This window comes from Ictalurus punctatus, chromosome 21 (assembly GCF_001660625.3).
Source record: "Ictalurus punctatus breed USDA103 chromosome 21, Coco_2.0, whole genome shotgun sequence".
NCBI lineage: Eukaryota > Metazoa > Chordata > Actinopteri > Siluriformes > Ictaluridae > Ictalurus > Ictalurus punctatus.
Window position 1 is genome coordinate 7847811 of NC_030436.2, and position 576716 is coordinate 8424526.

Sequence of the window (576716 nt, forward strand, 5' to 3'; positions counted from 1 at the left end):
TTTAGATCGACCTTTTTAAGCATTAAAACTGCATTAAAAAAGTAGAGGTTGTTCTGGCATCGGCTAGTAACATTGATTTAGTCCAAAATGTTGGTGTTTTATTTGAGATGTTACTAAATCAAGGAAATAGTTGCCTATCTGTAATCTGTAAAGTGCATTATGGGTGTTCTGCATCCCTAGTTGCTTCTTTTAGACACTAACCAGTACAATATAGGATGTCATTAATTCACTGGATTATACTACGTTAGGCTTTCAGACATTTATTAATTAGAAATGCACTAATGGTGTGGTTTTAGACATTTAAATGCTTTTACTAATAGCTAAATGTTTTTTGTGGGTGGCACAGTGGAGCAGAGAAGTGTTGCCACCTCATAGCTCCAGGGTTTCATCCTGAGCTCAGGTTACAGAATTTCTGTACATGTTCTACCCATGTCTGTGTGAAAATTGCCACTAGGTGTCAGTGAGTATGTAAAAGTGTGTATGATGCCCTGCAATGGGCTGGTGTACCATCCAGGGTGTATTCCCTCCTTGAGCCCAGTGTTTCTGGGATAGGCCCCAGTTCCACCATGACCCTGACCAGGACTGAAAAAGAATGAATCAATACATGTTCGTCACTGTTCTAAGTGTCATAACACTAAAGCAAAGTATTGCTTTAGTCACCTTTACGTTAATCGCTTGTAGGCATCTGTCACCTATTGATCCAGGCTCATGATTGGTATACTCTGACAGAGCCTCAAATATCAGATTTGTTATGGAATCAGAAGTTCTGGGTTTTGTGTTTTGTTTTGTTTTTTGTTTTTTTTAAATAAAATGCCCAAACCTGTCCCAGAATCACAATGCCCCTGTGCACAAAGCGAGCTCCATGAAGACATGGTTTGCCAAGGTTGGTGTGGAAGAACTCCTGCACAGAACCTTGATTTCAACCCCACTGAACAGCTTTGGGATGAACCGGATCACCGACTGCACCCCAGGCCTCCTCACCTGACATCAGTGCCTGACCTCACTAATGCTCTTGTGGCTGAATGAACACAAATCCCCACAGCCACTTCCCAAAATCTAGTGGAAAGCCTTCCCTGAAGAGTGGAGGTTAACAGCAAAGGGGGAATAAATCCAGAATGGGATGTCAGTGTTATGTTAAGCAGTCCACAAACTGTTGCCCATATAATGTATTAGACAAAGATATAAAATACCCCCTGAAAATAAAGTGTGTTCTAATGATGAATTGCTAAACTTGTTTTCAAACCCCAGACCCAACCCAATAGAACTGCTTTAAAGGTGGCATAAATATGACTATTTTAATTAATTAATTTATTTATTATGTGACTCACTTGGTCCTGTACTCGTCACGCTCGCGCTTGACTTTGGCCAGAAAGTTGTACAGTGCCCTGAGCTCGGGTGTGATTGTGTCTATTTGCACGCCCACGCCGTCCGGGTGCGACCACGACACCCCGGGCCCGTGCAGCGTCTCCACGCGCTCCCCGCGTCGCCGCACGTGCGTGTAGCTCCAGATGGTGCCCGGTAGCCTCGGCTCGGTCGAGTCGGTCTGCACGGCCACGTCGCGCGTGAACAGAGGGTGATAGGTCACTCTCTCGGCGGCAAGCTTCAGCTGGCTCTCCAACGCCTTGTTCCTGCGCTCGAGCTCGTGCACTCGGGCCAAGAAGCGGCGGAAACGCAGGTTCAGCGTCTTCAGCACGTGAATGTTGGAGCCCAGATCGTCGCGCAGCGCGCTCGCGCCCGAACCGCTTCCGGGCAGCGCGGCAAGCATCCCTGCGGACAACATGTCTCCGAAAAGCAGCGAGTTCATAATTTCATCTGAATCCGACTGTATCCGAATCCAAGGTCGCTAACACAGGCTTAGAGTCGAGAGCTCCGAGATCAGATTGTCCGGATCCGCAACACCTTGTGCACGTGATGTCACCATCACTAGTGATAGTTGGATTTTGTCGCAATCATAAAAATCCTCATTTTGGTAAGAAATTCGTTAGCTGATACAGAGGAGTCGACTCCGTCTCAGCTCATTTCCCTCACCCAGCGCTGGGATGCGGCGGAAAGCTCGCGACTCCAACTCAGGAGATGCTTTTACGCTTGCCGCAGTATCAGTATCCGGCCGGAGGTGACAGTAATTCAGGGCCTCCTGATACTTAACAGTGCTGCTGAACGTTTAAACCGCGCACGTTACTTGTCTCGCGTTTATATCCAACTCTTACAGCACCTCTGGATCTTATTACAGCTCTTTAAACAGACTCACTGATACCGCATCAACCGCTCCGCCTCCCCCCCGCCGCACCGGACACTCACGCGCAAAAAAAAAACCCCACCACAAGCGGTGTTGCCAGATTGCTCTGTTTCTCTCTGAGCCACCCACCAAAAACAACCTTAAATCCACCCAGGGACTTTCAGAACCAGTGCACACGAATATGTCAGTTTTCACTGTAAAGGTACCAAATGTACCTACTTTTCCTCCTCATCTTTTGTAGGACCTGTGAAGGTGCATATGGTGTACCTTTTTTGAGTAAAGCTTTAAAGTTAGGCTACATCACTGATCCTTGAGGTCTAGTAAGTACAGTACTGTCCAAAAGTTTTAGGCACCCTATTTTTTATTTTTTATTTTAGTACAAACTTTATTTTATGACTTCTACATTATCGAGTCAGTACAAAAACATTTTAGATTCCCAAACATTAGTTTTCTAGCACAAAATTAAATGTTACAGAAAAATGTTTGTATGTCAGCAAAGAAAGAAGCACATTATGCAAGAGACCACTTTTCGGACAAAATACCACAATGAAGCCTGCTGGGTTTTGCTGCAAAAATAAGAGGTGACAGTCAAAGTCTCCAGAAGAACCGTGTCTGGTTCTGCAAGATGCTCAGTAAAACTTCCAGCTCATTTCCTTATATAAAAAAAGAAAGTGTACCTGAGATGACTTTTTTTTTTTTTAAACCAAGCGTTGTCAAACTAAATAGTGACTTTGTTTAATTCATTACTGTTTATTACTGCACTTTATAGTATTTTATTTAATGTAGAAACATTTAATTTCTGTATTTTTGAAGGCATGTTTTGCTCTACAGCATTTCTTTGCATGTGCCAAAGACACAGTACTGTATGTACTATAGAATTATTTTTAAAAGGGAATGATAAATACTAAAGGTGCAAATGCTGTACCTTTGATGGTACCATGCATCGACAAGAGCAAGAACCTTACCAAACTGTACCAATAACTTCATTTAAACAATTTGCTAAGTGAAAAAATAAAACAAAAACGTGAGCCTACATAGCAGACATGGTGACTTAGTGGTTAGCACAGTTGCCTCGCACCTCCCCAGCTGGAGGTTCGAATCCTGCCTCTGCCCTGCGTGTGCATGTTCTCCTTGTGCTTCAGGGGTTTCCTCCGGGTACTCCAGTTTCCTTCCCCAGTCTAAAAAAAATACGTTGTAGGCTGATAGTGTGTGTGTGTGCGATTGTGCCCTGCGATGTGTTGGCACTCCGTCTAGGGTCAGGGTGTCCCCAGAGTTCTCTGGGATAGGCTGCAGACTGTGTTCCCTGTGTAGGATAAGTGGTATGGAAAATGGATGGATGGATAAGACCACATGTACTCATTTGGTTAATAATACATGTAAGATTTTCTTTAGTGAATTTGCATATTCAACAAAACTAATCCTTTAAACCATGTAATGAAACATGTTTTTTTTTTTTTTTTTTGGTCATAGATTTCAGTCTGGCTGTCATTTCTCTTGAATCAAATAATTGAAAATAACCAAACATATCTTAATGACCAAACTGTCCTGAACAAAATGAATAGGACATTGTAAGATTATTTCATGAGCATGACAAGATATTAATGTTTAAATACAGAATACAGGTTGCGCATTTGTAACGATACAATCATTGTAGTTTACGTCAACTTTACCAGACTTACCAGGAATGAGTACTGCAATTAAGCAAAACTTAAAAACAACACGGAGAACACTACCTTCGATGTCAAGCTGTAGTTAAGACATAAGCAAAGAATGAAAAAAAAAAAAAAAAAGCAGAGAATATAGAGGACATTTATCAAAAGATCTAGCTGGAATAAAACTTGACACAATTATTGACTGACAAAATTTTTAAGTATGAATCAAATTGATGTTGATTTTGTACAAACTGTAATCAAATTTTGAAACATTCATACTACTTATAATGGTGAACATGCATAATGTGTGCTTGATTACATAAAACGGGAAACACACATTCTAATATGAATTGACAATCGTGACAGCAAAGTTCTGACTGACAAAGTGAACGACTGTCTAGTGCCAAGTTATTTCCTGGCTTTGTGTATTGCATAAATTTGAACATTAAAAAAAATATTTATCATGTTATAGCCTGACTTGACAGCATAGGTATAGACTTGACAGCCCATCAGAACATTTTAATAGAGGCATATCTGAACCTGCTGGTGACCTGAGAAACAATCCTCATATGAGCGTGAACTTAGATACCTGTCAGTTTTATGAGATGCCTTTTTTTTTTTTTTTTTTTTTGAAGTGCCCAGATTCACAAGTTCTCACCTTTTAACTCAAAGGAAATCTGTTTAGCTTACAAACCGCAATGTTATAAATTGCTGCGCTTCTAGTAATCCCATACGGCATCATCTCCTATCACATAATGAATTGTTTAATGGCATTGTCAAGATGCTATCTCAGACAGATTTGTTAATGTAGTAGCTGACACTGTGGATCATTGTTATCTATAAAAACAGGCAAAAGCATAAAACTTTCTGGACAAAATTAGACTATGTAATCGTGACAAACAGACAATATAATTCTGGCAGTCAATAAACAGTCTGCTGCAACTTCTGACAAGGAGACCAAAAAGGAAACCTCTGGATCTTTTACAGTTCACTTTTTGTTTTATCTTGGTAAAACCTGTAGATTCTATGATTCCTTGTTATGAGGTTATAATAATAATAATAATAATAATAATAATAATAATAATAATAATATATAAGTGACAGTAACACTGTACTCTCAAATGATGCTTTATTTAATACCTCAGGTGAGTTTTATAAGTTACAACCACGTCTCATCGAACACTTTGGCTCCATCTACTGGTTAATAATTGAAATGACATTTATTGTTGACAGTAAAGTAGTAGCAGTAATACAGACAGCAGGCGCTAGGGGACAGCAGCATCAATTCAATAATTTTTTTATTTATATAACGCTATTAACGATGGACTTTGCAACAAAGCAGCTTTCCAGAAATTTAAATATATATTTTTAAAATGTATCCCCAATGAGCAAGTCAGAGGCGACGGTGGCAAGGAAAAACTTCCTGAGACGACAAGAGGATGAATCTTTAAGATTAACCAGATTAATAAAGGAACCCATCCCTTTCAGGGTGACACTGGATAGTATGGTTATAAATCATTTCTCTTCTGAAATCTGTAAATGTATACTTCAAATATTGCTAATTGTTTTAACAGAAACTTGGGTTTTAGAGTTTTACCTTTAAATATATCATATCAAACTGGTTATCAACTGGTCAGTGATGGAGACTTAAGTGTCAATTGTTCTTATGCTATCCAAGGAAGAACATCCAGAGCCATGTTTAGGGTATATGTTGGGTACCATCCACAGTAATGTCATGGTGATCTTTAGGCTATCCATATGGGGCATTCTCAGTAGCAACAAGGGATTTTCAGGTGATAAAAGCTCCAAGCAGAAGTGGGGCATCAGGATGTATGAGGCATGTCCTGGGGGCAGAAGGAGCCATGACCCACTGGTACGTAGAGAGAGAGAGAGAGAGAGAGAGAGAGAGAGAGAGAGAGAGAGAGAGAGAGAGAGAGATAGATTATTAGGTGTGCTCTTTTACTGTAATGGTTTAAGTGAACACACTGAGTGAACACATGAGAATGGCATCCAAATATCCCAGTCAACTAAAACACTCCATGACCATGGACACTCCAGATCTGCACCTTTACTGCTTGACTAAACAAATATGTTTTCAGCCTAGACTTAAAGAATGAGATGGTGTCTGAGTCCTGAATACTAATTGGAAGGCTGATCCATAACTATGGAGCTTTGTAAGAGAAAGCCCCTCCCCTTGCTGAAGACAGCCTTCATTATTCGAGCTACCAACAAAGAGCCTTCACCTTTTGAGGACCATAAAAAAACAGACGTCCACTCAGGTACTGCAGTGTGAGGCCATTCTGCCATTTATAGTTTAATAATAGTATTTTATAGTCAATGTGAAATTTTACTGGGAGCCAATGCAGTGTGGATATGATAGAGGTGATGTAGTCATATCTTCTGGTTCTCATAAGGAGCAGAGAATGTTCTTTTACTCGAAGGTCTTGAAGAACACCAAAGATTGCTTGTAGGTTTTATTTTTGGTATACAACTGATGTCATGGGTACACCCCTCGCAAAACAGGAACACGTTCCCTAATGGTAGCCTTAAGGTTGTGGAAGTGGTAGCTCAGTGGTTAGGACGTTGGACTTCTGATTGGAAGTTCAAATCAACCAAGAAACCACTGCTGGGCTCTTGATCAAGGCTCTTAACCCTCAATTGGTCAGTTGTGTACAGTGCATCTGGAAAGTATTCACAGCGCTTCACTTTTTCCACATTTTGTTATGTTACAGCCTTATTCCAATATGGATTAAATTCATTATTTTCCTCAAAATTCTACAAACATTACCCTATAATGACAACATGAAAGCAGTTTGTTTGAAATCTTTGCAAATTTATTAAAAATAAAAAACAAAAAAAGCACATGTACATAAGTATTCACAGCCTTTGCCATGACACTCAAAACTGAGCTCAGGTGCATCCTGTTTCCACTGATCATCCTTGAGATGATTCTACAACCTGAGTGGAGTCCACCTGTGGTAAATTCAGTTGATTGGACATGATTTGGAAAGGCACACACCTGTCTATATAAGGTCCCCCAGTTAACAATGCATGTCAGAGCACAAACCAAGCCATGAAGTCCAAGGAATTGTCTGAAGACCTCAGAGACAGGATTGTATTGAGGCACAGATTTGGGGAAGGGTACAGAAACATTTCTGCAGCATTGACGGTCCCAATGAGCACAGTGGCCTCCATCATCCCTAAATGGAAGAAGTTTGGAACCACCAGGACTCTTCCTAGAGCTGGCCACACGGCCAAACTGAGCAATCGGGGAGAAGGGCCTTAATCAGGGAGGTGACCAAAAACCCTATGGTCACTCTGACAGAGCTCCAGCGTGTCTCTGTGGACAGAGGAGAACCTTCCAGAAGAATAACCATCTCTGCAGCACTCCACCAATCAGACCTGTATGGTAGAGTGGCCAGACGGAAGTCACTCCCCAGTAAAAGGCACATGACAGCCCTCCTGGAATTTTCCAAAAGGCACCTGAAGGACTCTCAGACCAAAGTTTGAACAAAGATTGAACTCTTTGGCCTGAATGGCAAGCGTCATGTCTGGAGGAAACCAGGCACCACTCATCACCTGACCAATACCATCCCTACAGTGAAGCATGGTGGTGTCAGCATCATGCTGTGGGGATGTTTTTCAGCGGCAGGAACTGGGAGAATAGTCAGGATCGATGGAAAGATGAATGCAGCAATGTACAGAGACATCCACGATGAAAACCTGCTCCAGTGCACTCTGGACCTCAGATTGGGGTGAAGGTTCATCTTTCGACAGGACAACGACCCTAAGCACACAGCTAAGATAACGAAGGAGTGGCTACAGGACAACTCTGTGAATGTCCTTGAGTGGCCCAGCCAGAGCCCAGACTTGAACCCGATTGAACATCTCTGGAGAGATCTGAAAATGGCTGTGCTCCGACGCTCCCCATCCAACCTGATAGAGCTTGAGAGGTCCTGCAAAGAAGAATGGGAGAAACTGCCCAAAAATAGGTGTGCCAAGCTTGTACCATCATACTCAAAAAGACTTGAGGCTGTAATTGGTGCCAAAGGTGCTTCAACAAAGTATTGAGCAAAGGCTGAATACTTTTGTACATGTGCTTTTTTTTTTAAAAAATTTAAAAATAAATTTGCAAAGATTTCAAACAAACTTCTTTCATTTGTCATTATGGGGTATTGTTTGTAGAATTTTGAGGAAAATAATGAATTTAATCCATATTGGAATAAGGCTGTAACATAGCAAAATGTGGAAAAAGTGAAGCGCTGTGAATACTTTCCGGATGCACTGTATATTTTAAATAAGAGATTAAGTTGCTCTGGATAAGGGCGTCTGCCAAATGCCATAAATGTTGGAACTATTCATTATGATTAAAGCCCAGTTCCAGCTGAAGAAAAACAGCCCAAAAGCATGACATTTTATGTGCCAAACATCTTCTGGTATTATGGGCAAAATGTTCAAGTTTAGTCTTATCAGACCATAACACATTATTCCACATGGGTTTGGGAGATTGGATGTATTTTTTTGTGTGCAAAGTTTAGCTGATCCTGGATGGGCTTTTGTTGTTTTTAAAATAAACATATAAATAAAATAAAATGCCAAAAAAGAGGCTTGCTTCTTGCCACCCTAGCAGTAGCCCAGATATATGAAGAACTCAAAAGACTGGTTGATTCTGAACACTGCCACATTCACAATTATAAAAGGGTATGCACACATATGCAAGCTGTGTATTGGATGTTTCCTCTTCTTTTTCTTCTTTTGTTCCCTAAAACATCTCTGGTTGATTGTCACTTTTTAAATATGATTTGTATACGTTACAATTTCCTAATGAAGGTGAAAAGGTTTCTGTTTAGTTTAAAATGAACAGTTGAATTTTTTTGTATCACAAGCACTTGCCATTTTAACAGGGGTGTGTAGACTTTTTATATCCACTGTAAAAGTGTATCTGTGTACATGAATATAACTGCAGCTGTAACCGGAAAAGTACAACAATAATAAAAGCTACACACACACACCCCATATATATATATATATATATATATATATATATATATATATATATATATATATATATATATATATATATATATATATATATATATATATATATATATATATATATATATATATAAAATATTATATATATATATATATATATATTATATATATATATATATATATATATATATATATATATATATATATATATATATATATAAAATATTATATATATATATATATATATATTATATATATATATATATATAATGTGTGTGTGTGTGTATATATGTGTATGTATATATATGTATGTATGTATATATATATGTGTGTGTGTGTTTATATATATATATATATATATATATATATATATATATATATATATATATATATATATATATATATATATACACATGTATATGTGTGTGTTATATATATATATATATATATAATATTTAACAATTATATTTGAATCTGAAACAGTGCAGGACATTACAAAATATAATATCGTATACTGGCTACAATAGAACCGCACATGGAATTGGCAGTTCGTGCTGATAGTTTGATAAACAATAACCGTAAATGTAATAAAATAATATGTATGTAAATAAAATAACTACACAGGTCCTCTCGGGGTTGCTGTTTTGAAATAAACAACACATTTCAATAACAAAATGTTTAATATATATTTCTATACACACACTACAGAAACCAGCAGCCTTGAGCATTATATAATATAAATGGATACGCATAATAGTAGGTATGTGCTGATGTGACATTTTATAATGTGACATCACAACATTTCAGAAAAATTTATTTCAGCTTATGATACCACAATATTGCATTTACAGTTAATCTTTTAACTCTAACTGTTTTAGGATCAGGCTTGTATGTTGTAATTTTTAGCACCCCATGCATGTGACATTTTGCTTGCAAGCTTAGATGCACGCTTTTAAACAGAGAGTTAGCTCTTACAGCTAATCCAACCTGAAAATGTTGTCTACTTAGGCAGCCTAATCCAGAATTTTACAACATTATGACATCAACAGTGTATTAAAAAAAAAATCTATAATGGCATAAATATGTCAACAAATTGCACCAAAATGTAATAAAGGATATAAAACCAGCCCACCCCTAAAATAAACATCCTAACAAAACAACATCTATGAAATAAAAAAAAAATCATATTTTGTCAGCAAGTGCCTCAACCACTCTGGACAGAACTGAAGAGTCCAAATATGCCACCAAACCCCCCTGGTTTGCCCACTGCTCAGCCCCCTGACACCCAGCGTGGGGGTTATTGTAGGTCAGTTCTGCCCTGAGGTCCTTATTGCCGTTCCTGACAGCAGAAAGGCACTGGCTAAGGTCACAGATGCCCCCTCCGAGGGCGCGCAATATGGCATGGGGGGCGCATGAGTCCCACTTGTAGGTGCTGCCCTCAGAGAGCACGTACATATCCACCAAGCCCTGAATCACACATAGGACCTTATATCCCGCCCCTGAGGCATAGGTCAGCTGGCCGTCACAGAGCGGCAATAAAGCATCTTTCACTTCCTGTTTCTCACTGGAGCTCAGGACCACCGAGAGAGAGTCAGGGGTTTTCCCATCAGGCCGCTGACAGGGTGTGAAGGAGCACAAGTTGATCTCTTGATAGGAAACTCCCCAGAAGTACCGACCCTGCCATCTGAAATAAATGAAAAGCAGGGGTGACACACGATGTCAGCGAAGTGAGAGATTTACTAAAACACCTTGTTAAAGCACCATGCTAAACAGAAAGCTTTACGTTACTTGTTAGCTGCATTATCATTGTAGCTGCAGTGCAATACATGTCTTAAAGACAGTTCACTAGTTCTGGAAAAGCAATATCATCTAACAATTTGATGACCTGCACTTCACTGTAATAAGTGAAATATCTTTAATCCCAAGAGATCTCACCTCTACACGATATATTATCAAGTGCTTCACTTTTTCTGTGCTTGTATTCGTCCAAGAGCTACACAAGAGCTGTGCCATTATGCTCCCCACTTACACTTATCATCAAGTGGTGATAGTTTAAGAGTGCTAGAAAAGTGCCACAGTCTGTTTATATCAGGACTGTGTAATAAATAAATAAAAAGAAAATAAACAAGACAAAATACTGTGTAATATTCTCCTTGATTATGATCTATGAGACTATAATCTGCTGTGTTTCTTTGGGCAATCAATTTATTTTAGTGAATCAAATAACAGCAGTGACACTGCATGATGTTTCTACATGATTCTACATGAATTTAGTGCAGAAGGGAAAAAAAAATCCAGATATACGCTGGATAAGTGTAATTAATCGGAACTGAATTTCCTAAAAGCCACACAGCACAACGAACGTCATCACATGGTTTTGAGATGAATCACACTCAACATTCCACTCTACCAGTATGTACCATGATTTAAGGAAACTGGGTCCTGATCTTCTCCCAAGTCAAGATTATTCCATTTGAATTATTTGATGATTTGACTGATATCTAAAAGCCAATCATGTAAACACCTACTATATCTTCTGGATTATAATATCTTTTAGCTTGTAGAGCATGTATATTTGTTAGGGTCATTACAGTAAGTATCCTATCACAGTATTTTTTTTTCCATTTGTTTTTAATTTTAATGCTTTTAGTTTCACGCTAAAATAACCCTGAGAACTCATACAGGCAGTTTGTTTCCCCTCTTACTGTATACCACAGAAACACATTCCTTTATTAAAGTATGTCATATATCTATCGATTCATAGTTACACTTCATGCTGTGCAATGTTTGGTTCTTGTGCTCTGTTACAAACAGTTCACAAGACAAAAACATGCAGCTTGTCCTGTTACAGAGAAGAAGTGCAACCACAAAGTTCAATGGCCTGCATCCTGAAGACTTTCCTTGGAGACTCCTTACAAAAAAGGATAAATAAACGTCTCTTTAAAGAAAACCATTATACTTAATAAACAGCTAGACGTTTTTTTTAAAAAAACCATTTGTTATTAGTCTTCGATTACGTGGTGTATCCGCCTTGCACTAGCTGTTACTATAGAAAGAATTAGAAGAACGCATTAATATAACCTAGGGTTTATGAAAATTAAATGAAAAGCAATCATAAATCGATGATTATTGACCATTCTTGAAAAATGACAGACAATTGTTGGTGAAACATCTGGGTGGGTTAAACTGCTGTGCAAACAGACAGTTGAGGTGATTTGCCTGTAACTGTGATACATAAATAATTGATCAGAGGGTGCTGAATTGAATTGTATTATATCGTTTTGTAGCAGATTCAGTGGTATTGTCAAAAATCGTTACTTTAAGAATGATAAAAATCGTATTGTGTCATGTGGAAACCTGAGATTTACACCTCTAATAGAAAATTTGCCCTGTAGCCAAAACTACTGTCTGAGCTGCTGGTATTAAAAAAAAAACTTCTGACCAATCAGATTCAAGAATTCAGCAGCGCTATGGTATAATGTGATTTATCCAACAAAGCAGTGTGTACAGGATTTTTTTTTTTTGATTGTTGTGGCCAAATGTGCTTGATTTTGTTGCAGTGTGATTTCAAAATGTGCGATGCGATTTGAGTATTTTGTGCTTTTTTGAGGAAAACTACTTGAATTGGTGAAATCGCACTTGCACGTAACTGTTTTGCACGGATTTTCAGTGTTGCTTGTTTTGTTTAAATGAGACCTTTTAGCTGTACTCAAGTTCCATGCACGTGAATTACATTACATTACATTATATTTATTCACTTAGCAGACGCTTTTATCCAAAGCGACTTACAAATGAGAAAGATACAAGCAAAATTGAAGAGGGCTTTGACTGAATGTGCGTTGTGATGACGTCGCGTGACGCGTCTCAGCCCAAATATGCGGGAAATCTGTGGTAATTTTAAAAAATTTAAAGCTCCTCTGAATATTGCAGAGTTTGCTTGATTCTGCGATCACAAAATCCTGGAGGGACTAACAAAGATATACATATAATGATTTGATCTCTAAGCAGGCACAATTTAGGGATTGTGACCTAAACTAAGGAGTGACTTATAGTCCAATTATTTCAGACACACTGCTCACTTCCTCTACAGAGTCAACCAAAATCAGTCAAATATTGGGTAAATAAAAACAAAGCCTTCATTAATTAATAGATTTGTGTGCACCAGTCATAATGACACCTCTATGACCCTTAACTGTTATAACATAGTCAGTGGTAATGCATGATACTTGCCTCTTGCCCGTTGAGTCTTTGCGTGTAAATGGCTGATTGATGACCCCCATCACGGGTTCTCCTGTATCACGCATGTAAACGCCAATAAGAACAAGTGCACATGGAAGACCTGAGGGGCAAAACTCATTGTCTGATACCTCCCGATCCTTCCCTTGAATATACTGGCTTGTGCCATCTGCACACAAGGAGCATGTATAGCATAAGGATTAAGACAATATTGTATTCATACAGGGCACATCATGCTAAATCTATCATCGTTGCTTGCTTAAACCTGGATTTGGTCGGAAGGCTGCGTTTCCTCAGTCTACTCTACCCTCCTACCAGTAATGTTAAAGCAAACATCAGACGTTTCATTACCTATGGGGTCAATCCAGATGGCCAAGTCCTCTGGTTTCAGAGGGAGCTTCAGCTTCTCGGCAAGTTCGTCTTTTAGTTGCAACTTCTGATGGATGGCTTCGGCCAGGAGGGACGCGGCCGTTCCGTCTCCGTCCAGCACTTTAGCCAACAAAGCCGTCGTGTCCTCTTGTTTAGCGCATACAGTCACGGTCACACTCTCGCCTTAAGGATGACAGAAAAAAGAAAGAAAATAAACAAGACAAAATACTGTGTAATATTCTCCTTGATTATGATCTATGAGACTATAATCTGCTGTGTTTCTTTGGGCAATCAATTTATTTTAGTGAATCAAATAACAGCAGTGACACTGCATGATGTTTCTATATGATTCTACATGAATTTAGTGCAGAAGGGGAAAAAAAATCCAGATATACACTGGATAAGTGTAATTAATCGGAACTGAATTTCCTAAAAGCCACACAGCACAACGAACGTCATCACGTGGTTTTGAGATGAATCACACTCAACATTCCACTCTACCAGTATGTACCATGATTTTAGGAAACTGGGTCCTGATCTTCTCCCAAGTCAAGATTATTCCATTTGAATTATTTGTTGTTTTGACTGATATCTAAAAGCCAATCATGTAAACACCTACTATATATTCTGGATTATAATATCCTTTATCTTGTAGAGCATGTATATTTGTTAGGGTAATTTGAGAATTAAGTACATTGTGTTGTCTTGAATATCACATAATAATGAGTCTAGGAAACTGTATATGTGTTAGAAGTTTAATTCTAACTGATGAGTGGGTAGATGATTTAGGAAACCTGTTAAAAACCTAATTTTAAACTTTTTAATACTAGTAGGTTTGAATAAAACTACAGGGGGAAAATTGAGTCAGTATGAAAACAATTCAGCCAATTTCCTTACTAAACTGCACAAAGTGTACTTCAGACTGCTAATATTTTCACAGCAAAATATTGACTTTGTTTAGTTTATAACTGTTTACTGCTCTTCATTTCATTTCATTATTTTTGGAGGGATCGTTGCTTTACATCATTTCTTTGCACGTACCAAAGACTATTGCACAGTACAGTATATTTCATTGATTTATCACCAAAAAAGGATGACCATGAGTTTTATAACTATTATAATATTAATAAGTAAAATATATACAATTAATATGTAAAATAATCACTTGGTTAATATGTTTTTAAAGCCCAAGAAATAGCTGTAAATGATTGCACGTCTCTACATCTTTACACTCATTACAAATGGGGGTGATATATGAATATACAAGACTATGCAATTTTGGCAAATTGCTCTTCTTTTACTGCCATCCCTAATAGCCTAATATCACTGTTAGTTAACTTAATTAGCCAGTTATTGGACTGCTAGTAAAGTAGATCACATATTACTTTCTTTTTGCATTCTGATAAAACGACTCTATTTACATTTACTTTCTTTTAGTAATCTGATTACACTATTCTGATTACAAGTACTTCCTTTTCAGAATCTCATTGCACTATTCTGATTAGTACTTGTGGTTTTGTTTATTTATTTATTTTTTTGCAATGTGATTACGTAACTCCGATTACAAGTACTTTCTTTTTGTAATCTTAATATATGATCCAGTCATGTCCCGTGGACATCTTGAGACATTTAACAAGTGACTATAGAGGATCAGTCACTCACCGTGTCCATTCTCAAACTTGTTGGATTCTTCTCCGTAAATGAAGCCATTCAACTCGGGAAACTGTTGCAGAAAGTTTTCATTAGACAACAGCAAGTGAGAATCCAGGTGTCAGATAACAAACAGGTCAAAAGTGTGCTAAATAACACGTTAAACGTTTTCTGGAGTACCTGTGCACAGACGTCGTGTCGGATCATTTCCTGTATCACAACGTCAGCGAGCGTCTTGAAGTCCTGGACAAACTTTTTGTTCTTGTCGGCGCCGGTTTTCTCCTGCACCAGCAACTCGAACAACGGCGCCTCCTGCCTGCACACCCGTGCCACGTTGGCGGCTTTTTCAGCCACGCTCAGGAGCAGACGCAACAAATTCGCCATAGCTGAAAACAAACATGAAAAAAAAAGTTCAGAATATTAAGATTTTGGGTTTTATTATTTTCTCTCACAGGTCAATTGGTCATTAATTTGTACACTTGCTATTAAAAATGTCAGTGACCTTTGAACTATTTTTGTAAAAGGATGACTCGTGTTACCTGAGTGTTCTGTTATTTTGCAGTAAGTTTGTCAGTGGCTTGATGTAGGATCAGCAGTAGTAGTAGCAGTAAAACAGATATTTTAAACAATTTACAGTTTTATTCTGATTTCATTTCAAATCAAAGCAATCTACAGGATGATTTGCTCACTCATCATGACTATTTTTTACCATATTTATATGGTTACTGGTATTACTGGTTATTAATATATTGTCATTATCATTGTTACACTTTTATTGCTCATTGTATCCTTTCTGTGCTTTAACTCCAGGAGGTTTATAATGGGATAATCAGGTCAGGCTCTTAAAATACAGTGCACAAAAATATCACACTAACTGGGACAGAGAGAAAAAGATTATTAGAGTTTAATAGAGGAACTCTTCTGAGAGAATGCTTGTGGCATGTGCTGAGATCCCCCCCGGATGGTTTACATGTCTGTCGGTCGGTCGGTAGGTAGGTAGGTAGATAGATAGCGAGCTTACTTTTGAATATTTATCTGATAAAGATCCTGTCCCCTGTCCCATCTTTAGCAGAAACATATTCAAAAGTAAGATATTTATGTCCATAATTACAGAAATACAGTATTTATCAGCAGGTTATAAAAAATTTTTTTCAAAGCGACAAAATTGGAACTGTTTAAAATCTGTACTTCTAATAAGACTTACAGCTGAGTACAAAAGTTTGTACACCCTTACTCGAGTCCAACAAAACATCCATCCATTTTCTGTAATGCTTATCCTACACAGGATTGCAGGCGAGCCTGGAGTCTATCCCAGGGGACTTGGGCATGAGGCAGGGGGACACCCTGCATGAGGGACCAGCCCATCGCAGGGTACAATCGCACACACAACGGACAATTTGGAAATGTCAATCAGCATACAACATGTCTTTGGACTGGGGGAGGAAGCTGGAGTACCCAGAGGAAATCCCCAATGCATGGGGAGAACATACAGACTCCACGCACACAGGGCAGAAGCAGGATTTGAACCCCTAACCCTGGAGGTGACAGGCAAACATGCTAACCACTAAGACACTGTGCCGGCTGCCCACAACAAAACATTTGTTTCCTAATTATCATAACAAATATAAACATGTGGCTTTTTATTCCACTCGCCTCTAAGGAATTTTCAGATCCCTTGCCATTTGTTCTGGATTATTTTGTTATTTGTCTTCTACTTTTTTTGTGGCTTGAGTAAACACCAATAAAAAGATGGGGTTTTTTTGGGGTAGATAAACACAGGAGAAACCATGGGGACACATACATTTGCATTGTAACTATTTTTTAAATAGAGATGCTAGAATTGTAATGTGGTCTTTATTTTGAATGACAATTTTGCACTTTAATACTTTTACTTTTTTTTTCCTCTCTTAATGACACCTTCATCTTTTACTTTCTCTTATTCTTCACCCCCCCCCCCCCCCCCCCCCCGCACCCCTAATTCCAAGGAGAATCCTGTGTAATAAATGTGACACTTGTACTGTAAAATTGTACTTTAGAGGAGATCATATGACTGCGTTATTTTTTATGGAACAAATTAAGAAAAAACTGAGAAGGGACCATTAAATGGAAACTTAGTTTGACCTTTTAAAACTACTTTTGCTGTTCTCACTATTCTATTTTTTTTTCCTTCAGAGTTTAATTTTCTCTACAGCACCTTATAATACCTATTGTCACAAACCAACTTTATAGAATTGGGGATTCCACACTTATTTCAAGACCAAAACTGGCAAGAAGAAACTTCCTTAGAACATTAGGAAGAAAGCGTGAGAGGATCCAAGGCTCAAAATGGGGAAACTGTTGTCCTGTGTCTGACAGTGAACTGTGAGATTACAGTAGAAGGCATTGCGGTAGAGTGCACATAAGTAATAGGCTAACACATAATGTGGCGTGTTGTTAGAGGAAAATAATCAACATAGGTGTGCTGTATACGTCCCGATGTGAAGCAATTTATTACTTTCCGATAAGCGTTTTACTCCTTTTATACCACAACAATTTTCCATTGCGATCATTTAAAAAAAAAATTATTAAAGAACAACACTTTTTTAAAAATCTATTAATAGTTGTGTTTTACATTGTGACACATCCACAAAACAAGTTAGTTTCTGTTATCACATACGATATGACCACTATAAGTGGTAATTCTCTAGCTTGTGACTGAGCTGAGTCATCTGACCTGAAGACTTTCCCATGGTGGAAAAACATTAAATAATCTCTTCATAGCAAGTCACCACATCAATGCTTACACACATTTTTACAAGTACTTACACGTACTGTAAAGCGAACAGCGTAAAAGTTCCTGTGTACGTTGTTACTAAAGAAATGTCAATGTATTGAATGATCGCATTAATACAAACCTATGATTTGCAGCTGCATGACTGTCAGAACTGCTGTTATGGAAAATTAAGCAACACATAATTAATCTTCTGACCAATCAATTAAGAATTCGAAGGCACCATGGTATGAAATTGATTTTCGACACACACCTAGAGAGTCCAGGAGCACATACTATAATGTATAACCTGTAAATCAGTTGTTCTCAGAGCAAAAATATAGACCATGAGGACTTGTTTGGGAACCAATGCTTTAACGGAAGAGGAAATGAGTCCATAAATGAGGATTTCCTTATGAAAAAAAAGTAACTCAGATTGTGGCAGGAAAAGTGCTGCTTCTGTATCCTGTCAATATCAGTCATTTGTTTCCTCTTAAACACAAGACTTTTAATGCTTTAATGTGATTACTTGCACATGTATTACCCTTCAAAGTAATGAACTGAAATGAGTCCTTTTTGGTCGACATTTTCCTCCCACAATTTGAACTCTTCTTTGAGCTGCATCCAAATATAATGCAAATATAATATACAGATTTTTGCATGAATATTGCTTAGTGATGCTGGACAGTCTGAGCCATATCAAGGCATATTTACTACATAAAGATAAAACTAAAATGATCATGCATTGTTTCTACAGAGCACTAGCGCGCACGTACACACAGCTGTATGTCAGGAGCCACATCTGTCTCAAAAAACCAAACACAGAGTAATGAAGCTGCTAAAAATACAAATAAAACGAACCCAGGAAGCTGATACTCACCTTAAAATAAAACTTGTTTGTGTGCTCTAGATTAAATTCGCGTACTCGAGGTTGTCAGGGCACTCATTCGAGGTTTGTTATCGACACAAGACAGGAGAAACGATGCGAAAAAGAACACTTCCTCTATCAAAACCTCCATCTGACTGAACAGACGCTTGTCACTGTTGTAAACTGCGTCCTCTGCCCACAATGCACGGCGCATGCGCGGGATTCTGACGCATGCGCACTGCGTAGAGCGTCTGCGGCCCTGGTTCAGTGGCGTTTCTCATTTTCTCGCTTTGGTTCAAAAGCAAATCTACGGTACTAAGCATGCCACACCCTAAAAACATTATAAAAATGAACAATTTCATTCAAACAAACAGCTTTTAGACATAAAACATGTCTCGTGTTTATTTATTTACTGTACAGTAGGTACATATACATTTTCCCAGAGGAAAAATTCTTTGCTTGAAGGATCTCATTGATATTTAACTCATGCTTCTGTTTCATTTAAGTATCAGCTTTGTCACAAATGTTTCTCCTGAAAGTCCTTGGAATTCCTAAAAGTAGACTGAAACAAAAAATAGTCTTAGGTCCCCCCCAAGATTCACAACCACTTCACCACTTGAGAAGTTCTTAACTTCATAACCCTTACATAATTTGTAAGTATAGAACATCTTGAAGTCCTGAAGTAAAATAAAGTACAATTCAATTCTGTTTTATTCAATTCAATTCAGTTTTATTTGTATAGTGCTTTTAACAACGGACATTATCACAAAGTAGCTTTACAGAAATATATAAATGTATGATAGAACTTTTACATAGACATCCAAAACATCTCAGTTCACCACAACAATTGATATGCCCACAAACTTTCTAGATCTGCTCCTGTGATCAGATTAATCTCTGCTGCTGAGACTGTGTCTGAGTCCTGAACACTAATTGGAAGGCTGTTCCATAACTATGGCGCTTTGAAAGAGAAAGCTCTGACCCCTGCTGTAGCCTTCATTATTTCAGGTACCAACAAAGCCTGCACCTTTTGATAGAAGTCGGCATGGCGGATTATAAAAGCCCAAAAGTTTGCTCAGCTACTGCAGTGGGAGACTATTGAGTGCTTTGCAGGTCAGTAGTAGTATTTTTTCTGGATTGTGTATTGACATTCTGTTTCTTATCTTTTTATATTGCTGAGATGAAAGAAAGCTATCCTAGTAATATTATCTACATGAGCGTCAAACAAAAGACTGTCAATAATTTCACCAAGATCTTTTACTGCTGCACATGATGAAACAGAAAAGCCATACAGAGTTACTGTGTAATCAGAAAGCTTACTTCTGGCTGCATGTGGGCCTCGTACATGTTCAATTCAATTAAATTTTATTTGTATAGTGCTTTTTCCAATAGACATTGTCTCAAAGCAGCTTTACAGAAACATATAAACACGGTATACAGATTTTAAAAGTGCGAATTTTTCCCAATTGAGCAAGCCGGTGGAGACGGTGAAAAGGAAAAACTCCCTAAGATGTTAAGAGGAAGAAACCTTGAGAGTGAGAGGAACCAGACTCAGAAGGGAACCTATTCTCATCTGGGTAACAACGGATAGTGTGAAAAAGTTTAATATGGTTTTATATGAAGTCTGTTTGGCCTTAGAAGCAGCCGTAGTCCCAGCAATCTGGAATTGGAATAGATGAGAGCTCCATCCAGAGGTAGGACATCCGAAACAGATCAGGCAGGTCCAGAGAGCAGAAAGGATCAGGATCTCTAGTATCTCCATAAAATTGTGTGTGGCTCAACAGAAGGAGAGAGGGAGAGAAAAGAATGTTAAGAGTGTGCTTGTTAATCGTAACAGAAAGTCTAGTCAGGGTAGGCTTGAGTAAACAAATACTTTTTAAGCCTAGACTTAAACACTGAGACTGTGTCTGAGTCCCAAACACTAATTGGAAGACTGTTCCATAACTGTAGGGCTCTATAAGAGAAAGCTCTTCTCCCTGCTGTAGCCTTCACTATTAGAGGTACCGTCAAATAGCCTGCATCTTTTGATCTAAGTAGGCATGGTGGATCATAGAAAACCAAACAGTCGCTTAGATACTGTGGCGCGAGACCGTTTAGTGCTTTATAGGTTAATAATAGTATTTTATAACCAATGCGAGATTTCACTGGGAGCCAATACAGTGTTGAAAAGATCGGGGTGATGTGGTCGCATCTTCTGGTTCTAGTTAAAACTCTAGCAGCTGCATTCTGAACTAACTGGAGTTTGTTTATGCACTTACTGGAACATCCAGACAATAAGGCATTACAGTAATCTAGTCTAGAGGTGACTAAAGCATGAACTAATATTTCTTCATCATGTAGTGACAATATATTTCTTATCCTAGAAATATTTCTGAGATGAAAGAAGGCTATCCTAGTAATATTATCTACATGAGCATCAAATGATAGACTGGAGTCAATAATTACTCCAAGGTCTTTTACTGCTGCACATGATGAAACAGAAAGTCCATCCAGAGTTACTATGAGATCAGAATGCTTACTTCTAGCTATACGTGGTCCTAGTACAAGTACTTCCGTCTTATCAGAATTAAGTAAAAGGAAGTTAATTAGCATCCAACGTCTAATTTCCAACGTCTGTCCTCTGGCTTCGCTGAAACATACAACTGTGTTTCATGTATCACAGCATAACAGTGGAAGCTAATTCCATGTTTACGAATAATTTGACCTAGAGGTAGCATATATAAAGTACAAAGCAGTGGGCCTAAAACAGAACCTTGTGGAACACCAAATTTAACCTAGGTATGTGTGGAGAAGTCTCCATTTACATCTACAAACTGATACTGATCAGATAATACTTCTGTCTTTTCAGAATTAAGTAGAAGGAACTTTATTTAGATGGTGTCTCTCATCTGGCTTGTGCCATCAGCATAACAGTGGAAGCTAATACCATGTTTAAAAATCATTTTCCCCAGAGGTCACATATATAAAGAAAAAAGGAATGGGCCTAAAACAGAACCTTCTTGAACATCAAGCTTTACCTTTGTACTGTATGTGTAGAGAAGTCACCATTTACATCAACAAACTGATAATGATTAGTCAAATAAGACCTGAGCCAGGAGAGGGCTATTCCCATGAAAGCATATCCCTTGCTCGCAATAACTGCATGAAACCTTTTACTCATTGACATCACCAGATTGTTGGTTTCTTCTTTTGTGATGGTTTTTCAGGCTTTTACTACAGCCTCTTTCTTTCTGGTCTGGTGATTGACTTGGACAGTCTAAAACCTCCCACTTTTTTCCCCTGATAAAGTCCTTTGTTGGGTTTGCAGTGTGTTTTGAATTATTGCCTTACTGCATGTAGTTCTTCCTGATTAATTTGGATGTATTTCTCTGTGAAGAGGCAGACAAAGGTTTCCTGTAAACGTCTGAACTAATTCCGCTGCTACCATCATGAGTTACATCATAAATAAAGATTAGTGATCCCGTTCCAGAAGCAGCCATGCAAGCCCAAGCCATGTATGTTTTTTATCATGAGCAGATCCTTTCTTTCTCCACACTTTGGCCTTTTCATCACTTTGGTAGAGGTTCATCTTGATTCAAGATCTTTTGTGGCTCGTCTCTGTATTTCTTTGCAAATTCAAATTTGGCTTTCCGATTCTTACTGCTGATGAGTTGTTTGCATCTTGTGGTATGGCTTCAATAATTCTTCACCCTTATTTGTAATAATTTTCCCACATTATTATTAATTCTTATATAAAGAGAAGCAGCTTAGGTCCACATATCTCACTGAATCACTACAGAGTCATGGGGACTACTGGAACATTTTAAGTCATCAGCCATACACAAAATGCCAGACAAATTGTAACCTATACAGTGATTTATTTATTTATTAAACATACCTCACAGAAATATATGGTTCTATTTAAGTCTTCTATCTCATAGTTAGAAGATTCTATACTTTAGGATTAGGTTTTCATTAATAACTATTGTAAGAATCATGCTAGCCCACTAATAATGACTTAAGTGTTACTACATCTTTCTAAAGGAATTACTAGTCATTTGGAACAGTATTCTAATGTGAAGATCATGGTATCCCACTAGCAATGACTCAAGTCTTCCATGATCTTTCTGGGAACCAGGTTATTGATAGACTTGTTATAAACATGCTGTTTTTATTTTGTCCCAGAATGTTGCATGAGTTTATGCTTATGTTTTCATACCTGACACAAAGCTATTAAAGCTATTTAAATTGAAATCAGCTGAAAAACATCAGTAACCAACTGAATCCCAAAAACATCTATGTGAATCTTTCAGCACGAATCATTATGTCAGCTAAGGAAATGTGTAATATGGGCTATGGAACACTATGTTTCAGGAAGTAAAACTTTAGGAATCAATATCGAGAGATTTCAACATGATGGTTGAACTTCTACCTGAAAAATGGAAATGCATGCAATCCATGCTCAGTGCACTTAAAAGAAAAACAAGATAATTACTGATAATGGATAAAAAAAAAAAGTTTATTTTGAGGAAAATAAGGAGTTGTGCATCGAGGAATTTGTATTGACTATAGTCATGCGTGATCATTTATGCCTTTTTCATCTTCAGTGTCAAACTGTGACTAGTTTCGAGAATTCTGTTGTTTAGCCTGATGAGTAAAATGTGAAACAAATCAGGCAGGCAGTACAACTTCTGCATTAATGACTTTTAATGGTATCTATTTCTCCAAACAGCTTTCCATTCTCTACCCACTAGACTCTATTCTGCTATTATCACTCACATGTTGGCCTTTCAAGGATGAAAAATCAATATGGACTCATACACTCAACTCCATCTCTGTCAAGTCGTCATTTTCACAAGGAGTGGTGTATGCATCAGGGACGGACGTTTTATACTCTGAGCGAAAACACGGACAGACATTCTCCTTAAGGTAATATTAATAATTATATTAATAATACAACAAAATTCTAGTGTAAGAGTATTGCTAAGAAGGGATTGCATGATGTATAGTAGCTCAGATCATTTGAACCATTTTTAATCTTAAAGATGAATGACTATGTGGTATTATATCATTCTATAACTGATTATGACAGTATATGAAAGCACTGCATGAATGAAGTACTGCATATAATTATAATAAGACCTTTTCTTTTTGGTCTGTTTCAGAACAATGTCATCAGAGCTTGAGAAGGCAATGTTAACCATCGTGCAGATCTTCCACAAGTACTCCGGACACAAGTGTAAGCTGAAAAAGGCAGACCTGAAGGATCTTATTAACAATGAGATGAGCCAGTTTGTGTTGGTGAGTGTTTGAGATCAGTCTTACGATGATGTTATGAATCTGTGGACTGGGTGTGAAAGGAGTGACTCTATTGTAATTCAAATCAGTGGAATTTTCCTTTTGCGGTTTATGGACACAGATTTTATTATCAAATTATGCAAGCAAAGTATGAGGCAATCGGTCTCGGACTGAGCTTTCTCAGGAAAGTTAAGTATGTTCAAGTACACACCCTAAATATATATTTTAAAAAAGATGACAAAACCAAAAATATGACACTATTTTCAGAACAAAATTTTATTTAATCCACAGTGAAGGAATACAAAATATATGCATTGTTTCTAGCAACAGTATACCATCTAGTTTAAATTAAGTAATTAACTAATTAAATAATTTGTCACTTTTTACATCAAGTTATTAAAATGATAAAATGCCTGGCCATAACGACAATACATCATGATGATGATAATGGCCGTGCTTATTACCTGCTCCACAGAAAATTCGGGACAAGGATACCCTTGACTTGCTATTTTCTGATCTGGATCAGAACGGAGATAGAGAGATCGACTTCCAGGAGTTCATTCCTCTCATCGCCATGGTGACGTCAGCGTGTCACGGTCTGTTCATGACTGAGCAGAATCATTAAAATAAACAACTCTATAAAAATAAACACCATTATAAACTCTGTACTTTCTGTGAAATTCAGATTTGTATTGCATGAATTGTTCACTTGGTTCTGTTGTGTTTATTTCATGTTGTATTAAGAGCGAGCCACATGGGGCACCCGACTGGTGCAACAGAAGTGTTCGCCCCATTGTCAGGAGATCGGGACGTCAAACCTGACAATACTGCAGCCAAGGGAGCAAAATCGGCGTAGTGTCTCTCCCCTGTCAATCACAGTGACAGTAGTAATACGTGCATCTACGAGCTCATGTCCATGAGCTCATATATGTCAGAACAGGTGGATAGCCCATGTTAGCCTTAACCTTCTCTGGATTCTCTGTTGCATGATATTGGAAAACTGGCTGGTAGGAGGGAAACATACAAACAAACAAAAACAAACACTTATGTCTACTGGGGTTGCCAGATCATGTCTCTGAAAGGATTTGGATTGGAAACAATCACACCAGTCTGGCAACACTCATTTCTTACACCAGTCATTGATATGAAGAAAGTTTGATTTGTTGGTGGTATAAATGGTAACACTTAAACATGGACTGAATTAAAAGAGCTAATAGTATTGGTGGATACATGGAGTACATGAATCCAAGGGTGGGGAAAGAGAGGGTGACTTGACTTAAAAACAGGATCATGATTGCCTTGATCATGAGAATCTTGACTACATACAAAAAAAAAAATTTAGTCCAGATGTCCATGCCTTGATGTCGACTCTACCCTTATCTTATGATCATCTTATGTATTTCATTCCAGCTGATAAAGGACCAGCTCTTGAGTTGAGCAATAGGACACAATTAAGGAACAAGCAAAAATGGTGTGTTCAGAACTAATCTGTGTCCTCCCCTCTTAGATTACTTTCCAGAAACCTCAGGATGCGCTGCCATGAGTCCTCCTGAGCGGCTGCGTGTTGCTTCAGGTTTCCTCCCCACTGAATCATAGCTGAATAACACAAACAATAAAATGAGCTAAATGTACAAAATGGCATGGATGTAGGGTTAGGGTTAGTATGTAACCATCCATAGTATGGATGTAATTAAAGAATTAAAAGCACACTGACATTGATTGGGTTGACTGGCCCAGACGGAGGTGTGGCTAGTCGGTGTGTATGGTGGCTCGATCAGGTGACCAGCTCCAGGGTACGACACCCCAGTAAACAGGTGAGATTTACCTGCTGTGTGCAGGCGTCTTTCGATCTGTCATCACAAATCCGATAAATGTTTTTGAAACAATGTGAGAGTCATGACTAAGATTTATTTCCTGCTATGCTGGTCTTTCCTGCTCATTCTGCATCAGAGTTACTGCACAGAATTGAATGGGATACATTACTGAGATTTTCTCTGTACTCTTAAAGAGTTCTTCAAGTTCTACTTATTATAGGCTTACATTTGACATAGCTATGTTGTAAATGTGCAAGTAAAATAAATATTCTTTATGAAGGAAAAATGGGGGTTTATAAAGTAAAAACCTCAATTAAAAACACATTTAGTCATCTACATTAGTATTACTAACTAATAATAATGAATAATTTATTAATAATTTTCCTTATCCATATTAGTTAGATCAGCTTTCTGAACCTAATGACACACTATTATGCAACCTGGTTACAAAGCTTCACCTGTAGTCTCACTGACTTTCAACTTTCCTATCTTCAAAACGTTATTCCTCTACAATTTAAACTGTCACTGAAACCAATTCTGAGGGTGTCTGATGTTTTCCTCACCTCATCTGCGTTCTCAGTAGATGGACAGCATAAATCTTCCTCTCCAACGATGAACAGCAGAGGGCAGCGCACCTTCTCAATCTGTTGATGACAAATACAGTGTTTCAGCATCACCACAGCAACAATCATGTCACATTCGAACATGTAGATATTTGTTTGGGAGCAGCATTCAAATCTGACTTTAAATTCTGCCAAACATATAAAGCTATGTGTGGAGAGTCAATGAATTGCAAAATCTTGTATTAATAATCAATAGCACCTTAAGGGATAGTTTAGTTAAAAATAAAATGTCTAATGTCCCCTTTACTGCACATGATGAAGACATGTTTGGATTAATGGTGGATCATAATAATATAGATCACATTTGATTTTACATATAACAAATGTAAAATGAAAATTCTTAGTGAACTAATAATATAGTAAGAGAGAAATAATGACAAAACCTTTAATACAGTTTACTTGTGCTCATTTACCTGAATAACGTTTTCAGGTGGAACATTACGAGGTAAAGAGATGTCCTTGAAACTCACGTAGCCTTGATCATTAATGCTCCAGTGTTTTTGCTCTCTGGAAAGATGATAAAATATGAATAACTGTTTCCGCACATTTTTCTCATTAAACGCTAAATAAGGAACTAATTCTGTCTGCTTAGAGAGAGAGAAAACAACAATAAAACAACAAAAATTATTCTGTATATGTATATGAAAAAGCATTCTGTATATGTTGCTTCATTAGTCATGCTAACGTAGCCAGAGCTGTAGCTAGGGAGCTCTGGGCACTCTAAAAAAAATATTGATGTGGGCCCCACCGCCCTCCGCCCATATCATATACAGTCTAAGATATGGATATGGAGGCCCACATCTACATATTATTTTAAAAGTTTAATATATCACATCACTTTGACACAGGCTATTGTAACAGAACATGGTAATATTGTTGTAATAACTTCTTAAACACGGAACCATTGTTACTTGAAACAAATTACTCATTGTCTTCATTTTTGATGAAGATAATATCCTAAATCGGGCAATGAAATGATCAGGCCACAGCATCCCATCACATTGACATATATACAGTGGACTAACTGGTCTTGTTCAAGAAGGTCTTGATAGACTGAGATCCAGCAGTTCCCCTGGCCCCCCTCTCCTTTTTTTCATGACTTTGACTGTTCTCAGAGTAGCCTCAACTCTGGTGATGTTCAATAGCTGGGGTGGGACTCATTAATTATTTCAGCTCAGTCAGTGACCAACAGCAGAGGGAACCAATAGATTTGTAATCATCAGACTAAACCATATTTAGGGAGGGGAGAGGAGATATTTGAAAAACTTCTTTCACAAAATTGCATGCTTTTGTGGTTTTCTGCATGTTTTTGTGGTTTTCATTAAACTCTCAGGTATACAAGCTGAAATACAGACAAATATAATTATTCAGAGTATATTGGTATGCTTATATAGCGTAACAACTGGATTTAGTCACCACCTTTCACCCCTCTTGCAATGGCCCTGAATGTAGCACATTTTTGATGCCTAAATAGTAAAATAAAATGTCCCCCGCGACCAGAAAAAGCTGTATAGAAAATGGATGGATAGGGATGGATTCCCCCTGATGGTGTAGTGTAGTTTACTTCTCAATCTGTCTGTCTGACATAGTTTGACATTTAATACCTTCACTTATAAGGCACTTTATGATCATCCCGTCTAATTTCTAATATCTCAGCTATGCGGTTTTTAGTGTTATGTCAATTTTTGTCCTAAAAGCTTGAGTCAATATGTGTCCTTGCCAAATTTAATGCAATTTCAAAATTTGCAGAAAATTCCACAATTTCATTTATTACAATAAAAATGACAGAAAATCAATCAATGAATCAATCAATCAAAGGCTGGTGCGATGCGGCCTGATGCGACGTGAAGTTGATTATTTTCCTATAACAGCATGTCCTGATGTGTCTTACTCTTTTATACCACAGCAGTTTAACAACAATAACAATTTTTATTTAATTAAGAACACCACATCATACTCAAGTTGTCAGAGTACAGTTACATTTTATTTGGCGTATAACTTTCACAAAACAAGTTAGTTCCGGTTAACCTTTTACATTATAGGAGCTAAAAACAGCCTCTTTTTATTTCTCTTAATTTTAATAAGACAAAAAAAAAGTTACTCAAACTGCAAAACACAAAGTCCTCTGTTCTGAAGTTTTTCCTCATGCTCAAATACATACTGCACACCAAATGTGGTTTAGTGCCAATGGGAACTTTCCAAAACCCTTCCCATACTGTCAAATCCTGGAGTAGCACCCGTACTAGAACATATCACCTTGTAACAGTTGCAACTCTTACTCACCCATCAATATTCTCTCCATCATCAGTAAATAATTTGTTGATGCTGCAGAACGGTCCATTGATGCAAACCACACACTTTGGCTGGACAAGGTTATGGAAGGAAAACAAATTTGTTTGTTACAGATTTTAAAATCATCCCTATATGATATTACATGGTCACAATATGCAGTCACGTTTTCTCATTATATTATCAGACCTGCAAACCTTTACAAATTGTGTAGCAACTACGCAATTGAACCTTGGAGTACGCTAGTAAATGTGAACACTCAAAAATACCCCCCCCAACACTTTACAGTTAATGTTATAGATAATTTCTTATTAATAAACAAAGCATATGTTCAAATAACACTGAAATTGTCATTATTGTAAATCATATAAACAAATGTATGTTATGTTTATTTAAAAAAATAAAACAAAACATACTTTAACTGCACATTACTGCATTTTTTCAAGTACTGCTTCCAGCAAGTTCTGAACTGCAAAGCTGATATTGTTATGGCCTCCCCTACTCTCCTTAAACCTGAAATGGTAGAAATGCTCATTTCCTGTATTTGTTTTAGGCAGTTCAGGACGAATAAATTGTTTATCGTAACTTTAAAATGGAAAATTGCAAGCAGGGGAAAATCAATATCAAAGCGTCCTCATTATAAAATGTCCTGCAAAAACATCTATATATCAGAATCTGCCTAGTGAATTTAGTGATTACATAGATTCCTAGAATACAGACTTGTGCGTAAACGCTAGGTAAAGCTGTCTCCAAGTGCTAACGTTGTATATTTTTGTACAATAGTATTATTACTATTGTCATGTAACATGTCAAAACTGTTATTACAGAAGTGCAGGGATGTAATTAGTTGTTTAGTGTCTAAAGTCTTACATTAACGGGAAGGGACGTGGCGATCCGTAGAGCTATGAAAACCCCAAATGAAATCCCACTGATGGCAATGCGGTCCTCACACACCTGTGGATGATCACACAGAACCTGCCACGCTGCCTAGGGCACACACAGCACATTTGGTTTGAATTCCTGTGGAAGAGGCAGAAATGGGTATGCCCTGCACATACCACTATTATAATTGCACTAATGTACAGTATAAGTGGGAAAAAAATAGATTTGGCTGCTTTAATACAGCCAGTTTTATGGCCACAGCATGCAATTTTTTGTTGGATGATTAGGAATTTGGAAGGTAAGAATAATCTTACCTTGAAGTAGGAGTCCCCCACATTGATGCGTTTTGGGGGTCCAGGAAGATTTTCATGACCGAAGTAGGCTAAAGTCATTGAGGCCAGACCGTGTGAGGCAAACAGAGCAGCCCGATACTCCACTAGGCCTCGAGCCAAACCCCACAGATCTAAAACTGCTGGAAACGGACCTGGACCTGGAAGAAAAGTAGTGGAACATCTTTTAAGGCATCACAAACATTCTATTCATTATGGTATATCGCCAATAGTGTTATTTTATGTTTCTATAGTGAGATAAAATCTAGGAGTCTGTTCCACACCCTATTCACTATACAGAGAACTAGCTAGGGAGTTTTGCCATTCTATAATCGTGTTTGGAAGTGTAGAGTAGAATATCTAGGTCACTCCTAAACCCCACAATGCACTGCAGTAGGATAGAATACATACAATATGGCCTAGGGTATACCAAGCACCCAGACTGCACTTTGGCGTTTGTAGGGTATAGGGAGCTGTTTGAAATTTCAGACACAGTTCCACTCCCAATGAAGAAAGCTGTGGCCTTTGTGGATGTAGGTCCAACAGAAGACGTGACCTTTGTGGCCGTCAGTTGCAGTGAAGGAGGTGCGGCCTCTCTTGGTGTCACTCTCAATTAAAAAAGTGTCATATCTTTGGCAGTTGGTTCCAATGAATGAGTGAATGTTTTTTTATCCAGAGTTGTACTTAAGTCTTGGAGAAGGGGTGTGATTTTTGTGCCTGTCAGTCTGAATTCAGGAGGCATGGCCTGTGTGTCTACAATTGTCAAACTAACCTGGAGGGAGGAATAGAGTCCCCACAACTCCATTTTGCCGTATTTCAATCCTCCTCACGCCAGGCACCATGTACCAGCGCTGAAGTGAGACAGTAGCCAGCTCATGCTCTCCGTTACTCTGCTTATCTTTACAGGAATTCAGAGGAGAAATGTGGCCTTCCAGCATGGACACGTCCACTGTGTATGGAGTCTCAACATGTTTCTTTCTCAACCTTAAAGCAAGAAACAGAAATGGATAAATCATACATTTCTGAATTTATTTATTGAAATCTCAGGAAATTTACATTTAAATTTATGGAATTTGGCAGACACCCTTATTCAGCACCACTTAAATTTATCTCATTTATACATCTGAGCAGTTGAGCGTTAAAGGCCTTGCTTGGCAGTGATTGAGTTTGAACTCAATCTTCTGATCTGTATTCCTCCTTAGTCAAATTGCATACATCAGGCCCGATACCAACAATCAGGCAGGGGTCCAGCCGCTTTAGTAAGCTGCTGGGGCTAAACACCTGGCTGGCCATGGCCAGGGGTGCATTTCATGGACAACTTTAACCTGTTTTAGGAAAGAAGACTTCTTCCTAAGATACTCTTTTTATACCCAGTCATGTTACTGCCTTGTCACCAATTAAACTCCATCTATTTCTCTTTACTAACACTTACTTTTCCAGCCTTTTGTTGCCCTGTCCCAAATTTTTTGAGACATTTTGCAGCCATCAGATTCAAAATTACCTTATTTTATTTACTCAGTTTAAACATTTGATATGTTTTCTATGTTCTATTGTGAATAACATATAGGTTTATGAGATTTGCAAATCATCGCATTCTGTTTTTATTTACATTGTACACAGCATCCAAACTTTTTTGGAATTGGGGTTGTATAAAGCTTTTGGTTCTCAAAACTCTTAAGGATGCAAAAAAAAACCCCCAAAAACTTATTAGCCTTCAAATGTTCCTGATATTAGCTTATTTATCAGACAATTAAAAAAAACTGGCTCAGCTTTCTTCACGGTTCATTCTTTATAAACTGAAGTAACCCCAGATGACAAATTTTCATCCTACCTCAGACCTTGTTTTCCACCAGGTGCAGGCTGAAGACTCCAAAAGAGGCCCATCGGTTCACAACCAACATATGAACCACCGACAGAGGAGTCTTTTGTCACTGTTATAGATGAAAATGTAAGTTTAAGAAAAAAAATTGACACTTTAAAAAATGTTTTTAAAAAAAAAAAATCACTCACAGTCTACAACTCCATCCTTATCAGCGTGGTAGAGAGAGAGGGACTGCCACAAATGTCCATCCTCACATGTCATCCGCGCTCTCATGGTCACAGGGAAGTTTCGTGGCAGATGATATGCCTTCAGAGCGATCACCTCATCAACTGAAGCACGACAAGGTGTGGCTCTTAATAATGGAGCGGGTGTACATGTCGCCATCCAGCTCACCAGACCTGCACAGAACAGAAAACTACACATTCTAAAAGCTGTTTGAAATAAAACATGAGCTGTCAGGAAAGGAAGGGTTAAATACAGGTTTAGTAATTAGTAGGGATGCACCGAAATGAAAATTCTTGGCCGAAGCCGAATACAATGAAAAACTTGGCCGAAGGCCGAATACCGAACACGTTTTTTCCATTTATTTTGCCATTTTTTTCACCATTGCATAAATTAAATAGTCAAAATGTGCTTTTTACTATTTTTTCTTCCTTTTCAAAGAAAAAAAATCAATTACAAAATTTACAATTTCAAAATTCATCTTTGAGCCCCCCTTGAATAGCCTATGTTGAGCCTATAACTGACTGCTGAAAGAATGTAACACTCTGTAGCCTACAACAAAACAGTGCATTGACAAGAGTGCAAAAAATGGTTCTATACGGCTGATTATATTGGGGATATATACCGCTCGCGTCCCTGTACACCCCGCGGAGTATTATAGTAGATATAGTATAGTTAGATATGTTGTTAATGTTATGTTCCTTGATAGATTTATTTAGTTTAAACTATAGATTAGTTCATTTAGTCCCCGCTGGTTTTTCTGCTCCCAGTCCATAGTACTAGTTCATGTTTCTTGTTTTGTGTTTTGACCCTGTTTTCTGTGACCACGACTTTGATTCCTGCTTTGCCCCGTTTATGCCTGTTCGCCGATCGCCCGACACTTTGCCTGTCTTGACTACGTTTTTTGGATTACGATTTGGATTTGTCTGCCTGCCCTTAAATAAATATGTCTTTACCTGCTTCTGTACTCTACTCCCTTACGTCTCACGACGTGACAGAATACTCCGAAACAGAAACAAAACAAAGCACATGTCCACAGGAAACAATGTCACGGTTGTCAACAACCGAAGAGCATGCGCTCGCTGACCACTCGTGCACGTAGCTCGTGCATGCGCGCCCCCCTCATCTCTCCGAGCTCACTGCCGGAAGTGGAGGTCGTGACATTCGCATGTCTCACTCTGGTTGCTAGGCTATTTGGTCGTGTCATCAAGCACGTCATTGTTCGGTCAAATTTATTTGGCCTTTTCACTTATTATTTAATTTTGGTTGACGAACATTTGGTGCATCCCTAGTAATTAGTACAGTAGTTGGTGTATAGATTAAACCTGGCTGTAATGATTAAAGTGTTTAAAATGTTAAGGTAGTGCAAACAGTAGAAAAGCTAGTAGAAAATGTGTACGTTGGGAAAAAAATAGACCAAAAGTCTGCAACTCCTGGAAAATGGCAGTTAGGCCTCAGTCATGATGTTCTCTCCGAAATGCTGCAAACCACTGAACAGAAATCCTTGAACATGGGGAGACAAGAAGCTTTATATATTTAAAAAAAAAAAATCAAAAAAAAAAAATCAACCAAACATTAAAATGTCAAACCCTTAGTTTGAGCACTAAAAGCTTCAAAGTCAATATTTCGGTGTGAGTGATACACACTCAAAATTCAGAATCTCAGTTTAGATAAGATCAGATCTTGCTGTACCGCAAGTCTACCACCAGCGCTTTGATTTCCCGATATCGAGCTGAAGATGGTTATTGTACCATCATCCTATGAAGCTTTCGATAAGGTCTATGTACTCCTTCTCTTTTATCATCTGTGATACAGGTGACAACGGAGGAGTCGTCCAAGAACTGCTGCAGAACCAGCCTCTCAAGGGTCTTCATTACATGTGACGTGAAGGCCACAGGCCTGAAGTCGTTGATAGCGCTAGGAAGTCTTTTCTTGGGTATGGACACTATGCAGGGTGTCTTCCAGAACTTAGGCACCTGTTTCAGCCTCAAGGAGAGGTCAAAAAGATGCAGAAATGCTCCTGCCAGCTTCTCCGCACACACTTTAAGTACCCTCAGGTTGATGTCAGGTCCTTTGGCCTTGTCAATCCGGGTCTTAGTGAGCTGTCTTCTCACCTGGCTGGTCATGATTTTGATGACTGAAGTGATATGGGGATATGGTGGGGGTGGGGACAGCCATCTTGGAGGAGTGAATGGAGACATTTGAGGAGGTGGAGGGAGGTTTGGCCTGCATTGGTGAGTCAAACAAGTTGAAAAACCGGTTTAACTCACTGGCGGATCCTTTGTTACCACAGCTGCTCCTTCTGAGCAGTTCAGTTCAAGTCCTAAACACTTACAGGTTAACATTTCAGTCAATATTTTAGGTTCAAACCCTGAATAATGATCTATGTTTGAGCCAGCTCAAATTAAGAAATGTAAAACATAATTTAGAATTAATCCTGAAAAGTACAATAAACATGGGTGGTGTGGTGGCACATGAAACAATGTTTCCTCAGGTAGTATCTCCAAATTCATCACCACCTTATTCTTATAGGCTATTAGGACTGGGCGATATGACAAAAATATCATATGATACTTGAGGACATTTCTGCGATACAGGATGCGCATCATGATATATAATTTAGCTAACAAACTGTCCACAAAACAGTAGTAAAATAAAATAAAAACATTAAACTGACTTTAAAGATACTTTTTTTAATGCCTACAAAGACGATTAAGTATTTATTACATCAAATCAACATTATCAATTCAGTACTATTTAATTTGCAATGATTAAAAACATTTTTAAACAATACATCATACCAACGATATCCCAGAAAAGTGTGCCACATAAACATTTATATTGATATTATATCAACATATCGCCAAGCCCTATAGGCTATGGTATGAAAAGAGCAGACTAAGTAAAACTGGTTAAATATCTAAATGTTGGTCTTAGTAACAGTCTATAACTATATATATATATATATATATATATATATATATATATATATATATATATATTTTACACAGCGGTAACAATTACAGGGTTTGTAAAATCTTCAATAAATTTTCCAAATTCATAAATGACATAAATTGACATAAATCTCTGAATTTATATGAACATGCTACATCATCGCAATTTATTGAACAGTTATTTGGGACATCCTGAAAATGACCAAGTTATAAACATCGGATTAATAGGAACTTTAAGCTTATTTTATTACAGTAGTCTATTTTTCTTTAAGTTCTTTGGGGTCAGCTCCTGGTTTAATTATGACCACACTCCCTTATATGATCTCACATGAATTACTGTTATTTCTATCAGGTCGTTCCAGCCTTGAATTGCTAGGTGTGAACATTTTTCTTCAGGTGCTAGGCCATTATTTTGACTTACTATCTTACAAGCTCATTGTTTCAATATATTATCTCGTTATTACGACTAAAGTAGCATAACGAGTTACTAAGTAACAATAACAAGATACTAAGTCGAGATAATAACAGTAACGACATTCAAGGTTCAAGACTTCCATACCACTCCAAGGGTTACAGTAACGGTTTCTGACTTTTTTCTTTTCAGGCCAGAAAGTAAAAGCTGCTACGTTTTAACTCTCAGCTTACCTGATGTCCCAATATACCTGAATTCATCTTATGTGAATGTTACATTACTGTTTAACTGCTTAATGCCACATGCATTCATGTATTGCTTAATTCAGAATCACATAAAAGGTGCTAAGAGTTTGTCCAGATTAGAGTTTCATTTTATACAGATTTAATAGATGTGCACATGGAAAGACTATAAAAAGAAGCCAAGAGGCATTCATATCTTGTTTAAATAAAATCAGTAGAATGTCCTTATGCAGGTTTATAAGATTAAACTCAATTAAAAAGCATTCCAAGACAAAAAACAAAAAACAAAATAACAACTATGAAACCTCAACATTTCAGGTGTAGTACATAAAATGTAATAATAAATAAATAAATACTGAAAAGTCAAAGCCCTTACCGTTTTGGCTACAAGTCTTTTTTAGTGCGCGAAAACAAATGATTTGTTTCTGGAACAACCCTGATAAATAACGACCACAAACTAACCCCAACATTATCATCTGGTTTTCAGACACTACTAACCACTGTTTTGTCTCCAACAGGGGTAACACCTCGTCTCTGTACAACGACACCCAGCGTTTCAGAGCTTTGAAATTTGTGTGAAATTACATCACCACGTGACTGATGACGTCTAACGCATTAAACGTCACTGAAACCCCGGAAGAGGTGTTTGGAAAGATTTGGCGCTGTCCTGCAATCTATAAAAGGTGTGTGAATAAAACTGGTGTGATTAATTAGTGATGGGAGAAAAGAATCTTTTCAAAACTTCGAATCAGTTGAACCAAATGATTCACTGTTTCGAAGCGTCCGAAACACCACTCTCTGGCGACACCTGCTAGTCAAAACAGTGTAAAAGCAACAAGACCTAGGCCCTAAAATAATAACACCTTTTACAAAACAATTACAAATATCTTCACAACAGTGTAATGTTTTCAATGTAATTTACAAATCATGAAATACCACTGAGTATGAGTGCTTGTATTCTGTGTTTTATTTAGGGTCTTTGCTAATCAGACCATTTACACGCAATTAATATTACTGAACCTTTTTAATTATACACACCTGTGCTTGTTATTAAAAGCTGCCTATAAACACTAGCAAGATGAAAGGGTAAATGTTATGACTCAGGAGAAGGAGCATGATGACACTGACATACATAATAAAACCGACCCGAAATCAGTTAAAACAATAGTAGACACTGGTTTCCAACGTTTCGAAACAGTAATGACGTAACGAAGGGTTTGCTGAAACCACGTGACTTGCCCAATTTGATATACGCTCCGAACAGAAAAAAAAAAAGCGTTTCAAAAGCGGCCATCACTATGGTTAATAAAGGCAGACACTGAGAGACTGATTATGGAGAGACTTTTTAGCTTGGAAAACATGGAGGGAACATTTGGAAATGTCCCAAAAGAGTGTGGAAACACCAAATAAAGAAAATTATGATTCTGGCATGTAAATGTGTTATTATTTACTTATTAGTTTTTCCTAAAATGGTCCTTATGTTCAGTGGTGTTATTATTATTATTATTATTATTATTATTATTATTATTATAAGATTCTGTGTCAGTTGTGTCCTCAAAAAAATTGGTGTACAACAATAACATCTCATGCCAAAGATCAAAGTGCTGCTGCACCACACCCTAATGATGATCATCAAGGTCTACTCCTGGTATTTATTTTATTTCATTATCTTAATAATTATTCGATACTTTATCCAACAACATGTTTTGTCCTGTTCCTTCTGATCTGCTGACACTATACCCAACATGCCTTTTAAAATAATCTTGAACAATTCTTTTTTTAAATTTGCCATACCTCTTTGACCATTTCACCTTATGTTGAAATTTTACTTTCAACTACTTAATATTTGACCAAATTAACCTCCCTTTCAGATGTTTTATTTACATTTTTCTGTGTCCCTTGTTAATTCTTATTATTATTCATACCATTGATGGATTAAATTTTCACCTGATTGTTTTACAGTGTCCAAAACACAACAGCGGGATGAGTGCTTGCTGATCTTAATGGATGCCCAGCTGCTGTCAGTGATTGAAAAATGAAAGCTTCTAGAAACTAGACACCATATAGATCATTCCTTGTAGGAAGGCCTTGAGGACAATGATGGAACGGAAATTAGACCGCCAACGTGGAGGCTGTTGCTGAGATAAGCTGACGGCTGAAACCTTCCCTAACAGCTGACATGTGGACTAACTTGAACATGGATGCTTACTAGGCTAAGGTGCCACTTAATCACAGATGGTGAAAAAAAATGGTTTCCCCAAACTCACAAAGCAACTCACTCAGCTGAGGCCAAGGACACTTGACTGGCAGAGTGGGAAATTAAAGGCAAAGTGAGAAGCTTGGTCACAGACTGTAGACAGACCCAAAACGCTTAATGATAAAATACTCTTCACTCACGTTTTCCTTTCACTTGGAACAGTTGTCAGTAATTATACTATTATTCTGCTTGTAATTTATTCAACTTTATATTTATAACAGTGAATACAGAACGTTTCCATGCACATAATGGATTAAAACAATGAAATCAACAAGTTGGTTCGCAGACTCGAATGTATGACTGCTGTAATGACTGTATACCACCAGATGTCGCTGTGCTCCGTTTTCAATGCACGACAACTTCGTCACTTCTTTTAAACCCATATACTTAATTTGACTGTACAGCAGTAGAGTCGTTATAGCTTCTGTTAATGAAAACAAAGATAAATGAATAATAAAAAAAAGTGAGTACACCGCTCACATTTTTGTAAATATTTGATTATATCTTTTCATGTGACAACACAAGAAATTACACTTTGCTACAATAGTAGTAAGTGTACAGCTTGTATAACAGTGTAAATTTGCTGTCCCCTCAAAATAACTCAACACACAGCCATTAATGTCTAAATCACTGGCAACAAAAGTGAGTACACCCCTAAGTGAAAATGTCCAAATTGGGCCCAAAGTGTCAATATTTTGTGTGGCCTCCATTATTTTCAAGCACTGAATTAACCCTCTTGGGCATGGAGTTCACTGGAGTACTCTTCCACTCCTCCATGACGATATCACGGAGCTGGTGGATGTTAGAGACCTTGTGCTCCTCCACCTCCCGTTTGAGGATGCCCCACAGATGCTCAATAGGGTTTAGGTCTGGAGACATGCTTGGCCAGTCCATCACCTTCACCCTCAGCTTCTTTAGCAAGGCAGTGGTCATCTTGGAGGTGTGTTTGGGGATCGTTATCATGCTGGAATACTGCCCTGCGGCCCCAGTCTCCGAAGGGAGGGGATCATGCTCTGCTTCAGTATGTCACAGTACATGTTGGCATTCATGGTTCCCTCAATGAACTGTAGCTCCCCAATGCTGGCAGCACTCATGCAGCCCCAGACCAGGACACTCCCACCACCATGCTTGACTGTAGGCAAGTCACACTTGTCTTTGTACTCCTCACCTGGTTGCCACCACACACGCTTGACACCATCTGAACCAAATAAGTTTATCTTGGTCTCATCAGACCACAGGACATGGTTCAAGTAATCCATGTCCTTAGTCAAACTGTTTGCGGGCTTTCTTGGGCATCATCTTTAGAAGAGACTTCCTTCTGGAACGATAGCCATGCAGACCAATTTGATGCAGTGTGCGGTGTATGGTCTGAGCACTGACAGGCTGACCCCCCACTACTTCAACCTCTGCAGCAATACTGGCAGCACTCATACGTCTATTTCCCAAAGACAACCTCTGGATATAACGCTGAGCACATGCACTCAACTTCTTTGGTCGACCATGGCGAGGCCTGTTCTGAGTGGAACCTGTCCTGTTAAACCGCTGTATGGTCTTGGCCACCGTGCTGCAGCTCAGTGTCAGGGTCTTGGGAATCTTCTTATAGCCTAGGCCAGTGGTTTTCAAAGTGGGGGGCACCAGGGGGCACCTGTGGGTCCTCAACAATTTGATGTGAAAAATAAATAAATGTATGCTTTCTCTTTCTCTCTCACACACACACACACACACACACACACACACACACACACACACACACACACACACACAATCAATCAATTCCTAATGTAATGTAATGTAATGTAAAGATGTAAGATGTCATTATTAATAAAAAAAATGGGGGATATATTCAGAAGTCTGAATTTTTAAAGAAAGGGGGGCCTCAGTCAAATTTTAATGCCATTTGGGGGGCCTTGCCCTGGAAAAGTTTGGGAACCCCTGGCCTAGGCAATCTTTATGTAGAGCAACAATTCTTTTTTTCAGATCCTCAGAGAGCTCTTTGCCATGAGGTGCCATGTTGAACTTCCAGTGACCAGTATGAGGGAGTGTGAGAGTGTTGACACCAAATTTAACACAACTGCTCCCCATTCACACCTGAGACCTTGTAACACCAACAAGCCACATGACACCTTGCAGGGAAAATGGCTAATTGGGCCCAATTTGGACATTTTCACTTAGGGGTGTACTCACTTTTGTTGCCAGTGGTTGAGACATTAATGGCTGTGTGTTGAATTATTTTGAGCCGACAGCAAATTTACACTGTTACACAAGCTGTACACTTACTACTTTACATTGTAGCAAAGTGTCATTTCTTCAGAGTTGTCACATGAAAAGATATAATCAAATCTTTACAAAAATGTGAGCGGTGTACTGAATTTTGTGAGATACTGTATAATACTTTTATTTGATTCATTTATCTTTGTTTTCATTAATAGAAGCTATAACGACTCTAAAATCTACTGCTGTACAGTCAAATTAAGTATATGGAGTTCTCCAGTGTCTTTCACACACACACATACACACACACACACACACACACACACACACACACACACACACACACACAATGTTGACACTTTGGAAGTAACTGTCACTTCCCTGTCATGCTACATACTAGCCAGAATTCAGGATTTGAGTGCATTTCTCCCAGTTGACCACCAGATGGTAGTCCGTCAACGCTATTTGAATCTCTCTCTCTCTCTCTCTCTCTCTCTCTCTCTCTCTCTCTCTCTCTCTCTCTCTCTCTCTCTCTCTGAAATGATAGAAAGATAGATTTACACCAAAGAACCTTATATGCAAACTTTTTTGCTTTGCAATAAAAGCAGTGGTTACTCGTTCATGGAGGTACAGCCTCACCATTTATACAATTGTTAATCTCCATAAAGTCCTCTTTGCACTACGTCATACATCTAAAATTCCAGTACAATAATTACCTATTTTGAGCGACCAATGATTTACCAATGTTCCACGGAATTCGACTGTCATCTACTCATTACAGGGTTACTCTAAAATTTCACTAGCTAGTAGACTATAGCATAAGTCAAGTCCTATAAGTTCTTGGGCTTAATTTACTTTGAGCATATGTGGTTATTAATGCTGTCCTGCCTCCAAAAAAATCTATGATTGCAAGCTGCTGCTGAGTAAAAAGTCTTGAGAAGAGAAAAGAGACATTTTCAAATACTTTCTCAAGTATTTGAAATTACGTGTTCATTTCCATGATCGTAGTGTGCAGAAATACAAGGTATAAGATTGGTGCAGTGTATATTTTTGATATCTTTGTGACCATCAGGAAAGTATCGCCAAACAAATACGATCTTATTATGACCTTGAAAAGCCAGATTTACAGTTTTGTAATCAGAATTTATGATCAGAGACTTCCTACAAAACTTTTATGCATGCATTAACAAAATTAATACTTAGATTTCTGAGGATTAGGGTAGAAGAAATTCTTCTGATAAGCCTGTTATCTGTGATGTGAATCTGGCAGACAGATGGGGATCTTTAGCACTGTTAGCACTGTTGCCTTGCACCTCTGGGATTGGGGGTTCGAATCCCAATTCCACCCTATGTGAACAGAGTTTGCATGTTCTCCCTGTGCTTTGGGGGTTTCCTCCAGGTATTCTGGTTTCTTCCTCCATTCCAAAGACATGCACTGTCTATAGTGTGTGAATGGGTTTGAATCCCATCCCCACCTTGTGCCCAGAGTTCCCTGGGATAGGCTCCCAAGTGGTACAGAAAATGGATGTATGGATGAAGTTTGGTCAAAACTTGATTTTTTTTTTTTTTTTTTTTTTTTTTTTTTGCCATTTGGCAGAATTTATCCAATATCTTATTGTTTTTCCTAGATCACCACTCATATTCATAACTCATTTTCATCCATCCATCCATCCATCTTCTATACCGCTTATTTTTCCTTCAGGGTCACGGGGGACCTGGAGCCTATCCCAGGGAGCATCGGGCACAAGGCGGGGTATACCCTGAACAGGGTTCATTTTCATTTGGTTTAATTTTTTTTTTCCAAAAGTCTGAAAAATGAAATGGGCTTTTCTCAGTTCATGATATGAAATGTGCACATTTAATTAGGGATATAAAATTAGTATATCCCTTTTTTGTATATCCTGTTTGTGTGTGTGTGTGGCAGAGTGAGAGAGAGAGAGCGAGAGAGGGATTATCCCCCTGTACTGGAGTTCTCCATCACCTGTTGGGAGAGCTCAGCTCTTGGTCTGGGAGAAGGGGGCTGACATCCCACACTACTCAAATGTCATCACATTATCCCTCAAGTGTGTCACTCCTCACTATCACCCCTCCGCCAGAATATACCTACACTGACTAGTTGCGAACAGGAAGGACATCTTTAGTGTCGTCTTCTAGCTTCTCTGTGATACGATGTAGCCCAGCCTGTGTGTCCTTTCTACACGCCAGTGATTAACGATCTTTATCACAAGTCCATTCCTGAGAGGAGGAAGAAATGCAGAGATAATGGTCATGTCATTGTGTTACATCGTACTTCTGAGCCTATACAAACGTTGCTACAGAATTATTGGCACCCTTCAGTAGAAAGGTCATACAGTGGCATGCATTGGCTCACAAGTCTCCAAATAAACTATTAGAAGCTCTTCCTGGGAGAAACCCACCGAATGCAGCACTTGATTTTACTGAGCTTAATCGCATTTGCAACTACAGTGTGTGTCTGTGGTCAGATGAGATCAAACATTTTGGCCTTCAGTATGTTTGGTGAAAGACGGGATTGAATGCAAGTACAAAAGTATAAAACCACTGTAAATGGTGGTATATTTATGACATTGATGACATCATGAATTTTGTCAAGTACCAGCATATTATAGATTTGAACCCAAACTGTGTTGGTTGTCTCTGCCAGGAGGTTAAGACTTAGATAGTGTTGGTAAACAACAACATAATGAGGCCATACATGCAGATTTGCTGTAATACATAAGCAGTTTTACTATGAACATCTCAGCCTAAGGATTTGAACCCTTTTAAAAACCTCTGGTCTGAATTGAACATCCACAAGCACAAACCTTAGATTATGAAGAGGTAGAATGATGTGAATAAATAACATGGAGTGGAGAAAGTTCCTCTATAAGTGCCTAAAAGTATCTTGTACGACATTACAGGAAGACCAAATGTAGGGGTGCCATCCATTTTCCATACTGCTTATCATGCACAGGGTCGCAGGGGAGACTGGAGCCTATTCCCCCATGGGACTCGTGCAATAAGGCAGGGGACAACCTGGACAGGTGAGAACCCATTGCAGGGAACAACACACACACACACACACACACACAATCAAGCACCCATTCACACACTATGGACAATTTGGAAATGCCAATTAGCCTACAACGCATGTCTTTGGACTGGTAGGAAACCGGAGTACCAGGAAGCACAGGGAGAACATGCAAACGGCACGCAAGGTTGAGGAGGGATCAGAACCCCCAACCACAGAGGTGATAAAATATTGTGTTTTAACTACACAGCTACAGAGGATGAGATAAAAGAATAAATAAATAGACATCAATAAATAATACATGCACATGCTATACAGTATGTACATAATCATTGTGTTAAGCCTATTTTATGCATTATTTTTAATTTCCTCACTATATTTCTGTATGTCACGTTCTTATGTAATGGAGTTGAGGATGGATGCAAGTGCAGTTAAAGAGTTTTATTAAAGGAGATAAAGGCAGACAAATCCAAATCAGTAATCCAAAGCATGGTCCAAAAACATGCAAAAGGTCTGGCGATCGGCAAACAGGCATACATAGGGCGAGGCAATAATCAGAGTCAAGAAATGAGGTCAGAAACCACGAGATGAGCAAAGAACAACCTCTTGGTATGAGAAACTCAATACTACGCAATGTGCGCAAAGATACGAGAGGTTTAAATGACAAACGTAATCATAGGTTAAACACTTGCAGCTGAAAACAATAATGGCACACCTTCGGAAAACAACCGATGACAAAACAGGTGTGGAGTCAGAACATAACCATAACACAAGCACGTGTTCAACGTAAACAAAGTCACTGTCATTAAAGACCAAAAAGCATGTGTTTGCTAAACGCTCGCGCACCTGGCTCGTGTACACGCATGCGCTTCGGTTTTCCGAGCACACTATTATATTGCAGGGCTGGCTTGAGGGGAAATCGTGACACTGTATTTATTAATTATTTCTTTATATATATTTTGTTAGATTGAATGGATTTGGATTGTTAAATCAATTATATATTCAATATAAAAATAAATGAATAAAAAATTATACATTCCAAAACACTTGAGTTAAAACATTTTTAAGGCTGTATAATACTGCAAAACTAAATCTATGACAAAACAGTCAAAAATACCTGAAGACTCCAGAGGTTTAAGCTCAAAATATATCAACATGCATAATTTTATATACAAATTAACATTTAACATTGTTATCGATTAACAAAGGGTGTCAATAATTCTGAAGTGGAATTAAGCCTAAGCCAAGGACATTCAGGAATATACAATATGTAATCATCCTGAGATTTTTTTTTTAACTGCATTTATTAGACATGTCTTGTAATAGGTCTTGAGAAAGAAGCTTTAGGTTGAGATAGAGTGGGAGACAAATTAGAGATGAGGATGTTGTAAAGCGAAGGGATTTTTCTTTTTCTTCATCATTGCTTTTCTAAACTCTGCTTTTCCTCTCTGCTTAGCCTTGGGTGGCTCTATGCTAATGATGTCCATGTATTCGAGTTTGTGTTGTTGTTTTCGATGGAAATGACCCAGTAGTGAGTGAGAGAGAGAGAGAGAGGTTCATTTATATTCTTAATGCATGACTGAATTGAAATTGGTGTAGAGAGAATGCTGTTAGGACTGAAACGTTTGCCATTAAGGTGAAAGATGAAATATGAGGAAGTCCTACTAAATTATATTGAATATGTACATGACAAAAAAAGGCTAGAAAGAAAAGTAGAAATATTACTACAAGCCTCAGAATGGAGTCTGAGTTCAGTCTGGCTCACATCAATCCAAATTACTGAGAAATATTTATAGAGGGTTTTATAGATGGTGTTAGGTTGTGTTCTGCAGTGCTTGGCTTGATAGATTGTTGTGTTATGAGTTTCACCATGAAATTCGAACAACCAGCCTTTATTAGTTGATGCTATATTTTCATTATTGCTGTATCTATGGTTCCAATCCAGCCTGGAAAGCCTATTAATTCACAGACTTGTTGATAATTATAATAAATGTGAATCAGTGTTTGATCAAATATTATTAAAGTCCTAGAAAAGTGTGTCATTTTAGCTGTATTTTGATTCATTTCAGCGAAAGATGGCTTATTCTCAGCCAGTGGTAGAATACATTACATTAAAACGTCTGCCTATGTTTTAGCTGGTGAAGGCAGGTTTAAGCATTTGCTCCTACTTATTATAGAAAATCTGTAGTGTCACATCAGACAGATGAACGCAATAATAGAGAGCCTGGTACAGCACAGCCCTATAAACCCACCCCAATTTATATCGATTGGTTTAAAAGCTTTGGATGTGAGATTTGTTTTTGTTAGTCACCAAGAGTGTCAGTCCCAGTGAAACGGCATAAAAATATAAGATTGGAAGGGAAAGTGAAGGTCAGAATCCAGATCCTATCACTTACTCAGCAGAGGCAGTCTGTGTAAATTTATTTCCTCTTTTATTTTACCAGGGGAATCCCACTGAGACAGAATTTGTTTTCAGAACAACAATGGAGATCTGACCAAGTGGCATAGTTGCAATTAGGAGTAGATGTGGAATTTTTTTTTTATGGACTGTATGTCAAATTATTCTTATGTTGTTTTGAATTTTGATCATATTCCACATCAGTGGTGGGGGATTTAAAACATGAGAGTGTATGAATGTCTTCATATGAATTTTTTTCAATAAGAGCTGGAGATCTACAGTGGCAGGAGGAGGGGCAAACATTGTGGACAAAACACATAGGTGGGGTGAACAACAAGAAAAAGTTGAGCGAACTTTAACATAATTTTTTTTTTTTTTTATCTTTTCAGTGACTCGAGTCATTTCAATCCATTCAATTAAACAATTCATTTAGATTTGTTCAGCAGTTTGTTCAGTTCCATGGTTTGCATAATTCAGCTAACCAAATGAGCCTGAACATCACTCATTGAACTCACTGACTCAACTGATTCACTGAACGAGAAAGGACCAAATCTCTGTTATGACCAAACGATTCACTGACTCAATTGCTAACCCATGGTGCAACAGTGAGCAAATCTTGCTCATGAATAAAATTATTCACTAACTCAAGGGGCTTGGATGAATTTCAATCAGACACACAGATATAACAATGTAAAAAAAAAAAAAACTGACAGAAAAAGTTGTTGATTAAACAATGATCCTCAGTTGTAACTGAAATGATTAATTGACTCAAGGGTTCACAGATCAGATTTGGCACACACGGTTGCAAATATGACTCACATAATTTACAGATGTTTAGAAACACAGACAAACATACAATAAACCTACATATATCTATTTGATCATGAATATTAATTAGGGGCTTAAAGTATCTGATCAACCCAAATAGTACATTGTTGGTATTTGTCCTTCAATTTGGATCCAAACATTTTAGGCTGTTAAATACATGGCAGTGTTTGTAAAAATGCATATTGTGTTTTAGACTCTATGTTACACTACTAGACAGTAATGCAGATTATACAAAAATGATTTAGCCAGAATTTTTCATGTTTATTGAACAACATTTTTGGTGGAAAGTCATAATTTGTGGCCACATCAAACTCAATTGGTGCTACCAATACAACCATGGAAACTGGCAGGAAACTAAAGATAAGACATGCCACTAGTAGCCAAGGTATTGCACTAGCCATAAAATTTCTATTGTCCTTACCTTTCCATACAAGAAATGCATACAGTGCTGTGAAAAAGGTATTTGATTTCTTCTGTTTTTGTATCACTCGTACTAAATTGTTTCAGACATTAAAACAAAATCTAAGATAAAACAAAGGCAACCTGAACAAATACAAAATACAGTTTTTAAATGATGATGTTATTTATTGAAGCAAAAAAAAGTTATCCAATACCAACTGGGCGCATAGTTACTAATTCCCCAAATCTATGAAACTTCATGCTCTTGAAAAAGTTCTATTTAAGTGTTGATTTGATTGAACAGGGTTTTCAGTAATCAGGCCTGGTTGTGTCTAGCCAAGCGGATTCATTAAAGGTCACTCATTCATAATGGGGTTCAGCTTCCATGGAAGCCATTTTTTTTCATACCATACATAATTAAGCGGAGTGTGGGAAAAATGGGACTGAAAACAAACATTCTTGTGACTTAGGGGTTAGCACGTTTGCCTCACACCTCTGGAATTGGGGGTACAAATCCAGCCTCCGCCCTGTGTGTGTGGAGTTTGCATGATCTCCCTGTGCTTTTTTGATTTTCACCAGTTTCCTCCCCCAGTACAAAGACATGTGTTGTCTTTTGCTCTGTAGTGTGTGAATGTGTGCGATTGTGCCCTGCATTGGGTTGGCACCCTGTCCAGTGTCCTGAACTGTTCCTGTTCCCTCTCCATATATCCAGAACTCATTGAGGTTCCCTGGTGAACTAATGAATAGCATGTGACGTTCTCATTGCTGTGGTCCGGGTTGGATTCCTGGTTAGGAAACCAACCCCAGAAAGCACCTGAGCCAGTGCACTCTCAGTGCCAGTCAAAAGCCAGGAAATGCGGAGCGTTGCATCAGGCGTAAAAACTTGTGCCAGAATGAAAATATGCAGATGGATGAGCTGCTGTGGCGACCCTGAATGGGAGCAGCTGAAAGAGGGGGAAAAAAAAAATCCAGAACACACTGTATTTCACAAACACTTCAGCTCTGTCCTTTGGCGCAGTTTATTTATCACGGGTCACCTCCTAAATTGATTCCTTCTTACTAATCATGTAAAAACTGCAATACACTATCTCAGTAATTATTTCAGAACATAATTAGTTAAGATAAATGCTTCCTATCTGATGGGGTTATGCTGCATCATCTTCCTCAGATGAGGGCTCATGATCTAAAAAAAAATCGTAATTAACAGACAAAAACAAACAAAAACAATTCCGCCAATTTGACAGACAGCCTGCATTTGCTAAGATATTCCCACTGAAACCAGGAACGTTCCAGACTCTCAGAAGTTTATTACAGGCCTTTGCCAAAAAGACAGCATATATATATATAGAGGAGAGTCTTTAGTAAATGCTTTTTCATCCTGCCTTCAACAACCTCACAGAGATTCTGGAACTCGTTCAAATCTTTCCCCCAAATTAAATCTTGAGGTTATCCTGCAACCTTTTAGGATAAACAGCTTATTTATTATAGTCTTACAGTTCAGGAATTGAATACAAAATATGACCCCTTTGTCCCTATTCATGTTAGTATGCAGGTCTTTTTTCATTATATTTACCAAGAATATTTCTCAACTCATGTGTGACTTTATGGAACTACAGAATGTTAAAACAACTTGCTTTTCATAAATGTGGTGCGGCATATCTCCATGATAGTTCTTAAATGTGCTATTTAAGATAGAGATGTAATGCAGTTATACAGTAATTCATTGCTATATTTCTTGTTGGGGAGGTTCCACACATCTCAGCAAGCAAAAATATATTGGGTATAGGCAAATTCAACTAAATATTTCCCTCTAAATATAAGATTAGTAAGCCTATATATTGAAAGTTTTTAAAACTCATTTCAAGCTTGACATTCTTCTATTGGTAATTTTTTTCCTCCTTATTTTAAGCACTTCCAGAAAGACGCAACATTATCTGCCATTAGAATAAAAACTCCACAGTCACACTCCAAAATCTAATGGATTCCTGGACTCTTCATTCCCAGAAGACTGAATATTATTATAAACAGCAACAAAAATCTGGAAGGGGATGTTCAAAAAGCAAAAAATGTTTGTGTGTTCACAAACATTTAACCATATAGTGTATGTAATTCTTCATTAGAAAGCTAAAATCACTGACATACAATCCCAAATAAATCCATTTAATATACAATCTCAATTAAGTCCACACAGAGCACTAGGAAGAGTGTTTTTTATTTTTATGTTTTGACATGGTTGATCATTGACACATTGATATACAGAGACATTATATTCTATATATAATTCATATAATCCTACTTGTCTAATATTATGCATCAGCTAGAATGGACATTTCTTGTCGTTTTGCACAAGGATCCATCTTAAGATCGCTACTTTTCTTCACAAAATCAAGCAATTATTATTTTTTTAATTATGCATACAACACCCACCTGTAGAGTATGTACAGTACTCACTTAAACCGAATATCAGCAGCCCATAAGAAAATAGATCTTTAATGGAGGACAAAGTAACTCTTTACAGCTGATTACTGACAAAACTGGAATTTTCATTAGTTGGGATATCTGCACGATAATTATTCCATCCATTTCTTTCAAGTCTGTGGAAAACCTTCGAAATTCATTTAGGACATTATATACTAATTTTTTGCTTACTGCCATAGCTGAATCCAATTATTTTCCATCTGAAGACCATGCATAAACATTGTGCATGCATTTGTTACTTTTCAATTTTAGATCAGTAAGTGCTGCCTGGAAATACAAGAGAGGCAGCTTTCCATTATTATGCACCAAGACATTATTAAAGCAGCCAACATCTTTACATACAATTCAAAACCAACTAAAAACCATATCTCTTGTCATATTTATCGATTTTTAGTCAGTATTTATTTGTACTGATGGATTTTATCTGAAATTATTTAAGATTCCTGAAAAATTGCTTCAGTGTAGTATAAGCCGATGTGTTGATGTATAAATAGAAATATTACTGCTGTTATAACATGGCCTTAAATTCCCCAAGGCTGATGCATATAAAAATCTCCAAGAGCTAGTATGTGCAGATGCTGAGAAAATGTCATCTTCACATTGACTGTCCACTCATCGCCTGGCTGTCACACTCCCATAAACAGCTCCTCTAATAGCACAAGTGTGAACCAGACTGAGATGTGTCTCAGAGAATAAAGGAAACATCACGCCGACCAAATGAGCAGACCATCTCACAATCTCACTGGCTCCTCAGCCTGGGAAAAAGGATGAGGGCGGTCACATGATGAAGAAGATCTGAGAGATGAAGAGATGGTGGTGATATTTTGCTTTAGTTTGGTATTAATGCAGGCTGTGCCACTCACCTCCCCCTGTTCTCGAGGTACCGACTGGGAACAGCATGATGTGCACCTGTTATTCCCCTGGTGAGATGTGACACATTTACTTTATAGTCTCAAGCAAGACTAGAGTCGGTATCATTATGTATCCCCAAGATAGTATTAGAACCGGTGTGTTGCACCATTAGATTTAAAACAAAACAAAACAAAACAAAAAAACCAAACAAACAAACAAAAAACCTTTAGGTTGCACTCATTAAAGTGCTTTACATGCAGTTTCACCAGTACAAATTCTGCCAACATAATCAAGCACGGAGGCACTCAAAACTGCACAGCTGATGCAAGTTCAGGGACAGCAAAGAAAAATGGAGTGAGATGTCTCATATTTTATAATTATCAATACTTTATATGATGGCTCACTCTTCTCATACATACTAAATCATTGCCTTGTGTTTATGAAAGGAGCAGTGGCAGAAATTGTTCTCTCTCGGGACTGTGGTGACAGAAGGACTGTAAAAACAGGCAGCTTATAGTGAACTCAATTTCGGCTCATAAATTCTGAATATTAGAAGAGCATATCAGGCTTGTGTTCAGGAGTTAAACAGATATACAGTAGGAGCTACAAAACATTATATCATTGCAGTCTTAACAAGTTTTTACCATGTATTTTTGCATGAGAGAGAATATCCAAAGAGCAAATACCATTTCATTCATGGTGGAAAGGTTTCCTTTTCTGTATACAATGAGTACAAGAGCTGGACTATGAACCATTTTCAGGTACCACACCACTCATACAGTGGATATAAAAAGTCTACAGAATTCGATCTGCCTGTTGCATATACATGCAAGATCACCTGCTATTCTCTAATCCTTCCTCTGTCTGTGTGCCAAAATATCCAATAAAAATCTGATTGCAGCTTAAGATGACAACTGCCTGAACATCTTGAATACCCAACACATTCCAAAAGGTACATAACATTTCCCAGAATTTGTATGACTCCATCCCTTACTATGCTCACTCAAGTTCATGTATATTGTATTCAGAACCATTTATCTACATGAAAACCTGATTTCAGACCAGGCCGTTAATGAGCAAACTTTTCTACCACTTGTTCCTTTGGACATCAGGAACTGTGGGCCACCAGCACCCTGCCATCCAAACAACACACTGCTGCTGACATTCATTACTTATTGATGTCCTGAGGATTTTAATTGCATCTGGGGAGCTTTTCACTTCCGTGCTCTCAGCAGCTAGCCGTCCAACCTCCACCCGTACCCATTCACTCATCAGCTCCTGCTGGGTATTGTTGGATGGTTGTGCCCTTTTCGCGATACAAACCACTGTAGATGTTTATTTCACGTGGTATTTACAACCTCAGAGTGGATGGCACCAGCAGAGTGGATTCACAAGGAAAATAGCATATCTACTAAAACGAAATTTCCCTTTGCAAGCCTGTTTTAAATAATTTCACACTTGCATACATTTAACCCTGTCACTGCAGTGATATTCATGAAATTCCACCATCTTTATAAAATCTCACAAGGGTGCGGTTTTGGGATTTCATTCAATGTACTAAATATGATAAGGTACAAATGCTAACATCACCATTTAACCCGATATTAACATCTGTAACTTTTTATATGAATTAAGTCATGGTGGATCTGGAGTTAGTACTGCTTCTGTAATGAGTGGCCTATAAGGTCCTACAAAACTGACCTGATATTAAGGTAAACGAACCAAAAACATTTGTAGTTCAGTTGTATGATGTCTAGTAATTATATAAACTCTGATGGACATCTTTATTCATTGTAATCCTTCCAGCATGCTAAGTTGGTTCTTTGACTGCATCTGAGAATTTGATTAGAGTTGCTAAACTGCCTTTTCTGAGGAACAATCCATATAAATGAACAGGACTTTTGGAAAGTCAGGAATCAATGAGAGAAAAATGACATTTAGTTAATTTTGTATTTATTACTTACAAAATATGTTCTACATTTTGACCCTTAGGCTCTATGTATTTTCTCAGACACCGCATGATGTTTTTGCAGCTTTTGCTAAACATATTCCTATTGCTTCCTGACTTTTCAGACACCATGTAATTTACTAATTAGCTACCTGACCAGCCTACTAATCTACTAGCCTTATTAATGCAGCATTTATTTTTTCCAAGGAAGATTTTCTCTTCTAAAAATCACTTTTAAGTGGATTAGGAGGGCAATGTAATGATTTCAAATAGAAAATAATAAAAAACTACCCCCTTCTTTGGAGGACAATAAGTACTTGTACGCAATATACTCTATAAAGTTAAATTCTTTTTACTATTAAAGCCACTCAATAGAGGGAGAGCAAATAGGGAAGGACGCATGAAAAAACCCAAGAACAACAGAAGAAAAAAAGGAAGTGCACAGTCAAAACTCAATAAAAACCCCCACATTTACACAAAAAGAAACAGAAAAATCACCGAAAGGGAACAATGCAATGGGGAGGAAATGCTTTGAGAGTAAAATGTAATTAAAGCGTTGAAGTAATTAATGAAAGGCAATGCTGCTGGGGTACATAGATAAGTATAGTGACTATTGATATTCTAAATAACATGGTACAAACACACTATCCTTGAAAAAAATCATGCAGTTTGACCACTGGTTATTTTGTAACTGTCTGTCATCTTTACAGTTATTGGGTGTTATTTAATTCATTCGGTATTACGTGTGTAGACATGAGCTGGATCAATGCGGCGATACAGCAGACAAGGTCACCAGTCTGACCTGCTTTTATAACTCTTCTGTTCCTCACCCAGCCGCTGTACACCTGAGCAGACTGACAATCGGTCCGCATGTATAGCAATCAATATTTTACAAACAGCAAATTGGTTGCAGAGAGTTTAATTAACTGTCGGCCTTGTTTAGAAGATGGTGCCTGGGATATGATGATAGTTATAGCAAAACTATATGTCATTACATGTTATATTGCAAGAAAATACAGCCTGCCTTTAAATCTTGAGCCATTTGATGTCATGGAAAGTGTTTGGTTGATCATTTCTTGGTTGAAAAAAGACACTTGTTCAGTGACATGACATGAGATGTAAGGAATAAAACATGCTGTGGCATGATGTTACTATTACTAATACCTACTTGGTATTGATTGTTTTACTATAACACCATGTAACACCTGAAGCGCTTCATTCCACTTAAACCAACTCACTAACAATGACACAGTTTTATTTATAAATGAACTTAAGTATTAAGTCCTCTGTTCTGAAGACGCAGTAAAACTCGCAATAAAGGAAGCACTATTTTTTCTGTCTCCTTCGAACCACTGACACTAGACACTCCTTCCAAAAATGTTAAATAAATATCTCCTTAACAGAAACTTTTTACCACATCAAGTCTCAGCAATTATGTATTTATCTTTGTTACACTAAAAAACACTGGGTTAAAAACAATCCAAATTGTGTTATTTTTAGCCCAATAGCTGGGTAAATATAGGACAGAACACATTTTCGCCTAAACTAACCCATCAAGTTGAGTAGTTAATTTTAACCCATTTAATTTTAAAGGATGGTTTCATTTTTACAAAAATGCTGGGTTAATTTTATTTCATAAAAAGAGTTATTTTTACCCTTTGAAAATGTCAAATATTCCACATTATAAACAAATATGTCCACATGGTATTTCCTTTATTTATACACAAGAAAGTGTTCAGAAATGTTTTGCTAGAGCTGCCAAAGTCGTGTTTATATACAGACTTTGAAATAAATGACTTAAATAAGTCATATATTTAAGATGAAAACGTCAGATTTTAGACAAAGGAGACGTTTAAAACATCCAAAAAAAACTGTGTAACCAACTTATGACCCAGTGGGCATTACAAACAAGTAAGCCAAAGCTAACGAAGATAGTGAGGCATTTAATGTCATGTAAACTGGACTGTTATTGCACATTTTTGCTTTTTCTAGTGTATAGTAATGGGTTCTATGGATAAATATACTGACACGAATCGTGTTTCTTCAAATAAATCTAACAGTCTGTCTGTGTGAAAACCGCTACCTCCACCTGAGGTAAAGTCAAACAGTCCGAGCTGAGTTGATTTGACCCAAGGAGCTGGGCTGAGGCATCAGGGTGGGGGAGGGGTGCAATGATTTCTCTGTGACAGCCACTAATTCAACGGTTGGGTTACACAAAACTCCCCCAAAACTGAGAAAATAACCCAATTAAAAGACCCAAAAGGCTCAACAAGCATTTGGGTAGAAATAATAACCCAGCCTTTTTTAGAGTGTAAATAATTCTTAAACGTCTCTTTGGATAAATTAAGTAAATCTAGTTTTAGTTATAAAAGTGACTTGCTTGTTAGCATAGAAATGATAATGTATTAGAATGCACACACTACTATAAACGTGATTTGCCTTGAAGATGCATTATTGTCATCATTATTATCAGCTGCTGTTATGAAAACACTTTACGACCAATCAAAATTAAGCATTCAATACTGGTATAAGAGTATAATAGTCATTTTCTTTTATGATACATTAGTAAAATAAAGTTCAACTCCTAAACTAGTAGCATTATTTCTCCTTGTTTGTTTTGGTGCAAAGCTAATTACAGTTAAAAAGTCGTATGTTAATAAGACCCCATTCTGAGGCTAATTTAAGGGATTCTTCAAAGGTTTCCATTCCTGGACCAGGACGCAGTCTGTTGGGATGAAAGTGCAGGAGACTTAATTTTATACACGCACAGTTACTGTAACTATGGAGCAACAACAGAGAACTGGACCTAGGGGAGGCTAGACGATTATGGAAGGCAGATGCACTGCTCCAGATATACTTTCATGACATTCTTTTTACCCTGGGCTCTCCATCATCGTAAAGTAGCCACAGTTACAAAATTAGAACACCGTAGTCTTACAGTCTTCTTTTTTGTTATTTGGCAGTGCAGCTTCATTCTCAAATCTGATTGGTCAGAAAATATTGATTCTTTTTCTATATTGGCAACTATACTACTCGTTCAGTTACAAATGGCAGATTTGTATTAATGCATTCACTCTAAAACATTATTGTTTAGTACACAGGAGCTCAGTACAGCAGGTTCTCCACATAATCTAAGACTATTAATAAACAAACAAATAAAATGCTGTTCTTTAACAAAGAAAAATGTATTATCATTGATATGATGTTTTCTGGAAGGAGATGTTTATTTAACATTCATCAAAGGAGTCTCCAATGTCAGTGCTTTGTACCAGTCAGTAAGATTTCTGCCATTGGAAAGATGGAGAATTTTGTGCTTTCTGAGTTCTCAGTAACATGACAAGTTGCACTGTCTGATAAATATGAGAGGAGGAGAGACGGGAGGCTGGTGAGGCAAAAAATAAATAAATAAATAAATTCTGCCATGGTGATTAATTTGCACTTTTATTTCAATCTTTCAAACTCTTTTTACCAGAGGCCAAAAATTATATTTCGGACTTTTTTGGGGGTGCCTGCATTCAGCATTGAATGTATTAGTGATGTCATACTCACAGTAGTGGTTGATGGCTCATATGAAAGTAGAGTAGGCTTTAATAATTTGCAAGGCTTTAATAGTTTTTTCACAAGTATTTCTTAATTTTACGTAGCCTACTAAGTTTAAATGCTATAATTTTATTGTGGCAGTTTACTGTGTTTTACTATAAAAAAGTTTTAGTTGTGCTGTCAGTTTTATCCCTGTACCAGTGTTATTGGCAATACTGCCAATAAAATATCCTCATATTCCCTAAATACCAAAATGCCTAAAATTGAGTCCATCCTCAAATATATTTAAATAAATAAAATAAATATATATTTTTTATTATTAAAATCCATTTAAATTGTGATCTGTTATTGTGCAAGATCTATATCAACTCGTTAAATATAGAAATTAATTTTACTACAAAAATGCTATTGATATACTTTTATATGCAATAAAAAAGTGTACAAATCTCAGAAAGACATAGTATTTTTGATTTCCTTTTTAAATGTGCAACTTTAATGGTATGTACGATTGAGTGCAAAGGTTTTTGCACCCTTACTTTGAAATTATACAACCAATAAGACCTAATGCAAGTTAAGTTTTGTTAGGTTTAATATATAAGATATTGATAAGGATTTTTTTTTTCAGAGATCCAGCTTTACTTGTTGCAAATCTCTACCAGAGTTTGAGTCTGTTTGAATAATTTGTGCCTTAAATCGGTTCAAAATACATTAATTAGAGCATGTAAAATTTTTTAATTGTTTTGATATTTAAGCTATATGTTCTAACTGTAGAATTATTTTTTCATCCCCAGTAGGGATGCGAACTTTTGTGTTTGACTGCATAAATCATGTACTGTAGAATCATTTCCCGCTTCTCATTTCCCAACATGTCAGAACTGATTTATGGCTAATGAAGCACACAAGGGACCAGATATCAGCTCCCTGTAAACAAATCTGACTCCGCTATGATTTACTGCACCCGGTCCCTATGTTTTTTTGTACATGAAGGGTATTTTTTTGCAGGTCTGTTATCTAACTGAATCATTCCAGGCCAGTCAAGGTCATAACCTATTAGCCGTTCTGCTCATGCCAGCTTTCCCCCATTATAGCCATAGACATTTCCTTCCCAATTCAATCTTCTACACTTGTCCTCCTCTGACTCATGCCACAACATCGGTCTATTCCTCTAATTCCATTTGTCTGTCTGAGGTACTGTGCAGAAAATTCATCATTGAGACTTAGTATATCTGTAGCATTTACATTCAGGCTCTGACTAAAGAGGATTAAGTGACTGAAGAAGCTGATAAAACCTGAAGAAGCTGAATGAAATTAAAATACTTAATTTATTGCAAGAGACCAAAAATGGACAATCTCCAACAGCCCAGATTTGGTGAGTCCATGCCTGTGCTCACTGTAAGCTCAGTTCCTGAAATGGAACCTGATGCAGTCTGCTGTTGTAGCCCATCTAACCCAAGGTTCAACATGTTGTGAGTTCTGAGATGCTATTTTGCTCACCATGGATGTAAAGAGTGATTATTTGAGTTACACTAGACTTCCTCTCAGCTTGTAACAGTGTGGGAATTCTCCTTTGACCTCAACCGTAGCAGAGCTGCTGTTCACTGAATGTTTTTTGTTCTTAACACCATTCTGTCTACACTCTAGAGACTGCTGTGTGTGAAAATTCCAGGAGATCAGCAGTTTCTGAAATACTCAAACCAGCCCATCTGACATCAACAACCAATCCACAGTCAAAATCATAGATCACAGTTTTTTTCCCCCCCCATTTTGATGTTTGATGTGAACATTAACTGACTTTCTTGACCTTTATCTGCACCATTTTCTGTTCTTATTAAATTGGCTGGTGAATGTACCGTATTAATATCCATGACCATTCAAGTCCCTCATGTTTTTCCTTGCGCAGCATGCTTTTGGTTTGTTGCTGTGATGTGCTCTTGTCTGACTGATTCACAACTGTGTACGTACATTTTCAATCCTTTTTCAATCAAATTTACTTAAGGTTACCTACATTACTGCTGCTGGGTTTTCTCTGAAGCTAGTTAGCTTGTCACCATATTGTAGAAGCTAAATCAAATATAACTTCTGTTATAGACAGGTCTGTTATGACAATGCACAATTTGTGCAGTTATGTTACGAGTTTTTGCTAAATGCATTCGCTTGGTGGTTTAGCTAACTAGACAACACTAGCCTACATTCCATCCATGTGATTCAAACATTCATCTTCGGAAAACTCTTCCTGGTAAGTGTTGAGGACCTGGATTCAGAGCCAATCCCGGTAACACTGGGCACAAGACGAGAGAATTCAGCTTGGATGGGACGCCAGTTCTTCGCAGGGCAACAAGCACACATACATATAAACAATCATTCACAGCTAGGGGCAATTTGCTGTAACCAATCCACCTACTTGAATTTGTTTGGACAATGGAAGGAAACTGAAGAACCCAGAGTAATCCCATGTAAACAAGGGAAGAACATGTTAAACAATTTGCCAAGTGATTTGAACTTTTTTTTGGAATTGTTGGAATTGTTATTATTGGTAATATTTAAAAAAAAAAAAAAAAAAAAAAAAAAAAAAGTTTTCCTGTATGATGTTAGCAGGTAAATTGTTGAGACATGAAATGTTGCAAAATAATATTTAGAAGACAATATACATTTTTTAAAAATATTTATTATCTACAGCCTGAACCATTCCATAAAAAATGTAACGGGCATCATGCAGAGATTCCACTTTCAAAAGATTTACAGTGTGATATAAGATATATGCTCATATAACCTCTATAATGTTAACAATTTATTTGTAATGATTTCAATTAAGGGATTTCTATTAGAAACAGGAGTTATTTCATGGGAGAAAGAAGATTTACTCATAGCTGGATTAAGAGGTTTTTTGTTGTTGTTGTTGTTGTTGTTGTTGTTTAAACCTGATGAATAACTGGCCTATATTAATAAGAACACTGCAAAATCCTATTTGTCCCTGAAATCTTACTGTATATTATTTATTCTTTTTTTTAAAGATACATTTTTAGTTTACATTTATGTGATGAATATAAAAATAGAACAGTAATACAATACCATGTACATGCATTAAGGAATCTATGGAAAGTAAATTACTGACATTGTCCTTTCATAAGGAAGTGACATCACATGTTGACTGCATGCTTCACTCATCCAGTTATCATAACCGTTGAGAGGAGAGCAGCAAAACAAAAGCATAGCAGCTGAGGAGCACACCGATTTCTGCAAGTGTAATATGTATGCGGAGGATTTCTTTGTGGATGCGCCATAGCAACGGAGCTGCAAATCCATGTTGCAAATTATTGGCTGAAACTCAATTCACACCATGCAGAGGACCGAGGGAAAGGTGGACTACAGTGTGCGACTAGGGGAATTCTCCTGTTAGGATTGTGACCGCTTCGTGACGCTTGGCTCTGAGGTGCATAAGCTCACATTGATAGACGCTCAGTCAGTCCTGGGGGATGATGCTGGTTGACAAATGGAAGTACTGAGCGATTGCATGCTGGAGACAACATGAGCTTGATCCTTTTGTGTCTGTTTGCCATGTATGATCGACGGTGGCTAAATGAGGGAGAGGACGACGAAAAGAACCCTTTCATTTACCTCTTGGCTTGCCTTAAAATTCCCCTCATACTACACTCCGTTCACCACCCCTCCCCTTTCTCTTTCTCGCTTTCGCTCTCTCATTCCCTCCCACAGTTTCTCTCCTCCCTTCACTGATCAAAGCCAGTAGCCTAGTATTCTCTCTACAGCTGCTTCCTCTATGGTCTCTTGGAAATACAGCCTGCAGATCTTCTCAAGGCAAGACCTTTTTTTAACATTTCATCACCAGGACAACAGGATGCTTCCATGCAGGCTTTGATTCTTTTCTCTCCTTGTGCTTTCCCCTTCCCCTTCCCTCTCCTAATTTCCTGCCCTTTGACCCTAACCCTTCCCTTTCCCCTCAATTTCCCCTTACCCTCTATTCCCTTTTCTATCTTCACACCCACTTGACCATGTTGCCATGTGTCTGCCGGGTCCATCCTCTCCTTGCCTTTATCTCATTTGCCTTGCTGACACGAGGGGAAAATTGTCCAGCCACCTGCAAGTGCCCGGACCCTCACACGGTGGATTGTAGCGGTCGAGGACTCACTCGCCTCCCAGATGAGATCCCGCTGGATGTTCGCAGGTTGTTGCTGTCCAACAACTGGATCCCGCGCATTCCCTCTGACTTTCTCGTGCTCTACAGTGACTTAGTGTATCTGGATCTCCGGAACAATTCACTCTCACACATTGAGCCAGGAACCTTAAGCACCTCCTTCAGGCTAGTTTTCTTGGACTTGGGCAGTAACAACTTGACTGAGATCCCAAAAGGAACATTTGGTGAGTCCCGGAGCCTCATCAAGTTGCGCTTGGGCAACAACCCTCACCTGAGCATGGTCAGTGAGGATGCCTTCAGGGGCTTGACCTCACTACGAGAACTTGAACTAGAGCGCAATGCCCTTTCCAGTCTCCAGGTTGGTGCGCTGAGCCAGCTGCCTTCTCTGCGGGTCGTCAGGTTAGAGGGCAACCCTTGGGTGTGCAATTGCAAATTTGCCAACCTTTTTGCTTGGCTAGTTGAGAACAGCCACAAGCTACCAAATGGTAAGTGAGACTGAGATTCTGTGAAATGATGAATGTTCTCATCTATGTTTTAAAAAAACATTAACTGAAGAATTCCATCTTTATCTTTTCAGTCAAGGCTTTGGTATTTATAGTAACTCATTTAAAACAGGGAACCCTTCCTAAGGTCTAAATTTATTTCAGCACCTATTCTGGAAGGAAGTTCCAGAATAATGACACATAACCTAGGGCATTTTTCCAGCCTGGTAAAGCATCTTGTTAGGCTCCTATGGGTACAGCATGCTTCCCTTTATTCTCAGCCCATCTCATATTTAGCATTCCACTCCACATAGGGATGTGCTCTGTCTACGTCATACTTTTGACAATCATACCAAGCAACTGCTTTCCCCCTCCAGGTCTGTATGTGTATTAGCCAGTTACAGGCATGCTGCGTATATATTTTTCAGAAAACTCTTTTGCTGAAAAGCTGTCAAGCCTAAATATTATGTTTTCTGCTTGAGTGAGCTGCATAATAGATTATAGTAATGGAAGAACTTATTTGGAGTGACCAATGGAGTGACAGTTTTTAAAAAAACAAAACAAAAAATAACCACTTTAATGACCTATTGTAACCTCTTCCCTTTTGCATCATCGGCCATTGAACACCACGACGTAAGCATGTCAACCACACACACAAAGATGCTCTCTGACTGTACTTCTATCAATACAGTACGTACAGTGAGCCAAGTAGTAAGTTTTTACATTTACACATAGGGATTAGACCGTATTTGTCACACACTGCATTCAGGAAAACAAAGTCAAATGAACTATAGAAAAACAATGAAAACAATCTAAAAGCAAATGTTGAAGCAGTGTGAATACTACTGAGACTCAACAGTAGCATGGTCATGTTTTTTTTTTTTTTTTTTAAATATTGGAAACAGTGTCCTCAACTATGGCATAAAAGGTGATTGTATAACTGTAAAAATTGGAGAGACCTCTGAGAACTTCAGTGCTTTTGCTTTACTCTAGATAGTAAGCCCCCCATTAAGGATTCGTGGGTAGGTGTTGTTGACTGGTAGGTGCTGGGTGTGGAGACTTCATCAATAGTGGAGAAAGCAAGAGATGGGAATTCATATAGGGGGTTAACTATGAAAATTTGGAGCTTCAGGCATGAACTTTCTCCCAAACTTAATTATAATTAAGCAACACGGGATGACACCTGAAATGGAACAACTTTTTTTTAAAAAAAACATTATTTCATAAATCAGTTTTAAGACAAAAACATTGATTAGATTGTAATTTTCCCTCTGTTGTGGTAGAAATCCATGTTCTTGGTGGCATCACAGCACAAGATGTTTTACAAAATGTTTTAGACTCTCTCAACTTTTTACAGAGAAAACACCAGTAAAAGAATATTACTTTTATCTAAATCCATACGTGATCAAAATGTTTTCTAAAAACATGTTACTATAAAATTTCTAGATAATAGATGTCGACCTGCTATGGCATTACTGCCTGTCGCACCTTCTCTGGTGCCCATGAAAATCTTTTTTATGTACAAGCACTGGACTAATGCTTTTCCGCAGATGCAAGCATTGGCAATTCTAAGGGATGAAGATGAAGTGAGTTACAGAACCACAAAATCTGATTATGTGGAGATGTGACCCAGTGAGCAGAATACAAGCCCAGTAATGACTATCTACCAACAATTAATCACTGATACCAGATAATGAAAGATCATGTAGCTCATGACAAAAAGACTGCTCGATAAATGCACTTACTTGCAATACAGACCATCAATATGTTCTTCTGAGAAGAAGGCACCCAAATTAGACCATTAGAAGATGAAATGACAAAAGCACAAGTTGGAAAATAAAGAAATTAAATGGCCCCAGCTGTCCCATTCTCTCAGCCAAGGTCATTTATCATCAAGGGGCAGATGTTTACTGTGCTCACTCAGAGGTTGTCTTTCTGATGATCAAGTCTCAATGATTGACCAGGATGCCATTTCCTTTTAGAGTGAATGGAAGTACAGTAGTTTACTTTAGATAAATATAGTATCAGATGAGCAAACAGTGTAGAGCTGGTACTGGCAGTGCACTCTTTTGTAGCCTGCCTCGCAGCATGTTTACACATGAGCGTGACCTTGGGCTGTCCTTGGTACTTCCTAGAGAGTTTTGAGCCAAGGGTTGGGCAAGGCGATATTCATTGTAGTGACAAGGAAAGCTCCAGTAAACATCTGGTAAATTGGCAGAATACTACCAGTTAGGGGTTGCAAATGCATTCACCATGGATGTTTAGTTATTGCACTCCAATAAATGGGTATTACATGGAGCAATAGAGAAAATGAGGCTTACATATAAGCAGCAGAAGCAGCAGCAGCAGCAGCAGGCCAGGAGCTGTGAACAGATCCATGCCTTTGGCATACATGCCAACTGGCCCACCATGCCTGTTCTCCCACTCAGGAGCTGCATCTCACCTCACTGCTTATTTCTGCATCACTGGATTCCAGGGATCCTGGATTTTAGGGGAGGCTGAACTCTGGCTGGTTATGAAAAAAATAAACCAAAGTGACCTTTCCAAACATGTGCAAATGGGATGGGAGGTGTGAGATGGACATGAGTGATCATCTGAAAGAGTTTCCTAATGGTTAATAGGCCACAAAAGCAAGGGTGATTTGTCAGGGGCTATAATTTATATTTGTGAAGATACATTTAAAGACTGATTTTTAGGGGGATCCCTGACTCTGGCTTTGTATTTAAAAACATGTATACATGTTTTCCCCATCTACACTGTGTCAGCATTATCAACCACCAAAAAGCAGAAACTAGACATTTTCAAAAAGACACACTTTCGCATTGTAATAGACCTCATCATTGTTGGATGATCCAGCTCAGGCACATAGAAAACAGGTTAGTATCTACAACTGTTGAATTATTTTGCACTTTTGTTATAGTAACTGCTAATGACCAACTAAAATCTAAATGAACCACTTTTCACGTCTGTAGATGAAAACACTATGGTCTATAGTGTCCAAGTCCAACAGTACCCAATCCAAGACAGCAGTAGGTCATTTTCCACGTTAGGCAGAGATTTTGTACACTAAAATGGATCATATTATTGATATTTAAAAATAAACTGGTCTGTTGGGAGACAGCATTCTACACAGTTCACTGCTTTGGCTTAGTGTTTGACTCTCTGGTTTAAGTAGTAGGAGCATTTGTTTCAATCATCTCAGCATTTCAACGTGGATGGAAAGCATAAAATGTAAAAATATACACATGGATGGAAAACTTTTGTTTTCAGATGTATCTGTGCGGTGCAAAAATTAGCACCCCCATGGCTTCTGAGAGATACAAAATGGACCATGCCTCTCTATTTTACAGATTTATTTTACAGAAGAGAAAGATCCAAGTGAAAAATTACACGTGGGTGTTTCCTGCAAGAATCGAAAAACATAAATAGTTTTTAAAGACGTTTTGCCCTGTCTACCTCAAGGCTGTTTTGCTCTGAATGTATAAATATTGCTAAATAATTGCTTTCTTTCAAAATGTGGAATAGAGTTCATTATATTGGCCCAGTTATATCATATCTCATGTTTTAAAAAATGTGTGTGTGTGTACTACATTGAGGATGATGGAGTTTTAAATCAAAATGCAGTTTTAAATCAAAATGACATTGACCCTCATGTGTCTGGATAGCTTTATTACCCTCTTGAACCCAACAGTTGAGATATAGTCTGAGCTTAGAGATAGCTCATCTCAGAAAATTGCTCATTTTCCATTAAACATGAGCTGACTCGCTGTACATGATGGACTATCCCTTTAAACATAAGGATGGATCTTCTGACTGGTGCAAATCGATGATTCTTCTATAATATTCTTGAGAATAAAGAGAAATGCCAGGAAAAAGGTTATACATAGAGTTACGAATCTATTACATTAGGATCTATTACATGTATTCCAGCTAGTTTCTGTAATGGTGTGTAGGACTATAAAGCTTATTCCAGGAATAAGCAGGAAATTTTCCTTAATCATAATTACGGGATATTATCTTACAGTAAACCAACTCTTATGTAGTTATGTACTACAGGAATCGTCAAGAACCTCAATTGTTCTTCACGCTAACTTGATTCTCTTGATGAAATTACTGACAATTTATTATTGTAAAAGAACAGGTCAATTAATGTACCTGGTTTAAACACGCTTCTCCTTCAAACCACTCAGTTAAGCATCAGGATTTGAAATTTCTCCCATGCCCATGAATGACATCTCGTATTTACAGAAATTAATGCCATAAGGCACGGGGCTCATCGATGAATGCTGAATTTTTATATTAGTATTAAGATGTGGCATGGTACTGCGAGTAGTTTTTCCACTTCACAGCTGTAGGTTCCTCAGTTCGATCCCAAGCTCAGGTCCCAAGCTTTCTGTGTGACGTTTCATATGTGCTTCCTCTGTCTGTGTTTCCTTTGGTTTCTCTGGTTTCCTCCCACTTCCCAAAAACATGGCTGTAGGTGGACAACACTAAATTGCCCTTGTGATGCCCTGTGATGGACTGCCATCCCATCCAGGGTGTATTCTCCCACCTCGTGTCCAGTGTTCCCAGGATAGGCTCCAGATCTGCCCTGACCCTGACCAGGATAACATTGCTAACTACCATCTTTCATCTGTCATAATCTGCATTGTACATTGTTCATCTTTCCATTCAGATTGAGTTTGTGCTAACAATCATGCATTTGTATTATAACAAACAAGCTTATGCTAGTAATAAACTGTTGGATTTGTGGAGAAATCAGGCTCTTTGTTCAGCTGGAAAATTTCACCGATGTTCAAATTTATGCAATTGAGCAGCAATGCTGCATTTAGCCAATCAGGAAATTACTTCATGAAGAGGAAGGCTTTTAATTCACCGTTACTAAATCCACATACATGCCCACCAATTCTATTAACTGACAGTTTCAGGAGGGCCGGCACCCATGGTGTCCAACCTAAGTTCTTTTTGGTAATGTCATGGCCCCCAGGGGCAATTTCACCTTGGACCACTAGAGGGAACCCCTGTTCCCTGTGTAGAACTTCTTCCTCTGTTGTCTCCCTTCATTTACTGTGTAACCTTACTCATGTATTTCATATTTCCCTGATTGGTTAGCGCTCTATTTAAGATCCCTGTGTCTCTTCCTTAGTTGCTGGAGCATTAACTCATGTCAGGTTATGTTTGAGTTCTGGTTTTCTTATGTCGTTATGCCTGTGTTATTTACACTATTTTTTAAATTATTTTTTTATTTAGCATCTTTCTTAGCGTTTACTTTCAAGTTTATTACATTCTGATAATCCTACTTCCTAGTGTGTCTACTCCTCGTGTTTGTCCCTTACGTCTGTCTCCTCAAGCCTGTTCCCTGTAGTGTCTTTAATAAAGACGTTCTGCAAGTATATTCACCTCCGTGGACTCTTCCCGTGACAGGTCAGTTACCATCCCAGGCCTCCTCGTAGATACACCCCTGCACAGAAGGTGAAATCTGTTTTGCCTTTTGCATCAATGATACACATGTATGAAGATGCAATTGATTCCTTCAATAATAAAAACAAACAGTAGGTATGTGTGTATTTCTATAGTTAAATAATGCACAAGTCAATGGCGATCCATCACAACAAATAAAGATCCCTGCATAATCTTCTGCAAGTATTCTATGACTGAAGAGCAATAGTGGTCGTGATCCACACTGTACTTTATCTGGGTCTGCTTTGTGGTGCTTAACTGGGTCTGTATGGAGTTGTGCTCATTCTCTCTCTCTCTCTCTCTCTCTCTCTCTCTCTTTCTCTCTCTCTCACACACACACACGCACACACACACAGACACACGCAATGCTTCTGTTCTCTTTGCAGTATGTACATGCACAATCCAGGATTAATGGATTAAAAATATCTTCTTTAACTATGTGTACTATCTGTAGTAGGATCAAATGTTCAAAAATATCTTCCATGTCCAACAAAATTCAGCTATAAAGATGAAACATTAAGTAGAATTTTCCATTTAAACATGAAATACTAAGGTGAATTAAGGTGGACTACAGAGCCTCAAAAAACAGCACTAGGGATATATACAAACATTTATCTTAAAATTATTTAAAGTATAAAAGTACAAAAAAGCATCTTAAACTTGAAAGAAGCCTGCACCTAAAATCGCACTGATCATTGAAACAGCAAATGTTGAAAAACTTTAACTTAACCTAGCTTACAACTACAGTATAAACCCAAATATCTCAAATGTTAGCCTACTTGCTAATTGATTCTTATCCTGATTCCTATAACAGTATGTGCTGAAGCATTTTATTCCTCTTATGCCACAGCCAATTGCCAACAGTTAGAATTTTTAGTTATTAATGAATAACCAGTCATATTTGATCCATATATAGTTGTTTAAAGCCCACAAAGGTGTTAGTTCCTGTTATCACTTGCATTATTACAGCTATAAACATTCGTTCCCTGAACAGCCTCTCTTTTTTTCTCTCGTAAAGTTAAGACAAAACAAAAAACAAAACAAAAATCCCACACATAGCTTGTCACCAAGCTTCTTATCAAGAAACTGGAAAATGCTAACTCTATCCTGAAGACTTTCCAACTGACGCTGGGGACTCCTTCCATTTGTTACATAAACATCTATTTAGAAAAAAGTTTTTCTTTGTTTAATAACACATTTAAAAAAAAAAATCTCTTTATTATTTGTCTTGGACTATTGTAGTCTGTGCTTTTGAGATAGAGTTGTTACTATAGAAACAGTAACATTAGAATGAGTGCATTAATATAAACCTGTTAGTTGAACTACAGGCAAAACAGAGCTGCTGTTAAAGAAAATGAATCAAAACCTTCTGAATGATCCGAACCAAGCATTCAGCAGAGCTGTGGTATAAATAAGTCAGTCACTTGTATTTGTTTGAAACGTGTGATAAAAGGAGGTAAGTGGTAAAATTAGCACGGTATTGGACCAAAATGGGTTGGAAATAGAAAAATGGAAATTTGCTTTTTGTCCAACTGAATAAGCCACATGTTTGTATTCCATGATATTACCCTGGCACTTGCATGGAAGTAGAGCCAATTGTAAAATGTAGAAAAATACAATAAAATACATATAATCTTTCATTTATCCCATGTTTATGTTGTCACATCCTGGGAGAGTTCAGGTCTATACAGAATCTGATGCACTAACTAAGGCCTGTGCAGCTTCTCCACTGAGCTACTCTGGTGATAAACAGCCCCCAGTGGCCTCCAGTTTAGCACAAGCCACTGCCATGAATCTTTTAATGGGAAAAGTGTGTAAACATGATCCGCTGCTGTCTGCTCTGTGTTCGGGTTAAACGCAGACAAACCACATGTATAATTCGGAGCAGTCCTTGTCTCTCGCCCAACAGCAGCCCTGTGTTGATCAGACACTAGACTAGCACAAGTGTAGCACCAGCAACATGTGCATCAGATCAGGATGGAAATAATAAGCCATCAGTTTGATGATTTATCATTAAACTGTAGCTTCAGACTCATGACGGAGATTGAACAGGCTGAACTTCTGTGTCACAGATCCTCTGTGGTGCTGTGAGCCAGACTGCATACAGGCCCAGGCATGCATGAAAAAGTGGTTCATGTGACAGGGTCACTGTGTTTATTTCTCTATAGAGGCTTATCCAATTACCATCCACTGATTATTTCATTTACAGCAGTCAGAATGTGCCAGTAATGTGCCGCAGCAGGACTGCATTATGGAAAACTTTTATTCATTTTTTATTTTTTTATTTTATTTTTAATGTCATATTTGAAATACAGACGTAATGGCATCCTTCAACACACAACACAATTAAAATATTCCGTTCTCAGCTGGACAAAATATATGTTTCCTCTAATAAAATTTTATTGAAATGTGAAAAAACCATTGCAACCATATATTAATTGTAAGGGTGCCAATGATTTTGAAATCACCATACTACTAAAAAAATGGTAAAAAACAAAACAAAACAACAATATATTAAAACTGCTTCCCCATATTTTTAAACTTATGCATACTAGTTGTTTTACAGTCAGCTCCATAATTACTGGAACCCTTCATGAAAATGCACAATTTACTGAAAATTTACACTTTCTACTCAATAAATTACTGTAAATGGATAGACTACATTCGTCAACAAAAAAAAGTCATTCGTTAGAGCTAAAAATTTAATTTCTGTCAACCATTATAATTCTAGATATTACAGGACATTTGTAGGGGCACCGATAATTTTTAAATCAAGGTTTTGCAGAAAAATATATTGTATTGCTTAAAATAATGCTATATGCCATCTCAATTTTTTTTACCTCCATTAAGGGTGCCAATAATTATGGAGTTGGCTGGTAATATTACAATGAAAAGCTGGTGATGCTGTAATACTCTGCTTATAAATTCTGTTGCTTGTAGATGTATTTAAAATAATAATTATTATTTGTCATTTTATTAATTGAATTTTTACTGGAAAATTCAATCATGATCCATGCTTTACAACTGCTTGTGGTTTCTGTGTGTGTTTATTTACACACGACTCCACATTGTAAGTGTAGCATGGTGTGTGTGTGTGCGTGCATGCATGTTTAACTGCTGTTTGAGAAAATGCCATGTGATGGTGATGTCATCAAGTCCCCTGCATGAGGGAAACCCCTCCTGATGCATGAGTCACACTCTGCCATCACACTCTCACATTGTGAGTATGACACGTGAGCGTCTCCTCTCCCACTCTTCCATGGGCTTATACTCCGACTTAATATTCTGTCTACAGGAGCACTATATCCCCCCAGCCCTTCCCCTGTCTGTTTAACGGTTAAATTCACACAGGGTTGGGGCTGTGACACATAAATAATTTTAATTTTTGCATTTCAATAAACATTTTTGTTTAAGTGAATGTTATAAAGCCATGATAAGTAAATGCATATTGCATAATGATCCTACACAAGAGGTGTAGGAAGAAAGAGTCCTGCTAAACTGATTGGTACCATTTATGAAAAATTAACATCTGCAGTGGCGATAATTTCAGATTTTTCATATGGGGATGATGTAAGGTTTTGCTTTAAACACAATTTTTTAAAACAATGTTTTCTTTGTGTAGTAATAGTAGTAGTAGTAGTAGTAGTAGTGGTAGAAAATTCTGTTTTCAAAAGTATTAGCACCAAATGCCATTAATATTTTGAGAGAATAATAGCAGTAAGCTTCTTCCTGTAATGTCTCATACATTTACATTTATTCATTTAGCAGACGCTTTTATCCAAAGCGACTTACAAATGAGAGCGAACGTGGTAACTACTACACTACAGAAACCATAATAATTGTGGAGACACTCAGAAGATTTTTGTATTTTCCTCTATGCAAGAACATGGAGGTTAAACTCATTGAAATTCTGGGATTTGCACATGTGGATGTCCTCTTCAAACCACAAGATTTCAGCAGTGTTAAAATCCAGAGAGATTCTTCTAGCAAAAGTGATTTGGTAACAAAGCCATTTTTTTCCCGTACTGTCAACCTGAAAAATCACACCGCATCCACTTCCAGATTTGAATATTTCTCTGGGATTTTAATGAAGCTTGGAATTGTTGAGGAGCTGCCTTTTCTAGCTTGTTTTCAGTAAAGCTATTTTCCTTCCTAACAGCTTCTTGTTATGGTCATGGTGTTTGATTCTGAAATTGTCAGACACAATGGTTTATTTTTATGGACGGTACCTAAACTTATATTGGCTGTACATTCATTGGGTGGAATGGATATATTCTGAAGTTGTGTTACTACATAAGCTTTTTCTAATATTAAAAAAAAAAAGTATCTACCCTATCCATCTGTCTTTACTTCCCTGCTTATACTGACTGTAATCCATCAAGTAGTGACATGTGGGGGAACCTGACTTCTCCTGGCCTGCTGTGATGGCTGTCTCTTCAACGAACATGCCTGATCGCTTCATCTCATTAACTCGAGCCCGACATAACCTTCACACAGGTACAAATAATTAAGTAGCTTTGTCTTTTTCAAGACAATGTGTCCTCTTCGGTGATCAACTCTACTGCTGCGAATACAAAAGATATTCCTAACAGTAGGTTTGACATTAAAAACAGGGTTTTTCAGCATGACATAGATGTCCATGAGGGAGTAATGTTTCTGTTCCTGCCCTTTATCTCTGTCCTTTCTCTGAGTTTTGGAAAAGGGCAGAACGACAGCATGCTGGATGACTCATTATGGACCCACTGCTGGGTGAAGTCAGTCACTGTTTCTTTAAAATCTCAGCTGTAGCTAAACAAACGCAATACAGACCGTTATAAAGAAAGTCTAAAAAAAACTTTGCAGCTGTTGAGTGTTATTGAGGGTGCAAACACAATGGGCTTTATACCTATATTTGTGATCGAGACTCGCTCGTTTTGTCTGTCTGAATTTTACCAGTGAAAATGAACAAAGTGTACATCACTGTAATGATTCTGCCAGAAAATAAATATGTTTTCAGAAAACGCATAAATATTTTTCAGAAAACGCTTCTGAAATAGTTGACCCCAGAGTGTGTCCAATGGCCAGTGACTCAGATGTAGTTTGAACACTACAGGAGAAATAATGCTGGAGTTCTCTTCAAGGACTGAAATAGAGTCAAATTTAAAAGACTCAAACTATTTCCAGAGTGCTTTAGAATTATTTAACTGTTCATTCAGCATTTGTTAGATCTCAATTAGGCTGCCAAATTAGAAACTTTGCTTTGTGCTGAATAACATTAGCTGCTCTACTTTCTTTTGTGAAAGAGATTGATTACATCTGTCTTATCTTATGTCTTAGAGCTGTATGTATGTATGTATGTATGTATATATATATATATATATATATATATATATATATATATATATATATATATATATATATACACACACACAGTATCTCACAAAAGTGAGTACACCCCTCACATTTTTGTAAATATTTGATTATATCTTTTCATGTGACAACACTGAAGAAATGACACTTTGCTACAATGTAAAGTAGTGAGTGTACAGCTTGTGTAACAGTGTAAATTTGCTGTTCCCTCAAAATAACTCAACACACAGCCATTAATGTCTAAACCGCTGGAAACAACTGGAAACAAAAGTGAGTACACCCCTAAGTGAAAATGTCCAAATTGGGCCCAAAGTGTCAATACTTTGTGTGGCCACCATTATTTTCCAGCACTGCCTTAACCCTCTTGGGTATGGAGTTCACCAGAGCTTCACAGGTTGCCACTGGAGTCCTCTTCCACTCCTCCATGATGACATCACGGAGCTGGTGGATGTTAGAGACCTTGTGCTCCTCCACCTTCCGTTTGAGGATGCCCCACAGATGCTCAATAGGGTTTAGGTCTGGAGACATGCTTGGCTAGTCCATCACCTTCACCCTCAGCTTCTTTAGCAAGGCAGTGGTCGTCTTGGAGTTGTGTTTGGGGTCGTTATCATGCTGGAATACTGCATATTGATTCATTATGTCACAGTACATGTTGGCATTCATGGTTCCCTCAATGAACTGCAGCTCCCCAGTGCCGGCAGCACTCATGCAGCCCCAGACCATGACACTCCCACCACCATGCTTGACTGTAGGCAAGACACACTTGTCTTTGTACTCCTCACCTGGTTGCCGCCACACACGCTTGACACAATCTGAACCAAATAAGTTTATCTTGGTCTCATCAGACCACAGGACATGGTTCCAGTAATCCATGTCCTTAGTCTGCTTGTCTTCAGCAAACTTTTTGCAGGCTTTCTTGGACATCATCTTTAGAAGAGGCTTCTTTCTGGACGACAGCCATGCAGACCAATTTGATGCTGTGTGCGGCGTATGGTCTGAGCACTGACAGGCTGACCCCCCACCCCTTCAACCTCTGCAGCAATGTTGGCAGCACTCATACGTCTATTTCCCAAAGACAACCCCTGGATATGACGCTGAGCACGTGCACTCAACTTCTTTGGTCGACCATGGTGAGGCCTGTTCTGAGTGGAACCTGTCCTGTTAAACCACTGTATGGTCTTGGCCACCGTGCTGCAGCTCAGTGTCAGGGTCTTGGTAATCTTCTTATAGCCTAGGCCATCTTTATGTAGAGCAACAATTTTTTTTTTCAGATCCTCAGAGAGTTCTTTGCCATGAGGTGCCATGTTGAACTTCCAGTGACCAGTATGAGGGAGTGTGAGAGCGATGACACCAAATTTAACACACCTGCTCCCCATTCACACCTGGGACCTTGTAACACTAACAAGTTACATGACACCACAGAGGGAAAATTGCTAATTGGGCCCAATTTGGACATTTTCACTTAGGGGTGTACTCACTTTTGTTGCCAGCGGTTTAGACATTAATGGCTGTGTGTTGAGTTATTTTGAGGGGACAGCAAATTTACACTGTTACACAAGCTGTACACTCACTACTTTACATTGTAGCAAAGTGTCATTTCTTCAGTGTTGTCACATGAAAAGATATAATCAAATATTTACAAAAATGTGAGCGGTGTACTCACTTTTGTGAGATACTGTGTATATATATATATATGTGTGTGTGTATGTATATATCTATATATATATATGTATGTGTATATATGTTGTGTGTGTATATGTGTGTGTATAGTATACTAAACCACACAACATCTTAAATTCTTAAATTATATATCAAGAAAAATATTTATTATATAAAAATTCCCAGATTTACAATTGCATTTTGATTCTAAACCCTTATATTTTGACCTCAACCAATCTCAGACCTGCCCTTGAGAGCTGATATACGACTTGTGCTTCGTCAAGTCATGACTTTATTGCTCATTTTACAATATCGCAGGTTACTTACAGCTTTCCAGACTTCAGTGTCTTAAAAAAAAAAAAAAATTCACAGAGCTACCGTTTTCAGATCACAATCCACAGAGGAAAAAAATATTCTCTCACCCAGCAATGTATAGACGCATGATACCATTAGAACAATGACGTCCATTAGTGTCTCCTGAAAGCAGGATGTTGATGACCCAAATAAGCCCGCAGCCGTACATTAAAAAGTTTAAAAAGTTAACATTAGAAGAATGTTCTATCACAAATGCATTATTCAGCTTTCAGAGACAGCCTGAAGGCACATAGACAGGACAACCCCCCACTCCCACCAAAAAAACCCCCCAAAAAACAACCCCAAAAACGCCAAAAGATCACAGCTTTATCATAGTAAAGGGAGATGAGTCTGGGCCTGAGAGAACTCTGAGAATATAAATAGAAACCATTTATCTCTTTTGCCTCCTGTGAGTTTGGTTGATGCTTAAGTATAGCCCATCACATGAGGCGTGCTATCATATGAACTGCTCTTAAATGTGCAGACGACATCATTAAAGCCAGACTTTAGTGATCGAGAAGTTACAACTGTTTAAAATACAGGAGAAATGAAATGCTTTACGCTCCCCACGGATCTCATTAGAGCTATTGCTGATAAAAGCTCTGCTGACATTTAGCAAAGAGTAATTACGATCTGCTTGGCACTTTATTCTTTTCATGTAGGTGATCTAAATGTCTCTACAGAATTTTGGTGATGTCTCAAAAAATCCATAGCAGTGATATTCGTAGCCCTGCATTCGCACTATCAAGGGCCAAAGCCACAGCAATTGTTCATTTTCTACTTACATGCATGACACTGAGCCACTATTTAAGAGATGGCAGCATTTACATTGCGGTTTTCTCAGGTCAGTGCAAACGTGCCAAATCCAAACTGGCTTGAGTAATTCCTCGGACCAATCCTGTGGCGTGTGTGGTGCAACGTGTCTTTAGCTCCCCACTCAGAACATTCATTTCCTTTCTGCAGATAGTTCCCATTTACTGTTTGACTGACAAAACTGGAAGAAAAAATGTTGAGAAATTACGAAGGAAAATAAATCTTGGAAGGAATTAGCAGAGATCGTTGATGCCTCTGAGTGTATGTCCATATGTAGCTAGTAAAGTTTGCTTGTGCTGCTATTCTGCCAAAAAAGCTAGTGTGAATCATAGCATGTAAACCTAACCTAATCAACTGACACACTGATTAGTGCATTATTTAAGTTGGGTTTAATGAATTAGCTGTAGGTTATATATTTTTGCTACTATCATTTCTCATCAGAACTGGAAAAACACTGGACAAGTGACAAAACTGCAAGTGACACGTGACTTGTATGCTGTTACACTAGTGTGAACCTAGGGTAAAGTTTGGGCTTTCACAAGATGATTAACATGCAATTTTGGTAATAAAATTTTGACCTGGTGTGCGGGAGTATTATCTAGTAGCAGTACAACTTATTCTTAGGTTCTGTTGTGACAGTGACAGCAGATAAAGCAGAGAGGGTGGGCTGCTTTTGAACCAGCTGGTGAAGTGTTTCATTTATCCAAACAGAACGTGTTTTTTTTTCCATTTTATTTGTGCACATAAAAGACCTGGGCTGTGTCTGAAATCGTGTACAGTGACGGTACCGACTGCATTCGATTCAGTACCTACTGCTTGGCTGTTGGTACAATACGTACTGATCAGTATAAGTGGAAAGCGTGAATACAATCTGGACGTACGTTTGGTGGGAAAAACTAATATTTCTTTGTAAGCTGATTCTTCAGTGAAATGCACTGTGATTTCACTTCATTTGTCCAAAAAATATTCACTCGGTTGGTGTTTTGATGGTGGTGGTGGAGAGCATTCTCTAGCCCATCATTCCAAAATCTCCCCTAGGTGTTCAATAGGGTGGAAAGCTGGTGAGTGTGAAGGTCATAGTATATGATTTACATCATTTTCATCAGACCATTCAATGAGTCCTTGTGCTTTGTGGATGGGGGCAGGGTTATCCTAGACAAGACCACTTCCATCTGGATAGAAATGTTTCATCACAGGATAAAGGTGATGAATCAGAAGAACTTTGTACTGATTTGCAGTGATGCGTCTCTCTATGGGAACAAGTGGAAACAATCCATGGTAGCAAAAATAATCGCCCCCATAGAGCATAACAGAGTTAATGTTTTTTTTTTTTTTTTTTTTTTTTTTTTTTTTGAAGCTTATGGCTATATCGCATTAGCCAGGTGTTACCACTGAAAGTGGAAACTGCAATAAATTAAGATATAGATCAATGTGTGAACAAAAACACTGCTGGTTGAACACAGGGGAATTAAAAGCCTTTTATATAAATAAGTCTCTTAATAGATATATATCTACTGTATATCTACTATTTGCATGATCATGGCCAAGTGCAAAAATAAATCACTGTATATTATTGGTATTATTGGGGACAGAGTTACAATCAATACATTATCAAAAAGTGTGGCTAGGAGTGTTGTGATATCCAATCAAATCAGCTCATTTCCATTAAGCACCATTCATGCACCAGCAGTTCCCTTCAGTTATATTTTTGCTATATTTTTTTCACTATTTAACTATTGAACTACAGGGGTAAAAACACTAACATTGTCCCAAATATACCCTCGAGGACTCTAGGCCTCACCAAAGAGCCGCATTTTATTAACGTCACCAAAGTGTAGACTTTGAAGAGGACATTGAGGCACCATCACATGGGAGGCCACTATGGCAGGAAGTAGAATACGCCTGAAAAACCATTGACATCTTTTACAATAGACTTTTGGATCGACAGAGCAGGGACATTAAGGAGAACAGTGACATTTGTTTTATAGTTAATTAGAATTCAAGAGTGCTTTCTCCCTGTCAGATTTATAGTCTCCCTCTGTATCACTGGTCAAGGTTTTCCCCCCACCAACACTGCCATAAATACTGAGCTATTTCTGGGTTCTGTCACCTTCCCACCGTAAATGAAATAACATTAATGAAGACCTGAGTGTTCTTATTTGTGACAGAAGGAATCTGATCAGCATGCTGAGAGTGCAGTTTGATCAAAGGCAGCGAAGTCATTTTGTACTTTCAATTTACGGTACTGTCAGTTATTGGTAGGACAAAACATAAGAGTATTTTTTAAATGATATGAAACTGTCGATGCATCATTGGCCTAAGACAGACATGCCACACTACAAATCTAAAATGAAATCTTTTACTATACATTTGTACCTATTTCAAGCTTCAAGTGATCTTGTTCTACATATTTGCAGCTTTTGCTATTATTTAGTTAACTAAAATAACTTCCAATGTACAGAATAGAAAGAAAAAATTTTATGAATTATATACAGTGTTATTAGGCTTTTTACTTTTTTATACTACAGTGATGATGAATTATTGAATCAGATTGGTCAGAAGGTGTTGGTTAATTTTCTATAACAGCAGCTCTGACCGTAGTGCTTGCTGTAATTTAAATCACAGATCTAAATTAATGGACTCGTTCTAATACGTAATTGTTCCTATAGTAACAACTTAAATAAGTACTTGTATGTAGGACGCGCCACATAATCAGAGACTAATAATGAACACGTTTTTTAAAAAGTGCAAGGAAAATATTTATTTAAAAGGATATATTCTGCTCTCTATTTCAGACTTCATTGCCTTACAGTTGAATCCAACATGATGGCAATGACATATCACAGTACCTAGCAACATTATTTATTTATCCAAAACCAAAAGTGTAATTAACCTCTGTTCTGTTCTCTTGCAGGTATTGACGGTATTGAGTGCTCTTTGCCCACCGATGGCCGCCGTGTGCCTCTCAGTCAGCTCTCCCAGGACAGTTTCCGGGAATGTCAGATCACCCTGACCCTCACCGACTTCCTCATCATCATATTCTCGGGCATCTCCGTGTCCGTGGCAGCCATCATGGCCAGCTTCTTCCTGGCTTCCACCGTGCACTGCTTCCAGCGCTGGAGCAAAGGTACCAAAGGCGAAGATGAGGAGAGCGAAGAATGAGCAGGATGAATGAGGAAGAATGAGCGTGAACAATCAGACACCAGCTACATAAACGAGTCTTTGGATGAGAATGTGGCACACCTACACTACAAAAATGGCTAATTATTCCCATCAGCGAATTAATGGATGGGTAACATGGAACTAGCCATAGTATTTAAATTTTGTGGTTAAATTGTTGGTGTCCTCAGTAATGGATTACAATCAGTGTCATAATATAATAAGATAATATTAATAGTCTTAAATAAAAAAAACCTTGCTGCTATTTTTTTGTGCCAAATTAGTGTGGATAAGATGGAAAACCCAGTTAAGAATGTTTTAATAGAAAGTGTAGCCTGCATACAAGAAAAATTGCAGGTTGGATATAGAAATTATGAAAAATTCTGTGGTCTAAGGAAGGAAGGAAGCCATTCGGTAGTTTCCTATTTTGTTCACAGGTCTAAAATAATCAACAAAAAACAGAAAAAGTAGTGAGATATCTAGTTATGGAATGAATAGCTCAAATGTTGCACTTTAAAAATACATTTCCTCCTACATTGTACTGGCCCTCAGTCTTACCTAACGGACATGCCCAGATCTGCCAAAGATGATACTTAGAAATGATGGACAATAAGAGTTTTAAATGGTTTAAGAAGTTTGAAGTGTGGAAAAAAAATATATAGAGTATATATAGATTTATTTTTGCTTTCAGACATGTGTGAATATGTATAATCAAATGACATATCTAAATGTATTTGCGATATTGCATATTTAACTTTAAATGTGATGCTTCCAGATATTCACTTAGTTATGGAGGCAAGGGAAGAAGAAATGTGCTTCTTTCATGCTGTAATATGTCATTGCTTACATCTTACTAAAAGAAAAAGAAAGAAAAGAAAGAAATATTGGTATATCTGTTGATTGTTGTCCTGTGTAAACTGAAATACCATTCAGAGGTTTCCACCTACTCATTAGCATGGCATGTATATTAAAACCATAAGTCACCTAATAAACAAAACCCCTCAGTTTAGCAATGCAGCTGCATAAATTAGATCGGCAAAGGAAGCCATATTTCAGAAGATCTTGTTGAATTGGTTTGAAAGAAACAAGGAGCCATATTATAGAAACATTGGAAAGTAAGATTTAAACAAAACCAACATTGTGTTTTGAAAATGAAAATGGCAGAAAATGAAACCATTTGGGTTTATCCTAACACTGGGACACAAATTTCAGTGATTTCGGGCGCTTTTTATGCGGACTTGAGATAAAAAAAAAAGATGAACTTGGGAATTAGGATTTGTCCTAAATGAGATGTACTGTAAAGTGATTTAAAGGTTCCCTCAAAGAGATAAACAGAATTACCCTAAAGGATGCTACACTCTACAAAAAAGAATTGGTTCTTTGGATAGTTAAGGATTTTTTGCTTCCTAAATTTGTTGGAGCTCTTGCTGAAACGAAGCCCTGTGCATGCAGGGTTCTACATAGTACCTTTAATGATTACCACAAACATAGACGGGTTATATATTAGTCTATTTACTTTAAGAATGTATGTAGAATTTTGCTTGGTTTTCCTAAAATGTAATAATTCTTGAACAATCTAGGTATATATAAAAGATATACAATACAATATAAAAGAGAATATAAACATTTACCAGTAAAAGGGCTCCTATTTATCACACTTATGTAAATTTTGATGTAGAACCCTTCAACAAAGTGTTTCCTTTCAGAAAAGGTTCCATGAAGAACCTCTTTGAAAAGCTAGAACCCTTACCTATCCAAAGAATCCATGAGGCACCATTTTCTCTAACAGTGACCCATTTTCAGAGGCTTTTTTTTTTTCAAAGGAACAACAAAAATTAATTGTTAAATTTGTCTTCTTGTATTCTATGTTATACAGTCATTTGTTGGCACCCATTATTGGCACCCTTAAGGAGAATGAGCAAAATTCAAAAGTTCCACACAAACTCTCAGATAACCCCCCCCCCTCCCCCTCTACCAAATATTAATCTGATAAGGACTGATTTGAAAAATATTTGAAAATTTTGGGAAAAATTTAAGGATTATTGTAATCCTTCAAAATATCAATAAAAAAAAGAAAAGGTTGGTTACATGTAAAATCACTTTACCATCCATCAGCTTGAGGAAAATCAAATGGCTTTAAAAGACAAATTGCATATTGACGGAATTGTATGTACAGTAGTGCACAAACATGGAAAGGGTAAGGTGATAAGGCTTTAAAAAATTAAATGAAAATATCAAATATAATAAATGTATTTTAAAGGGCAGTAAAAAATTAATTCAGTCAATATTTATCTGATGACTTTCTGCCTTTTCAAACTACATACGACTTCACAGGTTCACCATGGTGCCGGTTTATAAAGAACTCAGCTGGTTGATTATTTCTGCATCTTGGAGAACTTAGACAGTTTTTATGCACATACACTTCTGTATCTGCAGGTAAAAATCCCAGAACAGCCTCCACAATATTGAGATCAGGGCTCTGTGGGGGCCAAAAACCATCTGCGCCGTGTTCGTCTGTTCGTTGAAGCAGCTTTATAATAATAGAATAAATTTAAAATCTGCTCTTTTCTACTAACACACTAATGCAGAAGGCATAAAATAAACACAGATAAAACTTATATAAAAACACAGGACAGAATGTTCTGTGTGCTATATTCTTATATAATTCTGCTTAACTGCATCCCTGAAAGTAAAACTTTTTCTTTAACAACTCTCCTTTTGGAGCGATTCAAAATGATTGTCCTGTTTCTAAGCGCTTACAGAGCCGAGCCATTGGATTTGAACAAGCAGCAGTGATTGCACCATATCAGCTGAATAAAAGTCCCTAAACTGTCTGGGACCGTAATCAAAATTTCCATCATTTCCATTTCCAGAGTTTGATTTATGATTTACATGATAAATAAAATATGCCCTGTATGCCCTAATATTGCTGATTGGTTATACTCAATGTATCTAACGATCCTCAGTGCATATGTATTAGCAAATAAATTGTGGCCTGATCATCTTAAATATCCACTAATCTTTCACACTGTTTAAAGAATGTGTGCTCAACATTGTCAGATAATTTATGTGAGAACATTCAGAGATGGGTTATAGACATCATGCTAAATGAAATATTGTGACAAATCAAAGTTTTCCGAACCAAATATTCTTCTGTAGCAGAAACGATGTGTTCAGTGTGTTATTATTTTCACTATTATTTTTCTATGCAGCAATTTATGATTGTGAAAATACTGGATTTGCATATATAATTAAATCTCACTTTATTTTACTGTATAGATTGCATTTTTAGGAAAATACAGTGCATAAGTATTCACCCCCTTGAACTTTTCCACAGCTTGTTTTATTTGACCAGTTTGTTTTAATCCCATCTTCTTACTTGAAAAAAATGTGGGGAAAGTCAAAGGGGGTGAATACTTATTCAAAGCACCAAATTGTAAGGTTTGTATAGTGATATTTGGTGTTAAAGTGAACAATTGGTCTTATGTGGTCTCATATCACAGCACTGTTGAATTCTCAAATCAGTAGGTGTTGATTAATTTTCTATAACTCCAGCTTTGGCAGTTGAGCCAGCTGTAATTCAAATAATAGATTTATATTAATGCATTCGTACTAATGTTATTGCTTTCTGTAATGAAATTATTGAAGGATTCTCCAGTGTCTGTGTTTCAGGACAGATGAGTTTGCACTTTCCAATTTTTGTGTTTTTTTTTTTTTGTCTTAATTTTGGGAGAGAAGAAAAGAGAGGCTGTAAAAAAAAAATGTTTTATAGCGGTTATAACAAGATATCAAGTATAAAGCATTAACCAGAACATTATACAACATAAAATGGAACTATAAATGGATAAAAAGTACAGCATGCCATTATTTAATTAATCAAATTCAGAAACAGTAATCATTTTTCAATCAAATTGCTGTTGTATAAGAGGAAGAATCTCACACCACCAAATCATTGATTATTTTCCTGTAACAACATGCCCCAATATGTACTAATATGTGAAATCAAGTGCGACTGTACACACCTGGATGTTTTCACATAAGTTATCTTTTATTTTCAAGTCCAATATTCAACTAACATATAGCTAATTAGAATGTACATCAAATGACTTGTAATTACCACATAATTACCTTTTAAATGGTTAAAATGTTACTGCAACTGTGCTTCTGTACTGTAAAATAAAGTGCGACCGAAACGTGCAATGTCTGGTTTTAAGTTCTGTAGCTTTGGGTATTTCTAGAAAAATATGGTAATAGACATATCTTATAACCCATCTCTGAATTTTAAAGAGAACAAGCTGCTGTGTTTAATCTCATTTGTGTCTTGTACCATACTACTGCTGTTACACTGTTAAGAGTGTAAAGTAATGTGTGTAACACTATGATAACATGGAGTTAGAAATGTTTGTCCTGAGTCTTGAACACCATGTATACCAGTAGATATCCAACTACTATGTAGTTACATTAAAATGTGAAAAAAGAGACCTTGTTATTTTGGGTTGTTATTTGTCTCCTGCAGGAATTTTACTTTATCATTAATGAGAGAGTATAGAACAAAGAATCCTTAAGTGAAAGATTGGGGTTTGTGTTAAAATCTTACTCAGTTAAAAGTCGATATGATACTTTAGCACAAGTTCAGGTGTCCATGTTTAAATGTGCTCAAATACTTTTAAAAAGTGTTCATTTTTAAAAATCAATTTTTAAAAGTAAAATAAACAAACATGACATACACCTGGTATCCAGGAAAAAGAACAAACTATTTAATTGAGATAAATTAAATTGAGATTTGATAGGCTTAACAAGTAGTTTTAGGATCTAAATTGAAATATAAATAGTTTCCCCCCCAATAGAAATATAACATTATTTGTAAGATTCTAAGATAAAGGATTTTAACACAATTGTTCGATAAAATTAAACTAGATTTTGTATTTTAAACTAGATTTTGTAAATAGGAATAGGAATCTGATATGCCTATCAATATAAAACACATTGTACAGAGCCGTTCTCAATCCTAATTGGTCAAAAGGTGTTTTATAATTTTCTATACTGCTCTGACAGTGTCAGCACTTTGTAAGCATCGGAAGTAAAGTTGTAATTTGGGAACGTGTTCAGGATGGAGGAATTTGCAGTTTATAGCAAACCCTAATGAGGGAATGACTGCTTATAGCTAAGTAACTAAGGAACTAACTTGTTTACCGGATATTCCACAATATTACACATAATTATAAATGCATAAATAAATGTATGATGTTTAATTTTTAATTCAATAAAAAATTGTAATCCTTGGAAAATTGCTGTGGTCTATGAAGAATAAAACACTGGCACATACTGTTACTGGAAAATAATCATTTTCATTTTTGGGCTGCACATCACACCATCCTGATTATTTTCCTATAAAAGCATGCCTCAGTTGTTTTATTCCTTACTTACTGTCTGCATATAAATGATACAGAAACATGGGAAGACTGAGTAACTGCCAGATTTGGTGTCTCAAGAGACTGGCAAAATGTGTTAAGTCAGTAGACATTGTAATTGTTCGCTTGTGTTTCTCTAGTGTTACAATGCCTACCCTTAAATGGGAGACTCATTAGGTTATAATAGCTTGGTGAAACATTAAATAACACACATCAACTTGAGTGGAGGCGGAGTTCATCTCAGGGACACGGCTGTGCTGATCAGTCAACTCTCAAAGCAAAATAAATAGTGCTAATACTCCAGTGCACTCACTTACTGTTTTAAACAAGGCAATGTGAGAGCTTCCAGGCATAGGAAAAGCAGAAAACGAGGATCCTCCTGCATCCATTTACCTCATTAGGTTGCCATGGGAACAAGCCCGGAGGCTGGCACTGTTAGATGCTGAAGCGTGAGCGGAGAGTTGGAGAGAGAGAGAGAGAGAGAGAAAGAGAGAGAGAGAGAGAGAGAGAGGAGGAAGAAGAGAGATTGGGAATGACCCGTAGCACCGCTGCCCTGCCTGGCCCACCTACACTAAACAAATGTGGCATCTAATCTTGCCTGGTGAGGAGGAGTCAGAGCGAGGGAAAAGCTGGGAGGGAAGAGCACATCCAGTGCACAGTTTGGCTCTGGGACTATTTTAGTTTATGTCCAAGTTAAGTCCCCTTTAATAAAGCAGTCAAATTGTATTTTCAAGTTCTGTCACTGAATACAGAATAAAATAGGACAAAGAGAGTGTAATCTTTAAATTCTCCCTTTGTGTCTCATCTCATCTTGTCTTGTCTCATACTGCAGCTCAGTGCAGGAAGCGAGTGAATTGTAAGTAAGCCGTGACCCAGAAAGCCCATAGAGGAACGGAGAAGGAGTAAGCTGACACCTCTGGAGAGATTTATGAGTCTTGGCTCATCATCCCAGGGTGGATTTGAGGTGATATAGGACACTCGGGTTACAGTAGTAAGTCCTCTGGGGCTTAAAGAGAAACACTGCTTAGTTAAATGATCACAAAATGATCTGAACAATGATCATTTTGATTGTATCTGAGTCTAGACACACTCAAACAGTAAGTGAGGGAAAAAGCTAGTCTCAACCTTTAAACTTATAACCTTTCATTTATAAACATAGCAACTTCCAAATAAATAATTACAAGTAAAATAAAGTCAGTATGACATGTCAAATTAACAACCAGTAACCCTGAGTCAATTGTACTTCCTATCAACTGACAAAATAAAACAATGTATGCTGGTCTATATTTTGTATGACATAAACGATCCTAAACAAATGAAGTCCTAGACATGATAATTGTCTGTTACTAAGCAACGAACAATGTGTAGAACTTTTAGATGCAAAAGAAGTATCTAATTGCAACGATGAAAGAAATGAAAGTTTTATGCTAGACAGCTGGTCAGCTGTCGTCACAAAAATGGACAGAGGATGGGTGAGAAACACTGAGAAGGTATTTTTTGGCCTCTCCACAGTCAGATGTAGCTGGTCAGCTAATTAAAGCCATTAATTAATAATCAACAACAATGATAATAATAATAATAATAATAATAATAATAATAATAATAATAATGATAACGATCCATCCATTTTCTGTACTGCTTATCCTACACAGGGTTGTGGGAAGCCTAGAGCCCATCCAAGGGGACTTGGGGTACCACACACCCTGGATGTGGTGCCACACCATCACAGGGCACAATCGCATATGCACTCACACACCCATTCACTCATTACAGACAATATGGAAATACCATTCAGCCTACAATGCATGTCTTTGGCCTTAGGGGGGATGGAGGGGCCGGAGTACCTGGAGGAAACCCCCTGAAACATGGGAAAAACATGCAAACTCCCAACCTGGAGGTGTAAGGCAAACCACTAAGTCAGCATGCCTAAAGAAGAAGAAGCAGCAGCATCAGTAGTTTTGTCCTGGGTTTCACCATATGCTTTAAACTTTTAAACCCAGCATTGTTGAATTCTCAAATCTGATTGGTCAGAAGCTGTTGATTTATTTCCTATAACTAGCTCTGCAGTAGTTCAAGGCAAATCGCAGGTTTATACTAATATGTAATCGACTCTATAGCAAATGCTAATTCACAAGAGCTTGAGTGGTGAATACTCTTCATAATCTCAGACTAATAATTAAATAAAGTGTTATTCAACAAAGAAAAAACATTTAATCATTGATATGGTGAAGTTTCTGTGGATGTTCAACATTTATATATATAAAAAAATATATATATATCTAGTGTCAGCATTTTGTACAATGTAACAGTCAGTAGGTTTTCCACCTCGGGAAAGTCTTCACAAATCAGGACTTATGGGTTTCTTAGTAACATAACGAACTGCTTTTTGAACATGGGAGAAAAGAGAGGCTGGTGCGGGAAGGACTGTTGATAGCTGCTTTAACGTACTGCAAGTTATAGCAGAAAGTGAAGTTTTGCAGATATTCTACAACATAAACGATCATTAGTTTACATTTTTTAAATCATTGCCAGCTTACTGTGCTATAATAGGAACAAAACACTTTGGGCTGTGGTCAATGTCACATCACATCATCACCAATAATCATCACGTTTTATTCCTAACATGAAGGATCTACAGTATATTCACTTTTTTTTTTTTTTTTTTTTTTTTTGCAATACAAATAAATGTAACCAGATTTCGCTGGTGTAAATGTTGTACATTTTATGTGCGTTAGAATGGCTAACTTTAGAAACATTAAGATACCACCAGTGTTGTAAAGCATTTTGAGGGAAAGGTAGAGATTTCAAATCAAATTTCAAATCATTATTCACTGACTCACATGGACGCTGTTACAAGCTGGAGCTGAAATGCACTTAATTAGGATTTTTACCATTTGATTTAAACAATATAATAATAAATAATGCAGAATATATGGACACGTTAATTATTGAAAAAAACACCCCACAAAAATCTGTTTGGTTGCATAAGTATTCACCCCCCTGGATTAATGCTTGGTAGCAGTTATCTGATTATCTTGTACAGGAAAACACATTTACTATCGCAACTGCCTATCCATTTGGCTCTTCAACCACCAAGTCAGTTTTCTCCCAGTTTTCTCGTCTTTCCATCTTTCCCGCTCATGATTACCTACATCATGTGACACAAAAGAATTTTATCTGATGAAAAGAAGCACAACTGGAAAACTGGTCATTGGTGTTTGGTCATTGGTCAAAGCTTCAAATTTGGAGGTAATGCAGTCAGTCTGGGCATCAGATATTTTGATACTAAAAGCTCCAATATGATTGGGCTGAAGGTGATGCATTCGGCCGAGCTTGTGCCTTGAATTATTCAATTACTGCTCTTTTGTCTTAAAAAGCAAAGACACGTAAGACAGGATGGACAGAAAAGCTGGGGAAAAGATTTGTTGGAGTGTTGGAATGATGCATCACTGACTGGGTGAATGTGACAGGGAGAGGTGAATGTGTGTCTGTGTGTGTGCATGTGTGTGTGTGTGTGTGTGTGTGTGTGTAACAGGATTAAAGGTGATAGACGGGCGAGGCTCATGTCATGCCATGTGTGTGTCCTGAGCTCCAGGATATGGGGACTATCGTCTCCTCCTCCATCTGTTTAGGCGTGTCCTCCTAAGCAACATGACCTCAAGACTGCATATTCATAAAGATATGCACGAAGGTTTAAAGGGATATTCCAGCATTTTTCAGCCTAGTCTCTATCCCCTCCATGTGCTGTATGTGTGATTAACACAAAAATTTAATTCAAGTGAATTATCAGTTTACTTCATTGTTACTTATAGTTGAAGTCTAAGGATACTGTCATTAAAGTTAAATGAATTTCAATTCTTCAATCAAATGTATTAAATTAAATTTTATCTGTAGAATTGATCCTTTCAATGATGGAGCTAAATTTTCAGAGGGGGAAATTTCTGTGTGGCTATAATGACACATGGATATAAAACCAAACGTTCATGAAATTGAAAAACATAACAAGGTCATCAAAATCTGTTTACCCAATGATTGAACCAATCACTGTGCCTCGGTTTATCTCACTTCTGAGTTGCTTGAAAAATTCATACTAAACGTTTCCACTGGATTTTCATTATAATGAAAGTCTAGTGGGAAATTATTACTCAGTCAATAAATATTTCATGAATTTTGCATAAATGAGACTCTAAATCTATAGAATTGGAAACTATTTTTTAAGAGGAAAGACTTTGTCGTTAAATTATCAGGGTGGTTGTGACACTGAGTGTTGGAACGCTGGATAAAACTTCAGAACAGCTTTTGTTTATTGTTTTTTTTTTCTTTTTCTCTTATTTATGTCCCATCCTCACCATAGTTTTAAATTTGCATTGCAGAGTCACATAATGGGTTTCTCATTGAAGGGAAACATGTCTAAATTCTCATACATAGTAATTACACATATAGTACATCTCCTGAATTATTGCCAACCTTAAGAAGAATATTCAAAACATTATGTGTGCAATGTTTGATTTGTACAATAATTTGATATTTTCACTCTTTCAGTATTTTTTAAGTAATAGTATTTTCTATGAAATACATCGCAATAGTGGGAAAACTATTCACACCCAACCTTCAGTCTTGAGGAACTCAAATATTTGATTGCACACAATGTAATCTGTTATAAATCACCATGGGAAAAAACAAAGACTTTTTAACTCAAACGATCAGGACAGTTGTTGCCTTCAAAAATTCACAAATTAGCTAATGCATATAGAAAAATAATGATAATAATAATGAGTCTTTATTGATCACATATACATTACAGCACAGTGAAATTCTTTTCTTCACATACCCCAGCATGTCAGGAAGTTGGGGTCAGAGTGCAGGATCAGCCATGATACAGTGCCCCTGGAGCAGAAAGGGTTAAGGGCCTTTCTCAAGGGCCCAACAGTAGAAGCTTGGCAGTTCTGGGGCTTGAACTCCCGACCTTCTGATCACAAGCCTTGTTGATTAGTTTAGAATTAGCCAAGAATTGGACCCATTTTCATAATCACCTCTGCATAGTGAGAAGAATAGTGAAGACCACAATCTTGTCTTGTGGTTGTCAAATTTCCAAATAAACTATTAGATGACCCATAACAACCTGTTTGGTAGGACTTGACAAAAAAGAAGCCCTTCTTGAGAGAAACCCACAAAATGCTGCTTCAGAACTTCATCAAGTCTACTGGAGATATAGTTGTAATTTTTGTGGTGAGATCTAAGTCAAAGGTTATGGGGGCTAGTTGTCCAGGAGATGCTGTGAAGGTTATTTTAGCCCACAAATAGTTTTCCTCTGCCAGTTGGTTAAGACTTGGCCATAGATGGAGCGTAATAGAGTTATAGCATGATAATGACCCCCAAACAATCATCTAAATCAACACATAATTTGCCGTGGGGCACCAGATTCATTTTGTGATAACCATTTCAGTCCCAAATTTGAACCCTGTTAGGCATCCATAAGAGTAAGGGAAGCTTGAAATGTTGTGTATAGAGAATATGGAGTGGTTTGAGATCCTCCAACCTTGTTAGACATTACAGGAAGGCACAGGAAGTATTTTTGCAACAAACAAAAAATAACAACAACAAAACCCCCAAAAAACTGCAGCTCTGATAAAGAAAGGACTTGTGAATACGGAAAAAACAATACAGCATCCCAATAGGTTTAAGCTCCAAATATTATTTGTGGATTAATATTAAACTGTGGATTAGTGAATGCTGGGTGATAGGAAATGTCCTCACGCTCCTAGTGTGCAGGCATATGGGAAAATATAATGTCACGGTATAAGGGACGTCTACTAGCATAAACTGGACACACACACACACACACACACACACACACACACACACACACACACACACACACACACACACACACACACACACACACAGCGCTTATAATAACACACTGAAAGTATTTCCTTACAACAGATTGTCAGAATGTAATTGCCCTTGTCTTTTTCTCCTCAGTAATCAGTCATTGATTACACTGTGTGAAATTCAATGCAGCCTTTATTGTGACGTTCCACACTAGATAAATCTCTAATGTGATTGGTGCCTGCATCGTTCTTCTGATTAATCCAATGTAATGTGGCAAAACTGATTGTTTTTTGTTTTTTTTATAGAAGAATTAAAGGAGAGAGGGAAGAAAGAAAGAGCGAGAGAATGTAAGCATGATATTTGCTGTGTAAACCAGGGTCTAAGCTGTTAATTAATTATGAATGTCTTATAATGTTGTGTTATGGCATTTGGACCATTTTTTTTTTTTAAATCAGATGTTTAAATTTCAGATCCAATGTGACAATTTATAGAAATTTCTTACTTCAGAAGTCAGTGAATAAATACCATTGAAATGTGCATAACTCTTTGAATACAGCTATAATCATACATCATTATAATAGTGCAAATCTGATGATGTTTCTTTGCCTATATTGATATATGCAGATTCTACAAACTTTCAAGCAACACTGTATAAAATGAATGTTTATAATCAGTGATAGATTTCATGCTTAAGCAACTGGGGACAATGAACAGTTTTGTTTTAACCCAATGTTTTCAAACATATAAAAAACAAGGAATCTTTGATATTAGGTAATACTCTTATTTCAAAATTATTGCCACCCCTATTATTCATATACATGAAACCTCAAAGGAATTTCAACTGTATTTGTTCAGAGGCTATTGTAGAAGAGAGATCAGCAACTCCCTAAATATGTGACTGGTGCCAGAATTAATGTTTTGAGTGAATTCGAATGAAGGACAAAATCTTCTATGAATGCAGAGTCAGGGACGGATCGTGCATGAGCGACTTTGCAGCACAATGAGAATGTGGTGTAAGCAGAGTGAAGACGCAGGTGATAGATAAGCTCCAAATTTAATTAGCTTTCCAAAATGTAAGAGCTGCTCAGACACTTGGGGGGAACATGGGGTGGAATTTAACAAAAGGAAAGGAGTTATATCTCATTTATTTTCCAATCAAATGTCTTTTTTTTTTTTTTATGCAATATTGACCCTGGTGTCCAGTGCCAGTGTTGTTTTAGAGTAAAACAACAATAACTCTGGGGCAGTATTAAATATATAAATATGATATGAAACCAGTGATTTTCCGCAGTGGATACTATGTAAGAAATCAAACATGAAAGGACATGCTGTTATTAGAAAATAATCAACATCCACCCATCTTCTGCAAGTGTACATGTACTGTAAGTAAAAGCAAGTATACTCCAGGCTTTATATATATATATATATATATATATATATATATATATATATATATATATATATATATATGCACGTGTAATTGTTTTGAGACTTAAATTACAAGTGTTTATATGTGACATTAACAAGGCCTTAAAATATCTCAACAAACTCTTTAAATGCACTCAGCGTAAGGTCAGCCTAAGTATCATATCCATTGCATCGTAAATGTCAAGGTCTCGGGTTTTAAAGTGATGATAATAAGTCTGGGAGGACAGTTGATTCTGCACTTCAGTAGCACAAGTCTCATCAGATCCTCTTTATAGTCAAACACATAAGAGAGAAAGAGAAAGGCAGGATGCAGAGTCTTTGCTGTCACCTGGAAAAGGTCAGATATGGTTTTTGTATCCTGAGTGAGTGCCTTTGGAAGAGATGTTTTAATAAAAATGTATTTAACGCCATTGTCTAGGTGCGCATTAAGGTTTGGTGCAATGATGTAGGATGCAAGTGAGGGTTAGATGACAGACAAACGAGGTTAAACAAGAGAAATCCATAATTATAACCGGGACAAACAGGCAACACCAGGAAACACAATGACACTAGGAACAAGAAACACAGGAAAATATCACAGGAAATTGACACAAATGTATGACAAGACTTTGAAAAGACACAAGGTAACATAGAGGAGTATAAATACACAAAATAATAAAGGGGACACAAGGAACAGGTGATCACAATTAGGGAAACAATGCAGTAAGAAGATGAAGGGAAGAGACTGCATGAATTCTGAAACAAAAACATGGACATATGGTGCTTGTCACCAAGGGAACTGTGACATAAGTACTAGCCAGTATGATGAAATAATAATATTATGGTAAATTTTGCCACAACACACTTTTATGTGGTAAATTATACCACAACACACATTTTAACGTACGAATTACAAACTCTGATCGGAAGCAGCTAATGTAAATTTTTTAAAACTTAAAAAAAAAATTTAACAAAATTTTCTTCCTTTTCAGTGTTCCTTTCATGTCTACAAAAATAAATGATCATTAAATTCAGTTTTTCACAATTTCTGGCAGTTTGTTTGGAAAACTGTATACCCCGATGCATATTGTGTATTGTAGAAATGTCCTCAAGGATCGTGCTTTGATATTTTTGTCACACTGTCCACCCCTAAGTGACAGTAAGGGGAAACCGTGTTAGACCAGTTCACACCTAATGTGTTCTTGAAGCAAGAACAAGACTTGACAAAGACACAAGGGAACATGAAGGGGTATAAATAAACAAACTAATCAAGGGGAAACAAGGAACAGGTGAACACAATCGGGGAAACAAAGCAGTGATGAAATGAAGAGTAGATGTAGCATGAAAACAGAAACCAAAACAATAAACATGTGCTCATGGTGTTTGTCGCTATGGGTACTATGACGCAAAGGGAAATCATGACAGGCCAGTTCATACCTAATGTGTTTTTGAAGCACAACACAGTGGAAACACAATGATGCTAGGAACAAGGAAAACAAGGCTCAGAATTGATGCAAATGTATGACAAGACTTTGCAAAGACACACAAGACAACATAGAGTGGTATAAATACGTGCATTTTCTGTTTGCTTGGTCAGTCAGCTTTTTATTTTCTACCACTAAATTATTTGCATTAAGTCTAATTACCTCATTACAAGAATCTCATCTAGGTTGTTGTTTTTTTTTTACTTGAGCTGATTTGCAGTAGCAATAATAACCAAACCTCCTGACAATGTATTCATTCTGACTCCGAGGACATACAGTATAATGCTGTGCATAGGAAATTAAGAGTGTCATTATTAAAGTGAGTCTCAGCAGTGAGCTGTGAACAAAAACACACTAAATCTGCTGAAGTGACAGTCGACCTGAATCACTCCTTCTGTGATGGATGTATTCTCCCACACCGTCTGGAACATTTGGAGCAAAGATGAGAAACACATACACCATGACAATAATGGAAACAATATCAGAGCTGTGTGTTTATTAATGATAGGAATGCACGTATTTACTTTTTAACACTATAGAGAGAATTGCATATTCATTTGATGCTTTGTACCTTGATAGTCTGACTGCACAATATGTGTTAATTGTCAGAAAAAGCTTTGGGCATGCTGAAGAAAATAGATATGCAAAATAATAAGATATAAATACACACCACATATACATACAGATACACCTATAAAATCATCCACATGATTGAAGAATCTGATGTGCAGAAATATGACTCCATTACTGCCAGAAAATTTTGAAATATAATGCAGTGCCGCCCTCATGTGGCCAATCTGGGTTTGTGTATTTAAGTAAGTAATTAAAAGTAAGTGTAAGTAAAAGTAAAAAAGTAAAAGTAAATAAGAAAGTAAGTAAAGGAAAGTAAAAATAAGTAAGTAAGTAAAAGTAAGTGTAAGTAAAGGTAAGTAAAAGTAAGTGTAAATAAGTAAGTAAAGGTAAGTAAGTAAGTAAATAAGTAAATAAGTAAAAGTAAGTGTAAGTAAGGAAGTAAAGGTAAATAAGTAAGTAAGTAAAGGTAAGTGTAAGTAAGTAAGTAAAGTTAAGTAAAAGTAAGTGTAAGTAAGTAAGTAAAGGTAATTAATTAAGTAAAGGCAAGTAAAAGTAAGTGTAAGTAAATAAATAAATGTAAGCAAGTAAGTAAAGGTAAGTAAAAGTAAGTGTAAGTAAGTAAGTAAAGGTAAGTAAGTAAGTAAGTAAGTAAAAGTAAGTGTAAGTAAGTAAGTAAACGTAAGTGTAAGTAAGTAAGTAAGTAAGTAAGTAAGTAAATGTAAGTGTAAGTAAGTAAGTAAAGGTACAGTGAGGGAAAAAAGTATTTGATCCCCTGCTGATTTTGTACGTTTGCCCACTGACAAAGAAATGATCATTCTATAATTTTAATGGTAGATTTATTTGAAGAGTGAGAGACAGAATAATAACAAGAAAATCCAGAAAGACGCATGTAAAATTTTTTAAATTGATTTGCATTTTAATGAGGGAAATAAGTATTTGACCCCTCTGCAAAACATGACTTAGTACTTGGTGGCAAAACCCTTGTTGGCAATCACAGAGGTCAGACGTTTCTTGTAGTTGTCCACCAGGTTTGCACACATCTAAGGAGGGATTTTGTCCCACTCCTCTTTGCAGATCTTCTCCAAGTCATTAAGGTTTCGAGGCTGACGTTTGGCAACTCGAACCTTCAGCTCCCTCCACAGATTTTCTATGGGATTAAGGTCTGGAGACTGGCGAGGCCACTCCAGGACCTTAATGTGCTTCTTCTTGAGCCACTCCTTTGTTGCCTTGGCAGTGTGTTTTGGGTCATTGTCATGCTGGAATACCCATCCACAACCCATTTTCAATGCCCTGGCTGAGGGAAGGAGGTTCTCACCCAAGATTTGACGGTACATGGCCCCGTCCATCGTCCCTTTGATGCGGTGAAGTTGTCCTGTCCCCTTAGCAGAAAAACACCCCCAAAGCATAGTGTTTCCACCTCCATGTTTGACGGTGGAGATGGTGTTCTTGGGGTCATAGGCAGCATTCCTCCTCCTCCAAACACGGCGAGTTGAGTTGATGCCAAAGAGCTCCATTTTGGTCTCATCTGACCACAACACTTTCACCCAGTTGTCCTCTGAATCATTCAGATGTTCATTGGCAATCTTCAGACGGGCATGTATATGTGCTTTTTTGAGCAGAGGGACCGCTGCAGGATTTCCGTCCTTCACGGCGTAGTGTGTTACCAATTGTTTTCTTGGTGACTATGGTCCCAGCTGCCTTGAGATCATTGACAAGATCCTCCCATGTAGTTCTGGGCTGATTCCTCACTGTTCTCATGATCATTGCAACTCCACGAGGTGAGATCTTGCATGGAGCCCCAGGCCGAGGGAGATTGACAGTTCTTTTGTGTTTCTTCCATTTGCGAATAATTGCACCAACTGTTGTCACCTTCTCACCAAGCTGCTTGGCAATGGTCTTGTAGTCCATTCCAGACTTGTGTAGGTCTACAATCTTGTCCCTGACATCCTTGGAGAGCTCTTTGGTCTTGGCCATGGTGGAGAGTTTGGAATCTGATTGATTGATTGCTTCTGTGGACAGGTGTCTTTTATACAGGTAACGAGCTGAGATTAGGAGCACTCCCTTTAAGAGTGTGCTCCTAATCTCAGCTCGTTACCCGTATAAAAGACACCTGGGAGCCAGAAATCTTTCTGATTGAGAGGGGGTCAAATACTTATTTCCCTCATTAAAATACAAATCAATTTATAACATTTTTGACATGCGTTTTTCTGGATTTTCTTCAGATTATGGTCAACATCACCAATTTGAAATAGTTCTCTTTTCCTGTGCTGTTGACACTTAAGCACTTTCTACTTACACATTACACTATCTAATTTATGTTTTTCTTTCTTCCTTAATGTACATTATTTGGCTTTTAGTTATGTAAAGCACTGTGAATTGCCTATATGTATGTAATGTTTGCTATATTAATTGCACTTAACGTGATAGTCATGCAGTACCTAATGCAATAGTGAAAATAATAGCACTTTCTACAAAGGTCATATTTACTGTATAATGAACCAGGAACACATTTATATCATGTTATAATGCATTCAAATAGCATCATACACATTGCTAAAATAATTTATGCACTCATTACACTTTATAGCCATCTTTTTTAATTGCTACTTAACATGCTGCATTATAAGAGGTGTTCATAACATCCAACCATATATATACATATATGGTTGGACTTTATATCAATTATGAGTTATTATACACATAACAATAACAAAGTATACAGTTTCAGTTACTTGTATAAAAAATAGCTATGCCTCAGTGTCTATCACTTAAAATAATGCACTGAGAAAACAGGGCTGAATATCATTTGTATTGGTGCTACAGTGAGGGAAAAAAGTATTTGATCCCCTGCTGATTTTGTACGTTTGCCCACTGACAAAGAAATTATCATTCTATAATTTTAATGGTAGATTTATTTGAACAGTGAGAGACAGAATAATAACAAGAAAATCTTTTTTCTTGTTGTTATTCTGTCTCTCACTGTTCAAATAAATCTACCATTAAAATTATAGAATGATCATTTCTTTGTCAGTGGGCAAACGTACAAAATCAGCAGGGGAGCAAATACTTCTTTCCCTCACTGTAAGTAAGTAAACGTAAGTGTAAGTAAGTAAGTAAAGGTAAGTAAGTAAAGGTAAGTAAAAGTAAATAAAAGTAAGTATAAGCAAGTAAGTATAAAAAAGTATTTTAACTTTCTGAAATCATTATTCACTCATTCAAGTACAATAAAAAAAGAAGTATTTATTTATTGACAAGACCACTTTCTTTAGGTTCACTTACACAGAAGCCAGTGTCACTCTAACACATTTTATTGATTTCTTCCTGATTAAAAACATATGTTATAGTTAAACAGAATGTATGTGTACTGTCTGTCTCTCTGTCTGTATGTATCTATGTATGTAGGTATGTATACTTTACTACGGTAGTAAGCAGAAAAGCACATCAGATCGCATAACACTTTGAACTTTGATGTGGTTGGGCAACAACAGCAGAAGACCTCAAGTTCCACTTCTCTCAGCCAGTAACAGGAATTTGAGGCTAAAGTGGGCACAGGATCACTGATAATCTTCAGCTGTCCAGTTTTGGTGAACCTGTGCTCAATGTCGGCAGGTTCTGAAATACTCAAACTAACCTGTTATCAACAATACTCTATTTCATACACAATCATTTTCCTTACCTTCTTCAGCCCATTTGTCAAGGTGATCTGATTGCTGATTTTTTTTTTATTCCCTAGGTAGCAGGTTGTTTCAAACATATCTCACGGTGTCAGTTTTATAATTGACATATTATGCAAAACATAATTGTGTAATCACAGCATATGCTTCCAGCCCCAGATGGGGTTTCTCTTAGCCAAGCGGTGGACTTGCCAATCCCCAGACTATGAGCTGCACCTGGAAACTACGGGTTTCCAAGGCCTACAGGTTGGACCTGACATGACTGTTAAAAATGCAGGTACTGTTCTAACATGATAATTGATATTAAGCAGAAAACACAGAAAACAGGCCTGAACAAGCTATGGCAGGGATTTACAAACACTATATTGATTAGGGAAGGAGCAGCACAATAAATTTCTCCCAAAACGGAGATATAATTTGACTCCTTTTCATAACTCGTCCTTTTACAGTTCTCTAAGTTGTGGATATTAACTGGGTAGTGAAAACACTAGGGATGTAACTGAATATGAATACATCATTCACATTGAACAGATAATGTGTCCTAAATGAATACTGATAACATGTGGAGTATTCGTTTTCTCAGTTTTGTTTGTTTGGTGTTTTTTTGTTTTTTGCTTGTTTTTGGAGAAAGCTTGCTAGAAAGAAAGCTTCAGACTACATGTGTACATCGGGATCCCGCAGGACATTTAAGCAGATGTAAGTATTAATTTAAGTAAGTAGTAATTTGCTACTTGATTAGTCATCTCATTTGCTTTTTTTACTCTTACTCAAGTAATTATTAACATTATTATAAGTAGTTTTACTTGTAATTGAGTAAGAATTTTGGCTACTCTACCCACCTCTGGTTGCAGGCTGTTTATCATTTCCAAAGTCCATTGTGTGTGAATGTGTGTGATTGTGCCTGGAAATGGGTTGGTATCCCATCCAGGGTGTCCCCTGCCTTGTGCCCTGTGTCCCCTGGGATAGGCTCCATACTCCCTGCATCCTGTTTAGGATAAGCAGTATAGAAAATGGATGGATGTCAGTTCTTGAGCCTATTCCTTCATAAGAACATACAGCAATAATGCATGATAATGCATATTGCTCAGAAATGTAACTGGCTTAGATGGATTGCCTCTATCAAGAAATTAGAGACAGAAGATTTGCATTAGCCTGATTGTGCTTTGAGCATTGTAAGTCAATAACAGATTAGTTTTCCTAATGCCAACTGTCTAGTTACATGGCACGTGATTATGTCCATGCTGAGAAGAAAGACTGTGATTCACCAAGAAAACAGAAGAGGGCAGAAAAGAAATAGGAATGATGCAGCTGTTTATTGATTTAAAAGCTTGTCCACACATGCCACAAGTCACTTGAGAACCAGAGTACATTTAGTGATTATTTTTGAGAAAAGGTAGGGAGAACCCCTAAAACTAAAATTTAATGTCAGTTGTAATATTGTCATTGATTTTGGTGTCGATGCATATGGAAATGTGCATCGACAATGTGCTTCCCTAGAGATTGCAAACTGATAGTATCAGAGTCGCAAGAACAACAACAACAAAAAAAATCTGCATGTTTGTTATTAGCTGAAGATCCGTACTACTTGTTTTATGCATTTTGTGCATACTGAAATATATATGTGTGGAAAATATATCTTCTGTTACTGCTTATAAATATTCATGAACTCTAAATGGTTCAGTCTTTCTTGAATTAATCTGTGGCATGCTGATCCAATTTGATCAATAGCCTTATTTGAAGAAAACCAGGTTTAAGTAATACCTACTTCCCACAGTAAATACAGACTGATTTGTCCCAAGTATGTCTTTGAAAGATTCAATCTAACAGTGCACCACAAGACAGCACTTAATATGACTTACCTTATTATAAAGAACACACATTCTAAATCTGTTGTATGTGTAGGAACTCACACATGGTCTGAATTAACCACAGCCACAAGTTTAATTTTGTGAAAATGAACTAATTTGCAAACATTACTAGCGCCAAGCTTCTAAAGGCTGAAGGGTGAAAAAAAAGAGAGGAATTGTCTGCCAAGATGTTGGTCCTTCTTGTTAAAATTCCTCGTCGTGGTACTTAATGGAAATCCAATTTTAACGGAAAGTGCACTTGATGAATTAACACACACTTCATTCCTCAGGAGTGTGATTTAAGAGAATGTGAAGTGCAGGTATTTAGCACCTTCACCACTCTCTTTCTCTTTCTCTCAGCCCTTAGCACTGGAGTGTGTTCTTAAGCTCTGTTCTTGCTTTAAGCTTTGTTTACTACTTTCTGGACTGAAAATTTCACTTCTTTATGTGATGTTTGACCTATTCTGGTCCAGCACTCTGCCTTAATGCTTCGCTTCAGGCTTTAAAATCCTAGTTCAAGGAGAGAGAAAAAGCAGAAATTAAGAACAAAAATCCTCGGCCTTTTTCTCTGAAGTGGATTCACATTTAGGCATTTGGCAGCACAGTGAGCACGCTAGTAATAGAACTGAATTACAAGCCCATGTGCTTTTATTAAGCAGACTGGGTGCCTGCTGATGATGATAATGTTGCTTTGCTACGTTACTTTTAAAACTGGAGATCCTCAGGGATCAGGTCTTGGTCCTCTCGAGCAAACAATAAATATTAAAATATTACATAAACAATTAATGAATCACCTGTATATTATCAGCAATTCCTGGGTACTAGCAAATCGGTTGCACTGCTAATATGGCTCACAGTATTTAAAAAAAAATATATAGCAACAGGGTAACACTAAAGGAGGCTGACATGATGAATCCTGTTCTTCTCTGATGGAAGAAGAACCCCACGTGGTCTTTTGCTGTTGTAGTGTATCTGCCTCAGGGTTTGATGTGTTGGGCATTATGAGATACTTTTCTGTTCAGCACAGATGTAAAGAGTGGTTATTTGAATTACTGTGGCCTTCCTGTAAGCTCAAATCATTCTGGCCATTCTCTGACCTCTCATCAAAAAGGCATTAATGACTGCAGAACTGCCCCTCACTGGATTTTTGTTATTGTTGTTACTGGCACCATTTTGTGTTAACTCTAGAGACTGTTATGCAGTGAAAAATCCCCAGGAGACCAGCTGTTTCTGAAAGTTTTAAATTAGCCTGCCTGGCATCAACGAGCATGCCATGTACTATGAGAATCACTGAGTTCACATCATCCAATGCCCACCAACCCCCGCCCCCGCCCAGCCCCACCCAGCCCCCCAGTTTGATGTGAGCATTAACTGAGGCTTTTGACCTGCCACATGATTGACTGATTGGCTAATTGCATCAATGAGCAGGGGTACAAGTGTTCCTATTAAAGTGGTATAGTAAGTGTATGTGATAGTTTGGGAAGGCATGTCAGGTATCACTGAGTTTGAAGTAAAGTAGTCAAAAAGGAGAAAAATCTGATTAATATTTCACCAAAATGGCATTGGTGTATTTTTACTTACTTTAAATAAGATAAGGTAGATAAGGAGCTAAAATAGTTTATCAAAGATGGTAAAAACAGTCAGTCTGTCTCAAAGCTCGCTAGCTAAATGTGATTTCATCACACATTGAAATTGTGTGATAGCAAAACAGTATAAGCCTAATCAAATCAGTTTTTAATCAGATAATATGGCATATATGCATATGTTTTAGGACAATTTGATCTGAAGTTAAATGACAGTTAGCAAGAAAATCACTGACTAAACATCTTAGCTTGGTTCTCTACTTTGTGTTAGATAGCTAACATTAGCCTGCTCACTTGCTACTCTTGGCAATGTGTTTTACTAAGCCACATGAAGCAGCATGCTAAGAGTAGCAAAATAGCAAGCTAATGTTTGCTTGCTACTTAAAACACAGCATGGAGAACCAAATAACAAGTCTGGTCATATTTTCAGTGATGTTCTTAGTGTTATAAAACATTTAACATCATATAAAACTGTCATAAAAGATATAAAAGTGAAATGTTTTATGCTAGTAAGATATATGTATATAAAATATGACCAGACTTAGTTAGTTTGGTTCCTCACTTGGTGCTTTAGGTAGGTAGCTAATATTAGCCTGCTACTTTGCTAGTCTAGGATTTATGTGTTACTGAGCCACATGAAGCAGTGTGCTAAGCAGCAGGTCCACTTTTGAGAACAGTGACTTTCCATTTTTACACTTTTTTATGATTATTATTTTCCTAATCCTCATGAGACTTCACTTCACTTCAGCTCAGCTCAGGAACCCAGTAATTCAAACCTTATGTTGAGTTAAAAGTGGAATAATTTCCTTTCACCACTTCACAGCTTCTGCATTTCGCACTCTCTTTAATGAGCCCTAAGCCTCTTATCCTCAAACAGTTACACACTCTCTCTCTCTTCCTCTCTCTCTCTCTCTCTCTCTCTCTCTCTCTCTCTCTCTCTCTCTCTCTCTCTCTCTCTCTCTCCTTCTTTTAATACATTCATCACATCTCTTTTTCTACCTCCACTTTATCCTTCTATCCTCATGCAGACCAGGAAACACATGCTGCTGCTATATGTCATTCATAGCCAGGAGCCCTGGGGGCTTGAAAGTGTGTGTTTGTGGGCCATAAACTTAAAAGAACTCTCATCTTCCTGTCAGACGTCGGAAGTGCTAATAGGTTGATGAAGCTCAGATGAGAGGAAAGTCGACCCTGTAAGGGACGTGGACCTGTTAAGGAAAATGGAAACCTGACATAGTTATACCATTCTGTAACAGTATTTCCCAGATGCTACTTGCTGCACAATGTGCGTAATTGATTAATTTTATTTTTTTTTTGGTAAAACATGACTTACCAAAAACATTAAGTTAAGTTGGACTTCTTTGAGATTTTTTTTACATTGAGATTTTCCACCCCACCCACGTTATCCACGTAAACAAATCCACAAAAGTAAAAGGACAGGAAATAGGAGGACAGTTTCAAGGGCTTTCAGAGAGTTTTAGGAGATTGGAATGGTGATGGTGGGGGTGTGGTGACCTCTGCATGAACTCATCAGGGACTTGGCTCATTGGGGTCATCCCAAGTTCAGGTCTTTCCCTTGCTGAATGGGTGAATGTAGTGGAGTGGAGCGTGGAGGGGGGGGGGCTTTACTTTGTGGAGGCCTTTGGCCCCTAAACGAAGCCCCTGGAGCCCTGTAACACAAACCTATTTGCCCAAAGAACAGGGTTTAGGGGATGGAGAAGGACCATGTCATGGTGAGCAGATCTTTCCATGCTTTGGGTTGATTTAGAGCATTCTTACATGAATAAAGTGACTTAAAACTTCAGATTATGGTCAACATCACCAATTTGAAATAGTTCTCTTTTCCTGTGCTGTTGACACTTAAGCACTTTCTACTTACACATTACACTATCTAATTTATGTTTTTCTTTCTTCCTTAATGTACATTATTTGGCTTTTAGTTATGTAAAGCACTGTGAATTGCCTATATGTATGTAATGTTTGCTATATTAATTGCACTTAACGTGATAGTCATGCAGTACCTAATGCAATAGTGAAAATAATAGCACTTTCTACAAAGGTCATATTTACTGTATAATGAACCAGGAACACATTTATATCATGTTATAATGCATTCAAATAGCATCATACACATTGCTAAAATAATTTATGTACTCATTACACTTTATAGCCATCTTTTTTAATTGCTACTTAACATGCTGCATTATAAGAGGTGTTCATAACATCCAACCATATATATACATATATGGTTGGACTTTATATCAATTATGAGTTATTATACACATAACAATAACAAAGTATACAGTTTCAGTTACTTGTATAAAAAATAGCTATGCCTCAGTGTCTATCACTTAAAATAATGCACTGAGAAAACAGGGCTGAATATCATTTGTATTGGTGCTACAGTGAGGGAAAAAAGTATTTGATCCCCTGCTGATTTTGTACGTTTGCCCACTGACAAAGAAATTATCATTCTATAATTTTAATGGTAGATTTATTTGAACAGTGAGAGACAGAATAATAACAAGAAAATCCAGAAAGACGCATGTCAAAAATGTTATAAATTGATTTGTATTTTAATGAGGGAAATAAGTATTTGACCCCTCTGCAAAACATGACTTAGTACTTGGTGGCAAAACCCTTGTTGGCAATCACAGAGGTCAGACGTTTCTTGTAGTTGGCCACCAGGTTTGCACACATCTCAGGAGGGATTTTGTCCCACTCCTCTTTGCAGATCTTCTCCAAGTCATTAAGGTTTCGAGGCTGACGTTTGGCAACTCGAACCTTCAGCTCCCTCCACAGATTTTCTATGGGATTAAGGTCTGGAGACTGGCGAGGCCACTCCAGGACCTTAATGTGCTTCTTCTTGAGCCACTCCTTTGTTGCCTTGGCCGTGTGTTTTGGGTCATTGTCATGCTGGAATACCCATCCACAACCCATTTTCAATGCCCTGGCTGAGGGAAGGAGGTTCTCACCCAAGATTTGACGGTACATGGCCCCGTCCATCGTCCCTTTGATGCGGTGAAGTTGTCCTGTCCCCTTAGCAGAAAAACACCCCCAAAGCATAATGTTTCCACCTCCATGTTTGACGGTGGAGATGGTGTTCTTGGGGTCATAGGCAGCATTCCTCCTCCTCCAAACACGGCGAGTTGAGTTGATGCCAAAGAGCTCCATTTTGGTCTCATCTGACCACAACACTTTCACCCAGTTGTCCTCTGAATCATTCAGATGTTCATTGGTAATCTTCAGACGGGCATGTATATGTGCTTTCTTGAGCAGGGGGACCTTGCGGGTGCTGCAGGATTTCCGTCCTTCACGGCGTAGTGTGTTACCAATTGTTTTCTTGGTGACTATGGTCCCAGCTGCCTTGAGATCATTGACAAGATCCTCCCATGTAGTTCTGGGCTGATTCCTCACTGTTCTCATGATCATTGCAACTCCACGAGGTGAGATCTTGCATGGAGCCCCAGGCCGAGGGAGATTGACAGTTCTTTTGTGTTTCTTCCATTTGCGAATAATTGCACCAACTGTTGTCACCTTCTCACCAAGCTGCTTGGCAATGGTCTTGTAGTCCATTCCAGACTTGTGTAGGTCTACAATCTTGTCCCTGACATCCTTGGAGAGCTCTTTGGTCTTGGCCATGGTGGAGAGTTTGGAATCTGATTGATTGATTGCTTCTGTGGACAGGTGTCTTTTATACAGGTAACAAGCTGAGATTAGGAGCACTCCCTTTAAGAGTGTGCTCCTAATCTCAGCTCGTTACCCGTATAAAAGACACCTGGGAGCCAGAAATCTTTCTGATTGAGAGGGGGTCAAATACTTATTTCCCTCATTAAAATGCAAATCAATTTATAACATTTTTGACATGCGTTTTTCTGGATTTTCTTATTGTTATTCTGTCTCTCACTGTTCAAATAAATCTACCATTAAAATTATAGACTGATCATTTCTTTGTCAGTGGGCAAACGTACAAAATCAGCAGGGGAGCAAATACTTCTTTCCCTCACTTTATAATGTGTTTGAAACACTTCTTATACTGCATTCTATATAAAAATGCTTCATAAACCTGGCTATAAACTATATAACCTTTTCATAAATAATCATGATAATATATAATGATGATAATTATGATCATTATCATAGTGTGTAATGAGTGTACATATAATGCCTTATGAATGCATCATAACATGTTATGTATGTATTATGAGGTCATTATACATATGAGCGACACAGAAAGTGTTCCCATAATTTCTCTTAATGAAAGTTTTTTCAATATCTATAATAATTGTGGAATGGATATATTGAAATGGTAGCAAAATGATGTGCAGGGTCATTCTCATTTGAGAGTAACAAGATAAAATAATTATTTACACATTATTTGTCTATTATGTCTGCTATTGGGAAGTTTCCAAAGTCTGTGCCTAGGCTATGTCTGTTTCCAAGAATATTGTTTCTGTTGCTTAAGATTTTATGAGAAATTTATATGAATTGAAATGAAAATAAATGAATTAAGAAAATGTAAGAAAAGGTACAAACCTTAACCCCGCCCCTAATGCTGCCCCTATCTTTTGAGCCTTCCCTACAAGTCATGTGAATATTGTGATGAATTTGCAAATGAATGGTGAGCCCTGTGTTGATTGAGAGCAAATTAAAAATCAGTACATTTATAACTGAATGAGCTTCAGAGACGAGTCAAGAAAGCTGCTGGAGGACAAAACAACCATTGGCTCTGATTGAGTCAAATGGGAGACGGTCGGTCAGTGGACACACTGGGAGTCAGGAGAGGCCCTCACTAATCTGGCAGTTTGCACAGGCAGCCCCAGCAGGAGTCCTTTGATTGGATAAGTGGTCTCTCCCATTATGTCAGAAGCAGGACAGTAATTGTGGGTGGTGGCGACGGAGTTAATGAGACGAGTGCTGGGCTAATTAGGGATGCGAGATCACTGTTATGACATGACACGTCTGAAATGGGGAAATACGGTTAGAAATATGGCTACACAATAAAGGGAAATTAGAAAATTTCATTAGTCTTTATGTCTGTAGTTCCTTTTACCATTTGGGAAGTCCTGCTGCCTTGTTTTACACTTACAAGAATTTTTTTTTAAATTCTGTGTAACCATTAACACCATTGTACACAAGCTGAATATTTAAAAGCTAAAAAATTGTCCATATTATTATCACATGACTAGTTAAATATGGTTGCTGATTGGCTTATTGGTTTTGAAGTGCCAAAATCATAACTTATAGCAAATGATAAGATCTTCAATAGAATAAAACGTGTCTAGAATTTCTCATGACAATATAAGATTATTAAGCCTATTCTCAGACATTTTTACTGATGTCAACGTCCAAATGGTTTTGTTCTATTGGAAAATAACCAACGACAGGGCGGTGTGATACAAGCCGACGCAAAGCAGAGTTAAGTTACCACCCTAAAGTTGATTATTTTCCAGACACAGCACATCACATTTATTCCTTTTTCGCCACAGCAATTTGACAGTCGTATGTCTTTGAATTTATTAATGAACGGCAAGTCACACTTTTAACCGTTTATAGCCGCTACATTTAATGTTGTGGAACATCTGCAAAACAAGTGGTTCCAGTTCTCGCTTACATTATAGCAGCTAAAATCAGTTGTTCTCTCAGCAGCCTCACATTTCCCTCTTTGTTGAAGTTAGACATAAAACTAAACACAGCTTGTCGTGGTGCCATGAAACCAGCAACCACAAATTCCTCCATTCTGAAAACTTTCCTGTGATGGAAAACTTACTGTTTGTTGCTAAGAGCTGACACTGCATATTTCGTTCATAAATATTAAACATCTTCCAGAAAGTTTCGACATCTTTATTTTTACTTTGTGAAATAACAACAATCTGCTTATTATTCAGATTCGATCGCAGTATGTGCAGCATTTCCATACAAGTCCCTGTATAGAAACTGCTTGCTGTGTGTAACAAAGTATCCAGAATCATCCATGGCATCCTACACTTTTGAGACATTTTCGTTGTCAAAATTATATGCAGCTTTGGAAACTAGTCGGCATTCCTGCAGCTCTCAACGCCAACTAAATCAGGACAGAAATGCAAATGTTGCACTCCAGATGACATGTACTTGCTGTTGAACTTGCTGAGATGTTTCTCATCGCCTCAGCTTGAGTTTGTGTTAACGCAGTGGGTCTGGTATGCGAAACGATTTGTTATGCATTCGTGCGCCTGAACTTAAACGGAATCGACAAAGATGGATCTGGATTTCCCTGACTACAGTCCAACAGGCCGAGGACGGGAGAAGGAGAATGTTTGAAGGAGGGAGAGGCATCGGAGAGGAAGGGAAGGGGATCTGTAAGGGCTGTATGTGTGTGTGTGTGTGTGTGTGGTTGAGTGAGGGACCTCCTGGTGAACTGCTCAGTCGCGAGCCGGGTCATCGGGAGGGAGGCTCTCAGAGCGTGCCTGAAACAAGATTCAGCAAGTTCAGCCAGAGTTCATGCAGAAAACTCGCACGATCCGGGACGTTTCTCGCTTTCGGATGGAAAAGTTCACACCGTTAAGTAGGAATTCCCATGTTAAGTATGGATGACATAAAATAAAAAAATCCTGACTTTTTCAAAGTAATTTCACTAAAGTTTGTCAGATAAAAAAGGTACTTTTATTGCTTTTAAATAAAAGAAAAAGAAAGAAAGAAAGAAAGAAAGAAAGAAAGAGCAACAAATACAACACCATGCAATATATTTCTGAAAATCCTTTGATTATAAAATAATGAGGACGATATAATGTTTCAACTGTACTTCTTATACCTTTAAGCATTTTTTTTAAAAATTTTAAATCGTTTTAAAACTATTCAGTGGTATGGAAGTAATGTTTTTAAGACAGTAAAAAGTGTGTCTCTAAGAAATGACCATTTATTACACTGGGAGGTTTTAATGAGTCTCTAGTCCTTTTATACACGGAATAGGAACATTTAAACAATTTTACTTAAAGTTGTTATAAGAAAGCGTCGGTTTTTAAAATAATAATTATATAATATTAAGAAATCTGTTATTACCTTTAACGTATTCAGAGAAATACAGATGTTTAGTGAAGAATTAGAAAGTCATTTAATGCAAATTCAAACACAAATCTGCTGGATGGATTCAGCACACATATTTCTATTCATATGCTTGAAATGAGGAAAGGCCACTAAACTAAACTCGTGTGTGTGTGTGTGTGTGTGTGTGTGTGTGTGTGGGAAAGCTGTCTGTCCCAATCCCAATGAAGGTTGGTTGGCCTATTGTCAAACCAAGCGCTTGACCTGAAGTTGAACCCAATAGTCAGGCTCAAAAGTGCTGCCCAAGCCTCAGCTGAGGGAGGATTCAGGGCTGAGGAAAGTGTAATCAGCTCTAGGGCATGTGTGTGTGTGTGTGTGTGTGTGTGTGTGTGTGTGCGTGTATGTGTGTGTGTGTGTGTGTGTGTGTGTGTGTGTGCAGGTACTGGGGGTTGTACTTGTGTTTATATTACTAATATTATCTTAAAAGTATGGGTATGATGCCAAAACCTTTCACTGAACATTAACTTGATTCACAGTTAGAATGTGTCCGCATTTAAATGTATGTACAGGTAAATTATTTAAAAATTCGATTTTGTAAATTATAATGAGTGAAATTTGAAGTCAGGATATGGTCTCACATGAAAAGTTGTAACAATTCGCATAACTCAGTTGGTGTGAAAAGTTACAAAGGTCAAGGTTAGGGTTGGAGTTCACGTATTTATTTGGATTTGTACATAGTAGTTTCTATGTACGTATGTGTGAGACAGCTATAGTCTAATTGTCTTTGAGCATAAAATCTGGGTCGAGTTTTCCAAAAGAAGGCACAAAAATCATCATTAAATGGTAGAGCGAGCATCACACTGACAACTCTCTCTCTCTCCCAGTTCAGATGATCTTAACGCTGCGATGCTTTTGGAAACTCGGCACAGATTGGATGTGGTTTCCAGATTAATTGGTATTCTTTGGATTATGATTGCTTGGGTTGATTACTTTTCAAAACCAAAAGCTCACACCACCCATCATTGACTATTTTCCTATAACAGCATGCCTCAAAGTGTTTTATTCCTTAGTAAATGTTGACTATATTAAAATTCAATTGTAGCCCTGGGAAAATGAAAAAAAAAATTATATATATATATATATTTAAATATCTACTGTAAATGTATACATAAGAAGTAAAAAAAAGTGTGCATTTACTTTATGGAAACAACTGAGAGAGTGCAAGTATTCAGGTAAAATAGGAAATCCCCTAAAATGACACCTAGGCATAGTGACAAAGCATAATTACTGAATGACTTTCCACAGTTCTAAGAAATGAACTTCGTAAAGCACCTTAAGAATAATAAGAAATACTTGCAAGTGTATATTCTGTGTACATGAATCAATGATTTAAAAATATTGACTAATTTTAAGCCTCAACTAATTTAACTAATTGTTTTCAAGGCATTTTATGAACACATTTACATTTACATTTATTCACTTAGCAGACGCTTTTATCCAAAGCGACTTACAAATGAGAAAGATACAAGCAAACACCATGAAACTTTACAGACTCCACATTGTTTTTGCACAGGTCTGGAATGTCTGGACAAGCATGGCATTTAAAAGCACACACTTTCACACCTGAGAAAGTGTGGGAATTCAGTAGAAAAAAAAAGTATGGAAATGCTGGTGTCAAAGTAATATACACCCAATAAACTAGCCTTCTCAATTGACTGGTAAACATGGCACAAACACTTATATTCAATTCAATTTTATTTGTGTAGCACTTTTAATAATGGACATTGTCTCAGAGCAGCTTTACAGAAACATATAAACACAGGATACAGATTTTAAGTGTGAAACATACTTATATATTCTTATACTTATATACTGTAGTCTCACTTACAAATTTAGAACTATTTACACAACTCAAGTTAATTTCAAACTTTTAATAATAGCGATACATTTTATTTTAAAAATGCACCTCTCACGACACTCAAGGCTCAAGGTAACGTCACAAATACAACATGCAAATACAATTCACAAAACACCAAAACACAATATTATATATATATATATATATATATATATATATATATATATATATATATATATATACAGACTCACACACACATAAATTATACAATATTAAATATAAAACACTAAAACACATATTAATATTAAGTATTATGTAACCATGTCACAGAGAATATGCAGGCCTGAAGAGGTGAGTTTTTAAAGAACTTTTGAATCTTGAAATGGATTCACAGTTGCGGATGTGATATGTGATATGGGATTCCAGAGCTTAGGGGCAATGTGACTAAAGGCTTTTCCACCCATGGTGCAAAAGTTCATGTCCGGTATTGCTAGTAGACCTGCTGAGGAGGATCGCAGTAAGTGGGGAGGGGTGTAGTTCCCCAAGAGGTTAGTGAGGTAAGTGGGAGCATGATTATGTAGGGCCTTAAATCTTAAAATACTTTTCTTAACCTTATTACTAGAAAAGTGAACAAAACCAAACAATTCTTCACTTGCAGATCTGGAAAAGACCCTAAAGATCAAAACATCTCGTTTATAAACATTCCCTTATTTCTACATGAGCGCATCTTTTGTAATGCATATTGCATTTCATGTTTTCTCGCTGAATGATCTAAAAAAAAGTGAACATGGCTGGAAAAATTCTTCACTTTATTTGTTTGAATTTGTGTAAATTCCTCATGAGATCAAATTGAGAAAACTGTACACAGAAACTCTGGAAAGTTTAAAAACCTGGAACGGCTTAAAAAAGCTCTTTAAGAAACCTGCTCCAAAACATTTGTGATGATTACAGAGCTTCCATTACATATCCGAATTAAAAGTAAGTGGATTAAAAGTTTCGGTCTCGAGGACAAGATAATATCACATAAGTAACACTGTATGAAAAGGCTGAAGTTTTAGAACGTCTGTCTCCTGTGGCCGAGGCTGTGAAAAGCAGCGCCAGCTGTGGCCACTGGCGCCAGTGCGGCCCGGAGACGAACAAGCCGACAACTTCTAAACAATCCAGCCTTTGTGAAACTACTGGAAACCATCAGCCAAAAATCGAATGACCGTAAGGCGCAGATATAAGCCAGATGTGGGGATTCCAGGGCTTCTCTCCAGAGCGGCCCAGCCCAACTAAGCTCATCTCGGTTCAGCCTCACGCTGGCGGCCAGGGTTAGGGTCATACAGCGGGTACTGCAACCTCTTGAGCAAACGAGACACACTTCATGAAGTTGAACTCATGTGAAATGACCTCAGAAGACAACTCGAATAAGATGGAAAGACCAGCTGCCAAGAAAGCAAACTTCGTAAGCGCATGCACATCGCTCAACCGCATTCTGTTTCTCGTCTGCGCTTAGACCTTGACAAATCTCTCAGCACTAGCCCTTCCTGAAGTAATTTCCTGTCATTAAAAGGTGCTGTAAATTCAGGGATATTGCACTGGACTAATGCAGTAGGAATTCCCTACACCACTGGTTCCCAGCCCTGCTCCTGGACTACGCCTGCCTGCACTTTTTATCCCAAAACACTTTTTCCGAATTAAAGAAGGGGCTTTTAATGATGGATCGTAAGTAGGGAATATAAAAAAATACACAAGACAAGGTTTAGTAAGCTACAAATCTCCAGTTTTCATTTTCGCCCCCACAATGGAGAAATGACGCTTCAGAGACAAAACACAGTAGTGGGATTAGACCTGTCACAGTAATTATTGTAGTAATATAGATTTCAAAATAAAAGCATTTCATATAAATATTTTTAAAGCAGTTTGTAATGTGTTTTTAATACATTAGTATAAAGTAGTACATTATTTACTTACATAGTACATTGATAATTGTCCATTGTACCACAGTGCTGTTGAATCTGATTAGTCAGAAGGTGTTGATTTAATTTTCTATTACAGCAGAACTGACTGCAAGGCTGCAAAGTTTATAACATGTTCATTCCAATACAGTATTGCTTCTATAGGAACAATGCTGTGTAATCGTTGATGTTAAGCATTGCAGACTCACAGCTACAAGGTCCTTGGAGCTCAGGTTACTGCCTGTGTGGAGTTTCTGTGCATGGTCTGTCTGTACATGGACCATGATCTCCGAGGAAGACCATATCAACAGTAGAACGAAGCTTCCATCGTAGACCACTACTGAACTACTTTTTCAGATATTTTCTGTCTTTTTTCTGTTGCAGTATCTATTGGAGATGTTAGCCAGGTAGCTAGCAACCAATACAGCTGTTGTTCAGAAAACTTTTACTAGCAACACTACAACCCATACCCCCACCACCCCACCCCACCCCACCCCTGCACCCCACCAGCCCACTGACATAACCGGTTCTGGAGTTCCAGCCCAGCAAGTTATAGGGCTGGGGTGGAACCAATTTTTCCGGCCTGGAACCACCTTTTCTGTGGTGGAAATGAACAGAACGGTTCAAGAACTGTGAAGGTGGAACACCGGTGTACCTGCGGATTTCATTCTGGCTCCCAATTTTCCTCCCGCTTTCCAAAAACATACAAGTAGGTATATCGGGTACACTAAACTGTCCCTAAGTGTGATAGGCCTCAAATCCACTGTGAACAGGATAAAGTGATTACTGAAAGTGAGTGAGTCAGTTGATATGGTGAATTTTCTTTGAGAAAGGAGAATTAGCAATTTTTTGGAAGGATTCTCCAATGTCAGCACTTTGTAACAGTCTGAGGTAAAGCTGTAACATGACAAGCTAGTAAAGGAATATAGCTACTAGAATGTAAGTTATATAACAGAAACTAACTTGTTTCATGGATGAAATGTGTAATTCTTTAATAAACAAGAAATTGCAATATTTGCTAAATTGCAGTGCTGTAAGAGGAATACAACACTTCACGCTGCAAGACAACACTTCTAGGTGTGGAAAAACGATCTGAAGTTCATAATGATTCTCATTCAAATTAATAAAAACACTGACATGCTTTTGTTAATTTGAATGATAATCATTATGAACTTCAGATCGTTTTTCCACACCTAGAAGTGTATTTCAAACTCTATATAAACAGTATATATACAGTATGTAACACATTTCCTTCCTCTTGGGTGTCATGGCTAACAGAAACTAATACTTGTTTAGCTACCATGTACATAATTACTTTATGCTAAAAAAAAGTTTTCAATTTTAAAAAAATGTGGTGTTTAAATGAACTCCTCTTGAATGCTGATTCTGATTATGTTGTGTGTTTTATAGTTTGGGTCAAATTAATTAGCACAGAGCTCAAGTTACATTTTCCATTTAAAACAAGCTTGTTTCAATAAACAAATTTGTATTTCTTGGAACAACACATGTTAGATATGTAATTTATTAGATACAGATTGTGTCCTAAACTAGCTAGCTAATTTAGGTAGTGTTAACAATGAAGAACCATATGGTGTCATAGCAGTAAGAATCCAAAAGACACATTGGAATTCAAAAAGAAATACAGAGATGAGCCATAAAAGTTCTGGAACCAAGATTAACCTCTACCAAAGTGATGAAAAGACCAAAGTGTGGAGAAAGAAAGGATCTGTTCAAGATCCAAGACATTCAAGCTTATCTGTGAAACGTGGTGGAGGTAGTGTCATGGCTTGGGCTTGATTTCAGAATTCAGAAGTTTACAGTCACATTTTGTCTGCCAGTCTACAGAGAAATGCATCCAAATTAATTAGGAAGAACTTTATCATGCAGCAAGACAATGATCCAAAACACACTGCCAACTCAACAAAGGACTTTATCGGGGGAAAAAGTGGAAGGTTTTCCAAGTCAATCACCAGACCTTAACCCAATTAGGCATGCATTTCACTTCCTGAAGAGAAGATTGAAGAGAGAAACCCCCTGAAAGAGGCTGCGGTAAAAGCCTAGGAACGCATCACTAAAAGAAGAAACCAACAATTTGGTGATGAGTTTCAGACTTGATGTAGTTATTGCAAGCAAGAGATATGCAAGCAAATACTAAGTGTTATTTCAATCAATATACTACAAGACTTATCTGTTCCTATACTTTTGCTCACCTAAAAATTGGGCGGTCTCATACAAAAGATTCTGTTTTATGTTGTTTAACACATCTAGATGTAAGTACCAGGAATTAAAAGATAAAATACTAAACTCTTGTCTCATATTCATCTTTTGATCTCAAACCCAAATGAACTGGCCTTGCTGCTCCAATAGTTTCAGAGGGGACTATAGTTTACTAGCGGTTAGCTAGCTGCTAGGCTAAGTTAGCTAATGTTAGGGATATAATGCTGTTAAAGATGGCAGATGGGGAAGAGATATTCCTGGCCTATTTATTGGCTGTTAATATCGAGCAGTTTGATTATTTTAATGATTCAAGTGAGGGATTTTACACACACCATGTGTCTGTGATCGAGTTTAAGACAAAACTAGGCACATTTCTCTACTGTTGAAAAAGTGTCTCTAGAACATATTTTAGTAAACTGATGAGTTTTAATGGGTTCTCAGTAGCTTGATGCACTTATGAATGTCACATCATGAAAACATATCCACTTCAAAAGCACACACAATCAACACAGAACCTCCACTACATTCCAGAATTTGAAGGTAAAGTGATTATAACCAAGTCTCGGTCTCAGTGACAAGATGATACCATGTGAGCTGCAGTGTGGCTTAAGGTTTGATGTCCCGGGTGCAGCAGTAAGACAGGCTCATTCGTCACCTCTCTGGCTAATTACTCCACTGAGTGTGAACTCCTGCTGTTATGCCTGACCTCTCACTCCCAGGTGCTGAACCACCAATTACTCTTTTCAGCTTCTGTGCAGCTCTTCAGCACTTAAGATACAGCTCTCTCTCTCTCTGTGTGTGTGTATGTGGGTGTGTGTGTGTGTGTGTGTGTGTGTGTGTGTGTGTGTGTGTGTGTGTGTGTGTGTGTGTGTGTGTGTGTGTGTGTGTTGAGCCACAAAGGATTCATTCCCTTGATGTAAATCTTTTCTGGAAGATCAAAATGCTTCAGCTTCACCAGAAGTAAGATGCTTGAAGAATCAGGAAAGACACACAAACAATGTCTAGCTACTTTAGGGAACATAAACTTATTAGCACAGCACTCAAGTCACATTTTTCCATTTAAAGCAGGCTTTCTCTGGCTTTGAACAAATCATGCTATTTATTAGAAATGTATTAGTGTGACCGTGTGGAACCTAGATTCTTTTGGTTGCAGAGATGGTGTACTAAGCTAGCAAGCTAATTTAGGTACTGTTAGTAATGAAAATAAAATATGGTGTGGTAAATAAATCAGTGAGATATCAATAAATAAATTGTTGAGGCTGTCCATCAAAAGGGTTGGGGCTGTTAACAGGATGTTCTGTAGTGAAAATAGGTGAAAATGCACATTTTGTCATCTGTGTGAAGACAAAAAAACATTTATAATTATATATAGCTATTGTTTCAGTTCATCGTTTCAAACTCTGCGTTGGTTTAGTTTTTTGTTTTGTTTCGAACACTACTTAGTTTTTGTTTATTGTTTTACAACCTCAATACTGAAAAGTTGGGACAGTATGGAAAATGCAAAAAAAAAAAAAAAAAAAAAAACAACCCTGCAAAAAAAAAACCCACCAAAAAGAGTCATTTGAAAATTCAGTTCATCCTGTACTATATTGAAAACACATTATTAACACATTATTTGACGTTTTACTTTGTGAATTTAATTTATTTTTCAAAAATATACACTCATTTCAAATCTGATGACTGCAACACACTCCAAAAAAGTTGGGACAGTCGACTGTTTACTACTGTGTAACATCACCTTTTCTTTTAATAATACTTATTAAGCATTTGGGCTTAATGTTACATTGTTTGTCAAGGGATACATTGTTTAAAACTATCATTAATATAGTGTAGACTGAGTTAACGAAACGAAACAATGTAGCATTTCTACTCATCCTCTGCTACTTAGCTAATAAAATCGCTACATGTTTTACAAGCAACTTGATTTACAAACTAACCATGTCATCACCTCGGTTTGAGAAATGTAACTAAACTAAAGTTTGATGAGATAAATGTGTAACAAGTTGTTTAAGATTTAAACAGAGTAGAGTTGAAATTATTGCCAGTCTCTGCCCTCTTTATGTATCGTGACTGGTGAATTGGTACATTAGTAGGCCGCTTGGACGTTTCAGTGAGTGACCCCCTTTCTGAAGTACCTTCCTTCTGACCTTCTGAAGGAAGCCAAAACCTACCGAGATTCTGACCACATCCGTACGTGAAGTGTGTGTATGTGTGTGTGTATGTGAAGTGTGGGCGTTATTTGACTGTGCATGTGTCGAATGTGTCATATTGGTTCTGAAGCTTCATTTGTGCCCAGCCGCTTTTATTAGTTTTGGGCCACACTCAATTCCATGTCTATTCAAGACACTCCCGGGTGCTAGTGGGTTTATTTTGAGCCTGGTTCAAGTGTAGGCAAGTGATGAGTAATATTTAGCCACAAAGTGAGACAGTAACACAGCACTATTCTGACTACATGTACGTGGTCCTCGACATGTTATGAGACTCATGAAAATGGTCCGTCATTTGTTTTACATTATGCTCTTTAATCCTCATTCTTCACTGTTGACAGCGTCTGTATTAGATTGTACTGTAATGATGTGCTCTGTTTTGGAGTTTTCATGGTAAACTGAGTTCAGCCAAAGGCCTCAAAGCTTCTATAAAGAGCCATATTCCTGTGGTTCGTCTCAGCATGAGCTGTGTGTTTAACACGAGCTGACGCATTGCCGGAGGCGTTTATATATATCCGCCGTTTCCTGCACAGATTGAAATGATGAAGTGACGTCGCCTCGGTTTTAACGATGAGAGAACAACACTGGTGAGGTGTTTACAGAGTGAATCATGTAAACATCCATGCTTTTTAAGGCCTGTATTTATTTCATTTGAGCAATGCACTTAATAGCTTTGTGTTGTCAGATATACAGAATTTGTACAAATGCTTGAAAGTGTCCCCAGCAATGATATGTCCTATGTGCTTGTCCATATCATGCTAATAATTATGATAAACTGTCTGTTGTCTTATTCTGTAGATCTTGGCATCAGTATAAAGAAAAAAGTATTCTAAAAGTATTTTTTTTTTAAAAAAGTAATAAATAGCAAAAGAAAATACAGAAATAAAGAAAATTGTGAAGTAAACTCTAGCATACATACTAAAAGATATTCAAGGACAACACACCTATGAACGCAAATCCAAAATACTTTAAAAAAAATTACAAAATCCCCCCAAAAAACCTCACAGGTAACTGATTTCATTTTCTCCCATAGTCAGATCCAGCCAAACAGGTTTTTTTTGTATCTGATCACATGGTACCATCAGTTGTATGCTTCTTGTTTTCTTGGCTGCATAAAAAGGAAGTTTTCTGGTCAAAGTTCCCACAGATAAAGTCAACATGAGGTGAAAGTAACTGTTACCAGAAGCAAATGCATCTTTCCCCTTCAGTGAATTCTCTTTTCTTCCAGTTGAAGTAGAAAAGTTATGGCTAAAATATTATGGCTAAACCGTAGATGCTAGCACCACTGTTTAAAATGTGCTTAAATATGAGTGTACTCACATTCAGTAGAAACAATAACACTTAAAGAAAAACTGAAGCATGACAAAAATCACAACACATGAGTATTCGAGTAAAATAAGCTATGGTACAAATTGATAGCTAGCATAATGTTAGCTAACTAGCTGGCAGCATTCAGAACCCTGTTAATGCTAACAATATTCATCTCCTTTTAGTTAGACGTTAGGACTCGGTTTATGTCATAGATATATGATGTAAATGATATCAAGCTTAAATGAGAATAAGTCTGATTACCCAGTGACAAAATTAAGATGATAAGAATGTTACAATTCTAGGAAGGTTTGTTCTAACGGTGGGCAACATGAAGCAAATCATTATTACAGCAAATGTTTTTTGACCATTTTGGGAATGCTATTGTAAAGTTACAGCCTCAATATCTTAGAACCTGTCGAATACTATATGTTAATACTTAACATTCTGATAATGTTCTTGGTTGGAAAGTGCGAAAAAAAATCATTTGTGCCCTGAAAAAAAAATTTTAAATGACAACAACATTTTTCTGCTGTGAAGTGATGGATGTTCTGTGCAGAAATTTATTCACGCTTTCTGGCTCGCTGATCGTCTCTGAAAGATCAACGATGACTTATCTGACGGATTTATTGATAAACTGACGCCGGTTGTCAGACAGAACCCTGTGATGTTCCTGATTTAAATCCCCGTGGGTCCTCACATCAAACAACCTCATAAATCCGACGAGAGCAAACAAAGCGGCAACGGGTCAGCCAAAGGTGACTCACTTTGTTTCCTACGAAGGAACTCTGTCTCTACTAATTAATGACTGAACGTTTCGAAACGCATCTGGTTGCTTGCTCAGTCATGACTGGACCTGTAGGTTTAGAGTGAGTGTGAACACTTTAAGCTGTCTTCTCCACTCATTCAGTCTGGCTGTTAGGCATACACAAAGCTCAAATCCTTTTCATGACCAACTAAATTATTTAACCTTGATTAGCACTGGGGCTGCAGTAACTAGAGACACTTCCTCTGGAACAAAGTTGCAGACTTGGTTGTGAGGACGTGATCAGATTATTCATAATTTGGTTGTTGAAAATAACTTTGTTAATATCTTGGTTGTGCAACCAGTCAGAATGTGGCCAAAGAATGTGTATGGATCCCTGGTGTCTGCATGGATTCCTAGGTTCTGGAAGGATTCTCTATGTCTGCACAAGTTCCCAGTGCCTGTATAGATTTCTGGTGTCCAAATGGATCCCCAGTGTCTATACACATTCATTGTGTATGTAGGGCTTCCCATTGTCTGTATGGATCCCCAGTGTCTATACAGATTCCCAGTGACTGTACGGATTCTCAGACAACTGGGATCCATACAGTGTCTGTAAGGATACCCAGTGTCTGTGTGAATTCCCAGTGCTCGTTATGGATTCATAGCGTTTGTACAGATCCCCAGTATCTATACAGATTCCCAGTGTCTGTTTAGGTTACCACTGTCTGTATGGATCCCTAGTTTCCATACGGATTCCCGGTGTCTGTATGAATTCTCATCATCTGTATGGATTCCCAGTCCCTTTATAGATTCCCAGTGACTGTACGGATTCTCAGATAATAGGGACTGTACAGACAATGGGGATCCGTACAAACAATGGGGACCGTTACAGACACTGTACGGAACCCCATTGTCTATATGGATGCCCATTGTCTATATAGATTGTCAGTGTCCATTCCTGGTGTCTGAATGGATCCCTATCCTCTGGTGTCATTGTCTAGTGGTTAAAGATCAGACCTGAAGCCCATGCTTATGGTAAATTTGAGTAAATTGTTGGTGATGAACCACGGAACAGTTTTATATTGTAGAGATTTTATTTCAAGGCTCCTTTTTTTGCTTCTTATTATTAGCTTCATGCCTGTGACCTGCCTTCCAAGACCCCCCCGCCCCCCTTATGTGATAACATACGGTACTGTGTTGTCGAGTTTGTACAGATTCAGAGAATGAATCATTTGTAATGGATAAATGTTTCCTCAATTACCCCAAAACATCGTAATACAATCAAACCCAATGTTCAGTGTTCTTTGTGCTCTGGAGCATGAGCAGAGCTAAAGCTTCCTTGGCAGAAAAAGTCCATGGTGTAAAGCAGGGCAATGTGGAGGAAGGTGATTTGACCTGACCTGGTTCCACCCCGTTATGTAATTCTTCGCTGAATGTGTCTGGAACTGGCTGTGATCTCCGCCGCTCTGTTGTAGTGCGTGGCTTTGATCTGTTGCTGCGATAACGCCGTTCCAGAAACCAGCACTAATGAAAAACAAGATAGAGTGGGACAGGAAGTTCACTCCAGCACTCTAAAAATGGCTCTCAGCAGAGATGGCCATGCAGATAAGTTTCTCTCTGTACAGTCTGTGCACAGAGGAAGTGTTTGTGTTAAAGCATACACCTCAAATCAGCTGAGCTCAAGCAGAGTCCTGTTAGATATTTTTCTGCCTTAATCTGGACCTTAAATGGTACCATATTTTGAGATCTCTAGCTCTGGGTCAGTTTCACTGAAATGGCACTATCATTTTTGGAATATCAATACAGCCTCAGAGGAGCTGTAAATCATGTTAAATGTTAAGTTAAGGAACAAAGCATGACATGGAAAGTGATCCATCCTGAAGACTGTCAAGTGTTGGAAAAAACTTCAAGTTAAAGCTTTACCAAGCATTACAAAGCACTGACATTGGAGACTCCTTTCAAAAATGTTAAATAAACATCTCCTTACAGAAAACTTCACCCAATTGACAATTAAACATTTTTTAACCAGTTTATGCTGAGTGTCCACAATGTAAGTTGTTACTATAGAAACAATAATGTATATGGATGAGCGCTTTTACTATAAACATGTGATTTGCCTTACAGTGGGAACTTTTGCAACAGTTCCTATTATAGAAATTTTTATCAAAACCTTCTGACCAATTAAAATTTAGAATTCTACAGCACTTTGGCATAAATACATGTGTACAACAGTGCGGTTGAATGCTCAAAGCTGATTGGTCAGAAGGTGTGCTGTAATTTTGTATACCCACATGGCTCAGACAGTAGTTTCCAGCTGTAGCATAAACAATAGGATTATATTAATGCGCACTGTTGTTGTTTAACAACAATAACAACAAAAAAAATGTATAATGGTTGATGTGGTGATGTTTTTTGTTAGGAGACATTTATTCAACAATATGGAAGGAGTCTTGGGTGTCAGTGCTTTGTACTTTCTTAGTGGTTAGCACATTTGCCTCCCACCTGCAGAATTGGGGGTCCAAAACCTGCCTCCCCCTTGTGCGCATGGAGCCTACACATTCTCTCTGTGGTGCGGGGTCTCTTCCAGGTACTCTAGTTTCCTCCCCTAGTCCAAAGACATGTGTTATAGGCTGATTGGTATCTGTAAATTGTCTGTAGTGTGTGAATGTGTGTGCGATTGTGTCCTGCGATGGGCTTGCATCCCGTCCACGGTGTCCCCTGCCTTGCACCCTAGGATTGGCTCTAGGTTACTCCATGACTCTGTGTAGGATAAGCAGTAGGGAAAATGGATGCATGGATTGATAGATAGATGGGTAATACCCACTGCAGAAAATAATCCATGCTTTTGTGAGTTATTCCATATGTAAATCACATAGATGCATGGGACATCTAAGGCCTTTGACAATGTTATTTAAAAACACATTTTGGGTCCAATGTTATTACTGTAGTTCAAGGAGAAAATAAATTCTACCCCTAAGAGTTTTCCTAAGTAGCACTTACAATTTGTTTATTAAACTGTCGAGAGAAACTTACAATATCGATCAAATGTAATCTATTACAATACTGGCACTGGGCCATTCATGTCATGTTATGAGAACCGGTACTGCCTGCTATAGCAGACTTTTGTAACAAGGACTTATCCAGTGTGTAATCTAGGAAGGTGAATGCTAACCAGTGCTACCTCTGAGAGACATGAAACAGACACATTTTTTAACCTACTGTTCAGAAAATCTTGAAGGTTGTCCAGAGTAGCACTAAAAGTTTCTGTTGGGATAATCTTTTAGTAATGAATAGGGAGAATTCTAACATTATGAGGAAAAGCAAAAATGATCTGCAAGGTACGCATGATAGCTGGTATAAATAAAATTGTAATTAATGGAATGCAGAGGAAAAATAAAAACAAAAATGATTTCATACATGAAAGCAAACATTCTACTGCTTACTAAATGCCAAATCGTATATTTGCAAAAATTTGGTAGTAGTGATTTTAGTGCTATGCTGTGAACTATGCTCAGACTCTTATAGACAAATATATATATATATATATATATATATATATATATATGTATGTATGTATGTATGTATGTATGTATATTGTATGAATCAGCCAATTAGCTGCTACTTTTTTCTAGAAGCTTTAATATTTTCGTGAATGTGGCCACACAGCATGGGTATTTTCTATTCCACAAGGTTTTCTGATATCCAGGCTTGCTGTGAGCACACTTGACCCTTGACCATGAGCCTCAGCTGGCCATAATTCTTACCTGACATGACAACTGAGGCATGGAGATCACTCCTCAAAGAAGGTCAACGCTGTCCCGTTTTGTCATAGGTTTTTACATGATGAATGAAAGCTGTGCCGAACTGGGACTAGAAATTTTTTGACACTATAGGATACTATAAATTCACAAGTTTGAAGACAACCCTAACTTTTCCATGTCATTAGCTTAACTGATTTATGATTGTTGGATTGAATGAAACAACCTGTAAGGAATGTCCATGAATATCCACTATTATCATTTTGGATGTGACTAGCCAAAAAGAAAGTATCTTGAAGGGATAATGAGCTTGTCTACTTTTAAACATTGCAGCAAAAAAACAAAACAAATATAAAATAACAACAACAAAACATTTTGTCAGGTTAGTTTGTTCCCCTAGAGACTTTCCAGCCATGATGCTTTTTTAAGTTTCAAAAGGAAATAAATTCTTCAGTTGCATCAAAGCCTGCAATTCTTCATACTGTGGATCTATGGACAATATCGCTGCATAACCACAAGGATTTCTGCATTAATACTCTACAAAGACTCTCTTCTGGGAAACCAGAGAGAGGAAATAAAACGCGCACAGATCTAAGACTTTCATCATTATTCCAAATGTGGTTGAGGTATTGGGGACTTTTTTAGTGTCCCAGGAATCTCTACCTTTAAAATCTAAATGGGTTTCCACTCTAATGGATCATTTCGAGCATAACAGATTATCCAATGTTATTCAAGCTGAATTTTACGAGCAAACCAGTATGCGTTTTATGACTCAGTCTTTCCTCAGCACCTGTGGTTGGCCTGTACACCCCAGCATACAGACCCTAAGTGAGTCGCCTCACTCGCTTTCTCCTCCTGTAAATGTCGTGATTTATCTTATATTTGGCTAACCCTGGACTGAACCTTCCTTTTGGGACTCCGACCCTTCTCCTTGAACATATGCGCAGTGCTCGGTAACTCTGTGACCCACATGCTTCTTCCCAGCTTCGGAAAGGGCTGATCTGGGGCAATGAAAACCAGTCCCTGCTAGAGGCTCCTATTTCCCTGAGCAGAGCACATTCCCCTTACGGCTTTTTTTCCCCATGTCTGCTGAGCAGGTCAAATACAGATCACAGTACATGCATGGTGTTGTAATTGTTTGAGGAAGGTGTTTGCAGCACTTGGTGATTCAAACGATCGTTTATGTAGCTTGTTTGGCAGCCAGAGACTGGGCATTTCCCCATTTTTCTCTTTTGCTTTTGCATCGTTCAGACTTGCACTTCAGCAGTGACTGAGGTGAGCTCATAGTCTGTTGAGTGATCCTTAATCCGTGCACAAGAAAAATCCTGTTGATTTAGTGTCAAGAGTTTATTAGCTACTACTTTCTGAGAAAAAATGTAAAGTCTTAAGGGTTCTTCAGTTGTCCCTCTGGGGGAAACCATAAAGGATCTGTGGAGAAGCCTACAACTATGTGTTGAAAACGTTTAAGCAGCAAAGAACCCTTAACTAACCCAAGAACAACTTAAGAAACCATTGAAGAACCCTTTTTCTAAGACTGTATACCTAATATACTAGCAAATTGGTGAACAGTCTCAAGCTACTGCTATTTGGCAATTTTAAAAGCATTAACTTTGGCAAGAACCTCTTGTAGAACCACTGAAGAACCCCTTTTCTTAGAGTGTATACCTAACACACTGGCAAATTGGTGTACAACCCCATGCTGCTGCTATATGGCATCTTTAAAAGCACTTGCTTTGCCAAGAACTCCTTTCTGAAAGTATATGCTCAACAAACTGGCAATTCAATGTAAAACCACAGACTACTACTATATGGCATCTTTAAAAGCACAATCTGCCCTAAGATCTCCTTAAAGAACCATTGAAAATCTCTTTTTTTCTAATAGTGTATTCCTAACAAACTGACAAATTGGAGTACAACCTCAGACTACCGCTATATTGCAGGTTTTTAAGTTAGTGTCATATTTATGTAAAAAAAAAAAAAAATGTTTGTGAGATATAGCTGTAGTGGCTAAAAGAAGAAGCACAGCACACCAACATTATGGCAATTAGATATATGCTATCTATTTAGCAAACATTTTCATATTTGGCTGGTGTTAGCATGAATTTCCTTCTTGGTCTTTGCATTGTAACAATAACTTAACGTGGTTAATACACCCTATTTTAAAAGCATCAGTTGAAAGAACTTATATTAATGAGATTATAATCGGCTAACTATTGGCTAGCTACATAGTAGGACTGTACAATGAATCATACTTTTATCATTATTGTGACGAGATGTTATAAAAGAAATGATGAGCAGCACTGCTTAAAGACATCACTGTAGCATGGGGTCGTGACTGGAAAGACTGAGTTATACTCATACTGTTTCGACTCTACATTAACATGACACTAACTCCTCTCCCATAATACACATACCACAAACCCATCCCTACAGACTCCCAAAAACACCAAAATATGCCCAAATAACTAAGTGTATACAGCTGTGCAGTGCCCACAACTGTGCAGGCTTCATGGGACGGCTACCCTGCTCCTGCTGATGCTACATTATTATAAGCTACTGAAAAAAGATCAGTGCTTCAGGGTCGAATTCTGGAAAATCAACATGCAGCAAGAATACAAGCGAGGGGAAATTGGTATGGAAAAGCGGAGGAACAAAAGTTGCAGAAATAGATTGTGTGAGCTGGAAAATGACGTTCATGCGTTCTAGTTTTCTTTGTTTTTCACTTAATAGTCATTATAATATGAATAGTTTGAGTTTAGTTAGATTTGAATTTTGGCATTAAGCCAGTCAGTGTAGAATTTAAATCATTACATTTCTACACTGATTATTTAGTTTTTATCATGTTCAATTCAATAAAACTTAAAACCTATTTTGCTGAAGGCAAGGTGTGAACCCTGTGAACTATAGTATGTATATATACCTAATGTGTAGGAGCAGACGGATACTCATAACAGTTCAATGGATTCATGGTTAAATATTTGCAGGTTGTCATAAAACAGATTCTAAGCATGGTCAGATGTTACACTGTGCAACTTGGCTCATAGGTTGTTAAGCCTGTCTTGTTCTCAAGACAGTCTTGTTTGTGCTTCTTCCACTGGCTCAGTGTTGCTGCCCACATCAGATTTAAAACACTTATACTTACCTACAAAGCCAAAAAAACAGACTACTGTCTACCTGAAGGCACTTATTGAACCCTGCTATGCACCACATTCCCTTTGAGCCTCTATCCTCAACCCACCATGCTTCAAGGTAGAAGGAAGTCATGCATCAATACTCTTTTCTGTTCTGGTACCCAGATGGTGGAATGAACTTCCCCTGGCTGTCCAAACAGCTGAATCATCAAATGAAGAATAAAGACATACCTCTTTACCAAACACTTAAATGAACACTAATGCAAAAAAAACAAAAAAAGAAAAGAAAAAAAACAAAAACAAAACCCAACAACTTGGCCTATAATGTGTTTGATGCTGTACTAACTCCTCTCTAGCAGGGTTTTAGCTTGAGAGTATTCTTATCACCCATTTGTTCTATTTTTGAGGACTGAAAAGCACTTCAGGATAAAGGCATCTACATCACTGTAGATTAGTGACAAAACCATAATAATATAATGAATTACTCCACCAATACTAGCAATTGTGTGCCAAATGAATGCGTCTGGTGGGCATGTATTAAATTTGCAAAAGTCCGTTTGGTTTTAATAATGAGAACATGTAGCAAAATTATGCCTCAGCATCTCAAAATGATCAAAAGGTGCCATTGTTGGCTTTATATGAGATATTCACCATACATTCAAACCTCCAATACCAAAAGTATGAAAAGACCGTGAAAAGGTAAAAAGGTTTTCATTTATAAATGTGAACAGAACATAGATATTGTATTTAGTAGTTTTTTTTATGCATCTCACAGCCTTTAATCTGTGTTATGTAAAGAGTGGATGTGCAATTATGACTCACATAATGACTATCAAGAACAAATAGCACATGCCAAAACCTAATTTAGATTCGTGTCTAGATGTGCTTCGCATTTAATGTAATGTAATTCATATAACGAATCACCTAGCATGTGGTATCTTAATAAATCAGCACCACATGCTGCAGATCAATATCAAACCATCAGGTTTGTATGCGAAGGTACGTTTCCCTTTGCTCACTTTCTGTGGAGATATTTAACATTCACATTGACAGGACTACACACATAGTCTCTCTCTCTCAATCTCTCTCTCTCTCTCACACACACACACACACACACACACACACACACACACACACACACACACACACACACACACACACACACACACACTCTCTGAGCTCATTTCCTGAGCTGGGAAAAAAAGCTGCCATGGTGTCACATTCGTTAAGGAGATGTCCACCCAAAACTGGCAACGATGTGAAGCTCAAATCCCTTCAGGAATATCTGACATTTTTCCTAGAACACCCCAAAAATGTGTTTTTATCTCCAAACTGTATTTTATTCAAATGTTGTATTTTGAGTGACAGTTTGTTAAAAATAGACTGTTTTTTTTATTTTATTATAAGAGTAGGTTAAGTACAAATCCAAAATCTCATGAGTCTGTATGCTGTACTTTGTTTGCTGGATGAACAGTTCAGTCTTTCAACCAGCAAAATCTGACGTGCAGTCTGAACAACACCGACCGCAATGTGCCATCTCTTTATTTCTCCTCCATTAAAAGTCTCTAGAAAACTCTGCAGAAACAGCTGACTCCTCGAATCATGACTTTTTCCCGCTGTTTCCGAGTTTCTGATCAGCTGTGTCTGGCACACGGAAGTGTTACACACTCCATTTTTAATTAAGGTCACAGACAAACTTAGCGGTGTAGTGGTTCTTATGTCCGGCCTTTGAAAGTGTTCATGCACGTGTAAGTTCCAGAGAACCTTTGGATTTCCTCCAGAGCGCTTTGGGGTAAGATGCTGTTTCAGGAGATGAAACACAGAAAGGATGCGTGTTAGAAAAAAACTAACAAACAAACAAGACTGTAGTTTCTGCATGTATTTACTGCATAGAAAGAGAAAGGTCAAGAATCCATGACCTTCATGATTTTTCTCATCATGCTGATTTTTCATATTGTGCAAGTTTTCAGGCCTTCCTGCAGTTTACATTACATTACATTCATGGCATTTGGCAGATGCTCTTATCCAGAATGACTTACATTTATCTCATTTATACAACTGAGCAATTGAGGGTTAAGGGCCTTGCCCAAGGGCCCAACAGTGGTAGCTTGGAAGTGCTGGGTCTTGAACTCCTGACCTTCTGATCAGTAACCCAGAGCCTTTAACCACTGAGCCACCACTGCATTCTGTCAAATGCATGGCATAATGCTGATACTGATGATCTAATAATCTTTAGAAAATTATTATTTTTTGAATGTTTAAAAATGATAACTTACAACAGAAAACACCTTTGCTATAGGAGTCTACATAGAAACGTTCAAGTTTTCACCAGAAGGACAAACCTAAGACTCTTCTTTCACACCTATGCTGATGATACACAATGTTATCAATGTTGAGAACTCCAGATCACAACAAATACATCAAAACTGTACTGTTCCATCACCCAGGTTATCCTCTCATACAGGTCATACCTTTTGAGGATAACCAGTGCATTCATGGACCATGGAAGATAAACGAAGGCTGTGTTGGTTCTGACGGCATCCACTGTTCTCTGTGCAACTAACTCTGGTTTCAACGGTGGGAAGAGTTTAGGGAACCTGTTGAAACCAAACAAAATATGGGTTAAAACATGTCATGTCTATTTCAAAATACCATATATATAACAATCATAAATAGTGTTTAGAAAAATACACACACATCCCTGGGGATCCTGAGGGTTAGGACCAAAATATCACGCTAATTGATATGCGGCACACTATTTAGTGAAACAACACATAGTGTCACATTTTTACAAACTTGTGGAAGATTTCAATTGCAATTTTATTTTACGTTGGTAAAAAGGATTGATTTAATACACAAACTATTTTAGCATTGCATCATCCTAATTAAGATCTTAGGACAGAAATAGAAAAGCTAAAAACAACAGTTTGTACCTCGATACGTGAGAAACGTGTATTGAGGGAATATTTATTATGATAGCAGTAAAATTTCAGAATTTTTACACAGTGATTTTTACAAAATATGAGATAAATTGAACATGACAGAGATTAATACACTTTAGAGTTCTCATATATGTAAAAACAAAAATTAAATAAACTTTTATTTTAATTTAAAATGTAAAAACAAACTTTTATTTTATCGTTAGGCCACAATTAGCTCAAGTGATCTTTGTATTATTATTATTATTATTATTATTATTATTATTATTATGTCCGTAATTTTTTTAACTTCCTATTTATAATGTTTTATAATCAAATATAACCTTAAAAGTTTCTTTGTATTTGTTTTTTTTTTAAATTTTTTTTTTTAAATAACTGTTAATGTTCATTACAGAAAATCAAGCAAAAATTGGTTAATTTTTCCATATTTTTTCATATTGTTTGATATTAAGAACAAATTAAAAATGGTCACCTTGATCTAAGCACAACATGCAGATTTAAGTTGTGTACATTGTGATTTTGCAATTTCAGATGTATACTGTTTCTGACTAAAATGACCAATTCATATGTATGATTTTAACTCAAACATAAACAGGATTAAATGAATATTACAAAACATGTCCTGCAGAGCCAGATCTGATGTCTCACCTCAATCTCATGCCCTGGAACATCTCGGTGTTGGTGTGGAAGGGGAGCACGGTGGTGCATCCCACCCCGGGGCAGTCCAAAAGGCCGAGGGTCAGGCTCTCCATGAATGCCAGAGACGAGGCCTTGGATGTGCAGTAGTCTATGGTGCCGGGTATGGGTGAGAGGGACAGGATGGAGTTGACACAGACGACGTGTCCCGTCTGAAGCTCCAGCATACGAGGCAGGAACGCTTTTGTAGTCTGAGAGATAAAAAGAACAACAGACAACTATGAGAAAGGTGATTATATCGGATCTCCTGCAGGTGTTTGGAACTCAGACGGGGGAAAGAATGATGCAAAGAATGTCTTAACCGCAAGTGAGGTTTTCCATTTCTTAAGCAGACACGTTCAACTCGTTCATCCTGAGATAGACCCGTTTGATCTCGTGTCAAGCCAGGAAAAGTCCAGATGGAGAGGTCTAGACGCTCACTGCGATGTGCCAAGTGTTTTGATGGGAAGTCTGTAATTTGGAATTTCCCTCGTTCTTACACCAAATGATGCCACTGGGAGAATGAGCAACCACTAGTGCTTCTATTAATGTTCTCCCATCTTCCTATCTTTCTCTGCACGTAAGCCAGATTTGTGTTTCCTTCTAAACAGGGCTCTGAAGCCTTCAGAGGGGAAACTGAAACCGTACATCATCTCCGAATATAATAGTGACGGAAACTGACAAGAACGTCGAACCTCCATCTGGGACGAATATTACCAATCTATCAGTTCCTTTCTTACAGTGAGATAAAAGTGCTCTTCCCTTTTAACTGAAGTAGCTCGTAATGATTTTACAGACCAAGTAGTAAAGACAAATTCAACACTGCTTCATTGTTCAGGGTTTTCAACAAAGTCTACAATGTTGTGAGTGAAAATGAAACAATGTAGTGTTCATCAACACAACAGGGCATGCTGTTATAGGAAAACAATCAATGATGGGTTGGTGTGATGCAGCCGTCATACTTAAAAAAAATTAATTAAATTAAAGTTACGTTTAATATGGAATGTCTATGTAACAAGTTAGTTATTACTTATAACCGCTAAAAGCAGTTGTTCACGTGACCTTAATTAGACAGAAACAAAACATGACAAAACAAGAAACCAACTCCTTACAGAAAGCTTCACTAGATTAACAATGATGCGTTTGTCTTTGTTAGTGTATGTGATAAAGTATTAGAATGAGTGCATTAATATAAACCTGTGATACACCTGATGTGAATTACCGCAGACACTATTCTCAGAACTGCTATAACAGAAAATGAATCAACACCTTCTGACTGATTAGAATTGAGAATTTCACAGCATTCTGGTATAAAACATTCAACATATTATGCTTATTATTGGTTGTTTGAAATGGCGTTTCTCTTTATAAATCAACATAACAGAGTTGGTTCTTATGGAGTCATTGTTTTTTTATTTGGAGAGGAAATGTCAGCTTAATAGCTATGGAACAAATTGGAGATGAGTCATGCATGTGTTACACTTTAAATAAGCTTTAAAAGCATTCTCATTAGATGGTGTGACTGGTTCGTCTTTTCTTATATGAGATCAAAACGAAAAACTCTAATACCATCACAGATGAAGCTGTCGTTTGATTTGGACATGAACAATTGTGCACCTATTACTACTTCCAGTTTGGTGAACAGACTACAAATAGCTATGAAGATTCCAGACATCCAGACGTTCACTTTAGGGACTTACCCAGAACTGCCCCATCGTGTTGATATGCTGCGACTTTAGCAGGGCGTCATCATCGCTATCCATCAGACTCTTCCCATGCACCACTGCGGCATTGTTCACCAGGATAGTGATGTCTCCTACCTGTCATGATGAAGAAAACATGACACAGACCACCTGTAAGATCCCACATAAGAGTGATCCACTTACTCATCTGGCTGTGTTCCCACAGTGATGGGAGCTGAAAGCCAGCCGTACAGCACCTTCTTATCGTCTTTAGACATTTAAAGTGAAGAGTCATCTATATCTCTATAAAGCCGGGGGGGGGGTTCGGATGAGAGTTGAGCTAGCAGATGAGTCGAGTCATTGGAGGTCGAATTGAAATAAACCTTCCTCTTAACCTCATGATCTGTGCTCTACTTAATCATGGATGCCCCACTGACCTAGACAGTACTGAACAATATAATTTCATTAATCTTATTTATTAGTGGTTTATATTTTATATAGAAATACACGCTTAACACCATTGACAGCAGGTGTGAAGGGGGATTGTGAAAAACTGATGACTAAAATTGGTTTTAATCACGCTTTTCATTTTCCCCCTTTTTATTATGAAGTCCAAATAGACTCTATCACTGTAATCTAAATGCTTTTAACACGATTTTGCATAATTTGCATATTATTTCCATTTAGGGAATTCAACCAGCAAGCCTGTATTCATTTTTTGGTATTTTTAGTAAACATAAAGGTTAAGCACTTCGTTGTATAAATGGCATGTCATTTTAAACAACAGTTATGCATAATTACCTTTTCTCGTACCACTTTGGCTTGCTTATACACTTCCTCCCTGTTGGCCACATCGCATATAAAGTAATGGCACTCCGTCCCCATGAGCGTTATCTCCTCACACGTGTCCTTCAGGCACTTCTCTGTGCGGCCCCACAGAATCAGCTGGTAGGAGACAGAGATTGTAGGTCAAGGGTCAAAAAAATGTGGAATACTGCATATACGATACAAGGTCGTTTTAAGAAGCTAACAGTAGGTTTGTAGCATTTCTACTCTAACCACACCCTCCTGCTCCCACAGAATCTCCAACAACACCCCCCCCACTCCCACAGAAACATTGTACATGCCCAAACACAGAAATTGTAACCATACGCTCAGCTTCAGCACACTCTCTAACGCCATCCACACTCCTGCACGATCTCGAACCACACTCTTCCACTCCTGCAGAATCTGTAAGCCCGCCCACATTCCTGCACAATCTCTAACAACACCCTTCCACTCATTTAGAATCTGTAATCCCACCCACACTCCTGCACAGTCTCTAACAACACCCTTCCACTCGTTTAGAATCTGTAACCCCGCCCACACTCCTGCGCAATCTCTAACTACACTCTTCCACTCATTTAGAATCTGTAACTCCGCCCACACACCGGAACGATCTCTAACCACACCCTTCCACTCACTTAGAATCTGTAACCCCGCCCACACACCGGAACGATCTCTAACCACACCCTTCCACTCACTTAGAATCTGTAACCCCGCCCACACTCCGGCACGATCTCTAACCACACCCTTCCACTCATTTACAATCTGAAACCCCGCCCACACTCCTGCACAATCTCTAACCACACCCTTCCGCTCATTTAGAATCTGTAACCCTGCCCACACTCCTGCACAATCTCTAACCACACCCTTCCACTCGTTTAGAATCTGTAACCCCGCCCACACACCGGAACGATCTCTAACCACACCCTTCCACTCATTTAGAATCTGTAACCCCGCCCACACTCCTGCACAACCTCTAACCACACCCTTCCACTCGTTTAGAATCTGTAACCCCGCCCACACTCCTGCGCAATCTCTAACTACACTCTTCCACTCATTTAGAATATGTAACCCCGCCCACACACCGGAACGATCTCTAATCACACCCTTCCACTCATTTAGAATCTGTAACCCCGCCCACATTCCTGCGATCTCTAATTGTGCTTATGGCGTGACCACAATATTTCATAATGAATGGTGTAAGTGCCTGACATGAGATTCACTTGAAATCTGGTTTGGAGAAAATGATGAGAAATGATCTTGTGTCCAAAGTCAAAATTTCACTTTCTGAATAAGGCTGCAGAGAATGTACAAGTTCCCTCCTTGCTAGTAAAATAGTTTTAGTTTTCTTCTACACAGAAAACGTAAGATATAGATTCCTTTTCTCTGTGACCTGTTAGGGTGAAGAAAAGAAAAGTGGCTATTACTGAGAGAACAGCGAGGCCACACAGACATCGGGGGGATTAAGAGAGATGACCGTGCGAGGGAATTGGCCAGGACAGGGACACGGGGGGCCGTGATTGGGCAATTAGATCTGTCAGTCCGTGGGGTCAGGGAAAGGTAATGAAATAAGGGATGATGCTGGCTATTCTTCATCTCTTGCTCTCTCACACACATTCTTGGTGTCATTACATGGCCTAGTAGGCAGATGGGTTTAGTCATTTTCTGCTCCAAGACGCTGGAAACACTGCTGAAAAGTGTGTGTGAGAGAGAAAAAGAGGTGAGCGAACGATGAGGTGGCTAAAATTGTAGATTGTAATTGACAACGTAAAGCAATGATGTGTGGAAAAAAACTCTTTACAGCTTTGGTCTGCCACTGTATTTGACTACATGATATGATATAATATTGAAGTGCAGGCAAAAATTTTTTTTTAATCTTTTAAAGTGCATACAAATGTATGCACTTCCTGCCTGATTGAACTAATTTCTTCAGCTGTGATAAGGCGCCGTTGTCAGTAATTGCTCCACATTTATTCACGTTCTTGTGGAAAAATTCTTCTCCGATGTGTAAGAGTGCAATTAAACTCATTCGTACTTTTTAAATTGCCAAACCCAGGCCTTTTTATACCCTGTAATTACACAGTATCCTGACAAAGGAAGGCTTTGCTGAGGCTTTTAAAATTCCACTTCAATTATCTGCATATAAAATGCTATTTCGGTTAACAAAATGTTCTTTTGCAATAACATTCTTAAACACGGCTTCCCATCCAGTACACCTCAGGGTTCTCCACTCTAGTGTTTGCTATTCCATTCTACTAAATCCAGTCAGTGGAGATGTTTTATCGGCGCACAGCAGGACTAACAGGAGCATGCCTGGCAGCGTTTGTTTTACGGATGAGAGGCGGTTTAGAGAAACGCTTTTGCGTCAACTCCTGTGCCTCGCGTGATTGGATTCTGCAGGATAACCCTGACCAGGTATCTTTGCGTGACTCTGCTCTGTTTGCACGGCTGATGAGGCAATTAGTGGAAAGATCTAGATTGATCTTATAATGGGATTTGACAACAAACTTGATATTTTCTTTGGAGGACACACATCACAATACAATCCTGGTGTAGCAGTTATCTCAGAGTCTTATCATGAAAAGTCTTTAAAGTAAGCAACGGCTTACTCGACATTAGCATACAGTAGGGTAATACAACAAGCCACAGGCTATCGCTAATCCTTTTATAGAGACGGACGGACACCTATACCGAACTGCCAAGCATATGGAGAAACTAAAGTTTTTCATTTTGTTTTTGGCAATACGACACCAGCGATGACAAAGCTATATGTTTACAAGCGCAGTGTTAAATGTTTATAGCATGTTCACCCCGTTCTCGATTCTGATTGGTCAGAAGCTTGGATGACAATCCAACTACAAACTGAATCACAGGTTAATATTAATATGATGTATCTATTATTTGGATTCGTTATCGTTTCTATAGTAATAACTCGTTCACAGGGACTTGTATGAGGAGCGCTTGGCTTCATTTAATCTCAACAATCCAATAAACATTAAAAATGTTACATAACAAACTCTGTGTAGGATTTTGTGGATGTTTTTTTGATTGTTGCGGCCAGAAATCTCGATTTTAGTGCGGCTTTTTTCCAAAAAGAGTTTATTCTGCTTTTTTTTTAGAAAACTACTCGGAGAAATTGCAATTGCGCAAAATTGTTTTGCACGGTATTTCGTTTTTTTGTTGGTAAATGAGACCTTTTAGCTGTACTCATGTTGAGCGCTTTGACCGAATGAGCATTGTGATGAGGTCACATGATGCTTCTTGGCCCAAATCTGCGGTGATTCGGAACAATTGTAAGATCCTATGAATATTGTGGCGTTTCCTTGATTTTGCATTGATTTCTGCGATCGCAAAAACGTGAAATATCGGAGGGACTGTTTAATTGTTGATGGTGAAATTTTCTGTGAGGAAACCATTATTTATGGAATATTTATGCAAGGAGTCTCCGGTGTCAGCACTTTTTGTAACAGCCCATGGTAAAGCTGTTTCTTTAAGTTTTCCAATTATAAAGTCTTCACGATGGAGGATCGTTGTTTATGATCCAATAACTGCACCCATAATTTTTCACAAAGGATAAATAACACTAAAACTTCGTCATTAGATTTTCGATTACCAGATTGCAGGAAATGGCTTCTATAGTAATAAATGGCATAAAAAACAACTTTAAAAAACTTTTCAATCTTCAAGGCTAATTATTTAAAACTAATTATTCAGTAACTGGAGATTGGTTGAAGGGGCTAAAATTGACCAGTGTGTTTAAAATTTATGCCAGATCTACTCTCTTTACTGGCAGGATACAATGTTTATTGGCAGCACAAATTCCACAGGTGCTGTGTTTAGAACGGTTTCCTTTTATTAGATTACTTAAATGCATGTAAACACGTTGATCAGATTATTGCCCAAATCTAATTTTTGTAAACACATTGTGTGTTAATAGTAGTGACTTTGTGAGTGTGTGTGTGAACGCAGGGGGGCGGAGAAGAAGGCCACCAGGAGTTCAGGAGGCAGTCGCCGGCCGCTGTCTAATTAGTGTGGAGACAGTGGGGTCAGCCACAGGGCACTGCCCAGCTGGGAGCTGTATGCAGCCCTGCTGCCTTCCCCCACCACACACACACACACACACACCCACATAAAGCAAGAGTACAATTTACATGAGGCTCACTTCCTTAACACCTCACTACCAGTTCCAGCTTCGGCACCTTTACTAGCTGTCGTTGTGCCTGAGGCGATGACCAGAGAACCGATGAGAACTTTGTGATCTGTTAGGATGATCTGACATGCACAAATACTCAGTCCTGGGACCTCAAAGACCTCATATAGAGGCACTTAGGTGTAAAAATACAACCTCGTCCACGTTTAGAGATCCAGTTACCTAAAAGCATCATAAAGTTAAGATCATCTTGACTGCTAAAGAGAGAGAGAGAAAGACAGAGAGAGTGAGAGAGAGAGTGTGTTAGTTCAATGTGATGCTCACTCGACCATGTTTTAAACTTAGGAACAAACTCCTGAGTAAACTAAAATGATAACGACGACTGTATTCTGAGTTATTTAACTATGATAATCAAAATTAACATATAAAAATCAAGGAAACATGGGATGTTTTTCCAGCAGTAGGATATGGATTCTAATTTTGTTCATCTATATTATTATTTATATGTATAGCAAGTTATGAAGCTGAAATGAACTTTCAGTAAATCCGAATTCACTTTGAAATTAAATCAGAAGAACAGATTTTGATGCGTTCTGCATTTTAAAAAAATCCTAGTGGCACAAAATATTCTGTAATTTTTTTTTTGTCGCAAGTGACTCCTCTTACGATAATTATTTGGCCCAGTGGGCTGTTAATAAAAACCACTTTATATTCCTTGGAGTGTCAGTGTACGTTATTTTAATGTGGTTTATTTTAGCTACTTGTTTTAAGCAATATCACCTAAAGTTACTGGCAAATGTTTTCAAAAAGCTACAGCTTGGCATCTTGATCAATAAATAAATTGATAAATGAACCAATTCTATAGGATTACAAAAACAACAACAACAACACCCAGACGTGAACTGTACTTATGTGGAAAACTGTTACAGCTACTAAAATGTAGCTACATTTTATATTACATGTGAAAAAGCTATAAATCTAAACGTTGAAGTGGCCTCTCGGCTTGCAGCTACCGAGCGTGTCGGGCTGCACCTGGAGCTGCGGGTGGTGTGTCGGGGTCTTTTCTGCTTTCTGAAGGTGCATTTATGGTACAGGCTTCTCAGAGTTTCTTTAAGAATGGGCTGATTGTAGAGCTGGCAAGTGCAGGTGCCGTTCTTAAAGCCTTCACACCTTGCCAATGAGCGACGTGCTGAGAGCTTCCTTTGTCGTGCGGCTGTAAAGAACAAAGTCTTTACGGCAGTGGAAAGAGTACAAGGAGTAGTTCTCAGGGAGGTTTCATCTGCTGTTGCAGGAGATTGTTTACTGAATGCCTCCTGGAAAAACCACAATGCTGCCCGGTATTTTTAGTAGCGTTGGTTAGTCAGTGGTTAGATTGAGTAAAAAAAAAAAAAACCTTCGTCATTGTGGTCACTGAGGCATCACAGGCCTGCAGTCGTAAAGTAAGGAAAACTAAGAAGCTGTTCAGTTTCCTTGCTGTCTGAGTGTAACAAAAGTACTGATGCTAAGATGAGATTTATTTATCTACTTAAAGTACCAGCAAGATGGCATCTGTAATTAGAATATGCATTCTTACAAAATAATAATTCCAAAAAAAAAAGAGAAGGTTCTTTAGAGAATGCCAGAACCTGTGGATTGATTAATCATTTATTTCAGAGAACTGAAAATATTTCCTCACCATAAACGCCACCATTATGTGGCAGGAAAATCTGAAGGAGGGGGAGGGGGGGGGTTTATTCCGTGTATGGTCCTTGTTTACACTTTCATGAGTTCTTGAGTTTTAGGATTATAGTCAGATTATCCACCTAAATATCTAAATGTAAATTCAGCCAAAACAGATTTCAGATGCATTTTAGACCTGTTATACAAGAGCAACTACATCTGTCTCTAAAAGTCACATGTATCAACCAAAACTCCTCCTGATAATCGGGCCATACTGGATTTTGCAGAGTTTTTTTGGTGATTGTTAAGGCAAAAAATGTTTATTTCACAGTGATGTTTGTTGGTAAATACGAGCTTTTAGCTGTACTCATGTTCAAAGCATGTGAATCGAAGAGGGTTTTGGCTCAATGTGCGTTGTGATGACGTCACATGATACGTCTTGGCCCAAATCTGCGATAATTCTGAACAACTCTGCAAGCTCCTACGAATATTGCGTAGTTTCCTTGAGTTTGCGTTCATTTCGATCGCAAAATCATGAAATTCTGTAGGGACTGAATGGTTAAAGCATGTGCTCCATGAATGCCCATGTTTCATTAGCAAGATTTAAAATGGCGTGTAATATCATAAAATTCCACGACCATCTTGTTAATACATCAACTCAAAACAACGAATGATGCTGGAATTTGGTCTTTGACTATAGCACGATAATTTGCATATTAACATGTAAAACAGCCGTCAGATTTCAGTCTGGCTTCGGATACAAACTACATGAAATATCATGATACTAGTGTAAATGGGGTCCTTTTACTTTCCAGTTTCTGAAAACATCTGAAAAAGTCGCAACTTTATGTCTGACTGACACTGGAGACTCCTTCCAAAATTAACATCTCCTGGCAGAAAACTTCACCCTTTATGAAACTTTTCTTCTGGGTGAGAGATGGATGAAATCTGTCGCAGCTTTCTAAATATTTACAGCGTTGCATCAGTATCTTTAGATCGCACATCATTTCATTCAAATGTCACAGTCCCACCCCCTTTTCTCAGTCCAAGTAAAAGTGCTTAGGGGACGTGAGGGAGTGAGGGAGGACTTGGTGTTTTGGAATTTTTTTTATTTCCAGTTTCTATTTGAAGTACGAGAGCCTCATTGGATGTGTGTATGTTTAGGATGGAGTGAATCAGCTGCCACATTTCGTACGTGCTCTTAGTTTTCCATGAGATGTCATCAAATCCTGGTTTGCTTCCAAGCCTGACAGGCCAAGCGTTACGACATGCAGCGGCTTGAGTGCAATTACGACCAAAGTCCAAAGTACATAAAGCTCTAAAACCTGTAATAACATTAATATTTATACATACAGTACATTTATGGTTATTACATTGCTGAAAATGTTTATCTGGATTATGGCATTTGTGCTGCTATGGTAATTCTAAGTAGCGAATTGTTGTTCATTTTTTATGCATTATGCATTATTTCTTCAACCTGAAGAAATCATATGACTTTTTAAAATTATTATTATTATTTTATTTTATTATTATTTTTTAATTATTATTATTATTATTATTATTTTTTTTTTTTTACAAATTTGTGCTTTTTCCATTTGATTTCAAGGTCCAAACATTGAATTTAACCTTACCCTAAAGTTCTATTGATCTTTTCATCCAACTTAAGTTTTTGTTATACATTTGCACAAACAAGACCACAGTGTATTCCTTATATTTATAACCGTATCCCTAATGTAAGGACAGACAGAAAGTGGCATGCAGTTATGGGAAAACAATCAAGGATGTTTTGATGGTGTGATGTGGCCTGATGCAGTGAGAAGTTACTGTTACCAACCTGAAGTTAATTATTTTCCAATAACTGCACATACGGAAGTCTTTTTATTCCTCTTATACCACAGCAATTTGTCAATGATTACAATTTTTATTGTATTTGTTATCTGTTTACAGTTACGTTTAACGTTATGGAACATCCACCAAACAAGTTCCTGTTTGAACTTACGTTAACGCAGCTATAAACGGTCATTCCATCACCAGCCCATGTTTTTTTCTTTCTCTTGAAGCTAATAAGACAGTGTCAGAAAACGTAAAGAAAAAGCTTCAGGTCTGACTGTTAGAAAACTCTGACGCTGGAGACTCCTTCCAAAACTGTTCAACATATGTCTCATCTGTACAAGTCATACAACGGTACTGTTTTAGAACAAGTGCGTTAATATCAACCTGTGATATGAACTACAGACAGCACTACTGTCGAGAGAAAGATTCTGGAAAATTCTGCCAATATTAGGGCATTAAAGTAGCTAGTCTGTTTTCTTCCTTGGGTTTCTCAAATTTCCTGCCCCTTTCATTGTTTCAAACAACAGTTTCCCAATAACACACACATCTTGTGCAACAGCAGGTTATGTAAAATTTAACAAGGTGTCTACGAGCTCTGGAATCATAACAATGATATTTTATGAAGGGGCAGAACGAAAAAGCACAGTAACACCCACAAAATCTATGGATTAGCTTAGTAATAATGTAAAATAGCATGTGTATAGATAGAATGTAATGAAATTTCAATTACATGCACATCTCTGCTCTGAAGATCTCGGCTCATGTCTGTTTTGAGGACGATTTATTAGTCATGGTCACCTTGAATTCATGTCAGTGAGCTCCGTTCATTTACTCAGCCGTTCATTGATGGTGTGATCGCTGATATGTAGGGTAAAACATTACATTTTGTATCATGTCAGGATGCGTGAATCTTGCTATAATCGTTTTCAAGATACACAGTATGGATCATGATGTTTGGTTGTGTTTAGACAGTGGTGTTTAAAGCGTTGAGACCTGAAGATAGCTATAGAAGTGAATCATTATTGGAATGTATCGCAATATTGATATCAACTCATCATATTGCCCAGCCATAGAAGAAACAAAACTTCTTACTGATTTTTTTTCTTTAAAAAATCTACATTTTTCCACTGGTTTTTGTTTTTGTGTGGTGTGTAAAAAAATCAAAAAGTGTTACAATTTTGAGCCAATTAGAGCTGAGCGATATGATAATGTGACGTCAAAATCTCAAAATATTACCATCACGATACATTTGTAAGTGTATCGTCAGCTTGCTGTGCTTTTTACACCACTGTTGTTCACGGTAGCTAACAGAGCATTAAAAAAAATATTTAAATTAAAGTGAACATTTTGGTACTGAATGTTACAATTGTCCCTGATGTGAGAACCAAATGTGCCCATATTGTTGCTTGTAAAAATTTTTCATTATTATTATTATTACTTTATTTTACATTTTTACAGATAAAAATGAAGGATTATCTATACAACATTTCAACCTCGATTTTGTTGCAAGACAGTTACAAGAAACAAAACGACAGCGACATGGCAAAACAAAATCCTGTAGCGCTTCTATACTTGAAGCCATTTTAAAAATACACTATCATAATCATAAGATCGCATCAGGAAATTTAGTTTTGCCAAAAAAACAACATCAACAAAATGCTTGAGCCACAAAAGTTAAAATACTTGAAATAAATTGAAATTTTTGGTACTCAGTGTTTCATGTCCCCTCCTATACTTTAGTAGTAGAGATTTTTTCCCATCATTTCATGATTACAAGCTTCTTAAATGAGGCCAAGCAGTTTAAAATTCGAAATATACCTATGCATATCGTGTATCGTGAAAATATCTTGAAGAATCATGATTATGATCTGACATATCATCCAGGACTAACAATTAGTGCACGCGCGTCTTGCAGTGTAATTGTGAGAGCAATTGCGTAAAGCTGTGCGTAATCTTCTGCGTATTTCCCCCCTTATTATTATTATTATTGTTGTTGTTGTTGTTGTTGTTATTATTATTATTATTCCATTGCTAGATTTGGTGTATACCTTCTTTGCCCCGCACTTGGCGAACTCTCGGGCCAGGTGACGACCGATGCCGCGTCCTCCTCCTGTAATGAGCACCACATCCCCGGACAGATCTCTGCGTTTGCCCGAGATGAAGAAGCGCACGACAGCTTTTACGGTGCAGCACAAGATCTGAAGAGGCAAGAGCAGCACGGAGCAGAGCGTCCTCGGGTCCATGTCGGTCCCGCCCGGTCCGGTTCAGTGTTGCCGCGTGCGGTGCGGTACGTGCGTGCGTGCCTTCACAGTCACCCCTTCCTTCCTGAAGAACCTATTGGTTCTTTTTTGACCCACCACAAAAAATAGGTTTCCCCCCCTTTTATTCCAGTTTGACCTCGTGCGCCTTTAGTACTGACGCTTTGCACGCGCGTCCTCGCTTCTTTATTTATTTAGTCCTGTGCGTTCACGCGCCTCATTCCACGAGAAATGGCAAACTTACGTATAAATAACTGGAGAGTTTCTTCGGCGCGCGGACAGATCACCCGTAGTGACGGCGTCGCCTCGCGCTGGGGTTAGCGAGACTCTCAGCTCCAACCGCCGCCACGAGGGACTTTTTAAAAGTGACCGTTAATCCTGATTGACAGCTCGCGGGCTGACGGAGCTGAAGTTCGTCGCCGTCGCGCTCATTCTTGAAAAACTCGTATCGATCGAGTCGATATTGCCTAGCCTACCTGCTGCGCGAGCGCACACCACCAGAGGACTGCAGGTGCTCATTCAACACCGGGAATGTTGTCGCGAGCTTGTTTTCGCGTGCCCCTCCCCTTCGCAAGCCGCAACGTTCCGTCACCTCGCTGCAGCCTTGTCGCCTTTCCAGCCGGCGGGTCACGTGCCCGTTTCTCTGACCAGTTTTGTGGACTTTTGAATGGAAGAATTTTTGTTGTGTTTGATTAAGAATCATGTGTAGCGTCTGTAAAGCTGTGGGTGTTATGTAACAAAATGGCCGAACACGTTTGTTGTTGTGTCAAGTGTGATTGAAGAGCAGCAGACACTCAGACAGTGTAAGATTTCTAACAACCGGTTGGACAAGACGTTTTCGGTAAGTGTATGAAGTTACATGACCTTGCCTACAAGTCATAAAATGGCAGAATGCAATATTTACAGCACGTGAGAAATATTTTAAAGTGATCATTATGTAAATTAGATGAACACTAATTAACACTAATAGTGTTTATGTTTTAAAAAACCTGAAATGGCTGAACATCCTTGTGTTCATGCAGAGGCGTGCCCAAAAGTTCCAATGGAGTGGCCAGGGTAGACCTAATGATTATATTGGGGTGGCAATATAGTTTGAGGCAATTTTCAATTTGCAGTGCAACAGTGTGTTTTTTTGCGCTTTTTTTTTTTTTTTTTGAAGAAAACTACTTTACTTGGCGAAATTACAATTTCACAAAATTCTTTTGCTGTGATGTTTGTTGGAAAATGAGACCTTTTTAAGCTGTACTCATGTTCAACGCATATGAATTGACATTTGGTTGAATGCCGGGCGCACGGTGGCTTAGTGCTTAGCATGTTCGCCTTATACCTCCAGTGTCCGAGGTTCGATTCCCACCGTGGCCCTGTGTGTGTGGCGTTTGCATGTTCTCCCTGTGCGGGGGTTTCCTCTGGGTACTCCGGTTTCCTCCCCCAGTCCAAAGACATGCATGGTAGGCTGATTGGTGTGTCTAAAGTGTCCGTAGTGTGTGAATGTGTATGTGATTGTGCCCTGTGATGGACTGGCACCCTGTCCAGGGTGTAGCCTGGGATTGGCTCCAGGTTCCCCCGTGACCCTGAAGAAGGAGTAAGCAGTAGAAGATGGATGGATGGTTGAATGTGTGTTGTGACGGTGTCCAAAATCTGTTGTAATTTAGAAAGGTTTGCGTGAACTAAGCTACATAAATGTCAGAGCTATCATAACATTGTATGAAGTAGCCTATGCTAGCTAGCATCGAGAATTCATTCATTCATCGTTAGCTAACAGAACCTAATAATGAACTGATGAAAGCAAATTCAAATTTAGCTGATCATACAATTTGATGATGAATGATTTAACGTTATGTTAAGCCAAGCTGACGTAAAGGTTTACTGATGTTTGTTCGTTGAGGCCATGGAATAGTAACTTCTGTGTTAGCTATCTAAACTTTTTTTTTTTCCTTTTGCGTGGTTTTGACTTCTCATCAGGGCAATGATGAAATTAACTTTCAAAATTCTTAAAGATGAGGTGATCTTATCCTTATTAACATTAGCTAACATGACTAGTTGACTAGCTAACTGCTAGTAAACCTCACATATTTATTAAAGGTCAATTCAAACATGGCCGTGCCCATTGTATTTATAACAGAATTCCACATGAATGTACAGCTATTGTATTTCGCACTCTGGAAGTCAGTATTGTCTCAAAATGGCTCAAATTAACAATTTGTGACACCTTCAGTGATGTTAACGTTCCTCAATGTTACTGAACATATAAAAGACTGGTTAGCAGGAGGTGCTAACCACAAATTGAGTTCTATGAAGTCTTTTCTTGGTTAAAATGAGCAAAATTAGTTATCTAGCTAACATTAGCCGAAGCATAAACTTGTAATTTGACTAGTGAGAGCAACTTGTCATTCCCAGTCTCCAACCAGGAAATACCAAAGTAAACGCCCCCTCAACGTGAAATTCCTGCTCGTTAACTGGGGTGGTCTTCTCAACTATGGGTTCATTCTCAGTTTATGGACTGGAGTTAAATCAAAATGGCTGCGCACATCATCATCAGTAAATAAAGTAGCACTTCATACCTATACAGATCACTGTTTTAACAGGAAAATATACATCACTCATCAGTTAGCTGGCTAGCTTGTTGGCAAACATGGAGGTTTCCATTTCTGTGTACCAATTTGCCTACTTATAGTAAAAGTATGTACTCTTTTTGTGAAGAAAAAGTACATACTTTTGAGTGTGTAGCTTTGACATACTAACACATCATGTAATGGAAAAGAACGTTGTTACTCACACTTTAATCAGAAACACACTCCTTGTTGCATTTCAGCTTTTCTTCATTCATTATTCCTTATAGAATTTATACTATAATTAGTTATTGCTTACACTTGAATGCTGAAGACGCATCACAGACCCCTGCTGAAAAAAAAACAATAGAAACCCTCATAGAATTTGTAATGGTTATAATGGGAATTGTATTGGTTTTAATGGAAACCATAATGGTCCCTGTGAGTCTCTACTGGTAATTTGTTGCCTTCTATTGGTGGCATGCTATGTCTACTGGATACTATTAAGCACCAATAATGGTAATGGTTTTAATGGTTAGCTGATGGTTTGTAATGGTATTTGTAGTGGAAACCATTAGACTGTCTGTAATGGTTTCTATTGTTTTTCTTTTCAGCAGGAACATTACACTCATCCGCCATGACGCAAGAAGTTGTGGGCAGTATTATCTGAAATAGTGTCCACAGGCGCACATTTTGAAAATCTACCGAACATTCCGGGTACCTTTGGGATGCTTGTTTCAACATACTACGATTTGGGACAGACTCATTCTAATCTCGGAAACTATTTAGGATGGATAGTAGGCGCACTGGGACACAGCGCATGTTTTTTTCCCCACTGTATGCTGAATGCATCATTCCAACCTGTGAATTACTTTCAATTACAAGGTAAGTTAGCTAGCATGCCAGTCTTGGTGAGATTGCTAAGATTAACATTGGGTGAAAAATGGTTAGTGAAAACAAACCATTGTTGTTACTCCATAATGATTCTAAAGTTTGCTTATGTAAAGTGTGTTTTGGTTAGGTAGTGTTAGCTTAATTACATAATACTGTACTTATATTTTAAAGGAGCAATTTAAGGATTTAAACGGACTTCCTCTGTCCAGAGTGGGGCTTTACAGTACATCTTTGGTCTGCAACAGTGGCAGGCTGATATACTGCCTAATCTTTCAGTACACTCTACACCACTAGGAGTCAGTATAGAGATTTAAGAACATTGTTATATCAGTGAAGAAGACAATCTTTTCCACAGTAAGCTATTAAAATGGGTAATAAAGTAAGAAATTCCCATGATGATTTGAAAGTGAATTTAAAAATGTGAATTAACAGAGAGTGAATGAGTTTTAGAAATTACTTATTCACGTACCACATTGTCAATTTCAAACATTCAGTCTCACACCCTCTAGTGAGAAACTCAGATTTTAGCGCGGTCTTTTGCAAACCATGAAAATCAATTCCAGGTCAAAATAAAATTTCAAATGGTATAATACACATTTAAAGTAATAACATACAAATTCAGAGTTTTGTATTTAATGGCATGATTCCAACTCCATAAACCTGAAGCCTGCTTCTGTGTATTCATTCATCATCACACAGTCATCTGTTTTCACTAAAGCCAGGCCAAAATAATCCTGTAAAAAGGTGTTGAAGGATGTAATAACATGGCCCTGAGCTATGGGATATCAGTGACTGGCTGGGTGTCACTGACAGGCATGTTATTGAATGTTGTCGAGTGTTCCCGGGTATGTTGCGAATGTCACTATTAGATACTTTTCTCCAAAATCCTCAGCCAGCATTAAGATAAACCCCGCCAAAGCCTCCAGGCCTGGGCGAAAAGCACGATTTCCTCTGGCGGCTGAAGCCCCAGAACACGGGGACCTTTGTAAATACCTCTTAAACCTCCCAGACTGTAAATCCAGGAGCCAGCGCAGAGATTCCAGTCTGTGATTTTTGGCCCTGGCTCTCGGCTTTTACTGGGGAAAGCTGAATGGAGGACTGCTCGAACTGGAACAGCCGCACAATGGGCGCTTTGTACCGGCATGAGCTTCTTAGTAATGGCCCAGAGCCTCTCTGGAAAGGCTAAATGGTTGTCTAGTTGTGGAAAATGTGTCACGGTGAAATGTGCCTCACTGCAGATCTGCTTCTGGACAGACTTTTACAGAAACGAAGAAGTAAAGAAGCTCGTGAATTTGTTATCAAACAACAAGTATTAAAGCAAAAATAAAGGCAGATAAGGTTTGTGTAAGTTCTAACATTTAACATGTTCTATAGGAATCTGTACCATCATTTCAACCTGGCTACTGTAATTATTTCTGTAATTCAAAAATGATTAAAAAAAATAAAGATTTTCAAAAAACATTGTGTGTAATCCTGTTATCTATCTATCTATCTATCTATCTATATAATATAATATAATATAATATAATATAATATAATATAATATAAGCTGGAAGTGCATTTGCCTGTGCATGTATAGTGAAGGACAACCCATTTTCCTATTCAATAAATTAGAGTAATATTTAAAATTCACAAAATACAAAGCATTTGAAAAGAAACAGCATTCATAAACATAAATAATATTATAGATACTTTATAGTATTAATAACAGTTAACCCAGTGCATGTTTGCCAAAAAAAAAAAGACAAAAAAAATCAACATCAATTAGAAAGTGATCCAATCCTGCAGAAAAACAATGGACCTGGCAACTCGCCCTTGTGCGTATTTGCTACAGCGGTTGTCTTTCATCAGTTTCATCAGCGTGTCACTGCCATCTACAGATCAACAGTGAAAAGTTCAACATGGTAAACCAGGCACAGTTTGTCCTTTCTTCTTTTATTCTAAACAGAACACATTGCAAACACAGCACAGATATAAAACCTTTGACATAAATGTTCATTAAAAAAAAACTATTAGTTATGGGGATATTATATAATAGGCATGATTTCATATATGTACATATAAAGCATCTCAGATGGCACAACACATCGAAGCTACATAGGTAGAAGACCACAACAGTTTCCATTCCTGTCAGTCAAGAACAGGAATCTGAGGCTACAGTGGGCACAGACTGTTGAATTTTTTTTTCAGTCAGATGTATAGTTTTGGTGGTCCTGTGCCCAATGCAACCTTTAGCAGCAATAACTGCAACCAAATGCTTCCGATAACTAGATCAGTCTTTCACTTACTCTTAGGACTAGGACTTACTCCTATGATCATTAACTACGTTCGTCTTCGTTATGGTACCATACACCATATGTCCTGATGCAAAATGATGTGCACACTACGTTAATAGCGTAATTAATGGTGTGTCTGTGACGCACTTCAATAATGTGATTAAACAGGAATACTCCACATGTCTTAATTCGATTTGTGTTTACATCGAGAATGATTTTAGTCATATTAAGGTAATCTAAGGTAAGGTAAATTAAGTAAAGGTATAATAAAGGTAATATATAATATAATAAAGGTAAATTAAGTCAGTAATCGCTGATTACATGCTAGTTTCTTATGCAGTGTGTCGTCTTAAACGGGTTTATATCGGATTACTGTTGTCCCTGTAAACGTACTGAATGACTCCCAAAAGAAGGAACCGATTCTGAACAGCTGAAACGAGTCGTTAGTAATTCCAGACTTACTTCCTGTGCTAACCTACAGGTTTGTAAACCAGGCCCTCTGGTCTTCACCGGCTGCTAGCTAACAGACGGAGCTGAAACTTTGTACGGCAGTGGGCGTTTCCTTTTCAACAGACGCTTACAGCGGTAGACCAATCACAACAGACTGGGACATGTGACCAATCAGAGCAGAGTATGCGCTCTGAAAGGAGGAGTTTAGAACGAATACTTTAGAACTGATCATTGTACGAGTCGTTTTTGACACTGGGGGAAAAAGGTGGCGTGCAGTCTAAAAATGTTTTTTGACCTTGGATGCAAGTAAATTTATTGTTTGAGACGTTTAAAACAAAACTAGGCGTGTTTCAAAACCATAATAGGTGTGCTTTAAACAAGTCCCGTTTTAACTTCCTGAAGAAGTGCGCCATCCGGGTATTTCTCGCCTAGTGAGAATTCGGACATACCGAATGTGTGTAGGGCAGTTCGCGAGCTCTCACTTGAGCCTCTACTCATTCACCATAAACGCAGAAGAGAGGACACGAAGTTGTAACTTTGTTATTTAATTATCTCACTTTACAGCACAAAATATGAAGCTTCATTTCCTGCTGATAGAAAGGCTCTCTAAATGTAGTTAAATGTGTTTATTTTCCTGGGAGGGGGCGTGGCTAAATGCTAATCACAAGACCTTCCGTGTTTAGCAAAAGCGCCGGTTAAAACAAACAAACAAAATAATAGTGCGCGAATGTCTGGTATGATCTCTTGCAAAGTAATAATGTTACTATAGCGACATACAAGTTTATCAGTGTTTAAATATGATTTGTTAAAGGGTAAAAATATTGTACTATAGCACCATAGAAGCTTCTGAATGTCGAATACAGTTAGTTAAAAAGTAATATTACTGTATCAGTGTAATGATTTACAAGTTATTGTAACAATCTGCACACTATTGTTAATTTGGTCAGTTATTTGTTTATTTAGTTTTAGTCCTGTGTCAAATAGTTTTTTTGTTTTTTTTTTAAATCAGTATGCGAAATATACGTTGACTTTTGCCCAGATAAACTAGTTTGTGTAATGCAGATGTGTCCTTTAAACAGCACATGTACACAACACTTTAAATGCTATAATTCCCACAATGCTGTTCAGCTTTATGTGATGGATAATGCCATGAATGCCTTAACCCTGCTATTATGTTGGGGGGAAAAAGTTACATTCATTATATTCAGGGTGAAAATGACTTCTACAGTTTAAACACACACAGCAAAGAACAGCTTAAAACAGTGAACCTGTAAACAGTAATTATTTTCCATATACTAAATGCTAAGCAGAATTTTTTTTCTTTGATTATTACAGTCTTTGATGTGTCAATGAATAACAACAACATGTTGTAATTTGGATGCATTCATATTTTTTAACGCAGTGTCAGATTTAAAAACAAAAGCAAACTACTACTCAGGTCCATAAAGGATAAAAATGTCCATGTCAAAAAACGGTCATAGAAATATTATATATTCATATTTTTTTTCCACTTTCACTGACTTTGATTTTTTTACTGGCATCAGTTCTGATCATAATTACCAAACATTCATTCATTTTCAGAATTTTAACCTTTTAAACATCGGTTTCTTTACATAATGCAAAAATCTTCAAAGTTCAGGAACCTTCTTTGACTCGTATCATTTGTGATTTCCAGTACAAAATCATTTCTTTCATTCAGACTGTTCACACACATCAAATGTTCAGTACACATACAAACCACAACTCTGATATCCACACACACACACACACACACACAATTGTGCATCATTTATTCAGTGGTCTGCAGCGCTCTATAATACAGCAGAATCAGAAAACATGCCTGACATAGAACAGTAAATGTTCAGAGTTGCCAGATCTGCATGACAAAACCATTAATGGTTGATAAAAAATTAACCAAAACCCAAAAAGTGTTAAAAATCATGTTATACTTTTGTTTTTATTTATTACATGTGCATGTATATCTGTATACAATACATACATCACAAAATAAAATACCAGTCATCTAAAAAACAAATAAAATGATTAAATTGTTGGTTTTTTTTGTTGACCTTGTCAAGAAAATAAAAGCTGATTAACACAGAATGCATGATTTTATGCTTAAATGTGACCGGGATTAAATATTGCAGTTTGAATGGGTTTCAATGGGGACATTTTTGTCCTTAAGGTCCTAGGTGTATCTATTTTGTGTACCTAGTTTAAATAGATTTATGAAAGCAAATAAGGGTGAAATATGAAAATTACAACAAAAATACACACCTTTTGCAACATTTATGCTGTTTGAATAAACACAGACAAAATTATAAAAAAAACAAAACAAAACAAAAAGATCAACAAAGACAAAAATGTCCATAAGGACGCACAGGGGTTAATCAGTAAATTGGCTCTTTGTCCCACTGTAAAGCAGAAGTGGCAAAATCACTGTTGAAGGTGCAGTAAATTTATGCATTTAGCATTTCTGATTTCTGTCAGTATTAAGTAAACTTAGCTAAACATTCCATGTAACAAGCTGTTTAATAGTCCTGAACTTCTTTTTGCTCGATGTACTCTGTGCAGGTCATTTGGAGGAGGTCCATTGTGATTGTGCAAGACGTTAGATAACATCGACACAGTGCTATAAGATGGAAAGTCATGTTTGAACGGTTGAGTGTCTCGCCCCGATGCAGTCATGGACATAGGAACTGCGATTCTGATTATTGGTTTTGCTGCTCTGGCTGCAGCTTTTTGCTTGTTGGTGATCGGACTGGTGTTTTCCGAGGCGATGAACTCCGAAATTCCTCCTGGAGTTGGTAATCGTGGAAAACTTCACTTTGTGCACTGCTGGACGATGGGGATAGCAGTTGTGGTGAGTGTGTGTATGCAACTTGCTGAAGGTTTTTTAATTCCATAAATTCTCCAAAACTGGAATATACTGTATATAATGATTTCTTTATACAGTATATAAGCATGACATTTTGCATGCCTTTTCCAAATTGAATGTTATAGTTTAATCCAGTTATACATTAATCTGCATCTGAACCTTAGAAGTGTAGCATGATGTTTATCTTCAATTATCTCGGTTTGTATTTGTCCTACAGGGCAAGTTATTGAATAACTCAGTGAGTCAGACTGATTCGTGTTTAAAAACATGGGAACATTTCAAGGTCAAAACCATGTCCAGTCATTATCCTTTGATAAATTTTAGATTTATCTGCTAAAATCCATGGGATTGTGTAAAATAATAAATGCACCCGAAATGACACAGAATGGATTAATAACATCTCTACATCTTTCCCGTCAATAAATATGCCATTATCTATGAATATACATGAATATGCCAATAAAAAACTAATAAAAAAAAAAACACCCCTAAATGTCCTCTGAGCCTTATACCAAAGAACAGAAAGGGAAGTGATTCAGTGATAATCAACATTTTTACTAACGTAAAATTTTGTAACAGAGCTAGCTTATGACAAATAAAATACAGGTCTTTCATAATATATGGTGAATCGTCATATAATTCTTTTCATTATATACAGTTAGCAGAAATCTTATGTAAGCTAGTTAGCTAGAGAATGTAGCCCTTGATATTTTAGGGTGTGTCTCAGTCAGCTCCCTAGGTGGTGAATGAGTATATCGAGTACATGAGTTTGGGCATACCAAATATAGAACGTCCACTAAACTTAAAAATCGCTAACGTAAGTAATCATTTGAGAGCTACAACAACGATAACAAGGGAGTGAACGCTCCAGTGCACTGGAAGGATTTTGGGGTTGAGACAGACCTTAAAATGGCCGCCTCACTGATCGATGCCCTGACTACTGAACCAGGGAGCTGATTGAGATCCTTAGTTGTTGATGTTAATTAGCTAGCTAAGCTAACATTTCCTCGCTAACTAAAATTAACTGCTGACCAACATGGCTATTATTGACTACATAGCTCACTAACAGTAAGAAAAATACTAATCTGTTGTTGGCTAATGCTAGCTAAGCAAGCTAGCTAGCATTAGCCAACAACAGGTTGGTATATCATGCTAGCTAGCATGCTGGTTTTTTGGGGTCACAAATTTTCAATCAAGATTGCTAACTAAAAGGTCCATATGAAAGAAAGTTGAGAAATATGAAAGAAACCTAAGAAAGTTTAAGCTTAAATGGAATTTTGTGTTTTTTGATAAATCTTGTCTCAGGGTCGTATCCTGGAGCGCCTGGGTTTGTGTCATCAGGTACGTTTTAGTCGATGGTGTACGGATTGCATGATTGGCAATAAACGTCCCCCTCCTATTGGGCTTCGCATTAAAGATTCGACCTTTGCCGGAGTGCCAGTGAGGATCTACGAGCCCATGGTTTCAGAGCAGAAAAGACGAGGTCTCATGTATTTTCATGGAGGAGGATGGGTCCTCGGCAGCATCGGTGAGACAGACAGCTTGCTTGTTTGTTTGTTTTTTTGTTTTGTGTAAATGATTAGTAATGTCATCTTTTCTACACGTTTTTTAGACTTGTATGATGAAGTTTGCCGGCACATTGCAAAAGAGAGCGATACCGTAGTCGTGTCTGTTGGGTAAGAAACACAAGACGTCTCTTTTACAAAAAAATTTTTTTTTTCAAAAAATATATATGTAAGAATTTTGAAGAATGTTTAGAATGTACTTCTTTAAATCAATTCATTAATGTGTAGTAAAGAATTTTATTATACTGTAAATTTTAATTAAATTTAAATTAAAACAAGAATTTCTGAGTTTGAAAATTCTTTTGTTAAAATTGTGTCATGTAAAAAAAAATAAATATCCATTCATTTAATTTTTATGCCAAAAAGACATTCATTTTAGATTATAAATGATGTTTAATTTAGGATTCAAATTGTTTTATGCTTTTAAACATTTAAAAAATATATTTGTACGAATGTTTTATATAGTATAATTGTAACAGATATATAATTACATAATTGTATATTATACAATTTTTATATTATACTATTTTTCCCCCTAATAAAATAATAATATAATAACAAAAGAAAATGATATACAACTCATGTATGTTATTTTAAAGTGAATAGCTTTATGATTATTATTCAGTAATCATATATTGTGATATTTGTACTCTGAAATGAGTTTTGAAATGATTTATTAATTTGTTTATTATGAAAGCATAATAAAACATTGTGTTATCCTGGTAGCTACAGACTCGCTCCTGAGCACCGGTTTCCTGCCGCATTAGATGATTGCGAGCTTGCTACGCATCATTTCCTGTCTGTGGCAGCTGAGTTCAATGTGGACCCGCTCCGTGTGGCACTGGGAGGAGACAGTGCAGGCGGTAATCTGGCAGCCGCTCTCAGCCAGAGGCTGGCTACAAGCCCGGATGGGCATCTGCCGTCACCCTGTGGCCTTGTCCTCATCTACCCGGCTCTGCAGATGGCCGACTTTAACCTGCCCTCTTATCAGCAGAACCACGCTGTGCCTTTATTGTTCCGTGCACGTATGGTCTTCTACTTCCTCCAGTACCTAAATGGTGACATGTCTGTGTGCCAGGATGTGCTCGAGGGCAGACATGTTCCCGCCGAGCTAAAACTGCACTACAGCAAGTGGCTCGACCCCTCGAACCTCCCACCTGAATTCCAAGATGGCGCCCGAAAGCAGGTGGTGACAACCCACGATGGTGAAGTGTATCACATAGTTAAAGGTGGTCTCGAGACAGGGATTTCACCTTTGCTGGCTGAGGATGAAGTGCTCCGCCTCACGCCGCCCACTTTTATCCTGACTTGCCAGTACGACGTGTTGAGAGATGATGGGATTCTGTTCAGGAAGAGGCTGCAGGATCTAGGAGTCAAGGTCACATGGTATAACGTCCCTGATGGCTTCCATGGCATTATGAACTGCTTCAGCAAGGGTTGGCTGAGCTTCCCTGCTGCAGTCAAGGCCATGGAGCACATTGTCAGCTACATAAAGACGCTCTGAGGCCTGGAAGTTCTACTCTGTATTGTGTGTTATTAGCATAGGCAGGACTTTTGATGTGTTTTTCCATCATGGAGGAAACAACTGAAACCCTGTTTAATCCAAATTCACATATAAAGGGCTTTCAAGTTGTTGTCAATAATTGTTTATACAAAAACATGTAGCCTGTTCGGCTATACTGGTGTAGAAGCCAGAGTCTACAGTCTGATTAATGTGCAAAAATAGCTTTTGTATAAAGAGCATAGCAACGATTTCAACAAAGCTTGCATGTCATCATTCAAAGTAATAAATTGAGTATCCTTTTATAAAATATGAGCTTTCTTTGTCTCTTTGTTATGAAGCACTCTATAATTGAACTTGTTTACAGCCTGGAGGAACTCAATAGACCCAAACAACGCAGGGAAATCCTGTACAGACAGGTAAGTAAGTATTGGGTATTTTTTAATACAGGGTACTCTACTTACAATGGAGGTCTAAGGGCAGTACAGGGTACTTACTTACAACAGGCGTCTAATGGTAGCTATTGAACTCCATTAACTAAGATACTTACATAAATTATTTCATGGACGTGTGTTAATTAATGGAGTTCAATATCTGCCCTTAGACTTCCATTGTAAGTGAGTATTGAGTATTTTGTAGTACAAGGTAATGTACAATACTTACAATGGAGCTCTAAGGGCAGTACAGAGTACTTAATCATAATGGACGTCTAAGGGCAGCTTCTGAACTCCATTAACTAACATACTTGAATAAATTCTTTCTTGAAAGTGTGATAATTCTCCTTAAATTATCACACTTTCAGGACAGAATTTATGTAAGTATGTTAGTTAATGGAGTTCAGTAGCTGCCCTTAGACTTCCATTGTAAGTGAGTATTGAGTATTTTGTAGTACAGGGGAATGTGTCAATTCTTGTCTGTGGTAATCACACGTAGGGGGGAAAAAAATGCTTGCACTGGTTAATAATACATTCATTGAAATATTACATACATGTGATAAGCCATGAACATTGTGGTGACATAAAAGCATAAATAAAAATAGACACAGCACATAAATGCTCTTACATTTGTCTCGTGTTAAATTGTCAGAAAAATATGAACTGGAGACTGTGAGCCATTCTCATTTGGCAGCGATCCAAATGCAAAAAGAAATGTGCAAGCTTCTACAGTGCATGCAAAAGTTTGTGCACCCTTTAGGACAAAATGGCTGACAAAAATTACTTCTTCTAACAATTAATGTGTTTTAGATTGCCTATTGTGTAAATTGTGTATGTTAAGATAATATTAGTCAAAAAAAAAACTGATATCACTTAAAAGTTAGCACCTCCCATTTTCTGTTCGTCCTCTGTATATTTGTATGTCTATTTTTTAAAAAAAAAAAGATTCTGTATTAAACATTATTTTGGCTCCTTAACATTAACATTACTATTTTATGCCTATCATGAAGAAGTTTTGTTTTGTTTTTCTGACTGTGTATATACTCATCTACTTCCCCGGCCTTGCAGACGAATCCTCTTTAATAAATTCAAAGTGAAATTCATTGTGAGGAATCTGAGCTTAATTCTTAGTAAGTGTTTGACGTTTCTATAGTAACAGACCCCTCCTTCCTCCCCCCTGCTGTGACTGCGATACAATGGAGCTGCTATCATTTCTCTCCTCAATCCGAATGTAAACGTAGCGGCGTTTCTGTTGCATGAGAAGACAGTGAAGGTGCATCATGCAGAAAAAGGACGTGGTGGATGGTAAATGGAAGCAGCTGGGCTGGAGGATTGAGCAGAAATACTCTGACAAAGTGCTCGTAGGCAACTGGGCCGAGGAGAGACTGCAGGTATCACTTTACTCCTGCTGTTACATTAATTCAGTGACACAAAAACTTCAAAGATGAAATGTAATGTAATAACGTGTTAATGGCATTATTGTGAATTCATTTTTCCAGCTGTTTTGGGAGCATAATATAGACTTTGAAAACTAAACTAAGATACAGAACAGTTATGTTTAAATGACATACTACCTTTACAAATGTACACATTTAATTTAATAGATATAGAAATAACATTCATTTAACTTTACAAGTCTGTTACCTTGCATTGTTCCTGGTAACATAGAATAGTATGTTTATAAGGAAATGTAATATAATGATCAAACTTAATTTTACTCCTAGAAAGAAAATGTTTAAAAATAAAATAATTTGCCACTAGAATAGCACAAATTCAACTTTGACATGATCAAAAATGTGTATAAAATTAGAATAGAATTGCTATAAAAATTGTTGCTGTTTGATGAATTACTTTCAGCTAACTTAATACTTGCAATTCTCAAAGTTTTTTATTATTCAAAGAACATGCTGTAACAATTATGTTTATTATTGTGTTTAGCTTAAAAATTGTGTTTCTCTTTTGCTCCTTTCAGCAGGCAAAGAACCTTTAACTATCCATATAACCATTGGCGTATGACATATTTACAACCCCAATTCAGAAAAGGTTGGGACAGTATGGAAAATGCTAATAAAAAGAGGAGTGATTTGTAAATGTACTTTGACTTGTATTTAAACAAAAATGTATATAGACAAGGTATTTGATGTTTTACCTAATCAACTGCATAGGTTCTTGAAGGTAAACATTTATTTTGAAAATGATGCACGCAATACGTTCCAAACAATTTGGGACAGGGGCAATTAGGACTAATAGCAATGTGACATGTTGAAATAAGGAGCTGATGTGAAACAGGTGAGGGAGTCGTCTAATCATAGTATATAAGGAGCCTCCAAAAAAGGTCTAGTCCTTTAAGAGCGAGAATGGGTCGAGGCTCGGTAATCTGCCAACAGATGCATCAGAGAATAATCCAACACTTTGAGAAGAACACTTCTCAAAGACAAATCGGTAGGATTTTGGGCATTCCACCTTCTACACTGCACAATATAATTAAAATATTCAAGTCTGGTCAAACCTCAGTACATAAAGGGCGAGGCCGAAAACCACTTCTGAACACGCATGATCTCCGATCCCTCAGACGTCACTGTCTTAAAAACCGTCAGGATTCTGTAATGGATATCCTGACATGGGCTCAGTACTTTAGTAAGCCTTTGTCAGTCAACACCATACGCCGCTGCATCCACAGATGCAAGTTAAGGCTTTACTATGCAAAGCAAAAGCCAAACATCCCCACTGTCCAGTAGCTCCGCCCACTTCTGTGAACTCTCATCTGAGACGGACAGTAGCACAGTGGAATCATGTTTTGTGGTCCGACGAGTCGACATTTCAAATAGTTTTTGGACAAAACAGCTGTTGTGTTCTCCGGGCCAAAGAGGAAAAGGACCATCCAAGTTGTTATCATGTGGTTATCATCATCATATGGTATGGGGGTGTGTCAGTGCCTATGTCATGTATATCTTGCACATCTGTGAGGGCAGTATTAATGCTGAAAGATATGTACACATTATAAATATATGCATAGGGTAACGGAGTCCCCGTATAATTGCACAGTTGAAGAAATGCATAATGGATGAATGGGGGAAAATTCTGCTTGTTAAACTTAACCAGTTGGTGTCTTCACTCAGTGCCCAAATGCTTATTAAGTATTATTAAAAGAAAGGGTGATGTTACACAGTGGTAAACAGTTGACTGTCCCAACTTTTCTGGTGTGTATTGCAGTTATCAGATTTGAAATGAGTGTATATTTAAAAAAATAAATTAAATCCACAAAGTAAAACATCAAATAATGTGTTTTCAATATAGTACAGGGTGAACTGAATTTTCAAATGACTTTTTTTGTTGTTTTTTTTGTTACATTTTCCATACTGTCCCAATTTTTTCGGAAATGGGGTTGTACCAGTACAACATCACAATATACATCAGAAAATCTTCATGTAATACCTTTTTGGGTTTGTCCCACTAGAGGAATCGTTAAAGGAGCCTATTCAGAAAACTTGATCGATCAACCATCCAAAAGAACTTCAAAGAATCTTCTTTTCTGTGTTTTTAGAATTAAACACAGTTTAGTGACGTGCAAATATCCCATTCATCCTTTCTGCATGCTTTCTTTTCTGCTGCATTCTTCCTTGTCTTAGTCTGTTTTGTAGCCTGCTCTTGGCAATGTTGTAAAGCCAAACATTTTGTTTACATATCAGTTTTACCTAGCTGTCACTTCCACCAGATGTATCTATAACTCTGCTTATGTTGTATTTCATCAAGTTAGCACTTCATGTTCATTTCTTGTTTATTTCTAGCTTAACCCGTGCAAATCTTCAGGCAGGAATGCCTCTTTGCATAGGAGCTTCCTGATTGGTTATTACAGCAGTATTATTTAAATTTCTCCCACCAGAATGTACACTATGGAAAAGATTGCGTGTCAGAGCAAAAAAAAACAAAAAAAAAAAAACAATTACACCATGTGAAACAATGTGAAACTGTATTGCTTTTCATTAGTGACATTCAGCAAATGTTACACACTGAAACATTTAATAAGTGACAATTGCTTGCATCGCAAGTTTATGATTATTGTGATTACAGCTCCCTAAAGCTTTTATGACTCCACAATGTTTATCGAATTGCACCTCTCAAGATCGCTAAACCATGCAGAAATGAGAAAATTAAATCTATAAATTTTACATACAACTCATAGAAACACAAGTAGTATATATAAAGTGAATAAATAAGCAAAATAGAGACACCATTCCAGCTTTTAGTTTGTTATACTGTTTATTTACAAAGTAGGAACACATTTGGCAAGAGGCGTCATTATTTTAATGGCAAATAAAGTGTTGCTTTTACAAGAACTTAACAAATTTAATAAGCAAAATGCTGACATGTCTCTAATCTGACTGTTATTCTGTCTAAGCATCTTGCTCCTGCAAAATACATTATTCATCTATTTCTAATTTCCTCATTTCCAATTAAAAATAACATAAAAATGGTTATTAAAAAAGCATTATGTATTTCAAAAATGTCAATAAGGTTGTTCTGAATTTCCTTGGAGGTCCAAATAGTTGTCTTGGGTCTTTGTCTTTATTTGGAAGAAATCATTTCCTGTTTGTTTCACGTGCACATTTATTTACGTTCAGTCACAATCACCAGCCCAGTCACAGTTGTCTGCTGTTCTTGCAAACAGTTGATCTCCAAACTCACACGGTGTGATTCAAACCCTGATAGGGCAAGATTTCCTTCAGCAAGACTCGAGATCTTTGCAAAAGTGATTAGAGGTGTGCAATTAAGCTGACTCAGCACAGCTGGGGTGTTTAAATAGTAGACAAATAGCACTTCCCTGGCCGACTGTTCATACCGCTCAGAGAGAAAGATGTGCTGGAAAAACAGCAGCGATCGATAAGGCTGCTGATCGTGCACTTCGATTGCTGAGTGCTGCCATTGGGCCATTTCTTTTTTTTTAACCACTTTTACACTTGGCTATCAGTGTATCTATCTATCCTTCTATCCTTCTATCCTTCTATCTATCTATCTATCTATCTATCTATCTATCTAAACTTCAGGGATATCAGTCTGTCCAATGAGGAAGCATAAGTGATTGTGAATCAGTTTCACCTGCTTTGGTGCAAATGAAAGTGACAACAAGTGCACTGGAGAGGCAATAGCAAGACAACCCCCAAAAAGGGAATGGTTTTGCAGGTGGTGGCAACAGACAATTGCTCTCTCCTTATCCTTCCTGACTGACCTGGCTCTAGTTTTGTGTTTCGTTCGGGTCCTTGTCACTACTTGTAGCATGGGGCAGTTCCTGCAACCCAATTAGGTTGCACAGGTAGTCCAGCTCCTCCAGGATGACACATCCATATGTGCCATTGCAAGAAGGTTAGGTGTATCTCCCAGTACAGTTTCAAGAGCATGGAGGAGATACAGGGAGATGGGTCATTACACACGTAGAGTTCAAAAGGGGCGTAGAATGGCAACAACCCAGCAGCAGGACCTGTATCTGTTCCTTTGTACAAGGAGCAACAGGAGGAGCACTGCCAGAGCTCAACAAAACGACCCCTAGTAGGCTACTGGTGAGCGGGTTTCTGACCAAACTGTCAGAAACAGACTCCATGAGGGTGGCATGAGGGCCCGACATCCTCTAGTGGGACCTGTGTTCATAACCCAGCACGATGGAGCTCGACTGGTATTTACCAACATCATCCAGCATGACTGGTTTGGCAGTGGGTCACTGATGGTCTGGGGAGGAATATCCTCATAGGGTTGCACTGATGTCCACGTGCTAGCCAACGGTAGCCTTACTGCCCTTAGGATGAAATCCTCAGAGCGATTGTCAGACTTTACGCTGGTGCAGTGGGCCCTGGGTTCCTCCCGGCCTCATGTGGGCAGAGTGTGTAGGCAGTTTCTGGATGATGAAGGCATTGATGCCTTCCCTCATGTTCCCCAGACCTGAATCCAATTGAGATTATCTGGGACATTATGTATTAGAGCATCTGAAGCCACCAAGTAGCACCACAGACTGTCCAGGAGCTCCATGATGCCCTGATCCAGGTCTGGGAGGAGATCCCTCAGGACACCATCCGCCATCTCATCATGAGCATGCCCAGATGTAAGGAGTGCATACAGGCATGTGGGAGCCATACACACTACTGACATACATTGAGTTGCTGTGATGAAATTCATACATGTTGGATCAGCCTGTAATTTAAAATTTTTACTTTGATTTTCGGTGTGATTTTGAATCCAGCCCTCAATTTGTTGATAATTTTGGCTTCCATTGACCAATGTCACATCATTTTGTTCTCAACTAATTACATGATGTATGTAAATACTTTCAACTTGAATATTTCATTCATCAAGATCCAATGTGTGAGATAAGTGTTCCCTTAATTTTTTTGAGCAGTATATATAAACCCAGCAATATCTCTCCTTTTTCAGGAGACTGTTTTTAAAAGATAATTTTGTAAAATACAAATAAGTTTTACAGATCTTTATTGGAAAGGGTTTAAACACTGTAAACACTGAACCATAAAGAATTATTGCACATGCACTTGTGGAACACTCCTAAAGACACGAACAGTTTACAGGCGGTAGACAATTAAGGTCACAGTTACAATAAGTTAGGACAGTAACGAGACCTTTTTACTGAAGAAAGTTGCCTAGATTGGCTGCTCACCTGCGTGAACATGCCATAGTCCTGCTGCAGGGAGGCTTGAGGACTGCAGATGTGGCCTGAGCAATAAACTGCAAGGTCTGTAATGCAGGATGCCGGAGACAGGAAGGACAGCTAATCGTCCTTGCAGTGGCAAACCACGTGTCCCCCAAGACGTGATCGAGAACTTGCAAATGCCTTGGTGGAAGAGTGGGGGAACATCTCACAGCAAGAACTGACAAATCTGGTGCAGTATGAGATGCATTGTAGTACTTAAAGCGGTCGGTGGCCACCAGATACTGACCTCTACATTTGATATTGAATCCCCCCCCTTTGTTCAGGGACTCATTAATCCATTTCTGTTCATCAAATGTCTGTGAAAATTGTTCAGTTAATGTCTCAGTTGTTGAATCTTTTTTTATGTTAATACAAATATTTACACATGTTAAGAAATTTGTTGGGAATGCTGAGTGTATATATATATATATATATATATATATATATATAAAATACTCCACAAGAGCTCTGAAGGTGTGCTGTGGTATCTGGCACCAAGACGTCAGCAGCAGATCCTTCAATTCCTGTAAGTTGCGAGGTAGGGCCTCCATGGATCGGACTTGTTTGCCCAGCACATCCCACAGATACTCGATTGAATTGAGATCTGGGAAATTTGGAGGCCAAGTCCATGACATGAACTCTTTGTCATGTTCCTCTAACCATTCCTGAGCAATTTTTACAGTGTGGCAGAGCACATTATCCTGCTGAAAGAGGCCACTGCCATTAGGGAATACTGTTACCATGAAGGGATGTACTGCAACAATGTTTAGGTAGGTGGTACGTGTCAAAGTAACATCCACATGAATGCCAGGACCCAAGGTTTCCCAGTAAAACATTGCCCATAGCATCACACTGCCTCCACTGGCTTGTCTTCTTCCCATAGTGCATCCTGGTGCCATCTTCTGGAGGATGTCCTTCATGCGACCACTTTTGGTAGGTACTAACAACTGCATAGCAGGAACACCCCACAAGACCTGACGGTTTGTAGCTGCTCTTTATTTGGAGATGATCTATAATTGTGCGTGTGTGTGTGTGTGTGTGTGTGGCAGTTCTCTCAGGAATGTAAGACAGTAAACAGCAGCTATAGGCTGGACTTCAGGCCTCAGACGGATCACAGGCCGGATGTGATCGTGAGACAGACGGCGCTGCGTAGATCTGAGGTTTGAGTCATGTGATAAAAATGTACATGATCATGTGATTAAAAATACACACAAGCATGATGAAAAGGAATTTTTGCTCATAATGCTGCATTCATGTCATGTGAGAGGACGGGAAAACTTCCCATTCTAACTCGAAAGCATTCGCACAGTTCATTTCATTTACTAGATAAAGCTGGTGGATGTTGTTTTTAATCAAAAATGATCTTGCATTAGAATAAAGCTGTGTATGTTACACATCTCTTTCTAAGTAGGTTGTGAAATTTCAGTTGAAACCAGAATTTATTTCCTTGGATTTGGAGAACTCGGGGCTGAAACGTCCAAACAGAGACGTCATCATGAATTTTCCCCAGCACGAAAGTGATATTTACGGTTATTTCTATATGACATAAATTCAGCATACTGCACATTAGCATTACTAGTGAATGTCATCATAGCTGTTATAATGTTTGACTATTTATGTCGCTTGCTAATGCACACTCATTAGCACATTTTATAACAGGTCATCCAGTGTCCTTTTCGAAAACAACAAAAAAGTCACATCCATCAAATTATCTCTATATCAGAAAAGCAGATATCAAATACTATAATCTCATCCATCTATCCATCCATTTTCTGTACAGCTTATCCTACACAGGTTTGCGGAAAGCCTAGGGGACTCAGGGCACAATCGCACACACTCTCGCACACTATAGACAATTTAGAAATGCCAATCAGCCTACAATGCATGTCTTTGGACTTGATGAGGAAACCAGAGTACTGGAGCACGGGGAGAACATGCAAGCTCCGTGCACACAGGGCGAAGGTGGGATTCGAACCCTCAACCCTGTGCTTCTGGGGTTTCCTCTGGGTACTCTGGTTTCTGTTCTTCTGCCTTGTACCCCAAGTTCTCTGGTATAGGCTACAGGCTCCCCTGCAACCCTGTGTAGGACAAGCGGTACGGAAAATGGATGGATGGAAGTGATAGCAGATATCACTAAGTCGAGTCTTATGACAGATTACATAGAGTGTTATAAAACTTAAAAAGATGTAATAAAACTAGAACACACACAGAGAGAAGACTGACAAAAGCTGTCAACACAGTTACACCTCGTTACAGTTTAACATCTTCTATAACATGTTTATGATATTTCAGTCTTATGCAGGGTTCAATTAAAGTGATCCCTTATTTTCTTAAATGTCATGGAATGAGCTGGACATCAATGTGGCTTAAAATAAAACAATTATTCCTAATTTATTTGTGTCGTCCATGTGTTCAGGGTCTTCCAACCAGACTCCTCTTCTCCCATCATAACACGCCTGCCTCACATTACCTGGTCACTCTCTATGACGAGTCTTATGGTCCATGTAGCTCCTCTGGCCTTCCCAAGCTCCGCACCTGGCACACTGACAAGATGGGTTGGGTCCCTGAGAAATCAGACCATCCGCTTCATGGTATTAACCCTTATATCGTGTTCACTACTTACCACCATGGATATGAGTTTATATCTGAGTTTATAGCCAGTTCTATCCAGTTTATAACCAATAATTTTCATTTCAATCGTTAACACTACAAACATTAGAGTAACAGGTATAAGGCTATTATAAGGCTACATGAAGCCCACATAAGCCATACTTGACAGCTGACATACACTTACATTAATAGCGATAAGTACATTTTAATGTCAAGTTAACATAACACGAGTCTACTGACATAAGATCATGTGACATGTTAAGACACTTTCTAGAACGATGCATGTTAGAACGTCATGACAGCTGAGGACCTCTACTATATCATAGACATATGATGGTAATAATGTGACATAGTATCAAACATCTAAACCATACATTCAGGGTTGGATTCTGTCATTAGAGTGCCATGACATACATCATAAGCTTTAATAACAATAGTGCTAGTTTCCTCATTCATGGTGAGGAAACTATACATAGTTCGTTATCATTATGCATAGTATAATGGCTTTGGCATAAGTATTTATAACAAATTGTATAAGATATATCAAACACACTTTAGAGAAAATATACATACTGTAGCTCTGACATTAGAATATCATTTGCACACTTATAACCTTCACTATGTTATAAAGGAGGTATTCATATGGAAGATGTTTTACCTTTGAGCTTTAAAGTTGTCATGTTAACCTTATGTCACTTGAACCAATGTCACTTCACATTAAAATTGACAAAAGCAGCTGATATGGCAGTCGATGTTTGTTTGTAATGCTTCTTTATAAAATGCTAATGTAGGTTTATATCAGTGGTCATGATGGGCTAATATAGGAGTCGTGTCACTCTATGAACACCTTTCTTAAGTAAGCTATTACACAATATATATCATAATAGATAAAGCCGTCTCACGTGAATGGGAATAAGAAATTGTGCCATTTGACACACCCTTTTCTTTTTCAGTGATCTGATATGTTGTTGTATTGGTATTTAATGCCCCACTTCAAATTTTAAAGTGGGGCCATTTGTACTTGGCATAAAGGTTAAATAATCTCACGAGTGTGTCTTTGTGCATGCACCGGAAGAGTAACTTTTCCTAATATGTCGTAGATGACATGTTATTCAAGGACTCTATAGTGGACTATCTGTAAAGTTGTGAAATTTGTTGTGTTGTCGCTTGCTTTCTGTTGCAAGTAGCAGTAGTTAAAAATTACGAGAGAATACGCTCCAAATCTGTCGGCGAGCTAATTAATGATTGCAGTACAGAACAGCTGAGTCCTGAGTCCTGCTCTCCTCCTCCTTCCTTCTCCCTCTTTCTCATTCTCCTTCACACACACACACACACACACACACACACACACACACACACACACACACATATTCCCAGGCCCGCCGACCAACTACGGTCTGACAGAGCTTTGGCGAGCGCAGCTGGAGAAGCAGCGGGCGGGGTCGCACATGCTCAGTATGTACAGAGCGGCGTATCCAGCGCACCCCACAGATGCATTCTGTCAGCCTCGGCATGCCAGAGTGCCACGCCTGACCTCCATCAGAAAGAACGACCTGGAAATAAACCACAGGCCAGGAAATGTTGCTAGACCAATGTCACCCCTGCCATGTGTGTAACCCTGCCTTTGTCATATTTATTGTTTGGAAAAAATGCACATATATGTCATATTAGTAATTCTAAATAGCATCTATATACATCTTAATAAAGAAAAAGATATCGTACATATTGTCCATGCTGTTATTTAACAGACTTACTTTTCCAGGGATATGGAATTTTGAGAACTTCTAGGCTAGATTTTGAGTTAATTCATTCATTAAGGTTGGAGTCACCGCTACCACCAGCAGGTGGGACTTGATTATTTCACATCCTAAAGGGTTTTATTTCTCTTAAATCACAGCAATTTACCAATGAATAGCAACAGTTATTGCTATGTTTAATGTTGTAGAATGTCCGGGAGACAAGTAAGTTCATTATTTACAGTATATTATAGCATCTATAAACAATATTTTCACTTAACAGCCTCTCAAAAAACCCCAACTTGTCTTGTTACCAAGCAACCACCACAAAAGTCCTTTGTCCTGAAGACTTTCCCATGGTGGAAAAAACACTGACACTGGAGACTCATAAATGTTAACTATATATGTTAAATAAATGTCTACTTTCAGAAATCTTCCCAATATCAATGATTATATGAACAGTTCCACTAATTTGACTGGTCAAGCGGTGTTCCAAGAGTGTTTATATTTCCTATAACCACACTGGGACGTTTCAGTGTGTGTATCACTCCGCTCATCTGTGTTCGCAATGTAAAATTCCACTTCCTGGTTCGGAATGGTTACTACAGTAGTGTTAGCATCATCATAAGCAGACATGGCAAATTTTGGTTTAAAATATTTAAGCTTGTCAGTTGAAGATGAAAAGGAAGAAGGGAAGCTAATTGCACCAGAAGCACCTTTAACAGGAATGTACAAATTAATATGAGCTAGTTAGCCAACATTATATAAAGAGCGTAGTTTCTTCTGCACCTATTTCCGCTAATGAAGCAAAAAATAACCAACATTTGGTCATATTCTGTCTGAAATGCCACTTGCTCTTTATTAATTTCTTTATACAAAGCAATATCACACTATGTTATCTAAGCCCAAAAAATGTGTATGATGTATAATTATGCAATATGTCCCAAGCAAGAGTGCAGTTATACTGAATATATGCACAGCTGTGATGTCCTACGGCACTCACACTGCGGGATCATGCCTACGGCTGAATCACAGCCGTGATGGTATTGGCTATCACTGCACTCTTGTTTGTGCCATATTGCTTAATTACACATTTTTATTTGTTAGATAACACTTGAAAAAAAATCTATTTATAATTAGGTTTAGATTATGTGGTGTGTTCACCATACAAGATGCCATGAATGAGTTGTTTCTATAGAAATGATAATGCATTAGAACATGAGCATTAATATAAACCTGCGATTTGCCTTACACCCAGAACTTCTGTCAGAGTCATTGTTATTGAAAATTAATCAATCAAAATCGAGAATTCAACAGCGCTGTATTACTGTATAAAATGGATTATTATGCACAAAAAAGTGCATTTTAACATGTTTTTTTATAATATATTGTTCTCCTTGGGTATCCCCAACCACATTTTATGTTATCTTACTATTCTGATAGTTTGTGCAACATTTGTGCTGATTTGTGGCAAAAAAATGAACAAATGCAGATTTTTAATGTTTAATTTCTTTTACATTCTGTATTTATGGATGTCACTCTAGACCCCATCAACAGCAGAAAGCCTTATTTGTTTGTTTCTACATTTGTGAAACATTGATTTGATTAACTATCACCTGGGAAAAATGCTTTAGGAAGGCAGGAGGATCACTTCCAATGAACATGTGAATTGAACATGTGAAGTCCATTTGAATTAAGAAACATCACTGATTTATTTTCTTCGTATTTTACAGTTGGGCCTGTTCACTATCCCTTTGCTGTGTTTTTCATTTTGGAATGTAATTTCGAATCTTCGGAGCATTTTATCACTAATTTTCTATGTGGGAAGGCAAATGTCTCTTTTTATTTTTGTGAGTGTGTGTATGTACGTGCACGAGAGAGAGAAATAAAACCGATTTTATTTGCTGAGCCATGTTTATCAATTTATCCAATAACAGCCTGCAAATTCTATTTCTTGCCCAGATTTGGATGCAGGGTGGATATAATTTGCTTCGTTATTGTCCCAGAATAGCCTTGCTGAGCCATGCAGCGTTCAAATCGTCCATGTGTGCTGGGGAAATGGCTGACTCGTTCAGGAGGAGATTCTGAAGGGACCTGTCCAAACTCCCATCCCATTAGGTGTTTAATTACAACAAATCAAAGTGTTTAATTATGCAATCAAGGACGGTTACATCTGATGGTCAACCAGCTGTGTCACACCTTTTGCTGCTGTCTGAAAACGCAGATCAATTCTGCAGCCCTTGCTAGTAGGTCCTACATTTTAACTGTGCTTGTTTTTTTTTTTGTTTTTTTTTTCCTCTCTCCAGTTTATGCACAAGCAGTTTAGAATCTGTTGACTCATGGTAAACATCCACATGATGGTGCCATCGTTACAGATCATGAACAAGTGAGCAGGCAGGCATGGTACGGTATATCATTCAGTATTTTTTTTTTCTTCTCAGCTTTGTTTGAAAGTCCTTGTCGTGTTTTAAACCATCAAAGAATTGATCACATGTATTTATAAGGTACATTATAGTCCTGGCTTTATTATTTCATTAGCATAATTTGAACAATTTGCATTAAACAGCATAGCTAAACAGCATAACTAAGCTTATTTTATAGTACAGAAACCTTCCAAGCACATCATATAAGTTGAACACAGAATATATATACACACACACTCAATATAGTAAGTACATTGTTTATAATATATAATATTTGATATATTACATGTATAATATTTACATGTGACATACAGAAAGTGAAATTTGACACTGAGTATTCTGAAAATTGAGATGGTCTCCTTGTATGCATATGCACAACTCAAGTTACATGAAAAGATATGAAGGTTAATATTAGGGTTACAAGGACGTTTTGAGAGATGGGAGGTAACCAAAAAACAGGGAGGCCCTGTGAAATCCCACACGAACAGTAATCCGAGCTCAGGACTGAACCCTGGAGCTATGTGGCAGTAATGCTACCTACTCTACACAGGCTATCCCTCATGAGATTATGTTGCTGAAAATATATTATACTTTTGAAAACTTAAAATAGACACAGTCAGTGGCAAAACTAGTATTTGACAGCATTAGCCTTACTTCTTTCAGCAGCTTTCATTTGACTTACCTAAAAAGTGATAAACATAAAAGTCAAGACATTGATGTCAATGAAGGACAGTGGAAAAAAGGCAGCGTTTGTTAATTTATCCTTTTGAATTATTCACGAGTTCAAGTTCTCAAATGGGCGTGAGAGCAAAGTATTCCATCCTTCATAAATCTTGGAAATGACGAGCATTTGTGTTATTCATTACAGCAAATTGCAGCATGGCTCCACTCTACATATTGATTAGCTGACATTTTGCTTATAGCATTTTGGAGCAGTATATTCGAGTGAAACACTTTAAGCAGTAGCACTAGACATTAGCAAGATTTAAGAGTTTACTTAGACCCAAGAGTGGACTGAAAAACTCTGATAACAAACAGCTCTCATTGGAACGGCAGATTTATCTCACTGGGAGTGCACACTAAATCTGATCTAGCTTTACAATTACTGGCTTTAATAGCCTTGATATTTCACTTCGACTGCCACTGATTAAGACAACTGTGCATTCCAGTAACTTAATATGGTCTCCAACTATGAACTCTGAGTGCGTCAGTCTTTTTCTCGGCTGAGCTGACTGAACTCAAACGCTGGTTTGAAGACTACTTTTATCAGGCAGGGCAAGAACAAAAGGAAATAAAATACCCTTAGCTGCTGTGAGGATTTGTAAATCATCTGCCACAAAGCCTGGAGATTTTTCATCAGCTAAGAACCTCATAGTGAACTGCCGACTTACACAGTAGATGACGTCATCCATAGCGATGCACTGAAAGGTGGGGCAGTGGGGTATTTGCTTGGAACAGCACTCATACCATAGCCTGGCCACCACGTGGTAGCGATACACACTGATCCCTATGTAAGGGTTAACATCAAACCGATAGAGGAAGCTCCGAACTGCTACCATTTCTGTGGTCCTTTCTTTGCTGCCTACAATCAAGCTCTGTCTCCAGACATCAGTTTTGGGGTTGTAACGCAAGAGTGTATACTTCAGAGTGCCACCAGAAACAAAGAGCTCACCGTTACAAGCTGTAGCCCGATGAGCAACAGCAAAAGTTTCATTGGGCAGTGGTGCAACAAAGGTCCATCTGTTAGTCCTGGGGTCATAACGCTCCACTGTCGATAGACACTCCCCTCCAATGGCGTAGACATGGTCCTGTAGGGCTACGAGCTTGCAATGAGGCCTGGCCTCATTCATTGGACAGATTTCACTCCAAATGGAGGTCACAGGGTTGTAGCAAAACACTTTCCTTGATGGCACTGTCCGTTGGAAGCCTACAGCTACAAACAGGTAGTTGTCCATGGTGCACATTGCACAGCCCTTGGATAAGACTTCTTGAGGGATTTGGCACTGAAGGTGCCAGGTGTCTTTGTAATCGTCATAGTAGTAAAGTCCACTAGATCCTCTAACAGTGTAGGAGTCTGTAGACTGTGATGGACTTCTGGCCCAATCTGGGGAGTCCATGTCTGCCACCATGAGGCATCTTCTGCCTCTCTTGCGTTGTCTCTGGATCTGGTCTCGCTCACCTGCCCTCAGTCGACCGTACAGGTTTGGATCTCGTAGGACCTGGAAGTAATTGTCTGACATAACTCTCAGAGCAGCCTGCTGAAGAACATCATGTCCATGTTTCTTGGCGAGCATCAGTGCTTCCAGACAATTGCCCAAATGAAGTTTTCCAGTTAAACTCTCCAGTTCTGATTTTCCTATGTTCTCTACAGGAAAATGAAGAAACTGGGCCCTAGCCACTGTTTCCACTTGTGGATCCTCAGAGGATTTCCAACCAAATTCTTGTATTTCTTTAGGTGACTCTGGGGAGTTTGTTGAATGCTCATTTAGAAGTGCTGGTGAGCGGCTACGAGTCACTGGAGGGGGGAAAGGGATCTGGAGTTCTGACTCTGTAGCAGCAGCAAGATAACTGTCCTTGCGAATTAATCCATGTCTCAGAAGTCTTCCAGTTTCTGATCTGATTGGCGCTTGAGACACCCTATCTGAGTCATTTGAGAATTCCAGATCTCTTATGATTAAAGATGAAGGCAAGGGACTTGGTGTTCGGGGTTTTTCCATTACATTGGACAAAGTATTAGCTTCATATGGTCCATAAGTTGGACTCATAGAGTGGGTGGGGCTTAAATCTGAAAATGACTGTGAGGTTGTCTCGACAAAATAATCATAAATCTTACCACGAACTGCAGTGCTTCGATCACCGGGCCCCTCTATTACCAGGTCAGCATTCTCCACTTTGATCTCTGCCTTTGACTGGAAACTGGAAAAAGTACCAGGATGACCCATATTCTGCATGAGCTCTCTGCCAACTTCAACTCCTCCATCCAGTTTTTTTAGCTGGCATGGTGAGCGACGTCCACTTGGACTTGTTGCTGGGTTGACATGTAAACCAGGTGTCAGTAGAGTCTGTCCTGTTTTGCAATCCTTGACCTCTCTCTCTGCCTTATCCCAGAAGTCCTCCATGTTATGTTCCACGCCAGGGGAAGGTGAGGAATTTCCCTCTGTATTCGTCCTAAAGTCCTCAAACTTTGTATCCGCTTCTGTGTTGCGTTCCATGCCAGAGTTTAGCAAGGAACTTCCCTCTGTGCTGGTCACAAGGTCCTCAAACTCTTTATTCTCTTCCTTTTTAACCATGGCATCTGTGTTTTGTAGTTGAAGAATGCCTTGCCCAAAATCCACAGAGGACTGCCTAGACCGGTTTTCTCCATCATATTCCCCTTTCTGGCTTTCTTTCAGAGGTTCTAACACCGTTTTGCAAGGGATGCAGGTTTCAGGACTTGGTTGAGTGCTCCTGGGAGGAGGGAGTCTCTTCTTGGCCCGTGTTTGACCTCGAGCCCTGGAGCTGTAAAATCGGAAAACCCAGGTGACAAAAAGAATAGCAGCAGCAGACACAGTCAGCTTGGCCAGGAGCTGCATGTCAAAGCGCACTCCCAGCAAGTCCGCTATTGGCATTTCTGGTCGAGCAGGTTTGGCAGTCAGCTGGATATTTAGTCCTTGTTTGGGATGCTGAACTTAGTGCATCCCAGCCTGTGTGACTTGACGATGAATGCAACTACAAACTGTCAGCTCTCTTTCTATTGTCAATGTGGGATAAGGAACCTGATACCTGCCCTTGTTGAATTTGCATGCTGCACATGCAGTGAGGGCGGGACCGTGGGTGTTATTCCACCTGGTGCAGGCAATTGCTCTAAAGCCACAGCTCTAGAGCTGATAAAGGCCTGTCTATTCACTTCTGTTGACTTTGAGTTATTTGCAGATGACACTATACACGTTCTCTATTTTTTTCAGTACTTCAAACCATAAAATTTCATAAGTTATTTTTGCAGTTTAATTGATCATAATATTTTCAATGTGCAGAAAATAAGGATAGTTTGTCATTGAGAAGTGTTGTATTCTATCTGCAGATTATTAAAGTAATGAACATACCTGAGGTACTACAAGCATATGGGTGTTGGGTATTTGCATTTGTATTAAGGGTGGAGATGGCTGATATAAAACATTAAACACATACAGAAGTGCATAGTCCAGGATGTAACTGTTTGCACAGTTGTCTTTGCCAATAAATCATCAAGAATTATAACATGCCTGAAATTCTCCCACTGTTTTTAAGTTTTTACTATCTTACATATGCAAAGGCAAATTAGTCAATATTCTTAAGCTAACCTTAAAAAATAGTATACTTTTGACACTATAGTCATCTAAGACTGCTGTGGTGAACCTGCCACACTTAATTTTTTGAACATTGTGGTGCTTTTTTGCAACCTGATAGTACTGTTATGTAGATGCTCTAAAGTAACTCGAACCAACAAGCACACTTGAATAAGTCTGAATAATTGATAGTTACACAGGCCTGCTCCTTCAACCCCTTAGCTCTCATATGTCAACTGGAGAATTTTGGTGGATTGAGAAAGGATTTGGCAACATGTTTGCTGTTTGATAATTACAATAGGCCAAGCAAATTTGATACCATACCTGTTTGCATGAATCATTGACATTTCTTTATGAAACATATCTTAAATTGCACTTTCATGGTATAGTTTTGTTTTTGTTACATTGCCCTTTTGTGATAGAGATAAAATACTATAACAGACTCTGTGTTACAATGCATTATAAAGGTCTACAAAGAGATATTATATTGCATTATGTACCTAACATCATGAAGTCTTGAACTTGTGCTTTAAAATGTGCTCTGCATGTAACTAAACTACTTATATTTATACAGGCTTATGGCAGTCATTATTAGGTATCGTGTAGGCTACGTGACATCATAAACCTACAGTATAATGCTTTATGAACTATGAACTTATAGGAAGTACTGCTTGTATGTCATAATGCATTGCCCTATTTGTGATAGTGATAAAATTCTATACTTAAGTTTGTTATAGTGCATTATAACTTGAGTCTCTTTAATATTCTTATGAACAAATGCTATTGCATGTTATGTAAACTGATGCTTGTAGAAATGCTATGTATGTACCCATAACTAATTACATTAATACAGAATTAGGCCAGGCAGTATAATGTATCATGTAGGCTATATGACACATATGTAGCATAAGCATAATCTGACATTAATAATGATTATATTTGTGCATTATAAAGTGCTGTGACACAGGTCTATGCCAGACAATTATAATGTGTCATGTAGACTAAATGAGACTTTACAAATGCATATAAAGTAATAATGTGTTATGAGTACTGGATTCATTAAGCTGTATAATATTATAATGCATTACCCAGTGCATCTACAACATTCGTATTTACAGTGCCCTCAACTAATATTGGCACCCTTGGTAAATATGAGCAAAGAAGGTTGTGAAAAATTGTCTTTATTGTTTAACCTTTTGATCTTTTGTTAAAAAGATTCACAAAAATTCTGAAAAATATATTTGAAGTATATTCCCATTGATATTTATTTTTTTTTAGTACACCTGGAAATGTTTTGAATGAACCTGGAATTGGACATGTGTCTATATCGTCTCAACACACTGTGAAGAGGATGGTTCAAGTGGCTAAAAAATCTCCAAGGATCACAGCTGGAGAATTGCAGAAGTTAGTTGCATCTTGGGGTAAGAAAGTCTCCAAAACTACAATCTGAAGTCACCTACACCACCACAAGTTGTTTGGAAGGGTTTCAAGAAAAAAGTCTGTACTCTCATCCAAAAACAAACTCAAGCATCTTCAGCTTGCCAGACACTACTGGAACTTCAAATGGGATTGGGTTCTATGGTCAGATGAAACCAAAATAGAGCTTTTTGGTAATAAAGCCCAGAGGTGGTTTTGGCACACACAGAGAGGTAGCCATATGGAAAAGTACCTCATGCCCACGGTTAAATATGCTGGGGGCTCTTTAATGTTTTGGGGCTGTTTTTCTGCCAGAGGATCTGGACATTTTGTTAGGATACATGGCATCATGGACTCTATCAAATATCAACAGATATTAAATGAAAACTTGACTGCCTCTGACAGAAAGCTTCAAATGGGCTGTGGTTGGAACTTCCAGCAGCACAATGATCCAAAACATACATCAAAATCAACACAAAAATGGTTTACTGACCACAAAATCAAGGTCCTGCCATAGCCATCCCAGTCCCCTGACTTGAAACTGAACTTGAACTGAAGAGGAGAGTCCACCAGCATGGACCTCGATTCTGTATGGAGAAATCGTCTCAGATCCGCTGCCATGTATTCTTCAACCTCATCAGGCATTATAGGAGAAGACTCAGAGCTGTTATCTTGGCAAAGGCAGGTAGCACAAAGTATTGACTAAAAGGGTGCCAATAATTGTTGCACATGTATATTTAACTTTTTTTGTGGAAAAACCTGTGTTTTGTTTGCAATTGTTTGATGTCTATAAGTCTTTTGAACAAAAGATGAAAAGTTGAAACAATAAAGACAATTTTTTCCCCAGCCTTCTTTGCTCATATTTACCAAGGGTGCCAATATTAGTGGAGGGCACTGTATATTCTCATGACAAATGTTAGTACAATACATTATGAATGATTCATATAAATTATTAACAGATGTTGTATGCTATAAAGTATTACCCTGTTTGCGATATAAATACAGCACTATATGAAAATTATGCTTTATGAATGTCTACAATGTTCTCAGGGAGAGATAATATAACACATTACTAATGCTAGCATTATGTAGTCATATAATAATTTCATTTATAATGTGCTATGCATACAACTAAAACTAATTACATCTATGCAGGTTTATGCCAGGCATTATAAGGTGTCATGTTGACTATATGACACATAAATGCATATATATATATATATATATATATATATATATATATATATATATATATATATATATATAGTACATTGTAAGTACTGTATTCATAGTCAAGTTGTCATGTATTATGTTGTAATATATTACCCTGAGTGTCTACAGTGTTCTTATATACTGAGATATTAAAAATATTATATAGTTATCTAACATGACGCCTACTGTGCAGTGTTCTTATGACCAGATATTTTAATGTGCTATGTGAACTAAAATATAATTATTAAATTAGGTATTTTGATCATTTAAATTGTGCTATACATGTAACTCTAAGTGCATTTATACAGGTATTATGTAGGCTATATGACACTTTATAAATATATATTTACAGTATAAAATACATTATGAATAACAGATTCATAGGAGATATTAAGAAAAGTTCTTTTCCATAACGTTTTACCCAGTTTGTGAAATAAGTACAGCGCTATATGAAAGTTGTAGTGCATTACGAATGTTTACAATGTTCTTTTGGAGAAATATAATGCATTACATAACCTGACATGAAATAAATGAAATAATTATATGATTTTGTAAAGTGCTATGCATGTAACTAAAACTAATTACATTTATGCATGCTTATCCCAGGCATTATAAGGTTTCATGTAGACTATATGACATGTTATAAATGCATGTAACGTTTTATATTTCCCGGATTCATAGTCAAGTTGTATGTTATAATGCAAGGTTATAATGTATCATGTATTATCAAGAGCTCCTTAACCCCTTCAGAAGACTTACTTTCCTTTCATTTTTTCCTCGAGGACATCATTTGCATCGGCACTCAAATAACCAACACAGCACGGTAACTTGTGTTACTCCTTTCCCAACATTTCCAACAGATGCACAAATGACATCATTTTAAAGACAAAGCCATTTTAAATTGAATGCTTCCTAAACAAACTCCAACTGGAAATTACATGCAATAAGTTCCCTTTTAAGTCTGTTTGAGTACATGTTTTGTTCTCGATAAAAGAACAGTACATAGTGTGCATTCCACATTCAATCTTGCTGCATATTCTCGTCATAATGGGCGTTTCAATCTCCCCGAAGCTGTGGAGGAAAACAGGATATCACTTGTATGCCTTTCTCACACGAATGTGATCATTCTGTAAACAAACTATCTGTGCTGGATTTATTCAGACCGAATCATTCAACCATTAAACTACGATTTGAGCACTATTCTAACGCTTTTATTGGAGACGACGACTCTGAGCCTTTCTGTGAATATCAACCAAGATATGAAGAGACCCAGAATGTACTGCAGGGCCTGTTTGAAATGGAGAAGGCATTGAAATGGAACAAATGCTTCAGAGTATGACAGGAGGAGGAAAAAGAAGAAAAAAAAAAAACCAGAAGCTAGGCTAGCCAAATCTGTCAGAATGATCACTGAACAAAAGCATTCTTCTGTTCATAATGCTCTTAAGGCAACCAGGTTCACATCAGAGAAATGTAGGGAACTTAAAAAAAAAAAAAAAAACTAACCCAAACCAAAAATGGAAGAGAGGCTATTTTACTAAGCTCATATTTAACTAATCTCTCCTCCTACCTAGGCTTCAGTCCTAATCTTTTAATACATGTTGTGTTTAGAGCAGCTTAAATTGCAATTCAGGATTACTTTTCATCACGAAGGCAGCATGGAAGATGAGTAGCAGAAGATAAACTTTTGCAAAGCGTTCACATGAAACTTTATGAAACATTTTACTTATGCCCAGGGTGGTTTTCATGAAGGCAGAAAAGATGTTTTTTGTTGTTGTTATTTTGATTTTACTTTTGAAGCACTTTAAGACGAGAAAGTTGACTTTTCTTGAAGGGGACCAGCAACTAATTTTGGATTTTGTTTTACAGAGCTTTCAATAATGCAATGTTGAGTCCATTTGAATCGAACCCTGTTGTGGTCATACCTTCAGTGTGGGACTTTAGGCAGGTAAGAACACAGCAATGACATTCAGTTGTGCACCAAGCAATCTGAACGAGGTGGTCTCAGTCCACTCTCCACTCCCAAGTGAACTCTGATGCGATTTGATGGCAGCAAGGAAGCCGAATTTGACTTGATTTGAATCAACCCTACCTACAGGAAGTGAACCAAATATGCCGTGTGACTTAGGCTGCAGCATTTGTTTTGTAGATGTGGGCTGCTGAACTGACCCAAAGGAAAGTGCTGTAAGCACTACAGACATGTGCTGGGTTCTGGATATTTGTACTGATGAAAAAAAGAGAACAAATAAATACTGAATGTGATACACAAAACAAGTAAAAAAAATTAGCCCCAGACATTAGCACCAGAATTGCTAATCACCTTACAAATAATATAAACATATTAAATCTGAAGTGTTTCCGTGTTTTAATAACATTACTCTAGTGACGACCTTTATTACTCTGTAATTTTGAGATTATGAGAGCATTAGCTTCTAGCTAGCTAGAATTATATTAGCCTACATTACACAAGACATTACAGAAAGCAGAAGTTTTTTTCCTTTCTTTCTTTTTCTGGAGGGTTAATCATTTTCACATTTACACATTTATGATGTTGAGAAAGGTTGATAATGTTACAAACAAGTTAGGACTAATGACAGCATGTTTGTCCAAACTTGACACTTTAATCGGGCCCAGATTTGTGCCGAGACACGGCAGGTGACATCATCACAATGCGCATTCAGCCAAAGTCCTTTTTGATTCATGTGTGTCGAACAGGAGTACAGCTAAAGGTCTTGTTTACCAACAAACGTCACCGTGAAAGACAATTTTGTGCAATTACAATTTCGCCAATTCAAGTAGATTTCCTCAAAAAAAAAATCACAAAGAAAAACCACTCTGAAATCACGTACGGACTCTTTAATGTTAGCATAATATTAGAGCATGTGTCTGCTATGAAAAGCTAACTAGCAGAGAAAACTAGTAGCTAGCTTTTAGCTTTTTTTTGTCCAATAACATCCTCCCATAATCCCCAAATTATTTATATTAAATTATATTTCCACTTTCTTTTCATTTTAATTTCTTGAGGAAAATGTTAGGGTGAGTTTGAATCGTTGGCATTGGTGAAAAAAAATTATCCGTGATGAATAATAAGTGGCCTATGTGGGGTTAAGGTTATTTTTTTCTCGCTCCAACACAAACATTTTACACAGAAACAATTCCATAAATGTCGCACACAGGCACAAGGATTCATGAATATGTTTTAAGGGCAAATTTCTGACATATGCATTGCACAAAGCTGTCAGTTAAAAATAAATAAATAAATAAATAAAAAAGTACAGTTCCTATATGACAATAAATAAAGGCGTTGGTGGAAGATGCAAATGGCAGTGCGAGCCCAGATCTCGCCGGTCAGAACAAACAAAAAGTGCGTTGTTGTATGAGCACACACAGCCATGTCAAGTTGATCATCTCCATGTTTTAATACAGGTGATATGAAACAAATACAACAACCCTGTTTACACTCCTTTGAGGAACAGAGGAATGGGAGGAGGGGGATAAATGGTGAATAACATGATCCTAGCAGTACCTGTTAGGAGAGAGTTACATACTGTACACGATGCAGGTCACTGAATATATTATGCAACAAGAAAAGGGGGGAGGGGGAAAGAACATGTGGGTGAGAGCAGAGCGAGGCGACAATGCCGCCACTGTAACAGATGCAGAAGAGGAGAAATCGCCAAACGTCACATGCACCACAACCTGGAGAAGAAAGGCAGACGTACACTATGTTAAGGATGTGTTTTCCTCTTATTTCAAGCCTGCCGTCATGATGCACAGGTTTGAGGGAGCATTAAATCAGAATAAGGGAAGTCTATTTAGTCTTTTTTTTTTTTTTTTTTTAACTGTCCTTGAATAAAATTCCTTGGTTATGATTCCTCAATGATGGTATTACTGAACTGGGGATGACCAAACATGTATAAGCAATAAAGGTTTGCTAATCTCCCACCCATCACCCCTCAACCCCCTTATATCTCTGAATTTCATATTTTTTTTAATATACCTCTCAGTATTTACACGGATGTACACAAAATACATTTAAAAAGAGGGTCTTCTGTTTTACTTCTCAAATAAAATCTCACCAGTTCACAGGATTTGTTTTATAAGAGTCTTTTTTTTTTTTTTTTTTTTTTTTTTTACATTCCAGCCATGAGCCATTCAAGAAAAAAAAAAAAAAAAAAGAATGGGGGGGAAAATACTGTGCTAAAACACAAAAAATGGCGTCCAAAAAGAGGATGTTTGTGCTCGAGTGCAGTATAGTTGTATGGGTGGATCAGCGATTATAGTTTCTGTGTTTCTGTTTTTAGTCTTTCCTGATCATATCGCAGTCCACTACAACCACCATGACATCATGAGTTCGGCTCAAAGAAGAAAGAAGCCCAGGTTTTTTTTTTTTGTTTGTTTGTTTGTTTTTTACTTTTTCTTCTTTTTTTTTTATTGACAGGTTGAGACGAGACACAAAAACGAGGTATGGACAATACAGAAGGTGGAGCTTCTTCTTACATTAGGAATATCTTTTGCTTTTTGTCGTTATAATCACAGATGTCGTCATCAGGTTCTTACAAAAACAAAAATGAGGAGAGAACGTGGCACCTCCTGGCGATGTTGCAGATGTCCTCTGAAGACAGTCCCAAAGTGTGCCAGGGTGGGAAAGTGTGTGTGCTTGGTCAGCGTGGACGGACACGTGGGTGTGGGCAGTTGTTGTTTTGTTTTTTTTGAATGCTCATTTCAGTCTGATAGTCAGTATGAGGACGAGGGGCAGCCATATCAGTCCGTGTGCGTGCAATCTGGGACCCCCACCTGCGGACAGAAATATGTGGTGTTAGCATTAGCATATCCAAAACTCAATAACAGAGTTAATTTCCTGGTTTAAAAAAAACATTTGGTAGTAATTTAGTTGTATAACAATAAAAGACTGCTAATTTTTAGGCGATAAAGCAACACCAAAAGTCTTGATGCATTTCTAACAACCTGGTTTTTTGGTTGTTCAAATCTTGTTACACTTCTACCAAATAAATAGGTGACATTGTTTAATTAATCATTAATTTCCAATCTATAATTTCAATGTTGTTACTGAGAGAGGTCAGAGGAGCATGGCCAGATTGGGTTGAGCTGATGATACAGCTAGGGTAACTCTAATAACCGTGGTGAGCAGAAAAGCATCTCAAAACATACAACACGCCAAATATTAAGGTATATGGGATACAACAGCAAACCAGTTGTCAACCGGTTTTGTATGTTGTGCATTCGGAGATGCTTTTCTGTTCACCACGGTTGTAAAGAGTGATTATTTGAGTGAACGTAGCCTTCCTGTCAGCCTGAACTAATCTGGCTATTCTTCTCTAACCTCTTTCATCAATAAGGCATTTCTGCCTTCAGAACTGCTGGTCACTAGATGTTTTTTTTTTTTTTTTTTTTGTCGTTCTGTGTAAACTTTAAAGACTGTTGTGTGTGGAAATCTCAGATCATTGGTTTCTTAAATACTCAAACCAGACCGCCTATCACCAACAACCATGCCACATATGGTCAAAGTCTCAGAGATCACGTTTTTTCTGATGTTTGATGTGAACATTAACTGAAGCTTATGATCTTTGTGTATCTGTATCTGTGTGTTTTAACGCATTACTTTGCATTGTCACCAGATAACTGGCCTGACTGCATAATAGCACGAATGTGCAGAGGTACAGGTGGCTGGCGAGCATATAATATTCATAAGTTTTACAAAACACGTCCTGAATTTAAATAAATGGTCAAAAAAAAAAAGGACTGCTACACTTTCTTGACGCTTTTTCTACACAAAAACTCATAATAAAAGTAACTAAAGCATGGCTTTGGGTGCTTTGGTCCGCTGTAATTTAATTCCAGAAAGAGACCTCTGAGGAATAAAAGATCACGTGGAAAATGTCTCTCTTTCTGCATCGGTGCTTTTTTGAAGTTATAACATAGAGGACAAGCAGCAAAGTCCAGGCGGCTTTCTAAATCCTCCGATATTTCACTGTAATTGCCTAATGCACTGAAAGGGGCTTTTGAGTGAGCAGTGCACTAATGCTAAGTGACCATAAGCACAACCCCAACACATATTACAACATTTTCATGATGCATGCAGAGCCCACGAGTGACAGCAGCGTTCTGTCACCTGTGTGAAAAGTGCTTTTGACTTCAATTACTATTATTATGGAACAGACACGTTGCTACAACTGCATGTTCAGGGTCTGTACTCTTTATCTGAAGTAAGATTCAAGCCTTTTACAACAATTTCAATGTTGATAACAAAACTATTTATTAAAAATATTATAAATATCAACAATTAACCTTGGCTATAGCTAATATTTAATTACTACTGTCATTATTCATTTATTTGGTTAAAAATTCTGCCAAATGCATAAAAGCTGTATCTAGGATTTTAAAATGTTTCTAAACTCATTAAAGTGCTCATTAAAGTCTGGAAGATCCAACCATGACCCATTTGAAGCTTTCTGGCAGAGGCAGTCAGTTTTTCATTTAATATCTATTGATATTTGATAGAGTCCATGATGCCATGTATCCAAACAAAGAAACAAAAAAAAACAGCCCCAAAACATTAAAGAGCCACCACCATATTTAACCGTGGGCATGTTCTTTTCTTTTCCATATAGCTACCTCTCTGTGTGTGCCAAAACCACTTCTGATGTTTGTTGCCAAAAAGCTCTATTTTGGTTTCATCTGACCATAGAACCCGATCCCATTTGAAGTTCCAGTAGTGTCTGGCAAGCTGAAGATGATTGAGTTTGTTTTTGGATGAGAGTAGAGGCTTTTTTTCTTGAAACCCTTCCAAACAACTTGTGGTGCTGTAGGTGACTTCAGATTGTAGTTTTGGAGACTTTCTTACCCCAAGATGCAACTAACTTCTGCAATTCTCCAGCTGTGATCCTTGGAGATTTTTTTGGCCACTTGAACCATCCTCTTCACAGAGCGTTGAGACGATATAGACACATGTCCAATTCCAGGTTGATTCATAACATTTCCAGTTTACTGGAACTTCTTAATTATTGCCCTGATGGTGGAAATGGGCATTTTCAATGCTTGTGCTATTTTCTTATAGCCACTTCCCATTTTGTAAAGTTCAACAACCTTTTGCCACACATCACAGCTATATTCTCTGGTCTTACCCATTGTTACGATTGATTAAGGGAATTTGACCTATGCGTTAGTGAGTGTACAGCTTGTGTAACAGTGTAAATTTGAATGCCAATGAATGCCAACATGAATGCCAACATGTACTGTGACATACTGAAGCAAAGCATGATCAGTTTGCAGTATTTCAGCATGATAACGACCCCAAACACAACTCCAAGACGACCGCTGCCTTGCTAAAGAAGCTGAGGGTGAAGGTGATGGACTGGCCAAGCATGTCTCCAGACCTAAACCCTATTGAGCATCTGTGGGGCATCCTCAAACGGAAGGTGGAGGAGCACAAGGTCTCTAACATCCATCAGCTCCGTGACGTCGTCATGGAGGAATGGAAGAGGACTCCAGTGGCAGCCTGTGAAGCTCTGGTGAACTCCATGCCCAAGAGGATTAAGGCAGTGCAGGAAAATAATGGTGCCACACAAAATATTGACACTTTGGGCCCAATTTGGACATTGTCACTTAGGGGTGTACTCACTTTTGTTGCCAGCGGTTTAGACATTAATTGCTGTGTGTTGAGTTATTTTGAGGGGACAGCAAATTTACACTGTTACACAAGCTGTACACTCACTACTTTACATTGTAGCAAAGTGTCATTTCTTCAGTGTTGTCACATGAAAAGCTATAATCAAATATTTACAAAAATGTGAGGGGTGTACTCACTTTTGTGAGATACTGTATATAGCATGTTGTCTGTCCAACCACAGAAATTCAGCCTCATTTCAGACAAACAAAAAAAAATGAATAACAACTAAGAGCAAATGGGTGAAAATACTATATGTCCCCTTATGTCCCTAGAAAAATCAACAAAAATTAAAAGAACATTAAAAAAATAAGATTTTATGAAATGACATTTCAGCCACTAGAATTTGGATTTAAATATTGTGCCATTTTTTTATATCTGAATTTTATGCTTTAATTTGCAGTTACACATCAAGTTTTGAAGTTGAATGAAACGAGATGCATGAACAACATATTACATTTAGTTAATCAAATTCAAATTAATTTTGCGGGGCATTTACAGTAATTTATTGGCAGCTGTTTAGCTGAAATAAACAACTGGATCTAGCAATGCTTGTGTTTCTGAAGCTCTGTGAAGTAGCTAGCACTGTATAAAGTTGTATCTTTTTGTGTTTTATACACCTGTGTGATTAACTTGAAGTCAAATTCATTTTTACTTAAATTAAAACTTATTTACTTACCTTTTCAAATTATGAAATACAAATTCTATTTGCAATGCAACCTTAAAACCTGATATGCAAGTTTTTTCCAAGGAGACAAAAAAAAGTGTTTTTTTCTTTTTCTTCCTTACTTGTTGTCTCTTTAACACCAGACTAAATTTTCCTGCCAATTTATGCTTCACTGACAGCCAGAACTGATGATGTAAAGTTAATGAACAGGTAGATATTATAGTTACATCATAGTTAGAATTTGGACTCATGAAACACTTTTGTTGTATACTACATGATATACAGTATATTATATTTCCGCTTAAAAACAAGCATTAGTATTTTATACAAAACTAAGCAAAAACCTAATAGGAAGGATTTTTAAAAAACAATACAAAACAAAACAAAACAAAAAAACCCAGTAATTAAAAAAATTAAGCATTGTTAAGACTTTGTACCATCAGTACAAACCCTATATATGGATGCTCCCACTTACTTTATAGCTATGTGTGTGCTAATGTATGACTTAATAAGACTATTTTTGCTGCACAGGCTCATGTACAATGTCCTATCAGGGCCTTGTTCCTACAAGCTATTTGCCTTGCATACGAGGCTGTAGGACGACCTGATTCTGTCCCTACATTCATGCACCTGCTCGCGGCCGCATTTGCATATTCAAATTTATATCCGCGGGTACCAGAGGGTAATGTGAGAAAGCGAGAACTAGACAAAGAACAAGACAAAGAGAGATTGAGGGAGAAAGAGATATAGAGATTATTTCTGCTCTTAAATCCCTCATTTTTACATATGGGTCTATAAGCAATTACAAATAAGCCAGTGAGATTTGCTCAAAAACTGTAATTCATCAGCCGCTCGCGGTCACTCAGTTTTCAGTGTTTTTCACTGGGATTGATGGCTCATATATGTGAAATTACAGGAGACTGCACAGCTTCACGAGTGCTTTTTAAAAAAAAAAACCTCCAGCCTAAGTTATACGAAGCGCGTATAGCGTTAATACATGAATATGAATCTGTGAAGGTGAAGCCCTACACAGTTTCATGTAATAACATCATCATGAAAACCTGCTGTGACATCTAACACTGTAATGATAATTACATGTTCTCTGAACCTCAGATAATGTCAGAGTAATCCTTTCTATGAATACATATGGAAAAGTAATTACACTGTAATTAATAAATATCAACAAATGTCACAGTGTTAAAGCTACGTTCATGCACACAGCAGGATTGTATCTCTGAAAGTCGCTGTATTATGAAATCACCAATAGGCGTTCCTACTACTGGGTGCCCTAGCAACATTTATCAGTGGGTGACGCAACTAGCATTCCACTTTTCACAACCAGCCAGTTTTTTTGCCGCTAAAATGAAATATTCTGAGGGAGATCATTTAAATATAAAATTCACCAGTGTATATATGAATCCTATCCTACAAGATAAAGGAGAAGCAGTGTGTGCTCTTTGCCATTGCGGTAATCTATCTGTGATGAAAGCACAAGCGCCGGACTCTCCACGAAACAATTCGGACTTGCAGGCAGAGCGGCGGCACACGGATCACGTGCGCTCTACTGTCTTCAGTCCCACTGGTAGTCGCTGCACCAAGGTGCTCCAAATTTGCATAAAGTTAAATTTATAGTTATAAAGACTTATTAATAATTCAGATTTATTTCTAGGTCCAATTAGTGAATTATTTTATATTGTTGTTAATAGTTGTGTTGCGCTGCCTTATAAATACTTATTGTGGGTTATAATACAATTACTAACCTTTATAAATGCATCACTGATGGCTTTAAGTAAAGTGAAAGCATATGATGCAGTTTCCATAATGCAAATGTAAAGAAATCATGATGATGTGCTTATTATGCATGATAAATGTCTTATGGTTCCATTAATGTATATGGGTGAATATGGGCGGGAACAGGATATGACATCATCGGTCAAAACCGGGCAGACTCTCTTTTTAAGTTGTTTTTATAATCTTTCAAAGCCGTGTCGTAAAGTACAAGACAGCTCGATTCCACTAAAATTAGCACTTCCATTATTTTATTTATTATAATTTTTTTATTGAAAAGGTCACACAGTGACGACGCTATCATCTATTGGCCACATCTCTTCAGTGATACGATTACACAGGTCAGAGTTCAGCAAATTTGAACTTTCATCGCGTAGCACGCTTGGGTTTTTGCATTATGGAAACTGCATACCATGTTTTCACTTTACTTAACGCCATCAATGATGCATTGATAAAAGGTTAGTATTTGTATTTATAAGGCAGCACAACACAGCTATCAACAACAATATAAAATAATTCACTTATTGGACCTAGAAATAAATCTGTATTACTAGTAAGTCATTATAACTATAATATAATAACATTATAAAAATGGAGTCTGCATTTTTATGAATATATTGATGGAACGATAAGATTGAGTAATGACTACATATAAATTGGTGTATAATGCATTATGAGCATGGGCACTGAAAAAGCAAGTGTATCACTTATAAGTAAGTATAACAATAATATAAATGTAGCTATAACTGTTATTATAACAAAGTCTAGGTCTTTATGTGTCGTTATAAATGTGTTTATAGAGCAGTAATACTTGCTTATATATAATTATAAATGGAACTATAATTCATTATAAGCTTGAGCTTCGTAGAAAGTGTTACCGCCTTGATAAATATTTATGTACTGTAAGTTTATCTCATCAGTTGTCTTAAAGGGTTTACGAAGGTGTCATGTAGCTTAATGAACAGTACCCTTAAGTAAAGTGTTAAGAATTTAGTCTACAGCTAGATGATAATAACAAGTTAATAACATGCTTATAGAGTTCTAGCGCTCTTCAATTTGGTCTTAAGTTCCTACTGTAAATGCAATTTTAAATTCATATACTGTGCTGCAGGGAGCAGATGCTGCAGAGATGCTTCGCAGGTGGCTCACTTGTCATTTCAAAATATGTGAAAAAACTCACAAAAAAGGAAAAAAGAAAGAAAGAAAGAAAGAAAAAAGTCTGGTGCTCTGGCAAACAGCCGGATACCATCTCATTCTGCAGTCCCAGAAGGTTCCCACACTTACTGTTTTGATTCTGTGTGTGTTTCATCATGCTTGGGTTTTCTGCAGGAGAGAACAGAAATAAGAAAGCGAATGAGAGGTTGAGATGAGGCAGCTGTTGTGTCATAAAAAAAAAAAAAAGTCATTATATAACAAAGTTTACAGCGTCGTCACAACATTGTCACAATTATTTCTCTCTCGTTTATTACCGAGCCCTAAAGCTACGAGCTTATTTCTCTCTCGCTACTAATCTAAATTCTTTATTACAGGTGCCGATTTGTAATGCAGGGACAGTGCGCGCACACACACACACACACACACACACACACACACACACACACACACACACATAGCCCACAACTGCTGAGGTTCAGAGGATGCCGTGGGGTCTGTTGGGCCGTTAAATGAACATTAATGCTCTTTTCGGCCGATCCGTCCCCGCAGACAGAACCTGCCCCATAGTGACACTTATCCGCCAAATGGCTTCCCCGACGATTTGTAAATTTTCAGGCGATCTTAATGAGGAGATGGCGGCGAGGCGATTCTTCATCTGATGGACTACGTGTCAGTTTCTCCATTACAGCTGGAAATGGAGGAACTGAAGTCTCTGTCTCTGTCTCTGAGCATCGGTGACGACTTTGCATGACTTTGTGTGTAATTAAGCAGAAACTTGTGTGTGTCTATATACAGTGTGGAGTTGAATTGATTACAGCCAGATAGGGAAAGTAAACAAATTTGAATTATTACAACAGTAATAATTTCCATTTTTTTTATTCCACTTTTGGTTTTCTTCACTATATTTCACAATTTAAGAACAATTTACAATTTAAAGGGGGAATATTATGCCTGTACATCATTAATAATTGGGAATTAAGGTAAAGATCAACAATATATTATATAGATGAGGTATATATGTGTGTTTATGTGTATAAAGTATGTATGTATACTGACTAAACAAACACGATGAGGTGTGTGTGGGGGGGTGTGTTTATGTTTGTCTGTGTATATAGTGACTAACTAAGATTATGAGATGTGTGCATGTGTATAATAACTGACTGCAGATGAAAAGTTTGTGTGCTTGTGTGTGTGTGTGTGTGTGTGTGTGTGTGTGTGTACTGACATAACAAAGACAATGAGGTGTGTATGCATGTATCAGTAGAACCCAGTGAGGTCTGCATTGTGAGAGGCTTGTGTGTGTGTATGTGGTGACTAACTGTAGACAATAAGGAGTGTGTGTGTGTGTGTGTGTGTGTGTGTGTGTGTGTGTGTGTGTGTATGTGTGTGTGTGTGTAGTGACAAACCGAAAACGATGAGGCGTGTATGTGTATCAGTAGAACCCAGTGGGTTCTGTGCTGTACAGCGGTACATGGAGCCGTTGAGTTCTGCAGGCACTCGCTCCAGCACTAGCTCCTTCCCTTCCCTCTCACTGGTGCCGTCCAGCAGACGTCCTCCCACTCGTGTCCAGGTAAACAGCGGCTCGGGGAACACCTCGTTCTGTAAGACAGTGAGTGTGTGTGCGTGTGTGTGTGTGTGAGGTAGAAAGATGTGTTCAGTCTTGATGCTAATTCAGAAAATCCCTTTAAGATAAAAAGCAACCTGAGGGATGAAGCATCCCATAATATCAATAATATAAACCCATTTCCAATGTGCTACGGTAACTGAATAAATCCTCGCTTTAATGCTGTTTTTTCCTCTTTTTTCCTTCTTCCTCTCAACACTTTCCAGTTAGCACCGTTTTTCTTCTTTTAACTCAAGTTTTATTAAAAAATTCTATCAATAATCGAGACACTTCCCAGCAGAGGACACGAGAGCGAGTTGGCATTATTATAACTCTGTTATTATAGATTCGTTCAGCGTCCTTGTGAACTGTAGAGACAAATAAAAATGGAGTTTGTGTATCAGGCACAAGGTCCATGAAAGCACTCAGAACAAATAGGCACTTCACATGATGGCAAAAACTATCGAGTTTTACTCTCATCCTCTTAAGGCACCACTTTGTCAAGCATTATCTCTTATTAGGCCTGAAAAAGCCTGCAGCAAAAAAAAAAGGATTATCTTAACTAATGTTCAGCACAAGTGTGTGTAGGTGTTTGTAAATTCTTTTAAGCTTTCCCCCCACTAGCTTTATTTCTAGGCATTTTAACTTTGTAATGCCAACACACAGCCATACACATGGTGTTATTTTTTCTTAATACTTTGCGCATTCCACAATGTTTTTGAAATTTTCACGTAGAACAGGTCAAATTTTAGGCCGACCCTTCTTAAATAGGTTGACTATGCCAAGCAATAAAGCAATAAGGTCAACTTGAGAATATAGCAAGCACACTATGCCTGCGGTGCATGATTTAACCCGAATCATGTAAAAACGAGCTTTTATATCTGAACTTACATTTAGCTGTCCAACTTTCCAGAGATTAAACAGAAACAGTAGAAAAAGTCTCAAGAAGTACTAGCCTGAAATCTGATTGGCTTGGGTCATCCATCCAGCACAGCCACACTCATCTGGCAAGGTCATGTGACCTTTGATAATGATTGATATAACATCATGGCTTGGCTGTGTGTCACACATTCACACCCTGACAGCAACGAAATGAGTTTGTGTTTGCTGGTGGCATCAGGTCAAAATTCAGGTAAAAAAAAAAGAAAAAAAAAAGAAAAAAGGAAAAACAGAAAGTTTGTAATATATAACCTTTCTCAAGTCTCAGGGGGAGATGAAAATCACTGAAAATGAAAGTCTGTTTGAGATGTGCAAATATTCTGAAGACATATTAACTTCACATAATAGTGTCTTTAATAGACATGAAATAAAATGCAGTTCACACGGTGGATTTGAAAGGCTTCGATGAGCAGGTTGTGTTGTTTAGAGCCCTCTGCTGCCTGTGAGATAAAGTACATTTGCAATTAAACAGTAGGTGGTGAAGGAAAACTGGGTGGGGCTGGACTGCTGTATTTCAGCCGGGGCGGAGCAAGTTTCCAGACTGGGAGAATGTAGAACAGCAGAAGAATGAAATGAAGAAACTATAGATATATTCAGGCACACTGTATCCATAGGAAATAATACTAATACTATAATGCTACTACTCCCACTCCTCCTCCTCCTCATACTACTACTGATTCAACTATTACTCCTCCTACTGCTGCTACTACTACTACTACTACTACTACTGCTACTGATTCAACTATTACTCCTCCTCCTAGTGCTGCTGCTTCTACTACTACTGATTCTACTATTACTCCTCCTGCTGCTACTACTACTACTACTACTGATTCTATTATTACTCCTCCTACTGCTGCTCCTACTACTGCTACTACCACCATTACTGATTCTACTATTACTCCTCCTGCTGCTACTACTACTACTACTACTGATTCTATTATTACTCCTCCTACTGCTGCTCCTACTACTGCTACTACCACCATTACTGATTCTACTATTACTCCTCCTACTGCTGCTACTACTACTACTATTTGTCTTCCGGCTACTACTACTACTTCTGCTACTACTACTACTACTACTACTACTACTACTGATTCTACTATTACTTCTACTATTACAACTGCTCCTAATTCTAATATTCTAATAATCTGCTACTACTATTTCTTTTAGTACTGCTATTCCTGCTAATATTACATTTATTATTACTCTTCCTCCTGCTACTACATCTACTACTATAATTCCTCCTGCTCCTATTACTACTATTTTTTTTTACAACTACTGATACTGCTACCACTACTATTACTACTAGTACTACTAATAAGTAGTAGTAGTACATCTTGCATTAATAAATTGCAGGTAGAAAAAAATTGCATGTCTTGTCATTGATCATATTTACACTCAAGGAAAAAGAGACTATTTAAATAAAAACTTCTTCCAGATACTTTGCTATTTATTTAAATTCATCTGTGCTAATTTGGTTGGGCAGTCAAGCCTGTTTGTAATGACTTTTTTAATGTCCTTTAATGGAGCACTTCAAATATATAGGGAATGATCATCAAGCTGTTAATGTGTCACATGTGTCACACTCTATTGGCTACTTCAGCTGTAATAATGAAGTAGCGGTCTAATAAAACCGAACTGCCTCGTCATTTGCTGACTAACAGCTGCATAAATCTACAAAGATGATTTAAAGAGAACAGAAGAGCCTCTGAGTCATTCCTGCCACAAAGATCAGACCAGCAACTCCCCCACAGCCATTGTTCTTTTTTTATTATATTTTTGCTTGGGCTGAGATTTCTTGCTTTTGGCAGCCAATGATCGTTACACTAAAGCAATCTGCCTGCTTGATTTCCCCTCTGAACTGACGGAGTGTCGGAACAGTGAGACAATCCTGCGCCTCTGACAGTGACGCGCTCACGACCAGCTCGCAGCTACTGAATACAGGCGGAAAATAATTACACCTGAAAGCTGCAGAGATAGCTCTAAACAGATGGCTGGCTCAGATTTCAATGAGGGAAGTTAGTGCACCTTGTGCCGAGCATGACAAAACAGCATGGAAGCATGACAAAAAAAAAAAAAAAGTCCTCTAAGGAAGTTAGGCAACATTTTACTGATCAGTTCAGAGTCTTCTTATCCACAAACAGCATCTCAATTGTGACTAAACAAGCAGTCAGTTATAAAATGGTAAAATGATGATAATACTGTATATTGTAATTAGCCGTAAGGCCTGGTATCCGACTCAAAGTTATTTGTTCTTTATTCATATCAAAATTGATCAAAATATCTTGTGTAATCAAATTTCTTAGCACTAATTGGGATCAAAATGACTATAACACAAACTGAAAAATGTGAGCTAATGAAGGAACTAGCACTAACCAAGGTAAAAAAAACTGAGAAAGGTGAGCTACAAAAGGAATTTGCACTAAGTTAACAAACACTATAGCACTACTGAGAAAGGTGAGGTAACAAAGGAATTAGCACTAACGGAGGTAACAAAGATTATATCACTAAATGGTGGGGTAACAAAATAGTATAGCACTAACTGAGAAAGGTACTATCTGAGGTAACAAATACTATAGAAATAAATGAGACAGGTAAGCTAACAAAAAAATTAGTGCTAACTGAGCTAACTGATCTTCCAGGGAAGATCGTATTTACGAGTTGGGAAGTGGTAATTACGATGTCAGGTGCGTTCAAGTCACATTGGTCGGAGAAAGATGGCGGTGTACCTTTTTAATTAACTTAAAAAAATACAGTAAGGTTTTTTAACACTATTTCTAGAAAATGAATGTGCATCTGGTATGTTTTGCTTTGTTATGTTTTAATTAATTTTTGAAGCCACTCTAAACTTTCTAGTTTGAACGCACTTGAAAGCACCATAACTATAGCACTAACTGAGAAAGGTGAGCTAACAAAGGAATTAGCGCTAAACTGAAGTAACAAATACTGTAGCACTAACTGAAAAAGGTGAGCTAACAAAGGAATTGATGCTAACTGTGGTAACAAATACCATAGCACTAATTAAAAACAAAATGTGCCATTGTTTCCTTTACTTCGGAGACAGCCACATATATATTAGACAAAAAGAACAGAATTAACTGCACATAGTGTAAATTAATGGCTGTGTATGTGTAAGACTGAAAGTTGGCCCCAGTTTCATACCCCTCTGTTACCCCTGGGGTTCGTACCTGGAATCCTTGCACAATGATGCGCACCGTGTCTCCTACCTTCGCCCTGGTTGGGGTCATGATAAGCTTGGGGCCTTTAGGAGCCGCTGTGAAGAAACATAAGAAAGATAAGAGAAAAAACAGATCAGATATAATGGAGTATAAAGATTAAAGAGCAACACAAGTGAAATGATCATTGATCAGAGTCCTTATCAGAGAATCTTCCATAAAAGTTACCCTGAACAGAGGCTTATTTGATTGACAGGCTGTGAAAAACGCAGCTGAATGAAAACAACTGATTATATTTTTAAACATTTTTTTCTACATAAATATTTGCCGTGATTTGCAATGACTTACTGGAAAAGTTACCAGAAAACAACCATAACATTTATTTTATTGACATTACCATTATGGTAAGGACATTTTATAGGGATTGTAAACTAAAATAAATATATATGTTCCAGATTACATTTTACTTAATTTTATTTTTATTATTTGACTCTGATCCTTAAAATTGACTTCAGGTCTGTTTTCTAAAAAAACTGCACACTTACTTAAAACATACTTGTCTATACGACACAAACCACACTCATCTTCTCAACACAAACAATTCAATTCAATTCAAGCACTAACAGGAATTCTCACAGGAATAACAAAAATACAGCAGCAAACAAAACTTAGTTCAAGTTCAAGTGTTCAAATTAAAACCAGAATCAACAAAAAAAATACACATTACAGGACAATGAGCATGCAACACGGCGACCAGACAAAGATTTGCTGTCATTAACTTTTTATTTTTTGAGGCACAAGCCTAAAGTTCCTGGCAATTCAGGTACTTAGGCCTTCAAAATGCACCTTGCCTGCACTGTGGGTATCTTCTAGCGACAAGTAATTACTTTTTCTATGGTTGACCAGCCTATGATTACCTATGTCACGCTGCAAAAGGAGTTATGAGCGACAGGAATAAAGGTCATTAGATCCATTTTGTATACTGAATACCATCCTTATCAATTAAGGTCACAGCGTTGAGCACCGAGGTCGTAGCTGGGACTCTGGGGATTCCTACTTTCTTTCATCCAAGGAGCTGAGGGAGGATTTATTCCCCGAGAGAGAGACAAGAAACTAAATTGGTTAGATATTCATTACTGGAGGAGAAACAGAGCATGTGAGGCAGGGTATGGAGGTAGAGAGATAAGAGACACTGAGGAAACTAATTCCCTTGTCTTGTACGGACGGAAGCCCACAGATGGGTTTAATTTGGTGCCTGAGAGAAGCTGGCCATGGAAAGAAGAAAAAAAAAAATCACATTGTGACCTTCTGAGGCACCAGTGATTTCTCCTGTGTATACAGAGCGCAGATAAGTCACACATTTTTAGCTGTTTCATGAAAGCGAGAGGTTCTGCTGCCTTCAAACAAAAGCAGTGGTGGCGTTTAACGGGGAAGGCAACTGGATGGTATTGAGAATCCTGATTGGTGCAGGTTTTATAAGTTCTGCATCGTTTCACACTGTCAGGGATTGGTTGGAGATGGATGCAAGTGCGTTGTATTTTATTAAAAGTGAAACACACATGAACAAAGATTAGGAGTACATAACAAACACAAACCTTAACTAGACCATCATGAAATATACTTGAACATGGCATGGAATCAACAACATATAATGGCGCTACTAACAACAGATGCTAGACAAGGTGTGCTACACAAACGTGACTTAAGGACTTAAATAGTGGTGCTCATTTTGCATAAATGTGGTTCAGGTGTTCGTGATTATGTGACTTGGAGTATGACGTGAACATGTGGGGTGCAGTGGCTGATGGGTGCTGTAGTGCTGTGCCATTTTGTGAACCATATGGGAGTGGTAATTACTGTAATGTAGAGCTTGGTAAATTTGAAACATTTTACCATATGTTATAATAAAAATATTTGCTAGTTGTTCTTACATATATATATTTTTGATTGTATTTTTAAATTACATTTGTTTATGCAAATAAGGTTTCGATTGTAATTAAATATGTTAAATGTACCATTTTCTTTTAAGGTCATATTTCCACTGAACTATAAATACAGTCATATTATGAGGCATTCTTAAGGATATAATTAATTATAATAAGAACCTCACAACTGTACAATATACTTCACTTATAATCTACACTCAGTAGATTACACTCAATGGTATTGGTGAGTGTTAACAGAATGCATGTTATAGCAATTTATAAACACATTATAAACAAGGCTATGAACTATAAACCCCTAAGAGATGCACACGATAAAATCAATAAGCAGAGACACAAATATTCCAGAGTGGTCGTTCTTGAGGGATGTAGCCTGGCAGTTGCCCTTTTCCAGCAAAAGAATATCTACAAGGAAACTTAAAAAGACTGCCTTCAGAGAAGGGACAGACTCGATACGAAATCCAAGAACTGTCTTTTCAACAACATTTGGGCAAGCCAGAAGTATTTTCTTGTAGAGAAGGTTTAGATCAAAAGATCGAAAAATCTCCGAACAAGAATACTGCTGGGAAAATAGAAAATCACTATAGGAAGATCTCTTTCTAAAAGAGAATATAGGAACATCTCTTTCTAAAAGAGAAGACAACAGGTCTGCAGCAATTTCCCAAATATGTTTGACTGGGGGACACTGCCAGATTATATGGACAAAGGTACCAATAACATCTGAGGAACATTTAGAACACAAATGATCAGCAGTAATTTTTATTTGGAATTTTCCAACTATAGGCCAATATCAAATCTCCCCTTTATCCCCAAGATCTTAGAAAAGGTTGTAGCACAGCAGCTATGTTTGTACTTGCATAGGAATAACATTCAGGAAATGTATCAGTCAGGATTTAGGCCTCATCATAGCACAGAGACAGCGCTGGTTAAAGTGGTAAATGACCTACTACTGGCCTCTAATCAGGGTTGTGTCTCCTTGCTTGTGTTACTTGACCTTAGTGCAGCTAAGGTTTTTGATACCACTGATCATACTATTCTCCTTGATAGACTAGAAAACGTTGGCATTAAGGTAACGGTCTTCTCCTGGCTCAGGTCTTATTTGACTGATCCTTATCAGTTTGTAGATGTAAATGGTGACTTCTCTATGCATACTGAGTGGTCTCACACCACAGAAGCTGAGCGAACTTTTGGTCTTTTATGACCTGCCACAACCACTTCAATCAAAATTTGTTGGTACAGTACCTCGAATAGAGAAGGCTACAGCAGGGGGCAGAGCTTTCTCTTACAAAGCCCTGCAGTTATGGAACAGCCTTAGAATTAGTGTTCAGGCAGAAAACATATTTATTTAGTCAAGCCTTTTGTGAATAGTCTTTTCTTAGGTAAAGGAGCAGATCTAGAGGGCTCACAAGCAGAGAGTGTTGTGGTGAACTTGGATGTTTGGATGCTGTCACCCACCACTTTCACACGTTCACCCAGGTTTGTCGATGGTGGAGTGGCTGGCCTTGTTATGTCCCAGGGCGCCCTCATGTTTGTGTTACCTGGCTCGCCCTTTCAGTTATGCTGTCATAGCAAGTCTTGCTGGAGTCCCTGCTTTAACTCATGCAAAGTACATTGTCCTTAACCATTATGGGACAATAAGCATGCCTAATAATCTCTCCCTCTCACTCCCTCTCTCTCTGTTGAGCTACACGTTACTTCTGAGATACCAGTGATCCTGACCTCTTCTGCTCACCGTACCTGTCTGATACATCCTGATGCCTTACTAATGGTTGGAGTTCTCATCAATTGGAAGTCAAAATTCATATGAACAGTTATGCTATTATAGCTTTAGGACTGCAATTGCCACGAACTGTTTTGCACTCAAGTCTCCATCAGTGAACAGTGTATAAGTTCAACAAAACTGTAAAAACTGTAATGAATTTCATGGTTACACAGCTGCACTATTTGATTATGTACTGTAGTATTAGCACATTTATAGAAGGGATTTATTTATAATTGCACTGGTGTCACCCACATGAGGATGGGTTTGCTTTTGAGTCTGGTTCCTCTCAAGGTTTCTACCTCATATCGTCTCAGGGGGTTCCTTTTCAAATGGAACTAACATTGAAATACCTCTGGGCACTTCCCACAACATGAAGCTCATGCAACGTTACGTTCCCTTCTCAGGGAACAAGTTTACATGCATAACCCAGACGTTCCCTTTCAAAGGGAACACAATGTTCCGTGAGCTTCAGCCTGTAGGAAGCGCCCACAGCGTGAAACTCCCGCAATGTCTCATTCTCTTCTCAGGGAACAGGTTTACATGTATAACTCAGACGGTTTTCCTTGCCACAGACGCCTCTAGCTTGCTCATCAGGGAAAAATTCATACATTTAAAATCTATATTCTTAGTTTATATATTTCTGTAACGCTGCTTTAAGACAATGTCCATTGTTAAAAGCACTATACAAATAAAACTGAACTGAATTGAATTGAAAGTGTGGTGAGGAGTATGAGTCTATGTGTTAATTTATAATCAATTAACTGGGGAGCAAAATTTCTTAGATGAAGCAAATACATTCTTCTAAATAGAAACCCAATCCCAATTCCCCACCAGCTTCATAGAAATCCCGAGACCATACTTCCACTATTCCAAGGGGGTGAGGAGCATTAAAGATAAACCTATTATAAAGAGTGGATATCAAACCCCGGGAAACACCGGCAGACTTAAAAAGATCGGGCCAGAGGGTGAATTTCTGTGGAAGTGTTCCATGGAACATCGTAGGTCCCCAATCAGACCTTTAAAACCTTTCTTTTATTTTTTTCCATCAGCATTAGCAACAGCATCAACATCCTGAATCCTGCATTTCTAAATATTTGGCCGAGAACACATTCATACTGCAGGAAATAGTGGTCAACATCTGATCTTATATTTCCTCATATTTCATGACAGTATGAGCAGCAAAAATCACATTTAAATCTGACAGCTCCACTTATATCATTACTTCACACGGGTGGGAATTATCCTGCTTTCATGTCATGTCAGAATGACAGTAATTACATGTCGACGACTCAAAGATTCTTCTTGGACTCAGAAATTCGTTTGCATAGTTTGATACATACAAAGTTAAAATTTACATTTTATTATTATTATTATTATTATTATTATTATTACATACTACAAAATAAGAAATGTTAGAAAATTGGTAAAGAGTTCAATCTGAACATTATAATCTTTACTACTTTAACTGTGGAAGTGAGTGGCTGTCATTTATTCTGCTGTGTTTGTTTAGAACATTACGTCACACACCATCGAGCTATATTACAGAACATTCCAAGCATGGTAGTAACGGATGATTTTTATTATAAATCTGACATGACACGAATGCACTATATATAAATCGCTGGAGCAGGCATCGTATCCCACAAGATCTCTGCACATTATTATCTATACATCTTTTAGTTTCACACAGCTAGACGACTGTTGAATGTTATATTAAAACAGTTTTCACGCAACTTGATAGTTACACTGGTACATTTAAGTTTACTGTTAAAAAGATATTTTAAAATAAAAGTTTGATTAGAAAATCAGACTTGTGGACAGTGTGCATGCAGTTTAATCCTGATTTAAGAGTGCCCCCCCATTTTTAATTCGTGCATAAATCATAATGTCACCACCACACCGCAAAAAAAAGGAAAAAAAGAGGCTGTTTTTTATTACAGAAATGAGTTGAGACATTAGCAACAGAGTGTGTGGTGGGCGAGACTGGAGAAGTGATATACTGGAGCGATTAAGAGCTTGTCAAGACATGAATCATGAATTGATGACTCCATCGATTTTTACCCATGAAAACTCGTGAGAAACACAGTGAAGGTGTTTATACATATGAGGGATGCACACGCATGGACTGACCCTGCACTTAGCTGTTGAATTAAAGGATCAATAACCTGGATTGTGTGTCTGTACTGTCTGCGAGAACGAGGTCAAATCACTGGCCTGTGATATTTACTAACGCCCTGTGTTTAGCCAGTGGCCCTGCCACCGTGGGCCATCTGCAGCGATGCATCACACTGTGAGGTATTTTTGAGCCCTGGCTCTGACAGAAAGCATGACTGTTGACGGGCGTGATGATGAGATGCTCGGGTCTGGGCCGGCGTCCAGTGCGAACAGTTGGCAGTTCGCGTCATCACCTTTGATTACGACAACACATTCTGCGCTCTGCCCCTCCTCTGTGAAGAGGGAGGTGACTGACACGTCCCAAGGTTAATGTCAGCCGGTGAACACCTAGAAACCTCAAACAGCCGATCTCCTATCTTTCCGTCCCCTCGACCAGCTGTGCTCAGCTCAAATTCTCTGTACCTACCAGAACACAGCGGATTACATAAGACTAAATGTAAAAGACATTGTCTTGTCTTGTCTAATTCAATGCAAATGTTTTAGGATGGAAAAAACTAAAGATGCATACAGGATGCATTTTTTTTTGCCATCATGCCTGAATATCTGCAGCCTTATCATTTTAATTATCTTTATCTCTAGATAAAGGAACCTGCACAAACCCACAGATCATCATTCTGTTTAGGCTAAAAGATTATAATCTGCCCCCAGCTCTGGTTCCTTTTTTTTTTTTTTTTTGCTGAATCCAAAACAAATCCTGACTCGCTTAATCCTCTGCTTTAATTATGGAAAGCCACCGGCTGCATGGGCTCATGTCCACGTGGAGTTTGACCCACAGCCAATGCAGGACGGCTTTAAGCCCAGCCATCTCAACTGCCTTCAAAATGATCAGACCTGAAGTGTCCATTTACATAATATTTCAGAAACCATGAGCTGTTTGAACTGCTGAAACCAGGCCTTGATTTTTTTTAAATACAAAATGTTCCCTCTCTTCACTTATATAAGGAACAAAACAGTTTGTATCATGCTGTTTTTAAAAAGAATCAAAGATAAGGTTTTGTGATGCAGTCACACATGTAGTGCAGTTATTGCTCACACCCTGAAGCTGATTAGTATCCTATCGCAGAAAATGTTTCATTCAGCAATTTTCCAACGATTACATTAAAAAAAAAATTTATTACCGAACGACGCATACCGTTATCCCTTTATAGTTATATTTAATGCTCAAACATCTGCGAAAGAAGTTAGTACCTATTATCACTCATAGCAGCTATAAACAGTTACAAAAAAAAAAAAAGGTAAAAAACTGTGAAAGAAGTGCAGAGGATATTTAAATATTTATTTATGCTATCTCATTTCTATCTGTCTGTCTGTCTATCTGTCTGTCTATCTATCCATCCATCCATCCATCCATCCATCTATCTATCTATCTATCTATCGGGAGAATGCTGCCATGATGTGCCGTTCATTTTCTAATCAAGGTCAAGTTATTCATTTAAGGAAGGTAATTTCATTGAACTGTAGAATTGAGATAATGAAAATGGAGTAAAAGCAACATTAATAACATAGATCCTCACAAAGAATGAATGAGATCATCATTACAATAAGTTATAATCATAAAACAAAACTCAAATTTTCTACACCATATACAGTAGACTGAAATACGAAATACCTGCAATTCACTAGTTTCAAATAATAACATTAATTAATTACTTCATTACGACCCAGTAAAGATAAGTGGTAGGAAAATGGACGGCTTGATGGATTACTTTATTATAATATGTATACTATTATAATATATAGTATGGTTTAAGCTGTGTATACTGTCTCCTTGTGAGATAATGTACATCTAAATATAAAAAAAGAGGAAAGTTTGAGGTCGTGTCCTCCATCCACTTCCTTGAAGTATTTAGCTGGAAAATCAGTCACTACACTGAAAACGGCTCATCAAACTAACAAACATTTGGACAATTAACCTGCCCTTTACTAGGTGCATGCTCCTGTGAGTTCATTTTTCTCCAGCTGTTATCATGTAGACACACGTTTACTATCGGGACCATAATGATCCACAGCTTTACCCTCATGGGGCAAAGTGGAATGAAAGGCTTGTTCTGCTGTGGATGACATTTTCATGCTTTATTTTGCATGACACTCTGTGGGAATAATGGGAATGTTGTAGTGAAGCGTAGGGGACCAACGACACTAAAACACTGGAGAGGGGTTAACACAGAATCTGATATACCACTCAGTAGGGGACCAGGTTTAGAGCTCTTTGGAGTTAATGGAGGAAAATCTACTGTTGCAAAACTTCTAATTATTTACAGACGGTTGACAAATGAAAAGAAAATCCAAACTAATGTGTGTGTCGGGTTCATCATGAGTGGCATGAATAGATTCAATGCACCTTGGCATTAATTCTACAAGTCTTACAAACTGTGTTGGATGGATGAACACCGTTCTTCAAAAAGATATTCCCTCTGTTGGTGTTTTGAAGAGGTGATGGAGAGATCCAAAATCATATGAGTTACATCATTTTCATCCTCACCAAACCATTTGAGCGCTTGGGCCGTGTGGGTGGGGGTCAGAGTCATCCCGGAAGAGACCATTTGCATCAGGATAGAAATGTTTCATCTTAGGATAAAGGTGATCATTCAGAAGAATTTTGTATCGATTTGCTGTGACCCTTCCCTCTAAGTGGACAAGTGGACTCAAACCATGGCAGCAAAATAAATATACAGCATAACAGAGCTGCTGATGTCTCTTTAATTTGTCACCTGTCTGTATGTAGTGTACACATAGAATAAGAAAATACCTCTTGGCACCACTCTGAATGCAGCAGCATGGATTCATGTAGCTGCAGATATGTACAAACACCACACAAATCGATAGGAACATAGCTACTCAGAGGGCTAAGCAAACCCAAGATCACCAAAACTCCCTGCCATCACCAAAAGTAGCAGGCAAGCAGAAAGTGATCAGATGCTGCACTCTATTCATGGTGAACAGGTGCTCCACCACACAGCCAACCAGTGGACAAATTCAACAAACAATCAAACAATAAAACAGAAGTCAGATGCAAAAACAATCATCCACCTATTCATCTATCCATTTGTACAGCTTATCCTACACAGGGTCTCAGGGAGCCTGGAGCCTATCCCAGAGGACTCGGGGCACAAGATGGGGGGACACCCTGGACGAGGTGCCAACCCATCACAGGGCACAATCGCACACACATTCACACACTTCAGATCATTTGGAAATGCCAATCAGTCTACAATGCATGTCTTTGGATTGGGGGAGGAAACTGGAGTACCTGAGGAAACCCCAGAAGTACAGGGAGAACATGCAAACTCTGTGCACTGGTCACGGTCATGGTTGGATCTGGAGCCATTCGAAGGACACCCTTAATGGGATGCCAGTCGATTCAAGGGCATTATATGCTCATTCACACCTAGGGGCAATTTAGCACAGGCAATTCAATGGCATGTTTTTATGAGGTAGGAAGAAACCAGACAAGTCAGAGAAAACCCATATGGACATATGGACAATATGCAAAACTCCATGCAGACATTAAAGAACAATCCAGGTACCCTGTAGCTGTGAGACACCAACACTACCTGCTACACCACTATGCAACCCTTATTTCAGAGTTTTTCAGCCTAATTTCTATCTACCATTTTACCAGACTAGAAAATGCTATATGTTTGTATGCTGCTGTACAGGAATCTGTATCTGGTGTTACTTTCTCAGATTTTGAGCCGATCTCTCTATCTACCCTTGAGGACTTTGTACTTAAACTAAAGTCTCCTCAAGATATTGTTCCGACTCATTTGTTAAAACAAGTTTTCAAATCAGTTGGCCCATATATAGTGTCTATAATTAATAAGAATTTGCTTTTGGGGTTTGTGCCTGACTACTTTAAACATGTAGTGGTTCAGCCCCTTTTGAAGAAATCAAACTTGGATAAGAGTGTGTTAGCTAATTTTAGACCAATCTCGAAATTTCCATTCCTGGCTAAAACTCTGGAGAAGAGCATCCTCATTCAACTTCAGTCATTTATTGATACAAATGAGATCTGTAAAGTGTTTCAATTGGGCTTTAAAAACATCACAGTACTGAATCAGCTCTGTGGAGAGTTTTTAATTATATTTTTTATGGCAACCGACCATGGTAAGTAACTTCACTGTGCTTCTACTCCTAGATCTGACTGCAGTGTAAGGTGGATTAAGATGGATTGAAAGTCATACTTTCAAAATAAGTTTATTTGGTTTGCATGGGAGACTTTGCATTGCCCTGCACCCCTATCATGTGGTATCCCGCAAAGTTCGATTTTAGAACCCATTTTCTTTTCTCTTTATGTGCTACCGTTAGGAATGATTTCAGGTAATTACGGTGTGTCTTTCCTTTCATATGCCGATGGTATACAATTGTATCTGTCTTTTAACCCGAATTCTTGTTGGCATACACTGCTGCTCTTATTCACGTTCATGAGTGAAGGAGATCATTACTATCTAATGCACAAAATCTCCTACATGTTCCTCGACCAAAAATAAAGTTCCCAAGGCTATGAAATAATTTAACAGACTATTTGAGACATTCATCATTGTTGAATGAATTTAAGGAGGAGTTACAAAAGATTTTTTTTACATTAGCTTTTGATTAGTTATGAGTGTTGAGGTACTCTCACTGTAGCTACTCATAGTTGTAGTTTTTCTTGAATGGTGTGTGTTGATGTTTTAAATTTGTGGTTATTAATTATTGTCATTTTATTTGATTACATTGTACAGCACTGTGGTCAACTATGTTGTTTTATGATGTGCTTTATAAATAAAACTGGATTGGAATTGGATTGGAAATATGAAACACTTCCCTGAAGAGAAGAAAAAACTAACTGTAGTTATCTGTGCAACAGTGGTTCGAATTTCAATCCAACATCAATTGTATTATACTGTTCCTTGTCGTTTTGGAAAGAAACTTAGATTCTGTTCCTAGACTATAAATTTTGACAGATTCTTCAATACTGAGTGACTGATTTTAGCAACCAGACACCACTGTGATGAACCGAGCCATCCGATTCTATCTGTCATGAAATTACCAGAACAAAAAAAAGTCCAAAAAAGGGACTTTGTTAGGAAAGATAGAGGGACAATAAAGAGTATGTAATAGAGAGAAGAAAGCATCGTACTGCAGGTCCTTTGTATGAACCCCACTCTCTACGTGTCCCACTTTCATTTCTTACTGTTCCCATGTCAGGAAGTCAGAAACACATCTGTTTATCTTGTCCTGCGTCATATCACTCGTCCTCCTCTTCCCAAGGCTGACGAATGGGAGTCTGTGAGCACGTGCAGCTTTTGATATGATAATAGGAGCTGCTGGAGGTCATCTTTATTTTAGTGTTAACAGCCAGTTTGGTTCAGGTCTCCATGAGAAAAAAGACCTATTGGGATCCTATTCGTTTTTCCTCACTTTTTCAGCTGCATACAAATGCAATTTCAGCAAACGAATGGTGAAAAACAAACTAGCATGAAATCTCCATAACATCTCAGTTAGCATGGTAAATTATTATTATTAGGACCACACTGGCATTGGCATCTACAACAATGGCATCTTGGAGGCCAGCACGTGATTCAAGTCTCACTCCACTCGCCTAATTCAGGTTGACTTTTTCAATAATGGTTGTAAGTTAACTCAATCTAGCGCGCAGGCAGTGCAATGTATTAGCCTGTCAATCACAGCGAGATTCAGCATTTCTGCGTTAGGTCTTGCAATCTGCCCGGCTGTAACACAATTAAGCAACAAATGGAAGTCCGAGTTGCTCTAAATGCATTTGTCAGAGGGCGATGTAAAAAGATGCAGTGGTGATAGAGCAAGGAAGGTAGAGGACAAGCCAAGAGAAAAGTGATGACTGCAGGTAGGTTTGTTTCTCGCCCTCTGATTTAGAAAGAGGTTCCTTTATCCAGGTCCTGATCAGTGAAAGAAAAATTGTAGTGTTCAAAGGTCAACTTATTTAGACAGTTCCTCAAGAATGCTGGGTTCAGCAAGACCAACAGTCTCTAAAAAAGGGCTATGAAAGTTTCAAGTCACCAAGGGCACTGAATTCTGAGTCAAGTTAGGGCTGTTTCTGTCCTAAAAGCTTCATGTAAAGACAAACTGGGTGGGTGTTAAAATTTATACCACAGAACAGATGAATGCTCAATTCTGATTGGCAGGAATTCTGGCTACAAGGTTGATATTAATGCTGTCATTCTAATATGCTAACTTACAACAGGACTGCTATAGCAGATGTTTAGTGCTCCACATTAACAAACAAAATGCATGTAATTACTGATATGGTAAAGTTTTCCTGTGAGGAGTCATTTATGTTGCATTTTAGAATGAGTCTTCAGTGTCTCCACTTTATAACAGTCAGAGGTAAAGCTGTAACTTTAGGTTTTCCAAGATGGGAAAGTCTTCAAGACATCTTGAGGTCTTTGGCTTTTGCAGTTTCTCTGTAAGATGACAAACTGCATTTTTGTCTTATTAACTTCAAAAGACAGAAAAAAGGCAGATGTGGGAATGACTGGAAATGCCAGAATTTAAAACCTTAATTTGAGATACCCTGGCACAGTGTCATCTGAGTGTTTCAATGTAATACCTCACATGCTTATTATTCCAAAGAAGCCTTGAGGTTCACCAATAATTTGGTATTAAATCAGCTTTAAAGCACAGCCACACCATAAGTTGATGATAACTCATGCGGCATGACCTATGTCTGCACAGGCATGGATATGGTGTTTGTATTCACAACATTCACTTTGTTTGGATTTGGGGTGACCCTGGGATTTGGGTGCTTGTAACCTTCAAGCATAGATGACCCTGGGTTTTAATCTATGGGTTTAACCTATGATAAGCTTGCTAATCCATAGTCCATTCTATTTTGGATTAAATCAACATTAGGGCACATTTTCAACTTCTTCAATCTCCTATAATCCAGTCACCAGGCACAGAGATGGCAGCGTGTTGATCTTTTCAAAGTGGTGATCCCCTCAACCATAAATCTTCTTTTGTAGTGCACCCAACTTTAGACTTAAATCATCCTTAAGATGTTTCTACAACCCTTTATATCCTCTTTACCAAGACATAAAGCTAGTTGAAAATTGGACCTTTCCACTTAGGGTCCATGAGCACAGCTATTATGAAGTTTCAAAGGTAACCTTGAGGTTCAGCTAATGCTATGAATCTTCATTTAGTCTCAAATCAGCAGTAAAGCACGACCACTCCATGGACTGATGATATCCTACTCATCCAGCAGGACTTAGAGTAACACAGGCATGAAGAATGCATTTGACTTAATTATGTTTGTATTTGTTTGGCCGCTTGTACATTTCAGACATACAGGTTTATGGTGGCCTTAAGTTTAACCCATGATCAGTTTGCTAAACCATTAATTTCCTTTCACTGTCCTTCTCAACTTTGGTTCTGAATTTTCTTAAACCCTCCCTGACTATTCACCCTGGAATAGCCAGGAAGGATTTGAACTCATAACTTGCATGCATGCACCTTCCATGTTATTCTGAAGTTCCAACAGTAACAATAAGGTTCATCAACCATGCCATGCACTGACGATATCCTACTTCCTCAGCATGACCTTGGTTGGCAGTGGCATGAAGAAGTTGTTTGACTTCATTATATTTGGACTTGTTTGGCTGCTTGTACATTTCAGGCATGATGGTTTACGTTACCTTGAGTTTAACCCATGATAAGTCTAAACCATTAATCTCCTATCAAGCCTTGCGCCTGATCATTTCCCTTATGATTATGAAGTGCCAGTGGTAACCTTGAGGCTCACCAATTGCTATGGTATTAAAATAATGTATTAAAGCACAACAGCCTCATACACTGATGAGATACTACTCACCCAATGTGACCTCAGTCTGCATAGGCATGGAGAGGGCTGGGTGTTTAACCTCACAGCTGAATAGGGCATCATTGTCCATTTGAGGGTTCAGGGTCCATGTGAGCTTGGCTTGCACAGTCACAGAACCATCGCTCTGTGGGAGGTGGGCATTGCTGAAGAAGTAGGCCGGGTCGGCACTTTGCACCCAGTGCGGAAACTCACGGCTCACCACCGTCTCTGGGATAGCCTCTGTAGCTGGACTGGTCTCGTAACGTGCCTGCCGGGCCGCGTAGGTCCGTCTCGGACTCTCAGTATAGAGGCGTCCAAGCAGAGACAGTGATTTCTGCATTTTGGTGTCATCCAGATCCCTGCTCATCAGAGGCCTTGCCCTGCGCACACCTGCTGAGCCTCCTCCTTCATCGGCTGCCGTCGGTGAGACGTAGGAGATCACTTCAATCAGCTCACCGTCTCGCTTAAAATATACCTAGAACAAGAGAGAGGAAAAAGTTGAGAGAGATTTGAAGGCTGCTGGAATTGAGTGAAATTACCTCCAATCGGATTGGCAAAGAAGATGGCAAGATTGGACTGGCAAGATTATGCAAACTTAGTTGTTGCCCAATGCAGAAGGAACCATAATTATAATGTCGTAATTACAATAAAGTTTCTCAGATTTTACAATCTTAAAGTAAATACTACATATTTCAGTATATAATACTGTATATTTACTGTATAATGAATACATTTCTCAAAATTATTATTTAAAAGAAAATAATTCTCAAAACTGTGATTTTTTTTTTTCAAAATATCCAAAACATTTCCAGAAATTATTAATGTTTCACAAGATTCAAAAAGGATTTTTTTTTTTTTAAAAAAAAGAATGTCTTTTTAAATGTATTATATTAAAACAACGAGAACACGTCTTGAAATGATACATTAGAATATCAAACTAATCTGATTTCCCCCAAATTATGAATTAGTGTGAATTAATCCAACAATATTAAGAAGTAATTCAGAGTGAGAAAGGTTCTTAAAAATTATGAATTAGAAATCTCTAAATAATGAGAACATTTCTCAAAATTCTGTCGTGAGATAATAAAACACACATCAGGATTTGCTTTTATTGGAAAATATTCAAGTTCGTGGTGGTAACACTTTCTCTGCTTCGCATCAGGCTGCATCACACTACCCACTGTTGACTGTTTTCCTGTAACCGCACACCATTGTGTTTCATGAAAAGGTTTTCTGTCCATTGCCCGTACGAACAGAAACACATCCATTTCTACAGTCTTTTATTTTGTATTTGAAAGTTTTTACTGCATTTAACCATTTCTGGCTGAAGACCAGTAAGGGACAGTCATCAAAGTGTGCAATAGTAAATGCTCTTTTCTGCACAAATGGCAAACCAATATGTTATTAAAATGGCTGTAATAACCTATAAAAGCTAGTTGTGCATGAATGCCGTCAGTTCACCGGATGTTATTGGATGATAGTGAGAATTCACTGAAACATTTAATGATGCACACTTTGGTCCTTGATTAAAGATGCCTGATCAAAATAATAATATAAAAGGGACATGGGAGGACATGAGACAACTTGTGATTAAGAACTGTTATAGTACTGGATGGGGGAATAAATGTAGGTAAACTCTGAATATGTGTGAGAAGTGTATTGATACATATTTTGCACATTTTAACAATGGGGATCAGTCAGTCAGCCTGTCAGTGAGTGAAAACACATCTTTTAAGTGTGCAGAAATATGTGCTAAGCTATACAGCTACTCAGCTGAGCTACAGCCTCGCAGTGCTGTCATTAATCCATGGCTGAGACGTGTGTTACAGATTTTGTATTGTCCTACTCCTCAGCTAGACTGCATTCCTATTATGACTGCTTTCCCCTACTGTGTGCCATGTGGATATTAAAGATTCCTGAGTAGTACATTTTTTGACAGGGAATTAAGTCCCCACTACACACAACTTCTAGATATTTGTATTAAAATCACAATACTCTCAGCAAGCAGTCTCTGGCGCTACTCATTCCACAGCTCTCAGGTTTTTTGGGGGGGCACTCAAGGCGATAAAAACAGAATTGCATCTCTCTCTAATCCGCCTGTCCATTCTGGGGCGGATGGACATTTTGAATTCAATTTGCACTAGAGTAAAGTGCCATTACACGACACGCCACATTTCCCCAGCCGTTTGGCTTCATTCTTCCCTCTCTGTCTTTCCTGGGTTTTTTTTGCCAGCCATTTGTGTGAGATGATTGTTTGGGGTGCGCTTTGATTCTCTGAGACCTTCAGGGCTGTTTCACTCCACTGACTAAATAAGCGCAATCAGAGACGTAAGCTTTTAAATTGCTACCAAGTTCTAGGGCAAAAATAGAGCGAGATAGATAGATAGATAGAGAGATAGATAGATAGATAGATAGTGAGAGAGAGAGAGAGAGAGAGAGAGAGAGAGAGTATGACTGAAGAAACCATGGTGATGGTTTTATATACAGAATTTCTGCCCATAATTGTGCTTCTAATTTAAAATGCTGCTAATTTACATAGACTTGTTTTTAGTCCTATATAAACTTTATGCATGTATTCATTCTTTAAATAATATTTAAATTAAGGACGATACATTTTTTTTTTTACAAGTGTTTTTTCAACTGTGAAGGAACAACATTTTTAATGTAACTGTCTGTATAGAGTTTGGCATATTCTTCCCATGTCCACATGGGTTGTCCTAGGTGTGAATGAGTTTGTAAATGAGTGTGTGAATGAGTGTATGCATGGTGTCCTGCGAAAGACTGGTGACCCATCCAGGGTGTATTCCCACCTCTTGACCAGTGTTAAGCCTAGTATAGGCCTCAGATATACCATGGCATTGATATATATATATCAATATCTCTCTCTCTCTCTCTCTCTCTCTCTCTCTCTCTCTCTCTCTCTATATATATATATATATATATATATATATATATATATATATATATATATATATATATATATATATATATATATATATATAGGAACACATTTACATTATTCATTTAGCAGATGCTTTTATCTAAAGTGACTTACAAATGAGGAAATACAAGTAAAGCTTGTATCAAGCGGTGAACAATACAAGTAGTGCTATCATACAAGATTTTTTATTGAGTTCTAGAGAAGCAGAGCAGAGGTGTAAGAGCCAGTGTAAGTGCAGAATTTATTATTTTTAAAATATAAGTGTGGGAGAGGGGGGAGGGACAAGTTAAGGGTTAGTTAAGTGTTCACGGAAGAGGTGGGTCTTTAGCCGTTTTTTGAAGATAGGGACAGATTCTTTCTGGATTGAGGCTGGAAGTTCATTCCACCACTGAGGGACAGTCAGTTTGACGGTTCTGGAAAGGAACCTCATACCTCACTGAGTAGGTACTACCAGACTTCGGTTGTTAACTGATCTCAGGTTGTGCAAGGGAACATAAATCTCAAGGAGAGTGCTGAGGTACGGAGATGCTGTTCCAGACAAGGTCTTGTATGTGAGCATCAAGGCACTGAATTTGATGCGGGTGGCTACAGGAAGCCAGTGGAGGGAGATGAAGGGGGGTGTAACATGGGTTCTTTTAGGGCTGGCTGAAAACAAGGTGAGCTGCTGCATTCTCATCTGCAGGGGTTTGATGGAGTTGGCTGGGAGGCCTAGGAGTAGTGTATTGCAATAGTCCAGTTTTGAGATAACAAGAGCCTTGACTAGTAGCTGTGTAGCCTGTTCAGTGAGACAGGGATAAATAAACTAACCTCCATGCCACGAACACCATTACACTTGCTCATTCATGCAGTTATCCAATAGCCAATCAAGTTGCAGCAGCACAATAAATAAAATCATGAAGATATGGGTCAGTTAAAGTTCACACCAAAGACCAGAATAGGGAAAAAGTGTGATCTCTGTGACTTTAACCGTGGCATGTAGGTTAGTCAAATATGGGCTGGTTTGAGTATTTCAGAAAGTTCTGATCTCCTGGGATTTTCAACAATTAACCATTGTTAACATCACAGAGATCACACTTTTTGATGTGAACATTAACTGAAGCTCTTGAAACGTGTCTGTACGATTTTATGCATTGTGCTGCTTGATTGGCTAATTGAATAACCGCATAAATGAGCAGGTGTATAGGTGTTCCCATTTCCTATTAAAGTGGATAGTGAATGTATATTGTTTGCAAAATAACGTGCAATTTTTGATGATGTGGAGGATCCACAATTTCGTGTGAGTGAGCTGTTACTATAGAAAGAAACAGTTGAAATAGTAATGTATTATAATGAGGATATTAATATAAGCCTTGTAGCCAGAACTACTGTCAGAACTGCTGTTACAGAGAACACAAACATGTGTCCTATATAACAGACAATTCTGGACCAAAAATGTTTAAGTTTAGGGCTCTAAAGGTCAAGTATGAAGGGAAAAAAAAACTGACCCAACCATAAGCAGCCACCTTTATAACCTCCATGTAATTTGTAATCTGGTTCAGAACGGATTCAAATGCCACCTGGTATATCTAAAGCTTGTGCTGCATTTCTGGACAGAAGTGTACATTAAAAACAGGTCTATATCATGTCCAAGACACTGTTCATTAATGTGAAGTTGTTTATGGTGAGATAAATGACTGGAGTAACCATTAAATGTAAACTCAGGCCGGCTTTGGGCCATCCCTCATTTTGCTATCTGTTGTAGAACATTTCCGCCAATCATTTGAAATGGAAGTAATCGGTTTATTTAATTGGTTCTGCCACAGAGTTTGACTATCTTTCCATGCATTTGAGAAAAGCAAATTGTTTTTTCCTGTTACAACTAAAGCTGAGCATCCAGAACTCCTGAAAAGTTCCGAATAGAATTCTAACCAGCCATGGTACTGTGTGTACTTTGTATGTCATGCAATGCTAGCTATTAAACATGTGCATTTATAACCTGCTGTTTCTGAACCAGTGAATCAGAATGGTTAAAAAGAATCAGATCAATAATGTGATCCACGACGCCTATCATCTCATGGAATCTCTCTGTGAGCTGAATTGCTAAATAAATCATAACACCGACGATACCCACTACAGAGGGGAAATTTATACCAAAATACCAAAATATTTCTAAAACTGATGTAAGGTTTACCAACAATATCAACATCCACCTCGTTTTTTCATTTCAAGTGTTTTCTTTATGAAATATTTAGTCAATTCGGTCTTCCTCCATTTCGGATCTTCTGTGCTACAATTTAAAGGTCCAAAGGCAAAGCAATGCAATTGGTCACTGATGCAAATGTTGCAACATTCAGTATACTTGCTTAGTCTGTAAGCAGTCAGGCGTGGTCAGGCCAAATGCAAGAAAAATTTGCCTAGTAAAATACAAAAGTACACATTGTGTACTCTTGTATTTCACCAGGCACATTGTACTTACGTTTGGTCTGACCAAACCAAAATTTTGGTTTTTATTTGATAACCGTAATTACAGCATAAGTCATTTTCATTTTTTTGTTTATTACCCTTAACACCTGAAGAAAATAGTTATTATAGATTGTTTTATTTCCACTGCAATTTGCCTTTACAGCATTTATATAAAGAATCAACTTAGCAACATTGTTAATGTTCGATCCTTAGCTAGTTCACGCTGAAGACTCATATTTCCAAGCTGCCTAGCAACACTGTTCGCACTGTTGAATTGAACCACTTGAATGCATCAAATGAGCCTGAAATAGAAAATATACTATACCAATAGTTATAGAATAGAAGATAGAATTGTATAATAGCAATACTGTACATGTAACATAACGTAACACATGTGTATCTCTAATATACATATATGTACCAGTGGCTATATGTCTAATAGTAAACCATTTCAACATGAAAAAAAAATATATATATTGCATGCTACCCCATACTATAAATATGGCCATTAGCTGAAACTTTGAAAATTAGATCTCACCCAGTATTATTTATTTATTCATACACTCTGTCCATATATCTCGTAGTGAAAGTGTGTTTACAAGAGTGACACATTTATTCCCTTACACCAAGTTAATGAAAACGCAGCCCGCTGCACATGCTATTTTATGGCCAGTTTAATTCTTCCTCCTAAATTTAATTTGATGTTGGGATGGATATACTGTATGGCTACAGCTATGGCTACAGTGCATCATTTACGCAAATGTGTGGCTGCAGATCCTCTGAGAAGCTTCATTTCTCTTAGTGCTGGAAGAGAAATGGTTCTATATCAGTGATGTGAATCAATGTTACAGGTCACAGTAACCCGTGTTTTAGATCTTAGACACTTCATTAGTGAACTGGATTATTGACTATCTGAGTTCTCAGCCACAGCATACAAGACTGGTAATGTGGTGAGTAATACAGGAGCACCACAGGGGACTGTTATGACTCCCTTCTTATTTACCCTCTACGCCTCAGATTCAGACATACCCTAAACAGACAAAGGTTTGTGGACACCTGACCATCAGACCCAGGTGTGGGCTTTCCCCAAACAACTAAAGTTTCCCCACACTTTAGGATGTCTTTATATACTGTAACATTACAATTTCCCTTCACTGGAACTAAGAGACCCAAACCTGTTCCAGCAGGACAATGTGCACAAAGCGATCTCCATGAAGACGTGGTTTGCCAAGGTTGGAGTGGAAGAACTCAAGTGTCCTGCACAGAACCCTGACCTCACCCCAGGCGTCCTCACCCAACATCAGTGCCTGACCTCACTAATGCTCTTATGGCTGAATGAACACAAATCCCCACAGCCACTTCCCAAAATGTAGTGGAAAGCATTCCCAGAAGACTGGAGGTTATTATAACAGTAAAGGTGGGACTACATCTGGAATGGCATGTTCAAAAATCACATGTGGGTGTGATGGCCATGTGTCCACAAACTTTTGGGCATATAAGTGTACTGTATCTCTGAGATCTGCCACTTACAGAAGTTCTCAGATGTCTCTGCAGTTGTGGAGTTTATCAGGAAGAAAAGAGGAATACAGGGGAGTTGTGAACAGCCTTTTTGATTAGATTTTGGCTGTAACATCCAGGCTCCTTGCTTGGGCTGTAACAGCCATAATTATATAATCAGGAGTGGTCAGACCAAATGCAAGAAGTAAACATTTCCTGGTGAAAAAAAAAACAACAACAAAATGATAGAAAATGGTTGATTGATATGTGAAAAAAGGACGAGACTGGTGAACTGGAAATGACAAATTAATGGTCACATAATGACTATTTATCCTATTTTTGCACCTGCATCATTTGTGTGTGTATTTGTGTGCTAATGCATAATTTCAACTGCAAGAGTGAAACATGACGTTTAAACAGATAAAAACGACGCATTAGGAAGAACCCACTTAAGAGAAAACGACTGCCACAGGACACTAATAACAGTATTTGTAAACAGCGCAAGCCTGCTTTGAATTAGATTACATGCTTTTTTTTTTTAGAGCATCGCTTGTTTCTGTTAATGGTTTCCTGCAGCGTGTGGTAAAATGCTCGGCACTGCTTTTTTTTCTCCCATGGAAGATAATCAATTGCACAAACAAATCATAGCTTTACATTATTGTTGTCTTATAACATCATTAGAGCTGTACGTCATTATTGCACTCTTGATTAGGATAAGTGATCATGGTTCAGAAAGCTGCATTGCTTTCTGAGTGAGGTTGGGGCGGAGTGAAGCCGAGTGTTTTCTCTCATCTCGGCTTTTACTGTATGTAGACGTTAAGCTGCCACTCTGCATCCGTCAGTCTTTATCAGTTATGCAGTGTTTACAGAGCATAGTTAATGTGAAGGTGACATCTGCAAGAGTTGCAAGAAGATGACACCACTTTCATGACCTTACAAGCTAACATATGTGCTGCAGTTTTGCACTGGCCCTTGTGTACCAGTTCTCCAGTACTCCAGGTGGCGCTATTAAAATTTCATAACATGTTTCACAACTTCAGGAAGAAACTTGCCTGCTGCAAAGTCTCATATGTAACAACCAAATGCAAGTTTAGTTGCGTAACATTCACCCATGGAGTTCACCTAGTTGCCTTGTGCATAGCACAGCAGGTGAAGCCTCTGCACGACCTCCATTTGCGCCACAATTATTTCATATTGTCTGTGAAGGCCATTCGAACACTGCCTCTGCATGAAGTTTGCTGAGGCCTTAAAGTCCCCATGAAATCAAAATGGAAGTTTTGTGGCTTTTAAGTATGAATATGTAAGCCTTAAGTTTATCTATAAGCTAGTGCACTCCAAAACAGTGACATAGTTCGCATTTAGAATATATATGCATTAAAAATTTACACTCTGTCTACCACCAGTACGGATCAGCAATTTTGATGACATCATTCTACACTTCAGCTTCTCATCAGATTTTCTATCCAATCAAATGCTCTCTAGAATCTGAAGTGTCCCGCCCACACCATTATAAAAATCCATGGTACTAACTGTCAAGTACGGTTTAGCCCGGGCTGTGAGGTAAGCTTAATGCTATCTTTAAAAAGGGGCGGAGTCACTCGATATGTCCCGCCCTGGCATTCTGTTTCAGTGGAAATTACATTAACACATCAAATAATGCTACGCGTTTCAAGGCATTTCACTGTGACTTTATCTTTGTGTTTAGTTGCTCATTTTCAGGGTAGTTTCAGTAGTTCCACATATTTGTTCCTAAACTAGCTGTGAGACTCGTCATGAAATGTTTGATGAAAAAGCAGGACACCAATAAGATGGCAGCAATCGCAAGGAACAATTTGACCATATTAATTTGATCTAATAATTATTTATTAACACCAATAACTGGCCCTGAAAAAGAAGGGCTAATAAAAACTATTCCACTTCATGCACTATTAGGTGATAAAATTTAATAAATTGTTAAATGCTGTTTTTTTTTTTAAATATATACTGGGGGGCACAGAGGTTTAGTGGTTAGCACTGCTGCCTCACACCTCTGGAGTTGGGGGTTCGAAAATATCTTTATAGATCTCATCACTGTGTAATATATCTTGGGATTTGGAGTCAATCACTGAATCACACTAAAGACCAACACACCTGACTTGTTTCTGAGATGCGAGCCCATGCCTGTTTTACAGTGCTCTATGCTAGGGGTCTGGTTTGAATTCTATTTAGTGTGAAAAATGTTGAATATAAGGTATCATGGGCTGTTCAATATAATTAATTTGCAGGTTCTCATGAGCAGAATGAAAACAGGCAGCTGGCTTTGTTTAGTGCACAGGCCTTAAGACAGACAGAGATGCACAAAGATTGCTTGTCCTGTTGTTCTGTGTTTGCACCTGCCAGGCACTACGAGGGAAATCTAGCACTCAGTGTGCAGTGAAACTTGCTGCCTCTGTGAGCACATGTTCATGATCAAGTACTGTATTTGTAGTTATATTGAGTTAGATTTGGTTTCGTTCTTTGAATTAAACATGCATTTATAGCTAGACACTGAGTTCCTACTTACACTCCAACATGATGTACACCCATTTTAAAATATGGTACAAGGAATATAATAGAAGGCCATCTAATAAAAGTCAGTGGGGGCATTAGTATGGCTTGATGTCTATATTTTCCTTTGATAAAGATACAAACTCAATTAGAACCATTAGTCACCATTAGACTTGACTCACTCTCTCTCTCTCTCTCTCTCTCTCTCTCTCTCTCTATATATATATATATATATATATATATATATATATATATATATATATATATATATATATATATATGTGACACTCAATCAGACCCTCTGTTGGATGCCCCAAACACAAATGTACTCTCACAATGTCTGCATAATAAAAGGTCACATACAAAAGTGTACCACTGTGCGTCATGCTCATTTACTGTAGGTGGCCTGTACAAACAGATGTAATTCAACACGAGAGCCTGTACACAATTGCGAATAGAGACCATGCATGGTCCCTTTCTCTCCTGAATGGTGACTAATTAAAGCACCTGCATGTTCTTCGCTGCCAGGAGCCCAATTTCCAAGCGGCAAGCTCATTTAGCTGCTTGACAATAGTCCCTGCTCCTGTGCTTGGCCAAACCCCCACACACTCGGCCCACCATTAAAATGTGCCATTGAAAAGGATGATGATATAATTTCTTTGGAGATGGCATTGGAGTAAAGACTGGGACGGTCCACTCTCACTCAATAATACTCGCTATTAGCCTTCATTATTCAACTCCTTCTTAATCAGCATGAGCTTGTGATTGTATGGAGGAAAAACTACCAGATTTCCACAAGCACTTCAATAGGGAACTGCTATAGTTTAGTTTATAAGGTCATGCTGAGGGTCATGATGTGTTCAAACTGTTGAAAAGATTGTTATTTATGTCTTTATAGCCTTCAAGTCTGAAAATTTAAAAATTCTAATAACTCAGTGTGACGTCGGACCACAGGTAGGCGTCCAAAAGAGGAAGAATGCTCTTCGTGTGACTGCTGCTGCTGGGAACTGTGCTTTCAGCCCCCCAGCAGCACCCGCATGAAGAGCCTTCGTTCCCGTTCAGCAACCCTAGTGTTTTGGACAGTATCAAAGCATGGCTGAAAGGTGGGGCGGTCCGACCCACATATGGCTGGTGATCGCTGATTGCAGTGGCGGCTCTCTCCCATCCAGGAGACAGTATAAAAGGGCACGCCGGGAGCAGCAGGTGAAAGTCTTCATAACTTTGTGTTTCTTTGTCCACCGATAAGGACAACAGCGCTCCCCAGCTGCCCATCCTCGCTGCTCCCTCTGTGGATATTTTCCCCCCGCATGGGAACCCCACCGTGACGCTGTACAGCTTTCTCTCTCATGACAATCTCAGCTGGGAAGACTGCTGTGCACACAGCCCTCACTTCCTTCACCCCTTTCCTTCACACTGCCTTTCTGTTTTTGGTTTTGTAAATAAAACGTGCACTAGTTCCCCTCAAATTACCTCTGTGTGTCTGTGGTCTGTCTGCCGTGTCTACACTCAGTTATTATTATTTTGGTGAGCCTATGCCAATCTATCCTCAGATTCCTCTTCATGGCAGACAGGAATGAACACCGATTTGGTCTTTTGTTGTATTAGCCCACCTGCCTCAAGGTTTTGTTCATTCTGAGATGTTGTAAAGAGTGATCATTTGAGTTACTCGAGTCTTCCTGTCAGCTCGAACCTGTCTGGCCATTCTCCCCTGACAAGAGGAGATCATCAACAAGACATTTCTATCCACAGAAGTGCCTCTCAATGGAAGTTGTTTGTTTCTCATGCCATGCTGTGTAAACTTTAGAGACTGTTTTGTGTGAAATTCCAAGACAAGCCTTGACAAACACTCTTCCTGTTTTCACACACTGTTCAAAACCATTGACTTTATTTGTCACTAGAGAAATTCAGTTGAATAACTTTAGGTGATTAGCTCACTGCAGGCAATGAACGTAGAGCAGTTGCTATTATTGTTCCAAATTAGTTGCACATTATTTTCCTATACTATTTAGTGCACGAGTATGTGATTAGTATGAGACACACGAGACACTCAAAATGATGAGGTCAGTATGACTGATTTATTTCACTGCTATCTCATAACATTAAATCTGAAATCTGTATTTATCTTAGTCTTGGGTTTGGAATAGCAAGGGAACAAAGGACTGATTAAAAAAGCCAGCTAGTATAGCAAGCTAATGAATATTAATATAAAGAAAATGTTTTCTGAATATGACTAATTAGCTGTAAGTATATATGGTTGAAATGTATGAAGGCATCACTTCAGATGTAAAAAAAAATCACTTCAGATACTTGAAAATAAAACACTGCTGGATGCTTTAAAACAAGCCATTTTTTTTTAAAGTTTAACATGCATGTTGTTTGAAATAAAAAGCAATATAAAGAGAAAATAAAGACCCCCGAATGGATTTGCTTTGTGCCGCATAGCGTGACTTAACAAAAAGGCGTGGAGAGAGCAATCCTGTATTATAAATTGGGTGCACGGCACACTGCACACATGATGTACTACGCTGAGCTGTGAGAGCTATGCACAATGGCTGTCACAAATTGATTTCGAGAAGGTGGTGAAATGATGAAGCCGTGCCATCGATTTTTGGTTCAGCTGTTATTCAAAGACTTTCAAAATTCAAAAGGTATGCAAGGAAAGAAATCTGATCATTTAGACAACAAAGCCTCAATTAATTGCTTTAAAAAAGTATAACATCAAGGAGGTGAAATTCAGGTAAGGGTACATACTTGGAGCCTAAAGTGCCATAAGGCAGGACAGGAAAATATAAAGGCTTTTCTATTCTTTAGCCTTGAACAATTTATTCTGCAGCATAGAACAAGCAAGGATGTGTTTTATTCCCCTTACACCAGAGGAAGAGTAAAATTTATTTATTAAACAACAGCAACAACAGCAGCAGCAGCAACAACAACAACAGAAGCAACAGCAACAACAGCAGCAGCAGCAACAACAACAACAACAGAAGCAACAGCAGCAGCAGCAGCAACAACAGAAACAACAGCAGAAGCAGCAACAACAACAGCAGCAGAAGCAGCATCATCAACAACATCAACAACAGAAACAACAGCAGAAGCAGCAACAACAACAGCAGCAGCAACAACAACAGTAGAAGCAGCACCAACAACAGCAGCAGCAGCAACAACAACAATAACAACAGCAGAAGCAGTAACAACAACAACAGCAGCAGCAACAATAACAACATCAACAACAGCAGAAGCAGCAGCAACAACAACAACAGCAGCAGCAGCAGCAACAACAACCACCACCACAACAATGTCATGCTTTTTATACATTTCGAGTCACACTTACTGTTGTGGAATATCAGGTTAGTTCTTGTCAATTACATGAGTAAATATAAATAGTTGTTGTCGCACCAATTCAATTCAATTCAATTTTATTTGTATAGGGCTTTTAACAATGGACATTGTCTCAAAGCAGCTTTACAGGAATATATAAACACAGGATACAGATTTTAAGCGTGTGAATTTATCCCTATTGAGAGAGCCAGTGGTGACAGTGGTGAGGAAAATCTCCCTAATTTGAATTGAGGAAGAAACCTTGAGAGGATCGGGACTCAGAAGGGAACCTGTCCTCATCTGGGTAACAACGGATAGTGTGAAAGAAAATAAATGACTTTCTTTTTTTCCTCATTGCAGTAAATATGACAAAGACATCTAGTTGATCAAAACAAAACAAAACTATGTTCTGTTTTTGGCTAAGCAGCGCTGCACACTTGCATACTAGTTAGATTTTTTTTTTTTGGCACATGACAGAGCAACTTTTCTTCTTTTAGCTTCGAACAACAACATGATAAATACTGACAGTGTAAGAGATTTTATGGAAAAGTCATTCTTAAATCCCACATGTCTTTGGATTGGGGGAAGAAACCAGAGTACCTAGAGGAAATCACTAAAACACGGGGAGAACATGCAAACTCTACGCACACAGGGTGGAGGTGGGATTCAAACCTCCAACCTTGGAGGTGCGAGGCAAAGTGTTAACCACTAAATCAAATGTAGTTTGTCAGGTTACTGACATTTCCCATGTTGCAAAAAGTAAAGTATACCTCTAACACTTCCAGAATGCTGACACTCGAGACTCCTTCCATAAATGTTAAACTTCCATAAATCTCCTCCAAGCATCCACCATACAATTTCCTTTTCTAAGCTGTTATTATAGAAATTATAACATATTACAACAAGCAGAATGGAACTACTGTCAGAGCTGCTGTTATAGAAAACAAATCAAGACCATTAGAATAGAGCTTCCAACAGCATAACAACAATGCGGAATATCCAAGTTACTTTTATATTTTCACTTGTCTCCAACTTGGGGACATTAGATAAAAGCGAAGAAGGGAGAGTGTGGATGATCCATCTCTGAACATCCTCCAAATCTGTTTACTCGCTATTGATTTAGTCATACAAAGTCATACTAGACGACTTTGGCTGCGCTCACAGAGCCTCCGTGGGGCCGTTCTACGCTGCAAGTCAACAAAAACTGTTTCCAAAAATGCATTAATTTCAGAGCAGTGTTTTGTAGAGCTTGTATTAGTGAGTCAGGCAACGCTCCAAATTAGATGTAATATAATTTGAACTAGACTGTTTCCCCCATAGTTCCGGAAAAAAAAGAATCTGTGTCGGGTCTCTGCGACAACAAATCTTTCTGGCTCATTTGTCCAAAAATCAAACAGTGTTAAGCCATGCATCTAAAATTTGCAGGTCAGTGGGTAGGAAAGAATTGTCTTTCTAAAAGTGTGGAATTATTTGATAATGATAAGTGGGATAAAACAGGAGAGTTTCTAGCCTCTCAAGTGTGGAAAAACACAGTTCCAAGCTGAGAACAGGATTGAGCGATGTAGACAGTGAGTTTCTGGTAATATAACACAGGTTTGCAGCTCTTCAATTCATTGTTCTGTAAGTGGCTCACTTGAATTGAATGGGTTTAAACTGAACTCCAAAAAACTTGGGACTAATGTGTTCTGTCGTTGGAAAATTCAGGATAGCAGCAGTTCATAACCTTAGATTTGGGGGGGGATTAATAACAATGAACAGCTATCAAACTTGACTTATATATGTGTGTGTGTGTATATTTATATATATATATATATATATATATATATATATATATATATATATATATATATATATATATATATATATATATATATATATAATGTATGTATGTATGTATACATATGCATATATATGCTACTAACTAGTGAATAATAATAATAGGCAGCTGAGAGTTGACAATATGCAGTCATCCAGCATACAGCTGGAACTTGCAGTTTGTTTTGTGTGGGTTTTAAAATTTACCTTCTTCATTTGTGTTAGAAACAGCAGGTGTGTTTGACAGATTTCAGCCCCCAAACCCACAGATCTCAAAAACCACAATCAGTTGAAAATGAAGGCATATTCATATTTCTTCTTTTTTTTGTGTGGGAAATTTATTTCTGACTGCACTTACACTTTGACTTTGTTTGCAGAAATGTTTTAGATTTAATTCCAATTATAGGCTATAAAACAAGATCTTAGCAGCTGTGAAGTAGCCTGATTTGGCAACCCTGTCATTAACTATCCTGTCTGCTGCTCAATCCTCTACTGAAAATGTTCTGAGAGTGAGCATGGGGCAGGCCCACTGTCCCAGTGGGCCTCTAATAGCACTTTTTCAGTTCCCATTTTTGACCACTAGGTGCAATAATAACTCTTCCACATCTGACTTCAACACTGAACCCCTTCCGCTTAAAACAAGTTTAAGACATATGTAGAGAACTGTGAACCGTGTTCTCCATGAAAAGCATTTCAAAATCCTTAACATTCTTAGGTTTGCACCTTCTACAATTCCAACCCCAGGTTTTCAGATTTTCTGAACACTGAGAGCAATAGCTATTAGGTAATTAGGCATTTTTTTGTCATATGTAATCTCACACAAATTAAGAGTCTGCTCATGAAGAGTCTGATGAAGCTGATAAGGAGAGTAGGATGGAGAGAGAATGTTCTACAGTGCTGTGAATGAACTCTAGGGCACTGATAGAGGTTGTCGCAGGTGAGGCCAGCGTCTGCTCTAGCCCAGCTCAAGGCAGGGTGGCGGAAATCATTTTCACCTCGTGCTCCTGTCGCGCTGGGCACTTAATTGCAAGCAGGACAGATCCAGAATACATAACCATGTACCCATGAAGCATGATTAATGGCCTAGTGGAGTTCACCAGTATGGCTAAACCGAGCCATGGCAACATCCGGAAGGTTCATGGCCCCAATTTTCAACGACGTGGGCTACCAAAATCAAGATTGTGAATGACATAGAACTTTGCAATTTATGCAGTAAAGCAGTCATGCACTGAGTCTTTTGTTCCAGCGTTCAATAGAGCACCGAGGACGACCCTGATGTGATTTGTGATGCATGTGTCAAGTAAATTTGACTTACCGATGGTGCGGGTTTGCCTCCTTTGGCAGTGCAGATCAGAGTGAGGTTCTGGGCTTGGTAGCGGCTGAACGGCGCTGGTGTGTTCTCTGCTACTACTGAGATGTTGTTTGGCGGTGCTGCAAAGGTGAAAAGAGACATCCATAAATATATGGGGGAAAAAAATGGCAAAGGCATACCACTTGACACAAAACAACATGAAGAGCATTAGTAATGCTTTTTGTAGAGTCTCTTCATATAGTCTTTGCTCATCCAGTTCACCAACCCCCTCAGCCTCACACACTGGATTTCCTTTATGTGTCTTAGGACTTTGAAACACTTGTTAACATCATGAATTTTTGATGCCGTTTCACGGGTTGAGATTCAGGGGATGTGATGGACAGCTGAGAACATTTCAGTACATTATTTATTCACATGAGGGATGTAACCGAGTGAACATATAATGTGCTCTTTTTTTAGATTGGGACTGAGCAGGAGGTTTTTACTTACACGAGAGTAAGCGATCAGATACAGTATAAAGCTCACAGGATGAAGGAAGACCAAGTTTAGGAACGTGAGCATGAATGATACTTTTAGCATTCATTCATTCTTCCTTAGTAACTCCCTGGTCAGGGTCACTATAGTTTAAATCAAGCTACTAGTTGGTTTAATTTTTGGGAAATTGGGAAAAGTGTTATTAACAAAAAACCCAACAACATCCATCCATCCATCCATTTTCCATACCGCTTAACCTACACAGGGTCGCGGGGGAGCCTGGAGCCTATCCCAGGGGATTCATGGCATGAGGCGGGGGACACTCTGAATGGGGTGCAAACCCATCGCAGGGCACAATCGAATACCCATTCGCACACTACAGAGAATTTGGAAATGCCGGTCAGCCTACAGCACAGTCTTCGGACTGGGGGAGGAAACTGGAGTACCCTGAAGCACCAGGAGAACATGTAAACGGCGCATACACAGAGCAGTGGGATTCAAACTGCCAACCCTGGAGGTGCAAGGCAAAGTGGTCCCCCCAACTCAAGAACATAGTTTTATAACAAACTAACTCTTCACTAAGGAATAAAACATGTGGGGGCATTCTGTATTTAGAAAATAGTCAATGATGGAGATACTGTTACTACATTCAAGCTGACAGTTAGTTGACTGCATGCAGTATTCATTTTATTTGTCAATGCAAACATTTATTTTAATTTACTAATTTACTAATAACACAGTTTTTATCCCTATATAGTTAATACAGATATTGGATGTTAGTTCTTGCATGTTATGACTTGCATTATAACAGCTGTAATCAGTTACAACCTCAACAGCCTCTTTATTTCTCTCTCTTGGCGCTAATAAGTAAAAAAAATAAAATAAATAAATAAATAAATAAATAAATAAATAAATAAACAAAGCAGGTTGTAATTTTACCAAGAGACCAGAAAGTGCAAAGTCCTGTATCCTGTGTTGGAAGTTACAGCTTTACCTCTGACTGTTACAAATCACTGACACTGGAGATGCCTTCTAAATATGCTAAATAAACATTTCTTTACAGAAATCAATTAGGCAAGTTTTATAATCTGTTTATTTGGAGTCTTACAAGTTCCCTGTGTAAAGTTGTTAGTATACAGTAGAAATGATGATCTATTACAATGCGCACATTAATATAAACCTCACAGACAAGCTGTTACTGCAAAGCATTCAATATCATCTGACCAATTCGAATCCAGCATTTATCAGCGCTGATTTATAAAGCAAATTCATATTTGTTTACCAATTATTTGTTATTGCATGGCGAGGCTCTTTACAGGCGAGCGGGTGTGGAACAGCATCATCAATAAACTATGGTGAAGAAAGGCTGCAGTGGTACATTTGATCAGGGCTACTGAGAGCTCATTAAAAATGGCACCCCCTCGAGATAGTACCCTTGGCAGCTTCCCATGTCTCGTATGCCCAGGCCAGCAGTACTCAAAGTGAAGCACTTGCATTATACAGCGGATTATATAGCCTGCAGATTTAACGCTGCTCTGGTGTGGTCTACCTTTCCATATGCGAGGAGATAAACCAGCAAGACAATGCACTGCTCCCATGAGTGCTGTTACGGCTTTCTGCATTCAAATACTGTCCTGCACAGCTGTTTTAAATCATAAAAACCAGGCCTGTCGCAAGGCTGGTCACGGGGAGAGAGGGAGGTTGTTAGAGATGAAGTGGGAACACTCATACATATATTATCCACAGCCTTGGGCAAGGTCTCCTCTGGGAGGTCTTACAAGTGTGTGATCGGGGAAAAAAAGAAAAGAAAAGAACCTACCCCATAACAGAAATTGAGTCTGTAGACTAAGAAGAAGTACCAACCACTTCACACACTGGAGAATCTAAAACAACAACAACAACAACAACAACAATAACAACAACACCACGGTAGTTCATTATTCAAATCTATACAGATGTGGCAAAAAACATCTGCATTCCGCACTCTCTTCATACGCATGACACACCCTGCTGTCAGAGATCATCGCCGAATATCCCCCGGACTGCATTATCACCTGAAACACGATTTTCACGGATTCACTTTCACACCCGGCTGAGGAAATGCGGCCCGCTATCGCCAGGGCGTGAGAAATTGTGTGTGAAGCAAGTGGAGCAGGTTAAAGGAGTTGCCTGAGGAAAAAGCATTTATAAAATCTCCCGATCGATAACGCTCACACAAACAGGAAATAAAAGCTCTATGAAAACGGTAAAGGATGTTCTTGTCCTGTTTACACTGAAATCTGTTTGGACTTTTTCAGCCATCATGCATTTTATTTGGTTTATAAAAGAGAGAATTTAGGAGTTCAAAAAAGTGTTCTTTTTTAAAGGAACACTTCAGCTAAAATAAATTTAAAAAAATAAAATAAAATTTGACCATCCATAGGTTTGCGGTAAACATGTTTACCTTTCTACTATGGTGTTTTCACAATTTGCAGGTTTCCAAATACCAGGATATGGGGGTGGGGTTCATAATCTCAGATTCGCTTAGTGGTTAAGACATTTAAGGGTTTGAATTCTGCCTCTGCCATGTGTGAGTGGAGTTTGCATGTTCTCGCTGTGCCTCAGGGGTTTCCTCTGGGTCCTCCAGCTTCCTCCACAAGTATAAAGACATATATGCGTCATTGTCCGTAGAAATTCCAACGTGTGTGAAAGTGTGTGCGATTGTCCCCTGTGATGGGTTCTCACCCCATCCAGATTGTCCCCCACTTTATACCCTCAGTTCCCTGGTATAGACTCCAGGCTCCCTCGTGATCATGTGTAGGATATATGGTACACAAAATGGATGGATGTTACAGTGCTAACACTGAAGACTCCTTCCAAAGATGCTCAATAAGCTTCTCCACACCAAAAACAACACAATCTATCTACAGTGAACAACGTTTATATGAAGACTCCATGTGAATGAGCTTGTAATATTAACCTTGGAGCTAGCCTGACCAATCACATTTAAGAATTTAACAGCGCTGTGACAGAAGTAAATGTAAGCTTCTCCAGTGTATAATCATATTCGGATCCAGGCTTTTCTTCTGAGAATTAGTACACAGCCACTCATAGCCACCAAATAATTTCTTGCAATTTAATCAACACCAAGTAGAAGTATGAAATCAAAGCTCACCCTCACTCTTTCACCCACTCATAACTTAAATATTCATATTATAAATATTCCATTACACTCGATATCAATCGCTCAATATTTGCTTCTTAAAGAAGGCAAAAGTGGTGCTTTTCATGGATGACAAATTTAGTCTTATTAAGTGTAAAATACTCCTGAGCTTTATTATCTCCCCTGAAAGGAAGACACAATTATTTCATTTGCCGTCTCGGTTAATATCACAAATTCCCCTTAGGAGCCTTAAGGCTGTAAATTAATGGACCGGTGTCAGCTTTCTAATTAATATACAGCTCTAATGAAAATCGGTGTTGTTTGACTCATTAAAAAAAAAAAGAAAAGATACCCTCTTCCTGATTTGCTAAAAGAGAGAAAGAAATAGCTAATGTTTAATAATGTCTAACAATAATTAACAGCAGACATTACTGTATATATAAATGCTTTATTAATTATTAATAATGTTTTAAGTGATAAATAATAAGTGACTTACTGTAACAAATTGAGTACGGCAGCATTTTAGGGTCACTGTTTACAAAATAAAAATACAATATTTTGAGAAGAAGTTTGTAAAACGTGTGGCCTTTTTGCGTGATTACGTCACGTCTGTAAACAGAAAGAAGAAGAGCCGGCTACTATTTCACATGTGTGTGCGCTGAGGATGGTGGAACGTTTGTAGCTTGCTCTTAGAATTTAAACTTATCATCTAGATGACTGCTTTTAATCTGGATAGTTCTAAACACAATCATCATTGACATCTGGGGAATCATGTGTTGTCAAAACCTTGAACTGCAAAGATCATGCGTTCAAAAAGGGAAAGCAACAGAGCCCGTGGCGACAACTCTGAGATCTGAAGGGACTGAAGACTGATGCAGGGATGGCTTTTTTTCTGCTGAGTAGGTAATACATATCAGTGGCTCAATAGGTAGCTAGCTAACATTAGCACACTTGTTTGCTTGATTCAGATTGGTATCAAGTTTCCCATGTTTTTCTTTTTTTTGTTGCTATGGTCAATGTGGTAAATTTCACTTATTTTCTGCTAGCTATGAGAGACAGCAATTCACCTCTACTCCAAGAAAACCGTATCCACCACCACCTCCATTCCTCCGTGTTGGAGCTAATATACAACCCAGATGTATACCTCAAACCATCAGATTCATCCTCACAGAGGAGCAGTGTTTTTTACATGGGTAAATTTGCACAACCCATGCAAAAAAAAAAAAACTCTGCAAGTAACTTGCAGTTATATGTTTCAAACAGAGATGGCATTAGAGAGGCCAAAGTTCAGTACTGCAGCTTTAAGGGTTTGTTGAATAATTTAGGGTTTTTAACCACCTAAAAGAGTTCTACATGGAACAAGGACACATAGTTCAAAATTTCCACAAGAAAAAATGCACATAAGCACTTTTTAATTTATTGACACTATTGCAAATTACATTAATGGATTTAATACTTAATTGGGAAATATTAGAATAAAAAAGTTTAATATTACTGTATGGATTTTAGGTTAATTAATGAAGGTGTTGACTGATTTTTTGAAGCAGCAGCTCTGACAGTATTAATGACAGTTTAATAATAAATGGAATTAATAATATATTATTTGAGAAAGAAAAATCGATAAACATGAATTAATCTTCTTAATTTTCTGTAAGGAGACGTTTTTTTTTTTTTTTTTTTTTTTTTTTTTGGAAGGAGTCTCCAGTGTCAAAGCAACATACCAGTCCAAGGTAAAGCTCTACCTTTAAGTTTCTGCTTTGCAGTTTATCTGCTTTTTTTGTCTTATTAAGTTTAAGGAAACAATTGAATATGGATATTATAACTAATGATGACACGATAACACTTTCCTTTCTTTCTCTGATGCTGATACTGATACTGATATCAGCTGCTATCAATGCCAATATGATTTTTTCCCCTTCAAATTCTCCAGTTTTAACTTTTTAAGTGATTTTGTTTTTTTTAACTGGAGCACTTAAATAATACAGGAAAAAATACATAAATTAGAACACGCTTTCACACAAAAATCACTTCTATTGAAAGTATAAAGTATAAATTAAATATAATCAATCCTAAACAAACAATAAATAAATATATACAATAAAGTCTCTTTATATGTAAATATTTCCAGTTCTGGAAAGAAAAAAAAAAATATATATATATATATATATATATATATATATATATATATATATATATATATATATATATATATATATAAATTCCAAACCTAATTCCAATCATTACCATTTGTTCCAGGATTGGATAAGAATCATTATTTACCTAGTATCTATTAATGATTTACCAAGCTGGTCATATTATTTTAAAATGACATACTATGAAGGAATTTACAAAGAATAAAAAAAAATAACCCATCATGAAATCATATCATCATGCTACAGCTTTCATCTTTCAGTGTGTGTCAGAGATATCAGGCACCCAGGATGAAGGATATCATAAACCTGAAGATGTCAAACTCAAAATAATCCCTGATAAAGCATCAGTAAATCACTGATGGATTAATAGATGAAATTTCAGAATTGGGCACTCAACAATAACGTGTTTTAATCCTATGAAGGATTAGGTTTTGTTGCTTGATGTGACAAGTCTTTCTTATTCAATTTTCCTGCACTCAAGGTTAGTTGCACTTTCTAAGAAAGAAAGGGGGGGGGACAGTGTTTCGAGTCAGAATTCGACGAAGATGAGTTTAATCGCTGATCAGCTGCAGTGCTTTAATCCAATATCCTTCATTCTTTGTGCTGTTCAAGCATGAAAATATGAAATACAGCATGACAGACATGCTTTCAATAACAAGACTCAAACTACAGTATGTATTTCTTACTGACTTCTTGTCTTCGTCAATCTTCCTGACCAGTAAATATTATGGCTAGGTAATATCTCGCAAATTAATATCACCTTCGCAGTAATGATGTTGCTGGACAGGGCTGATACAAATCAGTCATTTACTGGAGATTATACCGTTCACTTATTTTCCTTTTCTTAGTCCAGTATTTCACAACTTCCCAAAACGAAAACTTCAATGCATGTTAGGAAACATATTCAGGGATGCACACATGGGAATGATGTGGCTGTCTGTAAGGTGTAACACAAAATGGTTTTTACTACTGTTCCTGTATGTCATGTCATAATGTTCATCATCATCAGGGTCTGATTTCAGGCAGGGAGTGATCAAATGTCATCCAACCAGTTAAAAAAAGGAAAATAATCAACGACAGGGTGATGTGTCCTGTGTTTTATTCCTCTTGTACCACAGCAATTTACCACCAATTACAATTTCTAATTTGTTAAGCAACAACACAAGGAAATCATACTTTCAATTCATTTACAGTTACATTTAAGGTTGTGGAACATCCATAAAACAAGCTAGTTACTGTTATAATATTATTGTTTTTATTATTTTTTAAAAATGTACTATCTTTTAAATATGAACATTTTGCAGATTCTGCAAGGCATAAAGTATGTCAGCTTATGACCTCAACTGTATGTAGTTATATTATAATAGTTATAAAGAGTTGTCCTCTCACCGGCCTCTATTTCTTTCCTGACCCTTGAAGCTAAAAATTAAAGCAGCTGGACATGTTAATAAAAAACCACAAACTGCAAGTTCCTCTGTCCTGAAGACTTTTCCGTGTCAGAGAACTTACAGCTTTCCCTCTGACCCTGGAGACTCCTTCCGTAAATGTAAAATAAACACCTCCTCAAAGAGAACTCCACCACATCAACAACAACAACAAGTTTTAAAATGCCTTTATGTGGACCATATATTTATTTTTATTTTATTGTTCCCCTTCTTAAAAAAATAGGAGAAAAAATCTATATTCAAACATTAAATGAGAATACAAGACAAAAGAGAAAAATATTAAAGCCACTCCGACACGGAGAGACAGGGAGAGAAAAGTAGAGAAGAAAATTGTCACGTCAAGGCAAACCAGCAACTCCAGTTCCCAGAATGCACCATGAACTACAAACATGGCTGACAACTACAACTCGCAATGGAACACGCCTTTTCCTGAGGACTAATCACACACACCTGTTCAGAATCATGCCACACTACTTAAGAGGCTCTCATACAGACTGTCTTGGAGAAGTAATATGCTCAGTTGACTTGTTGTGGCAGTGTACAAGGCCTTTGCCCTATGGTGTTGCTCTGTTTTTGTTTATTTTGTTATTCCCTTGACTTTGATTCTCTACCTTGCCTAGTTTGGATTGTCTTCATGAACAGTTGACCTTTGCCTGTCTGTGGTTATTGGTTTCTGCCTAACCCTGTGGATTTGTCTTCTCATTATGCTGCCTAACCTGCACTTGCATCTGTCCTAACCTCCATTACGTGATTTACGTCAGGGGTTCCCAAACTTTTCCAGGGCAAGGCCCCCCCATATGGCATTAACCAAGGCCCCCCTTTTGCAAGATGTCTTTAATAAACACATTAAAAATACAGACTTCTGAATATATCCCCCTTTTTTATTATTAATAATTACCTCTTTCATCTTTACATTACATTACATTAGGAATTGATTGTGTGTAGTTGTCTGAGAGTGAGAATCATGTATTTATTTATTTTTCACACCAAATTGTTGAAAACCACTGATTTATGTGACAAAAATGTAAGCAAGAGAACAAAATATTTTGAAAAAATGTTAATGTGAAAGAAAAAAATTAAAAAAGGAGGGAAAAGAAAAAAAATAATAAAAGGCACTCTGTACAGCAGGGAAACGAAAAGAGAAAGGAAAATGACAAAAGCACTTAGAAAATATTTAAAAATTAAAGTATATTGATGCAAAAAATGCAAAATATGTTTCACAATATATTCTCTCTCTTTACTCTGTTGTTACTTTAAACACTGTGGTGCATGCATAGCTTTAATGCAAAGTCAGTGTTTAATCTGATGACATGCAGCTCGACTGAAAATCAAGCCCTTTTCTAACAGTCCAATGACATGAGCAGCTAACCTACATGTTCTCCGGCTGCATGGCCACATCAAAAAACACTTTATCTCTGTTAAAATGTATCAGCTCTTTCATTCCTCCAGAGCCTATGTGCCCGAGTAATTCATCCTAACAGGGACTGCCTTGGTTCCCTTCTGACACTGCGGCCTGAAGCGACAAGACTCATCTCTCTTTAAAAAATAACAGCAAATGGGATTTTTTCCCCCCTCATGACCAAAGTCTACGTTTAGCACCGAGCTTCCTGGAGGCACGTCTCCTCGGCCTGATAATTAAAGGATTTAGTGGCCCTGTGAGAACGAGGGGGTTACGCTTCTCCCTCACTCAGGTCTGTTATTAAGCTCTCTAGGGTCCTCGCTGAAAGCCGAAAGTCACACGGGTCGACTCCGGCTGCTTTTCACCAAAAGTAATTTCCTGATAACCTTTTTTTTTTCTTTTAAAAAAATTATTAAAATCGGCTGAGTTTTAATTACGAGCACAAGCCTCGCGAATCCTTAAAGTAATCAGCGCAGATTAATAGGAGGTTGTGATGTTTGACCTCGTCCTGAAAATCATCAGGATATCAGGCTGTTCATCAGCAGTTTCTAATAGGATGAGAATGAGAATAATGAGCAATAATCAGCCATATACATTCAGCTAATCAGTTTACTTTATTTAATTGAAGATAATGTAAAGTACATAATAGATTGAAACGTGCTCAATGAGTTGACCTTCAATAAATGTGTCATATTTATGCTAAAATATACAACCCCAATTCTGAAAATATTGGAACAGTATGGAAAATGCAAAAAACAAACAAAAAGAGTCAATATACACTCGTTTCAAATCTGATGACTGCACCAGATTCCAAAAATGTTGGGACAGTCAGTCGACTGTTTACCGCTGTGTAACATCACCTTTTCTTTTAATAAGACTTATTGGGCACTGAGTGAAGACACCAGTTGCTTAAGTTTAGCAAGCAGAATTTTCCCCATTCATCCATTATGCATTTCTTCAGCTGTGCAACTGTACGAGGCCTTCATTACCTTATTTTGCACTTCATAAAGCACACACATTCTCAATCGGAGACAGGTCAGGACTGCAGGCAGGTCATACTAGCACCCGCACTCTTTGCTTATGCAACCATGCGCTTGTAATCAGGGCAGAATGTGGTTTGGCGTTGTCCTGATCTGGATGGCAGCATATGTTGCTCCAAAATATGTACATATCTTTCTGCATTAATGCTGCCCTCACAGATGTGCAAGTTACCCATGCCATGGGCACTGACACACCCGCATATCATGACAGATGCTGGCTTGTGGACCTGACACTGATAACAGCTTGGATGGTCCTTTTCCTGTTTTGTCCAAAAACTATTTGAAATGTCGACTCATCGGACCACAAAACACGATTCCACTGTGTAACTGTCTGTCTCAGTTGAGAATGGGGCCCAGAGAAGTCGGCGGCGCTTCTGGACAGTATTGATGTATGGCTTCTGCTTTGCAGAGTAAAGCCTTAACTTGCATCTGTGGATGCAGCGGCGAATGGTGTTGACTGACAAAGGTTTACCAAAGTATTCTCGAGCCAATGTCAGCATATCCATTACAGTCTCATGGAGGTTTTTAAGATAGTGACGTCTGAGGGATCGGAGATCACGCGCATTCAGAAGTGGTTTTGACCGGATTCCTTGAATCGTATAATTATATTGTGCACTGTACAAGGTGAAATTCCCAAAATCCTACCGATTTGTCTTTGGGAAAGTGTTGGATTATTCACTGATGCATCTGTTGGCAGATTGGTGAGCCTCGAACCATAATTGCTCTTGAAGGACTAAGCCTTTTTGGAGGCTCCTTATATAAAGTTATTGGACGATTGCCTCACCTAGGGTTAACCCTAACCCTAACTCTAACCCTCACCTAACCCTAACCTGTTTCACATCACATCAACTTCTCACACCGCTATTAGTCCTAAACTGACCCTGTCCCAACTTTTTTGGAACATGTTGCATGCATCAATTTCAAAACAAACATTTATCTTCAAAAAACTATACAGTTGATTAGGTAAAACATGAAATACCTTGTCTTTATGTGTTTTTTCTATAAACACAAGTCTGTTTTTATTAGCATTTTCCATGCTGTCCCAACTTTTTTGGAATTGGGGTTGTCCTATCTGTCAACAGCTCGAAAGTGAAACTATTACGGTTGAGCAAAGTGTTAAAAATTGTAAAAGAGTATTTCAAGTTAATAATTCTCTGCCTTAAGACATTTCTTAACCGCAAATATTCTGCTATAGATGTTGACGTCTTTTTATCCTTGAAAGACAGGACGGGTTAAGCCATGTGAGCACATTTATACCAGCTGTCCCTGATATTTATGGAAAAGCAAACTTGAAAAAGCTCCCAAATATGGACAAGTGTTTAAGTGTCTTTCACTTAAAAACGTCCTCCATTTTGTTGGTTTAATATCTAATACTGTATGTTTAACATCTGAATCTCATGTATGTTGTTTTTTTGTTTTTTTTTAACATCTGAAAATGAAAATGTCCATTTAGTTTACTTAACATCTGAAACTTGAACCATACAAACTGTATGTTTTTTGTAGTTACTGTAATTTTAGTTGTTAATCATACAAAGTGGACATGTACATGTTCAGCTGTTACACAACTGCAAGAATTAAAATGACTTTCAATGTGAAATAACTTTAACAATCCATTTTGTGTGAGTAAATTAAGGACAGGTATTAGATTTGTGGGAAATCGTTGATTACATGTTAATAATGAAAAAGTTTATTGAAATGCTGACTCACTCTTACTACAGTAAAGGTTGATATTTTCCACACGCTTTCACCTCTGATCAACAGAAAGCCTATGAAAATCTGAAAATAATTTGGGCTCATTGAAAGATTTTCTACAATATTTCTTAAAATACTTGGTAGAATCTCCTTTTTGTATTTGTTAATATATGGTAATTATACATTTGTTCTTTTAGTCTTTTTAGTCTCCCGTCTTTATTAAAACTTTTTTTTTTTTTTGCCATTTGCTATAGCGCTTTGATATCCCCAATTGTCTCCTGAACATCCATCCATCCATCTTCTATACCGCTTTATCCTTTTCAGGGTCACGGGGAACCTGGAGCCTATCCCAGGGAGCAACGGGCACAAGGCGGGGTACACCCTGGACAGCGTGCCAATCCATTGCAGGGCACAATCACAAACCCATTCACACACCCTTTCATACACTACAGACACTTTGGACATGCCAATCAGCCTACCATGGATGTCTTTGAACTGGGGGAGGAAACCGGAGTACCTGGAGGAAGCACGGGGAGAACATGCAAACTTGAACGTGCTAACCACTAAGCCACCATGCGCCCTGTCTCCTGAACAAACTCCTCTAATTTCGCCATCTCGTGTTTCAGTTTGACTTTTCCAGTAATTTCTTTGACATTCGAGAACAATTAGCACATGCGAGAACCCCTTTTAAATCATGTTTTCATCATTCACCGTGCATATGATATCTTTTTAGCAATTATTCTTTGTAAATCACCTGACAAATGCGACTAACTACTTCCACAATTTAGCAGATTGCTCAGTTATTTCAGATCTCGGTCAATCAGGGCCTTATTCTTGGAAAACGAACCCCTGGTATAAAATGTTACGTGCACCGCTGGGACACACGTTATGAATGCATCAGAGGACTGAGAAACTTGATACGTGTGTACAATGCAAAAGCTTTGAAAGGAAAATACAACCAGGAAACGCATTAAATATGTCTTTTAAATATTGTTATTTGTAATGTGTTTTATGATCCTGGTGCTAATCTGTCGATTGGGTCTGTCTTTTTGTTATTCCTATGAGAAGATCTCTAGGCATTTCGCTGTTAGCTCATAAAAAGCAAAATGAGCAAGAGCTTCTTTTCTCACTCTCCGTTTTCCAGCGACGTTCACCGAATACACTGGTGCAAAGACTCAATTACCCAGAATTCAATGCAGCCCTAAAATGAAGTTGGGCTAAGTTACAGAAGAGACCCAGCGTGGCTACATACAATAGTGATCTATGAGATGACTGTCTGTTTGAGGAGGGTACAGATGAGGAAATGTAGAGAAGCAAGGGCAAAACCCCACTGGGGTAATGTAGGAAACCATTTCAAACTAAAGCTGTGTGTCCACCAAAGCATTTTTAGGCAGCTGAAAATGTCTGGCGCTCTTCTGAAAAATGCCTAGCTGGGGCGTTTGAGAGTTCTTTGGAGGTACAGTGTTTTTTCAGCCGAGACGCTTTGGTTGCTATGATACGGAATATCTGTAGAAGTAACGGGTTTCTAGTTTCGCAGATAGCTTAGTTGATCAGCAATTACTGAATATAAACATGTCGACACAATGTAAAGAATTTGCTCTAGCCCTTGAATTGGATGAAGGGATTGCTGAAGCACGTAGAAAGAGAGGACGGACCTGCTGACTTATGTGGGTTCATGAGATTTTGCGGGCGAGGAAACATCTCAGAGAATACCATTGTTTGGTCCAAGAACTGAAGTTGGACGGACGCCGATTCAAGGAATACTTTTGTATAAGCAGGACACAGTTTGAAGTGTTGCCCTGATAGCAATATTAACTTCTCCTTCATTGTTGTTCAGTCGTTGACCAAGTAGAATGTGGTGGTTGGTCGGTGTGGTATTTGTCCCGCCCCTCCTCCAACGTGATTGGACGGCTGGGTAAAAAAAGTGACAGTGATGAGCGTTGCATTTTACTCTCGGTGACTAGAAAAAAATGTCAAGTGTGCAGCATTTATTGTGGAATAGAAGCTCACCACGCTGGTGGATTTTTTTTTTTTCAATATGTGGCGCTCCCATTGCAAATAACTGAACAATACGCTGGCTTCAGGAAAAAGCTCTAGAAATGGAGCTGAAAAAGAGGTATGGTAGCTGGCATATTAATGTAATTACCTAATTCTAGTAAATTTGCAATGGACTGCTAGTTATCACACCTACTTATTTCTTTTCAAAGAAAGTCCATAAATCTTTTCTGAATGTTTTTGGAAAAACATTAATTTCTTTGTTTTCTGCTGGTAGATTTGTTTTGGCCACAAAATTTTAGATGGAGAAATTTGAATTGAAATAGAAACAGTTTATTTTTGATAAAAATATGTAAGGTCACTTTCACACCTTTTTGTTCCGTTTGTGGAATCTGAATCAGAGCCACTTTTGGTTTGTTTGCTAGTCAGATTGGCTCAGTTTTCATGCTGTACTTAATTCAGCAAATGGGATATAGGACTGAAAACCTCAAAACTCAGAGTCATGTAAACAAACGGTTACCAAGAGCCTGTGTTCAATAAATTATTAGTTAACTATATAAACATCTAATTTCAAACATTTTGTGTATAGCATCAAAATATATTTTTTTATTTTGTGTTTTTGCTTGCCTCCAGAACACATTTCTTGCATTTCATTCCATTTGTTCAGTTTGTGCCTCATGGCTCAGTTTAGCAGCTCGCTTGTACCAAAAAAATGCTGCAACCCAAAACACATGGCGTGGCTGGTTCACTTCCTGCAGTAGGGTTGAGTCAAATTGCTTTCTCACTGCAATCGAACCACGCTAGAAGGACTGAGTCCACCTCACTCAGACACTTGGCTGTTTCCGAATGATTGCTCTGTTCTCTCTTGCCTAAAGAACCGTAGCGAGAAAAACAAAAACAACAGGTTTCCATTCAAATGAACAAAAAACCCTGCATATATGAACGCACTCCCACTGTTGGCTGTTTCTCCCCTGTACACTCAATACCAGTGGTGGTGCGAGTAGTTTGATAACAGTATTTATAAGGGTAAAGTTGACAATGGCTCTAGCACTTTGATTTATCCTTGAAACACATGGCAAAGGTTAGGCCTTAAAAATTGTGCAATGCTGTGCATGATTCTCAGCCTCTACTGAGGAAAAAAAGGAGCAAAAAAAGGTTAAGGCGGACTCTGGCTTTGAGTCGTTTGAGAAAGCACCAGGGGTCCTGCTTCCATCCACCAGAGTCACGTTAAAGCATCACACAGGGGTGTAAGTGCTGCAGTGGTGGGGGTTCTGCTCTCTCTGGACAGCTTTGATTGACGCTTTCACAAAGCAAGCTAAGGTTCTGTTCGCTACATAATTAATAATTAATGCTTCGATAAGGAGGATCAATACAAATTATGAAAGTAATCCAGTGCCATCCAGTGATATCTGTGTAGGCAGCTGCATATGGGAAATTATATTTATAAGAATGATTCATAGTCTTTCTTATAGAGCAGGTTTTATTTAGTTTACCCCTACGTGTTAATTAATACGTTAACTAACAAACGTGTACTCACATACACTGTAAAACCGGATAAGTTCATTAAACTCAAAAAAATTTAGGAAACTAATTACCTCAAAATTTTTAAGTTGATAAATTAATTTCAATTTCAAATACACTAAAAAATAACAAAAATTTTACTCAAACTTTGTAGTGTAAAATAAACTGTTGTTATATTTAAGTGTATTTGTAAGATGATAAATCAATTTCTTTAAGCCAAATACACTTAAATATAACAAAGATTTATTTTACATTACGAAGTTTGAGTTAAATGTTTTTATATTTAAGTGTATTTGGCTTAAAGAAATTGATTTATCAACTTAAAAATTTTGAGGTAATTAGTTTCCTCAATTTTTTGAGTTAAATGAACTTATCCGGTTTTGCAGTGTACTTAAGGTAGTTGTTATTCACGCATGAATTCAGGTTCAGGTTAGCTCTTCATCAGCTCCTGATAAGTACATGCCTTAACTCATCATTAGTTCATATTTAAGTAAGTATTAGTTCATGATTATCCAGGAAGAATTACAGTATAGGAATGCTTATGACACTTTCATTACAGCATCTTGGAACTGCCATGAGCATTCTTAAACATCTCAGAAGCAGAAAAATGAAACTCATGTTACATCACTTCACTAACGTGTTAAATCAACTTGAGATCAATTTGACTCAAGCAGTTGAGTCAATGACAGCTGAAGCCTATATAAATGAGTCTCTGTAATGTTTATGAAGGCTTATATGATGTGTCATGACGTGTTTATGGAGGCGATATGTCACCTTTATGACCTCATTAACCTGCCAGATAAGAGGCTAAAAAAAGGACATGCAAATGAGAAGGGAAGCTGATTTGAGCAAACCTCAATCAAAGCAATGCTTCTTCTTTGGTGGATAAAAAAAGACCCTTGAGATGAACGATAGCAGGACACACTGGGACCCTTTGAGATGGCACTTCTAGGATAAGTGGTGCCATGAGATAAAAGGCACTCGAGTGCTTTGTAATCACTCAGCCTCATTGTGCTTTCAGCATTAGCATTTACCAGTGTCCCTTTCATTTGCATTCACCATTACTGTCCTGTCAGATTTTATTGTGATCATCTCCATCCTGTCTTTGGAAGGTAGGCAGGAGTAGGTATGAGGAGTGGAACATTTCATAGACGTGAGCAACCACTGTGAGAGTGACGGAGAAGACCTGACAAGGTGCAACAAAAGCTGGTGTCACAACAGCAGTCGCAGTCCTAGGATATATTAATCACATCAAAATCCACAGTTTGGGGGAAATGGCCATATGGTTTGGTTGATGTATGAAACAGAAGTGAAAGCCGTCACTGGTGTCAACAGCGTCAACAATGCCAACAGTGTCAATGGCGTCAACGGCATCGCTCCTCCAGCCCTCATTACTTGAACTCTAACATGACACCAAGGCATTGATATTCAAATGCCACATTTAAGCAAATCATTCTCCACCTGGGACTGAATTTTCAACTTAAGGTCAAATGAGCCTCGGTGTGAGATATGTCAGGGTTTTATACAGCTCTATCTTGGGGGAAAGAAAAGCAGCCGAGGATCGAATGAAGACGAGCGTGAAGACTTAGAGCAGGCAGACAAAAGAACAGATTTCTCAGAAGAGCTGAGGAGAAAAAAAAGTGGCAGATGGAAGCCTGTTGTCTGGCTCGGCTCCTGTAAAGCCCATTGGCCTGAAGTTGATGCTTAAACGACAGGAGTCCGAAAAACACAATCTGCTCCGATTTGGCCTCTTCAACCTCTATGCGCAGGAAACTGGGCAATTTACCTTTCATGCTGAGGTGCTAGAAAAAAATTACCATGGGTGAATTACCTGCTGTAAATAAACAACAAACTTTTTGTAACCAGGGAACTGTAAAATAAATTCACCTACAGGACAGATTTCATGAACATTATTTAAATCTGTACAATATTTTAATATTTTGTTTATTATTAGATGTGTAGCACTTTATATTCCTGAATTTTCCACCACCAGTACACACTCCAAGAAAGAGAGATTTATGCGATACCCAGATTCCATGAGCCCCAGATGATTCCCAGAACCCCAGCTGATTCCCAGATTCTCAGAGCTTCACATAATTCCCAGATTGTTGGCTCATTTCCAGAGCTTCATCTTATTCCCTGATTCCCAGACTTTACCTGTTTCCCAGATTCCCAGAGCCTCAGCTCATTCCCAGAGCTTCAGCTGATTACCAGAACTACACCTATTTTCTAGATTCCTGCAGCTTTAGCTGATTCCCAGAGCTTCACCTAACCCCTGGATTCCCATAGCCTCAGTTGATTCCCAGACAAATAAAACTTCCCAAAGCCTCATCTGATACTTAGCGCGTCACCTGATTTCCAGATTCCCAGTGCTTCATCCGATTCCCAAATTCCCTGAGTCTCAGCTGATTCCCAGAGCCTCACCTAACCTCTGGATTCCCAGAGCCTCAGTTGAGTCCAAGATTCATAGAACGCCATCTGTTTCCCAGATTCCCAAATTCTCAGCTGATACTCAGAGCTTCACATGATTCCCAGAGCTTCATCTGATTCCCAGATTCTCTTCTGATTCCCAGTTTTATAGAACTTCACCTGTTTCCCAAATTCCCTGAGCCTCAGCTGATTCCCAGAGATTCACCTGATTTCCAGAACTTATTGTTTCCAAAACTGAAAATGCTGCATTTTGTTGAAATTTTGGAGAACGTCTTATGTAATGCTCAATTCTAGTCAGTGAGATCAAATTGGAAAGATGGTGACGCAGTCAATTACATTCACGGCATTTAGCAGAGGCCCTTATCCAGCACGGCTTACTGAAATGCAGTCACATCCACAGTCGTGCAGCTTTTCATATCTATGAAATATTGATTTAGTCAACATCAGGCCTTGTTAAGTGACAACACCACTCAAGCAGGGTGTTCTGATTTATTTCATTTTCTACAAGAACTTTATCGTAAATACCTAAACAGCAGCTGAACATGGTTTGGGATGTCGTTCTAAAATATGGCATATGATTTAAACAGATGGTGAGTGACATTTGTTTGAAACCCCTATAGCACTGCTAAGTTTTATTTATCCATCACAGTAAACACTGCAATTCAGCAGATCTATATATCTATATCTATATATAGTAAATATTAAGATATGAATACGTATTGTCATGTATTTTATTTTGCAAACCTGCTGTTAATTAGGTCTAATTTAGATTGTACACCCATTCTTACTTGCTGCACCAAGCGCCAAGTGCTATTACACCTCATCAAGAGCCAAAACTGCAAAAAATGCTGTTGAATAAAGAAACACATTCAGATAGTTAAAAGGCAGTTCTTTAGCCCATATGTTGTTGATTCAGTGCCTGGGTTTTGAAACTGCAGCATTACACTCTATCTATCCTCTAATTTTGGATGAATAAAAGTGGAAAATTTCAGAAGCTTTATCCCAAAAATGAACCAACCATCGATCCAAACGTCTTTCTCTGACTCTGTGTGTTTCTCTTTTCAGTGAAGGTTAGTTTCCATTATATTACATTACATAGTTTCACTGCTGCAAAAGGTTCTGTACTTTACCTAGGTTTCCAAACTTTCCACTCTCCAGTGCTGGAAAAAAAAAAAATCAGCAGAGATGCTACATTTGAATGACAAAAAGAGAAAAAGGTTACGGTAAAAGTTTGTATCCCCCATAGGTATTTAATGGGGAAAAAAGAAAACACAACTTTTTATATATTAGAATTCATATACAAAATAATAGTCCAAAATGAAATGTGGGTGAACAAAGACAACACTATGAGGGGAAATCAAAAGAAGAATAGCCACTCAGTTTCCAGATCTGGTGTCTCATTTATCAACCATACATACACATAGATTTGCAGGTGAACCATGCATAAGTGCTGAGCATGCTACTGGAACTTGTTTACCATATATGGCAATTTTTTTTTTTTTTTTATTATGCAAATAAGTGTCCATGTACAGGCAAAGCAATTAATAATGTGTGGGATTTATCAACATCCATTGCATACAGCTGTGCATAAGCAAGTGTGATAAATGCAGATTTCCTTGTGAGTACTGGGGGTCTCCACACACAAATTTAGAGCTTGTTCTATGCAGACTTTGATAAATGAGACCCTGGATCTGAAGAAAACATGTGACATCAGGCAAAATTAAAATCAAAGCTAACAGGGGAAATGTGTAGAAGCGAATATTAAAAAGGCAACAAATAGTAAAAAAAATATATTTTCAGTGGAGGCCTTGTTTTACAAATCACTGTCTATTGCCAATTCATAGAAACTGTGAAATGTTTCCATGTGGCGGACGGGTCTGTTCTCACAGGCGCAGGAGAGGAAAAACAAACAAACAACAAAAAGCATTTTTGATCACTTTTTAAATTATCACTAGGATAAAAAATATTCACAAACCGTTATAATCAGCCTGTGTTTTGTTTTGGGCTTTTTTCAGTCAAACTTTTGGCCTTTTTTTCCTCATTCGTAAAGTTTCAGTGGTTGAATTTTCTGTAGCATCCACCGATAAAATACTTAACTGATATACTCGTCTAATCATAGCTGTGCCAAACATACATTGTTAGCTATTATTTCTCATCGATGAACTCTAAACATTCTCCATTTACTATGTTGGAAAGCGAAGCCAGTCTGTCAGCACATATTTCAATAGTCAAGATCTCATATCACAGCAAACCAGTGACTACATTTCCCATCCTGCACTGCGGCCTACAAACATGGCCACCATGGACTGCAATTCCCATAACACTCACATTCATTCTAATCACGCACACCTGCATCAAATTCACAGCACTCACATCCACAGTATAAAGAGACTGCTTGAACACCATGTTTTTGCGAAGTATTGAGTGTTCTCGCCGTACTAAGCATTTGTACCCGTTTCCTCATTTTATTTCATGTTCATTGATCTTGCTTCTTGTTCCTCATTCACGATTCTTGCCTTGCCTAGTTCATGCCTGTTTACAGATCGCCTGACCTATTGCCCGTTTCTTGACTACGTTATTGTCTCATGATTTGGATTTGTCTGCCTGCGTCTCTTTATTAAAAGCTCTTATCTGCACTTGCATCCGTCCTTACCTTCATACATTTAACACGTGACACAAGCCAAGAGCACTGCCCAAAAGATTATTAATGTGAACTAGGGAGAGAAGGCGTGACTTCCATGGGGTCAGTTAATATCAGTGAGTTCAGAACACCTGGTCAACTGTCATTTGGCTCACCGTTTTTATTTGAGGGGAGAAAAAAAAAAAAAAAAAAAGAAGAAGACTGTTGAGTTTGAGTGATAACTCAATGTGGAGCTCCTACACAAGGTTATCAGGGCTGCCTGTGAAACCCAAACCAATAATTGTCAAACTTCTATATTTTGTCTTAAGGCTATATAAACTTTTGCACTCGGCTGCATTGACTTATTTAAAGCTTACTTGCTGTAATGTAAAGTAAATGTTCAGTCCTCCCCCGCTCACAGTCTGACCTTTTCTACACCAAGATAGCATCAACAAAACCACAAACCTTCATCCGCACTTCAACCTGCACTGTGTATATGTCACAGTTATAACCGCAGGCAAGAACCAGGTGTCGTGTTGATTATGTCTTTGAAAAATACCTCAACAAGACCTTACATTCATTACTGCAGGCAGTGCCCGTTCGGAGCAGGCCGACCTAGCGGGGGACGTAATTAGCACAGCTCTCCAAAGACAAAAGTGGGGCGCGGTTGTGTTCGGCTTTTGTGTGAGGAACGGACTCCTCGAGGTAAAAGTGAATAATGTGAGAGTGGGGGGCCTGCGGATTTGAAAACTGGATCTCCACAGGTGCTTTTTTGGCTGCGGCACTCAGAGGATGTGCCAAAGCAAAGCAACCAATGCCCACTCGCTCCGTTTACAAGGCATCCAAAATACAGGCCATAACATATTCATGCTGTGCTAAATATAACCTGTTTTAATTCACCAGGGCTTCCTCTTGTGCATTTGATTTTGGAAATGAATCTTTGCCTGCTTCTGCAATTTCACTCACTTCACTAACAATCCACTATTCACATTGTAAATATTCTAAGAGCCGCTCTTGGACTTTTTTTTTAAACTCATTTTCTTTGGATGTGGTCGGTCCGCTGATTATGCAGTTGGAGCTTCTGGGGCTTTTGGGAAATCTGGTTTGCTCTGTTGCGTCGTAAATTAGTTTCGAAGCAAAGGGGATTTGGAGCGGCTTCGCCAATCCTGAGCATAAATAAGCACAGAGCGGTCGGACCTCATCCTTTTCTTCCCAGTCCAGAATTTTAATGAAGCAGTTTCAACATCTCAGAGCTCAACTTTCTCCCCACTGAAAATTCCAGGAACTGAGAGTTTTAATTTAAATGTGGAATAAAATGAAGACTATTTAACTAAGCAATCCAATATTAATTTCATTTTTGCATGGGTTCAGAATATCTGATCTACTCCTTCAACCATCAGCCATGTGTGTTTGTATAGGCTTGTAAAGACTAAAAAAAAATAATAATACTAAAAAAAAAAAAAATGTATGGTAAAAAAGTATTTCAAGTCTTTCAAAAATGGTTGATCTGGGATTTTCACACACAGCAGTAGCTAGAGTTTACACAAAATGGTGCAAAAAGCAAAACAAAACAAAACAAAAACAAAACATCAAAGAGCAGCAGTTCTGTGGGGGGAAATACCTTATTGATGGAGAAATCAGGAGAATGAGCAGACTGCTATTCAGCTGACGGGAAGGCTATGGGAACTCAAATAACCACTCTGTACAACCATGGTGAGAAGAAAAGCCTCTCACATATAACATGAAGCAAAAGCAACGTCAAACCTTGAGGCGTATGGACTACAACAGCAGAACATCACATCAGGTTCCATTCTTGTCAGCCAAGAACGGGAACCTGAGGCTACACTGTTCACAGACTGAACACAATTTAGGTGGATCTTTTTCCAAGTTTCAACTGCCCAGTTTTAGTGAGCCTGTGCCCACTGAAGCTCTTAACCTGTATCTGCATAATTTGATGCACTTCTCTGCTGCTACATGATTGCCTGACTAGATAATTTCATGAATAAGCAGGTGTATATATGTTCGTAATAATGTGTACGGTGAGTGCAGATACTGGTTGTATTCTGGCAAACAGAAAATGAAAAACCCAACCAACCAAACACAAAAACAGATTTAGGTTTTTCTGACTATAACATACACTGTCTCACACGGGGGGGGGGATAAATAAATAAAACTGTGTGTGTGTGGGGGGGGATCTACACGTTTAAAGTACCTACATTTAGACTTACACAAGTATTCAGGAGCAAACATAAATATTTGAAAAGAGCTGACCACAAGTTCATTATGTGACTAGCTAGTTCACTAAGCAGTCAATCATAAGGAATATATTCTGCTAAATAGACAAACGTAGAACTTGGCTTGCTGCTTCACTGGACTAAACCACATTAGCAATGAAAACAAAACCTAACTAGCAAGTAATCCAACTAACCTAACTAAACCCAGCAAGCTAATTTAGAAAAACTAAGTAGCTAGCAACCAAAATAACCGAACTAACCTAACAAGTTATTGACACAACTAGCTAGCTATTTTACCAAGCTACTTTACAAAATTACTAGCGAGTTAATTTAACTAGCTAGTTTACAAGCCTTAACTAGCTAAGGCAATGTAATGCAACATACTTAAGATTTGATGGTGAATTTTAAAGGCAGATATTTAATTTTTCACTTGTAACATGGATTTATAGATTTGTAAGAAGTACTTTGAAGGTCCGAATGAAAATGTAAGGAATGAACATCTGTTGTTTTTCTCTTGTAAATTTACTCTTAGTGTGGCATTCCCAAGTGGAGGGAAAACGTTTATCCCAAATTTTGTAAATCCAACTACACCACCCTGGGGGAGAACCAGGGAAATACTCCCAAATAAAGGCACAAAGAAGTTCTACCAATCAGGGTAAGGAACATGAGTGAGACATGAGTATGAATATAAAAATTTTATTATGACACTTAAGCATCATTAAAACTTAACATACAAGTATAAAATCGCTCTCCCATGAAGCTCAATAAGGATTTTTAAACTAACCACTTCTCCAGGCCCAGGCTTGGCAGAGACCAGGCAGGCCAGCTACAGCTCGAGGGGTCTTCCAAACCCACTGCAAGTCACACCCAAAATCATCAAACACTACCTACGCCATAAGGTAGTTGTTGTCTTGGCACATTGAGCATGCTGTGAAGCACATACCACCGAATAAATGCAGCTAGCCTCCCCTGTCCCACACCAAGACTCACTGGCTCCTGGAGAGAAAGAAGACACCGGTTAACCCAAAGTTACAGACACTACACAATAAACAAAGAAAGACAAATATTAAACAGACACCGTGGTGTGGTGGCTATAAACACCCAGGCCCACTGACAGCACCACACGAAGTAGAGGCAGTTGACAGCACCTAACCAGAGCCAGAATTATGGCAAACAGTACAAATGAAAAGTATAGCCACTATAGCATAGAGACAATAAGGCATAGCATACACCCCATCAATAGTAAAGTGGTTGTGTGGAACAACAAACCTGAAACAGGTTTGAGGCTGGAAAACACTAATTTACCACTTAGCCTCTCAGACTACATGTGGTAGCAAAACGTAAGCCAAACATACATCCAAAGCTAAAGTAAAGCAAAACACTGAAGTAAAGCAAAACAAATCAGATGAAGCAAAACAGATCAAGAAAATGACCGTAAAACAAAATCAGGTAAAGCAAAACAGATTGGGTGAAACAAAACAATAAGTAAAGCAAAACAGTAGCGGCATCACACGTAGCATCTACAGCTAGGGATTTGTCTTAGAGAAGACTTAGATGCGCAACTCCCCACTCTCACCTTAACACAAAGATCAGAGTGTCAACCTAAATCTACCAAGTCCCAATGTGAAAAAGGGAGAGGTGCACTTACCATTGGGTTGAACAAACACCAGACGCTAAGTTGCATGATTACTCACAGGTACCACGGCTCGACATACATATACATATCATTCAGCCACCGGATAAATGTTTCGATCACTGAACGTGATCTCCAGCGCCAATTCGCCACAATGCACGTGCCACCAGTGCCACTCTAAGACTATAAATAAACAAATTAGCCTTGAGATGTTCACCTCATTACACCGTGAGCAGTGCCTGAACATGCCTGAATGGAAATGGGAACCGGAAATGCCAGGGGAGCGAGGAACTCTGAATCACCAAGACACCCATGTGCCTACCAAAATAAGGGTCCTTAAATAGTCGGGTAGCTCCCACCCTATTGGTCTGCCAAAGCCATACCCTGAGCAGAGTCAATAGGATAGCCAAATCACTTACCCTACCACATTACTACAAGTATTCAATTTAAATAATACTCGAGTCAAGTACAAATCCTTCAAAATAGTATGAAAATGAGTGGTTTTAAAAACTAGTCAGTCTGCCTAAAAATGCATAGAACCTAGCTAAAACATTGTTTGCTAATTGTGATTTCCTCACACAGTGACTGTCACGGAACGATCACATTGATTGGATGGCGAAACAGACATAAATTTAATCAATTCAGTTTGCAATGCTAGAACTTTCCTTCTGGTTCAGAAACATATTTCATTTCAGAAAAGTCTGTAACTTAAATGTTAGAATTGTAGCATGTGAAAGAGTCTTCCCAATGCCACTACACATATAGTACAAGCACCCGAGAATGACATTTTGGAGAACCTGAGTGTGACACATCACACTGTTTGAGGAAGTGTATTTTAGAAAGTCATTTATTCTAACAATGGCTCACACTTAATTTTTCCCTGCACAGCTGAATATTACAGGGGAAATTACCACTTAAATGAATATCTCCAGGCGAAACAAAAATCCACTCTGCACTATGAACATCAGCAGGAAAAATGCTATTCATCATTTGTGTATAAAGTATGAGCTAAGTAAATGACAGAACCACACACACACAAGTTGTTGCCTGCAGCTGCTAAGCAAATTTGTTAGTGTTCACAGTCACTACAGGGGGAATCATACAAAACACACACATACCCTTATTAACCCAAGGTAGAAAAGAGTTTTACAGCTTTACTTAGGTTTTCTTTTAATAATGTGGGATCACATTTACTGAAAAGTGACACATGATTTTTTCAACTAATGTTTTACAATATGTTAATTATTCCTAAATTTTTTTCATGCGATTTAAAAAAAAAAATTCCTTTTCACATGCTGTTTTTTTTTTTTTTACACATGATTCATACATTTTTCACGAGTGATTTTTTTTTTTTTTTTTACACAATTAATTTATTTTCAGGTTTGATTTATTTGTACATGATTAATTTATATTTACATGCTTGGTTTTTTAATGATTCATTTGTTTTCAGTTGTGATTTTGTTTGTACAAATGATTTAATTATTTTTTACATATGGAAAAGAAAATATTACAGTTTTACTTAGGTTTTTTTTTTTTAGTAATGTGGGATCACGTTTACTGAAAAGTGACAAGATTTTTCTACACAATGTTTTCATTATTCATTTATTTTCAAATGCTTTTTGTCATGATGATATTTTTTCACCTAATTCATAGATTTGAAAATGTGATTTTCAATGTGAAAATCACAAAAATTCAAAATGTGAATTTTTATTAATTCCCCCATTATTTATTACATATAATTCATGTATTTTTACGTGTTTTTCTAACTCGATTAATGTGATTATTATTATTATTATTGTTATTGATTTTTATTTAATTTATTATTATTATTATTTTTTACAAATGATAATTTTTTTTATTCACAACCCACTTATTTTCACATAATCTTACACAAAAATTATCTATTTACATAGGAGTTCCTTTTTTTCTTTAAAAAATGATCCATTTATTTTCAAGCATAATTATTTTGCACAATTTATTCATATTCACATTGGATTTTTTCCCCACACAATTCTTTTATCTGCACATGTTTTTTTTTTTTTTTTTTTTTTACATGATTCAGTTATCACATGATCTTTTTCTTGCACATGATTTAATTTGAATTTTCCACTTGCTTCACTTATTTCTACATTTTATTTTGACTTCTATTCATCTCAAATTATTAGCATCATGACATGTGCAATCTCAGGGTAAAAAAAAAATGTTTCAGATGAAAACACATACTATATTACATCACAACATGTAAAAATGTGAATTTTCCAGAAAGGGAATTGAGATAATCAGCTGTTAGTGGTCTGTGAATATGAAATGTAGAAGTAAGGCAGAACACACTAAGGATGCTGTTGCACTGACTTAAGATCTCAAAACTGATTTGCAGAGTGATCTGTTGTGATGCGATAGTCCCTGTGCTTTTTTCCTTTTCACTCAGGCTCATAAAGCACTTCATGCATTATCGCATAAAAAAATTAATACTCTCCTGTCAGATTATACTTCTCAAATTCCCGATTACGCTGCTTAGAAATATAAAGATGAACTAAAATCCTCTGTGAAGACAATACTTAATTTCTTTGGTTTATCAGACGTTGTAAAAAAAAAAAAAGTGGATGAAATTATAGTTACAAATGACACCAGTGTTAACTTATGAATCATTGCTATGGTATCAATAAAGTTAGGAAATGTAAAATATAAAGTTAGCAGGTCATCACATTACTCCAGTGACCTATAGATGTTGCCTTGCTGGTGTGAGTTTATGGGTGAAGAGAAGAGGAAGTGAAGAGCTGTAATTACAGTGACACCTCTACTGTGAGGGCTTGAGTAGAGACAGAGGTTCGAGTGTAATTATATAGAACTCATTATTACACACCACTTCTTCAGCGGGTTAGTATCTTTAATGCTGGGTCTCATTAACATAAGCAATAACAGAATATTCCAAGCATTTTTGCCTACATTAAACGAAAAAATAAAGGGGACAAAGTGCGAACAGAAAACAACAAACCATTTACAATTATTTCTAAAATAGAAAATTATTTATTTTAACTAATAGTGGTGTCAACTTTATTTAAAGTTCAAAAGCTTAAAGTGTACAAATCTAATGCCACAATAATTATTTGTAGGCCCCTCATAATATGGTTTTATTTTGTTTTCAATTCAGGGAGCCACAATACGGTATTATCATAAATCAACTCTTGAACTTTTATTTCTTTTGCCTACATTATGAGGTTTTTCTTTTCCGACTGAGAGACTTATTGTTTTTAAAGCTTCTCATTTTCTACCGTCATAAAAATTATGCATTTCCAATAAGGGCTTAGTCAAATTTTCATAGCATTTAATACTATTACTAATACATTTATTACTTAATGACAAAAACAAAACACTTGCAGTCCTAACTTAATAAAATCCTAAATATCTGAGCCGAGCACTGCAAAAATCTGAACAACCCCCCCCCCCCCCCCCCCCCCCGCCCCCGATGACAACAACAAAAACCTGACCCCCAGATAACACAAAAGAGGCCAAACAAAACATCAATGCAAAACCCAATCTAATCAAATCTAAACTAAGCAGAACTAAATTTAAAACAACCACCCCCCAAAAAAACCCTAGACAAAACAAACACAAAAACAAAACAAAACATCAAAGCAAAACTAAATCAAACAAATCTAATCTAATCAAAACTAAAAACAACCCCCCACAACAATACAAATCAAAATAATCCAAAGAAATCAAATTAAACCTAAACTAAAAACACCCCCACAGAAGTTAAACAAAACAAAAAATCAAAACTAAACTAAACAAATCTAATCAAATGTAAACAAAACTTATTTTCAACCTGCTTCTTTTGCTGCATCACATGGCAGCGTAATGCACTCAGAGGAAAGTGCAATACATCCTCTTCCGCGTACATGAGCTCACAGATGCCAAAGACTGGCCAGTGTTGCTGTGATTGACAGGGAAGAGAGGGAGAGAGTGAGAGAGAGAGAGAGAGAGAGAGAGAGAGAGAGTATTCCATCCATCATAAAGTTTGCTTCCTTGGCTCCTGGTTGGGATTCAAACTCACAATCTCATTTTGATAGGATGAAATAAGAGACATTATCCAAGTCATTATCTGATGGTATGTAGCACACTAAACACATTATGTTGTACTCTACGTAGTGAATGTGATTATGATGTATAGACATTTTGGATTTGCTCAGAATTATTCCTGAATGATGATGAGTTAAAGATGGTCAGTATAAGATTTCACTGGCTTTCACCAGGAAACCGTTGTGGTTAAAGACATCCATCCATCCATTTTCTATACCACTTATCCTTCAGGGTCACAGGGAACCTGTAGCCTATCCCATGGAGCATCGGGCACAAGGAGGGGTACACTCTGGACACCCCGACAATCCATCGCAAGGCACAACGCATACACTATGGACACACCAATCAGCCTATCATGCATGTCTTTGGACTGGGGAGGAAACCGGAGTACCAGGAAGAAACACCTGCAGCACGGGGCGAACATGCAAACTCCACACACACAGGGCTGTGGCGGGAATTGAAACCCCCAACCCTGGAGGTGTGAGGCGAACGTGCTAACCACTAAGCGACCATACGCCATGGTTAAAGACATATTTACATATATATATAGTCTGTCTGTGCCAGTAGAACATTATACACTCATTAGCATTCTAACGCTAAAGCTTTAAATTTAGCGATTTTTAAAACAACTTTGCCAGCTAAAGTCCAGTAAATTTTTTTTAAAATAATAAGTTTCTACAGTAAAAGTCTTATTTTTAAATGTTTAAGCATCAGTGCAAATTTGTTAAAGAAAGCATTATAATGCATATTATAAAGCATTTTTTTTTTAGTGAATATTCATTTATGCATAAAGTATCAGAATTTCCACTTCTAAAACACTTAGTTAGTGCCAAAATAAACATGACCTTTTTTAAGTAGTAGGTCAGTAAACTGTTTAGATGGCCTTGTGCTTCCGTAACCAGTTGCAGCTTAAATGAAACGGAAACAGGTTCTTCTTTGTAAATAACAAGCTGACAGCTTAATTACGGCACAGGAATACAGATACGGCACAGGTGCATCGCACTCAGATGCTGAGCGAAAGAGGCTTGGCAGGTGCTGAGTATCATTTAGTCCTGTTAAAAGTGTTGTGACAGTGTTGTGTTAGTGTATTACACAAGTTGCTTGTTTGTTTATGGCCAAACACAGCTGAGGCAGGGTTGCCAGTTTGGTGAGGTTAACACTCGCAGGTGGAAAAAGAGAACACAGTGTCACAATGAGAACACAGTGTGCATGGTAGAATGGATTTACCTGCAGAAACAGAAGCAAGCACAATAGCTCTCTTTTTATTTAATTATTTTAAATAAAATTGCACGATATTGTGTCCGAGAAAACTAATGCACGTAATGTGTAATGTGGAAAAGTCTGTATTTTATGTGTGTTTTATTTAGGGCTTTCCAAGATTCAAAACAGGTGTCCATGCTAGGTCAAAACACAGATAGGCAACGTCAAACTAGGATAAAAGGGAAAGTGGTGGCTTGACGGTTAAGGCTCTGGGTTACTGCTTGGATGGTCGGGGGTTCAAGCCCCAGCACTGCCAGGCTCTGGGTTACTGATCGGAAGGTCACGGTTTCAGGGTACTGGCCCAGCACTGCCAGGCTATGGGTTACTGATCAGAAGGTTGGGTGGCCATGCTGCCAAGCTGCCAAGCTGCCACTGTTGGGCCCTTGAGCAAGGCCTCTCTGTTCCATGGTTGCTATATCATGGCTGACCCTGCGCTCTGACCCCAACCTCATAATATGCTGGGATATGTGAAGAAAAAAGCATTTCACTGTGCTGTAATGTATATGTGACCAATAAAGACTCATTATAAACCATATTCAAAAGTTGAGATGCAGGCATATTCAATAAAGGTGGGAACAGATGTAGACCATGTTTTTTATTTTATGTCATTTATTTATAATAAAATTTTATGTCTGGGATATTTGTTTTTTATTTGTAGTTATCTGAAATAATCAAATAAGCAACCAGGAAAAGAAGACAAATAAGTGTGCTCTTATTGACCTTCTCAAAACAAGTTTCTTATGGTATGTATGTTTTACATCTTGGTGTTGTGACATACGTTGATGTGGTAACTATAATACAAGCTACTAATTTTGAATCCCTCCCTCTGCACTAAACCCATTAGCCGAAGCGTGAACTAGCTGTTGGTGGAACGTATTTTACAAGGCGGATTAATTTAATCTTTTTAAAATTAGGAACACACAGGTATGAGGAAACACTGGTGAAACCGAGCAAAATGAAGTTTGATGCAAAGCTGTCAAATACTTGATGTGTGCATATATAGTGCTGTGATTCCTACACTGTTCACCTGATTTGGATGTAAATCCCCAACCCCCCGCCCCCCTTGCACTTAAGCAGACAACGGACACCACAAGATACATACTCTTTAGTTTCTTGTAGAAAGCATGAGAGAGATTTTTTCACCCAATTTTGTTCTCATTTATCAAAGATGGGTCTGTTTTGAGTATATGGGTCACATGACTTGGTTCAAGCTTGATATCTTAATTAATTATATATTAATCTTATTTTTCTTCAGTACAAAAAAACAAAGCAAATATCTTCTAATATTAATTGTAAACATTGTCTTAAGATGTTGAAAAAGGAAAAAAAAAGTCATATGGTGTTATTTAACCCATTTTGAAGTGTGCATATTCCCAGAGATACGTTGCCATATTAAGGGAAGAAAAATGGTTAATCCACATCACTGAAAATCAGTGTATTTGGAGTTTAATTATTGAGCAAACGTTAATATTCACAGGTTAAACTTACTCTCTAAACCATTACTCACCATAAACCATGTAGCAAAATGTGTTATGGTCTGATGAGACCAATTCCAAAAGTTATAATAATTCCATAATTCCAAAAGGTGTGTTTGGGGGAAAATAAATGCACATCACCAAAAGAACAGCATGGTGAAGCACGGTGGTGGCAGCATCGCGCTTTAAGGCTGCTTTTCTTCGGCCAGACTGGGGCTTTTATTGTGGAAGACATTTTGCTAAAATGTGTTATTTCCCCCTATGTATGAAGACATTTGGGACACCCTGTACTTCACTTGACAGCTAAAATGACAATAACTTTGCCGACGTCCAAATATTTATGGACCTGACTGACGGTATATGACAATAATACTAGAATAAAATGTTATCATTCAATTGTTCCGCCCTACATTAAATTTCATTTGCATAGTTAAAGATTCTTAAAACAGCATTAACTGTTCCTGTGTCTTAATGACTAACCGCTGATATCGGCTTTTTAAAGTGCTTTTTTTTTTTTTTTTATCTCTGCCGCTTTCAGTAAATAACTGTTTTTTTTATTCTTTCGAAAAACGTTACGATCTTATAAGAAAAGCATAATTTGACAGAACAGTATTGTGTATCCTAACTATAATGCACAAAGTGCTTTCTGAACCCATCTGCGAGACAGAACGATGCTTGGAGCCATATTACATCAGAGCGCTTTGTATGTCAATTTACAGATTGCTGTCATTTAAGCGAAGTCGATGAAGTGAAGTTGGTGGCATTGTACGGATAAATCACCTCATTTCTTCTTGGCGAGAGAAAAGCATGTTAGCTGCTAGGCTGTACAGTAGACTCGCGGAGATACCGGCTCATGTTTTGACGGAGCTATTATTGCGAAAGTGCCCGCTTCTATTTTACAGTCGCTCAGTCACAATAGGTTAGCGCGAGTAAGATGGTACTCTCGGGGACGAAGTCAGATTCAACAGGCGTGCCGAGCTGCAGAATCCTAATTATGTGGAACAAAGTATCATTTATAGAGGTGAGTCAGTCTCTTCAGGGCCAATCTGACAAACATATTGACTTTGACACACCTGAGACTGCAGATATTTTATTTCTTTTTCGCTGTGCACCTCAACTCCATTAGGTTTTAATTCAATTTTCGAGGCTACTGTGGTACACCGATGCCAAACTTCACTTCACTTCACGTCACTTCATCGCACTGCACTTCTCGTGACTGGCTTTGAGGACAAAAAAAGCTAGTGAAGTTCCCTAATATAACAGGGTGTTAGGGTTATTTCAAATGGAGACAGAAAGCAAGGAAATCCTTTAAGCAACAAGAACTAGATATTTTTCCAAGTGCTGCTTCACACGAGCAACTGTGTCAATCTGGTGGTTTTAACACCTTCTTGCCCTTTAAATCGACAACTTAACTCTTTACAAAACACTCTACACTTTAACAAATAGATTAAACACAGCTTAGGTTCTATAATCCAATCCTCAATACATGCACATCTAGTATGACCGCATCACAATAACTGAATTCTGTATTAATGTGCTAGATATTGGCTAAGCAATGACATACCGGTTAGATGGATTATTTTCATCTAACCACACAGTCTGGAGTGTGTTATTCTGCGTATACGACGGCGATTTGCTAAAGTATAATTTACTAATGAACGAAACATTGCATGTTTAATGATTTACATCCATGAGACAAAGTATTTCCTGTTGTCAATTAAGTTTAAAGACTTAATTAAGATAAACAGTTAAGCAATTGTTGTATTCAAGGTATATACAAATATTTTATGTTGCTCTGCAAGCAATGTTTACTATTAACAGGCAAATATCGGTCACGGAAATGAAACCTATTATTAATTACTGTGAATATTATTAATAATAATGACAAAAATGCATTTACTGAACACTTGATTTTGTCATATTGTATTTGTTGGCATTTTATAAAAGCAACAAGCCACTCGATGGCTTTGTGCAGTACCTAACAACATCATACAGTAACTTTACCCATGATAAAAATATAAACTTGTAAAGCACATGTAAAAACAACAAATGTTGACAAACGTGCTGTACAAAAGCGCAAAGAGGGGCTTAGTGGTTAGCACATTTGCCTCGCCCCTCTGGGGTTGGCTCTGCCCTGTGTGCGTGGAGTGTGCATGTTCTCCCTGTGCCTCAGGGGTTTCCTCTGGGTACTCCAGTTTCCTCCCCCAGTCCAAATGACATGCGTTGTAGGCTGATTGGCATGTTCAAATTGTTCATAGTGTGTGAATGTTTGTGTGACTGCATGATCGGTTGGCCTGAGTGTCCCCTGCCTTGTGCCCTGAGTTCCCTGGGATAGGCTCCAGTCTTCCCTGTGACCCTGTTTAGGATAGGTGGTATGGAAAATGGATGGATGGATGGATAAATGGATAAGATACAAAATCGCACAACGTAAAGAATATTAAATGAAACAGGACTTAAAGACCAGACTGAGAGGAGCAAACTACAGCATTCCACAGTTGTGGGGCTGTAACTGAAAAAGCAGAGTCACCCTTTGACCTTAACCGGGATCACTGGATATTCAGAAGAGGTTGACTAGCTGATCTAAGAGACCTTGATGTAATATAGAGGAAGATTAATTCTGAAACGTAAAGTGGTGCTAATCACATATAGTGCCTTAAAAACAAACAGTAAAACCTTAAAGCCTGATCAAAACTTATTTGCAATAATTTATTTTATTTAATGAGGTTTTTACTTTTATTTTTTTACTATTATTCTAGTACTGTATATTCTAGAATAGTCATTTAGTTTATTGCATTATTCTAACTGTCGGATTTAGAGGAAAAAAACTAACAAATTGGTGTAATTTCCCAATTTTAGTCTTTCAAGTAACTCACAAAGCTAAAAGCAGCCCCCAAATTGACAACTTAAGGATGATCCGGATCCTTCTAGGTCACTAAGATGAACTCACGAGCACTTAATCAATCATGAAGCCTGAACAGCACTTGAATTACTGTAGTTTAAAGTTTAAATGACGACAGCCTTGAAAAAGCCATGCTCTCAGTTGCCTGTATGGCAGAGATTATGTAGTCAGGTTTTGACAAATTCAGCCACATGAATAAATGCATTTATGTGGCACTGCTGATATTATCTGCGAGTCGGGTTTCATATCAGACAGTTACTTACCTTACCAGACTGCACACTGTCTGTCAGGCTGTTTTTTTTTTTGTTTTTTTTTAGATGTTCATAAACTTTTTAAAATCCTTAGTTAGAAACATTTTAGTGCCTCTCTTAGTGGTAAAAAAAAAGACCTTGTCTGTAATTACTGCCCCAAGATTATATTAAAGAATAGTGAATAAATCATCTATTCCATCTAGTTAATATAAATGATAGAACTGAGATGTTTATTATTATGAATATTACTGTATCTTTCCATGTATTTGTTGAAATGAACATTTTATACTTGGAAATAACAAAAGCATTATTTCTTTAAAGTGTTCTACTTTAATAGTGTTTACATTTGCAGTAAAACAGACAAGTGGCAGCTTCCTCATACATTTTGCAAAACAAAATAAAACCTTGCATCCTGACCTCAATGTCCTTGTAGATAGTTACGGCCTTATGGATGATGCCGTTTCATGGATAAACATCAGCAGTGATTGGCTGATGACGGCCGTCTACATCGTAAATAAAACCCAATTATAATAAACACACAAATTAATTAATTAAATGATGCAAAAAAGTAACCAACCAAAAAAAACCCCACTATCTGGTTATCACTAATATTAGCTAATGGACCAGCTAGCTAGTCAATGTTATGCTCCCGCTGACAGATGGCACTGAGGCGTCGACATGCATGCGCAGCTTTAGAGAGTGCGCGTGCACGGGACTTTTGTATATGGACACGCGCCCTTATTTGTTTGGTTTTCCCCTTGTTTTAGCATTGGTTCATGTTCGAGGGTGTGTCTTGATTTACTCCAGGTGTCTATGATTTAGTATTGATTGTGTTAATCATTTAAACCCCTTGTGGTGTTGTGCACGTTGCGCAGTATTAATGGTAACTGAGTGTTTGCCTGGTGACTATGTTACGTTCGCGAAGCGGTTTTATTTCCATGTCCTGTTCTCGTGTAATGCCTAGACTTTAGTCTCATGTTTAATCTAGTGAATCTTGTTCAGTATAGACCGCGCTCCCTGTGTTTTGTTTGCTTGTTTATTAATAAAGACATTGCTCCTGCGCTTACTTCCTGTTTATAGTCTCGTGTCATTAGTCAAAGACCACTAACTGAACGCATAGAAAGCCCCGCCCCTACATCAATTTTATACACAAGTACTGTCCTATATTGAACTCGGCTTTAGCATTAACTTTAGATGAAATATGCAAAAACATGGCATCAGAATCATTATATCCAAACTTGGATACTAAGAGACCCTCTAAAGAATAATACTCTCTCTAAAAAAATAAGCTTTAAGGGTTTTTTTCAGGAATAACACCAATCCCTCAGTCCGACAGCCCACTAACACGGCCTGATTCAGACTCAGCTGCGGTGATCAAGGCATTGTAAATTACACCCTTCAGTCCCTCATGTGGGATGAACATGACTCGGGGCAATAAATAAAAACAAGCAGACGTGTAATACATTCTCTAGGGGGGTCATAACAAACCTCTAGCTGTCCACTGACAGCGTTGGTACACGGCCATTTAGCCAATTAAAACATGCCAGTTGTACAGGTGAGGCCATTTCTTACAAGCTCGTCTTGATGGGTTTGTAAAAACAAATTAATTCCAAATCTAACGTGTAATTCTCTTGTGTGATGTCGGTTATTTGCATCAAGACTTTCCTGGAAACCTGAGAACAAATCCATTTATCATGAGCACCATTTGGGGAGCTTGCAAAAGTCTATAGTGGTGCTTGAAAGTTTGTGAACCTGTTAGAATCTTCTATATTTCTGCATAAATGTGACCTAAAACCTCATCAGATTTTCACATAAGTCCTAAAAGTAGATAAAGGAAACCCAATTAAACACATGAGACAAAAATATTATACTTGGTCATTTATTTATTATGGTAAATGATCCAATATTACATATCATTTTCATATTACATATCATCCATGATCCAATATTACATATCATTTTCAATAACAGCTGGAAATTGACAGAGCAACCTTTGGCAATGTGAAGTAGGCGGAGCAAACAACGCATATCGATGTATAGATCTTCCGCTGTAGAAGAAACATGTCCTTGTCAGAAGGTGCTATTTTTCCAGTGATGTGCTAAACCACACTGAGAGAAAGAAGCAAACGTGGGCAAATGAGTTCACTAGCTTTTCTTCAGCTCCAGTCAGACTTCCCCCAGGGAGGAGCTTCTCTTCTGGCAGAATTACAGGAGACTGGCGGGGGGGGTACTGGCAGTGAAGTGAGAAGGCTCACGGGAAGATGAGGGGAAGAGGATGAGGAGACGTAGATAGAGAAAAGGAACCACACAGTGCTGCACTCGAGCTTCTGCCCGAGATAAAAGCCTGAACGGAGTAGAAAACGTCTGAGTGTGTTTTCGCAGAGATGGCACATGGAGAGTTCCAAGGTTTTCACAAGGTGAACGCTTCTTTCAAGATCAGGCCGTGTTTGAAGATGGGACCTGTGAGATGTTTAAAGAGGATGACTTAACTTGGATGACTTAAGTCTTAACCAGTGAAGGTCGCTTCGAAGCAAACCTCAGTGAATGAGCTATCTTATTAACGCCGCATGTCACCTTGCTGAGCTTCTTTACTTTGATGTTTTCATTTTAGTTGTGGATGAAGGTTTAACTACAACGCAAGACATTTACTTTACTTTTAACTGAGATGCTTTTCATTTTCTAGCCAATTTTCCTTCGATTGTTTCGATTAGAGTTAGCCATAAATAGCACCAAAAAAAATAAAATAAATCAACCCCTTGTTTAACTGTCAATCTATGTTCCCTATCCTCTTTAGAGTCATGTCGTTATGAGACACCACTTTTAATTTGAGCCCTGTTTATATTTGGATTGGTTTTCATGTTGCAAAGGAAATATGCACAGTTAGAGAAGTTGATTATGTAGAAATTATGTAGAGATTACATAGAGCTTCCAGATTGTCTGATTCCAATCCACCATTTCATGGCAGGTCCAGACTCCATTTTAAAGCATGCAGAAGCTTGCTATTCTTCAAATGAGAGCTGATATTTAGCTTGGCTAAACACAGATACATTTTCAGACTAATGGCATTATAAATGGGGAAAAAGACCATGTGAAAGCATGGACCACACAAGTGCTGGGACCCTTTGGCCCAAATATATCGATTACACACCCTGGTATGCTTTCACGTCAAACAATAATTTCCAAACTGTGAATTGATTGTCATATTTGTATACAGTATGCAGATTTGCACAATGGTAGGCACTTGGTTCATCCATTTGCTTTCATTGTGGTGAAGAACAGCGCTTTATGGATGGCATGACATCTTGCAGGGATACCCGCAAACAAAGAGGCATTCTTTTTGGATGAGCTTCAAGAAGCCAACGGTACAGGAACTCTGATTGCTTTGGGCCACATCGCACCACCCTGTGTTGCTTCATTTCCTATAACGGCACACTGTTTACCAAGAACTTTCACCAAGCCTTCATGAAAGCAATTGAGTACAGGTACAAAATCAAAACTAAAAAAAAAAAAAAGCAAAATGTTAGGGAGATACCATTAGCACTTAAAGATTCTGCTTCATTTATCAATTGCATTGGATAAAAATATTCACAATTCTTTATTAAATTGATAATAAATAAGTACATGCAAATTAATGCTACAATTATTATAACAATTATCTGCTTTAAATCGTTTTGAAACGAGATCAGGGGTTACAATCACTGAATAAATTATGTGTGATTTCGAAGAACAGACCTCAAGAACAAGATCCTAAATTCATCTCATGACATATTTCTGTCACTCTGCTTTGCGCCTAAGGCTATTTGGTTTTCCCTCATGGCCCCGCCCCTTTCTTTCTGAGCAGTTTTGCCCCGTGGGAGCGTGTCAGGAGCGGGCGTGAATAAACAGCTCCGGTGTTCATGCCGAGAAAATAATGCCAGATCCTCAGCAGGCATGGCATGTTCAGATTTAATGTGATCTGCTAACAGCAGCTCAGTGTGAGAGAGGAAAGATAGCGAGCCGCTACTGCAGCCCTTCTACATTTAAAGTATGAAGGTAAGCGATGCGCAATAAAATCTCATGCCTGACATTACTAAAACATCTCAAATTAGACTTTACAATCCTAGATTTGCCTCATCATAATATCATAAAATTAAAACTATTCCTAAATATTGATTCATCGCAATACTCTGTCATGAGTCATCACTTGAATACAGCAAAAATACTGTACACTTTTCTGTTATCCACCAATTAAAAACGACAGTTGAATCTCACAAACGGACATGAGAATGTGGAATGATTGACAGTTTAGTAGATGATTTGGACTCGCTGATATGAACTGACCACCCTGGAAGCCCCACCTCCTTATCCCCATCTCACATTAGTAATAATCTCGATGTTCTTGCATGAAATATGCGCTAATGCGGCACCCTCACTTTCAGTCAAGGTAATGAATGTTTTGAATTCGTTAACTTAGCTAATAACATAGCTAATACTGGACAAGTATATAAATAGATGACTGTCAGTTAACTATGTTTACTATGGATGACGGGTTTCATCCAGAAGAGGTGAAAAATGGCCCTTTTTTGGCTGAAACGTCTTCCGAAAGGGAAAACAAAACAAACAAAGGAACAAAAAAGATTTGAGCTGCAACATGTTAAATCTTATTGATTGCGGTATGTATCTTTTTCCTAGAATAGGAAAAAAACTAAAGCAGAAAAGCTTATCCCCTCAAGCGCCTGGTGGATACCATAAAACCCTGTATATACGGGCACTAGAGTTTCTACCAGTCATGAATATTTGATGCATTTGTCTATATTCAAGTAATAAAGATATTTTTTACTTGTCACATTTTTGTTTTAAATTTTTGTCTTACTTCTGCTCTGGTTTAGAGACCTCTATGAAACAAATTTGGATTTTTTTTAGGACAACTTGCATATGTTAAACCTCATATCAGGACTTTTCAGGTAATTATGTGTTTGTTTGTTTGCATATTTACTTATTTATGCAGCGAAGGCCAATTTAAGATGCATGCTTATCAAGACTTTTCTTCTGTGCTATTGAATATTTTTATTTGCTCTATTTGGACCTTATTATTATTATTATTATTATTATTATATTATATTATATTATATTTATTTATTTATTTATTTTTTTGAGATTTACATTTTCTTCCTAGAGAGACTCCACCTTCAATCCGTGTCCTACTTTAACACATGAAACGTCTAAAAATGAACTTTTCCCCCTGAATGAGCGATTTTTAATGCATGAGTTCAGGTAAAAAGGCGAAGAAATCCACCTACGCAAACAACGTTTGAATCCGTGCTGCATTACAGATTGTTTAAGTTTAACTCCATCACGATGTCTGAATAAAATTAACTATTTTTATATCAGAACGTTGAAAGGTGTAAGAGTAATTTTCTCTTACTCTTGGTGTGGTGTGACCTTAAAGGTCGGGGAGATGGAGACTGCGTCCTGATTGGTTGACAGCTCATTGGTTTGCACATACAGGGTGGATATGGCGTGGAGAATAGCTGACAGCTCAGAGAATTCACACTTTAATTGTATAAATTACTGCACTTGCTGTTGGACTATATAAAGAGCTGTCAAATCAACATACCAGATGGTGGCAGTTTGAAGAAAAAACAAAACTGGAAGCAAGAATTAAAAGGAACTTGTAGTCTTCCAAAAGAGTTTTTAGAAAGTTAATGCTTGATTATTTCCCGCTCAATGGTCAAACTTGGGCTTCTTTTTCAGCAGCAATTTAATAATTCATCGATTTTCTTTCTCCTAAGTATTCCACTTATTTTTTGAATGAAATTTGGACAAAAATTCAGAAATTGTTGAGATTCTGAGCTGAAACTAAAACCCAGAGGACAGTATATCTTGTACCTTGTATAAATAATCCACAGGATCTCAGTGGTCTTTTGAAGAGAAGTGCAACCGTTCACAGATTTACCACAAGATTAGATGAAGGAAAACAGTCTGAAGGTCCACAGTAACCTTCAAGGATTCATTATGCTAGGCTATGATGAATGTTGTGTATACATTGACCTCATGACAACCTTCCCAAATGCCTGGTGCCAGTGATGCTGTCAGGCTGAAAATACACACCGCATAATTACAAGTGGGCATGTGTAATGGAAACATGTAGACTGGACTGCAGAGGTAAAGATTTATCTCTGTTTACCTGGATTTATCTACTTTTACTCAACGTATTGTTTCTGCTCTGGTATACAAACCTTCGACATGAAACTACGGAGCCCCCCTAGTGAGGGTACAGATTGCAAAACCGAGGGTACGGTTTACACATGACTGTATTTTTTTTTTCTTACATGACACTATGGGGGTTCTGTATGAAACAAATATTTTATTGATTTTTTCTTTTCAAGATTTATCCATTTTATTGATTATATTCTGTTATTTGTTTTCTGGTATACAGAACTCCTAAACTGAAAAACAATTTTACTGACGAATTTGTCTGTTTTGTTTTCTCTTAAATTTACCTAATTTAAAGTTCCAATATATTCTCCTAAAACTATGTCGACATTTAATCTGGATACATTTGAAAATGTGCCTTTTCCTCTATGTTTTGGCCTTCCGTCCACACTGGGACTGCGTTTTTGTCCAGCGAAAACGGAGCTTTTCGAAAACGCTCTACCAAGTGGTTAAATTTGAAAACGGTTTTCGTGTTTAGTGTGAACTGACAAAACAGATATTCAAGAACAATTGCGTATTTTTAGTCATGTGATGTAGTCACGTGACCTATTCAACTCGCAACAAACAAGATGGTGGTTGATGATATACTGCAGTACAACAACTCCACCTCTTCATCTGTCCATTTAAAAAAAAAAAAAAAAAAACTGCTTTTCCTTAACATTGCTGCATCAATTCAAAGACATAGAGGCTAGTCTACTTTAATCCAGATAAATTTGAAAATGCATCCTTTTCTCTACATTTTGGCCTTTTGTCCACCCTGAAACAGCGTCTTTGTCCAGGAAAAAGTGAGCGTTTTGAAAGCGCTTTCCCAAATGGATAAATATGAAAACACTGTTCTCGCGTTGTACTGTGAACTGTGAAAATGGCAAAGCAATGATGTATTTTTAATCATGTGACGCAGTCATGTGACCCACTCAACTCAAAACAAGACGGTGTACGATGTTGTACTGCAGTTGCTGTGCCTGCTATCCAGTTTGATAGCTTTGTTAAAAATGAATGTCACTTTGTACAACCTTCAGATTCACTTTCAAATAAACACCAGATTGGAAAGGACTCGGGTCAAAATTACTTACATTTTTACGCGTTTAAGCATGAGGAAAACATTTGAAAATGCCAGTGTAGACTGAGAGTGTTTTAAAACGAAAATGCAGTTTTCAAATCTATTCAGATAAATGTGGATGTTTGTTGTTGTTTAACTTTCAATAAAGCTTCTCAATAACTGTCTTGAGAATAGCAAAAGCTGACTGAAAGTTATGGAATTTTGAGGTCATTTTTTTTGACTCGGACCTCAAATCTGATCATCAAATAAACTCTTATTATAAGTAGCAAATCTTTTCATAACAAGATAAAGTAAATTCAACTACTGTAAAGATTATTGTAATGCCTTATACTACTGTATATAGGTGATAACTCTTAAATCTTTGGACTTAATGATAATAGAATGCTTACTGAAATAAAGGGATCACGCTGCCCCTTGTTTAGCCTCCTTCCAATGGTTCCTGATCCATTACAGGATTCAGTTTAAGATTCTTTCAGTCATTTTTTATTTTATTTTACATTTAAGGCATTTGGCAGACATCCTTAACCAGAGCGACTTACATTTATCTCATTTATACAACTGAGCAGTTGAGGGTTAAAGGGCTTGCTCAAGGGCCCAACAGTGGCAGCTTGGAAGTGTTGGGATTTGAATTCACAACCTTCCAATCAGCAGGCCAAAGTCTTAACATGGTTTTAAAGCCTTGCATGGCTTTGTGCCTCCCTAAATCATGGATAGAGAGTATTTGGAGGCATCTGAGACCTTGAGGTCTGCCCCATGGTCCTGCTTGAAACTCAAGGGTGACTATGCCTTTGAAGTTACTTCCCTGAGCTTCTTCTGAGTGTCTTCTGTTTACTGGACATTAGGTCTGTTCACATTGTTGCAGTTTTTAAATCAGTCATTGATTCATCTTCATTAAGCACTTGATGTAAAACTTCACAAATAGCAAGTTAAAGCAAAGACAAATCTATAATTATACACCAGTATATTCATTCATTCATTCAGTCCATCATTTATCTTCAGTGCAATAGACAATAGACACAATGGGCCATTGTGTCTATTTTTATGTTGTTATTGCAGATGCATGTATAATGCTTTGAAATGTTCTTGGTGCTTGTTTTGTTTATTAATAGTGCTTTAATGTTAATTTTGCTTATTAAATCAGCTGTTGAGTGGAATTCTTAAATTATTTTATAAACCCTCAATAGCAAATTAAGAGCAAAAAAAGTGATATCAGTCACTTTGACTGTTAGTACCAGAGAGGTTGGTTTCAGAAACTGAAGATCTGGAGATTTTGAAGACAGAAGGATATGAAAATCATCAAGTGAGCAGCAGTTCTGTAGATATATATGCCTTGTTGATAGAAGAGTTCAGAAAATAGAAAATGGCCAGAGCTGAGAGGAAGGTTGCAGTAACTCAAATAACCACTCTTTACAACCATGGTGAGCAGAAAAGCATCTCAAAAGACAGAACCTTGAGGTAAATGGACTAAAACAGCAGAAGACCCCATCAGGTTACATCTCGTCAGCAACAAACAGGAATTTGAGGCTACAGTGGGCACAGATCCACCGAAACTGGTCAGTTAAAGATTGGAAAAACATTGCATGGTCTTTTTCCAATTGTATAATAATTACAATAATATCAATATAACAATTTTATAATAATTATAAGGCTAGGATTTTAATTAAAGGTTATATTTTACTTGATAATTGTCAAGCCATGTTAAAATTAAGCAGTGCAACAAATTACATATAACCAAATGAAAATAACTGACAATAAAACCATCCATGGTTTCTCTCTCTCTCGCTCTCTCTCTCTCTCTCTCTCTCTCTCTCTCTCTCTCTCTCTCTCTCTCTCTCTCACACACACAAGAAAGCATGCATATACACTTGAGGCACCTTTCCATGAAAAACTACCAGGCTCATGGCTGTTTTTATTACTCAGTGATAAACCATGGGGAAATTTTTAAAAGGATGAATGGTTTCTAAAGGTGAAGAGGTTCTGGTACTGAATAGCGCTTCTTGTAGTTCTATCAAGTGTGTGATTCTATGGACTCCATAACAAAATATAGTTCTTTTAGTCCTGTAAATCTTTAGGTGCTTAAACTAAACATGTACTTTAATTACTTACAGTAATAATGCAGAATCTGGATGTAGTAGACTTGTGTATGTGAGACTGTTGGTGATGATTTAGTCTGAAATTAAATCAATTAGCTAATACACTGCTGTGAGGAAAAATCGTGAATTGTGAGTTAAAACTCGTTTTGATGAAGGACATTTTCACTTTGCTGTGTCTTTGTGGAGACGGCCGGGGGTCCAGCAATCAAGGATTAAACAGGAATCTATTTGCTAGTAAAAGCCAAAAACTAACTCAGGTTCTCCTCAGTATACAGTAATCATGACTATTACATCAAGCTGTGGTCCTTGATGACAAAGCTGCACTACCTATAATTGTCTCAACTTCTTCATCCACCCAGAAATCCTAGTTTCATTATTGCAGTTTGGTTGATTCTATGGGTTTTTTAGTTTAAAATTTAATTATAATACGGGATGATTCCAATAAAATCTTGGCTCAGAACTTATAACGGGCTGTTCAATAATGTGTTCTCCATACCAGATTATAAAATAAAGATGTCATGTCACAGCAAACCAGTGACTACCTTTCCCATCCTGCACTGTGGCCTACAAACATGGCCGCCATGATCTGTCATGTCACAGCAAACCAGTAGGCCGCAGTGCAGGATGGGAAAGGTAGGCACTGGTTTGCTGTGACATGACAGAAGATCCTCTGATGATAGCGATAAGAGACAACGACGAGACCGTCTGCATGGGATTCAATTAAAATGGGGTCTTGGGGTCATTTCTTATTTTACAGGTGCAACTCTGTGACTTTGTTTCTGTGCTTTATTTATGTCAATGCTTTTCTCTGTCCATCTCTGAGAAAATTACAAGCCAAATTACTGTTTTTCGCCAAACTCGTCTGATCATTTTTTCCCTCGTCTGGATACGCATATCCGCACACATCACTGACCCACCCCTGATATTAATAATTTCTCGAATCGCAGAATTAAAAATGGATGCTTCTTGTATATTTTGTGATTATTGTTTTTCAAACTGTTTTTGGAACTTTGGTTTGCCCCAAACTGAAATACGAGCCACTACTCCAGTGCCTCTTCGACCGCCACGTTGTGAATGGAGCATAATCATGTGACCATGTGACGTAAACATCCAAGTTCATAGAAAATACAGCCTCTCTGAAACTCACTCCTCCTGTTGTCATTTTATAGCTGTCCGGATATGAGATTTTTTTTAAGAGATGTTTAAAAACTTGTATTACTGATGTCCCTGATCAGATTAGGGCTAATGTTCTCCTTTATGTCATCAATCAGTGAAATCCTCTGCATTAAATCCAGATGTATCCACAAGCAATTTTTTTTTTCTCCCCAATTTGGTTTTGCCAATTCACACCCAGGCTTGTGCTGGAAATGTTGTATAAACTGAAACAAACCCCTGGTATAATATCAGTAATGTTATGTCTAGAGAAAACACATTTTACAAGGTGAATAAGAGCCATTCATAGCAGGTTAAAAGAGGACACCATGAAATGTCCGTTCGTCAAAGTTATCTTCAGGTAATAAGGATATTTTTTTCTGTCCATTCACATGTGTAGTAGCTGTGTAGCTCATGGAGTTTACCGTAATTTGATGCCATCCTTCTATTGGTGGCTTTTTAACGAGTGTCATAGCAGCAGTCACACTCAAAGATTTCTCACACTGCCAAAACTTTTATCAGCTCTATATGGTTGCAGTTTAGTCGACTTTTGTTTGCGACAGCATAACCAGGATTAAAACTTTACAGAGTAAACCCAGCTTAACTCACAAAATACAGCTCCCGAACGTCACTTTACCAAATCTTCTCAAATCTTCACCCATTTGTATGTGGACTGCATACAAGGAAAAGCCCCCAAACCCACTTTAGAATTTAGTCTTGGATCCTGGATGCCTTGAGGCTGTTAAGATGATGGTGGTTTAAGCTCTATTGCGGCATGAATTCTGCTACATCTATGCTAGGAGGTTAAGAGTTAGACCTTCAATCCAAGAGATGCATCTTTCAGGTTAATGACCTGAAACAAATGTCTAGAAATAACCAAAATCAGTCTCCTGGTGACACACAAAAAAAGTTCTACACAAATAACCTGGATATGCTAGACATTACTGGAAATGATTCGAAGGCTTTGCCAAATATCAAGTGTGGGGTGCTAATACTTTTGAAAACAATGCTTTATGGGAAATAACTGCCCTACTTAAGAAAACTTTAGACTTTACAGTGAGGTAGACGTTCAAATATCACCCCTTTCATGTACTGTATTATTAAACTGATACATTCAGTATTGTTAGTATAATTAAGCAACCTGGTTAAGAGAATGCTATTTTTTTTAACGTGCAACTGTTAAAATCGCCCAGATTATGGAATACAGTTTTACCAGAAATGTCAACACTGATTTTACCCACTATTAGTTTTTCACGTCTTATTTACTTTACTTCCAGAGCCAACATTCAATTGAGATACATCTATAAGCAATTTTTGCCCAAAGCATTAACTCGCTTAAGCAAATGACTGCACCAGTTAATTTAGCCTCGTCTTGGTTTTCAGTACAAATCCTCCTGGGCATGATGACTAAAAAGTCAGTATCATTATAACCAATTTTTTTCCCCCAACCTAATTCCAGATAACTCTTAGATAATCCACATTCATGCTTTATCCAACTTCCCAACAGCTCTAGTGGGAACTGCTTGGAAAAGAGCAAAAACATGGGGGTCAAAGAGGACTGGATTAGGAAATGCTGGCCTAAATGCTGGAAAGAAAGCCAATCCCAGGTCTATCTACTATCTGGCCTAATCATTCTTTTGAGAATTATCACTGTGGATAAAACTGCTTTGCCGATTGATGTAATGTTGCTTATGAGATAATGGGATTGCCACAGTTATCCATTTATAGTTACATTTAGTGTTGTTGAATGTCCATGTGACAAGTGCACAAAAGAAGAAGACAAAAAAATGCAACTTCCTGTCACCGAATAACCTCTAAACGCAACATATTTCACAAAGAGCAAAAACCTCTGAATGTTTCACAGCACTGACACTGGAGACTCCTTACATAAATGTTAAATAAACATGTCCTCGAAGAAAACCTCATATCAACCCCATATCGAAAGTTATGTTTTTCTTTGTTTTAAAAACTTTAAAGTCTTAGATTATATGGAGTGTAATATTCGCTACACAGGTCCCTGAGTGTGAGCTGTTTCCATAGAAACAATAATGTATTAGAACGGGTGCATTAATATAAACCTGTTAGGAGTAAGTTATATGTTTGTTATACTGTAGGTGATGCGTTATTTAACAACAGTAATACACAAATAAATAGAAGTACTTACTATGCTTTCCCTGGCTGTTTCTAAAGTTCTAAATCAATTCAAAGGCATAGCAAAAGTTTCTAACATGGGTGAAGGACAATAGCAGGAAGTGAAAAGAATTTAAAGATTAAGTCTTTGAAGAGCGAATAATTGAATAATTGGCAGCGACTCATTAAAATGATAATTCTTATTTATGAAGCTCCTTTGAAAAAATTGAAACACTCACTACATGGCTTCGTACTAATTAACAATTTTTTTTTCACTCGTTTTCCTTCTTTTGTGCTCGTCTCGTTTTACCCTCCCCTCCTCTTTACTCAGGCGAACCTGGCACGCTAATAGGTTATGAATAATTCTGTTTCAGCTTAGACGGCAATTAGCTGCAATGCAAAATGACATTCTTCATCGTCCATATTGGGAAAGGGGATTTAAGGGTCAGTGGAGATCAACTGCATACTCCCCATGGCCTAATGACACACACACACACACACACACCTTCCTGTGGTTTCTGAAAGATTAGATGATAGACTGTGTGAACGCATATTCAGTGATGCAGTGGAGTCTATTAGCATGAATGAAAAATGCGTTCACTTCTCCGATATTATTAATTTATGTAAGGGATAGTCCTCTATAAGTGGTTAAAAGGCCAGGTGTGGACTTTTTCCTTCTCATTTATGACTCCACTTTAGATAGTAACATCAAACTACAATATTTCCACTTAATAAGTGCACCAGTTTATGGTCTAACACTAGAAAAGGAAACTAAGTATTAAGGAACAAACAGATTTCCAGACTTACAGCCTTCATAACACATTCATAAGCATTGCATACATAAGAAATAGCAAGAAAACATTCTAGAGTATTTTCATGTAGAAATGTCAAGAAGTGTCAAGAAGTGTTTAATTCCTCTTATCCCACAAAGATTAAAATTTTTAATTAATTATTGTAGGACATGTTGTGCTTTTGTAACCATTTTATACTTATGTTTATAGTTATGTCGTTGAACATCCACGATACAATTTATCACTTGCATTACAGCAGCTATAAATATTGGTTATCGCACAAAAACATTAAAAAATTATATTAGTAGCTATTCCATCACTAGCTTGAAGTTAACAAGGTTTTGTTTGAAATAATTTGAAAATCAGAAACATTATCCCATTAGTGCTTCATAACAGTGTGTGTACACTGATAAACACAAACTTAAATGCTTTAGTATAAAGAAATAATTCATTTACTTCATATATGGGCTTCTTAAACGATTTCATTTGTTTTGAAACGATGTTTCGTAATAGTTTTTTTTTTTTTTTTTTATGCATATGGACTCAGTGAAGAAGATACAGTAAATGCACGTCCCAAAAAGAGAAAATGGTGGTGAATAATTCTTAAAAGATGTCTTAAAGCTTTTTATACCACAATGCAGTTGAGCAACAGGTTTACGTTAATGTGCTTCTTTTAATACGCTATTGTTTTTATGGGAACAGCTCATACACAGGGACTTGTATAGGACATAATCTAAGACTACTAATAAATGGATATTAAAAAGTCATTTTTTTTGCTTTGTTGGTAAATAAGAGAAGCTGTGTTTTTTGAGCAAGAGAGAACAATTGTTTATCGTTGCTATGGAGTAAGTGATAACTTTGTTTGCAGATGTTACATCACAATAACATTTATTCTGACTATACACTGTTAAAAAGCACATTGTTCATTAATAAATGAAACATTTTAATGATTGGCAAATTGCTATGTGGTATAAGCAGAATAACATCATACGCTTCCAGCACACCAGCTATGTGTATTTACACAGCACAGTCTGTTGTGTGTCATTTATAGCACGAATGTGTTGTTAATCAAAAGACAAACTAATAACATCATAGTGGGATAAGAAACTAAAATTGCAACTTTTTACCCTGCAACTACAAGTTAATATTTCAGCTGCTATGGAATTACAATTTGTGCCAAAAGTATTGAACATAACTTTTCAAGAAATGAAAAAAAATATACAATGAATATACACTCTGAAACTAAAAACAATGAACTCAGTGGCAAAAATGTAACATGATTTACAAATAAACAACATTCTTTGTTAACGGCTGTCTAAGCTTCCTTTTCACTAGTCACTTGTTTATACTTTCAAACTATTCGTTTACACTCCGCAAGTGTATATTTGCCATTCAGGCATAAACCTCTTATATGGGCGTGGCTTAACAGCAATTAACTGATTTGGATCAACAGCCCAGGAAATAGAGATGCTCCTGCGAGCTCATCTTGAGAAAATAGTCATATGAGACTACCTAAACCTCAAATAATAATTATGAACTAATGTAGTTCTCTACTTTCAGGTCAGGAAGCTGTCAGTCTAAATCTCACTAGCCAATGAGAGTAAATCATTGTTAAGCCCTGCCCACACGAGGGGTTTGTGCCAAAATGGCGAATGTAAACTTGCTGAACATAAATGATAACTTTGAAAGCGGAAATGAAAATTCATTCATAAACAATGGTTAATGAAAAGGAAGCTTAGAAAACTGTTAACAAAGAATGCTGTTTATTTGTAAACAATGTTACATTTTTGCCACTGAGTTCACTGTTTTTATTTCCAGTGTTTTTCTTCTTTCTCATTGCATATTTTGTTCTTTTCTTGAAAAGTTACGTTCAATACTTTTAGCACAATTTTAATTCCATAAATTGCTAGATGAAAAAAGTCCCATGAGAGATAACTCAGAGAAATTGTGAGAATAAATTTTGCAGTTGTGTATCACTCATCATTACAAGATTTAAAAAAGTTAAAGTCACAATTGAGTGATAATTTGAAATAGTGAGAAAAAATTCTCAGTTGTGTTACTATAACCCAGAATTAAATATAAAAAAGTAAAAGCTGTACCTGATCTGGCCAGAATTTCGAGTCAGGCAACATACAACATAAATCAATATCTTGATATTATGATACAATTTTCTGAGATATCACAGATATTGGGTTTACTTTTAAAACAGTTGAAAACTAAATAATTCTTGGCCAAAGCCGAAACCGAATGTAATGAAATACTTGGCCGAAGGCCAAATACCTAACAGGTTTATTCGCGTTTTTTTTTTTTTTTCATTCCAGCAGGCATAGGCTACCAATAAGGCACAATATAACTTTAAATAAATAAATGAGTGAAATAAAAATATTTTTATGTGGTCATCTTTGAGCCCCCCTTGAATAGCCTTTGTTAGGCCTATAACTGACTGCTGAAAGAATGTAACACTCTGTAGCCTACAACAAAAAAGTGCATTAAAAAATACAGTGACAAGAGTGCAAAAAATGCTTCTATTCGGTTCTATACGGCTGATTATATTGGGGATATATACCGCTCGCGTCCCTGTACACCCCGCGGAGTATTATAGTAGATATAGTATAGTTAGATATGTTGTTAATGTTATGTTCCTTGATAGATTTAGTTAGTTTAAACTATAGATTAGTTCATTTAGTCCCCGCTGGTTTTTCCGCTCCCAGTCCATAGTACTAGTTCATGTTTCTTGTTTTGTGTTGTGACCCTGTTTTCTGTGACCGCGACTTTGATTCCTGCTTTGCCCCGTTTATGCCTGTTTGCCGATTGCCCGACCCTTTGCCTGTCTTGACTACATTTTTTGGATTACGATGTGGATTTGTCTATCTTCCCTTAAATAAATATGTGTTTACCTGCTTCCGTACTCTACTCCCTTACGTCTTGCGATGTGACAGAATACTCCGGAACAGAAACAAAACAAACGCACGTGTCCACAGTAAACATCCGAAGAGCATGTAGCTCGTGCACGTGGCTTGCGCATGTGCGTGCCCCCTCATCGAGGTCGTGACATTCGCGCGTCTCACTCTGGTTGCTAGGCTATCCGGTCGCGTCATCAAACACGTCATTATTTGGTCAAATTTATTCAGCCTTTTCACTTATTCGGCCAAACACCGAAAATGCTTTTTTCGCTATTTTCGGCCGAATAATTTCGGTTGCTGAACATTCGGTGCATCCCTAAAATATATATATATATATATATAGCACAACCAGTACTTGACTGGCAATATATTTTCTATTGTATATTTTATTTTCTGTGAAAACTGTAACTTTTGTAAAAAAAAAAAAAACCCAAAACAAAACAAAAAAAAACAGCTAAATGCACCACAGTTATTTGTGTAGGTGAACTGAAAAATGTAGCATGTTTTTTTTTCTTCTGAAGTGCCACTACATTTTTAAATGGGGGGAGGGAGTGTCTGAGACTGGCTGACATAAACAGGCAGGTTGTTTCCCTCACGAGGGACCGATCTGGCATGTCAAACTAGCAGCACAATTCACTTTCTTCCTATCAAGGGATTGCAATAATCCTTGTGCAAATGAGGTCTGTTCTGAGGTAAAAAAAAAAAAAAGTAATAAAAAAAAAAGTTAGGGCAAAGTCAACAACGGTATGGTATTCTAAGCCTCCTGCTGTACTGCGAGCTATAAACAACCTAGTGCAGGAACAAGTGCTCAAAACAGAAGATGAGCTTTCAATATTTGCCTATTTGGGACAATATATATATATATATATATATATATATATATATATATATATATATATATATATATATAAGAAAGAAGTTACTTCTGGTCCTTAAATAAATTTTGTAATAAAATATTTTAATAACAGTTCATATGATTTTATTTGAACTATATTTAATTTGCCATTTCATAAATAGTGCATAGCGAAGTTAAGAATGCGATATGAGATATGCTGTACCACTGAGAGTCTCAGTTTCCTCTGAATCATTACAGAGAGCTTAGAAAAGCAAACAGTACAGGCTTTCTTTCAAAATCCAAAGAATCCCAATGCAAAATAAAAAATTCAGTTTGAGAGAGTTTTTTTTAAATGAAATAAAAACCAAATAAAAAGTTGTGCCACTGATTACTCCAAAAAATAAGAAAAGCTCTATTCACAAATACAGCTCATTCACAAGGACTTGACATTCATCCTTTCATCCATCCATGCTCTCCTATTCTGTACCGCTTATCCTACACAGGGCCGTGGGTAGCCTGGAGCCTATCCCAGGGAACTCGGGGCACGAGGAGGGGGACACCCTGGATGAGGTGTCAACCCATAGCAGGGTACAATCTCTCTCTCTCTCTCTCTCACACACACACACACACACACACACACACACACACACACACACACACACACACACACACTATGAACAATTTGGACATGCCAATCAGTATACCATGCATGTCTTTAGATTGGGGCGGAAACTAGAGTACCCAGAGGAAACCCTCAAAACACGGAGAGAACATGCAAACTCCACGCACACAAGTGCAAGGCAAACGTGCTATCCACTAAAGCCAGTGTGCACTCCTGATGCCCAAATCTTTTAAATGTAACAAGTGAGGTTTTATGTAAGGAGACATTTACTGAAAATTTATACGAGGAGTGTTACATAAAAAAAAAAAATCTCTCAATTACAAGATAAAAAAATGCCACAAGTGAGTGAAAAAAACTTGCAATATCTAGTTAAAAAGTCACACTTATGAAATATTAATTCGCAATGACAAGATTAAGAAAACATGCAACAGTGATATAAACTCGCAATTACGAGCAAAAAGTCATAGTTGCATGAAAATACCTCGCAATTATAAGCTCAAAATGTAAGTCACAATATTGATATTAGTGACTTGCAACTGCAAGAAAAAAAGTCAGTTTCCTGAAAAGAACTCATAATTATGAGACAATAATAAAAGTCACAGTTGAATAATATTAACTTGCAATTTCCAGAAGAAAAAAAAAATTTGCAATTGTGAAATATTTGCGAGATTCAGTTGCAATTGTGTGATGTTAACTTTGCAATTACAAGATAAATAAAAGGTCACGGTTGTGAGAAATAAACTCATAATTACCAGATTAAAAGAAACGAGTGATATTTACTCACATTTGGGAGTGATGTGTAGTGATGCAACGGCACCATTTTATCTAGCGATTACGAAATTAAAAATAAAAAAAGGAAATGTTACAATAGAGCGATAATTTGCAATTGCGAGAAAATAAATACGCACAATTGCGAGATGTTCCCATGGCACTGAAGGTGCACTTCTGAATTTGTGCAATGTGAATTTGTGAGAGTGTATAAACGCAGGATGACAAACGCTGCTGAGGATTAGCGGAAGTGTAGGCACTCAACTACACACACACACACACACACACACACACACACACACACACACACCTCGGCATGCTCAAAGGCTGTTATCACAACCAGGCAGCTCCACTAATAGCATTCTTACTGCGCAAATGTCATTACGCACACAAACTCTTCCTCTCTCACGTCTTCATATTACTAATTATTGCCAGAAGATGAAGCACTTTTGCTAACCACAGGATGGAGGCTAGCCGAAAGAGCTTACGTTAGAAAAAAAAACCTGCTAAAAGTTCTAGCTAGCATCATGAACCAAAGCCTGTAATGATCTTATTATGCGCATATCAGGCATCATTTCCTCTCGACATCATTTCCTCATTTCTCTTTTCAAAACAGAGAGTAATAGAGTGCTGATGCTGGATATCCAAACCGCCACAAAACCACCGGACATGGTTAATAGAATGAGATGGAAAAAGAAAAACCTCACCGGAGTCGATCAGCAGGAAAGAAAATCAATAGGTGGAAAAAAGAGAGAGAGAGAGAGAGGGAGAAAACCTTTAGCTGTGTACTCACACATGACCGTGAGAAAGACATTCCCTGATGCCAGGACCACTTTTTCCCGGGTGGCCCGATCGTAGATGCCCACGTGGCATTCGTAAGGCCCGTTGTCTGAAATTCGGACTTCTGGGAGCCTAAAGGAAAAGCAGGAGAGGGATCAGATATTAGGATCGTGATCATAATGATCATAATCATAATACAGGATAAAATGACAACATCAAATCACCGCATTGTGTATTCTCGATATTTTCCATAACGTTAACCTAGCAAAGAGCAGCATAACTAAATCAAAGGTGGAGGGGTGGAGTCACAATGAATACATTACAAAGAGGTGTGGTTAGGTGTATCGCTACAATTTCCAATCAAATCCGCTCTTTACATTTTCTTTAAAACCGTAAAAGGTCCTGATTTCCACAAAACCTACTTTCACAGAAATGTTATTAAATGTTGAAGAACCACAATAAAACCTGCTAGCCGTGAGCAAGACTAGCTGCTTATGCCCCCTTAGTTTGATAGGCAGCCTGAAAATAGCTAGACTTGGTGCACGAACGTCGTAATCCGTTTGTTAAAATAAGTAACCTTTCTAAAACTCCAGCAACATTATTTTTTGTTTTATTCCACCAGAAAAAACCAACAGGTTTCTGTAGAGTCTTGTTAGGCTAATATAACGTGTTAGCTAGCGACATGTAAGAAGTAGCCTATAATCACAGTTTTTATTAAATGCAGTGTAATGAGTGTGCTCACAATGTGCCTGTAAATGTTTTGCGTAAGCCAAACCGAACAAAAAAATTTCTGCTTGATTACAAAAGTTTTTGAAATGCTGATTTTCTACATACTCGCAAAAGTGCAAAGTGCATTCCCGACTCAGCTGATTTGCATTTAGTGACACCCACAAAACTCCACAGAAGTGCACAGGCAGCTGGGAACATGAAATGAACCATGAGGCTAAAGGCTGAAAGACAGAAGATAGAGCTATTTAACCCTCTACAGCATGACATTCTCGCTGTGGTTGCTGGGACTACGGTTGCTGCGATGGCCCTGGGACTGCAACTACCACATGCAGTTTTACACTCAAGTCTCCTTTAGTGAACAGTGGACTACTTCAACAAAACAGACTTCATATTAAACCATAATGAACTTCCCTTTACTTTCACAATATCCGTCGTTACCCAGATGAGTACGGGTTCCCTTCTGAGTCTGGTTCCTCTCAAGGTTTCTTCCTCATATCATCTTAGGGAGTTTTTCCTCACCACCCACTCGTTCAATAGGGATAAATTCACACGCTTAAAATCTGTATCCTGTGTTTATATGTTTCTGTAAAGCTGCTTTGAGACAATGTCCATTGTTAAAAGCGCTATACAAAAACACAATAAAATTGAATTTAATTATTACCTTTACATGTTTTAGTGTTTTTGTCAATTTTTAATATTTGAATGAGTTGGGGGGGGGGGGGGGGGGGGTAAGCTTGTAAATTGTTGCTGTATGGCAACAATGTGCAATAGTGGAAAGTATCAATATAGTCAAAAATAACACAAAATGTATGAGATAGGATTTTCAATTACTGCATTTTTCAGATCATAAATTTCAGAGTCTTCCTGACACCTAGTAAGCATGTAAACATTATATCAGTGGGGCAGTGGTGGCTCAGTGGTTAAAGGCTCTGGGTTACAGCTCAGAATGTCAGGAGTTCAAACCCCAGCACTTCCAAGCTACCCCTGTTGGGACCTTAGGCAAGGCCGTTAACCCTTAATTACTCAGTTGTATAAATGAGATAAATAGCTAGTATAAGGACACCAGGATAAGGACATCAGCTAAATGCTGTTAATGTAATTAAAAAACAAACAAACAAACAAAAAATACTTTAAACTCGACAGTATAAACCAGATATAAAAGTGCAGTAATGCAAATGATATAATCCAAAGTCGATCAAGTCGAGGTTTATGTTAATTAGTCTTCTTATGCATACATTTCCACACACTCGGTAGCATGAGTAGGATATGAAGGTTTTTCCGAATTTACAGGTTTTTCCTGAATACGAAATTTCTTATATACATGCTCGTACGAACGATTTACGAACTTATCCGCTCATATACAGCTTGATAAATGAGGCCTATTATTGATAAATGTGCCATATTGCTATATCACTGAAATTGCTGTCATGTTTTCGTCAACTAGACCGGGACTAAATACTATTAGTCAGATTTAACAGGAAGAAACAAAGAGCCAGGGTGCTGGAGATCATTACTTGAGAACGTCTTGCTCTCTGCACGTTTGTCTCTCTTTCCATCTCCTCCTTACAGCTGAGAAAAATGAGATGTTTATTAGCCACATTTTGCACCTTCCTGTCTGGGTTCTATTTTCGTCCTCCTTTCACTTGAGCCTCCCTCCCCTTCCCTCTGTCTCTGTCTTCCTCGGTACGTTCCTGACGGCCCTCGCGGGTGTTCTTTCGGCGCGGCTCGACAAAGTCCGTCTGCATTTAACCTTTTAAACAAGTGGAAAAACAGCTTGTCTGATGAAGCTCATCAATGTAGAATGAGACTGGTGTGCAATCTCTTTCTCTCTCCCTCTCTCTCTCTCTCTGTCTGTCGTTCTCTCTTTCTGTCTGGACGCCGCTTTTATGTTAAAAAAAAAACAACAACACCCTCCTGCCGCTTTTCCTCTCACTAACTCACGCTAACTCGCTTTCTCTTGATGCCGAGCAGCGCTGTCAGACTTAATTGCGGTGTATATGCTGCCACGACAGCAGCAACAAAGTGAGGAATAGAAATAGATCCACTCTGAGGGTTTCGCATTGCAGATGTCTACAATTTCAGCCGTGGCTAATGATAGTTTTTTTTCCCTTTTCTTTTCCAGGGCCGCTTGACATGCCGTGATTATGATGATTTGATGAGGGGCTTGGCACAGGCACGAGCATTAGCATTGCCCTCACTTTGCTCTGATACAGTACTTCTCTGGTTCTCTGATTACCTCTTTCTGCTTTGTGGGAAGTGAATGATGTCCACCTCGCTTTAAAAAAAAAAAAATTATCTCCCTTTTCTTCTCTTACTCACCGCTTCGATTTTTCCTCAGCCTTGTCCACACTATCATGACTGTTTTAAAACCGAGACAGAGAGAAGCATCAAGATGGTTGAGGATAAAGTTCAGTCGTGCCAGGTCTCTTAAAAACCTACCTACTGCTACACAACAGATATTTTAATCAGAGACCATTAGCGCAAAGTCATGCTGAGGCCAATGATGAATCAGCCATTTTGAAGAAGAGGTGGTGGTGGTGGTGGTGGTGGTGGTGGTGGGGGGGGGGGGGGGGGGGGGGGTGATGTATATAATTACATGGAGTACAATACCCATCTGAAGCCTTTCCTTATAACAGTGTGAAACATGGACCTTTACCAGAGGCCAAAAAATGGGATTTCTACCCATTTTGGGGGTGCACAAATAAATTCAGCATTGAATTTATCCCTGATTTATTTCAGTAGTGTTTAATGGCTCAAATAAAAGTATTGTAGACACTCAGGGATTTAAGAATTTAGAGTATTTCATAGTTACTCTTTTTTTTTACCTAGCGTACTAGGTTTAGATGTTATAATTTGATTGGAGCAGTTATATACAGTATACAGTGTTTGACTAGCAACCAAACTTTAGTTGTGCTGCCCGTATTATCTCTGTACCAGTGTTAATGTGGAGATGTGTGACTTGTTTGCCCAGCAGTGGGCTCACACCCCTCCCCTTTCCCATCCCCCTGCTCAACAGCAGTTAAACACAGAGTTACGATACTCTTCATACAGACACCCAACAGTGTCCTGACTAATATTATAACAGACTTGCAGCAATAAAATAATTTGTTTGTTTATACTGATTGAAAATGTCCGATAAGTTGATTTAAATTCCCTGGGTCGAATGGAACACCAGTGTACTGAAAGGTAAGGTTAAAGGTGCGACCTTTAAATGCAATTTTTAAATAGTTACATTTATACTATCTTCATATTCCATTAATAATCCGACTGAGAGCTCCAGCGGAATAAAACCATTCGTGTACACCTTTATTAGAACGGAGTGCTTAATATTCATCAGACATACAGCCCAAGAAAAGCTTAAATAAAACTTATGCAGTTCTTCCAAGGTGGAGGCTTGAAATATAAAACATAAGAGAACATTAGAAGATGAGTAAAGGCAATATAGCTGATGTACTGATGGACAGTGTGTCCATTTGGTTATTTTTAACAACCTTCGCTGTTGAATGTCGGGCAAATATCAAATGCTGAGCCAAATTTCCTGCGGTCACAAAATATTCCTGTCTTCTTGTATATTTAATAAGGGCATTTGGAGGGTGTTTTGCTCAGACAGAACTCATTTCAAACGGAAAACCATGAACAAGCTGACTGAGTACTCCGCTAACTAACTCTGACAGGACCCATGTGCATAAACGCTGGTCTTTACATGTGCTTGAGAGAAACTGAGAGTTTAAAATCAGAGGTCAAATCAGTTGTATGGATTCCCAGATTTCATGTCTGGGCTATTAGCTTTTTATTCGTAGCTGTCCTGCAGACAACCAGAAAAAGAAAATACATCCTACTCCTTATTGACTTTTGCAAAACCTACAGTGGATATAAAAATTCTACACATCCCCTTTCCCACATTTAATGTGATATAGCTACTGACAAAAACAAACGGAAATGTTTTAGGGGAGAAAAAAAACACAGAATTCTTACAATAAGCTGGTTGCAAAAATGTGCACACCCCTTAAACAATACTTTGCTAAATCACCTTTTGCTTGTAATAAATCACTCAGTGTTTTGGGGCAAGATTTGATTTGGCAATTATTATTTCACGCTTCCTTGCAAAAATGCTCCAGATTCCACTGAGTGTTTATTTGTTATGCAACTATAATTAAATATGGTGATGTGACACACCTCAATGCTGTAACTTTAGCACCCACCACCTCCTCTACTATATAAAGCCCACTCCAAAAGTATTGGAACAGCAAGGCCAATTCTGTTGTTTTCACTATAGATTGAAGACATTTGCCTGTGAAGAGTGCATTTGTTGTCAAAAAGGATAAACTATCATGAAGACCAGAGAGCTGTCTATGGGAGAAAAGCAAGCTATTCTGAAGCTGAGAAAAGAGGGAAAATCAATCAGAGCCATTGCACAAACATGTTGTAGTGCCACTACAATCTGGAATGTTCTGAAAAAGAAAGAAACCACTGGTGTACTAAGAACCAGAGATGGAACAGGTCGGCCAAGGAAAACAGCAGTTGATGTCAGAAACATTGTGAGAGCTGTGTGTGAAGAAACCCCCCAAAACAACAGTCAGTGACATCAACAGCAACCTCCACAGGGTAGGGTGAAGGTATCACAATCCATCGTTCGAAGAAAACTTTGAGAGCAGAAATACAGCAGTAAGAATCAAAAAGAAAAATTTGAATTTGGAGAGAAATACAGAGATGAGCCACGAAAGTTCTGGAACCAAGATGAACCTCTACCAAAGTGATGGAAAGGCTAAAGTGTGGGGAAAGAAAGGATCTGATCATGATATAATAATAATAATAATAATAATAATAATAATAATAATAATAATAATAAACTTTATTTTATAAAGTGCCTTTAAAACAACTTCTCAAAGCACTGTACACAAAATAAGCAGTACACAGAAAAATAAAACATAAAAGTTTATAAGAACAACAACAACGTTAATAATAATATGTTCACATTTCTTAGTTCCCTCTGGATCCTGGCAGCAGAGACGATCCCAAACATACAAGCTCATCTGTGAAACGTGGTGGAGGTAGTGTCATGGCTTGGGCTTGCATGACTGCTTCTGGAACATTCTCACAAATCTTTATTGATGATGTAACTCATGATGGTAGCAGCAGAATGAATTCAGGAGTTCACAGGAACATACGATTTGAAGCCTATCCGTTGAGGTTTATATTAATGAGCTTCCTTATATTTACATACATTTACACAAACGCAAGCGCTCTCATACGACCCAAACATTTGGACGAATATGATATTTCTTGTGTAAATGCTCCTGCAGTGGAAAAGGGGAATAATACTATTACAGTCGTCAATATTTCCATTATAATTCACATACATCAAAGACAATAAAGTTGATTTGTCTTGCATTGTCTGTTGCATCAATCATTAATTCCCTGACACACAGCATATTGTAACATGCTCTATCTCATCATTATAACTCAAGAGATTCCTGTGAAAGATGGTGGTCATACGTGACAAGGAGGAGGTGTTACTGAACTTCCGTCTCCTCCTGAAGGTAGCCTGGAGGGCCTGGGTGGGTGGAACTACTTTTCTTGTGAGCTGAATATTTCGCCGCAAGCCGCTCTGTCTCAGAGGAGCAGGTGGGAAGACGAGGTGTCCATGCTGATGAGAGCAGAAAGAGGGCAAAAAGGGGAACAGGTTCTGAAGATTTGCTTTTGTTTTTGAATGACAGCCAGAGCTCTGAACTCTATCCTTCCTGCTTTGGCAGCTCCGCAAAGAGCTTAGCTGTCACCCTGACTGAGGATGAAAAAAATATATATAATAAAGAAAAGAGACGCAATATGCCTCCAACTTTATGACTCTCATTAAAAATTAAAAACAGAAGGAATTAATTTTTTAAACACCTTCAACGACACTGTCTCCCTCAGGAGAGGTGGAAGTTGTTTGAGACGTCGAGTTTTCATTTAGCGCCACTGTGAATATTGAAGGGAATAAAAGTGTCTTGTTTGACACTTTGGGTTTTATCAGGAAACTGAGCTGTCTGAGGAACTGAATCACCAAAAAAAAAAAAACATGGACATGACAGTGAGATTTCTGAAATCTCCTAGGACAAAACAAGAGGAGGAGATGAGACGAAACGCGACATGACAGAAAGACATGCCAAGATGGTTTAAGTCTAAAAGCAAGGAACATCACTGTTCACTATTATCACGAGCAAGTCAGATATCATGTCAAACCTCCAGACATTATGCATAGTCTAGCCATTGTCCTCCTATACTGTATATCAATCCCCCCAGGATTTTGCGATTCTGTGATCACAGAAATGAACGCAAAATCGAGGAAACTCCAAAATATTTGCAGGAGCTCACAAATTGTCAGAATTACTGCAGATTTTCCGCAGATTTGGGCCAAGACACATCATGTGGCGTCATCACAGCATGTATTCGGCCAAAGCCCTCTTCGAACATGAGTACAGCTAAAAGGTCTCATTTACCAACAAACATCACTGCAAAAGACTGTGCAAAGTAATTTTGTGTAATTCCAATATTGCCAGTTCAAGTAGTCTTGAACCTCTCTTCATCTCCCTCCACTGGCTTCCTGTAGTTGCCTGTATCAAATTCAAGGCCTTGATGCTCACGTACAAGACCTTATCTGGTACAGCACCCTCCTACCTCAACTCTCTCCTGAAGGCTTACGTTCCCTCACGCAATCTGCGAGCGATTAACGGCCGACGCTTAGTAATGCCTACTCAGCGTGGCTCGAGGTTCCTTTCAAGAACCTTCACACTAGCTGTCCCCCAGTGGTGGAATGAACTTCCAACCTCAATCCGGACTGCAGAATCTGTCACTATCTTCAAAAACCAGCTAAAGACCCGCCTCTTCCGTGAACACATAACTAACCCCTAAAACGCCAACCCCACATTATCCTTTAAAAAACAACTTCTCTCGCTCGTACACCTCTACTCTGCGTACTTTGCTTTTCTGGAACTCAAAAATCTTGTATGTTAGTAATACTTGTATTGTTCTCCGCTTGATACATCACTTTGCTTGTATTTCCTCATTTGTAAGTCACTTTGGATAAAAGCGTCTGCTAAGTGAATAAATGTAAATGTAGTCTTCTGCAAAAAAAAAAAAAAAGCACAAACAACTCAAATTTGGATCTCAACTTTTGAAAAAAGCCACAACAAAATCAAGCATTTTTGGCTGCAACAATCACAAAAATAACTCCACAAAAGTTCCTGTATGAACTTGTATATAAGGTTCATGGTTCGGGTGGCGTGTGTTCTGAGATGCTTTTCAGCTCACCTTTGTTGTAAAGAGTGGTTATTTGAGTTAATGTAGCATTAAACATACTATGTACAGGAGGACAATGGCCAGACTGGTTCGACCAGACAGGATAGCTACAATAACTCGAGTAACCACTTATTACTGTGTTGAGCTGAAAAGTATCTCAGAATGAACCACGTGTCAAACCTTGAGGTGGATGTTCTACAATAGGAGAAGCCCCCATTAGTTTCCACTCCTGTCAGCCAAGAACCAGGAATCTGAGGCTACCGTTGGCATAAGCTCATCAAAAATGTTGAAAATTTTACAATTTTCGACTGGTTGGTTTTGAAGAACCTGTTCTGACTGTACCCTTAGCTTGCTGTATATACATATCACGTCCTCTCACTTTGTCTCTCTCTCTTAGTCTCTGTCTCTCACACTTTCATTTCGGGGCAAGAAGGTGAATTAGTCGGAGACCTCGTGCTCATGTGGCTCAGGGGTGAGGATGAGAAATAACGCCTGTGAAATATCTGCTCGACGTGCTTGTGATATCACTGTGTGATGTTTCGAAGTGTGAGTGTGTGTGTGTAGAATCGTGAGAAGTCTCTGCTTGACTCTTCCAAGCTGAGCATTATGTGAGATAGACAGGTCAGTGCAGGTGGTCTCCTGCTGCTTCTTATGGTGTGGCTGTCAATTTACTTCCTGCTGGGTAGGAGTGTTCATTCATCTTAGTGTAAGTGTATGTGTGTGTGTATGTGTGTGTGTGTGTCTCATGTTTCAGAGGAGGCTCAGTATTGAACGTGAAAGCAATATCTGCTCACACAGATTTGAAGAAAAATAAGGTTTAGGGGTCAGGAGATGTGTGGCTAGTAAGCTAGTGCGAGATCAGGAAATGAGTCTGAGATGTAGCTTGTAATCAAGGACATCTTCACAAGATGTCTCTGTCTTTCTGTCTCTGTCACTGATGTCAAAAATATGATGGCAACCACAACGATAATGATCATCATATTTGGTGGAAAGTTAATAAGCAATAAAACACAGCAAAAATTGTACGACACTTACCTCCAGTCTGTGCCTGCGTGAAAGGAAACAACTCTCCACACCAGCAGGGGGCAGTAATCACATCCTACAGTATGTTAAAATCTAATTTCCATTTACTTTTGAATAAAAATAATTCAGGAGTGTAGCCAGGTATAAGGACAATTAGTGCTGTTGAGAAGTAAGATCCCTGAATTTACATTATTTACATTATTAACATATGTAAATCCCTGGATTTACATTATTAACATATACGTGAGATTAAGCATAGCAATTATGAATGTCTGAAATGATTTAACTACAGAATTTTGGCTGATGTTCAAACTACTCAATGAGAAGACATTTCTGTCTTATATTATCTACTGTCCAGCACTCCCCCCCCCCCCCCCCCAAATGTTCCTATAAACTTCTGAATTCATTCTGCTACCATCATGAGTTCCATCTTCAATAAAGATTAATGAGCCTATTTCAAATGCAGCCATGCAAGCCCAAGCCATGACACTACCTCCACCATGTTTCACAGATGAGCTTGTATGCTTTGGATCATGAGCAGCTCCGTTCTTTCTCCACACTTTGGCCTTTCCATCACTTTAGTAGAGGTTAATGTTGGTTCCAAAACTTGTGTGGCAAGTTTGTATTTCTTTTCAAATTCCTAATCTGACTTTCTGATTCTTACTGCTGATGAGTGGTTTGCATCTTGTGGTATTGTATGGCTTCTCTATTTTTGCTCTCAAAGTATTTTTCAAAGGGTGAATTCTGATACCTTCACCCCTGCCCTGTGGAGGTTCTTGATGATGTCACTAACTGTTGTTTTTGGGTTTTTCTTCACAGCTCTCACAATGTTTGTCATCAGCTGCTGTTGTTTTCTTTCTTGTTTTTCGACCCATTCGGTGTCTGTTGCTCAGTATACCAGTGGTTACTTTCTTTTTCAGGACATTCCAAACTGTTGTATTAGCTATTCTGAATGTTTGTGCAGTGCCTCTGATTGATTTTCCCTCTTGTCTCAGCTTCAAAATGGATCACTTGTCTCCCTTAGACAGCTCTCTGATTTCCATGTTGGTTTATCCTTACTTAACAACAAAAGCAGTCTTCACGGGTGAAACTGAAGGCTAAAACCAAGAGTAGATGTTCAGAGCTATTTATTGTTTAAACAATCAATCTAACAGGACACCTACAAGTCACACATTCCAATATTTTTGCTCACCTACAAATTGGGTGGTCTGATACAAAATGTGCTATGTTCTAGCACATCTACACAGAAATACAGGGAAATGCAAGCTGAAATTCTAAACTCTCTTCCCATCTTCATCTTTTGATCTCAAACCCAAAGGTCTTCAGTCTACAGCAAAAAGAATTGAATTAGCCTTGCCATTCCAGTAGTTTCAGAGGGGAATGTATGTGTGTGTGTGTGTGTGTATATATATATATATATATATATATATATATATATATATATATATATATATATATATATATATATTCTAAAGCAAACTAGTCAAACAGAATAAATAACACGTATTAATCAGTCTGAAACTTTGTTTGACTTACACATTACATGCTAGGCTTCGTATTAGCTTTGTTAGCAGATTAGCAGAGCACGCTACCTACATACAGTACACTCGCCAGCTATGTCTGGATGGATATTTCATTGCAAGCTTAATTTTTTTTGAAACCATGTGCAAGTTTTTGTGCATCAAAATGTAAATTGGACCTAGGAATGAAAGTTGTCGGTGGGGTACTGAAGAAAAGTTGGACCACATACACCATAGGATCCGTCTAAGGAATTGTCTGAGGGAACTGTTTGAATGTCGCTTTACTACATCTTATCTAATTTGCGTAGAATTGAGAAAATCTCAAATCAAAGCAACTATTGCTAATATCGCTGTTCCATGTTCACGTACGGAGAAAATAAACAATTTTTTGCCACTTTGTCATTTTCGAGTGTGAATATAGGGTTAATTCACAGTCAGATACTGAAATCCCATTCATGTTGACAAATGTCAGTTACCAGCTACTAGATAGTCAGGGCCAAGGAGGCGGGGCTAGAAATCACAATTTTATTATTCAATTTAATGTTTTAGGTTCATTTTCATTTATTTACACACAATGGCATTTACTGTTGATATTTAGCTTGAATTTACATCAGTGATCCACGTAAAATCTGACATCAAGTTGGCGTAGACTCTACTTACTGCACTAGATGCCCAATAGTATTACATTTGATATTCAGCTACAGAAAAAGTGCGATTACTTTTAGGACAAAGTCAGATGGCTTTTTATGGGTTTTTCACCGCTACTAAAACAAACTTCTTCTGGCTCAGACAAATGAAAACGCCATGTTGATTTTTAAAGTAAAATAAGCTGCATGCCTTTTTTATTATTATTATTTATGTCACAGGAAATCAGTTTGCAGTATTGTTAGTAAAATAATATTTTATTGACTGTCCAAGACAGTTCTGGAACACACACTCACTCCATTTCCTGTCTTTATTGCCAACTTTCTCACTTCGGCTGAAGAAGAAAAAAAAAAAAACCCACAACAACAACAACTCGCGGGCTGTATAGCCTCAGGTAAAGTTTAGGTTGCACTCAGAAAACAAGTTCCCATCACAAAGTCTAAATGTCTATTCAGATATATTTCAGGAAATGCTGAGACAATACTATAGAGAGTACACTGTCATATTTTTTTTACTTGTCTAAGGACATTTGGTTCTCCTCGAAACCTAATGATAAACTCTTGCTATCTATTCTGAGTGAAATGTAGGTGATATAGAGTAATAATTCTACTAATACAGGCATCTTACCGAACTGTTGACTGATACACCAGGTCTTCTCTCCTGCGATAGTCCTCCATGTGGGAGTAATTGGTATTAAACATGGCATCATAAGTGAAAATCTTCTGTTTAATTGTGCCTCCATCTGTAACCTGGTAAGGGAAAGGACATAAAAAGGGGGACGTTGAGTTTTGGGATCAACATGGATGTTAAACATTTGTATAACTTTGTTTATAAAATGGATGTTCTGATTTAAAAAAAAAAAAATGTTTTAAGAAACTGAAAACAAGTCCGAAGAAGAGCTTCAGCAACTGTAATAATTACAGCTCTGTATTGTAGGTGGTTTTTCTTCATTTTTACAAATTTTATTTGCAATTCTTCCTTCCTTCCTCTATTTTCTCCCTTCATTTCTTATTTTCTTCATTACTCTTCCTTCTTTACTTCCTTCCATCCTTCACTAATCTTCCTTCCTTCCTTTATTACTCTTCTTTCCTTCCTTCCTTACTCTTCCTTCATTTGTTTTCTCCCTTAATTTCTTCCGTACTCTTCCTTCTTTACATACTCTTCCTTCCTTCCTTCCTTTCTTTCTGCATTCATAATATTAAATGATAATTTTTGTGAAGCAATTATTGTTGTTGTTGTTTTTATTCCGTTTCCTTCTTGGATGAAAATATTGGCCTTAATGCAAGTTAAATTTCAACATGAATGAATGCAGCAATAGAACACACAGGAGAGGCTTGGAGAGGATGTGGTTAATCATACACTGTTGAATGCTGAGATAGTCATCCTTTTTTATTAGTTGGAGGTGCTTTGCGCATATAAAAACTACAAAAAAATTCCAACTCATACATACATTAAACCTCAAATAGGATACAGTAGCAGAGTCAGAGATCCACTACATAAGAATATCTTCTTCTGCAGGCAAGCAATTACCTCATTGATCTATTTAGCTTTATTATCACTAACCAGTGGAGGGAAAAATTCGAAGTGCCTCAGTAAAACTTAGTTAGTTACAGTTACATTTACATAGCGCTTTTCTAGACACTCAAAGCGCTTTACATAGTATGGGGGGATCTCCTCAACCATCACTAGTGTGTAGCATCCACCTGTATGATGTGACGGCAGCCATAGTGCACCAGAACGCCCACCACACACCTGATATTAGTGGAGTGGAGAGAGTGAAGTAGCCAATTCAGAGATGGAGATTATTAGGGGGCCGTGATAGAGAACGACCAATGGGGGAATTTCGCCAGGACACCAGGGTTATACCCCTACTCTTTTACGAGAAGTGTCGTGGGATTTTTAATGACCACAGAGAGTCAGGAACTTGGTTTAACGTTTCATCTGAAAGACCGTGCTGTTTTTACAGTATAGTGCCCACCTGGGGCATCAGGCCCTACACAGACCACAGGGTGAGCGCCCCGTGCTGGCCTCACTAATACCACTTCCAGCAGCAACCTTAGTTTTCCCCAAGAGGTCTCCCATCCAGGTACGGGTCAGGCTCAACCCTGCTTAGCTTCAGTAGGAAAACAGGCAAGAACTGCAGGAAGATATGGTGAATTCAGCACGTGCCTACTTATGTAGCATTAGGCACGTAGCTCACTATAACACAGCACACTAATCATGACTGATGCTTCAGATGGAAATTGTTTGTGGCTAAACAGTCCGTGGCTCTGCAGGAGGTAATGAATTGTGACGAGGTACTCAGAAGGTGAGGTCTAATTCACAGCTAAGGCACCACTCACTCATTTTGTCTCCTTTTACGTTCCTGACAAGCTCGTGGAACACTATGCTTATCTGCTTATTTCCGCGGGGAAAGAAAGAAAGTCTGTTTAGCATCTGAATGACTGAGTTTCTGGCAGACATATTAAGAGACAGACAGAGGAAATGGGTGAGACTGACAGCATTTTAATGGGAGCGTCAGCACTCAATTTGAAGCCCAAGAAGTAGTTGAATGAGAATGGATTTCCAGAAGGTTTTTCTCTGCTTATCCTATTCACTGCCGCTGTAAATATGTCTTCATAGCTGTGATTACTTTTTCCCTGTGAATGGCCTCTGCATTTTTTTGGATATATTTATAGGCATGCTAGCTAGATGTGACACAAATCTGAGTCAGGTTTTGTTTGTTTAACTGATACGTCAATGACGGTGTCACATCCGTCCACCCAGGACATTGCACCTCCATGCCAGCAGGGGTCATGCTCCCATGAATACTAACTCCTTCTTCATCACCTATTAACCTCTTCCCTGTTTAGCCAGATCAAGCACTATCACTGTGACGTCTTGCCAACTTGAATGGTCATGTAAGATAGGAGCCTTGTATTCTGTAGTTGCTATTTCCTTGTTTTGACCATTTTTCAAATTTGTCCTTTGTCTAGTGTATTTCTGAATTTGGCCATTGTTGTAAACAGAAAACAACAACAACAACAACAACAACAACAAAACATCTTGCACATGGTTTCTGATGCATCTCCAGTCTTGTAATTGGATTTTTTTTTTTTTCAATTTCATTTACACAATATGCCTAACATTTGAAGGTGCAAAAAATATTTTGTATTTTGACGCAGGTGAAGTAAATAAAAATACAGTTGCATAAGTATTCACCCCTTTGCAGAATCACATTTAGCCACATACGTATTGGCAAATACTTATGCAATCACAACATTTATGCTTTTTATTGAGAAATAATGTTGCAAATAATGTACACTACCGGTCAAATGTTTAGAAACACTCATTCTATCTTTTTATTTTTATTTTATTTTAGAATAATAATAAAGTCATAAAAACTCTGGAGTAACACAAACGGAACTATGGGAATTATGTTGTGATAAAAAAAATCCTAAATAAATCCTAAGAATTTAGTATTTTAGCATCTTCAAAGTAAACACCCTTTTTGCCTAGAATTTGCAGAAATGTATTCTTGGCATTTTCTCACCCGATTTCCTGAGGAATTTCTTTGAGATGCTTTTTAAACAGTATTAAAGGAGTTCACACCTACGCCAGACTCTTATCGGCTGCTTTTCAGAATACTTCGCTCAGAGTCATCCATGTAAAAAAAAATATTCATTTGTAAATAAAATGTTAGTTTTCTTATGAAAGAAAAGAATACATTGGCACGACTATAGTTTTTTGTCTACGACACCGATTTCAAACATTTAATCATACACCTTCAGATCAAAAGGTTTTTAAGATCATGAGAAACATTTCAGTTTAGTGTCTCCAAACTTTTGACCGGTAGTGTAGGTTTTCCCCCACGTCATTATTATGAGCTATTTTGTGTGGATTCATGACATACAACCCCAAATATGTGTATTTCAGTTTCTCAGATATTTCCCCTTTGAGACTCAGCATGGTTAAGCTACCGGCAGCGCAACAGTGCATGCCTCCAGATTTTTGTCTTTATTTACATTTCCATGTGTGTTTTGGTTTCTGTCCTGTCTCCACCCATGTTGTGTGGTTGTTTTCCCTCAAGTGTCCTAATCATACTCAGATGTATCTGTTTCTCCCTTGATTACTTTGTATATTTACAGTGGGGGAAATAAGTATTGGACGCACCAACATTTTTTTCAGTAAATATATTTCCAATGAGGCTATTCACATGAAATTTTCACCAGACCTTGGTATTAACTCAAGAAATTCACACATATAAAGAAATCCAAGCTTGAGTCCATAAATGAAGTTATGTGTAATAAAGAGGAATGGCACAGGAAAAAAGTATTGAACCCGCTAAGTGAAATTTATTTAATGCTTAGTGGAGGAGCCTTTGTTTGTAATGACAGCTTCAAGATGCTTCCTGTATGAAGAAATCAATCTGCCGCAGTATTCAGGTGTGATTTTAGCCCATTCTTCTAAACATATTGTCTTTAAATCTTGAAGATTCTGGGGGGCCCTCTTGTTAACCTTTATCTTTAGCTCTTTCCACAAATGTTCATTTGGATTCAAGTCAGGTGAGTGACTGGTCCATTTTAACACCCTGATTTTTTTTTTTCTCTGAGACCAATTGGAGAGTTTCGTTTGCTGTATGCTTTGGATCGTTGTCCTGCTGGAAGGTCCACCCACGTCTCATCTTCATCATCTTGGTGGATGGCAGCAGATTCTTCTCAAGAATCTCCCAGTAAAGTGCTCCATTCATCATTCCTTCAATCATATGAAGTCTGCCAGTACCATGCGATAAAAAGCAGCCCCACACCATGATGCTTCCACCTCCAAACTTCACTGTTGGTAAAGTGTTTTTAGGGTGATGTGCAGTGCCATTACTTCTCCAAACATGGTGTGTAGTATGACAGCCAAAAAGTACAATTTTGCTCTCGTCTGACCATACTACACTCTCCGAGTATTTCATAAGCTTGTCCAAATAAGTTGTAGCAAACTTTAAACCAGCTTCGACATGCCTTTTCTTTAGTAACGGAGTCTTGCGGCGTGAGCATGAGCAATGGAGTGCATTGCTTATTGTTTTCTTTGTGACAATGGCACCTGCTGCCTCCAAGTGTTTCTGGCGCTCTTTCCGAGTGGTCCTTGGCTACTCTTCTGACTCCCTGGTCAGAAATCTTGTGAGGAGTTCCTGTGCGTGGCTGGTTGATGACGGAGTGATGTTGTTTCCACTTGCGGATAATGGCCTCAATGGTGCTTACTGGAAGATTCAGAAGTTTAGAAACATCATGTCTGTATCCGATTCCATCAATATGTTTTGCAAAAATAAGGTTATGAAGGTCTTGGGAGAGCTCTTTGCTTTTAGCCATCATGAGATGCTTCTTGTGTGACACCTTGGTAACGAAATGCCTTTTTACAGACCATCAATTTACTAACCCAGCTGATATTAATTTGCCCAGATAGGAGGTATAATTACTTTCTATCTATTTACGGATTTCAACTGGTTCCTTGCCTTACCTTGACTTGGAGAACTGCTTTTTCTTAGCGTGTTCAATACTTCTTTCCTGTGTCATTCCACTTTATTACACATAACTTTATTTATGGACTTTAATGTTGTGAATCTTTATATTTCCAGATTTCTTGAGTTAACACTGATATCTGGTGAAAATGTCATGTGAATAACGTCATTGGAAATATATTTACTGAAAAAAATGTTGACGCATCCAATACTTATTTCCCTCACTGTATACCCCCATGTTTTTTTTTTTGTCTCCTTATGAAGTACACGCTCAGTTGCCTTTTTGTCTCTGTCGTTACCAAACCTTGTTTGGTTTTTTTCTCATAGCCCATTTTTCAATCCACGTGTTTTTGCCTTGCCTTGTTAAGTCTGTTTGCCATTTGCCTGACCATTTCCTATTTTTTGACTCTGAACTTCCCTCTTGTTTTTTTTGGATTTGTCCGCCTGTCTCTTTAATAAAGCTTTTTACTGTGATTGCATCTGTCTCAGTCCGTCTTCGCCCTGCTTACATGACACAGTTCAAGGTTGCAATGTGGAAATGTCCAAAGGGGTGAATACTTATGCAAGGCACTGTAAGTATATTATGTAAGTAGTGTGACCCAAAGAAAATCACCCTGGACAAGAAATGAGTCACATCAACGATGTAACATATAGCATAGAGGTGGATAATTCATTGTCCATCAGTGAGTCATTGGTGAGACTGAGTCTTTTTTTTTATGTGCAACATTTTGTGTTTTATGAAACTCTGAATCACAACCCAGTTAGTTGAGGAGCGAGCTAAATTTGACAAGTACTCTCGAGACACTGCTGGCATTTTTATCTGACTGGATTGACACCATTATTAAAGTGAAAGCATGTGTTATATGTATATGTATATGTATATATGTATATATGTGTATATATATATATACAAGCTCCTGTGAGTTCATATGCTGTGCTTATATTCAAGAGTTTGTACATACCGTTCTGACAATGTAACATAATGGAATTAGTCATCTTCTTTTTCTAAAACATCTTCTCAAATGTAAGAATTGAGAAAATAAACTCTTTATACAGTAGCCCTACTGACCATACTGTTAGGCAATGCATCATCATCAGACTTTTTGTACACTTTGCTAGCAAGGAAGAAGCATTAAATTCCAAGCGTTGATTCCCTCACACAATTCATTCTGGCCTTGCAATCCTATGTGGAATGGCCTGAGTAACCCCTCGGTCTCTGAGAAACCGCATGCCTGGTTCCATGCCTACAGCTAGCACCAGCAAACTAGCAGCGCATCGACTTATAATTGCTCGATCACTGCACACAGAGGAATTAGGAATAAAACGAATGCACAGGCTAAACTATTCGAGGGCACGGGGTAATATTTACTCACCGAGCACAGATGTTAAGTAGCTAGAGACCTGTGTTGTTTAATTAATTTTGCTTTGGTAGCTCTCGCTAGTGCAACCCTTCTTTCAAGTGTGAAATTAAGTGCACTTTACCCTCTTGAGGGGTTCCATCTGTCCATAAAGGTTATAAAATACACAAACTCGCTTAGACAAAAGCTGGATGTAAAACACAGGCACATACTTGGTCTTCAGGAACAAGTAGGCATTTAGGTTACTGTTGCTAAGGCTCATTACTCTGTATGTAAATAAACCAGTTGGTCTTGTTTTGTTTAAGAAGACTGTCCTAAAATTAGGATTAAACATTGTAATTTAGTCCCTGACCATGTAACGCGACTATCTCCAGCACTAACTTCATGCACAATGTATAGAAATGTTGACCCAACGCATTAGAGCCATTACTGCACTCTATGCAACTGACACACTTGTTGCATCTCTTCAGAAAGATAGCTCTTGAAGTATGTTTTTGAAGGGCGATCAAAGAAAAAGTAGTCCTTCATGTACAAGCGTGTAACCTAGGCCCTCAGAAAGGCTCATTTGGCTGTAGGGTTGTTATACAGCTAACACCACTTTGCCCAAGGAACTCTCTGGCATCGTTGTGTTCAGACACAATGTTTATTACAGCCATCTGCTCAGCTTCATAAGTGTGAAACTTTGGAACACAGGCTCGCCAGGATTTTCGCACAATCTCGGTGTGAGTTTACAAGCAGGCAAAGCCACAAAGATCAAGAACTAAAAGCAAGTCGATATTTGGAATGTCGTTTACGCAGCTAGATGCTGGATGCTATTGTCTGTATTAAAGGCTTAAAAACAACCATAAAGATCCAAGCTGTGAGGAAAAACAAAGGAAAAATGGCAAGTTAATGCTTATATTATTATTTTTTATTATTTTTATATATATATATTTTTTAAATAAACACGTCACTGCCCATCTCTATGGAGGACCATGACATTGTTAAATGTAGGACTTATAAGGTTCTTACAAGGACTTACAAGCACCTCAAAGGTTGGGGGTTCGAGTCCCATCTCCAACCTATGTATGTAGATTTTGCATTTTTTCCTCATGCTTTGAGGGCTTAATCAGGGTTCTCTGGTTTCCTCCCTCAGTCCAAAGACTTGCATTGTAAGCTGATTGTCATTTCCAAAATGTCTGTAGTGTGTAAATATATGGGTGTAATTGTGCTCTGTCATGAGTTGGCACCCTGTTGTACCCCGACTTCCCTGGGATAGGTTCCAGGCTCCTCTGCGACCACGTGTAAGATAAGCAGTAGGGAAAATGGATGGATGGATAAAAGATGGAAGCAGTAAGAAGATGCTACAGAAGGTAGTAGATAGTAACTGATGTCAAAGCAAAGTGTGGCGATCTCAAAGAGGAAAAATGCTTAAACTTGAATGGGCCTCACATCAAACCCTGAGGGATTCAACAGAAAATATTGTCTGAACTAATCATGCCTCAACACTATTTTTTTAATCAGACTGAGCACAAGTGGGAGTACATGTTTTCTTGTACTCGTTGATAGCAAAGCAGAGATGAGTAACCTACTTTTGATAAATCTATCAGGGATATCATGGAACATTTTATTTGTGTCTGTTTATGTTGATTTCTGGATAATGTGTGATGCTAGCAAAGATGTTATCAATTCTGTTTAAGAGGATGGCCAACCTACATGTTCAGAGCCATATCAGTGGGCATGGTCATTAAAAATGAGCATATAATGCCAAGAAGTCAGTCCGTACAGGATTTCACCGAGTTTTTTTGTGATTGTTGTGGGCAAAAATGCTTGATTTTGCTGCGGCTTTTTTCAAAAATTTGCAGTATAATAGGTTTTTTGTGCTTTTTTTCTGGAAAACTACTTGAATTAGTGAAATTGCAATTGCACGAAATTGTTTTGCATGGTCTTTCACAGTGATTGCTTGTTTTTTTAAATGAGACCTTTTAGCTGTACTCATGATTTTGGCTTTGGCTGATTGAGCTTTGTGATGACGTCACTTGGCGCGTCTCGGCCCAAATCTGCAGAAAATCTGCGGTAATTCTGAAAAACTGCAGGATCCTCCGAATATTGCGGAGTTTGCTGATTTTGTGTTCATTTCTGAGGGGACTGAGGAGTGTTCATGTCTCAGTGCTTAGTGCTCGCTGAACTGAAGTGTTACAGTTTCTCTGCACTCTTGTTTCTCTGCTCAACGCTTACAAATACCTTTATGTGTACTCAATTTTCAGCACCTTGCAGTCTTTTTTAATTCTAATACTGCTCTGCATGCACATGTTGGCCACCCTCATGCTCACGATTAAAGATATTGTGCAAACAGTATAAGATGTTATATCAGATGATTTGGATTGTAAGAAGATACAGTAGCACATATATGTGGTATCAGACGTTTGAATCTTTTTTACCAGTTCAAGTACAAGCACCATATTGTACTCATATGTTCAAAAAAACAGTTGATGTCGTACCTCAGTTTTGACTGGGAAAAAAAAAACTACGGATCTGGTTGGAATACATGAGTGTTCACAGACGTCCTGCATGAAAAGAACCCACAAGAACAAAAGATGATTGGGAACTGATGCCCGCTTGTATACACTCCAAAATGAGAATGTGTTCGTGTGTATTCGAGTGCATACGAAAATATTAGATAAACAGTGGGCTCTCATCAATCAGCAATCACATCCTGAGTGGCAGAAGGGCTGCACGGCAAAGGTTATTACATTCCCTCTGATAAACAAAACTGAATGACATAGTGACAGAGAAAAAAGCTCCACTTTTTTTTATATTGTGCCAAGAGAGGAGGACGATAAAGAGAACGGGCGCCAGGAAACAAAAGACACCTCGTTGATGAGGTTTTTACCAAACAAAATAATAGTGTGGAAGGTAAACAAGTGAGAAAATGCAGGTAATTGTGATTTTTAGCATGTTAGCGAGGTCAATAGTGGCTTACTTTATCCGGGAGTGCTGTAACAATGAGAGCTAAAAAAAAAAAAAAAAAAGATACTCAGGTGTCTCTGCACATTTTATGAGCTATTCATTCAAATGGATTAGATCTCTACAAGAAATGGCATGTGTCCCTGTGGACTGTGTCTCTTTAACTACAGCAGCAGGAGAAAGTAAAAGAGTCTAGTGCAGCAAAATGACTGAAGGAAAGACAGGGTGCCTCTCATTTCTTTCACTGCACTTCTTTTAGTTCCTTTCTGTGACAATTCTGTGATTTAGATTCTCCTATTGAGAATGGAAGAAAGATAACCAGCCAACCAATCAAACAAACAACAAAAAAAAATCTAAAAAAAACCCTGCAAGGACAGAGAAACGTGGTAAATACAGTATATTTGCTGGATATTTATTTGTATTTTCCAAAACCTAGTTTCTTAAATGGTTCAAACTCAACAGACTGTATGTAAGAACTAGTAAGAATTCTAACGCAAGAGGTGGACTTGTTGGAACTGTGTATGAGTATGCATTATTTACATTATACTCATGCATTATAACACCTAGTGTACATGTCTGTCAGTCATTGAATCAGTAATTGAATCAGTCAGTGAATCAGCCAGTTAATAAATCACATAGTCAGTGACTACGTTTAAATGTGCATCAAATTCCGTGCAGCCATATTCCGATTATGATATTTATATGCGTACAGGCATCGTAATATATTCCTGCATACATGGTTGTAGTAAGTATGCCTGAGTTGCCATTCCTAAATACGAAGCCTACAACTAAGCATCTGTAAGCAGCCACAATTCCTTGCGGACTAAGAGTGCACACATATCTCCTTTCAGTGGATTTTCTGAATAAGGCGTTTACATGCAACAAACTTCCATTTAAAACAGACATATTCCAGTGGTGGGAATCAGAATATTGTCTTAATCTGAAACGGGCAATCGGATTGCAGCACTTACATGACTCCCAGTAATATCGGAAAACTGATATGCATGTAAACATAGCCAGTCAGACAGTCAGTCAATCAAACAATCAGTCAGTCAGACGAAAAAGGCAGGCTGGAGTGGGAAAGCCTGGGTCAATTATAAAACATTTTCTTTTCCCCTCATAACCTGAAATGTGCATAATCATCACAACCTGGTTGTAATATTTATTATTTTATTTTCACTTAAGGCATGGCAAATGACTTAAGTCAGTTGAGGTAAAAAAAATAATTTAAAAAAAGCCTGTCAGCAGTTTGTCACTTTGAAAATAATGTCCTGCTTGCCATTACATTTAGAAACTAAGACACGATATTGATGTAGAAACGCAATGAAAAGCACATGTAGGCAGGTACAGGAATGAGGAGGAGGTAGGAACGAGTCCTCTAAGAACCATGGGCTGCAGATGCAAATTCCCAGAGCTGTCCTGCAGGATTTATTTATACAGCAGCCGCGAATCATCCTCACATCCCTCATGATATACACACACTCTAGAGGACACTGTTTTAATCTGGACAAGACCTGAGATCAAGTTCAGTGCCAAACAGAATGCAGGTGGAGCAAAGCCCTATTTCTGATACACAGCCTCATATTTACAGGAAAAAAAAGCACTGAGTCAGATCCTGAGATGCCAGAATTTTTTTTTTTTTCACAATATATCCTCATAAACATGAAAATATACGCAACGAACACATATTATTACCGGTGCTGAGCAATAGCGCCACAGTGTTGTCCTGAAACTTCATGAAAAATAAATCAGGCTGTTAAGCTAACCATGTAAGAATGCAACGTCGACCAATAACACTCTGTACACACTGAGTGCATGAAGGTACGCCAATGCTTCGGTAAACAACCTTTGTTTGCCATTGGCCTGGTTTCATCTTTCAAGTGATGGCTTCGACTGCATAAACGCAGAGCCTAAAAACCGAGGCATCGAGCCAGGAAGCAGAAATGTAATCAAAACGATGCCTCTCCACATCACAGGGGGAGCAAGGCCGCCTCCTGCTACTCTCTACAGAATGAACAATGCCGGATTATGGGTTTAATAAGATTTATTGCTAGTCTTTGAGTGATTTGTGCAAATTATTGAAAGTCTAAAAAAAAAAAGGAAAGAAAGAAAAAAAAAGAGAGAAGAGATGATCAGCGCTTTGTCCTCATCCTCATATTACACAATGGCTCATCTGCATGGTAATTTGCATAATATTGAGCTCTTACAATAGAGAAAATCATATTTCCTAAGGGAACAGGGGGTTTGTTCAATGAGATATGTACACCTCAAAGCATGGGTGCATTAAGTATAAGTACAACAGCATGAGCACTGCGTATAAGTGAGTCTATTTAAAGAAACACAGTAATATCTGTAGTTAAAGCATCTCGATGCTGCCTTTTGATAGCAAACCGTCAGTTCTGAAATCCTCCACACATCCTCTGGGTATTTAGTACTATTGAGAATTTTAAAACATGAAGGATCTCAAGGGTTTCTCATAGCAGTTTGTTTTAAATGTAAATTAGACATGGATGCATTTGAGTTTGAATTTATATTTCCATGTGAATCACATGGAACAAGTTCCTGTTTAGGGTACATACATTGATTTCAGTTATTAATACAGTGGCCAGTATTTGTACAAGCGACATCCACAAACGTAAATTATTATTATTTTTATTTATTTATTTATCTATTTATTTATTTATTTATTTTAGTAAATTAGAAAGCGCAACAACAAAATGAAAAACACAATGAATTCGGAAACGTCAAATCAGAAAATGTGACACCAAATGTGGAAACGCAGCAGCATTGTATACAGACACCTGTACATCTGCTCATTCATGCAATTATCCAATCAGCCAATCAGGACAAGTCATAAAATCATGCAGATCCAGGTCAAGAATTCCATTTAATGATCAAACATCAGAATGGGGAAAAATGTGATCTCACTGAATTTAATCATGGCACTGTTGGTTCCAGATGGGCTGGTTTGAGTATTTCAGAAGCTGCTGATCTTCAGGATTTCCATACACAACAGTCTCTAGAGTTTACCCAGAAGGTGAGAAAACACATCCAGTAAGCGCCAGTTCTGCAGGAGAAAATGCCTTATTGATGAGAGAGATCAGAGGAGAAAAAGGAGACTGGTTTCAACTGGCAGGAAGGCTGCAGTAACTGAAATCACCACTCTTTACAACAGGACTAAGCAAAAAAGCATTTCAGAAAAGCACAGCACTTTGAATTTTAAGCTGGATATGCTAAAACAGTAGAAGACAACATTGAGCCCCACTCCTGTCAGTCATCAACAGGGATCTGAGGCTTCACTGGACACAAACTGGACAGTTAAAGATGTTTTTCCAATCTTTAAATGAGCAGTTTGAAACTCACATAGTTTCACCCCCATTCTGATGTTTAATGTGAATATGTATCTGCATGATTGTATGCATTGCACCGCAGCAGCATGATGGGCCGATCGGATAATTGTATGAATAAGCTAATAAAGAGGTTGGTGGGTGTCCAGGACTTCCATACAGGTGAAGGAAATGCACTAATTTGAAACAAAATTTGAAAATGGCTAACTTTGTGTTTTGTTGGCATCACTTCACACACACACACCCCACACACCTACAGTACATGAACACACTGATTCACCTCAGTCCTGTTTGCCTCTCTGCCTCCAAGTGAGTGCTGTTCCCAGGCAATCTCCCTTCCTATATAAGTGCATAAATGTCAAACCGCAAACTTTTTGTAGGCGGACTTATATAATAATGCAGTAATGAGGCATGTAAGCACAGCGAGACACTGAATTCTCATACTTATATCCATATGACTTTGCTTCCTCACGCTCGCTGTCTGAAAGTGATGCCGCAACTGTCCACAAGAAAAGCCAAAAAAAAACAAAAAAAACAACGCAGTAATGAGGGTGTACACTGTAGAGCCAGAAACACCACATGATGGCTATCAACGGGTGACATTTGTGTGTCACTCCAACAGAGAGGCCAGAGCTGTGATTGGCCGAGGGAGTGGCGGACAGATTACGACTCGCCTCACCCTCCCAAGTTCGCTCAGTTTCCTTCCTAATGGGCACAAAATCAGGATGGAAAAAGAAACGATTGCGCGACAGGCCGTGATTTGAGTCACACAAGCCTGAGGTGCAATTTAAATGCATTTTTTAAAGGGCTGATTTTGCAAATGGGGTGGAAAAAAATTCCCTCCTAGTAAATGATCCAGGCACTGCAATTCATCCCAATTTCCTGTTAAAAACGAAAATCACGAATATCACGTATATATATTGTCAAAGATCTAGTCTTCCTACTAGATCAGTCAGAACCTTTTATCTTCTGGATTGCATTAAATGTTGAATGTCTTTCCATTTCATCCAATTTATCCATTCCAGGAGGCTTAACTGTCAACATGTGTAATATGTGGTGGGATTTAAATACATCACGCCAGTGTGTGAGCTTAGTGTGATGGTTACAGGAGAAATCAATATACATTCAGACATGGCTAAACCTGGACAATCCATACTCAAACAAGAAAATAGGCCAAGGTTGAAATCAGAAAGTGGCATGAAGACAATATAGTGCCTTTTAACCTTAACAGTTCTACAATTCTCAACAGTTCAACCATTCACGCACAAGTCGCTAGCCTGCCATCAGGGGCAACTTGGGGTTCAACATCTTGCCCAAGAACACTTCGTCATGTGGGCCAGGATTTGAACCGCCAACGCTGCAATTAGTGGACAACCCGCTCTACCACCTGAGCCACAACCACCCCACTCTGTACTATTTATTTCTGTCTGTGTGGAATTTCAGATGTTCTCCCTGTGTTCATCTGGGTTTCCTTTGGGTTCACCAGTTTCCTCCCACCTTCCAAAAACATGCTAGTAGGTTAATCAGCTACATGTAACTGTACATATGACATCTGGCTTCACATTTAGGGTGTATTCCCTAAATCATTACCTCATCCTGTTGTTGATTATTTTCCTATAACAGCATGCCTACTCAGTGTGTTTTGCCTCTTATACCATCGCAATCTTGCCAACAATTACAATATTTAAAAGTGAAATACAAGCATGTCGTCCTATTTATCCATTTATAGTTACATTTAATGTTGTTATTGCATATAGCAGCTATAAACAGCCTTTCTGTTCTTCCTTTGTCCCGAAAACCGCTTTACCTTAAAGCACTGACACTGACTCAAGGCTCCTTGCAAAAAGAGCAATATATATATATATATATATATATATATATATATATATATATATATATATATATATACACACACACACATTTTTTTATTGTTAAATAACAACAATCCGCTTATCCGCTTATAATTTCAGTTGAAATTATGTAGAGCGTCCGACGTACTGTATGAGACCTTGTGTAAGTTGTTACTATAGAAATGATAATGTATTAGGATGAACGCATTAATAGTATGCTGGTATAAATTATTATCGGATATTCCAAACTATACTGAGCTGAGCTTCCCAAAAGCATTGCGAAGTTGAGATCATTTTAACTGAGAGAGAGAGAGAGAGAGAGAGAGTTCAGTGTGGTGCTTGCTCTACCATTTAATGATGATCTTTGTGCTGCGATGCTTTTGGGAAGCTTCATCCTGCTTGACAATGTTCCTAAAATCCTAACCCCCTTCTGATTATAATGATCAGTGCCTTGTTTCTGAGAATTAAAAGCTCTTATTTAAGAAACCGGAGCGAAAAGGCTCAACCTCCTGCTTTACAGACGTTCAATTCTCAGACAAGGAGAGAGCAGATTCAGTCTATTTGTCTCTGACAGTAGTGAATAAATCCTGCTTAAAGTGTTCATCTCCCTGCAGACCCCCTCCCTTCTCTGTGTTAATTGCATGTGTGAACTCCTACTTATTGTCATTTCCTGTCAAATTAGGCGAGGCTCGGGAGGAACCGCACCGTAGTGATGCCTGGATCACACGCTCTGACGTGCGCTCATGCATACAAATGGGAAGGGGAAAAAAAAGAGGGAGAAAATGCTGGAGCCTTACATAAGCCTTAAGTCAACTAGGAGACAAAATCGTGTATTACATAATCCACAGGCTGTGCGTCTAAAAATAAGACTGGAGTGGATAGGGGACCAAGGTGAAACCTTTCATTTGATCTCGATGCTCGATCCAGATGATCAATGAGAGCATACTGCCGGACCAAAGGACACCAAAAAACAAAAAGGTCCTTGCACATGCTTTTATGACTAGATTAATAAATGTAGGAAGGTTCATCGTACATCATAACTGGGACTTTCTGTCATATTGCATCATTCGAACCAGACTGGAGGGTTTAAAACATAGGTAACTAAATTGATGTGTTATTAATAATGCTGACCTTCCATGTAAACATGTTATGTAGCACATGAAAATGTCACTTGACCTCTGGGGAAAAGACGGATTAGGGCGTGAGCGGACAGATGGCCCAGAAGCCATTAAAGGCCAGAAAGGAGCCAGTGTCACTGCATATGTTCGGAGGCTTCCACATGAATATTTTTCCAGCCCTGATGGACGGCGGCTCGTGCCATCTGGATCTGCTCGAATCTGAATGATGGACGCTCGGCATTATGCAGAAACCACGCGGATAATGTGCCTAAGCCGTGCTATGTTGTGTTGCATTGCACCGATTGCATTGCATCTTATCCTAAATGACACCAGTGACGTTATTCAGACTGCCTGTGTCATGCAAGATTTTCATCCGATTTGTCTGAGTATAAGGAGAAATCTGAAGGATTCTTAGAGCCATTGGAATAATTCACACTGTACCCAAAGAAAAGGCTTTAGGAACATAATTTTTAAGTTACACCTAGTATCAAGACATGTAGTTTATTCAAGGGTTATCAGTCATTTAGTAAAGAGATTTCACCTTCATTTCATGGTAATGTGGCGTAAGTAAGGAATAAAACACTTTGTGCATGCCGTCAAATGAAAATAATCAGTGATGCAACATCATCATCATTGTAGTGTGATGCCACAAACATGACAGATTCCCAATACCATCACATCCTAAAGTGGTTTGTTCCTCTTGTATATCAACAGTTTTCCTTATTAAAGAACAGTGTCATACTTTTTATCCATTTACAGTTACATTTCATGTAACAGTCCCTCGTGTGATAACAACTATTATAAACATCCTCTCTTTTTCTCTTTCTAGAAGTTATTAAGAGTAAAAAAAAAAGTCATGAAGAGTTTAAAGTTACAGTTTACACAACCTCTGGCTGTTTTTTTTCCCACTCGTTTATGTTGAACATCCACCACACAGGTCCCTGTAAATTAGTTGTTACTATAGAAACTATACTATATTAGTACAAGTGCATCAATATAAATCTTACAGATAGAACTTGTCTCAGAGCTGGTTTTATAGGAAATTAATCAACACTTTCTGACCAGTCAGAATCGAGGATTCAACAGCAATGTGATATATAGTGTATATACTAACATATAAATTCTGTGATGGTTTTTCACTCGCTCGCACAAAAAAACTTGCCCTTAGTTAATGCTTTTAAGTAAAAAGCAAGTTTATCTATCTTTAAAAACCTTTGTTTGCTTCCGAGTTCAACTTCTCCCCTATATACAGTGTATATATATATATATATATTTTTCTCATTGATTAGCTTGTCATGAGCATTGCCGGCTGGATTGTAATCTCCCACAGCCACCAAAGGAAGCCTTCAAAGAGGACCTTTGAGTAGGAGGGCTTAAAGATAAACCAGAAATGTCATATGTATTTAAAAGCAGCAAGTGAAATGTTCATGGTGGACTGCTTCCTTAAGACTTCGCCTTTCACAGACACAGCAGTGTCAAGTCAAATTTGGGCCAATCTTTGGACTCTTTGAATGTGGTTTAAAGGGATAAAATTCACCAGTTTTACCCATGACTTCCTCACCAAGGACCTTATAATTGGGCACATTCCAGTTATATGGTTTGGGCTATCTCCATTTATTGATCAGGCTAACGCATTTATTGAAGTAACTTACGAGTGAGGCAGAATAGAATACAAGCGTTGATGCACTAAATTAAATTATTTGCTGAGCGAAATTCTGTATTTACTTGGATTTGAGAAGAATATCAGGAAAATATTGTGTATGAGGTATGTGTATGAGGAGGTGAAGCAGAACATAAATGTAGGAACTCATCTATTGGGATAAATCCAAGACAATGTCCATAGCATGGAAGGCAGCATGATGAGGTCTTAGTCACAGGGGAGCATGGAGACTATCCCAGGGAACTCGGGGCACAAGTCAGGGGACACTCTGGACGGGGTGCCCATCCATCGTAGGGCACAATCGCACACCCATTCACACATTACATACAATTTGGAGATGCCGATTAGCCTATAATGCAAGTCTTTAGACTGGGGGAGGAAACCCTGCGCACACAAGGCTTTAGTTTGGGGTCTGGGTACTATCAGGTGACTTGCACCCATGATTCTAAGGGACCAACTAGGTTAGTGTGGGTTAACCTAGGTTAGGGACCAACAAGGCCGTGTTTAGTTTGGGGTCTAGGTATTATCAGGTGACCTGCACCCATGATTCTAAGGGACCAACTAGGTTAGCTTGAGTCCTTGTTTAGTTTTGTTTGTTTTTTTGAGATGCAATTATCTTAAATTTTATTATTATTAATATTATTTATTTATTTAGTTAGTTATTTTTTACAATATCAGCTTTCAAAAATTCTAAGTCAATCCTTCTGTAATATTGTGTCGGCTGCCCTCGTTGCAGAGGAATAGGTACGTCTGTCAAGTCAGAGTTATGTGAGTCTCATGATTTGAATTTTCTGAAATTAAACTTCTGAATTGCTATTACTACTACCAAAAAAATCAAACAAACAAATAAACAAAACCCTCAAAAAATGGCATTTGTATTCCAAGTGCATGCAGTTTATTTAAAAACAGAGCACACCAACTATGCAATGTGCGTAGGTAGACACTTGAATGTTTAAATAACTGCTTTCTACAATAAGTAGCAGCCCTGAGGCACTCAGCGTTGAAAAGGCACACAAACGAAACCTCTATAGTGCGGGTCAAGTTCTCTCAACTGCGTTTACTCTGGCTCACTCTGCCTAATTCGTCTCTCGCTCTCTCTCTCTCCCTCTCTTTTTCCTCCTGCCTCTTAGCGAAATGTTAATGAACAACACTGAAGTCGATTGTACCAAATATCTCTTACATCGTCCTGGAGCGCATGAGCTTATTAAATTGAATGGTGTAAACTATTATTAGCTGAAGGAAGTTGGGCATTTAGCATGGTGCAATTAATTAGCATGTGTCAGACTCGTGCTGTCAGCAGAAGGAGTCGATATTATTGGAAGCGTGCGATGCTGTTGGGTTCCCGGACTTCAGACCGGGCTATTTGCATTCGGTGGTGTGGGTGTGTAAGGCCTCACTTAATAAATTTTCCCCCATGGTGCCTGACTTAATGTTCTTTTCTCCATTCCACAGAGAGAGCAAACGAATGTCGCTGCCTGAGGACAGAGTCTCTCTGCCACACTGCTGGCACAGATGCATGATGAGGTCTTAGTCACAGTTTAAGGAGTGCTGGAGAGACTGTCTTCCAAAAGTCTCTTACTGCTGGAGCTACATCTCTGGATGTGTATGTGTGTGTGTGTGTGTGTGTGTGTGTGTAGGGGATACTAATAGTGCTTTTCCACTTGACCATGCAGGACATTATGGTGTGGTAACAAATCCACGATCCCACATTTAATTACTTTTGTGGCAGAGTGCCTGTGCTGAAGTTGGATACTTGGTTCTCTTGCTTCTGAGGATGGGAACATGTGGGCAGAGCTAAAATAAAAAAAAAAATAAATAAAAAACCTCACTGCTAATCATTGATTGATCAAACACAGTGGTCATAGAATCATCTGATTTGATGATTTGAAAGAAAGCAAACAAAAATCCATAAATTAAAAGGAGCAATTGTGTTATTGTGTGTCTATGGTAGCTGACACGCTGCAATGGCTGAGCTGCATTGCTGGAAGATTTCGAGCACGCCACACTTTCAGTTTTTAGTCATCAATACTTTGTTTTTCAGCTTTCTGTGAGTTTTTCCTTTTATGGTGTTTTGTGGGCGTGGTTAAATGTAAATCAGCCATGCCGTGAAATGTGCTTGGTAAGTTACAAATGATTAGCGTTTATTGACATACACATGAGTATGAACAGAATGAATGTTTTAGTAAACCTGGAAGGAATTTTGTTCCACACATTTTCCTCACAACTTTATAAAAGATTGATAAATGAAGACCAGAGTCTCTGGCTAGAACGACTTTTCTACCAGCATGTGCTCGCTTTATAGGTTATAACATTATGGTGTTGTAGAATGTACTGTATGTAGTTCACTATATGCATGTTATTTCCTATTCAGGCACATTGCACCCCATGCACCGCTTGGGGAAAAGTATTGTCACCCTCTGCTTCCTTTGATGCGCATGTCAGTATTATAACAAACTCAGGCAGACACAGATATGCCACCAAAAAAAGAAAAAGAAAAGACAATTAAATTTTGAATACTATTTTACTAGTGTCCATGTGATGTAATTATGCGATGTGAAACAGACACAGGTATTCAACCAGGATGCAGATACTATAGTTCCGCATTTGGTTTAGTCATCGCAAATGTCTGGTAGCAAAGAGCTACAATTCTCTATTCCTGTGCCATTGTGACTTGTCTGAGTTTGTCTTTTTTCACATCGATTTCCTCTTCACGTCTCCCCATGGTATGTCTGTGTCTGTGTGTGTTTGTGTGTGTGTCTGAGAGAGAGAGAGAGCAAGAAAGAGAGAGGGGAAGAGTGAATATTTGTGTACACAATAACATGTCCTCATATTTGCATTATGAGATTCGCTTTTTGCACACTAAGGTCTCGTAGGACTCATAAGCCAGAATGTAACACTGCACACTTGGTAGCGGGAACGGTCGATATTCAGCAATCCTAAAGTATAATATGTGGCACTTTGCTGACAAATTAAACCCCTGTTGACCACAAAATGTTGTATGTATGTTTAAAAAAAAGCAGCTAAACTAAACATTTAGTTATAACTTCAGCTGGAAGACGCTATATATATGCAGTATCTCACAAAAGTGAGTACACCCCTCACATTTTTGTAAATATTTGATTATATCTTTTCATGTGACAACACTGAAGAAATGACACTTTGCTACAATGTAAAGTAGTGAGTGTACAGCTTGTACAACAGTGTAAATTTGCTGTCCCCTCAAAATAACTCAAAATAACTGTAACAAAATAACTTGAGCTGCACACTACTTTACATTGTAGCAAAGTTACATAATAATCAAATATTCAATAATGAAATAATCAAATATTTACAAAAATGTGAGGGGTGTACTCACTTTTGTGAGATACTGTGTATATATATATATATATATATATATATATATATATATATATATATATATATATATACATATGTGTGTATATATATAAACATATGTGTGTGTATATATATATATATACATATGTGTGTGTGTGTGTATATATAAATTTTCTGGTTAAAGCACCCTAAACGTTTAGATATTTAGATAAATATTCGACTACATTACTAGTGAAAGGGAACTTTAACCCCTTGACAAATTTAATAATGAAATAAATTACTTTCAGAGATGTTTTAAATAAATCTTCGCATTACAAAAATGGCATGGCTTTAGCACAACTTTGGAAGTTCCTGACCAGACTGGATAAAAAACAAACTTTATTTTTGTTCTTTTACACTTCCTGCCTCCGCTTCGTAACATTCGTAGTTTGGTGACTTGTTGGTTTCATGCCAAAGTATACAAAGTAGTCTGCCAAATATTCTATATACAGTATAAGTGATGCTGTGCTATTTATTACATACGATTTACTACAGGAGTATGAGTTGTATTGGTTACTAGTCTAAAATTCCAACAAAAACCTTTCAAAGAAGTGTCTTACAGTCTCTTGATTTGGAAAGAGTAGGGTTTGTGGAGTGTTGCATACTGTGTATGTGTGTTTGTGTATGCATGTGCTGCTCTCCTCATCGTTGCGCTAATTTTGTGGAAATGCTCCTGGCGGCCCTTCTGGTGTGACTGAGATCAAACTGATTCAGAGCTTCAGCTGTCCCTTTGCATTAGCCATCCTGCCAGGAGGTAGACAGGCAGCCTTTTTAGACAGCCTATCAAGGGGGACTGACACATCTGGCCACCCCTTCTCTTTTCCTCCTAGACAATGTTGAGGGGGAAGAAAAAAGAAGCACCTCAGCAGAAACTGCCATGAATCTCTGCAAGAACCTTACTCATCACTTTATTAGGAACACCTTTACACCTATTAATTCATGCTATCTAATCAGCCAATCATGTGGCAGAAGTGCAACGCATAAAATCATGCAGATACGGGCCAGCAGCTTTGGGTAATGTTCACATCAACCATTAGAATGGAGGAACAAATATGATGTCAGTGATTTTCACCGTTGATATGATTGTTGGTGCAAGATGGGCTGGTTTGAGGATTTATATAACTTCTAATCTACTTTGATTTTCACGTACAACAGTCTCTAGAGAACCTCTATACTGGTTCGAGCCGAAAGAAAGGCTACATTAACTCAGATAACCACTCTGTACAATTGTGGTGAGCAGAAAAGCATCTCAGAATGTACCGAACCTTGAGGCGGATGGGCTACAACAGCAGAAGACCACGTAGGGTTCCACTTCTGTCAGTCAAGAACAGAACACTGAGGCTGCAAAGGGCACAGGCTCATCAAAACTGGACAATGGAAGACAGGAAAACATAGCCTGGTCTAATGAATCTCAATTTCTGCTGAGGAACACATATGGTAGAGTCAGAATTTTGTGCCAACAGCATGAATCCATGGACCCAACCTGCCTTGTGGAAACAGTCCAGGCAGTCCGAAGAGTTTTTTCTTGGCACACACTGAACCTGTTAATACCAATCAATCATTGCCTGAGTGCCACAGCCAATTTCAGTATTGTTGCTGACCATGTGCATCCCCTCATGGCCACAATTTACCCATTTTCTAATGGCTACTTCCAGATGATAATGCAACGTGTCACAAAGGAAAAGTCATCTCAAGCTGGTTTCATAAACATGACAATGAGTTCAGTGTTCTTCACTGGCCTTGCTAGTCACCAGATCTGAATCCGGTGACTGAATCCGATGAACACCTTTGGGAGAATCACAGCATGAAAGTGCACCTGAAAATTCTGCAGGAATTGCATGGACCCGAGTCTGAAAGGAATGTTTCCAATTTCTTGTAGAATCCATGCCATAAAGAATTGAGGCTGTTTTCAGAGAAAAGGGAGGTCCTACCCAGTATTAGTAAAGTGTTCCTAATAAAGTCCTTGGTGAGTCTGTGTATGTGTGTGTACATATATTACATATACATATATTACACACACACATATGTATTTTTAAACACTTTTCAGCAGCGGCACCGACGTATACAAACTTATTCTCAGAGGAGTATATCTACATAATAGTCATAATAAGGTTTATTCATTATAATGCCTTTCTTAAGCCCTATAATTATTGTGTATTTGACCTAATATTCTTTTTTTTATTTTATTTAAAGCAAACTTAAATCAAATTGTGTTGATGCCTATATCGCTTTGACTTTAAAAAAAAAACAAAAACAAAAAACAACTAATAAGTACAAGTAAACTAGTGATTGAAAGTGAAGTATGAATTCAAAGAAATATAAAAACCTGTGAGCAAACTCTACCCTCTTAAAAAACCTACTGTGTATGCATTAAGCTATCAAATGAAAATCCACCAGGTAAAGACACACTATTGGTTGAAAGCAAACTCAAAAACTAGCATGTGAACAATTGCAGTAAGTGGAACATAACATGGAAAGCAAAATCAAACTTAGTAACAGTAACAGTTTAAGGTTAACAAAGGCAAGGAAAAGCAGACTAGCAAGTGAAAGACTAGCACATGCAAGTAAAAGAAAGCTGACTAACACATAGCAAGCAAATGCAAACTTGTGAGCAAAACCTAAGCTAGTGAGCAAACAGAAGCTAGCAACTAGAAAACATAGCAAGTGGAAATGAACCCTGTAGGCAAAAGCTGACTATTGAAAGCTTACCTGAGAGACTGAAACTACTTATAAGCAGAATTAAACTTGTGAGCAATAGTTAACCTACAGAGAAAACTATCGAGCAAAATAAAGCTAGCAAGAGATAACTATTCTAGAGAGTGAAAGCTAACTTAGCAAATGAATGCAACTACTGATTAAAAGGAACCCATCAAGCAAAACAACATAACAATGAAAACTAACCTAGGCAAGTAAGAACTCACTTAGTGAGCAAACAAAAACTAGCGAATGAAAACAACAACAACAACAACAACAAAACTGTAGCAAGTGAATGCTAACCCAGTGGGTGAAAGATAACTAGAGATTAAAAGTTTTGACAGACTGAAGCTAATCTTTCAAGCAAAAACCAAACTTAATATTGAAAGCTAACCTTGGGAGCAAACACAAGCCAGCAAGTAACAATAAAATATCAAGCAAGAGATATCTAACTAGTTAATCTTCTGAGGGAAAGATAACATAGCTTTTTAAGTAATGCCACAAGGATAGCATAGCAAGCAAAAGAAAACTTGTGAAAAAATAAATTAATAAAACTAACCAAGGCAAGTAAGAACACATATTAGCAACTGATTAAAAAAACTATCAAGTGAACACTAAGTGAGAAACTGACAGACAGAAGCTAATCTTGCTAATAGAACAACAACAACAATAAAAAAAAAAAAAAACTTGTGTGTGAACGCTAACCTAGGGAGCAAACACAAATTAGCTAGGGAAAGCAAACTATTAAGCAAAACTAGCAAGTTTAGCTACTGTGCTAATGCTACAATTGGGTAAGTTGGTACATGAAGGAATGTTGATTGATCCTGATCCTCATCCTCATCCTCCATTGATCATTGATCCTGATCCTGGAGACTTAAGTTCAACAAATATGGCAAATAATTGAGACCTGCTAATTCTATAAGCAGAAATCCAACCATAAAATTAGTCAACGTTTATCCAGTCTAAACTTTCTGATATACAACACGGTAAAGCAAGCAAGAAAAAGACAAGGTCACTGATGTGGGACCAGCATGATGGGCTGTAAATGTTTACTTCCACAGTGGCGACTGTGACAAAAAACATGGCCTTGATAGCGACAGCTAGCATGACGCTTAAACAAAAAGGCGAGAGCGCCATAGCCTTCTTGTTAGTGCCCAGGGAATAGAGAGAAAGATGAGCTTTGTCTGAGAGGCAGCACGCTGTTCGGGCATAAGGGCCAAGGGGATTTCAAGGCCCCGTGATCAAGCGGCTCTGCTTAATGAAGCGAGAGATGGCAGCGTCACATAGAGCTATGAAGTAGTGCCCCAGAGCAAATAGAAGGAAGTGAAGTAGCCTTTTTCTTCTTCTCTCTTGCTCACTTTCTTTCCTCCTCTGTCACTATTACCTCGAATCAAGTCTCTTTATTCTGCTGCTCTGCACAGCCCACATCAATGGCAGTGTGCACGTAGCTGCCAGGAGAAAGCCTGAAATAAGCTGTTGGTTCCTCGCTGGGAGTATGCGATGCTAAAAGCCCAGCATGAATTTAAAATATAAAAAAGACAGGACATGAGGAGAAAATGAGACACGAGTGTGTCTTCAGAGAACAGGTATTAGTCATTGTGCAAGTGTTGCATTTTATCAGGCTTATGCGGGCTTAAAGTTAGCCAGGCCAGCTGCTGTTGTTACAGAGGACGGTCTCTCGGCACAGCATATGAGCTTAAAGTAACTTAACGAAAAACTTAAAGCCAGTTTAGCTCATGTTAGCTAGCTACTGTACCTAGCACAACAGTTAAGATTAAGAACATTTACCCATGTGATGCTTCTCACATTTCTTGTCAGGTTAACTGGCTTGTGAAAGCAATGATGATTATTAACATTTATATATGACTTAAAAAAAAAATCTTTCCAGAAATCCTGTATGGTTAGTGTATATTAAATATCTAAAACATTCTATTAGGAAAGCTAGAAGTTAGCTAACTGGCTACATTTAGGAGTAAATATTATATAATATAATAAAACTCTTATCAGAATACCTGACAGGTTAACTCATGTTAAATTGCTAGCCAGCATTAGCAGTAAAGATTATAAACATTTATATATTATTTCTATTTATATGATTTAAATCTTAGAAATCTTGTCAGGTTAGCCGGCTAGTATTAATTTTCAGTGAACACTATGAATGTTTAATGGCACAAAAATATATTAATTAAATATATTATTATTATTATCATTATTATTATTATTATTATTATTATTATTATTATTTATTAGCAGAAAAAAAATAAAAGCAAACATTTAGAAATCCAGTCAGGTTAGCTGTATATCACTGACTAGCGCCAATTAGTAGTGAAGTTTATGAATTTTAAATACTTTTCTCAGAACTCTTGTCATTTTATAATTAATATCTAATTAGCAGTAAAGCAAACAAACAAACAACATAAGCAACATTTAGAAATCCTGTCAGGTTAGCTAAATCGAGCTGGCTAGCATTGTAGGTTATGAACATTTAGCATAAAACTGCTCTCAGAAATAAATACAGCCTACCTCTAGACAGCCGACTAGCACGAATTACTGTTGTTTTTTTTTATTTTATCTAAAACTCCTCTCAGAATGATTGCATGCTAGGTAGCTGGTTAGATTTATCATTGAATAATACAAACAATTAGCTTCTCTCAGAAATCCTGTCAGGTTAGCTCGTGTTAGCTTACTGGCAGTGAACCTTTTGAATGTTTAATGAATGTGACTTAGATTAGCTCGTACTAGCCAACTAGCTAATACAAGCTATGGAAATGCTTACATCTACATGAATACAAATCACTTTCTTTCTCTCTTTTGAGTGCATTCTAATAAATGAACTCAGAGAAATAAGAACGTTGGCCTAGATTAAGGCTTGAAGCGTGATTTGGAACAGACCTGCGTGCTCACGCGTGTTTTGGACAGAGCTACAAAATGTTGGACATTACTCTAGAGAAGAAAAAAATAAAAAGTGGGGAAAAGGTCCTTTGCTTAGCTTGCAGCAGTAATGAATACCCCAGCAACAGTCCACAGTGTCCCTCTCAGACATTAAATAACTCAGCTTGACTAAAACACTTTGCTGCCCCGGTGAGAGAGAAATGCATGCATTATTTACCAACAGAAACTGCAATATCAACCCGGGCACATTTAAACCACTTTGTGCTAAGCTGAGCCAAATTTGAGAAAGTGAGAGAAAGATAGAGTTAGGGAAATAGGAAGGGGAAGTGAAACAGAAATCGACATTTAGAAATCAAAATTCTACGAAAGTTTTCGCGGATCTCCGGTAAACAGGCACCTGATATGGAGGCGCCCTGGGGACCTTCACTGTAATTTTACAAGCATGCCAATCAATATATGGACTCTTCCACTAAACTGTTGCACAAAATGTCAGACTTCCCTGCTGTTTCATAGGCAGCACACCACAAAGCAACCTGTTACTCTTATTCTCTCTCTCTCTCTCTCTCTCTCTCTCTCTCTCAAAAAAAATCCTCATCCTTACTTTTCTTTCTTTAAGGGTGCATTGTGTCTTTTTTCCCCTCTCTCCCTACGTTTGGAACATTACTGTTGGAAAGGTCACGGCGATTACCTGACAGACGGCACAGTTTAGCTTCCTGGCGCATCTCTTCGCTTTCTCTCCAGCTCGTAATGCGGTATGAAGCACATTTAGAAATTAAACGCCAGGTAATTGATGCAGCGCAGAATTTATGGGACTGAATCCATTTTCAGGAAGTGTTTATTTCTTTATTTATTATATAAGAATAAGGAAAAGGAACGTTGTTCATGTAAGTGTAGCAGGGGTGAAACGCATTCAGTGCTGTATTCAGAGTCCAAGTTCAAAAGTCATCTAGGACATCTTATTGCTTATCTTTTTCGTTTTCTTTATCGCACTCTGAAAGTTTATCATGTTCACAACATAACGAAAGCACAAGATACCTAATCGGAGGTCATGAAACTGTAACGTGTGCACAGGATATAGCCTTTGTCTCCACCAAGCACTTCAATTAGCACTTTGTGGGTCTTTAAAGATAAATAAATAAATACAATTTTTAAAATCTCGCATTTTCTTTTACTTAATGTTTCCAGCAGGGCTTTTAGGCTGATCCTATACTTAAACCCCGACCTAGTGAACTAGCATGAGGATGTGTTTTTGATAGGGACTACTTCTGTAAGTTGCTCTGGATAAGGGCGTGTACTAAATGCTGTAAATGTAAATACCAATATAAGATTATTCATATGAACTGAGTTCAGGTCACACCTCTAAGGTTGCCAGATATTTCTGTAATTCCCGGTCGACAATTGCATCTAAATCTCCACCTTTAAACACAAGCACTTGCTTGTAAGAGAAAAAATAAATAAAATCAGGGATAGAAAATGCAGACTTAAGTAGGAAATAGTATTTTATTTATTTGCTATCAAATCTAAAACAATATAACAAAAAAAGAGAACATTTATAAATAAACAGCTATAAAAGACTACTATAATTGATGCTGTATGTATATAAATGTGAAGACAGGAAGCATTGAAATTAACATCTAATAAGAGTCTAATATATTACTAATATATTGCTGCATGAATAATCCTAAATGTAAATACCATTATCATCATTTAATGACTGCAAATTAGGCTTAATTTAACAACTTGGCTTCCATACTCATTAGCAGCTTATAAAATAACACCTCCAGGGTCGGGGGTTCGAGTCCCTCCGTGGCCCTGTGTGTGCGGAGTTTGCATGTTCTCCCCGTGCTGTGGGGGTTTCCTCCGGGTACTCCGGTTTCCTCCCCCAGTCCAAAGACATGCATGGTAGGCTGATTGGCATATCCAAAGTATCTGTAGTGTATGAATGGGTATGTGAATGTGTATGTGATTGTGGCCTGCGAAGGACTGGCACTCTGTCCATGGTGTACCTCGCCTTGTGCCCGATGCTTCCTGGGATAGGCTCCAGGAAAAGGATAAGCGGTATAGAAGATGGATGGATGGATGGATGGAAATTGTAATGTGTGCCCTGGATATAGGTTATAGTATTGCGCTATTTGCATTTGCCGGTTTAACAAAAACAAGCCCATGTTTTTATTAATTCAGTGTGCTCTCCTGGAAAGCAAACAAAGTGGACGGTTTGAAGGAGAGCTGACCAAGCACTCATCTGCTAGTCTTACAGCTCACTCTAGTTAAATGAATTTGTCATTTTAAAAGAATTTAGTCTTTAAGATAAATTTCCTCAGTTGTCCTCTGTGGGGGGCAAAAACCCCAAAAAACTTTTCATGGCTTTTTAATGGATGATATTATAAATGAATTAATATTTATTTTTTAAATATTGGCATCAAATGGCATTCCAGAGTTTTTTTTTTTTTTTTTTTTTTTTTTTGAGTGCATTTACAAGCCAGAATATAAATTTTAGCATGACATATTGTGGTTACATCAAGCAGCCAGTGGCACTGGATTTACTACTGTCATGGATATCCCGGAGGGAAATCCAGACTACAGTTCCCAGCAGCCACTGCACCACACCATCACATGACCACCTGCACCTGAACTTCATTCTTGTTAACGAGCACTTACAGGTATTTATAGCTACAGCTTGAGCTACACCGGTTGTTTTGTGTTTGTCTGCCATTGTTTCCATCATAGGGTCATGGTCTTTGAGTCATGATTTTCCTTTGTGTTTTACCATGTGTTCACAGCTTCTTTTGTGTTTGTTTTCATTCTTATTAAACCCTTTATCTGCATTAGCATCTGTCTCCACCTCTAAATCGTGACAGCTATTGCACAAGACTATAATTCAAAGATTCAAGCTCTTTGCATGTACATGAGATAAGCCTCGGTTTTATTCAGACTCCGCCCTGCACCCATAACTCTTGTGCAACTTCTAAATGCCATGGTTAAATCTGAAGTTTGAAGTCTGAATAACAATGTGCATTATTTTTTTTTGTTTGTTTTAAATCCTCATTATGTTCACTGAACTCAACTCTGAATATGACCCATACAGCATACCTAACGCACATCATGTAGTAAGGCAAGACTTCAAGAAAAGTGCTTAATTTAAAGGCGATGGTCAAGAAAAATGGCAACCTCCAGAGTGGTGAGCTGTAAAAATCAAAACAGCTGAAAATTCAGAAAATCGAATCTTTAAGAGGCAGATTCAACCTACAGAGACCGCTTTGAAGATATGATTTGGGATTTTAAAGCAGTGTGGAAAAATAATAACAAAACAATAGGTGCATGAGAATCAGGTGAGACTGTGGTTGGGTTTCCATTCACGTGTTTTTGTGTGAATTTTTAACGTTTATGCCTAAGAAATGGGAAAATTCATAAAAATGCGCTGTGTATATATATTGTATATATCGCAACAAAAAATGTTTTTTATGCCTGGATCAAGTTTAAAAAAAAACTTGCCGTATTGATGAAAAAACTCTGAAAAAAGGTTGAAGCGAACAGATCCCCAATAAATTATGCATGCTCTCCCGTCTTTCCTTGATAGCGTGCATATTTGGCTGGCGCTCTTTTGATTATGTCATCTTGTTGCTCTCGGTTCGGAATATTCTCACTTCAAAATGGCTGATGGGAACATTTGCATTTTCTCTCTCTAACCTTTCAGAAGTTCATTTTTTTTTAAAAAAAAATTCGGCTCTAAACACATCTAGTCAGAGCTAACAGTGTTTGCATTAAACAAGCCAACGAGGTTCGGGTGCGTGTTGGATTTCTGTACACTCGCACATGAGGCAATTGCATCGAAATAACAGCACTGAGTGAAACGAAATCATTCTTCCCCCCTTTAATCAGGGTGCTTCCTCTCTAAGGAGACGCTAGCTGTATGGATCAGAAGGTGAACAAAAAAGGCATGAAAGAGGGCAAAATAGCATTAAATTACCCCAGTTGCTATAACTCGCAAAAAAAGAAAGTAGAACCTTCAGGTTGCAAAAAGACAAACTTTTTGCTTTAAGACAGCGTCTTCCATAAAATGCTAATTTTAAATTCTGTTTGTGCATGAGAGATGCTTAAAGTTGGTGTGCAACTGACCCACCAGATACAAAACTGTAATTATTGGCTTACAGTGTCAAATTTATGAACTGAAATGCATTCAGATGTTTTCCTCTGTGAATCAGACAGCTTCATCCACAAAAGTGACCAATTACCTTAAAACTCCAAACATTTAAAAGTTTTTTTTTTATTTTTTTTTTTAATACTTCCGAACAAGCATTTTTCCGGTACTAAGTTCGCATGCACATTAGCACCAAAACTGAACTAAACTGTAAACATGCTTTTCACTGCTTTGACACTAAATGTATTCAGTAAGCACAGTTTTCAAAATCCTTACTAACATGTTTGACCCTGATGACCTTGAGTAATCTGAGCAGAACCATGTCTTTCTACAGACCAGTTTTCTAGAATTATTTCTTAAACCTCATTTTCCAAAAGTGCAAAAAAGGCCAACTGAAATGTACGATTATACATATATTTATAACATCAGCTTTACTTCCAGTATACCACAGCGCTGTTGCATTCTCAAATCTGATTGGTCAGAATGTGTCGAGTTATTTTTTTCTATAATAGCAGCTCTGGTAAATCGCAGGCTAATATTGTTCTAATATGTTATTGTTTCTATAGTAGGTTATATAAGAAAGGAGAGATTATTTAGCATTTCTGGAAGGAGTCTCCAGTGTCAGCACTTTATAACGGGTGAAGGTGAGGCTGTAAATAGGGGCGGCTGTGGCTCAGGTGGTAGAGCGGGTTGTCCACTAATCACAGGGTTGGTGGTTTGAGTCCTGGCCCACATGACTCCACATGCCAAAGTGTCCTTGGTCAAGACACTGAATCCCAAGTTGCTCCTTATGGCAAGCTAGCACCTTGCATGATAGCTCTGCTGCCGTTGGTGTGAATGGGTGAATGAGACACAGTGTAAAGCACTTTGTAGACCGCTAAGGTTAAAAGGCGCTATATTAGTGCCGACCATTTACCATTACCGTTTAATAGATTTTTCAGACACTGGGATGTTTGCTGAACGAATTTCACATGCATGTAAACATAGTTAATGATAACTCCACATAAATCCTACAAAAATTCAACTACTAACTATAAACCATTGCAATCTAACTACCCCGTCCTTGATGATTTTCCTAGAACAGCACACCCAGAAGTGTGTTGTTCCTTACATATCAAATAGCGAATCTACTGCAATGGCACCAGTTATTAGAGAGCTGAGCCTAAATCTGTAAACCAAATCAGTGTTTGAATCAAAATAGCTATTGTTATATAAAAAGAAATAAATAGCTAAATAAATATAATAAAACCCTCAGTTCCATCATTAACCTGAATGAGCAATAGACAGGACAGGGCATATCAAGATGTCATGTTGCCATGGTGACATGGTGGCTGTTGGGATTTGGACCACCTGACACCATAATAAAAATGTTTTTTTTTTTTTTTTTTTTTTTTTTAAATCCTTCATCACTACTTCACTCCATCACAGCTGCTCTGGAGCTCCGTCCGTTTTTTCCCTGTCGTTCAGCCACGATTTCATGCTCGTGGGCCTTATTTCCACTGTAATCACAGTGAAGGAAAAATGCCTCACATCTGAGATGCTTTAACAGCCTTTAAAAGCAGTGTTAAAGGAGGCGCTTTGATAGATTTATCTGATATTGTGCATTTCCGTTTCGCTTTATAAATCTCTGCCTTTTATGTGGAGGAAGTGATTGAATCGGGTAAAAACGGCAAGCCGGGTAACACGTTGCAATGGGGGCTGCGTCTCTTTCCTGTGCACCTGGAGACAAGGACATGCAGCTTCTAAATCAACATAATGCGCTTAGTGTTCTGGATGGAGGCGATATATTAAAGCACTGTAAGGCATGTAAAACAGAAGTCAACACTTTTCTGAATGCAGCCGCACAAATAGAATGAAGAGAATTTATCACTGTAGTCAACACTCACAGAGCTTATGAACAACCTCGCAGGAGTGCTGTGGCATCTTTAGGATATTACTATGCATACACAATGACAACTACTGAATAAGTGTCAGCACTCTTTTTTTTTTAACCATTCACACAGCTTTCCGTAGATGAAGTACACCACTCAACTCGTTGCATGCTGCCCTGAGTCATGAAACTAGTCTTTATCTCCATAACTGGTAGAATTAGGGACAGGAACAACCCGTTCTGAACGACTTGTATGTTAATCTTTATCGTTCATTAACATGCGATCTTTAATGGTGGCCTTCACTTCATCTAGCTAAAGAAAGCAATGCAGGAGTACTTTAGTCTCCAACAGATCAGCTATTCCTCTTTTGTGACTGTTATCACGTATGTTTTATATTGTTGTCGTTTTGTCTCCTATTGTAAGGGGTGGTGTAAACTTTTGAACAGGACGATCGGTGTAAATTGTTATTTCGTTTAAAGATCTTTCTTTTCTCCTCCATTTAGTACTGCCCTTCAGAAGCTACATAAGATTTTTACATGTCTTCCAGAAGACACATTAACAATTTACACCGATCACCCTGTTCAAAAGTTTACCCCCTCTGTCTCTTAATGTATCGTGTCATATTCTTGAGCATCAGTGAATGTTTGCACCTTTTGTAATAGTTGTGTACGAGTCCCTCAGTTGTCCTCAGTGTGAAAAGATGGATCTCCACATCATATAGTTACTGCTGGAAAGGGGTCAAATATGCCGAAGATGCTGGAAAAAAAAGAATGTGCAGGACCTGGAGGATTTTTCTTAAAAGTGGGCAGTTTACCTGCTCAGGACAAACAAGGGACTCACTATTACAAAACATAAAAACAGTCGTTGATCATCCAGGTAATGACGCACAATATTAATAATCAAGCGTTATGTAAAAAAAAAAATGTAAAAATGCTTTTTCCTACTTTATTTTTTGATGAAGTACTGAAGGCTGAAACATCCATAAAAAAAACCCAAACACCTTTATTCTGAATGTTTGAATCTTCATGACTGGAAGATGCATATAAAACAACAACAACAAAAAGTAGCTTTGTTCTTAATGATTGAATCTCCAGCATGTAAGTAATTTGTATGAATTCGAACAAACAAATTAATTTCATAACGAATAAAAGGTTTGAATACAAAGCCCTTCCCTCACCTTTACCTTAAGCTTTTGTTACGAGCTTGTGTGCACAGTTCGGTTTTATTCAGCAAACAATAGTTCTGTCACACACTTGATAGGAAGTTCATGGTCATCCAGGTTCTCCTCAATTTCCACATGACATGAATCATTCCTCTGCTACTAAAAGGCTGATTTAAAGCTTATAAAATTATATTAAGTGTATAAAATTCTTTTGCAGAAGAAAAAAGAACAGAATAAGAACTGATCTCTTTAATTCCTGTATAAAAACCCCCCACATTATTTTATGTGGAGTTGCTTTATATAGCAGGAGGAGCAGGAGGGATGTCTGAGGGGGGAAACAAAAGGAAAAAGGAGCATTTTTTAAATGTATGGCAAATTTCACAGTAAAAACAATTGTGTGTTTGTTTTCTGTGGATTTAATTACACTGACTCTTCAATGGAAAATCTTCACGAAGTCCTTTAAGCTGCTAGACGTTATGGCCGTCCCACTCCATGTTCTGGCCTATTTATAGCAAAAGTCACTGAGTAGGAGGAAATCTTCAGGGAAAGAATGAAGCTTAAAAAAACAAAACAAAAAAACAACACATAAAGTGTGCTCTTAAGCAACAATATGCAAGAAAAAAACTTTCATAGGCTTAATAGAGTGAGATATGGGACAGCCCTCTGAGGATGTGAAGCGCGCAGTTAGCATTTTTGAGGATATGGGTTGGGAGAAAAGTGAAAAAAGGAAATAAAAAAACCTTCATGAGTTAATAATCTACATGTGTGGGATGAAAATGCAAAGAGGAAGGATTTCATTTCCAAGATTCCACTTGGCAAGTGCTGGCTCAATCATTAGCAGGGCGAGAATTTATTTATTTGTTTATTTTCCCCCCACAGATAATCCCGATGCTGTGCAGACCCACACATAAAACGTCATAGCTTCAGCGTGTAATTATGTGGTGCGGATGAAAGCCTTTTTTCTTTTTTTGATTAAGGTAGGAGTTCTGGAAGGTCACCTTTTGAAAAATAAAAAGCAAGAGAGATGAAAGCATCATGCTCAGTCTCATTATAGCAGAATGACAAAAAGAAAAATTCCTGGCTTCAAAATATACTACAGTATATTTATTTATTTAATTATTAAATAAAAAAATAAAATAAAATAAAAAAATTTTGTTCCAAACTTGAAACATCTTTTTGGATCAACATTAAAACCATTATTTTTTTTAAAAATGGAGTGAATATGGCACAACTCTTGGTACAAAAGGCATGAAAACACGATACTCCCACCACCATGCTTCACTGTTGGAATGGTTCTATGTAGTGTTCAGTTTCTGCCAAACGTAGCGCTTTGCGCCAAAAGCAAAATGGTTCCGTTTTGGCTTCATCAGACCAGAAAAACTTTTTCCTAATGTTTGATGAATCTCCAACATGCCCATTGCCATGCCACGTCTCAACACTTTTACATAAATCCCAGCTTTCTGGAGTGTTCAAACTATCTTTCTCTTATCAACAGCTTCTCTCCTCTTAACTGTGGATCTCTCTAGCTTCTTCAGATATAGCTACATTTATTTTGTTATTGGTAAATAATTTTGTTAATATTATTAGCTGCTTCCGAATATCCTTACTACACTACTATACAGTAGGCGAAACGCAGTACACTAGTAAGTAGTAGTAAGTCTGAATTCTCAGTATTCATAAAACAGTAGGCGAGAAATACCCAGACCTACTGCTTCTTCCGAGATTCTGCAGTATGGAAACAATGTACACTGCGCTATCCCATTAGGCAATGGGACTGGTGTGGAAGAGAAGTGTAAGTGCTATAGGTATTAAACATTGTTCCTTGTGGTTAAACCGTACTTGCTCAATGCCTCCACTGTGCTGTAAAACCATAATCATCATATAAATCATTTTACCATGAGTGCGGTGCAGGTGCTCTTATCTGGTGGGCTCTTTAAGTTCTTGCAGTTATTATGACATCGTAGGTCACATGACAACGCCAACATGGTAAATGTAGTATGCCCAGATTGTATTCATAGTACACACCTATTCTAATCAGTATGTACTGTACTAGCCTAAAAGCAGTAGGTACTGAATTGAATGCAGTAGGTACTGTCACAATACGCAATTTCGGACGCCGGATTGTTTTTCCATCTGACTTCACTATCGGATATTTGGTGTTGATTCATGGCATACAATCCCATACAAGTCCATGTCAGTTCCACAATATGTTGGGTGTGAATACTTAATCATTCTCTTATTAATATTTATTCATTCATTTGTTATTTAAGTTTTTTTTTTGGTTGAGCACCTAATAGTAAGGATATCTGACCTGCATGCTTTCATTCATTCTTTTCAATCAAATACAGGCAGGAAACACGTTTCAGCTTGGATTTTGTCGTGAGACTTTCATCTTACTTGGGAATTCATTATACACAAATGAAATTTTAATCCTTTATATAATGCATTTTCAGCAACGCATCCCCCGGATATAAGCTCCCCAGACTCCGATCTTTCAATATATCTGCTTATTATACTTATATTTATACTCTGAGTATTGAGCGCATTTTAGCAATTGATATCTAGACGTTGATGAAATGCAGAAAACGCATGGAATTAAATTTGAACAAAATGTAGTTTATTTTGTATTTTATTCTTCTCCGGGACTCCTAAACCAAGGATTTCACCTCCACCACACCGTTTACACCAACTCGCACATAAACACCTATGTGAAACCAGACGCATCATTATTGATATGTATTCTTATTACCATGTTATTAATACAACCGCGAGAACTTCGTCACAAGGGAAACTGCCGCGTATTTAGACTTGGAAAATCATTAAGTCAGTGAGAAATTAATGGCTTACGTGAAACTCTACTGGAAGAGTGAGTATCAAACAAAATCAAGGTTAAAAGCAGACTTTTATCTTAACTAGGACACTATTCGACTGTTTTTTTTTCTTTATTTATATATTTCCAGCCCCGTCCTAATTATTGAAGCAGAGGTTGGCGTTGAGCTTCACGTAGGAATTTCATTATCAGCCCTTTATTAGTAGCGCACTGAGACAACCACAGAATTCCCCTCAAGGACAACCAGCTTTAAGAATAAGCGTCCATTAAAATAAAGCGTCCATTTTTATTTATTTGTTTATTTCTCAAACACTTAACATGGAGATGTTGTAACAACCGCCTGAGCACTTGAGAATATTGTTGGTAAGCAGTCTGACTTCCAATTGAAGTCGATCAAAAATATATAGATTTTAAATCCGTTGATTCATCAGAAAAAGAATTCCATGAAACATCCATCCATCCATTTTCTATACCACTTACCCTTATCAGGGTCACGGGAAACCTGGAGCCTATCCTAGGGAGCATCGGGCACAAGGTGGGGTACACCCTGGACAGGGTGCCAATCCATCGCAGGGCACAATCACATACCCATTATACAAACCACATACCCATTATACAAACCACATACCCACATACATTCACACACCCATTCATACACTACGGACACTTTGGAAATGCCAATCATTTCTTTGGACTGGGGGAGGAAACCAGAGTACCCGGAGGAAACCCCCGCAACATGCAAACTCCGCACACATAGGGCCACGGTGGGAATCGAACCACCGACCCTGGAGGTGTGAGGTGAACGTGCTAACCACTAAGCCGCTGTGCGGGCCCATCCATGAGACATATTATGCTTAAAACAAATGTTCTACAAAGTTAAGGGGCCTTAGCTGAATAGCATGGTTGTTTTGAAACACTCTGTTACAGGGTTTTGCATAGAACCTGTTAGGCTTCCTCCTGGAGGACAAACAATGAATTAGAGGTTGTAGATTTCCCTTTTTTTTTTTTTTTTTTTTTTTTGCAAGCATGTACTGTTCATTCGTTCGTTCATTCATTCATTTTTTAATGAGGAGTACACGCCACTCAAAGTTAGAACCCTTACCCCTCCCCAAAAGACCCCCAAAGAGTCTTTAAAAGGTTCCTCAAGATTGATGTTATGATTAAATGTTCTAGATACATCCAAAGACCCATAAAGGGATTGTTTCGGCATCATCATTATACATATTAAATCATGTATGTTTATAGCATTGTTATATCACATATAGGCAGAGTGTCAAAAACACACACACAATGATGGATGCATTCTCAATGAATCAGTACTGTATGGTTTGTTGTAGAAGGTCATAAAATGTTGGTGGCTTGACTTTTTTTTTGGTTCGTTTTATCTGCAGAAGTCATAGTCACACACACACGCGCACACACACACACACAACGTCATCTGACTGACGCATTGTTGCACTCAGTGTTACATCACTTCTGCCCACATTGTTCCTTTAATCATAATAATGAGTGACTTTGGCACTGCAGATGTACTGATCTACGTCACTGAATAAACTCAGTGTGTTTCATCATCACCACCTTGCAGCCCTCCTTCAGGGCTCTGTTATTACACCAGCACTTGACACCCCCCCCCCCACGCACACACACACATACAAATAGAATCAGCTTTCTGTATACCACTGCAAGCTCGGAAAAGAAATAATCTCTTAGAAAAAATTTTATTCATATGCAATATCTTTAGATCAGCGGGTGAAATTTTCTTCTAATCCTCTCATTTTGAGAGATGTGAATCATTCAGGGCATTTGGGTATAGAATGAGAAATGTGTCACTACAATCTCAAGTTCAGAATGTACAAGTTTTATAAGTTTACTTCAATTTGTAACTGAAAGTTCTCGTTTAATTTTTGATGGTAAAAGTCTTCAAATTCAGATTTCAAAGTTTGATTCAAACGGTGGCGAAAATCTTCTGGAAAAGTTTCCAAAGTGGCCGGATATGGTGTATTGAAAATCTGAATTTGAATGTGAAAAACTGAATTTTAAATTTTAAAGACTATATCACTGGCTAAAATGGTTATGAAAATCTTTGGAAAAATCCTGTGCTTTTCCAAAATCCCCAGATGTAGTGTTTTGAAAATTTGATTTTGAATTTGCAGAACTGGATTTTAAATTCTGAATGTCAAAATCAAACTCCGATTTTCAAAACACTACATGATTGACTCATTGGCTCAAATGGTGGTGAAAATCTTTGGAGAAATCTGTGCTTTTATGAAGTCCCCGGATGCAGTGTTTTGAAAATCCAAACTTGAATTGGAATAAATGAGTTTGCAAAGGAATATGGCACTAAAAATGTATTTGAATTTTCTACACCTGATTATTATACCATTGAATCTGAAACCTTGCAAACAAATTCAAAACATGGAATACAAGTTCAAGTTAATCTAATCTAATCAACAACAAAACTTCACTTGACTTTCAAATAAAGGCATCAAAATTGCTCAATTTAAATTCAGATGGTTGAGGCACATATCACATCTCATATTGTTTGAACACCATTTACAAAGTTTAGAAACACACTGAAATGAAAAGTTGTCAGTGTATAACTCTTTGCCATGCAGCCTGTCGATTTTCTTCCAGCTGTGAGCAGCTGGTCGATCATAAACAAGGGTAAACAAATAGATATCAGCAGGTGGTCTAGTGAACCGGGATTATGTTCAGTGCGGAATGTGGATAATCTAAAAGATTGCATCTAGTCCACGGTATAAAACTGCAGCATTCCACCTTGTGTAAGTACTCAAATTCCCATGCCTGCCATCGACCCCTCATGTTTCAATTAGAGCAATATGAAAGAACTCTCTCTGAGGTTTTTGTGAATAAATCTGAGCGGTGCAGAACCTGGAATGGTGAAGATAATCAGACCGCAAGGCATTGATACAAACATGACAACTCCCAATGCAAGTGTGATTTATTAGAGGCAAGCAGCGAGTGCTTTCTCTGTCCAATTTGGTAATAACAATATATAAAAAGTGTTCTAGCACACAGCACTGCTGAATTCTTAATTCTGATTGGTTAGAAGGTGTGGATTTTATTTTTTTATTAGCATGGCTGCAAGGTAGATTACAAACACTATATTAAAGCGAACAATTTTAGATTAACAGAAGGTTTTCTTCATGTTTACTGGCCCAAAATATGAATTTCACGGTGTAACATTCTGGTTATAATAAACTGTTAGACAGCGGTGCTGGACTCACATACTTGCGTACATACTGCTCCACACCTGAGTCAATGTCACGCAAGAAAAGACAAGGTTAAAGTTACGTATAACTGTAAATATTGCATAACAAAGCTTTTATCTGTTGTTTATAGATAAGTAGATATTGGAGTTAAGTCCAAAATGTACATACATTTTTTAACGGGGAAAGTTACTTGTATTCATAGTCGGGTTATGCGCACTTGTTTTTTTTTTGTTTGTTTGTTTGTTTGTTTGTTTGTTTTTTGTTTCATTAGCGCCTAGACCTCCACCTTTAAACGCAAGCACTTGCCTTTAAGCTCAACATCTATAACGGGACGAACATGTGAACTGAAGAAGCAGTTTATGAATTTCAGGGTTATGTATCAGACACAGTGGTGCTGGACTTAATACTTCTTCTCACTTAAGCTATCACACACACAAAAACTATTCAAGGTCAAATCCGTGTATACCTGCAAACATTGCATAAGAGTCTGAGCAGCGCTTGCATCTGTAGTTAAATCTGAGGTCTCAATACCAATGTGTGCAATTTAAGATAAGATAAGGTAAGCTAAGTTTCATAAGTTACATCAGTTTTTACACAGGGAAAGTTAATTGTATTCAGAGTCGAGTTATGCACGCTTCCTTTTTTCAATGGTGCCTAGACCACTACCTTTAAACTCAAGCACTTGTTCACGAGAACAACATTAGTATCACGGGATAGAACATATGGACTGAAGAAGCAGATTATGAATTTCAGGGATATGTATCCGACACATGTGCTGGACTTAATAATGCCCTGTGCTTGAGGTCAAAAGTCAAAATCGTGTCTAACTGTTTATAATAGTCCCAGCAGCTCCCCGGTCAGGGAACCAACCCCAGCCACTGGAGGGTTGTACGAGCCAGTGCACTGTAAGTACCGGTCCCAAACACAAAAATGGGGATGGTTGTGGCAGGAAGGGCATCCAGCGTAAAACCCCAAATGGGAGCAGCCAAAAGAGGGTTGGAAAAAAGTCAGTACTTAAATCTATCGTTTCAATACCAATGTGTGCAATTTAATATAAGATAAACACAAGCCCCAAAAGCATTGTGGGATAGAAAATAAGGACTGAAGAAGCAGATGAATTTTTAGGGATAGGTATCAGACAGTGGTGCTGAAGTTAATAACTTTTCTTGAGTTAGCCGATATCACACAAGATAAAACAGCTTCAATTCAAGGTCAGAAACACGCCTCTGTTTTTGAAGACACATCTGTCAGAGTAGCGCATAAGTCTGTAACTACATCTGGGGTCCGAATACTGACCCACAATTTCCGTATCTTCACTGCATACATGTAACACAATGCAGAGTACCGAACTACATGGCTCATGTATTCAAATTTCAGTCCACTATCTAAAACTCCACCGCAGATACTCGCCATGTTTGCTAAAGTCCTACAATGGATCAATTTGTCCCTTGCAATATTACTTTTATCCGTCCCTATCCAGAGAGCGAGGCAGATCTTTATCTCCTGTTATTTGTCACACCAAAATACACTCAATCCAGACTTCAATAAAGCTGGAGGATTTTTGCACCAGCCGGTGTAGAAATTGTTCTAATCGCCATGTCACTCGTCGTCGCATTCGTTCCCTTGTCTCAGAAACGGCTCCTTAAATGCGGACACTGATTCATCTCTTGGACAGAGATAGCTCTCAGATGGGTGGACAGAGTGGTGTCATCAAGCTAAATGCCTCTGTGCACGTCAAAATCTGGCATATTGCGAGGGGGAAAAAAACTGGAAAGCCTACGAAAATGCTGCTTAATGCTCCGTCCAGACAAGGACACATCGAGTAAAGTGGCTCATTTTCCGGATGCAGCTGTGATCACAAATGAAAATGTCAAAGTAAATAACAAAATAAAAGAAATGACAAAAAGACAAGATGCAGAAAAAAGGACACATAAAAAGCTTGAAGGTTTAAGCTGATGAAAGGACCAAAATGAGGTCATTGTATGTTTTCAAGGGTTTCCATCCATCCATCTTTATACCGCTTATCCTTCCTTCAGGGTCACGGAGGAAGCTGGAGCCTATCCCAGGGAGCATCAGGCACAAGGCGGGGTACACCCTGGAGAGGGTGCCAATCCATCGCAGGTTTTCAAGGGTTTTTTATTTTTTATTTTGTGTCATAAAAGAGCCTTTTTATGTATCGTAACCTTAGTATTAAAAGGGTCTATCTGGGTTAAGAACAAATGGATGCTAGAACTAAGGCTGCTTCTGAAATCGCGTACATTCGATGCAGTTCCTACTGCACGGCCGTTGAAACAGTACGTACTAATCAGTATCTGTGTGTAAAATGAATACAATCCCATACATACTACATCCATCATGTTGGCATTGTCCTGTGACCCATAAGCACAAAAATCTTAAAAGGACCACCAGATAAAAGCAACCGCACTAACTAAATTCGCTACCGTTAGCTTGGCCAGTTAAGGCATGGTGGAGATCACAATAAAGGTTTCAAACGCGGTGACAACTGTTCTCTCGTTTAAACCTTCAACAAGTTAACGTTTTATTTGGGTATTGTTAAACAAGTCCTAGGGTTAGGGTTAGCCTACTGTGTAGTAGGGTAGAACACGATTTCAGACGCAGCCTAACTTAACCCAGCTTAACCAAATGTGTGAAGGAATATCATACATTTTATTAATTCATTCAGAAAAACTCCATCTTTTCGATTTTAATTGGAATGGTTTGTTTGTGTCACATGCTAAACGCTATCATCTGTAAAGGTTACATGGCATTTAAGAAGATTACTGAATGTTACGTATATGGAAGCTCGTTTCCACCACGGAGAGAAAACATTTAAAAAAAAAGGTAATTGCGACATTATATCTCACAATTGCTACATTATTTCTCACAATTGCAACTTTTATATCTCCCAATTCGTACTTTTTTCTTGCAATTTTGAGTTAACATCACAATTATTTGGGGGGGAACCAATTATTTGTGAGTTTACATCTTGCAATTCTGACATTTTTTTCCTCACAATTACTGGTGCATGTCGCACAATTTTGACTTTATTTCTCACAATTACAAATTTACATTTCACAATTCTGACTTTATTATTTTTACTTGCAATTTAAACATCTACTTGACCCAGTACCTGAAATGTGACTAATTTCAGGTAATGAGTGTGTCCTAGGGCCTGGTTTTCCTTGTGTTGTTCTTACTGTATATAGCCTATTTATAAAGAATAATTGATGCTTTGTTGGTGCATTCTTTGTAACTCACTAAATGTCAAGTGGACTTCTAAATTGCCAGAAAACATCATAATTGTGAAACGTGAACTCATAATTGCAAGAAATAAAGTCAAAATTGTGAGATGTAAACCTGTAATTGCGAGAGAGAGAGAAAAAAGTCAGAATTGCGAGATATAAAGTCGCAATTGTGAGAAGTAAAGTAGCAATTCTGAGATATAATATCGCAGTTACGTTTTTAATGTTTTTCCTATGTAGTGGAAATGAGCTTCCATACAAGTCCTACACATATTAGGAAAAAATTGCTCCATAGGAAATGAATGTTGGGGAAAAATAGCACATTTTGGATTGTGTTTGTGTAGTTAAAGCCTAAATGTAGTTCTGCACTGTGGGAGTGAATATAGTTTGGAGTAGGGGTAATTTAATGTGAAGTCAACTAAAAATAATTGTGTTTTGTCCACCATAAATGCAAAACGATTCCCTTGTTTGATCCTCTCGGTTGAATCGGTTGATGCATCATATTCTATTCTCCTAATTAAATTGTGATTCATTTTGGAGACCAGTAGCATGACAGATCATATAAGGAATACTCCATAAACAAACCAAATATAAAACAAAGCTAAAGTCAGTCTAATGCAGCCTATCAATACGAGATTAATCTTTATTTAAACACGACGCTTTCCTATTAATGCCAATAACAGTTACTGTTTTTTTTTCCAAAAGCTTGTGAAACTGTATGGAACAAAATAAGTACAACCTCAAATAACCAGCTGTGAATTTTATTCAGATCTCTTCACATGGTGCATCTGAAAAGATAATGTCTTTGCGAATGAAGTGGGTGATGCGTAGACACGATTCCTACATGTGCAAGCAATCAATGTCACAGTGAGGATGAATCATATTATATCTCTATACAGAACAGCTTTGAGTGGATATGCACAGTATAGGAGGGGAGATAAAACAGACACTCAGATGGAATGAAGGAGAGGTTGGGAGACACTGGATTTTACAGGTCTACAGAATCTCTCCCAATCATAAAATCTTAAAGTAAAGTAGTACAGTGACTTGTTATCATCTGCTGGTTCTCCACACCATAATCGCAAACGATTGTTCCAAAGAAATCATTTGGGGGCTGCTTTTCATCACACATCACTAGAGGTAAAGTGTCAAAATTGTAATGCCTTTAACTGGGTACACTACCTTCTCCTTTGGTGCACCTCACACTCAGAGGTCAGCCTCTCATTTTACACCGACAAAAATCTATTACAAAACCCATCTCTCTCCAGCATGCACTTATACCCACTGGAGGAGAGCAGAGGCTTCTTTAATTGTTTCACTGCTGCCACATCTCCTGACCCAGATAACTGGAGTTCATGCAGCGAGGCTACAGTCGACACCAATCGATTTGATTCAATACTTAAGGGGAATGACTGCAGGATAGCAGAGAAGGGCAAAGAGAAAGATTTTGAATGCATTGACTAAGTGACAGCTGTCTACATTGAAGGTTAGGACGATTCGCATCAATAGTCGTGCTTGCATTTATTCACGGATAACCTCTGAGATGTTTCTTCTGACCAATACTACAACTTTTAATGGACTCATTCTAATGTGTTACTGTTTCTATTGTAACAAATAACTGAGGTCAAATGGATACTTCACATAAACAGTATGATGGAATTCTCACATTTATACATATTCTTTCAATGGAATTTTATATTTTGTTATGGCTTCATCTTTACAAAACATCAAACACTTCATAGACTGCATTTTCTTCTGTTTGGACTGTTTCACATATTAGTGCATTACTGTAAAAAGAAAACTGAACATTTCTTTAAACTTTAATTAATTTTGTACTCAGTGAATTCACGCTGCCCAGGCGCTGAGCTATGATGCTCCCACCACCATGCTTCACAGTTAGGACAAGATGTTTATGTTGATGTGTGCTGCCTTTTTTTCCCCCACCAACCATATCTTTTGGACTAAAAAGTTAAACTTTTTTTTCATCACTGTCTACAGAACATAATGAGCATAATGAACCATCCAGGTAGTCTTTTACAAACTTGAGACATGCAACAATCCTGGCTACAAAACCAAAACTCAAAAATCTAATTTCCTGAAAAAGTACAAATGTTTGTGTAAGTATCAAAACAACGGCATACCTTATTGAAGAGCTAAATGGCGGCCATCAGGCATGGCATCAAAGTGATTAACTGTTTTATCCAAATTCCCATGAATGGCCCGTTCAGTGTTCAGTACTGCAATGTCTGAGAGTCTCTCCTGTCTCATGGTGTTTCTCATGTATGTTTTCAGTTGACGCAAACAAGACAAAATTCTTTCACACAATTTCTTTCATCGACATAGGCAAGAATAACTTCAAGAGGTTGCCAACGTTTACAAGACTGTGGACTAGCTTTGACTCTCTGAACAGTGACAGTCATTGTTCAAAACTCGCTTCACCAGTTAACATAGCATTGAAAAGTGACAATTCTACATTCATCTCCTCTCCTGGAAATCCATAGTGACAACAAATATATGTCTGGTCCTCTTCAGTGTCCATATTAGAGCTGAGGATGTGATTAAGTGTAGTAAAAGTCTTAGTCATTTTCCTGAAATCGCTCGCAGATCTCTTTAATAGTGTTGATCAGTAAAATGAAATGCAATTCCTTATAAAAGTCCTGAGCTGAGGCTGAATTCGGTCCAGGCACCATTTTTTCCTGATATTCTGATTCATCCATTTCATCGTGACCATGAAGAGCAAAGTCTCGCATATTTTTTTTTCCAGATATTCTCTCTTCTCATCCACTCGCTTTGCGTGTTCACTGCTGATTTGTGTGGCTACGCTTCCCATTTTAAGTGTCTGTTGATGACCTTTAATTTTTAACCCAGCAGAAATGTGCACGCTGCTTTTCTGATGTTCATTTTTCAGTGGATTTTTTCCAGTTGGCAAATCCAGTCACTTGAAATGTGTCCGTCTTAGACTCATTGCCACCAAATGCGCGACACATGAAACAAAAAGCCCGATCAATGGTGGGACTATATTCAAGCCATTCATAAATCCCACACCAATCTTTCCTGAACTATCTACCGTCAGTCACTGGAAATTAAATTACTGGTTGATATGGCCCAATCTCAATAAAGTTTACAGACGTTTTGGGTCCGTGAACTTGATCTCGATCTGTGGAGGCCTGACTACCCGTTCCAAATTGCTGCGGAGCTGATGGCTCACATTGGGAATTCTCCTCTTCTGAATGAGTGACACTCGTCTGTTCAGTTACCTGTCCTCCATCAGCATTTTCTGTTCTTGTTTTCTTGGAGAAGTAATTATTCAGTGTATTGGGATGCTTTGCCATTTTGTCCAATCATTTATTTTTCCCTAACAGTCATACTAACTACCATTCAAGCCATTGAAATCATTGAAGCCATTCAAATCATATGATATTTTGAAAGATGTTCTTTCAAAATATCAAATGATTTGAATGGCTTCTTCAAGCTTCTGAGATTTACAAGTGCCTACTGACTATTCTTAGTTATCTAATCAGTATGTTTTGGGAAAGTTTCCAGCTCGACCAAATCCGACCTTGAAGAGCTGTGCGTGTGTGTGTGTGTGTGTGTGTGTGTGTGTGTGTGTGTGTGTGTGTGTGTGTGTGTGTGTCAGCACTCTTTGGTCACAGGACATTCGGAGATGAACAGAGGAGGTGAACTGACGATCTGACGAGACAACTGGAGCTATTCTTCTGACGCACAGCCATATGTGGAAATGTTCTAAACTTATCTAACCAATCAGAATCATTCAACCTGATTCAATGACTAGCTTAGTGATTGTGAAAGTATAATTGTTGCTGTAACGAGTGTGTACGCAGAGAGGCCTACAGACTCCTTGCTGAGTGTTGAAGCTGACTTCTGCCGATAAAACTGCAAACTATTTCTTCAGTTGATTGCATCTCTTGACTCCTGGTCTTCATTCATCATATCTGGTCCCATCTGGGTCTTTAAATGTAAACTCCCCTAGAATGTATAGTTTATATGCAACTCCACAGCAATTAGAGACACTTTATATAAAGGGGAACTAGTTTCATTTCCCTGTTTTTGGTATAGTATATGTATAATCAGGCCAGAAGAGTGTCAACAATGAAAAGTTATTCAAATGTATTCCGTCATCGTGTTGCTTTAGCCAGACGGGGCATCTCAGTCATGCTGTTCTAACTGCGTAGTCAACACGCTTATCCCTGCTGGCATCTGTTAAAAAATGTGTTTCAGAGCACAGTGTAAACCCCCGGGTGCACTGTTCCGGTACACTCAGGGTACCGTGAGCTTCCTATCACTTTGAAATAGCAAAAGAGCCTATTTCCCAACCATTTCACAGTCAGGCAGCTGCTGAGCACATCAGGTTTGATGGACGTAAGGAGACAATGCTGTTAGTCAGAAGTACACCAGGAACCTGGTGTCTCTGTAGACTAATACCATGGAGTCTGGACTTTATGATTTCCTGATTATACACTTCACTTTGTTCATTATTAGGATTATTCAGTGTGTGTGAGCAGGGAAATCACCAAACTTTGGATTGTTAAAGTGTTCTAGCTTTCTAAAGAGGTTTACTTGGAACCTTTTTTTTTGAAAGAGAGGCCTCTGTTTTCAGGTTCACCAAAGAACCTATACGAGTTTCTCAGTGGAACAACCTGAAAAATGATGCTCGCCTTCTCTCAAGTTGCGTGCAGTGTTAAATTTAAAACCATGAGTTAAAATTTATGTGAACATTTTGTTCAATTTGTTCAGAGAAATTTTTATTGGGCCGATAGTGCTGTAATGAAGCAATAAAATACTTGAGGGCATGATATTATAGGGAAATAATAAAGAACAGGGTAGTGAGGGATGTGGCCTGACACGGAATAGAGTTATTGATTATTTTCCTATAACAGCATGTCACGAAGTGTTGTATTTCCATAATCCCATAGCAATTTGCAAATTGTTATTTTTTTAAATTAATGAACAATACATCATACCTTTTATCCATGTTTAGTTACTTTTAATGTAGTGGAACAGCCACGAAACCCATTCATGTTATCCCTTACATTATAACATCTATAAACAGTTGTTTCCTCACCACCCTGTCTTTAAAAAAAAAAAAAGAAAAGGAAAAGAAAAGTCAATTAGTGGTCATGTTTCTGAGAAACTATAAAGTCATCCATCCTGATGACTTAAAATCACAGCTTTACCTCTGACTAGTAAAGCGCTGATGATTGAGACTCCGTCCAAAAATGTTAGATAAACATCTCCTTACAGAAAACCTCAGCATATCAATAATGAACACATTTTTTACTCAGTTCATGTGGTGTTCATGTCCATCTGTAAATAACCTGTTACTATAGAAATGACAATTAGAATGATCGCACCTTGCCGTCGACACTATTGTCAAATGTGCTGTTATAGAAAATTAATCAACCACTTCTGACCAATCAGAATCGAGCATTTAACAACGCTGTGATTATAAATAAGTATATCTAATTCTATGTGATTTGTTCTACTGATGAGAAAAAAATCAAAGCAGACATGCAAAAATCATGCGAAAGCCATTATAGAGCTGAGCATTAAAAGTGTGATTTTTTTTCTGATGTAGAAAACGATTTCTGTAACTTTCATGCTAACTGTTGCTTTTATATATATATTTAGTGGATTGTAGATAAATAAGGCACATTTTATCTCTCGCCTGAGGAGGAACTGTAACACAACTGTAAATAAATCAGTGCAGTAATAACTAGATTATTAAGGGTAAAAAAATCATTCAGCATGAACCTAGCATTTTTGTGAAAAACAAAAAAACACAATTGGACTGAATTGAAACCTGAAAAAAAGAGATATAAAACTGTGCTTAAACATGAAATGGCATTGCCACAGGTCCCGTTTTTTTTCTTACTTTTTTTTCTCCAAAGTCTTCCACTTTGGTGAGAAATAATTGCACATAAAAAGGAATGTAGGGAAAAAATAAGGGGTCATGCTGAAGACTAATTAAGAAATCCCTGAAGAATATTAGCATTCCATTTTGCATCATCCGTTTCTAACACAGATAACACGGTCCCACGCCTATCACGCTGGTAATTCTTCCGAGCTGCACAATTCAATTTTTTTTAAACAAAACTGGAGCTCATTAGGCGCAACACTACAGTTAGAGGGCCATTATAGTGGGATGTTTGCATCTGCTCATTTCTCAGTGGATGTGAGAAGAAGAGCAATAAGGCACAGGGTATTTCTTTTTTTTATTAGGGCCTGAGCACCGGAGGCGCTACAGCTCTGTTGTTTTTGGATTTTTTTTCATTATTATTATTATTATTATTATTATTATTATTATTATTATTGGCACACACATCAGACCTGTGTAATATCAAAAAGTTATGTAGCGTTTAGGCTTGGGTGTGGTTGAGTAGCTCTACAGCGCCTCAGCTGGGATGAAGTTACTCAGAAGTGCACAAGATTTGGTATGATTATTGATCTCATCACTCATGAGTCCACCCAACAGGAAGTCAGCCATGTTGGATGACAAGTAGGATTCTGAAATTTTCCTGTGTTGTTTTGAAGGGCTTACGATGCCTGAAAATTGAAAGTGTATATATAAATTTGTCTTAGGATATCTTATGATTTGTTTTTGCAGTTTAGAATAGATGTGCCTCATCGGCTACACTGTGCCCACTAGTTCACAAAGGCGTATTTCATGCCTTGGAATACTCAAACTCTTGAAATGAGGTACACTCATCAAAGATGGGCAGTATTCTATAATTCTTTTGTCATTTGTCCTGGGTGTGGCTAGTGGACTTCATAGCGCCCCCTAACATTTCTGAATAAGTTTACACATTTGGTCGGATTATCACAAGTTTTGGTGGGGACATTGTTTTCATGATGACAGACATTTTTCCTATTGGCTTGTATTAGCTCCGCCCAACAGGAAGTTGGCCATTTTGGTTTCTTTGAAAAAAAAAATGCATACTCTAGATTTTGAAATACTCCTCCTAGGGGATTTATGTGACAGGCACGAAACATAGCCAACATAATTCCAAGACATTAAACATGCTAAATTGCAAACGGATTTTTGATATATCAAACGCTGCTGTCATGGCGAGGCGATAAACTTATGGCATAAAAATCAGATATAGGAAGAGCTCATATCTTTGCTGTGCATTTGTGTGATATAGATCAAAATTAAGATTTTTATTTGTTATTGTGGGCTGATCACATGGACGTGACTATTGCAGGGCACGGCCGTAGCGCCACTAACTGGCAGCAGGAAGTGTGGCCCTTTTTACATACTTTGAAATAACACTCCCATTTTTACCTGAATTAGTTCAAACTTGTCTAGAATAATGTCAAGCCAATCACTCACTCATCTTTCTACACAAGTCAATATTAGGACCACGCTTTAAAACTGAGACATACGTTTGCCAGTTTGCTCTGGCTACAATATGCAAGGGCCCTGTGACAGGGGGGCCCCTTGTTGTTGTTGTTGTTGTTATTATTATTATTATTATTATTATTATTATTATTATATGAGGTTTACTGAGAGTACATATGCATATATCATGCAGTTAGTTTCATTACTACATACAACTTGTAAACTTAGTGTGAAAAGTGGTGTTCTCTGTATTTGAAGGTTCTACCTGGCGATTTGTTTAAAAATGAGTGAACCACATAAACCTCATCCTCTTGAAATGTTATTAGACGTAACCTAAATCTTTGTTGTATGTATAATTGTCAACTAGTTGCAAAAACTTTGATCTCCAACAAGAAACTTATATTTCCCCCCCATTTGTTCCCCAAATTTTGGTAACCCAACAATTCCCACTCACCAACCAGCTCTCTCCTATCACTCAAAAGCTACCAACTTTAATGCAAATAATTATGTATTTAAAAAAAAAGTTCATGTGGAGTATCGCTGTGAATGAACCGACATGCAATGATGAACAAGAGCGACATTTATTCAATCTGTCCATTCTTATTACATTTCCTTGTCAGCAATCTGTGACCACATATGGAAGTGTCTCCGATTTGAAGTGATTGGATCTCTGGAGCTTTGAAAAATTACAATATTTGCACTATTTTAGCTTTCACTGATCACCATTATAGACAATCACTGATTGATGTTGTTCACATCAACCAATCACTGATAATTTTAGATTATGAATTTGCAAAAAATAAATTTGTAATTTGCCATGTTACTGCCTTGTAATGATATCATAATTAGGCAAATGATTTTGTGAACTTTTGTTCATTGTTTGTTTGTAGTGTATAACCAAAAATTTCCACTATTTAAGCAAACATTAGAAATGTCTCCAGTCTGTCTCCTTCTTTTGTTTTCCACTTAGTGTTAGTATTTTTTTATTTCTTTTCATTCACAGGGACAAGAGGCATTCCACATAGTCAAAGCCTAATAATAAACACATTTTTAAATGTGCTGTTCAGTTACAAAGAAAATCACATAACTGTTGATATGGTAATATTTTCTATAAGGAGATGTTTATTTAACATTTCAGAAAATAGTGTCCAGTATCAGAATGAAGTTTTCCACCATGGATAGAGGAGTGTATGCTTTCTTGATTCTCCTTGACATGACAAACACTGTTCCCTCACATCCTCCTGATGATTCTCCCATGTAGAAAAATTCAAAAAGGCCCAATGCAGACACAAAAAAATTTAGTCAGTGGATCTTTTCACACGTCCATGTTTGAAATGCAGTAAGTAGTGTAAGTAGTAGCTTTTCAAAACTTCCCATCAAATAGTACACACTGGCCGCAAATACAGCTCAGAATCACTGCAGAATCACTACATGCACAAATAATTAAAACAAACATAGACATATATTTTGCTCAGTAAGAAACAAAAATGTGGGAACATTGATGACGCTGTGTATTTTTGATTTGTTAACTTCAAGAATGAGGAAAAAAGAGGCTAGTAAGGTAACAACTGTTTATAGCTGCTATAACGCAAGTGATAACTTGTTTCTAGGATGTTCCACAACATTAAATGTAATTGTAAATGGAAAAGAATTACAAGCTGCTGTTGTATAATTAATAAGAATTGCATTTGCTAATAATTGATGTGGTATAAGAGGAATAAAACAGCATTAATACACCATAAATAATGTTAACAAAGTAATAAGTAAGGAATAAAACACAGTGGGACATGCTGTTGTGGGAAGATAATCAAGTATGGGTATTGGGGCACATTATACCATCCCATCTTGATTATTTTCCTGTACCAGCAAGTCCACAAATCACTAATCAGATGCCTAATACAACAGAGACGAGCTGATCACTATTAAAAGATTCAAAAGTCAAGGGTTGTTTTTCTCTACTTTTGTAGCTTTAAAAATATGGCACACTAAACCCCATGGGGTTGTGCTGCGTGTATACACAGTGTGAGCACACGTCCATTTCCATGGCAACTAATGGGTCAGAGTTCTCCAGCTGGGAGTCTTGAATGATGCCTTACCATCCTCAACCAAAAAAAAAAGATAACAGCCATCGCCTTATACCAATTAAGCCTAGCCAGAAACCTTTCATGTCAATTAGCATGCTGTGCTAGCACTACAATGCTAAAGTTGAGACTGCTTAGTTAGTGATCTGTGCACTAGCTCTTTCAGGGATTATTTTGTCCACACTTCATTTAAGAAGTGGCTCAGAGAAAATTTGGACTAGTTTAGTAGATATCTTAAGAACATATTATTATTATTTTTTTTTTTAAAAAAAGCTTAACTGAATCATCAAATCCTTCCTGTTCTTGAGTAAAAATGCTGCATAAGGTATTCTAAGGTATAACGAATGTACAGCTTTATTGCATAATCATGTCATAAAGGTTTCCCCAAAGCTCCCTTATCCTAAAAAGGTTCCTCTGAAAGTTCTCTTATCTAAACCGTTGAGGTGACGGTTTGTTTTTTACACAAAGGTTTTGTGTGTGATTATTTTTATCGCACAGATCCCTGATAAGTCCAGTGCTGTTACTGAGGTGTAGAAAAGAGCACTGTGTTTCAGTTCCTACATCTTTGGGCACATTTTTTTCCCCTCTTGGAGCTGAGTGCACCAATCTTGACTTTATTCCAGTAACAGCAAACATTACTTTATCACTTTTTTGGTGGCATATTTTTTCCTGGCTACTGAAAGCTTTCCAGTAAAGTTGTTGGTTGTCATGATTGGCCATAACCTGTCCTCAGTGTTTTTTGGCAACTATTTAGACTCCTAAAAACTTTATAGAAAAAAAAACCTCTAGTGACTTTTGACCAAAGATCACCATTGTTCCCATCAGAAAATCAGTGATCATCATTATTCCCACTGATCACCACTGTTCTCATTAACCAATCACTGATCACTGTATTTTCCCAATGCGCAATACACTCTTTTCCCATCAACCAATCACTGATCATTGTTATTCCCAACAACCAATCACTGATCACCATTGTTCCTGGTGACCATTCAGTGATCACTATCATATTTTTATGATAAAACAATTTTGAGGATTTAAAAAAAATAAAAATAAATTTAACCAAAAAGATTTGTACAAAAAAACACAATTTTTTAACATCTAATCTTTTACACATTATACTGAGTAACAATTGATTAATTAATGCAAAGCTACTCATAAAAGTGGATCACAGTAATACACTATATCCAGCCATCAATATCTTTATATTGGTCAGTCCTATTTCTAACCAACTACAAACCCAATTCCAAAAAAGTTGGGACGCTGTGTAAAATGTCAATAAATGTAAATAAAAACAGAATGCAGTGATTTGCAAATCTCATAAACCCATATGTTATTCACAATAAAGTGGAAAACTGTTCTACATCCAGCAAACATATTGATATTATTTAAGCAGATTGCCTCTGTAGGTGGTAAAATTACAGCAGTATCTGTTGAACATCTTGTCATGCTGAAACAAACAGGTCCTGTTTTAAACAGGTTTCAAAATCCATTGACATAGAGCATATGTTTGATTTAGAGAAGTCACTATTCATTCCGAATCCCAGATGGCTTCTTCGGTGATATGTGCACTATATGGGGGATGAGATAACACACGCTTTGATGTGCATTCTTTGTCCAGTAGGAAGATATTTGGGATTTAGCCTACATGTTATTAGCATCCATCTCAGGTGATTCGATTATGACTGGACGGTAACATATGACCGTGGTCCAATGAACACTCGCACCATTCAGGACACTAAAGTGTCAATGCTATGCTATGCATCCTGATTCCTCAGATAACGTAAAGCAATAATATTTCTCAAGTAAATGTAACCCCATTGTGTTGGTTATGGTGCTTGTTTGGAAAGGAACACGCAAGAAGACATGTTGGATTCCAGAAAGCTGTAAAGTTTACTGGGGAGACTGTGGTAAATAATGTTTGAGACACACACACACATACACACACAAAATAAACAGGGCTCTCAGCCACAGCATACTCATCACCAGCTATTTCTCATATGGCGAGAAAATGTCTGAACTTCCCTGTTATTTTCCCACTTGCAGATGACCGGCCGTTCTTCCCCAATGGCTCATATGAGATAGGCTGAACAGATATGCCATGTGATAGACCATTTTGGTGCAATTCAAACCTAATCCTCCCTCCCCCCGTTACATAAACGTAGTAACAAGCAGAAGTACTTGAACGAAAGTAACATTCAACTTGAATAAGAGCGAAAATTGTCTAATGGTGGAGGGAGAACAGAATTTTAATTACCTAACAGCCTTAGATGCATTCGAATAATCATGAGTTACATAATGTTATGCAGACATAACGTTATTGCTGGCCTGAGATTACACTTTGTATTCATATCACGGAACCCACAGACGATGAAACTCGTGTCCCATTTTTAAACAGGGAAAATCACAAGGAGGTCAAATTATGTGTCCTTTTTACACTCTCACATTCATGCTGAATCCCAAATGGATGTACAGTATATTCATTATGTATGCTCACTACTTAGGGTATAGCATTATGGCATTGACTTAATGTATGGGTTTGAATCAGTGGTACTATTGGTATCTGTATGTGTTTAGTGTTCCAAATATCTGCATTCAGATTTATTCCCTACTCAGAACTTGGAAAAAACAGACCGCCGACACTAAATTAAATTTAAATTGTATGTTGTACAATTAAAAAGAAAATTTCAGAGAAATTATTGAAAGCCCAATATTGCCATGACATTCATGTAAACTTCCGACCGCAACTGTAGGACGTTTAGGGGCTATGAGTTTGCTAGCTAGTTTGCTAATAGATTAAATCCGCAATGTTTCCTGACACGTAAGAAGCAGTCTGGTGAAAATGTCAAATAAATAAATAAATAAATAAATAAATAAATACACACCCTTTTCCATACGGATGGAACACAGGTTCGTTGGCATGACATAATCAGAACAGGCGCAGAGCTGAGGTGAGTCACCAAGCTGTGATCAAAAAAAAAAAAAAAAAAAAACACAAAACAAAACTCCACAGTGTTTTCCCATTTCACATGAAAATGTGGTCATGGTTTTAAAGTGATAACGTGCTATTTATAGCTGACACACAGTAGCACCGCATAAGCGTTTGCTCAGTGCCGTCTCAAAAGCCCACACCATTTTAAGCCTCGGTTCGCATGGAAATAAACCAGAAGTGATAGGAAGGCCTGGGCTTAGTATCTTTCGCTCCTAAGACACATTTATGCAGCCACCTTCCTGGTATTAGCATACGCACAAGGCTAATTCCTTATCATCTACATGGATGGATGCAGGTAGTTCTTATAACATGAGCAGAAAATTTGCATATATGCTAAAAGGCATTAAAGGTTGAAATTTTATTTGAAATTGTGTATATTTTAGGTGGTAGAGCATAAAAAGCTCAAAATAAATATTTTATTACAAGCCCATTTGCTGCATTATTAATGGTAGCTTCAACTAGAACAACCAAATACTGTATATGTTCTGCACACAACATTAATTAATTGCACAAAAGAAGAAAAGCATCATGAATAAGGATGGCGTTTATTAATTGGATAGTACTAGACACAAAACATCTGGGTGTAATTTTACCTCCGGCTAGAAACATGAAGGCGCTACATTTCTGCTGAGTTTATTAACTCTTGCTGCCATTTCCTCACCTGGTCGTCTAGGATTCGTAACACTTTAAAACATGAAGAATCGCTGGGTTTGAAAATACATAACTGTTCAGTGTTGTAAAAGAATGCACTGAAGATAAAAGGCTGAATAACAAAATGTTTTTCTTACAGAATAGCAGGGCCATTACTATTGTTCATCAAAAGCTCTGAGGAAAAAAAGGGATTTATTTATTTGTTCGTCACTGAAACGCCTTTTATCATTGTATTTTCATTACTCATGTTTATTTGACAATTATGAAAACGATGCATTTGATTACTTTGATAAGAGTTTAGTCGGTGGTAAAGTGATAGATTTCCATAGTTCCATTTAAAAGCGAGATCCGTTTTATATTCTATAAAGCAGACTGACAAACCGAAAACAAAATTAAACAATGAAAATTAGACAATGAAAAAGCAAGTAAAAAAATCTAATAGCAAATAAAACATGCAACAGCAAAAGCAGCAAAGCGAATAACGCAACAGAAATGAACATAAACACGACCTGCAAATTAAAAATACAACAGCAAATGAAAAAATTCAACACAAATTCAGAAACACAACAGCACAAGCAAAAACAACCACAAAACTAAAACCACAACAACATAAACATAAAATGCAAATAAAAACTGTAATAGCAAATTTGGAAAAGACAACAGCAAGTAGATGTAAAATGTAAAATGTAGAATACGTCACGGCCTACAAACATGGCTGCCTCAAACCAAAGTACCCGATCTGCTTCATATGGGCACCATGGACTACGGTAAAACTCCCGACACAGAAACTCTGTCAGGTTCAAAGCCACCACTGCACACTCAATCCTAGTGCTCAATCAGGTTCACACCTTATATATCCCTCCATTTTCCATATTGTTTATCCTACACAGGGTCGTGAGGAGCATGGAGCTAACCCTATCCCAGAGACACAATGCGGGAGACATCCTGGACGGGGTGTCAACTCATCGCAGGGCACAATCACACACATTCACACACTACAGGCAATTTGGAAATGCAAATCAGCCTACAGGGCATGTCTTTGGACTGGGGGAGAAAACCGGACTACCTGCAAAACACCCCTGAAGCATGTGGAGAACATGCAAGCTGTGCCAAATACAGCACAGGGATTCGAACCCCCAACCCTGAGGGTGCTAGGCAAATATATATTCAAAGTATCACTCGGTGAATTATCCTAACATGCCAAGCCCTATGACTGCGATTGTACATCTGATTCTTGAGTCTCAGTTTTTTTTCCTGGTTAACGATATTCGCTTATCTACCCTAGTCTGTTAGCTCATCACTGGACACAACATCAGGGGGGCAGTGGTGGCTTGGCAGTTAAGGCTCTGGGTTACTGATCGGAAGGTTGTGGGTTCAATCCCCAACACTGCCAAGCTGCCACTGTTGGGCCCTTGAGCAAGGCCTTTAGCCCTCTCTGCTCCAGGGGCGCTGTATCATGGCTGACCCTGAACTCTGACCCCAACTTCCTAACATGCTCGGGTATGCGAAGAAATGAATTTCCCTGTGCTATAATGTGACCAATAAAGACTCATTATCATTAAATGAAAAAATGTAACAAAACAACCAAAAATATAACAGGAGCCAAAAAAAAATAAAGATGTCAGGCACTCTTAGTTACTTGGAACCCTCTCTGTTAAAGAAACCCTTAAGGATTCTACATTTACCTTGCACTTTACAGTGCAGACGACATTTACTTCTGAAAAGTGGAGTAGAAATCGATGTATATATAAAACTTCACAATTTGTACGATATTCAACATAACTCATTATTCATGAAGGTGGTTCTAATAAAATGACATTACTAATGACTCCAAATTATGAGTATATAAGCAGTTGAGGAAAGGCAAGGAAGCAATCCTCTAATAAAGGCATATAGATATAAGTGCATTAAAAGTCCATTTGAGATCTATGACATTGAAAAAAACCCTCTAAGCCCTTGTCAGTTTTCTTCATGTGGAGTCGGTGAGGGCTTCCTGGGTTTTCACAGACTGTGTGCAGGATCTGAAGGAGTCAAAGCCAGACCACACTGCTATTAAAGAACCCACTACTCTGATGTCTCATTTTAACAACCGCTGTTATTCTCAAAGGTACACGTCAACTATCTGAGTGAAGGAACGAGAAGTCGACATTTTAGTCAAATAGAGGGCAGAGATTAGAGGAACGCTGCTTGGCAAGCAGGAATGATTGACTTATGATGCAGAAGTCGGAGCTGCTTCTCATTAGCACCTCGGCGTTGTGTGATTAGTAGTCGATAGATGATCTTGACGGCTTTGTCTACTGCAAGTCTGCAAATTTGCAGACATCAATGCAAAACACATTGTGCACATGAGCTGAGTTAAGCTAATCAGAAGGGCTGTTATGCGTATCGAATTAACCTGGAATCTCCCAGAAGGCTAAGGAAAAGCTGCTTCAGAGAGGACGGGTTCAGAACATGGCGGCCATCTTACTAGCAACAACTGCATAGTTGTGATGTAGATACAGGGACACTGGTGTGATCTTAAATTCCATTTAACATCTGGGAAATTTTTTACTCAAGCTATCATCTATCTTAACTTCATTTCGAATTATAAGGTTCTTATGTTGTTCCTTTTATTTACTTGAAAAAAAAAATGTTGGAAAAAGGGAAGCCATTTTAGCTCCTTTATTTTCCAGTAACAATAACAGGAAAAAAAATGAATTCATTAATTTTTCAAAATTATATTTTTATCCATTAATTGAATTAATTCAATTGAATTAATTCAATTAATGCACATGGATACAGAAATACACATGGTATGGTGGTAAAAACTGTAAATATAATTAAATTTCTATATTTATAAGGAATAAAACACTGTAGTGTGTGCTGTGATGGGAAAACAATCAACAAAGTTGATTATTGATGATTTTCCTATAACAAAATATCCTGAAGTGTTTTATTCCTCTTCTACCACAGCAGTTTGACCAGATTCTTATTCATTAAACAATGACACACTGCATTTCCCCCCCGAAAAATAAATAAATTCATAGGTACGTTTAATGTAGTAGAACATCCATTAAAACAGTTAAACCTCACTCACTTGCATTACAGCAACTATAAACACTGGTTCCCTCACGTTCTTTAATAAAGTTAATAAGCCGAACAAAATGGAGGATGTCACGTTACCTCAAAATACATCATCCTTGCAATAGAAAACTTGAAAGTTACAGCTTTACCTCTGACTGTTACACAGAACTGACGCTGGAGACTCCTTCCGTAAATGCTTACTAAACATCTCCTTACGGAAAACCTCACCATGGCAACAATTCGACATTTTTATTTGTTAAATAACAACACCTTTCTTTTAATGATTATTTGTAGGTGATGTGGAGCATCTACCGAAGGAGTCGCTGTGAATGTGCTGTTACGTATTTGAAAGACCGGATTAATATAAACCTGTTCATTTGATTTGCTCTAGAGCTGCTATTACTTAAGGACTAACGCATGATAGAAGGTGTGGTATTATGAAAATAATACACGCCGGGGTGGTGCAATGTGGGACAACGTGAAGCAGAGGTATTCTGCTTATAAAACAGCAATTTATCAATGATTGCAATGGTTATTTTATTAACGAATGACACGTTGAACATTTTAATGCTTTATCGTTCGATTTAATGGTGTGGAACATCTGAGAGACAAATTCGTTCCTGTTTTCACCTGCGTTATAGTTACAATAAACAGTCATTCCTGATTTCTCTCTCTCTCTCTCTCTCTCTCTCTCTCTCTCTCTCGTCATTGAATCCGAAGTGCGATTGTTCTCCCCATCGGTCCGATTTCAGACTCACTTGATTCTATTGAACCCTGGTGCATATGCGTTCGTCTTGCGGTCATCACAAACGTGCATGGAGAACACGACTCACGATATTTATTTCTTTATTTTTAAAATATATTTTTAACAATTATTTTGGTGCTGTTATGCACAGCAGATATTATGCGCAGCAGTGGACCTCTTCATTGTATCCCACAACATTCCCGAGCCACTCATGATACAGTGCACGTGTGTCATGGAATCAAATGAAGTCGTCATCGACTAAAACACATGGGCAGGTTACTTTACTTCCTGAACAAGTGCAGACCCGAGTACAAGCTGCGTTCACGTTCAGCACGGCACAATTCCAGAGCAACCTCCTCCTCCTCTTGGGATTAGTACTGTGGTGTGCTTCCCGGTCCAAATGACAGCTTTCACATGACCGATTTTTCATGCGAACCGTGCTCTGTTTCGGACTAACCTGCCAGTCCCTGTGTATGAGTTGTTACTATAGAAACAATAACATAGAATATTCATGTTTTTCGTGTCCTTCATGTTTCAGCTGGAACTACCTGCGGTTACAAAAATACAAAAATAACAAACACCTTCCGACCAATCAGATTCGAGCATTCAAGCAGGTATAAATAAAAATTATTACACATCATATATATATATCTGAAAAAGTCAGGAACCAATGGGACTATGTTGAGCAAAATCAAAATAAAAACATGACACAGTAGCTGAGAAAATGTGTAGCATGTAAGGGTGAACATGTAGAGCATTCATTATGGTGTAAATAATAAATACAAAATGTAGTTTACTCTCATTGGTACCTGACTTATCGGACACCCTGTTGAACACGAATATGAGTGTGGAAAAAACTGTTATGCATTAGTACGGATGCAACAATGTCCTCAATTTGAAGAAAGAAGAAAGCAATTTCACACAACTAATGAACTAGGTGTAATTAGGAACAAATCTAACATAATAGTAATATACTGTATCTACTGTACACCAGATCTGTATAGTAAAGCTAACCTGTTGCCTTTATACTGTATATCAGCACCAAAACCAATTCAGATCCATCCCAGGAAAAACAGAGAATATATCTGAGACATTGCAGATCAGAATGTTATGTTTAATATCTGGCTCAAATGTACTGCAGCACAGACTGCCTTTGTTTAAAGCCTCACTGTGACAATCGTACAAGGAAGAACAAAAAAGCTCATATTATATTCAATTTCCATTCAAAAGTTCAGTCGACCTGCACAGCATGAGGTATGAGATTGTTGCTAATATGCAAAGTGCTATTAATCTCTTTTTTTGGGTCATGTCTTGAAAAGGTCAGAACGAGCAAAGGCAATGGAGTTGAAAAAAGGGAAAAAAAAGGCCTAACAGCAGAAGCAGGAGCTGCCGTGGAAAGTAGAAATCGGCTAATCAGTAAACTGATTATGTGGTCATCCATATAACATCATCCATTTTGGTTCTTGGGAAGGGTCTGAGAATAGTAATGAATCACTAATGTTGTACAAGAATAAATAAATAAATATGCAAAACAAACAAACCAAAACGAATCAATATGCAAACACGTGAGTAAAGACGTTTTTTTAAATATACAAGACAAAAAAATAATGTCAGAGGAAAAAAAAAAATCATAGAAGCACTTTTTATTGTATTCTTTTTTCTTTGAGGATAATTATAAATATTTTTAATGTTATTATAGGTTTGATTATACTAAGAAGAATAAAAATAGCTATAACTAATTTAATTTGATATTTTTATCAAGAAGCAATAAATATATAAAGAAAGAAGTTAAGAAGTTAGATTTTTTTTTTGCCGTTGAAAAATCTAAAAGAGTATATATTTTTTTCGACACACAGCAGTATGAGTGTCCTGAGAGCAGCGTAATCATTGACGTTCATTTTGTGTTTATGTCCGTGTTTGTAGCCAATTAGTGAGTCTATGTGCTAATTTGGTTTCCGCTGGTTAAAAGCGTTACTGTTTCGCTCGGCACATAACACAGCACAGATGTTGCACTGGTTGTCACATGGCACTAAAGACCAGTTTAACATCTGCGCTGTGCTGCATGACGACACAGTTACACGCCATTACAGACCGGTTTACCATCCACTTTTATCACATTTAGCTCTTAGAATGATGAGGACGGCTGTGCGTTCAGCTTTTCAAGCCTTTAAATATGAGCTGGCGTTATTGTGCCTGCTGCCACGCCACAGTTATACCATCATGAGTTTAATAGTGCGAACCAGCCGACTCAGAAAGTTCCAAGTCAGTTTTCTCCTGATCTAAAAGCATTCCGCTGCTTCGGTCGGGAAAAACATGGATGCCAAGAGCAAGGTGATTTACAGTGCCCTCCACTAATATTGGCACCCTTGAGCAAAGAAATATGAGCAAAGAAGGCTGTGAAAAATTCTTTATTGTTAAACCTTTTGATCTTTTGTTCAAAAAATTCACAAAAATTCTCTGCTCTCAAGGATATCAAACACAACACAGGTTTATCAAAAAAAAAATGTGTGCACCATTTTAGTCAATACTTTGTGCTACCTCCCTTTGCCAAGATAACAGCTCTGAGTATTTTTGTCAAATATTTGAACAAAAGAACAAAAGGTCATATTTACCAAGGGTGCCAATATTAGAGGAATGCTTTTAGATCAGGATAAAACTGACTCGGAACTTTCCGAGCATTAAACTCGTGATGGTATAACTGTGTCGTAGCATCAGGCACAATAAATTACTTTTAGTGCATAGTATACTGCAGCATTATTTTCACCCAGCCTGCCTATATTGTGTTAGTGTGTATCCTTTACCTTAAAAGGTGCATTTAGTACTCTAAAAAAGCTAATTATGTACCTTAAATCATTTTAATGCTACCCTCATACACAAAGGTACCATCAAGGGTTAGGTACAGTTTAGTACCATTTTTTGAAGATTGCTACGGGTTATGCAGGTTTATACCAGAAAGCGTTTTAGGTATTGTTAAAACCATGTCATGCAAAATAAACAAAACATACGCTGCCATGAGTTGCCATGACAACGTGTGCCCAGTTACCAACAGATATCCAGTATCATGCTACTTTTTATTTTTTTTTATTCTCCGTGTTACACAGCATACATAACACGTTATATAAAATACATGGATCTGATTGGCTGTCACATGTCAGTCATTTCGTTTTACAGTACACCATGTCGTGGTTGAATTCTCCAATCAGAAGGTGCATATGGAGTTCATTTTGTGGCAAAAGTTTCAAATAAAAGAAATAATAAAATCCACGAACAAAATATTAACAATCAAAAATGTAAAAATGAATAAATAAATAAATAAATAAATAAATAAATAAATTTTTGAGAATAATGAGAATCGAATCAAAATGAGTTTTTCAAAAAGATTCACACTCTCATTTTGCTTTAATTTTTTCCCATTTGGATTTTTCTTCTGCTATTTTAATTTGATTAATTAATTAATATTTTTTTTGCTTCTGAATTTTGGCACTTTTTAATTAATTTATTTATTTTACAGGGGGTAGGTCTTAGAAGAAGGCATTCACCTTACATCTCAGTTGGTCAAATCTCTATTATCCAGCTGGCATGCCAAAAAAATAAAAAATCTCTATCATCCGTAAATGTGGCCTAATTCTGTTAATTCTGTTAATCACCAGTCTTCTTTGCCTATTAAAGAGTTCTGAACATGTTCCAGATTTTCACTGTCTGCATTTTCCTAGTCGAGTCTGGAGCGTAGCCGGCCAACACTAGTGGCTCGATGTTCATTAATGCAGACACACATGGCTGTGATAAGCAATGGCACAGAGGCAGCAGCGCTCATCGCAAACACAAAAGAAACCCTCTGTTGTGAAAGACATAATCGAGCTGAATGTTAACACTGTGCAATATTCCAAGCCTAATAAGTGTGAAGTGTCCAGCTGTGATCCATTAAAGCGTGGCACTGACCGCCTCGACGTCACGTCAAGATTCCCAGCCGAGACGTACAGCTGGATTGCTTTTCACTGCTTTGAGTTAACGATAATTAAAGACATGGCATCCAAGCTTAAAGCAACAGCTTGCCTTTTCTATGTGATCCAGTTTAGCCATAATTAACACAATAACAACAATTAAACCTTGACCATAGTGCAGTAGTATGCATGAAAACAGTGAAAGCTTCAGCGGTACTCACCCTGTACCAAACTATCTCTCGCAATCTGCCGTCGGTCTTGAAGTTGCACTTCAGTGTCACCGTCTCTCCCACAACAACAGGTGGTAAGGGGTCTATTGTGACTGTTAAATACCCTGCAGAGCAGAAAGAGGTGCGGTTAAAACAGTATTCAGCTACATACGCAGACTTGTACTGGTGGCCAGATGGCAGCGGCGTGATTCTGAGTTCAGTGTATTTAACAGACCGTGTGTGCAACCTGTTCAAAGCAACACGATCAAAAAAGCTTTTGGATTTAACAAGTCCCTAAAAAAATCAATAATAATAATAATAATAATAATTATTATTATTATTATTATAATACCCTAGCGTGATGAACCAATAAAGTTGAACTAATTCCTTTAATAAACATGATTTACCCTGTTAGTAAACATGAACAATCCATTACCTTGCATTAATACACCATCAGTAACATTAACAAAGTGGCAAACGCTTGTGGGAGTTGATGTCTATTTTTGAATGATCAAGTCAAGTTTATTCATAGAGCACATTTCAAACACCAGAAGTTGACCCAAAGTGCTTTACAAATCAACCAACCGAATACGCCATCGCAGTTATGTTTAAAAATATAGTGACAATAATAATAAAAATAATAATACTAATAATGATTAATACATACCTTTAAATACAGCATCAAGTATTTACATATTTCCACCTATTACAAGACCTAATCAAAAGCTAGAGAATAAAAATACGTTTTCAGTGAAGATTTAAAAGTGGCTATTGAAGAAGCTGGAAGGAGACTGTTCCAGAGTTTAGGACCTACAGTACCAGAGAAAAGGCACGCTTGAATTTTTATTGCGACCACGAGGAAGTCTCAAAAGTAATTGCACTCTCGTGGGAGAGTAAGGATGAAGATTACTGAATTATGAATCAAACCAAAGCCACACAAACCACGAATAGTACGAAAAAGCAGGAAGCCATGATGACCAACATGAACAATGTCATTCATTTAATTCTGAATTTTGAACATGTTGGGACCAGATTTCTGTAATTTATTGATGTCATCACTTGTGGGCCGCTGTGGCTCTGGTGGTAGAGCAGGTTGGATATTAATCGTAGGGTTGGCGGTTTGATTCCTGGCCCATGTGACTCCACATGCCAAAGTGTCCTTGGGAAAGACACTGAACCCCAAGTTGCTTCCAATGGCAAGCTAGTGTGTTGCGTGGCAGCTCTGCTACCATTGGTGTGTGTGTGTGAATGGTTGAATGAGTACCACTGTAAAGTGCTTTGTAGAACCACTAAGGTTAAAAAAAAATGCTATATAAGAACAGACCATTTACATAACTTTTGCTAATTTGTGGATTTCTATTTAGTCGTGAATTAAATAAACAATGTGTCGGTGCAGTTCATTAATGTTTACACAACCGTCAGTTAATACAAGTGTTGACTTCTTTGTTACTCTAAGAACCAGACTCATCGGAAGAATCGTGAAGTGTGACTTTGGTTTTTTATTAAAAATGAGCAACATCTCAAAACACAGGGAACAGAAAGCCAACTGGAATAATGCAAAAAAATAAAAATGATCAGACGGAGTAGCAACAAATCAAACACAACATGGCTCAGAATTTAGAAACAGGCACGACTTCGCGCTGACATTTGTACAAAAAATTAATAATAAAATAAAAATGTAGTAATGCCTTGTTCTTGAGAGAGGACAAACTGGTTCAACTCACGTAACCACTCTTTACAACTGTGGTGAGCAGAAAAGCATCTCAGAACAGACATGTGAAAATGTGAGGCTGCAACAGCTAAATACCTCGTCAATTTCCACTCCTGTCTGTCAAGAACAGAAATATGAAGCTACGTTTTCTACAGGGTTTTCTCTTAAACTGGACAGAAAAAAAACAGGTAATGTTATTTACCCCCCCATTTCCCCCTACAGACCTTGGATTCCTGTTGAGTATAACGAACAGCACAACTGTTTCGTCCAGTGATTTCACCTGTGCATGACTCATACCCATAAATCAATCCATTATTACGTTATAGAGAATTGCATAATGAGATGAACCCTGAGAGAAAAAAAAAATTACATTACTATTGAATAGATGCTAAATTGCATTCACAGGCATCTGTCTTACTTTAAATGCTGTCAAGGCTTGCATGCATACATACCAGGGGAAATGTTTAGCTCGCATTAAAGAAAATCAATCGTAAAGATAGCTGAGAACATGCTAAATTTATCTCTGTGATTTTTATATTTAGCCTACATGGCCTGAAAACTACTGAACATCATTATGTATTTCATGTTTTTTTTTTTTTTTTAATGAGTGCATTTGAAACCTTCTTGTGATTTGCTTCTAGTTCTTTCAATATTCAAAAGCCAAGTTTTCGGTTGCGAATGTAAACCAACAGGAAACATGGAGAGGGAGATGCATGTTGGAACGTTCTGAACACACTAAAGACATCCTTGAACAAATTTTCTCCTTGGTTCATATTCTGTGACTAAGGGAGGAAAAAAAACAATTGGACAGAAGCTACTCTGCTTCATTAATTACAATCAGCATTGGACAATTTGCCATCTGTTTAATTAGGCTTCGAAGTCAGTCAGGCTCCAGCATGCACACCCCATGAATTATGGAGGGTGGGGATGAAAAGTACACTCTTTAGATGTGTTTAACTGTTTATCCGGACAACAGAAAAGCGTTCTTCATGAACCAAAGGAGCAAAATTGGCCACACTTTCTAGGGTGAAGGCTGAGAAGGAATGACATACAGTACTGTACAATAGTCGTAGGCACATGCAAAGAAATTCAGTAGAGCAAAGATGCCTTCACAAATAATGAAATTAAATGTTTCTACATTAAAAAAAATACTATAAAGAGCAGTAAACAGAAATAAATGAAACCGATATGAAGTGATATTTGGTGTGTTGGCAGTTTGCTTTAAAAAAAATAATAATAGTAGTAGTCTCCGGTAGAATTTGTGAAGTTTTATAAGGAAATGATCTGAAAGTTTTACTGAGCAACTCGCAGAACCAGACACGGTTCTTCTGGAGACTTTGACTGTCGCTTCTTATTTTTGCAGCAAAACCCAGCAGCCTTCATTATGTTGTTTTGTCTGAAAAGTGGTCTCTCACACAAGATACTTCTTTCTTTATTGACATACAAACATTTTTCTGTAACATATAATTTTGTGCTGGAAAACTAATGTTTAGAAAAGTTTTGTACTGACTCGATAATGTAGAAGTCATAAAATAATAATCTAAAACAAAATGAAAGCGCTATCTGCCCTCTTCCACATACAACAAATGGCCAAAAGTTTGTGTTTGTATTCCAAGCGAATCCCACTCTATTACCCTTGCTTTTGAATTTCTCATGAGATTAACTTGGGAAATCTGTCTTTTCTCTGATTTTCTTCTGGTTTGTTCTGTGAAAAAAAAATTAACACCTTAGCTACGAATTAAGATTTTCCATCGCAGTGCAACATCAGAATATGATTATTACACTCACTCACTGTAAAACCGGATATGTTCATTTAACTCAAAAAATTTGCTGAAGCTAATTACCTAAATTTTTTGGTTGATGAATCAATCAACAAAAATGTAACTCAAACGTGTTATATTTAAGTGTATTTGACTTAAAGAAATTGATTTTATTTTTTATTGAACTTAAAATTTTTGAGGTAATGAGTTTCCTCAATTTTTTTGAGTTAAATTAACTTATCCTGTTTTACAGTGTATAAGGAACAAAAGATTCAGTTATAGGAAATAAATCCCACATTTTCCAATTATAAATCCCCAAATCCCAAACTATATGTCCAAGAGTATTTTAATTGAAGCTTTACTTGAAATATTGTGTTAATCGTTTTAGTACTTGCGTCCCACCAGCTATAAATAGTTTTGTTTGATGATTTTCCACATATTGAATTTTCCTTTGATAAATGTTCAAAATATAGCCATTTATCAATGATTATACCATTTTTTTTATTTAAAGAGCATCTTTCAACTTTGAGAGTCTAAGAAAACCAAAATCCATGTGAAAAAGAGTTGTTACTATAGAAACAGAATAAATGTATTGCTATCGAGTGTTTCTGTGATTTTATTATTTTTCAGAGCTGCTGTTATATAAAATCAATTAACAGCTTCTGACCAATCCGAATCGAGAACTGAGCTGCACCATAGCATAACCCATAATAATGGTACACTCCGACATCTGTGGTTTCAAACACAGAGCATTTCTGTTGCAGGCTAAATGGCTAATTTGTGTCTGTTAAAATGTGGTTGTTTAGGAAAGCACAATCCCATTGCTTTCCTGTGGAGTAAATTACTATCATTACAAAAGTGATCATCTGTTTCCGGCATGCTGACCGGTTTAGATGAGTTTCCTAAAGATCAACATTAGATGGTAGAGCAAGCATCACATTGCACACTCTTTCTCTATGAGTTAAGATGATCTTTCAGAGAAACTGGAATATTTATTTGATTATTAGTCAGCCCTATATATATATATTTTTTTTTTTTTCAGGAATAAGCAGTTTCCTCCAGGTACTCTGATTTCCTCCCTCAGTCCAAAGACATGCATGGTAGGCTGATTGGCATGTCCAAAGTGTCTGTGTTGTGAGTGTGTATGTGATTGTCTGATGGACTGGCACCCTGTACAGGGTGTACCCTGCCTCGTGCCTGATGCTCCCTGGGATAGGCTCCAGGTTTCCCCGTGACCCTGAAAAGGATAAGTGGTATAGAAGATCGATGGATGAATGGATATATACTGTATTTGGGTCTTTTGGGTTGGGTAGAATTAAGAACTGTGAATTGTCATAAAAATGTTGTAAGTCATTCATTTTAGACAACATGGTGTAGAAATCTACCTACAACCCCAACACCACATTTGAATAGACATGTTAAAAGCCATTTTTCTCAATTTCAATGTCAGTGTTCAGAATATTTACTGCCTTTATAGAGCAAAATAGACCACGCATTTTCATCACTGTATTTACCACACAGACACTCCACACCGAAAGAAAAATATAAATATAATATTATCTTCTTCGTAGATAATTTCCAATATATCTTTTTTATCCTCCATGATTCCATTCATTTGTCTTAAGGGATGAGAGATTTTAATTGCCAACTACAGGCAGATACTCAGCAATTAATTTGTATCTGAAGTCAGAACAAATGTAGCTTAAATCCCTCTGAAGGAGCGCGCCATTAACCTAAGCATTCGCTTCTGCAATTATTACATAATTATACTTAATACGCATGGATTAACAGGAAGGCTCAAATTAAGCGTTTTCAGAATGTGGTTAAATAAAGCTTTTAAAAAGTTTTGAAACCAAATAAAGCCATTTCTTTTTATGTGGCTTTAAACTGTGAGACGTGTTGTGGCAAATAACAAAGCGCATAATTTTAGAGCTCCACAATCCAACACATAGGAAAACATAATGGAAATAATTTTAGTGCCATAGCACCATTGGCAATATTATTTAAGTAATCTACTTTATAACTTTATGGTTGCATATGGGTTATATTATAGCGTGTATAAGTTCAGCACCAGAGACAGTTACATATACTTGCATATATGCAGTTTCTAATGTTTCTAGCTATTCTGCTAATTGGACTAATATTTCAGTAACATGACTGGGTATAAAAAGAGTATCTTGGAGAGGCAGAGTCTTTCAGAAGTAAATATGGGCAGAGGTTCACCAATCTGCGAAAAACTGTGTCTACAATTTATGGAACAATTTAAGGATAATGTTCCTTAACGTAAAATAGTGAAGACTACGAATATTTCATCATCTACAGTACATAATATCATCAAAAGATTCAGAGAATCTGGAGAAATCTCTATGCGTAAGGGAAAAGGGTGAAAATCAATACTGCATGCCCGTGATCTTCGGAACCTCAGGCAGCACTGCATTAAAAACAGGCATGATTCTGTAATGGAAATCACTGCATGAGCTCAGAAACACCTCCAAAACTCATTGTCTGTGAACACAGTTCACCAGGCCATCCACAAATGCTGGTTAAACCTCTATCATGCAAAAAAGGAGCCATATGTGAACATGATCCAGAAATGCTGCCATCTTCTCTGGGCCAAAGCTCATTTAAAATGGATTGCGGTAAAGTGGAAAGCTGTTCTATGGTCAGACGTATCGAAATTTGGAATTCTTTTTGGACACCATGGACGCCACATCCTCTAAACTAAAGTGGAGAGGGACCATCTGGCTTTTTATCAGCCTGCATCTCTGATGCATGGGGGTGCATTAGTGCCTATGGGATGGGCAACTTGCACCTCTGGAAAGGCACCATCAATGCTGAAAAGTATATAGAGCAACATATGTTTCCATCCAGATTCCATCCCATCTTTACTTCTGAGAGACTCTGCCTCTCTAAGATACTCTTTTTATACCCAGTCATGTTTACTGACCTGTTGTCAATTAACCTAATTAGTTGCAAAATGTTCCTACAGCTGTTTCTATTTAGTAACACTTACTTTTCAAGCCTTTTGTTGCCCCAACCTAACTTTATTGATACGTGTTGCGGTTATGAAATTCAAAATCGCCTTATTTTCATACATTTACTTGGGTAAACATTTTATGTTTTCTATGTTCTATTGTGAATAACATATGGGTTTATGTGTTTTGCAAATCATTGCATTCTGATTTTATTTACGTTTATTTACATTTTACATAACATCCCAACTTTTTTGGAATTTGGGTTGTATTTATATCAACATACAATGTTAGAATTCAAATGCAAAGTTCATTTGGCATTTCATTTTCTGGAATATTCTTCCATATGATTTCAGCACCACGGACAGTTACATAAACGCTTTTAAAGCGTTCAGGACTTCAGCACCGTGGACAGATCCACATATGTAATATTCTTTTATAGTGACATATGTTATACACCCCTTCGCTTCTCATTTGCATTATAAAGTATATACATATAACATTACAGTAGTGGAACAATATAATATGGAGATTGGTAGTGACAGTATATGGCAGGAGAGTTCCATCACCTCTGTCTCAAGTTTATCAGTTCAACATTTTGAGCTCTATACTTCCTTGTTTTTTTTTCTTGTTTTTCTTTTTCTTTTCTTTTATTATTCAGGTCAGTTTGTGTTTTGGGTTGATCAACATACATGGATCCAAGGGCCTTGCAGTTCCTATATTTCAACACTTTATGCTGGATTATGAAATATTAGATATTAGTAATATTGTACAGTGTTGATACCAGATTATTTTAATAACTTTTTCTGTCTGGAATCCATGGGGTTGGATGAAATATTTCTCCTGGTTTTGGTTCATAGGCCTTGCTCTATGGCCTAACAATTGATCACTAAGATTTTACCTCACAAGCTTATGGTCACTAGCACTGAAACTTAACCGATGTGCTTCCTTTGTCCATTTCACATAAAGACAACATGGGGTTAAAACCCACCACCCTGAAATAAAGAGTATCCTGGTCTACTGAGCAGGTCAGTCAAGTCCAAACCCATGGAGATACATATAATGGAATATGTTCAAACAAGACTCTTGATAATACAGCGTACGGACATGTATACAAATACTTCTCAGAGGCATAATTACTTTGTTTATATTCATTCTTGTAATACAGTCCAGCCATTGATTAACTGTCAAGTTGAGATTTTTTTTTTTTTATTCTGTAACTGACTAAAGCATAAACTTGGATCTATTATCTGTATCATTTTGTTTGATAACAGAACACTGGACTACACTTAAAATGTCATTTTGTCGCACAAGTGCTCATTATCCAATTAGCATCTAACAATTCATTTCATTTTTTCTTTTTTTCTAATGACTTTTCCTCATGATTTAAAATTTATATACAATTTATATATAACATTTATATATAATTTTATATACAGTAAACAAGATGTTTGACTTTGCCTCAGATGTATTTTATGTCAAAATCTGCTTCAATTCCACAACGTCTCTGTTTCCGTGTCTGGAAGAATTGGAGTGGAGATGAAAATAGCAATGGACACAACTATTAAAACTGCTAAGCATGTGACAGTGTGAGTTTCTGCTAATGGCAAACAAACAAAACCAATGGTGCCAATACTTTAACTATAGTGAAGGGAGGACATTAAGCGCAGACTTTAATACAAGCGGATAATGACGGATTTTACATGAATCAAAGATAAGGTTACACATTGAGCCAAATGTCAGGAAGAAGGAAACATTACTGTGTCAGTCTACCAAGAAACATTATCCTAGAGGGCACTTCATCTCATTTTCTTGGATGCAGGTGAGCCTACATGGCACTGCAGCTTATTTTCTCCACTGGAAGGGTACCCATTAGGGCACTTCATCGTGTTTCCTTGCATGAAGTGGCACCCTAAAGGGCACTCCATCATGTATTCTCCAGGAGAACTGAACCCATTATGGTACTTCTTCATGTTTCATCACATGTAGGGGCACCATAGATGGCATTTCATCACACTTTTTTTCCATTTGAAGTGCACTTCCTCACATTTTCTCCATTGTAAGGGCACCCTAGGTAGACATTTTATCTACCATTTGTGCACCCTAGAGGGCCCTTTCACAGCATTTTTTTTTTTTTTACCATGGGCACTGTGACACTGTTGCACCCTGCGAACTCCCTTGAGTCTGCCAGTAATCTGCACTATTTCTAGCTCCACCCACATGCCCAATTTCAGGACACAAAATTTAGCATGGATACTTAGTTACAGTACAGTTCACTTGAAACTGCAATGGAAACAATAACAATCCAAATAACTGTTACTTTTACCACTTGTTTAAACTTTCTGTAATTTAATAATATGAGCCCACTTTCATAGAAGAACAAGTATTATGCACAGTGAAACATCTGGATTTCTGTAAAGCTGCTTTGTGACAATGTCTATAGTTAAAATTCCTATATAGATCATATTGAACTGAACTGAATTGGATTAAATAGCATACTATATACTGTGTTTTATTTAAAAATACACGATTTCATACGAAAATACTAGAGTTTTCCTCAAACTACAGTGCTCATAAATTTATATACCCCTTACAGAATCTGCAAAATGTTAATAATTAAAAAAGAGAGATCATTAAAATTGCATTTTGTTTTTTATTTAGCATACAGTCCAAAAGACACCATAATAACTGAATTCACACAAATGAACCAGTTCAAACATTTACATACACTTGATTCTTAATACTGTGTGTCGTTACCTGTTGGATCAATGACTGTGATTGTTGTGATAGCTGGTCATAAGTCCCTTGCTTCGACTCTGACATGTGAGGGGAAATAAGACCAGCTGGATAAGAACAAATTCCTCCAGATGTGCAACAGGTGCATTGTCTCTTCTTTCTCTCACTTCAATTGTCATTATTTTTGCTATAACGGGAGATCAACCAGATTATCAAATTGGTGAAAGTCATCCATGACTAGATCGAGGTGATGGAAAACCCTGAATGCGATCCCTTCAAATGCCTAACTTCCCCTCTGCATGCTTTTTAAGGAATCTTAATAGAATCATCATACTTCAGGGATCTCCATGTGACTTAAATGGATAAGCTTCATCCAGAGAAGCAGGTCATTAACATGACTCAGAGCTCTTACACAAATCCCTTCTACTTAGCACTCTCAGTCACAATCCTGAAAATTAGCAAAATTTGACAAAATCTTGAGTGCCACCGTGAAGTCCACAAGCATTTTGCTCTCATGTTGATTTCATTTGCTCTGGTAGAAACATACATGCAGAGGAAGTAATATTTGTATAAGCTTTCTAGCTTGTTCTAATTGTTATTGATTGCTTTAGTCAGTTTGTATCTCAAAGAGACGCCCAGAATGGATGGTTGGCCAGTATAGCAGGGTCAGGCTTGAACACTGGGATGTTCTGACTCAATCGTTGGGCAGCGGATAAGAAGATGGTGAGTTTAAATCCCACTACCACCAATCCGTCATGGATGTGTCCTTGAGAAAGGCACTCAATCTTCAACTGCCCAGCTGTATCCTGTCTTAGTTGTAAGTCACTTTGGATAAAAACAAAGGTAAAAGTTTAAATAAAAATAAATAAATAAAAAAAATAAACTTTGAAATGTTTGCACAGTTAAGACAAATCTGCTCTCTCGATCTACTTATTATCCTTCACTGCAGTCTCTTTTTCCCACTACTATGATGTGGGGCAAAAGCATGCATCACATTGCAGTGAACAGAGGCATAGCTACAGGGCAGGCAAGGCAAGCAATTACTCTGGGACCTGAGTTTTGAGGGACCCCCCTTACGGCCAACACTAAGACCATGAAAATGACAAATCTCAAAGTGCTCAAAGAACTCCCCCAAAACCCCCAATGACTAATGTACAACACTATACCAGGAACCCACCCAGGGCGCAGTCTCACTTGGGCAAATTTACTTTGACTTGTCAGACTCGACCTGTCTGGAAGCCAGAAAAAAGAGTAAACAATAAGAAGAGGAAAAGATGAAGCATAACTGTGGTAAGTGGTGTTGATAATCGAATCACAAAATAAGCAAGGATTAAATAATTTCAATAAGAATGTAATATAACACGAGCCCAAGGTCATTTTGGTAAGCAAGCTAGAAAGGACTTGACACTCATTGTGGAGCATGTAGAACAGACGTGTAAAATTTGTGTTTTTGCTCAAGTAATCTTGGCAGCTTGGTCTTTTAAAGTATATGATGAATAGTTTATCTAATTTCAACTCTATCCTATAGTTGGCTCACTATGTTAATTTCTTAATAAAGGCATCAACATGAATGCAATAAGGAGGGAAAAATGCAAGGAGGACCCCTGTGCTGTTTCATAGAATATCCTATGGCCATGAAAACCCTTGAACTAAAAACATATGCACTATACTTTGCACCTATATGACCATGTTGCTATTCCGCAATGGGAGACCAATTAATAAAACATTCGAGGCCAAACCGTTACACACAATAGTTGGCGTGCATAGATATAATGACCGTACATTCCTTACTCCTTATTACCCAAGGAATGAATGAAGGTGCATATTAACAATTTCACTAGTTAAAATCCATAACCATTTCTGTTTATTGTTTGAGCATTTTTGCCAGTTGCACTGAAGATTTGAGAGCCAAAAAAATGGATAAAGTATAAATAAAGGTTCACAAGCAAGCAAGAATTTCAATGCATGTGCATACTTCTTGAACATGGAAGCATGAACATTTTGGGTGCTAGCAAAGCAAATCCATGTGCATGCAGAATACAGATTTAGCTATTGTGTTGTAAACTTGTTAAAGTTAAAATACCGCTGCTTTAGAAACTGGATTTGTGTGCAGCTCTCGGTGGTCTTAATAGTATGAAATATACAGTTCTGAAGCATCAGAGTCAACACACAAGCACATGTGTAACAAGCTCCCTCCATTCGTGGCTTTTTCCGGATAAGTAATTCATGCAGCATTGCAGCATCCGGTTCACAGCACCACATTCCTCAGTCACATTTATCAAAAGTTGAGTGAAGATTTTTGAATTTGTCATGAATATGGAAACACACAGCTGGTCAACATGGATTTAGAGACTAATAAATGAGATTCACAGAACCACTCTTTCCTTATGGTGCTTTCACATATTTAGTATTTAGTCCATTTTTAATCAAACCTGGGTTCAGTTTACCTTCTCAACACACTGCTTTGTTTTAAGCAGGAATGAATACAGCAAATACAGTCAAGTGTGGAATCTGAGAACCAAAACTAAAATTGCCTAAGAGACAATGATTTTTTTTTGGAAGGAGTCTCCAGTGTCAGTGCTGTCTAACGAGTTTCATCGGATATTTGTTGAGTTGCTGATCTTTGCACAGAAGGAGACTGGTGAGAAGACGCAGTAAATATGGGGGCACCTTGGTGCAATTAAGGAGAGGTCTTCGTAATCATGCTGGGCCATTGGAATTTATCTCTACTCACGCTCTTGCCTACGTCTCTAATGATGGATTATTCTTCTATTTTAATACATCTGAGTCAAGACCTTCGTACATCGTCGTCTTTGTACCCGATCAAGCTTTTCAAGCTCCCAGGCATGGGTAAACCTCAGCAACCTCAGACTTTTAGACTGTGTTCCTTCACAGAGGAAAAGTTGCGGCACTGCAGCATCACTGACTCAATCTACGGAACTAACCACTGTAAAGATGGTCTTGTTGAACGTAAGATTGATTTCAAATAAGACTTTTTTAAATGATGACTTCTTTTCATCTTACAATATGGATTTTATGTTCATAACTGAGACTTGGTTAAGTCGCGGTGAACTTAGCCCTCTCTCTGAAGCGTCTCCTGATGACTCTAGTTTTGTTGGTTCTCCGAGGTCAGCTGGTCGTGGAGGGGGGTAGCTACAATTTTTAAGAACAGTTTTAAGTCTTGTTTATTATCGATGGATAATTTCAGCAGTTTGACGTCAATTGATTAAGATAAGTACAGAGAATGCCATTCTGTGCACCTTGATTTATCGACCACCTTATAATACCATATAATAAGATGTTCATAAGATTTTAATAAGAGTTTTTATCTTCTCTGGTATCTTCTTCTTTGTATGGCAAGCTTTCCATTCGTGGTGATTTTAATATACACGTGTGTTGTCCCTCTCATCCTTTTCTGCTAATGAGTTTCTGCAAATTATTGACTCTTTTAATCTCACTTTGTCTCTCACAGGGTCTACCCATAAACAAGGTCATAATCTTGATTTGGCCTTTTCATTAGGTCTCTCTGTCAGTAATATTGAGATTGAAAAATTTTGTTTATCAGATCATAATAAACCAGTATTGTTTAATACTGTGCTTAATACTTCAATGATAAATGTCAAGTCCTGGGGTCATCGAATGTGGTCTGTTAATTTTGCAAGTTCTAGAACAGTTTGAAAGATGCTGTGGTTAGGTCTTGATTATTGCCCTATTGCTTTTCTTTTTCAGAGCTGTCTGTTGAAGAGCAACTTTCTTATTTTAACAATCTGTGTGGAAATGTTTTGGACTCTGTTGCTCCATTTAAAATTAAGAAACCCAAGCTACAAACACAACCTTGGCTTAACAAGGATACTCATGCCTCTAGACAGGAATGGAGGAAGGCTGAACGAAAGTGGAAGAAAGATAAGCTCCAGGTGTCCTATGAAGTCATGAGAGACTGCATGCTGAGCAACCAGTACTGTTAAGGCTGTTATGGAAAAATATTTTCCTAACTTGATAGCAAAGCATGCACATGCCCAAAGACACTGTTTAATACGATACATAAGGCACTTAATCCCACTATGCTTTTTTTCCCTGATGTTACACCTACAATCTGTGATAACTTTTTGAAGTTTCTTGTCCATAAAATCAATACTATTCGATCTTGTATCCCCAAATCTGATATGAGTTCTTCTGTTATTGACCCATGTTCAGCTTGTTTAACTGCGTTTGAGCGTATTTCTTGATCTTTTCTTGTGGATGTTTTCCATAAAACAGAGCTTTCCTTGTGCTCCTTGGATGTGGCGCCTTCTCGTCTCCTTATGGAAGTGCTGGGTGTCGTTGATCCTTTTGTTTTAACAATAATAAATAGTAGCCTATCCCAGGGCACAGTTCCATCAATCCTGAAACATGCAGTGGTGAATCCACTTCAAAAAAAGGTCCATTTAGATCCTTTTATTTTGGATAACTATCGTCCCATCTCAAAACTACCATTTTTATCCAAAGTATTAGAAAAGGTTTTCTTCCATCAATTGTCTGCATTTGTAAGTGAAAATAACTTATTAGATAAGTTTCAGTCTGGTTTTAGACAACATCACAGTTCAGAGTCAGCTTTGCTCAGGTAACAGTGCAATTCTGGTCCTTCTGGACCTCAGTGCAGCTTTTGATACCACTGACCATGCTATCTTGCTTGAACGGTTGAGTAAGTGTGTAGGAATTCAAGGTACCGCATTGAATTGGTTTAAATCTTATCTCTCTGATAGAACATTCTCGGTGGAGGTCGGGAATTCTTTTATTCTTCTACAGTACCATTAACTTGTGGTGTACCTCAGGGATCGATTTTGGGCCCGCAGTTGTTTTCATTGTATTTGGTCCCTTTAAGTTTGATTTTCAAAAGCACAACATTTCTCATCATTTTTATGCGCGTGATACCCAAGTTCACCTCTCTTTGAAACATGGGCGATATTTTGATGTTCTCTTTGTTGAACTGTCTTGTGGAGGTAAGATGCTGGCTGTCGGCCAATTTTCTAACATTGAATGAATTTAAAACTGAAATTGTAGTTTTTTGTGCCACCAACTTCTATTACACAGATAAATAACCACCTGGGTCCTTTATCTGTGAATTCTTATGCTCACGTAAAAAAAAAAAAAAAAAATTGTTAAGGATTTTTGATAACGGCCTTAAATTCGATAAACAAATCAATTCAGTGGTGAAGAGTGGCTTTTATCATCTCAGATCCATTGCGAAATTTAAAGTGTTTTTATCAGTAAAGGACTTGTAGACAGAAATTCATGCTTTTATTTCCTCTAGGCTGGATTATTCTAACTTACTGTTCCTTGGTGTGGCTTAGTCCTCTTTATCCCACCTTCAGTTGGGATGGAAACTAGAAAGAGGGAACATATTTCGCCTGTTCTGGCTTCACTTCACTGGTTGCCGGTCGAATACTCTGTTAAGTTTAAGGTTTTATTATATGTGTATTAGGGGTTAAGTCACCAGGTGCCGCAATACATAACAGATCTTCTTCTCCACCGGAAGAACCTTAAGGTCTTCAAATAGGTTGATGCTGACTGTGCTAAGGTCTTGTTTGAAGTTAAAAGGTGATCGTGCCTTTTCTGTTGCTGCTCCACATCTGTGGAATGATTTGCCAGTACACATTAGGTTACCTTCCGTTGTTGTTAGTTTTAAAACCTCACTGAAAACATATCTTTATTCTCTGGCATTTGGATCAATGTAATCTTATTCATTTGTGTGTTTTTTTATTGTCAATTTATGTATTTTATTGTCTAATTTTGTTAGATTGTACAGCATTTTGGTCAACAGTGGCTGTTTTAAATGTGCTTTAGAAGTACAAGTGCCTTGCCTTGCCAGTTCTCAATCCGATTGATCATCTGTGGGATGTGCTGGACAAACAAGTCCGATCCATAGAGGCCCTACCTTGCAACTTACAGGATCTGCTGCTAATGTCTTGGTGTCAGATACCACGGCACACCTTCAGAGGTCTTGTGAAGTCACTGATACTCTAATCAACCTACAGCAGATGGGTTTTGCCGTTGCCTCAGATATTACACCTCTACTGTATATCGATGCAGAGATTCTTACTCTAGGAGAGTCTGGTGTTGGATCAGCCAATTACCAGCTTTGCTGATAAGATCGTAGGACTTGCGCTTCAGTTTCATTTCTTCATTACTGCTAACCGCACCCACAGTTTGATTTCGGCTGTGTGTGTGTGTGTTACATCATGCACGGCACTATGACAGGGTGGTAATTTAATCACCCTAATGGAGAGCTGGTGCGTCAGTCATTCCTGCACCTCTGCTGTAATACTGCGCTCTCATAGAGAGGAAAAGTAATGAACACATGGCTGGTGAGCAGGGTTTTATAAGTTTAAGGCATCTACAGTACTGACTGTGCAGTAGGTATAATAAGTAAGTACACCTGCTCTGACTTTTCCACTGTTGGACTGAATATTGAATATTTACAGACACACTCCAGGAGAGATGCAATGGACTAAAAAATGGAGTGAAAGATCTCATACAGAGAGCATGTCAGAGCAGAACTGCTTGCACACTCTAATTTACAATGCTATAAATTGATTTTTGCAATACCTGTGATCTCAGAAGTAAAACTTAGCACTTGCTGTGCAATAAAACATAATGAAAATTTATGACATCATCATAGGGCAGGACAAACATCCCACTGATCGTTCAGCATGCAGCAAGATCAAAGACGTGCGAGGTCACTTTGGGTAATACGAGTTATGTGTCACAGTGTTTGACAATAAATAAATAAATACACAATACAATAAAACTGCAAGTAAGTAATCATGTATGCACTTTATTTTCAATTTTTTTTTCATTTTTAATATTTTGTTATTCTAATGAATAAAAAAAGCTAAATGTGATAGAGGAAGAAAAAAAATTATGGGGATAAAATATGGAGAGAATGGAAGAATAAATGGAGAATAAAAGGAATGAAGAAGAGAAATAAGGAAGGGAAGAAGGGGAGAGAGAGGGAATCTAAACAGAAATTCCAAACATTGTGTGAAACATTCACTGCCTCAGGAGCATTAGAAGTAGGTTAGACAGACACGCATCTACAAATACCATCTACACAATTCACACAGGTGTAAAAGATAATCTTTAGACTAGAAAATGTCTGTCAGCAAATGAATCATTTACTGAAGTGACTCACTAAATGAACGAACATGAATGAACCCTGTAGGGTGTCCGTGGTAGCTCAGTGGTTAAGGCATTGGGCTATTGATCAGAAGGTTGTGATGTCAGATCCCAGCTCTGCCACTTCTGGGCCCTTAACCCCCAACTGGTCAGTTGTATAAATGAGATAAATGTAAGCTGCTCTGGATAAGGGCATCTGCCCAATGCTCTAAATGTAGTGGATATTTCATGGCACTTTTCCACCACATGGTATGACTCGACTCTGCTTGCTTTTTTCCACTGAGGATAGTACCTGGTACTTTTTTTAATACCACCTTGGTCAAGGTTCCAAGCGAGCCGAGCCGATATTAAATATAAGCCACGCACTGAGGCAGCAGGGAATTCTCCTTAGCGAGTGGTTCTGTATTGTGCCTGAATAAATGTCCATCCATCAATCCATCCATCTTCTATACCGCTTTATCCTTTTTAGGGTAATGGGGAAACCTGGAGCTTATCCCAGGGAGCATCGGGCACGAGGCGGGGTACACCCTGGACAGGGTGCCAATCCATCGCAGGGCACACAAACACATACACATTCACACACCCATTCATACACTACGGACAATTTGGACATGCCAATCAGCCTACCATGCATGTCTTTGGACTGGGGGAGGAAACCGGAGTACCCGCAAACTCCGCAGACACAGGGCCCCTGTGGGAATCAAACCCCCGACCCTGGAGGTGTGAGTGCTAACCACTAAGCCACCATGTGCCCCTGAATAAACGTGTCATTTAATACATACTTTGTGTATTCTATTAATTGAAAATTTTGTGTTGTTTATCTTATTACAGATAAAATTACAACAAAGGTTTCTGTCTTGGAATTTTACATCTCGCTTGTTACCGATTTCCAAACAGGCATTTATTGAAGTCGCTCCTGTCGTGGCCGAATCTAACTTGGTTGTATCGAGCACTACGTGGGTTCTAGGGCTCTGTTATTTTACATCTTTAACAGGGTCCGTGTTCAGTGAACAGGAAAGGCGTTTGGAATACAGCCTGACCATGTACTTGTGTAGGGCTTTGATAATACAACATTATTCCTGCGTGAAGGCAAGTGGAAAGTGGCACCCGCGTTGAGGCGGCACTAAACTGCAGTGGAAAAGCAAGCTCGGAAAAGTAAAGTGAGCTGGGTCGAGTTGAGGCGAGCTGTACCGTGCAGTGGAAAAGTGACTTTACATACTGTATGAGCAATGTTATCAATGACAAGAAGGCCATTAAGCTAATGGTCTTTCAGTGTGAAGGAAAATATGACATAAAATATAGCAACAGTGGCATAAAAATATATATTTTGGAAGAATAAATATATACAAAACATAGACGCCTACTGATAGACTGTTCCATAACCTTGGCACAGCAACCACAAAATCATAATCATGTTCCTGTTTTATCTGTGGTAATAATATAAGCCACGTGATGTCAGATTATTTATAGCATTGTGTTTATGTGCTACAATGTACTGTCGTGGCCAACGCATGTGTAAAAGAAAGACAGAATGATATCAAGCTGCTAGCTTCTACGTGTGTTGGTTATCCAGCTTGTTGAACAGGAAGCAGCTAGCTGGCCAATGGTAATTGTGAATGAATTAGGTCATTCGTGTTTGATCTTGAATGGTGCGAATGAGGATTCAAATCATGATGCTTTGTATTCCTTTAGACTTGAAGATAAAGTCTTAATTTACCTTTCCAGGAATATAAGAAATCATATCACATGTTGTATTGTTGTATTAGAATAATAAAGGCAGAATTAAGTTAGAGTTACTTAAAAGGATCTGCACAAACCGTTATCTATTTTTAATTTTTTTTAAAAGTAAATACAATGAATGATTTGGGCTGAAATAAAGAATCTATACATATATATACTGGAATAATGAACTTTATTTGATCATATACAATAAATGAAAAGCTTCGTTTCAGCCTGGTACCAGACATCCCAGGGATTGGGAAGTTCTGGGCTTCAGGCAATACCTTCATAGGTCTTAAATCAGACGTAAAACTGTAAAATGTCAACAGTGTACTTGAAATATGGTTTCAAATAAAAAATGTTCTTGGGTTATCACTCAAAGTGCCGCAGAATTTTGAAACGACAGTGACGTGATGTCATTTTCATAGTGTATGATTTTGGTAATGGGCTGCTTCCATTACATTGCTAACCTATACAAGATCAAGCCTGATGTCAGTGCAGTAAACTGGAATAAATAAATCAACCAGAACCTTTTCAGACTTTACAGCCAGCCTCTCAGGTCTCTGGCTGTCTCGTGAAGCCATTCGTATATTACGCATTCAAAACAACTGGTGTTGGGGCTACAGATTTTAATGTTGTTCAACCAATGGGAATAAGGAGACCGCATGACACACTCGCTTGACAGCCCATAAGCCTATAGGGTAAAAAGGAAAAATTCTTATTTTCTTTCTTTTTCATTTTGGCAAATTGAGTCCTCTATATACTATGACCTGGTAATATGTAACCTATGTGCATTTGGGAATAAAAAAAATGGAATTTTGTATGGTAACTCAGTATTTTATATCAACTCCAAATCACACCAAGCCAAAAATAAGTACTGACTCAGTTTACAACACTATAAAGTAAATAATTGATATTTGCATCACATTGCTGCACTTTTTATAAGTTGCTTATATCCATAGCTTACTCCTTCTTCAGGGTCACAGGGGAACCTGGAGCCAATCCCAGGGAGCATTGGCACAAGGCAGGGTACACCCAGGACAGGGTGCCAGTCCATCACAGGGCACAATCACAGGGCACAATCACATACACACTCCAGACACTTTAGACACGTCAATCAGCCTACCATGCATGTTTTTGGACTGGGGGAGGGAATAGAACCCAGGACCCTAAAGGTGTGAAGCGAACATGTTAACCACTAAGCCACCGTGCGCCCCAAGTTGCTTATATATATTTTTTAAATATAATACCATCATTTCATACCATATAGCCCACACAAGAGTCACAAGATGTTGAATTACATGTGGAGGTTTAGATTTATCAGAGAGAAAATAGATATCAGGGTTCTTTAGCATTTACAGCTTCGCTCTCCTTTGAAGTCTGAGATGCATTTTTATTCCAGTTTTCTAGCAGCTGAGAGCTAATTCACAATGTGTAATGTGTAAAGACAGGACATTATGAGTCTCTGAATAATCCCAGAGAAATTGGAACCTGCTGATATAAGGTGAATAAGCAACTCTAACATAGATCATAACTATCCTATTCCCCTGGACCTACCGGTCTGAGGATCTCAGCATCTCACTAACCTGCCAGGCACTTAAACAGGTGTCCAGATGCATTGTGGGACTCTGCACCTCAGAGTGCACACCACTGCAGAGAGAGCACCTGGCCCTCTGGTGTCAACCTGCTGTTCACAGCACACATCAACAAGGCTGCCGTAAGGTCTGCTGCCAATCAGAGACTGCACTCTTATGGTCTGTGGGCTTCTGCTATCATGAGAGTCAGGTGGAAGACAGATGCAATGTCTGAACACCAAATGGCCTGAGTAAATCTGTTCAGGAGCGACTGATTAAACAGCGATTCTTATGACATGCATTGTACAGCCCTGCATATTTAGCTGCGCTTCCTGGAAAAAGCCTTCACATGGTGAAATGATGAAATTTTGACTACATAGTATGAGGTAGTTCTGACAACTACACACTTTCCTGGACGGAAATATGCTTCTCCTTTGCATGCATCATTTGTGATTTCTAATTACAAACTGAACCGGTTAGGTGTGCACTGTGTGAAGAAAGGCAGCATAGCTAGCAAGTTTTTGAACATCTTTACGCAGACTCCATTGGACTCCAACAGCATGGTAAACTGGCTTTATCCATGTTGTTTTGATGAAATACATTTATTGTTTCTTAAAGTTGAGTTGTTATAGGCAGAAATACTCAGACCTGGCCATAAACAGATTTATGTATTTTTTGGGGCATTTTTGACTATTTGCAGGAATTCAGCCACAGACCACCACATACTGTATTTGTGAGTGAAAACTCATGCCAGGGTTGCTCGAATAACTCAATGCATTCACCCTATTCATGTGCCAACTATATTGATTGTGAGGTCATGCTCAAACTCAAAAGAAGGCATGTAGTCCGTCAGAGGCTGAAAAACTGGCTCATAAACTTTGAAAAAACATTGAACAATGGCCACAACACGTCTAAAGCAATGACACGTCTAAAGCAACTTTCAGACTAGGTGCTTTTTTTTCTTTCACTGCCAGGAAACAGACTGCTTGCACAGAATGCAGATGCTTTTAACAAAACAGCTGCTGTTGGCATGTTTTCCCCCTTCTTTCTCATAGCACAGTGCTTCCAAAATGTAAAAATAGGTCAACTGCTTTTTTATAACCTGTCCAATGAGGTCACAGCTCGGGGACCAAATGAGAAAAAAAAAAACTCCAACAAGGATAACAGAGGGTGGGTAGAAATAAAAAAATGGTCTTGTTAGTGAGCAAATATAAGGAGATTTATAATGTTCGAACACAAAGAAACAGTTTCAGAACAAACTGGATGATTACTAAGCTTTACTGATTAGTTTACATGCTTACTATTACTGAGATTTACTTTATCTTACACTTACTCCAGAGAAGACAGAGACCCTATACTACAACCATTCTATTCATAAATATACTCTTTAAAACGGTCCTTAAAGGTAATGTTTAGGAAGTATTCTTTAATATTTTAAGGGGATTAAAGGGACAGCCTACAAAGTGTGTTAAATGGATAACTTTGGCTTACATTTGACTATGAAAAAGAGGTTAAAATGGGGACAGAGTTTTTATTAGTATAATATATTTGTGTCTTAACCAAATCAGTAGGAAGTACATTTTACAATGTCATCTACTTTGTGACCTGTCAAGACAGTCATTTAATAAATCCCATAATAATAATAATAATACTGTGCATTTGTGAAACACTATAAATTTGATGGCTGTTTGTTCTCTGTATGCTATGGAGAGAGAACATTTCTCATTTTTTGGACAAATCAAAGAGGCGGAGTCAAATGTCCAATATAAAGCAGTCTTCCGAGTGTCCAAGGTTTTATCTTCAAAGTCACAGGTATAAATACAAGTAGAATCTGGTTACTGTATTTCCTTCTGTGTCCTTTGAGGCATCAATGCAGTGTCCGTTTGCCCATTTGTGAGCTAATTTTTTTCTTTTTCCATATCTGATGATTAATTCTCTCTTCTCACCTTGAGTTTGACTTCCCAAGCAAAATAGCCAAGGTGTAAAAACAGCCAGTGGAAGAAAAGAAGAAAAAAAACAGCACAATTCTGAGCTCTATAATGAAGAATAGGTCAGAAATGTCCGGTCCTGTCAGACCACCATGGCAGCTGTTATCCACCGAGGAGAGAGAGAGGCTTACACTACATTCTGTTTCTCACGCTTGTTGCTGCAGAGTATTGATCCCCTCTGTAGCATAAGCCGATGAGAGGAGAAAACCGGTCAGACTCATTTACAGCCTGGATTTTCCATCTACTGCTCACACAGCTTCACCTGTTACAGGGATCAGGACCCACTACAGTAATCAACAGAGCCCAGATTCCTGCAGAATATTGGCCCAGCTTCACCTCCAACTTCATATTGATTATTGTATTCCTTTAACTGACACTTGTGTTGATGCTGCCTCTCACTTGCATTATCTGTGGAGGCATTGTTTACTCAAAGTGCTGCAACTACAGTTGTAAAGAAACTGCAAAAAAAAAAAAAAGTTTCACTACAAAAGAATGGAAACCCAACCTTGTACAGTATAGCTATACAAAATTAATATTATTAATATTTTGAGAGAAGTACACACTCTATTGCCAAACTAATGTCCAAACAATCCAATCAGGAAGTTAAACACCTTTAGGATAGTAAATTATTTAGAAATCAGGGTTGTTAGATTGGACTTCCAATCCATCATGTCATTCATCTTCATCTACAGTGATCACTTTTATCCTGGTCGTATATCTAAAGAAGATTGCAAATGATACCGATGCACCTACTGGAATGTTTTACAAGATGAAAAAACTCTCATACATGTAGTGAGAACATGCAAAACTCAACACACAAACCAGAGCTCAGGATCAAGTTCAGCAAACTCCAGGGCCACTCTATTTGCATATTTTTTGAGCGATAATTCATAACAGCATACTCTAATGTTAAAAAGTCAAGCTCCGATGTGATATATGTGAAGGTTGTCTGGGTTCCAAGTTATATCTATATACCAATGGAGACCCCTGACAATGTAACAGATGAGGATGGTGGGCAGGATGGTGAGGATGTGAAGTGTATCAGTGTGACTGGCTCATATTAGACAGTTACAAAATTATGCAAGGCCTTTTGACTCACCGTCGTCAGAGTCGATATAAAAGCCACTAATAATGAGGGTGTGCAAAGCCAACATTAATACCAGACCTGCTATAATCACAAAAGGAAACCAGAGCACGGTGTGTGCTGGACTGAGTGCTTTTAAAATTCCATGCTACAATTAATGCTAATGGGCCCCTCAGCCCGTGTTTATGGTCAAGTCTGTGTGTCAGAAAGAAAAAAAATGCCCGACTTCATCGAGCATGAGTACGTCTTGCTACAGTAAATCATGTATAAGGAGCACAAACACGGAGCTGATTTGTGCTGCCAGAGACATGCTTAAGCACTTTAGCACTCGCCAGAGAAAACATGGTGGAACAAAGAAGGGCTATTGTTCCTTGGGAACAGAATGAAAGCGGGTGTTTTTGTGCTGAGAAATCGTCTCCGGAACAAAGCCGCGCTCGCGACACGAGAGTACTACAGGTCCACCGAGTAAAGTCATGTTGTTATCTGAGTGATGTAGGGCCGTAACCACTCAAAAGCCTGATTTAGGCCTGGATGCATTTGTGAAGTGCTGTGTAATACCCCGCTGAACAAACAGATCAGATACAAATGAACTTACTCATTATTAAAGCGATGAGACAAAAGCTTTTAGGATAAATGCATTTGGTTCAGAATGGGATCCATGCTGGCAGATCAGGAGCTAAAATATCATTCGAATAAATGAACTTGATATCTTATTATCCAAACATGTTAAGCCTCATTTTGTCATAATATCCTGTCTTTACACATCGGATATGGAGAAAAAAGCGAGGCTATAATTCCGAAGGCACCATCATACCTGTTTTTGTATCTGATAAAACTAAACATCATTGGTTCATGGATCATGTGGGATAAAAGCCTGGTTTGAAAATATTATATAATAGTCTTGAATCTAATTAGGCAGAAGGTGTTGATTAATTTTCAATAACAGCAGCACTGATACTAGTGAAGCTGTGATTTAAATCACAGGTTTGCATACATTAATGCATTCAATGTTTCTAAAGTAACAGCTAATTCACAGGACCTTGTACGGTCAACGTGCTACACAATGTAACCTTAATAATAATTTTTAAATAAAAACATTACAATACATTGTCATTTAACAAAGAAAAGCGTATACATGTCGCTATGATGTTTTGTTTGGTATGGTAATTTTACTTTAAAGAGATGTTTATTTAACATTTTTGGAAGGAGCCTCCAGTGTCAGTGCTTTGTAACCGTCAATAAGTTTTCTACCACATGAAAGTCTACAGCACGGAGGCTGTTGCAGTTTCTTGTCAACTGAAAAGCTTCAGATTTTTAACTTTAAACAAGAGAAAAAATGAATCTAGTGAGGGAATGACAGTTTATAGCAGATATAACTTAGGTGATAACAAGAACTAACTTGTTTCAATTACATTCCACAATATGTATATATAATGCGCATAATGGAAACTAATTTGCTACTGATTAACACATATAATGCTAGCTAACTTGATGGTTTTAATTACAGAATGAAAATGCTAACATTGTTACAAACTTGGCTAATTGTTAAAGTTAAATAGCTACTACTAGAGTTAGAACATTAGGTATGCTTATATAACTTATATGTCAACATTAGCACAGTGCATGTAAGGCAAATCATTTGTTTAAAACGTTACATGCTTATGTTCGGTAATTATGTAAGCTGGAATGTTCTTGCATTAATTAAACTGAATATAACTGCTGTAATCATGGTGACTTGAAAACACCATTAGTGTTAAATTTTCTTCTACGTAAGTGCAGTTTAGGAGAGCGTCTAGGTCTGGGACTTCATTTATATGCTTTGTCAAGAACTCCTTAAAATAAAGCAAACAATATTCATGTTTACCTGCTAAATCACTCAACCAAAAAAAAAAAGAAAAAAAGAAAAGAAAGTAAATTGAGACATTTTTAATCCTGAATGCCCTTCAGCTGGATGCCATAACTCAAGAATGGGAGATAATTTTCCTGACTGTCGGCAATTAAAATGGATGAGCAGCTGATACTGTAAATATGTCCTGATTGCCTCTTGTTCCAGCACAATTTCTGGTAAACAGGAGAGGGAAGATAAAAAGTAAACTCCTACTCTAAAGCCACACGTCCTCCAACCGCAGCAAGAAGGCAGACAAATGAGATGTTAATTACTTTAGGAGTAACTTCAGCTGGGGAGAAAAAAAAGAAAGTTTTTAAAGTCAAGCAGTTTCACACAGGTTCTGCAGAAAACAGTCGGCGTTGTGGTAAGCAGCTCACTGCACTACTTGACAAGAGCTAAACGGAATTGCAATCATGTTCATTTGCAAGGCATTTCTAACTGAATTAAGCAATTATTTAATCAATAAAAACACTTACGCCGAGGGTGGGAGGTGATTATAGGACTGCACCCATAATAGTGTTACAAAGGACTTTTTCCTAGAGAATAAAATAGAAGCTGGTTTGTTTGTTCTCAACAATTTCCATTACACACAGTTTACTATACACAGTTTACACAAATATTTGTGTATACATTGTGGATTGCTGATTTGTTCCAGGATGCACCCACAATTCATTTTTAACATCCTGGAATTGTGCAGTACATACATTTTAAAATCACATTTTCAACATTTCCATTAAAAAAATCAAATAAAATGAATGGAGGAGGGGTACAAACTTTTGCACCCATCGGTGCAAATATGCCAATGAACAGTTGGATTACACATTACACAGCTGTGACTCAAACTTTAAAAATTATAGCTTAAAAGTTTTCACTGTATAGGGTTTCAGATGTTAGCCCAGCTGGTAAGATTCTTTGCAGGTAAACAGGTGGTTGTGGGTTTGAATTTTTTTCAAACTTTTTCATCTCCTTTAAATTCAAATGAAAGCAATAAAGTTGGTCATAGCAACCTTTCATACAAATTGATTGACCGCAATTATGAATTTATAAATTGTGGATAAAAGCAGGACTCAGAGTGTATATACTGACCGTGGGTTTTTATGAATCATAATTAAATCACAACCAAAGTTTATAGCGTGGGTCAATAAACAGGAAGACATCAAAGAAGGAGCATCCATAGTCGAAATAATGATAAAAGGGAGTAAATGGACATACTAAATAAAGTTTAAACACAGAAAAGGTTAACACAATAGGGTAATAAACCAATGGCAAGACAGGGGTGAAAACGGGACCAAAACCAAAAGAAAATTATGTGAAAACATAAACAAAAACGCATAAAGAACTGGGAGGAATACCAGGCAATGCTGGATACACTGAGACTGGTGACAGAGATGGGGAATTTGTGATAGAATTTGGAATTATGAGTCCAAGTTTACACTCAATTTTACAATGGGTGTGTGGATCTCCAAATTGCTTTCTACCAAAAATGAACACACGTATTTCTGAAAACAATAAATTATTTGAAACAAAATGAATTGTTCCATCTGTTCTTGTTTTGCCTACATTAATTACAAACTTAATAGGTTTCAAGTCACATTATTCCAGTAATGAAAAATTTATTATCCAGAACAGTCATGACAAAAGATAACCGACAGAATAGGAAATAATCGTCTCTTTTCAGCAGGGAGAAAGGGGGGATTTTTAAAGGATCTTCCCCTGCCTTGCCCTCAGATATCACATTTATTACTGCACTTCAGTCTGAACAATCTTGTTGACAACCAATTAGGACAAGATCAGAAGTATGCAATCAATGCAATCATGCCAAGCATCACTTCAGAGCTAGGTAGACAATGACTGTATCCTCAGGAAGGAGTGAGAGCTTGATGGAGAGTGTAGCTCTTGAAAAATGTTTCATGGAAATGCTTTTTCATACAATGTGCAAAATAATAAATGGCAAATCCTTACTGTATGTAACATACAGTATAGTCATATAACGCCATTTATACTTGTGGACGCATATCTGCGTGCAAACATTGAGAATTGTTCAAATTCAAACATCCATCCTAAAAAAAAGTATCCAGTGGCCAATGAAGGATTGCCAATTACTGCAGAAAATCAGCATCACAAGTGTCTATACGTAGCTAAAGCAACACTAATAATTTCTATTTGATACAGTGCAATCTACTGGCTTCCAGGGTGTATTCCTGCCTCATGACTAGTGTTCCAGGGATAGGCTCCAGATCCACTGTGACCCTGACCAGGATAAAACAATCACTGAATATAAGTAAATAAGTGAGTGAGTGAGTAAAATAAAATTCCTAACAAATTTATTTTTAGTACCTTCAGTGGTTGGACAAACATAGTTTTTTGTGGTATTGCTGTGTTTATGAATGCACTGAAATTCCTGCCCAAGAACTTTTCCACTACAAATTTGACAGACCACATAAAGGGTGAGTTCTGCCACTCCAACCATCTCAAACGATGTCTTCATGGAATTTGCTTTGTGTACACAGTTACTGAAATGCTTGACATGCTGGAACAGCTTTGGGCCTTTTGGTTCCAATGAAGCGAAATGGTAATGCAACAGCATACAGAGACATTCTAGACCAGTGGACACCAACCCTGAACCTGGAGATCTATCTCCCTGAAGACTTTAGCTCCAATCATATTGGTGCCCAGCTGAGCATCTAATCATCGCCTTAAGAATTTCTCGAGCAACAAAAACAGGTGTGTTAGCTTTTGGTTAGAGATGAAACCTGCAGGAAGGAAGATCTCCAGGAACAGGGTTGGTGACCACTGTTGTAGATCATTGTCTGCTTCCAGCTTTGTGGCAACCATACATGGGTGTAATGTTCAGGTGTCTACATACCTTTGGCCATATACTCCATCTTCTATTGACCCAAACGTGCATGTAAACACTGCAATTTATTCAAACCAATCATCCTGATACTGACGTGTCCAGTGGGCAGCTTTACAAAGTAGGAAGACCAAATAATGGAGAAAGTACGCATGTAGATTCATGTGCTTAAAAAAAAAGAAAAAAAAAAAAAGACAGTGCCCATGTATGGCTGTTGATTTATGTCGCTTAAAAAGACAATCTGCCTCCCGGGGGTCGCTTCATCAACAGGATGCCGCGAGCCACAAGCCCATGTGCACACAATCAACATGATTTGCTGCTTAATAATGACATGCTCGAGTTTCCATAGCACACGGCTTAATCTACCTCCTCCAACGCCACACTGATGGCAGTGAAAAAGTTGGCAGGAAGGCTGAGTGCCTGGCTGAAGGAGTTTTAATTGCTGAGTGTGAGTGACATTATCTCTGACAGGCAGAGCAATGCTACATTGAGGTGGCATGACAAATTGGTAAATTACTTGATAAATGTCATGGAAATTGCAGTCAAGTTGCCATCAGCCTGTGGTGTGGGCGAGTGGGGAGTGCCAAAATTTATAAAGATGTGCCCTTTTTTACACATGTGAATTATAAATGTGACAAGTTTTCTATTTTAACATGAAATCAATACTAATCATTTCAATGAAATAATAGCGCTTTACTGGCATGGCTGCAATATTCAAAGCTTTAAAATTAAGAACAGGCATCGATAGGAACAAGATCTTTACAATAAGTACATTCATCATTAATGAGAGGATCAGACATCTACAGTAGACTTATTCAGGAAAGGCAAAGTTCTGATGATACAGAAACTTGTATAAAGTTGTACTTGTACTTTTTCACATTTTGTAGTGTTACAGCCTGGAACTGTAATTAATTTACCTGAGATTTATAGTGTCATACACAAAATAGCCCATAATGTTAAAGTGCAGGGAAAAATCAATTGTTAGCTAAACTGTTTACAAATGCGATTTGGGATGCTCTCCTTTCCCAGTCATTGACTTTTGGCGAACAGTTTTCTCTATTCTTATTCCATATTCACCATATTCTTTCCATTTGGTAATAATGGTGGATTTAATGGTGAACCATGTGATGTTTCAAGTTTGGCTTATTATTATTTATATTTTTGTATAACTAAAACTTATTGAAACATTTTCAGAACTACGGCCTAGAATTTTTGGTATTCATGATATATAATGTTTATTTAGGTATCGTTTTGAATCTTCCAGGAGCTGTTGTATTTATATTGAGACACGATGTGACACTTTAATTGCACAGGGGCGAACTAATTATGTGGCTTCTGCTGGCAACTAATTTAGGGGTTTCACAGCAAAGGGGGTGGATACTTATGGAATCACAACTTTTATAGCTTGTATTTTTAATTATTTTGGAAAATATACTGTTCCCAATAATGTTCCACTTCAATATTATGGGATAATTTGTGAATATTTATGACAAATATCCCATTTCATTTCCAGGTTTTGACAATACAAAATATGCGTGTGTGTGTGCGTGTGTGTGTGTGTGTGTGTTGGGGGTTGCTAGAGTTCTAGCGGAGCCAGTACTTCTGAAGTATTTAAATTATTTATTTATTTATTTAAGTTTAACTCATAGTTTACAGTTAACATTCATGGTCATATGAAACATAGTCCCAAATTCTCATGATTTTTTGTTTTGCTTTGATCAAGGATTTCAAAATGCCAGTAAATCGTGCGATATTTAAAATTTAAACTTTAAATCTCCTGTAAATGTTATTTAGGTCTCAAATGTAAAATCCGTTTGCAGTACTGTTTTGTGTTTTATTATGTAAAATTAGATAACCTATTTATCTGAATGTTTTATTTTATTTTGTGTTTTTTTTTTTTTTTTTTTAGAGAAAGCACATAGGGTAAGTACATAATGTGAAACTATTAATTTTTTTCTTTATGTAACATTTTGCAGATAAGATTAGTTCTTAGCTAGATTTGCACTATACTGTAGATTTAAATACAATATTTGCCTAGCTGATTAAATAACTCAGTCATTTAAGCTTCATTGTCTGACCTATTTCTTTACTAGGACACTCAATCAGATGTCCTCGATGATGGAAAGCAGGGATTAGAGACGGGTGTTGAGGCAGGATGTCTGATCAGATGCCCTGGCATGGATAAATCTGAAACATGGAGTTGTGTACAGGAAGCTTGTGTCATGTTCCTACACATGAGCTGTAACTTTTCTCTATTTATCTGTAGCGCTGACTTTTTTTTTCATTTTCTCTTCAGTTCAATCTCCTTCTATCTGTCAGTCTCTCTCACCACCATCACAAGCTCTCTCTCAGGTATCAAAGCTGAATCTTCAATCCCAGAGAAAATCTGTCTCTTTATGGCACAGGATAGAAAAGGAGAGTATTGGGACATGATTTGTTTTTTTTTTCTTTTTTTTTGGGGGGGGGGGGGGGGGGCACATGAAAGGACATGCACAAAGGGACCGGAGAAATAGACACTCTGTTCTGTGATAGTTTTTCATGATGGAGCAGAAATATGCCGGGTAGCATGAAAACAGTCAAAACTTGAATGAATATGATATGTGTTAATTTAACACTGTAGGTGTTATTCACTGGGAACTTTATTGATATTAATTGAGCAAGAGCCGTAAAATCAGTGTAAGAAGGACGTGTTCAAGGGGTGGAAAGTATTCATGAAATAGCACTGTGTTTCCTTCTTTTCAATCTGATGTGTTCTTTGATTTGTGCATTAGGTATAATGGAAAAATAACTGCTTTAATAATTTTCATTTGAAGAGGACTATTGCTTAATGTGTAAAAAACTAACAAACAAACAACAACAACTTTGGATCAGTGTTATCTTCAATGTGACTGAATTTCATGCGATTTGCAGGGCAAGTATACTGTAAAAATGTAATCTTAAAAAGAGTGAAATGTTTCCAGAGATTCATGTTGTATTTGTTATGTATCGTTTTCTGAATATTTACATTTCAGAACCAAATCATAAAGTCTCTAACCTCAAAAATGAACTACTAAAAAAATTAACTCCTCTCCAACTCTCCAACATAATTCCCAAGTCAGAACTTCAGGTTTTTTTAAAGCTGGAATTTTGTGTCTATTCACCTTTATTAAGTCTTTTCACCCATACTGTGTTTTAAGTAAGGGCTACACTGTCATGTAATGCAGATGCAGACAAATGCAAATGCAGTAAAAGCTTTATTAAAGGGTAGGCAGACAAATCCAAAAAAAAAAAACAAAAACGTATAGCAGAGGCAGTCAAAAAACCGGCGAGGGTCAGGTGATGAACTAACAGTATAAACTAGGCAAGGCAAAATCACGTGAAACATGGCAAGAAGGCAAAGGAAACCGGAACAACAAACACGGGAACAAAGTAATTGCTCAGGAGACAAAACACTGAAACAAACTGCACAATGAACAAAGACACACAGGGGGGTGTAAATACACAGATTAATCAAGAGGGGAAAAGGGAACAGGTGAGAATGATTAAGACATGTGAGGGAAACAACCAATAATAATACAGGGGCAGAAACAGGACTGAAACCAAAATAAAGAAGCATGATAATGTAAACCAGGTCGTGTCAAACCGGAAGCGCATGTTGTAGTGCTACGGGACGCTTAAGCGAGGGGGAAATACCTGACAGGCACATGCTGTTGTAGGAAAGTAATCAACAGTAGCATTGTGTGATGTGACCTGACATGCAGCAGAGTTACTCTTACCAACCCGAAGTTGATTATTTTTTGGATTTCATGTGTATTTACACCCCCCTGTGTGTCTTTGTTCATTGTGCAGTTTTGTTTCAGTATTTTGAACAGCACTTTTTTATTAATAATTTTATTAAAGTTCTGTTATAACAGCAATAAACATTCATTCCCTCACCAGCCTCTTTTTTTCCTATCTTAAATTAAGAAATAAAAATGCAGCTTGTCCTTTCCGTGAAAGCACAAAGTCATTTGACTTGAAGACTTTCCCATAATGGACAACTTGTTGGCACTGGAGACTCCTTCTGTAAGTGTTATCTAAATGTTTCTTTACAGAACACTTCACCATATCAACGATCATACATTTTTCTTCATTAAAAAACGACACACATTTTAATCTGTTTATTATTTAGGCGTAGAGTATGTAGAGCGTCCACCATAAGAGTCCCAGTGCAAGAGCTTTTACTAAATGTTAATGTATTAGATCAAACACATTATGATAAATGGAATGTCAAGGATGTGCATTTATAGAAAATCAGAATGGAGAATTTAACAGCTAAGTAAATCTAAAATTGAAATGTTTAATTTGTCAGTAATCTATGATACAGTATATGAGAGTGTAATACAACATGAGGATGTTTCTTTGGCAGGAAAAATGTGCCCTTTGTTTTGTCTGGAGCATTAGACAAGTCTTCAAATCAAGAGCCACAAAGCACAAACCAAACAAACATAAATCCACACCAAAAAAACAGCTTCACAAACATAAACCCAGTGAAGATTAAATGTTAGCGGAGCTAGTGAATAGATCACTCAGATGGCTTTTAATAAGGTAAACAGGGCCAAATGCACACATCCGGTTAGGGTGCAAGGTCATTGTAACAAACCCGAGCGGTCGTTTACTGAACCTTGCAGATCAATCATGGTTTGTACACTCCAGCCAGAGAGCACAGTGTTGCTGCAGGTCATAAGTGAGGGGTAGGAACTGTGGAATGGGACGCAGCCAGAATGGGAGAAAGAAAAAAAGAAAAACAAAACAGCCATTTCGTTGTCGGTGTGAGAGCCGGAGTCGATCTATCAAAGTCAAAGGAGCGCTTGCACAGCAAGGCTTTATGATGTGAACCATCGAGTGTCTGCTCTCTCTTTCTCTCTCCATCCACGACTCCTTCCTTTGTGGTGAAAATAATATAAAATAAAGTGGCCCACTTATCACTCCATAGAGGCCGAGTGGCAGATGAGAGCTCTACAGGCATGAGAACAGCTCACTCGTGCTAGTTAGCATTAATGACATTAGCAAATAAAACAGCATAATCGAACAGGGCTCAATTAAAAGAACAGACAAGCTGTTATGCTTGACTGATGGTGCTAAATGTGTTTGTGTGTGTGTGTGCCACCAACAGCAATGCAGCAATGCCACTATCCCCAGGATTAGAACCCCTTCGAGCATCTCTCATGTCTGTTTTTAAAATTCTGGGGTTTCCCTGTTTTCGGTTAAAAACTGCTTTGCTAAGCTACAGTGCAAAACTGGAAGCCTGCCATCACTGAGAGAAGGGCTTTCCTCGAGCTTTTGTCTTAAACAAGTGCTTGTGTTCAATGCAGCTCCAAATCAAAATGTACTCAAGCCCTAAAAAGCACTCGGGTTTCCATATTTGCTTTGTGGTTTTTATTGTGATGGAAATCAATTAGAGGTCCAAGTACCAAAGGAGTAGGAGCCAGTTGGTGATTGTACTGTATGTTTTATTATTGTTGCTATTTAATTTGGTTCCTCATGCTCATGAGTGTTTTGTGTCATTATAGTAACATAATTAGATTCTTTTTCATCCAATAACAATAATTGAGATTTATCCATACTGTACATCATATCTAACGTGTTAACAAATGTCCAAGCAAAAACCTATTTCTACATATATATATTTTTTGGAATATATTATATTTACATTTATGGCATTTGGTAGACACCCTTATCCAGAGCGACTTAAAATTTCTCATTTTATACAACTGAGCAGTTGAGAGTTAACCCTTGTGCGTCAATTAACAAACGCTACACGTAGATCCATAGAGTATAAAAATGTCCATGTCCAAAAAATATTATATATTAATATGTTTTTCCACTTTCACTGACTAATCAAGTTCTAATCATAATTACCAAACATTCATTCATTTACAGAATTGGAACCCTTTAAATGTTGGTTTGTTTACATAATGCCACAGATGTTTTTTTTTATGAAAAAAAGAAAAATAGTAATTATTTTCCATGTACTAAATGCTAAGCAGAATTTTTTTCCTTTGATTATTACAGTCTTTGATATGTCAATGATTAACAACATTAATTTGGATGCATTCATATTTTTTATGCAGTGTCAGATTAAAAAAAAACAAAAAACTACCACTCAGGTCCATAAAGGACAAAAATGTCCATGTCAAAAAACTGTCATAGAAATATTATATATTCATATTTTTTTCCACTTTCACTGACGTATATATATTTTTTACCAGCATCAGTTCTGATTATAATTACCAAACATACATTCATTCATTTTCAGAATTGCGACCCTTTTAAACGCCGGTTTCTTTACATAATGCAAAAATCTTCAAAGCTCAGTAAACTTCTTTGACTCATATACATGGGGTGGGATTTGTGATTTCCAGTACAATATCATTTCTTTCTTTCAAACTGTTCACACACATCAAATTTTCAGTACACCAGAGGCCAAACCTGAGAAAATAGTACACATTTCAGAATTTCTTTCTTTTTTTTTCTTTTTTAAATTTCTTTGTTTTGAAACCTTGTCAACGAAATAAAAGCCTATTAACACAGAATACATGCTTTTATGCTTAAATGTCACGGGAATTAAATATTGCATTTTGAATGGATTTCAATGGGGGACATTTTTGTCCTTAAGGTCCTGCGTGTAACTTTTTTGTGTATTTAGTTGAAATAGATTTGTGAAAGCAAATGAGGGTGAAATATTAAAATGATAATAAAATACACACCTTTTACAAAATATATGCTGTTTGCATAAACACAGACAAAAAGAAACAAAAATGTCCATAAGGACACACAAGGGTTAAGGGCCTTGCTCAAGGGCCCAACAGAGACAGGTTGGTAGTGCTGGGATTTGAACTCACGACCTTCTGCTCAGGAGTCCACTGTCTTAATGTTGAGATCTTTCTCTAATACATTATCATTTCTATAGTAACAGTAGCAATTCACAAGGAATTGTATGTTGGACTATGTGAAAAATGTGTTATTTAACATAGCTATGGTAAAGAAACATTTAGATAGTGCTTTGGAAGGAGTCTCCAGTATCAGCGCTTTGTAACATCAAAGATGAAATTTTAAGTTAGGGACAGAAGTTTTTGCTTTGCGGTTTCATGGTTTCAAGACAAACCACAAGTCTTATTTAATTTAAGAGAAATAAAATGGTGATTTTATTAAAAAAGTCATTTTTAAGAAATGTATTTGTTGATAAGGTAGGACAAATCACCAGGACACTTAACCGTGTGTCTGGCATTTATTTAGCAGTTATCAGAACCAGAAACTTGAGCCTGGTTCTAAATTAAATGTCTGCATATTTATTAATAATCCACTGGAAATCCAAACAGGGGCTTTTGTGTGTTTCTGGAAAAGCTGTCTGCTGAGACTTAAGACATAGTCTACTGGCACGTCTGGGTCGGGAGCCGTTCAGGTGCCAATCTGTTTCCTATTGTTCACAGGTTCAAAGCCCTACAGAGCTCAGAGGGAGTCGGAGGGGTATTGAGTCTCAGACAGTTTTCAGAAGGGTCACATGCTTAGTATGGGTCAGAGCCTCCTCACGATCTCTTCTGCTATCTTCCAAACCATGTGGCCATTTCATGCTAACCGTGTGTCCACGTGCCCCAGGAGGGTGGCATCTCATGATCTTGGCGGTGGCTTGAATGCCGTATGTGCCAGGCAGCTGGGGTTCTAATCCCAGAGCTTTGGATATCGCATCAAAGTCGCTCATTACTCTCGAGCCAGGCAACTGGTGAGGGCGGGATAAAAATGAAGCTAGGGCGCCGATTTATCAGGAAGGCGGCATGGATGGATTAAAGAGACGCCAGCCACCCTGCCTGCGCTGCCAACCTGCTGCTAGCTTGCTTTGTTTCTGTGCCTTTTAAACCCCCTCAGTGTCCCAAGATAAGCGCCATCACTCGCATATGATTATGGAGAAATAAATAAAGTGTTAATAAACTGCTTGTTTCAAAGCAATGTTTTTATGAATATACACGCACAGACACACACGCATATATACATATATACATACATATATATATATATATATATATATATATATATATATATATATATCAGTATCACCCTGTCCAGGGTGTACACTGCCTTGTGCCCGATGCTCCCTGGGATAGGCTCCAGGTTCCCTGTGACCCCGAAAAGGAGTAAGTGGTAGAAGATGGATGGATGGATATACAGTATCTCACAAAAGTGAGTACACCCCTCACATTTTTGTAAATATTTGACTATATCCTTTCATGTGACAACACTGAAGAAATGACACTTTGCTACAATGTAAAGTAGTGAGTGTACAGCTTTTGTAACAGTGTAAATTTGCTGTCCCCTCAAAATAACTCAACACACAGCCATTAATGTCTAAACTGCTGGCAACAAAAGTGAGTACACCCCTAAGTGAAAATGTTATGGCTATTAGCCATTTTCCCTCCCCAGTGTCATGTGACTTGTTAGTGTTATAAGGTCTCAGGTGTGAATGGGGAGCAGGTTTGTTAAATTTGGTGTCATCGCTCTCACACGCCCTCATACTGGTCACCGGAAGTTCAACATGGCACCTCATGGCAAAGAGCTCTGAGGATCTGAAAAAAAGAATTGTTGCTCTACATAAAGATGGCCTACGCTATAAGAAGATTGCCAAGACCCTGACACTGAGCTGCAGCACGGTGGCCAAGACCATACAGCGGTTTAACAGGACAGGTTCCACTCAGACCAAAGAAGTTGAGTGCACGTGCTCATTGTCATATCCAGAGGTTGTCTTTGGGAAATAGACGTATGAGTGCTGCCAGCATTTCTGCAGAGGTTGAAGGGGTGGGTGGTCAGCCTGTCAGTGCTCAGACCATACACCGCACACTGCATCAAATTGGTCTGCATGGCTGTCGTCCCAGAAGGAATCCTCTTCTAAAGATGATGCACAAGAAAGCCCGCAAACAGTTTGCTGAAGACAAGCAGACTAAGGACATGGATTACTGGAACCATGTACTGTGGTCTGATGAGACCAATATAAACTTATTTGGTTCAGATGGTGTCAAGCATGTGTGGCGGCAACCAGGTGAGGAGTACAAAGACAAGTGTGTCTTCCCTACAGTCAAGCATGGTGGTGGGAGTGTCATGGTCTGGGGCTGCATGAGTGCTGCCGGCACTGGGGAGCTACAGTTCATTGAGGGAACCATGAATGCCAACATGTACTGTGACATACTGAAGCAGAGCATGATCCCCTCCCTTCGGAGACTGGGCCACAGGGCAGTATTCCAGCATGATAACGACTCCAAACACACCTCCAAGACGAAGACGACCACTGCCTTGCTAAAGAAGCTGAGGGTGAAGGTGATGGACTGGCCAAACATGTCAATAGACCTAAACATTATTGAGCATCTGTGGGGCATCCTCAAACGGAAGGGGGAGGAGCACAAGGTCTCTAACATCCACCAGCTCCGTGATGTTGTCATGGAGGAGTGGAAGAGGACTCCAGTGGCAGCCTGTGCAGGTCTGGTGAACTCCATGCCCAAGAGGGTTAAGGCAGTGCTGGAAAATAATGGTGCCACACAAAATATTGACACTTTTGGCCCAATTTGGACATTTTCACTTAGGGGAGTGCTCACTTTTGTTGCCAGCAGTTTAGACATTAATGGCTGTGTGTTGAGTTATTTTGAGGGGTCAGCAAATTTACACTGTTACACAAGCTGTACACTCACTACTTTACATTGTAGCAAAGTGTCATTTCTTCAGTGTTGTCACATGAAAAGATATAATCAAATATTTACAAAAATGTGAGGGGTGTACTCACTTTTGTGACATACTGTATGTGTTTATATATATATATATATATATATATATATATATATATATATATATATATATATATATATATGTGTGTGTGTGTGTGTGTGTATATGTATGTGTGTATATGTATGTATGTATATATATATATATATATATATATATATATATGTATATGTGTTTGTTTGTTTTTCATAACATAACCTTTGCTTTCACATGAAGGAGAGAGAGAGACACCCCAAACTCAATTACAGGGCTTTTGTTTTGATTTGAAAACAGGCCCGCATGCATACTGATGTATACCCCCCCTCCCACCCCCCTCCTCTTTCTGTGATATCACCATGAAAAAAGAAAAAAGAAAACTGGACAAAGCAGCAAAGCAGAGCTCTCACTCGTGCTGTGTGTGATTCTGTAGCACTGGCTGCTAAAGAGGAAACATAATTCATCAAAACCCGAGCAGCAGCAGCAGCAGCAGCAGAACCTGTATTAGACAGCAGAGGAAGAGAAGACAGCTGTCCCTGCCCACGTTCCTCACAGAGGGAGAGGACTCACAGTTCCCCAAGCCTGATCTGAAAACAAATTAAAGAGGATTATTGCAGCTTTCCTGCACTCGGATATGAGTTCTTCCACCAGAACGCTGACCTCTGGTTCATTTTTAGCTGATTTCTGAGAAAAAGAGAGTGAGAGATGTGCGTGTGGCAATGTGCAGACAGGATTAGAAATGATCCTACTCAAGATTATTTGCAATAAATACTGTGCATAGGGTGGAGTGCAAACGTCTTGAGTCGAGTGCCAGTTAAGAAAAAATAAAGGATTATAATTTGCATACATTGAAATCCTTATGGGTATTTATACCGTTAAATATTTTCGGATTAATTCCCCTACTTTGCACTAGGGGTTGCACAGCTACTAATTGTAGTTGACCAGTAATGCAGTAAAATATTGTTCAATTATAAGTCACACACAGGCTTCATTGCTTTTTTTTTTTTTTAAAGGCTATACTGTTAATGATGCAAACAATGTGCAAAAATAAATAAATCTGGATACATAGTACGCCATTTAAGGACATTGCAATTTTTAAAGTGTACTTGTTTGGACGATGTATCCCCTCAGATAAAATTGTTGAGTCTGGAACTGAGAGCGCTCAGCATGGAAGCTCAGTAAGTGACCTTATAGCTCAATAAGTGACCTCAGTTAATTGAAGGATATTACACTATATGACCAAAAGTTTGCAGACACCTGACCATCTGTGGGCCTTCCTCAAACAGTTGCCACAAACCTGGAAGCACATAATTACTAAGGATGTCTTTGTATGCTGCAGCATTACAATTTCTGTTCACTGGAACTACGAGGTCTCAAACATGTTCTAGCATGACAATGCCCCTGTGCACAAAGCCAGCTCCTTGAAAAGCTCTGTGGTTTGCCAAGGTTGGAGTGTAAGAACTCAAGTGTTCATTTGAGGAGAAGTTCAGAATGTTCATACTCCTTTTATAAGGCATTCATGACACTATTCGTTACATAAAGCTGAACAGGACTGTATGAATTATAGCATTAATGTTGTGTTCATGTGCTGTTTTAAGGATACATCACAGTAGTTCATTGGTGTGTGCATCTGCATTACACGAGCTAGTTAATCTGGGCAAACTGAAAAAAGTTGAACCCTGTCCCCCCATTCCCCCCCTCCCCCCCGTGAGTCAATACATAATTTGCACACTGATGTACAGTATTAGTCGACAATTCTATGCAATCACTACAGCAGATAGCACGATTACAAAATGACCCTGCTGAAGATTATGCTGCGAAAGTATTCATCACAAAAAAATATAGTCCACTACCATTATTCAGAAAAATGTACATCATTTGGAGAGACTACAAGTTATTTGGGATGGTAGTAAATCAGCGACACTACATGGTGCAATGTGTATAAGGGCTTACACATGTTTAGAATGTGAATGAAATATATGGTGCCAGAACAATTTAAAATATGAGACAAGTAGTGCACATTGCATACGGTCCAATTTTATCTGAGAATGACAAAAGAAAGAAAAGATATTGCTCCTATATGATGCATATAATATATTGCATTTCAAATTCGAAAAAAATCATCCATGTATAATGTAAAAACTACTCGGCTATATTTTATATATGCATGACTTGCGTCTGAAATATTTCCTGCACATCAATCTGCCCTTTTGTGTCTTTTTTTCAGACTAAAATAAGTTGCATGGATTTGCAAAGAACGGGCAAATATGTCTCCCGTACAAAACAAATTGGGTTGTGGGCAGCGGTGCACATTTGTCATTGGTACAGGTAGTTTTTGAATCACTGTGTTGTTCTTGTTGTTGTTGTTGTTGTTGATGTTGTTGTTGTTTTTTTTAACATAGTGTTTTCTGTAGCTTCATTAGCAGCACAGACTCTGACATTTATGTATGATTTTCACTGACAAGATGATGAAAGCATATCCGTAAAAAGGACACCATTTTCACAGGTCAACATTTTTCACACAATTAATTTCAGATGCTTTTTTTTTGTAACGATGCAAGCTGAATGACAATTTTGTCTGACCTCCACCTTCGCCTCCCTCCTCCAAGAATAAACTGACGGAACAATTTTTCTAGTGGCCACTTGCTGGAAGTCATTATCCACTGAGACCCAGAGAGCAGCACACACACCATCAGGCAAAGTAAACAGCGGCATAAATCTCGCCATTAACCCCCGAACGCTCGCTGCAAGTGTGAGGTGATTGCAACATTTCTCACTTCTGTGACTTTCATTCTACACAGTCTGTGGGTGGACCTCAACGCCACCTTCTTTCCTTACAGCTGTCAACACACACACACACACACACACACACACACACACACACACACACACACACACACACACACACACACACACACAGTGGCTCAAAGGCATCCATTGTGATTAACAGTAGAATCATCTTCCTGAAAATCACTGACGCTCCTTAATCATTTTACTTATCATTTTTTCTGCTATTACAAGCCATATTTATCATTATTATTAATTACGACACAATTTATTGATTATTTAAAACTATGCATTTCAGACAATACCTTGCATAAGTTTTAACAATACGACATGTAGAATAAATCTAGCCAATGGGCAAAAAAATTACTTAAATAAATTTTAAGTAAAATAAATTTTAATTTTAAAATAAAATATTCAACATAAAATATACACAGACCAGCCATAACATTAAAACCACCTGCCTAATATTGTGTAGGTCCTCCTTGTGCCACCAAAACAGCTCTCACCATCGAGGCATGGACTCCACAAGACCTCTGAAGGTGTGCTGTGGTATCTGGCACCAAGATGTTAGCAGCAGATCCTTTAAATCCTGTAAGTTGTGAGGTGGGGCCTCCATGGATCGGACTTGTTTGTCTAGAACATCCCACAGACACTCTGTTGGATTGAAATCTGGGGAATCTGGAGGCCAATTCAATACCTTGAACTCTTTGTAATGATCCTCAAACCATTTCTGAACATTTTTTGCACTGTCAGTGAGCATTATCCTGCTGGAAGAGGCCACTGACGTTAGGGAATACTGTTGCCATGAAGGGGTGTACTCGGTCTGTAACAATGTTTAGGTAGGTGGTACGTGTCAAAGTAACATCCACATGAATGCCAGGGCCCAAGGTTTCCCAGCAAAACAGTGCCCAGAGCATCACACTGCCCCCCTGGCTTGCCTTCTTCCGATAGTGCATCCTGGTGCCATTTCTTCCCCAGGTAAAAGATGCGCATGCACCCCGCCTTCCACATGATGTAAAAGGAAATGTGATTCATCAGACTATGCCACCTTCTTCATTTGCTCCATGGTCCAGATCTGATGCTCACATGCCCATTTTAGGTGCTTCTGATGATGGACAGGGATCAGCATGGGCACTCGGACTGGTATGTAGCCACATAGCTCCATTAGCAGCAAGCTACAATGTACTGATGACACTGATGGCACCTTTCTATCATAGCCTTTACTCACCACGCACATCAATAAGCATTGGGCGCCCATGACCGTGTTGCTAGTCCATCGGTTGTCCTTCCTTGGACCACTTTTGACAGTTACTAACCACCGCATACCGGGAACCCCAGAAGACCTGCTGTTTTGGAGACGCTCTGACTCAGTCATCTAGCCATCACAATTTGGCCTTTTTCAAAGTTGCTCAGATCCCTACGCTTGCCAAGTTTACCTACTTCCAACACATCAACTTCGAGAACTGACTGTTCACTTGCTGCCCACCCCTTGACAAGTGCCACTGTAATGAGATAATCAATGTTATTCACGTCACCTATCAGTGGTTTTAATGTTATGTCTGATCTGTGTACGAGACCTTTAGACACATGACTTTCAAAAATCAAATAGTTTTGCACACAATCGTTCATAAATCACCCGTCACGATCGTTGTGAAGCTAAGCTGTGCTTTCCCTCAGTTTTATTTTCCTGCATGCTTTTACTGCATGAAGTCAAAGAGCTGTCCACTGAGACGGTGGATATAAAGTGAAATATAGAAAAAGAGACTGGAGGATCACACTTCACAAGTTTCCATCAAAAAGAAAGAAGAACAAAAGAAAAAAACCCTATCTGACAAGGTTGGAGACTCTATTGCTGCCTTCGTATTGCCTTTAGTGTATTTCATTAAGACAGAGAAGAAAAGCTTAGTGGCTGACAGCTTCTATTTATTGTTTCCACTAATAGCACTGCAGGCGCTGAAGTGGTGACTGGACCCCCATATCTCGCTCGAACACTCCCATACACTGTCCTGTCGCTATTATTCTTGTCCAATATCCCCTTAACTGAGAGCACACTTCTCAATACATATGTAGTTTCTTGGCTCAGTTGTCACCTCCATAAAAAATAAGGAATGAGAAAAGCGATAGGAAAGAGGGCTAAAGAAAGGAAACATTGGTATTCATGGAGCTTTATCTAGTTTGGATCTCCTTCAGCACTTGAACACAGGAGGCTACCAGTCTGACATGAAGTGAGTTCCTGTTCTACCAGTCAGGAAGTAAGGGCGGCAAAGTTAATGTGGTGTAAACTGCATTAGGAGAATGAGGGAAAATTACTGAATGGTATTAAGTGGTGGGGAAATTGCATATGTCAGGTCTATGAGATCAAAGAAGGCAAACATTCCAGCAAGTCAGACATTTTATTTTCCACTTTGGTATATTCTAGGGTTGAGCAATGACACACTATTTGGCCAAATGTTTGCACACACCTGGCCATCACACATGCTTTTTGAACATCCCATTCGCATCTGCCATTATAATGATCTCCACTCTTCTGAGAAGGCTTTCCACTAGATTCTGGAGTGTGGCTGAGGTGACACTGATGGTTTGGCATTGATGGGTAAGAAGGCCCGGGCTGCATTTGGCATTCCAGTTCAACCCAACGATGTTCAATGGAGTTGAGTTCAGGGCTTTGTGCAGGCAACTGGATTATTTCCACTCCAAACTTGGCAAACCATGTCTTCATGGAGCTCGCTTTGTGCACAGGCTCATTGTCATGCTGGAACAGGTTTAGGCCTCTTAGTCTCAGTGAAGGAAAACTGTAATGCTACAGCATACAAATACATTCTTTAGAATTGTGTGCTTCCAACTTTGTGGCAACAGTTTGGGGAAAAACCACATATAGGTGTGATGGTCAGGTGTCCACATCATTTTGGCCATATAGTGTATCTATAGTGTAATAAAATGTCTCACAATACAATTTTCTGTGATTAAAATGTTTTAACCTTAGTGACTCAATTATTTTGGTGACTCAAATAACTCTTTACAAATGTGGTGAGCCGAAAAGTATATCACAACACATCAACCCTTAGGGCAGATAGGCTACAACAGCAGAAGACAACATCAGAGTCCACTCCTGATAGCTAAGAACAGGAATCTAAGGCAACAGTAGGTACAGGCTGACTAAAACTGCAGTTGTGGATTGAAAAAACATCTCTTGATCTGATGAATCTCGATTTCTGCTGATGGAAGGGTCAGAATTTGGGCAACAACAGCATGAATTCATGGACAGAACCTGCCTTGTGTCAACAGTTCAGGCTGCTGGTGGTGGTGTGGAGGTGCAAAGGGGCAGTTGTAGCTTAGTGTTCAAGACAGTGAACTCCTGATGGGAAGGTCATGAGTTCAAATCCCAGCACTACCAACCTGCTAATGCTGGGCCCTTGAGTAACTACTCAGGTGTATAAAGATAAATAAAATGTAAGTCACTCTGAATAAGGGTGTCTGCCAAATGCTATAAATGTATTGGTGTGGAGAATATCATTTTGGCACACATTGTACCCTTAGTACTAATCAAGCATCTTTGCATGCCACAGTCTATCTGAGTATTGTTGCTGATCCCTTTATATGCATCTTTTTTGGGTCATTTTCTTACATAATGGCTATTTCCAGGATGATAATGTACCATGTGACAAAGCCAATTGCAGGAAATGGTTCCATGAACATGACAGTCAGTTTAGGGTACTTTAGTGGCCTTCCCAGTGACCAGATCTGAATCTAATAGAGCACCTTTGGGATTTGGTAGAATGGGAAATTCGCAGCCTGAATGTACAATGATGTGTTTATGTGATGCAATCATGTCAATATGGACCAGAATCTCAAAAGCATGTTTCCAACATCTTGTGGAATCCATGCCACAAAGAATTGAGGCTGTTCTGAAAGAAAAAGGGGAACCTACACAGTATTCGTATCATTTTCTTGCATCAGTATAGTCACTACTGCCATAATAAGATTATGTTTTTTTCTGGCCTATATAACACCAGTGTGGACCTCCATCTCAGTTGAGTCTTTCTGTATTATAACCATGAAAAAAATACATGTCATTTGCCTCTGGCATTTCTAAGGTGCGGATAATATCATGTTGCATCCTATACAACCATGATTACATTCACTCACCTGTCATAAGGCTCTGGGTAAAGGAAAAAAAAACAACACAGGAGGCAAAAATGGCACATGTTCAATTTCAAATTCCTAGAAAATCTGTGTACCCAATCCAAGAATCATTCACAATACTTCATATGACCAAGTGCTATCTACAAGATATCTACAAGATATTAATATTTTATTCACCGCCTTTCACTGCTAGTTTTGCATACTCAATCAAGTCTTTAATTATCATAGTAATTATGATTATATAATCCACTGACACCTAGAGAACAATTGCCAGCATGAGTACAGGTTGCTCTAATTGAATTAATTAATTGGGATATGTGGATTTAAATAGACTAATATGTTAAATTAAAGTCTGTTCCTCCAGGGGACTTGAGGAAAAATGGCCCCAGTGGGGATTCTGCATCAAGCGCATGATGCTTATGTAGAGCTCTTGTATTTTCATTTCTTAGCATGTTAGACAAAATATTGTAACAAGTAAATTTACAGTGGGAATCCATCCATTTTCTGTACTGCTTATACTACACAGGGGTACGGGGAGCCTGGAGCCTATCCAGGGGACTTGGGGCAGGAGGCGTGTGGGCACCCTGGATGGAGTGCCAACCCAACGCAGGGCACAATCACACAATCACACACACACACACACACACACACACACACACACACACACACACACACACACACACACACGGACGGAGGAAACCCCTGAAGCTTGTGGAGAACATGCAAAATCTACACACACAGGGTGGATGCAGGAATCGAACCATTAACCCTGGAGGTGTGAAGTAAACATGAGCTTTGATAATATATCATTTGATCTTTGGTATCAGTATTTTGGCATTTGCTGTTATAAGACTGGGCAATATGCACATGAGCAAATAAACCAACCCGATTTTTAACAGAATGTAGTTATTTCAATATTTAACTCAATCTCAGTGGTTCAAGATATGCTTCTTTGGGTATTTTAGTCGATTGTGACATTGCTGTGTACTATGCATGGGGAGAGATATCTATACTGATAAACACTCCATAATATCTCTTTAAGGCTGCCAATACTTTAAGGCAGAAAGAATGTTTGTCAGACAACATTAAAATCTCATTTAACATTAAAATCTCAACATTAAAATACATATACAGTATATTTCATATGAAGTCATTAGGGAGTCACCTCTAACATCAACTAAGATGACAGGTTTTAAGAAATCCCTAATAAAAAAGACTAATAAACGTCAAACTGAGCTGAATACAGAAAAAGCCATTCTACCAAGAGACAATTTCGCAGTGATTCTGTGACCATTGTGTTTATCCAATCAGTGAACAGCATTATGTCTAATCCCACAATTTGGCAATAAGCGTTATTGTAAACTGAGATTGATTGAACTGATGCATTATTTAATTTCTTCTTAAAATGAGGCCAGTAGAAACTGAAGTAAAAAAGGCATCATTCTGCCAACAAATGGCCTTCATTCTGCGGTGTCTGTCAAGTTCTCACCTTTCTTCTGCTCTCACTATTTTTGGATTGTTGGAAGTCATCACAGTAGGACATTGAAAAATGACACAGTGGAAACTTGTTGAGAAGATGGAGATGTTTGAGAATCATGCACATTTAATGTTTACTTTCCCAACAATTATTCTTTTATCTATTAAAGTTCTTAGGTGTCACTTGAACTGAATAATTTACAAAATGCAGAATATTAGCTCATTTTACTGAGAACAAACAATCCTGCTGATTAAAGAATATTCGAAAACCATTTTTAAATAACACCTGAAACACTTAGCATGTGCTTATTGTTTAGAGGAGCTATATATTCGTATCTCAAAAATAAGATTTTTCCCAATTAGAACTTGCAGAAATGGGCTTCCACAAATGTATTACCTGCCCATCAGTAGTATTGATTGACTCATAGTATTGAAGTGACTATTAGGCCACGGCAGCACATGGCTGGTACTAAATTAGTCTATTTGCATCAACTCCACATTGTGTTTAACAGTTTTAGGTCGAAAGACTGCAACACGCTCCACACTGCCTCTTCCGACATTCATAATGGACAAAAACAGCGATTTTTCTGGTTACTTCCTTCTGACAGGCTCGAGAGTGAGCAATCAGGTGGTGCCTGAGCACTGGCAGTCATTCACGTCATTATCTCAGCGAGGCCCGTTCCATTTAGACCAGTGTGCCTGGCACCCGTTATTGATGACGGAGCGACTCGCAAAACTTTCATTGCCAGTCTCAGAGACAACTTGAATATAATAAATACATAATAAATATATAAGATATAAATACATAAAGTGCCAGAGATTCAACTCCAGCTCTGTCAAACGAAATGGCTCATGACTCGATCACCTTCAAGAGCTGAAGTGGAATGACTGGTGTGCGTCACTGTGCTCACCATACCGTTCCCTCGATACAGCATTAATTTGTCACTAATGAGTAGAGGGGGGAAAAAACCTCACATTCAGCCTCTACTTCACACAAGATGAATGACTCTGGGAAGCAACACTGTCAGGATTCCACCGCACTTCACTAAACTCCTTTATGCAAAGTCCCCCCAAGGGCCGGCAAGGCCCCTAGAGCCTATAATTACACGATTAAACTAATTATACATACTGTCATGATCATAGAAAGCTATTCAGAGCTTGACTCCACCAGGTCAAAAGGAAGCAAGGATTCAGATGCAAACAGTCAATAACTGGGGGAGGAAAGTTACAGAGATAAGAAGTGTATGAGGCTATAGCTGGAACCAATGTATACTTCATTTTGTTCAAGTTTGCTCAATTATTTTCTTTTCTTTTTAGCACCCTTTTCTCACATAATAGGATTTAAAATAAATAATTTCCCCCTCATTTATTAAACATTAATTAATCACTTCTTATCCAAGGAGGCATTATTTTAGAGTTGTGTGGTTTTGCCCGGAAGTTGATTTGAAGTTGATTCGAACTGACACCATCACTGGTCTGAAACCTTCTTCTTTTCATGGTCTTTAAAAATAAAAGTGCGTGTGGGTTGGCTGGACGACAAGACTAATTTGTTGGAGCTGACCTTTTAGCCGATGCAGCTAAACCACGGAAACTTAGAAAGTCTCCGAAGAGCAGGGCATTAATTATGAATACGGTTTCTGTAGCCGGGGTTTTAGATGGTCTGTAAATCATATTCATCTCAATGCAGCCTGCAATGTAGATGAGTAAACACACACACACACACACACACACACACACACACACCAAAATAAACACAGTGCTGAGCAAAGTCAAAAGAAATACGACTGGTTTTTATTCTATATAAAGAAAATTTTCTAGAAATGCTGTCTTGGCCTCATGACTAAAATAGATTATTATAGATTGTATCTTTATTTTTATGTTTTTCTAATATAATAAAATGTTTGGGGAGATGTTCCTGATAATCTTTTTTTAGAAAATGGAATGCAATAAAAAGCTTTTATACAGTGTATTTTAAACACAATACCTCACATAGCAGTGAAATCAAACAAATTCCCTGTAATAGATAGATAGATAGATAGATAGATAGATAAATAAGAGGCACTTAAATGCATATGATTACATAAAATAAAATATACAATCAAATATAACAACCAAGACAAGATGAGGTACTTGACAAATTTATTTTTCCCTAAATAATTCATTTATTTTAAAACTGTACTGAGAACCACAGCCTAGTAAATAAAAAAATATTTAAAAAGTGGCTTCAAGTAATACACTTTAGAAGCATGATAATGATGATGGAATAAAAACAAGAATATATCTCACTAGTCATTATCGATCATAATGCTTTTAGTCAATAATTACATTATTATTTTTGCAGAAGTCAAACTTGAAAACTTGTGTAACGTTCAATTTCGGGATGATTCGCAGTCAGATAAAGATTCTGGTGGCTTATTGAATTGCTGCAAAAATATGCAATCAAATGTGTGTTGTTTTTTAATTTAAATGGAATTCAGTGTTTTTTTTTAAAAAACAACAGAAATCCTGTCTTACCCCATCGGCATTTACAGTGTTAGATAATATTTCAACTCAAGCTCATATTTGCATTTGTATTCACATTAAAACAAATACCTTCTTTCACTGCTGTGTTCGTATGCCATCATCTCTTTTGTCCGTACATCTGTTAGCAGTTTACATAACTGTAATTTCATGCCTGTATTGTGTTGAACAATGCTGCATTTTCTGTTTTTTTAATATATTTTTTTTTAAATATAATTGAGCCGCCACATCTTTTCTATACCAGAAAACAGAAACACACATTACTGTAATCATCAGAATGTGGGAAAACATTCAGGACATGACACACGAGTGTAATTAGAGGCACATTCATGAGCCAGAGCATTTCAACCACCATTATGCCCTCTACTCTACTGTCTAATTACACCGACCTCTTCGATTGCCGACCTCTGTACGGTACTATTAATGTCTTTTTTTTCTCCTCACAACCTTTGTGGTCAAAACATTTTGCATTAATATCGAGGTATTATTCCATATAATGAGCGTATTCATCTTTACAGTTTGTGCAAACTCTTTATAGCATATTTACATGCAGAATTATACGGTTTGAAAGGGATACAACTTCACACTCGGTTCAATCCATCCAGACAATGATCTGAAGATTATTTTGGTGATCGATTACTATGAAACGGACAGATGCATATAATGAAGAAATGACAGATCGAGGGAAACGCTTGATCCTTGGGCCGTCATTGAAAGACGTTTTTACAAAGGTCTATATACATATATGTAAAATCATTGCTGATGAACGATGGCAACACGGAAAACCTCAATATACAGAACTAAACCTAGATAAGTGCTGTAAATGTGAAGCGTGCATGGAAAGCAAACTGCTCATTATCAGTCGATCTGCAGGCAGGATGCATATCAAGCTGCAAAACGAGATACAGATTGAAAAAGCAGCAGTGAAGTCATCTTCTATAATGCTTCAATTTGGCTGTGGAAATCTATTAACTGGCTCATTCTACATTTCTGTTCAGTCGCAAAAAGCAGGACTGGACCAACGCAGCTTCATGAAACACCATCAAGTTTGCATCTTTACTGATATTATTGGAGGAATAATTTGTCATGGACATGCTTCTCAGCCTCCACACTTAACATTATGCAAGCCACACCTTTTTTTTTTCAATAAAAAGAGCCAATCACCCTGTCGGTTAAGGCGTACGTGGGAAAACGGCCACAAATCAGATTCTTCCATTAATGCAGGTGCAGATATATGACACTGTTACACCAATAGCTAAGAATAAAGTAAGTAAGTATGAACAAAAACACTTGTGTGAAAGAATATCATATTTTTTCTGTATATTGTTAGGCTTAATGTTTTTTGCACCTGCATTAATGGAAGAATGTGATTTGTGGGCGTTTTCCCACGTACGCCTTAACCGACAAGGTGACTGGCTCTTTTCATTGAAAAAAAAGAGGTGTGGCTTGCATAATGTTAAGTGTTAAGAGAATGTCCATGAAACAAGTTTCTAGTAATACTCATGTTATAGTAGCTATAAAACATTGTTTCTTCACCAGCTTCTCTTTTTTCTCTCTCTCTTTACATTTACATAAGGACAAAAATTTTAAAAATCACCGCTTGACATGTTACAGAGGCACTGGAAAGTTTTCGGTCCTGGAGACTTTCATGTGGTGGAAAAACTCCTTGGACCAAACACGGGGAAGGTTGTTCATTGTTTCCCATAGTCTCTACAGTCACAACTTCACAACTTCTGTTTAGCCTCAATTAAACAATATGTTCATGTGCACATTTTAATAAAACAATAAACTGTGGAAAAAGCATCATATTCATATTATCCATATGTTCTTTTTTAGTTAAAAAAATTTAATGAAATAGGGAGCCAAAAAGTAAACCATTTGCGAGCTCAAATCCTGACAATGCCACAGCCATCCATGGGCGGAAGTCCAAGAGAGCAAAATGGGCGTGGTCTCTGGATGGGAAGGAAGTTATACACTCACGTGACTGTCAATCACAGCGACACTAGCCAATCGCGGGTGTCTTTGAATCCATGTATGTGGAAGAGGGTAGATAGTGCTTTCCTCTGAGTGGCAGCATGAGAAGAGGTTTGAACAACTCACAGGAAGTATGTGTTAGCCTTCACCTGTCCCTTTTGGTAGCTGTCATATGATTTCATGCCGTCGCTGATGTGTGGGAATTGGCCAAGACCAAATTAGGTAGAAAATTGAGGAAAAGTAAAAAAAATAATAATAATACGAATAATTCTATTAAAATATTCATCTAAAATATTTTTTTCACTCCTTAAAAGAAACAGAATCACTCTGCACTTTTCTCTGCTCTCTATCCTGATAAAAAACACAAAGAAAATTCCAGGACTTACAGTCATGAACGCAGCCTTTGACATGTCCGGCCCAGTCTGACAGCCACCAGCTACAATCTGTGTAGCTGTGAGAGAATCTCATTTTTCTCACCTGCTCTTCACACCTCAAAATGGGAAAACGATGACAGTTCCACAATCACCTGAAGTTCCACACACAGACAAGAGCATGAACTCCAACAGCAACTCCACGAACAAGGCAAACCACACCTTTTTTTCAATGAAAAGTGCTAGTCGAATTTTTTAAGGCATAAGTGGGAAACCGCCTTCAAATCAGATAGTTCCATTAATGCAAATGCAGATATAGAACACTGCTATATCAGTTGCTAAGAATAAAGTAAGTAAGTGAGTAAGTAAGGACAAAACGTTTGCTATATAGAAGAACATCATACTCTTTCTGTATAGTTACTCAGTATATTACCGTATAGTTACTCTTAATGTCCTGGGACATCCGTGAAACAATTTTCTATTATATTATGCACATATACACATAAACATTGTTTCTTCACCAGCTTCTCTTTCTTTCTCTCCCTTTATGTTAATATGACCCAAAAATTGTAGATTGTCATGTACTGTAACAGAGAAACTAAAACGTTTTCTCTCATGAAGACTTTCGCGGGGCGGAAAAATTCGACGGAAAGAGGACGGACAGCTATTATCAATGAAATTATGCTTAAGTTTCCCAATTGCAGTGGCGTTTGTTTTTTTGTGAATCAGTCATTCACAGTTTTACCATCTGAGTCCTGTAATACGCTATACAATAATTACAATCATAAATTCACTCTGGTACAACACTGACTATTTTCCAATTCCACTTTACTCGCTTAAATGAACTTCATCAAATTAATATTCTAATCTCACACAGACGTTTTGGTTAGCAAAATGTTTTCTCAGAGCACAAACAGAGCAAAGCAAAAAGAAATGAATAAATTAATAAAAATAAAAAAAAACACTGATCATCTAGAGTATTTATTGCTATCTAGAATAAATGGGCTACCTAACATAAGTTAAAGATTTGTGTCAAATTAGTCAAGCTAAATACTACTAAACTAGGTGTTGTTATGGAATAAAATGATGCCATCATCATTTTTCTACATGACTTAATGACAAAGCATAATGCTATGCTTAGAATGACTTTTTTTTCAGCTATGTCCATGCACCGTGGTTTCTTCTACCCTTTTTTATCCACTAAAGCACAGCGCTGCTGCTTGGTATGCACTTCCAAACCAAGTTAATATTGCATTGTGTGAAAAGTATCGATCAGGTGTGTTGCAGTCAGAATTTGATTTTTGGAAGGGGAACATTTGCCAGACACAAAATTAATAGATTGGTTCCACATAGAGCACAAAGAAATCAATTTCCATATCATTTTCACTATGAGCATGGCGGGGGGGGGGGGGGGGGGGGGGGTAAACAGAAGCCAGGGAGACGTTCTTTATGATAAAATGCGGCTCTAATATGAAAACCCTTTTTCAAATGCATTTCAATACGAATATTTCAGCCAACGATTGTGCCATGTGAAGAAAGAGTCCAAAGCCTAGGTTTCAGCCATTTTGTGTAGGGACATTCACATGTATTGTATAAATGGGTATAAATATTTTATTCGAATTATTATGTTAGTGTTGGAACCGTGCACGTGGGAAATGATTCAATTCTTACGCAACGTTGCCAGATCACATGTCCTTTACTGAACAAAATGTTGCCATGAGAATTGAAAATCTCTATTATTTAATATAAGCTGTTGTTTTTGTTTGTTCGTTTGTTTTGTTGAGTTTTTTTGTGTGTGTGGAAATTTAACTCAAAGTGTAGCATCTTGTGTCTTTTCTTTGTATTAGCTCCAGATGTTAAGAAACCACTAATCATGACTTTCACTGTTAATGATGACAGATTCTTTGATTAATTGACTTCCTCGGGTGACCCGTTGTCGAAGAAAACACACTTTCCAGGTTTACTGCAAATTATTCTCCAAATTGATAACACAGCAATCAGCTTTGTTAATCCTACATTCATATAATAGCTGAATTAGGATCATTTTTTTTTACAAAACAAAAACAGGGTGTGCTGAATGTAGGTCAAGGGCTTTTGTGCTCTGTTTTAGCACACATCCTTTGGCAAAATGGGCTCTGTTAATGATCTATCAATTTTAGCATTAAATTAAACCCAAATTACAGATAGAGCACTGCATTCAGCACTTCACACTTTGTTTGGATGAGTTGACTTTAAGGATATTTGGGAAGGAATGCAAATTGATCTGCTTTAAATTTCTTCAATTTTGCATAATGTTTTGGAAACATGTCTTTCCATAAGATGGATTTTAATCAGCAGGATAATTACTTGGAATATTAAAAGTAATGCAATTAAAATGTATGAAATTTATTCAGAAGTCAAGGCAAAAATTAGACATAGCCTTTAGAACAGGTGTTTTTATTATTATTTATTATTATTATTATTATTATTATTATTACTACTACTACTTTCAGACACACCCTTTTAACTCCTTCATGTACAGACAATTCTATGAAGACATTTCGGGCCACTGACTTTAATAATATTTTGCCTTTCCGTTACTTAACTTTCCATTCACAAATCACTTATATTATTAAAACAGTCATTATATTCAAGTTGATTTAAATTGAATTACTTATATATGCTTAAACAAATTCAATTCTTACAAGTAAAATTAAACTATATTCTCAGTTTACATCACCTGCTGGGTGACCTTCACGGGTTCTGCCATATTGAGAATACACAGTGAACATATACGACTCCACTTGAACACACCATTTGAACTTTCTATAGTACCAGGTTCTCAGTGGTACTATTTCACCATTTTTTCATCAGAATATTGAGCAGAGAACCATGCTGCTATTCTGTCTGTTGGCCTTGACCCGTTCTAGTGACGGTGGGGGGGGGGGGTCTACTCTTGGGAAAATGCATTTCCCAGCATGGCTGTGAATGGCATGCTACTTTGGAGTGCTTCTTCTAATCCATCCTGAGAAGCTCTCATTCAAAATGGGGACAAATCACAACATGTGCTGAACAAGCTGGAAGTATTTCCATGGATTCATTTGGTAAATGCTTTTAGATTTGTAAATCGAAAAGCAAGACGAGCTACGAATTCTGAGATATGAACGCAACTTTCTGGCAACTAGAAGAGAACCTAGAAGTGTTTCCTTTTTAGTTGGAAACCTTTTTTTGAATGGCAGATTCTGATTATTGAGTCAAGATTGTTAACATACACTTTCTCAGTAGTTTGATATAAAACAGGTTCAGGGATAGGGCTAAGTAAGAGTTCAGGTAGTAGGTAAATAGTCTCCATGGCTTTGGACCAGTCATTCCAGAATGAAAAGATGACAATGACGAGGTTACTGGAACCCTCCAACCTGCAAGCTAAGCTAGCTACCAAGACAACTTATCAAATATTACTGATGTACAGATCAGGTCTTGAGTTTATAGCCTATTACAGTGCTGTTGAATGCTTGATTCTGATGGGTGGTAAGATGTTGATTAATTTTCAAGAACAATGGCACCTATAGTAACAAATTACACATGATCTTGTAAGGTGGAAGCACTACATTAACAGATTTTTTTTTAAGTATGTAATTGTTGATAAGATGAAGTTTTCTGTCAGGAACCATTTATTTAGCATTTTTGGAAGGAGTATCCAGTGTCAGCACAAAGTCAGCACTTTGTAACAGTCAGAACTAAGACTAAAAGGTTACATTTAATAAAAAAGAACAAAAGGACAGAGGACTTGGCAGTTTCTCTATAGAAAGCTGCTTTTTTTTTTTCTTAGTAGCTTTAAGAGAGAGAAAAACAGGGGCTGGTGTGGGAAGCTAACCATAATTAGTTGTTATAACATAAGTAATAACAGGAAATAACTTGTTTCATGGAAGTTTCACAACATAAAACATAACTCTTCGTTATGATTAGCCTTATATATAACGTAATATTGGAAAATAAGCAATGAGAGTAATTTCATATCACACCACAACATTGTTGATTATTTTCCTATAATGTTTTATTCCTTACATTCATCCATCCATCCATCTTCTATACCGCTTATCGTTTTCAGGGTCAGGGGGAACCTGGATCTTATCCCAGGGAGCATCGGGCACAAGGCGGGGTAACCCCTGGACAGGGTGCCAGTCCATCGCAGGGCACAATCACATACACATTCACACACTACGGACACTTTAGTCATGCCAATCAATCTACCATGCATGTCTTTGGACTGGGGGAGGAAACCGGAGCAGCCGGAGGAAACCCCCGCAGCACGGGGAGAACATGCAAACTCCACACACACAGAGCCGTGAGAATTGAACCCACGACCCTGGCGGTGTGAGGCGAACGTGCTAACCACTAGGCCACCATTGTATTTTACTACTATTATCAATTAAATATATGACTAATTGCTTTTAACTGCATATAATGTGTTCTTCCTAAAGTTTGAATGATTACTGTCCATCCTGACTGATCACTAAAAGCATTACTTATCCAAACATTAAGAAGCATTATAAAATGTCCAATTCATCTTTGGTCCAACGGCTGACTGCAATAATGACTCATTAAGCATTGTGTTTAAGTGCTATTGGCCTCCATCATTTGCCAGGAACAAATGGACGCAGCTCCCCCCTTAACCACCCGAGTGGAACATAAAATCCAATCTAAAAAACATTTGCGTGAGGGAAAATTGACTCAGATAGATAGATCAAATAAATGAATGTTATGAATCCCATCAGAAGGAAGCCATTAGGGCCTATTTGCTTGTCATAACATTCCTTTTTGGTGATGACTTATTACTCTCATGGTTGCAGAGAAGGCCATAAAAAGCAACCTTTTCTCACTCTGTTTCCCTAAAAATGCAGGTACAGGAAAAGACTGAGAAATGGAAAGCTGAATAAATCTAACTGACTTGATTCTTGCTAACTGTTAATGTTCTGGAAGGTTATGAGTTCAAATCCCTTCACCTTCAACTGTTCAGGTTTTCCTCTGCCTCACTCGTAAATTGCATTAGAAACAAAACTATAAATGTTAATGTAATCACAGTGCAGACATTTTTAATATGCCCTTGCACAGTCAAGATCAACGTCAAGCCCTGTAAACCTGACTTGCTGGATTTGTGCGTGTTTATTTGAGTAACAAACAAGATTATCTTAATTCACTGGTTTCATTAATACTGCAGTTTTCCCTTTTGAGCAACCTTAAGACAAAAAAAAAAAAAAAACAATTAATAAATGAAGGTGGATTTCTGTTGAAAACTCAGCTGCTTTGAGTAATGAGTGACTTCTGTGAGGGGCTTTAATTGCTCCCTTTGCAGAAGAATCACACTTTCAAATTGAAAAATGGGCCATTGAAGTTTCCTCTACAGTCCCAGACAAACCAACGAGTGAGCAAACGAATGAACAAATGAACAACATCCCCTTTTGTCAGGAAACAAAAAGCTTTTCGGCAAATTAAAGCTTATCATTTTGTCAATATTATGTATTAGCGTGACTCTAATGGCGCTTAATTGGCTCCTCCAAGAAAGTGAAGTCATCATAATATGAGATTCTGAAATGCACGCAGTGCACATCGATACTCAATTAAAGGAAAGAAACCGTGAAAGACTGCAGGAAGGCAAATGGGGAAAATGAGAATGATAATGCAATTACAGACTTAAAAAAAATACCAAATTGCTTTAAAGTATACAATGTATTTAATCTAAACACAATAGTTTTACCACAGTCCCTTAGGTTAGAGGTATGTGCTGGACTGTCGTCTGTAATGCCACTCCCACCCACTCCTGAAAAAACTCTGACCAATCCCGCCTGCTCCATCAAAATGTTAGTCCAATTCCTCATGTTCCCCAAAGGAATTCTAACAAATCCTGCTCACTCCCACAGAAAGCTAGACCAGTCTAGCCATGTCCAGAAGCAATTTTGACTACTCCTGCTTGCATCTGAAGGAATTCTGACCAATATTCATACTCCTACAGAATGGTACATCAATCCTGCCCACTCCAGAAAGAATTTGGACTCATCCTGCCTGCCCCTGAAGAAATTCTGACTGATCCCACCCACTCTGAAAGAATGGGGGTCCTTGGTCCTCCCAGAAAGGTGGACTAAGTCCCCCACTCCTGCTGATATATATTTTTTTCATGTTCCCATATTGTGTATGTTCAAATGAACCTACTTACTTGGTTATAATTTCCCAAAATATAAACCGATTAGCAATTTAAACCCTAGCAACCCTGACCAGGATAAAGCATTTCCTGAATACAAGTGAATGAATGTGGAATGAATATACGCTCAGGATAAACTCTCTTCTAGGTGCCCCTACCATATTCCAAATCAAACCTGTACCCATGACTGCAAATTTAATCACAATATAAGACAAGCAACATTGACAACCCCCTTGTTTGAGCTGAAGCTAAGTATGGCTGTAATTTAAAACGGTTTATCTTAACATATATTTCATCCAGTGCAAACATATCATGGTATAAACCAACCATCTGTCTTGTAAATATTTTACAATTCAACCACTGCAAATATACGCTCAACGACACTGTAGATCACTTGGGCATTTAAAGCTTTCAGAAATGTGTAACACATAGCGTCAGTTTACACAGAAAAAGTGTTCCTATGTGCATAAATGCATTCAAGACATTTTAATACCTCAGTGGACCAAATGTGGATAGAAATAAAATGTGAAAATGACTCTAAACACAAATGAATCCCATTGGCTTGCCTTCCTGGATGAAAAAAAAAAAAGCATAGCCATTTTACCTCTGCACAGTGATTAACTTCTCATAATTACAGGAACAGAGCAGAATTTTCTTAGTGATCTCTGTTGAGCCTGTTCAGGAGAATCTGGGGGTGAATTATTGTAGATCAATTAGGAATTCATTCTAATCATCAAAACCGATGATTAGACCGATGGCTGCTGTACAAAACTGATGAAATGTTTGGTTTAATTAGCCTTGTTAATGCGCTGCTCGAACAGCTTCATGCAGCCCGGTGAATAATGTTGATTATGCATCAGCCTTAATGACGACTGTATTTATACATCAGCTATATAAACTTGTGGAAAGCAGAAAGGTGCAGTGAATATTGACAACCTGTAAAGCTTCCTGCAACTAAAGAGCACACCCTGTCAAAATGTTACATGGTCACCATCAGTGGGCGTGTCTGTGATGTTTTTTGGACCATTAAAATGTTAGATAAATGTGATAAATGTCAGTGACATCTTAAATTTCAGTGACATCTCGGAAGGTCCTAATTTCAAATCCTAACAATGCCAAGCTGCCTCTTTTGGGCCCTTGAGCAAGGCCTTTAACCCTCAACTGCTCAGTTGTATAAATGAGATCAACGTAAGTCGCTCTGGATAAGGCATCTGCCAAATGCCTTAGGATATCTATTATTGATAACTTTGAAATGGCAGAAAATGACACTACATCCCTAAGGTTGCGCTTGTCAACAAATCCTGTCCACTTCTTAAGGAATTCTGACAAATCCTACCCGCTCCTGCGTTTTACCAATGCTACACACTCCTGGAGGAAATCTAACCAATAATACCTGCCCTCGAAGGAATTCTGACCAATCCTGCCTGCTCTCGTGGAAAGTTAGACCAATCCCTCATGCTTCCTAAGGAAATTTGACCAATCCCACCAGCAGATAGTTAGACTAATTTCACCTGCTCCTGAAAAAGATTTGACCAATCTGCCTGCCTCCAAAGAAATTCTAACCAATACCTCTCACAGACATTTAGACTAATCACGCCCAGTCCTATTCCAATTCCATCTGCTCCTGAAGAACATCAGACTAATGCCACCCAATCCTGAAGGAAATCTAACCGATTATACCTGCCCTCAAAGAAATTCTGACCAATCCTGCCCACTCTCTTAGAAAGTTAGACCAATCCTGTCTGTTCTTAAAGGAACCCTGACCAATCCCTGCTGTTCCTGCAAGAACGTTAGACCAATCCCTCCTGCTTCTAAAGGAATTCTGACCATTTCCACCTGCTCTCGAACAAATGCTTACCAATCCTGCCTGCTCCCACAGAAGGTTAGACAAATCCCACCCACTCCCAAAGAAATTCTGACCAATCCTGCCTGGTCCAAATTGTCTGTGCTGTAAAACAAACAAGCAAACAAAAATCATGTGATGTACTGTATCTTAAGACTACAGATAACCTTGAAAAGACAGAAATGGCAAAACAACACTGCAACAATGTTCCCATATGGAGTTAATTACCATAATTTTATTCATCATTAATCTTTAATTAGTAAATGATGTATCCCTTGCTTGTAATAGCAAATTTTTATCATTAACTTCAAGGTTTTGAAAATATTTTAGGCATACAATTGACCTAAAAATAAAACCTAAGGAAAAGTAAATAGGTAAATTATCTGACTTGATGCATCATTTCAGTAATTATTTTGGTCAATAATAATGTCATGTTATAAGACCAAAAATAGGATTTTTAATGAATCTGCTATGTTGATTAAGCATATATTTTGCAACATCTACAATATCGTTCTTGTTGTGTGTCTGTGTGGCTTGTTCTTTATTTTATATTCCAATATGCTGGTATTAACCACTCTACTATAAAACTCATACACACGACTGTGTTACCTTTGATAAAAAATTTATGTTGTAGTTAAACCCTGTAGGTAGAGCATGTCTTTTTATCTGTATTTCAGCACTAAAATAAAAAAATAAAAATAAAAAACATGATAAGAAACTAAAGTTGTCAGAATAAGAGTTTCTGGAAACAATAGACAGCTGGATTGATTCGAGGAACTCACTCAAACCAGACATTTGGATTTGTCACTTTACAGGATCATACCTCAATTGCATGGAACTGCCACATTTGTTGGCATAATAGCAACTACATCTTGTGCACTAGCATAAAACATTATCATATAGCATGCTAAATATTCTCTAATAAACTTTATGTCCATTCTTTGCCTTTATAACTGTCTAAAACCATTTTCATATCTTCTGAAAGCAGGTCATAATTGACTATAGTAAAAACCCTGCAGCCTTTTGAAATCATCTTCATTTGCCCTAAATGCTGCCAAGTTTGGAAATCTAATGGAATCTGTGCTAATGCACTCAGAACTATTGCTTCAATTTCACCATTTTCTCAGATTCTTTTTTTTTTTTTTTTTTTGCAAAGATTCAAAGAGCTTTAAACTGAGGCATGGACTGGATTTTTAATTGATTCATTAATATGGATTCATTTGAGGGGGGAAAAAAAACATATAAAAAATCCCTAAAATAAACTGTAGTTTTTGTTTGATTGTGTAATTATCTACATAAAAGTAGTACAGAGCACAACGTTCTCTTTTAAAACACCTACAACGGGCAACTTTAGGGATTAAACTTTAGAAACTTAACTCTAAAGAGATTATCTAACAGTAGCAGTTTCACTCCCTTGATTTGGAATGTTTCCCAATTAAAATAAAATTATCAGATGTATTTGAAAAAAAGAACTTTGAAGGCGATGCAGAACATGAGAATAGTCCCATGAAAACACTCCAAAGGACCATCAGAATTTTTGACCCGAGCTGCACTTGATGTCAAATCAATATGGCTGCTCACAGCATCAACAGTAAACAAAGAGTAACAGCTGTTGCTAACAAAAGACAAACAAGAAGGCATCCAAGAAAGAATTTTTTTCTAACTTTGTAGCTGAAATGCACAGGTCGAAAATGATAATTCCGAGCTCCAAATCGAACTTCTGAGGTAAGTCAAATGCAGCATTCTTTTTAAACACAGGTAGAAACAAAACTAACCCAAACCATGTTCTCAACCACATGACTCTAATGGGGTTTTAGGTAATAATCACTCAACAACAGTGTGGTGTCATGTACCCCAATCCACAGTTGCTTATTTTCTATTACATTTTTTTCCACAGCATTTTTTCAATTATTAAAGCATGTAATTATGAATGGATATTTTTTTTATCCATTTATAGTTACATTTAATGATGTGGAACAATTTAGACAACCTCACTATCCTCTTTTTTCTCTCTGTCTTGAAGTTAGCAAGTTCACGTAAACACCTCCGAAGACATTTACAGCTTTACTTCTGACACTGGAGACTCCTTCCAACATCTCCTCATAGACAACTTCACCACACCTTGCCTTGTAGGTAATATGTCATATTGAAAATGAATCAGCTTCTGACCAGTCAGAATGGAGGATTCAACTGTGGTACATTATACTGTATTACCATTCCCACTATAACGATTTAGTATAAAAAAATTAAAAATCAGGAACACGAACATTAATTTATTGATTTATTGATGGACGTACAACTTGTTACCATGGTATTAGCCCACATTTAATTTAAAAACCAACAGACACTTAAACAAGGCTTGTTTTCTGCTGGATAATTACACAGCAGTTGCATCTGACAGAGCTGTAAACTCAGTGACTGCAGCGCTTAAAGCATGCAAGATGAAGACCAGTGAAAGTCTTGGGCCACTGCTTTACTCTAAATTATGGACATGATGCAATGATGCATAAGAACTTCACTTTGCCATAATGAACTTTAATGGCTGATGTTTTATTGAGGTCTGTCTGTCTTACTGGAGGAATTGCTATAATTATAGCACTCCAACTTAAGAGGCCCATAAATCCCAGGACCCACGTAGCAATATTTTATTACCCCTTTTTTCTGGCACAGACTACTGAACTCTAGACCGTGCCATATGAATTATATATTGTCTCAAGCATTATTTCACCAAGTACTGCAACAAGACGTGTTTTAAAAACCGAGATTTGATTGCAGTCTGATGTTATAGTGTGTCTGTAGATTAAACCCACTACAGATGAGCTTCTTAAAGACATTCTGAAATCGTTATCGTCATTTCGGCACTCGGGATTGAGCATGATTCATCTGTGCTAACCACTTCAAAAAACTAAATTCTTCTTCTACTAAAGTAACTTTTTTCATTGGGTGGGACTAATGGAAATGGAATAGCCAGACATGTCATGTTGGGTTTCTCTTCACCCTCTCCTAGGCCTCGTTCATACCTGGCATTATGAATGCATCTCCACTGACTGGATTTTATATTTTAATTCCACATTGTTTCCAGTGATCGGATTTTATTCGTTGTTTCCGCTGAAGGAAATATACGTCGTGCACATTTGTTGCGACAGTCGAATTTCTTTATTAGGTTAGGTAGAAATGTCCTGTGAATCCTATTTCATGTACCTTTATACTGGCTGTTTCAAACATTTTAATCATGTGGTCTGTGAACAAAACTTGATCCATGAAACTATGAAAAGCAGCTGCTTTTGTGTCTGCTGTGTTATAGAATATAGACTTCCAGTCTCAGAATGAATACATTACAATGCTGAGATGCTTGATGCATGAAATAATGTGTGTTAAAAGCAGAATAAAACACTTTATTATATGCTGTTTTAAGAAAATAGACCACTTTAGGATGGTAACATCTATGTTTCACACAATGCTTCACATTGGGCCACATTACACCATCCTGTCATTCAATTTTATTATTATTTATTTTTTTTGCCATAATACCACTTTTCCATTATCAAGACTGAAACATTTGCAGTGAAAATGAGGACTTAGTTAAGAAAAATAAAGAAAACTTGCCCTGCATCCCAATTGGTATACTATCCATACTAAATAGTAGCCAAGATGAGAATTAGTGTGTCCCAAATTGTAGTATGTTGAAATGAGGATCCCACAGGTATTTTGGTACTATTTCTGGTAAATTTTCGAAGTATGGATCCATGGACGTTTTTTCAACTAATATTGTCAAGTTTTCTTGAAAATTCATTGTTGTCATCTTTAAATGATGCTGAAGACAATAGGATAAAGAGCATGTAGTTAACACTTTTTATTGCATGAGACTGCATTAACCATCAAGGGCAGACCCAAATACCCTGAAGCAACCTAATGTATGGATAGACTTGGACGTGCACCCTTCATAGCATAATAGTGCTGAGAAAAATACATACCAAAACAAAAACAAAGAAAAAAAGGAAGAAAAACGTTTAAAAAAAAGTCATTAGAATAATAAATAATAAAAAAGGTAAGAATGTTTTTTTTTTTGTAATTAACATTTTTGACTGACTTTAGGGATTTTTTTTTTTTTTTTTTACTGACAGAGTTTAGGAAATATATTTAAACAATTATTACATTTATTCTTATGACTGAGAGTTTAGAGAGAAAAAATGTAATTATTGACTCAGGAAATATTTAGACTATTTCAGGGAAAATTTTAGTGACATTTTGAATCGTTTTAAAATGAATATTAAATATTTTAAATATTTGAAAAACTTTTTACATGTTTAAAAATAGTTTATTTTCTATTGTGCTCATTTTTGTTGTTATTTTTTTTTTTTAAATATATATATATTCAGATTCATAGGGTGTCAAAAAATGCTTTACTCAAATAGAGATCTACAGTATTCAATAGTTGGAAAGGGCTAACAAATAAAAGTTAGTTTTCGGGGAAAGAAAAAACACCACCTCTATACAAATGCACTGCAGCATATGATTGACTATTGAGTCGATAGCCAGAGCAAATGGGCACTACATCATTTAGCCTTATAGCTGGCGTCTGCTCTAAATAACACGGTCTGAAAACAATCTCTCGGCTGACAGCTCTCGTGCTCGGTACCGTGTATATGATCGAGCGAGCGTATCGGCTTCTCTGTCGCGCCTCTTTGTTGTTTCAGAGCAAATGGATCGTTCTCTATGATGAGATCTATCATCGCATGACTGAGTCCATGGCTAAGTGGGTCAGTGTAAAGAGCACACGCTTACAGTACATGCGAGTCTTGGTAACAACTGATGGAAATACAGACTGGTGACAAATTAATGGAAAAACACATCTATTTTATACTCCAAATCATTCAAAGTTGGCCTGGTGGGAGAGGTCTCTATCAGATTGGCCCTGCCCATGTGGGATATTATTACTGATGTGCAATGTGAAAAACACCAATTTGAGGGAATAACTGTTGAGAGATTTTTTTTTTTCTCTTAACATTGCCATTTTGTAAAAACACCAATGTTGACATTTCTTGGAGTTCTTCCTGTGTTTCTTGGAAGTTCCTTAGTGTGGAGCTTTTCCAAAAGTTAGGACACAAGGGAGAAAAATAATCCCAGATGTCATGTCACAGCAAACTAGTGACTCCATTTCCCAGAATGCACTGTAAACTACAAACCTGGCCGACGACTACAACTCCGAGCCAAGACTTAGACACGTTCACCTTCTCCTGCAGACTAATCACACACACCTGTTCCCAATTACACTCTCAATTACACCACACTACTTAAGAGACTCAGACACAACGTCTGTCTGAAGTAATATGTTCAGTTGCCATAGTCTCTGTATAGTACCAAGCTGTTCCATTGTTTTGTCTATTCTGGTTTTGTTTCTGCCTTACCTGCCCTAGCCTGATTGCCTGACCACTGCCTGTCTTTGTTTATGCCTTGCCCTCTGGATATTATACTCTTCATTAAAGCTCTTAACTGCAATTGCATCCTGCCTCAACCCTCATTACGTGACAACAGAGGACAGAGTAAACTCCACTTCCCAGAATTCCTGATGACATCACAACACTCATGATACCAACTTCATTTCGCATCAGCATCAAGGACTACAAACCATGTCACAAGATTCAATCACGTCCATTTTCTTTACTGCTTATCCTACAAAGGGTCGCTGGAAGCCTGGAGCCTATCCCAGGAGACTCGAGGCACAAGGCGGGGGACACCCTGGACACGCTAAGGACAATTTAGAAATGCCAATCAGCCTACAACGCATGTCTTTGGACTGGGGAGGAAACCGGAGTACCCGGAGGAAATCCCCAAAGCACAAGGAGAACATGCAAACTCCACGCACGCAGGCTGGAGGCAGGAATCAAATTATTATTAGTTTTTCCCCCAATTTTCTCCCTATATTGGCCAATTCCCACCCAACAGTCAGGTCTCTGCTATCATATGACAGCTACCAATTCAGAGGGGTAAAGGTTGTCACATGCTTCCTCCGAGAATATGTGAAGCCAACCAACCACATCTTTTCAAACTATGTGTGCTCACACGTCCACTATTGGGCAAGGTAATACTCTCTGAGGAATGTGCTATCTGCCCACATCAGCATACATGAGCTCACAGGTGCCCATGATTGGCTAGTGTCACTGTGATTGACAGGAGAGAAATATAACCATCCCTCCCACCCAAAGGATATGGCCAATTTTGCCCTCTTGGATCTCAGTACAATAAGGTGAACGCTTTTCTATTGCACCACTTGGAAGGCTCTAGATTCACGGAACATCTGATTGCACACACCTGTTTCCAATCACATACTCCCATTATATTAACCCAGACTTCCTAAAACACTCTTCTCAATGTCTCGCTCCTAGCATTTCAGTAGTGACAGTTCCAGGACTCTCTGTACTGATTTTTGACTTTTATTCCTTGTTAATTGGCTTTTCGTGTTTGCTGATTGCCTGACCTGTGCCTTTTCAAAGTTATTTGACTTTGTTTCTGGATTTGTGTTTTTGATTATTTTCAATTTTTAATAAAACCTGCACTTGCTTCCGACTTCACTACCTTCAGGACTCAAAAGCCAAAAGGGCTGCAGTGTATTACAAATATGGGTAGATGCTAGAATCTTCAGTGCACTGTGCAAATAAAAACCAACAAGACTACATTATTTGCATATGCCATCAAATTAGGCTGCTTGGTCTAGCGTTTAATCAAGGGTAATCAATTCATCTTGTACAGCTGTGGAGTATGGGGGTTGTTTAGGTCCATCCCTAGACGTCTTTCATTTCCTCCATCCAAACAGATGCTCGCAAGATTCAATATCCGCTACCCAACACACTCCTAAGCCTTTATGCTTTTAGCACTGGATTCCTCCTTCTTACTCGGCAAATGGATGTCTTGGATCAGGTCTCTTGCAGCTCCAGAAGTCCAGGATTAGATACTGAATTTCCATAAAAGAAGCTATTTCATGGCAGAAATGATTCTGCAGGAACCTTCAAAACCCACAGCAATGGAAGTGCTTACAAACGGAAATGTATATAAGATCCAATTGTGGCTGTTTGCCCGAGCTTGGAAGATCTTATCAGTGATAGGATTCAGGCAAAAAACTGTGAAGTCAAGAAAGAAGAGGAAGGAGGAGAAAGGAAGGAGTGAGGCAGCGAAATGAGTGTGTCAGGTGTGCTTTGGGGGATACGCAGGCGAAGAACTCCCTGCTCACCACTTTCAAGTGCTTTTGACCCCACTTTCAGAGAAATGACCTTGTAAACCGAATCAGTCCAAGCAGTCCAATGCTGTACTTACACAAACCACAAGAAAAACTGGAGATGCACCAATTCTACAGGTAGTATGCAATTATTAAACGATTTAGGCATTTCCATAGTAAGGTATACTTTTCATCCATTATGAAACACATCAGGTTTAAATCTATCAAAACAAATTTCACTCTTCCAGATCTATTCAATGCTGGATTCTGATTGGTCACCTGAGTGTACGATTCTTCCCTCCGTCCTGTGTACACTGAGTTTGCATGTTCTCCCCATGCTTCGGGGTTTCCTCCCACAGTCCAAATACATGTTGTGTAGGCTGATTGGCATTCTCAAATTGTCCATGGTGTGTGATTGTGCCCTTCGATGGGTTGGCACCCCGTCAATTGGATAAAAACATCAGCTTTTGGCTTAACAGCCTCGACAAAGAAACACTCAAGAACAATAAGAGCTTGAAGAGCTGAGCAGCAGAAACCTATTAACTGAATCATACACAGAACAAGAGACATGTCTGAACATCACATGTTCTCGTTAAGGAGCAGCGCAGTTGCGAACTCATGTTAAACCTTCTCTCGGAAGACGTTTTTGATTGGACAGATTTTACACTATCCAGCAAACTGGTAGGAGGCCAATTTTGTTTGGAAATCTTGTTGATAGGCTATTTGCTGGAATCTTCTGAGTCCGGCTGACATTTCAAACCAATAAGGACTGTAAACACGCAGTGGGGAACTTGGCAATCCTACATCTCTGCTGTGTGCTGCTGTGTACTCCACACACACACACACACACACACACACACACACACACACACACACACACGGCTAAAACAAGCTGAGAGACTCAGTGGACATGTCCATAAAACAATTTCCATCTTCTGGGAGTTCCTTCCCTGGCTGACTCTATAGGAAACCACAGAGGTAGAGTAAACACAAGCCCTGTTTCGCCCAATGTCAGCTGAATTCATACTATGCTCACGAGCCAAAAATAAGTGCTTTATGACTTGGAACTGAACTGAGACAAAGAGCAGTTTGAAGAAGTGTAGCGTTGGGGGTAAGTAGTTGAAAACGTATCAAGGTTATAGAAAATAGAGATTTATCTCTCTTCTTTAAACATGTTCTCCCTTAAAAAAAAAAAATCCATCTGACATTTTTTGTCCCTTTATGTAGCACCCTTAAACAAATTTTTTAACACCCTTAAAAACCCTTTTCTTGACCCTCTGGATTTTCTTGACCCTCTGGACAACCCCCCCCCCCCCCCCCCCTTCCATCTAAAACTGTAAAGGTATGTTTGTTTGTTTGTTTTTGTTTTGTTGCTTTGTGAAACCCTTAAAGTTTCTATATAGCAACATACTTTCTTTCGTTCTTTCTAGTACTAACTGTCAAGTACAGCTTAGCCCAGACTGTGAGGTCAGCTAAATGCTACTAGCTATTTAAAAAGTGGCCCTGACTTCCTGGCCTTCGGGGGGGGGGGGGGGGGGGGGCAATAGAAACCATCAAAGAAATTCTAATGGTTTCTACTACAAATACTCTTATAAATTGGTCATTAATGGTATCCACTAGACATAACATACCACCAACAGAAAGCATCAGATTACTAGTAGAAACCCACAGGAACCATTACAAATTCTACAGTATGAGGGTTTCGATTGTTTTGGGTTTTTTCTTCAGAAGAGTGTTTTCTTAAACTTTTTGTGGGCACTTTTTTTGTCCCTTTGCAGGAGGTATTTATCTTGACTATATGTTTCCATGTGACACCTTAAAGTGTGTTTAACCCTCTGTGGGAGTGTTTTAATAAAGGGTACACTGGTTGTCAGACTACTTGACAAGCATTTATTGTATATATTGATTTTATTTCATCTCATTCAGCCTAGTATATTCAGCACAATACATTATTTTTCATTCTTTTCATGTTGGTGCAGTGATTTTCTGTATGAGAAAGATGCTGTTTAAATGAATCCTTTATTATTAAACCTATATTCTTCTTCTTCCTCTTCTTCTTCTTATTATTATTATTATACTTCCATGCATCGTATGTTTTATTTTAACTGATTTAGTTCTATATGTAAATTTATTCCCTGTGATAGAAACTAAACTAAAGAGAACACTTTTTTTTTTCTTTTCACTGGTAAACACTCTATACAGCCTGTCCTTGCACTTCTTTATACTTCTGGTTAAAGATGATTACTAAATGTACTCTTTCTGTCAGGCTGTACTTCACAGTAAAAGGTTTGGAATTTTATAAAAGTCTAATGCTAAACTGTTATTGTGTTATTTTTACATTTGCATTCACCTACAGCCAGTTTAATGCTCTTTCAGTCCTTGATCTTTATTCAAGATGCCTTTTTTTTTAAGTTCCTCTGTGCTGCCTCATTAATGCACCTCTTCACAAGTATGTGACATTTTACTTTCCCTTTATTCATTTTGCCATGTACCAGCAAAATGAATAAACATTTACCTCTAATTTAGATTCTACACTCATGAATCATAAATCAGCTCTGAATATACGGCATATATTTATTTCTTTGCTGTGAATTCTACCAAAAGGTTTCATCTCACTGTCTTTTTTTTTTTTTTTTTTTTAATGTTATGACACGGTCATAAGGGTGGAGGTTAGGATCTAAAGTAGATACAAACATACTAATGTGCTCAAATATGTTAAAATCTGTGACATCAGAACACTTTTTATATTAAGCGTTGAGTTCAGAATTAAAAGCCACAAGGTCAGAAAAGTGTAAAGGCTGAGTTTGAATTTAAATTGTGAAAAGTGGAGATGATAACCGAGTTTAAATTGTAACAGTAGCATCATAGAAAAAGGGCAAAAAGGAAAAACAAAATGGGAAGAGAAGAGAGATTTAGCTTGACAACTGAATTTAATCCTGCTGAGATGAAAAGACGAACATGAGAAGAGAGTTTAAATTTTTAGCTTTTATTTCCTGGTAGTTATATGTAGATATGTTAAACGACATAGAACATAACACATTTTGAATCAGACCACCCAATTTATAGGTCAGTAAAAAAAAAAAAAGGAACGTCACTGACGGGTGTTTCTTCTTACCCAGGTGTGTCCTGTTAGATTGATTGTTTAAACAATAAATATCTCTAAACACCTACTCATGGTTTTAGTCTTCAGTTTCACCTGTAAAGACTGCAGTTGTTGTTAAAAAGAATAAACCAACATGAAGACCAGAGAGCTGTCTGTGGGAGAAAAGCAAGCCATTTTGAAGTTGAGAAAAGACAAAATAAAATCAGAGACATTGCACAAACATTGGGCATAGCCAATACAACCATTTGGGATGTCCTGAAAAGAAAGAAACCACCGGTGTACTGAGCAACAGACTCCGAATGGGTCGGCCAAAGAAGACAACAACAGCTGATGACAGAAACATTGTGAGAGCTGTGAAGAAAAACCTCAAAAACAACAACTATATGTAAATACCAGGAAGTAAAAGCTGCAATCCTAAACTCTCGTGTCATGTCGATCTTTTGATCTCAAACCCAAATGTCTTTGGTGTATAGCGCAAACAAAAGAATACTTTTGGAGGGGACATACAGTACATTTCACTCAAACCCCACCATCATTCTTTCGCAAGAGCACATGCATCAAGAGAGCAAGAGATCTCAGGGCGGCGCCATTCCGACGTTTACCATTCCATTCGAAGACAAAAGAGCGAACTCATGCAGCGTGGTGATGATATCGTACTCGTTCTGTGTCATTACTTAATTGTCCTGCTGTAGCTCCTTTCTCCCTTCATGGAACCTATGGCCAGGGTGAGAGCGTTGTCAGAGACTAAGTACAGCGAATTTGTGCATTCGGAGAGTTAATGATCAGAGACCGAACGTTCCACTCATCCATGTATTCTGCCTACCCTGGCACACGCAAGCGCTGCGCCGGAACTGTTCGAGTCTCTCAGCTCTCATCACTCAGTCCTCAGAGGTGTGTAAAAAAAAAATAATAAAAAATGAAGAGCATGTCGACACAGAAAACCTGATACTGTATCACTGATCATCTACAGTGCTTGATGATCAAAATATTTTTCAGTTATCCTAGCGGATGGTTATAAATATACTTATAAATATATACACCGTGTCTGGGTTGAGCGTGCTCTACTATCTTCATACAGATTAAACAAATGAACAAATAGGAAAGGATGTCATACCATAATCTATACAACTATAAAAATGGCAACCTGAACCACTCAACAACCGAGCCACTCCTGTTCAAGCCATATCCCAGGCTTACGTTTTAATACAAAAGAAAATGACTGCACTGTAATTTGGAGCTCCGTCTGAGAAAAATTCACTGACCTATTTTCAAGGACGTGAGCGATCAAAGTCGCGGTAGCCTTTTGCCAAAGCCTGAGCAAAAACCTCCATCACGGAAAACATAAATATACATCAGCCGCTGATTACCTTACATTCACCTTCATTGGGATGCGACTAACTTGCTCGGCTATGGATCATATTATACTGACAGCATGACATCCCATAATGTTGCAGTCAGCATAGGTGAGTGACACAAATAGCTCGATTTTTGGTCAAATGGTGCAGATAAATCACGGACAGAAGGCCTTTGTGATAAAAAAAAAAAAGAGTGATTTAAAAACAACACATTCAAAAATGGATTTTAAAAAAATCTACAATGTCTATAAGCGAATGCCTTCAATTTGAAAGGGTTCACCTGGATCACAGATTCAATAAAAAATAGCATGTTTGCCTCGCATGTCCGGGGTTGGGGGTTCGAAGCGGTATGGAAAATGGATGGAATCTCTACGGCATGCTAAATTTTCAGATGTCTGTGGACTGTGGATCAATCGTAAGGGCTCAGGAAGTTCACGGAATGGCGTTATGAGCTAAGACTTAAAGCTAAAGGTTAAGCCACATTTTGAATTTAAGCAATGAAAGGAAGAATGTTTGTGTGTGTTAGGGGGATGGTGGTGTTAGGGGTGTTGGGGTAAAAAAAGGGGGGGGGGGGTGCAGTGCAAAACAAGAAGAGTCTCAGAAAAAACTGAAAACTCTTAGCTGAAATCTGAATGACAATGAAGTAATACAAGAAATACAAGTGGGACATAAAGAATGTCGTGTGGGTGTCAAGGAGAACTGAAAGATGTTCTTTTCTTTTACAGAGACTTCTATGGGCAGAAACTGAGCAAATAAATAAATAAATAAATAGGTGAAGAGAGGAGAAGAGATGATGCCTTGGATATGTCAGAGTCATGATTCTATCCTTAATTAGCTTCATACATTGTTTCTTATCACCCTTCAACTGTCTAAACAACTGCTAGGTATGTGGTCTAATCAGCCTCTTTTGTGCTCTGTATTCACAGAGATCTTCGCCATGCTTCTCCCACAACCCATCTGCATTCAGCATGGAGTTTATCTCAAGCTTTAATGACATCTTTCTCTTTTCAGAAGTTGCTTGATGGAGGCGGCCAATAAAAAAAAGAAGAAAAAAAAAAGAAAAAAGTGCTCTATTCATTTACAACTGAAAGGGCGTACTTAGACGAATATGCATTCGTTCTTCAAGGATTTCTTTGCAACATGTCTATTAACCTTGAAAAGAGGTTCACCATGAGATAACCAAGAGTAGCAGAATGAATCAGAATGACGAACGTTTTTTTTTCCTCTAAAGGTAGATGTCTTTGATGATATATGACCTTGTTACCATTCGAAGGAGTATATACTGTAAGTAAGGAATAAATAACCAATATTCCAGGAAATTAGTCAAGAATATTACAATTACGTATTAATTAAAGAATGTCACGTCATACTTTTTATCCTTTTAATGTTGTGGAACGTCTGCGAAACCTGTTTCTGTTATCGCTTCCCTCACCTGCCTCTCTTTTTTCCTATCGCCGTGTTTAAAAACGCAGCTTTTTACTGTATGTTAACAAGAAACTGCAAAGCCTTTCCCAGTCTAAAAATGGAAAAGTTACAGCTTTACCACTGGCTCTTTTGTTTCAAAGCACTGACACTAAAGACTCCTTCCATAAACGCAAAATAAACATTCACCATATCAGTGTCTACACATTTGTTTTTAATCTGTTTATGCTGAGCATCCACCATACAAGTCTGCCTTACACGAGTTGTTACTATAGAAACGGTGACATATTAGAACAAGTACATCAATGTATGTCTTACAGCCTGAACTACTTACTGTTAAAGAAAATGAATCAGCACCCCCCAAACAATCAGAATTAGGCATTCAAAGCAAGCACGCAGTGTCAAAGTGTCAAAGCAAAACTCCTCTTCATCAAAATGTGCTTTTTACATTATGTTCATGAAAGGTAGTCTTGTTATGAAACTACTTACTCCCAACCTCACCCCCAGCACCTCTCTCCCCCCTTCAATGCTCTATCCTGAAAGAAAGGTGTTTTAGAAAGTAGGATCCAACTGACAACAGAGCCGGTTACTATGCAACTGGTACTCATTTTCCTCTCTCAGAGGAACTCAGAAGAAGAAAAGACAGAAAGATATCAGTGAAGGTCGCACAATTTATAAAGCTTATAAAACACTTCTTGTGCAGTCAAAAAAAAAAAAAAAAAAACAACATTAACCATATTTTCTTGTCAGTTTTCTTTCAGAATAAACTCCCAAGTAGAGACGATACCGCTGTCTGACATTCTTTGACTTTAAAATATTAGCAGGGGAAACGAATGAAAAGCCAAAAGCATAAGCATTCCTGTAGAGCGTTAAAGGTCCAATAATGTAATGTTCTAGTGTGAAATCTGTACGCTTAGCGTTTCCTTCAGTTTAACCCTGACATAAAAATCTCAGTACTAAAAATCACCACCTTTATCTTTATCTCACATGATAACTGATTGAATCATAGCTGCAATTACATGTGATGTTATGGAAAGTTCATCATCTTCTGACCAATCAGATTCAAGAATTCAATAGCCCCATGGAATAAATGACAATATCTGTAAATCAGAAATAATAACTATTTAACGCTTGTTTTATGAATGTAAACATTCATTTCACAAAGATTACAACCAGGAGTTCAAAAGGAATTATTTAGGACGTAATTAGGATTATATGTCATGAATCTACACAATATTACCCATAGCATTCTATAACATTTAAGTTATTTAACAATAATAACAAAAGTTGTGAATGCATAAGTATTTACCCCTATACAGTATGGCTGTAAGATGTTTGTTTATAAATAATATCCCAAACATTGAACATACCACAGAACACCATTATTATAAAAAGGAGAGAAGATGGCACAACCACAGTGAGGACATCCACCACTACATGAGTAACCATGTAAAGTCAGTGAAGAGACCAGGGATAACCCTTAACATGATGTTAGCACCACCATGCATCACTGCTCCATTTCAGTTCCAGGTTGAACACTGTGTACACTGGCACTGTACAGTCCATTCAAATATTTTATACTATTTTCCATAGATCACCTGTATGCAAGCGTACCTCATACATGCCCCTGTTTTTTTTTTCTCATTACTTTTTTTACCGTTGGTTAACATCGTGCCTAAAGAATGTGCACATGGGGGAATAAAGACGCTGTGGCTCTTAATGCAGCGAGTCAGTGGATCTGATAAGAAATAATCTCTTCTGAGAGGCTGTGCTGTTCATGCAGTTTCCTTCTCATCCACACATCTAAGTGGACAGGTCACAGATTAGGATGTTGCTTCTCTTTTTCTAAGCTCAGGCTTCAAAAAACACGAAAAAAAAAAAAAAAAAACAGCCTCACAAATGCAATTCATAATATTGTACAAAATAAACAACATGCCCTAAGAAACAACATGCTGTTTCATTTTCTTGAGTAAAACCTTGTTGATGTTTTGCGAGTGAAGACATCCACAGCTTTATCTGTTCGGCAGGACGAACAAGAGAAGCCAAGATGCTTCAGAGAAAGGTGTTTTGTTACTCTACTCTGAAGTCAGACAACAGGTTATTAAGGTTTGTGTAGGATATAAAACACACATTGTAAAATACCAAGACACTTTATTTTTGTCAATCTTAAAGCTGCAGACACCACGACTACGTGGAGTTTCCCGTGTTCTCCTGTGTCTCTGCTGGTTTCTTCAAGGGTCTCCGGTTTCCTCCACCTCCATATCAAAAAACATGATAGTTTGGCCACACTAAACTCCCCCTAGGTGTGAAGGTGTGTGCATGATTGTGATGGACTGGAGTCTCATCCAGGATATATTCCAGCCTGATATCCAGTATTTCCAAGATAAAAGCTTAGCATGTAAATGCGAGACACAAGTGTGGTATTATGAGAAGCAGATGATTGTTTAGTAGTAGAAGATAATTAGCATAATTTGGTCATAATAATGATTAAGGTTTAAAACAAAGAAGAGATGCATCTGTTTACTTCCTTGTTCCCTTCCTTGCTTCAAATCTGATCTCTTTCTTCCTTCTGTAAAATCAGATGTCTTCCTTCCTTCCTTCAAATGCAATCACTTCCTTCCTTCCTTCCTTAGTTACTTCCTCCAAATTTGATCTTTCTTCCTTTCTTTCAAATCCTATCACTTCCTTCATTCCTTCAAATCTGTTTTCTTCCTTAGTTCAATTAATTCTCTTCTTTCCTTCCTACATTCAACGGCAATCTCTTTCTTTCTTCAAATCCAATCTCTCGCTTCTTTCAAATGTGTAATTATTAGCATTTGAGCATATTAATTAAAATACAACAACTTCCTGTTGACCAAAAAGAGAAAGTAAAGCTGCAAAGCGTTTTGCACTTGTGTGACTATGAAGCAGTGCTTGTCAACCAAGTTCCAAAGGCCACGGAAATCTGCCTCCCCCATTCTCTCATCACTGTGAATTAAGTGAATACGGAGGCAGAGAGGGAGCGCAAGAGAGAGAGAGAAAGAGAGAGAGGGGGGTATTTTGGCATAATCACCAGAGATCCTGTGCATTATTTACATCGAAGGAGCTTTAAACACTCTGGACTTTCCCCCTGGGACCAGCAATTTTCAGGTAACAACTCCTTTGTACTGAATATGTTTATGTTTATTATTCTGAATACTCTTGTTCTTTCGGAGTGCTGCTATAATGTATGAATTTCCCTCTTGGAGTAATAAAGTGATCTATCTATCAATCGGTCTGTCTATAAAATATAAAATAGATATTTCCTCATATTTAAAAGCCATCTATCTTGGGATTGTATGATAACGCACACACTTAAGCCACGTTTCATATTTTTGTAGCTCTTTAAGAATATTATATTACTCCATATCTTCTGAGAGTTTTATGCTTGAATTATATTTTAATTTCCAGTTGAAATTACTTGAATTTCAGTCCATCTGGTTTGATATAAAACCTTCAGCTTTTTGAAAGTTATCAAATAATTTAACAAGCTCTTGTAGCTCAAGTCGTTCAAAAAAGTTGCGAATGTTAAAGTTAGTGTTAGCGGAGGAGTTCATTCTGATTTATTGCTCACATGAAAGCAATGAAAAACATCACTGTCTTTTGCTTTTATTTGTTTGAAGTCCTCATTTTTCATTATAATGTTTCCTTCCTTCCTACCTATCTGACCACTTCCTCCCTTCCATCGTGCATAAACTCACAATGACTTTCAAATACTAGGTATATACTAGGATGTTTTTCCTTCGGTCCTTCTCTCCCTCCTTCCTTTCTTCATTATAATCTAACCACTTCCTTCCCTTCTTCCTTTCTTCATTATAATCTAACCACTTCCTTCCCTTCTTCCTTTCTTCATTATAATCTGATCACTTCCTTCCCTCCTTCCCTGATTCAAATTCAATCTGTACCTTCCTTTAAATGATCTTAAATGATCTTCATTCCTTCAGACCCAATCCCCTCCTTCCTTGTTTCAAATCTGATCTCTTTGTTCCTTCAAATCTAATACCTTCCTTCCTTCAAATCGGATCTCTATCTTCCCTCCTTCCTTCCTATTCAATATCTTCCTTCCTTCAAATCTGATCTCTATAATCCTTCCTTCCTATTCAATCTCTGCGTTCCGTCAAATGATATCTCCATTCCTTCAGATCCGATCCCTTCCTGTCTTGTTTCAAATCTGATCTTTTCATTCCTTCAAATCAAATACCTTCCTTCCTTCCTCCGAATCCGATCACATACTCCCTCCCTTCCTATCTGATCTCTTCCTTCTTTCTTTCCTTCATTCTTTCAATTATGATCTCTTCTTTCCTTCATTCAGATCTGATCTCTATCTTGATTGCTTCCTTCCTTCAAATCTGACACTTCCTTCCTTCCTTCCTTCCTTCAATGAAATCGGATCCTTCCTTCCTTCATGCCTAAAATCAGACTGACTTTCAAATACTAGGTGTTTTTCCTTCCTTCCATCTTTATTCCTGTTTTCTGATCCATTTTATGATGACATTGTGTGATGTTGATACTTCATATAAACACAATGAGCCGGTGGTATAAGTATCAAATTAAAAATTAAACATTTATTTGATTTAATTCTTTATTTCTTTTAAATCAGCCATTCCCTTGTTGGGTGGCCAGACAGACTTTTCAGAAAAGAACCCTTGCGTAGTCTACTACACAGAATTGCTTTCCTGACTCGGGCACAAAAAAAAAACCATGTATTAATAAGGGCAAGTCTGGCTGGCACATTTCGGCGAGCACAATGCACAAAATCAACACTCCAGACATTTTATTCTCCTCAAATGGCCAAATTTTTTGCACTCCATTGCCTGGGATGTATAGCAAGACTGAGCAAGTATGAAAATCCTCAATACGACCTGAGAGTGCACTTTATACTCATGCCCCCTGTATTGCTTTCCTTGAAATTACTGTAATAAGTGGATTCTGAGTTCTTTGTGATCATCGCACTGCACAAGGTACAGACATGAAAGCTGACTTTCCACAGTGCCATCAGTCCTGGTAAATTGAGCAGAACCTATACAGAACATAGCAACCATCACTTCAGGAGCGATTAGAAAATGATCAAGTTAAGGTTGATTTGCTGTCTCTTCTATACATCCACATAGAGGTTGGGACAAAAAAATAGAAAAAAAAAAACAGCTCCAAGGACAACATACAGGAGAAAAGAAAAGCAGGCAATATGTGTCAGATGCAAGAAACTCAGTTGAGTTTAGTTTAAACGAAATGGTTATATTCTGTAGTTGATAAATCATAGCAATTTATGCCACAGATTTTTATTGAATGCTTGATTCTGATTGGTTGGAAGGTGTTGATAAATTTTCTAAAAACAAATGTGAAATTGTCGACATGGTGAAGCTTTCTGTGTTCTACACTTCTAGAAGGAGTCTCCATTGTCAGCGCTTTGTAACTGTTTCCAAACACGGGAAAGTCTTCAGCATGGAAGGGTTTGTGCTTTGCGCATTCTCAGTAACACAACGAGCTACAAATTTTTAAAATTATTAACTTCAAGACAGAGAAGACTTGTGCTATAATATAAGTGATTACAGGAAATTACTTGATTCAGCATATGTTCCACAACATTAAATGTAACTATAAATGGTTCAATATTTGATGCATCAATGTTTAATAAATAAAATTCAAATCGATGGTAATGTGCTATGAGATAAGATGAATAAAAAAATTCAGGGCAGGCTGTAAATTGAAAAATGAGCATTTTGGGGTAGTGATGGCCTCCTGGTTCATTGTAGCATCACACCACCCTGTTTTATTTGTTACACTGCAAAAAGAAAAAAGCCTTTCTTGAAATAAGCAAGACACACTTAAATCAAGTTAAAGTGTACTTGGATCAAGCCAAAAAAAATCTGCCAATGAGGTAAGCAAAACTGACTTGAAAATAGCATAAATATCTAGTCACTAAAAATGCTATTGGATCTTAAAACTAGACAAAAATGCCAGAATTTAAGCAGGTTGTGCTTATTACGAGCAATGAAAAATCATAGTTATTATATAGATATTATATTATAAAACTCAGTTATTATATAGACTTACTTAAAATGAGTATTTTGGTCTCTTGTTTGAGCTGACTTTAAGAATTGATCCCTTAATCTAAGATTAATAATTAGCACAAAAAAAAGCTTACAATAAGACACAATTTCTTCAAACAGCATAATAAACAAGTGACTTTTTCTTAAATTAAGGCAGCAAAAACAGTGTTATTTTTAGCATTTTTCTTGAAAAAGGGAAAAACTCTGCAACATAGTGTCAGGGATTGTAGAAGAAGGCGGACCCAAGCACAGATATGTATTGAATCAAGTGCAAGACAAACAACCAAAACTGTGAAAAGAAGAACCATAACCGTAACAATGGACACAAGGCAAAAACATGCAGACTGTGAGAGCGGCTGTAGGACAAGTGACAACATACGAATACGACAACAACAAAAGCTTGATTTGATAATTAGGTGCTGAAAAACTAGAATTTCTTTATGGATGCTTATTAGGGGAAACACAGAACAGGTGTGAGTGATCAGTGGGACATGTGACATGGTTGTGTGACATGCTGGGGCTGATGGGTAATGTAGTTTATGCAGCTGCTTCATTAAAAAACTGAAGTGGTCTTAGTCTTAAAATAAGGAAAACCATCTTGTTCCTCTGCTGTTATAGTATGCAAACCATTGTTTTAGCTTGTTACTGGTTAAATCTCGCTCAATATTAGCTGGAAAATCTTATTAAGACAAAGTAAGATATATTTTCTTAAAAAAAAGATTACTTTTCTAATGCAAACCATGCTTGACAAGATTATTTTTCTTTTTACACAAAAAATAAGACTAATGTCCCAGAAACAAGGCTTTTTTACTTTCTTGAAATTACTTTTTTTCAATGTTTTGCTTGAATCACATTACTTTTCCTTGTTTTGCTCTTTCTCCTGTCTAACCTTAGGCTTTGGGGCTTCTTCTACAAGACTGCAGCGTAATGAGAACCATCTAAACTTGATATTAATCAGAATCAAATATATGATAAACGCTAACACTGTGAAACGTACTTAGAAATTATATTCAAACTGTACCGCCATTTTTATTAATGATTTTCTCTTTTATAATCATTTGATGGAACTGTTTAATTGGGCACAGTGCCGTAGGCCAGCGATTAGTGCAATTTAAAAACTCATCCATGCCAATATCTATTCTCTCTTGCTGTGAGTGCAGTCCAGCTGTGGCAGGAAGGAGGGAACAGGATGGTAACACTTAAATAAATGGCAAATGGTTTCCCTTTAAATAGAATTATAAAGTGAAATGGTGAATATTTGTACCATTCTTATGTTTACAAATAATGTACAAGATGAACCGTAATTGCTGAAAGAGCATGATCAAGGCAAGTGTATCTCACAAAAACATGGGGACAAGATGCAAGTGTGAGGGTTTAGTCTGTATCATTTAAATCTCTTTTCACCAGAGGCCAAAAAACATCATTTCCACCTGTTTTGGGGTGCCCATTTTCAGCATTGACTTGATTTGTGATGTCACACTCCACAGTAGTGGTTAATGGTTATTGTGGCAGTTGTCTACAATGTTTTACTCTCAAAAGAGCTTGCTGTGCTGCCCATTTTATCTCTATACCACTGTTATTGTAGAGAGGTGTGAATTATTTGCCCAGCAGGGGGCTCACACCCCTTCTCTTTCCCATTGCCCTGCTCACAAGCAGCTAACCACAGTCACTATACTCTACACACAGAAACCCAACCGTGTCCTGACTATTCTTATAAGCGATTTGCTGCAGTAAAATAATTCATTTGTTTACACTAATTGAAAATGTCAAGTAAGTTGAATGACAGGACTAGGGGCGGAGACATGAGCAGAACAGAAAGAAAACATAAGAACGTGTGAAGGGGTAATCCCTTTTTGGATCAAAGACCACAGCAAAAACAAGTACATTGACAGCATGACAGGATTTGGTGGGTTTGCAGTGAGCTTTAACGTAACCTGCAAAGTGAAACGAGATAACAGAAAGTTAACTAGCTGCCTGCTGATCTAATGTGGATGAATGCCTCCGGTTGAAGTAGATTCTGAGAGGCAGGACTTTGTGCGCGTGGGTGTAGATAAGAAGGTGGGGTCAGTGAGTTAACTACTAATTTAATCCAATTCCCTTCATTAAGATGGAAAATAACGATGCAACATTTTCAATACTGTGTAAATTAATTAATAAATGTATGTTTGAAACAAAGTAACACAATTGAAAGCTGGAGCTGTATACACATCGATCTTTAAGTTGTCTTCCAAAAGCCTATTATTTGCTGTCTTGTTAAAAATAAATAAATAAATAAATAAAAAATTTAAAAAATCTGGGAATCTGTGTGAGTCACATCAGAGTGGAGTAGGAGTAGGAGGAGGTTATGCCATATATCCACCAACGCTCAAACCACTTCACATGTTTGTTTTTTTTTTTTTTACAGAACTTGAAGATTGAAGGCCTGTTTTTTTTTTTTGTCAGTTCAGGTGTTCTATTTAAGAATTTAAACAAACAACAAATAAGATCCTTAAACCTTTTTAAATTAAATTAATGAAACAATTTAAACAACTATAATTCTCTAATAATTACTAATCATTTTCAGAGAACTCAAAACATAATGGTGAGATAATGTTTTGGACCGAAAACGTATACTCAATTATTTACAAATTTGGTTGTTATTGTTTGTCAGTATTATTTTTTTTTAATGAAATAATTGGAATAAATTTAAAAAAAAGACCATTAATAATTGCAGCAGGTATAAAGCATCACTTTATATTTACATCAAACATTAGTAGCTTTAAGTAAATCCATTTCAGAATTATTTTGAGAGGAAAGCCATTATTAAAATAAGCCACATGGAAATACATGTAGAAATGAGTTCTCTGGTCTGATGAGACCAACACAGAACTTTATGGCTTTGGCACAAAGAGCTATGTTGTCACAAACTCAACACTGCTCATCATCCTGAGAACACCATCCACACATTGAAGCATGGTGTGGAAGCATCAAACTGGAAAACTGATAGTAAGCTTGTCCACCCCCCCGCCCCCCCTTACGTCAATGTGGCCTATTTTGATGTAAATTCATGACACATCTCAATTAAGTAGTCATAACACTACAAACTGTTGTGCATATGAAAAAGTTCAAAGAGGTGTGAATATGTTAAATATTGAAAAATCTAATCAGAAATTAAAATGATATCAAGACCTCATATGTTGCTTTTATTTCAAACCAAACCAATATATTTCATTTCATTTACTATGTGCATTGAGGCAATACTGAACTAGTTAAATGATGTACTATATATACTTTGACGATCCCATTAAAAGCATGTATGAAGTGGTATACATAACTATATAAGTGCATAAGAGTGTTCAGAATACAGTAAATCAACAGAGAACTTCATTAAACATTGAAGCTCCGTACTATGACCTCAGATTTAACCCTGAATACAATAAAAGTTTACGGTCAATAATGAATCTTCTTGAGAGATTGAAGGACATGCCACTTTAACTGCTTAACTACAGCGAAGGGATAAATAACAGCCATCATATCACACCACATTATGAATTTATCTATGAAAGGAATTCTGTATTATAGACTGAATTCTTTGTATGTACAAATGTTTAGTACTAATTATGCTCAGCATCACTTTAATTCCTCCTAATTCCCAGATGAGGCTTTTTGTATGCGACTATCAAGAGTAATGCTTAAACCACAGGTAAAGGAGGATTTGAGAGCTATTCTGACTTCTTAAATCCTAACAAATTAAACTGTCGGAAAATGGAAAAAGCAAGAATGGTTAAAAAATTGGTCTCTCTGAGCCTGAAAAATCAATTTCTTTTCTCTCAATCCATTAGAATCTCATTAGAAGTTCATGACCTAAAATAACCTTGAACCTGAAAAGCTCTCCTAAACAATGCTACAGCATAAAGGTGTATGCTAACAAGATCATATTCCACTACGTAAAATAATAATGATAATAATGTTACTAAGTGTTTCTTTTCCAAATGCGTTACTTAAGATATTATTGTTAATTACAAAATATTATTAATATTTAAAGTAATGCATTTATTGCATAATTCTTTTTTTTTTTTTTTATCCCTATACTTTACGAGTAAGGGCACAGGGTGGCACAACATTTAGGAGTTTATACAGGAAATAGCTGGGCATCTGGGCAACGGTCTTTATTTTCATGCCTTGTATCATCATTTTGATAGATGCTAGAGAAAATTGCACCATTGCTCTTCTAAAAATGTAGGTTTATTTACATAAAGTCCAGGTGGCTGGGTTGTAAAACTCCATTTTTTTGGCTTTTGGTGCTCCCATGGGGCCACTTCCCAAAATGTGTGTCTCTGGAAAAGTAAACACATGACCACTTGTTCTCCTGGAAGTTATCCAGCTTTGCTAGGTTCCAACTCCTGTTCCTGGTAAATTTTCTTGTTTGAACTTTTTCTTGTACAAGAAAAGCTCTGGACAGCACTGACTCCTCAGCTCCAGATAATTTATTACGCAGATAGTCATGTCAAGTCTCTCCTGGTAAATTAGAGTCACTGAGGGCCCTCTGAGTCACGGGTACTTACGAGATAACTATCAAGCCAAGCAAACAAACAAACGCGTGTCGTCCAGATGCCGTATCAGGGATGATGGATGGGGCAGTGATCACAAGGCTGCGTGGGTGCAAGCAAATTTTAGCAGAGACTAGAGATGTTTGTATTGGGATGCGACGGGAAGCTTAGACACAAGGCAGGACACTGCATCCAAACATGACATGGCACACAGAATCCTGGTAATTTCATGAGACATCATTCATTGGCATATTGTGTGTTATTATAGGGGATCTATGGGCTGCTTCTTTTAAAGCAAAATAAAAAGATGTAAACAAACACTAAAAGTTGCATTTTAGTTCTGATAATTCTGTCACAGTATATATATATATATATATATATATGTATGATGCCTACAATAGGCACGTAAGCATCAGATCTGGACCATGGAGCAATGGAAGAAGGGGGCCTGGTCTGATGAATCACGTTTTCTTTTACATCATGTGGATGGCCGGGTGCATGTACGTCACTTCCCTGGGGAAGAGATGGCACCAGGATGCACTAGGCAATGTTCTTCCGGGAAACCTTGGGTCCTGGCATTCATGCAGACCAAGTACACCCCTTCATGGCAACAGTATTCCCTAATGGCAGAGGATTCTTTCTGATGCGCCCTGACACATTGCAAGAATTGTTCAGGAATGGTTTGAGGAACATGACAAAGAGTTCAAGGTCTTGAATTGGAGTCCAAATTCCCCAGATCTCAATCCAATCAAGCATCTGTGGGATGTGCTGGACGAACAAGTTCGATCCATGGAGGCCACACCTCACAACTTACAGGACTTAAAGCATCTGCTGTTAACGTCTTGGTGCCAGATACCAAAGCAGACCTTCAGAGGTCTTGTGGAGTCCATGCCTTGACAGGTCAGAGCTGTTTTTGTGGCACAAGGGGAACCTACACAATATTAGGCATCGTTGTATATATGAATATACATGTGTGTGTGTGTATATATATATATATATATATATATATATATATATATATATATATATATATATATTATATAAATAAGAAATAAAAATATTTAATTATTATTTCCCCCAATTTAATTTTCTCCCCAATTTCATCACCTGCCAAGTCCCACCCATCAGCCAGCTCTCTTTCATCTCTCTCTTCTTCATGACAGCTACCAACTGGGGAGGGTGAAGGCTAACACATGCTTCCTCGGAGACACGTCAAGCCAGCCAACTGCATCTTTCACTATAGGAGCAACGCTCTATCCACCATCTTCAGAATACATGAGCTCACAGACACCCATGACTGGCTAGGATGGTTGTCTGTGGCAACGTTGGGAATCAAACTCGCAATCTCTCTCGACGATAAAACTTTTCTGTTGTCCCACTCAGTTAAAAGAAAACATTCTGAATTTTGGATCTCTCTCAGAAAGAGAGAGAGATAAGAAAGAGAGGGGGATGGATGGAGGGATGGATGGATGGACGTTAATAATACCAGAGGAAAAAATTGGGTGCTTCAGCAGCCAAAGACATTAATACAATAGAAAGACATTGTGCACAAAACAGACAATAATATTATTCTTATTTGTTTGAATGTTTAACTGCATTCAATTTTACTATCAGGAGGTCACACAGGCTTGAGATGCAAATGCAGGTTTATTAAAATATCAAACCAAACAATCCGGAGAATGAATCCCAAATAGAACACACTAGGCAAGTGCAAACTCATAAACTAAACAGAACTGAGCCAAAAGCAGAAAATCAGAACAAAAGGCTCAGCCTTGCTATTGACAAAATACAAGAGCAAGACTTCATGCTGGACAGGAGAACATCTGTATTATTTAAAGGGATCAGTGTGATTGGGAACAGCCATGTATGATTGCATAAACATACACCCATGGACACAAGAATCCTTTGAATAAGAAGTTTAGTACATGTGAAGCATGTTTAAATAGATGTACATTAGATGATTAAATATAGAACATGGTTTCTAAAACATTTATACACAGAGTCTGGATTATATTTAAAAAATACATAAAATTCCAGCAGTGAGAACGGTTCTGACAGCTGTAGCCGACACGCTGAGCCGACTTCTCTTTCTTGCACTCACAAAGCTGCTGGGGAGAAAACGGACGTGCCAGGCAAACAGAAATATCGTCTCTGTTTTCTCGAAGATTAAAGTATTGGCACCTGTGGCTTTGTTCGGTCGCAGGCAAACAAACTCGCTGTTTCTCATGATCAATAGTTCGCTCTGTGAGGTAGGTGAGTCAGAGTACGGCGCATATTTGAACAGAAAATGAATTATGAGCCTGTGTTTTTAGTAAGTTTGCTAATCGAGTTGATGATTACACAATGACGAATTGATTAATCGATGGCTCAATCAAGTATTGTATTGAAAATACAAGAGAAAGCAAATGCTCCTTAAATGCGAGCGGCTGAGAAACACAAGTTGTCCCAGATGCTTCAAAATATCTCTAAAATGTTGTAGTATGATTGACGGATGTACAAAAAAAGCAATGCAAAAGAGCTAGTTGGAATTGGAAGACCAAACGTGTAACATGCATGTGGTCTAATGGTCTATTCTGAGTCAGTACCACTTTACACACATTATTTGCATATTTACTGTATATGTATAAGGATATAGATCCTATCCTATATGCGGCAAAGCAATAGACAACCATCCATTTTCTGCATACTTGCGTAAAACCAGTCCCAGTTTTGTTTTTCTCAATTCTATGCAAATTAGATATGACTCACAACAAATCCAAACAACTGGCTTGAATTATTCCTCGGACCGATCCTATGGCACGTGTGGTCTGATGTCCGTTACGTCGCGTTACGTGCGTATGACGTCCTGCACCCTCGACTGGAAATTGGCTTATACTTCCGGTTAGTAAAAATAAAAAATGCTAGCGTTCCATTTGAGACGATACTACCTTTCTAAAATTCATACACTAGACGGTAGAGTACACAGTACATAGTGTAAGTTTATAGTACGTCATCTGGGCTAAAACTTTAGTATTTACGCTCAGAGGTGTGTTTTCGGAACAGAAGTAACGTAATGAGTAAATCTCCCCCGTGCCGCGCGCAGACCGACTAAGCAATAATGAGATTCGTTGACGATTTTCATAATCGATTATTATCGATTAGTTGTTGCAGCTCTACATGTAACATTTAAATTAAATGAAACAACCCATCTTCACACAGATTAGTGCATTATTTAATCTGTGTTTAACCGGTCAGTGTTTACATTTTGGCTACTATCGTTTGTCATTGGATACTGCACGCTTATACTGTACATAAAGAGATCTTACTCCCCAGTTCTGTTGTCACCAAACAATCTCGCTATTTTCAGTGAGATAAAAATCACGTTTTCTGCCATGTGCCGATGCTGAGAATGTAATAACACACACACACGCGCACACACACAGAGTGTCATCAGCATATTGATAGTCTGTTATTTCCAGAAGAACACATCCATGCATCTTTTTGAGCGTCTGTTTTGGCGTAAACATTCTGTTCATTAAACAGAAGGAGAGACGTCCCGCTTATTTCAGAAATGCCATAACACGCGGAATGTGTCATATTATACACACATATGTGACATGTTCAATTGTGTGGAGTCGGAATGTCACAATGAGTCAAATCAGATTTTTAGGTGAAATATAAATGTGGCCCTTGGTTGGGGGAGGGGTTTCGGTAAAGTGGATGCTATCATAAAGTGTCAGATTTCGCTCTGAGCTCATTGTAGTAAAAGATAAGTCATTGTATCTGGCACTAAAGTACACTTATAGCTGTATTTATCCCACAGCACTGTTGGATTACTTTTGGATTCTGCAAAAAGTGTTGATTCATTTTCTATAACAGCAGCTCTGACAGTAGTTCTGGATGTAAATCAAATCAGCTTTATATCAATGCAATGTTTTATAATACATTATCGTTTCTGTAGTAACAGCTGATTCACAAGGTATGGTTGAAGCTTATTAAAAAAATGTTTCAACTTTACACGAGAGAAAAAAAAGGAGGCTGGGGATGGAAATGACTATGAGCTTCTATAATGTGCTATAAAGTGATAACAGGAACATTTCACAACATTACACATAACTATGAATGAAATATAAATGGAATAACAATTCAAATAAACAAAATAATAAATAAATAAATGTAATTCCTATGGTATAGTATTTTCCTGTAACGGTACACCCCACTGTGTTTTATTCCATGCTTGTGGAACATGATGCTGTTTATTAGAAGTGTCTGTTGAACAGAATCTGAATCATGGCCGGAAAAATAGCATGCAGGCAAATATAAATGAATGAGAAGCTCTTCAGATATGTTTCATCTGAGGAAATCGGAGCATTCAAAGCCGTAATAACGACCCGAGTGGCTGGAGTGCTCAGGTGGTTCCTGCTCTCTACAAAAAAATGTCATCCAGCCTTCTATTTTCTCAACAAAAAAAAAGAGCAAAAGGCTATTGACTAAAACATGAAAGAGACAGTGATGGAATGATGATGGAGGGTTATTAGGGAAGACATTTGATTTGGAAAGGCATAATGATGGCACACTCTTGTAGCAATTAAACATCCGTGATACCTTCGATTTTCTAGGCAGTATAGGATATCAGTATCAAGGGCTGTAAAATGTCTACCAAGGAGGAAGAAGATATGAGAACTGAATATGTATATATTGTTTGGTATGAATACAGATACGAACAGGAATAGGAGGTGGACTATTTTTTAAAATTATTTTTATTATATATTTTGATCACTTTTTTTTAGAAAGCTTGCCAGAAATAGACTAGAATAGAAATAGACTGGGACCCCTTGGGCCACAACTCAAAAAAAAAAAAAATCACAAGTGGGATGTTTTTACTTTCATGCGGATGAGTAGTCAGATATGAACTTTCATTTATTCATCCTTAGTACCTGCCTGATCAGGGTAGTGATGGTTACACAATATTGCACATAGGTACAAACCAAATGGAGGCCAATTATGAACTGGAGAGATGTAGGTTAGGTTGAGGCAGAACTGTCAGAGGCAGAATTCACACACTATCCTGACTCTGATGCCATTTCTACCTCGGTTTTGTTTAAACCTGTGTTTTTCAGGGTATCCTGTGGCATAGGACAGGGAAAAAACAGTTCCACTTTACAAACAGATATGAATATTTGGAACAGTATACATATCCAACAGATACTATATCAATAATATAGCTGCAAGCAGCAATGGCAGATTCCACCTCAATACTGCAGAACATTTCAAAATTGACATGGTAGAGAAATGTATCTCACAGATGCAACATTTCAACGCATTCGGATCAATGGCAGATTTTAAGTCCATTTTTGTAGTTTTCCACAAATGATCACTTGCACTTGCTTGCGTATTCTTGTTGCTATAAAATTAATTTGATTTACTCTGTGCTGCTAGAACATTAATCTGAATGAAGTGTACTTTGGCTTGATCCAAGACAAAGAGCGCTATCTATTGGACGATAAAGATATTGTTAAACATAATAAACATATTTTCAAAGATAATATTCCTTTTGATGTCATTGTTTTTGGAGATATGAAGTTGCCATCACACACGGTAACATACTGTAGTGTCCTCTTTGTGCGTGGAACAGATCAAGTCCATAGGTTAATGTTTGATTGATTCATGGACACAAGAAATATGTGCAACAGTTGTCAATTCACCAGAAAGACATGTATCCCACACACACGTACCACAGTTCAAATCAATCGGACCTATGGTTCATGGGGAAAAGTTTTTTGTAATTTTGGTCAAATTTTCAATGTACTGGAAAATCTATCATGACTTTATGGGTCCCAATGATTTTTTGTTCCCCATGAGAAATAAGGCATGTATAACAATTTTCAGACATATTGACTTATAGGGCGGAGGGAAAATCATGTCGAATTTGGGCATGGCCGGTAGCACCACCTATGGGCTCATGTGGGTCATTTGTTGTGTGGGAGTTACTCATGCCCTGTAGTATCAGTGTGCCAAATTTCAAAACTTTTTACTGTTCAGATCTTGAGTTATTGGGCACTTAAGGGAGATAAGGTGAATAATAATAATAATAATAATAATAATAATAATAATAATGACAAGAAGAAGAAGAAGAAGAAGAAGAAGAAGAAGAGGAAGACTAACAATAACAATAGGTTTTCTCCTGACGGAGGAATCATGATAAACGTTTTAAGTCAGTGCAGGCTCACATACACTCAGTCATTCCAAAGGACATTTTTGCACAAGAGCTATAAATAAAGAGAAATCCTTCATGTTCCTTTGTGATTTTCATCGTTTCAAACATCGAGTGCTAATGTCTTGCCAGAACGCCGTGTCTCAGTTCATGCTCTAATGAGCACCTCGATTGAACATACACAGCAATGAGGAAAACAAAAGCAGGCTAAATCGCGTCTGTGGCCTCCTTTTAGTGCCATGCCGTCCTTGACCGTATGTTATGACTTGGCTTCATCGTCTGCGCTTGCCGATAACATACTAATGCTGTCGTTCCCCTTGGACGACAGTACGTAAGCCAATAGCTCAAAGGACAAAAAGATAATGCAGGACATAATGTTTCCCTCCCACACACACACACACACACACACACACACACACACACACACATTCAGCTGACAACATAACTATTTTCCAGCAAGGCACAACAACCTTATGAGTCTTAAGCACAACTCCCACAAAGGCATTACACATAAAGGCCACTTTTATAGATGCTCTATATAGATTGTTTTTTTCCCCAAATGCATGTCAAACACTTTGACATGGAAGACACAGCTCTCTTTAGACCCATAACCGATATTACCTGATGACGCTAGCAGGAACAGCCTTCTCTCCTCCATATAACAACACATTAGGGATAGAGAGGCGTGTCAGCACGCTGATTCCGCTGCATCGGTCCTCATTTGTGGCTTTAAGAGGCCACAGTTCTCCAAATGAATCCTGACTTTGAAACCTCGAGCTTGAGTCACCTTCCCAGGGCCAAGTCCCCAAAGCTTAATTTACAGCTGAGGCCAGAAAGGCAGAGAACTCAAAGAGATTTAAAAGAGAAGCAGGACACAGCATGTACAGTAGGATGACTGCATCGGTTTCCTTTTCTAAATCTGTCTTGGGTGAATATGGCATACAATTCAAGAACCACTGATAACAAAGAGGCAAAAGAGAAAGAATGGCACTGTAGAAATTACACACTAAAAGGAAAGCAGTCCAGGAGGCATTCTGTAAAACGAGTCAACTCTAGAATCAATGATAAAACTGTTACTTTCACCAACTGCAAATTAGGAGCCTTAAAAGTCAGTCAAGAATAAACGTCTGGTTGAGACTACATATACATTTACGTTTTGCTTATTTTTGCTGATGCTTTCATTCAAAGTGACTTACAATTGAAACTAGCCAAGCATGGACATCTGTGAGCTCATGTATGCGGAAGAGCGCAGATAGCGCAGAAGCAGCAGAAGGCTTCACATGCCTCAGAGAAAGCATGTCTTAGCCTTCACCCTCCCTGGTTGGTAGCTGTTGTATGATGGGGGAGAACTGGCTGGTGGGTATTGACCAAGGGAACTGACCAAAACAGAATTAGGGAGAAAATGAGGGAAAATTCGTCTTAAGTACCTGCCTGTTTTAGGTTGTGGTGTTTTAAATTAGGCTACTAAACAGTGTTTTCCAGAGTAGAGGCAGGGTTAGGGGAAAAAAAGTCAAATTTAAAATCCAAATGCAAATCAGGAAGAAGATATGAGATGCAACTGTATATGTTTATATTATTCAGGATGAACAAATAATATAAATACAGATACGAATAGGAGGTGGACTGTTTTTTTTTTTTTTTTTTCTTTTTCCCTTGCTTTTTTTTTTTTTTTTTTTTAGAAAAAACCCAACAACAACTTTAGGTTTAAACCCAAATCAAAATACCCTGTGCTCTAATTTAGTTTTATTGTGACAAATCCTGAGGAAGGTCACCCCTACTTACTCTCTCTCTCTCTCTCTCTCTCTCTCTGAGGTATGACTCAGGAGAGAGAGCTAAGGTCAGTGAGTGATTATCGGCGTCTACAGCTAGAATTGCCAACACCTGTCTCTGGAGCAGTCAGTGGGCCTGATCATGATGGATCTGCTGAGGAGAAACTCTTTCAACAGTGGGAAATGGGGGAATCCACATGGGGCACAATGACTCACTCGTAAGGCAGCCTGTTTCCTTCGCTGGCTGAGAGACATGGGGAATTGGTGTCATAAATCAATATTGGAAATAATAATGGTTCATGCTTGTTAAAAGTCACAAGATCATAGGCTGCCTGAATCAGTGAGTAAAACGCTAAGAGATGATGTTAAGCTCAGCATTCGCTCCATTACTGCATAGTATTTTGGTAATATTTGTTGCCTATGAATTCCAGGGTCTAAAGGACATTTTCGCGAATTATCCTGCCGTAGGTTTCCTCCAGGCTCTCCAGTTTCATCCCACCTCCCAAAAAACATGATAGACTGACTTACTCTAATTGCCCCTAGCTGTGAATGAGTGTGTACATCTTGCCATGCGATGGACTGGCATCACATCCAATGTGCATTCCCACATCCCCTCCAGTGTTCCCAGGATAGCCTCGGATCAACGATGACCATCACTGATGATCAGTGATGAATACTTTAAATGTCAGAGAACCCAGCATCAGACCCTGAAGGATGGCAAAAAATTCTAGTTGCACAAGAAAATCTTGTCAACACATATTGCACTGTATTTTTTTTCTTCTTTTTCTTTTAAATCAGATTACTTGTGTAAGAGAAACTCTGGCCTTTGCTTTGGAATGTGTCGTTTCCTTATTATGAACTTAATAACACAAAAATTGTAGTTTGTCATGTCTCAGAGATATCACAAAACCCTTCATCCTGAAGATGTTCCTCTGTCAGAAAACAAACTTCCAGCTTTAGCTCTGACTTTTTCTGACAAACAGCTGACACTGGAGACTCCTTCCATATATTCTATATACTGTGATGAGAAATTCACCATATCAGTGATTTCGTACTGTACTGGACACTTTTGATGAACACGAGTGTTCATCATACAAGTTGTTAGTATAAAACTTCTAACATATAAAAACGTGAATATTTCTCGAGGCTGCCCGTGCTGCTCTTAGAAAATAAATAAATAAATAAATAATCAACACCTTCTGACCAATCAGAATCGAGTTTTTAACAACACTACGGCAGAAACAAACGCACAGTCTTCGCACTGATCGTACGTAGCTTGTCCATCTTATAGTTATATAATGAATACGTGAGTCAAACCCCAAAATTAAGCCCTAATGGTAATATGATCTTATAAAATCTTACCCTCTCATGCAAGAACAATAGCTTTACATGCCCCAACATCTGCAGATAAGGCATCTGATTTGTGTCAGGCGTAAATGTCACGTTGATTGCACATAACCTTCCATCCATCAGACAACCAATGTTGAGAGAGTGACAGAGCATGAGTTGACTCTCTCTCAGTTTCTTCTCGTTTTGAGTAATACCACTTAGGCATGCGATGATGTTAGTCATCGTACTGCAGCACTTAGCATGTCACGGTTCTGAATAATTGAGCAGTGGCATCATAAGTGTTGCATTAACTTCTTACAGTTTTAGAAAAGCATGTAAGTTCTACAGGAAATGTGACTCATGTTCCAAAGAGTGTTACCGCAGAAGTAATATTCCGGTTACTGCTGTATATCAGAATTGAATTACAGCATCGGAGGGGAAAAGAACACAGAGAAAACAGTGTGTTACGTTCAAAGTAGTGGTCTATGGTGTACTGTGAAAAGAACCAGCGGGCAGAAAAAATGTAATTCATATATTTTTATTCCTTTCATCGAGCACAGAAACTCGACGGAAAATGGTTTGGATGTTACGCCGACAATTATATTTAATATATCGTATTAATTATTGTTAGTACAAAGTTAAATTATTGTAAAGAATCAATTATTAAAGAATGCATACCTACTCATTCATGATATTAATGAATGAATCAGCCAATCAGGGGCAGCAGCGCAGTACTTTAAATCATGCAGATACGGGTCAAGAGCTTCGGTTAATGTTCACGTCATCAGTGACTGGTTGTTGGTGCCAGATGGGCTGGTTTGAGTTTTTCAGGAATTGCTGATCTCCAGGGATTTTCACACACACCAGTCAGAAAGAATAAATTCTGAAGGATGAAATGTCTTCTCGATGACAGAGGTCAGAGAAGAATGGTCAGACTGGCTGACAGGAAAGCTATAACCAGGTATAACCGGCACAAATAACCACTCTTTACAACCGTGGTGAACAGAAAAGTATCTCAAAAAGCATGTCCGACGTTGAGGTGGGTGGATTACGACCGCATTTAATAGGTCATCTTTTTTTTTTTTTTTTTTTTAAATCAGGTCATTTAAACATCTTAATCCGATGAGTGTGTAAGTGCTTGTTTTTTCATGATGATGTGATGATGTATGTAGGTGCATCAGGGACATTTTCACAGCTTTTACCTGATTTTCGAAAACGTTTCGAAAACGTTACGCAGATTGACTGTTTTTACCATCATGTTTGGTACACTAGCTCCTTATACTGTATGATTATAATTTTTTTTTTTCCCCCAAGCAGACAGTAAGGCACGCCTAGAAAGTAGCCTAAATGAACATCAAATATATTCATGCTTTCTTAATGTCTGGAAAAGTGTATTATTGGTAAAAAAAAAATAAATAAATAAATATAAATATAAATTTCTGACTTCTATGTCTGATTACAATCACTTATAACACTACGTCAAGCGCAGCTTTAAGCTGGACTCAGCATAGCTACACTTCTATTAGGAACCTTACTTATTTCTTATAAAAACTTTAATGTTAGTGGCATCAACCTAGTTCTACGATGACAAAGAGAGAAAAAAATTGCAAGCTAAAACCATTATGCCTGTGAATCATTATAGCTTTTAAAAGTGAAGGCAAGATAACCTTGAGGTGTATGAATGATATCATGACTTGTGGTGATGTTAATGCTGCTGTCTCGTGGTAGTGATGAGTGCTGCTGATGTGTACTTGACCAAGCAGCCTCTCATCCCATTCAGGTTGTTTAATGGAATACTTGGGAGTGTAGGAGGATAACCTGTAGAACCCTCCAGATGCCGGAGGTGATAAATAGTCACTGAGTTGTTGGGATCACTTTACATGGGCATGCTGCATGTTGTGATGTGGAAATACTGTACGCGAATTGTCCATAAATGGTGGAAAACACAATGGAAGAGAAACAGTAATGACAGTGCTGCTAGATTATCAAGTCTTATTAACAGGATGATTAACATCATCATCTGTATTGTAACAACTAACATAACGACTTGAAAAAATATCCATCACGGTCATCGATATAGTGATGTTTTCTATGAGGAGATATATTGTTTAGCATTTTGGACATTTTTTCCAAGGAGTCTCCAGTGGCGGTGCTTTGTAACAGACCTTGAGTTTTCTGACACGGATTCTTTGTAACATGACAAGTTGCATTTTTGCTGCATTAACTTCAAGGGAGAAGAAAAAAAGAAAGGCTGGGAAATGATGACAGGAACTAACTTGCTTCGCAGCATTAAATGTAACTATAAACGCATATAAAGCACAACGTTGGTACTGTATGAGCAGAATAAAACATTCTGGACATGCTGTTATTGAAAAATGAAAACCACATCGGTGTCGTCGTTGAGTATTTTCCTAGAACAACATGCTCTGTTGTGTTTTATTGCTTACTTATTTGCTTATTTATAGACTGGAAGTGTTAACAACTTGGAGCAAAGTTTTCAACAGTAATCTGACTGGCACTCTAACTGTTCAGCTTACTGTACACAACATTACGGCACATTACTGGCAAATTGCTGCCAGTCATATGAGTCAGACGCCGAACAAATCTAATGACCGTGCATTAGGAGTCTTGCACCAAGACAAAAATAATGCAGTTTCACAAGTGAATCAGAAGTATTGTCTAATAAGAGTTCTAGACAACCAACGCACACACACACACACACACACACACACACACACACACACACACACACACACACACATCTCAATCACTGAATGCTGCCATGTTTCTGACTATAATGCTAGATCTGGAATAGCACGTGCATTAAACTGGGTGCGGTTTCAGTGTGCAGGAGCCTCTTCCGAAGAACTGACGAGCTCATTTCCTCACTTCCTAACTCTATTAAAAGGAGAGCACTGTACATGGCTGAGGACTTGAAGAAGCACCATTAGGGCAATGTGTCCTATTCTTTTTTACATTTTATGGCATTTGGCAGATGCCCTTATCTTGAGTGACTGACATTTATCCCATTTATACATCAGAGCAGTCGAAGGCTAAGGGCCTTGCTGAGAGGCCCAACAGTGCCAGCTTGGTGGTGCTGGGGTTTGAACTCATGACTTTCTGATCAGGCACATCTTCAGAGTTTAAAAGGTTATAAAAAATATCGCAAAGAATTAGTATATACAGCAAAGTAGTCAAATTTAACTGACATAATGGTAGGAACAATCAACTAACACTTGAAATGCATTTATTTATTTATTTATTTTTATTTTATTGCTTGCATTCGACTGCCGAAACGGACATCATAGCACATAAGAATATCTTGAAGGTATACAAATGTATCTAGTATTCCCCATTTACAAGATGACAATTAACCACATATAAGATTATTAGCCCTAATTCTAGACATTTTACTCATTTCAAGCTTGGAAAAGTTACTTCAAGCTTGTTCTATTGGCAGACCGTTTAGCTAATCATAAGCGCTTGTTTCTAGAAAGAATAAGAAAAGTTAAAGCTCAAAATCAATAAAAATGGCTGTTCTTCCAGGTTCTCTGCTTTCCTCCTACATCCCAAAAACCTGCTGATAGGTGGATTGGCTACGCTAAAGGTGTGAATGAGTGTGTGAATGTGTGTGCATGGTGCCCTATGATGGACTGTAATTTTGTGTATCAAAATTCCCACTTCATGCCCAGTCTTCCCGGGATAGACTCCAGATCCACCAACCCTGACGAGGATAAAGCTTACTGAAGATGGACGATTGCATGAAGGAAGGAAGGTATGCTTTTCACAATCACATGATCTTCAGACAAATCTGATAGCTAAGTATGAATTTATTTCTAAAACGACATCAGTCTAGACACACACACACACACACACACACACACAGACACACACACACACACAGACACACACACACACGTGTTAGTTCTGCTCAGAATAATGATTAATGGACAGGCAACAGTTCTCCAGCCTGCTTTGATGCCTCCTAGTGTCTTTTTTTGGATATTATTTCTCTTGAGAAAGCTTGCCAGGGGTGTAGGTGTGGATCCTGAATCACTCATGAGTTCAAGATGAGCAAGGTTGTAATTTTAGAAAGTGAAGTGTGTGTGTGTGTGTGTGTGTGTGTGTGTGTGTGTGTGTGTGTGTGTGTGTGTGTGTTTCCCCCAATCTTCCCCTTCTTCTTCTTCTTCTTCTTCACGTGCGCAGTCGCGTTCCTTCATCGACTGTTCCCGTATTTCGGAATTACGCAGAGGAAGTTCAAGGGGGGGAAGACAAACTGCGTCCAGTTTGAATCAAATTGAGTCTATGGATATTGATACTGTATACTGCAGTATGTTTGTCAGTTGGATTGTATGTGCTGTAAAATGCAAGAAGAGTATGCATTTAGGATCAGCATGTTGGGTCCTAATGGAAATGTTATGCGTTTCTAGGAATAGCGCCGACGGCACAAACTCCAAAATGCCCAATTCACGTTTTGCAAGTAAAAAAATGCGATTTGGAAAGAGTGTAGATTGCTTGGTCCTTGATGAAACTGCCAATAAACTCTACCCTAAATACTATTTAATCCGTAGTGTCTCAGTGTCAGCGCGCAAAGACTCAAATATCCTCCAAACGCGCAAAACGCCTCACCAAACAAATAAAGCATGATCATGATCTCAATAGTTAGGAAATGTTTCAAAAATAATAATAATAATAATCTGCAAGCAATGTTGCATTCCTTTCTCATCTCCTTGCTCTTAAATCTCTCCTAGCACACTAGCACAGCCTGTACCCGGTGCCAACATGGCAAAAAAAGAGCCAAGACAAACGCCAAAAACAGCGTGTTCCGACGAATACTAATCTTGCTGCATAGCTAAAGGGTTCAAAATGCCTAAAGTTGAATACGCAACACTATGAGACGTCATATAACGTTCATAACGCTACATGAACGGCGCATGCTTTCCAGTAACATCATATGCATCAGTCATCTCATTCAGAAATACTAAACGAGGCTGTGTGTGTTTGGGTTTTGTTTCTTGACTTATCTGTCGGTGCGAAATTGTTCACACATAAGCTACAATACACACATGCGTGCACGCACACATGCGCGCGTCCATGCACAAACACACATACACACACGCGCACACGCAAAGACACACGGACATCAGTCACTCACCGAAGGCTAAATCCAGCAGATCGGCGCACAAGAGAAAACACAGCGACAGGACGCTCATCTTCCCCATGTTCTGTCATAAATTCCTAACTCCATTGGCGTTTTACATTACGGCCCGTCTCTGCTGCTGTCCGCGTGCTCCGTTGTACCGATCCAGAGGCGCGCGGGCGGCTACGCTGCAACCCGAGCGCTCATCACACGCTCCAACTTAAACCGGGAGGTGGGGGTGGAGAAGAGAAGCGAAAAGAAGAGAAGGAAGCTAAAACGGGAAGTTCAAATAACATGCGCATGAAGAACAGTGAGGGAGGTGGGGGGGACGGGAGAAATGATGTACAGAAGAGAAACAGCTCCCTCCCGGTCGAGCGGATGGGGATTAAAAAATAAATTCGGATGAGAATATGCGCTCGAGTCGCTGCTCTCTCTCTCTCTCTCTCTCTCTCTCTCTCTCTCCACTCAGGAGCTCTGCCCCCCCGTATAACCGTGCAGGGATCCTACTGCTCATCATACTATAGAGTCTATTCCATAATATACAGTCTAATTAATGGCACCCTTCCTGAAATATTTCAGCTGAAACTTACAGCATGCAAGACATTACTAAGTTTAAACCCAATATTTGAGGACGTAAACCCTAAAAATAAAACCACCCCTGAGCATCTTCCTGTAATAACTGACAAGTTCAGAGTTGTATACTGTATGGTCAAAATGATGTGGACACCTGATTATGTGACACCTGTAATGTGTCACTTGTACGTGAGTATGTAAAATTATGTGACACCTATAGGTATGTGGGTCATCCTCAAAATGTTGCCACAAATGTAGCTTATAGAACGTCTTTATATGCTATAGCATTAATACGATTTCTCTCCACTGGAACTAAGAGGCCCAAACCTGTTCCAGCATGGCAATGCCAGTGTGCACAAAGCGAGCTCCATGAAGACATGGTTTGCCAAGGTTGCAATGGAAGATCTCGAGCGTCCTGCACAGAACCCTGGCCTCAACGTCACTGAACGCCTTTGGGATGAACTGGAACGATGACTGTACAACAGGCCTCCTCGTACTGACATCAGTGCTCTAATGCTGTCAATAATAGTGTGGTGGTTAAATTAACAATAATCCTCACAGCCATGCTCTGAAATCTGGTGGAAAGTCTTCCCAGAAGAGTGGAACCTAGAACGGGATGATCAACAAACACATATGGGTTTGATTGGTCATGTACACTAATGTGTGTGTGTGTGTGTGTGTGTGTGTGTGTGTGTGTGTGTGTGTGTGTGTGTTATTTTGTGCTTTTGGAAATCCACACACATTCTGTACAGCATTCTGGGTTTGCTGAGAAGAAAATTTGATTTTGTGTCTTGCAATCTTTTTGGTGTTGAGTTGTACTTAATGGATGGTTGTGTGTAATGGTTGATTTTGTGGTCAGTAAACCGATGTTGATGTATGTTTTGGATCATTGTCCTGCTGGAAGATCCAACCACTGCCCATTTTAAGCTTTCTAGCAGAGGCAGTTAAGTTTTCAATTAATATCTGTTGATATTTGATAGAGTCCATGATGCCATGTATTCTAATAAAATGTCCAGATCCTACTATTAAAGAGCCACCACCATATTTAACCGTGGGCATGAGGTACGTTTCCATATGGTTACCTATCTGTGTGTGCCAAAACCACCTCTGGTGTTTATTACCAAAAAGCTCTATTTTGGTTTCATCTGACCATAGAACCCGATCCCATTTGAAGTTCCAGTAGTGTCTGGCAAGCTGAAGATGCTTGAGTTTGTTTTTGGATGAGAGTAGAGGCTTTTTTTTACTTAAAACCCTTCCAAACAACTTGTGGTGCTGTAGGTGACTTCATATTGTAGTTTTGGAGACTTTCTGACCCCAAGATGCAACTAACTTCTGCAATTCTCCAGCTGTGATCCTTGCTGATTTTTTTGGCATTTTGAACCATCCTCTTCACAGCGTTGAGACGATATAGACACGTCCAATTCCAGGTTGATTCATAACATTTCCAGTTGACTGGAACTTCTTAATTATTGCCCTGATGGTGGAAATGGGCCTTTTCAATGCTTGTGCTATTTATTTATAGCCACTTTACATTTTGTGAAGCTCAACAACCTCTTCCCGCACAGTACAGCTATATTCCTTGATCTAACCCATTGTTATAATGACTAAGGGAATTTGACCTATGTGTTACCTCATATTTATACCCCTATGAAACAGTAAGTCATGGTTGAACAATATCCTGTGCCTAGTCACCTAGGTGTACTAAAAAATTTTTAAAATATCAATGCGAATATATTTAAAATATATATTTTTTCCCATATGAATTCATAGGGACGCCAATAATTGTTGCACGCCTATATTTAACAAAGATATATTTCTTTTGATAAACTTGTGTTTTGTTTGCAATTGTTTGATATCCATGAGAGCAGAATATATTTGTGAGTTTTCTAATAAAAGATCAAAAGGTTAAACAATAAAGACATATTTTCAGCCTTCTTTACTCATTTTTACCAAGGGTGCCAATATTAGTAGAGGGCACTCTATGGGATTTTTTTTCATGTCTTTTTGTGGTCTTAATTGAGGTCTGTCCCCTTCCAAACCACTCTCCCCCATAATTTGCACTCTTCCCAACCCCGATTCTCTCTTTCTCTCTCCAGTCTCTCTTTTGATCACTCTCTCTTTACTGCACATGATTTTCCTTAATCCAACCCTGGCTCTAAAGCCTTCGCCTCTAATTCTGTCCACTAAGCTGATTTATTTCTGTGGGATTTTGTTTTTATTCCCTCCATGCTGAAAAGGCTTTTAAAGATCATTATGAGCATATAACCACATACATGCTGCTTCTTACATGCTGTTAACCACAAGCAACCAAGGAAATCAAGTGTTTAAAGTCACAATGAACACTGAATACAGTACAAATCTATCAGGTTTACATAATATTGTCTGTGTGTGTAGTAAGAGCTGGAAACTGTGACAAATTATAATACAAAAAAACAGCCACAAAAAAAAAATATGTAAGAATGTATATTTCTGACTGAAATGTGTGTACAGACATACATACATACATACACACACACACACACACACACACACACACACACACACACACACACACACACATATATATATATATATATATATATATATATATATATATATATATAAACACATACACAGAAAGCCTTACTGACTACAGCCCATCTGTTGCTTTGGACATATTATTGGATTATTGGCCCACCTCCCATAATACAATGTGTCTCAAAAGTCTCCCTGCATTGTGCATTATGTGTGTCATTATAATAGATTGTAATAATATTGTGAATTAGGTCTTCCATAAGGCCCAGACTAACCTACACCCACCTACCTCTTTAATAGGAACACCTATAGCCCATGCACACTCATGCAGTTATCCAATTAGCAAATCATCTGGCAGCAGCACAATCCATAAAATCACACAGATCCAGGTCCAGAACTTCAGTTAATGTTCACATCAAACATCAGAATAGGGAAAAGTGTGATCTCCGTGACCAACTATGGCATGCTTGTTGGTGTCAGATGGGCTGGTTTGAGTATTTCAGAAACTGCTGATCACCTGGGATTTTTCATGCACAACAGTCTCTAGAGTTTACACAAAATGGTGCAAAAACCAACAACAACAACAACAAAAAAACATCCAGCAGTTCTGCAGGCAGAGACACCTGGTTGATGCGAGAGGTCAAGTGTACAATAACCACTCTTTGTGACTGTGGTGAGCAGAAAAGCATGTCAGAACACACATCCTGAGGCAGATGGGAATATGGGGCTATCAAAGGTGCAGGCATTTGAAAAAATGTTGCCTGGTCTATCTATCTATCTGTCTATCTATCTATCTATTGTGAGTTGTCAAAAACAAAAAAAGAATATTTTCTGAATCTCTGAATATTTTCTGAATCTATTTTCTGAATCTCTGGTTTCATGGACATTTTGTAATAATTTTTTTGCCTTCAGGTGCTAAACTGTAGGAGTAAGTTCAATTTATGTGTAAACAGTTCAATTTATGTGCAATTATCTGGAGTTCTCAACATGAAAATGTGATTAAAACAAGCTCCCAATATTGCTCTTTCTGTCCTAAGGGGTTAATTTTACTCACTTCATGGATGGCCAGACCGTAAGTTTTCATTTTTCTTCGCTATTCAAATGTTAGCTTCAAATGATATGAACATGTGATCTACCTCTTTCCTTTATTGTGTATCTTTATAAAGATACACAATACTGTAAAAACACTCATTTACACTAGGAATATGTGCATTTTCTGGTTTCCTCTTGTTGAAACTAGTCTGCTAATTAGAGTTCTCTGAACATCCACTTCACTCGGTTTAATTAAGTATCTTAATAGCGTTAGTTTAATCTTAGCATAATTTAAATGCACAAATTGTCAATTAAATTACTAATAGAAATCTATCCACATGAAATATACCGACTAACTTGTGTGATTTAGCGAGTAGCCCGGTGTTGACCATTTCATTTTGCTACAGTAAGTACACCGGCGACCTTCAACAAAATACCTATTTTTAGGAAAGAAGTTCAACATAAAGAATGAAGGGCACGTAAAAGTCAAGGCTTTATTTCCTAATTGGTGTGATCATCAAGATGAGATGTCTCAAACATTTTAAAACAATAAAGGGAAAAAAAAATCAGATTTGAATGATCATGGAACGTATGAAAGAGTGCTTGTTGAATCTGGTGTTGTGTGATGGTGCATACACACACACACACACACACACACTACAGAGTATACAGTATTGATATTATTCATTGAAGCTGAACTGCATCAATGAACTTATTTTCATACACAGCACAGAAGCCTGTCTTAGGGCACAACTGTGATTGTCCTCAGGCAAGAGCTGAATCGATGTAAAACAATACACATGGATCACACACACAAAGCACACACACGACTGCGTTATATATTTATATAGTAAACGCTATGACTAGAGGTCAGTGTCAGTCATGGCTCCAGTGTCAGTCATGGCCAGCTCTTCTACAAGCACATTCAAAGAAAGTAAAATAGTCTATTACTGTATCTTTTATATACATTTCACAGAGTTACAATATTTTTTTTTCCACCTGTTTATTTACTATATTTTAATTAGAACAGTGTATATGTTGTTAGCTAGTTAAAACATATACAGTAGATGCATATACAAACATTTGGCTAATGTAGTGCTAATAGGTAACTAGAATAGAAGTCTCACACTTGGTTGATTCCTTGATGTCAATTGTTCTGTGTTCTTTGTGTATTTTGTTAATCGGGCCATTCTTTTGCCTAGCTAACTAGCGAATACAGTATAAGCTAGCTCATTACCGTTAATTAGAATTACCAAATATGTAACAACCTAGCATCCATGCTGACATCATGAAGACCATTTAAATAAAACAAACAAACAAACAAACAAACAAAAACAATGCATAATTAACTTTCAATCAAAAATTTAGGTAACAAGGATATTCAGTCAATATCCCAGTATGACTGAATATAAAGAAAAAAAAAAAAGAAATGAGAACTTACTTTTCTTCAGTTAATTTGGATGATGTAACTTCCTGTTGAGTATGTGACTTATTCCAAATATTATATTCCAAAAATTGCCAGTAGTTGGCTTGGCTACGCTCACTTGCCACTAAGTGTGAATATGTGTGTTGAATGGTGCAGGACAATGTACTGGCTTCCCATTTGGGGTGAATTCCCTCGCTTTGCTCACACTGTTTCCTGGATAATCCCTGGATAAACAGTAGTTACTGAAAAGAAATTATAAATCCATTTATAATTATAAATCCAATTATAAATAGTTCCAAAAGTCATATGGACTATTCCATCCATCCATCCATTTTCCATACCGGTCATGGGGAGCCTGGAGCCTATCCCAGGGAACTTGGGGCACACCCCAGGCGGTGCTAACCCACTGCAGGGAACAATTACACTCACACACTATGGACAATTTGGAAATGCCAATAGGCCTACAGCAGATGTCTTTTGACTGGGGGAGGAAACCAGAGTACCCTGAGGAAGCCCACGATGGGGAGAACATGCACTCCGAACTCCGCACACACAGGGCGGAGGTGGGATTCAAACCCCCAATCCCTTAGGTGCAAGGCAAACATGCTACATCACTCATTTGCAAACATGCAAACATCACTCATCCACTGTGACCCCTCCTTGGACTATTCCATGGCTATGGGATTATTAGAGGTAGAAGAGTGGTACAATATTTTACACATCCATAATCCACTATTCCCACAATTTATTGGCAATTTCCGTATATAGTCTCCTACTTGTTACATATTTGTGAGTTGCAAAAGTTGTAAAAAAAAAAAAAAAAAAAAAAAAAAAAGTCGCAAAAGTTAAGGTTAGGATTGGGGTGGCGTTAACTTTGTTAGTTTTGCTTGCAATTTAATTCCAAGCTTGATACCCTCATTAATCTTCGCCCTTATTATCTAGACATCTTCCAATCTTCCAAACCCTGGCATAACGTGTCCTTGGCGATCTGATCGTAAGTGGACAGCGCTAAGTACAGGTGCGAACAGGGTCCAGGTTGTCTCGGAAACACCCTGAGATTCGATCACTCAAACCCCCTTCATATAGGATGCATATGAGCACATAAGATTTGTAGTGTACACATTAAAGTGTCTCGATACGTCCCGGACAACCACGAAGGACCAAATAATCGACTGCAGCATTGCCCTGGTCAGAAAATGCGTAATTGTCACGAGATGATTTGTTTGGAAATCATATTGAACAGTAGAGTTCTCCATAACTAGGCTAATGGATACAGGCGTAGCTTCTTATCTTGTTTCAAATCTTATCTTTTGTTGACTCATGAGATATGCAGATTGGCAGCAGAATTTCAACTTGAAAGCAGACGTAGTGGAAGACCAATGTAATAAATGTGCACAGCACCCTTCCTCCAGCGGAAATGATGTGCGAAATTCGATCACTAGTGGCCACTGGAGACGCATTCAAAATGGCAGGTTTAAACGGCTGTCCTCTTGTGATCAGATCACTTTAGACGGATGTTAATACCAGATGTAAACAGGGATTTAGTTGGGACTCAGTTGGTAGCATGAATGTTTGTGCACCGATGAAACGATCCGAACATGTCTTCCAAACTGTTCAACAGGGAAAGAAAAGAAAGAGCGCTCTCAAAAATGACCACCTAGACAGTGTAACTGCTCTATAGGAGACAAAGCGGCTGTTCTGCTTTCTTGGCCGTGACCTGCAGAACTAATGCGTGATTGCACATCTCCCGAGGGCAGCATCAACAACAATTTATCGAAGCAACGGGGCCCGAAATGTTTCTGTCCATATAGCACCTGGCTTGAACGACGAACGACAAAAAAAAAGATCTCTCCAGTCTCTTTGGAGGAAAAGTCTATCTAATACAGCTGTCATGGGTGGTCTGGCCTCTGTCCTTTTTCCTCCGAGTAGACGTTAAGTATCTGAGAGCGAGCTTCTCGGTTCAGCAAACCCTAAACGGGATTTACACCCTGATTTCTTGGCTAACTGACAGCCGAGTCGAGACGTTGAGACAGAAAGACGCATAGGGGCAATCCCGTTGTCTTTCTCTTCCCTCATACTGCTGTCTTGTTTGCTACGAAGTAATAACTCGTAAATGAATTCTGAATGTAGGAACGTTCACACACCTAGAGGATATCATGAATAAATCCTCCTGAGCCACATCAAAACACTCCCTGATTCTGTTTTAATGTTTTGTTGACTTTCAGATGTTCCCCTTGCTCTTTTATTAATGTTGGATCTGCAGGGTAAACAGGGTTATGAAATGCGTGGAATGCAAAATAATCTGATGACACATCATCTTTTTAAAACATACAGTATACTGTCAGATTTTGCCACTAAAAGCTTCGGTCTAAGTAGGAGCAGAACTCCTGTGACACAGCTTGTGCATTCCTCCTCACACAAGGTGTGTGTGTGTACATGTGTGTGTGTGTGTGTTAGTAGGTGTGTATATGCATTGTTCGATGCTCAACGATTGCCAGCAAGGGCTTTCAAAGCTTCCATCCAGCCGAGTGTGCCTTACGCAGCGGGTGTCTCACAAACAAACACATAATCCAATGTGTAAATGAGGTCTCCAACATGATGCCTGTGTTCTCATTGCTTTCCACAACAGCTTCTCAGTGCGGAAACAATCAATCAAAGAATTATGTGTAAAAAAAAAAAAGTCTGAAGCAATTGGCTGAGCAATTATAATGAGTACATTTGAATTTTTTTTTTTTATAAAAAAAAAAAAAACAAGTTCCGTGGAAGACGCCTGCATTGTTTAGCACTTGTAACTTTTTTTTTTAATGTACAGTATTTGTCATAGTTAATGGATTTCATGACCATCAGGTATGGGACGTGTTGTAATCGGAAACTAATGGCCCAACATGACGTGGAGTCACTATCACTAATCAGAACCTGATTATTTTCTTATAAGAGGACATCCTGAAGTGTTTCATTACTCATTGTTTACAATTTCTATTCATAAAAGAACATGTCATAATTGTATCTGTATAGTAAAAATAACAAGTTAGTTCCTGTTATCACTTGTGCAAAAGCAGCTATCAATTCCAGTCATTCCCTCACCAGATTCTCTTACTTGAACTTAATACGACAAAAAAATGCAGGTTGTAGCATGTCACGTTATCAGGAATCTTTACTGCTGCAAAGCACTGACACTGGAGACTCCTTCCATCCATCCACCCATCTTCAACTGCTTACTCCTTTTCAGGGTCGCTGGGGAACCTGGAGACTATCCCAGGAAGCATCGGGCACAAGGCAGGGTACACCCTGAACAGGATGCCAATCCATCACAGGGCACAATCACATACACACTCACACACCCATTCATACACTACGGACACTTTAGACATGCCAATCAGCCTACCATGCATGTCTTTGGACTGCGGGAGGAAACCGGAGCAGCCGGAGGACACCCCCGCAGCACGGGGAGAACATGGCCACACACATGGCCCCGGAGGGGCTCGAGACCCGGACCCTGGAGGTGTGAGGCAAACGTGCTAACCTCTAAGCCACTGTGCACCTGGAGACTCCTTCCAAAAATGTTAAATAAACATATCCTCAGAGAAAACTTTGCCATATCAAAGATTACACTTTTTTTTCCGTATACATCCAACATACATGGCCCCTGTGTAAAGCAAATAAAACACCCCCTCTACTCTCAATTCCTACTCAGAAAGTCGGGAACTCAAAGTTCATCACGTCAAATCAACACAGCTGCGCACAGCGTCAACAGAAATCAAAGTAGCATGTAGTTACTTTTAAACGAATTACACTGTCTGTACTTTAGATTGCCATTTTGAGGAAATAAATAAATATAGATCACTCATCACAGTTATTTAGATTGCTGCGTTAAGCACCAAGATGAACATTGAGGCGTCCGTGGTTTCTTTTTTATTTTTATTTTATCATTTTAGAAAATGACGTATTTCCGAATTCCAACTTGCAGCTGAAACTGCTGTTAGAGTTGCAGTTATAGAAAATTCATCAACACCCTCTGACCAATCAGAACTGAGCCTTGTGGAATGAAGATCAATACTTATCAGTGTATTCAAACATTTTGTTTTCTAGCATCCAAACTATAACTCGGGGGGGGGGGAAAAGGTACTGGCTGTGAAAAAAAAACAGTCCTTATTTTTTCTCTCTCTCTTTAAGGACAGAAAATGCCACACGTGTGTGAAAAATCTGAAAACACAAACTCAACATGTCAAGACATTCCCATGACATGAAACTAACTGTTACAAAGTTATGATACTGGAGACTTCTTCCATAAATGCTACATAAACATCTGAGAGAAAGTTTACCAAACCTCAATGATATATATATATATATATATATATATATATATATATATATATATATATATATATATATATATATATATATATATATATATATATATAAAACAATAAATATATTGTGTATATGTATATATATATATATATATATATATATATATATATATATATATACAATATATTTATTGTTTTTTATTGTCCTGTCACATAAAATAAATCTAAATGCTTATTCATTTTTATATCTGTTAATACTGTATAACTTAATCTGCCCTGATCAAATGATGTTTTTTTATGCTCTGTTTTTTTTTTCTTTTCTTTTCAACCATTACCAAAATCCCCAAAACATTATGAAAGCCCACTTGTGTCGCACATAAGAAGACTAAAAATATCATTTCCATTTTCACCTCCTCTTTATTGTCATCAAGCCCAGTTTGAGGATGTGAGGCGAGATGAATCATGGGCTTAAAGCCCTGAAACGTGGTGCATCTCATAGGAAGAGCTCCACAGTGTGCTCTCGCTGCCTCGCGAGAGGCGTCTTAAAGGGGAAAATGGGTTCTGTCCTGCTTGCCGCGAGAAGGAGAATGACTCGCAGGGTATGGCGCTGTGACTGGACTGCTAATCGCAGACTTAGCGGCCACAGCAGGTGGACACAAGAAGCAACAGCATCCCGGATTTAAGGATGAACCAAACACACCAGTTGGTCTGTTTAAAAAAAAAAAAAGTGAGAAAATTATTTTGTTCAGCCAAGAAATAGAAAAGAACATAATTGCAGATGGAAATCAAGTAATTTTTTACTTCTAAAAAAAGTCTAAAACAGTCAAAAGTGTGAATATGCTTTCATGAGATCTACTCATAGAAAGGTTTTATTGTGTGTACATTTCCACTACTATAATGAAGATAAATAACATGTATTGAATTTTGAACTTATCAACCAACTTCATGAAGAGGAGGCTTTTCTTAAAAATCCCAAAGAGCCCAAGCTCCTAACCATGTACATGCATGTTTTATATCAACAAATTCTTTGGGGGAAAAAATGTAATTGAAAGTAAAACTACATTGTATGGCCAAAGGTATGTGGACACCTGACCATCACACCCATATGTGGAAGCACACAATTGTATAGAATGTCTTTGTATGATGTAGAATTTCAATTTTGCTTCACAGGAGCTAAGTTACCAAAACCTGTTCCAGCATGACAATGCCCCTGTGCACAAAACAAGATCAAGAACAAGAAGACATAGTTTGCCAAGGTTGGATTAGAAGAACTTGAGTGTCCTGCACAGATCCCTGACTTCAGCCCCATTGAACACCTTTGCAATATTTTGCAGTTCTTCCATTTTTTCTTGCAAAAGCATTCTATCTCTGTCAAATAGGCTGGGTCCTCTTCAGGTCACCCCAAATTTTTTTATTGGATTTAGGTCTGGACTCCGGCTGGGCCGTTCCAAAACCTTGAACTTGTTTTGGTGAAGCCATTCCTTTGTTGATCTGGAGGTTTGCTTCAGGTCATTGTCATGCTGAAAGGTGAATTCCTCTTCATCTTAAGTGTTTTAGCAGAAGCCTTAAGGTTTTGCACCGGAATTGACTGGTATTCATGATTCCCTCCACCCTGATTAAAGCCTTAGTTAAAGAAAAACTGATTAGAAATACTGATTAGTTCCAGTTAAAGAAAAACAGACCCAAAGTATGATGCTGCCACCACCATGCTTCCCTGTGGGATGGTGTTCTTTTGGTGATTTGGTGTGCCAAACATATCTTTTGGTATTATGGCCAAAAAGTTCAGCTTTGGTCTCATCAGACAAATAACACATTATTCCACATGGTTTTGGGAGATTTGATGTATTTTTCATTTATTTTTTTGTTAAAACAGGCTTCTGCCTTGCCACCCTACCGCATAGCCCAGAGATATGAAGAATTCAGGAGATTGTTGTCACATGTAGGGAGCAACCAGTACTTCCCAGAAATTGCTGCACCTCATTTAATGTTACTGTAGGACTCTTGGCACCCTCCCTGATCAGTTTTCTCCTGATCTTCTCATCAATTTTAGATGGACATCCTGTGACAGTGGTGTCACTGTTGTGCCATATTTTCTCCACTTATTGATTATAGTCTTTACGGTGTTCCATGGTATATCCAATGCCTTGGGGGAAAAAATTGTAATCCTCTCCTGATTGATATTTTTCAACAGATCCCGTACCTGCTTTGTAAGCTCATTGCGGCCCATAGCTTTTCCAGTTGGATGTTACCAAGAAGATGTCAGGAGAATCCTATAGGAAAAGCTGTATTTTATTTGGGGGTAATCAGTCACTTTAATTGATGGCAGGTGTACACTAATTAGTATTTAACATGAGCTTGAATGTGATTGGTTCATTCTGAACACTGACACATTGCTAATTATAAAAGCATATGCACATTTATGCAAGCTGGGTGTGGGTATACATATATATTATACATATATATATATGTTGTAGGGATTTTAGCCAGCGGTGGGCGGAGCACAGACACACAGGAGGTTTCAATGTTATGGGGATTTATTCAAGACAATCGGTGAACCGGGGTGCGCGTGTGGGTGTGTGTGTGTGTGTGTGGGTTGAAGGGCGATCAGCTGTCGGCGGTTACTATATATATATATATATATATATATATATATACACACACACAGGCTTGAGGAGTAACGGAATACATGTAACAGTATTACGTAATCAGGATACAACAAAATGGTAACTGTAATCCGTTACATTTACGTCAAAAAAACAAAGTGAACAGATGACATTTTTCAAACATTTTCTCATTTAAAACTGAATAAATGAAACTTTTGCAGACTGCATTTGCAACAAAAATGTTACACTGCAAATGATATTTTTGCTGAGATCGCCACTGGCGACAATATAAATTTACAAGTTATGATTTTAAAATGTGCATTTACACTCTTTTTCAATCGTGTGTTCTGTGAGAAGTAGCCTGTCACATAATTTATTGTGGTTCAGTGGGGAAAGAAAGTTTCGACAAGTTCAAATTCATCCAGAGCAGCAAAATACAAGTGAGGATCAGCTTTCCGCATCAGAAAGACGTTAAAATGAAAAAAAATCAGACTTTTTCAAACAATCCTCAACTCTGTCGAGCCCCAATGCTGATGGCACACTTGCTAATAAAAAAGCAGGCTCCAGTTGTCCCAGCATGAGAGAGAGAGAAAACGACAGAGACACAGTGGATCATCTTTCTGTGTCAATCAATGAAAGTCCAAGTAAAAGTTCAGAAAGGCATTGTAAGACTTCTTGGATTCAAGAGTTTCAATGGCTGAGATATGGTATGATCATTGCACACAGAAAATGTTTTTTGACTTTTGAAGAAAAATTGACTGGATAAGCGCAAGACGTATGACAACGACACAGCATGTGTTTTGAGCAGAATGCATCTAGTTGAGATATTGCTTGTCCTACCAGTTTTGGCTGCTAAGTGTGAACGCGGCTTTTCAGCTCAAAACAGGATCAAATCAAAAGTGCGCAATTCAACCTTGGAAGACTTGATCAGTCTCAGCACAGAGGGCCCATCACTTGAACAGTTTGATCCTGAACCATGTGCCTTTCTTCAACACAGAGGAGGAAGAGTTCAAACTACACTCGTTGGCCAAGTGATGCTGACATAATTACAGTCAATGACACTGGCTCAGATTCTGTGTAAAGAACAATTCTTTGTGACTATATACTGTATAGTTCTCAAGCTGGAAATGATGTTCAGTTCCCACTTTAAGAGAACTTGGATGAAAATGCTGATGCTGTAATAAGAGGTACACACATGACAAATTGATTGACAGTAAGTGTTTTTAAAATGTGAAATGTAAGTTCATTCTTATGCAAGAATCATTTGGTGCCTGTTTTTTTTGTTGTTGTTCTAAGAGCCAATGGCTCCTTAATAGATTTATTTTGTCTGGAGTTATGTCATCATTTTAACATAACACAATATAGACAGCTGCATGATTATAGTTCTGGTTCTCTCTTGCCAGCTGTAACTGACATGAGCAACACATTTTTTTGTTTTATTAAAACAAATCCAAATATTGAACATGTTTTTAATAATACTTTTAAGATCACATTGCTTTTGCTCTTGACTTTATTTACATGTGTGATCTTGAAGTAGCCCAAATGTAATCAGATTATATTACTATCATACTGTGATACTTGGATTATGTTACTGATGACATTTTCTATGAAGTAATTTGTAACTGAATACATTTTTAAAGTAACCCTTCCAACCCTGAATAGATAGATAGATAAACAAAGACAAAACAGACTGACAGATTGTCAGACAGTTAGATAGATAAATAGACAAAGACAGACAGACAGGCAGACAGACATAGATAGACAGACAGAATGATAGATAGATAGATAGATAGATAGATAGATAGATAGATAGATAGATGTGTCCTAACTTCATTTGTGCATGCCAAGGACACCCTGTCCTCATTTTCAGAGCAGATCTATACACGTTAACAGACGTTACTCTTCAGAGAGATGGTGGTCGTATCCCATATCAACTACTGACACACAGCTGACTGGCCCCTGGTCAGGTGCCTCATGTTGCAGTTAACATCACTTAATAACTGTCACGCTCAATTACATCTCCTGCCACAGGTGATGTGCTTTCTCCATGTGGGACGCTCGGGGAGATTATCTGCTCTAAACAGCAGCGGCTGGAAATATGCTTGGATAATACAGTATTGTGTAATTAAGGCTATAATGGAGTTAATATACATTCTTATAAATATTTTATAGAAAGCAACAGTTATTTAAGGTGACATTTGAGGTAGCATTTCAATTGCAAAAAAGTAATAAACTTATTTTCATTTGTCTTAAAATCAACCATATGCATGTATCACACATGTATCATAATGATTCAAGTTATTGTAGCTGATTGAGGTGGCCTGATGTTTTGTGTTCCAGCTCGTTTATATGTTTATTGTTCTTATTTATTTAAATTTGCTAAAATTTAAATAACTCAAATTTAAATAACTAAAAACTCAAATGTTATATATACATGTATACATCTATATGTATATGTATACATATATATATATATGTGTGTGTGTGTGTATATATATATATATATATATATATATATATATATATATATATATATATATATATATATATATATACACACACACACAGTATCTCACAAAAGTGAGCACACCCCTCACATTTTTATAAATATTTGATTATATATTTTAATGTCACAACACTGAAAATATTGACACTTTGGGCCCAATTTGGACATTTTCACCTAGGGGTGTACTCACTTTTGTTGCCAGCGGTTTAGACATTAATGGCTGTGTGTTGAGTTATTTTGAGGGGACAGCAAATTTACACTGTTACACAAGCTGTACACTCACTACTTTACATTGTAGCAAAGTGTCATTTCTTCAGTGTTGTCACATTAAAATATATAATTTTTTTTTTCAAAAATGTGAGGGGTGTACTAACTTTTGTGAGATATTATATATATATATATATATATATATATATATATATATATATATATATATATATATATATATATATATATATGTTTATTAATAATTAATAGAATTACAAATGTATACTCAAGGTGTTGTAAGTGAAGTTGCAGCATGATATTTAGCTTCATAGTCATTTTATATGATTAAAAAAAAGACAATAACATTTTTATGCATATAATACAAAATTTTACATTTATTTATTTAGAAACAAAAACAGTAATAATAAGCATCATCATCATCATCATCATCATCATCATCAAAACAACAACATCACACACTGTTCAATCTGTAATGCAGTTAGTATTAAAATATTTAACAGTCAAGAAGGAGCGCCTCACTGTGAATATAGCATGCCTCGGGCATTTGTTTTTCCTTATTAATATGTGTTTCTAACCTTCAGACCAGATCCAGATCCATTTTTCATCAATTTATTTTTACAAATCTGCTTCTAACCACCACAATACCCTACCATTCTTCAGTGAAAGCAAGCAGTACTGAATTTACAATTTTTTTACCTCAGCACTCGCATCTCAGTCAGGTGGGGAGCTTGCTTGTTTCTGTATTTATAAATAAAAAAATAATGTAAATTTTTGACAAGGGCTTCATCCAAGGAATCACTAGCACATTCATCAAAGTGGCAAGATTAGCAGATATTTGTGTGTGTGTTCTGATGAATATCAATTTATCCTGGAGATCACGCCAGCACCTGAAATGGAAATTTGCATAAATCCAGAGCAAAAAAAAGAAACAATTTATTAACTAAGCAATATGTCAAAAGTTGCACAGGAAAGCAGATAAAAATTCAACTGAAAATAAACTGTAGTTGGGTTAAGTGCACTCTTTTTTTTTTTCTTTTTTTTCTTTTTTTTTTTTTTTTTTAGCAAAAATAATTACTCAGGATTTAGAAGTATTCTTGCTAATACCTGGATTTGAGCAGACTGCAAAAATAAGCAGTCCAATAGTCCAAGTGGTATTAGAGACATTGAATTTAAAATTTCAAAAGTATAAACCATCAAATCATGTCAAATTTCTGCAATGAGACTTATCAATATTTTCTTCTTAATCCTATAATCAGCCCAATTACTTACCAAAACCAACTGGCAGCTTTTCATGATGTTGTTTAGCATCATGTACTGTATACCACTGCACCACTAAATTCCGGATTCTGATTCGTCAGAAAATGTTTCATTTTCCAGAACAGCAACACCAACAGTAGTTCAAATCACAGGTTTATATTAATACACTCATTTCTATAGTAACAACTCATTCATACGGACTTGCATAATGGGTTTTTTAAGTCTCCAGTGTCAGTGCTTTGAAATAGTTTTTCCACCACATGAAAGTCTTCAGAGACTCTTTCCAGACACTTACCAGTTTCTTGGTAAACTGCATTTTAATGTTTTCTTTACTTAAAGACAGAGAAAAAGACAGGCTGGTGAAGAAATGACCATGACAATAGTGTTTATAGCTGCTATAAAGTAGCGCGTCATTCAATAATTAATAAAAAAAATAGTATTTATTTATTTATTGTTGGTTATTTTCCTATTACAGCACATTTATAGCTGACTTTGAAGATCACAATTCCAAAACTCGTCGATTCCTGTAGTGAAGTACAATACAGTCCATTCATTATTTGCTCTACAGGAACTGTGCAGTAGAGCATCTCTTGATGAGTAACAAATGTGTATTTTCCTACTAAATTCCACCAGACTATCTGCACAGCCTGAAGCAGACCTCATCACCCTCCTCCTCTTCTGTACTGATAGTATGTAATAACTGTATATGAATGTGTGCAACAGCCTGCGACACCATTAATCCAAACAAAAGCACTCTGCAAAAATTCTGTACGCTTCTTTAATTATCCAGTACTGACAAATTGAGATAACGGGTAAGCCATATATAATAGGCCTAAAGCTTATTTAAAATGGGGACCATACTGTGCAATGCCATTACAGCAAAATAAAAGTAATATTGATTGAGCAGAAATGACAATAATGTTGATTTACACATGTAGGAGTTCAGTTTAACGCTTCTGTATATTGAGTATTGGTGTGTACAAATTGCCACAAAAAAAAAGTGTATGAGAGTGGAAATCTGTTTTTCTGTATCTAAATAGATTTCCTTCATATGTATGATCTTGGGTTTGTTCAGAGATCCTGAAGAACATGGGTTAGATTGACAGCTCTGTGCTTCAGTTCCTAAAAGGTTGCGAGTTCAAAAGTTAAGACAAAAACTTTTGTAAGACAAACAAACAAAAATCTATTTTTTCAAAAGCTGCAGGCTATCTGACTTTACTAATCTTTACGCATATGACCTTTAATTTTTTTTCCAGTGTGAGTGAAATTGAAGAAAAATGTTGGCATTATAAAAGCATACTTCAGAGAATCTTTTATTGACAGTAAATACTAAAAATAACCAGATAATATCTATAACTACTATAAAAAGTATAAATAACATTTTAACATTTAAACTTAAATAATAGAAATATATTTTTAAAAAGAAAGAGCAAAATGTTATACTATGTCATGGACAATTCTGATAATTCTGCTCCAGAGCTTTTCTCACCAATCTTTAAAATAAACAGACATAATTTTAGAAAATAAAAATAAAAATCTACTGCATTTGAGCAACTAACCTTTCCTCTATCAGAAACCATTCCAATCAGAAGATGTGTAAGAATTAAGAAGGTTAAGGCACCGTTAAAGAAATAGAGCAATTTAAATTGCTCTCAATCTGCAGGTAATCTGTCGTCTTTCATATCCTGCTGCCCCGGTGTAGGACCTCAATGCGCAAGCAGCATATATAACTCAAAAAATAGAATCATAAAACAATGGACCCACTCAGCCAGAAAAACCAACAGAAAGCTCTGGACCAAATGTACAAACTAACGTCACTCATTTAGCTATAGGAACCATAAAGTAATAAATCTTCACTCAAAGACACTGAAGAGCCACTTAATTACTTCCTGTTTGCGCTTGCCTTATCTCAGCTATCTTGCAACAATAGGGCAACTGTTAGGGCACGTTTACACGACAACAATGCACTAAAAATGTAAAAGTTTTTCCTTTGCATTTTTGAAAAGTTTCACGTACAACCGCAACGTTGTCAAAACTATTCTTACTCACACGGATCCATGAAAACGACTAAAAACGCTGTGTTATGCATGACAGGTCAGTAGTTGGCGATGAGTTTGAACCCTTAGAGGGCTGGACTAGGCAGAAAGGGTTAAAATCCAATGACACCAAAGTAACCTAGCTCAGAGTCAGACCATTCAGTGAAGAAGTGTTCCAGGTCAAGCATACCTATTGGAACTAATGAGGCCCTTGAACAGTTGTATCAGGTATGCTTAAAACAACACCTGTTCTGCATATTTGTGCTGTTGTGAGGGATTCTATTCAGGGGTTGAATAATTTTGAAACTGGAGAAGTCATAATAAGTTGCATTTTCAGTTGAATTTGGGGAAACCACTTGAAGCAGTCATTGTGTTGAACTATTTCAGTTGCTTTTGTTTGATTTGTTCATTGCAAACAGCTGAAATCTGTACATTTTGACAATAAACCTGATTTGCAATGGGGGTTGAATAATTTTGATTGCAACTGTATGGTTATTAGAATGGCACCAGGCAAAAGTTCCAGCATCATCTCCTTGGCCAATACAGATCACTGAGTATCACTTTCATCCAATCATCCACACTCCATGATTGCTTCTCTTTAGCCCACTGTAAACTTGTTTTCTTCTGTTTAGGTATTAGTGCTGGTTTTCATTTGGCTTTTCTATACTTAAATCCCATTTCATTCAGCCGATTCCTTACAGTTCTGTCACAAACACTGACTCCTGATCCTGACGCATTGGCATCTTCCTTGGTCTACCTGTATATTTTCCTTTTATAACCTTCCCATTTTGTTTATACTTGCACCAAATTTTTGACACAGCTGACTGGGAACAACTAACATCTTTTGCCACTCTCCATGTCGGATTTCCTTCTTGAAGGAGTTTTATAATCCTTTCCATTGTTTCAATTGACAACTGACTTGTTGGGGCCATGTTTCATTTGAAAAGGTCTAAGGTTAAGGTCTGTAAGCACTATTTTAAGGTCTATAAGAACTCTCTTTTTACTACAGACTTTTAAAATGTGCATTTTTAGACTTGTGCTGGTATTTGTTTTAGAAACACAAATGACAAGGTGATTCCATCATTTTTTCCTCAACACTGAGTGATTCCATATTTTTTTCCTCTACTTGATCTGGGGGAAAAAATGCCATTAATTAAAATAATTTAACTTAATTTGTTTCACAAAGCCAGAATGTTCAGCTATTAAACAAAAATAGTTTTGTGTCATATCTGCCATTTGTTTATTTGCAATAAAATAAAAAAGCCAGGTGAACATCCTCTAAGTGTAGTGATTCCATCATTTTTGCCAGGGCTTATATTATATAAATTCACCAAAATACCACTAATTGTATATGATATTCATTTTGAAATGCTGTCAACGTCTTTTTTGTTATGAAAATCAGCATCAAAGACAAAATAAAAAGCTCACATTTACTCATCACATCAGGGGAACATATACAGGCTGCAATCACACATTAGTCGATTTTAGAAAGTCCATGGCTCGAAGATTCAGGTGGAGATAGCTTAGTGTCATGAATGCTAGTGTCAACAGACATGACCGCAATCAACAGGCGCCGGAGATAATCTGTGAACGGTGTGTTTTATCAAATTCAGGGTCAAAACATGCAGAAGGGGTCAAAACACCAGCAGAGTTACTGTACATACGTCCATAATCAGTAACCAAAAGAGCTACATAACAAGTTTAAACCTTGTGCGCCCCCAAGGTCCAATAAATCATTTTTAAATAAAATAAAAAATATATAGATTTTTCCCCCGCATGGCCTTGGCTTATTTTCTGGGAAGAATATGTACAAGATTTTTTCCCCTACATAGCACTCACATTTACATCCCTTATAAGATCATTTACAGCCCTTATCAATGATTGAAAAGAGTACTTTAAAAAACCCACAAGTTTATGTCAAAGACACAAGGTAAGCATTGTGCCCCTTCATATCCAGAGAAGAGAACAAGTCCCATGGTCCTGAGCATCTGCAGTCATTGGGAGATGGATTTGGAAGGAGGATCCTGCTACCCAGCTGCACATCCCAGACGGTGAGTGTGTGTGCACATCTTTGAACATTTTGAAAGTATTAGATATCTAACAAAAAATTTTCAACATTTTAAGTTGCAGCTGGTGGCAAAAAGTGGAAATGTTGCCAGGAGTCCATACCAACAAAGGACACAAACACCTTCTACATGTACCAAGTGCAGCAAGTACAGCTGTAACATACACACTTGTGAGATTATGTTCATCAAGTGCTGTGGAGACAGACAAATTCAGCACATTCAAATGTGCTTGCTTTTCCAGTACTCAAGATAATTACTCTAGTTTGTTTACTGTACACATGAATGCATAGACACATTGTTCTCTTTTTTATCCAATGCTATTTCAGAAAAAAAGCTTCCTTTTGTGTAAGCATAAATGAATTCAAAATACAGATTTAATTGAACAAATTAGTTTCTTCTTTATAGCTGTTATTTGTTTTCTCATATCTAATACTACTTTAAATATAGTAGTATTAAAGATTTTGAATAACAGTTAAAACACAATAGTTACCAATAGTCATGAAAACATTTTCTCACTTTGATAGATTTGATAAGAAAAATATAATTTATGCTACAAGTGGATTGTTGATTCACTGCTTATATCATACAAAAACAGATAATTATTCCATTGTTAAAAGTGATCTTGCAAGGCAAATTTCAAACATTAAACAGATTTGTCATTATTATTGTTTGTAAGGGTGTTAGAGACCATATATACACTGGAAATACGTCTTTTCTGGATGTCTGTTGTGTTTTAAACCCCCAGTTATTGATCAATCTGACCTGTCGAAGACCGCCAGTGGGAGCAAAATTGAAGGCCGCAGGTTAAATAAGGAGAATGGCTGGATGATTCCATGAGAGGAGTCTTGTTGTGTCCTTCAGATATTATATTAATAATTATGTAAGACATTTTTAAACATTGGTAAAGTGTCCTTCACAAGATCATATCTGCATGTATCTCCAAGATCCTAGAAAAGATCTAAGCACAGCAGCTATGCTCGTACCTACAGAGGAATAACAATCAGGAAATGTAGGATTTAGGCATCATCATAGCACAGAGACAGCGCTGGTTAATGTGGTAAATGACCTACTACTGGCCTTTGATCAGGGTTGGGTCTCCTTGCTTGTGTTATTTGAACTTAGTGTAGCTTTTGATACCACTGATCATACTATTCTCCTTGATAGACTAGAAAACATTGTTGGCATTAAGGGAACGGTCCTCTCCTGGCTCAGGTCTTACGTGACTGATCGTTATCAGTTTGTAGATGTAAATGGTGACTTTAATCATACTAGGTAAAGTTTGGTGTTCTGCAAGGTTCTGTTTTAGGACCACTACTTTTTACTTTATATATGCCACCTCTGGGTCAAATTATTCGTAAACATGGAATGAGCTTCCACTATATATACCCCGCCTTTTGCCCAATGCTCCCAATAGGCTCCAGGTTCCCCGTGACCCTGAAGGATAAGCGGTGTAGAACATTGATTGATGGATGGATATATATATATATATATATATATATATATATATATATATATATATATAACCCCAGTTGCAAGAGTTGAATGGCACTGCAATTACGGAATCACGCAAAAATCCTGTTTGAATTATTGTTCACTGTCAATAATTGTATTATTATTATTATTATTATTATTATTATTATTATTATTATTATTATTATTATTATATGTCAGACTGTTTGTTGATTCAGTTGTCTTTTTATTGTATAAAACTCTAAAGAATTTTATGACCTGTATTCATTTTCAGATCCACCCACACACGTCTCTGTATACGCTTGTCCTCCAACGTCCCCCAAGTCCCAACGCACATGTTGTAATTTACACATACGACACTTCTCAGATAGGCCTGACTGTCAGCCGTCTCCCCTGAGCCACATCAAAATATTCTCCAGCAGAGATGAAGATAAATCAAAGCTTCATTTCTCATTTAACTTTGCTACATATAGTGGTTTGTATGTGTGTGTGAGTGTGTGCACCCTCTACATGCACAGTGCCCTCCATTAATATTGGCACCATTGGTAAATATGAGCAACGAAGGCTGTACAAAATTGTCTATATTGTTTAACTATAAACAATATTACACTGCTCTCACAGATATCGAACAATTGCAAACACAACACAGGTTTATCCATATGAGTTAAATATAAGTGTGCAACAATTATTGGCACCCCTATAATATAATATAATATATATATATATATATATATATATATATATATATATATATATATATATATATATATGTATATATATATACACACACACACACACACACATTGTGTGTGTGTGTGTGTGTGTGTGTGTGTGTGTGTGGATGCTTCTATCTATCAATAACTTCACCACAAAATCATTTCCTTTGTAGAAAAAAAGAGAGAAAACTCTGCCTTTGATTGGCCATAAACAATTTCTTTATTTCTTTATGAAGTTATGAGTAATACACTATAAAGCATATACAAATGGATTATATTACAAAGTTAATTAAGACAGCTTGAATGAGTAAATGTAATTATTTTCTCATAAAGTGTCTGAGTGTGAGTGCACTGTGTCTGAAGAGAACATTAGCAGTCAGTAAAAGGATGCACCATTCTGAATTCAGCTCTTAGTTTCTCTTAAAGTGTTTGATCGCAAACATTTTACTTTGATCTTCACATACTTCATACTGTTGAGGAATACTAAATGTGTCAGAACTGAAGAATAGAGCTCAGATAACATCTGCTGTAATGTAGCCTGACCTTTATCAGGGCCAAGAAGAGATAAGGACTTACATTAGACTTAAGCACCAGCAGTCAACCAACTTCACACATGAAAGACAAATTATTCAGGATGTACACTATCAAAGCTGTGTTTGAAAGAGCTCACCAAATAACATCAGCTCATCAGTTTGTTTGGAAGGCAGTCTTCAGATGTGTGCTTCTCAGCCCTCGTCATGCAGGGTTGTGTTTTCTGCTCTAATCCAAATAAACACAAGTCAAAGTCTGCTTTATTATGATTATACATATCACACAACAAAATGAAGCAGTGAGGCTTTCAGTGATACGTCACACAGTGTGCACAAGACACAAAGTTACATTAAGACAAAAGTGAATAAAAGCAAACTTTTAAACACAAAGTGGAAACCTAAACACAATGGGGGAAACAAGAAAACAAAGCAATAAATAAGAAGAAAACAAATCTAGAATCTTTAGAAACCTAAAGATAACAGCAACAACAACAATGGCAACATGTACAACAACAACAACAACAACAACAACAACAACAACAATAATAATAATAATAATAATAATAATAATAATAATAATAATAATAATAATAATAATAATAATTGAAGCTGCAGGCAATATTTTTGGATGCCAGGCACCCAGATTCGGTGAGCGGCATATACAATTGTACTTACAATTGTTGCCTAAGCAATCACAGGAAAGCAGAGCCATAATGTTAGGTAAAGGTATTCTAGAGTTATTTGACATTTCAGTCATGATGTGCATGTTTTGACCATGAAAAATGGTGGAATTCTCTGACTGCAGGAAGAAAAGTCTAGATGAACAAATGGTCATCAGGGCGGCATTGCTGCTGCATCTGCCGCCACTGCTGTGACCTGTGGTGTTGTTTGTTGCTGCTTTGACCTGTGGTCATGATCGGTACTACTTTGACCTGAAAATTGTTTTCTTCTTGCAATTTAAAAACACCTGAGATAGTTGTTTTTTCTCATTAGTCTGGGACCTTTTCCCCACTTTGTGCAAGTATCTGAACCAAACTTATATCAGTATTATATTGTTTGTATATTTATTGAAAATTGGTCAGTAAAAATGCTATTTCATATGAAACCCTGTCAGTCATGTTTTGTGTGTATAATAGCACATTGAACTGCTAGCATGGCAGTAGACAGTTGTGCAGACAGGGCTCAAGATGATGTAAGACAAATTTGGTGAATATTGGACAAAATTTGGATAAGTAGCTAAATAGCACATAGTTGAAAGCATTTTTGGCATGTTATTGTAACTTTTAACCAGAAAGTGGTGCTATAATGAAATGTGTTGCATAACCTCAGAGCATGGTTCTGAAGCTGCCTACCAAGATTTGTGTAGGTGTGCTGAGATACAGTCTCACTTCCTGTTTGGCAATTTTCTGTTAGATTTATTGGCATGTTACAGGCAAAATGTTTGGAACATGAACATTCTTTTGAAATTTTTTGACCAGGTTGGTTTGAAGATGATGTATGCCAAATTTGATATTGATTGGACATAATTAATTGGATGTTTTTGTCAAAATAGTTCAATGCATAGGCTACGTTGAACTCATCTCGACCCAGTGAATACAGGGATGCCTGACCTTCAATTTTGGACACACATTTCAAAAGTTATGATCATAAATGTACTTCCAAATTAAGCCCAAAGGTGACCTGATGGTGGTGCTAGAGCATTGGCAATATTTGGCTTAGTCAAAATGTTCCTTAGACCCTCTCCAATCAATGTGTCAAATTTCACAACTTTTTACCAAATGGTTCTTTTTTTTACCAAAGTTGAAACAAAAAAGTAAATGATTGTTTTTAAAACAATCAAACAATAAAAATAAACAAATTAACACATCAACAAATGTACACAAAGTAGAAACTTAACCACATCAGTAGCATAAAGAAATAAATAAATTAATTAATTTAATATTTATATATATAATATATAAATTAATATTTTCTGCCCTTGGATATTAATGATGAGTGGGCGGGGTCTATGAAAATGATCTGCGAGTTCCAGAAGAAGAAAAAAGGCACTTTATTACAGCGATTGATTTTCAGGGTAAAAATCACTTTAGTTCCATTTCAAAGACATTCAATGATAAATAATAAAATATTGAACTAAATCTTATTTCTCTGTTCTTTTGTTTAGTAAGAAGATTCAGAATCAATTACTCATCCAAATACATATCACAGTTATGCTTTGCATTATTACTAACCCTTGCCTTCCCCCAGGATCCAACTGCACATCTATCCAAAGTGCTTTTATCCAAAGAGCCGACGTCTGTTAAAGACCCGTTAGTGTGATAGAATAATAAATATGTTACAGAGAACAGATTTAGATGTGTCAGCATATCAGCAAGGTTTAGTGGTGAATGATGTACATGTCTGTTAAAAGTTGACTTTGTCAGGATTTTCCTATTTTGTGGCCTGGAAAAAAATGATGGCTAATCAAAACAGCTGGGTCGAGGCAGAACTTCCACTCAGGCCTTCGATGACTCCCAGGAACTGAGACTGATGCTAAAGACCAGCAGCAAAATGCAAATGCAAATGCACAGAAACACTTTGCATGATCATCTTCAAAAAAAAATTAACTTACAGTGTGGCTTCTGCATGCAGACATGCTATTTAGTGGTGAAAGTCTGCCATAATACTAATTAGGCTTGATGCAATTAGGATTAACCCTGATTACCATTGTGTACACTTTCATGGTCACAAGCTTCAGGATAATCTTGTAGTACTAATCTTCAACGCACTAGTTCCTAAAGGAAAAACTAACAGTGCAAACTACAAGGTTTCACAATACAGGTATAAATCCAAGTGCTTTACAGGAAATGATAGGAGAAAGCAAGGAAGTGGGTTAAAATTCAGGGGACAGAACCTTCTAGTGATCTGGAGGGGGAAAGTATAAAGGCTATATATATACAGTGAGGGAAAAAAGTATTTGATCCCCTGCTGATTTTGTACGTTTGCCCACTGACAAAGAAACGATCAGTCTATAATTTTAATGGTAGATTTATTTGAACAGTGAGAGACAGAATAACAACAAAAAAATCCAGAAAAATGCACGTCAAAAATGTTATAAATTGATTAGCATTTTAATGAGGGAAATAAGTATTTGACCCCTCTGCAAAACATGACTTAGTACTTGGTTTAAAAACCCTTGTTGGCAATCACAGAGGTCAGACGTTTCTTGTAGTTGGCCACCAGGTTTGCACACATCTCAGGAGGGATTTTGTCCCACTCCTCTTTGCAGATCTTCTCCAAATCATTAAGGTTTCGAGGCTGACGTTTGGCAACTCGAACCTTCAGCTCCCTCCACAGATTTTCTATGGGATTTAGGTCTGGAGACTGGCTAGGTCACTCCAGGACCTTAATGTGCTTCTTCTCGAGCCACTCCTTTGTTGCCTTGGCCGTGTGTTTTGGGTCACTGTCATGCTGGAATACCCATCCACGACTCATTTTCAATGCCCTGTCTGAGGGAAGGAGGTTTTCACCCAAGATTTGACGGTACATGGCCCCGTCCATCGTCCCTTTGATGCGGTGAAGTTGTCTTGTCCCCTTAGCAGAAAAAAACCCCCAAAGCATAATGTTTCCACCTCCATGTTTGACGGTGGGGATGGTGTTCCAGGGGTCATAGGCAGCATTCCTCCTCCTCCAAACACGGCGAGTTGAGTTGATGCCAAAGAGCTCCATTTTGGTCTCATCTGACCTCAACACTTTCACCCAGTTGTCCTCTGAATCATTCAGATGTTCATTGGCAAACTTCAGACGGGCATGTATATGTGCTTTCTTGAGCAGCGGACCTTGCGCGCACTGCAGGATTTCAGTCCTTCAGTCCTGTGTTACCAATTGTTTTCTTGGTGACTATGGTCCCAGCTGCCTTGAGATCATTGACAAGAACCTCCCGTGTAGTTCTGGGCTGATTCCTCACTGTTCTCATGATCAATGCAACTCCACGAGGTGAGATCTTGCATGGAGCCCCAGGCCGAGGGAGATTGACAGTTCTTTTGTGCTACTTCCATTTGTGAATAATCGCACCAACTGTTGTCCCCTTCTCACCAAGCTGCTTGGCACTGGTCTTGTAGCCCATTCCAGACTTGTGTAGGTCTACAGTCTTGTCCCTGACATCCTTGGAGAGCTCTTTGGTCTTGGCCATGGTGGAGAGTTTGGAATCTGATTGATTGATTGCTTCAGTGGACAGGTGTCTTTTATATAGGTAACAAACTGATATTAGGAGCACTCCCTTTAAGAGTGTGCTCCTAATCTCAGCTCGTCACATGTATTAAAGACACCTGGGAGCCAGAAATCTTTCTGATTGAGAGGGGGTCAAATACTTTTTTCCCTCATTAAAATGCAAATCAATTTATAACATTTTTGACGTGCGTTTTTCTGGATTTTTTTGTTGTTATTCTGTCTCTCACTGTTCAAATAAATCTACCATTAAAATTATAGACTGATCATTTCTTTGTCAGTGGGCAAACGTACAAAATCAGCAGGGGATCAAATACTTTTTTCCCTCACTGTATATATATATATATATATATATATATATATATATATATATATATATATATATATATATATATATATATATATAACATTACATTTAATTCACTAATTTTTTAGTGAGTAAAGTGTTACTCAATTGAAAAATATTACACACATTCTCTGAGACAAGATTTTAACAGTTAATGAGAGAAGCTAATTTGATTGGATATGGCAGAAACACACCTAACACTTCATGATGTCTAGCATTCGAACACCATATCTTCATCCAATTACATAGCTGAACATAGCTATTCACCAGGTTACTACCTATTGTAATGATCAAGAAAAGAAAATCAACAAGAATATTTAACACTGTGATTGTATGCATTATTTTATTCATTTGTGTTATTCTCTTTTAAGGGTTTTTTTTATTCAGTGTGAAGTGTACTACTTTGAAGCACTGGAAAACACGGGGTTGCTGGAAAAAGAATACAACTAATAGAAAAACATCAACAATTTGCAGAACGTAACTCTATAGTTTTCAACATCACTTTATACTTTATATATTTAGAAATTGTTTATACATTTTCTCAACCAGACGCCCTGTGGAACGTTCTGGCAAAGTTTTTATGCATATTCTATGCATTTTGCATAACTTTATAAATAAAAGCATACACTATTTGGCCAAAAGTGTGTGGACACCTGACCAATTACACTCATGTGCTTGTTAAACATCCCATGTTTATCCCCCATATTGCTGTTATAATAACCTTCACTCTTCTGGGAAGGCTTTCCACTGGATTTTGGAGCATGGCTGGATTTGTGCTCATTCAGCTAAACTAATGTTTGGGTGAAGAGGACTAGGGTGCAGTTTTCTAGTTCAGAGTTCTATTACATTACAAAGGTGTTCAGTGGGGTTGAGGTCAGGGCTCTGTGCAGGATACTCGAGTTCTTCCAGTCAAACCTTGGAAATCCATGACTCATTTTGTGCTCAGATGTATCATCATGGTAGGCCTCTTAGTTCAAGTAAATGGGAATTCTTAATGCTACAGCAAACTGAGACGCTCTAGACAATTCTAGACAATGTTTCAAACTTTGTGGTAACAGTTGGTGTGATGGGTGTGATGTTGAGATGTCCACATACTTTTGGCCATTTCTTTTGTGAATTTCAGGCTAGTTTGATTAAATACGGTAGAAATAACTTTTTATTTTGAAGCTCAGTAAGACAGTTTAGAGTAGGCGAGTGAAGCAAATCACTGATGATATTGTATTGGATAGGGTGCCTTCTATTTGTACAACATATTATCCGTTCTTTCTGAATAATAATAATAATAATAATAATAATAATAATAATAATAATAATAATTTGGATTTGGTTACAGCCGGAGTAAACAACATACTGGTCTGTATGAACACTGTGTGTAGGTTGTTGCAAAACATGGCAGATACATCATATATCAAACATATGGTCACACAACAAGGTGGGCCTTGTGAAATGAGTGGGGTAGGGGTGGGGGGATCAAAATTCAGTTAATAATTTGCGTAAAAATGAAGAGCTGAACAGTTAACATTCAGCAGAGCCCAGCTTCTGCAGAGTTAATTACAAGCCTCATTATTTAGGCAAATAATGTCAGTCGGAGTCCAGCTTGTTTTAACAGCTACTAAAGAAAAGCTTTTTGTTTCCTCTGCAATGAAGATAAACCCAAAACTCAGGTAACGGACCTCGGACAGCTGACTTTATTGTTTTTTTTTTCCCCTCTTCTGTTTTTGTACTCATGCTTTCTCCCCTGCAGAGATTGTTCTGAATAAAGTGCATAGGCCCATAAATGTTGCTTGAGGATGAGATTCGATGTCATGGTAATGGATAGAAAATGGCTAGCTTTCACCAGCACCTGCATTAGGCCTTTTTCTGACCTATAAAAAAGATTTCAGCCATGACACAAATACATTATGTAAAGGTAAAAAGACTTTTTTTCTCACTTGATATGAGGTGACGCTTTCTCTTCTCTGAGAATTACCTGATGCTGATGCTTTTCATGGTGTTCTTTTGCAGGGCTTTAGAAAATAGGATCGCTGTCTTTCACTCTGACATAGCTGCAAATGGTTAACATTATTCCTTATAGTATTTATGTTCTAGAATTATGTTAAACGAGTTCATAATATTTCATGGTAGTTGTCAGTACTTTTAAAAGTACATGATTCAAACAATTATCATAATGATAATGAGTCTTTATTGCTCAAATTTACATCACAGCACAGTGAAATTCTTTTCTTTGCATACCCCAGCATGTCAGGAAGTTGGGGTCAGAGCGCAGGGTCGGCCATGATACAGCGCCGCTGGAGCAGAGAGGGTTGCTCAAGGGCCCAACAGTGACAGCTTGGCAGTGCTGGGGCTTGAACCCCCGACCTTCTGATCAGTAACCTAGAGTCTCAACCGCCAAGCCGCTTCTGCCCCATGTCATGTGGCTGACATACATTAAAACAACAGAAATACTGTAGTAACAATAGAAGATTCTAAGAATTGGCACTATTTAAGCCTTTGTAAATTGTATTAATGTAAAATTTTTAAAGTAATGTAAAGTATTTTAGGTAAATTATATTTTAAATATTTTCTAACATTGAATCGAAGAAAACATTAATTTTACCATTTAAAGAATTATGAGTTAACCCATCTATGGCAACAATCTCATTGCTTTTTTTTTTTGTTTGTTTGTTTGTTTTTTTGCATGGTTCATTTGCAGCATTTTATTCTTACTATAAATTAGTTAAAAATAGCACAGTTGAGGTTTTTATTTTTTAGCATAGAATTAGGAAATACATCAAATTGTGTTAAGTAGCATCCATGCGACTGAGATGAGGATATTAAAGACATTTTAAAGATTGGCTTAAAATAAATTTAATTATTCATTTATTTTCAATATATGAGGGTGAGTCTAATTAAAACCTTAATTCTTTTATTTCAGTCCTTTTATATAATTTTTCTACATAATCTTAATTTTGTTCAAGGCAACTGTCCCAGTGCTTGAAAAATTCTTGATTCAATTCTATTTTATGTTGCAGTTTTAAGGTTTTCATTGGACTCAAATGCAAATAAATTGGTATGGGGTCGCACCAGGTTGTTTTAAAATGCGCTCATCAGTCAATATCACAATATCAGTGAAAAAACAACAACAACAACAAAAATAACAACAACAACAAAAAAAACAATGATGGAACTTACTTTTCTTCTACCTCAGGTCTTTAGAAAATTCTGATAATACAATGGCCTGTTGACTTTATCCTGCATTCGACTGTTGTCAGAAAACATTGTGATTACAAAGTGAATGCATGAACTACACCACAGTGTCATAATTACTACTAGGGAACTTTTTGTCAATGATGATTCAAAACAAATCATTAAAACAGGACTATTTTACACACTCCAAAACCACTTGAACCCACAGTATGTCGTAAACTCATAAACTACCTGCAAACTCATAGGCACAAAGGTCTGAGGAGGATTTAAATGTCATTGCAGACTTTGTGTGTATTGTGTGTGTATGTGTGTGTGGGAAGTCATTAGTATGCACAGGATGTGACCAGTTGCATAGATGAGCTCATCATCTGAGAGTGAATCAATGGCATGAATCATACTGTTTGTATACGAGCATGTGGATGGAATTCGGATTAGCTCAAATCAATTGCGTATAAGCCTTTAAATTGGATTAATCCGAAGTGGGTACAGGGAGATGCCAAATTAACGCTGGGATGTGAATCCTCCCACCTAATAATGCCCTCGATTCCCCACACGGTTGTCTTGTCTAAAATCAGATGAAAAGCCAGTGTAGCCTTGTAGCTGCTGTACATGATTTTTGTTGTACTTGTTGTTGTCATTACAAAGGTTGATCCAAAAACTCCTAAATGCAAAAGCAAGTTTATTTAAAAAAAAAACAAAAACAAAAAAAAAAAAACAGACATTGTCCAGTGTGTATTTGTTAGGCCACATTAATTTAATCTAATAAGACAAACAAACAAATGAACAAATACTCTAAACACGCATATACATATTTAATCATTTATAAGCATATATGCTCAATTAACCACTAAAATGCCTATACATGAATATGCAAATTAGAAACACCCCCATGTCTTATAAAATAGTCACCCAGCTAACTAACTGCTAGCAAAGCATATAATTGTCCTACTTTGACTGGCAGTAAGTTTAATGTTAATCCATGCCAAATCATATTACCTTCATGAGATTCTACTGATCATAACACTAATGACTGTTCTTTTTGCAGCTCTTGCAGCACTGGACCTAATCAGACTTTCCCCAGTTACAGCATGTAACATGACTTTGGTGAAAAGTTGAAGTGGTGAATTTTACTTTAAGAGCCCTGAAGATAGGGTGACCATACATCCTCTTTTACCTTATGATGTGCTTATGTTCTAATACTGCATCATGTGTGTGCATACTTGCATTGCCTTAACCCCTCTCTGTAATTCCCACCTTCTCGCACACCGATTGGTCGATTATAAAAGGCTTATAGCAACTATTGGCCAAATTCCTGCCTCTCAACCGTTAGCCTGAAGCGTTAGGTGAAGCGCTGTTGGGTACGGTGTGAGACAGTTGCTTGACAATAGCAGCAAATGTCAGCTGTCCTGAGTCGAAATAATGGCCATGGCCATATAAGGTCATTTTTAATTTCATGTTTTCACATCGCTTTGTATTACATCGTCATTCAAATGTGTAAATGATGGCAGAAGGTACACTCGTGGCATCTGATATTTTATTTTATTCCATGGACATTCAAAAGAATGAGGGAAAAAATGCCAATCGTGGGCAGAGTGAAACCAATTTTATTAATATATATTTATGTGATGCTAATAGTGTGTCTTTTTCAGTGTATTAATGTCTGCATTCATAGTAACACTGTTTTGGATGCTATTAATAATAATATATATTTTTTTTTTTTTAAATTGTCCTCTTTTTAGTAAACCAGAATATGGTCACTATGGTCACCATAGGTTAGAATCAGTACAACACCATGCATACTTTAGTTTTACTGGAATTTGTTCACAATTTTGGATCAGTTTGTGGTCTATAATTGGATAAAAATCCAATCCTAACTGAGCTGGCAATGCATGAAGACATCCAAGAAAAGAGTTTGTACATCTCAAACATGGATGGATTAAAATATCAACATGATGTCTCATAATGATATTAGTTAAAAGTGGATGGAATCAAGCTCTGGCTGCCATTTTTTCAAATCTGTAAATCAAGGAAGTGTACGGATTATTTAAAAGCAGGAGCTGAAATTCAAGTTTCCAGTGGCTCAAACAATCCAATTTCAAATCCAATTCTTTTTTATATTTCATCATAGAAATAGCAAAAACACAGGGGAAAATGTGAGTCAGTGGAAATTTCTAGAAGAAAATTCCCAAAACACAATGAAGTTTGGGGAATACAATAGCAAAGCTGGGAGAAACACCACTGAACCTCCATGTTCTTAGTTAACACATAGTCACAATTTACCATCTTTCCTTTCTGATGTGACATGTTTTCATACCTTCTCTATTGTCCAGTGCTCCAAACTCCATTCCTGGATCTTTACCACAAATCTGAAGGAACCCAGAATTCCAGACACATCCTCCATCCCGGGTTTTCTCTGAGTTTATTCCTCAAGCCATAATTAATTTTGTGTCACTGGGCTGATTCAGTTTTAACCCCAAAAGATAAAGCTTGTTGTAATGGCTAATAATTACAGTGGTATGAAAGTAGGCCTTATATTTAAAGTAATCTTCCTGTCATGCTAACATGTATAGAGGCTAATGTTAAGCAGGGTTCAACAGAAGATTGAAAATTATTTAAAAAATTCAAGTTGTGAAGCATTGGGGAAATAGGGAAAAGCATATAATTATCTTACTTTAACTGGCAGTAGATTTGAGGAGTGAGGAGTTTCCCAGCATCGCTAATAATGAAAGGGTGAAGTCACATTACACTTATGATCCTAAACCCTAGCTAGGGTTCTTAAAGTTGTCTAAAGTGAAATTCATACACTGTTGCAGAATTTTCAAAGATAATCAGACCTTTTCCAGTATATGTAACATGATCTCCATGTCCTGGATAACACTCATTAATTATGAGCAGTGTTCAAAAACCCTAGACTTGCACTACTTTATATTTCTGACCTCCTCAATCCTCTTCAAATACAATGTATGAACCCTGCAGTAACCTTGAACCTTAACCGTATCTTCTAGATACAGCATGACAGGATAATAACTTTAAATTTAATGCTTACTTACATGTCTTTGTAATTATTAGGCATTAAAACAATCTTAATCTTTTGGGGTTAGAACCCAATCTCACACAAAATTAATTATGGCTTAAGGAACAAGCATAGAGAAAATCTGACATGGTGGATACGTTCAAATAGATGGAAGTAGGAGTTATAGACAGTACAGAAGGTATGAAAACACATCACATTGAAAAAAAAAAAACCTAGTGACTATGTGTTAACTTAGAACATCTTGTTCAACTTAGACCGCTTAGTCTTAGTTGAGTTTCAGGTGCTTGTTATTGCATTCTCAGCACTCCATTATGAGGCTCTTTTTTCAGGAAAATTCTTTGTTTTTGTTTTTTATTCTATTCTTTTGAAATACCAAAGAAGTGGAACTCTGTTTGTTCGAGCCACTGGAAACATTAATTTCAGCTCCTGCTTCTAAATAAGCCTTACACTTCCTTGATTTATGGGTGTAAAAATTTGGCACAGGTGCTATGAAGAAGCACAGCCAGAGCTCAATTCCATCCACTTCTGACTAATATTGCTATGAGACATCATGTTGATATTTTAATTTGTCCATGTTTGAGGTTTACAAACAATTTGTCCAGGATGTATCTGTGTCTTCATGCGTGCGTCAAGTCAGGCCAAGAAAGTTAGGATTGGATTTTTTTTGCAATCCAATCCCAGACCACACATGGCTTCAAACTGTGGTCAAATTTCATTAAAACTATGGTGAAATTATATCTACTTCTAGCGGGCCACCAACGTCATAACACGTTGATATTTGGTTTAATATAGGTTTTGACATTGGTTGACCAAAATGTCAGGACAACATCTAATATCAAGGTCAATTTGATGTAGAATACTGAGGAATGCTGATGTTTATATTTTATTGGTTTTAAGTATGTGTAAAGTAAACAACATAATCTTGATGTAGAATACTGACATCATGAGGTATGGTAACCAAAACCCAACGTCTGTTAACCTCCACACAATATGAAATTATAACATCATTAGACATTGACATTTTGTTGATTTTAAGTTGTGGTATAAAGTAACCAAAATTCAACATCTTCCAAAGGTGTCAGGCCAACATCATACTGATGTAGAATACTTACATTTATCCATGAGGTATGGTGGCCAAATCCCAACGTCTGGGAAACGTCACGATGTTAACATCCACAGAACTTGAATTTTTAACATCATTAGACGTAGATAATTTGGTTTGTTTTATATCATGGTGCGAAATAACCAAAATCCAACATCTTTCAACAACGTTTCATGCCAACGTTATGTTGATGGGGAATACTGACATTTATGCCCCAGTATAGTGACTGGGACACTATACTGTACAAACAGCACTGCCTTTCGGGTGAGGTCTTGACTCTCTGTGGTCAGGATGCTACACACAGGTGGTGGTCGAGGAGATTTCCCCCATACATTGTAAAGCACTTTGGGTGTCTAGAAAGCGCTATATAAATGTAACTGTAACTAAATACCTAATTGTATTGGGGATAGTTATTTTAGTGGTAAGGTTGTGCCTTGATAATATTTAAATTGTGATAACCATTTGTTTCAGTGCATTAGAATTTCAGAGAAAAGCCAGGGAAATGTTTGTGGAAATCCTTGAGGACGTCTGCGCCATGATGAAACGTTCTGGGGATGCAGGAAGGTGCAAAGACTCAAAAATTCCTGTACAGGCTTCAACAGTTGAGGCACTAAACCTCCTTGAGAAATCCCTCGACTCCCTAGAGGAAAAACAGAAACTGGTAAGATCATACCTGTAGTCATATCAGCATTATCCCAGTGTGACACAACATTCATGGGGATATAGTGAACACTGTTAAGATTTGGTTTGTTTGTTTGTTTGTTAAACTGAAATGTCCATGTAATTTCAGATTTGTCCAAGGTTGGAGGATTCAACTTGAAGGATAATGTGAAGAGGGTCATGGGCAAGTAAGGTGGTGTTTTTTTTATATCAGTGTCAACAAGATGTCAGTTACAGTTATTATGGAAGCATCGATAAAATGGTAATTGTGTAGAATTGACATTGTATATCGGACCTAACGATTGCCACTGGGCCAGCTGGCAGCCTTCTTCAGGGAACTGATGGAGTGACTTCATTGAAATTTCCTCTGTGATAAAACAAGCATCTTGCTGAGGATCTCCATCACATTGTGCATAGCATATGTCATAAAACTAGGATTTTTATTATATATTTTTTTTTTATTATTATTCATTAGACTTAAAGGGTTAGTTTGGGTTTTTAGGTTGTGTGAATGACTTCTGGATAGATGGCATAAATGACAGGCTATGACCTGTTCAAAGGCGGCCGCAAACAAAAACATATTTAAACCACAAACCTATACACCCCTTCAAAATTTCCATATCCACTAAAGTCTATAGTGTTGTGTTTAGAAATTTGTTTTGTACACATTTACATCCTTACTGCCCTTTAGCCTCAACATCAGGCCAAAATGTTGAAACGGTGGTGGTGCTTTTAACTTTTGAAATCGTGTGCTGTCATTTGTATTGCCAGACGATGAAACATGGCAGTTTGAGTGAACCCATGACCGTCCATCTATAGACAGCAGTAGAACCAGTATGACATCTGTCTTAACAACATGCTCGTTTTTAACACAAATTATTACAACCAGTTCATAACATCATAAGTAAATTATTGCCTCCCATGACTTTTAAGCATATTTTACTGAACTACAATGTTTTTCCTATAAGTAGACAGCGTTTGTACTCAGAGACATGTTTAAATGATGCATTTAAAAAAAGTATCACCTGAATGTAAACTCGGCAAAGAAAAAAAGAAACATCCTCTCACATTCAACTGCTTTTATTTCCAGCAAATTTCTTAACATGTGTAAATATTTGTATTAACATAAAAAAGATTCAACAACTGAACAAGTTTCATAGACATTTGAGAAACAGAAATGGAGTAATGAGTCCCTGAACAGTGGGGTATTCCAGTGCATCACATCTTCACGGACTGCACCAGATTTGTTATATTGGGGTAGAAGTACCAATTTATTTTATACTGCAACTACAGCACTGAACTAAATGCAAGTGTTACATTTCACCACTGTTGGTAATCAGAGCCTACCTTCAGGAAGTCTCGTTTCATTACCTGGTACAGAGCAGAAGAGGGCTCTATAACTATATATGAAACAGTGCCGGCCCCAATCCTTTACTGGAGGCTGAGGGACCTGAATGCTTCACTTGCATAAATTATTATTATTATTATTATTATTATTATTAGTAGTAGTAGTAGTAGTAGTAGTAGTAGTAGTAGTAATAGTAGTAGTAGTTACTGATTAATTTATTTTTACAAAATCTATAATAGACAATTAAAATGAACAACAGTGAAATCAATTTGACATAACTTTGTTATTGATTTCTCAGATCATGGTAAATTTCAACATGAAGGTGGGAAAGGGCAAGCTTGCCTTCACAAAGCACCTTCTCCTCACTGTTGTCACAGGTAAAAACCTTACTGTATATCCTCAGTGTTGTCTAGTGTCTACTTTGGTGGTTTAGGGAAAACCAGTAACCACGTAGCACCGTGACCACCTGTGAACAACCTGGCTACTACCCTCAAGAAATGTCAGCTTTTCAGTGGACAGTTTTTAAGTGTTTTCTAGAGTAAACATGCTGGACAGATGGCTTTTACATTCTTTGACGTGTTTAAAACAGGGTTTTCCATAGGTGTTGGTGCTGTTTGGGTTCCGAGGGTTGATGGTGGTTGCAGGGAATGACATTATCATTCAAAGGAAATTTTAAGTTTTATTGTTATTTTTTAGTTTTATATTTGTTTTTCAACCATTATCCTTACCATATTTGTGAAGGAATGCTGGCAACACTTATTGTACTTATAGTCAAAAGTCTATTCGTTTCACCAATTAGCATGTTTGAGATTTGATGAAGGAAAGAAAACATTGGTCAACACAGATGACGGAGGAAAACATTGTGCCAGCTATCGCCTTCTGCTTGAAGTATGCCCCAGACAGGGTGGGTAGAGGTGGCAGGAAAAAATTTTCTTAAATGTAATATAAGTGGGGTCCGAGTTCCAGACCATTTTGAATTTTGTGAAATATAGATTTTATTTATTGTTTATTATAAATTTTGTGAATTCATCTCCAGAAGGTTTTGGGAATCCATCTCTTTAAAAAACAAACAAAGTAAGCAGCTTCTTTAAAAATGCTACAATAAAAGCTAATTTGTAAAAGCCATAACATTTGTGAATTCCACTTTCACTAAGATTTTAAAGTTTAAACTTCTTAATGCTCATGCCTTAAAATTAATACTTTGGGTCTATCTGACACTGGATCATGACATCTTTGGTATTACATGATTCAAGTTTCACAGTATGTTGATTTTTCATTTACAACAAAAACCTAGTTCTATTAAAAGTTTGATGTCATGCCAACAAAATCCATACTAACCAAATTTAGTTAATGTTGGGTTTTTGACGGATATCCGATTTTGATTTCCAACCACAATTTAAGTCTGTCCAACACTGGAGGTTGACGTCAAGCCAATGTTGGGTTTTGACATCAACACAATTTTCAATTCCAACCAAAATTTAATTTCTGCCCAATGTTACAATCCAACGTCTTTCTGCCGTTAAACAGACATCCGGTCGGTGCCAGCTGGGCTGCTTACTTATCAATCCGATCTCCGATTTTGAGATGCCGACACAGATCTGGCAACACCGGTAGAAATGCACACTTTTAAAAGCAAGCATTGGTTCTCAGAAACAAATCACACTTTATACACACTACTGTTCCTTAAACATCATAGCTCTAAATGCTGCTATAAACTACATAACATCAAAACTATTCAGGTTACACACGTTCCTTTTAGCAAAGTCATCAATGATTTATTTAACTCCAAATCCCAGACTCCGAAGTATTCAATGCCAATGAATTTCATCTTTGCCGAGACATGCTGCTTCTCCATGCTAGTTCTTAATTATCTTTAGTTTTGAAAATGAATATTCTGCTGTCGGATTGTGCACTGCTTGAAAAGAACACCTTCAGCCATTAATGACTTCCAAATCAGCTAATGAAATTACACACACACACAATTATATATAATTCACATATTCCAAACCTGAATTTAAATATTTTGTGTAATGATATATATATACAGTATTCTCGCAACGGACCGACAGCCGGCGCGCATGATAAGAAAGTCGCTCCTTCCCCGACTGCCGCGCAGGCACGAAGCAGACAGCCTCGCGCCAAACACACCATGAGCTGGAATGACCGTCACGGTGGGGCGGAACCGCCGACACTACACCGGCCGGCGATTGGGGAGTCAGTCGGGGGAATCCCACCACTCAGGCGACGGGGGAAGAGTATAAGAGGACGCTCTTCCGCCCGTGCGCGGCAGAGTACTAACTCACAGACCATGTGCACGGCCTTTTGCTGCATAAAGGTATTCCGACCTCAGACACGGCAACATAATTCCTCTAATCTCTCTCTCTCTCTCTCTCATTCTCTTCCCGAAGGTTCGGGTGCGGATGAAGACGCCAGCTGGTGAGATCATACACGTCGGTGGATGACGGCACAGGAGACCCCCACACACTTCCTGGGAATCCCGACATGCCCTCGAGAGCGTCGCAACGCCAGCCACACCCCCACTAAACCTCTGGCCCCGCGCCCTCGGCCCACTGCTCACGGGAGAGGCACACACGGCCTACTGTGCCCTCGAGCCGGAGGAGGCTGCTGACTATGGGGCGATGAAGGAGGGAGTCCTAGCGTGGTATGGGCGAACCCTCTACCAGGCGGCGACGGAGTTCCATCGCTGGGCCTATCGGCCGGGGCCCGACCACGCGGACAGCTGAACAGCCTCGTCCGGATAACCAAAAGGTAGCTCCAGCCAGACCGGCAAAAAGTGGCCTGAGAACAGTGGCCGCACAGAATGCCAGGCCGTAGGGGTGCAAGCACCGGCAACGCCCCAGGAGCTCCTAACTGCCCTCGAGCGAACAATGGCCACCCTCGAGCTCGGCCAAGGTGAATAGCAGCTCCCCGACACGCCCCTTGGTGCCTCTGGCCCCCTGCCCGACCGCCAACACTGTTCCGGCACCTGGAGGACCCGCCGGAGGTCACCCGTCCATGTAACCCCCGTGGACGAGCCCATGCCCACGGAGCCGGAGATGGAACCCGCCAGGCCGACACAGAAGCCGTGGTTAGCGTGGTGGACCCTCCATTTACGGCAGCCGCCGGATGGCCTCACTCTGACGGTGTGGGTCGAGGGGAGCCCGGTAACCGCCCTGCTGGACACCAGGAGCACGGTGACCCTCGCCCGACCATCCATTCTACCCAAAGGGGGGGGTTCTCACTGTAACCTGTATCCATGGGGACTCCCGGGAAGTTCCAGCAGCCGAGGTCCAGATTCGGGGTAAAGCCGCGGTCTGGCCCCTCCAGGTGGGCGTGATCCCTGAGCTCCCGGTACCCCTGCTCCTTGGAAGGGACTGGTCAGGATTCCCGATGGGCCCGGCTATCGAATCTGGCAGGCCGCGGCAACGCACGAAGAGGACCCGGGCCCGGCAGGCCTACCTGGCCCAGGACGACGGAGACGCCGCCATGGAAGGTAAGGCCCCCCTACACACTAATCCTCTGTCTTCTGTCTTTCACCAGGTGAACCGGGAGGGGAAGTTTGGACGGGAGCAGAAGGAAGACGACCGTCTGAAGCACTGCTGGGCTCAGGTGCGAGTGATAGAGGGAGTCGACCAGAGCCCTGACCTGAGACTCCCTGCCTCGTACTTCCTCGTCCGAAGCGGTCTCCTCTATCAATGGGCCTGCCGCCGTGGGGAGCAGGTGGATCTCTTGGTGGTACCCAAATCAAAGACCCAAACAGTAATGCATCTGGCCCAAGCCCATCCCCTCGGCGGCCACAAACAAAGAAAATCGAAGCCGTAAAGGACTACCCTCAACCCACGTCAAAGAAACAGGTACGTGCCTTCTTGGGGTTGGCGGGGTACTACCAAAGGTTTGTGCCTAATTTCTCTGCTGTAGCTTCCCCCCTGTCAGATGTCACAAAGAAGGGCCAGCCGGACTGGGTTAAGTGGTCAGCCGAAGCGGAGAGGGCCTTCCAAGCCCTGAAATATGCCATCACCTGCGCGCCGGTACTGCGCAACCCAGACTTCGCCCTCCCATTCACGGTGCACACCGATGCAACCGAAACCGGGCCTGGCACAGTTCTCTCACAAACCTTTGACGGAGAAGAACACCCGGTCCTCTATATCAGCCTGAAGTTGTCCCCCGCTGAGAGGAAATACGCAGCCGTGGAGCTAGAGGCCCTGGCAATAAAGTGAGCCATTGAGGAGCTGCGGTACTACCTGGCTGGCCGGCACTTCGTCCTAGTAACGGACCACGCCCCCTTACAGTGGATGGCCAAGGCCAAAGACACGAACGCCAGAGTAACCCGCTGGTTCCTCGCCTTACAGGACTTCTCATATCAGGTCCAACACCAGGCCCAACATTGGAATGCAGATAGGCTCTCGGGCCGAGACACGCTCTGGGCCCGCCACCCAGCGGCAGTAGGCTCGGAGCTGAAGGGGGGGTACTGTCGCGACGGACCGACAGCCGGCGCGCATGATAAGAAAGTTGCTCCTTCCCCGACTGCCGCGCAGGCATGAAGCGGACAGCCTCGCGCCAAACACACCATCAGCTGGAAGGACCGTCACGGTGGGGCGGAGCTGCCGACACTACACCGGCCGGCGATTGGGGAGTCAGTCGGGAGAATCCCACCACTCAGGCAACGGGGGAAGAGTATAAGAGGACGCTCTTCCGCCCGTGCGAGGGAGAGTACTAACTCACAGACCACGTGCACGGCCTTTTGCTGCATAAAGGTATTCCGACCTCAGACACGGCAACATAATTCCTCTAATCTCTCTCGCTCTCTCTGATTCTCTTCCTGAAGGTTTGGGTGCGGATGAAGACGCCAGCTGGTGAGATCACACACGCCGGTGGATGACGCCACGGGAGACCCCCACACACTTCCTGGGAATCCCGACACGCCCTCGAGAGCGTTGCAACGCCAGCCACACCCCCACAAAACCTCTCACACTCCCCCACACACGCCCCCTCACTGCAGACAGCACCGAGTAAGAAAAATAAAACCTTAATCACTGTATCACTACAACCAGTCTTCTGCGTATCTGTTATCCCTTCCCCGGGCTATTTCCCTTACAGTATATATAGAACTTTTTTTTTTTTTTTAAAGAAAAAGTTAAAAGTTATGCTAAAAATATGCTAAATTATCTGCCAAGAAAAAAAAAGTCTATTTCAAGCTTGAAATTAGTAAAATAAATAAATAAATAAAAACTCAAAATAGGGTAGTATACTTATATTGGGATTGGTACTTGCTAAGATGTAATTTTCTTCAGTGTTTGTTATTAAGTAAGATATTATAAATCACTTAACTGCTGGTTTTGGGTTTTTTTTGGACCCACTAGGATGAACACCATGCATGAAATTATATTTTTCAAAACTGAATAGGGTTTGTTCTCATTTCTGCATATAGGCAATCCAAGGCAGTTACATTATGTCAGGCTTAGGTCCAATATAAATAAACCTTTCAACAAAGGTTATGCCTCTCTGCTGAATGATGTCTGTTGGATTTTGTTGCCCTGGATCGAGGCATGTTCATCGGGAAAAACAGACAGGAAAAAGAAGGCCTGCCTGAGGCAGTCACGGCTCTTTGTCATCCCCTACACCTAATACATTTCCTATTGCCCAAAATGAAATGACACAAGAATGCAGATAAGCCATAAATCTGTGTTGGCTGAGTAAATTGCAAAACAGGCAAAATGAATCTATGCCATTTCATTCTCTCGTTCCTGTTTTCAATATATGACAAATGCCTCTTCAGCTATTTTCAAAAATTCATAGAGATTTGGTCTATAAAAAAACCTGGGTGTTGTGTTTGATTAGCCTACTTATTAAATTATTGACTGCTTTTAAACCTTGTTTTTGTCTTCTTTGCATTGCTTTGTAGACCCTCGACTATGGTCGTAAATTATGTTGTGAAGCTGTGTTCTCAGAGTAGGACATCATTTCCATAATACATCCATAATTATAGTATGGCAGGACGGATGGAGAGTGCATTAATGCGGCGGCAGTGATAGTTGAAGAGAGAACAGAGGGAGGTAAAAATAAAAAAAAAATATGGCAGGCTATGACAGAGACATATATCCGCCTGTGATGTGGTGCATTCAGCATCTGTGACATGAAGTAGCCCCTTGCTTTTATCAGCATTCACGTTGCTTTTTGTCATGAAATATGCATACACAGAGTGGGATGAGAGTGCGAATGGGTTTTTGTTGATTCACATCACGCTTTCCAATGTTCCCAGTGCTTGTCATTGGGTTACGGATTGTGTTTCTGGCAGACGGGTTGAGCGCAAATCAAGGTAGTGAAGTTATCAAATGTGGAACGTTGACGCAGCTGAGGGTCTGCATGCAGATTAGCAAGATTACAGCCTGTTTTATAACAATGCATCTCCATTATTATGGACTCACAACAAACATTGTGTGTGTTAGCGTGTTGTGTGTCATTTCGCCTGGACCAGACACTGTGACGTGATTGAACGTGTTGACTCTGTGCTTGTCCCTGGTGTCCCAGTTGTTTAATGGCTGTAGCAAAAGAATGAAATTAAATGACACATGCCGGGACCCTGACTCTCAACGTCCCTAACCCAGATTTACCTGTGCGATAAGAACCATGATCGATGCGAGAAGGAAAAGCATCATTGCCACATCTGGGACACATGATTAAGTGCCAGTTTTACCATGAGGAAGCCTTAATATCAAACCAAGAGGAAGTTATCTGTGATGCCTCATTGGGCTAATCAATGGTGCTGCCATTTTACAGGAGGTTCCAACTTCTTATTGACGTGAGTTGAATTTAGAGCATTGGTCAGAAGGTTGTTGATTAATTTTCACAGCAGCTCTCATATCACAGGTTTAGATTATTTTAAAGCATCTTATCGTTTCTATAGTAACAGCTAATTCAAATGATCTAGATGATAGGCCCCAAATAATCTAAGTCTAATAATAAATAGATTTGAAATGTTGAAATGTTATTTAGGAGGGTATGGTGGCTTAGTGATTAGCACATTTGCCTCGCACCTCCAGGGTTGAGGGCTCGAATCCTGCCTCTGCCCTGTATTCTGGGGGTTTCCTTGTAGTTTGTGACGGTTTCCTCCCCTAGTCCAAAGACATGCTTTGTAGGCTGATTGGCATTTCCAAATTGTCCATGTTGTGTGAGTGTGTGGCTGATTGTGCCCTGCGATGAGTTGGCACCCCATCTACCTTGTGCCCCAAGTCCTCTGGGATAGACTTCAGTCTCCCTGTGACTGTTAGCATTTTTCTCCATTGTCAGTGTTTTGTAATAGTCAGTAGGTTTTCTGCCACTGGAAAGTCTTCAGGATGGAGGGTTTGGCAGTTTCTCAGTAAGAAGACAAGTTGTTTTTTTGTTCAAGAGTAAGAAAAAAAGAGGTTGGCAAATGTTTCTAACCATATAATTTAAGGGATAACAAGCTTTTAATCTTAAATGTCAAATGTAGCTATAAACTGATAAAATTGTAATTGTTAAACTGCTGTGGTAAATGAGCAATAACGCACGTTGGAAAGTGCTGTTAAAGGAAATGAATCAACTTCAGAATAGTAACAGTACCTCTGTTTCGCACTGGGCCGCATCACACCACACCATCAATGATTATTTTCCTATAACACATCTCCATGTGATGGTTTTATTCCTTACTTGTTCCAAAGTTATGTCCACACTTGTCTCTAAAATGCTGCATCTATCACAGGCTATGAAGTAATTGTGTCCCAGTAATTTTCATTTACTTTAAAAGTTCTCGGTGCCTCCTTTGAAGTTGTTATTAAGGTGAAAAAGGCCCGTGTTATCATTATTAAAAGCATGCTCTCCTGCACAGCATGGCCTACTGCGCTCCATCTTTATTACACCGAGCAGTCACTGTACATCAAACAGCTCCTGGCTTCAGAATTATAACGATAATTAATGGAATGTGTTTGTCGTGGCACGGCAGCTCCTCCAGGCTCCTTGTTTTCAAATGCATCAACCGCTGTAAGGAACTCAGCGAGGGTGATAAACATTTATCCGTCAACACTTTTAATCAGCCCACTGACAGGAGGCTTACGTAAAGACGGCATGGCCTTCGGGTCATGGTGCTTACTGAAGATTAAAGTCAAGAGACAGGCGCTGACTTAGATCAAGGCGGAACAATTATGGGAACTGTGTTAAAACCTAGAGAGAGAAATTACTGGGACAATGGGTTCAAATGATCCTCTCTTGATGAGTTTTTTTTTTTTTTTAGTAATTAGTGCAAAATACATTACATAGTTATATTACATTTCCCCAAGTTCACATATACTTGCATAGTATTTTTTTTTTTTTGCATGTGTACTTTTTTCCATCTCCTTCTTCTTCCTCTTCTTCTTCTCCTTCTTCTTCATTTTTTTCTAGTTTTTTTTAATTAGCAAATTTTTATTATATCATTAATAATGCATTTTCTCTCAGCATTATATCAGGCAAAATACATTTTAATGTAAAATAGAATGCCCCCCCCCCTTTTTATAATTTCTGCAATGCCCTCCGACCAACCTTCCTTCATCAACCACAGACTTTATTTCTGATTATTAGTTGCACCTGGGACTTTCTAACCTATAAATACAATATTTTCATAATGTATATGTTGGAAATGGGGAAATTATTAATTTTATATTTTCCAACAAGTTATGGAAAGCACGACATGCTTCTAGATGGATATAAAGGTGTATCTTAAGAAACTGACAACTCAATATAAGTAGTTTCCCAACTTAATGTCAACAATTGGGTTGAGTGATTCTTTCGACCACACCTACAGTATGACGCATGTGGTCCAACGTTTCTTCAGTTCTTACTTTAGTTCCCCATTTTACAAAGTTCCCCACTTTAGTTCTTACCTGCAATTACTTCCCATTTACTGTTTGACACACAAAATGGAGGAAAAACATATAGTTTCAATTTTATAATTTCAAATGTATTTGACCTTATTAACATACAAACATACCTCAAACAAGCATGCTGTGCGTTTGGAGTGTATAGAGAAATAATTAGGAAAAATTAAGCTTAGAAGGAGGCATTGGAGGAAGTTGCCTTTAGTGAGTACAGTTAACTTGCTTTGCTAATCTGCCAACGAAGTTAGTATGAAGCCTAACATGGAATGTGTAAATCAAACAACCATATGGTTAAATTTGTGTTTACCCAGTTATCAGTTTAATCAGTTAACCAGTTATCGAGTCCCATTGGAAAGCCTTTGGTTCTTTATACTCCTCTTCCTGGTTTGCTTTGGATGATGGCTTGGGTATGTTGAGTATGGAATTGATTCTAGGGCCTCATCTATAAAACCTTTGCCCACTATTACAAGATGACTGTTGATATCAAAGAGGACCTTGGAAAGGCAAGTCTCCTCAGGCTCTTTCACATTCTGTTTGATGCCATTCACAATGTCCTGTGATTGCAGGACTATATCACTCAAGACTCCTCTTTGCACTCAGCTAGAAGGTGATGGATGTGTTGAAGAAATTCTGGCCTGCATGCTGTGTTCTTTTGGCCTTTCAGCTGCCTCCAGGGAAACAGCTGTGCCTTATCATTTGACTACTAGAGATGATCAATATGTGGGAATACAATGTGGTTTTCAATTACTCATTGTGTTTAATACATCTTATAGCACAGCACTTTTGGATTCTCAGTTCTGATTGGTTAGAAGTTATTGACATAGTGAATTTTCTGTGAGCAGCTATTTATTTTACATTTTTGGAAGGAGTCTCCATTGTCGGCATTTTGTAACAGTCACTTTAAGGTTTCAGACATAGGATAGTGTTCAGTATGGAGCGATTTCTGGCTTCTCTGTAACATGATAATTTTTTTCTCTTCAGTTTTACAGAAAAAAATTTAAAACAGTGGCTGGTGAGGAAAATATTGTTTATAGCTATCTTGTAACTACAATGCTGCTAGAAATTTTGTGAACACTTTACAATTGTCTGTATGTCTGCAAAAATTTTACCTGAAATGTGGTCAGATGTTTAACTAAGTCTTAAAACTGTGAAGCGAAATACCCAAATGGCGTACTTCTTCTGGCGAGCTTTTGCAGTATGCAACCGATGGACACTACGCTTGTCAAAAATTCCATAATACAATGGAACTGGTGCGGACGAGCTCAGAAAAGAAATCGCGGAAGACAGTGTGTCGGCTCTTTTAAAGTATTAAACCTTGGTTAAATAGGACTTGTTTAACAATACCTGAATAAATTGTTAACTTGTTGAAGGTTTACATCAAAAAAAACAGTTTTCACAGCCTTTGAACCCTTTTTGTGATTTCCATTATGCCAGTAATGAATTTACCTCAGCCTGTTAACAAATACAATTGCCCTCATTAAATTGCTAATTCAGTTAATTATTGTAATGTGCATTTTGCCGTTTGTGTGGTTGCTTTTATCTGGTGGTCCCTTTAAGATTTTTGTGTTTATAATGACGTCGAAGGTCACATGACGATGCCACCATGTCCGGGATTGTATTTGTTCAACACACACATGTCCGGGATTGTATTCGTTCAACACACACATGTACGTTTCAACGGTCGTGCAGTAGGTACTGCATAGAATGCAATACATACTGCACGATTTCGGATGCATCCCTAGAGATTCACATACTTTTTTCCAAAAAGATATTCAGTGTTGGATAATTTTGCTCAATAAATACATGTAAAAAACGATATATATTTTTTTGCATCCTTTAAACAGTTCTATTTTTCTAGTTTTGGATTTATATGATCTGATCAGATTTCAGGTCAAATTCATTCAGAAATATAAAAAAAATATAAAGGGTTCACAAACATTCTAGCAGCACTGTATCTTGTTTTCATGGCTATTCCGCAACATTAAATGTATCTATAAATGAACAAAATATACATGTTTTTCTTTAATTAATAAATCATGTTAACGATCACAAATTTCTGTATAAAAAGAACAGTAAACCCCTTCAGAACATGCTGCTATTGGAAAGTAATCAAGTTTCCCAACTATTACCCAACATTGAATATTTTCCTATAACAGCATGCCTCGCATTTTGTTCATTCATCAGACAACAATGTTTGCCTTTGGTCCTCCAGTGATAGATCTTCTATAAAGCACCCTGCTCATCTATTTTCTGTGAAGTGTTTACTGTTTTGCATCACTCTTTCTACCTCACTCTGGATGACATTGTCTGGCAAAGGACTAAATTTAGATCTAATGCAAATGCATTTTGAAATTGGATCACTTTTTTCTGTTCTTCTTTTAGATTGATATTTTGGTTGCTTGCTTTATTGTCTGCCATGGTCACAGCATGCCAAGCACTGTTTTCATTTGCCGCTGATCCCAGTACTGGACTGTTTGTTAGCCAACAGAACCCCAATTTCATTTGCAGGGAACTTTTAATACATTATTTAATAAGTGGTTTATATTGGCTGTGTCCCACCATAGATAAGCGAATGTTTATAATGTAATAGAACACAAGGGATAACAGGAACTAACTTGATTTAAATGTATTTCTGAATAAAACTGTAATTGTTAACAAATTACTGTGGTAAAAGAGTCTATATTTTTGTCTATCCATAGACCCAAGTACAAGTATGAACGAGGACACTCTTTCAAAGGATTTGTCATCAGACATGAAAATACTAATGTCATCAAGCTGCTGTGACCGAGCTTGTGAAAAGCTCCATGAACCATGAACTTTGCTTTCTGAGTAATCAAAGCCAATTTTAAACTGAAAAGAGTATTGTGTAATGACTTAAATGCAATCTGAAGCTCTTGCACTGAAATAGAAAACAAAATAGGTCCCAAAATGGATCCCTGGGGAACCATCCATCTATTTTCTGAAACGCTAATCCTACACAGGGTCGCGGGGAGCCTACCCCAGGGAACTAGGGGCACAAGGTGGGAGACACCCTGGGTGGGGTACCAAACCATCGCAGGGCACAAATGCTCACTTACACTCACACACTCATTCGCACATCCCTGGGGTACACCTTTAGTTATCTCAAGAAAATAAGATTTGTGGCTCTCTGAGTAGACACACTGAGTTCGATCTGTAAAATAATTTTTAAACCATTTAACAGCCCTAGGACCGAGACCAGCATTCCTAAGATTGTTCAGCAGCAATTCATGGCCCACTGAATCAAAACCCTAAAAGATAGATCCTCAAATAAGGCAGTGCAATCCTTTGTCACAACCATAGCAGCAGTAATGGTATTCAGTCCATTAAGGATTTTGCAATCGCAAAAATTAATGCAGAATCAAGGAAACTGTTATATTCACAGGAGCTTGCAATTTTTTAAAATTGACCCATCACGATGCGCATTTAGCCAAAACCCTCTTCGATGCACGTGCGTTGACCATGAGTACAGCTAAAAGATCTCATTTACCAACAAACATCACTGTGAAAGACTGCAAAACAATTTTGTGCAATAAAAACAAAAAAGCCGCATCAAAATCAAGCATTTTTGGCCGCAACAATCACAAAAAAAAAAACTCTGCAAAATTCTGTATGGACTGGGTACTGTGAACAGTTCCAAAAACAGATTCAAAATCACTTAATACATTAATATCAAGTAAAACTTGTTTTAACTGCACACTTCTCTGGGATTCAAGGAAATCAGAAGTATCTGGAAATGAGATGAAGTTGTTCAACTCTGAGAGCTCTCCATCTTTAAATACAAGAAGAACACAAGTGGCTTTCCAAATTTTACATATGGAGTTTGACAAAAGACTCAATTTGAAAATATGAGTTATGAGCTCAGCAATAATAACTGCCGCTACGTTTAAGAGATAAGGATCCAAATTCTCTGGACCTGCAGCCTTTTTGTGGTCAATGTCTTTCAGAGCTTTATAAGCTTGAGCAATTAGAATAGGTTTAAAAATCAAACAAATCCAGATTTCTGTCAATTTCAGTAGAGGCAAAACATGTCACCCTGTAAAATATGATAGCCCTATTAACTTATAATAACTTATTTCTTCTCTATAACTGCAATTGTCATGACCAGTTTTCAATATTTGTAGTTTATAAGTAATCAATTGTCTTGACTTGTAAAATATGTAACTTTTTGAGTTGAAATAAAGGTGCAAGTTGAGTTTACTCACATTTTAAGGCAGCAGGTGAACTTTCCTTTCTAACTTTAACCACCTGAAATGTTTTACAGTGTACGTATATATTTACATCTGTCAAATACAGACCTAGCACCAATAAAGTCTTTGACCTTTAGCTAGAATGCCACCACAGCTGGTTTGTCCCTTGGGTATCTGGCAAGACTGTTCTGACTGTTAGGATTTGCTTTGCAGTGGAGGGTGCCAATAGTTCCTGCTGTGTCCTATTCTGATCTGCATAGCAGGAGATAATGTCAGAGCAGACAAGGCCAGAGATTATGGCATGCCATTAAAGTAGGTCAAATGTCATCAAAGGCATCCAACTTAAGAGGTCAGATCTATGCAAAGTAGTGTATGGTGCTGATGGGGGGAAAATCAGGAAACTTGCATGTAGGTAGCTTGGGTTAAATCGTGTTTTAAGGGGGCAAAGCACTAAGTGCTTGTTAGGGAACATGCAAAAATTCTTCTTCTTCTTCTTCTACTTCTTCTTCTTCTTCTTCTTCTTCTTCTTCTTCTTTGTCTTCTTCTGCATGCACACCAAATTTTAGCTCATACAGACACGAAACATAGTCAACAGGTAGAACATTCTCTTGCTACCTAGGCCTGATAGTGTTATTATAGCATACTGTTTTTATTTGTTTGTTTGTTTTTACTTTTGGCCCATGAACCATAATTCCTACCATAAATCTTTAACTTCTGTCAAACCACAAAAGCATCAAGAACCATTTAAGTCCACCCACCCCACCCATTTCATGTAATAATACTTGCAAAATACTACTTTTGTGATCCTAGGGTCCTCTTCTAGGACTTTTGAGGCCTGTTTCACGAAGCCAGTTTCGATGGCTACCCAGGTAAGTTTGTGTTCAGTTTGAGCAAACTCTGTTTTTTCCAGAGCAGGTTTTATTCTGGGTAAGAGATTGCAAATCCAAATTGAACCAATCAGTTGAGAGCAAAGTGAGATAAATCTGATGCATCAAAGTTAACCCTTCAGTGTTTGTAGCGATGACTTCACCATTTGAGGAGAATCCTGTGGAGCTCAGAACGCAAATAATAAGAAGGAGACTTTGAAGGGAAACAATTTTTAGGGACAGACACCATCCCCTGGCTTTCCCTGATGACAATCTGTACGAAAGATATGGATTTTTGGGAGATGGTATAGTTTTTCTAAGCCAGCTTCTTGAGCTGCACATTAAAAATCTGACCGCAAACTGTATGTATTGCTCTGCGGTTCTTTGAGATTTGGACATATTTGTATGAGTGGTACATATATTTTCACAAAGTTTAGGAGTTTAAAATATTAATTTTATTTATATTTAATTAAAACAATTTACAGTTATATTAAATGAAATGACATGAAATATGCTGTGGTTATAAGTTTTCAATATGTTTATTCTCATTCTGATCCTATAGTAAACTTCTGCATTTACACAATCGCAAATTTTGCCGCGCTTTGGCAGCCACAATGGTGTTGCTTTTGGCTGTTAGTGTAGGTTTCAATTCCTCATATTTCTGCATAATAATGCTGCAAACGTCTGGCTTTAATGTGCACACGCACTCTGAGTAAACCTTGATTCAGGGTCAAAAAAGGGGTTGACTGAGAAAGTGGATAACCACCATCATGAAACCTGTTAATCTTAATTAACCCAGCTTGGATTTGTTCAGTTTTATGAACTCAAAACTTACTCTGCAAATTGGAGTTTGTTCAACTCGCTTCATGCAACTGGCTTTGGTATATCTTCACAAAATTGGTGTCAAACTACAGTCTTCACCATGTCTGAGCTGCAATAAATATCAAAAAAATGTTGTGATTTGTTAACAATATGACCACATGCCCAATTAATTCTAGTGGGGTGGAGCTTAAACAGTTTACTCAAACAGCTGGAACTTATGCCTGGTTGCACAGATTTGCATGAAGCTTGAAAGGCATGTTCAAGATAAAATTTGAGCCATGGTCTTTTATAGGAATGGGATTATGTTCAAAAAAATATTTCTCAGAAAATCTGATTGAGCTGAAATTTGGTGTACTATATCGCTGATCTGTCATCATGAAACCTGATTAATATATTCATGTATGTTCTTTTTACTGTTTAATAAATTTGACAGGAACTAGTGACTGGGGGTGCTACTTATGAAAGTTGCTTGAACCCTGGATTTTGCTGCTTGAGGTTACATTTAACGTTAATATTTCTTACAGTATTACCTGGACTTAATTGATACTCTGAGAATTTAAATGTGTGATGAATTCTAGAATTTTTTGTGCTAACAATAAAATTCCTGCAACATAGTCTTAGACCTGCAGCTAACAATGTGCATGAAATTTGTCTAAATTGCAAAGGCAAAGAAAGGTACTGTTTAGGGGCGGGAACGGCATTCAGACTTTTTCTTACGATGTTATTCATATGGAATTTAACAAGAGCCAATAAGCTTCTTTACCATCTTGTAATGACAACACAAATTTATTTAATTGATTTATACAACCCTAGACACGTCTTGTGTTTATTTTTTCAGTCAAACAAACTTTATATTAGTTCACATTATAGTGGTAAAGGATTATGTAATTTGTCGTAAGAAAACACAACCGAAAATAACTGTGTCCAGATATCATGTCATTAATGCTTTTTAATAAGATTATAGGTTACAAACCTGCTGATACAGGTATGAGCAGTCTGTCATTTTTCTCCCAACCACATAGATTATTACATCTATAAATAAATCAGCCAAGTTTCCAGATCCATTTTTTTTTCTTGTACAAATAGCATTGGCAGTGTCACAGTAATTATAATTTGCGAGTACCTAAAATATCAGCCCCCATGCGTAATTACATAGCAATGTCTAGACTAAATCTGTAGTGACTATCATTAATGGAGCTAAGCAACATCTCTGGTAAATGACACCTTTATTAGCTCCCAATAACAAACTCTAATAGACCTGCCTTTGTGGGCTTGTCAGATTCCTCAATAGTCATAAAGCCATTGGTGTAATTGGACATCACTGTTTCACCATAATGACCTGGTTCTGAAATCTCTCACAACACTGTGATGTAAATCTCACAGCCTACCTGATCATCACATTTCAGTGATGGGGAATATTTGTATATGAAGTATAAGGACAAAAATAGCTTACTGGTATGTTTGAGTACTACTTCTATTACAGTAGCTGAGTTAGTCATTACAGATGCTTAATTAATGAATTATTAACTAGTATTAGAATAGTTGACTAATACATTTGCTAGCCATTGATGTGGGGATTTCAACTAGTCAGGAAATAAAGGCAGACAGGAAAGAAAACCAGCTAAGTGTATTATTAGTCAGAAAATATTTTAGACTAGATGGATCCCAAGGAAGGCTGGTCATTGAACTATTGACAGACATGAGCTTCCATGCTGCACAGGAAAGAAACCCGGCTTCCAGAACCAGTGATTACAGCCGCGCGATGTCTGCCAGGCTGTCCACACAAGTGAGAATTGGTACATCATTGAATATTGTAATATGAAATTTTGAGTTTAATTATTATTTTATTGGACTGATTTATTTAATTTTGCTGTTAAAAGTGTATAGTTGCAGTCATAAACCATGAAGTTTACATACACCGTGCAGACTCTGCAAAATGTTTATAATTTAAAAAAATAAGAAGGATCATAAAAATTGCATTTTGTTTATTTAGTACTGTCCTAAATAAGCTATTTCACATAACAGATGTTCATATGTAGGATAATCGGTGTAAACTGTTATCTTGTCTTCTGGGAAACGTTTAAAAATCTTATGTAGCTTCTGAAGAACAGTACTAAAATAGTAATAAAAAAAGAAGATCTTTAAGCAATATAATAACAATTTACACCGATCATCCTGTTCAAAAGTTTACACCTCCGACTCTTAATGTATCGTGTTGCATTATTGAGCATCCGTGAATGTTTGCACCTCTTGTAATAGTCGTGTACGAGTCCCTAAGTTGTCCTCAGTGTGAAAAGATGGCTCTCAACATCATATAGGAACTGTTGGAAAAGAATCAAATATGCAGAAGATGCTGTTAATGCAGCATGTTTAATAACAGCAGTACTAAATTTAAAAAATGCAATTTTTATGATAAACCTTATTAATATTTTGCAGATTTTGCAAGGTGTATGTATAGTAAACTTATGACATCAACTGTAGCCTAAATAGCACTGAAGCTTTGTAGTGTGCGCATGTGTAACACATTCTTTGCTGTTGCTTATCAGACTTTAACTGCAGAAATACCAATACAAATGTCCTGAATTAGTTTTTGCTTTAACCAAAGAAGCGATAACTAGTGGAATACTTTTTTTTTTTTTTTTTTTTTGGTCAACTAATGAAAACTAAAGCCTGGTTAAAAGAAAATTATTGCTTAAACAAACTTAAATACTTAAATACTTAAACTCCTAGTGCCAGTGTAACAAGGAAATATCATATAATTATTTAAATCACAATCACAAGATTACTTCACATTAATACAAACTAAAACCAAAAAAACGAAATTTGCCTATATATCTTGGAAGCTTTACTTGCTAGGATATTTATTTTTTTAAGATTAAACTCATTTGACATTTAAATTTAGCAACCTATTTTTCCTCTGAACTGCTCAGTAGACACAAGTTAGCTTCTTAACTCTGGATCAATAATAATAGTCATTAACCAAATTTGTCTTATAATTTAACTTGTTTCTAGCATCCATTTTACTTACTACATTGTCCCTGTTCTTTAATCCTGCACTGTATAAACAGCTGTATGCATCCACACATTCAGCCGAAGCGCATCCTCCATCTCCCTCCTTTCCTTTGCCTGGCTCAGTGAGATAGGAAATCAAAGGAGTAGAATTTATCAGGTGTCTCCGCAGCTCCTGCATTTCCTCCTCACTATTGCTAAGCAAACAAACGGCTAGTTGTTATGCAAGGCAAAGAGAAACACCAATTATCCAGTCTTCACTGAAGATAACACTGTGTGTTTGCGACTTCATTAACTACAGTCTGTCGTTCTTTTAATATGCTTGCTTTTATCCTCTGTTATGTAGTCTTAAATATTGGGTGCTGCCGAGACATGTGACAAGGTGAGCAGTTATCCTAGAGGAGCTAATATGTATGCTAATCCAGTATTAACAGTGCAAAACTAAAATGCTGTAGTCAGTGTGAAAATGGCGAAGGGGAAATGAAGTGCAAATTGTTGGAGATGATTCTGTTTATTACAGTATAGACAAGTGTTTCTATAAGGTTTTAATATGGTATGAGTTGGAGCAATTCTCTGCTGTAGTGCAGCACTTGTGATTTTTAAAAGAGGTAATTGGTTTGGATGCTAATTCTGATCATTCTGATGTGAGTTATTAGAGTAGGAAGACATCTTTTCCCCAATTAAAAGTAATTTTCAGAAAACTGATTTATATTATGTAAATTACATAGTATTTAAGTGTATTCTACTTAATGTAATGCAAAATAAAAATCTATCTATTTATTTAATATCAAATTTGATATTTGTTTTTGTTTTTTTTGTTTGTTTTTTGTTTTGTTTTTTTGTTTGTTTGTTTGTTTTTTTTTGCCAGAGGGAGTTTTCTGTATAATGTGGGTGATGCAGAGCAATAATTGACAGAATAATAATAATCAGTAAACAAATACTTTGTCCAGCTTTAACCAGGGCTTCAGCAATAAAATTTCAAGCCTGGCCTTTTTATGTTCACATTTTTATTCCTCCACTTGAACTTGTAGAAGGTCCATCTCCATGTCACTTTTTTGTTTCATTTTGACTTGGCTCCAAGTTCTTCTGGGTCCAGAAGGATTACACCTAATAAAATTGGGTAATAAAGCCTATTATATTATTAGTACTACGTTCAATGTTAAGAAATTGATGGGGGGCTAAAAGTAAAGACATATATCTATTAAATGTTATGCCACAGGTCTAAAATGATCAATGTTCAATTTTGCACCATAATGAAAGGAAACTTTTCAGATATTTATGAACTTTTAAATTCACGTATTCACTCTCTGTCCGATGCAGCAGTTACATTTTTTTTTGTTATAAATGGCTTATATTCCTCATAAGCATGCATTCAAACCTTTAACTGCGTCACTGAAATATGCAGCTCGGTTTTATTCCACCCTGGGTTTCCATGGTGACTCCTGAAATTCGGCGATCCATTGACAATGTCTTTATGTACTCACTGTGCATGTGCATTAACTCTGAGTTACCTATTAGAGGTTGATTGAACCAAGTCCTCACAGGTGTTCTGGAACCAACATACACCGAGTAAGCAAGGTTTTGGTTAATCAACCAAGAGTTCAGGGTTTATGTGACGGCAAGTTAACTCTGCTTTCTGGAATACCTCCCTGGTTAGCCAATTAAAGGCTCAGTTTAACTCGTGACAAACTCAAAAGACACACAGGACTACAGAACTGACTGACTGCCACACCACATGAACTACCATTGAAAAAATATTTATTAATAAATCTGAACAGTTTGAGCATTTTGGCCATCCTATAGCTTAGTGTGCCATATTGTAAAAACTAACTTGTGAGAATTTTTCTCTTCGGGTTCTTCTGTGCAGTTTAATTGATATAGATGATGGGACAGCCTAGTGAGATGTGTCAGATTGAGCCATCTCATAGGCAAAATGAATTGCCTGCTTAACAGCTCTATTAAAGAAATCTTCATTTTCCCTCTAAGCAAGCGAACGCTCGTCCCCGTCTGTCCAACAGCATATGGTGTAGTCCTGAGTCTGGCATGCTTTGCCCTTCCATGGCATCCAGTAACAGCTCAGCTGATCTTGGCTCTGGATCAGACACTGCAGGAGGGAATAGAGCCCCGGATTGAAAATATAGATGGTAATTACATTAGACTGCAGTGTGGTATAATAATATAGACAGACAAAATACAGATGTCCCTTCCTCTTTAAATATGCTATAAGACTTCATTTTGTGCAAAAGTTTATACACCCTCAGAATAGAATGAGGAAAGCAAATAAATAGTATCTGTAAAGATATTACTAGTAAATAAATTTAAATATCATATTCTACTCTAAATGTGATATAAATATTTTGCATTAACTTGTACACCCAAAATGTTCAACATTTGCATTGTCTCACTTATATTTTACATGCTGTCTAGTTCATATTCTGACCTACTGGATGAGAGAGGACTGAATCTTGGTGATGACCAAATGATTATTTGATTCAAGCACTGACACACTAAATAAGAGAGGAGTGAATCTTGGTCATCACCAAATGATTCATTGGGTTAAACAGATGCACTGAATCCGCTGATTGAGAGAGGAGCAAATCTCAGTCATGACCAAAAGATTTGCTGATTAAAATACTGACCCACTGATCAAAAAAGGAGCAATTCTTAGTCATTACCAAACGATTCATTGAAAGCATACCACTCTAAATGAGAAAGGATCAAATCTCATTCATGACTGAAAGATTCATTGATTCAAACACAGACCCACTGATTGAGAGAGGAGTGAATCTTAGTCATGGCCAAATGATTTGTTGCTTCCAACACTGACCCACTGAAAACAATAGAACATATCTCAGTCATGACCAAAAGATTCACTGATTCAAATGCCGAGCCAATGATTGCCAGAGGACCAAGTCTCATTCATGATCAAATGATTTAGTGAGTCAAACATTGACACACTAAATGAGACAGGAGCAAATCTCTTTCATGACCAAACGATTCACTGACTCAAACAATTACTCACTGAATGACAGAGGAGTGAATCTGAATCATGATATGAAAGATTCACTGATTCAAACACTCACCCACTAGAATGGTGAAGCCTTTCCAGAGCAATTGAGCAAAAATGCATGAACCATTTCTTCACCATTTGCTCAAAAAGAAATTTGTGAATGAAGTCCATCTACTTTTGAAGATGATTCGGTAGGAATGACTGAGAGTAGCTTGTGCACTGATGATATCTTGGAATTACTTGCACTTTCCTATACTTCAAAGTGACGGTGTCATCCTGAAATCCTGAATTATATTTTAATTTCCTCTGTTTTAGTAGCGTGTAAGTCATAGGTTGTTCATTTAAGCTCCACTGTGTGAGGCGTTGTGCTTCCATATCACTCTTGTTGTTAACTGCGATTACACCAATTAGGCAGACATCATCTGAAAACCTTTTGAAAGGCCTATCCAGTAATAAATTCAGATAAATGGAAATACTGTGATTTTGGATTGGACAGCTATGTCAGAGTGAATTATTCATAACTTTCAGAATGGCACTTTGGTCCATAAGATTGAGTTGCACGGAATTGCATGGACTTACTTTTGCGCAGAACTTTGCCTGAATTTGTGTTACACAGTTTGAATGAAGAAAAAAAAAGATATGACAGGTGAAATAAAGCATGGGTTATTTTGAGCTATGGGAATAACGCAGGTGCTGGAAGGAAAAAAAAAAAGATCCCAAGTATGGATGAGGAAATGCATGTGACCGTGATAATGCTGAACGTTCAGCTGTCACACATCAGGTTTTCTCAATCGGGATGGTAGAAGGGCCTCAGGGGTTCCTCTCATTATGTATTGGTTTGCTTCGAGCCTCGACAATACATGTCGAAGTTCTCACTTCTGCTCAGCGATGGCATTTAATCAGAGCTGCAGAACTGGTAGCATCATGAAGACTCAAGATTTTTAGAAACCCTAAAGACTGATAGCAATCCCAGATGCAGAACATTAATTGGTCATAACGTTTCAAATTATTTAGATTACGTAAATTCCCATAAATCATATTATCACATTATCAAGGGACACAGGACTGCGTACAAACTGCCAGCTTGTGTTTTGTCCCAAAAGCTAGGACGGAACTGTAGCTGCAAAAAATGTCAAAATAGTGAAATGACAATAACTAGCATGTACAGTATCTCACAAAAGTGAGTACACCCCTCACATTTTTGTAAATATTTGATTATATCTTTTCATGTGACAACACTGAAGAAATGACACTTTGCTACAATGTGAAGTAGTGAGTGTACAGCTTGTGTCACAGTGTAAATTTGCTGTCGCCTCAAAATAACTCAACACAGAGCCATTAATGTCTAAACTGCTGGCACCAAAAGTGAGTACATTTTGTGTGGCCACAATTATTTTCCAGCACTGCCTTAACCCTCTTGGGCATGGAGTTCCCCGGAGCTTCACAGGTTGCCACTGGAGTCCTCTTCCACTCCTCCATGACAACATCACGGAGCTGGTGGGTGTTAGAAAACTTGTGAATACTGCCCTGTGGCCCAGTCTCTGCTTCAGTATGTCACAGTACATGTTGGCATTCATGGTTCCCTCAATGAACTGTAACTCCCCAATGCCAGCAGCACTCATGCAGCCCCAGACCATGACGCTTCCACCACCATGCTTGACTGTAGGCAAGACACACTTGTCTTTGTACTCCTCACCTGGTTGCCGCCACATACGCTTGACACCATCTGAACCAAACAAGTTTATCTTGGTCTCATCAGACCACAGGACATGGTTCCAGTAATCCATGTCCTTAGTCTGCTTGTCTTCAGCAAAATGTTTGCGGGCTTTCTTGTGCATCATCTTTAGAAGAGACTTCCTTCTGGGACGACAGCCATGCAGACCAATTTGATGCAGTGTGCAGTGTATGGTCTGAGCACTAACAGGCTGACCCCCCACTACTTCAACCTCTGCAGAAATGCTGGCAGCACTCATACGTCTATTTCCCAAACACAACCTCTGGATATGACGCTGAGCATGTGCACTCAACTTCTTTGGTCTGAGTGGAACCTGTCCTGTTAAACCGCTGTATGGTCTTGGCCACCGTGCTGCAGCTCAGTGTCAGGGTCTTGGCAATCTTCTTATAGCCTAGGCCATCTTTATGTAGAGCAACAATTGTTTTTTTCAGAGAGTTCTTTGCCATGAGGTGCCATGTTGAACTTCCAGTGACCAGTATGAGGTATGAGAGCGATGACACAAATTTAACACACCTGCTCCCCATTCACACCCAAGACCTTATAAAACTAACAAGTCACATGACATCGGGTAGGGAAAATGACTAATTGGGCCCAATTTGGACATTTTCACTTAGGGGTGTACTCACTTTTGTTGCCAGCGGTTTAGACATTAATGGCCGTGTGTTGAGTTATTTTGAGGGGACAGCAAATTTACACTGTTACACAAGCTGTACACTCACTACTTTACATTGTAGCAAAGTGTCATTTCTTCAGTATTGTCAAATGAAAAGATATAATCAAATATTTACAAAAATGTGAGGGGAGTACTCACTTTTGTGAGATACTGTAAGTATTCAGTGTAATTGAATCTGAATTATTTGTGTGTATATTTAGGTAAAGACTTAACACTTGTGAGAATGTTGTTATAGGAAAAATAATCAGCAACAGAATGGTGTGATGTCACTGTTACTAGAGTTACTGTTACCAATTAAATGTTAATTATTTTCTAATAACAGCACATCTCTAAGTTTTTTTCCCCCCTCTTATATTGTACCACAGTACATTTGATAGCAATTGCATTTTTTATTAATTTATAGCTAAATTATAGACAAAAATAATCATGTCTAAAAGAAATCAACATTGTGGAAATAAACAATAAAAATCTCATAAATGATAAATCTAAAAATAGATGTGTTCATATACAAACTTATGTGAAAAATGATTTTAAATAATAAAATTGTTTTGAAAATAAAATGATTTAAATAATTAAAAATGTTTGTAATAAATGAGCAGGTAAAATCCATCCATCTCATCCATTTTCTGTACCACTTGTCCTACACAGGGTCGCAGAGAGCCTGGAGTCTATCCCAGAGGATGTGGGGCACAAGGTGGAGGACACTCTGGATGGGGTGACAGCCCATCGCAGGGCACAATCACACACGCACACACACCCATTCACACACTACGAACAATTTAGAGATGTCAGTCAGTGTACAACACATGTCTTTGGACTGGGGAGGAAACCAGAGTGCCCTGAAGCATGGGGAGAAGAAGCACACACACGGCAGAGGTGGAAATCGAAACCCCCAACCCTAGAGGTTCAGGTAAAAATCATATGGGAAAGATAATAATGTGGTAAAAAAAAAAAAAAAAAAACATTTGAAAATAAATAAATAATGTGCAAAACAAACAAACAAAACAAACAAAAAAACAACAAGAAAAAGGAATCATGGCTAAAAAAATATTAAACATAAATTATGCGTAAAAATCGTGAAAAATAATCATATGTAAAAAATGATTGAGTCATGTGTAAAGACTTGCATGTGAAAATGAATGAATCAGGTGTAAAAAATCATGTGAAATAAAGTCAGCAGCTGTAAAAGAAATTCCACGTGTCTATACATCATCGTATACAGGATACAACACAACCACAGTTCAAATTCTTCTTACAGTAAATGGGAACTACATAATTGCAGGTAGGAACTAAAGTTGTGAGTGGGGAACTAAAGAAACATTGGACCGAGCGCACCATGGTATTGGTCTGAGGAATCATTTAATTTGTTGATTTGTTGATTTAGCTCATCATACGTAATTTGCATAGACTTGAAAAATAAAATGTTGAGTCAAATGTTGCTTATCATGCTGGCACTTTGCTGTTTGATGATGTTGCTCAAATCACGGTTCCGTGTCGCACGTACAAAACAAAAGGTCGTTTATCGCTTTGACGCTTGCTAGTGTGAATGTTCCCTTAGTATCGCTTAGTTCCCTTAGTGCGTCTCAAAGTAGGGTCACCACAGTGGTCTGTGAAGAACAGCCAGTCACTCTGTGATTTGTTGTTGTTTTTGTTGTTGTTGTCAAAGTGGTACAAATCACAACCCCACAACAAATAAATAACGCCAAGTCTGTAGATGGTTCAGGAATAAAAAGATATATGATTCTAATAAATATCCAGCATATTATATTATATTATGTTATATTATATTATATTATATTATATTATATATATATATATAAAAAAAAAACACCAGTAATATTTTTCCAGTCTTCAGCTTCCCAATCTGAGATGCTTTTCTCCTCACCATGTTTTTAACACCATTCTGTGCAGAGACTGTTGTGTGTGAAAATCCCAGAAGATCAACCATTTCTGGAATACTCAAACCAGCTCTTCTGCAGCTCACAACCATGCCACAGAAAAGCATACATCGGATTGTTGTCTTGTTATATGGTACACACATATTTCATTTTTAGCCTTCAATAAACTTTTTTTGGTTAATGAACTATATTTAATGAGTGGTACAGCTCTTGTTTTTCAATTAAAAAACAACGGATGGGGCAAACATTTCAATGCAGTCAGCAAAATTTTCTTCAAAAAGTTTTATACTTGGTTGGAAATAAAAACCAAAAGGAACATCTTATTGAAGATTAAAATACTGTAGCAACAAGAAAGTAAAGTCCCAAGCATGTACTGCTGTATTTTTTTTTCTTTGAAGTTAAATCATTATACTCTGTTGAGAGTATGCCTATATTCACAGAAAAAAAGTCAAAGAAAAAAGAATAGATCAATCGCTACTCTGAACAAAGTGCATTCATATAGCAAGCTGGCAAAATGGATTCTTTAGCTCATGTAGCATAAACTGAATCGCGTGTTTTGTGTAGAAGCTGAGAAAAAAATATATATATACATAGACAACGATCAGGCATAACATTAAACCAGGTGAAGTGAATAACAATGAATATCTTGTTACAATGGCACTTGTCAAGGGGTGGGATATATTAAGTAGCAAGTGAACAGTCAGTTCTTGAAGTTGATGTGCTGTAAGCAGGAAAAAATGGGCAAGTGTAAGGATCTGAGAGACTTTGAAAAGGGCCAAATTGTGATGGTTAGACCAGGGGTTCCCAAACTTTTCCAGGGCAAGGCACCCCAAATGGCATTAATATTTGACCGAGGCCCTCCTTTTGCAAGATGTCTTTAAAACACATTAAAAATATAGACTTCTGAATATATCCCCCCCCCTTTTTTTTTAAATTAATAATTACATCTTACATCTTTACATTACATTACATTAGGAATTGCTTGTGTGTGTGTGTGGTTGTCTGAGAGTGAGAAAGAGAAAACATACTAGTGGGAGGGATGGGCTTGGTGGCTCCAACACAGTTTGTCAAGCCTGGCCAAATTGTTGAGGCCCCCCGGGCCCCACTTTGAAACCCACTAGGTTAGATGACTAGGTCAGAGTGTCTCCAAAACAGCAGGTCTTGTTTGGTGTTTCTGGTATGCAGTGGTTAGTACCTACCAAAAGTGGTCCAAGTACAGGGTCATGGGTGCCCAAGGCTCATTAATACGCATGACGAGTGAAGGCTAGCCTGTCTGGTCCAATCCAACTGAAGAGCTATAGCACAAAATGCCTGTTCACCACGGAAAGCACCTACAATGGGCATGTGAACATCAGAACTGGACCATGGAGCAATGGACGAAGGTGGACTGGTCTGATGAATCACGTTTTCTTTTACATCATGTGGACCACCCAGTGATGTGTCACTTACCTTGGAAAGAGATGGCACCAGGACAATGGGAAGAAGGCAAGCCGGCAGAGGAAGTGTGATTTTCTGGGCAATTTTCTGCTGGGAAACCTTGGCTAGTGGCATTCATGTGGATGTTACTTTGACACATACCACCAACCTAAACATTGACTACGTTTACATATACAGCAGTAATCTAATTATTGACCATACTCTGATTAAGATAGTAATGTGATTAAGGTGTTTACATGAGTCACTTTTAGAATACTCCTGTCATGTTCCCGTTTTACATGTTATAGAACATAATTAGATTAACAGCCCGCGTCATTACGTCACCGCGCCACGCCGTCCGACATCCCTCCAGAATTTCACGTATCAACATACAGTTCATCTTCGTTATGGTACCGTAAACAGTTTTGGGTGTTTTTATTTAATTTTTTTTTACGAACGCTTTAAGTGCAGTTAATTATTTGTCATGCTATACGTGCTAATAGACAACTGCTTGAAGCCGTGAGCTGCGTCTCAAACCACGTACTTAGCGTCTATATAGTAGCCGAGATACATGTATTTTTCCCCACTACAGACCTATAGTAGGAAAGTATGCAGTTTGTGACGCAGCCGAACTCTCTTCTTCGCCATAAAAACGTAAAACTGCCGTGTGTGATCGTGTCCTGTTGCAAAAGGCATGAAAACTCTCACACGACATTCATAATGTGATTAAGGGGTTTACATGTCTGTAATACAAGTCCATAATGCGACTAAAACAGGAGTATTCCACCTGTCTTAATTCGATTAGAGCTTAATTTGAGTATGACCTTATTTAGATTAAGGTAAGAAAAAATTGCTGTTTACATGGTAGTTTCTTAATCAAAGTATGGTCTTAATCGGGTTAAGAGTGGATTATTCTTGTCCATGTAAACCCAGCTAGTGTTACAGACCAAGTACACCCCTTCATGGTAATGGTATTCCATAATAGCAGTGGCCTCTTTCAGTAGGACAATGCCACACTGCAAAAATTGTTCGGGAATGGTTTGGGGAACATCTCAATCTGATCAAGCATCTGTGGGATGTGCTGAACAAACAAGTCTGATCCATGGAGACCCCACCTCGCAACTTACAGGACTTAAAGGATCTGCTGTTAATGTCTTGGTGCCAGATACCACAGCACACCTCTAGAGGTCTTGTGGAGTCCATGACTCGATGGGTCAGAGCTGTTTTGGTGGCACAAGGGGGACCTACACAATATTAGGCAGGTGGTTTTAATGTTATGGTAATGGAACTTCCATATGTGACATTTCCTTCAACATTTTATAACTGTTGAGATTCAGGTCTCTCTCTCTCTCTCTCTCTCTCTCTCTCTCTCTCTCTCTCTTTCTCTCTCTATGGATTGGGTGCAAAGTCTCCAAGGAGATTAAGTCACACTGTGCAACTAAGATTTATAATTTCATCCAAAATCCTGTATTTCACATCCACTTATCAGTCTTAACAGCTGACGATTCCATTTCACTCCACCACTATAATGGCGTCCTGTGAATTTCCCCTCTTGCTAAATGTACGTTTACATATGAAAATCTCCAGTGGTTCAATCAATCTGCTCTCAGCTATAAAATCTCCAGATGGCTGGCATTTGAGTTTTTTTTCCCCTAGATCATTCATGTGCTAATTTTGGGGCCGCTCAAGGTGGTCCCCAACAAGTCGGACGCTAATGAAATGAGCAAATCCATCTGGATCCAGATAGAGTGTGTTGGAATAGCAGCAAAAAATTCCATTAAAACTTGGAACATGCTGATAACTTGAGTCAATGCCAGACACATGTGCACAACTGTAGGATGTATTAAAAAATTAACAGCCATCTTAGGCTAATTCTCTGCCATACCATATTGGTGACTGAGCAGCAGATATGTTTTTTTCTCCCAGATCCTGGCTTTCTATCAGTGTTTTTTTTTTCTATTTTGTCCCTCTTCCAATCTTACATTATTCCATTATTATTTGCAAACACACACAGCCCTTGTTAAAATTCTAACCAGGGTATATTTAGTTGTTTACTTATTTATTATCTTTTAATTGATTGAAGTCATCCCTGAGCATCTTTGCCGAATGCCTTTTGTTTTTTAAAACAAAGCATAAATTACGTGAAAATATATGGTTCAAGTAAAAAAAAAAAGGAAAAAAAAATAAATTAGAAAAAGAATGAAAGTAAAAAATAAATAAATTAGTCTTGTCTAAAAAATCTTTTTAAAATCAAGTGAAAATAAAATCATGAAAATGAAAATAGAAAATTGTGTGTTCATGTATACAGTTTGTGTCAAAAATGTACATAATCCCACACGATGTGAAATAAATGAACAGGTAAAAATCACATGGGTAAAAATGAATAATGTCATGTAATGCAGGTGGCAGCAGATGCAAGAGCCTGCTTATTTGCAAGGATAATATTGCAAGCCTCCTTATTTGCTTCCTTGTAAGGACGCGAGGAAGTGCAAAAAACAAACAAACGTAAAAAAAAACACACAAACAGAAATACAAGGCTAAACACATATACTACGAGCAGGACTAAGGTACATTCAACTAAAGTACAAACACCACAACAAAAGCTTCATAATAGGATGTAGAAAAACAGGAACTTATATAGTGGTGCTAATTACGGTGAAACGAGACAGGTGAGGCTACGTTGAGAAACGTGATGGGGTCATGTGACATGCTGGTGCTGATAGGTGATGTAGTCCATTGCCGATTTCGGCATAACTCTGACAAATAAAACGAGCGACACATAGCTTGTCAAGAGTCTAAAAAAGTCAAGTGATGTTTATGTAACTTTTCTATAAGGTCTGTAAACATTCATGTCATTAAATTCATTTGAGTGAATTTTAAAAGTAAGTTTTACACCAGTTCTTCCACATTATCACATAACTGCGAATCCAAATGACTTCAGAAGCCACTGCACGTTATTTGAATTTGTACCAATATCTCTTAAGATCAGACCGAAATGAAATGGGACTCATTCATGCGTCAGTGCACATGAGCTCATGGTGATCCAGGTAGCTTGACGGCCAGAATTTAAGAGGTGACAGTAATGATGATCGAAAGCGAAGTGTTGTTTGGTGGCACGATCGACATGCTGAGAGCTTTGCAATAAAGTGTGCTAGAACTCATTAAAGCCAGTGGCTACTGGCTCGCTTTATTAATGAAGCAGTCAGCGTCTCCGGAGGCTCCGCCGTCGAAATAAGTCGCAGTCGTTTCAAATCAGCCTGTCTCGTCGAAAGAACAACAGCCTTTGGCAGCGGCTCAGTAGTTTAAGCGATCATTAGGTGCCGCTAATCAATGAGCCGGCTAAGTAGATGTTTCTGATACATTAGGAAATGCATGAGTTTGGAGAACCTGTTGAGTTTTATGGCTTTTCTAAATAAATAAATTAGAAGGATCTGCAGTCTCAGTGAATTGGCTCGCACACTTCTCTGTGTTAAATATAAATGGGCTGCTTGGCAAAGCTCACAAGCATGTTTTTTTTTTTTTGCTTGTTTTCTTTATCAACTCTGCACTTAGAAGCTCCATTTAAACAGGATATGTATTGCACTGGGGAGGGGGGCAGTAATAATAAAGGTTTCAAAATAAGCAGATAGATACAGTAGCTGGATAATGTCAAAGACACCATTTTGAATCCCTCAGGCTTTTCGAAAGGGGGAAAAATAGAAAGTGTTGGCTTATGTTACAAAAAAAAAAACTAGAATAACAAGAGTGGGGAAATGAACTATGGATGTATCCTGCAAGATTGTGCAGCAATCCAAAATCAGCAGAATTTTTTTACAAATATTGCCCTGAGCCTTTTAGTCTCTGGACCTCAGATGAAGAACACATAGGCTGCACAAAAAGACTTGTAAAGGTTTTTCTGAATTGCAGTATCAGAACCTGTAAATGCTGCTTGTGGGACTGAGCTGATTAAAATGATATGAACTGAGCTCCAAAATCATAAAACCATATTTCTACAATATTGCTGTACAAAAAAATAAATAAAAACAAATAAAAATAATGCATTCCACTCCATACAGCACATGCAGATTTAGTGTAGTACATCTCTATTATGGTCTCTAAAAAAACAACAACACTATTTTCATTAAAACAAAAATCATACATACAGGCATTATAATGAAAAACTGCTATCGATTCATTATAAGGAAACCACTTTGACTAAAAGCAGCACTCCTTCCCAGCTTCGCAGCATGTCCAGTGAACTTTTCTGGACTTTCTGGAATATATCAAACCCAAAAACCAAGTAATTCTGCTAAAATAGCATTAGATGGCTATTGTTAACTAAACTCAGCAAAAAAAGAAATGTTCCTTTTTCAGGAGACTGTATTTTAAAGATAATTTTGTAAAATCCAAATAAGCTTTACAGATCTTTATTGGAAAGGGTTTAAACAATGGTTTTCATGCTTGTTCATGAACCATAAAGAATTATTGCACATGCACTTGTGGAACACTCCTAAAGACACGAACAGTTTACAGGCGGTAGACAATTAAGGTCACAGTTACAATAAGTTAGGACACTAAAGAAACATTTCTACTGAAGAAAGATGCCTAGGTTGGCTGCTCACCTGCGTGAACATGCCATAGTTCTGCCATAGTTCTGCTACACCCCCCCCCCCCCCCCCCGACCTTGTTCAGGGACTCATTATTCCATTTTTTTTTCATCAAATGTCTGCGAAACTTTATGTCTCAGTTGTTGAATATTTTTATGGTAATACAAATATTTATGTATATATTTAAGTATATATGTTAAGAAATTCACTGGAAATAAAAGCAGTTGAATGTGAGAGGATGTTTCTTTTTTTGCTGAGTTTAATTTTGGCAATAGGCATTGTTGTTTTGGAACATACTAGTCAGCTTGCTTGCACAGTTACTTTAGATAGATGATAGAAATTTTTACAGAAAGTGATATTCTGCAAATTGTTATTTGTTATATATTGTGAATGCAAAATGACTTCTTTTTCCAGTAAAAAAAACAAACAAACTAAAACACCTTCCGGTCTAGACCGTGCCTACTTCTAGTTTAAATCTGAATACAAAAACAGATACAAATATACTATGTGTCCAAAGATGTGTGGAAACCTGACCATAACAACCATTTGTGGTTTTTCCCAAAACTGTCTTTGTATGTTGCAGCATTACAATTTCCCTTCAATGGAACTAAGAGATCCAAACCTTTTCCAGCATGACAATGCTCCTGAGCACAAAGTGAGCTCAATGAAGACATGGTTTGGCAAAGTTGGAATGGAAGAACTCAAGTGTCCTGCACAGAACCCTGACCTCAACCCCACTGAACACCTTTGGGATGAACTGGAACGCGGACTACACCCCAGACCTCCTCAGTGCCTGACTTCACTAATGCTCTTGTGGCTGAATGAGCACAAATCCCCACAGCCACGCTCCAAAATCTAGTGAAACACCCTCCCAGAACAGTGTATAACAGTGTTATAACAGCAAAGGGGGACTAAATCTTTAATGGAATGTTCATAAAAGAGTGAATGTATACTAAAGAGTTACAGCTATATATACAGATACACACACAGATAATGGCTTGTATTACACAGCTCATTTGCAGTTCACTCGTATGTGTGAACTATTTTTTTCATGAAAGTGAAACTATGTTATTTTTAGACGAGGTTATACCACTTTCACAATTTCAAACCCTACTTGTTGTTTATGTTCATTCTGTCCAAAGTGCTCTTCTAGCCCCAGTAGTGTGTCTCAGTGGTGTGAGGGACTAGGCTTGGATTTAAGAATGCTTAAAATAATACTTACAGAAAATCAAATGAAGTATCAAGAGCAACAATAAATGAGTTTATGAGAAGAGTGTAGCACATGAGTTATAGAGAAAAACAAAAGGAATGACGCACACTTTGTCTTATAGCATTTAAAAGAAATGCAGTCAAGAGACCCAATCATCTCGGTTTTCCTCAGCACGACTCCAATAGTGGCCTATCTGTTTATACAATCAAGTAAAACAAATGCTGATAAGAGTATGCCTTCTTGTCACACAGAGTCATAGTTTTAATCAATTCTTTTCACTTCAAGAAGCACAGAGAGTTCATAGAAGGTCTGCTGTCATACTGAGACTCACTGTTGCTAAGTAATTTCCAATTAGCCTCGGTTATGGCCACCAGATCTGCCGATACTTCAGGCATTGCGCTAAGCTGGTCAACAAAAATGTGCAGCTTACACTCTTCAAAAGGACTTTTTGCTAGCTGACTGTCTAGGCTGTCAGATTTACTTCCAGGGTTTTGTTCGTTAATCCTTACTGCAATGCTAATATAGCAACCAAAAAAATCCTAGAATATGCAAATCACCAACTCAATTTAATTACATTTTTGCTGTATAAAACTTTTAACAATAGACATTTTCATAAAGCAGCTTAACAACAAGCCAGAGTGAGGAGCATCTGGCAGTTTGATGTAAAGAAGGAAAAAATACAATATGATGCTGAAATGTATGTTTTGTGCAGGTTAAAACTACAACTATAGAATTGAATTTGAAGTCAATATTAAGTACTTAAATACTATGACACTATTACTTAACTAATAGTACCGCCCATTTAAATTCCACAAAATATCCATATGGGTGACATAAGATAAGACAACATATTTCCATAAAACAAGCTATGAGTGTAATAGGAGATGACTGCTTGGTCAGCTTATCCTCCAATACCTTGTGCATGTTTTCTTCACACTGGCATTATTTCATTCATTTGTCAAATCAAAATAACTAATAAACCATGTGATAAAAATGGTTTATATCCCATGCATACATTGCAAGTTCATTACAACTAACTGTTGGGGCAAAATTTTGCAAAACTGCTGTGTGCTGGATCAAGTGCTATTTTAAAAGCAGATGAAGAAGGAAGGTATAAGCCATTTTGCTAAATTAAACCAAGCCTGCAATGATTAATATGCTAATTACGACTAGGAATAGTTACAGAAATATAGTAGACTGCTATTCTATGTTTATTTTAATGTTTGCCATTGTCTCATGCTTTTATGTTATGTTGTATTATGTTTGGCAGCAAAGAAAAATAATGTTATTTCTTTGTTCAGCCTGCGTTTTCTATCTCTGATTTTTATTTTTATTTTTAAAACATTTTTAGATTAAAGGCAAGTGCTTGTGTTTAAAGACAGTGGCCTATATATTATCGGAAAAAACAAACAAACAAAAAAAACATCTCAGATGCTTCTACTGAAGAAAAATCTGGCAACCTTAAAGGTGTGAATTACATGCAGGTTATTTGCATAATCTGAATGCAGAACCCAGAAACTCAACTTAAGAAGGTGTGTAACAGACTCTGAATACGTGTAACTTTCCCAGTCTATATTATTTGTAAATATTGAGGAATGCTAAGAGACTCCCATACACAGCCAGACACAGGTGAGAATAAATAAAATACAATATATGACAGCATTTAATTTTATTTAATTTTAAGCATTGGTACACCAGCATAGATCCCCTCTTGTGGGATTTAACTCTACAGAGTAGACCACTTACATCCCCTCTGCAAATGCCCTTATGAATGACTTACCTTAACAAAGTGCTCTTCTCCTACCATGCTTCAAAACCCCATGAAAATTTTTATTTTATGACAATTTTATAGAGGTCTCCAGACCATTTATAACCTCGCAATTCATAAATGAAATTCACCACACGAGCTCTGGTAAGGATTTGAGAAACTAGAACAGTAAAAATTAAATTTAGCTTGTCTCGCCCTGTCTGTGGGAAACTTTAGATCGACTGTGTTAACTGCATGTGAATCACTGAGCAATAACGAAGCCATTAACATGTCCTTGTGAATCACAGTTATTGCCCATGATGGACTCTGCTTCACAAATATCCAAATATTTTGCATTTTTGTTTCTGAGATTTATTGTTATTGACCTACTTTAATTTTTGGATTTAACTTTTTTGGGGGCTGTTTTTGTTGGTTTGGTATTAATGAAATCTTAAAGTCAGTGAAGCATAGTGGAGGTAGTGTCATGGCTTGAGTTTGCTTGGCTGCTTCTGGAACTGGCTCACTAATCTTTATTGATGATGTACACTGTTAGTCTTTCCTGTAATTTTACAGTTAATTACTGCAAAAAGCCCAGTAAAATACTATAAATATATTTATAAAATTTATGGTTAACTATTGTAATATGCACTGCATTATTGGTATTTTCATGATGTTTGCAGTAACTTATTGTATATGAGAATTTGCAGTGCTACTGTAAATGAAGAAGACAGATTTCTGGAAGTGTGTATGGATGGGCACTATACATACAATTAAGTTGTAATCAATGCCTTATAATTCCATGGGTGACTGCACTTCTGTTCAATGTGTACAAACCATGTGCATGGAAGATTGTAAAATGGGTTCTTTGTGGGACACATGAGTAATTTTTGTATTAGTATTTTCTCCAATAATGAAAAAAAAAAATCCACAATTGCGTTCCCACAATTTTTCAATAGCCCAATAGGCAATAATTTTATTTTATGTAGTCCGTATCACATGTGTGGTTATATACATGTCATTTTCAATGATTATATATATATATATATATATATATATATATATATATATATATATATATATATATATATATATATATAAACTTTGTTTGCACCTGCATTTTAATTGTTACTCATATGCAAAGCTCACACAACAACTTGGCAGAGGGCATATAAACTGAGGTTTGTGTCCAGTGCACGCATAACGGACGTCTCTGCTGAGTGGATCGTCAGACACCAGCTGTGAGTTTTCCTGAGGTAAGTACTTTTTACTTAACAATTTTTTAAGAAATTTCTTTTATAAGTTACTTTTAAAACATAACCCATTACCAATATCAATTAAATATACTAGCTAGATATATGAAGAAAGTAAATAATAAAATCTAATTATAGGAAAGTCTGACAGAACTGTTCGTTTTCCTCAAAAACTGCTGCTTTCATATGAAACCCATTAAATTGTCATATCATTGACTGGCTGCCTTTTCTAGTAGCTGTACCCAATCTAGTATTTACACAAACAATGGTTTTCCCTCTTTTACAGCCAGTTATGGTATATTTTACTCATCAGTTAAATGAATACTGTTAAATGCCGTTATACGTGTGTGACGTCATTTGATGTACCACATTTTCTCAAAGGCTCTCTCTTGCATATCACCTCCTGAAGAGGAGACTGAAGCGAAAAACCCCCTGAAACAAGTAACAGCTGAAAGAGACTGCAGTAAAAGCCTGGAAAAGCAACACAAAAGAAGAAACCCACAATTTGGTGATGAGTCAATGAGTCACATGTTTGATGCCGTTATTGCAATCAAGAGATATTCAACCAAATATTAAGTGTTTTTTTTTTTTTTACTTTAATTTACATCAAGGCTTTTCTGTTCCTATACTGTTGCTTAAATTTTGTGGTCTGATATCTGATAGATGTTTTATGTTTTTGTTAACACATCTAGATGTAAATGAAATAAAAGCTGAAATTCAAAACTCTCATCTACAGTAATATCCATCTTTTGATCTCAAACGCGAATGTCTTTGGTCTACGGCACAAACAAATGAACTGGACTTGCCGTTCCAATAGTTTCAGAGGGGACTGTATTGCAAAACTTTATAACTTTACAACACACCACAAACCATTATAATTTTACATTACAATACAAAACACTACAACATACTGAAAAACTTTAGATCTTTATTACACAATACAAAACCATGTAGCTATACAATACATGACAAAACTTTACAACATTCTGCACATTTTTATACCATTACATTTACAATTTTATAATGTAAAAACAATATTGTAAATTTTGTTCTCTAAACCTCCACTGTCTCTCTCTCTTTCTCTCTCTCTTTCTCTCTCTCTCTGCACGCACACACACACAAATACACACAAACGTGTCACTTAGAGCTGATAACTACAACTTATAAACTATTAAGCATACAAGCTTATAAGTTAACAATATGCAATGTACGCTGACTTTGGTGTTTATGATTATTATAAACACAACAATCTGTTCATTTATAAATCATTAAAAACATGGCTATAAACTGTAAAACCTTTTTAAAATATAGTTATGTATAGAGATGTAAGAATGTATATGATGCCTCATTGCATTATAACGTGTTATGAATGCATTCATAAGTCATTATACATATGCACTTCATAGAAAATGTTACTGCTTCCCCACTTCTACCTTGAAATACAGTGAAGGACATGAAACTGGGTCATAACCGTGGACCACTGATGGGGTGGAGATAAAATGACGTCCCCTGATGCAGCATTATGTGATGTGTTTGTTCTTCTACTTCTCCTTGTCTAATATCCCTCAGGTATGTCCAATCTTTTTAATCCACGACCTAAGAAGAGCTCCCCCAAAGTCCTTCTTTGATGAATTGATGATTAACTGTAATTCATGGCTTGTTCTACAAGGTCAGTGTACAAACCTTGTAGTCTGGAGAAGCACAAAAAAAAAAAAAAAAAAAAAAAAAAGTACACTAGAGAAATTCATTTGTATTCCAACAACCTCATTTGAACACTGACCTTGAGTTTTATTTAAAGTGTTACTTACACATTTGCATACACAGAACAATGTGATTAAACATTGTGTATTAGCATACATTTAAACTTTATTCATGTTAAATGTTGGTGTGTTTAAGAGTCTAATTATTATCTGACACTGATATGGGCATGTTTTATGGAAATTGAAGCACCTTTGAATAAACTTTGATACACTTTCAATATAATTCTTATTCATTTTCGCTATTACATTGGTATCTTGTCATTTTGGATGTGTTATTTCAATTAATAGTGCATGGAAATAACTTAGAATTTTTTTCTTCTTAAATCAGCTAATTCATACATTACCAAGTGCCAGGTAATAAATGTGACAAAATGAAAAGCACTTAGCACCTAATATACTACAAATAAAACAACAACAACAACAACAACAACAACAAAAAAACACCTTAAGCATGTGTGTATAGGAAGTCTCTCATCCCTCTCAATTCCTGAGTGCACGTACAAAATTCCATTAGGGAAAAATTGCGTAAATTTCATCAAGTGAAAAACATGCAAAGGTGCATTTCAGCATGTTACACCTTTTACATTGCATGGGAGCACCAAGGAAACATGTCACATTTGTGAATAATGTGATCACAGGAAAAAAAAGAAGTATCCGTGAGAGAAAATCACAACACGCATGAAAAAAATAACATATGAAAATGAATAAATCATCTATAAAAACAAAATCAGATGTATATAAACACATACACACAGTACATGTGAAATGCCCACTACATGTGGAAACAAATGGAAAAAAAAAATCATGTGACAATAATCTTACAACGTAACAATCATATGTGAAAATGTAACTATGGGTTATCGTACATCAAAAATCACATGCAAAATGAATCTTGTAAAAATCACATCTGAACATAAATTAACAATCAAGTGTAGAAATCACACATGAAATAATAAATGAATCATATCTAAAATCACAGGAAACGTCTGAATCATGTGGGGAAAAATGGAAAATATGTTAAAATCACGTGTTTATACAAAGGAATCAGGTGTATATATAAAACATTTGAAAATGAATTAAACATGCACAAAAATCACATGAATTGTGTAAAAATCATGTGAAAACATGAATCATGTAAAGAGCACATGTAAAAATAAATGTCTCGTAAAATCACATGAAAATAACTGAACCTTGCATACAAAAATCACGTGCAAAATGAATCATGTAGAAATCACATGAACACATCTGAATAACATGCAAAAATCACTTGTTAAAATAAAGGAATCAGGTGTAACTATAACGTCTGAAAATTAATTAAATGTGCACAAAGTCCCATGAATCATGTGAAAAAAAATTGAAAGTGAAAACATGAATTCACATAAGCACACGTAAAAATCAATGAATCGTAAAAATCACATGAAAATAAATGAATGTTGTGTACAAAAAATCATGTGCAAAATGAATCATGTAGAAATCACATGAGCATGTAAACCAAGCGGAAAATCACGTGAAATAAATTAATCATGTCTAAAACAAAAATCACATGAACACAACTGAATCATGTGTAGAAATGTGAAAAGATGGATCACATGTAAAAACCACATCTGTAAACGAATTGTGTAAAAATAGCATTTGAAATATAAAATAATTGTGCACAAAATCACATGAATCATGTAAAATCACATGAATCATGTAAAATCATATGAATCATGTAAAATCACATGAAAAAAATGAATGAATCATGTAAAAATCACACATGAAATGTGTAAAATCACATGAAAAACAAATTATGTGTAAAAATCAAAGTGAAAAGAAATCATGGAAAATCAACACATTCGCTACATAAAAAAAGAAAAATAATAATAATAATAATAATAATAAAACTTTTCTTTTCACGTGTATCATGTGATAATTCACATGTAATGACTTTTCTGTAATGGTTGATGGGTCTCCGGTGATGGCGAGAGAATAAAAAAATGAAAGCTGGAATATAGAATTCAAACGAGTTTACGAAGTGGCAGAAAGACTGGTGTTGAATGTGAAAACATGGTGTGTGACACCTAGATCAATATCTTCTCTCACAGGGTGCTCTCACAGTATACGTAATATTTTCAAGCATAAACATGAGTTGAAATGATACTGGAGCATTGCTACTACTTGACCAGTTTCCTCTGTTGTACCGCCCACCACTAGGTGATCTAATGAAGCGCATTCCTCTAAGACGGCGTTCTTTTCAGCCATTTGTTACAACGCTTCATTTCCCTTTATCCCTTCAATGCACAGCCAGCCTGTAGCAGGCACAGCATCTCGTGGTAGTCTTGACATTAGCATCAATTAAATGCTAATCTCAGACAGAGCACATTATTGCTGGATGAGTAGTGTCAGTAATTACATGCCTAGCATTATGGAGACGGATTCTGGCGTAAGCGTATAAGAGCTGTAGCTGGAAGACATGCATCTGGTGAGACGTAGAAGGAAGACATATGCCCATCGGTGGTGTAATTAGCAAAAAGTAGGAGTTGGATTGAAAATTAGAAACTTCTCTTCTTTTTCAAAAATTTTTTTTTTTCTTGTTCTGCTGTCAGATTGTGATTTATTTTTGATTTGTTGATATGCACTGTCACAAGAGTCCAGGGAGACGGATGCACATGCAGAACTTATTTATTGCTGACAGAACTCATCGAAACAGACTCAAGGAACAGGAAACACTAGGGAATAACGAGAACTCAGAAAAACGAGAAAACCAAAATGATTACAACTGTAATAAAACGTGAACCACAAACATAACCTGACTTGATGTAATGCTCCAGAAACTGAGGAGAAAAACCAGGAGCACTAATCAAGCAGGGAAAATAACAAACACATAGGTATGGTTACACAGGAAATGAGGAAGACAACAGAAGAAGAAGTTCTACATGGGAAATGAGGGTGCCCCCTAGTGGTCCGGAATAACACACAATAAGAAATAATTAAACGAAAAATAACTTTTCCCATGTTGGAGAACCCTGCTCACATTAAATTTCTAATTCAGTTATCTTTCCTGATGTGCATTTCACCATTAGTGTGGTTGCTTTAATCTGGTGGTCCCTTTACGATTTTTGTGTTCATGATGATGTCTAAGGTCACATGACAATGCCAACATGTAATATGTCTGGGATTGTACTCATATTACACACACGCACTGATTAGTACATATTGTAGAGTAGGTACTGTATCGAATGCAGTACATACTGTCACAGTACACGATTTCTGATACAGTCATGCTTGTACAATACACCTAGTGCGAAACAAAGTTACTACCCTTAATATTTCAATAACAACACACCCGGAAGTGTTTTATTCTTTTTATACCACATCGATTTTCCAATTATTACAGCGTGTAATTAATTTAATAATGCCATGCAAAAAAACTGCAAAGCAAAATCGTTGGAATTTCCCATGTTGGAAAAATTAAAGTTTAAAGCTTTAGATCAGATTTATACAAAACACAGACACTGGAGACTCCTTCCAAAGATGTTAAACAAATATTTTTCTTGTTTGTGTGGACCATCTACCATACAAATCCCTGTACACTGTTACTAAAGCAATGATAACATTTTAGAAAGAGCACACTTCTGTCAGAGCTGTTGTTACAGCAAATTAACAAAGGCATTTTTTTTTATTCAAACACATACCCTAACAAATAGTGTTTGTACCAATAATTCACACATCTCCCATCACTACAGCTTGTCAGAGATCAGAAAGAACTATAGATGATTGTTCTGTATTGAGACACAGCATGACCATGAGCTTTCTTTTTTTTCCTTCTCAAGCTGTGGCCATTTGCCTTGAGTTCTACTTTCTTTTATATCAGTGAATCTTTGAAACGGTCCATGTATTTTAAAGTCCCAATTGGCGGGCAATTATATAGCGATTTCCAGGGTAGAATAAGTATTTTAGCAGTAATTATGAGACTATTATAATAGCCTAAGTTAGGGGTGGTCTCAGTCCATCACAATGAGTCTATTAGGACTTTAAAATACAGCTTTCAGCATTTTCCTCAAATGGTTTCGAAGCTGTAAATCAATTGCTAAGTGACAAAAGCAATATAATGAATGCAAATTGCCATATGCTGTTTTCCTCCAATCACATAGTGCAAAATGAGCATGTAAACACTTGCATGGAGCTGTAGAGAGGACATGTGAGACTACGCGCCTCATAGAGAGAGACGTCAAGTAATTGACATCTTAGTAAGAGCGAAGAGAAAAGGAGGACAGAGGACACACCATGTGGTTTGGTGGCATTTTAGCCAGAGAGCAAAGTAACATGGCCTGACAAAAAGTGTCACAGCAATGGCTCTATTCATCAGCTTGACCTTTAGTGCCATTTCTCTGTTCATTACCGTAGTATTGATTTGAGTTTCGAATCATTTCATTGCATAACAGTATGGATACTTCATGTGCTACATAATCTGCATTTTCAGAAGAAAGATCTGTTTTCCTTGTTGCTGGTGTTGTCTTCTTATTATTTGAACATTTAATAGGTATCTATCTGGAAATGTGGATACATGTATACCCCACATTCTTTCGTTTTTTTTGGACTATGTTTTTAAATCTCTTTTCTAATGAATGCTAGACCAACATTATCGATACAGACTTAATGATTGTTTCTTGCAAACCTCCAGAACCCAAATCTATATTCAGAACTTATATCATTCTAAACAAGACTCTTAGTCAATAATAACACAAATGCACTAAACAATCCAGTAAATATTAGCTCACACACAAGGGAAATCAAACTCTCCCAATTTGTGTTGATCGTGATTAACAAATGCAGTTGTGTTGGAATTATGTTCTGCAAATTGCTCCACGGTGTAAAAACGTTCAGTCATTGTATCGTTTCAAGCATTATTTACTCTCTTGTGGCTGATTTAATTTAATGTCTATTTAAATGAAATGGTCACATCTGTCTTCGCACTGAACAAAACCCAGATTTACTTAAAATGGCTAGTATTTTTCTCTGTAACAGCCACAATATATATTTTTTAAGGTGTGTGTATATATATATATATATATATATATATATATATATATATATATATATATATATATATATATATACGTATATATATATATATATATATATATATATATATATATATATATATATACACACACCTTAAAAAATATATATTGTGGCTGTTACAGAGAAAAATACTAGCCATTTTAAGTGAGCTGTCTATGAGAGAAAAGCAAACCATTTTAAAGCTAAAAACAGAGGTAATATCAGTCAGAGGCAATGCACAAACATTGGGCATAAGAAAGAAACCACTGGTGTACTGAGCAACACTGAATGGGTCGGCCAGAGAAAAACAACAGCTGATGACAAACAATTTGGTGATGTCAGTGAGTCACGGGCTTGATGCAGTTATTGCAAGCAAAGGATATGCAACCAAACATTAAGTGTTATTTACTTTAATTTACTTTAAGACTTATATGTTCCTATACTTTTGCTTGACTTACAATTGGGTGGTCTGATGCAAAAAAAAAAAAAAAAAAATCTACATTTTGTTATTTAACACATCTAGATGTAAATACCAGGAAATTAAATGTGTTTCTTTAGTGTATAGCACAAACAAATGAAATGTCCTTGCTGTTCCTATTGTTACAGAGGAGACTGTATTCAAGATTCTGCACGATTTCTAGGCCCCTATTTAAATGCAAGCAAATGTGTGATATTGACCACATTAACTCCTTTTTACAAAAGGTCAGATTTTCCTCATGCCCAATCTCTTCTATTTAAGCATGTGTTGAAACGACACTCTGATGGATTTGATTTAAAATGGATCATACGGTATTGCACAAACCTATTAAGTTATTTTATATTTTCAATGGATGTATGGTTCCTTTCATCTTCTTAAAGAAACCTAACGTGGAAGCACTGGAGCTGCAATAATTGAGTGGATTATTGTATTAATGGTGCTATTTCTTGAAAAGCAAGCCATCTGTAGTCAGTGTTGTTCTGGGGTGCTTTGGTTAGATTACAAACTTGTATAGAGTTTCCTAGAAAAAAAATGTCATGGTCAAGGCAATTATTTTATGAATCGACTTGAAATTTTAGGCAGAAATGAGCAACATTCATGCTAGGTCTGAAGGAGCACTGTGTACACAAGGTCTATAGTATAATTGTGGCAGATGTTTATATGCTTATAACAGTACATAAAAATGTCATTTGGCTTAACAAAGCAGCAACATAAAATCTTTGTTTGCCACCTTTTCTTCCAAACAACATACATTAATCTGATTCTCAGTAAATAGCAAAAATTACTTATACTGGGCATTAAAAAAAACACAGTGTTTTGCACAAAAATAGACTTCTATGATAAACTTAATTCTTGTACCATCTAGATTAGTGCATATCAGATTACTACATCAAACCTAATACATACAGTACCATCATACACAGTGTGACATGCTGTTACAGGAAAATACAGAGTCAATGATATGGGGGTGTGATAAAGCATTAGTTACTGTTCCCACCCTAAAATTGACTATTTTTCTATAACAGCACGCCCCAAAGTATTTTATTCCTCTTATACTCCAGCAATTTAGGTTTAACAGCTGTAAACAGTCATTCCCTCACTAAATCAATAAAAAATTCAGTCATTTTCTGAGAAAGTGGAAAGCATAAACTTCTTTGCCCTGAAGACTTTCTTGTGCTGAGAAAGCAGTTGTGGGGTGGCTGTGGCTCAGTTGGTAGAGTAGGTTGTCCACTAATCATAGGGATGTCGGTTTGTCCTGCAAGCCCCACCCCTTTTGCTTCATTGTGCATGATGGGTAAGGTTGGTGTGAAAAGTGTCCATCTGTTTGGCAAACATATTATAGGTCCAGGTTCTTTTAGCATACTGTATGTGTTTACATCTCTCGGTGTGAACGCACTGACAACACTGTGGAAATTGAATAACACTGTAAGTAAATAAGTAATACGCCTTGCATAATGTACATTGACTTTCTGGTAAGGATGAAAGCTGAACAAGCTGAATCTTACTCAAAGAGACAGCAGGGCAGCCAGCTAGCAACACGTTACACCCATCCAATAAAGAGGTCATGGAAACATATTTCTTATTTTGGATTTTTTCTCAAATGAATTATATGCCGTTTTAGTCACTTACACGGGACTTAAATGATAGACAATCATGAGCATATAAGTAAAAGTTAATATACTGTACAGTGGGCTCCAAAAGTTTATATTCCAAGAGACTATATTGAAAATTTGGGATTTTTATTTTTCATTTAAAATTGGAAATAAACAGAAGGTTTTAGAAATTTTGAAATATTTAAAACAAAGAAAGTAAATATCATTTGTAATGAAAATTGTTGCATAAAATAAAGTAAAGTAAAGTAAGTAAAGAAATCAAAATAGAAGCATTTTCACTAGTGCTCTTTTTTGGACCCCACTGTATGTGTGTTGAAAATATCATGTTTGTTGAATATAAAGGGGAAACTATAAGATACCTAGAACAGAACATTTTGGTACTGCAGATTCTTCACTGATGCTAATAAATTGGTTTGTTCCATAAGCTCTTCAGGCTGGTCTGTTTAAACTGACAGTAATTTTACTTGAATGCCATTGTCAATAGGGTCAAGCGCTGTGTTCAAGTCCAAGAGTACCAAAATGGATACATATCAACACTCTGAAGCAGGCAGTAGGTTATTTGCCACTTTAGCCAGTGCTGACTCTGTACTTCCTACTTAAAAATTACAAGTGTTTTAGGGAATTTCGAGAATAAAGTTCTAATATTTTGGGAATAATGTCATTATATTTTGAGAATCAAGTCTTAATAATTTACGAAAAAAAGTCATCAATACTGTGGCAGAATGGTGTATATCAGAGCAATGAAAATAAAGAAATACTTTACAAATACAGAAAGTACTTCTGGCACATCAGCACAGGCTTATTATTATTATTAATATTAGCATTTTGAAAATTCTGTACAAGAAATTGTGTTTATTTAAAAGAAAGAACCACACAAACTTGGAGATCCACTCCTCCTGGATCAATCATTTTGATTATCACTCATTTACAAAGAAAGAAACAGTACTATTACCAAAACCCTAACTTTCCTTCCTTTTTTTTTTTTTTAACTACATTTACCACAGTGCTGTTCAACTCTCAATTCTCATTGGTCAGAAAGTGTTGATTATTTTTCTATAACAGCAGCTCTGACAATAGTTCTGGCTGCAGGGTTCATATTAATGCACTCATTCTAATATGTTACTCTTTCCATAGGAACAACTTACATAGGGACTTGTATGGTGGATGATCTGTATCAGCAAATAATAATAATTTAAAAAACATGCGTAATTGTTAATATGGCGCAATTTTCTGTGAGTTTTACGTATATTTAACATTTATTTGGAAGGAGTATTCAGTATCAGTGCCTTGTAACAGCTGTAAATTTTCCAGTTGGGGAAAAGTCAGGGAGAGAGATGTTTGTGTTTTGCGGTTTTCATGGAAACATGAGAAAGAAAAACACTAGTGAGGGTACAATTGTTTAAAACTATTATAGTGTCAGTGATAACAGGAACTTGTGTTTTTTTTCTCATTAAATATAACTATGAATGGATAAAACTTATGACATTACATTTTTTAATAAATAAAAAAAAATTAGGGTTGGCAAACTGCTGTAGTATAAGAGGAATAAAATGCACAGGATGTACTGTTATTGGAAAATATCAACTCTTGGTTGGAAATAGTAATCTAGCTTTGCATCAGACCACATTACACTACCCCATCATTGATTATTTTCCTTTAACAGCATGCCCATAACTGTATTATGTAAGTAGTTGGTCTTGAGGACTGCATATATATCAGTCAAATTAGTCATGGTTTTCTAAATTGGTGTATAATAAAGAACAAAAAAGTAGTAGTAAGCAGATGGCTCTCTTATTCTCCTTCATCTTTTGTTCCTCGAAAATAATGAAATATCAGCAGCTGCCCGGGACAAAGGATCGTTATTTATTTTGGTGCTGTTTTTATTGTCAGCATTACGAAGTTAACATTACGAGCCGCATTGAGATCTGGAGTCCTAGCCACTGCAGCTTGCTGTGGTTATGCCACGGTGAACTCACGGCCACAATACTCAGATGGCGGCGCCGCTTACAAACATGGCGGACAAGGACTACACTTTCCAGCCATGCCCACGCTCAAGTTCACCTAAATATTGATCACCAACACCTGTGCGGCTGATAATTTATAAAAAGCCTCGTTAACCTCCGCCCCCTCGCAAAGTAAACGCTAAGTTCCCGTGACTTAGTTGTGTTACCAAGCCTTTAGCTTTCATTTAGATTTTCCTGGTACTTGGACTTTCCTGCCTGTTATTTACATTTACTATTCCCTGCCCTGTCCCATTTGGATTGTTCGCCTGATTGCCTGACTTTGCCTGTTTCCTGTGTTTCCTCTCACGTCACGTCTGTACACGCCACCCTGCCCATTAGCGCTTGTCTCCAGCAGGTAACGTTACAGCTGTGTATGGATGAAACTTTCATCGTGAGGTTAAAGATGACTCATTAAATATTTATTTGAATTAATATTGAAAACAAACTTGGATGCTTTCCATTGTGTGCAAATGAAAACAAATCGTGAATCGCGTTTCAAAGGAACGTTTCAAGATTGCCATTCCTCAGATTTACTAATTGACTTACACTTGGGACAAAACACAAGGATTATGCAAAAATGACACAATAGAGTAGATCATTAAAATGGAAATTCCGCATCATCCTGGGTCCTCGGAGTGCACTCGACATCATAGCGGTCACATCGTATAACACACAAATCCATCACCTGCTTGATCAGTTGATTGCATTAGAAAAGGTATAGAATAATGAGCTGTAGTTTTAATACCAAAACCATGTTTTCTAAAAAAAAAAAAAAAAAAAAAATAGATGTGTTCACCTAGTGAGAAAGTATGGCCACTGATTTCAATATACATTTCAAAGTTTGGCTGCTAATTTCAATATAAAACAATATACACATTTATACTAGAGTATTGTTTAATGCTTGATTCTAATTGCTCAGAAGGTCTTGACTCTTGTCCCAGCTGTAATTCAGATCCCATCTAAGTATCTAAGTGAATCATGAATAAAACATTTATTGGAAGGAAAATAATCAACATCAGGGTGGTGTGATGCAAAGCATTCCTGTTCCCACTCCAATAGTTGATTATTTTCCTATAACGACATCCCAAAGTGTTTTAATTCCTTGTATATCACTTGTGCAATTTTCGAGTATGATAACATTGTATGTAAATTTCATAGTTACCTTTATTGTTGCAGAATGTCTGTGAAACAAGCTAGTTCTTTTTATCACTTAAATAGTCATTCCCTCACCAGTATCTCTCTTAAAGTTCAGATAAAAACTGTGAAACCGAACAACAATGCCAGAAAATTTGAAGTTACAGCTTTACCTGTAACTTTTACAAAGCACTGACATGGGAGACTCCTTCCAAAAATGTTAAATAAAATCATATGCCAGGTGCGTGTGCTTTGTTTACCTGGGGAAGAAATGGCACCAGGATGCACTAAAAAAAAGTTGCTCAGGAAACGGTTTGAGGAACATGACAAAGGTGTTGTCCCGGCCTATAAAATTCCAGAAACCACAGCACACCATCCTTGGCTCGACGGGTCAGAGCTGTTTCGCTAGCACAAGTGGGACTTACACAATATTAGGCAGGTGGTTTTAATGTTATGGCAGATTTGTGTATACCTTGTAGCTGGAGCAACTCTCTGAGCTGCTGTTTGTTGACAATTAATCAGCAGCACTGTGGTGTAAGCAGAAGTTAATCAAAAGATTGTCTGTCACCTTCGAGCAATGGAGCTTTCCAGTGTGAATCCCAATGTGCCGATGCCAGCTCATGTTTCCAGCCTGTTTGCATTTGACTGAAAGCTTGTCGTGACTGTGACCAGAATCAGAACGAATCACTTGTGTTGAGATCGCTACAGAAAAGGCACAGATTTGCTTCAGTGCAGATTTACCTACTCCATCATGCTTGAGGATTCGAAAAAGCATCTTTCGGAATGCGGTCAAAATGAGGACACATGTGCAGCAATAATTGCTCATTCCAGTGCAGGCAGATTTTGTCTCCAACAAAGCTGCAATCATTTTTCATCATGTTGGTTTCAAGCTCTGCGCATGCAAATGTCCAAAGTTTATCACCATCTGTGTGACGGAACATTACGATCCCTGAAGACCACGAGGTGTTCAAGTGTTTGTGAAATGCTGTTGTTGTGTGCAGGCATGTGAGGACATGCAAAAACTGAAGTTAGAAATCAACGTTTTATGCACTTGTACATATAAGAGAGACAATTTTAAAATGTAGGAGTGTTCACAATTTTGTTAACCCACTGAGTGTCCACCCCCGCTTTAAAGATTCCCCCAGAGGTACAAACCATCCATTTAGGGTGCTAGATTAGTCTTTTAGACTGTATAGAGGCTATATGCAAATGAATTAATAGCAATTAATATTATACTATGCATTGTAGGAAACTACTAAGAGGTTTATTTAGCCATAATATTTACAATACTGAGGTCCCCGGTGGATTAACCCTTAAACCTAGGTTAGCACATTTCCCTTGCACCTCTGGGGTTGGGGGTTTAAATCCTGTCTTTGCCCTGTGTGCATGGAATTTGTATGTTCTCCCTGTGCTTCGGAGGTTTCCTTTGGGTAATCCGGTTTTTTCACCAGTCCATATTTAGCCATTTTCTGCATGTAAAAGCCCTAACTTCTTCTGGAACAGTACTGTGTAACTGTGTAATTGACATTGCAGTCAGGAAGAAAGCAGAGCACAGTGTCTCAAACTATATCATTCTGCATTACTTCACCATTGGCACTTTTTTTTTCACACCATTGCCGACACCGAACTCCTCATTATAGCAATGCTGTGCAGTGAAATTAGGGAGCTTTACCTTGCATTCAAGCGTGCCCTTAATTACTTTCCCTTCAGCCATCCTTTTGGTCGCTAAAATATGCAATGCAGTTTCAATTTCCACGGAATAATTGATGAAAAGTTGTAAAATAATTTGGTCAAATTACAAATATTTACACTCTGTTGTGTGACTTGGTAACAGACGACTATACTATAGTAACTATTCCATCCGAGAACTTCTACGGCTTTAGTACACTATGGGTTTCCATATTTTGTAATTATTTCTTTCTACACTTTGTCTTGTTTAATGAGCTATTGCCAGGGGGAAAAAAAGAAGTCGTGCATCGTGTCCTGTCCTGTCTTTAGCTGATATTTTGCTATTCCTTAATGATTGTTGAGGCCGCTTATATATCACTTGCATGCACATGAGACTCGGTTACCACAGCCAGACATAAATCAGTGGGAACAGGACGTACCTAGAGGTTGTTAGTGGAACACACTGAGCCTGGAGTCACCTCTAGTTCAAGCGGTGCTGTTTCAAATAAGCCTGGATTTTATTCGTCCATTTTGTGGAATGAGTTCTTTTAATACTTAATGTTTGGCGCAATGGTCATTATAACTAGTTATAAACAGATATAATTTCTCTCTCATTCTGTAATTAATATAAATATGTAATCACTGGCAATTTGCAATGGTATATGAGGAACAATAATAATAACAAAAAAATAAACAGAAATGGTAAACTTTATTATATTAGCTCTTTCACCACAGGCCAGAAACGTGTATTTCTGCCTGTTTTGGGGTGCCCATGTTCAGCATTGAATGTATTTGTGATGTTTTTGAAGGGCTTTAATAATTTGCAATTTCTCATAAGTATTTTCTTTTTTACCTAGCCTATTGGGTTTAAATGTTTAACCCTCCCCTTTCCCGTCACCCTGCTCACAAGCGACCACACACAGTGTCACAGTACTCTACACACAGAAACCCAACAGTGTCCTGTCTAATGTTATTACAGACTTACAGCGATAAAATAATTCATGTATTTATACTGATTGAAAATGTCTAATAAGCTGATTTGAAAATGTATTGCTAGAAAGGGTTACTTCAAAAATTGTATGTGTATGATTTTACAGTACAACCCCAATTCCAAAAAAGTTTGGACAATATGGAAAATGCTAATAAAATCAAAAAGGAGTGACTTGTAAATGTACTTTGACTTGTATTTAAACAAGCATAAAGCATAAAGACAAGATATTTGATATTCTACCTAATCAATTGCATAGTTTTTGGAAGGTAAATGTTTATTTTGAATTTGATGCATGCGACACGTTCCATAAAGAAGTTGGGGCAGGGGCAATTTAGGACTAGCGATGTAAGAAATTGAAATAAAAAAGTGATGTGAACCAGGTGAGGAGTCGTCTAATCATAGTATATAAGGAGCCTCCCAAAAAGGCCTAGTCTTTCAAGAGTGAGGATGGGTTGAGGCTCGACAATCTGCCAACAGATGCATCAGAGAATAATCCAACACTTTGAGCACAACATTCCCCAAAGACAAATCGGTAGGATTTTGGGCATTTCACCTTCTACAGTGCACAATATAATTAAAAGATTCAAGGAATCCGGTCAAATCTCGGTGCGTAAAGGGCAAAGCCGAAAACCAGTTCTGAATGCACATGATTTCTGATCCCTCAGATGTCACTGACTTAAAAACCATCATGATTCTGTAATGGATATATATATACACACACATGCATATAACATTTGTAACATTTTTATTAGCACATTTATTGATTATATTAATTCCTGGGCTTCAGTGACCTGTAACTGATTAAATTATATTACTGAATTATTTACATTTAAAAAATACAAACCCTAAAATTACTGTTATTGTTACTGTAACAGTGCAGGATATGAATTTCTACATACTCAGGACTCAGATCAAAGCGAGGTTCATCTCTACTAACTGAGCTCTTTGGCTGAAAATGAACTGTTTTGAGGCTGTGCTTCCCTCAGTCAGTGTAACTCACTATGACAGTTCTTCTTATCACTCTCCAAACGTGATTAGATACCCTGTCTTATCAGGATGTGTGAAGACGCTTTGCCAAACTTGTTTCCAGGCATACGTTTGAAGTCTAATAATTTAAAAATGTACAAAAGAAGCCCCCATTGATAACTACATCAACTGATATTTATATAATTATTTATTTAGATGACATGTTGAAAGGAGGAGCTGTCACTTACTATGTTTGAACCAGGGAATTAGACATTGCACAATACAGTATTCATTGACTCAACTGAAGCATTTCATACAGAATTATGTGATGCTGATGGATATTTTTGTCATTATCTGCATTAAAAGGTGTGCCACAGGTATCCATCACAGGTCCCACATTCTTATTTTATTTTTTAAAATTTTTATAATTCAAGACACTAATGATTCCTCTGTAGCAAATGGTGAATACTATGTAAGGAATAAAATACTCTTGGGGGTATGCTTTTATAGGGAAAATAACCAACATGCATCCTGACATGAAGCGGCTATACTATTAGCACCCCGAAGTTTATTATACTGATTTAACATCGTGCTTTCCTTAAGTGTTTTATTCCTTTTATACCACAGCAATTTGCCAATTAATATATATATATATATATATATATATATATATATATATATATATATATATATATATATTTTTTTTTTAAATGACACATTGTACTTTTTATCTGTTTATACTTACATTTAATGTTGTGGAACACCCAAGTTAGTTTCTCTTGTCACTTGTGTTATAGATGTTTCCTCACCCTCAGCTTTTTCTTTTCTTCCGTTCTCTTGAATGTACTAAGACAAAAAAAATGCAGTTTTTTCATGTTGTAGTATGGAAGCCCTGTGAGGCCATGCATTATCTATTATTTATTAAAACATTTTTTGTTTTATAATGATTATGACTTAATTTTCTCATGCTATTGACATAACAAAAGCTGTTTTGTCTTGATCATGACTTTAATTTTCTGTGTACTCAACATGACAACATTAATGTTGTTTTCATTGTTCTGCAGGCTCAGCGCTTGCAGCTTCATGGATGGGCATGGATGACTTACTCAAGCTGAAATAGCTCTGTGTCTGTCACTGATAACTTCCACATTAGTGTCCGACACTTGAGAAGGGGACACACCTCTCTCTTAATGCGGACATAAAATCCATCTCTACACTTGGCAATTATTACATTTATGATGGCGATGGCGAAGATGCCAACATGCGTGCAACACCAGTCCCATTCACAAAGCATGAAATTTTCTCATGATATAATTATATCTTGAACAAAACAGCTTTTTGTTATGTCAATATTACGAAAACAACTTTTATTATGTCGATCACGAGAAAATTAACTCGTGATCACGAGAAAAGAAAGAGAAAATAATTCATACCCTCTTAGGGCTTTCGTATTACAGAGGAAACAAATTCCTTCATTTCGAGGACTCTCATGTAGCAGAAAACATTCATAATAACAATAAAGTTACAGCTTTACCTATGACTGTTACAAAGCCCTGACACTGGAGACTCCTTCCCTAAATGTTAAATAAAGGTTTTAAAGTTTCACCAAGTCAGTGATTACATATTTTCATCCCTAAAAAAAGGTGCAGACTCTCTGCCTAATTTGAGAACATTGTAGTCTATGCTAACCACTCCTCTGCTACATTGTAAATTTGATCTGAAAATGAAACATGCTCCGACCTTGCAAAGGAAGTTTGTCTCGTTGCCTCCTTCTCTACTGACCCACTCTTGTAAAGATGGACAGCACATCCAGAGATTTTCTGTTTTGTGTAACTTTTCCAAAAGTGCCGCGTCATGGAATTCTATGGAACCATCATATAGACAGGACAGTAACATAACAACAATTACAAAGAAGGCCCAACAGTGCATGCACTTCCTGCGACAGCTTCATAAATTAAGCCTGTCACAGGCTCTGCTGGCCCAGTTCCACACCGCTGTAATAGAATCAGTCATTACATTGTCTGTTTCCTTCTACTCAAACAGCACATGATCACACTCTAAACAGGGCTGTGCTGAAGGTACTGTGTTCACCCAGGAGGAGTAAAAACTGATGGCCAAACCCTTTACATCCCGAACTCCTTCGGTGTCTCATCTCTTGGCCAAGAGCTGCAGCACTTGCACTAGCAGAATGTATATTTTATTGTTTGAGTGTAAACTACTGAAAGATTAATGGTTGCACCAAATAGCACATCACATTAAGTTTTAACTGAAAATGCACACCTAACCCCTTAGTAGGTGCAGTGTTCATCAAAAAACTCAGTGCACAAAGCTAATATTCACAGAGTAAAAAGAGAATTTGTGCTTATAAATCAATTTTGCTTTCTTTCTATTCTGTTAGGAGGATTTCTCCATCAGTATTTACAGTGCATAGTACCAGTGTAGCGAGGTATTGCCTCAGGTACTGCAAAATGTCAGCATATTGAATCAATGGCATGATAGTAGCCTATACCCTACAAAATACTATATTTTATAGTAAAGTTTTACCATTAGGTAATGTTATACTGTTGTTTAGCATATTCAAATGTGGATAAAGTTAGCAAGTATGAGTTCATTTTTTATACAGTAGCTTCATACAGTTCATTACTAAATTGCTGTTAAATTTGTTCCACTAGACCTCCAGCAGCAGACCAGAACAAGTGCATGGTCATAAAATTCAAGCGATGGATAAAGTGAGTCACTATTTTGTTGTAAAGCGTAAATCATTTGGATTTAAAAAAAAAAAGTTATGCTAATTTATTTAGGGTTAAAATACCGGACTGAGAAGCAAGTATATTACACTGGATATTATACGGACATTTCTAAATTTTCATGCATCTCGATTATGATATCTCAATGTAGTATTTCCTGTTTATAAAGGATCATGTTTCTGAGAGGCTGGTGATGTTAAAATATGCTATTCTGTATATGAAGTCTGTCAAAAATGGACACGAATTATCATAACACTTGATTCTGTCAAAAGGATTTTTTTTTTTTGACATACAGTAAGGTTGTGTTATAACATTTTGCAAGCTGATTCACATTAGAACAAATGATAACTGACTTTGTAGCTCAGTGTATTTCTGATATATCAGTGCCAAATGATGCTCATGATGTGTCGTTGCTTGTCAAATGATGTTAATTAGGAAATTAAACAAAGGTGACACTTCCAAATTCAAAATAGAAGAATTCAAACTTACTGCATAACATGATCATGCAGTCATAACAATTTTATATATTTTCGCTGCCCCTTATATTATATGTTTATAGCAAAGTCATGTAATAAAACAGTAATAACATAGTTATGTATATGCTCTGCTCCTTAATTGCAATATGTTCAATTTTACAGAACTAATTTAGGGGTTTCACAACAATGGGGGTGAACACTTGTGCAATGTTTGTATTTGTAAAATATATGCATTTTATCTCCCACTTCAATTTTATGAGCTATTTTTGGGTAGATTCATGACATGCATTCCCAATTAAGCCCATTTCAATTCTAGGTTGTCACACTACCAATGTGGAAAAGTTCAAGGGTCTGGACACTTATGCAAGGTTCTGTAGGATTGCCTTATTGAATGCTGCTGTTTGGTCAAACCCAAGCTCTTGTCATTATAAAACACTGTGTTTAGCTAACAAGCAAATACAAAAGCTTGTTTAATATCAGGTCAGCAAAGTGGAACATTTCTGTAGCTCCATTTGTTTTTTCTTTGCAATGGGTAGGAAACATTGCAGCAGTGTATTTTGTACACTTCTAGCAGCATGCCACTCCTGGCAAAAAAAGGCTTGAAGCGTGAAATTGCACATTGTGTATGCATCTGGTTTAAACCCTGCATTAATGTTAACATCATATTCGTGCAACAAAGAACAAAACAATAGAAAATCGTCCACCTCTTCAGTGGTCACAGTCTTGCTGAAAAGTCGCATTTGTCAGTTCTTCCTAGGAGAATAGAGACTCTATCTATTTTTCTATCTCTAGGAAGCTTTCATGTCTGGACATATTTACTGTAACATATTTAATGTAAATATAAATGCATAAAAAGTGTGAAGTGTCGTGGTGTAATGAATACAAAAGTGAAGTTTTACATTCTGCTACATTGAAACATCCATCATGTATTTAACACTTTTTTTTTTTAAACAAGCCAAGTATCTTTTTTTAATTAATTGTGAAACTCAAAACTGTTATTTTTAAAATCTTTATTGATATACAGTATTTAGTACACCAGAGCCAGTATCTCGGTTCTCCTGGTGTCCTAATCTGTTATTTTGCTGGTGTTCTCACAGCTCAGTCACCAGCGCTTATCATATACACGTGTCAAATCCTTTGAAGGTGAGTCTTATAAATTCTTCTGCTAATCAAGTAAATTGCTGCGTTTAGTGAAGAGTCTAGAGGTGTTCAAACTCAACTGCATTATTCAGCTATCTGCAATGCTTGATTTGTTTGTTTATTGACATCAGGGGCTTCCAATTTGAGAAGTTTTCATGTTCCAACTGTAAATTCATATATTCAATGGATATAAAAAGTCTACACACTCATGTTGAAATGGAAGGGTTTTGTGATGTAAAAAAAAATGAAACCAAGAAAATGTGAAATTACAATGTACAAAAATGAAGTGAAAAACACTCAGATTAAAATTAAAAAGTTACAATAACATGGTTGCATAAGTGTGCACACCCTTTTATAATTGGGCATGTGGCTATGCTCAGAATGAACCAATCACATTCAATCTCATGTTCAAAAGTAATCATCAAACAGCTGTCATCAATTAAGTTATTCTGATTAACCCTAAATAAAGACCAGCTGTTTCTGGAGGATTGTCTGCACATCATCTTGGTTTCCTCTGACTGCTGAAGCCATGGTCTGCAAAGAGCTGACGATCAGAAGAGGGGTATAAAAGAATTTCAACAAATGGGGAAAATGGGTCACTACAGTGACATTAGCAAGAACAGGACGTCCCTCCAAAATTTACAAAAGGACAAGACAAAAACTTACCAGGGAGGCTGTCAAAAGAGCAACGGCAACATTAAAGGAACTGCAGGAATATCTGACAAGTACTGATTGCTCTCTGCATGTGACAACAATCTCATGTCTGGGCTATGGAATAGGGTGGCTAGACAGAAGCCCTTTCTCATAAAAAGAAACATCCAAGCCCAAATAAATCACTCTAAACCATGTGGCAAAATGTGTTATGGTCTGATGAGACCCATTCCAAAAGGTATAATTCCATAATTCCAAAAGGTATGTTTGGTCCAAAAAAAAAAAACCAAAAAAATATACCCAAGGTGAAGCATCATGCTTTAGGGCTGCTTTTTTTTCAGCCAGAACTGGGGCTTTAATCAAGCTGGAGGGAATCATGAATAGCTACAAATACCAGTCGATTTTAGTGCAAAACCTTCAGGTGTCTGTTAGTAAGCTGAAGATGAAAAGGAACTTCCCCTTCCAGCACAACAATGACCCAAAGCATACATCCAAATCAACAGAGGAATTTCTTAACCAGAAGTTTTTGAATAGCCTAGCCAGAGCCCAGACCTGAATCCAACTAAAAATCTGTGGGGTGACCTGAAGCGGGCTGTGCACAGGATATACCGTTATAATTTGTTGGCTCTAGAATGTTTTTGCAAGTTAGAGTGGGAAAATATTGCTCTTACCCAAAAAGACTGAGTAGTGTAATATAATCTAAAGGTGCTTCAACAGAGTATTAATTTATTAGTGCGCACACTTATGCAAATAGGTTATTGTAATTTTTTTTCTTCCTTTTCTTCCCCCAAAATGGTAGGAACAGATCTGACATGGCTTACTTCACAAAAACCTGCCATTTTAACAGGTGTGTGAAGACTTTTTTTTACATCCATTGTATCTATTATATCATTTTCATTTTTTGCTGTATGTGTTGGCATATGTCTTGATTGATTACCCAAATATTAGCAAGTAATACATTTACACAATTTGGACTTGCTCATGACCATTGATTTTGGTGGTGACAGGATGACATTAAGAACAGCATAACAAACAAAACAAAATGAAATCATGGGGCAGCGAGATTCCTACAGTACCACAATATGCCTCCATTAACATTTATTGCAATTCTCATCTAATTACACCCTGTCACGTTTCTGGACATGCTGAAAAGATCAGCGTTTTATTAAACTCCTTCAAAAAAATATGTTTCTCATTTGTCTTCCTGTTGATTTTATTTTCCTAATGATGTGTAAGTTGGGTAGAAAGTCCCAACAATTCTAAATGTACAAACTTTGCAAAACTATATTGTTCACTGTATCTTATTCCTTATTTTCTGTTCACCATAAATATCCATAAACCTGAACAAAATATATTTAAAGTTTCCATAGTCTTGACCATGTTTATTTCAAACTTCTCCCAAAGTTCAGTTCTGTGGGAGTTTCAAGAAAATCAATATGCAGAAAGCTGTTTTTTGCAGGTTGTAAGCATGTCCGGCTTCTGATCCTATATTCATATCTGAAATTTCGGCATCAACAATGAGTCTTACCTAATAATGACATTTTTAACCTGGAGACAAATATACCGTCAAATGTGAAACTAAAGCAAAATTAATAACTTCTTTTTCAAATCTGTCCAGTTTAATTTTAGCTCTTACAGTTTGTTCTTACTTATTTTTTTCTGAACTAGTTTGAGAATAGAGAATATATCTATATAGAGTATTTGTCAGACAAAAAAACAACAACAATAAAAAAGATCTCTAAAGTAAATACTTTAGATAATAATTTGGCCAGATAGCAATAAAAAGCATTGTACTAAGAATATTATTAACTGATCTTGTGAAGGAGCTTTTGACAGCCTACCTGCTTCAAGTGTAATTGGAAGCATTATGAGATAACACAATATGAGAACATAATCTGGGTCTGGGGAAAAAACGGAAATTACTCCTGTGAAAGGATAAGATGTACAGTTAGTGCACTTTAAACACTGCGTCAATTAAAAAGGTATATTTATGTTGCAAGACTGCTGGGGCAAATAATGTGATGTATCACAGTGAGAAAAGGCAGTTCAGTCTTTTGACCGAAATGTCAATTTAAAATATATATTTTTGGAGTTTCATTCTTTACAATGACAGGATGGATTGAGATAGATTAACTAGGTGTAAGAATATTTCCAGGGCAGATTAAATACATTTATATGTTGTTATTTAGTCAACCAGTGCTTAGAAGCCATCTTGACAAAACTCCAGTTGAGAAGTCAAAGTCAGTTCAAAACATTTTCTCTTTGTGTTTTGTTGTTGGTTTTAAAAGATGCGTCATGCTCAATGCATCGATTTGCAGTATTCATCTTTTTAAAATTATTAGTTCAAGAGCCGCATTCACAAAGAACCTTAATGCTTACTAGCTACTACTTGCCCCCTTTAGCAGTAAATCAAAAGAGGGTGTTACAGTAATCCTAATGTTAAGACTTTTATTCTTTGTATCTTTGTGTTTTTGCACTAAAAATAGGTGCTAAACATGTGAATACTTCAGACTAGTCCAATGCACTACTAATAATGAATTACAAATAATCCGAATTGGCTTCTGTCAATGAATTTGTCTTCCTGTTGGCTTTATTTCCTTTGTGGAAGTCCAACAGTGCTAAAATTACAAACTTGACAAAACTTTATTTGTTAAATATTACTTTCAGTGGTTTTGTGAATAAATTGTAAGGTGAAACTCTTAGTTAGGAACTTGTTAGGAACTCGGGAGAACTCCAAGTGGCAAGATAAGATTTTTTTTATTATTATTATTTACATTTTATACATAGAAATCAACTGGACTTAATATTTGTTCAGGTTCTTCTCATACGCAGGACTCCATTTAAATTTTATACGGATTGAACGATATTAAATGCAGCACATTATTGTAGTTCTATCCCAAAGTTTCATTCTCTCAGACAACAATTTCTGATGTGCAAAGGCAAAAGGAAAAAAAAGATCAAATTTACCTGAATTGAGAGAAAATGGTAGAAACTATTAGCTTAAATTATTAATCCTTGTATTTGAGTTGGAGAAATACTCATAAGAAAAGGAATATCCTTTAGATGTATTATGAATTATTTAATATAAAATGAATACATCTTAAATATTAATCACTGTAATGATTAAATATTAAAGCAATAATAAAATAATAATAAACTGCTTTGCTAAATGAATTACAATATATACTACAATCATTTTCATCCTGATGGTGATGTGATTTTTTACATGGCTTTATGTGAAATATGTGTAGTCATGTGACATTATGTGAAAAATATGTTAGCACATGTAAAAAAGGATTATTTATATGCAGAAATCCCATATAAAAAAAACAAAGCTGCCCTATACGTGGAAAAAAAAAAAACCCTTTAAAAATAATTGATGCATGTGAAAAAAAACATGTGAAAACAAATAAATCATATGTAAAAATGAACATATATATATATATATATATATATATATATATATATATATATATATATATATATATATATATATATATATATATATAAATACACACACACACACTACAAGAGAAAATTAGCAGGCGAAATTAGAGATAAATTAATGTGAGAATAAAACCACATGACAAAATTAACATGGAAATAAATGAATCATTTGATAAAATCAGTTGGAAATAAACTAATCTTATGATGGAATCACGTAACAACAAACAAAACGTGACAAAACCACGTGAAAACAAATGAAGGATGTCATAAAATCAAGTGAACACAAATGAAGCATGTGTTAAAACCATGTGAACATACAACCCCTATTCCAAAAAAGTTGGGACAGTATGGAAAATGCAAAAAAAAAAAAAAAAAGAGCCATTTGAAAATTCTATTCGCCCTGTACTATATTGAAAACACATTATTAACACATTGTTTGATGTTTTACTTTATGAATTATTATTTATTTTTGAAAATATACAGTCATATAAAATCTGATGACTGCAACACTCAACAAAACAGTTGGGATAGTCGACTGTTTATACTGTATTTATACGTTTTTTGTTTACATACAAGTCAAAGTACATTTACAAATCACTCCTCTTTGTTTTTATTAGCATTTTCCATACTCTCCCAACTTTTTTGGAATTGGGGTTATAAATGAAGCATGTGTTGAAATCAATTGACAACAAACAAACAGTGTAAACTACGTGTAAACAAATGAAGCATGTCATAAAATCACTTGAAAACAAATGAAGCATGTGATGAACCCATATGTGAAAATAAAAACTGTGTAAACTTTACATATATGTATATCATGTGATTACACTCTTTTCTGAAAAGCTAATTAGTCTTGCCTGCTATTCAGCATTGGAATATGGTGTTGTGTAGCATGAGGTGGAGAGTGCAGTCCGTGTTTCTAAACCACCCTAGCACAAACACCTCAATGAGCATCTCCGATCAATACGAGACGCCAGTCTGATAAGCAGAAGAGGATGAGCTGGTAATTGCCTTTAACTGTATTTGGAGTGTCTGGATAAACAGGCTGGATGATTTATTTATTTATTTACTTTCAGCAACTGCACTCTTGAAGAGTCTTTGAGACATCGTTGATTTCATGAGGATCTAACAACATCATTCTTAAATTTCTTAGAAATATATTAAAAACTAATTCTGATGTTCAAATCCTGCAGAAAGGATCATTTGATCTATATATGGGTATGTTCAAAGTAGGACTTCACTACCAGGAAGTATATTTCTTTGTAAGTGGGTGATTCACATTTTTGCATTAATTTGCGTGAATCCATTTAACATCTCGAGACTGAAACATCCTTTTTCCAAGGTGTTTATTTTTTCTATTATCAAAAATGTACATTTAATTCCACAAAATTCTCTCAACCATTTTAACCCCTCTATGAAATAGTTGGTGTATTCATCAGGTCACATGTTCATTATCATGACTCTCCTCAAGATCATGATGATAACTTTTTTTTATTATTTCATTTTCTTTATGATGTGATATTGACTGGTGACGTCACTTTGATAGTACAAACTCTTCATGCAAATTATAGATTGGCAGTAAATTATTAATTTAAAAAAATACAATGAAAATGTAAATCATTATATTAGTATTACAAAATTGTAGAGGCATACTATATTGCTATAGTATATTTTATGCTAATTTACAGTTTGGAACACAGCCAATGACAATAGCTGGAGCAACCATTAAACATTTGCAATGTTTAAAATTATTTTTAGCTTGTTTTGTTGTTTGGTTGTTTTTTCATACTTCGTTTTTTCATAGTTCATTTTCTCCATAAATGTATCCATGTGGTCAAATGTTACAAAAAAAAGACATCTCAGATTTAGTCAAATGGGCGATTTTTCACAGCTAGTTATGGAGCAGTTGTTGCTTGTTATGAAACAATGACTGTCATATGTATGTTGTCACATTATAGTAAAATAACATGGTGCCATTTAGTAGTTTAATTAGTTTTTTTTTTTAAACAATTATGAATTTAACAATAGGTTAAAAAAATTATAAAATAAAGCTCTTGGTAGTGGATTTTGATGCTTGAAGCCTACTGAATTGCATGTTTAAAATTTTAGTGACTTGGCACACGGTGGCTTAGTGGTTAGCACGTTCGCCTCACACCTCCAGGGTCGGGGGCTGAGTTCCGCCGGGGCCATGTGTGCGCGGAGTTTGCATGTTCTCCCCGTGCTGCGGGGGTTTCCTCCGGATACTCTGGTTTCCTCCCCCAGTTCAAAGACATGCATGGTAGGCTGATTGGAGTGTCTAAAGTGTCTGTAGAGTGTGTGCGAGTGTGTATGTGATTGTACCCTGCGATGGATTGGCATGCTGTCCAGGGTGTACCCCGCCTTGTGCCCGATGCTCCCTGGGATAAGCTCCAGGTTCCCCGTGACTCTGAAAAGGAGTAAGCAGTGGAAGATGGATGGATGGATGGATGGATGGAAATTTTAGTGACTTATTTAAAAATATATATATTTTTTTCTCATTACTTTTCATACTTTATATTATCTTTTCTTCCACAGTCTCAATGTGCTACTTGCTAAATTTAAAATTTTATTTACAATTTTTTTTTTTTAAGTGTACAAATGTGAAATTAAATAAATCAGTGTCCTTGGTTCCTGTCTGTGTATAATTTATAATCACTTTATAATTTATTCATTTAAATAGAGATTGGAAGTGAAATAATGTTTTTAATACAGTGATATTTTTCATAAACCTGTGTGTTGTTTGGAATTGTTTGATATCCATGAGAGCAGAGTATTTTTGTGAAAAAAAGATAAAAAGGTTAAACAAAAAAGACAGTTTTTCACAGCCTTCTTTGCTCATATTTTTCAAGGGTGCCAATATTAGTGGAGGGCACTGTAAATTCAACCTTGAAATAATTTATTCTTCATGAAGTCATCCTAAACAAATTCTGTAAATATATTTGTATGTATAAAAAAAATCTCTCTAAAAAAAAAGAATAAAAAGGATATATTGATTTAACATTATTTGATTGAACTTAATTATTAAATATTATTAAGATATAGAAATGTTTAGTGAAGCTGATTTTAACTGATTTAAATTTCAACTATAGTCTCAATTATTTAGTCAGACCACAGTTGCATGTCATTTGTATTACTGTATTAATATTACAACAAATGCTGTTTGTTCTTGTTCCTCCAGAAAACCTGGACATATTTTCCAGCCTCAAACCAACAACAAAAGTGACCTATGAACATCTGAACTAACCATTGATCTTGAGCTGTCAAAAAGTCGGGAGGAGAAACACACCATGATGTATGAGAGACTTGAACAGAAAATCAATAGGTTTTCCACAATCAACTCCTGACTGAATGGCATACGCCAGGCCCCTCACAGAGCTTATGCTTGATTGTCCTTTTAGTGTGTCCCACACTTAGTGCTCTGATATGATCTCTGACCCTGTATCTCTGCCACACCTGCTCTCGGATTAGCCCGGATTTCCTGCTCGGCGTTAGATCAGATTTAAATTTGGGCAGTTGGTCACACTTCCTGAGCAACAGCCTTCAGCAATGTCCGTCAAGCTATGAGAGGAAGTATGAGTGCCATCGCTTCTGAATTTGTACAGCTCCACAACATGACTCATTTTTCTTTCCTCATTTCATTTCAGCTTCACTTTTATTTATTATACCTTACATTAGATGACATTACAAACCTCATGCATATCTTTCACTGCAAATGAAAATAAAACAAGCTTATTGTTCTCTGTCTAACTGCTTTCAGGTCATTCTGCAACTCTTTTCAAGTGACTGCTGGCTTCTCGCTTACCTTCATTATCTTTCATTTGAGAGATCATTGTGAAATCTTGTGTTATGAACCTGTCCATGGATGTGTGCTTCCATTAACTTTCCACCTGCATATTATCAGTTTAAGATCTTTGCAATGGCTCTTTAGCTTTTTCCATTCAAGTGTTCTTTAACAATGTTTTCCTTTAGAACTTTAGGAAGCTCCTTCACCCCCTCCTTGTTGTGGAAAATCTTCTTAACCAATGGTCACATATTTTACAATCAGCCTACAATGCATGTGTTTGGACTGAGGGAGGAAACTGGAGTATCCAGGGGAAACCCCTGAAGCACGAAGAGAACATGCAAGCTCAGGGCATAGGAGGGAGTCAAACCCACAACCCTGGAGGTGTGAGGCAAACGTGCTAACTACTATGCCCCTGTACCCAGCACAAAATAAGAAAAAGGAGGAGAATAATAGTAATAATAATAATAATAATAATAATAATAATAATAATAATAATAATAATAATAATTGTTTTTATTATTATTGTTGTTGTTGTTGTTATTAGTAGCAGTAGTCATATTATTATTATTATTATTATTATTATTATTATTATTATTATTATAGCAGCTATAAATACCAATCTTTATTTGTTTCTTTATCTTGAATTTAATAAGAGAAAAAAATACCTTGAAACCAGAAAACACAAACTCCTCTGTCCTGAAGACTTTCCAAAATCAAAAAATTTCAAGTTGCAGCTTGACCTCTGACTGTTTCAAATTGATGACACTGGGACTCCTAACAAAAATGTTCAACAAACATTTCGTCAAAGAAAACTTCAATATCAATATAAACAATTGTGTGCTGTTTTTTTTTTGTTAAAAAAAACAGCACCACTCACCAGCAGTAAGAATTGGAAAGCCAGATTTGAATTTGGAAAGAACTACAGAGAGGAGCCACAAAAAATCTTTAACCAAGATTAACCTCTACCAAAATGATGGAAAGAAAGGATCTGCTCATGATCCAAAACATACAAGCTCATCTGTGAAACATGGTGGAGGTAGTGTCATGGCTTGGGCTTGCATGGCTGCTTCTGGAATAGGCTCACTAATCTTTATTGATGATGTGGCTCATGATGGTGGTGGTGGTGGTGGTGGGGTTCAAATTGTGGGTTGGAAGAGGTGACTAAAGGGAGAAATCAAGACAAAAGAAGAAACCCACAATTTGTTGATGTCAATGGCTTGATGCAGTTATTGCAAGCAAATGATCTGCAACCAATTGTTAAGTGTTATATACTTTAATTTACTTCAAGACTTATCTGTTCCTTTACGTTTGCTCACCTAAAAATTCACATGTTGTAGCTTTTGTCAACAATTATATACAGGAAGTATGTAAAAGGGAAGTGAATTTACTTAACGGCGAAAGAAAATATACATATCTCTGTCATTATGGTAATCACATTTTGTTATAGGTTTTGTCAACAATGCTATAAATAGGAAAATGGAAGTAACGTCACTAAATGGCAGGAGAAAACTCATTACTCTCTCATTATGGTGACATGACATCTTCATACTGTAGGTTTTTACAAAAATCATATAAATAGGAAACTGAGGTCATTTACTTAATGGCAAGAGGAAATATGCACAACTGAAATACCAAAACTTCAAAGCTAGAAAGTTAGGTAGATTTAAGTTTATGTCTGTTGCTGGTGGCGTTTAGTGCTATGAACATTACCCTTACAGTGTAACGTTATTTTAGCATGAAACTTGCTGAATGTTGTTATTTGATGTATTGCTGTAGCATGTGGTTCTATAAATTGAGTAAAAATAAAATAAAAAGGATCAGAGAAAATGGATATGCATGCTTAGTCCTGCAGCAGAGTGTAAAACTTTGTGAGGTTATTTTATTACTAATTACTCTGGCCTTGGGTGTGCATTAAAACTCTATAAAACCATATAAAGACAGTATTACTGTATAACTTTTTACTTTGACAGACATTGCCTGCTTTTAAAGAACTCATTTTCACCAAAATGGAGCTTAAAATCCTGCTTTTTAAAGCACACCTATTTTGATTTTTTCAGATATTACCTTTTAATGTGTTATAGAGCTGTTTGTGAATGTAAAAAATCTGGAAAGTTTCACAATTCAAAGTGCATAACAAACGGAGTTATTGATTCCCAAAAGACGGAACCAATTCTGGACAGCTGAAACGAGTCGTCAGTAATTCCTGACTTACTTCCTGTACAAACCTTCGTAGGTTTATAAAAGAAATCCCTGCCTCTGGTTTTCATTGGCTGCTCACGAACGACGTGCATTTAACTCGTCCTCAAACATTACACTACAGTAGCTATCCTGAAAGATTTAGGTTCATGTCTAGAAGATGTTGTGTTCTGTGCTGCAACTGCTTCTCAAATTTAGCTGCAATCAAGGCGGGATTTGCGACACGATTATCCATTAAAGATGGGCTCTGCACCCACTTTATTTGGATCATCTTGCGCCTCTAGATCAGAACCTGTAAATATAATTAATTATTTATGTATATATTGTCTACCAAGTGATCCAAATGCATAATTTTGTGCTGTATACGTGTACAACCAGTGCACAGCTGTAGGCCTTTCCTAACTGATTAACTCATGGTATTGTCAAACTACATACAAACCTACCACTGAGAAACATCCTTTTCCCATCGTGCTTGTGATGGTGGTTCAGGTTGATCATCCGATGTATCACTATCAGATTCGGGCTAAAATTGATAAGGTGAAACATTATTACTGAGCTGAAATTTAAATGTGGTAGTGGGTGTTTCCTTTCTGACACGTACTGTAAATGGTAGACCAATCATGCCAGACTGGGACATCTGACCAAGAAGAGCAGAGTAGGCTCTCTAAAAGGAGGAGTTTAGAATGAATGGGTCTGTGAGCGAGTCGTTTGTGACACTGAGAAAAAGAAGTAATGCTGCAATGTAAATGATGAGAAAATGAACGTGTTTTTTGACCGTGGATGCAGATAAAACTATTGTATGAGACCTCTAAAACAAAATTAAGTGCGTTTATATAGCACAATAGAGGCGATTTAATTTTCTTTATGGACTGGGAACAGATTTTTAAATCAATACCTCTTGAGTTATGTCCATTATCTTTTTGAGATTTCTTTTTGCTATTAAGTTAATTATGCTGCCTAAATGATAGTTAATTACAGAAGATTTAGCGCCATGGATATAACTGTGATTGACAGATACACTACTATCATCGTGGACCTGTCTGCGAGTCAATACTATTAAGTAATCGAGATAAATGGGCAATTTTCCTTCATATTAAAAAGAATAATAGAGGGGAAAAAACACAAAATTACATAAAATCAGCTCACTTTTAAAACTGCTATTCCTGTTTAGCAACTTTTATTTAATTTTTATCATGCCATTATGGAACTAACAAAAATGGTGTTACTGTAATAGACTAAGTATGTTTTTTTTAATGATTATGGTTAAATAAATTCAACACAGTGGTAGAAATGTGGTTAAATAGAATCCATGCTAAAAGTCATCAGGGCATTCAAATGATCTACAGTCCTTGCCGTTACTTTTTGTAATTAACAATGCACATTCAATCTATAATTTAGGCAGCGGAATATAATTTATATAATTTAAAAATATAAAAATATGATTTCAGCTGTTCCGTTCCTATAAGGCTGTGTCTGCTGTCATCTCAAATTCCTGTTCCTGGATGCTGTTGTAGCCCATCTGCATCAAGGTTCGACATGTCCATTCTGAGATGCTTTTCAGGTCACCATGGTTGTAAAGAGTGATTATTTGAGGTACCATAGCCTTATTATCAGCTTGAAGCAGTCTGACCATTCTCCTCTGACCTCTCTCATCAATAAGGCCTTTCCATCAACAGAACTGCTGCTCAGTGGATTTCTTTTTTGTTTGTTTGTTTGTTTTTTGCAGCATCCGGTCTAAAGTTTAAATAAATGTTTTGAAATACTTAAATGTTAATATAATTCTCATAATATTCAAATATTTCTGATACTCAAAACAGCCCATCTGTCACCTACAACCATACCATGGTCAAAATCATTGAGATCACAATTTCCCTAAAAGCTAAATTGCTAAATATTATACTGCTCACTTTAAAATAGAATGAAAAATTTCACTTGGTATTTCATGGATAACTTTACCACTCCATTGTAGGATCATGACCCAAGGACTGGACAAAGTTATGCCTTGCACATTGTAAAAATAATAAGCCTACAACCCAGTGACCTAAACAACTTCCTACAATGTCCTACAACTTCCTACATCTTCCTACAACTTCCTCGGAGATGTTTGTCAGACCGTCTCTGCAGCCATATTTGGTTTATATTCAGTGCTTGTTTGTGTTTCTGGGTTTTTTGTTTTTTTTTGTTTGTTTTTTGTCTAGCCTACTTTTAAGAAAGAATGCCTGTAAGTTGCTAAATAAAAATAATAATAATAATAAAAAAAAACTTTCTGTAATGATTTTCTTCATTGTCTAGGCTTTGTTTTGTAGGTGATCACCTGGAGAAGTAAATCTAGATGGAATAAATATGCATTTCAGTTCATAAAAAGTAAGGTAAATATTATATGGACAAAAATGACTATTATGTAAGAATGCTGTTCATAGACTTCAGTTCAGCATTCAACACAATCATCCCACAACAACTGATATCAAAGCAGAGCCTGCGCTGGGTCTGACCACCTCCCTCTGCAACTGAATCCTGGACTTTCTGACTGGGAGAACCCAGTCCATAAGGATCCTCAGCTCCACATCCAGCTCCACCACACTGAACACCAGTGCCAAATGGTGTAGAGATAACAATATATCTCTTAATATTAATAAGACTAAACAAATGATTGTTAACTTCAGGAGAACCAAAATGGACCACTCACCACTACACATCAATGGACCAACTGTGGTGAAAGTCAAAAGCTCAAGTTCTTGGTATGCACATGAGGACCAGGAAGACCTTTCCTGGACTCTCAACACCAGCTGCCTAGCCAAGAAGGCCCAGTAGCTTCTCCACTTCCTGCAGAGGCTGAAGACAGTCAAACTCCCCCCTCCCATCCTCACCACCTTCTACAGAGGGACGATAGAGAGTGTCCTGACCAGCTGTCTCAATGTTTTTTATGGGAACTGCACAGCCTCCGACCACAAGACCCTTCAGTGAATTATGAGGACAGCTGAAACGATCATCTGAGCCTCTCTACCCACCATCGACACCTCATTCAACAATCGCTGCATCCGCAGAGCCATCAGTATTTCAAATGTCCCCTCTCACCCCACTCAAGGACTCTTCACCTTCCTGCCATCTGGCAGAAGGTACAGGAGCATCCGTGCCACCACCAGCAGACTCCGCAACAGTTTCTTCCCTGAGGCAGTCAGATTACTCACCACCCTGCTGTCTCCCTATGGGCTAGTCAAACACATAACCCAGTATGACTCGAAAACATTGCACACCAGCACTTTATAAAGCTGCACCTGTCACTTATATATTATAGAACTCGTTTTTGCTGCCAATATTGCTGCCTTTTGTGTGGTGCTACACAATAATTTACAGTTTACAGCCCATGTTATGTGTACTTATTGTCCTGTGTATTTATTGTCCTGTTCTTTGTATTTATTGTCACGCTCTCGTCTCACACTGTTGTGTATCTGCACTTTATATTGTCTTGATATAGAAATGACATTTCGTTCCAATGTATACAAGCTATATAGGGGAATGAAAATAAAATCTCACTCGACTTGACCTGACTTGATAGTGTTTATGTGGTATGGAGTAGATGCTAGATTTCAGCTAGGTCTGTACTCTATGTTTCTGATACTGATGACAGGTTTATTTTTTTTCAGTTTACATTTCATAAGCCTTATCCTTTTTTTTAATTTACTTTCAAGCTATGTTAAAGCAGTAGATCAGTAGATGCTCAAAACCTATTTTATGTTCTTTGAACTTCAGAGGTATAAGGTTTTGCTGTTGCATAACCACTTGAATTGTGTGGAACTAAGTTGTGGTGTTTTAAGTAGTTTTATCCTTCCTGTATCATGGTTATTCCCCCATTTAATACCCAATTGATTACGTTATCCATATAAAACTATACTGTAAGTAGCACATTGAGACTGTGGAAGAAAAGATAATATAAAATGTGAAAAGAAATGTGACATACATTAAAAACTCATGTTTTTTTTCCCAAATAAGTCACTAAAATTTCCATCCAGCCATCTTTCACCACTTACTCCTTTTCAGGGTCAGGGGGAACCTGGGGCCTATCCCAGGACATCAGGTACAAGGCAGGGACAGGGTGCCAATCCATCGCAGGGCACAATCACATTCATACACTACAGACACTTTGAACATGTCTATCAGCCTACCATGCATGTCTTTGGACTGGAGGAGGAAACTGGAGTACCCAGAGGAAACCCAGGGAGAACATGCAAACTCCACACATGGTGGGAATCGAATCCCCAACCCTGGAGGTGTGAGGTGAATGTGCTAACCACTAAGCCACCAGGCGCCCTCCATAAAATGCATTGAATTCTGTTACATCAGTGCTTCTTATTGGTCAGAAGGTGTAGTTTTCTTTACCAACAGCTTCAGCTGTAATTTATATCACAGGTTTATATTAATGCGCTCAAACTTTATTTATTATGGCAGACCTTCAGTATAGTCTAATGCTATTACTAAATGGATTTTTAAAATAATTTTAACATTTACACAAGGAGTCTCCAGTGATAACAAGTGATAGCAAGAAATATCATAATTATAAATTGATTCTAAGAAAAGTACAACATTGTTCTTTAATTAACATTCCCATTATCCAGTGAAAGTTTTATAAAAGTTGATTTGTGGTGCTAATGGTAGGAACAAACTCTATTGGTTTATCGTAGATTCTGGCTTCATGGACAAATTCATAATGCAAACTGTTTCATTTGGAAGTGGTCAGCACTGATAATCTAATATGTGCAGCTATAACATAATCTCCCTTCCTTGATTTGCTCCTAGAGCTTTCTGAGATACTCTAATCATTTCTAATCTGCTGATTTAATCATTTTTTTTTCCCTCAGTGTGGTTAAAGGCAAATGAAAGCTGTCAATATCAACTCAGCTCAGTGTAGGGAAAAGGGAAATCGGGTTTGCCATGGTGCCCTTAGATAGAAGAGACAGGGCGAAACCATCAAGTGGCTGAGAAATGAGCATAAATATGTTCAACCCGTCATGTTACTGAAACAGAACTGAAAGCTTGACAGTGAAGATTTTCTGCTTCACCTCGAATCATTATTTTTTAACATGAAACCTTTGACAGTAGACAGACAACAGCTCAATTGTAAATTTTGCATTGAAAATAGGTTCTCTTGAGTTGACGTGTGTTTTATTTTTGTATGTCTGTTTCCCTGTATTACAGTGTTTCTGTTAACTGCCATCATCATTTATTTTATGTTGGAAATGTTGGAATGTGTAATACCTGTAAAGTGCTGTATCACACAGCTCAACACTAGCGGTTATGTAAGTGCAGCTTGTCTGACTCATGGTTCTCATGATACTACATTGAATTTGTCCTTCGAAGGTCATGAACCAAAGTGTGTGCTCATGTCACAGTACTCATGGTATTCGCCTTCAGGTTGCTTCGGGAGAAATATTGGGTTGTTTAAGGGATGTATGGATAGTTAAGGGTAACTAGCTTCTTCAAGGGCATTCTGCTTGGAAAATCACTTATAGAAAGAGCAGAACCACACATGAAAGTCGAGGTTGGCGTGAGTATTATGGGATGAAGTGTTATAGGTTGGATTAAGATTTACATGTTGGAAGGTTAGAGATGGGAGTGTTACAAGTTGGAGTAAGTATTACAGGCTGGAGTGTTACAGAATGGAGTAAGATTTACAAGTTAGAGTAAGTGTTACTGGTTGGAAGGTTATGGATGGGAGAGTTATGGGTTGAAGTAAGTGTTACTGGTTGGAGGGTTACGGATGGGAGTGTTATGGGTTGCAGTGTGTTACGGGTTGTAGAGTTACGGATGGGAGTGATATGGGTTGGAGTAAGTGTTACGGATGGGAATGTTATGGGTTGGAGTAAGTGTTACAGGTTGTAGAATTATGGATGGGAATGTTATGGGTTGCAGTAAGTGTTACAGATGGGAGTGTTATTGGTTGCAGTAAATGTTACGGATGGGAATGTTATGGGGTGGAGTAAGTGTTACAGATGGGAATGTTATGGGTTGGAGTAAGTGTTACAGATGGGGATGTTATGGGTTGGAGTAACTGTTACAGATGGGAATGTTGTGGGTTGGAGTAAGTGTTACAGATGGGAATGTTATGTGTCGGAGTAAGTGTTATGGATGGGAGTGTTATGGGTTGCAGTAAATGTTATGGATGGGAGTGTTATGGGTTGCAGTAAGTGTTACAGGTTGTAGAGTTACGGATGGGAATATTTATGGTTTGGAGTAAGTGTTACAGGTTGTATAGTTACGGATGGGAATGTTATGGGTTGCAGTAAGTGTTACAGCACTTAGTGCAGTAAGTAAGTCCCATACAAAATTAACTCGTGCAAAGATGCAGCTAAAACCAAAAATGTATATTTAACTTAATGTACTGGGTTAAAATCAATACCATTTTGCAAGTGCTCAAAATACTAGTATAAAAGCAGTAATGTGTACTTAAACTGTGGGTGGGGGTGTCGTTTTTTGAACTCGATTTGCATATGCATTCACAGAACTTTAAACTGATTGAATTTGTAGCATTTTAGTACTTCTTGTTTTGTGTTGGCTTTAAGGCCTAAGGCTATTGCATTATGAAGTGTTTTGAAAGATCAAGTGTTGCGGTAAAGTTTGCTTGGTTCACACTCTTTGTGTTTCTCAGTCAGCTTTGTGGTTTGTGTGCACGCACAAGTGAGTTTAGTATTCATCTTAGGTTCTGCCAGTTCATTCTTTATTCAGGAAGTGCATTTTCCCACTGGAGGTGTTAGTAGCCATTAAGTATTAATGATAACTTTTAGAAGATGTGTATTTTTTTTTTTTTTACAGTGTTTAAGCTCTCTTGCATGAAATAAAGAAGTAGAATTTACTTAAAACAAAGGAACACTGTACAAACTATGTAAAGTGGATGACGTGAATGTACACTTGAAGTTGTAGCATGGCATGACACGTGTTAAATGAGATGAGGTAATAATCTGAGATAGTTTCAGACTGAATTAGTGTAGCTATGTTTTCTATATATGGTATTAAATGAAGGGTATGTCTGCTGTAATGAGCGAGCCCTAATAAAGCTCTACTGAATTTTAAATAGATACAGATGCTGTTCTCAGTGCAGCTTGTGGAAGAACAAAATGAATTTTAAAGTCTCAAACAATTGCTTTGTGTAAAGAAACAGCTAAGGTTCAAGGCAAAATCCGCAAATTTATGCAAGAATTCAGAATATGGCCTGAGGGTCTGTAAATAATAATTAGTACAAATAACTGTGTAGACTTATTATTTGTGGCTATCTATGATGTGTTGGTATATTAAAAAAAAAAAAAAAAAAAAAAAAAAAGACCAGAATTCACATCCAGGATTTTCATGTGATGTCTAGAATATCATTATAAATAATTTCAAGCCCTCCTCCTCTGCCAGTTTGACAAGGGTGGTGCATATGTTTGGTTTTATTTAAGGATACATATTAATTTGATTTAATCAAAGACGTAGCTTTAAGTTGTATGGATTCCATTTGCTGTATTTAATGGAAAAAACTTATTTGAAAAAGAATTTCCCAGGTGAGAATCTCCTGGCAAACATTTCTCATTGCTTGGTGGACTCAGTTTGAGTAAGTGTTATAGGATGGATTGTTACAGGTTGGAATGTTATACGTTGGAATAAACGTAACTTGGCAAAGTGTTGCGTGTTGGACTTGAAACGATAAACATAACAGAATAACAACAATATTAATAGACTAATACACACTACTGTAGATAACACAGTTATATAGACATATACATGCTTTTTCACATGAACTATCAAATGTCTTTATTTTTCTAGATTATAAGAAAAAATAAATAAATAAATACATCAAATAATCCTCACACCATTATGCTGTTAGTAGTCTGTATGTGAGCCTTTTGCCTTTTCCAAAATAACTTGTCTTACAACAGTGAGACTGAATATAACTAAACAGAACAGAAATGGGATATTTGGTCTTTTGCCAGCACCGCATCATTTAATCTGTGCTTTGCATAAATGGAGAAGACAATTTCTAGAAAAAAAACATATGCTGTGCAATATTTTAGAAATAATGCAGTGTCCGCAAGGCCTAACGAGCACTTCCCACACCAGGTTAGCTTAATATGACCCCAAGCCTTGGCATTCAGACAATCAGCCCATTTTTAGATGACTCCTCTAGCTGTGACCTCAAATATGACTCAGGCTCAGCTTAGATCAGATGTCCATCAAGTTGCCAAAGAGAAAATCAATATCTGCAGGATACATCTGTGATTCTCAGACAGTAATCGGAAAGTAGTGAAAATCAGCCATGTTACATTTATCCAGTCAGGCAATAGTTTTACTGCTGTAATGTAACATTGAAATACAGTTTTTCTATTTACATACTGTGCTGAAGTTGGCCTTCCTGACTCTTTTCCCTTTTTTTTTTTTTTGTTTATATTTTTATTTAAGTGGAACCTTTATGAGCCTTTGGTCTACAATCGAAGTCAGAGTCAAACCACACTCTATTATGATCTGTGTGCAGCAGTGTTACAACTTGGAGTAAGTGCTACAAGTTTCAGGTTGAAGTAATTGTTACAGAGAAGTGTTATGGTTTAGAGTTAGGGGGCTTTCACACTGGCAGGTTAGTCTGAAACAGAGCAGGGTTTGCATGAAAAATTGGGAATGTGAAAGCTGTTCTGCGGAGCAGGAAGCACGCTGCGGTACCGGTGTTCTCGAGGTGCATTTGTGATGATGTAAGTTGAATGCAAATGCACAAGGGTTTGATAGAATCAACTTAGTCCTGGACAGAGGGAACAAATGCACACGGATTTGGACTGCAGCAAATGTGCACAGTGTGAAAACCACCTAAGTGTTACAGATTAGAATGTTATAGACTAGAGGGTTACAAGTTGAAGCAAGTGTTGCAGAGACATGTTATAGGATGGAGAGTTATGAGTTGAAGTGTTTTGGGCTTGAGTAAGTATTAGATTTTGGAGTGTTACAGGTTGGAGTACATGTTAATAAAAATAGTCACAGGATGGAGTGTTACTATTTGGAGTAAGTGTTACATTTATCAGACACCCTTATCCATAGTGACATACATATATTACATGGAATGTAAACTGATGGTAAAAGCAAGGTAAAGGGCCTTGCTCAAGGGCAGCTAGGTGGTGCTGAGATTTGAACTCATGACCTTCTGGTCAGAAGTCCAATGCCTTAACCACAGAGCTGCCACTGCCACAGGACATTATAAGATGGAGTGTTACAGGGTAGAGTAAATGTTACAGGGTGGAGTGTTATTGCTTGGAGAACGTGTTACAGGATTGGGTGATACATGTTGGAGTAGGTGTTACAGGATGGGGTCTTACAGGTTGGAGTAAGTGTAACAGGATGGACTGTCAAAGGTTTCAAGTGTTACAGTTTGGAGTAAGAGTTATAGGATAGAGTGTTACAGGTTGGAGTAGGTGTTGCAAGATGGAGTGTTACAGGTTGGAGTAAGTATTATCGGATGGGGTGTTACAGGTTGGAGTAAGAGTTATAGGATGGAGTGTTACAGGTTGGAGTAAGTGTTATAGGATGGAGTGTTACAGGTTGGAGTAAGTGTTACAGGATGGGATTTTATGGAATGGAGTAAGTGTTATAGGATGGAGTGTTACAGGTTGGAGTAAGTGTTACAGGATGGGGTGTTACGGAATGGAGTAGGTATTATAGGATGGAGTTTTACAGGTTGGAGTAAGTGTTACACGATGGGGTGTTACAGGTTGGAGTAAGTGATATAGGATGGAGTGTTACAGGTTGGAGTAAGTGTTACACGATGGGGTGTTACAGGTTGGAGTAAGTGATATAGGATGGGGTGTTACAGGATGGAGTAAGTGTTACACGATGGGGTGTTACAGGTTGGAGTAAGTGATATAGGATGGGGTGTTACAGGATGGAGTAAGTGTTACAGGATGGAGTAAGTGTTACAGGATGGAGTAAGTGTTACAGGATGGAGTAAGTGTTACAGGATGGGGTGTTACGGAATGGAGTGCTATGGGTTGAACTGGTCCAGGTACTAAAAGATTAATCCACATAACTGAAAGCAATTAGCTGCAGCAGCAAAGTGGAAACATCAGTTGTGCATCTTACAATTTAATAAATCTATCAATCCCAGCTTTAATTTAGCTACTCTTAACATACAATTTAGTGCAGGTTTTACTATGTTCAACTGATGCAACTGGCTGACATTTTCCCTGCTCACCATAATAAAAAATTAAAGGCTGAATGGACCCCATGCAATAAATAAATAAATAAATAAATAAATAATTTAAAAAAAAACACACCCTCACTTAATGGGAATTGGAGCACTTTATATCTGGAGAAATGACAACAAGGTGACAATAAGGTGACACAAATGAGCTCAAATTATTGCTTTTTTTTAACTTCAGTCTTTTAAAAAAGCAGGTGAGTTTGAACCTGGTAGAAGGAAATGTACCTTAAGAACATATAAAACTGAAAATGTCATTATACAGAATGATGAAACATCCAGGAAGTATGAGCACTAGTCAAATTGGCCAGTTGAAATATTGTACTGTGTATATATAAATATATATATTTTTTATAGCTATGCATGATGACAGATATATCAGTGAAAACAGCTCGGCCACGGAACAGCATGACAGTTGCGATCTCATTTTGCGCCTGCATGCTGGCCTACGAGGATCTGTTGGCTGTCAATCAAAAGGGAATTCTGTCATAAAGACATATATATTACAAGGGCAAGAGGATGTATGTGCTGTTAAAAATACCATTTCAAAGTACTAAAGCAGGAAATGACACACAGTAAACTGTTTCATGTGTAACCAACATGGACCTACTGTAGTTTCCCCAAACCCTTCACAAAAATAAAAGCATCTTACCTGGGACAGAAAGAGAGAGTGTGTGGTGTGATGCTCACTCTACCATATAACAATGATCTGTGCACTGATGTGATTTTATGAAATTCAGCCCCAGGTTCCTTATTTTAAATTCACAGGATTTCACATGAGTCAGACTGTTTTAAAGACTTAACAAGCTAACAAGATGTCATGGTGTCAATTATTTTGCACTCATATAAACCAGGTTGTTTAGTTCTTTAATATCATCACCTATTAAAGAAAAAAAAAAGTCAGCGATTTTAGTTGCATTTCTCCCCAAGGATACCTGCTTTTCTCAGTTGTTTTTGACAACTTTAGCTGCACTAGGACAAACAGATTTGTTGGCTGTCCTAATTGAGAAAAGGTTGGTTATTCATTTTTGTAACAACCTTAAATAATCTGGCAATAAATTGCAAATTTCAGGTAAGATGGGGCAGTTAGCTCTACATGATTTATAACAAATGTTTGGCAGTCTGGGAAAACATTCTGCAACTAAATGTAAATGTAACCCTTATTCATGATTCACATTTTCAAATTACAAAGTCATATTACACATGGTTTTTAAATGCTTCACATGCTTCACATGTGGATTTTTCACATTTAATGCATACTTTTACATTTCACATAATTTCTTTTACACATATTCATTTGTTTCACATGATTTTTTGTTAAAGAAAACTAATTTAGTTTTCACGTGATTATTTTTTTATTAATTCATTTCTTTATCACATGATTTATTTTTACATGTAATTAATTCATTTTCCACGTGATTTTTTAACACAAGATAAATTTTTTCCATGTGATTTTTTTAAAACACAAGATTCATTTATGTTTCATATCATTTTTTTTTTTACACAAATTAATTTCTTTTTCATGTGATTTTTTTACACTAGATTGATTTCTTTTTTCACATGTGATTTTTTTAACACGATTAATTTATTTTCACGCAATTTTTTACACAAAATGTATTTCTTTTTCATGTGATTTTTACACAAGATTAATTTCTTTTTTACATACTTTTTTTACACTGTTCATTTTTAATTTTTAACACATGGTTCTTTTTAAATAAATGACTTATTTTCACCAGGTATTTTTTTTACACAATTATATTTTTTTGCCTATTATTGTTGTTATGCTTTTTATGTTTCATGTATATTTACATATGACTTTTTTACATGAATCATTTTCATGTGATCTTTTTATGCACAGTGCATTTGATTATTTTTACATGTTAATTATTTAGCACATTTGGGTTTATTCATCAGACGCAATATTATTTGTGTAAATGTGTAATTTCATGGCATAACATGATGAAATGCACTTTTACAAGTTCCCCTTTTCACATGTGATCACGTATTCCTCACATAATCACATGTGATTTTTCTGTAAGGGAATTCTCATTTCCTCCACTGTACTAATGGGCCTGGCGTTCGTCACATGCTCTAAACTGTAACTAATGGAAGACTGCAGATGGCTTTAGGACACTGTGCCTGATACATAAATAGCAGGACTATAATAGCAGGGCTACAAAAACAACCATAATCTATAATTTCCAATAAATTAACATAAAAATCCATTAATCATGTCATGTAAATTTATGTATATCTTCTTATTAACTTTGTTCCTTCCTTGCTGTTGATGAGTTTTAATTAGGACAGGATAAAGATGGATGATACTGTCATAAACAACCTGTCCATGAATTATAATAATCTGTCCTGCAGACCACATATGACTGTGTACCTGACTGATAGGTTGATTGTCACTATCAGCATGGATCTTAGTAATTAGGTATCAAGTGAGAAAATTCAGGATGCGAGAGAATCTTTAAATGCATGCGTATATTAAATATAATAATCAGAAAATAGCCTGGATGATTGTACAAATAATAATAATCTGCATCAGTTATCATATTATAACTGTAGGATGATATATTTGTCATGCTAGGACTTGGCAGTAATATTTGCAGTTACATCCAGCGATCATGCCAAAAATTAATTAAAATCAAACGCAGTAGTTATATATGTTTATATAGCAGGAGTTTTGAAACATATTACTGTCCAGGATCCCTTTTAAAAAAACAACTACATAAAAACATAACACATACAGCATAGCTCATTAGATATTAGGGGTGTAACGATACATATGGCAAAAATTGAATGTGCATCATGAGGATGTGCCTTTCACATTGTGACAAGCCACATTCTATTAATTATACAAGTAAGCAGTTGCACTGTTTGAACACCAGAGGTACCAATATGCGTAATGCATAAAACATATTGATCCATGGAAGCCGAGCATTTTAGCCAACTTTGGAGCTCTATTTCTGATTAAGCGCCTCAGGTGCTGCTATGGAGCTCATTATTATTCAATCGATCATTTTCCCTGGGTCAGAGTTTTTATTTATTCAGTCAAATTTTGGGGAGAATTTAAATGTTTATTTATGTATTTATTTTTTAAATATGATGAACTTGTAGTGCATTTTTGTTTACAGTATTAAACCTCATAGCAATTTTTGATATATTTAGTTTTATACAGACAAAAATGCACACTGTTTTGCATTGCTTATGATTCAGAAATAAAAAAGAGTTTTTTCAGTCCAAATTTTTCTCCATGCAAATTTTGTTCTATTCTGAGAATCGCCTATAAATAGTATAAACCAGCTACTGGAGACCTAATTTTAGTGTCCATCTCCTGCTTCAGGAATGTGTGAACACCAATCTGCTTGAAAACATATTAGATGTTAGTTTGAGGTATTTACCTTAGACATGCCATCTATAATCATGTAACTATAATTTATAACTACATCTCAATTATTTGCTTAAAAAGATGGATGAAAAGGGGAAAAACATGGCCATACTACAGATGGAAGTGGTGTCACTTGTTTATTTGTTTCTGAGTGCCAATAAGAGAAAGCGCTGAGGCGTGACCGACTCGCATGGCTTGGCATTTTCCGCCCTCAGATTAATGCGGGACCTGGAGGATTGAGAAGCTTCAATTTCAATCTGGGAGAATAGAGTAATCTGAGCAAAGGGAGAATGGCTGAAGCCACAGTATAAGATTATAGCTGCTCTGCACTCCTGTGATTGCGCATCATTGACTGGAAGCAGCGAGGTCTGTTTTCATTCCTGCTGGAAGTACGTTTTGAGGCAGAGTTTCGATAAGAGTCACAGAGGAGAGGCTTCTATTACTGTTAGATTTATTTAAAACTAAACACATATGCCTTCACATAACACCACATCGCAATGTGCAGTTATTTGGCTCTCAGTGGCTATAAATAAACTCCATTATTGCATACATTTTCACTTTCTCGCACACACAACAGCAAAACATCCAGTGAACAGCGGGTGGAAAATGCCTTGTTGATAAGAGAGCTCTGAGGAGAATGGCCAAACTTGTTCGAGCTGACAGGAAAACAACTCAACGGTAACTCAAATAATCACTCTTTACAAATTGTGATCAAATCTTGAGCTACTTCAGCAGATGACCTCTTCAGGTTCCTCTCCTGTCAGGAATCTGAGACGATCTGAGCAAATCTGAACCTGCACCCATTGTAGCCTCAGATTTGTGTCAAAACCCTGATTTATTTATTTAATTATTTATTTATTTATTTATTTATTTATTTATTGTCTGATTGCCCATGAGTTCTCTCAAGTAATAAGTTTTTTTTTACATAGGTTTCCATGTTACCTCACATTCCAAGTCAGAGCTGATCAGTTAACCTGTTCACTTTTATTTCAATTAAAATCCAACAGCCAATCGAGATCTGAAATTAGAAATAGTTAACGCATTCCATCAGGTTTTTAAAACATCAGCTATCAAGTAAAAAATTTTTTTTTTTTTTAAATAAAGAGTTCAGCTAGAGGAGATTATTATTATTCACACGGTTTCTCTGCTGATATCAGCCACTGTGTAATTTTCCGCACGCTTGTCACAGTTCATTAGGCTCTCAGGTCATGGGATCATACACAATATCAGTGTGCAAATAGGCTACTCTCTCAACGTTTTTATTCCAATGGCAGCATAATAAATCCGTCATAACGGTTTTGTGTGAAACATTTTGAACTGTCATGAATGTACATAGTAATGCATGTAAGTGAAAAGCTTTTCAAAAACTACATTATCAAGAAACTGCTTTAAAAAAAATTCGGTTGATCTGACATATACAGTATAATGAGAAAAGAAAAAAAAGAAAAGACCTATTACTTTTGACACCATGATCGAAGACATTCCATTATATACAATTTCCTCACAAAGGGTTTGATTATCCGTAATCCTGTTAACGGTTTTCCTACAATGCTCGAAGCGATTCCTCTGAGTAATTCATTTCCTTATTCGCTTCAATCAGTGAAAATAGGATGCAAGCAAAAAATCATTAATGGACTTAAACCCCTGGCAAGGACATGGGTCTCATCCAAAGGTCTTTCTATATGAAAAGTAGCTTATTTTTACTCTTTTAGCCCCAGTAGAGCATGTGAATTTTTGTCAACACGAAAAAAAAGCAAGTTGTTACATTTATCTGGCTTCTATACTGTTTATAAAACAAAGTATCTATCAGAGTAAAGCGCCACTTTAAGGGGCAAGCTATAGGGACAGATTGTTTCTACTGAGTATTAACCATATCCAAAGAAATCGTACCAGCTCTATACTAGGATTAGCTTTCATTACTTTAACATAGGTTGCTTTGGATTTACAACACAATGTAACTGTAACAGGAGGGTGCACGGTGGCTTAGCACGTTCACCTCACACCTCCAGGATCCGGGGTTCGATTCCCACCGTGGCCCTGTGTGTGCGGAGTTTGCATGTTCTCCCCATGCTGCGGGGGTTTCCTCCGGGTACTCCGGTTTCCTCCCCCAGTCCATGTCTTTGGACATGCATGGTAGGCTGATTGGCGCGTCCAAAGTGTCCGTAGTGTATGAATGGGTGTGTGAATGTGTATGTGACCTGTGCCCTGTGATGGATTAGCCCGCCTTGTGCCCGATGCTTCCTAGGATAGGCTCCAGGTTCCCCCTGACCCTGAAAAGGATAAGCAGTATAGAAGATGGATGGATGTAACTGTAACAGCAGCAGTATACAGAATTGCTTGTGATCTCAACACTATTCTGTATCAACTCACTGAGGGAAAAGAAGCCATGAGCAGCCCTGACACATTTGGAAATATAAGATCTGAGCTGGGAGATGGATTTGCAGCTTCCTGTCAAATGGTGAAGGTGCAGAGAGAAGCAGGTGATCATGTGTGCTACCTCACAGCTTGCGCACCACAGACTGTAATTAGGTGAATTGGAGAGCAGCACAGTGTCGAGCTCAAGAGGAATGTCGCACATCCTAATAGTCCTAACAGCACGGCCTTACAGTATTACTGTGCTTAAGCATATTGCATATTAAATAATAATAAAAAAAACTGCATATGATTAGTAAGGAATAACGCACTTGAGGGCATGCTGATATATTAAAATAATCAACATCAACACAGTTACTATTAAGTGTTTTATTCCTCTTATACTATGGCAATTTGCCCAAGATTAAAATGTTTATTAAGAAAAGTACAACACATTTTTTTTTTTTATCTGTTCACAGTTACAGTTAATGTTGAGGAACATTATAGCTGCTGTAGTAGATGCTAAACAGTTGTTTCCTCACCAGCCTCTGTTTGTTTGTCTCTTATAGTTAATTAGACAAAAATACATAAATAAATTAATAAATAAACACACTCCGCAAAACCGGAAAGTGAAAAGTGCTAAATCCTGAAGAATTCCCATGTCTGAAACGAGTATTACAAAATGCTGACACTGGAGACTCCTTCCATAATCAAAGAAAACTTATCATAGATAGTATAGAAAATGCAAAACAAACAAAAAGAGTTCTTTGAAAATTCAGTTCACCCTGTACTATATTGAAAACACATTACTGACACATTATTTGATGGTTTACTTTGTGAATTTAATTTATTTTTGAAAATATGGACTCATTTTCATATGAATTTCAAATCTGATGACTGTAACACACTCCAAATTTGTGACAGTTGACTGTTTACCACTGTGCAACATCACCTTTTACATAACCTGCACCTGTGGATTCAGTGGCGAATGGTGTCGACTGACAAAGATTTACCAAAGTATTCCTGAGCCCATGTCAGGATATCCGTTACAGACTCATGACGGTTTTTAAGTCAGTGACGTCTGAAGGATCAGAGATCACGCGCATTCAGAAGTGGTTTCCGGCCTTGCGCTTTACACACCGAGATTTGACCAGATTTCTTGAATCTTTTAATTATATTGTGCACTGTGGAAGGTGAAATTCCCCAAATCCTACCGATTGGTCTTTGGGTAATGTTGTTCTGAAAGTGTTGGATTATTAGCTGACGCATCTTTTGGCAGATTTGTGAATCTGTGAGTGTGTGTGTGTGAATGGGTGAATGAGAAACGCTAGCGTGTGAGTGTGTCACTCTAGCGTGTGAATGTGTGTGGATATGGGTGAATGAGAAACAGTGTAAAGCGCATTGCAGTTAACCGCTAAGGTTAAAATGTACTATATAAGTGCAGACCATTTATGATTTGTGAAAAACTTGAGGCAGTTGACACCATGTGATTTTCGGGATGCTAGTTTTTGATAAGAAGAAAATGTGTGTGTGTTGTTAGATTCCAGCATGAAAGAAAATCCACTGTGTGCCTATTTTTATAAGAACACCATAATGACACTCACTAGTTCTAAATCTCTTATAAAAACCTATTACAGGATGGCCTGCAGCCAGTTTTTTTTTTTTTCTCATTCACGGCCATTGCTTTGTGCAAGAAGACGCTGTTCATAGATGATTTATCTGAGCCATTATTATAAGAACAAAGGATTTATATTAATCAGGCCGTTTAAGTCCTCTCGAGAGGCTTCTAATGTGATTTGCAGGTTGGATTGTTCTGCGTGGTGGGTCTGCTCAGGCTCAATATAGCACAGCTGATTTGGTTATGAATAACAATTTGGCTCTGTAGAAACGCTGGCCATCTGACTCGATCAATTAATTGTATTTGCAGGGTGAAAAGTTTCAGTGCTTATTAAATCATGCTGTATAGCACAGTATCATGTTCTGTTGGTATTAGCTGATTTAAATGATGTTTTCATGTGGCTTTGTTATGAATTAAGATCTTGAGACGACTTTCACTTGAGACTGTTTGGGTTGGTTTAGAACTTCACTAACACACAGGTGTGAGAATCAGACATATCGTTTAGTGCACGATCGAAGGTCTAGGTTTATTCTAGATGTGTTTTTCATTTGGATAAAAGTGTCTGCTTGAGTAAACAGATGTACAGCTGCAGTAACAGCACCAGCAGCTTTGACGACTTTTTGTTTCCCACAGTGGTTACCTTTAGCCTAGTGTAAATCACTTAACAGCTACAGTACGGTGTTTCTTTGTTTGTTCACAAAGACTTCTCTGTCCATTAGTCCAGTCTGAGTAAGAGTATTATTAGAATAAAGAATTGATAATACAGAAATGTCGACCTGATGAAAAGTATGTTAATTTCTGCGCTCAATACTTGGTCTGTGGTCAAATTACTGCATCAATGTGGCGTGGCATGGAGGCAATCAGCCTGTGGCACTGCTGAAGTGTTCTGGAAGCCCAGGTTGCTTTGATAACCTTCAGCGCGTCTGTATTGTTGGGTCTGGTGTCAGATCAGATCAGGCGAGTTGGCTGGCCAATCAAGCACAGTAATACCATGGTCAGCAAACCAGTTACTAATAGTATTGGCACTGTGGGCAGGTGCCAAGTCCTGATGGAAAAGGAAATCAGCATCTCCTTAAAGCTTGTCAGCAGATGGAATCATGAAGTGCCCTAAAGTGAAGTGCCCTCCTGCTAGACGCTGCATCGACTCTCGACTTGAGAAAACACAGTGGACCAACACCAGCAGAGGACATAGCACCTCAAATCATCACTGACTGTGGAAACTTCACACTGGACTTCATGCAACTGGGATTCTGTTCCTCTCCATTCTTCTTCCAGACTTTGAGACCTTGATTTCCAAAGGAAATGCAACATTTACTTCCATCTTCCCCGTGATTGTGGTTGTGTTGTGGTTGTGTCTTCTCATGTTGACATTTCTGTATTAAAATTATTTATTCTAATAGTTTGAGATACTGGATTTTTGATTTCCCTGAGCTGTTGAGTTCTTGAATCTGATTTTTATAACAGCAACTTTGGATATAAGGTTTACATTAAAGCACATACTAATACATGGTCATTTCTGTAGTTACAACTTACAGAGGCACGTGTATGTTGGACGCTCCACATAAATGGATTTTTAAAATGTTGATATGGTGAAGTGGAGTCTCCATTGTGGTGTGTGCTTTGTAAGAGTCAGCACACCACTGAGTGTTTTATTCCTTAAATAAAGCATGAATATATGACTTTAATGTCAGAATACATGCTGCAATATCTGTTCATAAGAACATTATATACAATAATTATATAATGCTGCCTAATTTGTAGAACAAATATTACTAATAACACTTTCTATGAAAGCCATATATTTAATGACCTATGAATGCATTCATGACATGTTATAATACATGTATTATAAGTTAATGTACACATAGTTATATGACATGCATTTGTATTTGGTTATAATGCATTACAGAATGTTTATAAAAAAAACAAAAAAACAGATAAACTCTAAGTTTACATATTGAGTTATGTAAACTCATAACATATATACTTATAATAATAAATGGTATTTGAACAATGCGAGTAAAGTGAGATATTATAAACAAACAAATAAAAACTAATTTTTGCTGTAAGTATAGTGTTTCCAGTATTTTTTTGATAATGTTTTGTCATGCAGAAATAATTATGACATGCCTTATGCATGCATTATAACATGTAATGAATGTGTTCATAGGTCCATTATAGAAAGCGTTACCATATTGTTCTACAAAGCCTGCGTTATGGTGTTTGAGTGTCTATAGCGTTAACATTCACATGTTGTATTTCACACTTTTACACCTGCATCGTTTTCTTTTCCAGAGCTTATTTAAAAATCCCACAAACACAAGCGACGCTTATTCTCAACTTATTAAACCAGATGTATCACCCAGTTTACTTTCCTTTTTTTTTTTCTTCTTTTTTCCTGCAGAATACAATTCTGTGGAAAATGAAAATGTTTCCTTACACAATAACTGAGAGGGGTGGAAAAAGTGTTAAAGCCACATTGGACCACACCAAAGACCAGAGTGTGGTGCAGACGAGTTAAACATCCTATTTAAATGCATGGAGACAGTTAGATAAAGCAGGAACTTTTACAGTTTGAAGAATTTGTTGGGGTTAGTCTGGGCTTTCGGAAACTCGTGGTTTTTTTCTTTATTTATTTTATCCATCTCCTGTACTAGCAGTGCTGGCTTTAAGACTCATGTTTTCAAGTAAATTCAATTGTAATTTTATGAGCGTTTTTACGGGATTGGTTTTATTTATCGAGGCAACACTGGAACAGCAAATAGAGGATGATATAGTGTAGGCACATACACACACACACAAACTCCTTTAGCCTAGTAAATAATTTTAGCATATTTATCAACAAGCTAAAAACCTACTATAGGATCATGCTTTCAATATATTCAGCTGTACTATTTTATATTTCATTTCATTTAATAAAGAATTTTCTTTTAAAATAATCCAGTTTAAGCGTAGCTGTCTAGTAAAGGGTTCAGGACTAACGCTGACTCTCTGGAAGTCTTTCCCAGATAAAAAGGGAACATTTCCTTGTCACTGGAGTGGTACCCTTAAATGTGCATATTTTGTACCTTTGTAACTTTTACCTGCATGGAAAGGTGCATGAAATGTACTTTTAAAATATTATGCTAAAGCTAAGTAGGTTATAATAACAATCCACAATCTAACAAAAAAAAAAGGGGGGGGGGGGTCTTGTCTCTTAGCTGATGAGCATTTCTGTAAAAAAATTTTTTTAAAAAATAAAAAATTTGGGAGGCAGGGGGCACTGTGATTATTCTCCAAATTCTCCAGAGAATTAGTTTTTTTTTGTTTTTTTTTTAACCGTGTGATCAAACTAAACGCATATCAACTGAGTTCATTGTGCCTGCGGTTTCAAGCGGCAAAGCATGTTGTACGCCGACTGATAATCTCCTTACTGTCATTTTCCTCCGGCATTTTAAGCAACGGGATCTAATTAGCATCTCAATTTTCCTGCATGGTGCAAGCAGATCTCGTGTGATAACATACAGCAAACAGCACAAGTGTTCAAGTACACTAGTAGGTGGCATTTTAAATGCATTTGGATATTTTTACACCAAGTGTAGGTAAGGCATGATGCCCAACTTTTATGAATCAGAATAAAAGCAAGATACTATTCGTAAATCACAAGTTCACCTTTGCTTTTTTTTTTTAAATAAATAAATAAATAAATAAATAAACAACACCAGTTGGAAAAATATATAAGATGTGGTTTATACTTTCTTAAAAAGTATGGCTTGGTGTTCTGTAATAAGGAAAATTGCGATTGTTAGTAAATTGCTGTAGGATGAGAGGAATAAAACACTTCGGGGCATGGTGTTATAGGAAAAAAGTCTTAGTCTTATTCCTTTAATCCAATTAATCACTTCTGTCTTAGATAGATAGATAGATAGATAGATAGATAGATAGATAGATAGATAGATAGATAGATAGATAGATAGATAGATGTAGTAAAAGTCAAGCATAGTGCACAAAGCATAATAAAATACAGTATATTAAAAGATATTATGCTGAATGCTGCATGCTCCAATAACCAAAATGACCAAGAGGCTAACTATAAACAGTGTTTCAGCTAATAATACACTGCACTCCATTTTCATGTGGAGAAAAATGCATCCCTCGGCTCTGTTAAAACAAATGAATGAACTTTTCGCTGCTCAGTATCTGCATTTAAATTCATGAGCCTTGTCCTTTGGATAATTCATGAAGCCGCCAAATATCTTTATAAACAAACTTGCTAACAGGCTGGCAAATGTCAGCGAACAGAGCATTTGTAAATTCTGCCGCTGATAGCAGGCAAGGCTCTGTCCGTTTGTCAAACTTGGTGTGCTCTGGTAGTTAAGTCTTAATCCAAGAAAGAAAGAAAAATCCAGCACAAAATGACCACTCGGGTCATCACAATCAGTTATCAACATACAAAACCATCAAACGTGAAAAGATTGTGCATTACGGTCATTCACAAAGCCAGTTCTGATGATCTGGATGCTAAATTGTGATTAAGAAGAGAAGTTTACCTCTATAACCTTAAGGACAAGCTTGTGCACAATTTGGGACCTTTTCGTGAGAGTGTGTTTATCAGATACAGGATGACAAAGAAGCAGATGCGTGCCATTTGTTCACCACATTCTGTCTACAAGAGAAGGTCGACAGAGCGAAGGAATCCATCCGGATGAAAGCTAGTGCGCTCCATTACATTTTGCCAGTTGGAGACTAATCATGGAGGAAAGTGGCATAGTTTCTTCTTCTCTTCCCCTTGACATGTCAACACTCATTGTGCATTTATTATACTGATGTAGTGAGGGGGAAATTATTGGTGTACTTCCACAATCTGTTCAAAAACAGAGAGCTTCTAAATGTTCTTTATGAACCGTATTCAGAGTCCAAGCGGAGAGCGGAAAAACTCTGCCTCAGACACATCAACTTAAGAATAATCTGGAAACCTCAGAGGTATGGACTATACTACATTGTGATCATCTTAATGGGTTGCCCAGAAAATCATCTAAAGTACCTGCAGTGCAAATATCAATATAACCTTTGAACAAGGTGGAAGATACTTCAATAATTGTACTTTGTTATTATATTTAGTAGTAATTTGGTGTATTTTTAAGTTACTTGAGTATTATTCAGTTTTAATACTTGTACTCTAATTACATTTCCAGGAAAAATAAACCCTTTAAAGTTGTAAACAGCCAATGACTGTTTACTGTACAGCAACTGAATTGGCTCTTGTGTAGTTTTATTTATATTTCAGTTTAAAGTTTAACAATGTAGAAAAAAAATCTATAACTAATCATGTCAAATTGTCATTTGCTGTGACATTCACATTCTAGGCAGTGTAGTTAGAGTTATAGCTATCCATGTGTGTTTGAAGATGGGTAAGCCATGGGACTGCAGTGTCAACTTTGAGGATGAGGGCCTCTGACCCTACTGCCTGTTTCCGTTGCTAATGCCAGATAGACTGGAATCAATTCCAGTAGCTAAATTAACTGGCAAGGCAGCAAGTCAAATTCTAGCTAATGGTAAATATTGTTTATTTACAGGATCTGTTACTTCTGATCAATTCATTAGCAAACTACATATATAGATTTAGAGCAATCAATTTACAATAAGTTTTGCATAATGTTGTAAAGTTTTGCAGCATGTTGTAAAGTTGTAATGTTTTGCAGTATGTAAATTGTAAAGTTGTAAGGTTTTGCTATATGTGGAAAAGTGTAATGTTTTGCTGTGTTGTAGAATTTTGCAGTATGTTGTAAAGTTCTTGCAGGATATTGTAAAGTTAAAGGTTTGCAGTATGTTGTAAACTTATAATGCTTTACAGTAAATTGTAAAGTTGTAAGGTTTTGCTATATGTGGAAAAGTGTAATGTTCGCTTTGTTGTAGAATTTTGCAGTATGTTGTAAAGTTCTAATGTTTTGCAGTGAGTTGTAATGTTGTGCACTATGTTGCAAAGTTGTAATGTTTTGCAGTATGTTGTAAAGTTAAAACATTTTGCGGTTGTTGTAAAGTTATAATGTTTTGCAATGTGTTGTAAAGTTTTGATGTTTTTCAGTATGTTGTAAAGTTCTAAAAGTTTATGGCATGTTGTAGAGTTTTGTAGTATGTTGTAAAGTTTTGTTTTATTAAAAAAGGCCATCAAACCCAGTTTCACACTGTCATACTGAACTATACAAAGGTATTAGTTATATATTGTGTTCTGAACATTACTTAACATACCAGTACATAATGCAAAATAAAGGCATCTATTCTTGTTATGCATGTTCATAAATAATGACAACAATGTGTATAATGCCTTATGAATGCATTATAACATGATATGACTCTATTTTAAAGCTTATTTTAAATATGACCTTCATAGAAAGACCAGTTTACACAGTGTGAATAAAGTATCTTAAAAAGCTAGATTTACACAGTTCTCTAGAAGAATTCTAGCAGAATTATTTTTTCACACATTTTTCTTATAGTTTATGCCTTTCTGTGCATACATTCTCCATACATATTTTTAGACTAAACCAGCTGAAAGCAGAATGCGAGGGAAGTCAAGTTGCTCAACATTCTTATTAAAGGTGAAATCAATGCTCACACTCAGAGCTTGTGACAATATATATGTATCATGGGCTCCTCTGATAAACATTTCAGTGGAAATGTTCACACTTTCCCACATAAACAGAGAACTTTTCTTCCAATTATCTATACCTCTGGGGAAGTTGTGCATCGCATGTACAGTGAAATCCTCAGTGTTAATTTAACTCCTGCAGCCTCCATAATCTCCTCTGACTTTAGATTGTAGGTCCAAATGGATCCCAGCCAGTTCCACTTTCTCAGGCTGTAATACATACTGTATATGAAAAATTCACTGGATTAACTTGGAATATTCTTGTAATATTTTACTGAAGCAGCTTGCTCAGACATTTTTGAAGACTGAAGGATAATAATAATATATTTTTCATTTAGGATACCTTGAAAGTGAGGACAGGGTGTGGCAAAAGGACAAATAGTCAAATGAATAAAAATGTTCTAAACAATTATAATGATTAAGACAATCACTGATGTCACGGTAACATTTTTTATGAAGACGATATGTATAATGATCTTTGAATACATTCATTACCTGTTATAATGCATTCATAAGGCAATATTCTCAGTTATAATTATTTATGAAAAGGCATTACAGCCAATAGCAATGTTTTTAATGCATTTAAAAATTATTAACAGACTGCATTATAAAATGTTTAAACACTGAAGAAATTCTTGCCTCAGTTTATAAGTGCTTGCTATATTATTTTATGAGCACTATTTATAATTCTTCATGTTAACAATGCATAATGCACAATAAATATTACTGTATTGTATTAGTACTGTATAATACAGTGAGGGAAAGAAGTATTTGATCCCCTGCTGATTTTGTACGTTTGCCCACTGACAAAGAAATGATCAGTCTATAATTTTAATGGTAGGTTTATTTGAACAGTGAGAGACAGAATAACAACAAGAAAATCCAGAAAAACGCATGTCAGAAATGTTATAAATTGATTTGCATTTTAATGAGGGAAATAAGTATTTGACCCCCTCTCAATCAGAAAGATTTCTGGCTCCCAGGTGTCTTTTATACAGGTAACGAGCTGAGATTAGGAGCACACTCTTAAAGGGAGTGCTCCTAATCTCAGTTTGTTACCTGTATAAACGACACCTGTCCACAGAAGCAATCAATCAATCAGATTCCAAACTCTCCACCATGGCCAAGACCAAAGAGCTCTCCAAGGATGTCAGGGACAAGATTGTAGACCTACACAAGTCTGGAATGGACTACAAGACCATTGCCAAGCAGCTTGGTGAGAAGGTGACAACAGTTGGTGCGATTATTCGCAAATGGAAGAAACACAAAAGAACTGTCAATCTCCCTCGGCCTGGGGCTCCATGCAAGATCTCACCTCGTGGAGTTGCAGTGATCATGAGAACAGTGAGGAATCAGCCCAGAACTACACGGGAGGATCCTGTCAATGATCTCAAGGCAGCTGGGACCATAGTCACCAAGAAAACAATTGGTAACACACTACGCCATGAAGGACGGAAATCCTGCAGCGCCCTCAAGGTCCCCCTGCTCAAGAAAGCACATATACATGCCCGCTGAAGTTTGCCAATGAACATCTGAATGATTCAGAGGACAACTGGGTGAAAGTGTTGTGGTCAGATGAGACCAAAATGGAGCTCTTTGGCATCAACTCAACTCGCCGTGTTTGGAGGAAGAGGAATGCTGCCTATGACCCCAAGAACACCATCCCCACCGTCAAACATGGAGGTGGAAACATTATGCTTTGGGGGTGTTTTTCTGCTAAGGGGACAGGACAACTTCACCGCATCAAAGGGACGATGGACCAGGCCATGTACCATCAAATCTTGGGTGAGAACCTCCTTCCCTCAGCCAGGGCATTGAAAATGGGTCGTGGATGGGTATTCCAGCATGACAGTGACCCAAAACACACTGCCAAGGCAACAAAGGAGTGGCTGAAGAAGAAGCACATTAAGGTCCTGGAGTGGCCTAGCCAGTCTCCAGACCTTAATCCCATAGAAAATCTGTGGAGGGAGCTGAAGGTTTGAGTTGCCAAAAGTCAGCCTCGAAACCTTAATGACTTGGAGAAGATCTGCAAAGAGGAGTGGGACAAAATCCCTCCTGAGATGTGTGCAAACCTGGTGGCCAACTACAAGAAACGTCTGACCTCTGTGATTGCCAACAAGGGTTTTGCCACCAAGTACTAAGTCATGTTTTGCAGAGGGGTCAAATACATATTTCCCTCATTAAAATGCAAATCAATTTATAACATTTTTGACATGCGTTTTTCTGGATTTTTTTGTTGTTATTCTGTCTCTCACTGTTCAAATAAATCTACCATTAAAATTATAGACTGATCGTTTCTTTGTCAGTGGATAAACGTACAAAATCAGCGGGGGATCAAATACTTTTTTCCCTCACTGTACCTTATTATTGTTTTACAACATGATATGAATATGTTTACAGTTCATTATAAGCATGGCCTTCATAGAAAGTGTTACTGATGTCACTTCATTCCAGAAGTTATAACTTTCTAAAGTAAGTCAGACCAGAAATCTTCTAGCACAAATGTCAGTTGACTTCAATGTAATGTACTTTGGAGCCTGTTAATTAACCTCTGTTTGAAAACATCCATGTTGATTTATATTAATTGGCAAGAAAGGTTTATGCGGGTGCCAAGGAGCACTATGAATACAAACCAGTAAGCAAAGTGTTGACAAAGTTGTCAAGAAAGTCATTTTGGAAACAAACTTTATGACAGATAAAGCCTTATCTAACATAATTACCTTACCTTACATAACCTTACATAATACCTTATCTGACATAATTACCTTACCTTACATAATTCCACATCCATGTTTATGTCAGGATGTCATGAAGGGTTTATGTAGTGTCGTTGTGGTATAGCTTGTGGAATTGTTTTGTCAGCATCTAAGCTCTGAGTCTGTAAAATTATAAACATCTATCATGTGGTGAAATTGTGATGTAGTGTTATGTAGGTGTCATGTAGCCTTATGAACACCAACCTTAAGTAAACTGTTACCAAAGTTGCCAAGTAGGTAGTTTTTTTGTTTTGTTTTGTTTTGTTTTTTCAAAACAATCTTTGACAGCTGATGCCTGGTGGAACAATGTAAATGTTTACATAAGTTTATATTCATTATTATGCCAAGTGTCATGAAGGGACTATGTAGTGTCATTGTTAGACATCCCTATAGTCTTTGACTTTTTTTTTAACAAAATAAAAAGTATCACAGCAGTGTCTAAATACTGTGTTTGTGATGCTATTAATAAACAACAGACTTACTCATGTAGTGATATTGTGATGTAGCATTTATGTAGGTGTTATGTAGAGCTATGAACACCGTGCTTAGTTTAAGTGTTATGAAAGTTGTGAAGAAGATCATTTTGAAAACAAACTTTATGACAGCTGTTGGCTAGTGCAATAAACATTTATAAAGTTTCACAGACATCTCTATTCATGATTGTGTCATGTGTCATGAAGGACTTATGTAGTATCATTATCATATTTTTTTTTATTCTTTGAAATGTATTTTTTGACAACTAAAAAAAAAAACGTACCAAAAAATAATATATCATATCATATCATAGCAGCATCTAGACTCAATCATATAGTGTCATTGTGATGTAGCATTAATGTAGGTGTTACATATCACTATGAACACCACAATTAAGTCAAATGTTATCTGTTATCAAGTAGGTAAATAGTTTTGAAAGCAAATTTTATGCCATGAGGCTTGGTGGAATAAGCCGTCCTAAGTATATATTCATGTTTATGTCAGGTGTCATGAAGGGCCTATGTAGTGTTAATGTGATGTATCCTTATAAACTTCTTTTTTTTTAACTTATTTAACAAAAGAACTTATCAAAAATCAATTTAAGATCTGTGTCTGTGAAGTTATGAATACTTCACATGAGTGCATTAATACCTCATGGGTGCATCAACACCTTTCATTGGATTAGCAGGAATTCTTCATTTATACTGCCTGGTGCCTCCCAAGTGAGGTTCAGATCTTCATCTTTTTTTCATGTTGAGTTTATTCTTGTGGATTAAAGTCATCTCGTGGTAAAAGAGATGATGTCACATGCCTGTGATCTGCTGTTTGCACATCAAGTGTTTCATTTTTGCTCCTCCTCCACCTGCACATATTCAAAAGCAAACACACGGCCAGGATCCAATCAAGAAGTGCAAACACTCCAGCACTAAAAGACTGATTTCACTGAAGGCTGTTTACACAAAACCTCCATACGGGGCGGGATGTAAAACGATGAAGGTTGCAGTTTCAATCTGAACTCTATATTTATCTCATCTGTTAGAGTTTGCATATTCCATCACTGCATGCATTAACTCATCTAATTCACAATGTTTCTTTTAGTGACATTTAAACACTTTTTAAAAAAAGAATTTCCATTATTTTGATGCTTTTAGATATGGTGAATCGATCCTTATACAGTAGCACATTGCAGTCTAATTGACCCAGTGAAGCAGATGGTATTCTGGTATGAATGATCTTCACAAAACATATGCTATTTGATAATTACTGTCATCATTAAAGAATTATGTTTTAGTGGCACATTAATGAATAGATTTTGTTACTGAAGGTAAAGAAACATATTGAATATACACTACTGTGTTACACAGCTGATGAAGGACTTTTTTTTAAACATCCTGTTCCTGGAAATATTGTGTTCTTTACTCATATAAAGGATGCTCCTCAATTATTGCCAAGGTTTTGGTCATCCAGGACTTCCTGTTTCACTGGGGTATAAAAACAACTGAATATGTAATTAACCTGCCTGAAAGAGGACGCAAGTGTATTTTGGCCTTACATCTGCCCTGTACAGTGAGGAGGATGGTTAAAGAGGCAAAAAATAAATAAATAAATAAAATTCGCCAAGGATCATGGTAGGAGATTTAAAGGAAATGGTAGCTTCACAAAGTCTCCAAATCTGCAAATAAAAACCACCTCCATGGCAGCAAATTGTTTGAAAGATGTGCTAAAAGAAAGCCTGATCTATCATCTAACCACAAATAAAAGTGTCTGGATTTTGTTAGATGCTGCTGGAACTTGGCCCAGGTTATATGGCAATACATAAATAAATCAATCAATAAATCAATAGAGCTTTTTGTTAACACCCAGACAAACACTCAAGGTGGCTTTGATGAGAGAGGTCAGAGGAGAATGGCAAGAAACTTCAGAGCTGGCAGAAAAACAACGATAACTCATGTGAACACTCTTTACAATCGTGATTAGCAGAACATCATCACTCAGAATGCATAATCTTTCAAACTTTGAGTGTCCGATATTATGCGGAAAGGGCCGGTGTGGGTGCAGGTTTTCATTCTAACTAAGCAGGAGCCACACCTGAGTCTACTGAAAGCCAAGATCAACTGATTAAACTGGTGGAATCAGCAGTGGCTCCTGCTTGCTTGGAATTAAAACCTGCACCCACACCAGCCCTTTGCGTATAAGTTTGGACACCCCTGGCATAAGACTACGGCACACCTGGTTCCACTCCTCTCACCCAAGAACAGGAACCTGAGGATAAAGTGGGCACCTGTCATGATATGGAATTGAGGACGAATGCAAATGCAGATAAGAGTTTTATTAAAGGAGATACAGGCAGACAAATCCAAATCGGTAATCCAAAGCATAGTCCAAAAACAGGCAAAAGGTCAAGCGATCGGCAAATGGGCATAAACAGGGCGAGGCAAAACACAAAACGAGAAACAAGGAACAAAGTCTATAACCAGAAATAGAGAACGAGAACTATGGAAACAATCACTAGGTAAGGTGAGAACACTCAATACTATGCAAAGTCATTGTGTTCAAACAGTCTTTTTATACTGTGGTTGTGAGTGCTGTGAATTTGATGCAGGTGTGCATGATTAGAATGAATGTGAGTGTTCTGGGAATTGCAGTCCATGGTGGCCATGTTTATAGACCGCAGTGCAGGATGGGAAAGGTAGTCACTGGTTTGCTGTGACATAACAGCACCAAAACTGAACAGTTGAAGATTTGCAAAGCTTAATTTGGCCTTAACAGCATGAATCCATGGACCTAAACTGCTTTCTATTCAATTCAGTTACATTTTATTTGTATAGCTCTTTTAACAATGGGCATTGTCTCAAAGCAGCTTCACAGAAATATATAAACACAGCTTTGTGTCAATCATTCAGGCTGGTGGTGGTGGTGGTGTAATGCTGTGGGGAATGTTTCATTGGGCCTCTTAATTCCACTCGAGCAACATTTGAATTTCATAACCTGTCTGTTGTTGCTGATTATGTGCATCACTCCATGGCCACAATAAAATAATAATATGTTTTAATGGCTAATCACAGCATGATTATGCTCCATGTCACAAAGTTGT

General features: G+C 37.6%; 10 protein-coding genes and 2 long non-coding RNA genes across 17 annotated transcripts in view; 5 read left to right on the plus strand and 7 right to left on the minus strand.

Moving 5' to 3' along the window:
- Positions 1 to 2294, minus strand: part of iffo2b (intermediate filament family orphan 2b) — a 45890-nt gene extending 43596 nt beyond the window's left edge. Inside the window, exon 1 of one of the 2 annotated variants that reach the window (XM_017450008.3) lies at positions 1329 to 2294. In XM_017450008.3, the coding sequence (XP_017305497.1) occupies positions 1329 to 1804 (476 nt within the window). In that variant the 5' untranslated portion in view covers positions 1805 to 2294. The remainder of the gene's footprint in view (positions 1 to 1328) is intronic. The other variant, XM_017450009.3, reaches the window with a different exon arrangement.
- Positions 2295 to 9544: 7250 nt separating this feature from the next.
- On the minus strand, positions 9545 to 18951 carry inpp1 (inositol polyphosphate-1-phosphatase). Its single transcript, XM_017451143.3, has 6 exons — positions 18768 to 18951; positions 15319 to 15524; positions 15151 to 15211; positions 13471 to 13671; positions 13114 to 13288; positions 9545 to 10567 (listed from the first exon to the last, which is right to left on the minus strand). Exons 2-6 carry the CDS (start codon positions 15520 to 15522, stop codon positions 10066 to 10068), a joined length of 1143 nt encoding a protein of 380 aa, XP_017306632.1. The 5' UTR covers positions 15523 to 15524; positions 18768 to 18951; the 3' UTR covers positions 9545 to 10065.
- Positions 18952 to 23504: 4553 nt separating this feature from the next.
- LOC108280979 (protein S100-B) lies at positions 23505 to 25258 on the plus strand. Its single transcript, XM_017496486.3, has 3 exons — positions 23505 to 23663; positions 23900 to 24035; positions 24508 to 25258. Exons 2-3 carry the CDS (start codon positions 23904 to 23906, stop codon positions 24655 to 24657), a joined length of 282 nt encoding a protein of 93 aa, XP_017351975.3. The 5' UTR covers positions 23505 to 23663; positions 23900 to 23903; the 3' UTR covers positions 24658 to 25258.
- Positions 25259 to 25497: 239 nt separating this feature from the next.
- Positions 25498 to 36191, minus strand: LOC108280978 (acyl-coenzyme A amino acid N-acyltransferase 2). 2 transcript variants are annotated; one of them, XM_053674172.1, is made up of 11 exons: positions 36120 to 36191; positions 31980 to 32189; positions 31801 to 31900; positions 30742 to 30953; positions 29955 to 30130; positions 29629 to 29745; positions 28753 to 28832; positions 26883 to 26976; positions 26410 to 26490; positions 25747 to 25882; positions 25498 to 25628 (listed from the first exon to the last, which is right to left on the minus strand). In XM_053674172.1, exons 2-11 carry the CDS (start codon positions 32173 to 32175, stop codon positions 25516 to 25518), a joined length of 1305 nt encoding a protein of 434 aa, XP_053530147.1. In that variant the 5' UTR covers positions 32176 to 32189; positions 36120 to 36191; the 3' UTR covers positions 25498 to 25515. The 2 variants fall into 2 exon arrangements, with proteins under 2 accessions (XP_053530147.1, XP_017351974.1); XM_017496485.3 differs by having other exon boundaries at positions 35998 to 36178.
- A 22564-nt stretch (positions 36192 to 58755) lies between these two features.
- Positions 58756 to 81424, plus strand: lrrc38b (leucine rich repeat containing 38b). Its single transcript, XM_017496532.3, has 2 exons — positions 58756 to 60195; positions 76742 to 81424. The coding sequence occupies exons 1-2, from the start codon at positions 59568 to 59570 to the stop codon at positions 76987 to 76989; spliced, it is 876 nt and encodes a 291-aa protein (XP_017352021.1). The 5' UTR covers positions 58756 to 59567; the 3' UTR covers positions 76990 to 81424.
- Positions 81425 to 123564: 42140 nt separating this feature from the next.
- Positions 123565 to 139755, minus strand: dhrs3b (dehydrogenase/reductase (SDR family) member 3b). The gene is made up of 6 exons (XM_017450859.3): positions 138799 to 139755; positions 129085 to 129228; positions 128302 to 128421; positions 126575 to 126813; positions 125459 to 125584; positions 123565 to 124787 (listed from the first exon to the last, which is right to left on the minus strand). Exons 1-6 carry the CDS (start codon positions 138991 to 138993, stop codon positions 124703 to 124705), a joined length of 909 nt encoding a protein of 302 aa, XP_017306348.1. The 5' UTR covers positions 138994 to 139755; the 3' UTR covers positions 123565 to 124702.
- Positions 139756 to 147752: 7997 nt separating this feature from the next.
- aadacl4 (arylacetamide deacetylase-like 4) lies at positions 147753 to 151431 on the plus strand. Its single transcript, XM_017450858.3, has 4 exons — positions 147753 to 148040; positions 149361 to 149583; positions 149668 to 149731; positions 150347 to 151431. The coding sequence occupies exons 1-4, from the start codon at positions 147864 to 147866 to the stop codon at positions 151122 to 151124; spliced, it is 1242 nt and encodes a 413-aa protein (XP_017306347.1). The 5' UTR covers positions 147753 to 147863; the 3' UTR covers positions 151125 to 151431.
- A 511-nt stretch (positions 151432 to 151942) lies between these two features.
- Positions 151943 to 162622, plus strand: cfap107 (cilia and flagella associated protein 107). 4 transcript variants are annotated; one of them, XM_017450862.3, is made up of 5 exons: positions 152859 to 152946; positions 159130 to 159179; positions 159296 to 159406; positions 160663 to 160837; positions 162234 to 162622. In XM_017450862.3, the coding sequence occupies exons 2-5, from the start codon at positions 159156 to 159158 to the stop codon at positions 162470 to 162472; spliced, it is 549 nt and encodes a 182-aa protein (XP_017306351.1). In that variant the 5' UTR covers positions 152859 to 152946; positions 159130 to 159155; the 3' UTR covers positions 162473 to 162622. The 4 variants fall into 4 exon arrangements, with proteins under 4 accessions (XP_053530038.1, XP_017306349.1, XP_053530039.1 ...); XM_053674063.1 differs by lacking the exon at positions 159130 to 159179 and having other exon boundaries at positions 151943 to 152946; positions 159305 to 159406; XM_017450860.3 differs by lacking the exon at positions 159130 to 159179 and having other exon boundaries at positions 151947 to 152946.
- Positions 162623 to 164862: 2240 nt separating this feature from the next.
- klhdc7a (kelch domain containing 7A) lies at positions 164863 to 168769 on the minus strand. The gene has a single exon (XM_017450973.3). The coding sequence runs from the start codon at positions 168621 to 168623 to the stop codon at positions 166254 to 166256; it is 2370 nt and encodes a 789-aa protein (XP_017306462.1). The 5' UTR covers positions 168624 to 168769; the 3' UTR covers positions 164863 to 166253.
- Positions 168770 to 175339: 6570 nt separating this feature from the next.
- Positions 175340 to 444057, minus strand: igsf21a (immunoglobin superfamily, member 21a). Its single transcript, XM_017450972.2, has 10 exons — positions 443648 to 444057; positions 347035 to 347147; positions 283407 to 283528; positions 271598 to 271716; positions 218516 to 218631; positions 202674 to 203136; positions 188972 to 189057; positions 184648 to 184840; positions 183371 to 183409; positions 175340 to 176741 (listed from the first exon to the last, which is right to left on the minus strand). The coding sequence occupies exons 1-10, from the start codon at positions 443712 to 443714 to the stop codon at positions 176665 to 176667; spliced, it is 1395 nt and encodes a 464-aa protein (XP_017306461.1). The 5' UTR covers positions 443715 to 444057; the 3' UTR covers positions 175340 to 176664.
- On the minus strand, positions 241338 to 242801 carry LOC108255205 (uncharacterized). The gene is made up of 2 exons (XR_001810047.3): positions 242306 to 242801; positions 241338 to 241653 (listed from the first exon to the last, which is right to left on the minus strand). It is a non-coding gene; the product is annotated as an uncharacterized LOC108255205 (long non-coding RNA).
- LOC128628912 (uncharacterized) lies at positions 256102 to 274753 on the plus strand. The gene is made up of 3 exons (XR_008393172.1): positions 256102 to 256287; positions 257124 to 257198; positions 274436 to 274753. It is a non-coding gene; the product is annotated as an uncharacterized LOC128628912 (long non-coding RNA).
- Positions 444058 to 576716: the final 132659 nt, after the last annotated feature.

Coding starts and splice junctions, on each gene's coding strand:
- lrrc38b (XM_017496532.3), top strand. CDS start 59,568: ATGTTGCCATGTGTCTGCCGGGTCCATCCTCTCCTTGCCTTTATCTCA. Junction 60,196..76,741: donor CAGCCACAAGCTACCAAATG/GTAAGTGAGACT, acceptor GTTCTCTTGCAG/GTATTGACGGTATTGAGTGC.
- klhdc7a (XM_017450973.3), bottom strand. CDS start 168,623: ATGCCAATAGCGGACTTGCTGGGAGTGCGCTTTGACATGCAGCTCCTG.
- LOC108280979 (XM_017496486.3), top strand. CDS start 23,904: ATGTCATCAGAGCTTGAGAAGGCAATGTTAACCATCGTGCAGATCTTC. Junction 24,036..24,507: donor AGATGAGCCAGTTTGTGTTG/GTGAGTGTTTGA, acceptor CCTGCTCCACAG/AAAATTCGGGACAAGGATAC.
- LOC108280978 (XM_017496485.3), bottom strand. CDS start 36,097: ATGATAATGTTGGGGTTAGTTTGTGGTCGTTATTTATCAGGGTTGTTC. Junction 31,901..31,979: donor TAAGGATGGAGTTGTAGACT/GTGAGTGATTTT, acceptor CATCTATAACAG/TGACAAAAGACTCCTCTGTC. Junction 30,954..31,800: donor GGTGGAAAACAAGGTCTGAG/GTAGGATGAAAA, acceptor TCTTGCTTTAAG/GTTGAGAAAGAAACATGTTG.
- cfap107 (XM_017450860.3), top strand. CDS start 152,836: ATGCAGAAAAAGGACGTGGTGGATGGTAAATGGAAGCAGCTGGGCTGG. Junction 152,947..159,295: donor GGGCCGAGGAGAGACTGCAG/GTATCACTTTAC, acceptor TGTGTGTGGCAG/TTCTCTCAGGAATGTAAGAC. Junction 159,407..160,662: donor CGGCGCTGCGTAGATCTGAG/GTTTGAGTCATG, acceptor CCATGTGTTCAG/GGTCTTCCAACCAGACTCCT.
- igsf21a (XM_017450972.2), bottom strand. CDS start 443,714: ATGGGGAAGATGAGCGTCCTGTCGCTGTGTTTTCTCTTGTGCGCCGAT. Junction 347,148..443,647: donor TCTGCTGGATTTAGCCTTCG/GTGAGTGACTGA, acceptor TCTGCTCTGCAG/GGTATTTAACAGTCACAATA. Junction 189,058..202,673: donor GCAGACTGAGGTCACATTGG/GTGAGTAGTATC, acceptor GTTTCTTCACAG/CGGCTCCTAAAGGCCCCAAG.
- inpp1 (XM_017451143.3), bottom strand. CDS start 15,522: ATGGCGAATTTGTTGCGTCTGCTCCTGAGCGTGGCTGAAAAAGCCGCC. Junction 15,212..15,318: donor GACACGACGTCTGTGCACAG/GTACTCCAGAAA, acceptor TTTCTGCAACAG/TTTCCCGAGTTGAATGGCTT. Junction 13,672..15,150: donor CAAGTTTGAGAATGGACACG/GTGAGTGACTGA, acceptor GTCATCCTTAAG/GCGAGAGTGTGACCGTGACT.
- aadacl4 (XM_017450858.3), top strand. CDS start 147,864: ATGGACATAGGAACTGCGATTCTGATTATTGGTTTTGCTGCTCTGGCT. Junction 148,041..149,360: donor CGATGGGGATAGCAGTTGTG/GTGAGTGTGTGT, acceptor ATCTTGTCTCAG/GGTCGTATCCTGGAGCGCCT. Junction 149,732..150,346: donor ACCGTAGTCGTGTCTGTTGG/GTAAGAAACACA, acceptor TTATCCTGGTAG/CTACAGACTCGCTCCTGAGC.
- dhrs3b (XM_017450859.3), bottom strand. CDS start 138,993: ATGGACCCGAGGACGCTCTGCTCCGTGCTGCTCTTGCCTCTTCAGATC. Junction 129,229..138,798: donor CCAAGTGCGGGGCAAAGAAG/GTATACACCAAA, acceptor GTCTCCTACCAG/CTGATTCTGTGGGGCCGCAC. Junction 125,585..126,574: donor TTCCAGGGCATGAGATTGAG/GTGAGACATCAG, acceptor TGGTTTCAACAG/GTTCCCTAAACTCTTCCCAC.